The sequence below is a fragment of the Pangasianodon hypophthalmus genome, chromosome 12 (assembly GCF_027358585.1).
Source record: "Pangasianodon hypophthalmus isolate fPanHyp1 chromosome 12, fPanHyp1.pri, whole genome shotgun sequence".
Classification (NCBI taxonomy): Eukaryota; Metazoa; Chordata; class Actinopteri; order Siluriformes; family Pangasiidae; genus Pangasianodon; species Pangasianodon hypophthalmus.
Genome location: NC_069721.1, coordinates 18,103,459 through 18,596,095, shown reverse-complemented (window position 1 = coordinate 18,596,095; position 492,637 = coordinate 18,103,459). Strand labels below are relative to the sequence as shown.

General features: G+C 37.8%; 13 protein-coding genes and 2 long non-coding RNA genes across 42 annotated transcripts in view; 7 read left to right on the top strand and 8 right to left on the bottom strand.

The window, feature by feature from the left end:
- tcerg1l (transcription elongation regulator 1 like) overlaps positions 1–63,302 on the bottom strand; it is a 90,242-nt gene extending 26,940 nt beyond the window's left edge. Inside the window, exons 1-5 of the mRNA XM_026915614.3 lie at positions 62,587–63,302; positions 60,240–60,511; positions 46,607–46,753; positions 46,184–46,355; positions 30,238–30,414 (exon numbers count right to left, since the gene is read on the bottom strand). Of these exons, the coding sequence (XP_026771415.1) occupies positions 30,238–30,414; positions 46,184–46,355; positions 46,607–46,753; positions 60,240–60,482 (739 nt within the window). The 5' untranslated portion in view covers positions 60,483–60,511; positions 62,587–63,302. The remainder of the gene's footprint in view (positions 1–30,237; positions 30,415–46,183; positions 46,356–46,606; positions 46,754–60,239; positions 60,512–62,586) is intronic.
- Positions 63,303–145,908: 82,606 nt separating this feature from the next.
- On the top strand, positions 145,909–169,334 carry ppp2r2d (protein phosphatase 2, regulatory subunit B, delta). 3 transcript variants are annotated; one of them, XM_026915150.3, is made up of 10 exons: positions 145,909–146,115; positions 146,433–146,507; positions 160,050–160,147; positions 160,436–160,601; positions 160,883–160,995; positions 161,992–162,169; positions 162,354–162,518; positions 165,581–165,750; positions 166,845–166,936; positions 167,119–169,334. In XM_026915150.3, the coding sequence occupies exons 1-10, from the start codon at positions 146,109–146,111 to the stop codon at positions 167,396–167,398; spliced, it is 1,344 nt and encodes a 447-aa protein (XP_026770951.1). In that variant the 5' UTR covers positions 145,909–146,108; the 3' UTR covers positions 167,399–169,334. The 3 variants fall into 3 exon arrangements, with proteins under 3 accessions (XP_026770951.1, XP_026770953.1, XP_053094656.1); XM_026915152.3 differs by lacking the exons at positions 145,909–146,115; positions 146,433–146,507 and adding an exon at positions 156,146–156,167; XM_053238681.1 differs by lacking the exons at positions 145,909–146,115; positions 146,433–146,507 and adding an exon at positions 156,250–156,643.
- Positions 169,335–169,426: 92 nt separating this feature from the next.
- bnip3 (BCL2 interacting protein 3) lies at positions 169,427–179,046 on the bottom strand. Its single transcript, XM_026915376.3, has 6 exons — positions 178,801–179,046; positions 176,154–176,322; positions 175,866–175,944; positions 175,537–175,643; positions 174,471–174,620; positions 169,427–171,885 (listed from the first exon to the last, which is right to left on the bottom strand). The coding sequence occupies exons 1-6, from the start codon at positions 178,841–178,843 to the stop codon at positions 171,840–171,842; spliced, it is 594 nt and encodes a 197-aa protein (XP_026771177.1). The 5' UTR covers positions 178,844–179,046; the 3' UTR covers positions 169,427–171,839.
- A 2,871-nt stretch (positions 179,047–181,917) lies between these two features.
- jakmip3 (Janus kinase and microtubule interacting protein 3) lies at positions 181,918–232,016 on the top strand. 12 transcript variants are annotated; one of them, XM_026915362.3, is made up of 25 exons: positions 181,918–182,102; positions 182,460–182,549; positions 196,395–196,633; positions 204,244–204,486; positions 205,160–205,402; positions 211,916–212,116; positions 214,743–214,862; positions 215,506–215,652; positions 218,694–218,825; positions 219,110–219,145; positions 221,346–221,417; positions 221,811–221,933; positions 222,043–222,171; positions 222,370–222,453; positions 223,784–223,846; positions 224,866–224,964; positions 225,138–225,236; positions 227,219–227,278; positions 227,404–227,469; positions 227,552–227,620; positions 228,310–228,387; positions 229,161–229,367; positions 229,956–230,021; positions 230,226–230,267; positions 231,401–232,016. In XM_026915362.3, exons 3-25 carry the CDS (start codon positions 196,499–196,501, stop codon positions 231,434–231,436), a joined length of 2,550 nt encoding a protein of 849 aa, XP_026771163.1. In that variant the 5' UTR covers positions 181,918–182,102; positions 182,460–182,549; positions 196,395–196,498; the 3' UTR covers positions 231,437–232,016. The 12 variants fall into 12 exon arrangements, with proteins under 12 accessions (XP_026771163.1, XP_053094883.1, XP_026771174.1 ...); XM_053238908.1 differs by lacking the exon at positions 181,918–182,102 and having other exon boundaries at positions 182,118–182,549; positions 214,749–214,862; positions 227,219–227,272; XM_026915373.3 differs by lacking the exon at positions 181,918–182,102 and having other exon boundaries at positions 182,118–182,549; positions 214,749–214,862; positions 227,219–227,272; positions 230,195–230,267.
- Positions 232,017–235,177: 3,161 nt separating this feature from the next.
- dpysl4 (dihydropyrimidinase like 4) lies at positions 235,178–247,716 on the top strand. 2 transcript variants are annotated; one of them, XM_053238861.1, is made up of 14 exons: positions 235,178–235,541; positions 239,210–239,298; positions 240,637–240,821; positions 242,010–242,174; positions 242,524–242,585; positions 242,709–242,789; positions 242,900–242,968; positions 243,384–243,504; positions 243,603–243,759; positions 244,693–244,834; positions 245,116–245,286; positions 245,457–245,636; positions 246,030–246,201; positions 246,634–247,716. In XM_053238861.1, exons 1-14 carry the CDS (start codon positions 235,212–235,214, stop codon positions 246,723–246,725), a joined length of 2,016 nt encoding a protein of 671 aa, XP_053094836.1. In that variant the 5' UTR covers positions 235,178–235,211; the 3' UTR covers positions 246,726–247,716. The 2 variants fall into 2 exon arrangements, with proteins under 2 accessions (XP_053094836.1, XP_026771175.1); XM_026915374.3 differs by lacking the exon at positions 235,178–235,541 and adding an exon at positions 237,751–238,092.
- LOC113527495 (E3 ubiquitin-protein ligase TRIM39) lies at positions 246,759–255,488 on the bottom strand. The gene is made up of 6 exons (XM_026915375.3): positions 254,913–255,488; positions 254,710–254,805; positions 252,642–252,872; positions 252,433–252,455; positions 252,217–252,341; positions 246,759–251,430 (listed from the first exon to the last, which is right to left on the bottom strand). Exons 1-6 carry the CDS (start codon positions 255,348–255,350, stop codon positions 250,895–250,897), a joined length of 1,449 nt encoding a protein of 482 aa, XP_026771176.2. The 5' UTR covers positions 255,351–255,488; the 3' UTR covers positions 246,759–250,894.
- Positions 255,489–256,997: 1,509 nt separating this feature from the next.
- Positions 256,998–265,336, top strand: chmp6b (charged multivesicular body protein 6b). The gene is made up of 8 exons (XM_026915798.3): positions 256,998–257,234; positions 258,864–258,973; positions 259,691–259,778; positions 261,420–261,506; positions 261,760–261,825; positions 262,094–262,174; positions 262,329–262,392; positions 263,973–265,336. Exons 1-8 carry the CDS (start codon positions 257,172–257,174, stop codon positions 264,026–264,028), a joined length of 615 nt encoding a protein of 204 aa, XP_026771599.1. The 5' UTR covers positions 256,998–257,171; the 3' UTR covers positions 264,029–265,336.
- Positions 265,337–268,733: 3,397 nt separating this feature from the next.
- Positions 268,734–327,301, top strand: baiap2b (BAR/IMD domain containing adaptor protein 2b). Of its 6 annotated transcripts, XM_026915069.3 has the most exons (16): positions 268,735–269,028; positions 280,357–280,432; positions 282,988–283,074; positions 296,634–296,645; positions 297,132–297,193; positions 299,303–299,374; positions 299,744–299,884; positions 307,164–307,316; positions 313,582–313,812; positions 315,124–315,325; positions 315,951–316,152; positions 316,929–316,997; positions 317,304–317,466; positions 318,781–318,818; positions 324,949–324,991; positions 325,524–327,301. In XM_026915069.3, the coding sequence occupies exons 1-15, from the start codon at positions 268,957–268,959 to the stop codon at positions 324,974–324,976; spliced, it is 1,608 nt and encodes a 535-aa protein (XP_026770870.2). In that variant the 5' UTR covers positions 268,735–268,956; the 3' UTR covers positions 324,977–324,991; positions 325,524–327,301. The 6 variants fall into 6 exon arrangements, with proteins under 6 accessions (XP_026770867.2, XP_053094691.1, XP_026770871.2 ...); XM_026915066.3 differs by lacking the exon at positions 324,949–324,991 and having other exon boundaries at positions 268,734–269,028; XM_053238716.1 differs by lacking the exons at positions 324,949–324,991; positions 325,524–327,301 and adding an exon at positions 319,060–321,056 and having other exon boundaries at positions 268,734–269,028.
- A 1,281-nt stretch (positions 327,302–328,582) lies between these two features.
- aatkb (apoptosis-associated tyrosine kinase b) lies at positions 328,583–376,764 on the bottom strand. Of its 5 annotated transcripts, none has more exons than XM_026914762.3 (14): positions 375,974–376,764; positions 352,950–353,083; positions 347,134–347,275; positions 341,556–341,635; positions 339,514–339,632; positions 339,240–339,327; positions 338,282–338,415; positions 337,639–337,723; positions 336,673–336,794; positions 335,670–335,819; positions 331,882–335,458; positions 331,412–331,556; positions 331,092–331,307; positions 328,583–330,866 (listed from the first exon to the last, which is right to left on the bottom strand). In XM_026914762.3, the coding sequence occupies exons 1-14, from the start codon at positions 376,062–376,064 to the stop codon at positions 330,838–330,840; spliced, it is 5,112 nt and encodes a 1,703-aa protein (XP_026770563.2). In that variant the 5' UTR covers positions 376,065–376,764; the 3' UTR covers positions 328,583–330,837. The 5 variants fall into 5 exon arrangements, with proteins under 5 accessions (XP_026770563.2, XP_026770564.2, XP_026770565.2 ...); XM_026914763.3 differs by lacking the exon at positions 375,974–376,764 and adding an exon at positions 372,852–374,491; XM_026914764.3 differs by lacking the exons at positions 352,950–353,083; positions 375,974–376,764 and adding an exon at positions 350,815–351,134.
- Positions 357,138–414,933, top strand: LOC113527196 (uncharacterized). The gene is made up of 3 exons (XR_004579152.2): positions 357,138–357,845; positions 401,644–401,708; positions 414,742–414,933. It is a non-coding gene; the product is annotated as an uncharacterized LOC113527196 (long non-coding RNA).
- st6galnac (ST6 (alpha-N-acetyl-neuraminyl-2,3-beta-galactosyl-1,3)-N-acetylgalactosaminide alpha-2,6-sialyltransferase) lies at positions 383,260–395,376 on the bottom strand. The gene is made up of 10 exons (XM_026914769.3): positions 395,226–395,376; positions 393,212–393,452; positions 391,427–391,700; positions 389,927–390,092; positions 389,428–389,602; positions 388,753–388,891; positions 388,270–388,373; positions 388,074–388,157; positions 387,468–387,567; positions 383,260–387,152 (listed from the first exon to the last, which is right to left on the bottom strand). Exons 2-10 carry the CDS (start codon positions 393,313–393,315, stop codon positions 386,982–386,984), a joined length of 1,317 nt encoding a protein of 438 aa, XP_026770570.1. The 5' UTR covers positions 393,316–393,452; positions 395,226–395,376; the 3' UTR covers positions 383,260–386,981.
- On the bottom strand, positions 405,375–417,864 carry LOC113527195 (alpha-N-acetylgalactosaminide alpha-2,6-sialyltransferase 2). The gene is made up of 10 exons (XM_026914771.3): positions 417,633–417,864; positions 416,279–416,579; positions 412,679–412,826; positions 412,107–412,272; positions 410,370–410,544; positions 409,405–409,543; positions 407,516–407,619; positions 407,267–407,350; positions 406,636–406,735; positions 405,375–406,291 (listed from the first exon to the last, which is right to left on the bottom strand). The coding sequence occupies exons 2-10, from the start codon at positions 416,413–416,415 to the stop codon at positions 406,121–406,123; spliced, it is 1,224 nt and encodes a 407-aa protein (XP_026770572.3). The 5' UTR covers positions 416,416–416,579; positions 417,633–417,864; the 3' UTR covers positions 405,375–406,120.
- Positions 417,865–417,926: 62 nt separating this feature from the next.
- On the top strand, positions 417,927–429,607 carry LOC113527197 (uncharacterized). The gene is made up of 3 exons (XR_004579153.2): positions 417,927–418,026; positions 429,045–429,172; positions 429,343–429,607. It is a non-coding gene; the product is annotated as an uncharacterized LOC113527197 (long non-coding RNA).
- On the bottom strand, positions 420,256–449,466 carry cep131 (centrosomal protein 131). 4 transcript variants are annotated; one of them, XM_026914766.3, is made up of 27 exons: positions 449,288–449,461; positions 447,153–447,348; positions 446,245–446,339; positions 444,357–444,468; positions 443,649–443,776; positions 442,472–442,576; positions 442,189–442,356; positions 441,890–442,007; positions 441,371–441,484; positions 440,885–441,038; positions 440,626–440,720; positions 440,203–440,382; positions 438,427–438,618; positions 438,136–438,273; positions 437,856–437,981; positions 436,398–436,514; positions 433,515–433,544; positions 430,527–430,629; positions 429,802–430,003; positions 429,336–429,443; positions 429,053–429,170; positions 427,595–427,669; positions 425,586–425,728; positions 424,995–425,172; positions 423,695–423,891; positions 423,487–423,547; positions 420,256–423,335 (listed from the first exon to the last, which is right to left on the bottom strand). In XM_026914766.3, the coding sequence occupies exons 2-27, from the start codon at positions 447,336–447,338 to the stop codon at positions 423,264–423,266; spliced, it is 3,315 nt and encodes a 1,104-aa protein (XP_026770567.3). In that variant the 5' UTR covers positions 447,339–447,348; positions 449,288–449,461; the 3' UTR covers positions 420,256–423,263. The 4 variants fall into 4 exon arrangements, with proteins under 4 accessions (XP_026770567.3, XP_026770568.3, XP_053094690.1 ...); XM_026914767.3 differs by lacking the exon at positions 433,515–433,544 and having other exon boundaries at positions 449,288–449,459; XM_026914768.3 differs by lacking the exons at positions 420,256–423,335; positions 423,487–423,547; positions 423,695–423,891 and adding an exon at positions 423,925–424,891 and having other exon boundaries at positions 449,288–449,466.
- A 562-nt stretch (positions 449,467–450,028) lies between these two features.
- On the bottom strand, positions 450,029–492,413 carry rnf213b (ring finger protein 213b). 2 transcript variants are annotated; one of them, XM_034309271.2, is made up of 63 exons: positions 492,126–492,275; positions 489,062–489,740; positions 488,809–488,964; positions 488,277–488,446; positions 487,827–488,101; positions 487,493–487,734; positions 485,545–485,751; positions 485,025–485,247; positions 484,881–484,936; positions 484,374–484,536; positions 484,150–484,293; positions 483,967–484,065; positions 483,749–483,877; positions 483,287–483,452; positions 482,392–482,559; positions 481,622–481,771; positions 480,916–481,535; positions 480,347–480,506; positions 479,616–479,833; positions 479,276–479,419; positions 478,421–478,573; positions 476,877–478,290; positions 476,579–476,763; positions 476,313–476,465; positions 472,118–476,038; positions 471,862–471,998; positions 471,518–471,616; positions 471,196–471,314; positions 471,006–471,122; positions 470,801–470,850; positions 470,485–470,641; positions 470,252–470,387; positions 469,644–469,832; positions 469,392–469,525; positions 468,504–468,679; positions 467,670–467,873; positions 467,336–467,523; positions 467,118–467,238; positions 466,892–466,992; positions 466,554–466,733; positions 465,448–465,593; positions 465,151–465,250; positions 464,943–465,054; positions 463,853–464,069; positions 463,363–463,553; positions 463,151–463,273; positions 462,339–462,449; positions 461,756–461,998; positions 461,066–461,147; positions 460,315–460,349; positions 459,874–460,125; positions 458,952–459,117; positions 457,545–457,642; positions 457,072–457,320; positions 456,688–456,820; positions 456,481–456,564; positions 456,062–456,242; positions 455,758–455,959; positions 454,936–455,013; positions 454,521–454,718; positions 452,772–452,861; positions 451,333–451,508; positions 450,029–450,600 (listed from the first exon to the last, which is right to left on the bottom strand). In XM_034309271.2, exons 2-63 carry the CDS (start codon positions 489,721–489,723, stop codon positions 450,465–450,467), a joined length of 15,489 nt encoding a protein of 5,162 aa, XP_034165162.2. In that variant the 5' UTR covers positions 489,724–489,740; positions 492,126–492,275; the 3' UTR covers positions 450,029–450,464. The 2 variants fall into 2 exon arrangements, 1 of the variants encoding a protein (XP_034165162.2); XR_008302965.1 differs by lacking the exons at positions 450,029–450,600; positions 451,333–451,508; positions 452,772–452,861; ... (4 more) ...; positions 456,481–456,564; positions 456,688–456,820 and adding an exon at positions 458,708–458,776 and having other exon boundaries at positions 457,282–457,320; positions 492,126–492,413.
- Between the last annotated feature and the right edge of the window lie 224 nt (positions 492,414–492,637).

The following is a 492,637-nucleotide window of genomic DNA, read 5'->3' as shown; positions in this document are numbered from 1 at the left end:
TTAATATGATCCTCTGCCTGGCATAAAATGAGACAGTACGAAGGAAAATGGGGCGTTCAGAAATGCAGGTTTTTTTTCATATATGCAGTATGAATCACATCCTGATGACATTTATGACATTTATGCAGAACACAACCATCTGACCATTTGATAGAGATGAATATGACAAAGTTTTATGAGTATGTTCTTAGTCCTGCCTTTCCAATATTTCCTTTGCTTTGGTTTATCTTTCACTCTGTTTTTGGTCTTAGCGGTCCTCGTCTTGACTAATAGGTGAAGAATGCCCTAAATGACTATATGTCTAACGAACTTTATAAGGATTTATGTTGCTCATAAGTGAAGCTGGGGCTGATTTCTTTCTAGCCCAGACTGTAGATTCATGCAGCCTATGGCTCAAGTATTTACACAGAAAGAATTGAGTAAGTAGGGGCTGATATTTTGCAGCCCTTGTTGCTGATGCGCCTGTAACATGTCATCAGCAGTGAGTGTGAAGATGTATGAAATACAGTCACGTGTGTAATGAACATCAACAAAGTGGATTGTTTATGCCATTATGCTTTCTCCACCAAAATGGAGGAATTTAGAGGAGAAACTAAAAGTAGATAGGCTAAGCACACATTGTCCAATCAAAGTACAAATTGCACAAAAGGAAAGAAGAAAGAATCATAGGTTTAGTGTGTGTTTTAGTTTGTTTTTTAATGAAAGGGTTGCAACTTTTCTGTCATGTTTTGTATTCTGAGGAAACACAGCATGAAACCAGTAGAGCATTATAGACTGTGTATATTTCTTTGCCCCAATATTCTTATTATGCCATCCTTGAGACCTTATGATATAATGCATTGCTTAACCCTAATAATTTAGTTGTCAAACTATTGCTAAATAGTAGATTTTAGACTCCCATCTAATATCAAAACCAATCATCACTGACTGTTGTTTATGGTAAACTAAAATGACACAAAGTGACCAAAATGACACAACCCTACATGTCAAATGAAAAGACACAAGGGGTGAAATGACACAAGGGGTGATCAGTGCAATTGCTTTCTAAAAAAAAAAAAAAAAAAAAAAAAACATCATGGCTGTGACCCATGAAAACGCTTCTTTAGGCTGCCAAATGATTGTCCTCTCAAAACCTCCAGTGATAAATTGTTGCTGCGAATGTTGCCATGTCTTATGGGGATGACAAGACAATTTCTTATGTGCTCTTCAGAAGCACTATGGCTGCACATAACCTTCAACATGTCACAAGACACGATTTGCTGTCTTCCTTTCATCCTCTCACATTTTATTCCTTTGGTTTGAATGTAATTTTACAATTCTTTTATATTTCATTTGTGTAACCTGCTAAATCAGCAGCATGCCTACCAAAGTTGCATGTAAACATTATTTAAAATAATACTGTGCCTCTTTTACACACATGACACACAACTGGTTAGACCAAAAGTAATTAAGTTTTACGCATTTTGAGTTTTTCTGTTGAAGGAACTGTAAAGAGCACAGACTAAGGGGGAAAAAAAGTCCTATATTTTACTTTATTGAAGTTATAGTTCCAGAATTCATGGAAAATATTGTCATTTGGTACTTTCTAATGTTTCTAACAGTCAATTTAGTTGAGTGGCCAATTCAGTATACTGTTGAATATGCAACGCTAGTTTTAGCTGACAGTGCGGTTTAGACCTCTGGCTCAGATCTGTCTCACCTCTACCTCTCAAAGCAGAGAAAGAGGGAACAAAGAGGGGTAGCGGGATATCAGGGTCTTCATTGAGATGAATAGATAAATAAATCAAATTTGACAGGACACTTTCATGATGCAACACACTGCAAGTTTTACAAATGATGAGCATCCTCGGCATGTCTCATAGCAAATAAGTCAATGTCACATACATTTTTAATCACCCAGACCAGCCATTGTTTTCTTTAACTGTTGTTAAAACTATAATATGAACTATTCAGGAGTTTCTATTCTCACCCCACCACATCGAATCACAGGTACAGCCAGTAAAGCTATAGGCATTACAACTTATGACTACAAATTATTCTCATATCTTCTCTTCTGCCAAGATGAGTGCAATTTTACTTACATTCTAGTGACCTTTCTGGAAAAACAAAGGAAGAACTATGAGGAACTCCTGCTCAGGTGCCTGCTACCATCAAGTTGTTTTTCTTTTTCTTGTTAACATTATTAGCCTTGTTAGATTCACTCACTGCACTCCTCTGTGTTGTTCCTCAGTGATGGAACTCACTTCTCTTTCTTCTGAGGTCAGTTTCCCTCAGAGCTATCTCCTCAGATCATTTATGTCCCCTGCCGTTTAGCCCACACTAGTGAGCATGGTTGAGTGGGCATCCTTTGCCATACTGCGCATTCTCACTGAACCTGCCAAGTTAGTGGGACTAACTAACACACATGTTGGGACTGGAGTTGGGTTCCCTTCATTCTTCCTCATCTGTTAGGTCAAATCCTCCCTCATCATGGCTATGTGCTGCTAATGTAGTTGAGTGGGTTTCCCTTGCTGTACTGTGCCCTATTCACTGCTAAGCCTACTACATTAGCTGGATTCACTAAAAAAACACCACTGAGACTAGAATCAGGTTTCTCTCCATTCACCCTTCATTCTCTCTGCCAGCTTGTATCTGCCAATGACTGATAAGCATTGCAATAAGCTGAGAAAGCAACCATAGTATACACAGAACAGATGCTTTTTGAGATTTGCCTTCCAAGGACAGTAATTCTAGTTCAAAGTTCTACCCTTCAGCCTGTCTCTAGCACCACATGTGTTTTCAAGAGATATGCTGACAGTTTATATGTCTCTTCTGACAGAGGAGGCATCAGGATATTGCCCAATTTGGACAATTGGCTCCTATGCACAATGACCAAAGAGCAGGCTATTCGAGGCATCTCTAACTTCCTCAGTCATGTTATGGTGCTCAGTCTCACTGTGCACTCTGTGGTCTCACAGCTGCATTGTTAGATCCCTTGAACTAAGAAGCTAAGAGACTTTCAAGAGTGGGTTAGTCAGTCTATAGCTGGACATCAAATACCACAGGCAAAGACATGGCTTTGTCTCAGCAAAAGGGGCACAGGCTCTTGCTTGCTAGCTTTCTTGGGGTCTGCCTGGGAGCAGTGCCATATGGGAGTGCATTGGGGTACCCCCATCCCCTGTGTGAGATCACAATACCATCCACACACCCAGGTAGTATTGAGGATGGTCAAGAGGATGGTGATTCATCAAGACTCTTCCCTGTTCTATTCCATTGGAATGAACTTCCCCTGTCCACTAGCTGTCTTCAAACAAAGACTGAAGACCTTCCTCTTTACTAAGCTCTTGAACACTAAGTAATTTTGTTACTCTACTAACTTGTACAAACTCCTATCTAACAGGCTTTTAGCTTGATAGTATTCTTAGACCCTGACCTATTTGTACTAGCATGATGTGTTTTTGATAGAGACTACAAAGCCACGTCAGCCTGGATAAAGCCATCTGGCAAATGTTGTTTATGAAAACGAAAGATGGAAAAACATCACAACATGTTGAGTATTAGTTGTTAGGGTGATTCATGATGGTATAAAGATGGTTTGTAGAGTGTCCACATCCGACTATCAAAATAAAATGCTACTAAAATATTACTGATGGCTTAAAATGTTTTGTGCATTATTATCTTGAATGCACTCTGATACCCACTTTATAACTTCAGGCTTTAGTTATTTCTCATAGTAAGAAGCATTTCCATACGAGTAAACAGAGAAATCATTTATTTATTTTTAGTTACTTATTTATGTAGGTAACTTTATGTTTGAATAAATTTTGTAACCCAAGGTACCTAGTACATAATTTCATATACATGTACAGTTATAATATTATGAATTTTATGTTGAATTATATTGTTTAATCTGTCATTTTAGACCATGCTTTTGTAATGCATTGTATATTGAAATCTCTCTCCCTCTCCCTCTCCCTCTCCCTCTCCCTCTCTCTCTCTCTCTCTCCCTCTCCCTCTGTCTTTGTCTCCAGATGTGGGAATGCAATACCTAAAGGAAATAAAAAGGCATGTTTAAAGTTTTGTCTCTTCGGTTTATTGAGTGGAATTGAGCGCACCTTTCATGAGAGCCATATGCTGGGTTAAACTGGTTAACAATTCTACTGGGAACCCTAATCTATACAGAAGAAGAAAAGAATGACAGGTACAAAAGGATGGTGAGGAGAATAAAGGGTCAGACAGAAGAAATAGAGAAGGAAAAAGAATGAGGTGTTTAAAGAATCACCTGAACCATACACTATACCTTTCCACTACTGACCTTCCTGTACCGTTCAGTCAGATGAATCACACCGATGAACCCATTCTCATACATTCTCTTCCTCTGTTAGTCTGCATATTTCACCATCCTGCTTTAGTCAGAGCACATCAATGCCCTTTGTATAGATTCCACTTCCATTTTCCCAAATCTTGATGTCACAGTGCTTGCTGAAAGGAGGAGTATAATCTGTCAAATATTAGCTTTAGGCATGCTGTTTCAGAAAGTCAGATAAATGCTGTGTTGTTTACACAGCCATACTTAATTTTCTCCTCTGGCTTTTCTTTGGAGGAAATGTGTTAAAGGACTCACACCTCTGCCTTCAGTTGAGGCATTTAGCTTTAAGAATTCTAATTAACATTCAAAGAGAGTAGACATTTCTACTAATTACGCTGCAAGTGTGGCCTCCAGAGACAAACAAACAATGAATCAATGGAAGCCTAACACTGATATAACAGGGGAAAATAAGCTACTAACACACTTAGAACCTCAGCTCATGTTTGTGAGTAAATACAAATGCAGGCATAAGTGACAAATATGTCTTTCTGAACCTGTAATGAATTGATTTCCAAATGCTAATTTAATATAAAAACTATACCACTGAAGTGAGTGCATTTTGCATACAATGGTTGCAGTAGTGTGTCTGTACAGCCGAATTGCCTTTTCTAATTTTAGCTACAAGCCAATATGATTTTGCAGAATGACATGAGGAGTTAATTGTGCATAAGTGTCTTCTCTCAGATTTCCTTTTACAACAAAACAGTTGGCTGACATTTCTTGTGACTAAAAGATCAAATATCATATATCGTAATATCTGAGTATCGCAAAATACTCGCTCAGAGTCAAAGCTAGAATAGCAAATAGCTCGCTATTGGACATATATTGCACTACATGGGGGTAAAAGTCAGTAGTGCATATAAAACCAGAAACAGATCGTTCCAGTTGATACAGTGATTAAAAAAAAATGACAATATCAATATGTTACATAAGCATCCAGGAAGTAAGAGCAGTTTGCAGTAGTTTAAGGTTTGGCATGGGGTCAGCATTTATACCTTTTCTATCAGCTTAATTTGTATGACATCAAGCCCTTACTCTCATGTGCTTGTGAATGCCAAACTAGATGATGAAGAAAGGAATTGACATGACAAGTGACTTCAAACAACTTCAGTTTTCAGCAACTGACATGATGCTGACTCAAGTTATGTGAAAACGGGATGCTATTTTTTTTTATTTTTTTTGGCTTTGACCTGTGTTCCATTGGGCAATAACCTCAGCAAATGATCATTCCTGCTATTTCACCACTGAAAATGTTTTTTTTTTTTTTTTCCTAGCATCTCTCATTATATTTGTACAACTTGAACCGTTCATTTTATACAATGTGCTCATCAAAAGCTTTTGTATGATAAAGGACACATGACCTCCTAAAGAAAAAAGCTGTTGCAATTTACTGTCTTTTTCAGACATATTATAAAACATTTTAAAAGTGTTTCCACTGTTGGACAGATCAAAGCTCACTCAAATCTCACACTGTAACCTCTGTAATTATGTGGCTAATTACTTCGCCATCAGTGTGAATCCATTTCGATGGCATGGGTATTCATGCACAAGAAAAGTGGAAGGAAAAAAGCAGTGAAATTTAGTATATGTTTTAAAAGCACGAAGGGACACTCAGCACCAAAGCTGACAGCATATTTCATCCATCTCAAGAAAACACAGATAACAAGCAGTCAGAGTTTCAGTGTGCTGTACTGTACAATATCCAGATGAAACAAAATCATGTTTCCCCTATAGAAGTCACTATTGCATTAGCAACACTGCTTTGCATGTGCTGTGCTCTTTGTGAAATATGTTGCCACAATCATAAGAATCAGCTTTGTTTTCAAACTAAAGTAATGAAGTAATTAATTAACTTTCATTAATATGTCTTGAAAATAATACTTGAAAATAAACTGCAATAAATACTCGAAAAAAAGCTACAAAAGAAAAGTCAATTAAAAACGTTTCTTTTTAATTAAACCACTATAGCTCAAACCGTCATTAATCTGTAGTCTTCCAGGTTATAAGTACTTACGGATTCAAGTTCTTTTAAATCATGACACATTCAGTTGCATGCTTTGGAAGCCACTCTGGATAAAGTTACTGTAGTATGATTAAATGTAAGTTTACCATATGAGGAAATTCGGTCTATAGAGCTCTACAGACATGGTATAGGTGTTAGGATTGATTTTGAGCTTGTTGGTAATTTTATAAGCTGTTTTCTTGTATGTAATTATTTATACAATTATTGAGGTCTGGTGATATTTTCATTTGTTGTTGTTCTTTTGGCTGTTCCCATTAGGGGTCGTCACAGCGGATCCTCCATTATCATCTCCATTATGGAAATCCAGTTTATGGTCAACATATTTGATTTAGAACAGGTTCTATGCCAGATGCTTTTCCTGACATGCCTTTTATCCGGGTTGGAACCAGCACCCAGAATGCATTAACTTGTGTGGCCCCAGCGGCTGGGTTTGGCACCCAACGTGGGGCTTAAACCCACTCTTGTAAGAGTAAGAGTCTCATGCTCTACTGACTGAGTCAACCAGGCACCGTCTTTTGATATTTTCAGTAAGAAGCAACATTTTCCAACAAGGAGTTGGAGTTCAACAGGAGTTTCAGCAAGGTTATTTATTGGTAAAATCTGTTTACTGCCTATTAAACTATATAGAAAAACTGGCCGTTTACATGCTATAACTGCTCAGCAGGCATAGAACAGGGGTTTGAAATGTCAGACCAAAAAACAAGAATAGCGAATTGTATTTCTTCTGAGGTTCTTTCTGAAAAAGCTTCTCTTTTACCTTTGTATCCAAATGAGTATAAAATCCACATCCTGTCATTCATTCCACTCATCCACTCCAAGGAGTAGGAAGGCGCTAAGGTCAGAATGACACAAAATTGATGGGGGGTGGTTGGTTCATGGGATGGAAGATAAAAGAAAAGAAAAGGGTGGAAGTACTGAAATAGGGCTCTGTGAAGAAGGGAGTGAGAGCAGGGTAATGACGTCTCACTATGAGCAGTGGAGGAATACAGAGAAATTAAGCTGAAAGATGCACAGCAGAGACAGAGAGTGTGAGGCGAGGCACTAGCACAAACAAACCCAGCAATTTCCCAGGTCAAAGCGTAATAAGATTTCGGGAAGACTTCTGGTGGGATGTGTATGAGAAGTATATACCTAGGAAACTCAGTAACTTTGTGGTGTATGTGAGATATACAGGTACGTGGGCTAGTTTGAGGGGAGAGAGAGAGAAAGAGAGATAGAGGGATGGGCTGTGTTTACTGTGGCATGAGCACTGAAGCAGTCAGCATAGTGTGAGTTTACTAGAAGGGGACTCATTAAAAATGACGACTGTGGCATGCAGGGCTGCCTTAGGATGCTAGTGAATGCGGCTTTCTTGGATAGATAATCAAAGGACATGGTTTAAGAAACCAGTGAAAATGACTGTCCTGTGCAGTATTATGACAAGCCAGACTTTTAGCATGTCAGTGATATGATCTATTACTTATTTTACCTTTAAAGACAGCGCTGCACTGCTGCACCAGCAGAATAAAAAAGTTTCTCACTAATAGGTAGCTTTTTCACCTATTTGACTGTTTGTCAAGTTCAAATCAGGGTAAAAGTGGTATTTTCAGTTCATTCTGGTTTGGTTTCACACTGCATTAATTGCTGTGCACTCATGTGGTGACTGCTTGCATAGTGTGAGTGGTTCAGCAACCCGGTTTTCTCAGTCATGCGAGAGATTGCCAAGCATGTTTGATTTTCATGTTTCCAAACAAAATAGTGACAAAGTCACATAATACACAGAGCTCGTGTTTATTTTCATGATCTGGGGATCTGGTGCACTCCTCTGTGATCAAAGATTGTGTAGTGTGTGAGTGTGGTCTGTGAGCGCGCCTGTAATGTGCACGTCCCTATGTCCACAAAACAACGGTTCGCAAGTCATGTAGTACGAGCAGGTCAGAGACTCTTTGATTTTGAAAGTCGTGTACGCAGCTTAAGAGTCAGATGGAAAGAAAACTCAAAACGCAGAGCTGAATAAAACTCTTTTATTCACTGGTCAGAAAGACGACAGTCATTAACTGTGCTATAAATCACTCATCTGTGTGAATGTGTGTGAACGTGTGTGTGCATGGTGACCAGTGATGGACTGGCTTTCCATTCGGGGTGTATTCCCATCTCACATTGAGTGTTCACAGAACAGGGTCCAGATCCACCACAACCCTGACCAGGATAAAATGCTGGCTGAAGATTGAATGAATGAATGAATGAATAAATGAACTAGTTTAAACATGCAAACTGTATCAGTATTTATTTTCTTACTTTCCTTCAGTCCAGATATCAGAAAACATATTTCTGGAGCACTTCTCTGTCCTCTGCAGCTCACAGGTCAGCCACCCAACCCTTAATACACAGCATGTTTGGATAACTTTCTGCAGTTGAGTCGGCTCTAGGCCAAATCATGTGCTCCCTGAAATTAAACCATGCTAGGGTTTTTTTGGATGCAGAACAAAACTTAGAGACTGGTTATTTTAGTCTCGACTCAAGTGTGAGTACTGTGTTCTCACCTTCTTACTCAACCTGTAACAGACTAAACAATGCATATGTATATGTAAGTGACTGACTTTTATAACCAACAACTTGAATGCGCAAGACTACACTGATTAGAAGAGGAGGAAATGCAGAGACTTCTTTCTTTGCTGCCTATTTTGTTGCTTCGTATTACATGCTATTGTTGGGAGGGATTGAGAGGTGGGAGGGATTGAGAGGTGGGAAAGCAGGTCAGGGTTTATTTCCATTTCAATAGAGCCTTAAAGAGAAGCTTAATGAAAGTAGCAGAATGCAAAATAGCTGCATCTCTGAAGGGGCATTGTGCTGCCACAACAGTGAAAACTGTTCTAATATTTCTGGGGGAGAAAACAGTTTTATATTTTCCCATTGTATAAATTCAGCTGCTTTGTCCTTATCTCTACTGAGAAACGTGCAATCAGTTCAAAGCTCTTTACAATTCGCTCATGACGGAACAAGCTATGGATGCTTATAATTCAATGTCATGATGTGTTCGCTCAAGTGAAAAGTAGAGAACTGTTCCCATTATTCTTACCTGTCTCTTCATAGGCGCTTCCTCCCTCCATTTTCAGTGCTTTTTTTTGTGTTCTTTTGCCAGCGTACCAAGTAATTTAAAGCAATTGCTAACTTTGCGAACCCTCAGATCCAGAGGCCTAATCTATATCAAAGACGCTTTATCTGAAATTAGTTTGAGGTAGTGTATCATCAAGCATGATCAGTTCTGAGTCAACACACTGGCACTAAGCTAAAGGCATCCAGATAGAGATATACCGTTCCCCCACATCTAATTGCCTGTCAAAAAGGATGGGACGTGACAGGCGAACACACATTTCCCATGCTGCATCAAGGCGAAGGAGTGCTTTTTTAGCAGCAACTACACACCGAAGAGTGAAATAGTTGCAGACTATTGATGAAGAGAGTAAGATAAGGAGCAAGAGAGACAAGAAAAGTGAGGGTGAGAGTCTCTCTCTCTCTCTCTCTCTCTCTCTCTCTCTCTCTCTCTCTCTCTGAGTTTGTGTGTGTGAGTGTGTTTGAGATGACGAGAGTGTATAAGTGTTTGTGTGTAAGTGAAAAAAAATGTATACTGATAAACAGAGATGGAGAGAAGGAGTGATTGCAAATGTGTATATTTCTGTAAAAGATAAGGGAGCAGTGATATTAGGGGAATATGAAAATTCTCTGTCAACCATCCCTTACAGTATATGTTCCTCTGAACCATTATTTCATCCTAAATACAATAACCATTGCAATAATCATAATAAGCTTGAGGCTATTTTACTTGGCACACACCTTTATCACTGATTAATTTTTTTCGCCCACGTTACTCCACTGCTGCTTTCCCTCCATTGGCTTTATGTAGCTGCCACATCAGATTTAACACTCATGGTTGCCTACAAAGCCAAAAATGGCGAACCCCCCCCCATACCTGAAGGCACTTATCAAACCCCTACTCTGTACAGCAGGCTACAAGCAGAGCTCCGCAAGGAAGACATGCATCAAGGTTCTTCTCTGTATTCTCAACTTCCCCTAGCTGTCCAAACAGCTGAGTCACTGGCGAAGACTAAAGTCTCAGACCTTCACTCTGGATAAAGATGTCTGCCAAATGTTTTAAAGAAAAGTTTGCAATTTTTTTAAGTCAGTGATTGTCTGAAAAAATATCAGTGATGTCAAACATAAGGGATAATGATCAGGTTTCACGTTTAGCACCTAAAAACAAAAAAGCAAGAGCTTCTTTTCTCACTCACCATTTTGCTAGTTAGTGATCTATAACAACAAGCATGACAAGCATGGTGGCATTGGTAGCATGAGATTTGAAGTTTCAAACTTGATCTGTTTGAGCAGAATGCACAGATGAAGAAGTGAGAGAGCTGGACAGATGAAAAGAATTAAGTGCTGCTGCATTGCCCTTTATAGAGAGTGACAAAATCACTAAAGTGCTGCAGCTTCACTGTATTTACACTCTATTTAGATGCTATTTTTGAGATGAATTCCCACTGGTTCCTCTATCAGAGGGCAGTCAAATGACATTGTGGGTAATACTGAAAGACTGAATACTGTAGAATTTTACTGACAAATTATAAACTAACCTGGTTTATAAACCAAACAGTCAACTCAGAATCTAATCATAAAATCAATCTTTTGCACCATTTTGCATTTTAATTTAAATATGTTTGATGCTCTGTGATGGACTGGCTTCCATGACGGGCTTAAAACCTGTTTTGCATCCAGTATTCCCAGGATAGACTTTGGCTCCACTGCATTTATGACCAGGATAAAGTGGTAACCCAAGCTGCTACTTGCACTAGTAAGGGAATTTTGAAGATCTAGAAGATCCAGGTAGGCTTCATTCATGGGCATTTTCAACCTGGCACTCATTGCATTTGGAGGACATCAGACCAGGGCTTCTAAGAAATTTTTTGGTTTGCTTGGAGAGAAAGATAGCAAGAGTAATAGTGTGTGTGTGTGTGTGTGTGTGTGTGTACATAATAAAAATAAGACACATGAATGCAAGAGGTACAGCTCTATGTAGGAATACAAGAAATAAGAAACAGAAAATGTGTCTTAAAGAGATAGACAGAAAGTATTAATGCTTTATCAGCTGGAGAGATCATAGACAACATAGACAAAGTAAAAGAGATGACAGAAGGATTGGTAGAAAAACATTCTGCTCTTGTCTCCAAACACAATTATTTATTACAATGTAAATAGAGCTAGCTTAATCTAATTTCTGCCTCATCTTCTTTATTCTCGAATACTATTTCCATGTCACTCTGAAGATGGGCCAAAAGTCATGACATACCCAACTAATCTGTATTCAGTAACACTCAGTAGTATTAAAGAAGCTCTGCATGTAAAATTACATTCCACTTCCATTAACCTCAAGTAAGCACACCAGTGGTCACCCCATGCTATTCAGGCAGCAGGAGAGAAGACTGCTCTCAACAACCTCCTGTAGAATGTGGCATTTTCTTTTGTGTTTCTCCAACACCTCGATCTTATGCAGAGATTTGTTTACTAAGTCAACAAAAACCTCTCAGCAACAAACCACCGGTATATGATTGAAATTTCTTCAAATAATACCACAGTGTGAGGCATCATAGTGAGGAATTGTTTTATTCCTCCATCCGGCAATGGATTTGGCATTAAAGCCTGATACCACTGTTGACTGTGTTGAAAATTTCATTTTACGTTATGTTCAATAATTCAGATGCCTCTGTGAGGGGAGTGGGAAAGTTTGAGGAATGAAGCCTGAATTTGAGGTTCATACCAAGAGAAATGCAACACTGGTAGGACAGCATATACACTCACCTGCCACTTTATTAGGTACACCTGTACACCTGTACATTCATGCAATTATCCAATCAAACACTCATGTGGCATAAATCATGCAGACACAGGACAAGAGCTTCAGTTAATGTTCACATCAAACATCAGAATGCAGAAAACTGTGATTTTAGTGAGTTAACTCAAATAACCACTTTTTATAACTGTGGTGAGCAGAAAAGCGTTTCAGAACCTTGAAGTTTTTTTTTTTTTTTTTTTTTTTTTTTTTTTTTTAAATATGGCACCAACAACCATGGCAGTTAAAGTCACTGAGATCCTATTAATCCCCCATTCTGATGTTTGATGTGAACATTTTCTCCTACAATATTAATCAACATTCAATCATCACCTTTTGAATTTTTTTGGCAACATGAAAAAGTAAAGATCCTGCAGCAGACTGTTATTCTAGACTAAAAAAAATCCCTTCAAAATGTGGCAGACAGACAGAGTTAAAAGGCAAAAGCAATTTGCCAGCCTGAGATGTGAAATACCTCCAGAATGTTCATGTTCCCTAAAGAAAATAAAACACACAGACTGCTGAATATGTCTGGTGCTTAGCCAAAAATCTTCTAATCTTGAAGCTGATTTTTATTACCCAATAGCTATCTCCGATCCCATAGCCATTCCACCTCTGCCTTTTTGTCTACCTCTCGAAGGTAAACACAATCTATTTTGTTCACCAATGTGCTTTCACTAAGCAATGTTCCTCTAATACTAATATCAATACTGTTAAACTACTGTAACAATACCATCAGCTATGAATGAGATCAATGAATGATGTTTGCTAATAATTCAAAGAAGCTGATGGAAATGGGAGAGCATTCATTCTAGAGACAAATCAATATTTTATTAATCAACAAAGAAAATTACACATCAACTGAATAATAAAAGTAATAAATAACCAGCATACTGAGAAGAAAACAAATTAGGAGAAAAATAATTAATTGCTAAAATAATCTACTTCAGCATTTGATTAATTTAAAAAAAAAATCACAATATTAATTCATAATGGGATAATTGCCTTTACCCAAACTGCACTCAATTACTTTTAAGGTCGTTAAGGAGAAGCTGGTCATGGCTGTCTTCTCACAAGGTAAGCTAACATAATCATTCACTTTGTTTTAATTACATAGTTGATTAAAATGATTGTATCCATTGGCGTATATGTTGTTGTGCAAGCTACTTAGTTAATTGATTAGTGATTTGTCAAATAGTTCATCTATTGATGAACTATTTAGTAGCACAAGTGAGTTCCCATCAGTGGGCTAAAGTACATCTAACTACACGTGTTAGAAAAGCAAACTGAGCTGCAGCCCATAACAAGTATTTGATTAATTAGACAATTCTTTCTGCGTACAAGATCTAAGCTTCGGGAATGTGGCACTGGACAACTGTTTTGCAGAAACTAAAGCTCTCTGAGGACTAGGTTATGTAATGTCAGCTACTTTCATCAACGCCACTAGACTGTCCAATGAAATATTGTTTAATAAAAATGAGAAATCATGTGCTGCTCATTAGGTGAACATCATTATGCTAAAATGTGGGTCCCTTCCATCCAACTCTCATTAATTCTTCCTTGTCCTCATGCAAAAAAGAACTGCTAATGATTACCAGTAGTAAGTGCTAAAATCTGGTGATGCAACACAGAAATAGAGAGATGTAGATAACTGAAAATATATTTTAAGTATAGATAACTGAAAATAACAGACTGTGCTGCATTACGCTTCTGGAAATCAACCAAAGTCAACATTTTGAGAGTGATTTGAAGGTGTGATGAGCTGCAGGGACATTTCATATTTGGTCTAAATGTTTAGATAAAGGATGTTATCCTGCTAACATTAAGCTTTGCATAAAATTCAATACAAGTAGTCAGTCGATGTACACATTTCATGGCACAGCTCCTACTTAAACTTTCATTGAGGTAGTAAAAAAGATATAGAAGAAGAAAATACAACTTTAATATCAACAGGAGCTGGAAATAACATAAAGTAGGCTATATGTGTTTCTCTCAAAGCTGTTCAAACAAAGATTCCCTGAAGCTTTTCCCATGTTTGGAAGAAGTATATTTTTAGGTAACATTTTTATATTAGACTATTTTTACTGACTCGAACAGTACCACACTAAGGAGGCAAGCTCCACACATACATATAAGGATGGAATGCACTGCATATCTGTGTCTGCCTTCAGATTTATACCTGAAGTGGGCGTAGCCTAAACCAGAAGCTTTTTTTAATGAACCCTACCACAGACAGCATTGAGTTCAATGCCAGTCAGTGAGTAAAAAAAATGAAATGTGTGCCTTCTATTTGTATCTGTACATTATCTGTTCATTTTTTCGTTCAAAAGTATTAGTATTTGGTTACATCCCTAATAAGCTACATACATATAGAGATCAAGTCATATCTCAGTATGGATCCTTAAAAGAAGATTAGAGTGAGGCAAAGACCTGTTTCAGTCACCTTTCAAAGAAAAAAAAAAAAAAAACAGATACATATCAGGACAGCTTGCCCAACCAGGGTTAGATTGGATTCAGGTATATAAATGTTTTGTAATGTTTGTGACTGATTACAACACCAGCTCAATCTCCCCCGACAGCCCACTTCAGAGGATCTCAATTTCTCTTCACTGCTGCCAAATGCCGCTTATCACGAAGAGTAAATCCAATAAATAACCCACACAGAAAAGTTCCACCTCTGCCTCTACAAATAGCACTGAATTTCCATTTATTAGGTCTGGAAGGCTTCAGCTGGTATGCCAGAAAGTCACAACAGTCTTGGCAGAAATATGAGGCTGTGCAAACTACACTAGAAAAGTACTCAGTTTTGTGAAGAGGCACATGTCTTATATTTGACTACACCTTGAATTATACATCAGGGAATTAAGTATATTGCTATCAGTGTTAACTTATGACTCAAAAAAAGTGCATGTTCAAATGGGCTAAGATTCAGGCTACACGTGAAAAATGTCCAACGATCTCAGGGAATCGCCATGGCAGAAGGAGAAGTGCTTGTGTTCAGAATAACAACCCCTGAAGGAAAAGGGAAGAAGGTACATCAGAGCAACATGGAGGTTAAAAAGACACTGAAAAGTTTATACACAGTAAAGTGTATAGTGTTTTACAAGAAAGAACTGACATTGCTCTTTACCCAAAAAAAAAAAAAAAAAATTATTATGATAATAAATTATGATAATGCTGACTGTACTGTACGGTAAGGTCAGTGTTCATAAAGCTGCACTATATCATACATAATGATCATGCATAACTCATTAATCTTAAGATCTTCTACAGTAATCATAAAGACTGTCCTGTGGTCATCCCAGGATTCTAAGTTTTAATATACTTCTTATTACTGTTTGACTTTATAGTATACAAATGTGGAAGACTAATGAGTTGTAATACCACTATCCAGTGTCACCCAGAAGAGGATTCTGATTTCCTGCAAGGTTTTTTCCTGTCGTCTTTCGGAATTTTTTTGTTGCCACAGTCATCTCTGGCTTGCTCATTAGGGATCTAAATTTAAATCTACATCTACTGTAGGTTTACATCTACATCTAGGTAAGCTGCATTGTGACAATGTCTCTTGTTAAAAGCATTATAGAAATATATATATATTTTCCCCTATAATAATCTTACATATAAATATATGTAAGATAGATACATAAATAGATATCAGTCATACACAATTCCACATATGGTACTGGTGCGGATGTTGTGTGCCTCATTTCACTGGTGATTAGAAGTCAGAAGTCATTTACATAGGAGTCTTAAAGACACAGTAACAATTTTTCTGCTTTGAACAGTGTTTTTTTTTTTTTTTTTTTTTTTTAAGAAATAGATAAAATACGCCTGCACTGACTAACATTTATTCAAAACATTACTAGGAATAAGCCCATGTAAATTAGCTAAAATGTAATTACAGCACTTTCCTGTTAATAGTGTTACTGAATGTTACTGATAACTCACTGAAGTCTGGTGTCCATGTGTAAATAACAGGACTTAATTCATTCTCAGTTCTGAATTTTGGTATTCAGACATGTTCATTCCGGTTCATATTGGTCATCGTGGCCTTCATTTTGACTCACTGATGGGATAAACATTTGTTACTGCAAGTGTTGATTATTTGGATTATGTGTGTAATGTACATTAAGGGAACCTTAATATGGTCTTACCCAATAATCTATCCTATTAGCCAATAATCCATATGACTTAGCCAGGTGTTATGTCAGCTTGACATCAAAAGTGATGCAATAATTCTTTATGGCAAATAATGCCTTTTGGAATAACCCTGGTTATATAGTTTCATATCAATGTAGGTGCCATGTAGCCTTAAGCCAAATAATATTAACCACAGTATTAATTGGTAATGCAATACTACTACAATACTGTACATGATAATACTACATAAGTCATAAGTCAAAACAGATCATAAATAATGATTGATATGATACCAGATTTCATCAGGAATATCATCAGTATTGGCCCAGTCCACAGCACAGACCTTTTACAGCATGTCTTTCTACATAGTAGTTTCCATCCATCAAAGTCCGCTGGTATTTGACTTAGCCACATCTAAGTAAAATAGGTGGCATTCTATGCAAGAAGGTCATGACACATTTTGTACATTATGCCATTGTGAAAGTCTCCCCGTATGCATTATGACAGTAATAACTCTCACATCTCCACATCGCTCTGTCACAACAAAATGTTTTTGGAATGAATATCGGCAGGGAATGCACCTATACACCTTACTGCATGAAAACACACAAGAAGGCATCTTCCTAAAGGCTAATTTGCATGTTTCTAAGGTAACAGAAGCAACGTGAGCTTTGGACAATCACAAACTTTACTGAACAGCATCAGAGGGCGAAGCTAAAGCAGCGGAAAGATCAGGACATTACCGCAGTAGATTAGAGCCTCATCTATTGTGACAGCAAATCACAAGCATGGCTTGAAAATAGGAGAGTTTTTTCTCCATTTTAATTGAAACCTTAGCCACAGTCCCTGAAACTGAAGTAGAGGGACATTTTATCTCGGATCCAACCATCCAATCATTCAGTGAAGAATTGTATAACAAAAAGCAGTCATATGTTTCAGTATATGATGCCAGTAACAATATTCATTCATTCTCAGCATAATCTTGGTCAGGGTTGCATTGGATATAGAGACTATCCTGGGAACATTGGGCATGAAGCTGGAATACACCCTAAATGGGATGCAATCCATTACAGGGCACTATGTACACATATACATTCACAACTAGGGGCAATTTAGAGAAACTTGTCCTCCTAACAGCATGTAGAAGAAAACCATACAGACACAGGGAGAATATGCAAAACTCTTCATAGACATCTACATTAAAACATATTATACAAGTGCAGCATGTAATACATATTGCTTATATTTTCTGTAAGAATGCACAAGGCTCCACTGCTGAAAATATGATAAACATTCAGTTCAATGGTCCACTCGTCAACCAGTGAGAAAATTAACGAGACAGTAGATGCTATAAATATTGTAAATAATAAATATACACAAGTGGCCTGGGTTATACTGGTTGATATCCTGCTCTGAGATTTTGGAGATTTTGGTGATTTTAGTGATAGATTATAATTAGGTGACGGTATACAGGAACTCATTTTTCCCTTTTGTATTAAAACTGTAAAATGGAAATAAACTGTAAAATTGTTCATGTCAACTTTATTGACACTTCATTTGTCCTTGCACTTGTACTCATGGCTTGTTCATTATAGGTTTAGAGCTAGGTGTTCACAAAGCTACACAAATAAATAGAACAGAATAACAAATAATCATGGATAACTTAAATGACTTCCTTAGACCTCCGTATAAAGGTTTGAAAAGTTGCTGAACTGTTAGTCATAAATAAATAAATATAATAAACATTAAAATGAATAATAAATGTCCAGAATAAAAATACTGGACAACAAAATCATCATACATCTATTGTGGTTATAAACTGTATTTTATTTTATTTTATCTTGTCTTGTCTTATTTTAATATAATATATTAAATCATGTGGTTTAAAATATGTGGGAAGTGCATGAGGAACACAAACATTTTCTCATTTTCTAGAGGCATATTGTATACCATGCACCAGTATGCATATTAATAATAACAGCTGATTCACAAATTTAATTTAGAGAAGTTATGGAGTAGGAGCCTGGCAAGAGCAATGCACTATTTCAGTGCTGAAGTCTTTTTTTATTTTCCTCTTCAGTCTTTTATACAAACCCTCCTCTCTGCATAACATATCTAATGGAAAGATAATGATGCTTTTTAAAGATATCAAAGGCTCAGTGGTATAATTCAGACATACTTCTGTAGCTCAAACTACATCACATCAATCACCATCTTTCAATAAAACATGCAGGACAACAAAGCACAATTCTCATAATTATTGTGCTTCTCTTAATTGCACATCGAACTCTTGTGTTATTGTGGTCAGTCCATTTTCCTGACTGCATATCTCTCTTTACATGAGGTCCACTTTACATAAATATGGACTATTATTTCATGAATTATAAATATCAGATGCTGCTGAAGCAAAATTATGGCTGTAGTTATAAATGAAAATGTTTCATGCAGAAAGTATGTTTATGAAATAATAATGACCCAGTGTGTGTGTGTGTGTGTGTGTGTGTGTGTGTGTGTGTGTGTGTATACGCGTGTGTGTGTGTGTATACGCGTGTGTGTGTACGTGTGTATATCTTTTCATTTCCTGCTCACATAAAATTTGACATTATGCTTCACCTCATTTTTTTGCTAAAGGAAGCTGTACTCTCAGAAAACACCATTTCAGTAAACAAAAACATCAAATAGATATCACAAATATGACAAATAGCTTTTTTATCTAGAGCATATCAGACTGTAAAAAATGATGGAAAACTATTGGTAAAGGACTTACAGCTTGATTATCTGCATTCTCATTGGGAGCCTGTGTAAAAACACCGGGTAGGCGTAAAATGGATGTCAAAAAGTGCATACATTATTTCCTACGCACATATCACAATTTATAAAAAGTAAACACACATGGAAACATGCGTGTCATCATGCTTACCCTTGACCGTGAATACACTTGCTTGTATTTGTGTTGGAAGTAATAAACTGACCCGAATGCTACAGTCAACTCCAGAATTATTGGCACTGTTTAAGTAAACAGCAATAATCAACCAAAGAGAAAAAACATGGTTGTTGACCATTAAACACCATCAGGATGATTAAAAAGTGTCAGAAATTGGATTGGACTGACTCCAGACGTACATCCAAATCAACATACAAATGGTTAGAGGACACAAATTCACTGTTTGCCAAAAACCATCCGAGTCTTTGGATTTGGACCTTGCTGAACACCTGTGGCCTGATTTGAACATGACAGTCCACATCTACAAACCCAAAAATACAGTATAAAGAAATATTTTAGATAGAGGATTGGGCCAAGATCCTCTACATGTGTCTTCTGCTGTGTTAGACCTTACAGATTAAAGAATGTATTTTCATATGCACAGTAAAACAAGCAGTTACACTGTACAATAAATAATAAGAAATCCTACTCTGCATTCCTTCCAGTTACCAGCAAATTCTATACAGACATTACAAAAAAAAAGTTAAATTAGATTGTAATATAATAAAGTATTATACACTGTATATTACAGGTAGAAATTTGAGGTAGGAAGGCTGTAGTGCAAATGATCAGTGGAAGTAACCGTGCAGTTATTCATCTTATATCTTCATTTTCTTGAAAGGTGCCAATAATTCTGAACTTTGACCACATTCCTTTCATTGAGTTCACAAGTCATGATTAAATTATAATGTTTCTGAATAGAGTTAAGTATTCTAATCAGTGTTAACTGATACCCGAGTATGATTACTTGTCATTAATTAAATGTGAAGCACTTCAAGGACCACAGCATTTTTTTTGTCATGATTATGAAAGGATTATGAGCTATTTTTCAATTCCTGAGAGCTGTCCTCTAAATTAGTGCCAGTATTAAACAGGCCATCATAAAGAGACCTAACTAGAAACATGACGCTACTTATACACAGATGAGGTCTTGAATAAACAAAATAACATCGCTAATGGTTACTTTGTATTTTGTTGAGAAATCAGGACTTAAAGCTTCTGGACATGTCCATGCTCATATTATTCTCAACTTTGTGAGTATGAAGATTAGTACCTTTGTGTGTACATAAAGTTGTAGGATAGAATCAGGGAATTTGGTACCTACCCAACAAAAGCAAGTAAAATTCAACATTAATTTATCAGCTACTTTGGTAGATAATATTAAAGTGTACATAAGATTTTGGAGAACATCTCTCTGCACATTTCTTCACTCACCTTGACCACTATCCTGCCTAGAAGATTGTGATTTATATATGGTGTATCCATATCTGTTTTCTAATCTCTAAGAAGTTTAGTTAAGTTCAATGGGGTTCTATATAGGTCGAACAGGGACAGAGCTTTAGCACCTAAAAATACAAACGTGAGAAAATCCTCCATATATTCATATATACACTCAATGTAATAAATTATAGTAGGTTTGTTTCAACATTAATTGTTTCCTTCATATTCTATAAATTATAGACAGGTATGCAGTTATATTTTGGGTAGAGTTGTTTCACCTAGTGTAAATGCATACTGGCAATTAAATTTGGAAAATATACTATATGGCCAAAAGTTTGTGGACACCTGACCATCACACCCATATGTGGGCCTTCTCCAAAAATTGCCACGAAGTTGGAAGCACACAATTGTATAGAATGTCTTTATATGCTGTAGCATTACAATTTCCCTTCACTGGAACTAAGGTGCCAAACATATTCTAGCATGACCATGCGTCTGTATACAAAGTGAGGTCCTGTGAGGCCCTGATCTCAACTCCACTGAACACCTTTCGGATGAACTAGAACGCTGAATGCACCCCAGGCCTCCTCACCCAACATCAGTGCCTGACCTTGTCACTGAATGGACACAAGTCCCCACAGCCATGCACCAAAATCTAGTGGAAATCATTCCCAGAAGAGTGATGGTTAATAATACAGCAAAGGGGGAATAAATCTATAATGGGATGTTGAAAAAGCACATCTGGGTGTGGTGGTCGGGTGTCAGGAAAGGGTACTAGAGTCACTAAAAGTTTACTAATAGGTCCAGAGATTTATTTACTCTGTAATTTCCACTCTTACCTTCCACTCATATGTGTCCCAAAATAATAGATACAGTAATATTTTACTGGTTAGTTAAATGTACTAAACATAAAAGAAACATCATTATGGTGGTTCACAAATAAGTGTAAATTATTGTTTGTGTTAAGGTTAAAACACAACCCATCTTTCATCAAAGATCAGAGCTGACACTAGTACTGAATCAGCATGTCCTGTTTATAGTGCTAGTTTTTATGTCAAATTATGCTTCCAGCAATTATGGAATCAGCCTCTTTTCATGGAAGGATCACTCGCAGATCAGTAATTGCTTTTAATACCTCTCCGAGATGTCACACAGCTTTGATTTTCTAATGCAGGCCTGTTTTTCGGATGTGTCCTAATGTATCTGTGATATGAAGGAACAGCAGCACTCTCAATAAACTGCCAAAAAGCTACTTCAGCCAGAGGGAGCTGTACCTTAATGAACAGGAATAAAATGTTGCCTTTGATAGCTCTCTTAATTACAGCCTGCTAATCCAATGCAAAACGTGGGAATCGTGGCTGAGCATCTTCCTAAAAGGTATGGAGAAATACACAGTAGATTAGAAGAAAAAAAAAACCACAACATAACATGAAATTTGTATACACATTTATACACTATAGAGCCCCTGAGGTTTAGTGTTACAAATCTGGAGGCTACATCAGAAAGGAAGCCATTTGCACACTTCTGACAGCAGCTGGATCACTGAAGGCTTCAAACTCATTAGAAGCCTTTCGTATTTTCTGTCAGACTGAGATAAATGATATGAACAGCAGGGTTTGTGAATCTCTACTGCTCTCTCTCTCTCTCTCTCTCACACACACACATACACACACACATGCACATTCTCTCTCTGACTCGCATACAGACAGAACTCCTCTGACCTTTCCGAGCAGCAGTATGTTTATCTCAAGGACTGGCCGCAGGTCAGTGCTGGCTCTGCTAAATGGCACTGAATCTTCAGCTGACTCTCAACATGCGCTTTTCATTCCCTCATGACCAAATGAAGAGCATGACTGCAGGATTAACGCCCAAACACGCTCAAAATGAGGAACATTCACCTTGCTCTCACTCTGATTGAGTGTATTAAGAGACCTGAGCTCATCCGGACAGGTTGATTCACACAGGAGAAATCCTGACATTTCCCTCTCCATGCTATTTTCTATCTCATACAGCAGCCGGGACTTACTCTGTCTATCTGGCTAGTCATTTTATTGGTACCACTACTTTTTTTTTTTTTTAATTTAATAAGAAATAACCATCAGCTAATCAGCATGAACATTCAATAGAAGAAACTTTTATGTAAATGATGACCTGTCATAACTGCTGTTATGTAGCACAGGATATTTTGTCCTATGTTTGACTAAACAGTTTATTTCAATCTTAGCCTTTGCCTTTTGGTGAGTCAGACCTTGTTTATATATTATTAATGCAGTTGGTACCCAAAGTCCAAACTAAATCTAAATTTCCCAATTAGGTTTAAAGACAATAGGCTGCAATGAGTATGAATATAAAGTAGACTGAAGTCTGTAAAGTTTCTTTACAGAAGAGCAAATCAGATTAACAAAACAATATAACAGTATTATTTTATTAATTCAAAGCATCAAAATAGTAAATTAAAAATGTGATTAAAAGAGCTTAAGCCACTGAACACAGACCATTGTAGAGATTCAACTGATAGGCCTGCTATAGGCAATCAACTAAAAAATGTACAGATTCACAGTCAGCAGATAGTGAACAATAAATTGTTATCAAAAATATTACTACATACTCATTTTGGCTTAATATTCAAAAGAATATTAAGATGTAAGTACAGACACAAAAGTACTCCAAAAGTACATTTCGCCTAATGGCAGCTGTGTAGGTGTGGTACTAATTTTTGAGTAACTTTATTATTATTATTATTAGTAGTAGTAGTAGTAGTAGTTGTAGTAGTCATTGTGGCTGAACACACTGACATCCTCTGTGATTCATACCTAAGTATTTATATAGTATGTATGTATGCATGTATGTACGTATTTTTTAAACTGCGAGTATGTCTAAACATTATGGAAGCCCAAAGAGGCCACGCATTATTTTTTTTTCTTTCTTGTTTTCCTGTGATCACGACTTAATTTTCTCATGATCTCAACACAACAGAAGTTGTTTTCTTGTGATCTCGACATAACAAAAGTTCTTTTTCTCCTGATCTGGACATAACAAAAGTTCTTTTCTCGTGATCGTGGCATAACAAAAAGCTGTTTTCTCACTATGTAATTTTATCACAAGAAAATCTCACACCTTGTGAATGGGACTGGTGTTGCATGCCCATTGTCTTCGCCAACGCCATCGCCATCATAAATTTAATAACTGTGATAAAGTTGTAGACTTGACAGCCTCCTTCTCAAGAGTCGGACAGTAATGTGGAAGTTGTCAATCACTGACAGATATAGCGCTATTGCAGCTTGAGTGAGTCTCTGATCAAAGTAAAAATGAAATGCGGGATTGTGCTAAGCTTTTGCTGCCTCCAGGACAATAAAATCAACATGTTGTTATGTCAAGTGCACAGAAAAATTTAATTGTGATCGCGAGAAAACAACTATTTTGTTATGTCGAGATCATGAGAAAATTAAGTCAAGATCATGAGAAAACAACTGCTTGTTATGCCGAGATCACGAGAAAATTAAGTCATGATCACAAGAAAACAAGACAGAAAAAAAATAATAATGTATGACCTTTTAGGGCTCCCATAAAACAAAACATTTAACAGATATTTATATCTCTGCATGTGTTATGTCTTCTATGGCATTAATAGTCACTTCAGTAGTCACCAGGATACATCAGTGGGCTCAGACTTATAATCCTCACTTTTATACAGTAACTACATAATTTCTTTGTTAGTTACACTGTCATTGCAATATTGCTAGTAGTTACTGAATAGTGCACTTTAAGAGAGTTCAGGGGTTAATACTGAATCAGTCTCAGGAAGGTCTAGATCAAATCAATGGTGCAAGCGTGAATGGTGTAGATGTTTAATTTGCAAAAAGAATGTAAAAGAATTGCAGACCTGAAGTAAGGTCATTTATGAGTTTTGTGAAATCAGTGTAGGGTATTCAACTTAAGCTTGTGGAGGTCCAATTACATAAAATTCCTTGCTTACAAAGGTCCAGATAAGTAACTAACATTACCAAATAGAGACAACATTTACTCGCTCCTTAATCATTAATGATTAATTTATGGCTCTAAATAAGACAGATTGAAGTGGTTATGTTTTGTGCTTCATGTTACCACAGACTTGAACTTGAAGTGGAGAACAGTATATACTTCTTCCCATTCTGGACATTCCCCTTTAAACTGTTTTTTTTTTTTATTTAGTTTTTTCCATGGTCTCTACCTCTATAGTCTCTGGTCCAATGAGCTGTCTTCAGATAATATAAATTACCACACAGAGGATCTGCTACAGAAGTTGCAATGACTGTTTAAAAACCTCGAGTCACTTAACTACCAGGTTTTTAAAAATTTTTTTAAAAACATTTCATTTTTTAATTTTTTTCATATGTCTATTGGCTCTGCTACAGTATTTACGTATGTCTCCACCACTTGGTCGGGTTGTACGTGTGTGCATCAGTATGCCCGTCCTTCCATCCCTTTGTTGATCTGGCTGAGTTTATCTCGAGATATCTCATGTATGAGCAGTTTGAAATTTTGTAGGATTTATATGGAATTTTCATTGTAACCAGGAGATGAACTTAGATATTGGAATTCATCCAAACAGGGCACAAAGCCACAGCTAGAGCCAAATGTATTTTTTTTTTGTTGTTTTTTTCAATAGTTTTGAAATATTTATTCTTCAACAGCTTCCTTCCTGTTTGAAGTAAATTTTAAGGGTATTTCAGGCATACAAATTATTAACAAGAAGGACTAAACTTGTTGGTGGTGGACGCATTCCAGTCAATGCTGCTGGCATGGAGTTCTACTTGTTTTTTTCAAGTACTAAGTTCAGTCCAGTGAAATACTTTGCTGGGTTTGCAGCGAGGCCATGGTCCACCCTTGGATTACATACTTCTCACAATGTAAGTGATTTGTCTCTGCGGTGAAAAAGCATCATTTGTTCTGTACAAGAGTTATGAAAACTGCTAGCGATAACATTTTATTCAGTCAACAGCTTTCCAAGTGACTCTCATCAACCATCATAAACTGACCATAATGACTGTTACAGTTATTCATTTTTATTAGATAATCTATAAACTGTTTATAGGACTGGTGACTGTTTGTAGAGTGTCTAAAGTGGCCTATCCTGTGGCAGAACTACAGAATGAATTTATCAACATGATCACAATAGGTGTAGATATAGTATTTTTAAAACAATCACCCATGAAAAAAACTGCTTTGTTTGGCTGCTTTAGCTGTGTTTTATTTTACAGGGAAAGAGCTCCCTAGAGCACTTTTTGTGCTCACATGAAAAAAGTGGCTCATGCTTTTTTGCACTGTAACCATAATATTTTTTGCACATTTTGACCACTTCCCACAGAATTACATATATGCGCTGGCTATTGAAGGAGGGGAATGGGGGAGGCTAGTGTAAACAGTTCTATTTTTTAAATTTATTTTTTCACCTACAGATTTTCATTTTGTGTTGTGTTCAGTCTGTCAAAAATGCATTTGAAAGAAGGATCATTTTTGCAATAGAAAAATAGTCCAGACATCCAGAGGAGTTGAGCTATGAGCAGTAATTATGTTATATACACATATGGGTGACAAATTCAAGGAAAAAAATAGTGGGAGTGGTCTCTTCAAGGATGACCCCGCCCCATGGCACGAAAGCTCATTGAACACTTCGATGAGAATGAAAATGATGTAAATCACATGTTGTGGCCTTTGCAGTCACCAGATCTCAACTCAATTGAACACTTATGGAAGATTTCTGACAGTGCTTTTAGACAGTGCTCTCCACTACCATCATTAATACACCAACTGAGGGACTAACTTTTGGAAGAATGTACGTACTCCAGTACAGTTCCGGAGACATGTAAATCAATGACAAAGGAAGACTGAAGCTATTCTGGTGACTCATGGTAGCTCAACACCTTATGTTGGCATTTCCTTTCATTTGTCACCTTTAATTTGCCAAGTTTTGTTTAGAAAGCCTGTGATGAAAAGTTTAGACCTACACCTATGCAAAAAGTGAAAGTATTTCTTGAACACCAAAAGAAACAGGCAATCAATATGCAAGAGAAAAGTATGAGTCCAAAAATACACATTTGTCTGCTTCTGCAAACCTCCCAAACCTCCATCTAGTTTCAGTTCAATCAATACACTGACCCTTGATTTAAACCAGTCTGAATCAGGAAAGTAAGACCTCTGATCTAGCATTAAAACTGTGAGAAAGCTATCACTGAAACAAGCTCAGCAGGTGACAGGACATCCAGCCAGTAACACTTTATTTCTGAAGGAACATTTAATTTCCTCAGGAACCTGTAATTGCCTAAGGAACTGTAAAGCAGCAAAAATTAAATTACTGCTGGGCGATATTTCATTTACAAGTGTTAATACCTGATTCTACTTCTACACACCTCAAAAAGTCAGAGCAGTACTGTTTGTCTGCATTGTGTGTGTTTGTGTGTGTGTGTGTGTGTGTGTGTGTGTGTGTGTGTAGCCTGAAGGCCTAGTTTTCTCAATCTGTGCATAAAATATTAGCAAATTTGCATTCAGACCACTCTCAAGGACACTTCTCTGAATGGGTCAGAAACATACCATAGTGCGGCTTTAAGACACTGGCCTTACATATACACAGAGGAATTATGGGTAAGAAATCAGAGACTTGAGAACAAGATACTTTGTTATAAGAACCAAGGCTACATGATGGACAAACCAGAAGCATGTGGACAATCTAGATGCTCTTTTTAAATAAATAATCAACCCCATATGTTGCTTGAGGCAAAGTAGTGTTACTGTTACCAACCCAAAATTGATTATTATCCAATAAACACATAACAGGACATCATTGCTTTATTTCTCTCATATTACAGCAATTTGCCAAAGATTACATTGTTTTATAATTTATTAATGAACAACATGGTATACCTTTAACCATTTACATTTAATGCGATGGAATGTCCATGAGACAAGTTAGTTCCTGTTATCTATTACATTATAGCAGCTATAAACTCTCATTTCCTCACCAGCCTCTCTTGTTCTCTCTGGTGAAGTTAATAAGACATCAAAAGGCAGCTTGTCATGTTACAGAGAAATCAGAAAACACAGTCCTCTGTACTGAAGACTTTGCCATGTTGGACAAAAATGTACTCACATTTGCAAAGCCCCGAAAACAGGACTCCTTCCCTAAAAGTTAAATAAACATTCTCCTTACAGAAAGTGTCACTATATGATGGTTATGTTTTTCCTTATTATACGACTTTTTTTTATTTTTATTAGTCTTAGATTATCTACATCTCTTCTTACTATACAAGGATAACATATCAGAAAAAGTGCATTACTATAAACCTGTGATTTGAATTACTACCAGAACTGCTAGCAGAGCTGCTCTTATAGAAATGAATCAATACCTTCTGACCAATCAAATTCAAGAATTCTACAGCACTGTGGTATAACCAAGTATATAAACAAAAGAATATCATATATACAAAGTCTTGCATGAATCCTACTAAATCCTGCTAAACACTCAATCTGTAAAACTTTCATAGCTCAGTGTATTTGCTACTATAACTCCCCAGTTACAACATCACAGGCTTTGTGCGAAAGCTGTTCATAATTGTCGAGCCAAAAATATCACCATGTAGGTCAGAAGAGGCAACAAAGAATAAGTGGGTTTGATCTTGGGCCAGAAAATGGGGACAGGTTCCGAATGATAGAGAAAGGAACAAAATTTGGTCTGGAGAGGTCAAATATAACTGATGATTGATGGTATTCTTAATAGAATCAGACAAATTTGAGAATATTCGGGTTTAGGTTAGAGCTCTGTTCAATTGCCACTAGAGAAAAAAAAAAGATTTTACTGTGGATTACAACATAAAATATTAAAAAGCCTGATAAAATATGCCAGCTTTCCCAGCTTTCAGCAAAATCTGGCATTTTTACAGGGGCCTAGTTATTTGCTTATGATAAAACTCCAGACCTTTTCAACACTTTTCCAGATAGCTTTTTAAATTTTCCAGACTTTCTGTGTTCAGTTTTCTAGATCAAAGCTTATTAATAGTATCATGAAAAGGGAAAATATGAAATGTAAATCAAGATATAAGGTAACATTTTACAAGAGTACATGAATAATAATGCACTAATACCTGAATTAATACTTACTTATATATGAACTAATGATGAGTTAAGGCATGTACTAATCACAAACTAATGAAGAGCTAACCTTAACTATGACGTGAGTTTTATGAATTCATGCATGAATAACGACTCCATAAGTACATGGTAGTACATGTTTGTTAGTAAATGTATTAATTAACACATTTAATTAAACTAAATCAATGGTTTAGTTTATGCTCTATAAGAAAAAATATGAAAATATGAATTAAACGTGCATAATTTCAAATTATTTACATAATTCGCCATATGCAGCTGCGTATACAAACATCACTGGATGGCACTGGATTACTTCAAAATGGGCTGAGATGAAATTATTGGTGTTTATTATTAGTGCGTCCTTCTACATTTGATAAGGAGAATCAATGTAAATTATGAAAGTAATCCAGCGCCATCCAATGATGTTTGTGTACGCAGCTATGTATGAAAAATTATATAAACAATTTGAATTCATATTCTTTCTCATAGAGCATGTTTGAATTTACCCTTACATGTAATTAACACATTAACTAACAAACATGTACTACCATGTACTTAAGGTGGTCGTTATTCATGCATGAATTCATAAGACTCAGGTCGTAGTTAAGGTTAGCTCCTGATTAGTTCGTGATTAGTACATGCCTTAACTCATCAATAGTTCAAATTTAAATAAGTATTACTTCAGGTATTAGTGCATGATTATTGCTGTACTGTTACTATAAAGTGCTAACATCATGTAAATATGTAAATATTTATAATTATGGTCATGAGTCTATATTACTTTCACAACAGAATACCTCACACTTGTTTTCGGATTACTTTTCCAGGTCTGGAAACACCTGTAAATTCCATGCTTTACTAGACTTTACAGACATCTGTGTAAGATGGATTTGGTATAATTATGTTAGAGAGTGAAGAATCCATGTTCCAAAATTATTTTTATTTTGACATGAGTACAGCAGAAAGTGTAATTGGGTTGAGAGTGTAATGACTGAATGCAGTGGTAGTTTTAGCCTTTTATGTCAGGTGTTTTTTTTTTTTTTTTTTTTAGCATACATTATGTTAGCTGTTTGGAAACCCTACTAAACATTCCACTGCATACATACAATTTCCTAGTCTAAAACTCTGAGCATTAGCGCAAAACAGAGCTTTGTGAATTGCCAGGCAATATGGCTGACAGGCAAGAAATGACGCCTCCTTATCCTGAGTGTCTGGGTGGTAGTAGTCCACATTATTTGTTCTCACTGTTTACCTGCTTACAGAGCCTCAGGCACCACAGTGATCAGAGTTTCAGAGTTTGACCCTTAAGCATATATTTTACTGACAGCTGCCATAATGTGAAGAGAACTTCGACAAATAACTTAAAAATCACTGCCCCTCCGTTTAACTGGGATGAAGGGTTACTGAGGAGTCTTTATAGGTGAATAAAGACCATTTTATATGGAGTAAGTGAACAGGGACCAGCCTATGTCACATTGTATAAATAAAGATGGCTTTTTAACATGGTTCAGATATATAAAGTAGGTTGTTCTTACCTGGGTTAGGTGAAGTCAGAAGTGGGATCTTAATGGGCGACAGCGAGAGCAAGTGTAGAGGGTGAGCTGAGGAGGCTGATGGCCTCTGGGCCATGTCTGATTCCATAGCCACCAGAGCTGCTGTTGCTAGAGCCATCCGTTTGTTGCTCCGCACTCGTTTTATGGCTACTGGACAACCTAAATAGCAAAAAACAAACCTCGTCATTCTTCATTTTTATGTATCTCGAACATGAAGGGCTAGCAGGAGTGGAAAATACTTCATTAATTGTACTTTGATACTATACTTTATTATACTATACTATACTGTACTGTGCTAATAATACTATACTAAGTATTATTTTGGGGTATTTATACATTATTTGAGTATTATTGACATTTTGCCCACTTTTCCATTTCCAAGAAAAAATTACTTTTTACTCCTTGCACTTTTATTTAGACCTTCAAAAACCTTTTATATTCCTCTTATCTAATCTAGCCGATGAAAGTACAATATACATCAAACAAATGGTCTCCAGTGTAATTTATATGCATTTAATTTATATTTCAGTTTAAAACATCCAGTCAAATGCATCAATGTAGAAAAAAACTATTAATAATCATGCCATTTTGTCATCTGCTGTGACCTCCTTAATTAAAAACATTTACTTTTTACTTTGTAATACTTGAATACAACTTTTTACAAACGTAGCAGCTCTTTGACATTCACTTGAGTAGATACTTCCACTTTTAATTAAGATTTTGACACATTGTCTGGACTTTGACTTTGTATAATTTCTCAGTACTTTTTCCACCCCTAAGGTTTAGATCTCTCTAGTTTCCTTTGAGTCCAATCACTTTTACAGATTATAAGCAGTATATGTCAGAAACTAGAAGAGCTTCCATGGCCCTACACCCCTGCTCAGACTCTCAGATCCTCCAATACCGGTCACCTGGTAGTGCCTAAGACCACACTGACATCAACAGGGCAAATCCTTTAGTTCCAAACTTTAGCTCCAAACTTAAGAATGCCATCTGCCAGGACATTCTGATTATATGTCCATCTCCAATTTTAAAAGTCTACTTAAAATGTATCATTTCACCCAGCATTTTTCCCTTTCTTCTTCCTACTAGTCTTTATACTAGTCCATATATAAATACATAATTATTATTATTATTATTATTATTATTATTATTATTATTATTATTATTAAACCTGTAAGCAAACAAATTTTGGGTAAATATCCCAAACTCATAAATAATGACCCTAGATTTCTTATGACTTTATTAGCCCAAAGAGTTGCATATCTTTGTGATGGTTTTCACACGTATTAAAACATGCCAGATAATACTGAAGCACTTTCAAAACTGTTCATCATATCAGTAGAAAGCTTGTGTGTGATCTATCTTTCTTCATTTTTGCATGTAGATGATGCATGTAGGTTTGTCTTTGTTCTCTACTCTAGCTAGCTGTCAAGTCTGCTTCTTATCAGGTTTTTCAGCTGCTTTCATCTGGAGATCCAGTGATGGAATGGCACCATGATAGCCTAGTCAATCTGGAGCCAGTACAAAACCAGCAGCCTGAGGGAGGCTTAATCAGAACTAAACACACACACACACACACACACACACACACACACATATATATACACAGAGAGACTGATGTTTGAGCTGGAGAAGAGCTAGCACATGCACCGACCCACATACTTACACATACAGAGATTTGGGAGTGATCCAATACCGAGGAGATCTTATTCTATCTCTCTGAAACACACAGCACTTTATCTAATGGCAGTGAGTGGGAGGATCAGAGACAGAATGCTTAACATGAGCACCACTCTGAAAATCAGGTCACTTGGGATATATCATATGGAATCAGTCCAGAACAGAGCATCTTCGACAGGAAAGAGGGAAAAGTGTTGGGGATTGCCCACTTAGAGATGGTGATATAAGATACTGACTACTACAGAGCTCTGATAAGAGAGCTGGAGTCATAGAAAGAGAGTTCGACCATATACACAAAACATATGTGTCTGGGGTAGTTTTTTGTCTCTACCTTTATCCTGCCATGAATGAAAACACTGAAGCTCTGACTGCTCCACTTACGTAACAATGAGTGTATGCAGCTTACGCTAAAACCATACACGCTCTGAAACGTTTGTTACATAACACAAGAGATAGAATATAAAACACAGATATTAGAACGAACTTGAAGCTTAAAACGTAAAGAATTCACAACAGAAAGATTTAGCAGTGGTAGTGAAGGTGACAAGAACTTCAACTTATTCTTTAATTTCTTTATCAACTAACAACTTCATTTAAATGTTTAGCCAGAGGACATAGCGAGACAGACACATGGATCACATAAACACTGTAAAACCTTAAATTATAGATTCTGCTGGGTCTTGTCTGAAAGAAAGAAAGTGTGATATTTTAAGGACTTCTCATGGATGTAAATCTTTAAATATTGTTAAATGTTCTGGGGAAAAAAAACACCCACACACAAACACAAAAAAATGCTTCTCTTTGTTCATTTTTTTATCTCAGCTGGTTGGCCTATTAGAGAGTTTGAAAAAGCGTGATAAATTAATTAAACACCAGAGCTATTGTCTTTTTGTGAGTTAAGGAGCTTCTTTTCTATTTCTCTAGGGTTGCAATTACTGGTCAGCATATTTTTAATACACCCCCAAACCTGTCTGAAAGCTGATACAGGAGTATTTGTCTTCATTTAACAAGATTTGAACAAGAATCAATATTGGAATCCCTTGCTTCCTTTTAATAGATGCATCAGTGCTGTACATAGAAAGCCGGCTGCAGTGTTTGTATGATGTTTGTGTCATGTTGACTCTCAGAGGGCACTTGTTTCAAATAAATTGAACCAAAAGGTTGACGGTGAGTGGAAGTGCAAGGAGAGCTGTGAAAAGCTTTCAGGATTTTGAAATCTTCCATCATGCTTTGGTGCTAAAACAGCAGATGACTGCATGCTTTAAATATTTACCCAGTCAAAAATATTTACATTATATTACCGATGCACTTCAGCAAGCTTTACTAAAGAATGAATATTCTCCTCACGTTCTTTCTCTATTTCTCTCACTGCTTCCTGCTAGCGTTTACTTGGGAGAGGATATTTTATGTATTACATTTCTTTCTTTGATTCCATCTACCTTTAGACATGATTTAAAAAAAAAAAAAAAGCTGGGATAATAACCATGGGAGGTACTGTTTGCTGTATGGATCTGCAGAGGCTAATTGACAAGGAGCTTTACCACAACAACCTATTAAACAACAAAAGCTCACTCTATAGGGAGTGCATCCCTAGGCAACATAGGAGAAGACTAAATTCAATGTCTAGGCTTGAAACAATTTTAAAAAAGGTCTTACACAAAGGGTTCTTCTTCTATTGTTGAATAGTTTGGACAGCTTCCTACAAGAACTTGACTTTGAAACATCTTTGATAAGGATTTACACAGTAGAATCTACATTTAAGGCTCCACCAGAAGGACAAACCAAAGAACACTTTCAGGATTCTAGATTGTAAAGTGGAGACAGGATACACCCCATACATACATACTGATTTCTTTGAGTTTTAGTTACATTTCTTGCCTGTAACTCACAGAAAATCCATCATCCATGTTGGTTAGATTCATTCCCAAATGGATTGGAAAAATTCTTTCGGGAAGCAGAATTGGGTGAGGAGATTCCAGAAGAACTTTGGGATGGTGTACTGGAGAGGCTTCATAAATCTTCTACATGTTCAAAGTACTGTATGACCAAATGTAAAATAGTTCATCGGTCTCACTTCACTCAAGTCAGACTCTCTGTAAGAATGTAGACCCTATATGTGACAAGTGTCACCAAGCTCCTGTGAATCATGTGCATACATTTTGGTCCCTCAGCAATGCCTCTTTCATCTTGGGAAGCTGATTTTCTCAATTTTGTTACCCTGCTTGCAAGGCAATCAGTATTAATTAACTGAAAATCTCCTTTACCCCCATTTTCTTATATTATGGGTTAGGGAAGTCCTGAGTGTTATGAAACTTGAAAAAATAACGAGTGGCTCCATTTGTAGATTTCATAAAATCTGGGACCCCTTTATAGAGTATACAGAATAGTTTACACGCAATTGATTATTGTATTTCTGAATTGTACATATTGTACAAATTATGTTTCTCGGGTTTGTTTTGTTTGTTTGTTTTTCTTGCTACTGTTTGTTGGTGTTTGTATACGTCTAAGTTGTATATTATCATATTGTCCGTGTTTTCGTATCTGCTTTAAAGTTCCATTGTCTCTCTGGGGGAAATCGTAAAGGATTTTTTTTTTTTTTGTAGAACCCTATAACCCTAGAAGTGTTTACATACAGTAAGAAAGGTTTCCAACTACAACACTTTGAGGAAGCTAAGAAAGCTAAGATAGCTAAGGGTTCAAAGGTCATATGAACGGCTACTGAGCTAGCGTTCATACTGTTCACTGAAACACTACTCCAGAGTTTGAGTGATATAAGAGAAACATCTTCCACCAGCAGAGCTAAGACTAATCCTCGGGACTAAGTCTGACTCAGGTGAGCTAAGTGCTCGGGATGGGCTATACTGTTTCAGGAGATCAGCAAGATACACCAGAGCTAAACCATTTAGAGAAGGGTCCTTTTTTTCTAAGAGTCTGAAGTATAACCTAATGGTCTCATATGAGGAACAATACATAGCACGCTCTATGCCAGACATAAAATTTGAGAAAAACAGAACTTCTTGTGGCTTTATTGTACTTTAACATCATATACATTTGTTCAAGTTGGCTGTAAGTATATATGTGCATGTTCTCCTTTGAAGAGACAGAAGGTACAGTATGTTTGAGAATGTTTTCTTTTGAATACAGAAATGTCTTTGAGGAAACCTCAGCAGTTGTTCTTTCACATCAGTTAATATAAAAAGAAATATTTATGAACTGTGGAGGATGACATAACACTGTGCTGCATGTAAAAAAAAACACTCTATCAAACATGGTGATACTGTTTAATGTGTCAGATAGAGCTCTCTCTCTCTCTCTCTCTCTCTCTCTCTCTCTCTTTCTTTCTCAGAAGGTCTCATTTAGGATCCTTGGAGCAGGCTATATGACTGATCTGCAATAACCAGGCCACATTCCCACCCTGCGCTTCATTGCACTCCTCTAAACTCCATTTTCCAGGAGCTGAAATGTCTTGCCACAGTTGACATTTCACATTTCATTAGGTCCCGTCAATAAGACGGGGCACAAATTCACAGCGATGAAAAACGAGGGTTTTGTGGCGAGGTCTATAAAGCTGTAGAATTGTAGAGTTAAAGTAAATTCTCCTTCATTGCTTTAAAATGACTGAAAGCCACAAGAAAGCCCACACTGGAACATGAATACACGCATGGCACAGAGAATCATTGCCATACAGACCCTCTGGAAGCAGTAAAATCCCTGCTTTCACAAGTGATACATGTCAGATTCTAGTACAAACTAAAGCAAATGCCCCATTATTTTGATACTGTCTTTCAATCCAGGACTCAAGAGGTCCTGACTTGAACCTGTTTTACACATATTTTATTTGGGAGAAAATATTTTCCTCCTTCCATGTTGATATTCATGGTGTGCTGTATAACCCTTGGAGCAGGTGGTAGTATAACCTTTGGAGCACGTTCTAGTGCAGGAATATAATGAGGAAAAAGTCAAGCTGAAGGAAAAAAAAAACTTGGTTAATAATATTGCATCTTTACTATTGAAATAATTACAACTTTTAGTATTTTATTTCCTTGTTTGCTTCACTACAGACACTGAATTATGTATATTACGTCTTATACAAATACACACAATCTGTATATTACTGTCAATGACTACTTCTAACACAAGCCCTAACCTCCAAATTTTAAAGTTGCATTAAAAGATAATTTGTCCTCAAATTCTTTCAGTGGCAACTTGTCATGTATTCCTAACACCAGGGCGTCATTTGGCCCTCACAATGATCTAAACACATATACACACACACACAATTCTATTTAAGGCCACTTTATTATCTACACCTCTGATCATTTACTTGGAGACTTCAATATGCTGATGCATGAACTGAAAGTTAAAACTCATGAGCGCACTTGCTTTGAGCACTGATTGGTGACAGATGGCTAAATTTAGATGCATTTAAGCAATCACTTTGCCTGATTTTAACAATCAGTCATGCTGGTCATGCTGTTCTTTTGACATTTCACAAAAGAATAATGTGAACAAACCGTTTCAACCAACCACATATAGCTGTGTTTAATAGTCATAAAGGATTCTTTATAGATATAAAAAAAATCCACAGCAATGAATTAATGAAATTGGATCTGCAAAATTAGACATCTTTACACCTGACTAGAATATTTCGCCCATAAAACAACACACAGTTCACCTCTGAGAAGTGCTTGTGTTATCAGCAGGTGATGACTCAGTGCCTTGAGAAAGAGAAGTTCGTGCTCTAGCTCTTGCTGTTGCCCTTTGTGGATTGTAATTTTAAAGGCAGAGGATGAAGCCCTGCAGCAAGCAGAGAAACTGAACTTTATAAACCTATCTTTACCCATGTTTATTACATTTCTTCTGGGACCAATGCAGCTTGTGCTGCAGAACACTGTTCTACTGTTCTACGTTTACTAGGGGTAAGTAATACTGCCATACAATATTTTCAAAACTTATATGATGATAACTATATAGATGACAGTATTCATGTGTGCATTAATGACTATTATACCACAGCGCGGTTATATGCTCAATCTGATTGGCCAGAAGGTGTGCATTATTTTCATATAACAGCACAGGAAGTTCTGTCTAAAACATGAATGATAGGTTAATATTAATGAGCTCATTCTGATACATTATTGTTTCTATAGTAACAGCTCATAAACAGGGTCAGGTACATCTTATTTGGAGAAGCTCCAAATAATCTCATACTAATATCAAATTCATTCCTATAATCATTGATGTGGTGAAGTTTTTTGTTAGGGGAAGTTTATTTAACATTTATGGAAAGGAGTTTCGGTTGTAAGCACTCTCAGTCTCGGTTACGCTTTCCATTTTTTCCATTTTCTCAGTAAAATGACAGGCTGCTTATTGTGTGCGTGCGTGTGTGTGTGTGTGTGTATGATGGAGAGAACCTTGTGAAGAAAGACTGTTTATCGCAGCTGTAATATAGGTGCAAACAGGAACTTGTCTCTTGGATTAAGTCTATCATAAACTGCTAAAACGTGTGACGTGTTGTTCATTAATAAAGTAAACATTGTAATCGTTCACAAATCGCCGTGGTATAAGTGGAATAACACTCCAGACTGTGCTGTTACTTTGGCTTGCACCTCATGCAACATCACATTCCCCGATGTGCATTATTTTCATGTAACTGTTCAGCACTGTTAAATTCTCGATTCTGATTAGAATGAAAGTGTTAGATAATTTTCTATAATAGCAACTCTGGCTGTAGCTCAGGCTGTAATTCAAATCAAAGGTTTATGTTATTGCACTCATTCTTATAGGTTGTCATTTCTATAGTAACAACGCATTCACAGGGACTTGTATGGCAGATGCTGCAAATAATCTAAGTCTAATAATAAATGGAAGTATAATCGTTGATATGGAGAAACTTTTTCGGGAAGAGATTTAGCACTTTTGGAATGAGTCTCTAGTGTTAGAGGTTCATAACAGTAAAGTAAAGCTGTTTCCTTTCCACCATAGGAAAATCTTTAGGACAGAGCACTTTGCAATTTGCTGTTTTATTATTATTATTATTATTATTATTACTACTAATTTTTATTTTTATTTTAGCAAGCTGAGGTATTTTTGTCTTATTAACCTCAAATGAAAGTGATATGATGACTGTTTATAGCTGCTATAATGTAAGTGATAACAAGAACTCCTACAACATTAAATGTAAATATAAATTGTTAAAAAATACATCTCGTACTTTAATAAATAAGAAATGTAATTGTTGGCAAATTGCTGTGGTATATAAGGAATAAAAAGCTTAACTTTGAGGAAAATAATCCATCTTGGAGTGGTAACCATCCCATCATTGAGAATTTACCTACAACAGGTTATCTATAACCTAAAAAAATTGTAAAATTTCAATTTAAATGAATGTTACTGGAGTCAGGTAGTAACTCAAGGGTTATGAGTAATATGAATACTTCCTCTAGAATAGTCATGCATAACCAAAGAACAGATTTACCAATTTACTGTACTAATGACAAGAAGATTTAAAAATAAATAAATAAATAAATAAATAAATAAATAAATAAATAAAAATAATAATAATAATAATTATTATTATTATTATTATTATTATTATTATTGTGGCTGGATATGATGCGTAATGAATGCTTCATGGAGCTACACTGGCATGTGGGGGTGAGAATTCAAAATGGCATAATCATGTCTTTTTGGGTTTTTTTTAGCAGTGCTTTGGTGCCAAGTGACAGTCAGACATCACATCTTGCATGTGAAAATCTTTGAGAATAAAAGTGAAAATAAAAAAAAAAACAGATTATCACAGAAACCATGCACTCTTCTGGCAAAATCATGTCACAGTCACTGATGAAATCATTAACCAGACATAAGGCAGACTCAGTCTTAGCAACCTCACAACTGTTTGCGCCACAGTGTTGCAAGACAAGTTATAAGTTTTCAAATGAAGAATAACTGAAAATCTAAACTTACAGTAAACTTCACCTAAAACAACCACTGTGTTCTCAGCATTATTATCAACAGTTAATATTTATTTGATTTTAAAAATCTATTCTGAGGAAAATGGAGGTTTGAAAGCAAACTGCGCCATAAACTTTTGGGCCATACCCAAAGGTTTAACACCATATCAACTATAATGATACACTGTATAGCAGATATTGTATTTTATTTTATTTTATTTTTTCTGTATGGGCTTCCACAAAAATATATAGATACACCAATAATTATTTATGCTTTCTGATTTATCAACCTAAAATGTCTGTGTTGTGCATTTCTGATATTGCCTTTCTGTCTGTCTGCCTAAAATACCAATACTATATTGTATTATTTAGAGTACATTTCTGTACATGGATCCTTATAACTCTCCCAAGTCTGCATTGTTGCAATAGCTGGTTATTTTTTTTAATTCTGATTTACAGAGGGAAAGTGTGCAGTAACACTGTGGGTGTACTGAAAAATTTCCATTCTATCAAACATTAATAACTCAACAGTCCAGTGTTGATCATACAGCCAGCCAATGCACAGTGACCCTTATTCATCAAAGTTACATATGCTCAGATCTGCCAGTATGTGGAAATTCTGCCTACAGTTTCTTCTTTCATTGGTTTTATCTTTGGTGTATGTGTGCAATATGTGTGGTCTGAGTTTTTGGGTCATCAATAATTACAGCATATATAATTATCCTGTAGTATAAGTCGAAGCTTTAATTAAATCTGCCTTCAGCCTTCTCTCGCATACTTGAGTACTAAAATATCAATCATATTCATAAAGAAATTTCACATAACTACCTGTAGGTGAGACTGGAAAGCAAGTATACTTCCATAACGGTTTATATACGCCTAAATGGTAGCATTAATTTCAGGAACTAAGGATTGTCAAAGATAAATATACTGGACAGTCTTTCCCTTTGTTGAAACTGTGTTGCCAATTGACTTTATTTTATTTCAAGGTTGTTTTTCCTCAGATCTTAGATAACTAGTCTGATGAACGCTTTACTTTTAGTTCCCTGTCACAACATTTGCATAGATTTGTAAATTTACGTTAAATTGCGTATATTTGAGGGTAAATTAAGGTGTGTCATATGCATGACATGTTAATAAGGGACTACAGGATGAGAGTTTATTTCCATGCCGCTGAAGCTGATTTATCAGTTGCACTAAAATCACCACCTGTTTTGATGTTCACTGATCCGCCATTCAATGTGTTTTCAATCCTGCGCTCATTTCTTCACAGCTTTGACTCATAAGAGCCTCTCTACAGAGTAACATGCTAACCATATGCCTGTGCTCCATCACTGCCAAAATCAGTGACGTTACTTGTACTTTTAAATCGGTATGACATTACTTGTCGTATATGCACATATTAAGGTGCTGTGTATGATGTTATCAAGGAGCAATGAGCAGGATGAATTCATTTTTCACCATTAGAATTTATCAGGATTAATATTTGTGAAGTATCTCAGAGCAATCACTGGTTAAAAATCAACATCTTGCATTTATATAAGCACAGTCTTAAAGACAGTAGAGGTTAAGACTGTTAGAAATATAGCTGTTGTAGCTCTCATACCTCCTAGTCCATCAAGTTATAATGCCACTGAGGAACCATAAAGATGTAATCACACAAAGACAGTGACATGGGGAGTTCTCATTCTCAGAGGAGCTTTAATAGTACACTGTCTATAGATATTTCAGATTATTAACAATTAGTTCCGGTCCACTAATTTTATTGGAGAAATGGCGTTCCAAGCGTGCCTATATGTACTATGATCACACTGGGATGTTTCACCTCATAAAATTCCACTTCCTAGTTGAAACGGTTAGAACAGTAGTGATAGCGACATCATCAGCAGACAGGTCAAATGATATTTTTGACTTAAAATAGGAAAGATCATCTGATGAAGATGGAATTTTAATGGAAGCATCATTAATGTGAATGTACAAATCAATGTGCGCCAGCTAGCCCGCTAGCTGATGGGCTATAAAGCGAATGTGGCTTCTTCAGGATCTATTTCCGCTAGTGGAACAAAAATAAACAGAACACTTGACCATATTGTGTCCGAAATGTCACTTTCTTGATAGAACTGTAGTATAAAAAACTGTAGTACAAAAGCAATCTCACATGAGCAAGAGTACCAAATACCAAATATCAGCACGGCTGTGATTACTTAGGCCACACGCCCCGCAGGCTCCTGCCTATGGCCAAATAACAGCCGTGTGGATATTCAGTATAATTGCACTCTTGGGTGAATTTGATGCATTGTCCCTATATATATATATATATATATATATATATATATATATATATGTATATATATATATATATATATATATATATATATATATATATATATATATATATATATATATAATAAAAATAAAAATACTGAGACTATTTTTAATAGAGCTGGCCAACTCTGAACATATTTTTTAGATATAGTCTATAGTTTATTATTCCTGGATATTATGTAAACTAATAACCTTTTATTAAGTGAATCGGAAAAGCTGAACACTGAAAATCAAGTGTAGAAAAAGTGTTCAAATTGGATACATACACAAGGTCTAAACAACCAGCCTGAATTTTCCAGCTTCACTACTTTTAGTAAAGGTTTGAGATTTTCTAATTCCTTACTCATTCACTCACTCAATCCGAGTATCTGAGCCTATCCCAGGAACACTGGGCATGAGGCAGGAATACACTTTGGTTGGGACACCAGTCCATCGCAGGGCACCCACTCATTCACACACCTAGGGACAGTTAATCTTAGCCCATCCACCTCCTGGCATGTTTTTTAGGAGGTGGGAGAAAACCAGAGAATCCTGAGGAAAAACACACAGACACTGGGAGAATATGTACAGAAACTCCACACAGAAAGGCACACAGAAAGCTCAGGATCGAACCTGGGGCCGCGGAGCTGTGAAGCAGCATATCTATGATTTTACATTTATAAACAGCATTTATAAACAGCTGGTAGCTGTATCTGTATTTAGATTTAAACCCAAACTGGGTGTGGCCTATACTGGAAGGATTTTTTTTTTTAAACTAAATATAAACCCCAGAAACACTGGAGAACACAACTCAGAGGTAGAAATGTTAGCACTGTCACCATGGTGTGTGAAGTCTGGCTCTGACAACCTCAGCTGCATCACTCAAGTTCATAATTGGTCTCAACCACAGATGTGTGAGACTGTTTTTTTCCTAATGATTTGTTATTTTCTAACAAATTTAGTTGGTTCTATTTCCCAAAACTTAAAACTAGTAGCTTAATTTAAAGGCAGTTACTAAGGACCAGGCACTAAGGACCAGGCACTTACTAAGGATAAATGGACGAACCTCATAAATGTTAACAAACATGGACTTTCTTTGTCCCATGAGCTTCATATCTGTCTGCTTGTGTCCACATACTTCATATCTGACCTCTCGCACATCTGAAGGTAAAAACGTCCTGCTTACACAACATTTTTGTTGTTTTCCACAGGATCCTAGAGACAATGCACACATCTACTCTCAACCAGATTTTTTTTTTTCCTGGAAAAAAGACAAATACTGTGCCTATATGTATCTGTTTAGAACTGTTCACTCAGAACAATGTATTCAAATTCAGTTACATCCCTGCTAGGGATAGGTATGTCAGTTCTGAAATGTAGTTCTGAGCTAACAAAGACATGTAACACCACATCAGGTTAGCCATCAATTGTGTAAAAAAAAAAAAAGTATATGATTTGGTTAGGTTGATTAGGTGTTCACCGTATTCAAAAATGCAGAAATCAAGCTAGTGACAAAAATAGCACAATAGCAAAAAAAGTACTTTTTTTCATGAAAAAAGTTACGAGTGATTAAATTTTAAGACCAACCTCTTGGATGCAGTCATTAAATCCCATACATCACGCCCAGCCTCCTGACAGGTAGAGGCACCCACAGTGATCTATTATATTAGCACACATACTCACTAATTCAAGCCAAACTTCTGCAGAACAAGTCAGTTAACTCACTCACTCACACAGCAACAGTGATTTAATAAAGGTGACAGTGTTCTAGTATAAGACATATGTGGTCATTAAACTAGCGGCTTCCACCAAATTCCACTGAAGTACATGTCTCTGACAGCTACTCAATCACATTTAACAGTTAAAGTTGACACAATAAACTAAGCTTTTTTGCCACTCTACAAATGTGTTACTTGTCGTATGTCGTAGAAATAAGGACATGCCTCACTCAACCTGAACAAACACTTACACTGACACAGTCTTCATATTGTTAATGTCTCAGTTGTGAATTCACTCTTCCAAGCACGCATCGTTGGTATTCTAACTGCATTTTATACTCCGTTCATTTCTTAATTTTGCCCAAAACAAAGTTAGATTTTCCTGTATTGTTTTGAGCTGTGGTCATAGTTTTAGTTCAGAGGCACGGTGACCTGTGCTACATTGTGGAGAAAAGTAGTCAAATGTGCCTCTTTTAATTAGGACACAAATAATAGGGCATGCTACAGTCCAGAGAGGGCAATCAGGGGCTAACACTTCAGAGAGAGAGAGAGAGAGAGAGAGAGAGATGGGGAGAATAGGGAGGGTTGGGTGGTGGTCATTTTGATGGAAAAATCTTTTTTTGCTGAAAATGTTAATCCCATGAGCTGGCTACTTCATAAATTGTCTATAGTTTTTGTGTGTTAGGAACCAGGATGAACAATTCCATCTTTGCGTCACTTTCAAATTAATCAATAGATATGGGACTAACATATATGTCATTTCAGCTTATTTACATTTGTACGAACCATATAGGAAGCACAACTTAAAGGACTCCTAATTAAGGACACTAAAAGTAACTATACAAAATAAAATAATCTTTAAAAAATTGGCATGTTTAATATTTTCTTGCAAAGATCTTATAATTGGTGACTGACATTTCTGAGACATTTTCATCTTGGGTAATAATCTGCCATTCCTGTAATGTAGCTATTTCTACTTGTTTGGGATTGTTTGGTCATCTTTAGTAAGTAAAATGCAGCTCAGTGGGGGTTCTGGTCATGTGATTGTAAAATACCAAGTAAAAATTCCAAGTCATTCTACTTTGTAGTTCTGAAAAACAGATGTTTTATTAATATGGTGTACTATTTGTTCTTGCAGAAAAGCAATCACTGTCCGTTTCTTTACCAGTTGTTCCATCTTACTGGTACGTGGCATTGAGTAAAAGTATCTGCAAAAGTAATAAATGTAAAAATGTAAGTTTTGGGTGATTGCTGTGGAATTTGGATGGACGTGAGCATTGAAGATATTTCTGTCCACTAGCCCTACTTGCCTAAATCACCTGATCCCAAATACTTATTCTCTCTCTATGCCTTCTTTTTTTTTTCTTTCCACACTGGTAAGATTCATCTTCATCTCATCTGACAATAAGGTTGAGAACCTCACAGGCTTTTTATATGCTCTTAGTAAAACCTTAACCTGATATTTGTGCTATTGGAGCTTAGCAGTGCTTTGAATCTTCTGAGGTCACACTGGTGTTTTTCTCTTTTTATTGTAGTCTCTGACACATACCTATATGCATCAGGATTGTGTTCCTGATGTGTTCAGCAGTTCTTTATTGAAGAACTGTGATCATTAATGAAAGATTCATTGATCAGTTATTATGGTGCTCTTCCATTCTGTGTCAGGTTGTTTATTAACAAGCTCAACAGTGTGTTTTTGCTGAATAACACCACACCAAATATTAACACTTTGATTAAATTTCTAATCAATGTACTATTGTCATGATGACTTTCTTCATTAGTATCTAGCTTGCCAGGAAACAGCTGAGCATCCATCTATCCAAGAATCTTTGTCAACATGTAATGGAGAGACCAATGTATAATACAAACATACGTTTTTGTTTTTTTTTAATGGTTTAATGGTTTAAATGTTTTTATAAAGCTTATATTCTGCATTTTATTTCAAATTTACTGTGTAGGAGTAAAGAGACCAATAATTATGGACTGCACATAACATGGAAATTACAACAGTTGACCATTTGCCTTGACTCGTTAAAGCAGAGATTCATGGGAATGCAGACGCATAGCTGGGAGGATTTCAGGTTTGAACCCCCCTGAAATATTTTATGACAGTATCATGTGGTTATTTGTGGGTGGCTAATATAACATGCATACAGTTTTGCTCAGTAATTGTGCTCTAATGATGTTTATAAAAGGTCAGTGAAGCCAATCATTATGATCCTCGCATCAAATGAACACATCCCTTAGTTAGTTTAATCACATTTTATAGGCTACCAGCTTCTATGGTGAGACATCGAATTAATTAATCAGGAGAATGCATTTTTCCCAGTTCTGTTTGAAAGCCATTAGCCAGCTAGCCACACTTTGAGTATAGAGAAATCAAAGTGACAGCCGACATATTTCTTCTGCGGGAGAACAAATATCTGATATTTCACCCCATTACTAGCATGTTATTTTAATAACAGCAGGTCCTACTTTAAATAATTAAAAATTTAAAAATTTAAAAATACTGGAGACCACAACCATTCCTACTGTCTGGCATCCACCCAAAATGCTTGAGCATGTCACACTTATCAGTTTAATTATATAGATCATGCAATGCAATGATTTTATTTACCATATTCCTCCATTAAAATCTATTTTTGGCTATGCCACTGTGTGGATACACAAAACACAACTTGTTTCAAATCTTGCAATTTTCACAGTCCAACTTGCAGTGATATAAAAATCCTCCAGAAAATGGATTTTTTTTTTTTTAATCTTTCAAATACTAATCTTTCAGCATCAATCTATTAGACCTGCAATGGAATCCATCTCTGTCCAGCTACAAGGGGACAGAGAGGAGTGCACCCAGGTTACTGCTGCAGAGGAATGGACTATTCTAGACTTCTAAGTCACGCAGGTGTGCGCCTATAATCCACATCTATTTTCATCCCATAGTTGAAGACCTTCATCTGACCTGTGTACAAGTTTACTGCTTTTACTTCACTGCTATAATGCCTTTAAATCAATGGTTGAAAACCATGGTTGTAGACACATAAAGCTTTTCCTCCTACTAATGTTTTTCCTTTTTTTAGAGCATCATAAAATGAAGTCTAACAGGCTGATAGCTTTGCCTGCAGTAAAATAGAAGGATTCAAATCCAAGAGAATTGGAAAAAAAGGGAGCCTAAAATATGAGTGGAGAGCAGTAAAACCTGTGGATTAAGGCAAGCCTGTCAGTGGGCCAGCAGGCCAGAAGAATAAAGGATTAGAAAATTCTTCCTCCTACCTGAAATGCGCCTGGGTGTCAGAAGCAGAGTGTGGAAATTCCTGGAGGCAGCTGCTGGCCTCGATATGGTCATGGCCACTTGGTTTGTCATTAGCACTGGCTTTTCCTGATGCTGAAAAATTCCCACTTCTTCTGGCCCAATCCAGGTCTCCAAAGCATTATTTAGATAAACCTATGAGTGAGAGAGTAAAGTAAAATGCTGAACAAATTTAAAATGCTATGTTCTTATAATAAAGGGTATAATTGTACGTGCCACAAATAGAATTAAATTCTCACTAGAGATGTTCAACATGGAAAAAATGCTTCCTGTTTTGATACGGTTTTAATTAACCTTTACGAACAGAAAACAGCTCATTAAATAAACATTCAATGTTCTGCACCAAATTACAATTAAAGCACTTATAACACACTGCAGTGTTTCACCTTGTAGTCAGGCGTGCGTTTTTCCAGCCAGGACTTGCCATACTGTGGGTGAAGTACAGTGCGATACACAACGGGGAACACAGGGACCAGATCAACACCCGCAGAAGGCTGAAATCCCAGCATGGGAGGTCTAGATGTAAGCTCCCACTGAAAGACACATGGGCAGAAATAAAGGACATATTCATTTACTTGACATTCATTTTAAGTCACAGAATTTTTATTTCAATGCTTGTATAATTCCAGTGTAAAGACATAAGAGTCAAGTGTGTTAATAAGCGAAACGACCTAGTGTGAGCACACATCATCTGTTTATCGCTGTCATACAATAACACCAGAATAATTGGCACACTCCATGGAAATGAGCTTAAATTAATATATTAAATAAAATCTGATATTCTGACACAAGATCAGGGTATAATTTTATTTTAAGAATGTTAAGAAACACATATTAGTGGTTTATTATGGCCTTGTTCTTTATACAGTAATGTGCAAATTAGACACTTATATGTACCTGACCTATTTATTATGCATTAACCTTTAATTCATTATAACTTACTGTATATTAGAATATAATTGGATATCTGAAAATAACCAATAATTCAGTGACTAGTTGTGGTAATGAACAATAAACACTTTGTTATGTTATGCCAATTACTGAAGATGAATATAATTATTCAGTGCCTTTTACGTTCTACTTAGTGATGATTAGGGTTGTGGAATATACTTAAGTAGTTATCCTTTGTTACAATATTTCAGTATTATTTTTGGCATAGTAATACTTTGCTTTAGTATTTTTTTTACTTAATTATATTTCAAAGGAAAAAAAAACTTTTTGCTGCCTCAATTTCTTTGGATAAATTCTATATCTGATTTTTTTCAGTGTACTTGCCTAAATCACCATATATCACAAACAACCTGATCCCAAACACTTTTCCTCTCTATGCCTTCCTTTTTCTTTTTACTCTGGTAAGGTTAATATTCATCTCAATTATCAATAAGCTTGAGAATCTTTTTATGTACTCTTAGTAAGCTGTAACCTGATATTTTTGCATGTGTATATATATATATATATATATATATATATATATATATATATATATATATACAGTACTGTGCAAAAGTCTTAGGCATATGCAAAGAAATGCTGTATTTAATGAAATTAAATGTTTCTACATTAAAAAAATACTATAAAGATGTCACGGCCACGCCAGACCAAAACACAAATTTTCGCGCTCCCTCGCCAGAATTCTAATCACATACCTGTCTCTCATTTCCTTCCTCATCATCTCTCCCCTGCTTAAGCTCTTCACTTCTCCCTCTTCTCTGTCCGGTCTCGTCTCGTCGATAACCAAAGCGAGACACAAAAAATAAACGACTACTATTCCTCCCTACGATTCCTCACGCTTCCTACTCTGCCCCCATTTCGTCCGTTTCTCCAGCCAGTCATCACCATCCGGTAACTTCCTTCCTCTCATCTCTTTCTCCGTTTGTTTATTAATAAAACAACATTATTCCATCTACTCTCTCTGTGTCTCGAGTCCTACCTGCAGTGTGACAAAAGAGCAGTAAACAGTAATAAATGAAACAAAGTCAATATTTGGTGTGACGATCCTTCACTTAAAAAAAAAAATAGTAGTATCGGGTTCAATTTGTGCAGTTTTATAGGAAATGAGCTGTAAGTGTTACTGAGCATCTTGCAGAAGCAGCCACAGTTCTTCTGGAGACTTTGACTGTCACAATTGCTTTTTATTTTTGCAGCAAGACCCAGCAGCCTTCATTATGTTTTTTTTTTGTCTGAAAAGTGGTCTCTTATAATATGCTGCTTTCTTTACTGAAAAATACAGCTTACAGAAAAATACATATATTTTTCTGTAACATTTTAATTTTGTGCTGGAAAACTAATGTTTGGAAATCTAAAATGTTTTTGTACTGAATGTAGAAGTCATAAAATAAAAATCTATAACAAAGTTTGTACTAAAAAAAAAAATAGGGTGGCTAAGACTTTTGCACAGTACACCCAATCAATTTCATCAACATAGAAAAGACTGTCAAGAATTCTTTATCTGCAGTGACATTATGCTCCACAATGTAGTTAACACTGTAGCTATCTGTGTGCACTTGAAGTCACAGGACTGCAATGTGGAACTTGAGCATGAACACCCGCCCCTGGCCCTACCTCAGTAAAATCTTTCAATATGCTGGAGTAAGCAAAGACTTGTATAAAATGAGGCATATCCTTTGTCTCCTCAGGAGGCATGAACTTTGTTTAATTTGAAAAGAAAAAAAAACATGTTGAGGACTCACTTTGCTAACATTAACTGGCTATATTTAACGAAGTTAGACTGTTTTCTTAGCTAAGGCTAGGTTAGACTAGCATCAATTCCAGTAGCTAAAATTAATTATCTAGGCAGCAAGTCTAGCTAAATTCTAGCTAATGGTAAACATCAGTTAATTGATGATTAACCCTGATGATGATTGAAATTCTACATTAGAATATGAAGCATGTTTAAGTATGAGCAACATGTTAAACTCTTAATAGCTTTAAAGTAATCAACTGCAGCATTCACCTGATCAATCACTAGCTAAGACTTATAGGAATAATCATTCATTAATATATAAAAAAGTGACTAATTTGGACTGTACTGAATGAAAAACAAGACAGTAGTTCACCTTGATAAGTGCTCCCTAAACTAACTCAAACAGTTTTTAATGCCGATTGCTTCCTATTCTTGTAAAGGTTGTCAATAATTACAGAGTTGACTATATTGAGGACACAAGACCTTTGGAAAACTACTTCGAAAATGAAAAGGCCTTAGGTTAAAAATAACTGCTCTGTAACTGTCATTAAATGATACATTAGGGGCTTGTAATGATTTTTAAAATCATATTGCACCAATATATGGAGAGTATACAGTATAAACACTATGGGATTAGGCTGAATTTGCAAGGCAGATGCGTGAGGGGTGTATTTATGCCAAGAATATTCTCAGTCAGGCGGCAGTATTAAGATTTTGAAAACTTGCTGTTCTAACACAGAAAGACAGTGAAAAATTCTATGTAGAATTGTCAATATCAAGGACAGGGTCATAAATATAAATATGAGTTGGGAAATATACTGCAGGGTAAGTGTAATGAATTTCAATTGTTGTAGCACAGTCTACAGGAAATGATTAGGGGTGTGTGTATTTGTCCGTGCGTGCGTGTGCGTGTGTATGTGTTTGTGTGTGCGTGTTTGTGTGTGTGCATCGAGGTATACTTATGCCATATGTGATGTGTTCTATCATTTTGAGTTGGAAGTCTTGATTCCAGGCTTGTGTGCAGTTTGATTTGCTCCTGATCAAATCAAGTTTCAGGATTTGTACTGTGAAATTCAATCAATACATACACTGTATACCAGGAAAAAACTTAAACAGAATGATCTTTGCTACTTTCAAGAAGAAGTTCAATTTAGCTAGTTACTTTCACTTTTCAATATACAGTTTTTAAAGCTGTATATTACATATTTCTCACTCTTTCCAACCACTCCTCCTCTTTCATTACATGTTGTAGGAACAACCCTTGAATGAATAACTGTGGATATTTGTACAATTAACATCTTTATGGATATAGCCGTATCCGTAGCAGGGTTCACCCGCAGTATGAAGGTATCAGATTTCCCCACAACATTTTAACACAGATTTCCTCACAACAGAAATTCTGATCAATAATAAACTGATAAAATTGCTGAAATGAAATCACAAGAGGATGAAATTGCCTGGATGTGTTTAAAAATGTGCATGCAATAAGCTCAGGGTTAGTTTTGTACTGGATTACTAATAGAATCCTTTCTTATAATGTAATTTTTATGAAATCCAGCATTTTTTGATAAAAAATTCTTCTATATCTAAATAAATGTTTCAATTAAGGAATAGAACACGACAAGGTGTGCTGTTGTAGGAAAATAATCACTGACAGGATTACCAACCCAAGTTATCTTATACCTCTTATACCACAGCAATGTGCCAACATTAACCATTTTTGAATAATGGGTCATACTTTTTATCTGTTTACAGTTACATTTATTATTGTGGAATGTCAAATTTGTGGAATGAAACAAATTCGTTCCTCTTATTACTTACATTGTACCAGCTTTAACAGCCATTCCCTTACCAAACTCTCTTTTATCTCAAGTTAATAAAACGTAATATATAGCTTGTCATGTTACCTATCCTCTGTCCTAAAGCACTGACACTGAAGACTCCTTCCAAAAATGCTAACTAAACATCTCCTGACAGAAAACATATCATCATATCGATAATTACACACTTTTTTAACCCTCCTATTATGTCACAGGTCAAATTGACTCATTTTCACTTTTGAGTGGTCTGAAATACTGGTTTACTGGTCTGAAATACTTTTTCTTCCTGAAATTGTTTGACTTTTCCTGAGGTCATGAACGTACATGCAAATTCTGATCACACTGAAGTGTTGTGGAAAGAGATGGTTTCACAGACCTAAAATTAAAAAAAGTCTTTCATGTATATAGTTGTTATGATTTGTTCTGATTGCCCTGAGAGGGTAAAAAGGAGCTTCACTACATTTTTTGTCAGTGCTGCAACAGAATTTGTCAGACATAGATACAATGGAACACAGCCACCATCAAGAGGAGTTGGACCATGGAAATCATGGAAATGATAGTATAGAATGGTCACTTTCACCACAACAAAGTCAAGGCAGATTATCAGCTTCCAGTGTAATCAAAATGGTTCCAGGATGTACAAGATTTGCTGTCACTCAAGTATTTAAGCGGCTACTAAAGGCAGCTGCAGTAAAGACCTGCCAAAGCATCTCAAGGGAGGAAACTCAGCATTTGGTGATGGCCGTGGGTCCCAGACGTCAGGCAGTTATTGACTGCAAAGGATTTGCATCCAAGTATTAAAAATAATCTTTATGAAAAATATTTATGATTGTTAGTTTGTCCAATTACTTTTGAGCCTGTAAAAATGGAGGGACTATGTAAAAAAATGGCTGTAATTTCTAAACAGTGAATGCAATATTTTTGTTAAACCCCTTGAATTAAACCTGAAGTTCTACGCTTTAATCACATCTCAATTGCTTTATTTCAAATTCGTTGTGTCCAAATACTTATAGACTCGACTGTAGCTGTCAGCTCATGACTGCCCATTGGCTTCTGGTGGTTTTCTACAACATTGTAGACATATGTGCTTACAATGCCTTTATCCTGTGGACTGAAATCAACCAACAATGGAATGAGGACAAATTGCACAGATGTCAGATTTTCCTGGAGGAACTTGGCAAAGTACTCTTCACTCCCAAGATCCAGAGGCGAACCCAACAACCTCAATCCCCAGCAGCTGCAACCATTGTCCAGAGATTTCAAGCTGGCATATCCAAACCTGGAGTCAATCATCAAGCAATGAATACAGTGGATACAGGTGATGGCAAGAAGTGGAGAAGATGCCAGGTCTGCCACCCTCTACAAGACTGTAAAACCAGCACCTCAGTGCAGGAAATACATCTGCAGAAAGCACACACTTCCATTGTGCTCATCATGTGGGGAAAATGAAAAAGTGAGAGAATTATTTTGACAGAAAGAGTAAAAGAATAACCAAAAAATGTACTATATCAAAAAAGGCCATCTTAAAGACTTTTGAAATATTTGCATCGCATTAATTAACAGATTTATCAAAATGCTACAGTTTGTGAAGAAATATGTTTATTAAATATTTGTTAAATATGGTGCATTTTATATACCGTATGTTGTTCTTTTTCAATTTTCTGACAATGCATAATACAGTTTTACTATTTTGACCTGACTCTTTGCCTGTTTTTGTGTGTATTTAAACTGTGCGGGTCAGTTTGACCCATGATATTATGGATGTCATTTTTTTCAACATAATACAAGGGTTAAACCATTTATGTGAAGCATCAACCATACATGTCTATGTGAATTACCTGTGATCTGCCTTGCAGCTAGAATTGCTCTCAGAACTGCTGTTATAAAAAATTAATCAATACCTTCTGAGCAGTCAGCTGTGTTATAATGCATTTAACATTATCTAAAATTCATTGCAAACTTTAATGAATAACTGTGGATATCTGTATTTATCATCTTTATGGATATAGCCGTATCAATAACAGGGTTTTACCTGCAGGATGAAGGTATCAGATTTTCTCACAACATTTTACCTGAGATTTGCTCACTACAGAACATTTGATCAATAGTAAACTGATAAAATTGCTGAAATGAAATCACAAGAGGACAAGATTGCATGGATGTGTTTAAAAATGTGCATGCAATATGCTCAGTGTCAGTTTTGGACTGGGTTACTGTTAGGATCTTTTCTTGTAACTTAATTTGTATGAAAGCCAGCAAAATGTAAGACCTTTTTTCCTTCAAAAACAATGTTTCAAGACACAGGTTCTGGGTCATAGTGACACAAAATAATGGAGCAGGTCTCATGTTCTCAATTTATGGCTTTCCTAACTGTGGGAAATTTTCTATTCACTGATTTAACAAAAGCATGAATAAGCTGGCTAAAAGCTAAAGTTTGACATTCAAGTTATGGTGAACATTCTGTACAGAGCAGGTACTATGGGTTCAAATGGGTCTGATTTCACATAAAGTTATAGTCAATGGCATAGGAATGTCAAAGCCCATTTATTTATATAAAACCCCTTTTCACAAACTTTTATGTGCACATAATAAAAATGCAGTCTCTGTGTTTAAGCTTCCCAGCTCACACTTAGGAAATATAAAGCTTTTGGATGAAACCGGTAGCTTCATACTGTATGAATGTGAATTATCTACAGAATGTCAATTATATTCCGGTAATGTGCCTGGAGTGTAGTGCAGGCGTAAAGAGAATCCTTAATGCTCGAGAGTGGAGTCACTTCTCTGCATTATCACCGATCTATTTCCACAGCGCTCATTATTAACCACACTCAGCTGTGGGAAGTACCACTTTGTGACACACACTCTCCCAGGCTGAGTCATTTCCTCACTGTGGTGCAAGTCAATCAGAAGCCCAATGCTCTTTATAATCCTGAGGAAAGTCAGTGTTAAAATGTACTGCACTGTACACCTCTCCTATCTGTCACAGAATATAAACCCATATCCTTGTTTGCTAGTCTCAGTAGTTTTAAAACTCACGCACAGACCTCTCAATCATTTAATGTTATGCTGCGTTCATGAGTGGGAGGTGGTATACATTAAGCAATCATAAAGAAGCACCTCTAGAGGTTACAAGTAAGAGTCTCATCGAGAATAACAGCTTTATGCTCTTTACAGTCATCATCCTATCGACCTAGCTAACCTCATTTATAATCCTCAACATAATGGCCCGTATGCTAATACTGGCCTGAAGGTCAGCCCATTATCCAGAGAGGCACTGGACCCACTCGCAAAAAGTTGGCAAGACTATGAAACATGACAGGCAAAATGTGAGCTGTAATGAGGTTTAATGTGGAGTTTAACAAAGGCCCCTCTTGACCAATGATCCTTGAATAGTAAAAATCAGAAGAAATACTACCTAGCAAGTAATCTGACAATTGCGATTTCTTTGGCTTTCACTTTGAGACAATGCACCAAGTAAGCTGTTACACATACATAGCAAAATCACAGTCTCTGATACATTAACTCTCTCAGTTCTCAATCTAACACTATCAGAGGTGCAATTTAGCACTGTAGGCCTTAATTCAACCCTATTCGAGGTCAGGGACAACACAGTGGCACAGCAGGCAGCATTGCCACCTCACAGCTCCAGGGTCTCCAGTTCAATCCTAACTTCAGGTTACTGTCTTTATGGAGCTCTATGCATGGCCTCCCTATGTCAGCATGGGTTTCTTACAGGTTCACCAGTTTCTACCTACCTCCCAAAATCATGAATTTAGGATGATTGGCTATGCTAATTGCCCGTATGTGTGAATGAGTGTATGAATGTGCATGTGCCTGAAATGGACTGGCCTCTTTTCCCACATCACATCCAGTGCTCCTAGGAAAGGTTCTGGATCCAGTGCGACCCTGACCAGGATAAAGCAGCTGCTGGAGATGAATGAATGAATATGCTGTAAGTGGTCATTCTGTGTGAAGCTATTCAAGACAAATAGATATTAGTTCAATACACTATATGTTGCTACTTAGTCACAAGTGTCTAGTCACTTCTCTGTTTATTTAAATGTATTTAAAATTATGCAAATTGTGATTATTTTTAGGAGCTGTGTGAGAAAACATATTGTAATCAGGATAAGATTTCATGCATACTGAAGCATAATTTATTCTTTTAAGGTATTCACTGTTTCTCCACACATATGTTACACCAAGTAAACTGAAAGTTTACCTGTTTTTTTTTTCCTAGCATTTTTGTTACAAACTCTGGGCATCAGTGCCTGTGGAGGGGTGACGTGGGCACACAGAGAGTAGGAGTATAACCCAATGTCATTATCTTTATCTATATTTGGATTTAAACCCAAAGTGGGCATGACCTAATCTAAAGTTTTTTTTTTGTTTGTTTTTTTTTCCAATGAACTGTACCACTATGCCCCTGAAAACACTGGGAAAAACCCAGTGTTTGACAGTTCCTCAACCTACCAACTAGTAGCCAAGTTTAAACCACTGTGACCCTTACCAGGCAATTACTAAGGATGAATGAATGAACACTGTGTTAATGCACATGGTGTTTGTTTGTTGCTAATGCTTTATACGTATCTGCCCGTTCTCTCAAACCCATGTGACTATACATATATTATATATATGTATGTATATATATATATATATATATATATATATATATATATATATATATATATACATACAGGCAGGTCCAGAAGTATTTAGACAGTGACAGAGTTTTTGTGATTTTGCCTTTATACACCACCACAATGGGTTTGAAATAAAACAATCAAGATGTGATCAAAGTGTAGACTTTCAGCTTTATTTTAAGAGGTGCCACAAAAATATGGCATTTACCATTTAGGAATTACAGCCACTTTAAGCAAAGTGCTTCCATTTTCAGGGGCTCAAAGGTATTTGGACAATTGACTGACAAGAAGTTAATTGACCAGGTGCGGTCCATTCCCTCGTTACTTCAAGACAAATGAAGCAGATAAAAGGTCTGGAGTTGATATCAGGTATTGAGTTGGCATTTGGCAGCTGATCGACTGGAGCTACCGATATGAAGTCCAAGGAGATCTCAATGCAAGTGAAGGAGGCCATCATTAGGCTGAAAAAACAACACAAATCTATAAGAGAGATAGCAAAAACCTTAGGTGTGGCCAAATCAACAGTTGGGTACATTATTAAAAAGAAAGAAAGCACTGGTGAGCTCAACAACATCGAAAGGCCTGGAAGACCATGGAAGACAACTAAAGTGGATCATCACAGAATCCTTTCCTTGGTGAAGAAAAACCCCTTCACAACATCAACAGAAGTCAAGAATAATCTCGAGAAGGTAGGCGTATCATTGTCAAAATCTACAATCAAGAGACGCCTTCATGAATGTAAATACAGAGGATTTATAACAAGGTGCAAACCACTGGTAACATTCAAGAACAGGAAAGCCAGATTAGACTTTGCCAGAAAACATCTAAAAAAAGCCTCCCATGTTCTGGAATAAGATTCTTTGGACTGATGAAACCAAGATTAACTTGTACCAGAATGATGGGAAGAGAAAAGTATGGTGAAAGAAAGGAACAGCTCATGATCCAAAGTATACCATATCATGTGTCAAACATGGTGGAGGCAGTGTTATGGCATGGGCTGCCAATGGAACGGGCTCACTGGTGTTTATTGATGATGTGACTGCTGACAGAAGTAGCAAGGTGAATTCTGAGGTGTATAGGGCTATACTCTCTGCTCACATTCAGCCAAATTTTACAAAACTGATAGGACGCTACTTCACAGTGCAGGTGGATAATGACCCTAAACATACTGCAAAAGCAACTCAAGACTTTTTGAAGGCAAAGAAAGGGAATATTCTTCAATGGCCAAGTCATTCGCCTGATCTCAACCCAATAGAGCATGCTTTTCACTTACTGAAGACAAGACTGAAGGCAGAAAGACCCACAAACAAGCAGCAACTGAAGGTGGCTGCAGTGAAGGCAAAGGCATCTCCAGGGAGGAAACTCAGAATTTGAGTTTTGAGAACATGGGCATTGACTGCAAAGGATTTTCATCCAAGTATTAAAATTATGGTTATATTTACAATTATGTCACTTTGTCCAAATACCTTTGAGCCCCTGAAAATGGAGGTACTTTGTTGAAAATGGCTGTAATTCCTAAATGGTAAATGCCATATTTTTGTAGAACCTCTTAAAATAAAGCTGAAAGTCTACACTTCGATCAGAGCTTGATTGTTTTATTTCAAATCCATTGTGGTGGTGTATAAAGGCAAAATCACAAAAGCTCTGTTATTGTCCAAATACTTCCAGACCTAACTGTATATATGGAGAAAAAAACTGCTGTAGCTGTTCACAGACTCTAGACAGTAGAATGATTTATTGGTGGTGAAAGTAATATTGTATGTTATCAGTGACCCTGTAAAAGCCCAAATATTAGATCCCTAACCAAGTGGTATGGAGGAAGAATAAGAACATCACAGAAACTACCAATGAAAGTGAAGAATTAAAATGACCTGGTGCTTCCCTACTGTATTATTATTCAGTTCAGTTGCTAGCAAGTAACTCTGAACAGCATCGGCATCACCATACCCAGTTCTCTAGTTTACACTGGGTGTTCATTTTGGAATGTGACATGTACCAGTGAAGCTGACCTCATAGAAATTTATATGAATTAAAACAAGCTATGTTAACCATCTGATTTCATTAGAATGAAGCCATAAGAAAAGATATAAAATATTAACCCCACCCCTGATCTTAACCTATCATCCATAGCTTCTCTTATTGAGTCAGTTGTGTGAATTGTTACTTTTTTTTTTTCAAATGTGTTATCTAACCAAGAATCTTTTCTTCTTCTACAGTAGATAGTATAACTTTAACTAATCTGCAATCTGTGTGCTTGGTCAAATCTTTATTTTTGCATATAAGTACTAAAAGTGTGGTAAAGCAGACAGTAGCTGCATATCAAATGTTGTACAGATATTTCTATACATGTAAATGTACGGTACCTGATTTTAGAGGGGTGTAACATGTCAAATTGATCACACAATATTCCACGCTAAACAGAAATGCCAAATTACCACGAGGTACCTCACATCATCGAACTTCACCAAAGCAGCCTCCACAGAAACTACGGACATTTTTGAAACCCAAAATATCCTATCTAATTTTTTAATCCTAATTTGCATAAGTAGTTCTCACTTGGTATGTCAGCCATTTAGCAAAATTTAAAATAAAGTACCCCGTGAGGCTAGGTCCCTTCTGCAGGGGTATAGCAGACTGTATCTGCATATTAATAATACACATTTCATTGAGTATCCCATAGTGAACATACTACTTACACTAAAAAATGTATATTCAGTCATAGCTAATAACTTTTAATAGTACTGCAGTGCTAATGTGGTGTAATTGTGGATATAAATGGCTCTGACATACCCAACAGAAGTAGCTGCAGAAGGCGCCATTTGGCGAATTTGGAGAGCCTTCAAATGTATATCGAGCTACATGCAACCAGCACCTGAGCTAACTGCACCACTGTTGCCATCTTTCACAGCTCCCACAAAGCAGATTTCTACACTAAGAGCTGTTACAGACAAGATTGTTAAGTGGAACCAGTGCATAAGCATTGCTCTGTTTTGCCAGCCCAAAGCTCAGAGACACACTTGAGGTAGCAGTGTGTAAACAGGACAAAATTTGGTGTCCATTGGTGCATCCAGTGCAAAGCTATTTAGCTGCAAAGAGAAGTTGAAGGCAGATGTGGCTTCATGAGTCATTTGTCATGAGTTAGTAAAGTTAACACAAAAACTGTTTTTATAGTCCCCGGAAACTTGTTACAACACTAAGTGCGAAAGAGTGAAGCTTGCCTAGGGCACCAAATGTACTAGGACTGGCAGTGATCATATTCATTAAGTTTTTTCTGGCTAGAAATAGAAAGGCTTTTTTTCTTGAATTTACATGAATATTTCAATGTGAAAAGGCTTTTGTTTTGTGGTGGAATGGGAGGTTGTCACCTGAATTCAGGTGTGAATTGCTGATATGCCAATAGCTCAGACCTCATGCATATTCACTAAAGGTTGGCTATTAACCTTTCCTTTGTTTCTTTATGTTGAAAAGGAGCAATTTTTATGTGTATTTTTTAAGTAACTTTCACTAGGGATGCTAAAGGATTGGTAATTTGGATATTCCACTTTAGACCCTCAAAAAACTAACTTGCTATAGACTGTAAACAACCTGTTGCAATGAGTACATAGTTTAGCTACTGTAATTTAGTTACAGCTGTGGAATACCAAATAATACCATTTTCAAAGGTATTATATTTACTTTCGTACAGCTGCTAGCCTATTAGCCTAAAGCTATATAGCACTAATAATTAGAAAAAATACACTATATAGCCAAAGACACTTGACCATCACATCCATATGTGGGCCTTCCCTGAACTGTTGACACAAAGTTGGAAGCCCTCAATTGTCTAGAATGCCTTTGCATGCTGTAGCATTAAGATTTCCCCAAATCTGTTCCAGCATGACAGTGCCCCTGTGCACAAAGCAAGGTCTATAAAGACAAGGTTTGCCATGGTTGGTGTGGAAGCTCTGGCATGACCTGCACAGAGCCCTGACCTCAACCCCACTGAACACCTTTGGGATGATTTGGAACACCAGCTCCATGCCAGGCCTTCTCAACCAACATCAGTGCCTGACCTCACTAATGCTCTTGTGGTTGAATTGGCACAAATCCCCACAGCCATGTGCCAAAAATCAGCAGGCACATATGGATGTGAGGACAAGGTGTCCATATACTGCACATTTGGCCATATAGTGTATTTATATTGAGGGATCCATGGAATTTATTTATTTTACAGTTAAATCATTATCTGGCTACAAAAAGTAGCCAGAACCTCTGTTTTAGCTATTCCAGTTTATAGCTCCTGATGTTTAGTAGATCAACTGTTGATGTTAACTTGTCCCCAGTCTGCTAAAAATTATAGTTCACAAGTAGTCAGTTGATACATTTGAGATGTTGTCAACAAGTAGATGAACAGCATTTGTTTAGAATCGCTTGATAGGCTGGTTCATTGTAGTCTATAGGAGGTTAGTAGAATATCTAATGTGGGCTACTATCAATCAAATTTTTTACATATTTACATACCCAAAACCTTGATTAATGAATTTTAATTGGAAAAAGAATCCTCCCCATTGGATAACATGAATCCCTGCACATTCAAATGTACTCTTTGTGACTTGTATGTATTACAGCAAATTAAAACAGGACCTACTTACTGCTCCCAAGTGAGTCCTGAAAAAATCATAGTGTGGAAAGTCGAAAACCTACATAATGACACAATCAACCTAAATTCGTCAGTGTACTTCTGAGACAAAGAAGAGTTCATCACTACAAGAGTTTACTGGGGGTGTTGCTGTGTATGTCTTTGTAAATCAGTTATACAGCGTGAATCTAACACAAGCTGAACATGCATAAACACTGTTTTGCAAGCAGCAGTGGGAAGAAAATGGCTTGCTACCTGAACGTTCGGCACTGGAAGTGGGCTGATGAGTGGTGGTAAGAACGGATCGCAGGAGAGCTGCCAGCTCGTGACAGTGCGCAGAGGAGGAGGAGGTCGGGCGGAGGTAAGGAGGGTCGCATGAGGAGTGGAGCTCAAAGCACACAGTCCTGCAGCACTCGGCATCGTCCATACCCAGGGAGGAGGCTCGGTGCTCAGTGGCCATACACGTGGCTGAGCCTTCACGCGCCGAACGGGCATCATCCCTGCATCCTACAGCAGAGCTTTATGTGCTGGCACACAGGCAGGAAGGGAGGAAAAGTGACTAAGCAATGGCAGAAAAATCATGCTTTTTTGTGTGTTATTGTGAGAACACTGTAATTCCAGGGGATATTGCAACGTGTCTTAGTGCAAAAGGTCACTTCATCCAAACAGCACTGCATTATTTAAACATAGATTAGCAGATTTCTTTCTCTAGCATTTTATCTACACTCTAAGCATTTGCCCTTCAGGGTGCACCCTGAAAAGTTATATGTAGTTCTCTGCAGTAGTTTCATATAGGAAGCCTTTAGAACTTGGCTATAATCCAAGATAAACTTTTTTTTAAAAGATAATTTATCTATTAAAATGTAAAAAAGAAAGAAAATGAAAAGATTCCCTAGAGCAATGCCACCGTAGAACCTACCTTTCATTTCTTAAGGCATTTCGTCATCTATTAAACACCTATTACCTGTTTGTCAGGCCTGAATCAGAGGTACTTTGGGTTTGGTTGCAAAGTGCAGGTAACTAAATGAACCAAAAGGTTTTTAAAAAAGGATGAAAGGTATGTACATGGGAATGGTACTGTAAACTGTCAGTAAACTCTCATTCACTGGTCAGAAATACAGCAACAGAAAAAGATAAGCAAATATTTGGCAAGTGCACAGAAATCAATCAAGCATGGACTAGATAGAACTGGTGCTAAATGAATGATTAAACAATAAAATAAATAATGATGTTAAAACATTTTGTATACTGTATCCATCACTTCTTTTCTTTTTTTTTTTTGCTCTTCTGTCCAGATCTTATTTCTGCAGCACTTCTGCACTTTCAGTTGCCTCAGGTGAGTTTAGCAGTTCACATCTAAAAGAAACACCCTGCATATTTGACTTACTTCCTGCAGCTGAGTTGATTCAGGGTCAGATTTCTTTCTTACTGTAATCAAACTGCTTTAGAGTCCATTTAGAAGCAGCTTTAGACCACCTCACTCAGATGGGTGTTTTAGTCCACACTGTGTGTGATTACTGTGTTCGCACCTTCTCAAACAACCTGCACTGAGAACCTAAACACACCAAGGGTTTATTTAAAAGAATTAATTGCTGAATATGTGAAAACAGCCACAAAGAACCTTTTTGATGGATGATTATGTTGCTAGAACTGTAGAATCATAATGTTAATGTTCTTTGGTTTGTCCCTCTGGGTGAATCTTAAAAGGTTCTATATGGAACATTATAACACAAGATTTGCTTATCGAAGAAGGTTTGAAATAAAACCTGTTTGAGAAGCAAAGAATCCTTTAAGGAACCCATTTCTAAGAGTGAAATGATTATTTGGTCCATTCTGCCACCTGGGAATAAATAATGTTTAAGGAACCATGCACTAAAAGCGTCTTCAGGGAATAAAAAAGGATAGGATTCACTCTAAAAAACATATTCTAGCATTGTTTTATTTGTAAGAATGTGTAAAATTCGAGAGCAGAGAGAAGTCCACACCTTGCTCCCTTTGGATTCTTAGACACATCTCAGATATTTAGGAAAGCAAATCTTCACTGGCATATAAGATATCAGATCACTAAAGAACTCTGGATTTTGTAGTCACGATATCTCCAGACCATTTTTTGTCTTCTGAACACCAGAGGTTTTTCAGTCAGTGCTAGATCTCACCCAGTTACTGACTATCAAGCAAAAGATTTATCCACTATGCAACTTCAACAGCTGATTTCCTTATTATGGATGGCATTGCTTATCCATTTGTCTTACCACAGAGGGGCTATATTTTCATATGCAAACCCAATCAGATTCATTCAGGTATCCAAATGCAAAAATCAACCTTTAAAATGGTACACATGTATGTACAATATACTGTATATATACAGATACATATACAGATATGAATATAAGCACACTTTTGCAGCATGCACACTATGAAAACTAGGGCTAGTCTGAGCAAACAAGGTTCTGATCAGTGCAAGTTTATTGGAACGCGTTGCTTTTATGGGTGCAGATTATTTCATAATTAATGTACTGCGCATCCTTATTGCGTTCCACAAGTTGTGCGTGTATATGACTGCTATCCAGTGGTCTAACATGCTTAGGATTTCCAAACTCACCTGTGAGGAGATGTGAGAATTCCCTTATAGAGAGGTACACTTTATTACACCCTCATTCCATCACTCACTGCTCACGCACATATTGGAAAAACAAACGCACTCAGGTTTAATATCCAGTGGCAGATGTTCAAAAGTGGCTGGAATGAGAAGCGACCGCGCAGCGTCCACGCACGAACGCACAGAACGCGCGACCAGACCCACGGCTCCGATAGCAGTCCGCCCAAAAAAGCAGGAGCTCGGTGGGACTGTGGAGGAAAATATGCTCCCTGTCACTCTGCCTCTCACTCAAGAAAAAGCATCCGCTCCTATAAGCGACCACGGCTCAAAGAGACATATTAAATCTCTCTCAGAATATAATCCGGGTCGTGGGAACTTTACGCGTGACGTCCTGCGAGTGTGCACGGATTCCTTATGACGCGAATCAAAGTCTCTCTCTCTCTCTCTCTCTCTCTCTCTCTCTCACACACACACACACACACACACACACACACACACACACACAGTGATAGAGAGAGAGAAAGAGAGAGAGAGAGAGAATCTGTATGGTGCCGCGTGCCAGCGCACAGCGCATCCAAAATGCACACAGATGAAAACAACCTAGCGAGTTCTACCTGCTCACTGAGTATCATCTGTTTTGGCATTAACAAAACTACAGCTCATGTGCATGCTTACTTGGAAATATATATTTGTTTTTCCTTATATATTTTGTCCTCACGATTTTCATTAGCCCAGGATGCACAGGCAAATTCCTATTCTATCATTTCTAACCTGTCATTGTGCCATACTGCCCAACAGCTAGTCTATATTTATATACATCTCTTGCATACCACCAGGGGGCACACCATGTTTGGTCTGTTTTATCAGCGCACCTTATCCAAGGCAAAAGACCCATGATGACTATATTTGCATAAATAAATAAATAAATAAATAAAAGGATTCATTTTAAGTTGGTTAAGGTCATTTCGATTCAGTTAAGAAATCCTCAAGCTTTTCCTTCTGCTCAACCATTCAAAGCATCCTGCAAGGAAGTTCAGTCTGGGATCGGGATGTAACGCAATTTGTGTCTGTTTAGTGCTTCAAATATCTGTGTCTGCATTCAGATTTAAACCCAAATTCGGTGTGGCCTAAGCCAATATTTTTTATTTTTAATTTCGATTAAATTTCAATTAGAATTAAATATGAAGAATTAACATGCCCTCAGAAACACTGGAAAACAGTGGAAAAACTCCAGAGGTAGAAATGCTAACACTGTCAGCGTGGTGTGTAAATTCTGTCTCCGACAGTTCCTCAGCCTCAGCTACATCACTCAGCTTTATAATTGGTCTCAACTCCATGTGCACATTACTGTTTTTAATCCTGCTCAAACAGTTAATAGTTTTGTTTGTGCATGATATTTTGTACCAAATTCTGTTGGTTCTCTTTCCTAAGATATAGGCCTAAATAATCAAGTAGCCTAATTTCAACCATAGTGACCCTGAACAGGCAGTTACTAAGGATGAGGGAATGAAAAATGTAAATGCATTGTCCAGCAACTCACATTTAGGTTAATGTGCATGCTCTTTTGTGGTCCCGCGAGCTACATATCTTGCACGCTCATATGTTGCGCCTACAAGCTTGCAGCTCAAGCACTTTCCTTATCTCACCAGACTGAACCTCTCATGTAAATTCCAGTAGACTGCTCATCTTACATATAGCATCTTATTTATTTCAATACATGTACATTCTGCACCATTTCACTTCATCCATCTTTTTATGCACAGTGATGTTCAACAATGTTTACAATTATTCTCATACCTTTTTATAATTACTTGCACTGCACTACACTATTTTATGTATAATAACTTGAACTTCATACCTGACTGCTCTCCTGCAAGTAAAAATTCATCCTGTGGGATGCCAGACCAGGTACCCCTCTTGTGCCAATCAGATTCCCGGCAATCAGAGTCCCTATCTGTTTAGAAAACATTTTATTTTCAAGTAAAATAATGTATTCATATTCAGTACTTCCCTAGTCTGGCTTAATGAATTCTTTGCACAATTTGAGCTCAATCTGGGGAACACTTTCTACAAACTTGCACAAATAGCACCCTTAGACTGTCTGATAATATCATGTATTTCAGCATATATCATATTATTTTATCACAGTTGTACTGTAAAATGGGAATTGAAAGGACTCACAGTGATCCTGAGACTTAGTGACATAGCTGGACAGCCTAATATCCCATTTAACTAACTAACTAGCTAACAGTAAAGTTATAACAGAAACTCACCAATCTGTCAGCTGAGTTAGCTAACACAGTTTAACATTGTCACTGTCAGTGAATAGACCTGAAATTGTTGGGGAGACACAGAAGCTGGTTAGCAAATTTAGGTAACTGATATAAATTTTACTTCAATCAATCAATATTTATTTATATAGCACATCTAAAAACAACAGGTTTTGACCAAAGTGCTGTACAAAACTAACCAACATGTAATAAATAGTAAGAAAATTGAGATTTATAAAATAACACCAAAGAATGACACTGCACAATACATTACAGTGACTCATAAGCAAGGGAGAACAGGTGCGTCTTTAGTTTAGACTTGAAAAGCTCTAAGGTTGGACAAGAATCTGTAATCTCCTAATCTCTAATCTCCTAAGAATCTCCTAATCTGTAAAGGCAAAGCATTCCAAAGGTGAGGGTCCATAACAGAAAATGAGTGATCACCCATAGTTTTCAGATAAGTCCTTGGAACACTCGATAGTAGACTTTGTGATGATCTTAAAGACCTTGGAGTCTGATACCTGAGGAGAAAATCAGAGATATAAAGTGGTGCAAGCCCATGGAGACCATTGTATACAAACAATAAGACATTAAACTGAATCCTATAAGAAACAGGTAACCAGTGCAAAGAAGCCAGAACTGGTGAAACACTGTCATATTTATTAGTTCCAGTCAAGAGCCTTGCAGCTGCATTTTGCAATGTCTGAAGAAGAGACACTGATGCTTGAGATACACCTAAATACAGTGCATTATAGTAATCAAGTCTAGAGGAAATAAAAGCATGAATTACAATCTCTACATGCTTAAAAGACAAAAAAGGTTTTAATTTCACTATTAACCTGAGTTGCAAAAAGCTTCTTTTAACCACAGCATTTGTTTATCAAATTTTAAGTGAGAATCAAAGATAACTCCAAGGTTTCGTGCCTCCATATGAAGATTAGAGGCAAAAGGCCCCAAATATTTAGTTAAATTATTAAAAAGATCAACTTGGCCAAAAAATAAAATCTCTGTCTTAGAATCATTGACCTGAAAGAAATTAGCCGCCCTCTATCTTTTAATATCTTTAAGACATGCCAGCAAAGATTCTATTGCAGAATTATCAGTGGATTTTAAAGGAAGATAGAACTGAATATCATCTGCATAACAATGATGATCAATTTTGTAATTTTGAAAAATAAACTGTAAGAGTAACATATATATGGAAAACAAAAGAAGACCCAAAATTGAGCCTTGAGGTACTCTGCAAGTGATGGAAGCAGATGCAGAAGAATGATTCCCAATCTCGACAGAGAATGTTCTCCCCTTAAGATAAGATGAGAACCACTCGAGGGCAGTGTCTTGAAGCCCCACCCAATGTCTTAACCAGTCTAAAAGAATATCGTGATCAGTAGTGTCAAAGGCTTTGCTGAGATCCAGGAGAACTAGAATGGCACTTTTCCCTGAATCAACCGCCAGTAACAGATCATTTGACACTTTGATAAGAGCAGACTCTGTACTATGTTTGACTCTAAAACCGGATTGATATTTATCCAAAATACCATTTCTCTGCAAAAATCCTCAACCTTTTCCAAGACTTTAGATTAAAACGACAGTTTAGAGATTGGGTGGTAATTTTTTAAAGCTGAAGAACATAACTCAACTTTTTAAGCAGGGGTTGGACTACAGCATGTTTAACACAGGATGGAAGTACACCATTAATAAGACTGCTATTTATTATTGACAGGAGGCTAGGTCCCAAAATATGTACAACCTCCCTCAAAATGCGAGGGGGAACAACATGTAGTGAGCAGCCAGCAGGCTTCATGTGTCGAATCACATCTACCAGCTGAGGAAAAGACACAGATACAGAAACGACAGTTTCTAAATATTGAGGCTACCCCTCCACATTGACCCGTGGTCCTTGGAGAGCTCATAAAATCACAGTCAACAGGGGATGCTTCAGCTAAAGGACTCAGCTCCTTAACACTTCACCAAGTCTCAGTCATAAAGAGAAAGTCCAATTTATGAGCTGAAATAAAATCACTGATTAGTCTTGCTGAGGAGAGATCTTAGGTTTATTACAGCCATCTTCAAGGTGGTGGAATCCTTCAATGGAAAACTGCATGATTGAGATGACAACAGCAGAACATAACCCAGACAACGGTGATTTGCAAAATTTAACCCTCTCCTATGAATGTAAAATCTTTCTGCTTCAATCTTTGATGTCAATTCCGAATGCTCTGGAAAAACAGGAACAAGACAAACATTCCTCGCAGCAGCGGCGTGGAGTGATCTCCTCAATCGAACCAAGACACCACCACGCTTACCCCGTCTCCTATTGCGTTTCCTTTTATGTAATAAGCAGTCCAGAATAAAGCAGACATCTGTAGGTAGCCATGCCACAATGGGAGAATCAGAAGCATTTTGGCTTCCGGGGTTCCAACTGCAGAGATCAGCCATGGAGCCTCCAACATTGAGAAGGAATTCACAGTTGTAGACTAAGAGCAAGGTAATTCCTTGTGCAGACAAACAAAAAACAAAGCGACTAAAAACAATATATAAAACATAAACACCAGACGACAGCCTACTGACAAGCATGCTGGCGCCATCTTGAATTGCCTATGTTGGTGTTCTTTCGGCTGCTCCCCATTAGGGGTCACCACAGCAGATCATGGTCCGCATGTTTGATCTGGCACAGGTTTTATGCCGGATGCCCTTCCTGATGCAGCCCTTCCATTTTATCTGGGCTTGAACCCGGCACTGAGAGTACATTCCCAGTGGCTGGGTTGGTTCCCTGCCATCATTCCAGGAATTTTTCCAGTATGTTTACAATTTTTTCATTACAATAAAACATCTCAAATGCTAGACTGAAAGCAAGACTGCAGGGTCTTACACCATGTCTGGAGCAGTTGAACGTCAAGAGTCTTACTCAGTTACCTAACAGTTGCAGCTTGGCAGTGCAGGGCCTTAACTGCTGATCCACCACTGTCCTGGCTCTACAACGTTGGTCGCCTTCATGTTTCTGGAGATTTACTGCACCTTCCTGCAACATTTAGTGCCTACCCTAGTCAAACATGCTTCAGATAATCAGATAGATTGGTTATCCTGATCAGATGTCTGTAATTGGAGACAAAACTATTGGTGTATGGAAATCATCAGGAACAGGTTTTGTGACCACTACTTTAAGTGAATCACTGAGTTGTTTACAACAGACTTTACAATACTGGAGAAGTGTTGGGAAACCATTATAACGCCAATTAAGAGGAAGCCAGATTACATGAGCAGGACCTCTGCCATTCCATAGAGAAAAAGCTTCTCTTCTGTAAGGAGTGGAAACCAACTAGGTCCAACCATCAACCACATCTACCACTCACACTTGTACATATTGTTCCAGAACATGTGGGTTACGCAACCACCTTTACAGCCACCTACATCTGCAGGGGGCAGTTATGCTCAGTTTGTGTGACAACTGATGATAACCCCAGTCACCCCACGTTGTGAGATTGCAACAACAGTCACAATCTATCTGTGTATTTGATCAAGACCTAGTTGAACTGTTCCTTGCTTTTTTGCTTGTAATAATATATTTTAGGCATTTCTTGAGACATTTTCAGTCTTATCCTTTTCTGGTTATAGTTTGGCCATTGTCCTGCAGTGGTGAGTGAAACCAATCTCATTTCACTCTGCTCAATTCCACACTTAAGCTGCTTCTGAATCAATTTGCTGAACTCCAGATGGCTGGAATGTCTTGGAGTATGTGTGTGCTATTTCAGTAGTGCCTGATGGGGCTAGGATTTGTAGCTGCCAACGATAACCAAGGTTAGGTAAAAATTAAAAGTGTGACTAAAAAGTGCAATCATTTTCATGCCTAATGAGACAGAATAGTATGACTTCCTTGATTATAAGGTAGGACCTCTTCTCCCACTTCTGCATACCTCACTAACATAGCATTATTATGTAAAAAGCAACACATTTAAAATTAGAGTAGGAATGCTTTCAAACATGATCATTAAAAGGCACACATACAGTATACATACAGTATGTACAGTACATACTGTACACACTGGGGGATGCATAGACTATTTGACTAATACATTCACTAATTGTCAGTGTAGGGAGCTGTCGACTAGTTAGGGTGGTGAAGATGGTAAAGAAAGTTAAATCTACTTTGTTAGTCTGAAAATATTTCAGACTACATGAAGCAAATTCTACACTCAGCTACACGTTGTGAGTAGACTGGGATTTTTTTTAAATTTCTTGTTGCTCACCCACTCCTGAAGCAATTCATCCCACAGTTCTTTTTGATTAATAAACAAATAAATAAAATTTAAATAAAACCCTTGCACTGTGGCAGAGCGAAATTGGTCATGACCAGTGATGTGCAAACGAGCACATTTAGTGTCGCGGCTTACACGTCACTATCCAATCTCACTCAACTACATTCGAGTCCCACATTCCAGCTCACAGTCGATCCAGATTCATTTTCAGATGCTGGTGAGGTTATTGTTGGACATGTTGGTTCAACCCAGGTCATTATCAGCCTGGAAAAATCTATTACTTGCTTCTGTAGACATAGCACCCTGCATCTAGGGTATGAGTATGAGTTCACATGAGTATGTTTTAAAAATTGTAATATCATACGCAGATTTATTATTATAGTGTAGTGTTATGAATAATTTTTGCATTAACTATGGAAAAGATGGCTAGTCAATTTTTTTCCCCTGGACAACAAGCAATTTATACTTATATACATGCATACCAATGCCCCCAACCCTGATCTAAACTGTCCATAATTTGTCTATCTGGCTATATAATCTGTCAAATATTGCTGCTGTTTCTTGTCTGCGACTGACAGGGTCAGTAGATTCTACAAGAGCATACTAGAGCAGTTAGAAGGAGTTTTCTATATCTGTCTCATCTCATTGTGGCCAGTGCTGACTCAACTTATCTTCATTTCCAATTAGCACAAAGTAAAATGCCAAGTGTACAGCCTACACAATATATAGGCTTTATGTACTACAAAAAGCTGATCCTGTAAATCTGGCATATAAAGGTTGGTTTTTGAAAATTAATTTGCTCTGTTTTTTTTCTCTCTCTCTTCTGCTCTATTGTTTGTTTACCTCAATGAATATCCTCAGCAAATATGCTGGTCATGTTCAACCTACATCACAATGGACCACCCTGGAGAGATCACTCCTGTGAAATTAATTGTTTTAGCCTTTATCTGAACCCAGTTTCCACCATGCAGAGTATCACTGAAGTGAACACTCAGGTTCTTCAACATGATTTCTGTTGTTCTATTCTTTTAATTGCATCTGTGTAGTCTTCCATTAAAGGTGGCATCAAACTTTTTTAAATCATAACACCTTTTTGAAATATTCATCGCAGTTGTCCTCAAATTATGGCAGCTGTCGATAAAATATCTTTTTAGAAGGAAAAAATCTAGTCTTAGTAGAGCTCCAGGCTCAACAAAATGGCAGGTTAAACAAATGATACAGACCTGCCTTGAAAACAGAGCTCTTCAGTAACCACTCTACACAAGTACAAATTGCACTAAATTTTGCTGTAGCATATTTAATTATTAAGGATAACTTTGTTCGGAATTGTTTAAAATTGTTCGGACTGATTCACCATGAGCTACTACACAAGTCCTTAAATTGAGAGCCACCAATAATAGACATTGCTGCTGTAACCATGGAAACCATAATCTCAACACATATTGTCTCCAGCTCTCTCTCTTTCTCAGGTATGATGCCCTTGTTAGGGATAAAGAGAAGAGTGTACGCAGCAGGGGATCAGCCATGTAATAAAGCCGAGTATATCTGAGGTCAAATCTTTCCTGTCCTACTCAATGTACAGATAATTTGATTAAATTTGCTAGAGTGGCTTAAAAAAATTTAGCATGCCCTCAAGTCACGTCCAGTATCTCTGTCATTTCTACTGTGAAAATAAAAGCAAATTTAATAAGATAGGATAGCTGTTCTCTTTCTTGTCCTTCTAAAATAGATGTGCAGTTGTAATTAGGAAGCAAAGTACTGCTCAATCAAGCTCCAAGATGGTGTGGAAAGAGACATGAGGCACCTGAGACTGTCCAACACACTGTGCTTGGCTCTATCCAGTCTGTGATAATTGGGAGTGTTAAATCAGAACCAGATTCAGCATGAGAGTTTTTGGAACCCCTGCTGCACATTTGGATGCTGAAATAATAAATCAGAGGCTGGATTTGTTGTTTTTTTTTTTTTTTTCCTCCAAAAGTTATTTCTTACAATTTCACAATTTGACAGCACCTGCACCTCTGAGCCATACACTAACTTGGTCTGTCTTAAATTATGGCTGTTCAGCACTTGTCTGCAGTTTCAGATAAGCAGCACTCAGCGGATAGGAAGAGCATATGGAACTTTTTAACCAAAAATAGCACCAGGATGTATTAAAAAGTGTTTCAGTCCAGAATTAATAGCAGACCATCATTTGGGTCCACAAAAACACAAACCACAGTGAGTCTAGAACTCCCAGGACCGATCCAGACATAAACAGAGCCAGCACAATTGTAACATGGCACAATTATAGCACACTTGTTTTCTCCAAATACTGTACATGCATTCAACTGTGACTCAGTTACATACATAAATACATCACTCCCTGACCATTTCAAAAATAAGCAGGTTTCATCCATTCTTGCTGGAGATATTTGTGGAAAAAACTTTTTTGTGGAAAATAAATAAAAAAATAAAACAGGAAGAATTTTTCTAATATTATTTTCTCCTTACATGTTCATAAACTGGAATCTGTGCAGTTGTAAACACTTAGTTCTAAGTGCAGATTTTGTTCATGCTACTTCTGTAGTACAATTGTAACTGCTGTTATAATTGTATAGTTTCTTGCTTCAGAGCTGTTTCAGGCTGTTAAGAGCAGCAAAAGCTTACAATCCATGCAGAACTCATAAAGATGTTATCCTATGATGTTATCATAGAATTATAGTTAAACTATAGTAGCTATATACCATACCATTATAATCACGATTAATGTAATATAGCAAAAAATTAAATAAAAAAATGAAAGCAAAACAAAAATGGATACTGTTTTTATGAGCTCTGCACCATTAATCAGTTATAATACTCCTTTAATTGGGTGATTGTTTTGGACTTACTTCTCCACATGTGTATAATGGATATCTAATTATCTTTTGTAATTAGTTAATACTGCATTTTCCAGGCTACCCTCAAAGGTATATCACACAGAGTTGTGAATGTGAATGTATGACAGTTTACCATTAATTTTTCCTGATGTACAATACTATGCAAAAGTCTTAGGCACCCTATTTCTTTTAGTACAAACTTTGTTATGGATTTTTATTTTATTACTTCTATATCATCGAGTCAATACAAAAACATTTTAGATTTCCAAACAATAGTTTTTACAGCACAAAATTAAATGCTACAGAAAAATGTTTGTATGTCAGTAAAGAAAGCAGCATATTACATAAGAGACACTTTTCAGACAAAAAAAAAAAAAACATAATGAAGGCTGCTGGGTTTTGCTGCAGAAATAAGAAGCAAGTGTGACAGTTAAAGTCTCCAGAAGTCCAGAAGAACTGTGGCTGCTTCTGCAAGATGCTCAGTAAAACTTACAGCTCTTTTCCTTATAAAACAAATTGTACCCAAGACCACTATTTTTTTTAAGCAAAGGATTGTCACACTAAATGTTGACTTTGTTTCATTTATTACTCTAATTTCTACAGCATTTCTTTGCATGTGCCTAAGACTTTTGCACAGTACTGTACATGTTTTTTTTTTTTTTTTTGATGTTACAATTGTACAATTGTGCTGTATTATTGGTAGAGTTTTATCAGTTACTGAATAATTCATAGTAGTTATTAAATATGCTTTAAGATGAATAACTGATCAATATGCTGGTGTTAACAAGGTCACACAGACCTGTAGTTTGTGGTCATCGAACCTGATCTTATTACGAATTCATACAAATTTGAACAAGCAACAGTGATGTGGTTAGATTTCATTCAATATTATATAAGTGTTAATATTATATGAAGTATAAATGTTTGCTCTGATTGTAACTGTAACCAGAACTTTCTTAAGCTTGCATACAAACATGCATAAATATTGCAGTGTTTTAATTTCATATTTGTAGAAAACCTGAATAAGTGTCAGACTTGGACAGGATGGTGGAGATGTACACAGGTTCAAGCGTATAAGCAGAATTATTCCAAGTTGACCTTTGACACTACTTTGTTAAAGGCTCTCTGCCCTAGAAAACTTTACATCACTTCCACCTCCTTCTACCAGCTTCATGCTGATAGGACTCATTAGGACTCACATAGTCTGTATACTTCAAGGGTCCTAACAGCATTTGACCAAAATCTCTCTTGCTGAAGTAATGAGGAATTCTAGGCTATCTTTCAAACCTTTATTTTTGCAGTTCTCTACCTCTGATGCTATCGAAATAAGCTTGTATATCAGATCATTTTTTTCCACCCTAGGATATTATGGATTCATTGCAAGGCTGGTGTCCCTACCTAGAAGTTTCCATTATCACCTAGAAGTCAGACTTGGCTGCCTAATTTGTGTGACTTGCCTCACTCAGAAGCTATAAAGGTAGCCGAGAACCATTTGAAACGGTTTTTTCTTCTTCTTTTTTTTTTTTTTTAGAGCAAAGTGCAGGTGGTGAAACAGCAGTTTAGTATGCCATGTAGACGAGAGTGATGCCATGCTGTCTGCTCCTGACAACTTGTCTAATGCCTAAGGGGTGAAAACATACCTAAATACAGGGCTGCTATTAAAGAAAGCAATGATTTTTTTTGTCAAATATTTCCAATTTCTGTCCTGTCTTTATTATAATAGGGCCGCTTGCTCATTTTGTTGTCACTATTTTGAGCCTGGCAGGTGTCTTGTATTAAATTGCCCTCTCTGTGTATCTTTTGCAATAAACGCCCAATTACATTGAAATAGAGCACAGTTCAGGGAAGGTGAGTTTGTGGCCGAGAAATGCTTCAGCACGTCCTCATACCCCCTGGCATCTTGAGCAAAACTGCAGTACAATTTTATTTGGAGAGTACAGAGGTAGGCCACCTCTGTATGAGTGCTGTTCCAAAGCTGAATCATCCTCTTTTTAGTTATCCAGCCACTTCAAATTGGTCCTTGACTTTACAGAGACCCTTACCACTCAGGAAGCCTTGCTTGCTAAATGCAGCCATTAAGGCTGTAATATCTCAGCGGCAACAGCTGCTGGGATAATCCAGAGGTTGGACGAGGGCAATAAATATGATTAGGTGTGTTTGTGAAAGCCAGGGTGTAAGATGTTCAGAAGACTCATGCTAGTGTCTGTGCGTATGTGCATCTAAGCGACTGACAGCTATGAAAGTGCACAGGTACAGAACATCGCCTGCTGTTGATATAGTCATGGCACAAATGCTGCAGCATATGTTGTTGAATTCCAGTTTTCGTGTAAATTAGCAAGCAAGTTCATGTTCTAGTTCATGGTGAATGTCTCAGTTGACAGCAGGGTGCTCTGATCAGTACAGCAGTTTTTAGGATTAAGTTGGTTACTTAGTAGAGCTCCAGCTTTGCTTTCTGCTGACAATGCTGTGCTATTATTTAAAGTAATGTGGAAATCTTGGTGCTCTTTAATTAGATTGGGAACAAGCAGTTAACCCCAGGGCAGTGAAACTACTAAAATAAAATAGCGTATTAAACACTGTCAGAAAAATAGAGTACTCAACCATACTTTTCCTTCTCACTGGGGTGGTATCCTCATGGATACATCTATTGTACCTTTAAGTGGCTGTATGTATTAAATAGTAATTCGAATATAGTGTACCTTTAAAATTGATTTAAGGTGCATAATTGGATGTCAAGGATCACACTTTTTCCTTTTAATTACCTTAAAGTAAAGCTTTAAAAGTACAATACATGAGTCTTTCCAGGTAAAAGATATACAAGGATACCCCAGTGACAAGGAGAGGTACAGTTTAGTACCCTGTTTTCTGAGAGTGAATGATGACCAGATTGAGTTGCAGAGTTAGTAAAGTTAGTTTATTTGTCATTAATTTGCATTTCACATAATTCATAATGAAAAGGATTTTTTTCCAGACAGTTTTTCAAATAATTTCATGAATGTATTTTTAAAAAAAATAAAATAAAACTCTGAAACACATAACTGAATATGTCCACAATAAGACCTCATCAAAGTAAAGAGAAATGGGCTAAAATGTAATAATTTTAATATATTCATCATAGCCTCATGATACATTTAAAAACTTTGTGTGACCCTAAAACCTCATAAAGTGGAAGAAAGACCACAGTTAGTTGTGAATGTAAATGTCAACATCTTCATCCACCTGCATGAAGTAAGTAAGAATCAACTTTCTGACACTCTTAACTACACATTCTGTGTACACCCTTAAAACTGGGCTATCTCTAAGAGTGCTCTTGAATGGTCCATCTCACCTCTGATTACCCACACTGCCCTGTGGGTCCTGTCACATTAGAGACGGTGATCATGAGAGCACTCTTATTGCATTGGCAGTGAGGGTTCACCTCGCCCGTATGTCACAAAGCCTCAGATTCAATCAGTCTTTATCCACTCCTCTGGCTCCGTCGCTCTCAATCTTACAGAACAGCCATCCACTGACAGCATGGCAAGTAGCTCTCCAAAGTAGCTCTCCAAAAGCAGACAAGAGTTTTTAAGAGCGGGTAAAGCTTTCATACTTTCATAGCACTTTATTTTTAACCCAGTCTTATAAGAAAAATATAACCGTGTCACAAACATGGCATGGCAGGTGTCATACGTCCAGTGATACGTGTCATGTTACCAGTAGCATTCGCTGTCACAAAAGTAGCCTTAACGTCCTCACAGCTGTCACATGCTAATTGTGTTTGACATCTTCCCTAGTTGTCATATGATTTATGTTTCATGTTAGCTGTTATGACACAATGTATGTCAGCTGTAATAGTGCTTGATGAAATAGGTGTTACGTCTGCTCTGACCTTACAAGAAATGTCTCTTGACATGTACAATTTTTCATTAAAGGTTATTATTTATAGTTTTTTAGTAATATGTCTTTAACAGCAATGTAATAGGATTGCTATAAACTTAAATAATTCCTTAGGCAAAACATTAAAATATTATTTATGCCATTTACATTAGGGGTGTAGCACAATGCCACTGTTTGTAACTGTATCTGCATCTGTTTAGTACTCCAAATATTCATATCTGTATTCAGATTTTAAATCTGAAGTGGATGTGTAGTAAACTGGAAAGTGTTTTTTTTTTTTTTAATATGAAATGGAAAAACTCAGAGGTTGAAATGACAGCACTGTCAGAATGATCTGTGAATTCTCCTCATTCACTTCACCCCATCACTCGAGTTCATAATTGGTGTCAATTAGAGATTTGTGCGGGACTATTTTTAATGCCGCTCACACAGTTATTATTTTTGTGCATTCCTGGCCGCGATATTCTCTAACACATTTATTTGATTCTGTTTCCCAATATATAAACAAACTGGTAGCCAAATTGAACCCTGACCAGGCGGTTACTAAGACTCGAACACGTCTTTATTTGAGTTTTATATCTGACAACTTGCTCACTTCCACATGACAGTAAAAGCATTTTTGGGAGGTGGGAGAAAACAGGTGAATCCTGAGAAAGCCAACACAAAACATGCCAAACTTCACATAGACAGTAGGCTGAGCTCAGGCTTGTGTAAGTACAGATGTGTGTGTGTATGTGTGTGTGTGTACATGCTTGTGTGCTTGTGTGTGTGGTACATACAATATAACCTCCAGTATATTTCTGCAATAACCAATAAAATAACCAGTAAACTAGTATGAAGATTGTAGCATGTTGAGATAAGTGAATATGTGTTCTTTACCTCTTGTCCTTCACCAAAGCTAGAGCTTGTGTGTTTTCCATTACCTCACCAGTTATAGCTGCAATATATTCCTCTGATGACTTCCTTTGTCTTGTGTCTCCTGTGCACCACAGAAAGGAAAATTCCATTTCTGTGTCTCATAAAAGCTACAACAATAATCCAATCCAATTTCATCTGTTTAGAAAAGCACAGAACCTGAAGGTATGCTGCAGGAATATTTTCAAATCATAGTGTCCAGATTCAGCCTGCCTGCAAACCCAGTTAGCATTTACCCAGAGTGATTTCCATCAGCTGAACAGGGACTGCCAGAGAAACAATAGCGATCAATTGCACTAATCCTCAGCCCTGGTAGCCCACTTTCACCACTCTCTCAAGTTTCAACACATGACAGTGCTCTACAAACTATGTTTAGTGTTGTTTTTATCTAAGAGGATTCACACTAGTGAGCAGTTTAGTTACCAAAACATCCTTGTCAGAGTGACAGCTCATATCTGAGGCTTGGATCTGGTAGCTTTTTTAAGATGTACTAGAGTATAAATAAAATATATACCTATTTTGATGTTAGTGATCTTTATAGTGTTTTTGCACTTCACATGTGGTATACATATGTAAGGAATAAAACATGATGGGCTATGCTGTTTTATATGGAAATAATACAATGGGGTGGTGTAATATGTTAACACCCTGAAGCCAAAAGTGGATTATTTTCATATAATAGCACAGCCTAAACTGTGTTATCCAACAGTGATTTGCCAAAGATTCAAATTTTTGATTTATTAATGTACAGCACATCATGCTTTAGACCAGTAAGTCTAATCATACGTCAGGAAAAGCACAAACTTTATGCATGAAGGGAGCTACGCTACATATATTTAAAAAGAGGACAAATTATTCAGTACATATTGATCTTTTTAAAACAGCGTAGTGGTAGAGGTTTGGTTAAAATACGCTGGTGCAGGACGTCTCACACAGAGCATTCCAGTAAAAGTTTGATATGTTGCTATGCAACAGATGCTTGTTCCAGAATGTTGATATTTAATGTATAGAAGGTGCTGCAAATACCACATTACTGTGAGACTGGGTTGGCTTTTTCCCCATTTATAGTTATATTTAATGTTGTGGAATGTCCACAAGACAAGATACTGTTACCTCTAAATTTATAGCAGGTATAAACAGTTGTCCCCTCACCAGCCTAGCTTTTTTCACTGTTGAAGTTAATAATTCAGTTCATTTTTTTTGTATAGTGCTTTTAATAATGGACATTGTCACAAAGCAGCTTTACAGAAATATATAAATTCTGGATATGAATTTTAAATTTATAAATTTATTCCTAATGAGCAAGCCAGAGGCGACGGTGGCAAGGAAAAACTCCCTGAGACGATATGAGGAATAAACCTTGAGAGGAACCAGACTCAAAAGGGAACCCATCCTCATCTGGGTGACAACACATAGTGCGATTATAAATAATTCTGTTCAAAAAAAGTGCAATTGTGTAACCAGGAAATTCATTATAGTTTTCACATGAAGTCTATATCATTGAAGTTATCATCTGTTCACTGATGGAGACTTGAGTGCAAAACTGTTTGTGGTAACTGAAGTCCTAAGCCATCGTAGTTCGTATCAATTGCAGTCAAAAGCCATCTTCATGGTTTCTAAGTGTATCTTTAGGCTGTCCATATGGGGCCATCCTTAGTAGTAGCGAGTGGTTTCCAAGTGCTGAGAACTCCAACCAGAAGTAGGGTATCAAGATGGATCAGGCAGGTCCAGAGAGCAGAAGGGGTCAGGATCACTGGTATCTCAGGAGCAGCACATGTAGAGAGAGAGAGAGAGAGAGAGAGAGAGAGAGAAAGATACAGATTATTAGGTATGCTCATTGTCATGTAATGGTTAAGAACAATGTACATTGTGTAAGATAAAATAAATAAGATAAAAAAAACACAACCTGTCATGTTACTGAGAAACCACCAAGCGTAAACTCCTCAGTCCTGAAAACTTTCCCATGGCAAAAAAACCTACTGACTGATAAAGCGCTGACACTGGAGACTCTTTCCATAGTAAATGTTACATAAATAACATTTCTCCTAACAGAAAACTTTACCATATCAGTGATTATATGTTTTCTTTGTTAAAGGACAAAACTCTTTTTCTAAAATCTGTGTAATATTAGGCTTAGATCATGTCAAGTGACTGCTATAAAAGTCCCTGTGAATTAGCTGTTACATTAGAAATGATAACATATTAGAACTACCACATTCATATAACCCTATCATTTATGCTACAGCTGGAACTACTGTCATGCTGTTTCAGAAAATTAGTGCACACCTTCTGATTTGAGAATTGAACAGAACAGTGGTATGTTTTTAATTAATGCAGCAAATAATAAAATAAAAAACATTCTAACTCTTGTACATGACTAATATCCAGGAAACACATACTCCTGTTGATTATTAGAAGGTAGTCCTTAATAAAGAAAACTCTGAACTATAAAAGACTTTCTATTGTGCATGTTATCTGTACAGACAAAAAAGCTGTCTGCAAGCTGTCTAAACATGAAATTGCCATTGAGGGACAGTGAAATTAAAACTGCTTAGTTCCTCAATAGCCTCAACAGAGGGGAGCTGACACATCATTTTTCTTCTCCAGAGTGTTCGTCCTTTCAAGCATTATTTGCAACAGATGGTAAAAAAACTAGCAAAAAAGCAGATCACATAAAGTGTGAGAGTGGTACATATGGTGCCGTGTTCTAGTGAAAGCTGTCTAATAGTTAATAAAAAATTGGTAATAAAAAAAACTATAGAGTTCTACTGCCTTCTAGGATTACAGGTTTCTGGCATTCCTGCTATAAAACCCAAGATATTATAGGCATATCTCCTTTTGTAATATGAAGGCTTTATGTATTGTCTTTATGTCATTCCAACTTGTCTTCAAACTGTATTTTACCGGGATACACACTTTCACATTTGACATGAAAGCCCTGTTGAACAGAATGTGATGTAACACTTCAGTGTTATTGGTGAAATTTACATTTCAAACACTCGAATGTGTCTATTCCTGTCTTCTCTCTACTTGCGTCACATCTTTTGGACTTTACTCTTGTGATTGGCTCATAAATGACACATTCTATGCCATTTATTTCTCAAATAATTTTGTCCTCGGAACAAATGCCCAACAGTTCTGAATCACTCTACTTTCCAGGCATTTATCCTGGATTTTTTTTGGTTATTCATTCATTCATTCATTCATTCATTCATTCATTCATTCATTTATTTATTTATTTATTTATTTATTTATTTATTTATTTATTTATTTTTGTTAACTCTCAGCTTTTCCTCTCAGTGACTCTTCTCAATGCTAATGTTTGAAATCTTTAAAATGTGTCAGTGTGTCAAAAAGTCTCAGAAAGTCCACATGGTCTTTCCTGGTATTAGGTTCTGTCCATGCAAGAGCCCTAATTCCCTAAAATTGGTAGATTTCCACATCACTGTGTGCCCTGGCTTGCATTCACACTTAAACCCTTCTCTAATAATTACTTTAAAATTAAGAGTGTGAAAAAGGCTACAGAGTCAGTCAACACTAACAAGAAGCCACACTAATGATAGGAATGATAGGACATGTTGCAAAAGGAACTTGAGATAACTACAGTGGTGACCTTGTGGATGATAAACTCATGGTGAATTAAGGATTTATCTAAATCATGCACACAGTGAGCATGCAGCTTATGGGACTGTAAAAAAAATATATCACTTTTTTTACTCTGCACATATGTAAGCTAATGTTAAATAAAGCTAATAGCTTTATTATTTTTAGATTATGGTGTGGAAAAGACACATGCACTCCATCTTATTTGTGTCTCCTAGAGCAATATTGTTTAGGAAACACCATTTTAATCAGCAGCAGTGGGAAATCCTGTAAGAAAACAGTGCATAGAATCACTTTGTCAAAGTTTATGTGAGTTTATAAAGTCATCATGTAAGGCATTAATGATTTTAAACAATAAAGAAAAGCTTTTCTCTCTCTCTCTCTCTCTCTCTCTCTCTCTCATTATTGTGTTTGCATGCAGTACTGTGAAGAAAAAATAAATAGTAAACTGGAGCACCTGGTTGTAGTGATTTATAAATTCACTTGTGATCAAATGTATGTTCTCAATCTAAATTCAGTCTAAGAAGGTGCACTATAACAATATCTTTAGTATTACTATGACTAGTAGTGGTAGTAATAATAATAATAATAATAATAATAATAATAATAATAATAACTGCAGCCTGTGCAATAATACATCCCCAAAGTGAAACCCCTCAATGCATTACAAAGGCAGCAGAATGTTACTTGTGATATTCAGAATGCAAATTGCTACTCTGATCAGTCCTCATCTGATTCACTATCCTTCATCATTTCTCTGATTGCGTCTTTGATTCTGGATGCATAGAAGAGCTCAGACAACATCAGGTTGTAGAGCCATCCTGCCTTGAGTCCGCCTTTCTCTCCTTTTAGTTATGAGTCACTTCCCTGTAGAGAAAGAATGAGAGAGGGAGAGAGAAAGGGACAAAGAGGCTGGCTGGAGATTCAGAGAAGACAGATTCATGCAGTGTCCATCATTACATCAGCACGACAGAACGAAAACGGGTGCCACAAAAATCAAGTTAATGTACAGCTTGATTTCCACACAACGACCCATAATGTTGCACATTGATCACACTGAAGAGAGGGTCTATAACAATTCCTTGTATACTATAGTATACTTGTGGCTCAATGAGCAAACTCCCACAGCCTCTAAGCACATTATTGAGGTCAGGCACTGAAGTCAGGAGAGGAGGCCTGGGGTGCAGTCGGCATTCCAGTTCATCCCAAAGGTGTTCACTGGGGTTGAGGTCAGAGCTCTGTGCAGGACACTCGAGTTCTTCCACATCAACCTTGGCAAACCATGTCTTCATGAACCATGCTTTGTGCACAGGGACATTGTCATGCTGGAACATGTTTGGGGAAATCTTAATGCTACAGCATATAAAGACATTCTATACATTTGTGTGCTTCCAACTTTGTTGGAACAGTTTGCGGACGAACCACGTATGGGTGTGATGGTCGGGTGTCAACATACTTTTAGCCATATAGTGCATCTTTGCTAAAAATAATCAGAAGATATTTTGATATTACTTTAATGGCCAACTGAGAAATACGGAATTCTGAAAGCTTAAGATCTGAACAGACATTTCTAGTTAAATTATGCCTTTTGGATAGAAACAAAAGCTGGTATAACAAAAACTTGTTCTAATTACATTTTCATGATATTAATGGTGATAAATTTCATTTCATAACACAAAAATCGAACATAATGTTTCCACTTGGTTGGTTTCCACATGAAAGCAGTAAGGCTGCCTGACTTCCTAAATGCTAATTTGTTCTGAACTTAGGGTTAGAAGTGGAGTGTTCATATGTTTTTTATTTTTATTATTTTGACATCTGCATTAAAAAATAAAATAAAGATAAAATAACCATTCGTATGAACTTTTCATGAGATCTGGTTCATAAGAACAGTATTGTATTCTTAAAATTCAGTTTCATGAAAAATGTAGCTTCAATGCATCATAAGACTCTCCCATCATATGCAAGTCTTAGAGGTTTTGGCATAGGGCATTAAAGTTACAGCTTGAGAAGAGAAATCCAAAGTGTCCAAAGTATTTTAAGTCTTAACTTTGCTTATTATAAATGTCAGGTGGTGAGATATGAGAGACAAAATAAGACTAGAAGCATGGAAATTAAACATGAAGCCTGTGTGTTACCGAAGGCTAGAGGTGGTGTCTGTACAGAAGAGATAATATATCATATACAGTATATAATATTTAATATATAATATATAATATCACAATCTAAAGAAAGGAGTTTATGTTTGTTCATACATGCTAAATGCATAAATGCTGGCATTGCTTTTGAAGACAGATGATGTGAAAAGGGGAAATAATCATTTAACCTGTTCTCAGGAATAACTTAAATCTTGAACAGAGAGAATATCCTGCCTATTAATCATATTAACACACAATTATATATATAGTGAGAGAGAGATTTACAGTTACACAAAAACACAATGCTGTCCTCATATCACTGATGAATGTAATGAATAGTGAAACATATATTTCACCAAAATAAATGTTTGAAACAAACATGAATATGAAACAAACAAAAACCAGTTTGGACATTAAAAAAAAATTACAGCGATAACTTAGAAAACTGAAAGCCATGTGTGTATCATAACATGAAATGAAATATGCAGTGGGGGGTGAAACTGTTGGTGATGTATGTGAAGTGGCAATTTTTATGATGTTTCAATTATAGTTTAGCTTTAGGCAAAGTAATTTCTCTATTAGCGAATGCTGATTTCAGCAATGTAATGGATAGAAATATGTTTAATCTATTTCATTAAACCATTGCTGATGTTATGCACACAATTCACTCACTCACTCATTCCCATCAGTAAATGCTTCATCCTTGTCAGGGTTGCACTGGATCCAGAGCCTATCCTGGAAACACTGGGTGTGAGGCAGGAATATATCTCAGGGCACCATGCACACACTCATTCTCACCTAGGGGCAATTTATCTTAGCCAGTCCCCCTACTGACATATTGTTGGGATGTGGGAGGAAATTAAGAACCTGGAAGAACATGATGCACACAATTATAAACCTTATATACCTGATTCGTGGTGCTGAAATTGCAAATTTATTGTTGATTCTGTTTCTGCTTGCACACACGCACACACACACACACACACACAGATACACACAGACACACATACATGTATAATAATATAATAATATTGTATATATTATGGAAAACCTAACCAACTAAATTTGTCACAGGCAGGGTTAATAACATTTATTAATAGCATGATGGCACTGATGACATTCTCACTCTGAAAAAACTTCTGGTTTAAGCCACATCCATCTTGTGTCCTAATACAGGTATGGATATTTGGAGCACTCAGGAGATACAGATACAGATAATGGCACTATACAGATACAGATAATGGCACTGCCTTTCACCCCTAATATACACTATATATATATATATATATATATATATATATATATATATATATATATATATATATATATATACATATATGACACCTGCTTTTTGAATATCCCACTCAAGATTTAGTTTCCCTTTACTATTATAATAGCTTCCACTCTTATGGGAAGGTTTTCCACAAGATTTTGGAGAGTGGCTGCGGGGATTTGTCCATTCAGGAGCATTAGTGAGGTCAGACACTGATGCTGAGTGAGAAGGCTGAGGGTGTAGTCAGAGTTCCTGTTTATCCCAAGGGTTTTTACTTGGGTTGAGGTCAGGGTTCTGTGCAGGCCACTCAAGTTCTTCCACTCCAACCTTGTCAAACCATGTCTTTATGGACTTCGCTTTGTGCACAGGGGCATTGTCATGCTGGAACAGGTTTGAGCTTCTTGGTTCCAGTAAAGGGAAATTGTAATGCTATACAACATACAAATAAACGCTACACAATTGTGTGCTTCCAACTTTATGGCAACAGTTTGGCGAAGAGTCATATATGGGTGTGATGATCAGGTGCTCATACACTTTTGGACATGTAGGGTATATTGTTAGAAACTGAAGAAACCCTACTGTGCTCATTGTACATAATATTTGATACTTTGAATACTTGAAACAGGGGTTAATTATGCGAAAAATACAGCCAGTCCCATTACTGAAAAGCTACTGAGCGTGAAAAAGCTAAATCCCTGCTTTCTATCTATTCACACACTAATCAGAGTCACTCTCTGGGAGCAAAGACACCATGTGTGAGCACTCATTACTGTAAACACAGCAGCATTTCATGTAGAAGATGGCATCGAACCATCAAAATTTGTCAGTTTACTCTATAGACTTTGGTTTAAATTCTGTCTTGCACCACACTCCCCTACTGCAAGCTGGATCTCTCTGACATTGTATCAATTTACACACCCGGCCAGCCGCAATGATTTTTTTTTTTTTTTGATCATTTTACAATTATCGTTGTGCCACAGTGACATATGGGACTCTCATCCTGGTACATTTCATTCGAAATCCTTTTAGCCACAGATTATTTGGGGGTTTATTTCATAATAAAAGTCATACGATGCTTCATAGCTGCATTCAGTCTCATATATTGCTAGCCTGCCTCTGAGGAGAATTTCAAACATTTCTAGATGACTAAATAATGAATTCACACACATGCTACTCAGTGACAGGTCTGTGAGCTGGACGAATCTGCTTTCATAATGCATGATATTTTGCTAGAGCTAACTCTGTTTATGTGCCCATATTCTCAGACTTATGAAAGATGTGCATATGGCATATTGTGGATAGAAAAAGGCATTTGGGCATGTTGGGTCTTCACAGCTGACATTTTGACAGTTATAAAAGTGTTTCATTCCAAAAGTGTTTCATTAAAAAAAAATGCTTTATGCTTCATTCATTGCTACACTGTGAACTTAGGGTCTTTCCTTATAGAGTTTTTCCACCACTTTCTACAATCTTGGACATGTGTTTGGTTTTGTAAAGCCCTGATATGCCATTAGTGTGTTGGTTACAGAGCTTATTAAAATATTCAGGAGGATTGGCTGGATGTTTAATAAAAAACTTTAGTGTTCTTGGCTATAAAAGTACAGAATACCAGTAACAACACTGAGCTGCATGGACAATGTGGAATAGTTGACAGGTGAAAGGAAGGTTGTCATTATTTATAATTATCAAAAAATAGACAGGACACTTCAAATTCCTCAGAAAGCTATTTTGATGAACACCTAATTCTAGGGAACGAGTTGTGTAATTAGAGGTTTGTTGCCTGAATGTCATTGAATTACATCAAAATACCCTTCATAGAGGGATAACTGCCTACCGTTCCACTGATGCCTCAGTACAGCTTCAGTTTTTAATTCTGCAAAATCCCCAGCCTCCATGTGGGTAACATATAAGGTACAAAGATGTGCTGTGACATTCAAGAAATTGGCACATGTCTAACAGCAATGTCAGGAATATGGACAGGTACTTTAAATAGCTAGGAAGGTCAGAAAGCACATCTGCTATGCTGTAGAGCCGATATCTACCACTCGCTCAACGCTGCAGGTTTAGTCAAAGTGACAACGGTGATGAAAATTTTCCTTATATCTCAAGGTGGAGAAATGCAACCATTTGTCCTGTCAGGTGGCCTCCTCTCCAGTTCCTCAGCTCAACCATCTGGCTGCCAGCGATAAAACAGGACTTTGATCTAAAACCTGGCCGGGGCATTAAAAAGTGTGGTGAGTGTGGGAGAGACTCTCTACGAATGGCCTGCCAATCCATTTGAAATTGTTAGTGTGCTTATATACTGGAGATTTACTGTATATTTTTAAGCGTGGCGCTTCTTTCTGAGTCACAATGAGGAGAACAGTTCTCGATTATGCATGTTGGATTTGGCATCCTGATATTAATACCATAACTATAACAGTAACTGTAGTGTTTGAGTTCATTTCATACACTGTTCATAAAGTATGACATCATTTTTGGTTCCTTCATTATTTATTATTATTTTTGTTTCATTTTTCAGTTTTTATGCTTTCCATTCATGTTGAAAAGTACCACAAAATTACATTTTAGAATGTTTTCTTGCTTTGTACACAACATATCTTCCAAATAAAGAGAATAACACATCTAATTTCACTAACCAGGTTGGTCTCATATGTTCAGTCATATTCTCCTAGCTTGGCATTTCCTACCCTGGGGGGATTATTAAGAGCTCCTGCAGAAACACACCGATTATTAGCTTCTCTCAACTCCAATTCAAAACTCCATCAGTCACATTGGTTTGTAAGGATGTAATAAACAATTCAGATGCTTCCTTTGAAGGAAAATGTTGCAAAAGCAAAGCAAATGAAGGCTGGCCTGTTTTTCAGGTACAGTAACTGAGACATGTAATCTACATATGCAGGAAGATTAATAGGAAGACAGTAGGAAGTAAATATTAATAGGAAGCAAATATTATATGGATTATGCCACCATGAAGATATCATGGAGCTTTTCTGTAAAAGAAAAAAATGGGAATTCCCTGTTTTGCTGATCTCAGTGCTTGCAAAAGAATGGAGTGTGCTGTACTACACAAAATATAGGAAAATCTGAAGTGTTGAATTATCTTGTATGATGTTCATTTGTTCTCCAGCTAGACTTATATAAACACTACATGTATTGGTCCAACAGAGTTAAGAGTTAAAAATGAAAAGCTTAATTTACCACTCAAGAATTGTAATTGCAACCACTAAAGCATACAATATGTTCACCATGGCCTTCATGAGCATAATGAAGAACATTAAATTAAATTAAACAGACAGAGAAGGAAAGAAAAGTATACACATTATTTGTACACAGATGAAAATAGAAACGCAAATAGAAATGCATCTTTTGATAATACAATAGGTTACCTAACTAGCATGCTAGCAAGTCTGGTTAGCTTAAGGTTAAGGTTTACTTAAGGTTAGCTTGCTTGCTAAGGAATTTGGCATCTGATTTTAATTTCACAATATAATAGTTCACTAACGATAGCTTAATTTGTTTCAATTCAATTCCATTTTATTGTATGGAACATTTAACAATAGACATTGTCACGAAGCAGCTTTACATAAATCTAGATGTAGATTTAGATCCCTAACAGTGGCAAGGAAAAGCTCCCTGAGACAATGTGAGCAAGAAACCTTGACAGGAACCAGACTCAAAAGGGAACCCATCCTCTTCTGGGCAAAACTGGATAGTGGAATTTTAAATCATTACCTTCTACTGTATACTCTAAAGTCAAACGGTACTAAGTGTGTCAGAAAACAGTGTATGCCTAAAATCTTTCCAAAAAAAAAAAAAAAAAAAAAGCTAACTTGCTGGGGACCCTGGCTAACACAATCTAGTAGTTCTCCAACATGACCTAGCTTACTAGTGATGTTGGAGCTAAGTAGCTAATTAACTTTAAGTAACTTTACACAATACAGAGCCAAAATAAGTGAAAGTAAGTAGGGTGATGCCACTGATCCAATTTGCAATTTGTGAGGTAATTTCTTTATATTTAAAAGACTTGTTATAGAACATACAATATGCTTTAAAAGTTATATTTTCTTAAATTATTAATGTTTATATTATGTTTTTATTAATGTTTATATAATGTTTTATTTTACACACACACACAGTGTAGTCCATAAGTCTGAGACCACACTGAAAATCTTTTTTTTTTTTTTTTTTTTTTTTATCTGGATATAAAGAGAAGGTTTTATAATTTGTAACATTTAAAACAAAGAAACTAAATGTTCAATATCTTGAATATTTAACATTTAAGATTCTGCACTAAGCATAAGCATGTTTGTGATATTGACCATGTTAACTGCTTTGTACAGAAGGTCTGATTTTCCTCATGCCTAATCTCTTTTATTCAAGCATGTGTTCATACGACACTCCAAAATAAGAAAAACATGCAAAATAAGAAACATTTTCACTAGTGCTCTCAGACTAAAACACTCCTAAAGCTATCATACAAGCCTTTAAGTAGGAACCTTTGCGGGCAATGAAAAATGATGTGTAATAGTGTGTATGCATTAAAATGGACCAGACTCAAGGTTATGGGTGCTGCAGATGTAGTTGTAAACCACGCATATCTCTCACAGTGCTAGGATGTCATACAGAGAATTTAATGATGCATCACTGACAGCAATTCATCCAGGAAGCTGGAGTGTGTAAAATTTGAAGGCAAAGTCCTTATGGTCATGCACATTAAGGTTGTGTGGATGTTTTCAATGTCCAGTTATGATATACAACTTTTGAGGAAAAATATCAGAGTTTCTGACAGTTCAAAAACAAGCAATATATATTAGTGCAAAGTTCAAGTCAAGTGGGAATTATTGTCTTTCCTCTGTATAACTCGTATACATTGGAAGGAAAGTTATATGTGCAGTATTTGATTTTCTGTACAAGTACTGGATTGTGACAATAACTAAGATGTTAAAGTGCAGAGTGTCAGATTTTAAAAAAGGTGTTTACTTCTGTATTTTTCAAGCAGAAATCACTTAAAAAACCCAACAGGAAGCAGTTATCTGGACCCCAACTACTTATAAACCAAGCCTATTGTGATCATATCCCACAAGATGCAAATGCATTAATGCAATTATATAATTTTTATATTATCAATATAATGTCTGAAATATATTCATACAATGCATGTGTGTTTTTTTGTTTTTTTTCATTAAATACAAACGCATTTAAATAGTGCTGGAAATCATCATATTCGTAAATGCATATCTATGTATAAATGCACCGACCAAAGTATACATCTTCCTGCTTTTTATAGGAATGAAAGCCTTTCTCAAGTTCAGGAGCTTCCACATGTACAAGCTACTAATATCTCATTACTTTCTGATCACACTACGGCTCTGCTTTCCCTTCACATCTTACATAAAGCAGCTTGGATCAAGTTCACAATCTTGGCTTAACCGTGTAATCCACAGAGGAGGCAATCAAAGAATATAATCCATTTTGAGGACGCAGTTCTCAGACTCAAATCCCGAGTTAACGCAGTGCTGCGTTGCTGAAGGATTGAAAGGTGAAATAAAATACATGAGCAAACCATCTCATCCACAGAGGACCTCATGAAATCACATATGCACCTGTCTCCACCAGGCCGAGTGTGCTTCACGACTTTTAGCTTTTGGAATCATTTTGTGGAATATTGTTCGTTTAAGTAGGAAGAACTACGTGGAAATTGTAATAAGAAACTAGTGCACTTAGTGATATAATATGTTTAAAGGTTGTTTTTGCATTAAAAGGTGCTAATTTTACAGAAAATGTACAAGTAAATGTTGTTTATACTAATGATGATCATTACACATTAACAGTCAAAAGAAATACAGACATGTCACAATATAAATACAAAATAATTTATGTGACATATTTCAAGAATATTATTCAAGTAGAAAGTAGAAAAATGCCTATATATATATATATATATATATATATATATATATATATATATATATATATATATATATATATGGATGGAACCCTGGATGGAACGCCATGCACACACACACACACACACCTAGGAGCAATTTAGAGTCACCAAAACACCTGTGTTTTTGGGAGGTGGGAGGAAACTGGACAGGACAGGTAACCCACATGGACAGAAGGAGATTATGCAAAACTTCCCACACAGTAAGTAACCCCAGTTCAGGATTGAACCAGGGACCCTGAAGCTATAAAGCTACCTGCTGCACCACTGCACTGCCCTGAAAAAAAAATATATATATATGTTCAACAAATTTGTAATACGGAATGAGTTTGATAAAAAAAAAAAACAACGTACCACAAACATGACTCCAGTATTGTATCTGATAGCATTTCAATAGCATTCCAATATTTTATTTTATTTGTTGTATTTATATTTATTGAAATTATTGTCTAGTCACTTTTTTCTTGTATCTGTGACTTAGCAAGTTTACAGAGCCTCACCACAAGCATTTTAATGTACAATTCTCTCTGGCACATTGTGCATATAACAAATAAAATGACTTTGACTTCATGGTAGGAGGACTTACGTACCAGCCAATAAAGAGAGATATTTGTAAATTTTGTCCCTTTTTTCCCTTAACCCTGTTCCTTAGTTTCATTACGTGAATAGCCAGAGCACATGAAGTGTTTTAAGTGTTGCACTCATTATGCACTTAAGGTAATTCACTGGTTTAAGCTTTCATTCAGATGCACAAATCAGTCCCTTAATAAAAGTAGCTTGGACAGTGTTTTTTATTTGGTCAGGTTTGTGTATGCAAAAATGTATATAGTTACCTTTAGACATTTTAACATTAGCAGAAAAAAAGACAAAAAAAAACGGCTTTAACGGGTCACGATTTCATCAAGAAAATAAATTAGTGCTCTTATTCATATTTGTGTTAGTCATTTTAAAGCACAAGGAGGACTGTTGGCATATTTTTTCTGCTTTTTCTTTCTTTGTTTAGATCTTCTCTCACTTCTTCACTCACAGCTTCTCTGAAATTTGAGCAACCTTCAAAAAAATTTAATTAGATTTGAGAAGTGATGTTTGAGATGAGCTTCACATCAAAACATTCTGTGGGATGTCGACTAGAGGTGTTGCACAGAAATCGACAAGGTCAGTTTTGAGGTACAGTTTTACATAAGTGCTAGAATTTAATAGACACTAGTGAATATTCTGTTTTGTTTCTTGGCAGGTGAGAAAGTTCAGGAAAATGTATATAAAGTTAGGCCATGATTTCTCCAGTTTCAGTAATTTTTTATCAGAACCCATCTCTTGTGGCCTTGCGTTTCCTTTGAGAGGTTACTGAAAGTTTTTGCTATGTTTGAAATGTTATGCATAATTGAAGCGCTTGGGAATTTAATCACTCCAGTTTGCAGCACATGTATGCACTGAAATATTTCAGTAAATTGGTATAAATTCTAAATCTGTATGGACTGAACTGAATAAACTCACCGAATGAACAAAAATATGCATTAATTATCAGGGGAAACAGTTTAATAAACAATAAAATTAAAAGAACTGAGCAAGAACTACAGCATATACACAAGGATAAATTTACCTACATGACAACACTCCAAAATATGTTCTTATAGCACCTTAAAAATGACCATTAGGCTGTTAGCATGCTGAAAGGTTCGAACTCAAGAAAATATTTTTTTCATTAAATTTGATCAGCTGAGGTTAGCAGGCTACTGTTGTCATAGCTACTGTTAAGCTAGCAACTTAACATGTCCTAACATTTACCTCAATAATAACTAGCTAGCGAGCCACTAACTTATTCGATTTTAATTGTATTTAATATTTTTAATTTATTTAATTTAATTTTATTTAAATTTTCAAATCAACAGGTAGAAGCAAGAAAGAAGACAAATTGATAAAAATCCAGGTCATTTATTTCTTACTGGTGTTTTGGCTCCTTTTCTCCTCTTATGCTTTTTTTCCCTCTTCTCCCAGATATGAATGCTTCATGATTGCTGCTTCTTCATGATCTCTGTGATGTTGGTTATGTTAGTTGCCAAATTTAGTCACATAAATTGCAGTTTCTAATATATTTTTTTATACCACAAGTGCCCCTGCGCCTGGCTGATAAATAAACCTTTTTTGCCTAATGATAGAAAAGTGCTCTTTTTTGCATATCTATTTAAAAATCATGTGAGCTCCGGATACACCAGGGTCCTACTACCGTTTATAGCAAGAAATGGCCCTGACAGTGAAGCTTAAGACCTTTAGGACCCACTTTAAAATCCACTAAGATTCCCCGCATACTCTGCACCAAACCCATTATATCTGTGCACAGACCTGAAGAGAAAATTGTTCCTTTCAAGGCTTGTCATCGACATAAACTTAACCTACTATGAAACAGGCAGGCACTGGCAGGGGAGCAGAAACGCCGGCTTAGACATGCCAACCGCAGTTTGCTTTCCAAGAGAAAAGACGTAGCCTTCATCTGCAGAGTCACTGGGGGGGTTGGTTTCAAGTCAAGAATAGAGAAAGAGAGAGTAGAAACTTCCCTCAGAACCATACGGGTGCATTTTTGGGCCCACCTGCAGAGAAACCAGCAAGGAAATATCTTCAGAATACGTCAGGTGAGCTCCAACAGGGATAATACATTCTTTTTTTGTGTGTGTTTAGATTGTGTGTGTGTGTGTGTATACTTATCTAAAGATATCCATGGGTGTTTGTCTACCACCCGTGATATCTGTCCAAATTGCTCTCTCAGTCTCTCTCTATCATTGAGCACTTTCCTCTTTTTTTTTCAAACCTCTTCAATTACACTCCCTTACATCAAACCATGTGGTTACATCATTAACAACTCGGTGTATATTGACCTCATAATTTTATGTGTTATTCAGAAAGCAAGTATGCACATGTATCTCATTTTCCTCCATGTGCTTCACACCTGCAGATGTTTCCAAATGGAAGCCCTACTATAAGCACTCTCAAGATAGATGTACTGAAAGCAATCATTCCAGGAAAAATTAATGGCTTCCTGTAAGCATGCAGATAGCCGTATGCACACATACACAGATTGCACACATATTCCCCAAATTCTGATCCTTCTTTATGTGTGATGCAAAAAGAACCTGGATTTGTTTTGATCTATTTTTAATCTACTTATCACCAGTTTTGATGTTCCAGGTGATTATCCATTGACCCCACAAGCTTTTCACATTCCCAGTGGTGACGCTAGTAGGCACATCTCCATGTAGCTACACTTATTGTCAATTTTATACTTTGTAGGTATACAATTACTGGTGTGCACGATGAGTGGTGTGTTCTGAGATGATACCCTGCATGCCAACGTTAAACTGGATGTGATTTGCGTGTTTGTGGCCAGTCTGTTTACTTACCCATTTTCCTCTTCTCCTCTCACTCCGTCTGATCTATAAGCTGCTTTCATCAACAGCATTGTGAATAGTGGTAGTGTTTTGCTTTTCAGTCCATCTCAGTAAACCTTTAAAATGGTTGTGTGTGAAAAGCCCTGGATGACAAACATTTAGAGCATGCTAGAACTGGCATGCCTAGCACTATCAGGCCATGTTCAAAGTTGCTTATTTTGCCAATTCCAGTGCTCCTTACAGAACTACCCGATGCTGAAAATGCTTTTTAGTCTCATTTATTGCACACACTGCAGTCATGTGATGTAGGACTTGACATTTTGGGGTTAGTATGTCTAATAAACCTGAGACTCAGAACATATAGTATACTAAATGTAGTGTCATTGTTATCTTTCTACCTCGGCTTCCCACACAAAATGGAATTAATTCTGCACACAGTGTAATAGTTATCTCTTCTGTACACAATATACATGCACCAGCCACTTTAATAGGAACACCTGTACTCCTGCTTATTCATACAGTTATCCAAATAGCCAATCATGTGGCAGCTGCACAATGCCAATAAATCAAGGAGATACTGGTCAAGAGCTTCAGTTAATGTTCAGATCAAACATCAGAATGAAGAATATTTGTGATCTCAGCAACTTTGACTGTGGCAGGGTTGTTGCCACAAGATGGGCTGGTTTGAGTATTTCAGAAGTACTGGGATTTTCACACACAACAGTCTCGAGAGTGTACACAGAATGGTGTGAAAAATAACAAAAATCCAGTGAGTGGCAGTTCTATGGGTGGACACGCTTTGTTGATGAGAGAGGTCAGAGGAGATTGGTCAGACCGGTTCGAGCTGACAGGAAGTCTACAGTACCTCAATAACCACTCTTTACAACTGTGATGATCAGAAAAATATCTCAGTCTTGTTATAATAGTTGGCCCATGAGGCCTGTCAGATAATAAGGTATTTTTATGGAAAATCTGCTAGTTTGAACTGATATGAAATAAAAGCCTTTGGGTCGATCTGTCAGTTTGACTGACTGAAATGACTGATTTAGAAAGAATGGAGAAAATACTGCATGAGTCTACAATAGAGAGAGATGGAGGCTTAATATGTATGCAGGCTCACATAATAGTTTAGATGACAATTCTTTCAAATTGCAGAGAAGCTATAATTCATATATCAGAGCTATATTTCTGTCCCTGTTTGTGTCTAAATTTGCTTGCATTTTATTTTATTTTTGTTCTTTTTTATTAATAGCATGTTTTCCATGTTCCCAGTTGAACTGTGTTCTTATACATAATGTAATGTAAGGCATGAAGAATTAACACAGCTTCCTACTTCTGGTTTTGCGATTGCATCTTATGCTATAAAAGACTGTAGGTAGGACACATCTGAAGATTGTAAAATTCCTAATGGCTTACTGTATTACATCAATTAACTATACAACCACCAATACACACTTCAACAAATGAACTACACCTACAACTAATGCACACCAGTTCCATAACAAATATAACAATGAACAGTGATCCTATTGCTATTGTATATTTGTGTTATCAAGTTGCTAGGGAAATTGTAGCGTCCATATTGCTTATGTAACAGTGGGCCATGATGATGCGCTTCCAGAGAGCTCACTAGGAAGTGCTGTGTGATTTCAGGGAGGTGTCTCAGTTACTGCACCTGTATATACTACAGTCTTTATAGCAGGGATGTAATCATATGCAAATACATTATTCAGAAAAACAGATCATGTGTTCTAAACAAATATGGATACAAATAGGAAATGCACTTTTTTGTAGAGATTGCAAGAATGGTTCATATAGCACCAAAAAAGTCATGTTGTTTAGGTTTATATTTTGGGAAATACAATCTATTAAATCTATTAAATCTATTAAATTACTATTAACATCATAGGCTGATGCAAACAAAAATGATAATGGAGTTAAAAGACAGTCAGGGATACATCACTATTTACAAAAAAGGGGTTAAGCCACGCCCACTTTTGGTTCAAATCCAACTTCAGATACAAATATGAATATTTGGAGCACTATACACAGATAATGATTCAGGTAAATACAGATAATGGGTTACACCCCTTTCTAATAGGAATTATTGAGTGAGGGCACAAGTTCAGACACAGTGCTAGAAGACATTTTGAAATACCTTAAATGCGTTTCAAACACTCTCAAACATGTATGAACTAATCAGTTTGAACAAACCAATTCAACATCACAAGCTTTCTAATTACCAGTTGCACCTGTTTCTCTTTAAAGACTCATTAGTCTTTGTATTTACACTCCCATTTCCAGTTGTTTTAGAGCTTTTTTCATGTGGACAAATTTACCATCTGCTCTTTGAAGGAATTTATGATGAACCATGTTTCTTCATAAAATCTCTCATGCTTCTCAGAATGGAGTCATTGCTCATTTTTCAGGTAACTGCAGTAGGCCTAATTTGTCAGATGGAACTAAGTATAGATAATAAGAAGGAGTTACAGTGATTAATCTTGTCAAAGAATGTAGAAGATTTGGTGGGAAACAAGATTCAAGGGACATTAGTTTACCTCAAAATAAACAAGACATTATTACCTGATAACACTATGTTATTGTGGCCATGTACAGATCTTACTGATATTTGATGGGTTTTCTTATATGTATTTATATGTCAATAAGACATTACATCATATTATTAACACTATACAACTTACAAGGCACGCTATCAGACACTGTCATTAGTCCTATTCTAGATCTACACCACATTTTCAGCATATATGGTTATATATGTTGTCCTGCGTGACAAAGAAGGTAATGTTAACTGGCCTACTGAGACAGACAGACAGACAGACAGGACATGTTGCATGTCAAGCATTTATTTTATTTTATTTTATTTTATTTTATTTTGTGTTACTTTTTTAAGTTAATTATTTTATTAACCTTTTCACTTTTTTCCCATTTTTATGGTCAGGTCAAATAATCAGTGTGAAAGAGCGAACACTGAATTCTCTAGGATATATTTTCTGTGACAGATTTGGAAATAATCTGACTGAGATGAAGCAAATTACCTGTATTTATCTGTATTCACTAGATTACTCTCATGCTGATAATAACATTCTTAAGTAAGTATATAAAATAATGTTCCCATCTTTGCTAAACTCGACTTCAGGCCTCAGGAGGAGATGCCTCCTTATAGGTATTGATTAGAAAGCTAAATCACTTAATACCAAAATTACACTCTCACATAACCCAAACTAAAAGCAAGAATGTGCTTACTGCTTACTGAGAACTTAATTTGTATCTTAAGAGTACTCTGGAGGTGATGTATCATGAATTAAAACGCCAAATTATTTTTAAGTGTGCTTTACCAACTAAGACATATCTAGATCTGTGGTTCTCAACCCAAGCCTTGCACACCATGTTCGATTTCTATCTATCCATCCATCCATCCATCTATCCATCCATTAGGTAGACATGATTTAGACTTGTAAACACTTATAAAAAACTGAATTATACTGAAATTGAAGAAAATTTGATTCATTCAGTATACTGTTCTAAAGAGCATTTGATACAGCATTGTTATAGTAGTGTGTTAAACAGTTCTCAGCAACACTACAGCCCTGTTATATTGTCCCTGTTATATTGATGATGGCCCTTTGCCTGACTCACATCACACTGGCGACGAGGGTGTGAACTAGAAATCTGTAATATTGGCCTGACATATTTTCACGCTCTCAGATTTACTGACGGAAAGTCTCTCACCTCCTTCCCCTGAGATATAAGATTTTGCAAAGAATGTCACACAAACTTGCTCTTCTTTGAAAACACAAAAGGCAACATTATTCTGTGTGTGATTCGAGAACATGCCCTGTTCTTGACTTCAGCAGGAGTGACAGGCAGGTCCGAGCTTTAATAAGAAACAGTAGGAAGTTGTGTATAATACGGTTTGCCGCTTTATCTTATTTTCAATGGCAAGATATGGTGAGTGAAGAATGGTTAATAATCCAGTAATGGTCTGATCAGAATTGACCATAGGGCAAAGAAATTCTAATTTTATCATACTGTCAAGCCTTTGTCCATGCTCTCTTCCATTTTCTGGTGTTACCACCATGGCTCTGTCCACTTACTACCTACTAATTATCATGTTAACCCATTCCACGATATTCCCCTACCTATTCCCTGCCTCTTATCTGTTAAGGACTAAACATGAATTATAAATAAACTCCACACCCTGTATTTGAAGCGTGCACACTTCCCTGCCTTTTACTGGCTTTCTGGGCCTTGTTAACCCTTTTCACAGATGCACTTTTCAGCATAGATAGGTATGTAAACAAGGCTAAGTGTACATGCAAGTCAGAATCAAAATCTTTTGAAGACTGACTGGGAGAAAACATCAGGAAAGAGAACGAGTTGACGATTATTCATCCTACAACACACTTACATTTTGAGGCTGAAAGAAGCATTTTATTGGAAATTGAGTAATTCAGAGATAAAGGAGATGTTAGCAATTTATTTAAAGGACAAGATTTTTCATCAAATGAACAAATTAAGGGCAGAGATGCAGTCCTTTATGGGCAAATCATCAGTAACTCTGAGAAACTGCAGGAATATGGCATAATTAGAGTGAAGAGGTGAGACGTAAATGTCATCAACTCCATTGTGTGTGGTATGGTATACAGTATGTAATGGCCTTTTGTTATGGACTTCCTAGAAAATGTGCGCACATCCTTTCTGAAAGCAGTTCAAATAACATGTGAAGCATATTCTCTAATATGTCTCTAATAAGGTGTTGAATGCTAAAATACTTATCGATTCCGCTGTAGCCTGACCTGTTTAACTCAGCAATGACCTTTGTTGGTTTCTATCGTTTATTTAGTTTAGCCTATAATTGCTTGTTTTTATACCACAGTTGAATGCTTAATTCTGATTGGTTAGGATTTTAATTTTCCTCTAACTGGATCAGACAGTAATTCCATTAGTGAAACCTGTTGTTCTAATACATTATTCTTTCTGTAGTAACAACCTACAGTGATTTGAATGGCGGAAGCACCACATAAACAGATAACATAAAACGTGTATAGCTTTAGTATTTTTGGAAGGAGGCTCCAGTGTGATTGCTTTGTAACAGGTAAAGCTGTAACTTTAAGTTTTCAGACACAGGAAAGTCTTCAGTACAGAGGATAACGTGACAAGCTGCATTTTTATGCCTGAGTGGTGGAGGCATTATGTTTGCAGGTTGTCTATCCTTCAGTCTATCCAAGATTGTCTTTAGCACAATATGTAATGAAGGAAGAAGAGGTTGAATGTTTATAGGATTTATATGGAATTATCATTGTAACCAGCAGGTGAACTGATCATATATTGATATCGACCAGCAAGGTCACAGCAAGGTCAAATTACTGAAATTTCTTCAAGAGCTTCTTTCCTGTTTGCTATACAGAGATGCCAACGGTCCATCCATGTGTCTGTCCATCCGTGTGTTCAAGACTCTCATTATGGTTGTAGGATTTATATGGAATTATCATCTGATTGATCTGTATTTCTGACAAAACCTTTATTTTTGTATTAAATATAAATTGCTTTGAACTTATGTGCACTCATTTTTCCTGTTCCACCATTAGCCTGGCAGGATGATAAGGATGCCTTTAAAACCCATGGCTCCTGGTTTCAATAACATCTTCCCGAGGAAACCCAAACAGACAGTCCTAAAAGACAGATAAACCACAGGCTCTGGTTTAAACCAGTTTTGTTCTTCATCCTCTTACTCACATAATGGACAGGCAATGATTTCTTGAGAACGGTGTTTTAGTATGTACCAATCATTTAATAATTAATAATATATGATACTTTATCTTAGCCAATGACTTTACACTATTTAGCACTATATAATAGCATGTAACCGCAAAGGAACTACTGTTCTTTACTGCTCTGCTTTCTCTTCTTTCTCTTCTCTTCTATATAACTACTTCTCTAGAACTTCTCCCAATAAATCCTCTGTCTAATGTTGCTGCAAGTTTTTCTTCTGTCTTGGAATAAACTGTGACCTGTGATTTTTTTTTTATTTGAAGACTCTGTATGCCTCATCATTTTTGACACCATTGTCATAATCAGTAGATGAACTGAGTAGATTTTGGAATTGATCCAAAGACAGTCAAGTTCACAGCAAGGTCAAATGTCTGAAATAGTTTTTCTTCAATAGCTTCCTTTCTTTTTGAAGAATATTTTAAGGCGTACAATCAACCATATGCGATACAAACAAGAGTATGCTTAGTAACAAAAAGGACTTGCCTTGCTAGTGATGGAGGCATCCCGACTTGTTTGTCTTATGAATGATACAGTAGGGAAAAAAGAGAGATTGTTGAGAGAACGACTGCTTATAGCTGCTATAACATAAGTGATAACAGGAACGTACTTATTTCCTGAATGTTCCACAGAATTAAACTTATCTATAAATGGATATAAATGCTCTTCTTTAAAGAAAAATAAAAAAATGTAAACTCTGGCAAATTGCTGTGGTAAAAGAGGAATAAAACACTTCAGAAAGTGCTGTTATTGGACTATAATAAACTATGGTGTTGTAAAAAATAAGTCTTATTTCAATCAGTTGACATCACACCACCCTGTCATTAATTATTTTCCCATAACAGTATGCCATATCTTGTTTTATTCTTTACATATTGTTGCCTTTTTTCAGTAGAGCATGTTGAGGGAAACATTTCAGCTCTTTCTTTTCTCCTTATACTCAGAAAAGGAGAGCGAGCCTTGTCAGCTTAGGAAATAGAACAAGAACAGCTACCATTTAACACTAGTCTGTTGACAGCAGTGTGCATCTCCTCTCTCTCTCTCTCTCTCTCTCTCTCTCTCTCTCTCCATCCTATTCTACTCAATCCACAGTGCTATTGGCTTTCTGTTCGTCTCTGGCACTTTAAGACACTCAGTAGGAGACAGTAGGATTCTTGCGCAAAGTGACTCTGCTAACAGTCAGTCTAAAGCAGCACAACAAATGCTATTTCCATTCAGCTGTGAAATAGGATATTGGATTTCTTTGGCAAAGAAGACCATGAGTGATCATGTAAAAACAAATACTGTAATGTTATTATTATCCTTTATGCCATATGTGTTTATTTAGCAAGGTGATTTCCATATTATTCCTTCATATACGTGTGTATGACATACAACTTTTGTGTTATGGATCCTATATATCTAATATAAGTCACACACCAGAATACTGATCATCACCATGCACTCAATTTTCACACACCACTTAACAGTCAGCTCCACAATTTTAAGCTGTTTGTTCAGTGTTCTCTAGTTCATGCCTTATGCATGAATTTTGGTTGACACTTTTAGTATTTCTATTCTTGAGTTTGTTTGACTTTTATTCCACTTCCTGTTTTTGACCCTTAGATTGACTACACCATTTGGGCTCTGTCAAATGCCAAATGGTAGCTTAAGCCCTCACATCCTCCTCCTTTTCTGCACTTTGGTGATGTCATTAGGGTGCAGACCTGTGGTGTGCCAGTAATCAGAGGTGTGAAATCGAGCAATCTGGACAGTCCTTAAGAATTCATCAAATTCCAGTTGTGTTCTGTGTAGTGCTTTCATGATAGCTCACCATTCAATGATACCAGTGAAGAGATTTTATTACTCACTCAAATGCTTGTTCTGATTATACAAGAAATGGAAATAATGATTGCAATGCAATGACCAAAATTCTGTTTCCCTTTCAGAGATTAATTAAAAATTAATAAAAAAAAAAGTTAACCATCATCATAATCATCAATCCCACCAAAAACCAAATTGCATACAATCACACTTACAAATTTAAAATGATTGCAAAATGAGATGTAAAACTAGATGTAGATGATGTAGATGATGAAGATGATGATGTATAGAATATCAATATTAATCAGGTTACTGATCACACTCAGTTTAATATCAAATTTTCCAAGATTTGTTTCATATAAGCTGTAACTGTAAAGCTTTAAAGTTGCTGCATCCACCATGCCTTGCTTTTCAAAAAAAAATCTGTTCGCTGTTGTTTGTCTTTACAAATAATCACAAAACGTTTTGGGAAAGACGCCACTGCTGAGTCTGCTTCCAGGTGGACTTCGAACATCATTTTTCAGCCTGAAATAAGAAATGGGACAGTCTATGGCCTCATAAACCTAGCATGCAAATTTTTAGCATGCAACTTCTGCCTAGATCAGATGTGAACACAAATCAGCATGGGAATGGAAATGGAAATGCCCCTTACACTTGTCCAAAATAACACAAATGAAAAAATATTAACTAGTGTTATGTCACAGGGCTACATTACATTATGCCGACATACATAAGAATATAGCTGCTTGTTAATCAATTGCTACTCATTAGTTAATCAAATATTGAGTGTGAAGATATTATATTTTGTATTCATTGAAAATATTGTGATGCAATCAAGAATTCATCAGTCATCAAAGAACATAACTATGCATTAGAAATTTAGCATATTATTCTTTCATTCATTCATTCATTCATCAGATACCTGCTTCACCACTGTGTCACCCAACAGAAAAAAGAGACAGTGAGTTACAGTTTGCAGTTGGGTTGGTTACAAACACATTGCAAATGCAGTGAAGTGACAAGAAATTTCTGGTGAAAGACACTAAAAACAATCCAAAATCCACAGGTTTATATGAAATAAGTGAATGGAAGAAAATGCAAAACAATTTTCAGCATAATATTGCTGAAAAATAATCCTAAAATGATAATAAAAAGAAATGAAAAATGAAAATAACTGACCCAAGACTCATCTTGTAATTAAAAATATACAATGTTGGTGACTTGGAAAAGATGAGTTCAGCTAAAATAAAAAGAATAGTGGTATGGGATTTAATAATAAAAAAAGTATTGTTTATTCAAAACATATTTGTTCAGATGACAAACCAAGTATGAAATGAAATGGAAAATATGAAAGCAATATTAGTTGAAAGCAGTATTAGTTTTTCAGCACATACACACGCGCGCACACACACACACACACACACACACACACAAGCATTCACGCATGCACACATTCATGCACAGCATCTTGTTTGGCTCTGATTCGCTCTGTCTCTGCTGCTCTCATAGCGCACAGCTCTAATGAAAAGGTTATGCCATTATAAACAAGCGTTTTATTCCACAGCAAACTTTCACCCTCTTTCTTGTTGTTTCTGTCACATACCTCACTGTTGCTGCTTTCTCTTCTGGAAACTATCCAGAACATTGGTCCAGCATTTCCATGGTCTGAATGATACCCTCTGTTATATGTAGTGAAATTGTAGGTATCACTGGATGACAGGAATGTTGTCTGAAAAGAAAATTACCACCATTATCCTCGACTGCACTTTAGAAGAAACAAACAATGCAAATCTGTCACTGCAAAAAAAAAACACTCTCAATTTAGAAAGCTTTCTGAATTAAGCCGCTTTCACCACAGTGGCCACTGCACTTAAACTCATTATCACATGCATTTATCATGTATGTATGTGTGTCTGCATGTGTGTGTGTGTGTGTGTGTGTGTGAGAGAGAGAGAGAGAGAGATAGACAGAGAAAGAAAGAGTAATGCTGCATTTGACAACGCAGAAGCGGGAAGTCATGAATGCCTCCATTAAAGTGTGTGTTTTTTCTGTCATGTAACATTAAAGATCATGAGTGTATGATGCATTTCCCAAAACAGTGAAATGTATTTTCAGTGTTATTGATTTGTGTGTGTATGTGTGTGTGTGTGTGTGTTAGGAAAGGATATTAGAGAGCATCTGTGTGTGTATCAGTGAGAGAGAGAGAGAGAGAGAGATGATAGCTGAGCACAACTTTGGAGAAGATAGTGCAGACTGCCTGTATGTGTGATAGGAGAGAGTATTAGAGAGCATCTGTGTGTGAGTGAGTGTGTGTGTGTGTGTGTGTGTATCAGTGTGTGTAAGAGAGAGAGAGAGAGAGAGAGAGAGAGAGATGATAGCTGAGTACAACTTTGAAGAAGATAGTGCAGACTGTCTGTATGTGTGTTAGGTGTGGGTATTAGAGAGCATCTGTGTGTGTGTGTGTGTGTGTGTGTGTGTGTAAGGAGAACAGAAGCAAATAATTGCTGGGAAAGTGGATGGAATCTTATCTAGATGGATTCTTCTCATGTATATCTTCTGGGCTGTTACGTTCTTGTGGTGGCTGATATAAAACAGAGAAGTGAGATCAGACAGAAATGAAGCAGCTGTTGGCTGTTTATGCCCAAGATAAGACTGCTTGTCAAATGAGTGACGCAGTACAGGAAAACCTCATTGCATAAAAAAATCATACAAATTCTATATTCAACCTTCATACAATAACCTTTTCAGATAAATGGTGTGGTGTGAATTAGGGAGCATGAGATCATGCTGGTACAGGATGCAGTCAAGTAGAGAAAAGATGAAGGTCATAAACTAAAGTGTTTTTAAAGTTCCACCAAGTCCATTGTATGCAGAATTTGTTACACAACGCATTCAGTATAAAGGATTTTTCACGCAGCAGGCGACAAATTGCTCTCTGCTCCACCTGTCTTTTTCCTCTTCCTGAATTAAATGTCAGGATTTCTCTACTCAGCACAGGGTTTCATAGAGCAGCTGAAAATCGCTTAGCTCTTTTGTGTGGTAACCAAGACAAATTTACGTTATTTTTAATCCATGGAAATAGAAATGTTTCTAGATAATTTAAAACCATGAACTTCTGCCACCCATTTAATGTATTATTTAATGTATTATATCATTGATGGTGAAACATAAAAACATGAGTGGAATCAGAATTATAAATGAGTCAGAGCTGCAAGTGAGTTCACTGGCTAGCTACTTAGCACACTCATCCCAGATAGCAAACTGACACAGGCACAATATCTATTTTGGGGCGCTATATTGGCCCTCTCTATACAGTATTGCCCCAACTTTGGCCAAATGTTGGCCTAATGTCAGCAAAGGAGAACTTTTCTCAACAACCCTGTCAATGGTAGCCCAGCATTGGCAAGGTAGATTTAAAGGTGGCTGAAAGTCTGTCATTCCTGGTGGCCCAGCATTGGCCCAACGGACAAAATGATGTTGGCCCAACAACAGCACCCAATGTTGGCCCAATGTCAGCCATTGCTTTGTCATTTTGTCTGCTGGGACAACGTTGGACCAAAAAGACCATCCGATTTTTGGCCAAAGGTCAGTTTGCTACCTGAAATAATTCTTAGATTTTATAAGGGATATGTACAAACATACTGTATATAGAAACAAGTACACTTACATTAGCTGACTATGTTATATCCTCAGTGTTGAGAAAGATTAACCACATTTATAGACTCATTTTCTTCTTTTGTGTCAGCTAAGTCTGCTAGCCAAATGTAGCAAGTTATCCTGCAAGCTAGTTCACCACCTAAAAAGTTGAGCACTTCGTCTCAGGTGCAGTGGTTTCTCTGAGCTGAGAGAAAATGAAAGCTCCATCACGACAGTGTTTTGAGTTAGCGTTTCCGTAGCATGTCTTTGAGAGGAGTTACTCATCCAAGCACTGCAGTAATAGTGTTAATCTAAAGTGGAGCTTTAGTATGCAGTAATGAGGTGGAGGAGTTCTTTTCCCTCTGGAGCTCCTTTTTCCTCTGCTTCATCTGCACTCTCCTTACAATGAGCGTTGATTTTTGAGGGTTTTGTGCATTGATTTACATAAAACACCATTCTCTGGTTTGGTTTAATGTTTTTACGCTTATTGAGGTCAGAGAGTGGGTCTGAGGCAGACTGGTGAAAATGGACCTTTGGGAGGAGTAGATAGCGTAAACCTCGCTCTTAAATGCTTTGTGGTAAACAGACTTAATGCAGGACTGTAGAGTGAGTGGAGCTGCTGGCTTCTGAATACCCATAATGCAGTCAGTTAGAGTCTGTGCAATTGTGCCATGATCCAGGGTTGCCAGGTCTTTGTGACAAAAACAGCCCAGAATTATGTACAAAAACTCAAAAGGTGCCCTTTATAGATATTACCTTATAAACTGCAATGTAGGGTCCAATATCATGACTACCATTGCCCAATATACTGTACTATTTAAAAGTAACATAATACAATAATCTATTGCACCCAGCTTTTTATGAATGGAAATAAGAGGCAGGCTTAAGAGAGGAGATAACGTCACATAAATAAGTAATTTAATGTGTGTAACATGCTGCTAAAATAGCCCAATTCTGCAGAAAAAACACAGACCTGGCAACACTTTCATGGTCACAGAGTGAAAAACCCTTTGTGTTTGTGCCTTTTATGAATTAAAACAATCTCGGTTTTTATCTTACTTTTCATTTTTGCCAGCAATTCTGAGAAATCTCCTTCACCAACCCAATAAGCAACAGTCAAATACCAGCATGGTCTCCTTGCAAAGGGTGAGAGGCAAAGATAAGTGTTTGCCCTTTTGAAATGGAATAAATCACTTACCATTGTTTGTTTATACATATTTATACAAAACTTTGTGGTGATCGGGTTTATGAATAACTGCCTGAGAGAGCTGTATGAGCTACACAAAGCTAACATGTCCCCTATTAAATCTCAGAATAGCATCAGATGCTAACTAGGATGCACAGTTGAACGAATCCACTATCAAAAGGCAAACAAAATCTTCCCTTTTTCATATGGAAATGAGACACACTAAAAGAAAAACAAAAAAAATAGGTGTTAGCAGCGCATTGACTTGAAAAACACAACAGCGGGATCGTGGACATGGTGTTAGACGATTCTTTTCCCTGCACATTTTCAAGAGGGGTGTGACACACAGCTGCAATCTTCACTTTTTCAGCTGTGTGCTTTCAGGCAACATTACCATAGATGCACTTCCTGGAAGCTGCTAAGCCCTTCTCAACACAACACTGAATGTAAGGAATGTTAAGAGCCATCATCTCCGAAACCAGGCATTCACAAGGTTAACAAAATCTATTTAGAATGCATTCGAGGTGAAACATATGACTCCAGGGATGCTCCAAGAAACTAAAGGCTTAATAGGATTTATGAGAAAGTTAATTTAATGCAGGAAGACGTGCTACAGTTTACAAGAAGGAAAGTTATTTTTCTGGCACAGTTAATGTAGCCACCGGAAGACCTGAGGGAAATATCTCTGAAATATGAACTGAAAGCTATCATTGTTCCATTTTACATAAACCCTATATGATATTACGAGCTGGGAGATTAGTGACCTCAAAACCGGTAGATGGAAAAATAAAATGAAATCAGTGTTTTATTTTAAATTTTCAAAATGAGCAGAATAAGGATGTAAAAAATGGATGCTGTCAAACTGGCCACTTTTATTTTTAATAATAATAATAATAATAATAATAATTATTATTATTATTATTATTATTATTATTATTATTTGTTGTTGTTGTTGTTGTTGTTGTTTTGGTTGTTGTTCCCTTTTTTCTTCTAATTCTATATAAATAATCTTTATGTTAATAATGTTGCCTTATAGTAATACTGGTGTAAATGTGATAAATATACGCTTTTATCCTGAAAATACTGTTTTTTTTATTTAGATTTAATGGCTCATTTTCTTAGTAAAGCTAATTTGTGGTTCTCTTAAGAGTAAAGCTCTTCTAGCTATGTGTTTGTAAGATTTATCTCTTTCCTTTCTCCCGCTCTTCTTTATCTCTTTACCTTAACATAATGAATGGTGAACTCCTATGTTGCTATATGAGAAATCCTCACACACACACACACACACACTCAGTGTGATGCAGTCTCTGTATCTCCATATGTCTCATGACAAGACATTAACCAGTCTGTTGCGATGGATGTCCTCTGCGTATCTGGGGGGAGCGTGCATCATGTCTGGAATAGTAATGAACTGTTTGTCTGAACTGTTTAAATTTTGAGGAGGTTTATGATTTATGTCCTTGGAGTCGGGTCAGTTTATTCTCACTTTATTCTTAGCTCATTTAGTGATCAAATAAACAAATATTTACAGAGGTGGTCGAAGTGCAGAAAAAAAATTATACTTCAGTGAAAGTATGGGCTATGTGTCAAAATTTAACCTTTTTTTTTTCTTAAAATGATTTATTAAAAGGGAAAGTAGCTACTCAAGTACTAAAATAGATAGATAGATAGATAGATAGATAGCAATTATTCTTCTTTATTTGTCAGAAAAATTATATCACCTAGCAAATATAAACTATAGTATATAAAAGATGTTCGCACACCTACACGTTACGTTAGCATAAATATATAGTGAAAAGAAAAGTAACATGGGAAAACTTGTGCAAAAGTAAAAGTGTATGTGATACACCTGCAGTGCGTTTAATAATAATAATGACTCCATCACTAGTACAGCTGTGAATAAAGATACTGTATATAGAGTAAAGGTAGCTTTTATGTATGCTCTATACTGTACAAGTCTTTTATCTATGAGACCTTTTTAACTATTACCTAAAATGTTCTCAGCGAGGGAGCATTATGGAGCAAAGACACATACATAGAGAGAGAGAGAGAGAGAGAGCATGGTTACTTCTATTTTTCTTCTTTCTGAATAATACTACATAAAGGATTTTAAGTACCAATTAAAAATAGCATGTAAACAGTTTTTCATTGCAATCAGGTTTTTGCTGCTAATCAGCCCCTTCAGCATAGATCAAGCTCTTCTCCCTCTCATATAGCCTGCTCATGTCAAAGTGCTCTTGTGCTGAATGACCTTTACTTCCCCCTCTAATCATCCACACATCGGTTCAAGCATATTATTTATAGAGCCTGCTAATCACACTGTCTTTGGCAAAGAAGGAAGAAAATCTGAGCCATCATTGATCACCTTCTTGACTGACTGTCCTGAAGAATATATATCATATATTAATCTTTCTTTCTATACTAATTTATTTATTGTTTGTCTGTTTGTCATGTGTTTGATGACTATTTCACTATAAGGTAGGTTGGTCTGTCTAAACTCATGAATATAATTCTAAAAAGCATATCACAGTTGTTGTGAAGCTATCTGAAGTGTTTGAATTCAGTAATTAAGTTGAGAAATGGGGAATAAATATGCAAGAAGAAGCTAACCAGTCCATTGTTATAGATCTTCCTCTTTCTACAAATTATTTTCTTAATGCTTTTTATATCACAGTGCTGCTGAATTCAAGTCTGATTGGTCAGAAGGCTCTGACAGCCGAGCCAGCTGTAATTCAAATCAAATATTTAGATTAATGTACTCGTTCTAATACACTACTGCTAGTATAGTAACAGCTAATTCATAGGGACTCATTTGGAGGATGCCCCACATAATATATGGATTGAAACAATGTCATCGAAAGATTAATAGTCAATCATCTTTAATATGGGAAATTTTCTCTAAGGAAATTTATGGAATGAGTCTCCAGCGTCAGTGCTGTGTAACTGACAGAGGTGAAGCTTTCTGCCTTGAGGACAGAGTCTTCACCAATTTAGGGTGGTAATAGTAACTCCTTTTGTCCTCAGGATGGATCACACCATCTTGATTGATTATTTTCTTATAACACCTCACCACAAAGTGTTTTATTTCTTACGTAGCCTAGTTCAGAATGTCTGATATACACATTCAATGTAAATAGTAAAGGTACAGATTCGTGTAAATAGTCAGTGTTTATTCATTTCATTAATAATTGTGTGTGTGTGTGTGTGTGTGTGTAACATAAACCTATAAGAACTATGTACAAGTTAGAGGGCATGAAATTGTATTTTTGGTCAATTTCTTATGAATTCAATCACAGGAAAATATTTAACTGCTAATCAGATCCCTAATCCTAACCTTAAATGTTAACCTTTGCATCCTTTCAAACAACGTGATTCATGGATATCATTGCAAATTTGGGGAGGAAGTGGGTGTGAGTAACTGCCAAAACACCATTTTTGTGTGTGCTTGTCCATTCTGTGAGTGACAACCCGACTAGTCATTATGTCAGGTATATAGGGCTGCATGTTATCTTTTCTTAACTGAGTCACTATGTTCCTCCTAGTCATCAATGCAGCAGTCCAAACATATTATTTATAGAGTTTTCCAGTCACACACATCCCCTAAAAAGAAAGAAGTAGGGAAGGAAAAAAACCCATTGTTCTCCTTTTCCAAGTATATGTGTCCAAGGAAATCTGCTGCTAATTTCCAGCACACAAAGCTTAAACGTATTGCACTGCCTGATTCTCTTGCAAGCTTTTCTTTTAATCTTTAAGCATTGTATTGTTTTTTTTTTAAATGTAGGTCAATTTCAGAACAACACATCACTTCTACCAATTTTGAATGCTTTCAGCACATGGCAAATAAATTTTGCAGTACGTCACAAAACTCCTATGGGCAATCGAAAGGATTATATAGTTTCATTCCATTTCCTGGATGTACAGTGAAATACCCAAAAAGAAATATCACAGCAGTCAGCACAGCAAAACGCTGGGCCTCAAGCATGATTATGATCAACAGTGAGGTTTTTAAAGCACACAAACAATATATTTTAATGTCTGATTTTCTAAGTAAATCTCCTTCCCCCTTTAATGAGAATAAAAATTAAAATTTAACCTTGTCTTGGGGATTATTTGAACAAAAGTGTGCTTTCTTGCATTTGGGAATAGCTTATGGGTTAACAGAAATGCAAGAGAAAACAGAAATCATTGCACAAGAAGCAAAACACGTCTAGCTGAATACATTTCTACCAGGGAAGACAGTGACCCACAGGCATAGTTTTAAAATGCATCTTGATACTGCAGATCCAAGCATCAAAACAGCAGCACACATCAACCTGCATAAATTCAGAGAGAAAATTCCTGTTTCTGTGTTATTTTTAAAAAGCAGGATTTGAGACTGCATCGCACACATTCAAAGAGCAACAGTGACTCCTATGATATTCTTTCATATATATCTAAAGCACATGCATGTATATATGACCTTTATAAAGCCCAGGAGGTTTGAACAGAATATAAATGCCACTTGTTGCATGCTTCCTGTTCATTAAATCAAAAACACACATTCACAGATAGAGTTCAGAATTGTGTTATAGCTACTAGGAGAAAAATGCTGTATGTCGCAGTTAGAAGTAATAATAGAAGTAGTTTCTATATAAGGAATAAATATATAATATAAATATTTAATTATATTAATATATAAATAATATGAATATATAATTACATTATTTATTTTATTTATTATTTATTGTATTTTATATTATATGTAACAAATAAATCACAACAGGGCATGCTGTTATACAAAAATAATCAAAGATGTGGTGGTGTGATGTGGTCCGATGTGAAGCAGAGCTACAGATTTGATTTGGTATGATTTATTGTCACATCACAGTTTATACAGTTTATACAGGATAGAAAATATAATAGGCAAGTGAAATGCTTATGTTGCAGAGCTCTGGCAACAAAACAGTCAGTTGAATAAGAATAAGTAGAGGTATGGGGAAAATAAAATACAAAAGTAAAATACTAAATAATACATAGAGGTATGAGTAATGTTGTGCGCATAATAAAAAAGTAAATAAATAGTAGAACTGTATATTGAACTGTATAGTAAGGTATATGAATTATGGTAATAGCAGTGTCTAGTCATATATCAGTATAATAGTAATATAAATATAAACAGTTGAAACTAGAAAACAACATGGAATACAAATGTGGTACAAAATTATTGATAAAAATTGCATGAAAAGATTTCAGGAAGATGTAAATACCCAAACAAATCAAGGACAGAACAGGAAACAGGTGAGTACAATCTGTATTCACCAATCCCAAGATGCAAATCAATACAAAGGCACATGACACTGTAAACAAAGAAACACATGGAAAGAGAATCAGCACAAAACATGAACAGCACGTGCCACACTGGGGAGCGAGCCACGTGCAGAAAGGGGGAATTTGTGACAATAGCAGTATGTATAGTAGCAATTTGACTTTCCCCCATCAGAATATTGCAGTTTTTCCTCTGACTGTTACAAACACTGCCACTGGAGACTCCAAAATAAATGGTGTCTCAAATTACACTTCACCGTATCAACAATGTGGAGTGTCTGCCGTTCTCGTATAAGTTGATTCTATAGAAACAGTAACATTAGAACAAGAGGTTCATTGCAGCTGGAACTCCTGTCAATCAACATCTTCTGAACAATCAGATTCAAGAACTCAACAGTGGTATAAAGTATATTTTCTCATCAGTGACACAGTAAGTATATTACTGATAATATACTGATACTGATAATGAATACACCATCATTTAAACCCATAGCTTAAGTGTAACACTTTTTCACTGGAGTGTTTAGTGTTGTGGGCTCAGTGGTCAGTTACTGACTACCATAAACTTGAAAAACACCCCACAGCAACAGAGCCATCCTTCACTTAATTGGCCCCTTTCTAGGACACACACCATCAGTAGCTGATGAACCTGGCTCACAGTAAGTGGGGGTCCTGATTGTTTCATCAATCACCCAGCCTGCATTTTTTGTGCTGACGGTCTCTTTAGGCAGACAATGAAAAGTGTTGCTTTAGCAGGAAGGACCATGGTAATGGGATTCATTGAGTGTGACCTACTCTACCAATCTGGTGGCAGGGCAAAGTGTGCATTTCCTACACATACGGCATGGAAATTGGTAGACATTTAATGTGAATAGACTGATAGCATATGTATGAGGTAAACACAATGTCACAATGTCACAGCTTAGCAGATAAACTTGCTAACACTATAGGATTAAATAAAGATATTTAAAAAGGCTTCTTGAACAATTATACTATGCAGGTAGGATGAAAGTACACTATATAGCATGTGGATACCTGACCATTATACCCATATGTGCTTGTTAAATATCCCATTCCAACCTTGGTCCCCCCTTTGTGGCTATAACAGCCTTGATCTGTAGGTAAGGCTTTCCACTAGATTTTGGAGTGTGGCTGTGGGGATTTGTCCATTCAGCCATAAGAGCATTAGTGAGGTCAGGTACTGATGTTGGGTGAGGAGGCCTGGGGTGCAGTCGGCATTCCACTTCATCCCAAAGGTGTTCAGTCAGGTTGAGGTCAGGGCTCTGTGCAATCCACTCCAACCTTTGCAAACCATGGGTGTATCTCAATCAGCTCCCTAGCTCCCTATGTCGTGAATCAGTTTATCGTGAACACAAGCTCAGACGCTTGTAAGGACCCTGGCACACTACACATTGGGACACTGAATTTCCGGCAACATGACTACATACTCGCGTTGTAAAACATCACCACTCCCCAGTGTTGAATTAACATGCAGAGTGTTGATTTAACACTTTGGGATATATATAAACACTGTGATAATTCAACACTCTGGGTGTTAATTCAACACTGGGGATTTTGCTGTGTGGCATTTATCAATAACAGGCAGGACTGATATCTTTCTGACATTACTAGTATTTAAGTTTTATATGTCATATAAATTTGTTGGCTTAATCACACACGTTTGTGTCATGGCACTTCAAGCAGGATCGTAGGCTAGCTAGTGGATTTTTTAAATCATTATACAAATAAAAGTCGTTAGACTCATATAAACCGTATATACTCCCTGTTTTTTTTTGTTTTTTTTTTTTGCATTGCGGGATTTTTTTGGGAGCTAATGTTTCAGTGCACTGGAAGGATTTTGCGATTGAGACAGCCCTTAAAATGGCCGACTCCCTGATCAGTGCCCTGACTACTGGATTAGGGAGCTGATTGAGAAGCACCCCATGTCTTCATGGAGCTCGCTTTGTGCATAAGGGCATTGTCATGCCGTTACATGTTTGGACTACTGTAGGTCTCTTAACTCCAGTGAAGTTACAGCATGCAAAGATATTCTAGACAATTGTGTACATTGTGGCAACAGTTTGGGAAGGCTCACATACAGTGGGATCCAAACGTCTGAGAGCACTAGTGAAAATGCTTTTATTTTTTGCATCCTTTTCTAATTTAATACTACAATTTTCCTTGCAAATTATATTTTTGACAACTTGAGTGAAAAGTAGAATCTTTGAAATATTTTCATGAATTTCAAAGTCTCTTAGTATTTAGTATGTCCCCTTTTCCTTTAAAGACAGTGTACACTCGAGCTGACATGCACTAAAGTTTGTGCAAAACCTAATGATCCATTTTAGATCAACTCCATCGGAGTGTTGTCTGAACACATGCTTCAACAGAAGAGATTAGGCATGAGGAAAATCTGAACTTTTGTACAAAGCAGGTAACATGGTCAATACAGCAAATATAATGTATACTTACATATAAATAGGGACCTAGAAGTAGTGCATATTCAATATTTTGAACATTTACTTTCTTTGTTTTAAATATTTCAAACTTCTAAAACCTTGTGTTTATTTTGAATTTTAAATGAAAAACAAAAAATCCCAGATTTTCAGTGTGGAGTTTCTTTGGATGCTACTGTATGGATGTGACAGTTTGGAGGCAAAAATCACTATTTTTACTAGTGGTACCTTTAAAAAAAAGGTTACTCTATGTTCATTCACATATTAAACATTATCAGCGAAATTAGACTAGAGTTTTAATTAAATATACTTAAAAGTACTTTATAAGGCTTAATGTGAACACTAATGGGTTGAATTGATTGTGCAGACATGGTGACAGCATTATGAATAACATCAGACATCTAAGAGGCAATACTGATCTTTAGAAATGGCTTCCTCTTTATAACGTCAACTGAGAGTGCTCTTTGCCTTCCAGCAAGGTCATTTTAGAAAAATCGTTGAGCTGAGCTCCTGAGTCAGCCTCTGCTATTGAACTCGAGCTCTTGAGCTCTTTTTCTTTTCCAAGCATTTAACAGGCCATCAAACTGAGAGGAATGTTGTGTCTGGACTACTGCTGTCAGTAAGCAGACTTTCACTCCTTGGTTGAACAAGTAAATAAGATGATGCTGATTCATTGTGAAAAGAAACATAGTGCACACTGAAGTGGCCTTTGAATTTTTATTCCTCTGAATAATATAGGTTATGCTGCTTCCACAGGCAACTATATTATCTTTTATTCTGTTTAATATGCAACAGAACATCCTCATTTCTGTCGTTTGTATGTTCCAGAGACTGTGGGAGTTATGTGGTTTGCAGCAGGCCTTTTCTTTTTCAATTATAATTTGTATTTGTATATTTTTATGAATATTTGCAACCCAAAACGCCAAAATACATTTATTTAACATTTTTGAAAGGGTTCTCCAGTGTCAGCACTAACTATAAATGGTTAAAATAATTGGAAAATTGCTATGGAATAAGAATAAAACACTTCTGGACATACTGTTACTAAAAAAATAATCAGCATTGCAGTTGTGACATATTGAACCACACTGTAGTTCTCTCTCTCCTGCTCACACCCTTATCTAAACAACCTGTAAAACGATGGATGTTAGAAAATAAAGGCTCGTCTTGTAAAAAATTCCATCCCCAGATGCCTGTTTTAGCTGTGGAAGAAAGAGCTGCAGTTCTCCGCTGGCATTCTTGCTTAGAACCGAGTATGAATCAACACTTTGGTTTTTTTCTCCAGAGATCAATTTATTCATACAGGCAGCACATTCTTCCACAGCTTTTGCAATAATAGGGAAAGAAAACACAGTCATTAATACCTGACCTATACCATCAAATCAATCAGATCTCATGTAAAATGTAAAATCTAACAAACAAGAATTTCATTGAAGGTCATAGAATTGAAATCTTCAGAAAAGCTACAGCCACCAATCTCATCTCTCTCTCTCTCTCTCTCTCTCTCTCTCTCTCTCTCTAGCCTTAACCATGTGTATCTTTCTATACAAGTTAGTTTTTGCAAATTCTTACAAATTTGTTATTGTGATAGCATTATACACTGGAACTGGTGTGTTTGATGTTTATAGTGATTCCCAGCAGACTACAGCATCTACAGAAGTCAATCCTGAAAGTTTGGAATTGTTATAAACATTAATTGATACAAAGATTTTCTACTAATTGAGAATTATCGCCCGAAAATGTTGTAAAAAGTACATTATGGGTGATCAGCCATTTGAAGTTTGGGTTTTTGGTATTTACTCACACCCACTGGCTCTTCTCAGTTATCTGTCCATCAAGCTTCTCCAACTTCTCCATCTAAATCTGTCTTTAGACATGTTATTTCAGTAAAACTGTTTTGTTTCTTCCCCTGTTGCCTTTGACCAAAATTGAGTTCTGCTGCCAATACTATACATATTCGACATGAAGATATTTTAACAAAGCAACATGGATTTTTATGGACATTTTGAAAGTTTTATTTATGGTATCTTTCTAACTTTATCTTGCCTTGACTGTCTGCCTGCAAAGATCATGCTGGGTAAGGAGCCAGGTTAATATACAGAGGCAAATGCAGTCAGTATGCCTAAAGATGTCTAAAACATTGTTAATTAATTGTGATTTCCTCACACAGTGATGTCAGACGTTGATCTAATTACATGCCGTAGCAAAATGGTCATAAGCCTAATTACTTCAGCCATCACATCATCATCAAAACAGAGAATAGTGCTTACACACTCTGCACAGATGACAGCAGACAAAGTTTTAAAATGTTTAACTGAACTAAAAGAAAAAGACATTAGTAATAAGAAATTAAGCAAATAGAACAGAACAGAACTGATAGAATTTATCTGTGATTAATTCCTCACCAATGTAAGCATGAACTGTGATCAGTCAAGTGAAGGGATGAAAAAAAGGCTTGTTTTCAAATGCCGTGTGTGACTTTCTGTCCCAAGGTCTGTTCACCCTGTGTTGCCTCCTTTTAGTTATGCTGTCACAGATAGACCTGCTAGAGTCTGTACACCCTTTTAAACCACTATATGATAAGAACATAGCTAATAATCTGTTCTCTAACAGCTACACATGCCCCCTTGCTGCTGTCTGATGTGATGCTGGTGCCTGATCCTGACACACTTCTACTGCTGTGGCTCCTCTTGCCCTCCACACTGCCTGATTCATCATGATGCTCTAATTCTGCTAGAAGCTTTTGCACTTGTGACTCACTTTCTACTGTTGTGGATGGTCCCACATGGACACACTATTATAATGAATGTTCTGTTTGACTTCATTGTATACAATAGTAGAAATATAATGATTTATATTCTCAGTATCGGGTGTCACCCATAAGAGGATGGGTTCCCTTTCGAGGCTGGTCCCTCTCAAAGTGGTCTTTTTCTAGTCTTCAATTGTTCGGTTTCGGATTCCTGTTCCTGACTGACAGGAATGAAATCCAATGGGGTCTTCTACTGTCGTAACTCATCTGCCACAAGGTTCAATTCACTGTGCATTCTGAGATGCTTTTCTGCTCACCACAGTTGTAAAGAGTGGTTGTATTTGAGTTAGTGTAGTGTTCTTGTCAGCAAAAACCAGTGGCCATACTCCAAGACGTTTTCCATCTGCAGAACTGCTGCTCACTGGATGTTGTTGTTTTTTACACTATTCTGTCTAAACTGTTGTGCATGTAAATCAGCAGTTTCTGTAATATGTATTCACCAAACCAGCCTGTCCAGCACCAACACCCATGCCACAGTCACCAAGATCACATTTTCACTTCATATGTGTGTGTGTATGTAGTGATATTGTAAACAATTGAACTTTTTTAGAGAAATCTTAAATAAAGACCTCAAGCATCATATTTCTTGGATACACAGACTTTAATTTAATAGCACTAAGATAGCTATTACAGCACTAATAGAATATCCATGATAGAAAACTATATTCCACCACTCATGCGTGAATTATTTTCCATTAAACATATTAGGACTCGCTTTCTATTACCTACATCCTGCAGTATGGCACGCTGATTGAGTTACACTCATTTTTTGGAAAAGTCTAAACACCTAACCCTGTTAATCTGAAGCAGAGCAGCCAGACAGAGTAATTCTCCCTGAACTCAGTCGGCTTAACCGGGGCTTTCACAGTCTGTTTACCTCTTCGTTAGAGCTATCTGTGCTCAGTGTAGTGGAGACACTGCTGTCAAATACAGATGATACTCAGTATCTGTGCAATAATGTGGAACAAGGCAACACACACATGCACGCACACACGCACATACACACACATTTTTCTTTTCTGCTACTTAAAGGTTTGAAGGGTTTTTTTCTTTCTCTCTTAGAGCCCTAAGATAGCTTTCCAAGGGAATCACCTTCACAGTGTAATTAGCATAAAAGGTTAAGCGTCTAGCATTAGTGTGTTTTTTTTCTTCCCTACTTGCACTCTTTTCTCAACAAAAACAAAGATTTCCTAACAGAAGTTTATGCATCCTTCTGTTTCTTCAGGGATACCGGGATGTGCCACGTTGTCTCAGTGTAGTATTGTGTTACATTTGTTTGATGCTGGAATGATTATTTTATGGTATCCACTGAAAAGGGTGCTTCATTTTAGCCTGGAAAATAACGTTTTAACCAAAATGACATGGAAATCTGAAATCTAATGTTAAATGATTAAGGTTTGGCTATACTGACAGGGATGATCATAAATATTCATATACCACATGGTTTTTAAGGAACAAACAAATCAATCAAAAATTTTAGAAAACATTATTTCAGGTTGTTTCAGTCCCCTAACAAAATCATTATTAAATGATAAATAAATCATTATGATTAATAAAACAGGACAACAATGCTGGTTTGATGCTGTTACCACCCTGAAGTTGATCTTCAGTTTGATGCTGTTACCACCCTGAAGTTGATTTTTTTTTTTCAGTAACAGTATGTCCAGAAGTGTTTTATTCCTCCAGTCTCACATTACCTCTTTGCAATTATGGTGAACAGAAGAGCTGCTCAAACCATGAAGCAGATGGACTAAAACAGCAGAAGGCCACATCAGCAAAGAACAGGAATCTGAGGCTACAGTGGGCACAGGCTCACCAAAACTGGACAGTTGAAGATTGAAATATGATCAGTCAGTGGTTGTAAATAGTGGTTATTTGAGTCACTGTTAGCTCGAAGCAGTCTGGCCATTCTCCTCTGACCTCTCTTATCAACAACAGGACCTGTTTTTCATATCATTCTGTATATCTGTGTGTGAAACTCCCACAAGATCAGTAGCTTCTTAAATCTTAAACCAGCCCATTTAACACCAACATCTATGCCATGGTCAAAGTGACTGGGAGTACTTTTATCCCCATTCTGAGGTTTGATGTGAACATTAACTGAAGCTCTTGACCAGTGCATGATTGTACTGCTGCCACATGATTGGCTGGTTGTATAGTGACCTCATTAAGCAGGGGTACAGGTATTCCTATTAAGGATAGAAGAAAAACATGATATTTGGCTATATGCTTATAGTGCCATGATTTTTTAATACCATTACAACCCTTGCTGAAAATAAATGTACATTATATTACAGACAGAGCTTTCAGTAAAGATTTGGTTTATGAGAGAAAAACACAGAAAGAGGAAGATAGAAAATGTGTCAGAGAGAGAGACAGAGACAGCACGAACACAGAAGGAATGATAATTTATTGAATTGTATAGGGAGTTACAGCATATGCTCTGTGCTAAAGAGATATCCAGCCTCTATTTTATCCAAACTTTCTCTGTCCAAGTTTTGTCTCCCTAACCAGATTTATAGCTATTACTCACACTTTCTATGATGAAATGTAGCCAAGAGCTGTCTATGTTTACAGGAAGTCTGTCTAAAGGAGTCTTGTGCATGTGACTAATTAATAAATAATTAGTAATTTACCCATCACTTTATAATACTTACATGAACCTTTTTTTAATACAGTGACAATTTTCATTTGTATGCACCATATCAAAAGTTCAGCTTTGGATCCTTTTAAAGATTCTTGTGCATCTTCTATGTTTGCTAACTAGCTTGAATGTATACACTGTATGTGTATTTTTAAATGGATTCAGAGTGTAATCTTCATTCAGAAAAAAGTTCAGTCAGTGTGGTTACTACAGTAAATGAGAAAATAATAGGATTTTGGCAATAACTTGATCAATACACAGGGAAACTTCTGATCTTTTTGACTCTGGCAAAATTCAGATTTTTTTCTATACCACTGGGACAAGGAGTGAAGCTATTCAATTAATTTCATTTTCAAGTTGCCAGGTAGTAGCAATGTAAGTAATTAAACTATTTTCTCAGCCGAAGAGTGCAGTATTGTTAATATGTTTTAAATTGCTTGCTTCATCGCTAGACTGTGTACATTAAGAAATAATAGACATTATATAAAACTTAGACAAATCTGCTTTTTAACTGTTTGAAATGTCTGTTTAAAGTCTGTTATTAACAGCTAGTACTGACCCAATTAGTATAGTCCTGCATGTGTCATGCAGTATTATCACAGCTGCTTTATAAGAATGCATTTTCATACTTCTATTAATGCATAATGAAGCAATCTTGTTTGAGAAATGTAATTTGGTAAAATAAATAAATAAATAAATAAATAAATAAAACTTGCATCGGTTTTTCATCACCACTCAAAACACTCCTTAGTTGTGGATTCAGACTTTTACTCCCTAAAAAGATTTGCTTAATTAATTGCTGCCTTGAAATGTTATGGTTAGTGGGAGACAATTTCTGCACACCATCCTTCAACCCTGTGTTATAAGACTTAATTAACCATGTTATAAATGTATCATGAAAGATGTTATATGCTTTCATGAGTTTAAGTCCAGTGATATAAGTGTCACGTTGCCATTACTGGTACATTTCATAATAAAACTAATAATGTTTGATGTTTTATGCCCCATGTTATTTTTGCATACAGTGCACAGTAGTGTATAAAATTTCATGAGAAATAAAATAGTTTATAAAAAGATAAAAAAATAATGTAATGTTATGATAAGTAAAAAGTTTATGTCAGCTGACACAAGTCAGAGCAGATGTAACACATAATGTGTCAAGCATTATGCCAGTTGCCATAAAGTATGTCATAACATCAATTAAAAAATAATATAAAATAAATAAGTAAACATGATGAGGCGTGCTGTTATAGGAGAATGAGGATTAATGACGGGATTGTGTGATGCAGCCCAAAGTGAAGAGTTACAGTTACCAGCCTGAAGTTGATTATTTTCCAATAACAACATGTCCTGAAGTATGTTATTCATCTTGTACTACAACAATTTGTCAATGATCACAATCTTTTTTAATTAAAGAATGATATATTGTACATTTAATGTTGTGAAAAGTCAGCAGTAGAAGTTAGTTCCTGTTATCACTTATGTTATAGCAGCTATAAACACTTGTTCCTTCACCAGCTTCTCTTTTTTCTCTCTTTTTGAAGGTAATAAAAGAAAAAAATGCAGCTTGTCATGTTACCCAGAAACAGGACAGTACAAAGGTCTCCCATCCTGAAGACTTTCCCGTGACAGAAATCTTACTACAAAGCGCTGACCCTGTAGCCTATAACAATTATACAATTATATGGAGACAATTATTCATTTTTCTTTGTTAAATAACAAGTTTTAAATCCATTTATTAATCAGTTTAGATGATGTGGGGTGTCTGTCATGCGAGTCCCTGTGAATGAGACTAGAGAAACAATAATGTATTAGAACAGGTTTAGAACAAGACAAGTGAAGAAATGGTTATATAAGTCTTATAACACAGGGTTCAAGTGGGTTGCCACTTCTTGGTAGTGGATTCACTAGAACTCTCAGATATGCATTTTTCAAAGCACTTGGCAATGATGTGTTCAAATAGACAGAGCCATATGCCACTGAGGGTGAAATAGAGTCTTTGATCTGGGACGAATGTTACAGAAGAACAATAGCATTGATGTTTATGTGTTGATGTAGGGTTGATGCTCATGTCTGCTGCCTACATTTCCTCAGATCCTCCCATCCTCTTAGACATCCCTCCCTCCATCTGCCCTAAAGAAATGAAACTCCGGAGAGAGGTGAAGTGAGGGTGATCAGCTGTCGCCTTTCAGACAGAGCTAAAAGACAGGAAGAGGAAATGGATGAATGTTCCACTTGCAGCTGTACAGCCTCAGTGGCCATATGCTGAGGGTTTGAGAAATATAGACAAAGTCAGCTACAAAGGTGGACTTTGATGTTGGAAATAGTGCTGAAATTCTCACTTGTCATTAAGGGTTTATTATCCATTTGAACACGATGGATTAAGATAGAAGTGCAGAGGAAGTGAGAGTGAGAATCTATGAGATAGAAATTTTATTTTCTCCAAAATAGAGAGAAATTGAGAAAAAAAATTAATTTCCTTTTTTTTATTTTCAGGTTTTAAATTCTGTTCTCACAAAGTCGGCCTTGGTTTTATAATCGCTGATCTGTGTAAAGTCCAAAGAGGCCTTTCCAAAGCTATTTAAGTTACTCGAGACACCTCATAAGCTATTATAAGCAAAGGTCATTCACTTTGTAGGAATTTTATTGACTGACAGTGAGTTTGTTGGATTCCACAATATTTAACCCCAAACTTACGTAACTTTTAATTTAATTTTTACAGACTTGCAATTTATAAAACTATGTTGGGCCCTCAGATTCTAAATGATAAATTCTTCAATTATACCTTGCTTTTTGTTCATTATAACCTGGTTTGATTAACCAGCAGACCAAATAGCCAAATGAAAATGAACCTAAAACCAGAACCTCATGGATGAATGGCTAATTTAGAAGAAGGAAAGTAATTCCACAATTCATTCCACCTCACCGCTCCTGCAGCAATATGAATATTTTAAGATGCTTTATTCAGACCAAAGAGAAGGAGTGAAGCGATTGCTATAAAGGGCTTCACCAAGTTACTTTTCAACTCCACCAGCTAACATCATTTATCAATTTGAATCTTTTTTATTTTTCAGTATTTTTTTGTGCTATATGGGCTTAGGTAAAATGGTTCTTCAAATGTATTTTTGATAATTAAGGATTTCTAACTTCCTGAAAGGGTTCCATTAGGAACCTTTTGTAATAGGAAACACTATTTTGGGATGTCCTCACAGAGGGATAACCAAAGAAACTTTAAAGACTATAGATCTAATCTTTTTGCAAGAGTATAGAAAAGGAAATAACAAAATATCTCTTGTTAAATCCAAATACTTTAAGTAGATCAACAGGAGGAGGAACGGGAAGAAGAACCTTGGTATATTGAACACATTAGGCCAATGTTATTGCTAAGGGTTGCCAAAGTCTTTTATATGAGCTCAGATACTGTACAATTTAATGTGAACTCAGTTACTGTAGCATTTAATGTGAACTCAGTTAATGTGAACTCAGTTGTGGCAGGAGCTTTGTACCGTCTTTGATTCATTATGGGGCTCACTCTTAGTCCAGCTCTCAGCTCCTCTTAGAGAAACATTAGCCACAAAGAATCTATGTTCAAGTGAAACTTTATTTATCTCTGCAGCTTCACAGTTTACTTCTACTTTCTTCTTTCTTCCTTTTCATGCTCCACATCATGATTCATAAATGCTTTACTGTATTCTTCTCTTTTCCTGAATATTATCATATAAGATATTTGTGACCATTCTGAAGTGTACATGTTCATAACCATTGACTATAAAAGCAGGCAGGTTAAAAAGCTTCCATACAAATTATTAAAAAAGGATGATGGGATCCTAATAGGGTTGTATAGATGGAGTGGACTTCAGGCAGCATTTTAATTAGCAAAGCTTTTTCATGCCCTGACACGTAGACAAACACAAGTAGAGCTCTAGAGCTCTATAGCATCTCTCTCCACCTGTGCTGTGGACCTTCTCAAGTATCCACAGACAAAGGAAAGGAAATTAAATCTTAAATTAGGTGGAAGAGACTAGGTCCATCTCTGGGCCTACAGGGGATGAGCTCTTCTCTACAGAGAGTGTTTTGGGGCTCTCATTGATGAGGAAAAATAATAAACATGTTCACACTATCACCTTTGCTCCAGATGGAGCTTTTTTGGTCAATAGCTCCTCTCTGTTATCAGAGATGTGTCACTCATGCTGGTTTATCGTGTCAGTACATATATACCTGTGCGACAGTAATAACAGTGCGTAAAGGAATATGGAGTCATGGTTCCAGACAGGAATTAGGTCATGGTTCCCTCCTCAGAGACATAAGGTTGTGTTATGACACTATATCTGAAGTAAACTTGAATACAACAATAGTGCAAGCTTAATTCACGTTTGGTTAATTCATGTTCAGCTGCTGGAGAGAGAGAGAGAGAGAGAGAGAGAGAGACACACACAACCACCCACTCACACACACACACACAAAAGCAGAGACAAAAAACAACAACAGAGATAGACAGGAATAGCAAACAAAGAAATGTGTCTTAGAGAACAAGCGTATCTACATGCTGCAGCTCAGTGCTCTGTTTCCTCGCTCATTCAGATGGAGAACAAGAGGGATGAGAAAAGAAGAAGAGAAGGTGAACAAGGTGCTGGAACTTTCTCTTAGGACTGGGACCTGTGGGAATGTTTCAGTTCACTTTTCTAATATTCAATTTCTCTCTCCCTGTCTCTCTCTGATAGAGAGGGAGAGTCTGTTTCTCTCTCTCTCATGAATGAATTAATAAACTACAGACAATACTGAACTGAATCACCTTAAGGATTAAACCTTTAAATTCTCATAACTGCATACCTTTCCTATTAGTTTCATTGTACTAGTTACTTAATAATACATTTTACATTGAATAACTGAATGACAGGCTGGGATTTTATACACTTTTTAAATTTAAATAAATCCTTCATTGTACTTCATGTGTGTTATTACTTCATGTATATTATAACCCTGACTTACATGTTGTGCTTACCTAATTTGGTATTCTGATTTATGAGAAACAGTATTGAAGTAGCAATTACTGTTTTAAAAAAACACATGGTCACTCATATTAGGAGATGTATCTCCTGAATATTATCTCATGAAAAATTTGCATGAATGAGAGAGGGTAATGTGGTTGGATTTCATTTGAAATTTGATTCAAATTATGATGTGCAGTAAGAGGTACAAACACCCTAACACTGATCTTAACATTCATTTTTAAATCAGGTAAATTGTTAAGAATTTGCCAACAAATATGGTCCACATGGATGGTGAGGCATTTTTGAGGATTTCAAATAAAAGGTGGATTTTTATTCCTAATATAGCATGGGAATGGAAATAGTCACTCCCTCATGTCATACTGTATATTCTGTGAATCTGTTACTAAGCATACATAACACTGTTATGCATTTTATGGCCATTTCAAGTTTCTTGACAAAGTTAAACTTGCCAAAGTTAAACTCACAACACTCTCGTCACAAAACATTTCTGAAGTCAGATAAAGATAAGCCTAAAGATGTTGTACTGCATATGTGCACTCACTTTTTTTTTTTTTTCATCACTGGTGCCAGAGGCCAATGTTTTTATCTTATTGCACAGATCTTTTCAATTGACAAAGCTCTACAGAGACAACCAGGTTTCATTTAAAAACATTGTTAATGCAAAACCAAGGCAGCGAGAATAAAACTATCTTTGGAAGGGCTGGTTCTTTTGTGATTCTCTTGCAAAAGTGTCATGATTGTTAGATGATCGAGTCAAAGCTGGTTAGATTATGTGGAGTATAATGCATTACTTTTCACAGTTTGAAGATTCCCATAATTCTGAAATGTCAGAGCTCATTAAAAAAAAAAGCTTGTGACTTAATTATCCCTATCAGGTCTCTGTCTCTAGCTAATTAAAAATGACTCTAATGCTTGTGTGATAAATATTTAAACACTGTGAAAAGCAAAACAGAGAGTCTTCAGATGCATGCAGTATTCCGGACATGAACAGGCAACAAAACAAGGCTTGCTAAAATGTACTTGATTAATATCCATCTGTTTGGATTCCTTTTCATCAATTAACTGCATTTTCATCTCTATTATCCAAATCTGGTTACATGCAGAATGTGAGCCTTGTGCCATTTTAACACCTTATTCTTATTTAATGAATGCAATCCTTAATACCTCATATTGCAAAGCACAACTGAGCTTCTTAAGAGAATGCTAAACATATCAAAGCATGCAAACAAATCATATGTCATGTTCTACTCTCATAGATAATCAAGAGGTGAATGATAAAGAGGGTACCACAGTGACAATTATATAGTATGCATGCAGAGATTCTGAAAGTCTACGCACGGATAAATGAATATTATTACATTGTATATGTTACACGAATAAGAATAAGAATAAGAATAAGAATAAGCACTGTAATGAAGTGTATAGTCAGCTTTACTGACATTTTCAAGTTCTACTAGTACTTTGACATTGCCAGCCTATGTCAATAAGATAAGATAAGATAATCCTTTATTCGTTCCCCAGTGGGGAAATTTGCATTGTTACAGCAGCAAAGGATAGGAGACATAATACTTATAATAGTAATTATATACAATATTAACTCATGCAACATGGTTTCTTTTACCAATGTTATGAGGTTGTCCTTTTTTTTTTACTTAATTACAACATAATATTGTTGTTTCATTTTGCATCGTCCATCATATTACATTAAATGAGATGTAAAATAACATTTAATATGGTTATAATGCAATAAGATTTTTGGAATGGGACTGCGGAAACTCTGGGAAAAGAATCATATACCCTATTAAAGAAATTTAAGACCCAAGAACTCAAAATTAGGCATGAAGACATGATTTATGAATGGCTTGTGGATGGTGAAATATTATTCACTGATGATCTGCTTGTCCATATGCCATTTGACACATAATAGAATCTGTAAAGTTTTTCTCTATGAAAGGAAGAGAAGGTTACTCATATTCATTTGGGACTTCTCATGAGAAACAGAAATAAAAGTCTGCCAATTGTCATGACCTCATATTGTCGCAGAAGCAAGTATGTATTTTTATACAAGGCTATGGCCAGTACACTTTGCTTATAAAGTCCAAGTCTGTTTAAGGACATATTTCTTTATGCTTGTGTGAACAGAGGTATTAAAAAATCTGATATTAAAAGGTCATATTTGACTGATTTAGTTATAGCTTAACAGAAGTGTGACTTGTCAGACGTTACCTAAGGGAAGAGGGTGTCAATATGTTTTTATACCATAAATAGTGTCAGCGCTCTCAGTTAGTCTTTGCATTAACATTTTGAAGCCTTTACAAAATCCTCCTACACTCGTCGTAAATGAGCCCTACAGGGCTTTTAAAAAGGTTAAACAAAGACAAATGCACGTCTTGAATCAAATTCTGGCAGGTTATGAGGAATGATGGTGTGTTCTCAGCGCTCTGTGAACAATCATTCACATTTAAGTCTAGATGTCATCAGTTTTTCATTCAGCCCCACCGCAGGATGCAGAGTCACTTTAACTGTGCTAATAAAACATGGACAGGAGGAAGGCCTGCCAAGGCAGCAGGCATCATGCAGAGATGTGTTAGATGACAGCTGCTATGCTGAACTCGTCCTCTCGGGGACTGTCCATGTCTTACACACTGACTCATAGATTTCCCAGTTCTTCTGTTCACTCCAGCGTGTCAGTGATGCATGAACCCAAGATATGAGCAAAAATCACACAGGAACACAACAAGTTGTCTAAGTTCAGTAGTTTTACAGAGGGATAAACGATTTCAGATTTAGTTCTTTCAGCACTAATTAGTGCTTTACAGTTACAAATTTGAAGGAATTTGGACAAAGGAAATCATATTTCATTACTGAAACAGATACAGTTAGGACAAAGATTTTGGAATTGTTATGAAAGATAACAATCATAATCTAAGATAAATAATTATAATATAAGATTAATACATTACGAATTGTACTTATCAGTATTCCCACTAAGATATGAATCAATATTCATTTTCTCTAGTTATATATATATATATATATATATATATATATATATATATATATATATAAATCCAATATTTCTAAACTCCCATATTGTTCAATCAAAAATCCCATATTTCCCTATATATTATTTTTTTTTAAATGAGTAAGTTCAACAGCATGGATGGGCAAATCACAAATGAAGTGAAAGCTCTTGTATTCTTGTCCACCCCTATGTGTTAGTTGCCCAGAAACTGGGCTAAAAATTGGTAGCTGACATAATTGATCCCTTGAGAATGAAGTGCTAGTTAAGAGCATTAATAAAGACGAGGAATGTGTACAGGGATGTAACATTACCTGTCAAAGCAAATGAGTGAAGTTTTTTGTTTTTGTAAGTCTTTCTTTTATGTTTAATTAACATCTTTTGAAGGAGTCTCCAGTGTCAGCACTTTGTAACTTTCAGGAATTTTTCCATCGTGAGAAAGTCTTCAGGACAGAGGACTTTGCACTTTCTGGTTTCTTTGTAACATGACAAGCTGAGCGTTTTTTGTTTGTTTTCTTTTGTTTTTGTCTTATTAAGTTGAAGAGAGAGAAAAAGAGGCGGGTACAGGAAAAGCTGCTTTCAGGTAAGTGATAACATGAAATCATTTGTTTCATGGACATTCCACAACATTAAATGGTTATGGTATGACACATTGTTGATTCATAAATTAAAAATCTCTGGTAAATTGCTGTGGTATAAGGGGAATGCAACAATATGAGTTATTGGAAAATAATTCATTTCGGGGTGGTAACAAGCATCACACCACCCCATCATTGATTATTTTCCTCTAACAGCACTTCACAAAGTGTTTTATTCCTTACATAAACAATGTAAAAGAGAGTTGCAGAATGCTGAATCTTTCTTGATTGCAATTCAGAAGGAAAATTCACTTTCCTAAAAACAAAAAAGGAAACAAGTAAGATCTGTTGCTCTTCACTCCTGAACTGCCAACTTAAAATGTTACAATGTTGAATTACTATTGTTTTTTAATAATATTACTATGTGTTGAATACCAGATTTTTCAGTGTTTGGAGTTTGAATGAGTACTAGTCTGTGGTCTATCACTGCATAAACATCAGCCAGTAAATCACTGCTGGAGTGTGAAAATGAAATTGAAATTGTTACCTGGAGAAAGAGATGGTACCTGTTGTGCAGTAAAATGCCAGTTAATTAATTATTATCCAGATTTCACCTCCAAGGTGGCGTGTATAAGCTGAAAGCAATTTCTTTTTCAATCTTTTGAAAAGATAATGCATCTTATATTGTTGCCTATGAAAGTTCACTATCATGGAGTGCCACTCAAAAACTTCTAAAGACTTTTCTCAATTTAAAAATGAATCCAATCTCTTTCAGTAATGCTGAAAAGCACGTATGAGGGAGTTTCTTGTAGAGTTTCTTGTCGACCTGCTATCTGAACTGTTCTAACATACTCTATTGAGCATCTCTGAAAATACAGATACCATCATGCCAAATAAGGTGGGTTGATTTGGATCGTGTTTTCTCAAACCAACTTATAGTGGTAAGACTATTAATAATGTAAATTATTGTAATTAATATTGCAAGTCACAGTATTAATTAACACAATAAGTTAACAAGATGTTAGCACTTAACTAACGTCATTATTAATGGCTACTCATATATGACTCAGAGGCTGGTAATGTATTACACTTCATTACTTCTTGATTTGTAAGGCATAGTGCATGTATAAATTCATCATTATGTAATCATTAATTAAATATTAATAAATTCTTATTTGTGAACCTTATAGTAAAGTGTTAGTGTTATTAATGCACCAAATATTTTTTACTGAATAGCTTCACAAATTTCTCTCTTGCTTGCTTGCTTTACTGCACACTGCAGTTCTGCTTGAAATTAGAATTCCATACCATGTGCTGGTGAATGTACATGCTGTCAGTGCATGTAAGATTAATTAGACTCCAGTGTGTTGATATTTACAGTGGAATTTGGAGCTCATTTGAGAGCCCTTATTGTGATGCAATGTTCAGTAAGCCACCATGAGAAAGTCCCCCTGATGCTGCATGCGAGACAGGATAATTGCTGAGCTCTGAACACCCATTTATGTCTGAAAATGTGCACAGAATTGAAGTAGAGAAGATAAGAAGAATTTCACTGAATGTCTTGTAGTAAACAAAATAAACAAAAAAAAAAGATGTGAGAATTTCCTTGCCAGCGTGGTTTTATTGCCTAAAATGTTCCTTTGACAAGGACAGTCAAAAGGTCAGTGTTGGTCTGGGTCTAATGGTGTGCATCTTTTAAGTAAGGAATAAAACTCAACTGGGTGTGCTGTTATAAGAAAATAATCAACAGCAAGGTGGTGTAATGTGGCAAGATAGGAAGCAGAGTTATTGTTACCACCCTTAAGCTGATTATTTTCAAATAACAGCACACCCTGAAGTGTTTAATTCTTCTTATAACACAGCACTTTGCCAGTGCTAACATTTCTTTTAATTAATGATGAGCATGACCTACATTTTATCCATTTATAGTTACATTTAATGTTGTTGATCTTCCACAAAGTTAGCTTCTGTTATCACTTCTGCTATAAAAGTTATGAACAGTCCTTTCCTCATCACCCTCTCTCAAAGTTAATGAGACAGAAAATGTAACAGGAAAATGGTCTGTGTTAAAAGACTATTCCGTGTCAGCAAACTTAAAGTTGCCTTTGTGTCTGACTGCTATAAAGCACTGGCACTGAAGAGTCCTTCCATAAATGCTAAATGAATGTCTTCTCATTGAAAACTTCACCATATCATCAACTTCATGTTTTTTTTTAAATCTGTGTCCATCATAAAAGTTTCTGTCTAAGTTGTTACTATAGAAGAATGTATTAGAATAATGTGTGTTAATATAAACTTATGATTTACGTTGCAGTTGATGCTACTGGTGGTGCTGCTGGTATAGATAAATGAATCAATTCCTGCTGACCAATCAGATTTGAGAATTCAGCAATGCTGTGGTATAAACCGCAATAACACACAACAAAAAGGATCAAACCTCACAGTGTTGCCACATTGGCCACGAAACTGATAGAATGAGAGAGAAAGAAAAGCTTAGCTCAAGACGATGTCATTGTATCCCATTAATACCATTTTCCAAAAGCCCACTCCATCTGTGGCAACTCAAATAATACCTGTTATATGATTGTAGTAAGTAATGGACTAACATCAGCCCATTCAACCCACCACTCACTTTTGGCCAATTAACTTCCCATTCATTTAAAAAAAAGCAAAGAACTAATTGATATAGAGCTAATATGGAAATTACGTATATATATATATATATATAGAGAGAGAGAGAGAGAGAGATCTAAATTAAAAGTTTAGACTTATTTGTTAGATTAGATTTGCATGATGGTAGAGACATTTTATTTAATTTAAATAGTGAAATTCATGCTTATCGAAGTGGCATTTCTAGCTGCACCGCATTTTATTGTAAACTCTGAAAACTTGCATGTTGACAAAAGTATAAATTATGTGCAGATGCTATTTGTAAATGGAGAGAACAGCAGCATAATGTCAGTCCTACAATGTCATACCATGTATCATTAGGTATGAGTGTTTTTACGCAGTACCATGTTTGAAAAGAGAGCTGCAAAAACACTGGGTTCGTTAGTTGATGTTGATTCATCTCATAAAAAAAAAAAAAAAAACACTATAAATTCCCTTCTGGCAAATGATGAAGTGTAAAATCAATAGTACCAGAATAGGACTAGGAAAAATAGGACATGTTGGCCCTTGGCATTCTGAGAATGAATAGGCACATTTCAGAAAAAAGGTCTTTCATCAGCTGTGCAAGCAAGCTCTTTCAGACACTTTACTATATATACAAATTTTAGTTTTTAAGTAAAATGTTTTAGAGTATTAATGACTAACACCAGATACTAACTCAGTTAGTATGGCATCTGTGTGTTGTGCATCATTACAACACCACTGTTCCACCAAAGAGCTGAAACATCAACTATGGCATTACTCTGGACTTTACCTGCAGTAAATTTTGTTTCCATCCATCCTAATGTCATTAAAAATGATCACATGCTAATTATTCTTATGAAATCAATAAAACGTAGTGAAAACATGACAGTGTTTGCAACTCTGGATTTATTGCATTCTGGAAATAAAAATGATATGGACCAAAATTAAATGTAATGATACTTCTTTCAATACAAATCCTAATGCTAAATGCAAATTACCTATGCAAAGGTGTATTTGGGTATTGCACATGGCTATACAACACCAAATTACTATGCAAGAGTCACTGGATAAACAGTCTGAAGTGTAGTACCAAGCTTGACACTGTAGGTCACATAATATGCAGTGACAAACATAAACATGGCTCTTGAATTTTTCTGAAACAGAGATGGGAAAACTATGGTTCTGCAGCCAGAGCAATCCCTCCAGCTAGTTTAAACCAGCCCTTAAGGCCAAAAATAAATTAGTCAATATGTGAAATATCCTACCATTTTCATATTATTTATTATTATTTTTCTTATATTCCATTATTCTTGCTGCTATTTGGTGCACAAAACCGAGGCCAATTTCATTCACCAGAGAATCAGAGTTTTGAAAAACAGTGACAGTGAACATAGTTTTAACACAGAATGGACCACACACACACACACACACACACACGTACACACACACACACACACCGATCAGCCATAACATTAAAACCACTGACAGGTGAAGTGAATAACATTGATTATCTTGTTACAGTGGCACCTGTCAAGGGGTTGGATATATTAGGCAGCAAGTGAGCAGTCAGTTCTCCAAGTTGATATGTTGGAAGCAGGAAAAATGAGCAAGCCTAAGGGACTGAGCGATTTTGACAAGGGCCAAATTGTGATGGCTAGATGACTGGGTCAGAGTATCTCCAAAATTGCAGGTCTTGTGAGGTGTTCCCGGTATGCAGTGGTTAGTACCTACCAAAGGTGGTCCAAGGAAGGACAACCAGTGAACTGGCAACAAGGTCATGGGTGTGCGTAGGGAGCAAAGGGTAGCCCATCTAGTCTGATCTCACAAAAGCAACTGTAGCACAAATTGCTGAAAATGTTAATGCTGACTATGATAGAAAGATGTCAGAACACACAGTGCATCACAGCTTGCTGCCTATGGGGCTGCGTAGCCGCAGACTGGTCAGAGTGCCCATGCTGATCCCTGTCCACCGCCGAAAGCTCAATGGTCACGTGAGCATCAGAACTGGACCATGGAGCAATGGAAGAAGGTGGGCTGGTCGGATGAATCACGTTTTCTTTTACATGATGTGGACAGCCGGGTGCATTGTTTACCTGGGGAAGATATGGGAAAAAGGCAAGCCAGCGGAGGCAGTGTGATGCTCTGGGCAATGTTCTGCTGTGAAACATTGGGTCCTGGCATTCATGTGGATGTTACTTTGAAACATACCACCTACCTACACATTGTTGCAGACCAAGTACACCCCTTCATGGCAACGGTATTCCCTAATGGCAGTGGCCTCTTTCAGCAGGAACTGTGCCACACTGTGCTATAACTGTGCTAACAATATTATGTGAGGAGCAGACTAACTGACAGCAGACTGGCAGCAGACTAACTAACAAGTTTCAAGCTGTTTCAAGATGTTTTACTGCCATTCTACACACATATATAATCTAAGCCTTTCTCATAAGTGGCATTTTGGAAAGAGTATGTGAAAGGTGGAGCAAATGTTCTCAGTAAGAGAGCAAGAGTTAATTTGAGAAAATAAGTTTATTTTGCAGAACAATTATCTGTCATGTTTTTTGAAAATTGAAAATTTCAAGGTTTATTCAGTTGTGTTGGAGGAATGTACTGATATGTTCTCAGAAAACTATCAGTGATCAGCTGCACAGCTTATAGCACCTCACATTAATCATGAAGCCCTTTGGGTGAGTGGTTGTATCATTAACATAATAATAATCTCATTAACATAAACAGATGTTACATTTCAAACTTAGCTATATAAAGCATAGTGTCACTAACAGCAGTGTGAAGCAGCCTGCTATAGAGTTTCAAAAATTTTAAGCGGCTTTTGGGCTAAAAATGTTTCCCCAATGCTGAAATAGATGAGATCAATATATCTAGTCATGTGAATCACATTACAAAATTTTGATTACAATCATCATCATCATCATCATGAGAAGGAGGAGGGAGATTCTCCATTGTCCATTCAACTTTCTACTCTTCTACTCTCTATTTTTCTCAAATAAAATAAAACAAACGGGAATACAATAGATATTCAGGACGAGTCATTTCTCAGAGATGGCTCATCTACAATGAATACAAACACTGCAACCTGGATCTAACAAAATGACACAGTAAAACTCTTGTCATGGAGGGATTTCACAACAGGATTATGGGAAGCTGATGCACTATCATTCTGATACTGATAGTTATGGGTGACTTAAAGACATCACTATACATAATGCAAGAGGAAATCTGGGTATAGATGTGTTTTTAAAATGTAGCACAATAACTGGATGGAAATCTTGAGAAAGTCAGTAGGGTTAATTTCTCATCCAATGGCATTTTGGCAGTAAAAGGATGATGTAGTGAATAATCCACCTTATTTACGTTCATTACACGTGTGACTATATTTTACAGATGGCATTACAGTTGTGTCAGTGGAGCGGGTTGAAAAATATTAGCCCAAATGAAGGACAAATCACCTGATATGACTGTCATTAATAGGCTGCATGACTCTACAATCTAGGCTAGAAAGAAATCAGTTCCAGCCTCTGTAATATCTAATATAGCTTTGTTTCTGAGGAGAACACAGTTTTATTGTAGCTTCATATGTAGACCAGTAATCTGAAATTGCCTGTGGACCAATTATGAGCTTTCTACTTTTTTTTTCTATGAGGCCAGCATGTCCCTGCATCTCAAAAGTATAATAATCTAACTGAAGCAGTGCCTGGATGTTATTTCCTGAAGAACACCAATTATCTCCTTAGAAATCAAGCATGTAATAAACATTCAGTTTCTTCTTGTTTACATAATGATGATAATGAAAGGTTATTTAATGGTATCTAGATTAATCTGTTTCACTGAGCATTTTCTGGCTAAATTAACTAAAGATGGAAGATATACAAGTCCCCTGAATGGTGAAGTGGTAAAGTTGGTGTCTGCTATCAAGCCTCAAAAGACTTTCAATACACTGAAATAGGAGTATCATGTTCTACTCTCCCCACTCATTCTCATGCTCTGTAATTGTCATCCTGAAAAGCCTGTATTGAGCATTTGTAGCTTTTCCTCTCCGTTTGAGTGTTTTCTTTCGCTTTCTGAAGTAGATGTGCTGCCTCGGGGCATGCTCCGTTACACACTCTCATCAGGTCATCAGGTCTCACTGAAGAAATCCACCCAGTTAAAGCAGTCCTGTCATTGCCATTACAAAGCGAAAGCTGCCTGAGTTTTCTCTGCCGATAACATTCATTTCTGCAGGCTCACTGGGACCTGTAGTCTCAAGACAGCAGCTCAGATGCATGCTCTCTAATCATACACAGCCTGAATCCAGTGCTGTTAATAGCAGACATTTGCATTTATCAAGGCAGACAGGTTAATCAAAGACCATATGTGCCATGTCGCATGTGTGAGGTTTGTGCTGAAGATGCACTAAATGGAAAGTCCCACGATATTATTTATTCCAAAAACTCCCATGATATTAATTATTTTAAAAGACTTTCTTCTCAGACTTTAAGGACTGAATGAATTATTGTTGGAGTGTGAAAATAATGGCAATTGATGTAAGCTCTGAAAATAGACCTTTGTTAGTCATCCATTGGTTTGACAAAAATTATAAACGTTTCCAGCACTTATGTTATTCCACATTGAATATCATGGTATAGTATTAGTATTCTATCTAATAATAAGGCTGTATTGTATGAGACTTCAGCAGCTGCAATGGAGACAGATGAAATATTACATTCACACTACTGGTGTAACACTATGGCACTATCTGTATATGTTTACTGCTCTAAATATTCGTATCTGTATTTGTATTCGGATTTAAACCTGAAGTGGCTGTGGCCAAGTTTTTTTTTTTTGTTTTTTTTTTTTACGTCAGGATCCTAGTCCCAATGTACACCTCCAATCTCAACCAGATTCCCTGTGAACTTTTCTGGGAAGCTTTCTAAAAAATTATTCATATCTATATTTCTATCTGTTTATAACACATTATTTGTTCAATCCAAATATTGTATTCATATTCGGTTACATCCCTAAATCATACATGTATTAAAGAAGGACACCTCATAAAGTTTGTAGTGACCACCAGCACCCTCTTAAATCAAAATGACATGAGTTATATTTCACTGAACCAATTTAGATATTATACTCCAAATGGCATAGAAATAAAATACCAAAGTCTTGTGTTGGAGCCAACTGCCTTAGAGTTCTAGGTCTATTACCCAAATCATTACACAGCACCATAGCCCTAAGCAATATGGAGAGTTTATGCTTATGAGAACTAGACTGTAACAATAAGAGCAATTGAAGTTTGACTCGATTTCAACACCAAGGGTCTCTTTAATCATTTCCAGATTGAATCTGTCCATTTTAAAACACCTTCAGCCGCCAGCTAGAAAACTCGGCCATCTGAAAACACTGTCAGAAATCGAGGGCAATGTCCTCAATATCCAAACTTGCTTTGAGTGTTTCATTCTTATACTTGCTCTTGTGTTTTTTTTTTCTAAAAGGTAGCACTCAGACATTATGTCACCCAAGAGCTCAATACGCCTCTATGCACGCATTCTTGTTATAACCTGGTGAAATTTTTCTTTCTGATAAAAAAACAGTGTAGCTGATACATTTATTTTTAGCAACGGTTTCCAAGTGTAGTCCTAAACAACCAGATAATTGCAAGATGTGCTGTTTTTTTTACCCTTAAACCTCGCTGATTGCGCTAATGAAGTACTTGTTAATGAGCTTGTTGTTATGAAAGCCTTCTGGAAAGATCCTGTTAGCATTCTCTCTATGCCATCCCAGAGCTCCCTGATCAGTGGACCAGGACAGCAAAACCATGTCAGCATGAGCACAGCTACAGCTTTTGCAGGACTCTTTTGACCTTTCCTGACAGTATACAGGTCTTTTGTCTTGGATTTTTGTTTTTTGTTGGGGTTTTTTCACTTTTGCCTTTAAACTGTAAAGCAAACCTGTGTAAGAGAAGACTAAATAAAAGCACACTTGACTGTGTGAGAGACTAAATAAAAAATAACCTTCAGTATTGCAAATACTAAACAAAAAAAGCATTATTGTCTGCACCTGTGTCTAATTTGCCTCACATCTTATGCTACCCTTGTCAGAGCATAAATTACCTCAAGTTTTGTCTTTTAAAAAACTTTGTGAAGTCTCTAACTGTATTGTTAGGTTGTGACCCTAGTTTCTCTAGTTTCCTGTCTTGACCTTGCATAATGGATTTACTGTGCCTTTGGTAATGTTTTATAAAAGCCTCAATAAAAATGCTTACAAAAAATTTTAAAATTTTTTATTCCTTGTCATGTATGTTCTTAATGGCTAAATGCTACAGGTGGCCAGTTCTGAAGAGACAGGGCTTGATTCTTAAATGCTCTAATTCAGCTAACAACCTGAAAACATAGATCGATGCTAAGTTTGCAGTTTGGTGTTCTTCCTGTTGGAAGACCAACCTGATCCCATGAGAAATATGTACAAACAAGAACAAGCAATGGCAATATGGTTGCACTTCATATTAATAAATTTATTTATTTAGTTTACTGTATGTACCCTTGCATTATAATTGAGGTTATTGATTTAACTAAGCTCCAGGACCCAAAGGTTCTTTCCTTTTCCCCTCTGGAGGTTCTACATAGAATCCTACAACAGAAGGTTTTTCAGCCCCAGGAAGAACCATGTTGAAATGCCAAAACTGTTAACCATTAAAAAAAAAAAAAACCTTGGGAAAAAAAAAAAATTTTTTACGAGTGCACAGGGAGTTGTACCTTTATACACAGCTCAGATCCAAACCAAATTGTCCACAAATCTTTTAAAAGACTCTGCTATTCTTTGACATCTGGAGATTTGGGTTAGTTTTGTTGACTTTCACACTGGCAGTAGATTCTATAAGGAGGCAGATCGCCAGGAGGTCGACTGGTGTAGGCTGCTCAAAACTGACCCAGAAAAGTGCAACCACAAAGATAGTCCAGTGGAAATGGATCTCAGCTGACAGTTTTTCTTCATTCTCAGGGTGATATTTACACTTTTCAGAGGATGTCGCTGGAGGTCATTTCATCAGATATGAAGTGTTCATATTCCTCAAACAGCATTCAATATGCTTAGCTGAAAAGACAAAAATCTATCTGCAGTATTTTTATCTGCAGAAATACACTCAGTTAAATCTGTTTACAAAATCCCAGTGAGTCTCTAATTAGTTGTTTTTAGAGATGCACAGTAATCAGTTGTTGGAATTTGCTAGCGAACTCTCGGTGCATAGTGAACAGGGCTTTTTTGTGTTGACTAGGCTGGTTTGGATCTTCTGCAATGGTGTCAAGGGGCTGTCTAGAGAGCACAGGCGTTTTTTACCCCTTGAATAATTTATCAACAGTGTAACCTTTTTTGTTGGGTTTTTTTTTTCCAGCAGTGACTTAGTGTGAAGTTTATTTTGATGGAATATTTGATGGAATAGTAATGCCACTTAAATAATTATATAATTTAATGGTGGTTTAAAAATCCTTTAGAAAAAATCAGCACTTGGAGGGCAGAGTATAGGCCATGGCATTTAGTCATTTTTACATGAATCAATACAAGTACAAACACAAAGAGCGATCACACACAAGTTTTAAGCCTGTTGGTAGTGTAGTTATTAGTGCTCTGGGTTTTCAGAAGGCACTCTATAGAGTAACACATGGTTTTATTCTGTTGAAGGAAAAGCCAATTATATTGCCATATATTTCTCTTTTAGATCTGTGTGCCTTTTGATTGAAGGTTAATCCAAATCCCACAGAGGCTATGTATCAGTATGTTTCTCTAAGCTCTGTAAAGGTCAGTGGAAAATCTGATGGGACTTGGACCCGTTTTTAAAATCAGCCTTTTTGTGTCTCTAATCTGGCCTTAAAGCCTGAATTCCAGCAGGGATGTTTAAAAATGATTTGGACTGCAAAGGAGCTAGGGACCTGTCACCTGCTATAATCGAGTGTGTTTGGACTGCTACGAAGCTGATTGTTCCTGGTTAATAGCATCCAGCAGTGCTGCGCACTTTGATGCTGAGCTTGTGGCAGCTGTCTATCACAATGGCCCTGATGGGGTGAAAAGATGCCTGATCCCCTCCATTTAGCCTCCATTCCCATTCCACACATACGTGCAAAGTGCTTTCATGCCATAGACTGAAAAATGCTATTTAATTACCCTGCATCAATCTCTGCCTCTGCTCTCTGCACTCAAGCTCGATGTTTACGTTCTTTTTCTCTGTCTGCTAGTCAGACAAACAGACAGAGTGGCTAAGGTGGTGAGACAAAAAATTAAAGAAATGTTTCAGAGCCAAAGATCCACGTAATTAGTTTTTGTTTTCTGCAGTGTTGTAAAGTATGACAAAATTTCCAGCACCGGTTTCCCTTCCACTGCCGAGATGCACCAGAAAACTGATACTATCCAAAATATATTTGAATTGATAAATGCATCAAGCAAGAGTAATTTCCTTTTATTCCATATCAAAAACATTGTAGGAAAAGCTAAACATACTAACCCAGTCCCTCGCCACTTGTTTATCACTTCATTTCCTTCAAGTTGAATTCAGTTCTTATGTATGTGATGCTGCCTGAACGGTAACATAGAAAAAAAAGTTTCTTTTTTTATACTTCATAGGAGCTGGTGGAAAAAAATGCAGGGGAGCTATCTGGCTAACATTTACTGGCTATGGGTCATCAGTGACGAATTCAGCCACACTTAGCCCAAGCTGTGGGTGGCAATGGACCAAATTAGACTCTGGGCAAATGCGGCTGAACCGAAATCAAGTCACTGCTGTCATCGTAGAGCCAGCATCAGTAAGTTTGTTAGCAGTATTGGCCAGTTTTCTAGCTTAAAGTGCATTATTAATTGCTTAGTAAATATGAATTGCTTAGTACTCCCACAGCAGGCATGCTGTCTCTTCTGAAATATATTCTGCTTTCATGTAACTAAAACCCATACTACATAACTCATAACGCATATATTTAAAATTAATTTTATTAGATAGTTATCGATTTATTGTTACATTTATTCCGTAATAAACAATTAAACCTGGCATCATATCTGTCTCTCTCTCTCTCTCTTTCATACCAATCAATCAGCGAATCAATGAATCAATAAGTTATTCAACTGATAAAGCATTTCATTCTATATCATACTTTTTGTCTCTCTCTCAATCATTGGTGTTTGTCTTCGGTATTTCCGAATCTTTTAAACAGCCGAAAAACAACAATATTCAATGACAGAACTACCAACCACCTGACCAAAAACTTAATCACTTTGATTTTGCCAATTCCAATGGGTTTTAACCATGACATGCATTTTCAGCAATACATGTGGCTCAAACAGATATTTTCCTTGACCAAACATCATACTGTCTGAGTGCTCTCAGAACTCTAGCCTACATTTAAGCGGGCATCCATCCTTTTGATTGTTTATTCAGCGGCCCTTTCCCAAGTTATTTTGGCCTGTTCTGATTACCCCAATGACTCAGTTCAATCTTGGTATAAATAGTTCACAGAAAAAAGACAGATTAATATTTTATGAACATGGCGAACAGGGACTGAGGTCTTTCAATGTTATTTTTTTCTGCCAATTTGGTTATGTGCTAGATGATTAAAGCTTTAATATATAACCCCAGAGATGTACAAATATAATTTATTCCAAAGTATGCAAATGTTATATGGCAGAAATGGATGGTATATGGATGGTGAGAGATAAACTAGTTTGGAGGAATGTACTTATTTTTTGATGTCTGATCATACTATTATTATAGAATTTTAATATGTAATTTGATTTTTTTTGTGTTGCCAATATTTAATTAAGACATTTAAGATGAAGAAAAAAAGACAAAACATACTACCTACCCAATCCATCTTGACAAAGAAAGCTACTCAACACTTAGGCCTCAGGCCATGAATGAAAAATGGTCAGCATCAGAGAAGGAAATGCATGGAGGAAATGGAAAATAAACCCATGAGCATTACATTCAGGCCAAACCCAACAGACCACAGACAACCTGCCTTAGCTGGATTTATGGAGCACTGTAACAACCAAACTAGTTAACTTTTCAAGACCTAGCATAAAACAAATGTTATATGGCTGTCTAATAAAGTACTTTTTTAAGTTTAAATTTAATGAAATCATACATTCATGATTGAATGTAGAGACATTGTTGGCTAATTTTGTTTTATTTCAAAGCAAAGGCTCATAAGCAAATGCATTATAAATGCAAATAGATTATAGATTCTTTCTATAGAAAAGATAGAAAGTAATTTATTGTACTGGTTTTTTATGATTCGTTGCACAAAAATATGAAAAAAACAATTTAACTCATTATACAAGCATAACAGCATAGTTCCTCTTCCAAAGTGTAAGCTAACGAGGTTTTTACTGTATATTTATTCTTATTATGCTCCAGTGTTAAGTGCTGTAATTCAGGTTTAGCCCGGAACACCTAAATGAAATGAGGAATGAAATCATGATTATGGCGAGTAAGGAAAGAGATTTTATTTCATTTACTCCTTAAATGGCAGATTTTTTTTTGGCACAATTTTCAAAATAATTTGATTTTGCTTATTGCACTTAAAAGCTTGCAAGATTCCCCATGGTGCTAGCAGCCAGATCTCTCATTTACATCATTTCTATTATATTAGGAGATGCGGCACCACATACAGCTATTAGATAATGCTGCTGTCTCCTGATCTAGCTCAGCCCAACTAAGACTGTCTGAGACCAGCCCTTAATATTTAATATAACACCATACAGCACACATATTTACTCATTTCTCTATTCATATTTGAAAAGGGCAGAATCTTATCTTCTGGACCAACCATAGTCTAGGAATAATATAGTTTGAATACTGAAACAACTTTGAAATCAATTACACAATGCTTATTTATGTTGGAATCTAGAAAGCAGGCCAGAGATGGATGTGTGGTTGCTGTTGTTGTTGTTTTTGTACTAGTAATAGGGTATAAAAGGATGTATAGGGATGATGATTTCAGCATCCATAACATTCATGAAATTATATGCACCTTGACTTATGTTTCTAATACCATGTATTACTGCTGTACAAATAAAATAAGCTTCGCTTGCCCTTGGTGGAGTGATGTCATGGCCATAAATGTACTAGTTAATTCTGAGGACTTATTGCTCCAATAAGGGGGGGGAATGTTTATTTTTAATTAGACACTGCCATCTGCTGGTACATTTGCAGTTTTCTCATCAGCACTTCGGCCTTTTCTTTAAAAAGAAAAACTGCACCCTGAAATGTATTAAATGTGTTTACTGAAATATTTGTGGTGTCCTTAGCAGTTTGGTGCTAATTTGTTGTTCGGTGCTGTATTTTCATTACTCCCATGGGACGTTAGTGGTTGCCTGTCAGAGGAGAACATTGTTAGAGTAGTTACAATAGCATTTAAGCAATCTCTACCATAAGAGATACTAGACAGATTTTTTCTGTTACCTCTTAAAAAAAGAGCAAGAGCTTCTTTTATCTCTCACCATTTTCCAAAGATGTTCTGTGTTATATTAATAATATATCCAGCATAGAAGTAGTGGAGACAGCAAAGGTTGGACTCCAAGTTACCGAAGGCAGTACAGCTATACGATGCAGGTCTAAAGGCAGATACTCGGCTCAGCTAGAGCTCTATGAGATGACGTGTGCAATGGCATTGATGGAAGTATTAGAATGGAAGCTTTGGAAGCTGATCTGTTTGAGCAGAGTTTACAGATGGGAGGGTAAGAGAGCTGGACAGACTAAAGGATTAAAGTTCTGCTGCATCACTCTCTTTAGATAGAGATGAAGCAAAGGCTAATGCCTACTGCCCCCACAATTAGACTGTATTGTGGGTAATATAGGGAACCATTAACCAAAGTGAAAATACAAAACATGTTGATGAACGTTGTTTGAATCAAACGTCCACTCAGACTTTTAGAATAAATCTTGGATGTCATGAAGATCACATGTTAATTATAAAGATTACTATGCATGTCATTTTCCTTTAAGATTTATTTCTGCCACCATTAAAGGTTTATGTCACTTTGCCATCTAGAATAAGTACAGGTACAATCAGTGTAGCTGTTCATATCAGCAAACACTGACTATGCATTTAGTCTATAGTCTATGCATTTACTCTATATATAGATAAATATAGATAATGTTTGCCCCACGGCTTCAGGGTCCACAGTTCAATCCTGAGCTCTGATAATTCTCTCTGTGGAGGTTTGCATGCTCTTCCCTGCATCAACATGGGTTTCGTCCTTCCTTCACCTCCTAAAAACATGACAGCATGCTGAATGTGTGTGCATGGTGCTCTGTAATGGCCTGGCGTCCCATAGAGGCTGTATTCCCTACACACACCTAGAGTTCCTGGTATAGGTATAGACTCCATTTCCACGACAACCCAGGTACACAGCAAAGACTACATGTGTACAGGGTGTATGAGATATCTATGATGAAGATATCAGTGGCTCAAAAGAGCAGCTGCATGAAAGTAATTGAGAAGTTAATAAGTATGCAATAAGTATGCAATGTGTAGAAAAAAGTAGACGCTGTGATGAGCTCTAACAGCTGGACCTATACACAGTCAGTTTAATTTAAGACCTTGTCACAAAGCAGCTTTATAGTAAGGTAGAGATCTACCTTAGATCTACCTTGGGCAGCAGTAAGAAGAAAACTTGCCGGAGGTGTCATAAGGAAAAAAATCTTGAGAGGAAGCAGGCTGAAAAGGAAACTTATGATCTTCTGGAGCAGTACGCAGCACTGTATCTTTCGGATTTATGAGTATAGGGAGATGAATCCCTGAAGCTCCATAAATATATACATTTGACCTGAAATGTAAAAAAAAAATAAAATAATAAATACAAAACACAAAAATAAATACTGAAGTGATTTACAAATCACAAAAAGGAAAATGTAAAACCTCTATTCATGAAGTTTACATGTTAGCTACAAGCTGCCTGTGGATAACTAGCTGAAAAGAACTTGCCAGGTGCCAACAACAAAGCTACCATTTGCACTGGAGTTGTATACAAAAACAACATTTTCATGTGTAGCATTCAATGTTTTGGTCTAGAACCCTTAAAAGAGTTCCCTGGTTATTCCTTTGGGGAATCCGCTAAAGGTTCTACAGTACGTAGATCCTGCAATGGAGTTCTTCCCTGTCAGAAAGGGCTCCATACAGGACTCTTTAAGGAAGCTAAGAATTCTTAACAATCCAAAGAACCCTTGAAGAACCCCTTTGCTTCCTTTTTTTAAAGAATCTACAGTCATTTTAAAATATAGTCACGCTGTGCCTTAATTAATAAGCTGCATATGAATAAACTTATTTATAAGAAGCATTTACAGAAAAAAAGAGATATTCATGAAAATCTTTCCAGCAAACACTCCTATCCTACAAGAGCTCCTGAGTTATGGAAATTGATCAGCTTCAAATTTTATAACTGGTGATGCGATTTTTATTGACTGATTACAATGTCAAGCTTATTTTAAAATCACGCACAAATTTAATGAAAATTTTTGTGAAACCCAGTTGTTTCATATTAATGGCACTAAATAAAGAAACAATTTCAACGGACTTCACCACTGATTCTACACATCTCTCGAACTGTACTGGAGATGAACACCATTCTTTCAAAAGAAACTCCTTCACTTAGTGTTTTGTTGATGGTCATAAGGATTGCTGTCTAACACATCACTCCATAATCTCCAATAGGCATTCAGTTGAAATGATGTGTGAATTCACACACAAACTATCTGTGAATTTAAATGTTATAAATTATTATAAGTTTTGAAGCCATCAAACTTTGAAGCAAAGGCAAATTGTCATACAGTTAGTACTCATATGTAACATTGGGGTTCCTGTAAACTTGTTTAATTGTAAAACTGGCTTGAACAATTAAGACCAAAAATATGTCCCAATGTACTGGATACAAGAATATTATGCACTGTAATTAACAACAATTTTATGAATAATCAGAGAATCACTATCTCCCAACTTTAATTAAATGCATGCAAAAGACACATTTGTTTGTAATTAAAAAAGCTCAAAACCTACTTATCTTGAAACTGTAATTTGTTATATGACCCCACATTTAAAACGGATATTTTAAACATTGAGAGCATGTTGTGTTTAGTAAAATAGTAATACTAACATTATTATAAGTAATATACTAAGGTCAATTGGTAACACTTGAAGTTGTATGTTGCATAAATATTATATAAATTATATAATTTTATATTATATAATAATTATATTATATATAAAGCACTGCTGAAGAATGCTTGTGTTGTGCAACTTTGTCTTTACATGGAAAAGAGAACAACCACAATAATTATCATTGTGTTGACTGATTTAGATAGTTAGATAGTTAATTCATATCTTGCAAATTATTAGCTTGTTTTTACTAACAGCACATTTGTGACACTTTGAGAAAGTACATATAGTACACCAAGTGCTTCAGTAGTGTTATAAACGTAAATTTAATGTAACACTTTAGTCTGAGGGCATTAAAATGATTCATTTGACTGGCGTATGGGCTTCATAAAAGGGGCTCCATATACATTTTAATACAAATGGACTGATCCTTTAATTCCATGCTCCTATAAGGAGTATAGACCATAATAAAATCTGTAGCTCCTCTGCTTGGAGTATATGTCACATGATACACAAGTGCATGCATGTTGGTCTCTGTTTCAACCCTCATATAAAACTTTTAATAGCACCTTGATTAGTTCTTGGTGGAAAATTCAACAAACCCAACATCACACTTCTAGTATGCCTATAAAATACACCGGATTTATTCTTGGCTGAATCCCAAATGGCTTTTTAATGACTTCTTCACTCTGTGTAGTTCACTCTGTGTCCCAGATGGAGCCATTTGGAATTCAGCCGCCATTTATACCACTGAATCAGTGTTAAAAGCCAGTTATAATTAGCCACCCGAAACATAGTGATGTCCTTAACCTGCCACTAACCCTCCCATTCTCTCATTTACATTGTGTCCACTGCTCAGTTGTGTGTATTTGTGTGTGTGTATGTGTGTGTGTGTGCTGCATCAAGACAGCATAATGAAAAATATTACAACTGAGCAGATCCAAAATATGTGTGTACACACAGGTTGAAGGCAGATTTAAAGGCAGAGATTGAGCATACAGGTTATTACAGAATATTTATATTAGATCATATTCAAAGAATTGCGAACGCAAACAGTTAAACTGATATTATTCACATTTTTCAGCATGGCACAGTGGGTAGCATTCCTGCCTCACAGATGTAGGGTCCCTGATTCGATCCTAAGCTCTGTCTCTGTGGAGTTTTGCATGTTCTCCCTGTGTCTGTGTGGGATTCCTCTGGGTTCTCCAGTTCCCTCTCTCCCTCCTCCTAACAAACACACCTTAACTGCCCCTAGGTGTGAACAAGTGTGTGAACATGCGCGCATGATGCCCACTGATGGACTGGTGTCAAATCTATTCCAGGGTGTGTTCCCTCATCACGCTCAGTGTTTCTGGGATAGGATCTGGATCCATCACAACCCTGGCCAGGATAAAGCACTTGCTGAAGATGAATGAATGAATGAATGTGCAGTTTTTCTTGTTTGTGATTATAAAGAAATGTCTGTGAAACCTATTGACTGTGTTGTTGGGTAATTAAAAAAAAAAGTTTTATTGACTTAATTTTATGTTGGGGGTGTGCAAACTTTTGCACCCAACTGTATAAACATATACAGTCTCCCATCAGCCAATCACCATTTGCGGAAACTGCGCAAAAGAGACGCATGAAGTATGTTGACTCACTAGCACGAATCTCGGGTGCGTTTCATTTACGCACCGCTTCCTTCACATTCCTGCCATCTACACCTCATACAGGAACAGCACGCAGCAATTATGCGCTTTGTCTGCGCAGACTTGTGCGCCGCTCGGACTCTCTCTAACGCGTTCGAGGAGCGCCTATTAAATGACGTCACAGCATCATGTCGACTGGCGATGTGCGCCATCTTGACCAGAAATAAAAATCACGGGGGTAATTCTGCTTGCTCCGATTCTCGCGTCGAACTCCATCTTCGTACGACTGACCCGCGCTGTGGTTCAGCTGCAGTTTAACGCGCTAGGACTCGGAGTAAGCGAGCTCGACGCCGGATTCTCCGTAGAAACGAAGCAATGGCAGGTGAGGCAGGATGGGGAGAGAGGGAAGGGGAGGGGGCGACTCTGTCCAGCACCGCGGCCTACAGTTTTTTACCCCGCTGAAGCTAACCGGTTAGCCTGAGAGCTAGCTGTCTTGATTAAGCGTCAAATAAAATGTGTAGCCCCGTTCCCTTTTAGCCTTAGCTTACATTTAAGTCGCCATTTTCGCAACAGAAGTTTTCCTAAGCGCTCGTTTTTTTTCCCTTCCTTGTTTTTCCAAGGCTTTATTTGTATGTAGCTAACTGACTGCACTGTTGTGTGTGTGTGTGTGTGTGTGTGTGTGTGTGTGTGTCTTTGCAGGGGTCGGTGGAGGGAACGACTTCCAGTGGTGTTTCTCGCAGGTGAAAGGAGCTGTCGATGAAGACGTGGCTGAAGGTAAAGCGCGCTCGACTTTTATCAAAATATGATGGAGCTTGTTGGCTAACTAAGCTAGCAAGCCAGCCGTCGCCGCTTTAGCATGGGCTGGGTTAGCATTAGCGTTAGCATTAGCGTGTCAGGTTGACCTAGCAAAGGAACATCATTCTGTAATGTTACTCAAACATTCATCCTAAATGCCTTCGTATTAATTCTCTAGCCTGCTAGCTAGTGTGTAGAAGGCGTTATTTCGTGCATTATGTATGTAGTGACCTCGGATAGTGAATACAGAGCCATTTGGGATTTAGCTCTCCTATGTTTAAAGTGCTCCTCAAATCAAAATTGGTGTTTTTGTGATTTTTGAACATGTCCATTAGTGTGTTAAACACCAATCTGATGGTATATGTAGGAAAAAGGAAGGAAAAAAGAAAAAGTTTTTGAGATATCATTTAAATTTTATTGTTTGCCACTATGGGGAAATTAAAAAAAAAAAAAATTGATGACTCATCCTGTACTAGTCTTGTGTTCAGCCAATTAAATGCGCTCTAGAATACATGTCCCACCCCCTGGAGACAGGTCTTGTGCTACAGTAGCAGCAAACATGTTTTTTTTTTTTTTTTTTTTTTTTTTTTTCCGGTGCAATGTTTTTGGCTGCATGTCTTTCTGCACACACTTCCCTTTTCCAGGCATCCTTTGGTTAAGAAAAAAATGGAGATTTTTCACTTCATTTGTGCAATTTGTGCAAGCTTGTGGTTAAATGCTGAGAAACAGCCTGTAGCCTTATTCGGATTGGATTCGTTTATCGGGGGAACACTTGTAATAATATTTTTTTGCACATCTGCTCAGTGATAAAACTCTTGCATCCAGACAGCAATAAAATGACCACAGGAGGAGCGTCTTTTCTTTTGGGTTATGTTATCTGCGATCCTGTAGGTTTGCGTCACACTCATTCAGACGGGAATAAAATTAGGAGGACAGAGGAAAGACCCCGACATGGCCAATCTAGATGGAAATAAAATCACAGAAGGAGCACCTCTGACATAGGAAATCACCCCAGGATTCTATGAAGGATAAACTGTATCCTGTTCCCGTTTAATCCCATTCGAATAGGGCCAGGCCAGTTGATCTGCTTTCATGGGCAGCAGCTCTCTGTATCCAGTTTATCCTACATCTATGAGGTTGAGGGGAAAAATGTAAGAACAGTAATATTGCGTTGACTAGCCAGAAATGATCTGGCATGTCATCCCCCCCCCCCCCCCCCCCCCCAAAAAAAAATTAATAATAACGTTGTGTGTTTCTTTGCACTATACTTCCAGTTCTCTTTACAGGACAGACAATCCTCACTGCCTGCATGTTCTCAACTCATCCTTCTTTTACATTTTCTTAATTTCCCTTTTTTCTTGTTTGTGTAAAAAGGGTGGCATAATCTCACTGTCACATGACTTGACAGCTGATTTGGGGATCAGCCCTCATGATTGGGGATCAGACACTCGTGTAGCATGTTCACCGCTACAATCGCAAGTCAGAGATTTCGAGTCCTGTATTGTGCATAAGTAAGGATGCACAAGCTGTCATTGAAAGTTGTCTGTAAGATGGATGTTCAGAGTTAACTGGTCAAACGTGTCCAGCCAGTCCACATAACATTATTCCAAGTTCAAAGCCCGGTTATTAACACTAACATTTAAAGGGCGGACTCTTATTCAAAGGGTGTATTCAATCCCAACCACTAAAAAGGGAACAGAAATCGATGCAGTTTTGCTGTTATTCAACTTGCTGGGCATGTCATATAAATCGTGCACAGACTCAAGTACTGACTTGCATCCAAAGGGCTGAGTTTAGGTTCCAGATGTCTCCCTGCTCCCTCTGTTAATGCACTAACTTGGGTGCAGGTCATGGGATTAACTTGCCTGGTAGTTGACTCATGTTGGGATTAAATTGTCCAAATAGTGCCTTAAGCCTGGGTGACATAAGAGTGTAGAAACTCACTTTACTCCATTTTTATTCCCCATTTCCTACAAACTGCAGCGTGCATTATGGGTGCTCTGCGTCCTCCAGGTCACGGGTTCTCAATCCTCCTGCAGTCCAGGACCTGTTTCAGTGGAAATATAGTCACTCACTGTATAAATGCAGCAGAGATAGATTTATTACCATAAGCTATTACTTAAATATTAGACACATTATGCAAATATGTATTTATTTATTGCCACCGAAGAGCAGCTCCAGTGGCAATTTTTAACTTTTATGCCCGTGTGAACGATCTGTGCTGCATCACTTTTCCTAGTTTTATCAAGCAGAAGTTAGATACAAGTTGACTGTTTGTAGTAGTTTTTACCTTACTGAGTTTTAGATTAAGCCCTTTTAATTTAACTTTTATTAATTTATAGTAACTTTTATTATTCCAACCTGCTTATAAGTATAATAACTATAATAAGTTTGATAATAGTTGAACTTAAGCTCCACTACTGGAAAATTTATTATTAAAAACAAAAACGCAGATCCTGTGACCCCTGGGGGTCCACATGCCTCGAGACGACTTCGTTTAATTACTAACCCACTGCAGTGCCTTCTGGGATATCGGGTGTGAGCTGAGCTTGATATTCCACACCATGCATTCAGATTTTCAAATGGCAAAATTTTCTCAGTAGTGTATCACCCAGGATCATGAAATGGCAGCCTGTGAATGAGTTTTCTCCAGCCCGAACTGAACCTCCAACATTTAAATTATATACAGTCTGCAAGGGTTAAGTATTGAGTACTGTCCTAGTGTAAAGCTCTAATGAGAAGTATAACTACGTTTAGTCAATACTCTTTCACACTGTAATGCGTGTGTGTGCATGCATGACATTGCAGAGTGGGGAAAAAACACTCAGGTGTTTGAGGGATGGGCAGAAAACCAGTGATAAGCGAGGACCTTTGTGAGGAGGAATTGATGCTGAAAATCTGAGGCATGTGTCTGTTGGCTTTTTAAACAAAATCTCAGTCCCAAGTTTAGTGTAAGATGTCAGGCAGCAGTGGCTTTAAAAAAAAAAAAAAAAAAAATTGTGTTTTAATATAATTTCATGTTATATCTGTACTGCATTGCATTTTTTTCTGTGACTGAATAATCAAATGATGTGCCCTGCTCAGAGTGATGATATTTGCTCTCGAGAATTTGGCCCCATTTTTCAGTTATTGTGACATCTTTTTCTATTTATATAAAACAAAATTGTAAACTTGCTTTAGAAGCAGATTTGGTGTTAACCGTTTTAAACTTTGTAAGATTTGGGGGAAAAAACAAACAATGATTAATTTATTATTATTATTTTTTTTCCTTTGTAGTTTTAAGTAATTAAAACCCCTTTCCCCCTTTCCCCTAGTTTATTTCTAATGCCGCTGTGCTGCTTTGCTTGCAGTTTGTTAGCAAACCTAAATATTGTGATGTGTATTGTAGAAATATCTTGATCCTGATGTGATATTTTTGTCATGTCGGCCACCTGTACACTGCCATGCCATATAGTAAATAGGATGTGTTTTTGGACATCTGGTGAATGACGGTCGTATCAATGCAAGTAAGAATGACTTCTGTAATAATTACTCTATTATAAGTGTAATAATTGCACGGGTCTGTGGATTTCAACCATTGATTTTTGCTTTGCTTTGTGATTGTTTTGTAAAATTTGTTAAACATCTCATTACTTGTTATTGTACTAGCATGCCCAATGTTATTTATTTAAAAAAAAAAAAAAAAGTGAAGGTATCACTGATTGAGGCTAAACACTTTTCCTTCACAATGTCGCCTCAGTTTCCGAATCGTCCATTTTCTATGGAGTGATGGGTTGGAGTGGCACCAGTTCACGCTTTGTGCTTTAAGAGTGTGTAAAAATGCGTTAGATGCTTTTATAGTCATTTCAGTGGACCTTTGTTTTTGTGTGTGTTGGGTATTGAATTTGCAAAGAAAAGCTCGAAGCATGCATTGTGTACAACTGTGAGGTGATACACAAGAGACGCAGAGACAGTGACGTACTCTAATGTCACCCAAAGGACTGAAACGAAAGCCAGTAACACTCTCTCACTCACTCAGTTTCAGTAACCGCTTTATCCTGATCAGGGTCACAGTGGATCCCGAGTCTATCCCGGTAACACGGGGCACAAGGCGAGAGAATTCTCTCTGGTGGGACGCCGGTCCATTGTAGGTCAATATTCACACGTACATTCACATCTAGGGGCAGTTTAGCATAGCCAGTGCACCTGCCTGCATGTTTTTGGCCAGTGGGAGGAAACCGGAGAACCCAGATGGGGAAAAACAAACAAACAAAAAAAACCCTGGAGCTGTGAGGTGGAAATCGTACCCACTGTGCCCGCGTGCCGCCCAAAAGCCAGTAACACCTCAGTTTAATTTGACTGTTAACTAAAGAAAAACTGATCTCAAAGAATAGAGGTCTTATGTTTTATTAGGCATTTGATTATTCTTTATATAAATATTATATAGGTAAATATCTTCATGCTGTTTGCGCTCGTTTTGTCTGCGCTCTGCATTTTATTTGTGACCGCTGTGAGAAATTTCATCACATAATTTGTTTGCATGTTAAGGATAAATCTGTCTTGAAAATGAACAACTTTGTGATGTTGGCTATGTAATGTTCACACATAGGAACAACAGATTGTGTTTTTATACCCTGTAAAATTAGGTTTATTTAATTTATGTGCAAAATGATTCTTATTTCTTTAATTGTGTTGTCAGGTGTTTTGTTTCCCGCTTGTCTAGCTAATGGGTTAATTAGGTGTAGATGAGGAGTAAAGAGTCTGTGCACGTAGTCTGTGCTGCTGCAAAATATACAGTTGCTTAAAAATGAAACGTAAGGGAGGTCTTGATGCAAGAGTACTTTCAGTGTAGAGTGATGGATTACACTGTGATGCAGTGTTATTCAAACAAGGAGTGGAGGAAAAGCTTTTGAATAAATAAGGAATGTCATTATACAAGTTCTTGGATCTTATTGAAAGTGGGTTTTTTTGGGTAGTTTTTTTTTTTTTTTTTTTTTAAATTAATAAATTAATTTTGAGAATTTAGTTTTTTTCTTGTTGTGGACGTATAAACTTCCAAGAGCATATAAGCTGTGCATATACATTTACCTGTTTAGTGCATAGGTAATTTGTGTAGTTGTATTAAGTGCTTTTACAAACATCAGCTTTGTGTGTGTTCTCTCTGTCTCTCCAAAATCCTGAACATATACAACCTCACTCCAAAAACACTATGCGATGCACTAACTGTGATGTGCTGCGATAGCGATGCACATTTAGTTGCACACAGCTTGTGTGTGTGTGTGTGTGTGTGTGTGTGTGTGTGTGTGTGAGAGAGAGAGAGAGACACGGTAAGCAAGTGAGCATTTAAAGATATCGAGGCACATTAAAATATACCCTACACGGCTGAAAGTTTGTGAACACCTGATCATCACACCCATATGTGGTTCTTCCCCAAACTGTTGCCACAAAGTTGGAAGCACACAATTATAGTATGATGTCTTTGTTTGCTGTAGCATTACAGTTTCCCTTCACTGGAACTAAGAGGCCCAAACATGTTCCAGCATGACAGTGCCCCTGTGTACAAAGCATGGTTCGTGGTTTGACAAGATTGGAGTGGAAGAACTCTAGTCACCCTGATTAACTGGAACACTGACCACACACCAGGGCTCATCACCTGACATCAGTACCTGACCTCACTAATGCTCTTGTGGCTGAATGGGAAATCCCCACAGCCACGCTCCAGAGTCTTATTGGAAAGCCTTACCAGTAGAGTGGAGGTTGTTCTAACAGTAAAGGGAGACTAAATTTGGAATGGGTTGTCCAAAAAGTACACATAAATGTGATTTGTCAGGTGTACACATACTTTCGGCCATATGGTATATGTGTTGTCCAGAAAGCTGTTTTGGATATAGTTTTATTTTGTGTTAAACAGTCTTTTCCCTCTCTCTGCTGTGGAACAGTACCAGTCTGAGGCGTGGTGGCTGGATACCTCTGCTCTAGGAAACCGAGCATGACAAAGCCACGATAGGCAAACTGTCAGTGAGAAATCCTACAGAGCAGAAGACATACTCGAGTTTTGTCCAACAAGAGCTCTTGGCTTGTTTGCTAAGTTACTGTTGAGTGTTTAGAGCCGGTGGGGTGTGCACATATCTCGAAACGCCATTGGCTGTTGTGGAAAGCACTCAAGCTGTTCGATCTGCTCAAAAAACCAAATCAAATCGCAGCTCCCACAGTGCTTCATGGTCACTTAATGTGTCAGTCTGCTGATTTGTCTCATTCTCTATATCATTTGCTTCACATACTTGTATATTGTGGTACATTTTTATGATGCACAATGTCTTACTGTAGCGTGATATTCAGAAATATCATATTTTCCATATTTTACCCCCAGTGGCAGCTCAAGAAGTATAGTTTAGTAGTGTTTCACTTGTCATGTCACTTACTCCCTGATGATTACTCTTTTTTTGCTCTTTATGTACTTATTGCACTTATCTTGCAACTAGTTTGATGAAGCTGTGCAGCTTTAGACTACACGCTTGTCTTTCTCATGCCTGGAAAAACAGAGGAACAGAGCGTTGTTTCTGCTGGCATCCTGCCAGGCTTTATCCAGGAGGTTTTCCCAGCATTTTCCGGTTTCCTCTCTTTTCATGTAGGGTTTGTTCTCCTGTTGGTTAGGTCAGTAAGTGTGTGTGTGTGTGTGTGTGTGTGTGTGTGTGTGTGTGTGTGTGTGTGTGTGTGTGTGTGTGTGTGTGTGTGTGTGTGAGCAGCAGCTGGCCTTCATTTACCAAACCAACAGCATGAGGTTCAGCAGTGTTTAAATGTTCTCTGAGCTATTGAATAGTTTATATCGCCTTATGAAGTGTTTGAATGGGTGCAAAATCATTACAAACAACAAACCTTGCTTCAAAATCGTATAGTTTGACTGTTGATGGGTTGTTCTTCAAAAGCCTGCAGCTTGAATTTTTAGTACACACAAGATGAACCATCTCCCCCGAGGTGAATATTTTTACTCTCCGCTTTCTGCCAAAATGAAGAGTGTAAATAGGACTGCAGGCTGCACCGGCTGGTCCAAGCTGTGAGAAGAGTGTACAGACGTACAGAACGCTGGAGGAAAGCAGCTTCTGAGCAGCACTATGTTGAATGGAAGGGTGCCAGTAATTAACTACACAATATCGTTATTGTCTTAGGCTTAATTTTGGCAAATTTGAAAATAACATTGCACGTGTCGTCTTTAGCAATTGCTTTCTTATAGTCCTGTTCACAGGATGAGAGTTTTATGAGACTTTGAAAAATGTAGTGAGTAGAACTGTTCCTTCTGATGTATACATTTATAAATGTAAATTTATGCATTCTTTATGGCTTCATTGTATTGTCGTTGGTGAACATTTATGGGGGGAGTCTCCAGTGTCCGTAGGATTTCTGCCCAGAGAGAATCTTAATGACATGACAAACCGTCTTTTAATGTCAAGAGAGAGAGCAAAGAGGCTGGGGAGGAAACAACTCTTTGTTGCTGTTATAACATAAGTGATGGTGACAGAAGCTAACTTATTTCATGGAAGTTCCAAAACATTAAATGTAACTATAAATGGTTAAAAAGTTAGACATTTTGTTCTTAAATAAATGTGTAATCCTGGGCAAATCGCTGTGGTATCGGAGTAATAAAATGCTTTGGAGTTCGTGGTTATTGGAAAACCAACATTGTGATGGTAAGAATAACTCTGCTTTGTGTCAGGCCTCATCACCCCACCCCATCGTTGACTGGTTACACATGTCTAGCCAAGCCCCCTTCTTGTCCCCCTTATAGCCACATGCGATACTATCATCAATCAGAGATGGTTAGGAGGCACAATACAATGACGTTATTAGATACGAAAGTGATGTATTACATTACCCTGGAATAGTTGCTTCTCTGACATGTCCGTTAATACGTCACCTATATTTTAAACTTGCTTAAAAAAAAAAAGTCACTGTTTTAAACTCAAAGCCTTTGCTTTGTTTCAGTTTGGTTTCGGAGGGAGACCGTAGACGAGAACAGTTCCTGGAGTATCTGTATAATGAAGTCGCAAAACCTCTTTTCCCACAGGATATAATAGAATTTTTCCCAAAACGGCCTTTTATGGAAAGTAAAATACAGCATCATCTTTCCAGTAGTTTGTCCATGAAAATTACTTGACTGATTTCAGATGGGACTAAAATCCCAGAGATGCTCCAGTAATAATTACATTACCCCACCTCCCCTTGTAAAAGTCATCCAGACCATACACGCCTTAAAAGAGCAATACATTAGTTAAGGAACACAGTATATAATAATAATAATAATACAGTGTACGCCGTGGCAAACATGACATTAATATTTAATTGCGATCATTTTTAATCACAAGTATGATATCTTGGGGGAAATAATTACTGATGCTCGTGCAGCCCTTTTTCACCAACACATAACTGAGACATGACCTGAAAAGCACTGTGTGTAACGGTTAGCTAATTACTGATACTTATTTCATCTTTAGATACAAGAGAGAATGTCTTTTGAAAGCCAAGGATATACTGTGTAAACAAATATCACATGCTCAGTCCACAGGAACTGATGACGTGTAATGACACGGAAGTCTCTCCATGATGCACTGATGCCAAAATCCGTTTGTGGTTGCCCAACACAAAGACAACGACATAGCAGTATTTATTTTAATATAGTTCTGTGATGTAAAACCTAATAAGGCTCGGGGAATTGGAGTGATGTGAAAAGATTAATAACTCTGCATGTGGATCCATCTCTCCATTTCCTTTTCTCCTGCTAAGCGCTTTGCTAACAGACTCGATGACGCTAATGTGTTTCACTGTACTACACTGCAGATCTCCTTAAGGATAAAAACACGAGGCTGTTGCTCTCTCGCGCGGGGTTTCCTCTCATCTCCCCCTCCTACCTGTCCAACATGGCTGAGCATCTCTCCTCGAGCTCTCTCACTACATACAGGCTAGCGCTCTAGCTGCTTCTCCCAGGCACGTAAATCTTAACCCTAACTCTCTGCTGATATCTGCAGCCTTAAAAGCAGCTATCATGGCCACTCGATGTGATCCACCATGGGTATGTATTGCTTTCTCATCCTACTCCCACGTCCTCCTAGCAGCATCCGGCTCAGTCTGTGTTTGAATAGTGGTGTTTTTCTCTCCTTCTTGTGAGGCGCCAGAGAATGATCTAATGTTGGAGCGCTAATTTTATCTCCATGCTGGGATGAGTGATGCAGTGCAACACTCAGTCGAGGTAGAGCCGAAATTAGTCTGCGTTTGTCTTTGCCTCAGCATTTGTGGTCACCTTCAGCGTTGTTGTTGTTGTTTTTGTGTTGCAGTGCTGTAATGTGTGTGTAATATCTTGGGCTCTGCACTTTTTTTTTTTTTCCCCTCCTCAATTCTGAGAAAAGTGCTGAAGTGGCACAAGAGGAGGGATTTGGGTTAGTTAATGACTACACCGCTTTGTTAATTTGCTTAGTCATCAGATTAAACATTCTCACCGAGGAGTGACCACAGCGCCACTAGGTCGATCCTGAGTCGCTCTCAGGGCTGTCTGGAGCAGCGGCAGTGTTAACAGCTGATTTGTGAAACGTATCGTCACAGTTTTGCGAGGCAAGCGACAGCCGCAGGTACAACAGATATATAATGGCATCTTCTCGCTCTTCACTATGGGTATGTGTGTGTGATTCTGCTGCTTCTCGCACAGCCACAGCTCGTGCCGTGATTATGCTGAGTCAGTGTTTTTGCGAAGATGAATGGATTGTGTAGACAGCATGGCTTCACTGATTTTTTTTTCATCACCTTCGCTGTATTAGATTTAGCTTAGAAATGTTGTTACTCAGCATTATATACTACTTGTGTATCGTTTGAAGATGGAAAATGATTGAAAAATGGATTCCTTAGTTCATTTATTCATTCATTCATTCTTCAGCCTTATTCTGGTCAGCATCGTGGTGGATCCAGAGACTATCCCAGGAACACTAGGCGCCAGGTGGGAGAATTCACACCGGTTTGGACGCCAGCTCCAGGGTCCCAGGTTCAATCCTGAGTTCACTTTACTGTCCGTGTGGAGTTTCACATGTTCTCCTCATGTCATTATGGGTTTCCTCTGGCTCTCCGGTTTTCTCCCACCTCCCAAAAACATGCCGGTAGGTGGAGTGACTATGCTAGGTGTGCATGAGTGTGCGAATGGTGTCCCATCCAGGGTGTATTCCTGCTTCATGCCGGGTGTTTCCATGATAGCCTCCGGATTCTCCGTGACCCTGACCGGGATAAAGTACTTATTGAAGGTTAATGAACGATTTAATGTCTGTTAATTGGGATGCTTTTATTAATCCCTTATATTTACACAACATAATGTGTAACGTTTAAGTTATGCGTATTAAAGCATTCTTGGAGTGTGTAGAGATTCTATGAATTAATAACTGATTTTACCGGATTGCTGCTTACACCTTATTTCCAGTGTTGTACAAATATAAATTAAGATAGTCAGAACATTTTTATTTCCAGAAACCTTTCTGTACACGTCAAATCACTGACTACTCTCGGATGACTCACTGTACCATTCACTTAGCATTATTAGTTCTGGAAGTATGGATTGTGAAGCATGGCTTATATGTAGAAACAGATCGGGGCATCATGGCTGAATGTACCTCGTCCAACCCGACGCAAACAGGGACACCTCGATGATCTTTGCCTTTACAGTACAGCAGATGAATTTCCTTCCTGTGTTCCTGCTTCCTCTTCTCCTTTTCCCCTCTTCACTCTCAGGAGTAACGTTATAGAGGACGATATTGGGTTTGTTAATGCCAACGTCGCTTTCATTACTGTAGTAAAGCTGTTCACTCTCCGATGTGGCGAGAACTTTATAGAAACTCCAGAGCAGTCTAGGTCAACGAGGGTCATATTATTTGGGTGACGACATCAGTGTTTTTAATGCATGTTCAATAACCTTGGATATGACACTATTTTATTATTATTATTATTATTATTTTTTTTTTTTTTATACTTAGTTATTGATTGCAGAGACTGAGTTTATATAGATAGCAGAAATATAGTCTGTAGTTGCAGCAAAATTGGTTTACTTGTGTGTTTCACCACCGTTTGGGCGAGTTTCTCTCAGCATGTGCGTTATTGTAGCCTCCTCAGCTCATTGCTCACTGAAGAGTTATAGTTTGCCTTGTTGTGCTGGCGAGGTATGCTTCAGCGCTGACCTGACCTCTGTTGAACAGATCCTTTAATCCTTCAGATGTACCAAATGTCACAGACGAGTATGTGAACAACGCAGCTTGCGTAGCTGCCGTGTGACACGTTAAGTATAACTTCAGCCTTGCTGCTGTTTTATTGCTTTGCTCTCCAGTGCAGGCTGTTTATTAGCTGATCACTCCAGGCTACACATGCCGTGATCTTGTTAGACTGAATTAGGGATGTGTCTCCATCTAACTTTAATATTTAGATATCCGTAAGTGATGAGGAATGGTTCTGCCATTCCTGGTTGACTATTAGGAAAGGGGAATATGGCATAATCAGGTACAGTTGTTTAGCTCTGTTCTTACTGTTGGCGGCTGTGTAAAGTACGTTTGTTTTTGACAGACATAATATAAAGAAGTCATAGCAAAAGCTTCACCGAATGTCATATGCTCAGCATATCAGCTGTAGCCCAGCTTTAGCAGTGCCATTCACACATTTCTAACTGCCACAGAAATCAGGAGTGAAAATCTCATTGGAGGAACATTTCTGTAATTACAGTGATGATGCGTGTTCTGTCAGTACAGATATTCATGCTGTATTTACTGAACCAACTAAACAGCTAAGCACTGATGAGTATAACATAAGGTGCATCGTGGAGCATTTGGGACATGCCTTGACTAGTGTCACTTCAGGTGTAAATTGTGCTTAATCCGCAAACTAGGTATACCTGATTTGTTTTTATTATAATTTCAGACTAAAGACGATTTAAATCATTTTTGCCGAGGCAGTTACGTTCCTGGGCAGCCACACCATAGGGCTGGGCAAGCACGCTGGAGCCTTCACATGTTCAGTGGGCGGGCTAATAGATTTATGATTTGATCACCACTAATGTAAATATTTAGGCTAAACTGTATACCATATTATTAGTACACAGCATTAGCATTTTTTTTTTTTTATTTTTGCATTACATTCTGGGAAAAAGTTTTAGAAAACCTTGTATTTCTGCAGCACTGCACTGAGACGCTCTCAGATCTGACTGTGATCATTGTGTTCTCACCAGCTCAAACAATACCACACAGAGGACGAAAACACACCAGGGTTCAGTTCAAAAGCACGCCGCATAAATGCGCTTCATGTGTGTAAGCACTCAGTGTTAAATGAGCATATAAAGTGAAATGTGGCTTCTTGGCATGTAGCTGCTTGTCCAAAGCACTCACTGAGTTTAGGATTGAGAATCTTTCCCCTCCCCCTTTAATTGCAGAAACATATTGTATATATAATTTGAGAGATTAAATACGGGATGTATTCCAGCACTTGTGGATAAAGATGGCAGCACTTGTGCTAATAGTGAGCTAAATGTGGCCAAGGCAATTCCTCTTGTGTTCCGTTTGATGGATCTCTCTCCAGGAACATCCTCGTTTATCCTAGCCACCTACTTTCCTTATTTGCATGTGCTACTTGACTAGATAAGGATCTCTACACACATTACAGGATATGCTTGTAAATCTTATCCTGTTTAAAAACATTGGTTATATGCTTCCCATATGACAGTACTTACAGAATGTAACCTTGTTAATTTTGGTCGTAAAGCCAAGAGAAAGCTGCCGTCCACCGCATATTAAAGCAGGACTTAGTGATGTTGGATGAGGAGGAGTGACTGAGTGGCCTTCAGATGAGCCGACACTAATGCTAAATGGGGTAAAATTGTTACTCGTTTTCTTCAGGAAACTGTTCCCTACTTTGGATGATGTGCCAATATGTACTGTTGAGTGCTCAGCTATCATTTTTGGTCTAATCATGGGTACAACTGCATTTCAAGTTCTTACTCATGTCCTTGTTTTAATGACGGTGGGTTAGATGCTTTAAACCATGCTGGATCCTGTTCTGGCTGGTCAGAAGGTGTTGATTATTTTTCTGTAACAGCAGCACTGACAGTAATCTCGGGTGCAAGGCAAATCACAGGTTTATACTGATGTTCTCATTCTAAAACATTATCATTTCTTTGTCAATAAACTCAATTTTAAAAAAGGGAATTGTATGGCAGATGCACCCCATCAACAGATTTAAAAAATGTGCAATTGTAAAGCAATTGAACAGTCGTACAGCATTTGCGAAGACGTCTATGCGACGGGTAATGTGTAATACATGACTCATTTGGCTTACATATAGAATGCTCTGATGAAAGTTTACCAGAAAACAATATTATCTTTTCTTCAGGTTGACAGAATGGTTTACAGAGCCAGCAGTGGAAAGTCTGAGTCAAAGCTTGACTTTAAACCGTAGACTTTTATTATTTAAGCCCACTCACTGACTGTGTAACTAAAACTGAAATTCCTTTTATGTATTTTTTTTTTTTCTTTGCAGCGGACATTATCTCAACAGTTGAATTTAACTACTCGGGGGAATTACTAGCTACGGGAGATAAAGGAGGAAGAGTTGTCATATTTCAGCGCGAACAAGAGGTATGCAATAAGAGTTAAAATATTCATCATGGAAGGAAAAAAAAACTATTTTACAGAGTAATAGCGGCGCACTGACTTTCAGTTGCTGTCAAGCTGTGTGTGTGTATGTGTATATATATATATTTTATAGTGCTGAAATTACATTTCTATATTTAGTAGGAAATAAATATTTTTTTTAGGAGGTGCTAATTGCTGTGGCTTCTCCCCTGCTAGACTTGACTGAGGTTGATCTCTTAACACTTAATTTTACAAGCTGTTGTTTTTTTTCCCCTCTTTTTCCATTCTCAGAGTAAAAACCGCCCTCTCTCAAGAGGAGAGTACAACGTGTACAGCACTTTCCAGAGTCACGAACCTGAATTTGATTATTTGAAAAGTTTAGAAATTGAGGAAAAAATCAATAAAATCAGATGGCTACCACAACAGAATGCCGCTCACTTCCTGCTCTCCACAAACGGTATGTTTTACTGGTTTAAATGTTTCTTCATTGTTTATTTTTGTTCACAGTCTATCTTGAACTTTATTACTCATCACCACTTGTGAAGCATGTTATTACTCTGTTGTGTATGTTGGCTTCAGATTGTCTTGGCATAAAGCTTGGACTTTTACTTAAAGGAGCTGGTTATGTTATGCTTTGTGTTTTTTTTTTTTTTTGTATTTTTTTTAATTATTATTTTTTTTTATTTTATTTATTTAGTTATTTTTTTTAATAACACTTTTTTCTCCATCTTCCTAAAGATAAAACCATCAAGCTGTGGAAGATCAGTGAAAGGGACAAACGAGCAGAAGGCTACAATCTGAAAGATGAAGACGGGCGTCTCAGAGATCCGTTCAGAATCACGACCCTAAGGGCAAGTTGAGCCTCTTCGTGCACAGCCTTAGTCTCCCTTCAGATTCAGCTTCCTGTTTCCAGTCTCTGTTTGGAAGTGTAGAGAGATTTGTGTGTTAAAAGACAATAGGCAGTGCAAACCAGTGATGAAATATAAATTAGGCCCTTCATTTTATTTTCTGTACATAAGTCACAGATAATGGATTGCTGAGGAAGGTACACAGTTTACTGTTTGTATGTGTGTAGTCATTTAATATCCTTGGGTTAGAGCATAAAAACAGTCAACTGTATCCTGTTTAATACAACCAAAAACTCAATTTAAACAATGTATGTCTGTTTTTATTTATACTGTAAGTAAGGCACCATAAACTAAACACTTGTTAGTAAGTATTAAGCATCAACCAATTTTTGTTTGCTTTATTAAGAAATTAGGCCTCAATTATGAAAATCAATTTCAGTGTCTAGGACAGTTTAAATCGGAGAGTAAAAAAAACTTTAGTTGCAATGAATAAATCATGATGTATACCCTGTCTTGTTTAGAGTATTATTCAATTCAGCAGTAACTGTACACCATGGACAACAGTCATTGTAGCATACACAAGTCTCTCTTCAATAACCATTCTTCAGTTCTGTTATTTATTCTAATATGAATTCAGCAATTTTGTTTGTACCGATGTTTGTTTTTTTAGAATAAAAACAGAAATAAAAAATACAAGAATGTCACATCCACGATTGAACATCTTTGTAGTTTTTCTGATCAGTACAGTTTATTTTCCAGTCCAGTGTGACATTAACTTGTGCTGCAACTCATGAGCTCCACTGCAAAACATCTGCTATTAATATCACTTATTAATGATAAATAATCAGTAATAATATACTGATGTTAATATATCAATGTTAATATATCAAATTAATATCACAAATATTGTCTGGAACGTTTTGTACCTGCTCTTCTCCACTGATGGATTTTGTTGTTGGAGTTTTGCTCATATTTTTCCCTCCTTTTGTTTCCTCACAGGTACCTGTGTTGATGCCTATGGACCTGATGGTGGAGGCGAGCCCACGCAGAATATTCGCAAACGCACACACATATCACATCAACTCCATTTCAGTAAATAGTGATCATGAAACATACCTTTCTGCAGATGACCTAAGAATAAACCTATGGCACTTAGAAATCACAGATAGAAGTTTTAGTATCCTTTTATTACAATGCTTGTTTTGGCATGTGAATCCTTAATTTATTTTTTACAACCAAATGCTCTTATTGAATCATATTTGGGAAAAGGTGACACTGAAGTAATGAATTCAACACTGGTCTCCATTATTTCGTCTATTTTTTGTTTGCCGTTGTTTTCCTTTACTGCTGCCCTCCTTCAGATATTGTAGATATAAAGCCTGCCAACATGGAGGAGCTGACAGAGGTGATCACGGCTGCCGAGTGCCACCCTCACCAGTGCAACGTGTTCGTCTACAGCAGCAGCAAGGGCACCATTCGCCTGTGTGACATGCGGGCAGCAGCTCTCTGCGATAGACATAGCAAATGTGAGTAGCTCAGTATCAGTCATTTCTCTACAGTTGGGCAACATGCAGTGGAGTCAAGGGTACACGATGGATATGTCGCACCTCATTTCAGCTTAACCCAGCGCTTTACTCTGCATGTAACGTAGGATGTAAGATGCGAGTCATTTTTGCCACATATATTTTGAAAAGAAAAATGCTGGGCCCATTTTAAAATGTGCTCTGTGTTATTTCTGGAATAGATACAACAGACTTTCCGTTCAAAATCCTTAAGGACAAAATCTGTCCTCTGATACGGTCTACCCCTTTTTGGACTGGAGTCTGTCCTCAGAGAGACATTAAAAGCCATGGCCCAGTTAGTGTAATTTTGAAGTGATATTTTCCCCCCTCTGTTTAATGTCAGCAAGTCTGTGGCATAATCACTAGATATAATTTCATCTGTTGTGTTCACTGTGGGTTAGTGAAACACAAACGCTTATTTCTGCAGCCTTACAGTCAGTAGAAATGTATAATGATGCCATAAAATATTGATATATTGATTTCCCTTTTGTTTTATCTATACATTTTGACGCATCAATGTATTAAAGTGACTCTTTTTGTGATTTCCATTTTGTGTATTTGGTAGGAATGTGAATAGGCCACCAGTGGGGAGAGACACAACAATCTATTGGATAATAATCTGTCCTTAAAGAAAGAACTTTTCTAGATGTTATCTGAACATGTGTGGATATGTAGGGCTACAAAAAGTAGCTGCCGGATCTGTGACAGCAGGTTGGTTAGTGAAGCCGTGATCTAACTCTAAATCTTGGCAAACAATTCTCAACAGGCCAAGAATAAATACATGTAAATAGGAATACCTTTGTCATACACATGCAAGAAGTCTGTGTGCAGGTCCCCATCAAGTTATGTTACATATTAATTAAAAAAAAAAAAAAAAAAAAAAAAAAAAATGATAAAGCTGGTCAACTGTGTCAGATTTCATCACTGGAAATGTACAACCACTCGGCACGTTTCTAAGGAACAGGGAGTCAACTGCTCTGTCCTAGTCTGAGCCGGAATATATGCTGCCTTGTTGTTCAAACATGACGAATGTTGTCTTGCAAAACACAGGGACAAAAGCTACTGTCAGCTCTCAACTTGGTGGGGGGAAAAGGGACATATCTTTCTCACTACAGATGCGTGGACTTCTCATGCTACAGATTGTGACTGAGAAGGCGCATACTGTTGGTGAAAATTTTGTGGGGAATTGTTGTGTTGCAAACTGCTAGAATAGGATGCAGTTCCGAAACGTACAGGTTTCATGTGAGGCAACACATGACACAATGATAAAAACTGATAATAGCTGGAGGGCAAAATTGATGCATGAAAAATGTACCAATGTCAGGCCTATCTAGGGACCAATCTAATCATAAATCCATTAGCTAGCCCACCACGGGAAAGCTCTGAAGTAGTTGCCCAGTCCTACATGTTGGTTGCTCAGAAATCGAATTGACTAAACTAAAAAAAAAAAAAAAAAAAAAAAAGGTAGCTATCGTAATGTAACAGAGTATGTTGAGTGAGTTAGCTAGTTAAGTGCAGTAATACAGGCTAAGGGAAACGAATGAGTTCATGATCATGTAACACATCATGTTTATGCCTTTTTGCATATATAGTATACACAAATGTATTATATATAGTCTGCCTAATATCTTTATTTTCTCTCAGTATGTTTAAAAGCACAAGATGACTACATGTTGTTCTAAATGGTGGCTTTGCTCGGGACTTTGACTTGGTTTCATCAGTGTGTCCACATACCCGCCTTGCTCCTATTTCAGAAAAGATAGTCTGTAATCTGCGCACACCAGTTACTCCACTTTATAAGCTAGGACAAGTAGCAGGAGTCACAGTTACAGCTTCATGACCATGAGCCACGTTTAGTTTAAATGAACGTACCAAATGAAACCTTCTGTTTTGTGAAAGTCAGTAAGGCAGCTATGAATTAAAAAAATAGTCCAGACACCAAAATCTTGTCCAGGGCACCCGGCTAATGATTTGTCCGTTCATGCTATCATAAATGGTAATGTTTTCCACAGATACGCGTTAAATAAATGGTCCTTTATAACCTGGTATTCATATACAGTGGGCCACCTCTGGAAATAAGAAACCGTATAACCAACATGGCTCTTCAGTGTCAGATTACTGTGCAAGAGATATAACCTTTAACTAACATTTAATGACCTTTTCATGACCTACTTGCAGTGGGGTGCCATGACCTATTGGTGAGAATTGTAGCAGAGCTGATCAATGCAGATATTATTGGTGGTAACTGGTCATGGAGTACCCCCAGTCCTGCACAATTTAGTGTTTTGTCTGCTCCTAACACACCTGATTCAGCTAATTAACAGTCTTTCCTGAGATGAAATGAGTGTGTTGGAGCTGAGAACACGCTAAAATATGCAGAACAGGGGGTATTCCAGGACCAGGGTTCGGAACCTGGAAAATAACAAACTAAACGTGTATATGGGTCCCAGTTATTCTCCACAAAAATTATGCGTTTAAAAAAAATTGTGTAAAACGTAAAGCATAAAGCTTTGCTAATGCTGCTAAAAATTGTATTGTACTCTTTGTAAGAACAACTGTGACTGTTTTTTCTGCTACAGGATTTTGTAATGTGTCATTTAATAATTTCATTTCCCACAGTGCAGTGTGCCTATAGACATGCAAATACATGTTCTCTGTTCATTTCCTACCCAGAAAGTTTCGCATGCAGTAAACTCTGCCAGAGAGCATACAAATGCAAAGAGAACCAGAAGTGGCTTGGTGTTTGCGTACATGGAACCAAAACCTTGTTTGATCATTTATTTCCTGGTTTAAAGTAAGAGTAGGTTTGACGTGCCTGGTATGCTAACGCTAGTTGCTGATCTACAGCAGCAAGCAGAAGTACACGTGTTAAAATTAAAATGGGTAGTGAACAGAACTTGATGAGTCAATTTGTCCTCATAGACATAAATAACACACTCCAAACATTTCCAAACTATCTACAGTGTTTTTTTTCCCCCCTTTTTATTTACAGTTCAGCTTTATTTAACTTTTTTTTTTCACCACAGTTTTTGAAGAACCCGAAGACCCGAGCAGCCGGTCGTTCTTCTCAGAAATCATCTCCTCTATATCTGACGTCAAGTTCAGCCACAGCGGCCGATACATGATGACCCGAGACTATCTCTCTGTGAAAGTGTGGGACCTAAACATGGAGAACCGGCCAGTAGAGACCTACCAGGTACTGCCCCAAGTCGTCTTAACGCTTTAGAGAAATAGTCTGTCAACATTTGCTCCATATGCTCATTCTGTGAGTGTTAAAGTGGTTCCTTAAAGTGAAAGTACTTTTCATGATTTTGGTTGTACTCAATCCTCCTTTCGCTAGTCACCGAATCATTAACACAGAAGGTAGCAATCAAACTAGCAGCTCACACTGTAATATCAGTCTTGTAGCATTCACCAAGGTCAGTTTGTTCTGACTTCAGCATTACTGATAAACTCAGACTCAACAGACTAAACAAAACAGTTGTAAGCCTTTTGTATTTTATCTAATCATTTCTCATTTATTAATCACCATGTTAGGAACATCTGTCAATTTGTTGGATGCTAATGAACTGATTAGATTACAAGCAGAGCGGCACCAGCCGGCGCCCAATTAAAGATGAGAGATGTGCTGAGAAAATGCCTTGAAATGATATGAAGGCAATAAAAAAAGGAACGACTGAGCAGTCTGTTGATGAAGTGCATGTCTGTGTATTTAAAAACTTTTTCACGGGCTCTGTTTGAATGCTGCTGGCACTGGAAGTGCGAGTATCCTTTCCCCTTTTATTTTTATATTATTTATTTTATTGTGTGTGTGTGTGTTTTTTTTTTTTTTTAAAACATGTATATAGCTAGAGCATGGCATTCTAAGTCTCTTCCTTTGTTTTCTTTTTGTTTAATCTTTGTTTTTGATGATTGCTTGTCTTCAGTGATGTTATCAGAGCTGCGGCGATCCTTGTGAAGGCGAAAGAATACAACACTATCAGATGAGACATTTGTTTGTGTCTCTTTAGCCATGTAGTCCACCACTAATTCATGCTTAACATGGTCATAAAGGATTTACTCCCTTGGTATAAAGTCGAGGCAACTAGATTTCTGTTAATATTTTGTCAATTCTCTGAAGTTCATGTATTCTACTGAATAATGGGATGTTCCTCAGCCTTTAAACCAGTGTTGTGAAACTCATAATGCCTTAGTACTTGCCTTGACTTGCTACATGCTTAAATTGCTAATCCTCAGTGTTACCAGCCACAATGGTGACCATCCTGTTCATTTTTGCAATTATATTTATAGGTACATGAATACCTACGTAGCAAGCTGTGCTCACTGTATGAGAACGACTGCATTTTTGACAAGTTCGAGTGCTGCTGGAACGGTTCAGACAGGTATGGAAACTGTTACCCCTTATTCCAAACGTTGTCACTGAATCTTCCTACTGCTGATTTATTGCTTATAATGAAACGCTTAGAGTCTTGAGCCTATAGGTGTCATATTAAATGTTGAATAATGTATGTTCTGATGAATAATATTAATATAAATGAGTCCTGTTGTCTATTTTCTCCTGCAGTGCCATCATGACGGGCTCGTACAACAACTTCTTCAGAATGTTCGACAGGAACACGCGGCGTGACATCACACTGGAGGCGTCGCGCGAGAATAGCAAACCGCGGGCCATGCTCAAACCGCGCCGAGTGTGCACTGGTGGCAAGAGGAAGAAGGACGAGATCAGCGTGGACAGCCTGGACTTCAACAAGAAGATCCTGCACACGGCTTGGCATCCTAAAGAGAATGTCATAGCCGTGGCCGCCACCAACAATCTGTATATATTCCAGGACAAAATAAACTAATGAGAGTGAGTATGGGGGATGGGAAATGAGTGTGAGAGAGAGAGAGAGAATCAAAATAAATATCCCTACCTTATTCCCCCTGGCACAGAACGGAGGACGTGCAAAAAATCTTGTACTTTCCATAGTCTAGTTCTTAAAGTCAGTAAGACAAGCTACAGGCTTGTTGCTCCTCCCAGCGCAAGATTGACCCACTTGTTGAATTTACACAGGGAGATTTTACGAACGCCCTCCCAAACCCTACCCACCTTAAAACCAGGAGAAGGCCAACACTCATCCTCAACACCGCCGAGCAGAAATAACAAAACACAGAGGCCAAATCGACTTTTCAGCAGTCACAAGCCTGTTTTTCTTTTTCTTCTAGTCTGAGCCTTCATTTGTTCTATTTGTCAACCCAGATTGTGGAGCACGCCAAGAGGAAAGTGCATATCCATCACAGTCAGAACCGTGCATATGTCTCTGTCGCCTGGAAATCTCCAGAACCATGACATTTTTGCTTGTTGATGTCTGTCAACATTCCTCCCCCTGGCCTTAATCACAGGCCTTGGTGTTTTATCTTTTAAGCACTTAATACAGGTCTCCCTTTTGGTCAGTGGACAAATTTTCGGTTCCCTTTTTTTTTTTTTTTTTTTTTTTGGTTATCTCATAGTAACATCTACTCACTGACTGTCTATATATAACTGCACCATCTGGTGTCAAACCACTTAATAAAAGTAACAAAACTACAAAGATACAAAGAGAAAGCGTTTTTTACATTATGAGCAGGTATGTATGGGGTTTTTATGTTCTGTGTTTGCATGTTATGTGGATTCGGAGCACCAGTGATGAAATGTGAAGTCATCCTGCTGATCTCTAGCCAGCTGCTAAAAGATGAAGGTCCACCTGCACGTCAGTTTTTCTTCAGCCTTGTTCTTCATTCCTTACTAATCAGTTGTTCTCTTTCAGTAGAACTTTTATTGGAAAGTAAAACAACTTTTCTTTGCAGTCAGTATGTAGTGGGGGGAAACTACCTAACTTGATGGTGGCAAAATACTGATCTCCAGGTGGAAATGCATCAGTAAGCAGCTGGTTAGAAAGAGATATTCAGTATAGGACTACTTGAAGCTGCAGTTGCACTGTACAACGAAGGACATTCGGCCATTTTAAATGTCAGTATTGCTGTTTGCTCTCCGAACGTCCGGCTTTGTCAAATATGACTCTAAATTTTTTTTGTTTTTGTTTTTTTTTAAAGGGACACTGCAGCCTTAAATCTCTGTATGACTATAGAGGGGAATCCCATAATGATTCTCAATAGTAACCATAAATATTAAATGGTATCATTAACACCACTCCCTGCCTTTACCCAGAATATTCCCCCCCTCCACAAACATTAAATCACTCCATCCTCCTGTATATTTGCTGCTACAGTACATGTGGCTTCGTATCTGGACACTAATGAGAACTTCTTATGAGAAATAAATAAAGTATACTTTCCTGAATTCGTTCCATCGAAGCAGAATCTAGTGCCTCGAAAAAAGAAAAAAAAAAAACTAGCTTTTTCTCCAGTAAGTAAACAATTTAGTGGCCCATGTGCTAATTTGCTGATCTTGGTATTCCTGCACAAATGCGACGTGAGCAAAATGTAATATTTGTGCATTAAATCTTTTAGCCAGCTCATGTCGGGACATGGGATTAACTGAGACGAGCTTCACGGTTTGCACGCTGCTCGAATTTCCCCAGGCGGCGTTAAAACATGTGATCGAACATAAAAACAACTTGACGGTTCAAGTACAAAGTTGTACAGTTGATTTGTTCCCAAATTTATAGTCACAGACGGGTCAAAGGGCATCCTCTCTCTGGCCTTGTTCCTTGTTAAATAATGATGCTAACATTGTGGAAGTGTACACTTGTTTGATTATTTTTGACCAAAGTTAAATAAATTTTAATTGTGTTTACCTGATTATGGGACGCTGTGCGCCACTTATTTGGCCTGTGTCTTAAAGGCTAATTTTTTTTTTTTTTTTTTTTAACTTAAATTAAAGATGACACAAATTAGACTAACATTGATTTATTGGTTTTCACTTAAAATACAAAACCATGGAACTTGCACATAGATTTAACATTTCTACACATTGCACAACATTCACTAAGTTACAGAAAGATTTCCCTTTTTCTCCTTGCCTTATTCCAATGAAAAGTCATCATAGCAGCTAAGGTGATCTTACAACTTTGAATCTTATGGTTCAGATCTGGATTTTTGTACATTTCAGTTGGAGTAAATAGAGGAAGCAATTGAAAAAGGAAACAAGCCTGTTTTTCTTTTGCACAGGACATGGATGATGCATAATTGTGTGCTTGCATGTAATAAACTGTTTTACAATGAGCTACCAGATTAGTGGGTATACCTAATAATGTGTTGTGGCTCTTCTGGCCTTCAGAAACATGATGAATGCTGGGTGCATCTCTCGCATGCAACTAAAACACTCCTGTGTTCCTGGAACCCTGGAATGATACTTGTCTCGTGGTGCATTTTCATTCAGGAAGTTTCCATTCAGGTGTGGATAAACAGCAGGAAAGCAGTGAGCCTGGCCAGTATGCCATGCTGTTCCCATGTTCTTCATCAATCCCCACACCATCACACTGCCACCATTGTTCACACTTGATCCTGTTATCAGCATGGCTACCTGATCTGATAATCTGATCAATCGGTGTATATAACGCAGTATAAACACAGTCACACTGTTTATTGTGGATAAACAGAAGTGTTCTGTGTTTGCTACCTGTGTAATTTTACCCGGAATACATTTGGGTCTGGCCAGCAAATGAGGCATCTTTTTCTCTTGCAAGATGCTTACCTGAGTTAAATATCACAGCCATGAACAAAAAAAACAGTCTTATAACAATCACGTGTCGAGAATTTGGTACAGACTGAAATCTGACTCATAAGCTATTAGTCCTTTATTATACATTTAGATACAGAACTACAGCTCTGCGTACTCTGTTATAATGAGTCTTCATGCAATTTCAGACTTATTTGAAAGTGAGCCTGTTTGATTCACGCATCTCCTCAGTGAGAGTGCTGATGTAGGACCAGCTCTTCTCCTTTTCCCATGTGGATGACTAGAATCCTAGATGTGGCATCTTTTAATACACACAGTGCGGATTACCATAAATAATCATATGACGATATGATCTTGCAATAAATATTATCACTATATACTTTTCAGGGAGTATCAGCTTGAGTGTTTGGGGGCTTTAACGTATGCGGTGTTTAGTCTGTTTGAATTGAACCCTGGTGCATCTTTACACAATGATCATACACAGGGTGTGGATCAAAACAAGTCATCTGAGAGTGTCTGAGTTGCGTGGTTCCTCTGTGGTTCCATGCAAACTCTAGTGCAGTTCCATTGCAGGAAGTGAATCGAACGTAGTGTATTTTGGGTTGTGGGCAGCTTTTTTTTTTTTAATGCTAAACTGAGCTGAAGGCCAGCGCTGTAACCCTGCAGAAATATGATGTTCTGGATATTTGGACCGACAAACAAAAGGAAAAGAAACACTGATTTGCTATTGTATAATTATCTAATTTATACATTTATTTCGCACCTTCTCTGTGCTCAAGTAATTTTTGTGATTTCTACGTTCACTTGGTTTGTTTATCTTTTTCTTTTGCTGTATTTCAGAGTTTTGCAAGTACAGCCGCACATAACCGTCAGACGTTTTTTGCTTTTTAGTTTGTTTACTTACGTGCAGTATGTGGAACCAAATCAAACAAAAAAAACGAACCAAATGTATAAATTTCACTCCGATTTGGACTCAGCAAACAGACTTAATCCCTTCCTCTCAGAAATGAGTAGTTGATTGCTGAAATATTATTTTTGCCCTTTGTTTCAATTTCCCCTCCTTTACGATGATAATTATAATTTGTCAAATGATAAAAGCTGTGCTGTACCATTTTGTTGGCACTGTTCGCAAAACCTCAGTGAAACATATACATATATGATTATTTTTGCCATTTTGCCCTCCCCATCACAAAGTATTTCTATTTACAAGTGCTAAGCCAGAATTATATCTAACGTAGTATTTTCCAATTCCAGCATATTGGTCTATTTCTTTCCCTTCCTTACATCTACATTTCACATGACTGATATTTCTTTTAAACAGATTCTCTATATATCTGCACAGGAAATTATAAGATGAAGGTGGAGCACAGATAACACTACTCAGCCACTGGCTGCAAATCTAAAATGGCCTCCCGGTGCAGGCAGGATTGTAAAAGCTGAGTGCGAGCTAGAGGAATACACGAGGGGGAATGAAGGCGGTGTAGCACGGCACACGGCCCGCGAATGGAAACGGCTCAAGCGTTCCTGACCTATTTGGATCTACTGAAACATCAATTCAAGACAAAGCAGTAGAGATGGTGAGGTGGTGAGGGTGCAGCTGCGAGATCGGACACACGGGTTCTCCCTCAGAATGTACTGGAGGAGGTAGTGATACGCCTTCCGATGTACACACTGAAAGAAATAGGGAGAACACAAAAAAAAAATCAGTTAGGCATGCATATTTACAGCTATAGATTCTATAGATTCATACATATTTAATAATTCTACCTTTTAAGTATTAAGGATCATCGTTAACATTTCACACCTGACTATAACTAGCTCTGAGTTACTATGAAGTCAGGATGTGGCGAAAATGTTGCAGCTTACTTGGCATTCTGAGAGAGAATGGTTTTGTTATTTTTTTAATAATTAATAATGAATCTGGCCGAGATATTGCATCAGGTTCGGGAGCTCAAAAGACGTCTGCTACCTGAATGTACAAATTCAATCTGGCATTAAACCATGTAAAGCATCTTAATATTTTGTTGACCACTGAGGTGGGTTTAGCACCAACATCCTAAGATCACCTTCCATATTAATGAACTATCTGTAGACATTTTACTCATCCCTAACTTCCTACTTATTCTAAACATCCCATCTTATTCTTGTCCAATTAACTAGGCTAATAACTAACTCAATTTAACTCGAGTATGACGAGCTAATTATGTTCATTACTACTGACTGGAAAATAAGCGAGTATTTGAATCCTGGGCAGAAGCGAATTTATGTAGCTGCAGTCTTTATCCTCTCCTGATAATGTCTCTGGCAATGAAGCAACTTATTTACACCCTCAACAAAAAAGGCAGAACGTATCTTTTCAGCTATGAGCTATGAGCAGTGGAGATATCTGGACAAAAAGTGAGTATTTGTGGTAGAGGCATGATGTTTGCAGGTTGTCTGCCTGAGATTCTCATTAAAGGGAGAACTTGAGAACAAATGTTTGTAGGATTTATATGGAATTATCACTGTAAACAGCAGATGAGCTGATTAGATTTTAGAATTGGTCCAATCAGAGTTAAAAGAATATTTTAAGGGTATTTGAGGCATATACATTAGTAACAAGGACGACTAGACTTGCTGGCGGCAGAGGCATCCTTGTCGACACCACGGGTATCGAGTTCTACTCGTTTGCTCAGTGGAGTGTTTAAATGTGAGGTGACTGTGTGTTGTGCTAGCATTAAAGCGCAAGTTTTGTGCTGCACTGTATTGTATTTTCACTCAGTTTTGTCTGACTAGCATCCATTTAAGCTAATTAATATGTGTAGTGAAAATAGTTTCTACCAACATCCAGACCATATCCTTGCTCCACTTGCTAATATCTTTCTAAAAGTTAAACAGTGATTTAGCTTGTTTTACCAAAACCAAGGAGAGATGTAGATTTAGCAGCACTAAGTGGTATGTGAGCAGAGGATTCCAACTGAATGCTTGCAAGTTAAATCACCAGAGAACCTCTGTGCTTTACTGATCTGGATGTCCTAGAGGCTCACTGAATAAACCTGCATGCCTGTTAATGCTGTACTGCCATGTCATGCTAAAAACAAGCCCTGAAGACAGGGTCAAAATAGCTCACCCACTCACCAGACACTGGGTACGAGTTAATATTATACTGCAGTGACAAACAATGCAGTGGATATTACATAGTTCAGTAGGGGCTGAGACTGCTTGGATCTGGGCAGTAGGAAAAATGATAAAGGACAAAAGAAGGGAGTCGTAGAGGGTTTTTATAGCTTGGGAGATATAAATGTGAAATACACCATTTTTCTTAGGATTTCCTGATTATACAGCTAATTTATATATTATTGTGGTATTTCTAACCAAACTAGGTTATGAACTACTAGGCATTAGCAATGAATTGTGTCAAGACACACATTAGAGCCCTAAGTACCCTATACACTCATTCTCTATACCGTGTGTGTGTATATAGTGACATGGCCAGCATATTGGTATCCTCTCTGTACTTTAAATGTCTATAGATGTAAACATATTCCCAGAAAATGTATTTCTATAAAAAAAATGAAAAAACAAACAAAAAAACCATTATGTTGGAACTAGGAATCCATCTGAAATTTCTCATTACATAGGTATGTTTATTTTTTTAACAGAAGAGCCATATTATTTAGACTCATTTAAGTCAGTTAAGCTAGAGACAATGCAGGAAGTTATTAGAATATTAGGAAAACTAGAGAACACGTATATTGTGCTAATTTCTTGTTACCTTTTTAACCTAGACGTGTAGACTGATGACAAATTAAAGGAAAAACTAGTAGTTTTGTTATGCTGTAGGGGGCATTTATTTTTGGTTTTTGTCCAATTGTCCACTTAGAACGAAGTTCTTCTGATCACCATTATCCTATGATGAAACTTTGCTATACTGATGGGAGTGGTCTCTTCCAGGGTGACTCCGCCCCCATCTACAGGGTACTAGCGCTCACTGAATGGTTTAATGAAGATAAAAATGATGTAAATCATAAGCTATGGCCTTCAAACTCACCAGATCTCAACCAAATTGAAAATCTAAGGGAGATCTTGGAGCAACATCTTAGACAGCGCTCTCCATCACCATCATCAAAATTGAGGGAAGATGTTTAGGAAGAATGGCGTACATTCCTCCAGTACAGCTCCAGAGGCTCAAATCATTGCCAAGCTGCACTGAAGCTCTTCTGGTGTCTTGCGGCAGTTCAACTTACAACTGCGCTTGTGAGGTGGGCGTCACTTACCCGAGCCCCACAGCGAGGATGTGAGAGACGATGAGAGACGGGAGGAAGACTTTGAGGAACTCGGCAGAGAAGATTCCTCCCTTCTTCATCACGCTAGTGTTCCTGATACTCAAGGTGCTGGAGCGTTTGGGCTGCTTCAGCAAGAACTCCCTGAAAACAAAAAAGGCATTTCATTCATTCTTTTAAACAGTCAAGCACTAAACACACAGCGTACGCTCTGGAGCAAAAAATGGCAAGCAAAAAAATAAATAAAATTTAACATTTTAAATTATTTAGCAATAAATAAAAAAAAATAAATTAAAAAAATAACACTGAAGTGTGTGGGGTAAACTTGCAGACAACATTTTGCAGACAACACATGGACTTCATGGCCTCCCACAAGAAGCTGTGTTAGGTGCCTTAACATGGAGTGGCTCCTGCCGTTGAATGATCTGCAGGACTTTTGTGGCAACAAAAAAAAAAAAAAAAAAAAAAAAAAACACCTTGGCCATTTTTTTTTTTTTTTTTTTTTTGCTCCAGAGTGTACTGTATGTGTTACTTTGCAGCATAGCACTGTCAAAAAGAAGTTTTGATATTACAGAATTTTGCTTTTAAATATTATATATTACCGCTCTCTGAGACAGTCACAGAGAGGTAAAGCTGTAACAAAGTCTTCAGGACAGGATTTTGCAGTTTTTCTGGAACAATTTCTGTGTTATTAACTTCCCAATGAGGTGACGGGACGACTGGCTATAACTGCTATTACATATCTGATAACAGAGACTAACTTGTTTTCATGGAAGCTCGACATTAAACATAACCATAACCAGACAAAATGTATATTCTTTAATAAAGGAAAAAATTGTTTATGTTATAGTGGTATAATGCTATCACTGATTATTTTCCTATGACTGCACACCAAAACAATTCCATTGTTTGTTGTTAATGACAGTAAAGTTTGCGTTTGTATAGTATTAAACAGTATTATCAGTCAGATCATATACAGTATGTTTCACAACATAGGGTTATCATTAGTCTTCAGACTATTATTATAATCATCAAACTGTGTAATGAGTGTGTGATTTACTTGGGTGGGATGTTTTCTGGTCGACTCGACCAGTCCCATATCCAGTCAGCGTTTTTCTTCATCAGGTTGTCGACCTCTTTCCTCCTCTCCAGAAAGTCTTCCTCAGACTGAGAGCAAAACAAAACAGGTTAGTTACCAGGAGCACGTTTCATTCTGACACAATGATTACGATGATCATACCATAATCCAGTAATCATATCTGCAGCAGGTCTGTAAGTAAGACCTATCAATATCAAAATCTGGACTTTAACGTTAACTTTGATTCATTCAGCTAATAAGATTCAGTAAACCATTATAGAGCTGGGCAGCCAACCGTCACTAAAATATACCTGTGAGCTGTTTTTCTCTCCTGAGCTGTGGACCTCTGAGCCTCTGCTCAAGTGCAAAGGAGTCTGGGACCTTGGAGGACTAGACAGAAAAGACGACAACATTCAAATGCGAGTCCAGTCTCTTTCTCTGAGACGACATAATATGTGATAATATTGTATTTTCAGCAATAGCTGTTTTGTAAATCTATTCAGTTCTGTCGTCCTTGGGTTTCAGCACGGTTAATGAATTAACCATAAAATAAATGAATGTTGTTGGATATTAATTAAGCTCCTTGTGAAAGGACTGACCTATCACAGGGTAAACTCCCTCTGGAGCTGCTCCTGCCAGACTCGTGCTGAGCGTCCAGCAGCATCTTCTCCATGTCTCCAGAGGGGGCTGAACTCTGAGCCTGATCCTCCACTGCTGCTTTAGGAGCTCCTCCACCTCCGTTATTGAAGTGCAGCTCCACCCAAGAGCCTGGCATCATAAAAACAAATGTGTTCACACCTTGGTAGGTCAGTCTGGTGCTGTTAAAGGTATGCCTTGGCTAATATTTATCCTATTCAATGATATTTATTTATTTATTGATTGATTGATTGATTGATTGATTGATTGACTGATTGATTGTCCTGTGTATCTATTGTTCTGTTCTGCGCATTTATTTTCCTGTACTCGTCTCACACTGTTGTGTATTACACTATATAGTCTTGTGTACTGTTCTGTGTTGCACCATGGTCCTGGAGAAATGGTCATCATGGATACCAGATATGCCACAAAATAATACACTTTCAAGGCAAAAGTGCCTCAATCTTTACATTGTTAGATGCCCTTTAAGATGGTAACTGCATTACAATTAACTTAATGATACTGCATCTACTCACTTAAATCTATAATGGCAGAACTAGTCACAAAGGGTTTTTGTGTCATGAATTGTTTATGCTATGCACTGTACATTGTATTATACTAATATTACTACTAATCATTGATGGCTGGTCATGATGCTGAATGTGAGGGGTAAAAAATACTGCAATTTTTACTCACTTTTACTTACATTTTTACATACTTACTATTATGAAACCCTTAGAGTTGATCTTTACAGCATTGTATAGTCTCTTCGTACACATAAAACTATTACGCATGCTCATAGGAACATACACACTCATTGAAAGACAGATTGGCAAAACCATTTATGCTTCCTATTTTTTTAAAATCAAGCATTTCTGGTCTGTAATCATGCCATTTCTCTTCCAAATAGCAGGCATGGTAAATACAAAATCTGTGCTTGGCATTAGCTTTATCCTTCCATCAAACCAAGTTACACAAAACATACAGTTCTGTCATCCCTTTATTTAGTATTTTATTTGATTGGTCACTGTATGCTCAATCTATTTACTTCTAGTTTCTCCTCCAATGATCAATAAGTTTTAAGATACGTTTAATACACCAGCTATTGTATTGTGGCTTTTCATTCACTGCTGATCATGTGTTACAGACGTGTCAGCAAAGCAGGGTTAGATAAATTAGCCCCAACAGACACAAAATCTAGAGGGTATTTCAGTATGTGTAATCACTTGAAATGACTGTTAACAGTCCAGTCTACTTGTAGCTGTTGGTGATGCTATTATTCTCAGTTCCACAAAACTAAACCCACCCAGAACGTCATCTGCAGTGTCTGGGATTGGTCACAACAGCGGTTAAACATGTATAGATTGGATAGACAGCTCATTGCTTATTGCTGCTTTCTGAAATGTGTTTATTGAGGAGATGAGATTTTGTCACAATTAATGCATAATCATCTAATCGCAATTGTATGACCTGGTCGAAATTTGAATTGATAGCAATTAACCATTATATTGCAGAAGCATGTTTCCGGGTAAATATGTGTAGTCAGTAAACATGACATTCATTCTAAGTTAGTTTGTTATATCCTGTAGATTTTTAATCTTTAGATCTGCGAACTATTTGTAACTATTTTGTCATATAACAGAGGACGGTGGGTAGTCATGGCTCGATGGGCTTGAAGTGCGGTGTTGGAAGACAGTGGGGGGAAAAATAAGAAAAGTATAACCAGTGACAGTGCTGTAGACACTATGAGATGTCATACCGGATATTAGGAGCAGGGCCGATATTGCTCTGAAATCCTGGATCAGAATTGATTCGATTGATTGATTTATTTTTATTTTTGTCCATGGACATGTGTGAAGATCATGCACATGAACTGAGGACCTACAAGTCCACCATTACATCTGGAGAGGCAACAGAAGCTCACAGAGGGCAAGGTCATTCACTCTGATCAGGTACTGTCAGGTCAGCACAGCACTGGACGAAGCGTGATATCGTAAGAATGGAAAAATGGTATTGAGACACCCATTAGAGATGAAGGGCACCAGATCAACAAAGGACAGGTGTGTCTGAGCTGGTGTAAATATAGGCTGTAAATAGCACTGCTCGGTCATCGTGGGCTTATCAGCCAATCAGATTGCAGCACAGACCCCGCCTCTCTGACGTCACACGCTGAATGGAGGAATGTGTTTCTCCCTCCATGCTGTTATTGTTGTTGTCGGTGTTAACACAATGCCTGGCACAAATGGCAGATTTCACTGTATAGACTACACATTTACAAACTAACAGAAATAATAGCAGTAAACTGAACGGTTTGAGCTGACAGCTCATTGACAGTGCTGACGTCACTGCGTCATTCATGTCTGTTTACAGCACTGGCTTATTTGTAAATATCAAAACCATAAAGCCTTTGGGTATTAACAGGAATGATATGCCAAACTCATACATGATCATATATGCCTAGATATGATTTAGCCCTAAAAAAAAAAACTGCAATAAAGCAGTTATTATTAATTTTTAAATATTATTAATATTTATTCATATCATATTTTAGAAATAGTAAGAAATAGCTTTTTTCTTTTTTTTTTTTCTTTCTTTCTTTTTTTTTTTTACCTTGCAGATTCTCCTCGGGAAGACTTTGTTTTTCTGTCGACATGATGGCAGAAAGGCCCCAGTCACACCTCAGACAAGACAATCTCCTTAAAACTGATAATTATCTCGATTAAAGCAAAACGATCAGATACACAGACTTAGAGAAAAGCATTAGTCGCGTCAGTTTCAGCCTTTAACTCCGCACATGTGTGTTCATGTGACCCAGTACACAGTCGCTGCTACCTCAATACAAAACCTGAGCAAACACCGTGACGTCACCCTCAGCTGTTCTGCTGGTGTACGCCGATTGGTCCAAATGACCGCCCGTCAGGCTGAGAAACGCTAAGCACCGCCCATGAAGATTGGGATTACAGACGAGGTTGCCAGGTTGCCCAAAATACCGAAAACTGGAATAATCAGGGTTTCCAGATTGCAGGAAAACGAATAAAAACATTAAACAGCTATTACAGGTGGGTTTAGAAGTGATTATTAAATCATGATGGTCAGAAGTTTAAAGTTTTTAAAGTTTATATATATATATATATATTAAGATGAATGAGCTGCGAATGACCTTCAGTTAACTTAAATAAAATGCTTTGGTAGTGATGGACATCAAAATTCTTGGTCCTTCTTTGTACTGTGTCTCTAGTGCCTGTGTACACATAACCTATCCATGCTGTAACGTCTATAACTACTGTGCATGAATTTACTTCTACAAATTGATTACAGTAATGTATCTTATGTAAATACTTGTGTATAAGTTATATACAGATGTGACAAGTAGCAAAGTACAATTACTTTGTTACTATAGGCCTACGAAAGTACTTCATCGGTTTCTTCTTTCACTTAATACATTTGATTTGACTCATTAGATTTCAAAAGAAAACTCTCTATTTTCTACTTTCCAATGCTACTTCACTACATTTCTCTATAACTATCTATTTGTAAAGTCATAATGTTACCTTTTACAGCTTTTTTTTTTTTTTTAATTTGTAAAAAACCTAAGTCTAAACAAATCTTTAACATATGTGTCAGCAGGACCTAACAGACCTAATACAGATCCCTGTAATTCATCTGCTGCTATGAACACTTTTAATCTAACAAGGCCGTTTGTGTTGTGACAGCTAGCAATTAGCATTCAGCTGGTTTGTATAGTCAGATTTATCGTGCTAGCTAACAGCTGAGAGATAAGGAATAAAGCTGTTGTTTGTTAGCCTTAGTTAATGTTTTCCCACATTCCTGAGTTGCTTGGTGAAACGGGCACTAATTTACCATCAGTAACTAAAATAAGTGTGTGATTTGAGGTAGACGTATTTTTCATTTATGAGTCTTTCTTTTATGGTCATGTTCATACTTTAAATAAATTTAAGACTTGATACAATTCTATGTAACCTTGAGTGAAGAACTTGAAGCTGTACTTCAACATTTACCAGACTAATAAAGTTACTAGACTATTTATTTCAATGAATAATTGTACTTTTACTTGAGTAAAGAATTTCAGTCGTTTTACCATGTCTGGTTTTGTAAGCGCGTAAGTATTTCTTGACTATTGCAACTGTATGTATATACTTTTACAAATGTCCAAGTGTGTATGAAGATGCAAGGTCAGCTCTTACATCTGTAAATTGACAGAAACCTAACTACACAGTAACTGTTGTGTAACTTTTATGGCTTTACTTACATTATTTGCTACAATGTGGTAACTACCAGGAAACCAGAATGTCTTTTCACAATATGTCATTGCATTGGCACAGGAACTAGACCTTTCCTCTGCTTTTTCTGTGTAAGTACTGTCATATTACCAATCAACCGTTTGGTCAGATGTTACATGAGCAATACAGCTAGTTAAGGACATAATGTCATGCTACAATCCTCAAAACACATTTGTGTACTAACATGAACTGAAAAGTGATAAACATGTATTTACATAATATACTGTAAGGCTGACTGTAATTCATATATACCAGTGCCGATATCCTGAGTAATTACACTGTAGTTACATTGTAATTACAATTTAGGTGTGACCACGTGGGTATTAGATAGACGTAATAAAGTGTGACCCAGAAAACTTGCACACAATAAGTCCGGGGTTCAGTACAGGTCTAAAAACACATTCCCAAATTAATTTATATATTGCTACAAGTGGTGCTGTGTACTAAATAAATTAACAAACATAGTTTAATGTACAGAGTGACCAAAAAGTCAGGAACCAATGGGAATGTGTTGAGTAAATATACCTATCCGAACATGTTGAGCGAAATCCGCAAAAACATGACACAGCGGCTGAAAACATGCATATAGCGTAACGGTGAACATGTAGAGCATATGTTGTAAATAATAAATACAATATGAAGTATATGTAGTTTTATTTTCATTGGTTCCTGACTTTTCAGACATGCTGTAGATCAATTTATAAATAATATGTTAATTAAAAATGTAGTAACAGTAACAAACGATGGCAATTGGAGGAGTATCCAAGCGTTAGGAAAGAAATGACACATGCGACTAATGTTTTGTCTGGGGAACTTATCAATCCTTTAAAAAGTTTTTTTTTTTTTTTTGTGCTGCTAAAGGAGGCTTTTACAGTACTCTCTGTAGATGTATTCAAAGAACTAACAGATTTATCCTCATTCTTGATTATGATAGGAATGATGTGAAATGTCAATCAGCCTTCACCATCCTATAATGTGCCACCAGAATGGCACTAATGCCATTAGTAACTCATTTGTCTCTTTAGCACCACCTGCAGGAGTGGAGGGCTGTCTGTGTGTGTTATAGTGTTCGTTCCTGTTACACAATGCAGGTTCACACAGTCAGTTCTAGGTGACGTCCTGTTTATACTCCAGTGTAATAGAGATTTATGAGCTGGACATTATGGACATGATGGACATGTGTAAGATTTGATGTAGTAGAGTAGCTACTTTTTTTTTAACCAAGGTTTGGTGAAAATCTGTGTATGTATTTTTCTTCCTGTCATGCACTGTGGTGGCCAGCAGGTGGTGAAAAGAGCCATGAGTTCTCTCTATAACATGAACACTAACTAACACACACACATACACACACACACACACACACACACACAGAGCACCCCAGGAGATAACAGGATCTGAGCTCACAGCGTCGTGCATCCCAACAGTGTGTTTTGCAACACACTGCTGAGCTCCTCTGTGTATATGTGTGTGCTTGTTTGTGTATGTGCGCGTGCTTCAACCGCCGCCTCCTCCTCTACCTCCTCCTCCTCCATCACCTCCTCCTCTCTTCCTCTCCTCCACTCTGCTGCCAGCTTCATCCCGCACTCCATCAGGGTTGGGGGTGTGTTTATGGTAAGCGCCCAGCCCTGCTCTCTCTCTCTCTCCCTCTCTCTCTCTCCCTCTCTCCTCTCCTCTCCTCTCTTCTCCTTCTATCTCCTTCAAAAATCACCCACTCTAAAACTCCTCCTTTGGCAATTCTTCTTTCTTTTTTATTCTCCTGTTTCGTCCTGACTGTTGCTCTTTCTGATGAATCATTGTCCCCTGGCTCAGCCGGCTGTGCTTGGCATTGCATCCATCCTCTGTGCCTTTGCAGAACAAGGCAGAAAAGATGAGATGAAGTGATATAAGAGGAGATGAGAGGAGAACAGGGGGATGCTGAAACGTCCATATGAAGCTCTGGGCATGACAGCACATCCGTTCTCGTTTCAGAGCGTGTGCTACGACTCACTGAGGATGACGGAGGATCCGGCTGCAGCACACAGATTGAAAACGCAGCACAATCAGGATCATGATCTGCAGGTTGGTGTTATTGCTGGTCTCTGCATGCATTCAAGCGGAACTGTTTTTTTTCTTCTGTGCTGATAGCAGGGATCCTACGCGTTTCGTATGTCACAGAGATGTAGCTTACCTGTTAACGATCTCGATCACGGCCTGCTGGACTGCAAGCTGCCACTGCTAATGGGAAATTCAGATTCTGTATCAAATACTGTTTAGCTGCAACAGCTTGGGAAATACATTTCACAGCAATAAAGCTCCAACTGTTGGGCTATTTATAGACTTATATGAGCTTGGTTTGTGTTGCTAGAGGCTAGTTCTCCTCAATTGGCCTGTCTGTTTTAAATTCCTATTTCTGATAGAAAGATGAGTTTCATGGTCCAGGATTGCATCTAGTTTTTTTTCCTGCATGTGTCATATTGATTTAATATGATGCTGATGATGTGTATAAAAGTGTATAAATAATTCTATCCAAGTTTAGACTTTGAATTATCTAATCAGACTGAGGAGATGTTTTTGACATAGGGCTGTAATGAAGACATTTAACTTTTAAATGTGCCATTTGGGTATTGATTAGTGTTCACAGAGCTCACCTGTTCAGGTGATTTGTGAGTTTGACTCTAAAATGTTAAAGGCACAAATTTAAAAAGCTGATGGAAAAAAGGCTCTCGGCTTCAGATTTAGTTTGTATGTTCATGGATGTTTGCAGTAGTGGTTTTATCATTTTAAGTACAGAATCAGACATGCTGTTTTGGGTCTGAAGAAACAAGATCTTCCTAGAAGATCAACTTTAGACACTTTATTTCCCTTTTTTTTTTACAACTACTTAATACAAAAACATCAACTATTTAACATAATATTTATTCTAGACCACATCAGAGAAATTTTATGTATTTACAAATTTATTTGTTTGTTTGTTTACTTATTCATTAATTCATTTACTTTATTATTATATTTTGTTATTATATTTTGTTATTTTATTTTGCGTAAGGTTTATATTTTTGCTTCTAATTGCTACACATGTAATCTGATTTAAAAGGGATCTGCGCCTGATAAACTACAGTTTGTGACATCATAAAATATCCCTGAGCTAACATAAAGTAACCACTAATGCACGTGTTCCATCATCATAATGAATGAATTTGAATGGTGAGCTCAATCACATGATCAGTGACCCGCCCCAGCCTCTGAGGGGGTATAAATCACCACCCTCTCAATTAGTGATGCGCTTTCACAAATGTTACTTAGAGTACTGTGTGTTTGAAACTGAATTATGAATGAAAACTACACCACAAATGCCCTCACTAATGTCTCCCCAAGCAAAACATGCTGAGTCACAGTGCTTAGAGGTGATTAAAGGGTTAAATTACCCTTGTGTCCAAATTGTCTCATGCAGACTAGCACTAATCCTACAATCCGTGGCACTTTGGGAATTCTCTCGCTGTTTATCATGAGGTTTTTCTGGAAGCAGTGTTGAGCCCCGGTAATCACAAACCTTTGAATAATTTGAACAATGAGACCCTTTTTTGTGTAATTCAACCTGCAACTAGCTGCAAATCCATTTGCTTACCATGTTTTACAGTCATGCTCTGTTTTTCCATCACAGCAACGTTTAAATATCTTTAGGCATTCAGTCCACTGAGCATTTTAAGCCTGCTGTGATTAACCTCCTGAGATTTGCTTTAAGCATCACGTTTAAAGGAATACTCCAGTATTTTTCAACTTCATCTTTATCTACTGCATCCGTAATTGTTGGAGTGATTACCGCAGATAATCTTTTCAACACAGAAAAACAAACAACAACAACAAAAAACAGAAAGCATGTTGACTCAAAATTCACTTATAATGGAAGTCTAAGGGCAGTTGTTGAATTTTGTAGATAAACTTTTAATACGCTATTATTTAATGCTATAATAATAAAAAGCTGTAACACTTTGACAATTGACACTTGCAATAAAGGTCTTATGATGAGCAAACATGAGCAAAAGTCTTACCGAAGCTGTTCTTGTCTACTTTTTAAACACTGGTGCAAAACAATAAAAAGCAAATTACAGTTACGACCACTTGTCCAAAGGTTTTATGGTATCCACACACCATCAGATGGAAACTTCCATGTTTTTACTTCCATGCTTATGGATCTGAGTTGGTAACACAATCATAAATTTGTCTGATGTCGGAAAAGACAAATAATAAAAAAAAATTGAGCTTAATTTACATATATCTTTGCCTGAAGAAAATCTACAAAAATCCATTTCAGTTTGAAACACAGACTCAACAACTGCCCTTAGACTTCCATTATAACTGAGTGTTGAGAAAAACATGCACTTCTTGCCTGCTATAATCACACATATATGGTAGATAGAGATTAGGGTGAACAAGGTTGGGGTATTTTACTTTAATATCTTAATTAACATCTTAAAAAGCCTAACTGAAAGTGTCTGTTGTTTGCGTGTCTTTGGTACTTAGTGGTTATTAAGCTGTGACTCCAGCCTCTTGTATGTAATAGAGCTGTACGATAAGCCTTTCTAAACAGACTGATGCCTGGAGGAACTTCTCTTTCACCTTATGCAATGATCCACAAAATGTACCCAGCTCAACTGAGCAGAGCCGATCACAACGTTCATCACACTTCCAGTGAGACAGAGGACAGAGAGAGAGCGTTATTGCAGCCATTTTGCCTCCGGCATCACACTTTATCTTCTCTACGGAGGAATTTAAATGCTCTCTCGCCCAAGTGCTCTAGACAAATTCAGATAATCCGACATATATTAAGGCAAATTATTATTATAAAAGATACAATTTTTTAATAGTAAAATAATTTTGACACATTTCCCTGTATTATTTTGTTCTTTCCAAAAGTAGTTTATGCCCAAGTCTCACGCTTGCCTCAGTGGATAAGCTCACCTGGTTGCTGTAGATTTGTACCTAAGAACTGCTGCTGTAATCATAAAGACTGTCCTGTGCTCATCACAAGCCTCTTATTTACAATATACTTGTTCTGAACATCCTTTCAACACACTTAGTACTGTTTGCCTTTATTCTTCTTCAGCCTAATACTGCAATGATTTGTAATCTCACCATCTGGTGTCTGCCAGAAAAGGATGGTTTACTTTTTGACCCTGGTTTCTTTCAAGATTTCTTCCTCATGTGGTTTCAGGGAGTTTTTCCTTGCCACTCTCGCCTCTGGTTTCTATAGCAGCTGGATTTCTGTAAAGCTGCTTTGGGAAATGTCTGTTGTGAAAAAGAACTATACAAATAAAAGTTAAGTGAATTGTACTGAGAAAAGAATAGAAAACTCTGTTTACTTCAAAAATCACTTAGAATGTAATTAGGCCAGCTATTGGTGCATCAGTAAACACAGATTTGTGCCTCAGTCTCTGCCTAATAATGCATTCTATAGTATCTTAGCGAAAGTGATAATTAAGGGAAATTGCTTTGTATTGGTGTTGGAAAGTTATACAAAACTGCATAAGAACAGCTTTATTAAGACTTTCCCTTAGTCTGTCTCATGCTTGCTTTACTGTTAGCAAGTTTTTCTTGCATTAAATTGTTGGATATGTTCAGTGTTTATCAACTGAATTCAACAACTGCCCTTAGACATCCATTATCCTTAGACAAGGAAAATTCTTGTTTGTGGTAATTGCACATGTGCTACAGATGTGTTAGGTAGAGATGAGGTTGAAAAGCACTGGAGTATTCCTTTATGTATGAGGCTCTCAGTTAGAGCAGTAACACAAAGTGTGCATTTTTGTAGCATATTTTAACAACTTCACCATGCTGCTAGTCCCATAAATTAGCCTGTACATATCTGGTACATACCATAACATATCCAAAAGGTACAATAAGGTATATAACAGGAGTATTTCCATCAAGAACCTGAGTGCTTTTCAATATTAATCAACATTAGGCAGCACTATAACATCTTTTCCTTTCATACAATCTTCAGCCAGCATTGAACTATGCTTCTTTAAAGCATTGTTAAGTTCCTAATTACCTTGGCCTGAAAATATCAAGGCTACATGGAAGTTGTTTGTCTGTAGTGCTCTTACATATTTTAAAGTGACTTCCTGTTTTCTGAGATTGCACAAGACCACAATTAGACCAGTTTCACTAGAGCTTCATAGTGAAGTGTCAGGAATAATTTGCACCCAGAATGTAAGAGCTCATGAATGCAGATGACAGAAATGGGGAAGAATGCGAACATTTAGCCGCAATATGATTGGGCTGCAAGCCATGATTTTATGCTATTGTTCACGCTTTTGGGGAATGAATTTAAAATCCACTTACTGACACACACATGCACACACACACGCAGACGCACACACACACTGCTGTGTGTAGTGTACTCCTTTTTCCTATCCTACGTATTAACTCATTTTATAAAACTTGCATTTTTCATTAAAAGGAATTAACAAATTGTTCTCTTATCCCAAATATTGTGATCAGCCCAGATGTGTTTGGTGTCTGAAGTAGATGTAGTGGGTGTTTTAAGTAGATTTGCACTGGAGATTTGATGGTGCTCAAAAGTAAGGTTTAGCATTATGTAAACTGTATGTCTAAACTGTATGTCTAAATCCTCACACATCATTTGGCTTAGTCATGCATAAACCTACTTGATCAAATAAAATAAGGTCGTATTAAACATTTCTATTTACAAATCAAATTGGAAGTGTAATTATCAGAACAACTTAGAACTTCTAATTCACCTCCAACTTAGTCTATAAAATGTCATGGTGACTTGAGTTCAAGTTGTATCATCATTTTAAAATCACGCTTCCTGCTTGAAGAAAATTATTCCAGCTACTACTGTTTTTAGCTTTGAAACATAACTTTGTTCATCTTATTCAACAAGAAAGAATGAACAAAGAGATGGACATAGAGTGAGTCATTCAGCATCCAGAGCCTCATAAGCAAGTCTACTTGAGATAATTGAATAAATTGACATGGATTGAGGCATGGTTTCCACTAGGTTCTCCAGTTTCCTCCGTCCTACCCAAAACCTACCAATAGGTGGATTGACTACTATAAATTGCCTCAAGGGTTGAATGAATGTGTGAAGGTGTGTGTGCATGATGTCCTATGACAGACTGGGATTCTGTGCAGGGTTTCTTTCTGACTCACATGCAGTGTTCTTGGGATAGCCTTCAGATCCACCGTGAGTCTGACCAAGATAAAGTAGTTACTGAAATTGAGCTAATGTGATGTCTTATCATGTTAAAGTAACGACATTCTCTAATATGATGGCACAACATGGATATTTGCAAGATAATGTCCTTTAGGCTGCAGGCTTCTTTAAATGTTAGCTCCAAGGCGAAACTAAAGCAGGATCCATCAGACACAGAACATGTCTTGGATAATGAACTGCATTTAGAAAAAAAGGGAAAACTGCAGAAATTGGATTTTCTTGCCCTCCAAACAATCACTAAAAGTGAATCTTACTGAGCATGCCATTTATTCCATTTATAAAATTGAATTATTTTCCTTTTCTGTTACATACAGCATTATTCACTTACTTACTTTATTTATTTACTTTTTTTTTCCTCACATTCAGCTACATATTTATTTTCTACAACAACATCCTCTAATACAATCTCAGAGCATGGAAACTGCCAGGATATGTGCTTGAGAGTTCACAGCTGTGGTTTTCAGAATCTCTCAGGACTACTGCTTAAGGAAATGTCACATGTAGTTATGATTAGATTATTTATTAGACAAAGTTTTAAATATGGGTTGTCTGCAGGGAAGACAGAAACTCATGTGGACATTTCGTTTCACTCTTGGGTGACCAAGAAACTATTATGAAATTATGAAATAAATTCTGTCTACCACAATATAATATTATGCAAAAAGCAAGGCATACTGTATTTAGAATATATGGCAAATATATTAATTTGATATTGATATATTGATATTGAAAATAAATGATATTACACTTACAGTTGCATGTAGAAGTGCTTCCTCATGCTGTACTGTACTCAGACACTCGGAATCACAAAGAGATGCAGAGGAATTGATATTTTAGACACAAACAGCATTCTCATGCAAAGTAGAGAAAGAATTCAATAGCAACCATCCCAGTGGCTGTGTTTAATCCATTACTGGGGTTAATGTGTCTGGAAAACATGACCTTCAGTACATTATCTGCTGTTGACATGATGCATTGATTTCCATAGACACAATTTCAGTAATGAGAACAATTTTCCTTAATTAAACAATCGTTGCTATGCTTTCCGTTGGGATGTAGTTTTTTAAACAGCATGACCATTACTGAGGTGCCTCGAGCTGTGTAGCAGTGGCAGTGTGCTCACAGCTCGTTAAAATGTAGCTCATGTTTTTGTTTTCAAAAGCAGTCCTTATGTGCTGTCACGGTTTCTGGGTTGAAAGAAAAGAAGTCACATGTATTAAAGCAACAGAGAGTCACAGCAGTCTGAGCAGAATGTGGCTCAAGGAGATTTTAGCACAATGTTGCTTCTTATGACTTTTCCCCCACTGAGATGAGGGATTACCTTTAATCTGACCAAAATATGATACACCAAGTACTGTTCCTTTTTTTTCTTATGAACTCAGACAAAGAAAAGCACAAAAATTCAGCAGGTCTGTTATTCTGAACGTATTTTTTTTCACATAGGAAACCCAAATCATTCTCCTTTTTTGAGAAATAAATGATCCTATGTGCTTTTAGTGCAGTATTCATATGGAATGAAGTTGAAGAAGTGTGTAAGAAATAGAACACAATGGAGTATGCTCTTATAGGAAAGTAATCAACATGAAGGTGGTTTGATAAGGCCAGATGCAAAGCTTAGTTAGTGATATCACCCCGAAACAGATTATTTTCCAGTAACAGCATGTCCTGCAGTGTTGTATTCCTCTTATACCAGAGCAATTTTTCACCATCATACATTTTTCACCATTTATAGTTAAATTTAATGTTGTGATACTTCAACAAAACAAGTTCCTTTCATCATGTACATGTTAGAGCAGCTATGAATTGTGGTTCCCACACCAGCCTCTCTTTTTTTCTCTCTCTTGATGTTAATGAGACAAAGCAATGTATTTTGTCATATTACTGAGAAACTGCAAAGCACTGACACTGGAGACTCCTTCCAAAAATGCTAAGTAAAGGTCTCTTCACAGAAAACTTCACCATCTCAACAATTACACGTTTTTTAATCTGCTTATACGGAGAGTCTGGCAGTCAAGACCCTGTGTAAGTTATTACTATAGAAATGATAAAGCATTAAGGAGATCGTTAAGTGATGAATAAGAGACAATGAATTGTGCTGTTATACTAAGATAATCCATAATATGATGGGTGCTGTGCTACTGTTACCATCCCAAAGTATAACAGAAGGGTCCAAAGAGTGTTATTCCACTCATACCACAGCGATTTGCCAACAATTTCAATTTTTTATTTATTTATGAACAACACATCAAGCTTTTTAACTGTTTATAGTTGCATTTAATGTAGTGGAATGTCTGTGAGACAAGTTAGTTCCTGTTATCACTTACATTATAGCAGTTATTAACAGTCATTCGCTCACCAGCATCTCTTTTTTCTTGAAGCTAAAAGGACAAAAACTGCAGTTTGTCTTGTTACTGAGAAACTGGAAAGAGCAAACTCCTCTCTCCTGACTCTCATGCTGGGAAACTTTCTGACCATTACAAAGTGCTGACACCTGAGACCTTCTTCCATAAATGTTACATAAACATCTCCTGTTACATGTCTCCTGTTAAATGTTACATAAACAACAGAAAACCTCTTCATATCAACAACTATATCTATCCATCCATTTTCTGTACCGCTTATCCTACACAGGGTCACGGGGGACTCAGGGCACAAGGTCAGAGACACCCTGCAGGGCATAATCACATACACACTTACACTCTGGACAATTTAGAGATGCCAGTCAGTCTACAATGCATGTCATTGGACTAGGGGGGGACGGGAGTACCCAGAGGAAACCTATGAAGCATGGGGAGAAAGTGCAAACTGCGCGCACACAGGGCAGAGGCAGGAATCAAACCCTCGAGGTACGAGGCAAATGTACTAACCCCCACCGTGGCCCCATCAACCGCTATGTGTGTTTGTTAAACAATGTTTTTTTGATCTGTTTATTATTAGCCTTAGATTATGTGGATCCTCTGCCATACAATTCCCTATGAGTGGGCTTTGAAATTAAACAACAGCACCAGGGTATAGTAATTATTAACTATTGTTCACACTGTACAGTATTAAACAATACAGTTCATCCAAACACATACTGTTAGAACATATAATTAATCATACTGAGGATTCATGCAGAAATGCTGAAACTACAAGAAGGCCCTGATGAAGGCTGACCAGGCCAATAGATAGTGAGTTCTGAATAAAAGTGGTGTCATTGAGGTATTGTACTAAATTCACTGACTGCTGTGAGTTTGTCACAGAACAAAAAAGATTCTGCTGAAACAAAAAAGCACACATGCTGGCATACACACGCATTTAGCATTTGGAACATTAAGCACTTGTATCAACATCCATTTGCCAACAAGTGAGATAATTGTAATGTATCAGATATCCTGCATGTATTTTGAAAGCATGCCAGTTACAGTAACTCTGCACATGGGTTTTAAAGCTTTTCCAGAGATCATACATGGGTTGTATTTCATACACGCAAAATCTAAAGAAAATCCCAATTTAAACAGAAAAAGGTTTGGCTGTTTAACTGTGAATCTGTTGAATGGAAGCATGGAAGCATTTTGAAGCATTCCAAGAGCTGATATTTACTTTCTGGATGTAAATAATTAATAATGTCATATAATACCATACCTATGTTCATTATAGAAGCTTATTGGGATTTAGTTTTAATGTTTGTGGAATGTCAGTTCAGTTTTAATCATATTTATGTAATTTGTTTGAATGACTTTGGTGGGATTCTTCAGATACAGTGGTTCCAGCTAGCATTACAGTACATTAGTCCAACATGAAATGAAAAAATTTTCAAAAAGTAGTAGATTGCTAATCTTACCAAAACATTAAAGTATGAGAGCATGATTCTGCAACCATGAAACCTTAACATTAGCATGGCTTTGCAGATCTGAAAGCAAAACAGGTCTGGATTGTATCAGGTGTATCCAGCAGTGAGTGCTCCATGTGCCAGCAGTGTGAAAGCTAACATTAGAGCAGTGAAAACTGAATCAGATATAGCTGTCTACTACCTATATAGTGCACTATATAACTATAGTAATTAGCTTTAAAGACTATGTCCACTGCTATGCATATACAGTATGTACGTACATCTCAAATCCTTTACAAGGTAAAGATTGGTTTCCTTTTAGGATTGGCTACATTTTTAGGTTTGCAAAGATGGGAAAAGGTTTCACCTCTGACCATTTTTGACATTTTAGTTTCACTGGTATTACACTATATGGCCAAAAGTATGTGGACACCACCATATGTGGTTCCTCCCCAAACTACTACCACAAAGTTAGAGTCACACAATTACATAGGAGGTCTTTGTATGCTGTATAATTTGTTGCATTATAATTGCTAACAATCTGACACGCTCATGCAAATTTCTCCTTTATAACATCAGAAGGATTTGTCCATTTCTATCCACACAGGCCACTCAGGTGCTTGTTCAGTCCCTTGTCATTTCGAGACTGGACTACTGCAACTCACTCCTGGCACGTCTGCCTCTGAGTGCCATCTGCCTCTGAGTCTGCCTCTGAACTGCAACTGATCCAGAATGCAGTTGCATGACTGGTTTTCGTGCAGTTCTCCCAAACCACCCCATTGCTATGCTCTCTCCACTGGCTTCCTGTAGCTGCCCACATCAGACTTAAAACACTGATGCTTGCCTACAAAACCAAAAACAGACCAGCACCCACTTACCGCAAAGCACTTATCAAATCCCGCACTGCACCACACTCCCTCAGATCCTCTCGCACTGCTCGACTGGTCCCACCATCTCTCAGGGTACAAGGAAGGCATGCATCAAGACTCTTCTCTGTTCTGGCACCTAGATGGTGGAATGAACTTCCCCTAGATGTCCGAACAACTGAGTCACTGGCAGTCTTCAAACGATGTCTAAAGACCTATCTCTTCCTAAAGTACTTAAATTAGCAGGTAAAAAAAAACACTTTGTGTTGTCTGTGTGCTTTTTACCATATTACCTCCCCAAAAGAGTTTTTAGACTGATGATATGCTTAGTCCGTGACCTAGCAAACCAGTATCAGAATGTATTTATTGATAGAGACTTCAAAGCACTTCTGTAAGTCGCTCTGGATAAGGGCGTCTGCCAAATACCATAAATGTGCATTTAAATGTAAATTTCCCTTTACTGGAACTAAGAGGCCCAAACCTGTTCAAGCATGACAATGCCCTTTTGCACAAAGTGAGATCCATGAAGACATGATTTGCCAAAGCTAGAGTGGAGGAACTCAAGTGGCCTTCACAGAGCCCTGACTTCAACCCCACTGGGATGAATTGGAACAACCGACCAGGTCTTCTCTCCTGACATCAGTGCCCGACCTCACTAATGCTCTCTTGGCTGAATGAGCACAAATCAACACACTCCAAACTCTAGTGGAATGCCTTCCCAGAAGAGTGGAGATTATTATAACAGTAAGAGGAGGCCAACTTTGTGTTAATGCCTATGGTTTTGTAATGGGCACATACTTTTGGCTGTGTAGTGTATATTTCATATACATTTTGAGTAACTGGTGAATTTTTATGTAGTTATTGTTTTTTTTTGTTTGTTTTAGCTTAGTTTTCAACAACTGTAACACTGTAAAGTACAACTAATTTCAAATACAACACCAAAAAAACCTCCTCCTGAGCACATCCTGGCACACACCTTTATTCTTACACTTATACCTCTCTCTGCTGTGTCTCTAAAAAAAAAACACCCTGAATTTGGTTCAGGTACTGAGCTTGTTTGGCCATGTGCCTTCCTTCTATATTATTTTATAAGTTTGCTGGACGAGTAAAGGTTGATTATTGAACTGGCGAGAGCTGCAGCTCTGTAAATGTGACATAACCTCAATATCCTTGCCAGCTCTCAACCACAGAGAGAGCATATGTCTCAGTCTCTATAAGCTTCGAGTAAAGCAAAGGGTTGGCAATTTTACGGTGTTGGATGCTGACAGTGAAAACCTACTCATGACGCAGACTGAATTGAAATGCTTTAAAGTTACAATCATTGACAGTTTCACTAGATTTGCTTGTAATGAAGCTCTTCCGTTAAGCTGGTTAGGCAATTAGTGAACAGTTTTTTAGTTTCGATATTTTTTTTTTCCAAGCTAATGTTTATAATGGTTCTAATGGGGCCACTGACCTGAAAGTGTTTTATTACTGCACATATCAGGATAAAAAATCATGCAATGAAAACTGAGACCTTTTAGTAGTTTCTCATGTGCAGTAATTCTCGGTGATATATTGCACTAATACTACAAAAGGTCAAGAGCGCTATAATAATGAGTGGGCATGTGTTAATGTGCAATGTTAGTAAATGTTTTAGGTTTATGGAGCATATAATACTGTAACACCAAATAACTGTTATTTTCCATGTCAAATTCATATGGGCTTCTGTCTTTTCTATCTTCTATTAAACATTGCTAATGTGCAATGTTAGTAAATGTTTTAGGTTTATGGAGCATATAATGTACTATATGTGTTATATGCTCCATATATAGTGTTATATACACCAGATAACTGTTATATTTCCATGTCAAATTCTTATGGGCTTCTATCTTTTCAAAATGTTTTAATAATTTAACATATTTGTTGTCTGTTTGCAATAATTAATCATATTTTGCTGAAAATGTCTATTTAGATCTACAATGGGGTCAAAAATTCTGAGATCACCTTGAAAATCTGGGATTTTTTTTTTTTTCATTTAAAAATTAATTAACAATTCTGAAATGTTTAAAATAAAGAAAGTAAATGTTCAATATCTTGAATATTTAATATTCAAGATTCTGCACTTCTTCATCATTTCTAGGTCCTTATTTAAATGTAAACATATTAGTGATATTGAGCATGTTAACTGCTTTGTAAAAAAGGTCAGATTTTCTTCATGCCTAATCTCTTCTATTGAAGAGTGTGTTCAGATGACACTCTGTTTGATTTGATCTAAAATGGATCATAAGCTTTTGAACAAACTTGTGGAGTCCATGCCAGCTCGAGTGCACACTGTCAATAAAGCAAAATACTAAGCAAATACTTATACAAATACTAATACACAGCAAATACTAAGAAACTCTGAAATTCATGTAAATATTTTAAAGATTCTACTTTTCACTCAAGTTCTTCCAAGTAATATAATTTGTAATGAAAATTGTATTAAATTACAAAAGAATGCAAAATAGAAGTGCTCTCAGACTTTGGACTCCACTGTATATGGCATGTTAATATTTCTGACAAGAGCTAAAAAACAATTAAACTATACATTTATCAAAAGCCTGTCTAAGTAGCTATAACACACTTTCTTTATATAGTCAGTTTTCCAGATATTTCTCAAAGATTCTCCACCATGACTCTTGCAGGGTGTCCCAAAGGTTTATGGAGCTGGCTGAACTCTTCTCTCTCACATTCCAACCTTTTAATCCAACTTCTCCCAGAGTAGCTCGATAGGGTCTAGGTCATGTGATCAGGGGCCTTTCTATTACAGACAGTACTGTGTCTTTCCTCTGCAGATATAATTTGCACAGCACTGTGGTGTGTTTTGTATGGAGAAGATGCTGTGCCAGATTGAAAATCAATCACACCTGGGGGTAAAACCAGAATACATGGAAGGTATTGATTTTCAATTTCTGACACGAGGACACTGAAAAGCAAATCCTTCACTGCATTGCACTTACGGCGTTTGATCTCCTTCACGAAAAACAATCCACAAAAGAGTCGGCTTTTTAAAGAAATAAATGGTGACTTTGTGTCAGAAGTGAATGTAATTCCCAGTTGTATTGCAGTTCACTTTCATCACTGTGTTGCAGTAGTGCCACACTGAAATGCAAGAACTGTCCAGCCCTAACACAGCCCTAACCATACTCAGTGGGCATGGCTATGATTAGTTATAATAATCAAGCCTTTCTGAACTTCACTGTGTCATATGTTTTTGGTGTGGCATGTTGTCCTCATATCATACTGTCAGTATATTTTATTTCACATTTTCCCCCAGGCATGATTGCTTTTCTATCTCGGGTTATTGAAAATCACTGAAAAAGCATTACCCAGAAAAGACCTAACATCCACAAACTATTAAAGGGTGCAATTATAAACAACAGTAATGCAAATCTTTTTTGAGCTGTTTATTAAACTCTATGTAAATAATGTTGCTAGTGTGTGGGAGAGAAATCTGAGTGTAAGCTAGAGTTCTAAGCCCACCTTTATCCCCTGGAGAATATTAATGCATGACTGATAGCCATGTAATAAAAAAAGGAGGATGTGTGTAGAGAGGTTTAGCAGCCAAGTGAGGCATGATTCGATCCTGTTTCACCAAGTATAAGTGTCTGATTTAAAACTTCTCTGGTCTGCTTCCAAAGCTATTCTGCAAATGTTGCCTCTCTCACCACCCTGAGACTCTCTTGCTGGAGTGAATTTAAATTCTTTGGAAAAGAAAAGTACAGCTTACTACCCAAAGTGCACGGACTACTTCAAAGAAACTGAAGTGGAAAATCTGTGAATTTTTTTTTTTTCAAGCATCCTGGATAATAAGAGACCATTTCTGGAAAATTTCTAAGTGACACTGAAAGACTATGCTGATAAGATCACATGTAAGACCTACATGATCTAATATCTCTAGGTGTAAATTGTCCTATAAAATGAGATATACTCTTCAAGCTTGTCTTCCATGTTGAGTGTGTCATGTCTTTATCTGTGGTCTGCAGGTGGGTGGGAAGATGTAGCTGAACATTGAACAATATCAAACCGGGATCCTTCACAACCTCAGGTCATCCCTGGGAAGGGTGTGGCCTGTGGAGCGCCACCCACCATGGCCAAGAAGGCACCCAGTGGGCGGGGAAAGGGGGAGCGGACGGACGCCATGGCGGCCCTGCAGGCAGCCAATGAGGAGCTGAGGGCCAAACTTACAGACATCCAGATCGAACTGCAGCAGGAGAAGAACAAGGTGGGCTGAAAAAAAGAAAAGTTATGGAAACCATTGTAGCTTTCTGCTAGTGATTATTGGTCAATTATATACTTGGCTTTCTGCTAGTGATTATTGGTCAATTATATACTTGGCTTTCTGCTAGTGATTATTGGTCAATTATATAGTCAGCCCTCCACATTCACAGATTTAACGTTTGCAGAATTGATTATTCGTGAGTTTGCCATCAACAATTAAATGAGAATATTTTTGGAGTTTTGCAAAGTTTAGTAAGTCGTAAATGCATAAAATATATGTACTATTAATCTATTTATAATTTACTACCATAAATATATACACAAATTTATTATAAATAGTTAAATTTTGTAAAAAGTTTCAGTGAGCTAAAGAACTGCGTACTACGCACTCTGTTTGGAGACGCCACGCTCTTTGTCTCGGTACTAGGCAGCCTCACTCACCTGTTTTGTCTCTCAGTGTGCGGTGTATCTCTCATTTCTCTCAACGTTTTGCATCTTTAAAGTGCAATAACATATCGACTGTAATCATGGGTTCAAAGTGCAGTGCTTCAAGTGTTTCTTAAATGTGTGTTAAATATGGGGCCTAGAGATATTTGTGGTTTTTCCACATTTGCGGGATCTTGCTCCCCAAACCCCCATGAATATGACGGCTGACTATAGTTCTTTTGTGCATTTCTTATGGGTTTAGATGTATTTGATGGATTTCTAATGGGATTTCAGGAAGTCCTACAGAAGTCTGATGGTCTCTAATGGTGAACGTCCCTTATAGTAATAGGCCAAACAGATCTAATATCTAATTAATTGACCAAATAGATAGAACCAGCACATATTCCATTAAAATACAACAGTAATATGCTGTTAAGGTCCCAAATATTTTTGCATCTTTACTAAATCAAGAATATTAATACCAATTACCAGTGTTAATTTTTTGGAAAACTCTAATGGAAACCAATATATGTATTCCCACTAGGAAGTAAAACAATATTTCTGAAAAGTTTAGAATAGTTAGAAATAATATTTCTTAATAGCTTAGCAAAGTAGTCATCCAGAAAGTTAGAAAGGCTGAGACCAATTACATTAAATTACTTAAAAAAAAGTCTATTTAGAACTAGCTCCCTAGGTCAATCCTGAGCTCGGATTGCTGTCTGTCTGGAGTTTTTCATGTTCTTCCGGCGTTGGTGTGGGTTTCCTCTGGGTTCTCTGGTCTCTTCCACCGCTCCCAAAAACATGCCAGTAGGTGGATTTGCAATGCTAAATTGCCCCCAGGTGTAAATGGGTGTGTATGTTGTCCTGCCATTGACTGGTGTCCCATTCAGAGTGTCATGCCCAGTGTTCTGAGGATATGCTCAGGATCCATTGTGACCCTGATCAGGAGTACTGAAGATGAATGAATGAATTTATTCAGCCACTTTGTGGTCAGTGTCAAAAACCCTCCAGAATTATGTTTTCCATGATGAATCCCTAAAGTTACGTGATTATTAATCAACAGAAACTTTGAGAAGGAGCAGACATAAATGGTGTTTAATACATCACTCGATCTTTGGAGCGGTGATAATTTAGTTGTCAGTGCACCACTACAGGTTTGAAATATTGGATATCATGGTGTACAGCTCTGATCAACTGATTCATATGCAAACAACTCATTTGCATTGACTGATTTTTTTAAAAATTATAAATATTAAAATATATAAATGGTATTCATGTATTCATGAATATTCATGTAAGTGTTGACAGAGAGTAATATTGTTTAGGCTACAGCCATGCATTTATCTGTGCATCATCTTTGAAGCTACCTTAATCAGTTTGCTGTAGAAAATTTGTCATCATGTCAGGAGGTGAGCTTAGTTTCTGCTGCTGTGCCAGCTGAGTGCTTTCTAATATCACTATTCTGTATTTATTACTGTGAAAAAAACAAAAAAAGGCACAGTATTGTCATAGCAGTGCATGTTGTTGTGTGTGTGTGTGTGTGTGTGTGTGATGTAGGGCATTAAAAATGTATGTGGAGCATTCATTTCCCCCATCCTCTTCATGGACACATTTATTTTATGCTCTTTGTACATGTGCATGTGCATATTTGCATGTACATACGGTGTGTTGTGTGTGTACGTGAACACATGAATGCATGGCTACACATTGCTGCAGTATTTGTGATATTCCTGACGTAATACAGTATATGGTTCAATTTAAAATCAAAATTATGATCCCACTGTGTGTGTGCGTGTGTGTATGTGTGAGAGAGAGAGAGAGAGAATATGTTTAATTCAGCATTTTGTGCATTATCTCCAGTAACTGTCTGGCAAACCATTCGAAAACGAGTGAACACAAGGAAAAATGTTGATTAATAAGAGCCTGGATACACCACCATCACTCATGACAGCTAGATAAAAAGCCTCATAAAAATGCAATTGAAAGATAATCATTATTTTGTTGCAACATAAAACAATTTAGAGATTTAAAAGATTTAAGGCACAATTAACATTAATTGTTACACACTGACTTTATTGCATTGATGCATTATACCACAGCATTGTTGAATTCTCAACTCTATGGCTAATAATAAACAGATTGAAAAATATGCTGTTATTTAACAAAGTGAAATGTACAATCATTGATATGGTGAAGGAGACAATTACTTAACATTTATGGAAGGAGTCTCCAGTGTCAGCACTTCAGGACAGAGCTATTGATTTTCATGAAAAAGCAATACCTTCTTTGAATTGCTCTTAAATCGCTTGATCTCCTCTTTTAGTGTCAGCTCTTTGTAACGATCCTGCAATCAGCACATTGGTAACATGACAAGCTGCACTTTTTTTAACTTATTAATATCAAGAGAGAGACAAAAAAGAAGTTGGTGAGGGAATGACTGTTTATAGCTGCTATTACAGCATTTGGCAGATGCCCTTATCCAGAGTGAATTAGAATTATCTCATTTTATACAACTGAGCAGTTGAGGGTTAACTGCTCAGCTTGGATTTGAACTCACAGCCTTCTGATCAATAGTCCAATATTTTACATTATTACATTAACTATAGCTATCAGTTATTATATTCATGGTGTGTCTTTGATTAATTAAATAAAAAATTGTAATAATCTTTGAATATTTTCCCATTTTGTTTTATTACTTACGTAAACTATTGCACGTGGATGTTGCCGTATTATAATAGTATTGTATAGACGACTGTATATGCACATACATTGTACATTGTTCATTATGTGTGCCCCAATTCTGTCTTATCTGTGTTTATTAATTTGCACCTTCTAATAAGCCATAATGAAGTTCCCATTTGTTCTTGACAAAGTCTCCTTGCTACCCTTGTACTGTAGTGTAGCTATATTTAGTCCTAAAATATTCTTGCACTCTCCTTGACAAGTGTTATGCAACGTAGTGAATCTGATTCTTTGAAAAGTGAAACGTCGATTATGTAGAATAATGTCCTCAGATGCTGCTTATCCGGCTGTAATTAAAGTGACCCTTGTGCGAAATACACATTAGCGGAAATGACCCAATTATCTGTGATCCATGTCCGGAAGCTCATTAGCAATTTGTTTAGCAATTCACACTGTTGATGTTGCTGTGTGTTAATGCAGGTGGAATGTGTGGGTGGGTCGGTAGGTTGTGGGTCAGTAGTTTGAGTCAGTAGGTGTCATTACTTATTTATTCAATATTAAACAATATTAAACACATCTTTTGGTTTGGTTTGACTTCTCTAATTGTTACACTCTTAGAAAATGGATCCTCCAAGGATTCTTTGGATGGTTAATGGTTCGAATCACCAGAACAGGGTTGTATTTTGGACATTTATTGAAAAAATGCTCCTTGAGAGTTCTTTGAGAGTGCTTTGGATAATTCATGGCTTCAAACTGCCTGAATGGGTTCTACCTGGAACCCTCTTTAATGGAGACACACTTTAGGGTAGAGTTCTTCACAGAAACTTTACAGGTTCCTACAGACAGACAAGCAATAGAACCCTTTAGGGTTTTAAATTCAGCTATTTTCTAAACTTGTGTTCACTCTTGCAAGTCAAAAGATGCTCATATTCACTTTGTAAGCATGTATTGTTTGGCTTTTTTAGTTCTGCTATGAGAAGATATGAGCAAAAGTGTATACACTCTACTATAAGATTTATACAAATCACAGTTACCTTTTCTTAAAATGAATTTTATATTGTAGTTGTGAAACTCATATTTTCTCCCATTTTTGAGCACCAAATGAAGTTGCCTGGGAAATAAACAGAGTGAGGAACTAATGTGGTTGTGTTTCCAGGGGACGGGCCATGGGATTTATGCAAGAAATTCAATGGGGCCAATCATTTGGAATTATTGCTTTCATACCAAATTTGCACAGAATTGGGAAAATCTCAGTCCAGGTGTTCAGTGTTGGTTGCAGAGTCATCTGTATCACTGCTCTGTTTCTCAGAATTACATAGAAAATGAACAGTTGACTGTCACTTGATTGTTTGCTAGTATGAAATTAAAAATTTACATAACATATTCAGAATAGAGATGTTTGCTTTGCTTGGCAGAAATGGAAATGTTGGCATATCTACACTCTTAGAAAACTATCTACCCTCTTCATCCCTTCCTGAAGAGAAACTGTTATAGGGTTTTACATAGAACCTTTGTGTCCCACCAGTAGGACAAACTGAAGATCATGTAAGGGTTATTAGATCTTTAGTTTCTAGGAGTGTACATAATGAGGACATGATAATTTTAATTTTTTATTTATTTATTTATTTTTTTTTTATGACTGATGATACAGTGATTGTATCCTCCACAATGGGATCCATTTACCACCCTTAAAGGGCCTATGTAACATGTTTTCCTTTAAAAAAAAAAAAAAGGTTCTGAGTAGACCCCTGTTAGAAAGGTGGATCAGCTAACCATTCAGAAAACTCACATGACACCCTTTGCAATATTTCTGTAACTGGAAAGATGTTAGTGTCGTGCCTGTGCTCTTTTAGTTTTGTCATCTTCAGAATATTCACACAACAGCAAGTGATGAAAGCGCATAATCATTTGCGATTTTTTTTCCTTCTTTTCTCAGCCTTTTGGAGATTTGCTTCATGTTTGTAAAATATTTGGCTGGAAACATGTTGTAATATTGTAACAGAGAATCCTACCGTGAGTCTCCTGATAAATATTTACTTTAGCAGCAGTGATTTTAGTTTGAATCCAGAGATCCAGCACTGAGTATGTTACACTTCAGCCTGCCTAAGTCAGTGTGAAATAATGAGCTGCAGCAGGAAAGTAGTCCAACTGCACGGTAATGAAAGCACAAAGCTCACAGTTTTATGGATGTGCTGCTGTCAACCCAGACAGTCAGACTGAGCGGAGCTATTGTGTTCACACTGACAGGAGCTGGAGATGGTGGAGATGCCTCTGCAGTTTCAGGCCTGAATAAACAATGCTCAACATGTATGGTAGTGATAAATGAGGCACATGTCACCCTCAGCATGACTCCAGTCATAGCTTGCGGAGTGGAGGCGATGTTTCATTGGTAAGGAAAGTTGATTCCATAGTGCGTTTTGATTTGAATCTAGTTTTGGCACTTACAGGACAGAGGAGCCATTTTTTACCTTCTGGTCTGGTAAGAGTATTTCAGTATTAGTTTTCCTGTGATGCTCAATAGCTAATATTTTTATTATTATCCTCACTGTCTTCACATGTCTAGCCAGCTACCAGCTATTTGACTCACCATGAACCCTTTTCAAGATTCCATGATTGGGGTGCCATTTGTGTCCCACTGATATTACACTTACACATATGGAATGCTAAAAGTCATTCTTTTTGTCTTTTTTTGTCCTTCACTACAACATATGTGCATATTTCTCTTAAATAAAACATTAATAGATTATTAAACATTAATAATTCATAACAAATACTATATACAGCATGGGAAGAAGAAAATTAAGTTCTCTCATTAAAAAAAAATCTGTGATCTTGTTATATTGACTGATGAGGTCACTTCGAACATACAACCCTATCAGACAAATTTTAGATTGAGTAAATTAATTTTAAAAAAAGCTAAATTCCATTATTTTTAACATTGTTACTATTCACTGTTACTATAAAAAGAGTAAACAAAAACATTTTTTAAATGGTTAAGTGCATGTTTTACAGATTTTTAAGCATTATAAGGGATAAATGTCACCACAAACATGGAATCATGCACCCAGAACAATGTGTTGTTTTTTTGTTAATGTACTTTTGTTCTTCTTCTATTGTTCTTTCCCATCACTACCATGTTCCCCATCCCTGATGATAGTACACACATTTCCCAATACATTTTTAATGGGTTTTGCACATAATATAAGAAAGTGCACAGTATATACTCACTGTATACATTACATTTGCTAAACTGCTCTACTCTAAGCACAATAATCGTCTTCGCATGACTGTTTTTTTTTCTTCTGACCTTAATTAATCTGATAGATGACTTGGTCCCCTCTAAAGGCTTATGGGATAGCTCAGCTTTGAGTTCTGCTGTTTCTATGGAGAGCTCCATTTCCTTACTCAGCTACAAATCATGCAGACCCCAATTACTCTCTATAGCTGCTTTAAAAACACACACACACACACACACACAGGAGTTCTGCAGGCTTTGTGGGATTTATGTGTCCCATGTGGACAAGACGAAGGTGTTAGATGACTGATAGGCCTTGTCACATGTCACAATAAGTTATAGATGAGAGATTTTATTCTTGTTTTCATTTCCTCATGTTTTTCACTAACAGGTCGCCTTACCTAACATTGTTTGCAGTATTAATTAGCACCAACAAATGCTGAATTTCAGCATTATTCAACATTTGTAATGAATATTATGAAAATAAGTATCACTTACTAGCTTAAACAATAATTTATTTTAATTAACACCTTGCTCTTAATTGCACATTGATCAACATGAACCCTAAATAATATATTCTTACAGATTTGAGAATAAATTTAGGATGTTGAGAATGAACTGAATTCAGGTCACTGGCTGTTGGAAACCACAGTTACAGTCTCACTTATAGAATGAAATTAACTCCCAGGACCATATAATGCTCATTTTGGTCACTATGGACTTGAATATGAAAAACATCAGTCAATATGCATATACTATACACAAATATTTACTTTGTTAACATTACTTATGATATATTCAAGCTAAAGATTGTAATCATAATAAACATCACACATTTGGGCCATTGTATTTTTAGTTTTTTTTTTCATTAAGGATTTTCTTTTGTGATTTTCATCCACCAGCGTTTATAACAGTCATAGACACAATATGATTTAAGCTGATTCAGGTTCATTTTGATCCACAATGAAAACAATACGCAATGGTGAAAAAAAAATCTATTTCTGCTGTACTCAGCTACTAATGAACTAGTATAAAAATATACAGCTTTTCATCATAGTACCATGACATTTAATGTGCATGTTCAGGACCCATATAATATTATATTATTATTATTAAATCAGTTTCTCTTTTCAGAATTGATTTACTCTTAAATTATTTACTTTATTTGTTTATATAGTATTTACTATTTGCTTGTAGAAAACCAGAAACATAAGAGACCAACTTTAACACTTACATGTTTAACCATCCTTCTCCTCTTTCCGCTATAACAGGTGAGTAAGCTGGAGAGGGAGAAGATGCAAGAGGTGCGTCATGAGCAGCATAAGTCTGCGGCGGCGGTGAGTGAGCTGCGAGCCAAGCTACACGAGGAAAAGCTGCGCGAGCTGCACTCTGTTCGGGAAACCCTGCTGCGCCAGCACGAGTCTGAGCTGCTACGGGTCATTAAAATCAAAGATGGAGAGATTCAGAGACTGCAGGCCCTTGTGAATGCACTCCGAGATGGCTCTACAGACAAGGTGAAGAACTGGAGGGGATCTTAGAGGGAAAGTTTGCAGACCTACAATGCATCATGGGTAGTTAGATTTAACTAACATACCAAGTCAACTAATTATGGACCTAATAATTAATGCTTAATGTAATGGGGCACTGAACAGTGCTGGAGAGGAGTTCTGATTAACGTGGAATCTAAATTTTATGCACCCTAGGAACTTCTCAGAGTTTTGAAAAAAAAAATAAAAAAATTTCAAATAATACTCCATCTTTCTTCACTAATAAAAACTCAGATGTTCATATTTACTGAAAGCATTAGGTATGATGATGCATAACACATAGAGGATTGAAAAAAGAATTTCACTTTGTATTAGGAGCATAAATGATGATTCAAATGATGATTCATTCTGCAATAAGTATCAGCTGAGATTTTTTATTACATTTCATTGGAATAAAGCAGTACTTATGGAATTTACACATACTTATATAAAAAAAAATAAATAAATCAAATTTGAGGCTAAACCCAGAAACCAGAATTGAAAAATTCCTAAAAAATGAATATGAGTAAAATTATATTTAAAAATAGATTTTAAAAAATGATGTTATCAGTAAAGCCACAATATACAAGCACATTCTCATAACAGTTCCTCCATGTAAATGGAAGTAAAAATATCAGTAGTGAATAATCACTGTGTGCAGGTGAAGTCGGCTCTGATGGTGGAGGTGAGGGAAGAGGCACGTCGGGGCTTCGAGGCCGAGCGCTCACGCCTGCAGCAGGAGATCTCCGAGCTGAAGGGGGTGAAGCGGCAGATGGAGGAGGCGCTGAATGTAGCCCTGCAGGCTGACAAGATCAAAGCCGCTGAGATCCGCAGTGTGTACCACCTCCATCAAGAGGAGATCAACCGCATCAAGAAGGAGTGTGAGAGGGAGATCCGCAGACTGGTGCGTGCTGCTGCTACTCTGTTCTTTCCATCATTTCCAATCCACAATCTGAGTTACAAGACCAAAATTAGCATAAAGGTACACACTTAACTTCAGTCTTAGTGTGGTCTCTACAACATGTTTATAAGTTTCTTCAAGGAAAACTGTAAGTTGTGTGTAAGTCATAGTGGACCAGGTGCTGAGTGCACTCCTTATTTCCAGCGTACTTTTAAATAAATTTCATAATAATGTGCTCTAGGGACCTGTTTTCACTTGGCGGTTTCAAGTGTTTTGAGTGTCAGGGTAGGTTTTTTGATTTAATTAGATCCCCGTCACCTCTGCCGAAAGGAAATAATATTCTTAATGAGTTTCTTATGTGTATAAAAAAAAATTAATGTTTAAACATTTTTAAGTGTATTGTATTACATTACAAATTACAGTAAGTCAAAACAACTTATACTGTAGTTACAATAAGTATACTACTAATGTTGATAGTGTAAATACACCCAGGACCAATTTATACCCTTATTCAGTTTATTATTTAATAAGTGCAAAAATAAGAAAGTTATAAGTCTTTAGTCACAAGGGTGAGGAATGTAAGTCTGGACCTGCTGACTAGCCCTGGACATTTATGGGGTTATAACAGTTTTAATTCCAACCACTAAAACAACTTCAAATCAGAAAATGCTTCGGAGATTTATTTTAGCCAGATGTTATGCAGGTAGAAATGCATCTGTTTTTTTAAGTCACATCAGACAACTAAAAAATTGTCCTATGCATACGTTAAAGCAACATTGCTCCATAACTACTGCCTTCCTCACAGTTTATAACATAATGAATACATTGTAAATCATGATTTTTTTTTTTTGATGTAACACTCACATTTGGCATAGAACACCTAGAAAAGTGGAACATCGCAGGAAGTTGGTTATCACGAATAATAAACTGATTAGTAATCAGATTTCAGTCTAGCTAACCAAAGAAGCATTAGTGTAAATGCTTTTGGTTTAAATAATAATACAATCCTGGCACAAGATGCACGAAATGACTGGGTCTAGACAGGAACTGTTGTACTGTACATCTGAGTTTAATCCACGGTGGTGTAGTTGGAAAGGTGCTAAAAAATGGTGGAGCTCCAGGAGCAGGGTTTGAGACTTACAGTATATTATTGCTTAGGATGTCTACACGCTCTTTAACTTTTCTAACTTTAGATCCATAATAAGCAAACTCTATGTGATAGTGGCAAGGAAAAACTGCCTGAGATGACATGAGGAAGAAATCTTGAGAGGAACCAGACTAAAAAGAGAATCCATCTTTTTCTGGGATTATAAATCATTACAGTATACATTAGAAGAGTAAAGTCAAAGAGTACTAAGTGTGAAAATGATGTTCAGTATGAGTATATTGTATGAGTACATTGTGAATAAGAGTCTGGGATGAGCACACGGCAGTCTTTATGATTACATCAGCAGTTCTTAGGTACAGATCTACAATATCCAAGCGCCAGTCATTAGGGTATCGCTACACTGTTATCACTGCTGGAAGCTCATCCAACAAGATGTGAGCTTCCAAATATAATGTCTAGACCTGACAGCCTAAAGGCATGACAATGACAAACATTCCCATGAGAAACTGATTGATTGAAGCATGGATCGTGTGATGTTGTCGATGTGCTGCACTGTGTGCTGGGTCAGCAGAAAGCTAGGATGAGCTGAGAGGTCCTGTGCTGCTGTTGCAGCTGATGTGTTGGTGTTATCGATCCTCAGAACTCTGTCCTGTGGGTCTCTTTATTTAGCACAGCAGAAGAGCAGGAGTTTCTGCACTTAATCGCATTACCACAGTCAGTGCAGGATGACATGGAATGGCGAAGTGGAGGGGACAGTTTTAATGTGTGTATGTTTACCGGTCATTCTGTACATATTACATATAAAACACAAGACTGCAGATATTAATCAGTAGCAGGAGGGAATGAGGGAAGAAAATCAAAGAGAGTACAGTGGCATAAGTATAAGGTGAATAAGGAAAGAAAGAAAAGGACATGCAGAGAATGTTGCCGTGGTCTCCGCAGATTTTAGATGACATCAGCATTCTTGACATCAGCACCACCCAGGGCTCGGAAAGACGGATAAACAGAGACAGTAATTCCTGTTTATTGCTTTCACATGGTATATACTTTCCTATGGCTGGAGGGGTTCAGTGTATCTAATTACTTTCATGTTGTCTTAAATGAATGACATGGTGACATCTCACCTGGCTGCAGTAATGTTTTTTTTCTTTCATAGTCAAGAAGAATGGCAGTTAGCCAGTCTAATTATTTCTCTGGCAACATATAAATGGAAGTGGCTATATATGTAGCACCACCATGCTGACCCTTAACTATAACACAGTACTCATGTTCTCCTCATATCTGTATCATTTTCCTCTGGGATCTGTGGTTTCTTCTCACCTTCTCACCTAAAAATATTCCAGTAGATGGATTGGCGACTCTAAATTGCACTAGGTCTGAAGATGTGTGTGTGTGCCCTGTGATGCACAGGATGTATTCCCATCTCACATCCACTACCTGACTGGAATAAAGGAACGAATTTATCAATAAAGGAATTGTTATGAATATGAATTTGCTACAATAAGAGTATGATGGTTGGGCTGCAACTGTTGCAAGCGTAAAGAGAATGCTAGAAAATTGGGCATATTTTTGAGACAATGCTGACTGTAGCACAAGTATCACATTTACATGTGGTGTGTTTCCACATTAATTTAAAAACTGACGAGCTTCTTTGGGTCTTTGTTCGAGAATTTTTTAATTGTGCTGATCCATGGGTTTTGGAAATATAGTCTCCTCAGTGTAGTTGAGCAGAAACAGGATCCCAATCCACAGCTGGCTAATACAGTCTTTCCACTGTCTCCTCAATTCTTTCTTATTAGCTGTGGAAAGAAATTATTTTTTGCATCAGCATATCATTGGTCACATGACATCACAGAGATTGATGCCATATACATAGTAAAAATGGCTTCAATAAAGTAGTCTTTTTAATAAGTTTAATAAGATGCTAGCTCTATTTCCATTAAGGTTGGATCAGCCCATTGGGTCATATTATTGCAATTGTTAAAAATTAAATGTGAAATATTTTGAGCTACTGATCCATGATGTCTGTTTTCACACCATAAATGTCAGTCGAGCACGTTTAAATGTGAACAAGCTGCTCATAAATTGAGATGAAATAACACTGGCGAGTGACAGGCGTGACCGGATTAGTCTCCGAGACGGATGATGCACTCTGACGCCTGAAGAAGAAACTCCATCGTCTCATATACTGAAATGTCAGTTTCAGAGGAGCTTCTGGTGGAGTTGAATGTGGATTACAGAAGAGCTTAGTGGTCTTAGAGAGAACGGATTATTACCATTATTTTATTAATCACAGGGGAAATAACTGTAGTTATGTTACATTTAAACAGCTTTCTGCTTTATGTGGGTTAAAAGGATGAAGAGCAAATGTTGTGAGCAGGTTACGTTTCACCTTCACCTATATCTGCATATCTTCTAAATTAAGAATCGTACGTAAACCTTTATAACCTTTTTAAGATATAGCTTCCCTTAAATGAAGTAACCTTCAATGTTCAGCATCTCTACGCTAATACACGGAGTTCTGCAGGATGTAGAACTGCATTAAAGCAGTGTGTTGTTCGGAGAGCCCTGTGGTTTCTTGGCTTTGCTGTGCATGACCCTGCCTTTCATGGTTGGATGAAGGCCAGGCCACACTCCTCCACTCATCCCTACAGCTAAAACTGGTGTACAACAAGATGCAGGATGGAGCTGTGCAGTGTTTTATGTTGCTAGGCAGTGCTGGCATCCAGCTACGGTTTGCGCACTCAGCGGGTAATCAGTCCATTAGGAATTTTGTATCAGAGATCACACTGAGCAAGAAAAGAGGCATCAATCATCTTGTCCAAATGAAAAATAAATACTAAATAGTTCACTAATAGTGCTAATAAAGCTGGCTGTTAGAACATTAAAATAGCAGTTTGTCATATTTTACAGGCGTCTGGTGCCTTCTCTCCAACCGACCCCATTCTCTTCCTTTTAATAAAAAAGGGTAGAACTGGTCAGCTCTGTTCCAGCTTGGGGCGGAGCTCATTTCAGAGTCTGATAAGTATTCTAATACTAGAGAATGCACTTCATCTTACTGCTTTCTTCATTTTGAGTTTTTGACATAATTTGACATATCTTTCAAATTTTACATTCATCACGAAGATGCATGTAGTGTACCTTTAATTAGCTTTAAGTATAAAGCATTAAAGGGACATCAGTGGACCTTAAATTATTTTTGAAGGTATACTATATTCACATTTTCAGGTGAAAGATACATGCTTGAGGTACAAAAGATATACCCTTGATGGTACCACCCCATCAACAAGCAAACATACAGTTTGGTATCTTTATTTCTGAGAGCGTACTGGTTAGTGATAAAGCACCAGAAGGACTTATGTTTCCTGTTTAGCTCTGTGCCAAGAAGCTGTAATTTCTCCAACAGCAACAAGCCGCATTTGAATTTTCTCTATTTTATTTATATCAGTTTTGACATAGTAAAGAGACATGTTCATCAGATCAATCCTGTCTACAAGTTTGTCCAACGTTCCCGCAAATCTGTACCCAACTTTAATTCCAATCTGGGTTTAATTCTTGTTCAACAGCGTTTGGAGCATGGGCTCACTTACTACAATACTAAAATGTATTTTAAGCAAAGGAGGTGTGCATAGATTATACAGTAGTTATTACCATGTTGTATGCATACTTAAAACATGCAGGGACAGTGCACGCTCACATGCAGTTTTAATGGCTGTTGCTACACCCATAATAGACAACCTCAGAGAAACATCAGTAACTTGTCAGTTCAAGGGTTGTGGCTGTAGTAATACTTAAAATATTATTAACTGCAAAATCCTTAATATGTCAGCACTGAATTTATTCAGTCCCCTGATTCCCTATGTTCTGAATTCTTCAGACTCTCTCTCTCTCTCTCTGATGTGAAAATTAACTATTGCTCTCCACTTGCCAGGTGACTCATAGCAACACACCCAGGGTAGGCGTTACCACGGTGATCAGTGTGTGTGCACATGTGTCATATGTTTGTGTGTGTGTTTGTGTGTGAGACAGACAGAGAGAGAGAGAGAGAGAGAGAGAGAGAGAGAGAGAGAAAGAGAGAGACAGTTGGAAATCGTTCATTTAGTCAGCAGGTTTTATCGTTTCAGGCCTCCTTTTTTTTAAAACACTGCCATAAATTGTGATTTATACTACAGCACCAGTAGTTACTATGAATCTGCTGTTTGAATATATTTGTTGGTGTTTGTGCAGAAACATTTGGTATAAAATTGGTCACTTGCTGGATGATTACTAATCACATCAGCAGTTTAAAATCCACTTAAAACAGGGATGTGTGCAGTCTGGGTAAAGGCAGTATTAATTTCCTTACTCTCACATTGCAGAGTCATTCAGCATACATTTATGGTTCATTATAAGATAGAGATTTTGTCAGTATTGGCTATGCTAAATTGCACCTAGGTGTGTGTGTGTGTGTGTGTGTGTCTGGTGCGTAGCAATGGACCAGCATCTCATCCAGGGTGTATTCCCATCTCACGCCCAGTGTTCCCGGGATAGGCTCCAGATCCCCTGCAATCCTGTCCAAGCTGTCACTGATGATGAATGATTGTATAGTCTACATGTGTACCATTTTATTCTATTTTAAACTTATGGAAGCCAAATATGGTGACTTAAAGGCTGTGATAAGACCAGGTCAAATAGTGACAAAACAGACAACATGCAGGAATAAAAAAAAAGAAAGTGTAGACCGGTATATGTGGCAGAAAAATGAACGGTTCAGATATGATGATCAAGCTAACAAGCAGTTTTGTCAGTGTTATGGGAAAAAAAAACATATTGTAAAACAGGTTCTAAAATGTGGTTGGCTGAGCTGTGTCCGAGGCTTTTGTATCTGAAGTTTTTGTCTGAAGTAACTTTTAAAATACTACTTGAACTTTATTTTTATGAACGTATATATGTGCATTTTAATTCTTCTTCTTCAGTGGATTGACAACAACAATCAACAATCAATAGTCATTGTACAATAATTGAGCCTGCTTTTTAATTTTACAAATGTGAATGTCATAATAATAGTGCTACTCAACATGCACCACTCGATCTTATTGCTGCTACTCATTAAAAATGGGTGGGGTCCATCACAGGCTAATGTCGGTGTTGCCATGGTAACCACATTATTTGGGCAGACAGTGTGTGTGGGGACATTTGGTCAGCACGAGGAAACGTATGTCCTCAGAAGGACAACTGTGTGTGTGTGTGTGAGAGAGAGAGAGAGGGAGAGGGGGAAGAGAGAGGGAGAGAGTATATACTGTGTTCTGACCAGAATGACACAAAGCCTAAGAAAACGATTGTGCTATGTGCAGGTCTAGAGTGTAATCTGAGTGTGTATCTGTGTGTGTGCGTGTATGTGCATGACTATACTGTGTTCTGTCCTGTAGATGGATGAGATTAAGGTTAAAGAGCGCACAGTGCTCAGTCTGGAGAGGGACTTGGGTGTGCAGGCGGCTCACACTCGGAAGCTGCAGCAGCAGAACCAGGCTGTAAGCGATCAGTTGGCTGTGATCAGAGACCTCAGCCCAAAGAAAGAGGTTCCATATTCACCCGGTGCAGGAGACACAGCAGACAACACAACTAACCCTGTAAGCAAATTTCACTCCCCACCTAATAATGTGCTCCTGGTGAATGTTGCACCTACCTGCTGTTCAGAGATCAATATGGCCTCCAGTCAGGAAGTAGCTCTGGTACTCAAGCCTCTTCAGAGCATCATGATGATCATCATCAGAGCAACAAAAGTCATCATGATCTGGTGAAGGTTTAGTGCTTGGCATTGAACATGCTTTGGTGTTCAGCTGATTCCTAAAGCTTCATTTTTTTCTACATGTTGGGTGCATACCATATATATATAGTGTTCATGGCATTTTACTGAATCTAAGTGGCAAACTGTGCATTTTAGATCCAAGACATAGATTTTATATTTGTAATGAAACAATTTTAAATCAAACCAATCATAATGTGCACATCATATGTTAAATTCTACTGTATATTCCTAATTATGGTGATTAATTGTCTATATAAGGTCTTCTGTCTAACTCCTGAAGTCCTAACCAATGGGTGAGATCACCTGGCTGTATTTACCCAGACACCGATGAAGCAAAATCATGATTGGATAATTTTCATTTTGCATTTCAAGAATTTTACCCTATTCATATCCAGTGAAAAAAACAATAAAAGATTTAGATTTTTATTCCCCAAAAATGCTTAAACCTTCTCAGAATAGGCAGAACAGAAACTAGAACAGGCATTAACATAGCAGTAAACCATGACAAGGCAGTAAACCCATACCAAACAATATGAAACACTAAGCACATTTGCTATGATTGGTGGTTACTCAGAGCTACTGGTGGCACAGAAATTAAGCTTGTAACTGAATTTTATGATTGGTGCTTTAAGGCTCAAACCTCACCAACCCAACACTCCTCTGAAAACAGTCTAAAATATGAGACTGGCTTTGTATTGCCCGGAATGTGAGTTGTCCAACCAAATGCGACAGCGTAAATTTGGGGATTTCATCAATTTTCCATATTCCATATTCCATATCCGTCATGAATTCAAACCTAAACCATATCTGACAGTGTAATCACACAAAATTGGTGCAGGATCTCAGGAGGTTGTTTGGAGTTTGTTAGAGACTGTTGGGTTGGTGTTGCATCAGTTTGGTTTATGTTACTTCAGCACACACGGCAACATTCACCACACCCTGCTTCAGAAGAACACTAATAATTTTGATAACCACTTCCCTGTCTATACTCACTGTAAACACTTTCCTGATCCTTTGCTGGCTTCAGCTCAGATTGTAAACCTGGCAGTTTGCTCCATGCCAAACTGGGGTTTTGTATATGTGAAAGCTTTCTGTTTTTCTTTTGCTACATATATATTTTATTTAAATCCTTTAATAGCAGTTTCTAAATTATTTCTTTTGCAATACCTGTGTCCTAGCATGTGAATGGACTTCTTAACGCTTGTCCTTAATGCATTAAGAGAAAAACATTTGATACACAGGCTAAAATGCAATCATATAATAATAAAATGCAATAATAATAATAATAATAATAATAATAATAAACAAAACCTAACACAAATTAATTTGTGTTGGTTGACCCTGTTGCATCTGCATATTTGCTGCTTCCTTGTGGCTGATGAAGCTCAGTGCATTTTGTCCTTTTTAAAAAAAAAATATAAATAATAAATTTCCCCAGTAGTTATCCCTTACACTTGCTTTTTAAACGATATAAACATGAGTTATTGAGTTATTAATAGATTGTCTCCTGCACTGGGTATGAGCCTCTCAAGGTGTATATTTTGTATAACTGAGGTCCTTCTATATTGGATATTTAACTTTTTCTCATAATCTCATTTATCAAGTCCAATATATTGTTATAACGATATCTTACATTGTTAGCTTCTTGCACTTGTAGACTGTTTTTCTAAGCTAGCTGGTGGTGAGCCCCAAGGCAGACACTTGCTGTAGAGTGATAACTGCAAGAAATATCACCTGTGTAGTGCTGTGAGAATATAAGAGAAGATGAGAAAACACACATCTTATACATTCCAGACTGTAAGATTCACACAATTTTCCACCGACACACTGACTTCACACCTTTACCTTTACCTTAGCTTTTTTCTTTGCTGTATTGAATTTGTATAGTTGGCTGCTTTTAGTATTTGGGTTTTTTTTTAAATCTGTGTTTATTCAGCAGCAGCTGCCAGTGGATTTGCTCTCTGTGGCCTTTCAATGTTTCGTATTTCAGATGTATCTCACACATTATCCTCAGTGTTTACAGTGACAAGCTTTAGGATACATTTTCATGTTTGAGTAATTGTACAACATTCCTGAGAGTACATAGAATAAGCTACACCTCCAAACTCACTATACTGTAATTTTAACTTACATATGATGCTTGTGTCCTCTTTTGTGCTACTAGTTTTGAAAGAAATTGCCTAAGGAAGTGATCACAACAATCTCCATAAAACCCAGTTGAATTGGTTTTTCTTTCATCTTATTTCTGTCTTCTAGGGGTTATAGTCCTATCCAAACACAAGCCAGTTCATTGTTAAACATTTGTTAACACTTTTAATTAAACTATAGCCTTTCCTGAACAGCTGAGGAATGTCTGAAGCCTGAAAGCGGGCATTCAGTGTGTGATTATGCTGTACACGATACTCTAGCGTTTAGTTCCAGTTCTCTGCAGTCGGTTTGTGTTTCAGGTACAGCAGTTGGATGAGAAGGACGCTCGTCGTTTCCAGCTGAAAATCGCTGAACTGAGTGCCATCATTCGCAAGCTGGAAGACCGTAACGCTCTTCTCTCGGAGGAACGTAATGAGTTGGTGGGTCACGGCCTCTTATTGTAGTAAATATAAGGTTGAATAAATGCTTTAGAACATGTTGATGTGGATCTAATGACCTGGAAATTATACTGAGATGTAAAAACCTAATGGGCCAAAACTTGCTACGCAATTTTAAGCAATTTGGCAACTGGAACTGGAATGTCAGTTTTCGTATTAACATGTGGATCAAATTGAGGACATTTATCAATGAGCGTGTGAGATTTTGAGACTCGCAACAGTGGCAGTCTGGAGTCATCCTGACCCACAATCTTCCAAACACAAGCTCAAAAACCTAACCTCTGAGCCTTTAATTCTCCTAACTACACTGAGAGGAAACCTGCCAATGTCACATATTATAATAGCAGAAGCTATAAAAGGATATAAATATGTCCTAGTAAGTGTAATGTGATAATACAAGTGACAGTAGTCCTTGCTGTATTCTCAAAGATACAACACTGATACATAATCATGTTTCTCGATCAAGACAGGATTAGAGATCAGTATATTAAACCTGCAATTTAATATTCAGCAAAACCTGCCAGTACATCTGGCTCTTTATTCACGATTGTACGGCTGCTCAGCTATATAGACCATTTATGTAAAGGTTGCTATTATAATGCGTGTAAATGTGTTTACTCCACAGCTGAAGCGTCTCCGTGAGGCAGAAAGCCAGTATAAACCACTTCTGGATAAGAACAGGCGTCTGAGTCGTAAGAACGAAGAGCTGGCTCACGCTTTCAGACGCATGGAGAACAAACTACGCTTCGTCACACAGGAGAATATAGAAATGGTGCTACACACATTCAACATGCTTCATCTAATAGCATTTACATAATAAACCAAAAGCTCTGAACCTTCGCACAGATTACATTTAAAACCTAAACATATAATGCACATTGAGATAATTCAGTAGTGTTTGAATCATCAGTTGACTGCCTGCATTTTATATTTAACCGAGTCAGGATGGCTTTATTTTCATACTCAACAACAGAGAACTTGCTGTACTCTGTGTTTCTCTCTCAATTGCAGTAATGTTGTAGGTTTTGGATCTAATTGTCCATATTCAACCACAGTGCACCACCAACAATATAATAACAATGATTGATTCTTTCTGCCGCATTAATGAAGCTCACAAGAAGATCAATTTTACTGTGTACTGTAAATAACCCTGGAGGGTCTTACTGGAATATAGCTCACATCAGTTGTTTTAAATATGAATGTTTATTAAGCACTGCTATAATGTCATGTAAACCAAATGTCCAGTTCAGCCATGAAACTCTATCCGTGCGCCGATTGGCTACCTCGATGCCAGTGCAGCAGTCTATCAGCAACGCTTCTCTGTCTACAGAACCTTTTATTATCCCAACTAACTTGCCAGCTATGGCCTGTGCGCGCTACCAGATCTCGTGTCCTAGTCCAGTAAATGCTGACTATCGATGATAATCGATAATAAATACCAGTAAATGTGGGTAAATATCAGTTAACGTCGACAAACGCTGATAAACACTGGTAAACACTGACAACCGATGACAAACACTGATAAATGCTGGTAAACGCTGACAACCAAATGACAACTGATGACAAACACTTGTAAACGCTGGTAAATGATGAAAACCGATGACAAACATTGGTAAACCCTGATGAACGCTGGTAAATGATGAAAACCGTTGACAAACGCTGGTAAATGCTGATAAACGCTGACAAACAGGATAATGGCCAGTAAACGCAATAATGGCTGATAAACACTGATAATGGTGGATAAATACATGTAATAGCTGGTAAAATACTGATAATGGCTGGTAAACGCTGATAATGGCTGGTAAAACGCCGATAACGGCTGGTAAAATACCAATAATGGCTGGTAAAATGCCGATAACGGCTGGTAATCGCCGATAATGGCTGGTAAAACACAGATAATGGCAGGTAAAACACTGATATTGGCTGGTAAATGCTGTTAAACACTGATAACGACTGATAAAACACCGATAACAGCTGGTAAAATGCTGATAATGGCTGGTAAATGCTGTTAAACGCTGATAATGGCTGATAAACGCTGATACACAAAAAATACACTCACTTCACGCATTCACCTCAATCATGCAGACACCTGTTTAGTCTAAACCCAGACATCAGTCACAGTTAAATAAGTTCTGGGCTCCCCGGTCCAGGCACACTAGATTTAGTAGGTCCTCCTTCTGTGCCCTTTGGAGCAGCAGCATAGTTCTCTACTTCTCTATGTCTGTGCAAGTCTATCAGAGCTAGTATTCATTCTCGCTCAGCAGCAGCAGCATAGCAGATCTAGTCCACCAAGACCAAACCTACTTACACTCCATTCCTATCAATAACAGCTGATAACCTCATTCCGAGAGTTGTCATGACTGAAATATGATTTTTGCACAGCATAGCTTGAGTAATTGAAGGCTGGTGGTCTTCAAATACCAGTCATGCCATTAGAATCAATCATCTATATACACAAGATATAAATAAGTAGCTTGGTTTCAGTACTCATAAATACCCACTGTCTTTCCACCTGACCTTTTCACTCAAAATGAGCATTATGCTTGCTTTGATACATTGAAGAATTATCCTTACCGGTCCTAAAAAAAAAATCCCCCTTTCAAGCTGGTTTAGATTCCATAGATGCCATAGACTACTGAAATCACACGTTTTTTAACTAGATTGCTTACACTAAATTCACAACCTATCACATGATGTCTTATGTCCCAGATTAAAACACATTTAAAAGATGTTGTAATAATCTTAAAAAAATGATGAAACCAATTTGTTATAGCTATCGAGCTAGCATTAGGGGCCAGCTGGCTAATGTCATCATTGTAGTAGCTAAACACAAATAGCTAAATAGTTAGCTTAGTTATCCATCACACCTATAAATGTACGTATTAAATAAAATAAGGTAATAATTAAGATGCTGTAACACCAAGACACTATTAGTGTAATAGCTAAATCGCCTGCAAGAGTCCAACCACTAAACCAAAACATGTACCTCTGATTAATAGCAAAAAGAGCTAATTATACACCATTAAAATAAAAAAGTCTGTATTACACTTATTAAACCTCTTATACTATCTTTAAAACTGTGACTACATTTGGTTCCATTATGCTCATCACTATATTATACAGTTGTAATGTAATGTGCACAGGGAACATTAGGATGATTGGGGCTAAGCTAACAGTGCCATGTGGTAGAAAGCTAAAAAAAAAAAAAAAAAAAAAAAAAAAGGATATCTGGCTTAATAATGACCATCTACAATTCTATTAATTGAGAATTATAGGTATAGGCTACCATATTATATATTATGATGCTATCAGGGCAGTAGCTAAACATTACCTCCATAACCTGCAAGCAGCTAGCTGGCTGAACACAGCATCCAGGATGCATCATTGTAATTATTATTATTATTATTATTATTATTATTATTATTATTATTATTATTATACACTTTAAGTGACATAGCCAGTAAAACTATATGACTGATTGACATAATATGCTAAGCATTAAGTGCTAAATCACTTACAAAGGTTAAAACTACCTCTTTCTGTGTGTTATCTTTAATATCTGTAATGGTACAACATACAACATGCTGTACGACATACTGTATTTTACGTTGTTAATGATGCAGAGGGAAGATTAGTCTGACTGGAGTGTGGCATATACACTAAGATTACTGACCAGTGCTAAACTAACAAGAGAAGTGCCAATGCTAATCTAATAGTGTGGTATGTAGAGACTAGTGGATAATGTTAAGCTAACAGTGGTGCATGTGAAGTGGTGTGTATTAGTTGCTTACTGCAGTGTGTTGTGTCTGTCAGCGGGAGAAGGTGGGGACTCTGCGCAGGCCGAGCTCTCTAAATGACCTGGACCAGAGCCATGAGGAAAGGGAGATGGAGTTCTTACGTCTGCAGGTCCTTGAGCAGCAAAACATCATTGACGATTTATCTAAGGTGCAGCCTTCTGTTTTTCTCCTGTTTACTCCCACTCACACACAAACGCCCCTCAAGGACTATTACATGTGCAATTATTTGCTTTCAGCCAGCCTTGAAATGTTTCAGGTTAGCAATTAGAGCTAGTGAAATATATTAGCATAGAGCATAAACATTATGGTGGCAATAAACATGTAGATGAAATTAATTCCAAAGATAGAGAGATTGATAAAAAAGTTTTATCAGGTTGTATGTCTTACTTCACTTGTCCTGGATAATAATTTATTGGTTGTTTTTTTTTTCAGGCACTTGAAACTGCCGGATACGTGAAGAGTGTAATAGTAAGTTCTGTCTTCAAAACCTAAACATGTTCATTCTTTTATTGATACAACTGGCATGATGACATGAAAAACTTTTCTCAGTGTGCTTAAGTAAGGATTAATTGTGTGTAAATACACTATATACTACACTAAATACACATTTGTGGACACTGACCATCACACCCATATGTGGTTCTTCCCCAAACTGTTGCCACAAGGTTGGAAGCACACACATGTATAAAATGTCTCTGTATGCTGTAGCATTACAGCTTCCCTTCACTGGAACTAAGAGGCCCAAACCTGTTCCAGCATGACAATGCCCCTGTGCACAAAGCATGGTTCATGAGGACATGGTTTGCCAAAGCTGGAGTGCAAGAACTCAAGTTTTCTGCACAGAGCCCTGACCTCAACCCCACTGAACACCTTTGGGATGAACTGGAATGCTGACTGCACCCCAGACCTCCTCACCAAACATCAGTGCCTGACCTCACTAATGTTTTTGTGGCTGAATGAACACAAATCCCCACAGCCACGCTCCAGAATCTAGTGGAAAGCATTCCCAGAAGAGTGGAGGTTATTATAAAAGCAAAGGGGAATAAATATGGAATGGGACGTTCAACAAGCACATATGAGTGTGATGGTCAGGTGTCCACATACTTTTAGCCATATAGTGTACATGTTTAGCTGTGCTTTATTATTTAAAATGGTTGTAGCATTGATGTACAGCTTACAGACCTTGTTTACAGGGAATTACTGCCTCTTTCACCAAGGAACCAAGGAATATGGGAAAACATTAACTAATTCTGACTAACAATAATCTGTCAGATATTAGCTAGCATGATAATAACTCTGATGATCCAAACTAGCTGAATGCTAATAGCTAGCTCTCACAATACAAACTGCCTTGATAACTATAAGTGTGAGCAGTATCAGATGGTCAGTCAGTATCATACTGTCAGATCTGTTAAAGTTTAGGTTTGTTAGGGATATAGATTGACTCCATGAAGGTGTCTGATACTAAAGGATCACTTTATGACTTTAAATAAATATAAATAAATATATTATTGTAGAGAAATAAGATGTAATGAGTAGAAAGTAGTGGTTTTTCTTTAATGTAGTTAGTCAGATGTATTGAAGAAAGAAGACCTAAGTACGGAAACAGTAAGTAATTCTTAGTCGGATCAAAGTCTGATGCGAATCAGCTCTTAGCACTTGACCACCATCACCCTTGGTTCTTTTCTATTGGTTTATGTAAAAGTCAGTCACCACATCAAGAATTCTGTGTGACTTTCTTTTTAAATTTCCTAAAACTCAGACGATGGGACTAACTTTACCAGTTTCTGTATGTTCCACTTGTTATTATGTCATATACTGCAAGCAGTTTTGTTTGTCTAAAGTTGTTTGGAGAGATGGATGTATTTCCACTTGTGTAACATTTGGCTAAAATGTGTCTCAGACCTCCTGAAGTGGTTTGAGCGATCTGGCTCAAATCTATTTTAATTACCTCTTTGGTGTAATTATACCTGCTCTGTTATGTGGATATAGTCTTGATGGTTAATAAAAATGAAATGACTGATTGTAAATGGACTCATATTTAGTTATGGTCGGCTAAGTAGCTTAAACTGCATCACTCCAGGTGGAAATTTTGCATTAGATCACCTGCACTTCAGTATAGTGTAAAACAGCCACATTCACACAGTAATGCAGCATATGACAATAACCAAACCTCATTTTTATCTCTAAATATCTGCTTTTTGTGCACTACACTTCAATATTTATCCTTCTCCATTTACATGAGCAACAACATTTACATTTTCAAGACAAAAATATCATCAGTAATGAATTCACTATGGAAGGAGTGTTAATATTATACACCTCCTTTCTTTTCTCAAAGGATGAATAACATTTGCATTCCAAATATCCATGTTAACCTATGTGAGTGAGGTGGGGAAAACAGAATGCTCCTTTTTTTAGTAGAAATCATGCAATACATGCATTGTGTTCTGAAGCATTGGGTCAGCTTTGTTTTGATTGTTTCTTTTTGCAGGTCTACCAGGTCTTAGGTTGTTTATTAGTGATCTAGTCATGTTTATTTCATGAATAAGAATCCCATAATCTTAGCAACTAAAAATATTTAATTAGCAAGAAATGAATTCTTCATATAAATTATGGTCATGAAGTCATATTTTGGGCTGAAATTCCTGTTTTTCTGATCTCTTAGGAGAGGGATATGCTGCTCAGGTACAGGAGGCAGGACCCGACACGCAGGAAGAGGAGTCTCAAGGTTTGTAAGGTACCTTGTGCCAGAGTTGGCAGCTTAGAAGGCAGACACTACTAACAACCTGGTTTCAGAAAAGTAATTTCATGCCCTTGTTTATGAAGAGAGACTGCGATTTAAACAGGAGGTCAGATCAACAGATGAAACAGAAAAAAACAGGATACATACAAATACAGTATGTACCTCAGTATCAGATACCTGTGCTTCCTCTATGTTATAAACTACCAGCTAGCACTGCCATGTGCTAACGGTGTTACTTATGATGCCTCAACTGCTGCACTATGTTTCAGTTGTACACATATTTGGAAATCTACCTTTATAAATGAATTTTTTGTTATAATATTTCAAGTCATTAATATGTTTTGCACCATTTACATAACTGCATCTCTGTTATTTTCTTTCCTGTAGCCAGTCATTGAGACATTCTATGGCTATGATGAAGAAGGCTCCATAGACTCTGATGGCTCGTCCATGTCCTACCATACAGACCGAACGCCCTGTACACCTGATGAGGATCTGATGGATGAGGAGGTGGGTGCACCTGGGTGCACATATTTTTGTGATAGAGTTGCTCCGTGTGTTTATGTGTTTATCTTTTTGAGTATGTGTTGCTACTCACTCATATGTGTAATATTTGTAGGGAATGCTTAAAGAGGAGACGGAGCTCAGGTTCCGTCAGCTGACGATGGAGTACCAGGCTTTGCAGCGTGCCTATGCACTGCTACAGGAACAGGTCGGAGGAACTTTTGATGCTGAAAAAGAAGTCAAGGTAAATTACTATAATGTGATATGATAGTAGGATAGGATAAGACTTGGACCTGAGTGTGTATCAGAATTTATCAGGCTTTATTGCAGCTGAAATTTCATGTAAGGCTGAAATGTAAGGCTGTCTATTATTTACAGTAAATAGTTTTAGGCTTATATTTTTAACACAACCTTCAGTGATGTCACTATTTGTCTTGTACAGATACGAGAGCAGCTGCAGGCAGAGGTAAACCGCTACAAGAGCAGAATAACAGACCTGGAGTGTGTGCTGAGTCAGCAGGGCCAGGTACTCCTGCAGCATCTCTACACATGCCTCTCCTATTGACCATTTGGCAGATGTCCTTGACTTACAATTATCTCATTTATATAACTGAGCAGTTGATGGTTAAGGGCCTTGCTCAAGGGCCCAGCAGTGGCAGCTTGGGGATGTTGGGATTTGAACTCTCAACCTTCCAATCAGAAGTCCAACATCTTAATCACTGAGCTACCACTTCCCACATGGCCACCATGGCCACCATGGCTGCACTCATGAAGAGATTTCCTCAGTACTGAGACTCATTTTCAACTTCTCCCCCACACCCGCACACACACTTTCACAAATTACTGTGGAAACAGCCTCACAGATTGCTCTTATGAAGAAAATCTCTGAACGTCAGTTAGGAGAGCATGGCTGTAGTTTTTCTCTCTGGGCTTTTAGAGATAGCTGGCTGATAAATTGCTTGGGGAGGCACAGTGCTCTTGCTTTCCAGTGAGAGTGTGAGTGGACTTTGAGTGTGTCTTTCTGACGGTGCATAAAGAACAAAGATGTCACTTCCCTTTAGTCATTTAGCTGGGAAAAGACAGACCAAGTGGAAACAGTGAACAGTGAAGTCCACTGACATATGGCTATTATCCAGTGCATTAAATCCAGTCTAAGTCTCACCAAACAAAGTTTTTAAAGGAGTTTCAAAATAAAGCTTGATTAAAATTGAGGTGCAGCAGTTAATTTTAAAACTTCACCCTTGTCACATGCTCATATTACGAGAACACGCAGAGGGCATACTGTTGATATTTGTGTGCCAGGCTCGGAAAATGCTTCACCTGGATTCTCCTGATCCATAATGCTTCCCTTTTGCATGTATCTCAACCACAAGTTCTAGCATTTTAAAGTCTGGTTACCCCCAAAAACAGTGTAAAGGGAGACAGTTGTATCTAAAAATTCTGACTACTGTGCAAGAGCATCATGGATATTTTGACAGGCGGTTGATTACAAGCTGAGTCGATTAGGCTTATGTCAATTTTACTATCCAACATCCAAAGACATTTACTGTGTGAGGAAATCACACTTAGCTACCGTGGCTTTAGATATCTCTAGCCAGCCTGACTTATTTCAACACAGCGTTTGTTCAACTGGCTTCTCATCCACCGTCATCTCTCATGTATCATACAGGCAGGAAAACCCAGTTTTGGCTCAAACTCAAAATCTTGTTTTTTTTTTGTTTTTTTTTTTGGCTGTTTGCCAGGATTTAGCTACAGCGACATCCGATGGCTTTTCCAGATATTTATTTACTGTTACTTCATTGCTATCATTTTGCATGGTAATTAAAGCTACATGTAATTTTTTTTCTGTCTTTTAGGATACAAAGTGGATTGAGGAGAAACAGGCCTTATACCAGAGAAACCAGGAGCTTGTCGAGAAGGTGTGTTGTGTAAAACCAGTGCATGCACATGTGTGTGTGTGTGTGTTTATATCAAAATCTTTTGTACTCATTCTGATCACGTCCTCTCTTCATGCCAGGAGCACACACAGTGACTGCATTTAGTAACACTTAGGCCTGTTGAAGAATAAGCTCTTCATTTGGTGCATGCAGCACGCTATTTTCAGAAGTAAATAAAGCCACCGAAAGCCATTAAGCAGAAATATAAATAAATGCTTTAATATCCATAATAGTGAAAGAGGAAGGAGGAAATGCCCACAAAATTACTACTGCAGTACCCTGTACTTTCAAGTTCCTACAACTTTACGTATACGTTGTATTTTTTTAAATATTTTTTTATTTTTAATTGCTTCTTGCTTTTACGTTACATTGTATTACATTTGACAGCAATTTTTTAAAAAAACTAACGAAAAAAAACACTATCGCCTCCTTTATTCCAAATTTTCTATCCGTGATTTTTTTTTTGGATTTAAAGGCAAGTGATTGTGTTTAAAAGCACACGCAGTCTAGATGCTATTAAGTAATCTTGATTTGGGTGTTTCTACTCAAGAAAAATCAAGCTCAAAGGCGTGAACTAAATACAGGTGATTTGCATAGCCCAGAAAATTGACTTACACAGCTGCGTAAACCGACTCTGAATATGAGAAACTTTCACCAAATAAATATTGAAACTTTTGAACTTAAGGTGCCAAATTTGGACATGGCATAACACCCTGCTAAACATCTTTCAGTAATACTTATAAAACACATTTATTGTGATGGACAATTGATTAGACATGTAATTTGAAATGTTATTTTGCCACTTGCTCTATTCATTAATATGGGTTTGAGCAGGGTTATAAATTTCTACTGCCGTCTTACTACAAGAGGGTGTTAGAGAAACATTTTAGCTTCAATATTCAATCACTGCCATGTACTTTATAGTCCATGTGTAAAACTCCATTTCCACAACCGTCAAGCCAGCAGAATTTTGACATGTTCACATCTGTATTTTCCCTCAGGTGAAACATATGGAGACAGAAGAGATGCGATTCAAACACGAAATTCAGGACGCAAAAGACCAAAATGAACTCCTGGAGTTCCGTATTCTTGAACTTGAAGTAAGTTTGACCAGGATGTCACTAGAATTTGATCACATCTTATCTAGCTATTCTCTTCAGCACATGATGGCATAGCTACATCTTCTCTGATCACACAATCCTGATCCACAAAAAAAAATCTCATAATTGTGAGCTGGACTTCCCTGATTGATTTCATTGGTTGTGTTCTCCAGGAGAGGGAAAGGAGATCCCCAGCCATAAACTTCCAGAATGTCCCCTTCACAGAGGGTATGAGTCCACTGCAGGTGTACCTTCAGGCTGAGGGTGTCACTGTGAGTTCCATTAATACCAATGAGTTAACAACAATCTGTTATTAGCTTTTAAACATAGATGTGTTAACTACTGAGGTACATAAGTATATAAATTATAGAGATACATTCATTTAGACATTCAATCAATTCAGTCCTAGACCTGAGCATTAAAGGTGCAATAGTCGATTTCTTTTTATTCCTTACATGTACAAATAACCTGGAAGATATGTAGAACATAATTTTTAAAAAAAAACAATTGGTTAAGCCATGGCCTTAGCAAAGGTTTATTAAATTGCTGAGAAAACATGTTTTGGGAAAATGACTTCCGGTCCAGAATGCTTGTTTGCATTTGGATGCACCTCCTGCTAGTCATTTTATAAATACTGTATGGGCTAGCTAAGATTCTGGGGGCGGACCTTCATGAATGTGGGAGGGAATCTTTCAAATATCAAACCCACCTAACCATTAGAGACCTAGTCTTAAAAAAAAAAAGACTAATATTAACTAATGCACCTTCACTAGCACTTACTATGAAGGCTGTATATAATGACCTACTGTAAGAGTACATTCATACCATTTTATAATGCATTCATATGGCATTGTACAAATTGTTCTAATTATTTATGTAAATGTAATCACCATTTATAGCAATGTTTATAATGCATTTTAAAGTTGTTAACAGGATTCAGTATAAGTAGTGTTTATAACAATATATACAGTATATTGCCATTACCAAAGAAATTCTGTCCCAGTTTGCTTAGTGCATTATGTTTACAACACACTGTACAACACACTGACAGGTTCTTTCAGAAGCTTTAAAGTTATATAGTTTGATTTCCTGATAATCTCTCTGCTATAGTTACATTGTTTATTAAAAGAAATCAAGCCAGGTCTCATAATGTGCTATACAAAGTGGGCCTGGCTACTTATAATGCACCATGTTAACAATTCATAAGGCATATTAAAAGTAGCTGTAAAGTGTAATGCTTTTTTATTAATATTTATAATATGTTTAATGCCTCAGACGTGTACTATAACATGATATGAATGTATTCATCGTTCATTATAAATATGACCTTCATAGAAAGTGTTACTGGGTCTTCTCTATGGGCTCAACCCGTAAAGCAGCTCTATAACAATACTAGGATTTGAACTTGCAATCTTCTGGTCACTGATCTTAATTACGGAGCTCTCGATGGCTGCTTAATGATGTATTCCAGCAGGTGATTGCTTATTAACTGCAACAGTCGATAGATTTAAACCATGTATGACCAATAACACTGGTTCAGACTTTATATAATAGTTCATTTAGCTCACATGTTGAGCACAGATATCCATTTTCCTAGGAAGTCTTATTGATGAAAATCTCCAGGCTAGATTTCACATTTATGTTGGTACATGACTTGTAAAATAAATTACACTTAGAAACAATATGAAACACAAATCATAATACATTTTTCTTCTGGAATGTGATGGATTGATGAGTGAAAGAAGATATTTGGTCATGAAATAATAAATGGCTGTACGTTAATTTAATCTGCTGTGGTATGATTGGATTGTGAAAAATGTTATTTGGTGGTCATTATTTTTTTCCGCTCATGCATGCATGTTGATATGGTAAAAAGTCAAATGTTTAAAGTGGTGGGGTCATTTTTCAAGAAAAGTTATGGAAAAATAGGATTTCTTTCTCTTTTAAGTAAAACTGATGAATTGTGTATAAACAGGGACATGAGTTAACAAATTTGGTTTGTTTTCAGGAAAGATTTTCAAACTATAAAATAGTTACATTATAGTAACAAACATTTATGAAACTCGTGCATTAAAAAGCAGTGGGTCAGCTGGGTCTCACTGACATAATCTCAATTGCATATAACTTTTTATACTGAAATAATAAAGTGCTTTTTGAATGTAGTGGGTATTTTTATTTCTCAATACCTGATTAGATCTGATTCTTTAGAAATTCAGCTCATAACTGCCCTGTAATGCTTTCTCCCATTTATCAGGACATCATCATCACAGACCTGATGAAGAAACTGGACATTCTGGGGGATAACGCCGTAAGTGTATGTTCATTTCATACATAACTGTGTGTGTCTAAAGACGCCTAGGGACAATGCCCAACTGTTTGTTGTACAAATGGATCTTAGTGTTTTAAATGACTCTTTACATCTGATTCACTGTCATACAGAATCTGAGCAATGAGGAGCAAGTGGCCATCATCCACGCCAGGACAGTATTAACTTTAGCAGAAAAGGTACTGTTTGTACTCTCCGTCTATTCATATTTCTTTCATTGATTCTGTTCCAGTTTTTCATGTTGTTTCTTTTTCCTTCCAGTGGCTAGAACACATTGAGGTGACAAAATCAGCATTACAGCAGAAAATGCGGGACATCGAGAATGAGAAGGTAAATGCATATACTTTACCAAAAAATTGTTGATTTCATTGGATCTACAGTCAGTTCAAAAATCATTCTTCATGAAAATGAGCAAAGATGAATACATGTATAAAAAAATTCCACAATTAATGTCTTTTGTGTTGAAAGCATTATGATTTTCACTGTAGTTATGGATGGCAGAGAGATTTTACATGTGTGCAATCAAATATTTATACCCCATGGTCAAAGGCAACAATAAAGTTTTGTAGACTGAATACAATTTAAAAAGAGAGAGAGAGAGAGAGAGATTATTTTCTAATTCTGTTTTTGCATGTATTTTACATGTTCTTTATGGGTGTCAATAATTTTGCAACATGAAAGAAATTTCTAGAGAAAACAGTAGTATTTAAAATAAAAATATCTTATTAGAATGATTTTGTGAATAGTTTCTCCAATTTTTGAATTCGTTAAAATTTGAATCATTGTGTGTAATGTTTATTTTATACAGTCATTTTTGACCATACCCTTGAAGGGTGCCAATAATTCTGAAGTTGGTAAAACACCCTGTTTTTGAATTATGAATGAAATCACTTGTAAAAGTGTATAGCTCAGCAGGGTGTATAATATTTACTGATATGGCCAGTCTCACTTTTAAATGATATGTTTTCTGGTGTTATATTGTAGTGATGTCATTTCCTCTCGTGTCTCTTCCTCCACAGGAGCTCTTCAGTAAACAGAAAGGATATTTAGATGAAGAACTGGACTACAGGAAACAGTCAATGGATCAGGCTAATAAGGTGGATTACAGGATTACAGTCAACCCTCATTAACAGTTAGAAAATTACATCATGTGTTAAAAATAGACAAATTTATCATTTGTAATTAATGTTACATTAGCTGTCCGTTTTGTCTCTTTGTGCCCTCTGCTGGTGCTGTTTGGTCATCACTGGTCCACACCCCACCCTCTCTCTCTCTCTCTCTCTCTCTCTCTCTTTCTCTCTTTCTGTCATCTATTCTTCCATCTCTCCTTTTCTCTGTTCTCCTTGTTTTTCCCCTCTCACTATGTGTTTACTCTCTCCATTTCTCATTTGTCTATTCATCTCCTCTCATCCCTCCTACATGTTTCTATCTTTCTATGTCTCTGTTCTTCCATCTCTCTTTCTCTCCTCTATCTCTCTTCACCTCTTGTTCCCCTCTCCTGATCTCTATTCCTATATGTCTCTTGATCTCTCCTTTTCTCATGTCTCACACTGTCTTTCCTCTCCTCATATCTCTGTCTTCCCTTGTCTTCATGTCTCTCTCTCTTTCTCTCTCCCTGTTCCTTGCATCTCTATGTCTTTCCCTATCTTCATGTCTCTCTCCTCTCCTCATATCTCTCTCTCTTTAACTATCGTCATATCTCTCTTTCTCCACTCCTCTCTTCATGTCATTCTCTTTCTTTCTCTCTCCCTGCTCCTTGCATCTCTCTGTCTTTCCCTATCTTCCTGTCTCTCTCTCCCCTCTCCTCATGTCTCTCTTTCCTTCTCCACATCTCTCTCTCCTCATGTCTCTCCTCTCTGTCTTCTCTCAGCGGATCCTGGAGCTGGAGGCCATGCTGTTCGATGCGATCCAGCAGGAAGAGGCAGGCGCTAAAGTGTCTGAGTTGCTGACAGAGGAGGAACGTGATTCGCTGAGGAGAGCTGTCGATCAGTGGAAGAGGCAGGTGCTTAGTGAATTACGGGAGAAGGATTCTCAGATACTCAGAGAGAGGATGGAGCTACTACAGCACGCTCAACAGGTAATCACAGCAACACTGGAGGGGAAGGAGACGTGAGGAGAACTGAGGCAGATTGGATTAATATTTGATTTCGCTCTGTAATAGCACATTTGGCATGTGTTTCTTGTTCTCCTCTGATTGAGCTGTCCTGGGCTGCTTGGGCAGCATTTTTCACACACATGACCACTTGTGTTTAATTGCATTTTCTGAAAGTTAGTACTGTTGAAGAATGCTTATCTCTGCCACACTTCGCACAATCACATCATGTCCTATAGCCCTGAAAAGCTGTCTCCTGCACAATCAAGCTAGCATATCCACATATTTCCATTTTCTTTAATATCCTTATAAACCACACTTACGAATATGGAATTGCATTGGATATTTTCAAATCCTTTACTTCAACATTGTTTTTTCTACATTCAGAACCTTACTAGATTTAGATTACATCCACATCCAGAAGGATTTCATTAAGGAATGTTAATAATTGTTGAAAAACATTTTTATAAGCACATGTTGTTTCCTGGATTAACAAAACAACAACAACAACATAGTGTAATGGAGGTTCATTCATTACACGTTATCTACCTGTGTGTTTTAATCCATACACAGCGAATAAAAGAGCTGGAAGAATGGATTGAGGGACAGAAACGACAGATTAAGGAACTGGAAGAAAAGGTATGATGTACAGTACATGTGCGTGTGTTTGTGTATGAGTGCACGTGTGTGCGCGACTCAGTAATTTCAGACAGGTCTTGACTTCGGTCTCTGTGATTGTTTCTTTCCTGAATGACTTCCCCAATTTCTCTCTCTTGTCTGTTCTATTTCATTTTTTCCATTTCCATGTTCAGTTTTTATTTTTATTTTTGTTCTTTTCTTTAGCCTTCATTCTTTGGTCATAATTCTTCCAACAGACCAGAAATGGTGAGTACCAACAGAACTAACACACAGAACACAAAGATAACAAACAGCAACTTTGTTGTGAGTAATTCAGATAATTAACACTGTTAATGTTATCGTAGATTAATGTTTCCTCCTTCATTAAAGAAATGTTCATTTGTGTGTGAAGCTTAGATGCTTACAGTGGTCTTTCACTGTCATTTTAAAATGCCAGCTGCTTCTCTTTTATTATTTGATCTGTAGAAAAATCCACCCTGAAAGACTTACATATTAATCTAAGATTTATTATGTAAAGAAGTTCTGTACTCTTTTGGTTTCAAATTTCATCAACATGTTGCTCTATTGTCAATTTGGTGAACAATTTCGTACATTATCCACAATACCATGCGACTACATGCCGATAGTGATGTCATTGGGAATTAGCCTTTGCTTCATCTCTACGTAAAGAAAGTGATGCAGCAGCGATTAGTCCTTTAGTCTGTCCAGCTCTCTCACCTTCTCATCTGTACGCTCTGCTCAAACAGATCAGCTTCCAAAGCTTCAACTTTAAAGCCAGTAATGCCATCGTGCACATCATTTGTTAGATTGATAACTAGCTGAGTCGAGTCCCTGCTAGGTAGCAGTATATCAGTGGTTAAGCTCAATGTGTTAAGACGTTGGACTACTGCTTAGAAGGTCATGAGATCAAATCCCAGTACTTCCGAGTGGCCTCTGCTTGGCCCTTAAGTAAGGCCCTTAACCATCAACTAAGCAGTTGTGTAAATGAGATTTAAAAAAAAATGTAAGTGTCTAAGTCTGTCTGCTAAATGCTGTAAATGTAACTCTAAATTGCATTCAGAAACATTGAATCCATTTGCTACTTTGGATTTCTCATTAATCTGATGTTAAACATGTCTGAAAAACTGAGTGAGAAAAGAAGCTTGTGTTCTTTTATTTTGAAAGGCTAACAGCAAAATAGGAATAATGAAATATAGCAATAATTATATTGAAATACAGCACCAACCATCAATTTAGCACTATGAATCTCTAAGCACATCACAAATATTTCAATATAAACATCTTTAATGTGTTTCAGGGTGAAATTTTCCTTTAAATGTCTTACAGTAAAATTCAGCACCATGATCTTATTACACTGAGATGTTATTTTTGTTATGTAGTTCACAGGTTTCCAGATTGCTTTCTGCCTTCTGTAATAGAGGGCAACTGACAGATCCTTAAGCAGCTTGTGTGATCTGGAAGGCCAGTGATCATCTAAGACTAAAGCTGATCTCACAGCTTCAACTCAAGCGTCTCATTTGGGACCTACAACTAGAGGAATATGGTGCTCTCTCTCTCTCTGACTCTCTCTGTCTCTCTCCAGTGGAGTTTTTAATCCTGCTGATCTTTGGACTCTGCTCTGTGTGACTTCTTGCGTGTGGAATTCAAGGAGTCTTAAACTGAAGCGTGCTCTCCTTTCCCTGCTAAGCAGGTGGTGCTGGAAGCTGCTTCCCTTTGGAAGCCTGGTGGAATGGAGGTGTTACATTCAAATCCTTCCCCCTCACTGTTTACACTCACTCTAATTTGGTTCCCTTTGGCGCTCATGCCAGTGCCTGCAGGTGGAGCTAGACATCCCTGATTCTCTCTCTCTTTCTCTCTCTCTCACACACGCGCACACACACACACACACACATACATACACACATACATACACACACATATATATACACACCCTACGTAATGGAACTGAAAGCCAAAACCCTCGGGTTATATTTGATTTTTTTTTTTTTTTTTTTTTTTTTTTTTTATGTAAAAGAACTGTGTTTCAAATAAATTTCTCAAAAGAGAACTGCAGACTTGAAAGGATGTGCATTCTTTAATCTTTAATCTTTATTCTTGACAGATACCCTTTAAGAATCCCATTATGGTGTTTGATACACTTATACATTTCAGCTGTAATAATAGTCCATGGCTTATTTTTGTTGAAAGGGGGCTTTGCTTTGCTATAAAAGGAAGTGAAAAGCTTTGTGATGTTATAACAGCTTCAGGAACATTTCAGAACTTGCATCCAAAGGGAATAAAGAGAAAAGCTAAATGAGGATACTACAAAGCTAATTTTGGTGCACAGCATTAACACAAGGGCTAAACTAAACCTCTGGTATAATTCATTTATTCATTTATTCATCTTCAGTAACTGCTTTTTTCCTGCTCAGAGTTGTGGTGGATCCAGAGCCTATCTCAGGAAAACTGGGCATGAGGTTTAGTCAACCCAGTTTGGTCTTGCCAACAATTTAGTCTTGCCAATCCACCTCCTGATATGTTTTCGGAAGGTGGTAGGAAACCGGAGAACCTGAGAAAACCCAAAAACATGAAACTCCACACAGACTTAGCACAGGGTCCTGAGCTAACTTGAGTTCAGGGACCCTGGAGCTGTGTATATTTTATAATTACAGCATTTAAACACCTAACAACACTTTACTTTAACACTGCAATACTCTATTAAAGCTAGAATTGTCTGCAATAAAAAACAGTTTAGCCACTAATCATTCTACATTATATGAAAAACTTAATATTTATTTCTCGATTTAAATCCATATTAAAATCAATGTTGATTCCAAAAGAGTTTGTTATGGTATTGTTCTTTTGTTTTAGGGAGTACTTTCTCCCCTTTGGTAAAATGTACAGCAACTGGTGTCCTGAAATCAGTATTTCTAATAGCACTATGTTTAGCAATCCTTTTTTATAAGCTTCTCTTGTCTTCCCTACATACAATAAACCATCCTGACATTTTAAAACATAAATCACATTTTGTCTAGTACAAGTAATGATGCCATTAATCCTAAAAAAATATGAAGGGATGGTTAATAGAATTACATCTATAAGTGAATTTAACTAAAGTATACAGAGGCTGGTACTGTATATGGTTTGGTTTGATTGAAGGTGCAGTTTAGTCCTAAACTGTACTTTTCTTTTTCCTCATTGCAGTAATAATCATGGACAGCAAGGAGCACAACAACTCCTTCGTACCATAATCACTGGATTTAATATTTCCATTGACTTTGATGATGTCTGACCTCCAGGATCTTCCTTAATTCAGTGCCTTACTATATATTTAGTTAAAACTTTTTTTTTAAAACTGATCTAGAATAAGTTATTCTATTGGGTTTTGCTGTTACTCAAATTAGTTAAATTGGGTATTGTAAACAAATCAGATTTTTCCGTTATCTTCATTAGCAAACAAAAATACATTCAATTAAATTTATTTCGTATTCCATGAAATGAAGACCCAAACTCTTTTGTGTCAGCTAAGATTAAGAATAAAAAAAGATAACAGGACAAGAGGAGGAGGGGGAAAAGTAGTCTGGTGAAATGTAGGGCTTTGCGTCTGGCCTTCAGGCCCTCGAAACTGTGTCAGTGGCTTCAAACTGTGAGTGAGTTCACTCAGGCGGACTGACTGCAACTGAAATAAAAGATTAAGACAGACAGAAAATCCACCAACATTAAATTCATGCTTTTACTCTGTGGCTGGAAATGAAATGAAACATGCACTGGGATATTGGTGGACTTATATAGACTGCAGAAATCTGATAATAATTGAATGCTAATATGTTTTAATTATTAAGAGTTTGGATTTTGCATGTTTTAATCTATAATTAGTCAGTGGACTTGCAGTGTTCATGTGGCATGTGACTTCCTGTGCTTTGAGTCACATAAACACACTCACTCGAGTAAAAGTACTGCTACTGTAGTAATAATTCACTTCAGTAAAAGTAGTGAGCAAGAAAAGACCCAAGTAAGAGTAAGATGTCTGGTTTAAAACTACTTGAGTAATTACTTTACATATACCTTTTATAGTTGACACAAATACTCCGAAAATGTTCTAAATGCAGGGAACACCATTTTGTACAATTATGCTAACTAACCAAGTGAACTATGCTGAGGTGAATATCTCCATTATTAGCAGTATAAAAGGAAAGGTAACACTAGCTGGCTAGCTAACTTAGCCAAATATTGTTGGTTTCAGTAGCTTGCTAGGTTTGTTTGCTAGCTAGCTAGCCCATGTTAATTCATACATGTTTCTAGCTACATTGTTAGCTATCAAGCAAAGATGCCCCTTACACATTATCCTGAGTGTTACCTATAAGCTGTAGCAGCACAAAGATACAGTATATTTAGCACAACAGGCAATTGCTACTGAACATGAAAGTGATTTTAAGTTTAATACAAAGTTTTAAAGATACAAAAGATTTAAAGGTACAAAAGATCTGGCTCGCTAGTCTAGCTCACTCAGCTAGCTAATGTCTGACCTGTACATGTTTCCAAAGGGTTGATGTTGAGCTGCCGAAATGAAGATGTAGATCATTCCCACACTGTTTCTTTCAAAGCATAAAAAACTCTGAAATGGTGATCAAAACTAAACATAAATTTAATGTAAATGTGTAACATACTGTACAAGTAGTGTAATGATAGTACATGTGGTTTGTTAATTTCCATCCCTGCCCATGACACCTTTGTAGTGTCTAATAATAGAGTATTAGGTGAAGGTGACTGATGGTCATACGCTAAATAAATGTCCTTTCTGCTGGTTTTTTTTTTTTTTTTTTTTTTGGTGTCTACCTACTAAGTGATTGTTAGACTTCTGTAGTCTAAGTGCTGGAGCTCCAGGGGACACATGGATAAAACTGTAAAGGTGCTGATATAGAGTCAGAGTATTTTGCAACTGGCTACTTACGTCAAAATAGATTTAAGTAACTGTATGAGCTCTGTGTGTGTGAGTGTGTGTGTATTTGTCTGTCTGCATGCATGTGTGTCCTCATTCCTCAGGGGACGTGCTCATTTCAGAAGAGCAGTGTCCTCAGCACCCGTGCTACAGAGTGACCCAGCTTTTTGTAACTATTTTTGGGACGGCCTTCGGGTTTTTCTGAGAATATTTCCTTTACCAGATTTCATTCCACTATCGTGGAATTTAAGCTGGTGATATTCCTGAGAGCGATGGCTGAGAGGAAACTGTCTGATGAGGATTCTGAGCAGCGGTCTCTGCTCTCTGGGCTGGGCTCGAGCAGTCCCAAACCGCGGGTCATGTTAGGTGGCATGTTCTGCAGTGTGGAGGGCGCTTTTGAAAACAAAACTCTCAATTTCGAGTCATTCAGCCCTAGCTCTGCCAGAAGACAGATTGGGAACAGATGTTACTCACACACTCTCAGCGAGAGCAGCACGCACACACCTCCGTCCAGATCTGAGGCACCAGAGTCCCCTGGTTTACACGAGCAAACCTTCACACACACATCAGAGGACCAGCAGGTGTGTGGAGGGACACAGGAGGTAAGACCAAGATTTATAAAGTTTTTTGTACTTGGTTTGTTTCTTTGTTGATTTTTGATGTAGCTACTGTATATACGTATGTGGGCTATTAGTATTTGTGTGCTTCATTTACACAGATAGTAGAACAAAATACCTACAAATCTATTTGCTATACACTAGTAGTTCCCGTGGATAGTTATGCGTTCTTAGCTTTCTAAAAATCTAGCTCTCTGAAATCTTTCTGTCTGTTGTAGAGTTTTATATAGCCCTTTTAAGCGTTTCCCCAGAAGAGAACATCTTTATAGTGCTAGATGCAACCTTTTATTCTGGGTATATTAGCAGCTCCAGAGCAACTATGAAGCCAATACAGTAATATCTTTCAGTGAACAAAATCTAGCCTTACATGCAGCACACAGAATGATGCTTTATTATTAGCCTGTTATTTATAAGATTGCATTGCCTCTTTTGGAATGTATTAGCCTACATTTAGTTCAACAACAACAACAATAATAATAATAATAATAATAATAATAATAACAATAGTGAACTAATGTGTAAAAGTAAAGCACAATCAAGAAAGGAAAGTAATAAATAAGATAACTATTTCTATATAGTAAAATTTCTAAGGTAATTATTATTATTATTATTATTATTTAATTGAACATTGTACAACTACTACTACTACTACTACTACTACTACTACTAATAATAATAATAATAATAATAGTTTATATAAAAGTGAAGCACAATCAAGAAAAGAATTTTAAAAATATAAGAACTCTTTCTATGGTAACAATTCTAAGGTAATTTATTTATTATTATTTAACTGGATATTGTACTACTACTACTACTAATAATAATAATAATAATAATAATAATAATAATAATAATAATAATTGTGAACTAATGTGTAAAAGCACACTCAAGAAAGGACAGTAAATAAAATAACTATTTCTATATGGTAAAATTTTTATGGTAATTAAATTATTATTATTATTATTTAATTGAATGTTGTACTAATACTGCTACTACTAATATGATATACTGTATAATAATAATAATAATAATAATAATAATAATAATAATAACAATAATATGTGAAAATGAAGCACAATCAAGAAAGGAAAATAAGAAATAAGAACTCTTTCTATGGTCAACGTTCTAAGATAATTGAACTATTAGGTATTTGAATATTATTCATTTGAATATTCTACTACTACTACTACTACTACTACTACTACTACTAATAATAATAATAATAATAATAATAATAGCCAGGTAAAATGAAATACATAAAAGAAAAGAAAAGAAGAAATAAGAGTACTCTCTAGGGACCACCAAGTGGTCTCCCGGAGGTCTGGTAGCAGGGTGCGGTACTCAGTAAGCAGATGGTGTTCAGCTAGAGGAGGATGTTTAAAGAGGAGGAGGGGTAGAATAGGAGATGTGGTGTGTGTGTTTGTGTGTGAGGAGGTGTCTGTATGAGTGTGTGTGTGTGTGTGTGAGACAGAGACAGAGAGAGAGAGGAGGTGTGTATATGTGAGTGTGTGTGTGTGTGTGTGTGTGAGAGAGAGAGAGAGAGAGAGAGACAGAGAGACAGAGAGAGAGAGAGAGAGGAGGTGTGTATATGAGAGTGTGTGTGTGAGAGAGAGACAGAGAGAGAGAGAGAGACAGAGAGAGAGAGGAGGTGTGTATATGTGAGAGTGTGTGTGTGTGTGTGTGTGAGACAGAGAGAGAGAGAGACAGAGAGAGAGGAGGTGTGTATATGTGAGAGTGTGTGTGTGTGTGAGACAGAGAGAGAGAGAGACAGAGAGAGAGAGGAGGTGTGTATATGTGAGAGTGTGTGTATGTGTGTGTGTGAGACAGAGAGAGAGAGAGAGAGAGAGAGGAGGTGTGTATATGTGAGAGTATGTGTATGTGTGTGTGTGAGACAGAGAGAGAGAGAGAGAGAGAGAGAGAGAGGGTGTGTATATGTGAGAGTGTGTGTGTGAGACAGAGAGAGACAGAGAGAGAGAGGAGGTGTGTATATGTGAGAGTGTGTGTGTGTGAGAGAGAGAGAGAGAGAGAGAGACAGAGAGAGAGAGAGAGAGAGAGCGAGAGAGAGAGGAGGTGTGTATATGTGAGAGTGTGTGTGAGACAGAGAGAGACAGAGAGAGAGAGAGAGAGAGAGAGAGAGGAGGTGTGTATATGTGAGAGTGTGTGTATGTGTGTGTGTGAGACAGAGAGAGAGAGAGAGAGAGAGAGAGAGAGAGAGGGTGTGTATATGTGAGAGTGTGTGTGTGAGACAGAGAGAGACAGAGAGAGAGAGGAGGTGTGTATATGTGAGTGTGTGTGTGTGTGTGTGAGAGAGAGAGAGAGAGAGAGAGAGAGGGAGGACTCTGGTCGCATTGTTCAGCTCTAGCCCACATTACACCGCGCTACACCCGGTACTGGAAGTGACAGCGCCGCTCCCCGGCTCCATCACTGCTGCTTCACTGCGCTCTGATCACACACACACACACACACACACACTCATCTCATCTCCAGAACCCCGGCCATGTCTTTCCAAGGCAAGAAGAGCGTCTCCCGTGCTACGGTAAGCAGCGGCGGTGTCGCGGTGGGGAGAGATTTACCGGAAACGGCGACGGCGAGACGACGAGCGGCGGCTTTTTATTATCCGAGTGCAGTGATGGCGCCGGTTCCAGCCTATAGCATCTAGCAGCGTGTCTAGACAGCCTTTACAAGCCGACAGCTCAGGAACAATACGAGTGCTGTGTTTTCAGCTGATATAAAACCTCAGAAAATGATGCTGTTTACTGGATGAATCTCTGCGCCATGCCGATTTCACTCGGATCTGTTAACTCTAGGGGTTCATTGTGTCATACCTCAGCTCTAAATCAGCCTTTCACATTATTATTAATCTTATTTAAAATAAACATTAAATCTGACCTGTGTTGTAAATGATGCTGTCCTAATTCCTGTCCCCAAAATGTAAAGACTCCAGTGTGTGGCCTAGAAGTCTGGCTTTCCAGGTTTTCCAGACTTAGGGATGAGGTTTTATTTATTAAGGTCAGAAATAGACATGCATTTTTGTCTATAGTATTTGCAAATATCAGCTCAGCCATCACAGAGTGGCCTTATTGCAGTCATTATGCAGTGGTGTGTGAATATCTTTCTTGTCTGTTGTCTCTTGTGAGCTGGAAGCATGAGCAGGGCCTGCGTATTACACGCTCACAGCTGCAGGCGGGTGATGGAGACATGCTCATGGTTGTGTTACAGTTGTGTTACACTGCTTTACCAGCATGATCTGTTTTCTGAAGCACCCATTATCCACACTAACACATATTTAAGATATGTGTGCAAAACACAGGCAGTAAAAATGCACTTAATAATGGCATGAGTTGAGATGCAAGCAGTGAAGCATGATGGAAATGAATCTTGTTGAGTTCAGGAAGTCATCTTCACGGCTAATTGGCTTAATGCGCTCATCTGGAGAGAGGAGTGCAGAGAAAAATCAGGGGTGTGTGCTGATGGATGGCGTCATGTACGGTAAAGAGGTTTGGTGGAGTAAGAGTGGAATGGAGAGACAGCTTTGTGATTTTTTATGTGGTAAGATAAAACCTGACCATCAGAGAGCCGGTCAGGATCTGTGTCTAATATGTACAATGCTAAAATTCTGAAACTTGCTTCATCATGTGTTTCTTAATCTGCAGAGTGACAAGATCATCATCAAAGGAGGGAAAATTGTGAATGATGACCAGTCTTTCTATGCTGACATCTTTATCGAGGATGGGACCATCAAGTACGTGTTTCTGATATACTTGTACAAGATAACCTTACATGCAAAAATGTCACGTGGGTTTCAAGTGCACCAAAACCTGTTTGAAAAGCTGTTTTATGTATTGGATATAAAATTGCTTGATGTGGTGCTTCTACACAATATGTCATTATACGAGAGAAAAAAGGCACAAAAGCACATACAGTTTTACCCTCATTAATAATCCAGATCCTATGAATATGCAGATTAAAAATGCTCCTAACCCAACACACCCCACCCTGATACCTTCTTATCTCAGTGTGTCTGTCGTGTGTTTATCCTCTAGAAATTCAGTAAAACTGCTGCAGTGACAATTCAAGGATTTTAAATGGAGAAGCGGGGGATTTAATTATAAAATATTTAGAATGACTTTAATATCATCATTTAGGACCCATCATGAAAAGCAGGTGCTTCAATGTAATTACTCTATGTGCCTGTCTATCTGTTAGTCCATCTGTCTTTCCTTCCATAAATAATAGTATTATTCTTCTGGAAGATCTTTATGTTACAGCATCTTTTCATGGTCAGCAAATTTAACCACAATACTTACAATAGTATGACCAAACAATAAAATAACCTAATTGCTATCTAGTTTTAATGATTTTTTTCTAAGTTAAAAGGATTGTATCCAGAAGTCTTAAAGTAAGTGTCTCAAAAACTGCCCGTTATTTTCAGGTTCTAATTTCACTGTGCGAATTCGTGAAATTATAAAAAAAAATCATGTTCGTCCTTTGTGAAACGGGAACTGAAAGACTAACAATGAAACAAACACATAACCATATTAAAGTAAATGAAGTAAATATTTTTCCCTTCATTTTATTTTCCTTAAAATTTCAGTTCTTTAGAAATAACATAATTCACTTTTTCTAAAATTGTATTTTACCACCCCTCCAATAATCAATGGAACCATATAGTTTATAGGCTTACAGTTACTTTAATTATTATTTATTTAAATGGATTAATTATATTGCATTACTACGCATGTGTTTGTGTGTATCTTCAATCTTTTTCAGGTTGTATAGTTAATATGTTATTCATCTAAGTTAAGGGAATTCAACCAAACAATGGTAACATCATAAATAAAAGTGTGAAAAAAAAAAACTTGACTTGTATCGATGTATTATTCCAGCGATTATTTTTTATGTGCTGCTGCTATACTACATCACTGTTAGAGTTTTAGCTTGAAAGTGTTTGTAGACCATGCCCTATTTGTACTGGCATTTTTGATCAACACTACAGAGCACTTCTATAAGTTACTCTGGATAAGGGTGTCGTTCGAATGCTGTAATTGTAAATGTAAATCTTCTTTCCTGTGTCATTCAGGCAGATTGGGGAGAACCTCATCGTGCCCAGCGGGGTAAAGACTGTGGATGCCTATGGGCACATTGTCATCCCAGGGGGTGTCGACGTGAACACCAGCTTTCTGACACCCCACTTAGGAATGATGCCCGCTGATGACTTTTACCACGGGACACGCGCCGCCCTGGCAGGAGGCACCACCATGATCAGTAGGTTAAAGCTGTATGAATAACATAGTAAAGTGTATAGAAGAATACGAGCTAACACTTAAAGACACGGAAAAGCACTAAAATGCAATGCATGGTTTTCCAGTGACTTAAATGAATATCAGGATGATTAGAGAGAAGAAGGGAGACTATAGGACATTTAACACATCATAAATGTGTATAGCTTAATGGGTATTACCTCGAATTATACAAATATCCTGATACAAAAAGGACATCTGATCAACAAGAAATTATGAAAAATTGAGTATTGTGTCTGTATTATTATAAGAGCAATTAAAATTAAATTAGCTTGTAATATAGACCATAAAGACTCTTTCAGAGTCACATTTTATAGTTCCCTAAACCAAACTACGGACGGGGGGCGAATTGAGTGTTTGTGGCAAGAGAGGAGTGGAAAAGGATTACACTTCAAAGCAAAAAATTCCTTCATGTCTGAAGGAAGGGGTGATGAAAATGTAGTGTAAAAGGAAGAGAAAGGAATCATGGAGAATTGAGTGATGGGTTTAAAGGGGAGATAAGAATTAGATTTGACGGCACTCGGTAAGCGGGTTAAAATTATTTACCGAACAGTAAGAATAGGGAGATGGAACAGGAGCTGTGTGTGTGTGTTTGTGTGTGTATTTGTGTGTGTGAATGTGTGTGTGTCAGTGTGAAAGCTTGCCCTTTCTAATTAAAATCATGAGAATCAGGGCCACAGTCCTGTCACAAAGTGTAATCCTTTTCCACTCCTCCTGCCACAAACACTCAATTCGCCCCCTGTCCGTAGTTTGGTTTAGGGAACTATAAAATGTGACTCTGGAAGAATGGAGACACTGAAAGAGTCTTTATGGTCTATATTACAAGCTAATTTAATTTTAATTGCTCTTATAATAATACAGACACAATAATCAATTTTTCATAGTTTCTTGTCGATCAGATGTCCTTTCTGTATCAGGATATTTGTATACTTTGCTTTGAAGTAATACCCATTAAGCTATACACATTTATGATGTGTTAAATATTTTATTTATCAAATTTAAAGACACTGGTACATTTTTAATAGTGCTGAAAATAAAATGTGTCACCACTTGGTATAAGATGAAAGTGAAGCATTTCATTTCAGTAATGGTCTATGACAAATAATATCGGTGCACACCAGTCAGATATATTTTTCTGCCTTTCTCTCTGTAGTCGACCATGTTGTTCCTGAGCCTGGCATTAGTTTGCTGACTGCTTATGACCAGTGGAGGGATACAGCAGATAAGCGATCATGCTGTGACTACTCACTGCACATGGACATCACCCGCTGGCATGAGGGAATGTTCGAGGAGCTTGAAACTCTGGTCAAAGATAAAGGTAACTGTTTTCATATTTAGTATTACAGTGTATGTCAAAATCAGGACTATGCACCATCATGAGTTAGAATATTGCGTTAGAATACTGTACTGTATTATATCTGGTCTTCTGGAGATGAAGAGTTTAATTTAATTTTGTTGATGCTTTGTATTGAGATCGGTCATTCTGTTGGAGATGATGTTATGTGAAATAATTCATGGGTTCTTTTGCAAAAACCTTACATTTCCTCATTGTATTATAATTTGTAGCCTTTATTTTAACAGCTTGTCCAATAAGAATTAATCCCATGACTGTAGATATTAAATCTGATCTTCAGTACATAACATACATAGGTATTTGTGTGTTTCAGGTGTTAACTCCTTCCTGGTTTTCATGGCTTATAAGGATAGGTATCAAAGCTCAGATTCACAGGTAAGTTTGATAGTCTGCACTAATGTGACATGTCATGAGTCATTCAGCCAGATATTATATACACCCTGTTTGTTAAAGTGAATGTGATGTAACTATTTAAAGTGAGTTCTGCCTTTACTGTAGATGTATGAGATCTTCTCTATTCTGAGAGATTTGGGGGCAATTGCTCAAGTACATGCTGAAAACGGGGACATTGTTGAAGAGGTAATGACCGGATCATGTAGAAAATGTGATAGCTTGAATCTGAAGTAAGGCATCCTTACATACTGTGTATTTTCTAAAAGAGATGTATTTGGTGTTTTTCGTGATCTCAGGAGCAGAAGAGGTTGCTGGATCTGGGGATCACAGGCCCTGAGGGACACGTGCTAAGCCATCCAGAGGAGGTACATGCATTTCAAGTGTTCTTGGTTACACCTCTTTCCCTGTTTAGCAGTGGATGTCCCATTCATCTAAATACTTTCTTCATTGTACACCAATACAGCTGTAATTTCCACTTATAAAGAATAACAATACAGACAGTGTTTAAAGGCGTGGTTGTCATATAAAATGCCATTTTATTCTTATTCACAAAGACCAGCATTTTTATCACTTTTATTTCACCTTGTCGTAATAAGGGTGGACTGAAACAAACATAGTCCCTGCAATACAATTCTCTCATTTTCAGTAGACAAATTGAACTATGCCAAGTGTTTAAAAAAATCATCAGAATTTAAAATGGGTCCAGAAACATAATTACCAGATAGTTTATCTCTGTAACACTTGCTGAATTGCTCATTGTGAGCATTTTCTATTCACTAGGTGGAGACAGAGGCTGTGTATCGAGCCATCACCATCGCTAAACAGGCCAACTGCCCTCTCTACATCACCAAGGTGATGAGTAAAGGTGCTGCTGATATCATCGCCAAGGCCAGGAAAAAGGGTACAAAACCACATAGTAATTAGACATATGGGAAAGAGTGAAGCCTCTTGAAGAGTCATGCAGGAACACTGATTAAATCACTTGCTTTTGATTAATAGGCATGGTTGTTTATGGAGAGCCAATTGCAGCTAGTCTTGGAACGGATGGGTCACACTATTGGAGCAAAAACTGGGCCAAAGCCGCCGCCTTTGTCATGTCTCCACCTCTCAATCCAGATGTGGGAACCCCAGACTACCTCAGTTCCATGCTGTCCTGGTAAGTCACTCAGCAGGGCTTCAGAATGGCACACCAGAAAAACGTTCACAAGTGAGTTCCAGTCTTGACAATGCCACAGAAATCCATGCCTGGGAGTCCAAGAGAGCTGTGAAAATTGACTGTGTTCTCCGGGTGGTAGGGATTGCATTACTTTCTCCACTGTCAATCAGAGCAATACTAGCCAATCATAAGTATCTGTGAGTTCATGTATGCGGAAGAGGGTAGATAGCGCTTTCCTCTGAGTGTTCAGCTGCCCTATGATGTATACTTTATGGCCAAAAGTATCTGGACACCTGACCCATCACACGCATATGTGGAAGGATTTTCACTACATTTTGGAGCGTGGATGTGGGAATTTGTGTCCATTCAGCCAGAAGAGCATTAGTAAGTTCAGGCACTGATGTTGGGTGAGGAGGCCTGGTATGCAGTCAGCATTCCAGTTCATTCCAAAGGTGTTCAGTGGAGTTGATTTCAGGGTTCTCTGTAGGCCACTGAAGATCTTCCACAACAACTTTGGCAAACCATGTCTTCATAAACCGTGCTTCGTGCAGAGGGGCATTGTCATGCTGGAACAGGGTTGGGCATCTTAGTTCCAGTGAAGGGAAATCTTTATCCTACAGTATACAAAGACATTCTATACAATTGTGTGTTTCCAAATTTGTGGCAACAGTTTGGGGAAGAACCGCATATGGGTGTGAAGGTCAGGTGTCCACATACTTTTGGCCATATAGTGTAGCATAAGCATGTGTTAGGCTTCACCCTCCCCAGTTTGTAGCTGTGATAGGCAAGAGCTAGCTGGTGGGTGGGAATTATCGCAAATGACCAATCTGGGAGAAAAAGGGGTAAAAATTCCAAAAATGCTGTTTTATGTGTATGAAATTATCTACTAGTACTGTAAATATCTATTTAATATTTTACCAAACTGTGTTGCAGTGGGGATCTTCAGGTGACAGCCAGCGCTCACTGCACATTCTCCACAGCTCAGAAAGCTGTAGGGAAAGACAACTTTACACTCATTCCTGAAGGGACCAATGGCATCGAGGAACGCATGAGCATTATCTGGGACAAGGCTGTAGTACGTCATCTTCTCTCTTTCACTTTCCTTCTTTTTCTGGTGATCATTTTATGCCAGTTATCAGTTATAACTGTTGTGGGAGAAATGTTCTTATGTTGATTTGTGCAGCATTGTCTCTCTTTGTAATTTGTCATTTTCAATGGGTGTGGTATTTGTGCCGCTTATGTATTGTATGTATTGTGCTCTTTCACAATAGAAGTCATACTTCGTTTTTAATATACATGTAATCATAGTGTTAATACTGTGTTTTCACAAATTAGACAATGTTTTCTGATTTCCAGGCAACAGGTAAAATGGATGAGAATGAGTTTGTGGCAGTGACAAGCACAAATGCAGCCAAGATTTTCAACCTGTACCCTCGCAAGGGCAGAATCGCGGTGGGATCTGATGCTGATCTCGTCATCTGGAACACCAAAGAGACCAAAACCTTCTCGGCCAAAACTCACAATCTGGTAAATCTTACTCACACAAGAAGAAGTTTTGAACAACTGATGAATCCCTTGGACAACTGATGAATCCAAATCCAATCATTTCAGTGTACTAAAATTAAATAGGCCTGTAGTTTTATCATTTCCTTTATTTACCATTATCCTATGTATTATTATTATTATTTTTTTTGCAGGCTGTAGAGATGAATATTTTCGAGGGCATGGAGTGCAAGGGCTTTCCCATGGTTGTCATCAGCCAAGGAAGTATTGTTCTTGAGAATGGCAAGTTGGATGTGCTGGAGGGTTCAGGTCGCTTTGTCCCGAGGAAAGCCTTTCCAGACTACGTGTACAAGAGGATCAAAGCCCGGAGCAGGGTAGGAGACTCTGAGACATAGTTTCTGCTTAAACTTAAGCTAGTTATAAATGAAATGAAATGTAAGGGTAGTGTTGGCACCAAAAAAAAAAATTGTATTGTCTGAGCACTTGTTACTATATTACCTCCCCGACAGAGTTTTTGGACTGATGGTATTCCTAGTTTGTGACCTAGCGAGTAAGTATCAGAATGTATTTATTGATAGAGACTTCAAAGCACTTTTGTAAGTCGCTCTGGATAAGGGCGTAAACGTAAATGCACTAGCTGTCCTCTTCAAAAGTAAAATCAAATATTGCTCTCTCATGGAGAAAATGCTTAGAAAATACAATGACTAATTTTAACTGCTTTTTAACTATGTGGCATGTGTATTGTAATGATTTTAAATGTGTTGCAGATGGCAGAGGCTCGTGGTGTTCCCCGAGGTAATTACGATGGTCCGGTCCATGATGTAATCAGCATGACCAAGTCTGTACCACCAACTCCCACCACCAGAGGGTCCTCCTGTTCAGGGAAGAGTGTGGTGGGGCCAGCTAGAAACCTGCACCAATCAGGATTCAGCCTCTCTGGTAATCACTGCCCAATATTAATTGTCTTTTGTAATTATGTTGAAGTGGTATTTTCATCTGTTTACATGATTTTGCACATAAGAAACACACAAAAAGCTCAACATTACAAAAAATTTTTGGGCTGCGCTGGAAAAGTGATTTTAAGGTTTTTAAAACTTGCGAGTCACATGACATGATCACAATGCAGTTATAAATCAAGACCTTGCAATTATCAGATACTCGTGAGGATGAAGAAGTGAGGCTGGGGCTGATTTCTTTCTAGCCCAGACTATAGATTCCTGCAGTCTATCAGTGACAGACATGTCAGGTGATCTCTGTGAACACTGAGCATTAATGAATATAAATTGCAAAGTTCTGTGTGCTTTGACTTTTGATTAAGTCTTAAACAAACAATCTATAGTGCTTTAACTAACTCTTGTCTGTCTAATAAAGGAACTCAGATGGATGACCACATCCCCAGGCGTACGGCACAGCGGATCGTAGCGCCCCCTGGAGGCAAATCCAATATCACATCCCTGTCATGAAGAGCATCCACTGAAGGAAAACATGCAAATATCCACAATTGGCTTCCAGTTTATTATATAACAATAATATCATGCAAGCGACATTTTATTCACAACCTTTCTACAACTTCTCCGCTTTCAAACTGCAAAATCCATAGTGTAGCATGAAACATTTTCCAGAATGTGCAAAGTCCATAACCTATTCTGTCCTATTCTTTCCTAAGAACCTATTCTGCTTTTACATACAAGTAGCACTCATAATGTGATGGAGATGAATAGTCAGTGATTGTAATGTCTGTACTATACTCGATGGATGACATCCTATGTTGCCTTTGAACCAGTGATTTTCCTGTCAGATGTGTTCTAGGTTTGAGACTGGATTTTTCAAGAGGGGCTCTGTGTCCGTGTCTGTACTTTGAACAAGTTACCTATAGAATGTCTTAGCTTTGTAATAAAAATAGAGTTGGTGTAGTTAGGTGTGTATGCAAGTAGAGTAATAAAGAGCCAATAGGCCAGTGGTTGAGTGTTAAATATCCAAGGCCTTATCTTTCAAAGAAAGGAACATGTAAGAAACAGTGGACTGTAATTTGTTACAGGTGAGAAGTCATTGCCTTCCTTCCATTGGCGTCAATTTGGTCATTTTAGTGTTTCTAATGTGAAACATTTGGTGCTCTTTAACATGCTACTGTGAAGAACAGAACACTTTCTAGCCCTTACTATCTAGTCTCCTGTAATGTACACTTCTCATTTTTACTTTCCAAAGGGCCTCAATTACAAACGGCCATTTTTATAGCCAAAATACACAGATCTTATTAGCCAGAAATGTTTTGTCTTTTTTAAATGTGTTAAAAATTAGCTGATTTGCAAATCAGTGATGCTCCGATGAAAGGAAGCCAGTCAATAAATTATTGTTTTCTACTTTTTTCTGTGTTCAGTCTGTAAATATGTTCTATGTTCTTAACTGTGCATGTTCAATATGTTCAACCTTCAATAAACAGGTTTTTAGGGGAAATGAATTTCTTATTTTTTTTTAACAGGTAATAAATACAGAGGCTGGAGTGTTTTGATGTCTGAACCTCTGCCAAAATATTACATTTAATTATTTGGCTGATGCTTTCATCCAAAGTGACAGCTAAATAATAGAGCTAGAATACAGTCCAAGCACAGATCTATTAAAGGAGCCGACAGTGATGGAAGTGTCAAGACTGAATTTTCATTAATTGACAAGAAACAAGTGCAAGAGAGAGAGCGCCAATGCTCAAGTGCTCTTGAAAGAACTGAGTCTTCAGATAATTGTCAAAAAAACAGCAAGAACACAACATGGTACAACACTTGAAAATGGCTAACAATACCCTTATTTTGCATGAAAAGCTATGATGGAAAATGTTGAGAGTTGGAACAGGGTCAACATTTGTAACTGTGCCTACAACTTCATTCATGTGCACAAAATCCACACTTTGGTCTTTTTTAAGTGCTCTGAAAAGGTTCCTTCAAATGCAAAAATCTGTGGCATCAATAACAATAGTACACTTTAAAATCTCCAGTGTTCAATTAAATCCAAAAGACTCAGATGAACACAATAAGTGTTAAGTCAACACTAAAGCATTTACTGTCTGTTTTTACTCATATGCAGTTTTTCCTGTCTGCAAATGATTCAAGGCTTTTCCTCAGCTCCTACTTAAAAAGCTACAGACAATTAGTTACAGACTTAATTCTTAACAAGCTTACAGTGTTACACAGCTCTATCAGCTCTGTCTGGACGATCTGCTTTTTATTCATAATTGCTCAGCTGAGTAGGCTAATGATCACAACTTCTTTTTTTTTATTCTCTTGTTCAACAACCAAAGAAAGAAATAACACTATGTGTATTAATTGCTATTAACACTATATAATTTTGCAAAGCAAAAGTTTCTATTTGGTTATGGTAGTGCAACACACCTCAATGCTGCAACTAAAGTGTGAATCCGAATCCCACCACCTGCTGCGCCACACACATCCATTTTTACTAAGTGGATTAATTACCATGATGATAGACGATCTTTTTAGAATCAGGAGCACGCAGGTATTTGGAAACACTAACAAAATAAGCAAAATAAAGTGCAATGCAAAGCTGTCATGTAATTCTCCTGCAAGCACAACATGCAGTCAACTTGCAGTTACAAATAAAGATGTTAGCCAGACTCAAATAATATCTTTTAATTACAGTGCAAAAGGAGAAATTTACAGCTTATAGCAAACACCAGCCAACAACATGCTGACTTTGTGCCAAGGATACATGCATGATGTGCCATTTCAAATAATTTTTCAAAAACAATACTGACCATAAGCGAGTTGCCCCCATATCTAGGAATTTATGTACTCGTTTGTGTCTGTGTTCATGCACTGAATTACATAACTAGCTATCTATATTTTATCACGTTACATTAGCTATCACTTTTTATCCTCGTTAATTAGGTTTCAAAGAAAATATACATGGGACTGGACAACCACATTGGAGCTTTACACAATTTATAATTTGTTCATCCCTGAAACTGACATAGTAAGTAACATAGAAACTCTCTTCACTTCCTTGTTCACTGTTGTGTAGCTGACATGTTCCCTCCCTCATTCCCCAGCTCAGCTATGTCTGATATGAACGCTTAAAAACACATCTGTGTGCCAAAAGTCCTTGGAAAGGGCGAGATAGATTACAGAAGGGTTAGTGATGATGAGAAGAGACAGGTGCATATGTGAGGACATACTTGTCTTAAGAGCCCAGTGTAAACACAGGCCATTTCATCACTTTATTTACGTTATAGTTAATCGGTTTTAGATTTGTCCAGGGACCTTTGGTTAAGCAAAGAGCAGCAATTTTGATATATAGTTATTAATCATCATTAAGGCTTATAAAATGATTGCATATATAATACTATAAGAAAGATAGATGTATATTGCTTGCCATTTTTAGTTATTTAATTCTGCTATGTCATAATACAGTAATAACAGGTAGATGTATCTGTAGAATCCTCAAAGTCAGTTTAAACTACATTTCTGCAAAGTGCTTATAGTTTTCACAGCACTATATATATGCTGCATGTCCATGCATGCATTGCCATATCACATCTACACAGTTGAGGTTGTTTATCACTGTTCTTAGTGATTAGGAAGTAAAATTAATATTCTGCATGCAGTTCCTACCTCCATGTCCAAGCATAATAGTGCTTTGCACTAATGTACATTCAGTATGTGCCTGTTTCATGCATAAATGTCATCACAAATGCAAGAGGAACTAATCATTATTATTACTTGAGCAGAGTCAGCATGGTTATTACTTGAGCAGCTCACCAAATATTAAGAAATAGGTGAGCAGGTTAAAGCTGAAAAAGCTCTATATTTGTGCAGACATTCCAATAACTTTACATTACAAATTCTATTCATATATTTGCATATATGGCACATATATTATATATAAATAGATTTGAAGGCCTAAACCTATAGCTCAGTATTGTATTGAATAATATCTAAAATTTGTTTTCAGGGTTTCAGGAAACCTTTTCAGCGTATTGCAAAGTGCATATCTTATGATCTTATGATGTCAATTTAAGTGAGGATAAATCTAGATAAAACTCTTTTTTAATTAAGAATGCACTTAATTGCAAAATTTTTCTTTAAAAAAATGACCTATAACAAAACAGTTCTAATAATACTCTCTGAAAAGTGTATCATGATGTAATTTATCATGATAACCATAGTTCATTATAATATTGCTCACTCCTAGTACAAGTACTGATACCCAGCATCAGTGTCAGATTGTGCTCAGATCATGTTTTCTTTCTTTTTTCTTTTTTTTTCTATAGCAAAGGCTATATTTTTCCATAGTTTAAAGAGGGGGTCACTAAATAATATGCCGTTGCATTGGCAGTGAAAGTGCTGCATTATTTCTGTAGGAAAATAGAGTGTTTAGGAGGATTATTAAGCCTTTAGTATATACTTTAAAGCAATGTAGAAATACAGTTTTACCTTGCTGTGATTATATAATCACTATACCATAACATTAACTTAAGAATAGTTATTTCAGATATGCTTATAGGATGTACCATTACATTCCTATTTCAGATTATTTCTGGCTTCATTCATATCTGTCTTCTTATACATGTGGCATTATTCTGCTACTTTATTCTACCAGTACTTTCAGGGTGGTGTTTCCTGAGCTATTCTGTGTACACGGACACTTTCTCAGCAAGGATGCGCAGCGGATGCCTTTTACAGGTGTTAGAGAAATACGGATAGAGCTTCTCAGTGAACTTGGCTTTAAACCTGTAAATTAGTGTGTTATCTGCAGCATCTGAAAACGTGACCCTTCCCACATCCCAGTCCAGCTGAACTCGCACTCTTTGTGGTTTCTTCTTAACTGGGATCGGATCACTGGTGGAGTTTGGTGCCCGATAGTGACCTCCATGCAGGCACATGGTCCACATGCCGTGCTCAGGACTGGGCGGGAACCACTCCTTCCGTTGCACGCTGTCGTACACCACCCCGAGTGCCCACTCAGTGCTGTCGCCTACCTCCACGTCCCAGCTGTGGCGGCCTGTCCCCAAGGCCTCAGACCCGAGCACACACTCGTAGTAGCAGAAGCGCTCTGGGTTATCGGGTACCTGCTGCTCTTCGTCTGTGTAGCGCAGGACAGTGAGGTCATCAGATAGAGAGAGGTACGCGTCTGCCGTGTTGGGGTCAAGGGTCACTGGAGCTGATGGGGAAGAGGTGTGAGTTGGACATGATTATACAGGGTTTTATATGTTTAAAAAAGAATTTGTATAGATTTTACATTCAAGTATACACATTAGCATATTTGTCCTTAGCACATTTCATGGTAGAAGTGCATGAACAAGTTGTCTGCATGTGTTATTAATTTTTTTTTTACATTTTCTCGAGAAAAAAATAAGGGTGCTGTACAAATATTGGCTGTACAAAAATATATAAATAGTAGAGTTCTTTGAACAAAATTAATAAAATGTGACTCATTTGAAAACCAGTATAGTATAAGGGTGGGTGATATGACCAAAATAAAAAATCATATACATAATATACATAATATACTTATTTTGTTTGCTGTGATTTACTGACAAACTGGAGGAGACAAACTGGTATCAAACTGGTATGATGTTTTGATGAAATAAACCATTATAAGAAATAAGAGGGGGGAATTATAATTGTATAATGTTTCACTAACATCCACTAGGTACTGCAAAGTTATTATCATTTTAATTCAACATAATGGCATTTTTATTTGTTTATTCAGTTATAGCACATTATCATATCCTTACCTCAGGTTAGAAGTAATACACAGCATAGTATCACACTGTATTTGTGCATTCTAAATTGTATATTGTTATTTTTAAAGCATTTTTATGGTAATTTTTTAATATGTACAGATAACTCTCGATAATAACTCAAATCTAACATCCAAAGACATACAGAAATAAAACAACAAGCAACAAAAAGCTTCATATTATTCTTTTTGTCTGGTACTTACTGAATGTGACGACAGTTTGCATTTTCTCCCAGACTCTGAATTTGAGACAGCTCAGGTGTTTGGCCACATCAATCAGAGCTCCGCTCATCTCTTTAAGATCCTGTGGTGTGCATTCCACTCTGTAACTGAAGACAAATCCCTCATTAAATCCGGTCTCTTATGTAATACCTCTAAAGAGTGAAAATGGAAACGTCATGGGAAATCTAGTTTACTTACCATTCAGACGCCTTCTTATAGTTCTGCAATACAACAAAATACCCCAAATGATTTTCTGGCCTGCTTTCAAACTGATAAGCTTTTGTCATAAGCCAGTTATCGTCCCATAAAAGAAACAGGAAGTTTAGCTACAAGTGTTTGGAAGAAAGTTATTTCTATAAATTCTGAATGGAGTAGTGAAGACTTATATCAAGTCTCATCATCTTTACCTTTAGAAATTCAAAGTCTTCAGAAGCAATGGCCTCCTCAGTGGAGTTAATGGTTTCAGTCAGAGACTTAATCTCCTCTGTTAGCCTGTCTATCTTCTCCTTCATTTTGCGACTCTTCTGCTCCTCTTCTTCCTTCAGAGCTGTGAGCATGGATGCCTCCTCGTCCCGGAGGAACTGCTGCAGCTTCTCAAAGTCTGCCTTTATCAGCTGCACTGTATGCTGGGTCTGCCTCTGCTCACAGGGATATCTTAGTTAATTATTATGATGGTCTATTAGTATGATTAACATGTTTACCAACAATCATAGGACATGTTTTTCTCAGTCGTTATGAGATTTGTTCAGTGTTATGTAAATTAACAGTTTACAGTAATGTTCGTTTTGGTCCATCTGGACTTATACTGTATATAAAAACCCTAAGTGTAAAATTCAATACTGATTTGTATTAACACATATTCATACTAAAGGTATATAACGTACTGTATGTATTTATATTGATGTATTATTCTCCTACATGTCAATAGATAGATACACTATATAGCCAAAAGTATGTGGACACCTGACCAATCACACTCATGTGTGCTTTTTAAACTTCCCATTCCAGATTTAGTCCTCTTTTCTGCTGTTATAATAACCTCCACTCTTCTGGGAAGGCTTTCCACTAGATTTTGGAGCGTGGCTGTGGGACTTTGTAATCATTCAGTCACAAAGCATTAGTGAGGTCAGGTACTGATGTCATGTGAGGAAGCCTGGGGTGCAGATAGCGTTCTGGTTCATCCCAAAGGTGTTCAGTAGGGTTGAGTTCAGGACTCTGTGCAGAACACTTGAGTTCTTCCACTCCAAACTTAACAAACCATGTCTTCATGGAGCTTACTTTGTGTACAGGGGCACTGTCATGCTGGAACAGGTTTGGGCCTCTTAGTTCCAGTGAAGGGAAACTGTAATGCTACAGCATACAAAGACATTCTATACAATTGTGTGCTTCCAACTTTTGCAGCAGTTTGGGGAAGAACCACATATGGGTCTGATGGTCAGGTGTCCACAAATTTTTGGGCAGATAGATAGATAGATAGATAGATAGATAGATAGATAGATGTAAGGCAGTGCAACACTGACTGAACCATTCACATTCAGTGTGTGTGTGGGATGTGAGGTAATGGGTTTAGTGTGAAGGAACGTTCATGTCTGTGCAAAAGATTAATGTGTTCAAAATTATGCAAAACCATTGGGTGGTGTTTTTGCATGTGGGTAATTTCTGTACCATAAGATTCAATCTGGTTGGTGTTATTCTTATTTGACAATATTCATTTAATAAAAATCCTTTTCTACTATTGCACTGCAAAAAAATCTAGCTGTCTTAAATAGTGGCAAATTTATCTAACATTTATTTTTACAAGATCATCATTTAAAAAAATTATTATTATAATTATTAAAATAATTATTAAGCCTATTTATAGATAGTGTTACTCATTTCAAGCTTGAAATGGAATTGTTCTACTTGCAGATGATTAAGCTAATTTTTAGCATTTATTTCTGGAAAGAAGCAAAATTATCTGCCAATAGAATAAGCGCATTTAAAGCTTAAAATTAGTAAAGAAATGTCTAGAAATTTAATAGCAAAGTTTAATAACTTTGGTTTATTTTAAGATTATAAGAGGAAATACTAGAAAATTTTGACTATATTAAAGATATTTGCACTTGCTAACGTGACATTTTTGCAGAGTGTATTTTTTTTTAAGTCATGGAAACCCATGAACAGTTTTTTTTTTTTAAATCAAAACATGCCTGATTAAAATCGTGCAAGTTAGAGTAGGGAAAGATTCAGACCACAGAGCAGGAAGTCCCTAGAATAGTTTGTACTGAATATCTTCAATACATTTTCGAAACAAAGAATCCTAGTTAGCTTTCAATTGCTTTTCTCAAAAATAGCAGTGAACAATATCAAAAAAAAAAAAAAAACAATATCAGTATAACCTTTAACCTGTAATGCTGTAATTCTACATAGGGATGAAAGTCAGTGTGTCTAATAGTCAGGTTAATAAAATAGTGTTGATAAGAGTGAAGCAGTTACCCTGATGTGATCTGCTGTCTCCTGGCAGATTTGTTTGGCTGTGTTTAGGGTCTCTAGCTTCTCCTGTAAGGGCCTCAGTGCAAACCTCAGCTCTCTCTTTAAAGACAATTTGGAGATAGCATTCCATACATTAGCATCCATATTTGTCTGAGAATCTTGTCAAAAGTTACGCAGCAATCTTTCTCTCTGTCTGTCTGTCTCACCTTGCACTCCTGAGCTGCCTCCTCTGTACCATTACAATCGTGACTCTCATGGTCTTCTCGCTGGCACTGACCACAGATCAGCTCCTCGTCCTCCATGCAGAACAGAGTCAGTCTGTCACCATGCCTAGGACACACCTTACCACCCTCACCCCTGGCATTGTCTTCCCCGATCAAGCCTAGCCCCAGCTCGGCTTGGGTCCTGTCCCGTCGAGGTTGACCTTGAAATATGGAGTCAAACAGTCCCTTCAGGACGTTGTCAAGCAGCTCTCGTCCATAGCACTCAGTGCATCTTTGCTGATCATGTCCTAGCTCGAGCTGGCACAACTGTAAGCAAGACTGGCATAAGCTGTGTCCACAGGGCAGCAGGAGCGACCCCTCGGCCTGACACCCTGGGCAAACAGGGTCACCTGGAGGTAAAGAAGGCTGATCAGATGCCATAATGATGTGCTGGGTTTGCTGTTCTGGTTCTTCAGTGCTCACAAATGTTGACTTCTACAAGTTGTTCTACGTTCTTTTCTCTTTCCTCCTTGGGGTATGATGTGCTCTGTTTGCTCATGGAAATCCCCTGTTGGCTAGTTGATGGGCTATTTATAAAGTTGTTATTTTGGAAAGTGCCTTCTGACATGTGTGTGTGTGTGTGCGCGTGTTTTGAAGTAGGCCAGGTCACACAGAGGAAAGTTTATTTAGCTACAAACTGCTGAGTAACGATGTGTTTCTGGGACGTGCGTATGTATCTGTGTGTCCTGGTGTGTGCTGTTTGGCATCTAAGTGCAAAGTGATATTAGTCTGTATCATGAAAAGTGGTAAAAGCCAAAAAAAGTTAAAGCCAAAAAATTTAGCCCAGTTAAAGAGCTTTTTTATTTACATATTTTAATCATATGGGGCACGGTGGCTTAGTGGTTAGCACTGTTGCCTCACACCTCTGGGTTTGGGGATTCAAATCCTGCCTCCACCCTGTGTGTGTGGAGTTTACATGTTCTCCCCATGCTTCTGGGGTTTCCTCTGGGTACTCTGGTTTCCTCCCCCAGTCCAAAAGACATGTGCTGTAGGCTGATTGGCAATTCAAAATTGTCCATGATGTGTGAATATGTGTGTGTGATTGTGCCCTGTGATGGGCTGGCATCCTGTCCAGAGTCTCCCACCTTGTGCCCTGAGTCCCCTGGGATAGGCTCTAGGCTCCCCTGCGACCCTGTGTAGGATAAGCGGTACAGAGAATGGATGGATGGATTTTAACCATACTTATATTATTTGTTCTGTCTCACTTAATGAGCTTGTTATAATTCAATTCAACAATTTGATTCAATTCAACCTCATCCTCAACGTCATCCTACATATACAGGGATGTACAGTATATCGAAATGGAATTTAGCTAGCCTCAGGTGTAACCCTATAACGTGTGTTAGTGCAAAATAACATAAGACATAGGACAAGTGAGTATCATACACAAAATAACACAGTAATATAAACAGTTTTAACAGTTTTTATCAGTTAATGCAGTATAAGAAACTGCAGAAATAAAGAAATAATAGTGAAACGTGTAAAGATAAGGTTTTTTTGTAGTGTTGTTTCTCACTACTTATTTCAGATATGTATTAGTATGTATTCTCCTTCTTTACTTGACTTTAGTGATTGAAGCATCTAAAAACAGTCTTTAATGGTTTTATGGAGGGGATTGGTGACAGCCCTAAAAAATAAAAAGTCCAAAATTATTATTATTTATTACAGCACAGGCCTACTGTCTTGATAGGCATCGTTCATGCTAGTTCATTGGTGCCTATTTAAATATTTTTCATAGCAAACAGAGTACATGAGAACAAATATTAGATGTAAAATATTTGGTGAAAATACTGAATGTAGCATATGTAGTGCAGATGGAGTCAGAGTAAACATCACAGAGTCTGAAGGTTTTCCTAGTTTAGGCTGTATTTCTATGACTAAAATTTGAAGGAAACAGTTGAACAATACTTTTGGAAAACGAGGCTGGATCTAGATTTCAGAACTTTATTTCTAAACTTTCATTCCCTTGTTTCTTGACTCTACATCTGAAATATAATCATAAATTCCCCTTAAGTGCCTGAGACTTTTCATTTGAAGTCCACGCTCAGCCAGCACTGTGGTTGGTTCAAACGCCGCCTTCACACTGCTAATGCAGCTATAATACATTACAGCTAGCTTTAAACTGAAGAAAAAATGGGATTTTGATCGTTTAATAATTGATAAAGTCTTGTCTGTGGAGACAGTGCGGGATGCTGCATCACAATGGGAAATATTTTTGGCAAAAAGAAACGGAGTCGAGTCACAGAACAGGACAGAGCTGTTTTGGTGAGGAGCGCCGGCTAACATGCTAGTCTCATAACAGCTAACATGCTAGTCTCATAACACTTAGCAAAGGGTTTATATATATATATATATATATATATATATATATATATATATATATATATATATATATATATATATATATATATTTTATTGTAGTGGTAGGAATGTTGTTTATTTCTTTTTAACTGACATCATCATGATAATATTTTAGCTAAGATATGCTTTAGCTTTTCTGGTAGCTGGTGTAGCTAGTCACCTGGGAGTGGTTTGCCTTAAGATGAAAATGACTTTGAGGAAAATGTAATGTTAATGTTACAGATTAGTTATTTATTTATGGTAGCTGTGGTGCTGTAGACTTCATAAATGCCCACTTTGTCATCTGTAGTGTTGTTTCTGAAAGCTTTAAATTAGTTTCATTTTTCATTTCCTTTCTTTAGCTAGCAGGGCAGGTCTAGCTGGATGCCTAACTTTCAGTTTTCATTAGCTGTGCTTCAAATTAAAATTATTGTTTTAACTGAGGGAAAATTTGATCCAGGAGTTAGCTACAGGTCTTTTTTGTATTAAAAATAATAATAATAACAATAATAATAATAATAATAATAATAATAATAGTTATTAGTAGTAGTAGTAGTAGTAGTAGTAGTAGTACTAATGGTAGTAATTGTAGTATCTATATTATCCATTATTATTATTATTATTATTATTATTATTATTACTATTATTATTAATTCTAAATATTATTAAATATTACAGCACACAGCTGTCGAATTCTCGAGTCTGATCAGTCAGCAGCTCTGATTGCAGTTCTGTCTTCAACACAAATCATTTCTACTAAACTATTTCTATAGTAACAGCTCATTCACATGACAGACGTACCACATAATCTAAACCTAACTGATAATAAACTGATTACAAATGTATAATCATTGATAAAATGTATAATCATCGATATGGAGACATTTATTGCAGATTTACAGAACAAGTCTCCAGTGTCGGTGCTTTGTAACCGTCAGTAAGTTTTCCACCATGGGAAAGTCTTCACTTTTGTCTTATTAACTTCGAGAGAGAAAAAGATGCTGATGAGGGAATGACTGTTTATGGCTGCTGTAATATAAGGGATCAAAATGAAGTAATCTAGTCACGTGGACTTTCCACTACACAAAATCGTTATAAATGGTTAACATGTATGAGTGATGGGGCGCATCACACCATCCTGGCACCAGTAATTTTTTTCTGTAACCGTGTGCTTTATTTCCTTCCCTGTGTGCTTTATTTCATACTTATTAAATATATACCTGATATAATTTGAGCAGTATACCATTCTCTGCAGAGAGACCATTCATCTTGCCACAGTAGTAGTGTGAATTGGACAAAGGGATAGAGAATGATTAAATAAATAAATAAATAAGCTAACCACCTAAATAATATCAAATCAGCCATGGTCCTGTGGTAGTCCAGGGATGGCTACAGTGAGCAGTTGTTTACCTGCACAGTGCTTTTATATGGTAGGATTATCTGATAAAATGGCTGATGAGTGAAAGTACAAGGCAGGGTTACCCAATAATCGACACACTGAGTTTATATCTATAAGGAAGTACATGTAAGTCATTTTGTTCCTGTTGAGTGCAGCAACTGAAGCAGCAGAGAGATAAACTGAAGCAGTATCAGAAGAAGATCACTCTGCAGCTGGAGAAGGAGAGACAGCTGGCCAAGCAGCTGCTGAAAGATGGCAAGAAGGAGTGAGTATAAACATGTCTTTGTCATTTAAATGCTTTGGCGATACTGTAGCTGCGCAACAGAAAAGCGTTTGCCCTGTCATACGGAGATCGCGAGTTCGAATCCGCATGATGCCACAGCTATCCGTGGCTGGTAGCCCAAGAGAGCAGAATTGGCTGTGCTCAGAGGGGGGGTTGCATACTCTTTCTCCCCTATCAATCAGAGCGTCACTAGCCAATCACAGGCGTCTCTTATGCATGTAGAAGTGGGCGGATAGCGCTTACCTGCGGGGGTGTTATGCAACCCCTGATGTTGCATAAGCAGAGGTTTGAAAAGATGCGGTCGGCTTCACGTGCCTCGGAGGAAGCATGCGATAACCTTGGTAGCTGTCGTGTGATAGGAGAGAGATGACTGATGGATTTAACTGCTGTAATGGTCATGCCAGTAATACTTATTGCATTGAATTATGAGCGTGCTTTTCTCTCCTGTCCACATTCCTGTTTGTCCTGTTTCGCATCAGTCTTCATTGTGCTGAAATACAGAAGTCTAGCCAAACAATTTTCACCGTATGACACATGTATTTAATCTAGAACTAAATATGACTTTTCAATGATGGCCGCCAGTGGTGTGTCATTGGTGCCTGCAGTTCTAGTTGTACCGTGGCTCTACCTGCATTGTAGATGTACTCAGGCACGAAGGTCTCCCATGTTAAAGAAAGAAAATATTTTGTGTTTCTCCAGAAAAGCTCTCCTGTTGCTGAAGAAGAAACGCTTCCAGGAACAACTTCTGGACAAGACTGAGAACCAGATAAGCAACCTGGAGCGCATGGTAAATAAACGTAATAACTGTACGGAGGTGGATAAAAGGAATCTGGCTGATATGAACATGAGTAAAAACATTCTTCCACTACAACTAAACTTTCCTCTTGATCAGTAGCACCTATTTTGTGTTTGGCAAAAGTATTACATAGAAATAATGAACAGAATTTATAGCCAGTGCATTTGTTGAGTGTCAGCACAGCTTTGTTGTTTTAGAGGTGTTGTAGCCTCTAGTGTTTCCTCTTAAGTTTTTAAAAGAGGATTTCATTTTCTAAACACAACTCTCGAGTGGCTCAACAGAAAAGCGTTCACTCTATTATCAGGAGATCGCAAGTTCAGCCATCTGTGGCCGGGAGCCTAGAGCGCAAAATTGGCCATGTTCTCTGGGTGGGAGGGATGGCATATAATTAACACTAGCCAGTTTTTGGCTGTGTGTGTTACTCTGTGTGCTTCCCTGTGACGCAGCATGAGTAGCAGTTCTAAATGATGCAGCTGGCTGGCTTCATGTGTCTCGGAGGAAGCACTTGTTAGCCTTCAACCTTTCTCATTGGTAGGTGTGGTATGTTAGTGAAGAGCTTACTGGTGGGTGGGAATTGGCAGGCGAACAAATTGGGGAGAAAATGAGAGAAAAAAACAGCTCCCGAGTTCTCTAAAGCTGACTGTCTGTATATTTTCTTACATATTTCCATGACTTGAATTCCATTTGTAAGCTGATGTGGTGTATGTTGTTCTGCTGATGGATCAAGAGATTGTGCAGGATGCTTACGTGATTCAGTTGCACTGCTCTAAGTAAGTTTAGTGATATCATGTTTTCCACAACCTCTTGTGATTCAGCATAATGATTGTCCAAATTGCAATTTCAGTATTCAAACACTCACACAGGGAATTGGCAACACTACGTTCGATTACTCAAGCACACCCCTAAAACGTTGCCTCATTACAAATGGGCATATGGGGAGCTGTACTGTAATGGCTTGGGACTGGGATTGCTGTAGTGGCTTTGGGGCTGCGGTTGCCACGAGCACCTTCGTACTCAGGACTCCATCAGTGGACGGTGGATAGATTTTAACCAACCGGACTTCTTGCAAAAACTGTGATGAATTTATTGGTTGCACAATTGCACTATTTGTCCATATAGTACATAATAATAGAAGGGATTTATTTATAATTGCACTGGGCATCTTTTCCGCCCAGATGAGGATGGGTTCCCTTTTGAGCCTGGTTCCTCTCAAAGTTTCTTCCTCATATCATCTCAGGGAGTTTTTCCTTGCCCCCATTGCCTCTGGCTTGCTCATTAGGGTTAAATTCACAGGGATAAATTCACATATTTACAATATATCTTTTATTTTTTTTTTTTTTCCCCCGTGAATCTATTTATTTCTGTAAAGCTGCTTTGTGACAATGTCCATTGTTAAAAGTGCTATACAAGCTTCTGTTGTATCAGCTGTAGTGGCTAGTTTGGGAACAGCCAAAATATAGATCATAAAATTATAAAGGCATGTTATGCATGCCTGTTAAAAGGCGAAGCCTTTATTTTACAGACCACCATGTCCATCCTGCCATTAATTGTGTATTATTGATCTGAGTAATCATAACCTTTTGTATATCATTATACAGAAAATCATAGGAACCATTCTGCTTCTTCCCCCAGGTTCAAGACATTGAGTTTGCACAGATAGAGGCGAAGGTGATTGAAGGACTGAAGGTTGGCAATGACTGCTTAAAGAAAATGCATGAGGTATGTATTGGCTCGTGTGTTCTTATTTTAATGTGCCAGTGAGGTTCAGTCTTCTTTTATTGCTTTGAGACTTAACCTACACATATTACTTTAATTGTATTTATCTGTAATGTAGCCCATTTTTTCTTTGTGGGATTATTTGTTGGCTGACTGGTACAGAAGTATCATATAACCTGGACTTTAAGAATGCTCTTCAGTTGACCAGTGATGAGTTGTGTTCCCTGTTTTAATCCTCTTCGTCTTGTTAATGCAGGTGATGTCCATAGAAGAGGTGGAGAGGATCATGGATGAGACCCAGGAATCTATTGAGTACCAGAGGGTGAGTGTCTCAATTCCGCAGTCATGTTACTGCTCAGATCGTGAATGAGATGAGATGTCTGACCATCCTTGTGACCTGTTCACCCAGTGTTGCTTTGGACTCAAGCTGGTCAGTTATCTCTGCTGTTTTTTTTTTTTGTTTTTGGGTTTATACAGTACATCTGAGTTTCAGTAAGCATGAAAGTCACTTATTAGTTTTTCACCACTAAAGAACAACTGCGTAACTGATTATGTTTGTGTGTAACTGCTGGATTTGTTCCCGTGTGCAGCAAATTGATGACATTCTGGCGGGCTCTCTGACACAAGAGGACGAGGATGCGGTATTAGCAGAGCTTGAGGCTATCACTCAGGTATGTGCTTGTGTGTCTATTAAAGTAATTGAATTGCTTTCTTAGTGTCTTCTGCATTGTCTGATTATCTCGCTCTGTTTATGTGTGTGTGTGTGTGTGTGTGTGTGTGTGTGTGTGTGTGTGTGTGCGCGCACGAACGTGCATGTGGGTTCAGGGAGATATTGAGCTTCCTGAGGTGCCTGATGAGCAACTACCAGAGATTCCAGATCAAGAGCCAGGTGTGTATTCTCACTCTGTAACACACACACGCCTCATGTAAGGAAAATTATCAATATCATGTGATGAGTTCTAATTTTTATTTGTTTCTAGTTGCATTTAATATTGCGACATATCCGTGAAACAAGTTCCTGTTATCAATAATGTCATAACAGCTGTACAGCAGCTTGTCATGTTACTGAAGAACTACTAAGCACAGTCCTCTGCCCTCATAACTATTCCATAGCAGAAAACTTATACGATCAGCTTTAACTCAAAGCCGTGACGTGGCATCTTCCATTAAAATTACAGAAAGCGTCACAATAGCAACAGTTATACATTTTTGTTTGTGTCATTTTCACTGGTATTGCCAGCATTTGGGATGCATACAACAGCTTTTCATAAACAAGGGCTGTATTCAGAAATTAAAACATACAATATCTGCTAAACTGGCATTTCTTTTTACAGCCTTTTCATTAAACTGTTCAGAGGAATGTAAAGGAATTATCCTTTTAGGGTTATGGACATAATAAATTATTTAGAGGGTAGTGTTTAACTGACTTATAACTGGAGTATTAATTTGAACAGCCTTCTTAATTAGCAGACTATACCCCAGTGTCACAGTGGCTTTGTAGTTGGGGAACATCTAAAGGAAACCAATTATTGGATGATGTGCTGTCTGGAGAGGGCATTTACATCATATCACAGTTAATCAGAGCTTTAATACCCACACATGTATTTTATCAGCCCTGGACTGGTATGTCTAAAGCTTAAAAGACTTACTGTTAAAAATAGTCTTAGATGTCCACTCAAGACCGAAAAAAAAAAATCTTATTTAAAAGCTGAGAGTAAAAATGTGTTATTAAAGTTCTCAGAGTAACACTTAGCAAGGAGTAGGAGTTAATCGTACCAGCAAATCTGAAGCATGACTTATGATAATTGCATTAATGTAAAACAGTTAATTTCTGTAGTATGTACTGACAGAATTGCAGAATTCCAACAGAATTCTCATCTTCCAACTGCTCCATATTCACCCTAAGGTGTATGTTCAGGATTCAGCCTGTTTAACTGCTGACATCTCATAACTCAAAAGCACCCCTGGACCTATATACAAACCCTATAGCTGGGTTAGAAGAAAGAAATGACAGCATAAAGGGTAAATTTTGGTTCAACCTGACTGATCAGGACAAGAAAATGGTTAGCCAGGAGATGGTAGAGGAGATTAATACTTCATATCCTGCCATTTTATGCACCACTGAAGAGAGAGAGAAGAGACAGTATGTGCTATCAAATTGCTGGATGTAGAGCACAGCATTTAAAAAAAACTGACAAGAAGCCACGGAAGAGTAAAACAGTCTATTATTTCCCAGTGACAGTGAAGTGCTCTGGACTACACACAAGTTTCTGTACATTTGGGGAATGCTTTTAGTGCTTAAAAAGCTTTCTTTAGATCTTAAGTGTATTTATTTTAAAGTTTTCAGGCTAGTGTTTCTATCTGAAGTGACCTTCAGGGAACACAACGTTATCATACCTTACATGTATTTTTAATATTATGCTAAACTGTAAATTATATTATAATATTAACCCTTTGGAATTGTTTCAGAGCGGGAGAAGGAAAGGGTGAAGAAGAAGCCGGAGAGAGAGCTGTTGGCTTTGTAGAGCTTCGCCAATGCACTTTTATATTGTTCCTGTAACTCCTGGGTGTAGATGACAACTCACTCCTCTCTAGAAAAGGAACTTTCTAGATGCATTCAAGAAAATTCCCTTAAACGTGGGAGCTTCGTTTACGGCCCATCATAGATCTTCTTTTAGATCTACGGTCCATCACATGGGGCTTTTCCACTGGACAGTACTGTACTTACTAAACCCAACCTAGAACTGTTTGTTTCCCATACAGCGATAGCCGAGTTTCCAGGTCTGACCTTTTACTTGTTGTTTTATATGAATTGACAGACAACTCTGCTCTTGGTGGAAATTTTGAGAGACCCTATTACGCTCTGCTGTATGGTCGTGATATTATTTAATATATTTTTTTTCTTTTTCAAATAGGAATCTGTCTCAAGTGACAATTCTATAACTATTATGTCTGACCAATCAATGGTGAGCACTATTTCTGGTTTTGCTTAGTAACTGAGTGTTTAATTGTGGTACAGGTCAATTGATGAAAGTAAATAACACAAAACAGGATCGCTGATTTCTTGCCGTACCGCACTGTCCAATGGAAAACGCTTGATTCTCTCTTGTGTATTTCTCAATGCCTGGTCTAATGAAAAAGTTGTTTGTTTTTTCCTAGCATTACTTTGTTAACTAAATATGTCATCATTAACCTTTTCAGACAGGCGATATTTTTAATCTTACCTTCAAGGTCTTTTTTTGATTTAACCCTATACGTAAACCTTCTGGGCAGGTATAAGGCAGTTTGTTCCCTCTGGATAAATTGGGAACAATTTCATCAGAAGAATTATCATCCGGACTTGTAATAAACTGCACCTGAGGCTTATATCAGTATCTTGTCACAATTGTAGGCTAATTACTGTGTAAAAGCTCCTCCACTTTATTACCTCTCTACACAGGTGCTTACAGCACTCCCTTCTGCTTTAGGAGGATTGCGTCTGTTGGATTTGAAGGTTGTATTCCTGTTCAGAGTAAGCTCCCCATTTTAACATTGCCAATGAATGCTGTCATACTTTCATTTTTATCTCACTGATTTACATGAGCCTTTTTTTCCTGGCTCAGAGTTTATTTTTTAAGAAACAGTAATCATATCTTAAACCCAAAGTTAGTCCTTCCCCAGCATACACAAGCCAATAAATAGACTTTTTTTTCTCTATTGTGAGTTATCTCTATCATGTTGGACTACACTCAGCTGCTCTCAGAGCTGTCCCGCACTTCTTCATAGTCTTAAAGGTCTGATTGATTATACAATTTCATTTTGTTATTTTGCAACAATAAAATTATTTTTAATCATTTTTGTATTTTGCTGTGGGCTTCATTGAAGACTGATGTTATGGACCACTAGAGGGCAGAGCAGCCTTTTATACTTCGGAGATTTTTTTCCATCATGAGTAGATATTTGAGGGTGTTAGTATTTCTTTTCTTTTAAAGTACAAGTTTCTAGAGTGCCGTGTTAGTGAATAATTCTGGTTGTGAGTAAGCCTGCTCAGTCGGTGGTTGATATGGAGGCAGGTTAGTTGTGTTTGGGATGGGGCCAGAAGGAGAACTTTGTCAGAGGGTGGCCTGAGTGGTTCCTCCATGGTTTAGCTGACTGTTTCACTGTTCACTACAGACAAATGAAGTTCAGAGGAATGAACAAGTTTGTGTGCTTTAGAGAAGCAATGATTTGAACCTTAACTATGATTATAACTTTAGGATATACAGGTATACTTGATGGAGCTACCAGTGTGAGAAATGACATTCAGATAGAGAATGAAAGTTTGAGAATGTACTCTATGTTCATTCAGGTACCAAAGTTTTCTACCTGCGGGTAATAAATCACTCCCATGGAATCATGGGAAACTCGTATGATGGTGAAGAGGAAGCGCTCCATAAGCATTTAATGGTATTGATCAAACCTCTTATGGGTCTGTAGTACCTTTGATCCATTCTTTTTCTCTATTTGTTTAAAATATAATTGTTAACAGGGTATATGCCTCCTCTTGGTCCTGCACTATTGTCTGTTTATGTGGCACAGTTTCTGTCTCATCACAAGGTATTAATGTCATCCACAGCAGTTCAGATTCAACACTGCCTCGGACTTAATCCGATTTCACTGCTGTGTAATGATGCTGAACAACCTTTAATCCTGGCTACTGATCCCTCATCATTTTGCAGCTCCGTTATTTACACTGCGCCTTTGTGTTAACAGACACCAGATAAGACATCCACAATGATGCAGAGTCAATTCATTGTGTATGTAGCTGAATAGTAACAAAAGCAGGATGGTAGCTTGACCTTTAATAAGTTTCCCTAATGTCCCAACAAGGATAGGACTGTCTGACAGTTCTAACCCTGTGGGCACATTTGGCTGGTCCCCCACAGCATGTTTTTTTTTTTTTTAATTTACAAAAACTACAGCTTTTATTTAAGAATGTGAAAGAGCCAAAAGGCTTCCTTTAGGTTACTGAGGTTAAGGTTAGGGATAGGTTGGGGTTGTAGGCATCATTAATTAGGTGAATTAATAATTGCCAATGGAAGGAAGGTCTTCACAAGAACTAAAGCTGTAGCTGGATAGTAACAAAAGCAGGATGGTCCATTACAGTAGCCGAGTTTCCTTGACCTTTAAAATGTGCGCCCTCCTTTTAAATTTGGAAAGACTGGAACATTCTTAAAGGCCAATGTGTGCGTGTGCATGTCTGTGTGTGTGTGAGAGAGAGAGAGAAGGAGAGAGGAGGAACGCCTGTGCGTGCAACCCACAATTAAACCCCGCTAACGTGTTCTGCGTGGGTTTCATCCGTCATGATGTGAAGAAGTACAGAGGGATCCCTCGCCTACATCACTCACACACAAACACACACGCGCACACACACACACACACACACACGCTCCACCACCTCCGCCAGGAATCCGCAATGCTGTGAATGCTGCGTGTTCAGCACCGCTCCTCGCCCCCGCACACTCACACGCACACGCGCACACACACACACACACACACACACATCTATCGCACACAGCTCAGGTTTAGGGTTAGGCTTTATTGTGCTATTCAGTCATCATCCCCGCATTCAAAACCGCACAGTACTTCACTAACCATGCTACACTCTTAAAACAATAGTCTACAGCACTGAAATCTATTCTTGGTGTATATTTTTATATAATACTGTAGAATGTGGTTTTGAATGCAGCCCACATGTCTAAAATGGTACACAAAAGGGTGGGATGGATTCTGTACAGGATATACTGTAGTACAATAGCCTAGCTGTGTCATCATCCCAAAATAAGTCCAAATAATGGTACTTTAAAAAAAATCATTCACTTGACACGAGATATCAATGTGAATTTTATTAGTTTACTGACTTCATGGCAACGCTGAGAAATGTGTTCATCCTACAGATCCTCTGTCATGGATAAAAACATGGCTTGCACTTCTTGTCATAAAAGTGATGTGGTAAGGAGAATCATCGACCTGGCTCTACGAACAGGTTGCACACTCAGGAATGGAAAGTGACCACCATACAGGACATCCATTGACCAGATATGATTTGGGTGATGGACCGTTCTCAGCACTGCCACTGCCATGGTAGTGTGTGGCGCTGGTCCGAATGTATCAGGTGTAGCAGTGTTCAGCGGGTCCTGTGGTGGTCCATTTCCATTAATGGAGGGGAGCTATCAAACTGTGGGAAACTACAGTATTCCTACCAACTGGTAGGTGCCTTATGTCCAGTTTTTCCTGAACCGAGTCAGCATCTACTAGTGTCATAGGGGATAGAGTGCTACAAGATCCCTAGTTCGATCCTGAATCCATGTGGGATCCCTCTGGGTTCCCCGGTTTTCTCCCACCTCCTAAAAAAAGATGCCAGTAGGTGAATAGGCTACTTTAAATCATCTCTAGGTGTGGATGTATGTCCCTGGTGCTGTGTGATGGACTGGAGGTGTGTATTCCCTTAGGCCCACTGTTACTCTCAGCATCCATTAAATCCTGACCAGGATAAAGCAAGATGACTGAAGATGAATGAATAAATTTACAAAGTGCTAGGTCTAGCTGATAAAATGGCCAGTGCATATTAGGTACACTTACAGTGTGTTTTATATACCAGATCTCATCTAAGGTAAGCTAAGCTTCCGCATGAATCTTAGATCTCATCTAAGGTAAGCTAAGCTCAGGTGATAAAGAATGAGTTCATATTTGATTATTTGTTTAAAAAAAAAAGAAAAGAAGAAGAATTATCCTATCTCTCTATCCAGTTTCTGTACTGATGATATACACAGGGTCATGGGGTAGCAAGGAGCCTATCCCAGGGAGCTTGGGGCATGAGGCAGGGGACCCCCTGGATGGGGGGCCAGCGCATCACAGGGCACAATCACACACACACACACACACTAGGGACAATGTAGAAACGCCAATCAGCCTACAACACATGTCTTTTGGACTGGGGAGGAAACCAGATTACACAGATAGGAAACCCCAACCCCAACCCCTGAGGTGCAAGGCAAATGTGCCAACCACTAAGCCACCGTGCCCCCATCTATCTATCTATCTATCTATCTATCTGTGTGTTCTCTTCTTCCTAAAATAAATAAATAAACATATCCGCCAGTGTCTTAGAGCAATTCCGCATGAATGGTTTGCTTCCCGGTGGTGGGCGGAGCTTTGGGCGGAGCTTCGGACGAAGGGAGAGCATCCCTCAGTGACGACATCAGCTGTCTCGCGCCGGCTCTCCTCCGCGCGTGGGCACACACTGAGAGAGGGCGGGAGAGAGAGAGAGAGAGAGAGAGAGAATTCCGTATAAAAAAGAGCGGCCGGTACTCTCCCTGGCTCAGTGTCTCTGTGTCAGACTGCAGCACTCCTCTGCTCTGCTCTGCTCTCTCACAGCTGAAGTTTTCTCTGTCACGCCGTCGTTTGTCTCGCAGTGGGAAATAAATTCCTGTCCATGGTTGTGACTGGAACCTCCAAGATGTCCCGAGCCGACGAGGTGCACCGCATAACGGAGAATGTCTACAAGGTGAGTGTGTGTGTGAGTGTGTGAGAGTGTATGAGTAAGTGTGAGTGTGTTTGAGTGTGAATATGTGAGAGTATGAGTGTGAGAGTGTGTGGGTATGAGTAAGTGTGTGTGTTTGTGTGAGAGAGAGAGTGTGTGTGTGCTTGTGTGTGCTTGTGTGTGTGAGTGTGTGTGAGTGTGAGAAAGTATGAGTATGAGTGAGTGTGGGAGTGTGAGTGTGAGTGTGAGTATGAGTATGAGTGTGAGTATGAGTGGGTGTGAGTATGAGTGTGTATGTGTTTGTGTTTGTATGTGTGTGTGTGTGTGTGTGAGTGTGTGTGGGTGTGTGTATGCCCCCCATATGGAGAGCTTTGTTATAGTTGGGTGTGTTTTGTGAAAACAGAACCTGTGACTTTTGGTGTAAGTTTTTATTGCAGTGAAATCTTCTCCTTTCATGTCATGCTACCTCTGTAACTGCAAAATGAAATGCCAGTGTGCACTTGCAAGGTCTTTTTTTTAATTGTTCCCTGAGACTTGGTCAGTTCTTGATATAACATAGCCTACTGCCACAGACTGAACACACCCACACACACACACCTGCCGGGTTGGTAACAGTACACCTGAGTGAGTGAATCCTCTCTGACTAATCTCAGATACTCCAGGCAGGTGTTTCCCTAGTGATCCAAGCAACATTGTAGATCCTGGTTGTTTCAGTGTAGTGATATAAGTGCAATATAGTATTTTATCTAGGGTGTGTAATGCTACTGTGCATAGGCTACACACACACACACACACACACACACACTTGTCTGTTTTGTTGGAGCTTTCTTTAGAAAGCACGGAGACGAGACTGTGTAAATCAGATAGACAGTGCGTGTCTGAATCCAACCACATTACCGACTAGCAGACTCTGAGCAGGACGGACGCTCTTCTTCAGATTTTTTTTTTGGACTTTCTTACAAAACTCTTCTCTGCTGTTTTGTGGCTGTTTTATAGAAACCCACTTGCCCAGTGCCTCCAAAATCCTGTGGCTGACCTAATGAGGCATGTTAGTACAATCCTGTGGACATCTGGGTAGGGACTTAAGTATCAGAGCTATTAAACCCTGTACATGAGGCTTATTTCGTCTGAGGGGGAGGGAAGTGTGCCGATCCGATAAGGGTCACGGTCGTGGTGGTCAGCAGGGAACGGAGTGTTGATGAGTTTGCTCTGGACTCAGTTCTGTAACAAATAACTGCTTTGTTTCTGTGCTCTTCTGCTCAAGATGTGCAGTTGGATGCACTTAGATAATATGCTGAATTGTACTTAGTCACAGTTATTCAAATAGCCCAGAATAGGTTAAAGGTGAGGTTTGTCATTTTTAACGTTGTTTCTAGGTCTGTTAGAATTCTATCATTTTAAAGATACATGTACAAAACTATGATTCGCATCACTGCAATGCAGTAGATTTTGCTAGCTTCTTCTTCTTCAGGCTTCTGTTTGCATTTGGTCGGTGTTGACATCATCTCCGCCCACATATGAGACAGGGCTGGTCAGCACTGCTTCTCTTCCTTTACACGTAGCTCATGCGGAATACATACAGTAGTTTTAACAGGGGATGTGGGGCGAGGGTGGTAGGAAAGGGAAGGCTTGTCAATGTTTGTTTGTTTTTTTTTCTTGCACTTGCGATTTGCCTCACAAGCAGCAGGGGGCTCTAAACATTACATACTGCATCTTTAAGATACTTGGATTGATAAGTCGCATTGGCACATTCACGTCAAGTGTGGTTTTTAAAGTTTAGTTAAAAAAAACAGTCATGAGTTTAGGTTTTGTAGCTAGAAGTGCTTGTGGAACACAGAGCTGGGAATACACTGCTGCAAGCTGTGATAGAAAGCTTTTAAAAGTTGTTTTTTTTTCTCTCTCTCTGTGTACACAATGATACATTTTTCTGCAAATTGGAAAGATATAGTTTGAACTGAGAAACTGAGATGTCTATTCCTGCTACTACTGCCAAGAAAGGCTGGTGTAATCAATCAGTGTGAAGCAACCATAACTAACCAGGAGGGATCCCAGTGCATCTGAAGCTATTTTTCCCTGTCAAATTTAATTAAGTGCCTTTCACAAACAGGAAATCATCACAGACCTTTAGAAATATGCTTAAACACGATGCTCCCTGTAGACGGTGCTGACTGACACCTACAGCGCGCTACTGTAACGTCTGATCAGTGGCAGTGGGGGAATGATCGATCTGTGCAGGATGTACCTCGGTATCGTTATTTCGGCAGCCTGCTGTGAACTCTAGAGATTATTGGAAAGAAGCAGTGCCAGCTGAGCTAATGAGTCCGTACTGAAGGAATGATTGTGTGTGTCGTGTGGACTGGAGGTGGTTTGGGGGATTGGTTTATTTCTGTTTATTGCCTGTCACTCTCAGCTCTGTAGCAAGGACACAGTGTAGATCTGTTTGGAAGTGAAGGGTTGCCGCTTTGACCCTTGGTTGGGTGCCGGATTTGGAAGAGACAGACTCTGGCAGTGCCAGTTGGAGACAATGAGGATGCAGCAACAAGATAATTGATGCCACATGACCTGAGGACAGAGGCAGAATGCTTCATTTGCTCACTTCAGGCTGCCAGTCGGGATGAGCTGGCGCAAAGTGCACTGGGTTCTCAGCTCTCGCTGTCTCACACTGCAGACTAATGAGAGAATTTGGTGTATTTTGTGTTTATATATTACAGCACCATTTGTATGCAATCTGTTGCTGAACAAAATACAGACTAAACAATATCATGTGGTCATCATGTCTAGTGTGGCACGTTTTCTGGTCCTGGATTGGAGAATTATATAGAGATTTGTGTAAAGTGTGTGTATGTGAGAGTGAGAGGTTTGGCCTGGCAGCTGCTTAGTAATCTCACAGTTCCCCCTGAGTGTTAAGCCTCCTGTCTGTGCTCACGAGTGACTCAGCCTGCATCTGCCAGCATGAGTTGGTGGTGCTTTGTGGTCCGTGTATTTGCATGTGTGCATGGATCCATCTTAGCTGATGTCCCACAGTATGTGGGCAGTATCTCAATCTCTCGTGGACGGGAGTGGGGGTGTATAATCAAATATGGTCTCATTTGTATCAAATGTAATGGTGTTGTACTGGAGATAACTAAATAAAAATCTCATCCCCTTTCTTTTGTGCTGTCAATCCTTGCAAATCTTTTCTCTTTAAGAAAGATTTTATCACTTGTTTGCCACATCGATGGACCTAATCCAGTGCTTTCGTGTCCTACTCTACACTTCTTTCCTGCTGTATTAGCAGAGGCACTGTTCTTGACATGATTGATGAAGCGTAGCACAAACGCTAAGCATCACATTCACGGACACTGAGCATGAAGAAGTGCATCTAAAGTAAGCGATGGCAAAAGGGATAAGGTATATGTGAACCTGGCAATTCACACACATCAGCTTGCTCAGAAATTCTACAGTAAACATGCCACTGGTGTAGATTAAACTCAGGAGGTTTGTACATGTACCAGTTCCAAAGTAAACATCATCTGCATGTGACATGCGTTCAGATTTGTACTCTCTTCCTGTTACCTACGAGCAAGGGACAGGATGATTGGTATCGGTAGAGCTGGTTTCAGGAATGTTTTAACACAAGTGTCAAAGCTGATGAAGGATTTCTGTGTTTCTCTCTGTTATATATATATATAGGCTTGATCATTCTGAGTTTACAGGATAAACTGAACATTACATATTTTATTTACACCCTTATTTCATCTCTGTATGTGAAAAAAGAGACAGTGACGGGTCTTACAGTCCTAATTGCAGATAATTTCTGGGAAAAATCATTGAGTTTAGACAAATAAGGGGCTGGTCTGACGATGAGGAGGATAGTGTGGGCCAAAAGTGACCCAACTGTAATCACTGACATTAAAATTTTCACAGATTTAGAAACCCACATGTGGCCCACCAGTAATTTCTGGCCCATATTATACTTTAGATATGATCTCATCAAGATTGAGTTGTGGTTGTGTTTTGGCATAAGCTGGATCAGATCATCACTGTTGTACACCACAGACGTATGCGGGCCAAATGAACGTGGTATGTGTTGGACGTCACTCATTTGCTATCTGGGAATAGAATCATGACAGATAATATCATGCTTAAATAAGTATCATGAGGCATTTTATGTATCTGTATTTGTATGTTCGTCCATTTGTTTGATAAGGAGAACGGGTACAGGGTCACAGAGTGGATTTTCAAACCTTCCTTGGAGAAAAGAGCTAAATCAGGCACCATGCTAACCTACTTTACTGCAAACCCTGCTACTAACAGATGGTAGCGTTGTGATTTTGGCATTGGTGATGTGTGTTGTTTGTTTGCTCAGGCTCTTGCAGGCTTAGTCATCATAGTAGACTATAAGTCCATTCTGTCGCAGTATCGATTAATATGTGGGTTAGAGCACATACTCTAGTTGTTCACTCATGCCAAACTTTCCACTCAAACACGATCAGTCAGTGAGCGCATTGTAAGTACAAGAGTTTATATAGTGGTTAGATAATTGATCAAAAGCTATGAAACTCCCCTAGTGTCTACAGCATGCTCTGTTGTCTAAATAGCACCACGCCTAGAGATGTCACTCTATAACCAGACACACCACATTTTCCTCATCTTTCGCATGTTTGAAATCACTCACACTGATCAACCTTTACATTTGAGTTCATACAGAGCCTTAATACATGTAAAGATTTTTATCAGTCTGTATACATACATCTGATTACAGATTTTGTTTGAATGAACTGTTTATAGATAAACTTGCTGAATATATCCTCTTCCATTCATGGTGTATGCAGTCTGAATCACATTTATGCACAAGAAGTGTTTACTGTCTACGATTGAGTGTAACAAGTAGCTAACGTTAGTGTCAGTTTAACTATAAAACTTTAACTATAAAAAATAATAATTCAACAGACCATCTAAGTAGAGATTTATTTTATGAACATAATCCAACTTTTCAAACATCAGGTACATTATTTAAATGTTTACAATAATATTTTTCCTTTGTTTTTTTGGCACCATAGAGCTTTTTATTCCTGAATGTTCCACTCACAGAATACATTTCTATTAAAATTGTTATTAGACTGACGTATAATAACAATAATTTGATAATGGTGGGTTGTGGTTTTGGTGGGTAATTGTAAGAGAAAATTGTAAGAAAAAAAATGTGTGGATGGTGTCAATCATGCAGAGAAGAACAAAACAAATTGTGGTGACCTGGCTGTGTTTTGTGGAACCCTGAGGATCCCTGGACCCTATGTTGAGAACAATGGTTTTAACTGATGTTAATCTCAGCAGAGCGTCCACCAAATGTCCTAACTTAACAGACATCAAGTTGGAGTTCCATCCCTCTGTCTGTCCAACCTCACAATAATTTTTACATCTTTAACAAATTATACACATTGTTCGATCAGATGGCAGTTTCATTTAGATTGATCTCAGCTAGATTAAAATTCGAATTTAGGTGTGAATATGAAAGTTTTTTCAACTGACCAGTCAGAGTATTCATGGATTATTAGAAAGCATGTAAAACTTGTAAAACATGCATTCTAGCTCAACACAAAAGTGGCATTTTATATTATGTTGGTTTTTAATGAGACCAGCAACATTGGTGAAGACTTGAAAATTTGTGTGTTTGTACGTCACTGTCATAGTACACGTTGTATTTATGACAAGTGAATCAGTTGTTCTTATGTTGTTCTTCTCACATTCTTGCATCTTTAATAATAAAAAAAAAGTAGTGACCCAGGCTCTATAAGGGGAAAAAAAAAAATGATGTGACTTTTTTTTTTGTCACAAACTGTTTCCTGCACTAGCGTTCAGGTGTCCTGTCCTATGTTTTGGAGGTGTGGCTTTGAAGGAAACATTAAAAAGAGGATCTGTATTTGTTCTAGTGTCAACCCAGCTATCTACCACTAAAATCACAGCAGTCGCTCTGTTCAGTAGCTTGTTTTGCCCCAGACTAATATAAATCTGTCCTTAGGATCCTATTCAGAACTGTACAGACTTTGTCTTAGGCCAAAGCCTCTCATTTGTCTTTGTGGTGACATTTTGGCTCAAATGTTTCCAGTCTGTGAACTAATATGCTCCTTTGGCAGCCATGTTGGAACTAATTTGGTGCAAAGAGGGAATAGTGATGAGATTAATCTCTCTACTGCTGTGCTGTTTAAAATTGCAGATTGGCAGGACAAGCTGCCAGGGCAATCAAGGTCAGAGAGAAGGGATGTGAGAAATGAGACTGGCAGAGGATGAGAGAAAGTTATTGTGGCTGGTCTCAGACGGAGGGTTGAACTAAAGGAATTAGAGGGATGGAGGGGAAATATCTATCCTCCGTGTGCATCCTTTTCCAGATTTGTGAAAATGAGAGCATGAGAATAGTCCGTGGTTGTAATAGGATTTTTACTGATGGAGAGAGTATGAGGATGGATTTGGTGTGTTTGACAGATCTGCAGTCTGCAGGAGGCTACGCGAAGGCATTTCATCTCTGATCTTGCAGCAGGATAACAGCACACTCTTCTCAATCTGTCCCATATCACGTGCACACACACATGAGCACTTGACAAAAGCTTTACTGCTTCATTGTTATCATGCAAATTAGACTGTGTGTGTGTGTGTGTGTGTGTGTGTGTGTGTGTGTGTGTGTGTGTGTGTGTGTGTGTGTGCGCATGCCTTCTCACTCGTCAAACAGATTCACACAAGCCACTGTTGCTTTTCTCTGAATGGATTGCCGTGCTCTTCTGGATGGGGTTCCTCTGCTGCCTCGCATTCTGATAATGAACAGTCACTCCTAATGGTCTATCTGAACACCCCCTCTGGCTGGGCCGAGATGGTATAGCCTGAACGTGCCGAGAATGCAGAGAAACCGCAGCAGAGAAAGAAAGGACTGCGGGGGAATTCCGACACGACCAAATATGGGCACGGAAGCCTCCTTCTTCACCTCAGTGAGGTGGGATTCATGCTGGCGCAGTTGTGCGGAGGCGGCACACACTCTCACAGCAGATAAGAACTCATCTGAAATGTAAATGGAAGCATGCGTATGTGATGTGTGTTCACATCACTAAGTCTCCCGGGGCCTGATGGACTGACGATGCTTTAGCCATGAGATTTGTCGTCGCTGTGGACGCTAATGGATTCAGTGATCAGTGAACTGTGATGGGATGATATAAGAAACGGATCATTAGGTTTTTTTTCCCCTGTTGTGCATCATTGTGAATAAAGTGCTACAGCTGGTGCTTAGTCTATCACTCATTATCATGTGAAAGTATACTGAACAAAATGTTACCACTACAAGTGCCTAGGTACACCTAGGATGCAAATGATTGTCACTGGTTTCATACCATCAGCTTTGTTCCATCAGTTAAAGGAACTAGAGGATAAAGTATACATTTAAACCTAATTTTACAAACATAGTTTGACCTTCACTACCATTATTGTTGTGTCCCTTTATATCTTTTGTGCCTTACGGGAAAAAAATGTACCAATATAATACCTAAAGTATTACACTGTAAGGGAAAAAAAGTATATAAACCACATGACTTAGTCTCATTTAGGCCACATGCCAGGACTAATCCATCCATCCATCCATCCATTCTCTGTACCCTACACGGGGTCACAGGGGAGCCTGGAGCCTATCCCAGACTGGGGGCACAAGGCAGGGGACACTCTGGACGGGGTGCCAGTCCATCGCAGGGCACAATCACATATACACTCACCCCCTTTCCACAATTTGGAAATGTCAATCACCCTACAGCGCATGTCTTTGGACTAGAGGAGGAAACCAGAGTACCCGGAGGAATCCCCGAAGCACGGGGAGAACATGTAAACTCCATGCACACAGGACGGAGACAAGATTCAAACTCCCAACCCTGGAGGTGCGAGGCAACAGTGCTAACCACTAATCCACCGTGCCCCCCCCGTCAGGTTACTCTAACCTTGGCCAGTCTGTGTGTGTGGTTGTTCCTATCTAGTCCAAGCTTTTCATCCATGAAGATGAAAAGGAAAAGTTTAAGGAGAAATTTTAAAAAGTAGGGATGCACCGAATGACCCCAATTACGTATACAGCTGATACCTGATACTGATCCAATTTTGACTTCCTCTCAGTGACCAAACCGACTGTCTGATGTTTGAAATAAGTTGGCAGCTGAAACTCGCAGAGATTAGATAACGACCTGCTTTAAAACAAGCTCCAGTACGTTCTCTGCTTGCTTACAAGGTCTGTGTTGTGTCAGTCAACATCACACATATTCATGAGATAAAATATGTATAAGTAGATTCAGAAAATATGTAAAATTCAACTTGATTCTGGGCTCCTGAGTGGCACGAAAGAAATCATTTTCCCTATCATCAGGAGATCAAATCCCACGGCCATCTGTGGCCAGGAGCCAAGGATGCACACGTGCTTGTGCTGTGTGTGTGGGAGGGATGACATTACTGTCACTCCCCTGTCAATCACAACGACACTAGCCAATCATGGATGTCTGTGAAATCATCTATTTGGAAGAGCGCGGATAGCTCTTGGCTTACGCATGTGATTCGGCATGACCAGAAGTTTGAAAAGATGCAGTTGACTGGCTTCACGTGTCTCAGAGGAAGCACGGGTTAGCCTTTACCCTCCCTGTTTGGTAGCTGTTGTGTGGTAGGGGAAAGCTAGGTGGTGGGTTGGAATTGGCAAGTGACCAAATCGGGGAGAAAAAAATTAGATTTGATTCCAATTAAGTTGAGGGTTAAGCATCCCTTGTTCAAGGGCTCAAAAGCTCAGATCAATAGCTTGGACAATTGACCTTTAAAGCACCTCTGAGTTAACTGTAATTTAACATATTGAAGTAGTTGATAAAGATTTACAGCAGAAGCTTATTTCATCTCACTTATTGTATTATTGATTAGTTTTTCCTGAATGGCTGTCATTTAATCTTATTGCACACTGACATACAAAAGGCAATTGTTGTAGCCCTGATCTGAACTTCGAGAGTGTCTGTATTCCTTCTTGTATGAATTTTAGATCTTTTTTTCTTCACGTCAGTCATGCAAGAATGTAACACGGGACATGCTGCTTGACTCAAGTTCTCTCTGTAGTCCCATTTGTCATCAGCTGTGCGTCTGTCAAGCCAAATCCTGGATTTCTTGCACTCTAGCTCTTCACGCTTCTGTGTGCTTCACAGATTATTTTTTGGCTTCCTCCTTTTTTTTTTGGGTGTTAGCGCTTCGTCAGTTGGCTGCCAACAGCCAGTGTTGTCAGGCTAATTATCACAGCTGGAAAAAAGCCTCAGCTGAGCTTCTTTTGTGGAATGGCCTATAGATTACATTACTGATGAGAAGCTGTGATGAGGGGAGCGCTGTGGCGCGGCGGGTAGCGATGCTGCCTCAGGGGATGGGTTTCCTCTCACCTCTGGCTACTTTAGTTTCCTCGTATTTGTATGTGTGAGTGAGTGAATCCATGTTTTAGGCTGTATGAAGGATTGTTGCCCTGTTTTCCTGTTTTGCTGCCTCATTATATTTCTTATAATTTGGTAATTGTAGGTGCAGAATTTAAACGTGTATTGTCGGTACAGTGTCGGCATATGTATATGTACATGCTGTGCTTGAAGAGCTTCATGAAACATGAACCTGAAACTGTGAATTTTGTGTGTCTGTGTATGTGTTTGTTTGAGGTTTAGATGACTCTGCTGTTTCTCCTCTTTGAGAACTTATTTCATCAGTTATAAAAAAAAAAAAAATCCATTTTTGTCAAATGATGTTTCACAAAATAAAAATTTTTACTAATGCATTTAAAAACCAAATCATTCTAAAGTGATTGTGGAAATGGGGATAGTTAGATTAAATTTCCTTCTCTCTGTTTGGAATACTAAGCTTCAGCTGAGTAAAACCATGTAAAAAAAAAAAAAACAGGATAAAACATTTTTTGGTAATGAACTATAAATGTAATAGTATTTTTTTTTTTAATTCACTGCTGCATAGTCTACACAACGTCATACGCTTTTGTGGGAGGCTATCTCTCGCCCTGTTTTGTTCTTGTTTTTTTTAAACCTGAATCTTGTTTTCTCAGAAGTGGAACAGTAGGCGGCATTGAACCAGTTTAGTTCGCAAACAGCTTCTCCTCACATAACATCTCAAGTGGAGCGTTTGATGTTCACACACTCATGCTTTCATTAACCTTTTCTTACGGTTGGTGGTACAGTTGTAGTGCGTAAAGTTTTGTTACCCTGCTGCTTTATCAGAATTGTTTCCTTCTCTTTTGCTTTAGCTCCGAATTCCTCTGACTCAAAGTGCCTTACAATTTCTTTTCACGATGAGCACTTTTCCTCCTTTTGTGGCTGATCCTGCCAAGCCAAAGAAAAGCCTGTGAAATGAGGACAAGACCACTTGTAAAGGGAAAAGGTCACACTTTATTCTGTGGGCAGCAGATGTTCAAGAAGAGGGAGATTATTCTGATCAAGACGCTCACATGGAATGTGGAGGGGTTTTCTATCACAAGGGTTTTAGAAGGAACAAATAGACTCGAAAGGGCAGCTGTGAACGTGGGATCGGGTGAGTCAGCGTAGGAGCGTGGTTCACCACGCACCCTGGTGCCTCCTCACTCCATCCTCAGCAGCCCGTCTGTGTGTGAGTGCCCACCTCTCAATGTGAGTGTGTACGTGAATCATCTGGGACTTCAGTGGCCTCAATCCGAGACTGCAGTGATTTTTGGACTGCAGTGATTTTTGGGCACAAACTGTGTTGGAGACATGTGCATGAGACACATCTTGGTTTTAGGTTCTGGGAATCAAGGAAGATGTTAACTGACGTAGATGCTTGTTAGTCTTGAAGAGCATATTGCTCTCAATTGTGGTGTAAGAGCTAATTTGTCCTATTCCTCGTACCATCTTCGTAACTTTAACATCGCTTTAATGAATTAGGACCTAATTTAAATAAACTTTAAATTATTAATATTTAACAACAAATAAGTATACCTAACTTTTAATTAGTATACTTGAAATTTAAAAAACTTAAAATTTATTTAACATGTAATTTAACTCAGCAAGTCACAAATTCTTATTCACACTGGTGGCCTGAAGGTGAAAAGGGAAGAGGAAAAATAATGATGCATCATCACTATAGTTATTTGTGTTTGGTTAAAGTTAAAGAACTCTCGCAGTGTTTCGGTAATGAACAACCACCACAATACCACAAAACGAATGATAGCTTGGATTTGTTAGTGTATCTAGGGATCCCATTATATTCTCTGTTTGAGTGACTGTATGATTGTCACTGAGGGTGGCTTTTCCTCTCTGTTGATGGTTCTATATGTGTAAGTGTCAGCTGCCTGTGTGCTTACCAAAGCCTCTGTTTCTCTTTCAGTCCATCATGGAGCAGTTTAACCCCTGCTTGAGGAACTTTGTAGCCATGGGGAAGACGTACGAGAAGGCACTTTCTAGTGAGTACATCGACACCAATTTTCTATTATCCAATCACGTGTTTTCTCTCTCAGGTATTTGTCCAGCTCACTTGCTTGGTCAGTTGCAAGTGTATAAGCTGAAACCGTAAAGGGAATGGTGAGCATAAGCAGTACACACTCTTTGGCTTGCTGAATTCTTGATAAGCTTCAGGCTCAATGAGTGAGGTTATAATCATGGAGCTTCTTAACAAAACATGATTTTCTCTAGCTTATTTTTTGGATATAAGACTGCAATGCTGTTTACATGTTCTAAATGTACTGTATGTTAAAATACATGTTATTGTGTGTGGGGACTTTGGCTTCCTCTGTTGTGCTGATATCGTCATGAAATGTTCCACGTCAAAATCCATCTGCACCCCCTGGCATCCCTCTCACCCATGCATGGCTTCATTAACCATCGCGTCACTTTGTCCGTCTTTTTGTTTGAGTTTGTATGAATGGACGCAGTTTGCACATGGAAGAGACACAGTCATAGCGAAGCAGGCATCACCACATTGTGTGCTGGGAAACAGGGAAGGCAAAGTGGAACACGGAGCAGGCAGAAGTAGGCCAGGCTGAGATGTGAGAGTTAGCGCAGTCTCATAGAAGGGAAGGAAAAAAGGGAACAGTGCGTACGTGAGTATCCAGGACAAGCATGGCTGAAACCTGCAAGAAGTACAAGGACAAGCAGTTTTTTATCAGGTCATGTCAGGTGCATTCCTTGTTAGCATGTACCACAGGGAGTGTATCACATAAATCAAAGCATAATGTCGGCATAAATCTGCCATAACAATCGTTAAGTGTCTATAATAAACTTTTAATAGTAATTTTTAATAATTAAAAAGTCTGACTAATGGGAAAACAGTATGATTGTTCAGCATGTAAAGTATTTATTGTTATAAATAACTGCAGACCCCATGGACTCACAGTAGTTACGATATGGATTTAAATTAAAAGTTTTCATTTAATTTATAATCAGCACTATGTACCCAGTTTAGTTAAAATCTAGTTTGTGGAAATGCACTACACTTCACCCGGCAGCTGTAGAAAATAAAATAACTGTGTGTGTGTGTGTGTATGTGTGTGTGTGTGTGTGTGTGTGTGTGTGCGCACCCATGCAGCCTGATGAGTTAAAAATAGTCCCAAAGCCCAGAGTGGGAATTGCTTTCCATCATGCCAGCCCTGCCTGGGCCAGTGCCACTGTGGGTTGAAGGATCTCTTCACTGGAATAGTAAATATAGCAAATCTCCCAGACTGAGGACAGAAATCCTGTACCAATAGACCAGTGCAGATGGACTCTCTCAGAGTATTTTTAAAGGACTAAAAAAATGTCATGTAAATCAGTTTCTCCATGGGTTCAAAAGGGATTACGGGAAATGTAATGAGGTTTTTCAGTATTTTCGCAGCTGGTTTTACACCTGATCCATCTCATCTGCTAATTTTCTGAGTTTTCTTTTAATCAGATTGATATGCAGTGGGTTTTCAGGGCTGGGACTGAGACAGACTGGGAATCATTGTTTTAGATTTTAGATGAGCTACTTGGCACACTAGAGCTGAGCATCATATAGTTGCTGGTTGCTTTGATTTGAGCAGCTACCATTAACCCTTTGTGCTTCTGCATCTGGCATTCTGACTTAGGGAACTGGTAGAAATGGTATAAATCATTGGACATAGTGTTGTTAAAATGATATGGGGGACTGAAGTGGTCCTGGTGGTCACTTTGTTTAACCCCTTTTAAGCCAATTCATTTGCTTTTGGCAAATGTCTCTCCACTCTGAGCTCTGTTCATAATCCTCTTTTTTTTTTTCTTTTTTTAAAGAGCCCCCTCCCTAGCACACTCTTCACCGCATAGACTTTCCATTAGCAGTAATGGAGCAACAAAGCCCACCCCTTATTCAGCCCCTAATCTCCCCTGAACCAGGACACGCTTGTCATGGCCTTGCATCAGCGTTGGATGATGAGTCTCTGTAGTCATACCTGGCTGAAGTAGCAGCTTGCGAGCACTGCATCCACCTCTTCCACTCATCATTTCATATTGCACTGTAGATTATGCTGCACTGCAGAAGCTTTCATTAGTGTCAAAGAGACTCTGAGAAGTCTGAGTTGGATTTATTTTTTCATGATTTCCTGAACTATTATTGCTAATTAGGTCCTAGTGTATCTTCTGCTAAGACGCTTGCATTTGTTAACCTATCAGAACCCGCAGAATCTTTTGGCCCTAGCTAAAATATTCTCCTTCTTATGAGTACAGACATTATGTCTGCTAAGCTGCTGCATTCTTCTGGCTGCTTTCTACAGGTGAGACTTAGTGCTCATTTACATGGCAGGACAAATAATGCTCCTGCACAGATTGGCATTTCATATTCCTGCATTTTTTTGTGCATTGCAGCCCAATCCCAAGCCGCTCCTCTCCATCGTGGAATATAGATCCTTACGTTTTCCCCACAGCTGTCCTAATAGGTTAAGGAAGCCATTACGGGTGTAGGGATGCCCGAGGGTCATAGAGATCTAGAACATTCCCGTTTCTGATGTCCCAAATGCTTCCATGTTTTCAGGTGTGACATTTGCAGCAAAAGGCTACTTCGACGCCCTGGTCCGGATGGGTGAACTGGCCAGCGAGAGTCACGGCTCTAAGGACCTTGGTGAGTTATAGAGCATAGCTGCAGTGCCCCATGCAGCGCCCAGGACTTTGCAAAAGACTTCAGCAACGTTCATTTTGGGGATTGTGTGAAAATGTCTGATTCATAATTCATAGTGCGGTCATCCTAAATCTCAAACACCAACACAGTCACAGTAAACCTTACATATATGTGCTTTTCCAGCACAAAAACCTTACATCCTTTTCATACTGTCTGCTGTTCAGTTTTATCCAGAAGACATCTTTGTAAGTTATTACCACAAAACTCATGCCATTCTTGCATATAGGTTTAGTTTACATCAGATGTGTGAGAACATTCCTATCTTTCCCTGACTGATATCTCAACATAGAAAATGTTGATTTTTTTTTAACTAATGTGTATTTGATATGAGTGCAAAATTTTGATGTCCATAGCCCTATACTTCACACACTAAACAGTGACAGGCAAGTCAAAGACCTATACAAAATTTATTGAATGAGAATTTGAGAAAGCATAATGCAATGTGTATGCTTTAAAATTGCCTTAAATATTTTATAATCCTATAATGATGTAGTTGAAATGCACAGTTCTGTCAGCAGACATACATTGTGTCCTGTAATATTTAGAGACCTCTGCTGGTAAATTGCAAAGGCATTTACAACATTACAAGCTTTCCTCCCGACTACCCCAGGTGTGGGGCTGGGGCTGGGGCTGAGCTCTGTTCTAGATGAGGACGGGGCTAATTTTTAAGTCAGGAAACAAGCTTGAAACAGAGAAACTAATGAGATCCATTCGATGGCAATATTGCAAAACACAGTTTTTCTAAACTGACTTTGAATTTATATATATAATATATAAATATATAAATATATAAAACTGCAGCTTTAATGCAATAAAAACCACGGCATCCTTTATTGTGTGATTCTCTTACATTGGTTCATAACAGTGCAGTATTTGGAATTCGTATATTTTGTAAGTCTCCAGTACAGAGAAGGCACATGGATTGTATAGTGATGTACTGGATGCTATAAGCTTTGAGGTTTATAAATGAAGTGAGATAAAACTTGAATTAGGTTGGTTCAAGGTCCAATAGCTTGTGGTCACTGAGTAAATTGGCTTTAGGAGGCTTTCAGCACTGTATCTATTGATATCAGGGCAAAGACTTGTCCGGTGTGATGGAGTTGTGTGGAAGCTCTGCAGTGCCAGCTCTCTTCACCCGGCTTCTTAAAGCAAATCCAATTCTGATACCAAATCTCATTGGAAAAAAGAAAGGGGAGTAGGAGCTCCTTTCTGACTGTTATTCATTGCAGAGACTTTATCAAACCTCGTACAGTAGCTTCATCTTTCATTTTCTTTCAGGTTATCTTTCTGTTAATGCTTATTTAGTACACTTTACCATTATTGGAAAATTCATCATTATCTCTAGTAATGATTAATTAGCAGATAGGTATTTTTTTAATAATGGAGTCAGGCAGATGTTTTTTATCCCCAAAGCCGCCAGCAAAAATTGTTTTTCAGCAGTATTGATTCAGTATAGGTTCACAAATGTGTTGTTCAGTAGTATACTTTCAGTGTAGACTCACAAATGGCTAAAGGTTTAGTAGGTTCTCGAGAGTTTGTTGTTCAGTAGTATAGCTTCAGTATAGGTTCACGAAAATGTTTTGTTTAGTAAAATAGATTCAAAATCGGTTTACAAAATTGTGTTTTTCAGTAGTCTTGGTTTAGTATATGTTCAGTATATTCCAGTAGTATTTGTTCAATATAGCTTCCCAAAATTGTATTTTTCAGTAGTATAGGTTCACAAAAGTGTTTTTCAGTAGTATAGATTCTGTGTAGGTTTACAAATGTGTGTTGTTCAGTAGTATAGATTCACTATAGCTTCACAAGACTGTCATATTTTTCCTGTAGCATTTGTTCAGTGTAGGTTCTCAAATTGTGTTTTCAGTAGTATTTGATCAGTATGCACTCAAAAACGTGTTTTTCATTAGTAAAGCTATAGTATAGGTTCAGAAAGTATGTGTTTCAATAGTGTAGGCAGAAATCAGTGTCCCTTGCCTGAAATATTTGAAATGCATGGCAGGAAGAGCACTGGTTTCAGAACGTGTCATTTCTCCGTATACCTCTATGTGCACCTTCACAGAAAAATGTGAACTCATGTAGTCCCCCATTCTCCTATATGTAGCATATGCATAATTTGTGAAATTCCTTGTTGAAATTTGCTTTTTGTCATTTATAGTTCCTTCGTTTCTGTAGAAGTAACAGGGGCTGATTTGTGTGATGCTATAAAGAACATTTCTCTTTTAAAAATGCTGACAGGCATGGATAAACTGAGGGATACTGATGCAGCATAACAGAATTGTCTGCAGTTTATCTAATAAACAGTGAGTTTGTGTGTGTGTGTGTGTGCAGACAACATGTTTCACCTTCCATCTCCTAAATGCAGCTGCTCTTTCTCATACTCTCTAAGAAAATGTGTTTACTGGCCACACCCTTCCCTGTCTGTTCTTCACGCATCGGTTCTCTTGTCTGCTGTTTGCCCTATGGTAGATATCTTTGGATGCTACCTGCAGTAACATCTTGCAAAAAATATATATATTTTCTATTCTTTTTTTTTTCACTTTCCAGTAAGATGAAGAAACTGAAGAACTGTAAGGTGGGACACAGTCCTAGAGTATGATCAGCAAAGATCTGCATTTAAGCTTATTAATACTACGAATTTATGCACAGAGAGTCTCTGATCCAGAAGGCTGGGTGATTTTGCGAGGCTGTTAAAAACCAGTGTGTGTATGTAGCAAATGTCTGAGTTGGTGTCAAGGACTGCAAAAGCCTGAATAAGCATTTTTTTCCCCCTAAAGTTAGGCCATTTTCCATTTTGTCCACTGCTTTTCTTTGAGAGTATTTTTGTATCCAGGCTGTATGTGTGTGTATACAGTATGTGTGTGTGTGTCTTAGTGTGTGCACAAACTCTTCATTGACCAGAGAATTAATCAGCCAGTACTCACTGCATGGACCTCATGCTGTAGACTCTACAAAAAGCTCTTCATGTCGCATTACTGATGAATCTTGTCAAATCCTAAACCATACGCTGTGAATCTCAGTTATCGGCTCCTCCGTCCTCACATTCTGAAACGTGTGATGCCACTCCCCTCACACACACCTTCTCTTTTTATCTCTGCTGCTATATAAAGCCAAATATCTCTCCTGGGCATTGATTAATGCTCTATAACAGCAGCTCTGACAATAGTACCAGCTGCAAGGAAAATCACAAGTTTATATTACGCCACTCATTTGAATATGTTATCGTGTCTATGTTGTTCCTCTTTCGGCTTCTCCCATTAGGGCTCGCCACAGCAGATCATTGGTCTGCATGTTTGATTTTTAGCACAGTTTTTACACCGGATGCCTTTCCTGACGCAACCCTCTCCAATTTCATCTGGGCCTGGTACCGGCACTGAGAGCGCACTGTTGCATACAACCCCAGTGGCTGGGGTCGATTCCCTGGCCTGGAATCGAACCCGGGCCGCAGCGGTGAGAGCGCTGTGGCCTAACCACTAGTCCTCCAGTAATCCGTGTTATCATTTCTATAATACCAATTAATTCACAGGGACACAGTGGCAGACGCTTCACATAATCTAACACAATAATAATTATAAACTAATTAAAAGCAAGTGTAATTGTCGATATGGTGAAGATGTTTGTTTAGCTATTTTTGGAAGGAGTCTCCAGTATCAGTGCTTTGAGTTCCTCAGTACAGAGGACTTTGCAATTTCAGGATTCTCTGTAACATGCTGAGCTATGACAAGTGTTTTTTTTTTTTTTTAATTATTATTGTTAATCTCAAGAGAGAAAAAGAGAGGCTGCTGAGGGAAGCTGCTTTGTGATAACATTTGCTGTTAAAAGGGCTGCATAAATAAAATTGAATTGAATTGAATTGAAGTTCCACCCTCAGATCTGCCACTGCTGACTCATGAGCTCTGGGTAATTAAAATATCCTCAAGTGAGTCAGAATGTGTCACATAGGGAACTGGTTACTAGGGAGAGAAGGTGAGACTAGGGTGAGAGTTATTGCAGTTTGAGGAGTACTTGAGAATGATGGACCAAATAATGGACCAAAGAAAATAGAACCAAAAAAAAAAGCGTAATGGTGTAGATTGTGCTAGCAAGATGGCATGAAAAATGTGGCGCCCTAGCCATGCTAGGCGACTCTGGCAAGGTGTCAAGTTCCTGCATTATGCTGACAAATCCATTACTCTTGTTAATGTGTACTTCATCAGCTGTACAGATCAAGAGGTTGCTGTGAAAGACTGTTGTGAGTAATACTGTGGATTCTGCAAGATACCCAATACAGCTGTAATCTGTAAAAAAAAAAAAAAACACGAGTATATGTGTCAGGAGTCCCTTACATAAGTAGTTAGGAAGAAACCTTGACGGTTAAAACCGACAGTCTCTCATTAGTTGGTGTAATCTCCCTGTCCCTTGTGTAACCTCGCTGTGTGAAAGGAGCTGCGTGGAGCTCCGGCGCACATCACGCCTGCACGCATGCAAGAACGTAGCCTTCCCGAGGAGAACACTGCTCTAAAAATAGAGCACACACACGCCTTAGTACACTCTGTTCTGCCGCAGAGAAAGGCAAAATGGGGAAAGAGAGTGTAAGAGCGAGCAATAGCGCTGTCCTAAAATGGCTTTTTGGTGATGTCAGTGTTGCCAGAACCAGCCTCCACTGTCTGCCTCCTGCTCGCCGCACGAGTGTGTAGGATACTAAGCAGCTTCCGGTTTCCTCCTGCCCAAATATGGTCAACATCCTGGGTAGTGACTGTGCTTTATAGAGTTTGAGCTCTGAATGCTGCACTACCACAGCCTCCTCTGAATTACAGATAAGATGGTGATATTTTCTGTGCAAACATTTCAATTCAAAGCTGATATTAATTCCACCTCAAAATAGACTCTGTGCTTTTTGCTGTCAGGAAGTGACTTGAGAGTCTTCAGCTAATGAATGCCTGCAAAACAAAGGTCTAATTAAAAACATTAATTAATGGTTTACGTACAATAACAGGATAAAATAGCAGACCATAGACAGCTGAAGTTAATCCAAATTTAGACCTTCAGCAAGACATAGCCTGTTTTAACAGTCGCATTAACATGTCCTAGTAGTTCTTACCTTTGTCACTGTCACTGACGTCTCTGAAAGCCATTAACAGCTGAGACGTCCACCAGCATGGAGAATGCCCATTAAGTACTCCTTCCAAAAATCTCTACTTCTCACCTGGTAGCTATTTAATTAGAAGTTTTATGTTTTGTATGTGCGTAATCTGGATTTTGCTTCACTTCTTTTGCTCTGGCTGAGTTTCATGCCTTGCAGGTGGCTGTGTTTTGAAGCACCAGCTTCCTCATTAGAAATATTTCACATGAAGATTAGTAACTCAGGGTCTGGATAACAGGCTTAGCCTAATGGAGAGGTCTTCTGAGTCATACAGAGAGTTTGAAATGATTCAAGTTTCTAGATCAAGAAGAAAATATGCACACGAACACACTTGTATTACTTTTTGTGGAGAATTTATTTACTGTCCCGAGCTCAATTTAGTGTCTGTGTGTCATTTCTGTGCATGTTCTTCCTGTATTTGCCTGGGTCTCGCATCCTTAAATTGACTTAGATGTGAAGGAGTGTGTGAATGTGTGTGCATGATGCCTTGTGATGGACTGGCATCCCTTCCAGCGTGTACTTCTTCCTCACACTCAGTGTTCCCTGGATAGGATCTGGATCCACTGCCACTCTGACCAGGATAAAGCACTTACTGAAGATGGATGAATGAATAATTTGCATCTTGCACTTAGAAAAACAGGTATTAAACTGTACCCTTCCTTGTCGCTGGGGTGATACCCTTATCTTTCTGAGTAAAGCTTTAAATGTACACTACGTGCACCTTTCTAGGTAAAAGATATATTACATACTAAAGGTACAAAATGTATACCCTTGAAGGTAGCACCTCAGTGACGAGAAAAGGTACAGTTTAGTACCCATTTTTCCGAGAGCTTATGGTAAATAATACTACACCTATAAATAATACTATACCTATACCTATAGCTAAATAACATAACTAACTAAATCTAACACTAACTCTTATCCAACCTTCAGTAAGCAAAAAGAAAAACTCCTAGTTCTTCTATTTTTTAAAATAAATACTACATCTTAGTAATAAAAAAAAACTTCATAGTTTATAATTATCATGTCTTCCTGTCATCAGCATCATCATGATCCCCTCTCCACTAAAAGATAAATTTAACATTTTTCCTCCTAAGGTAATACAGTAAATGCTATAATTTAATGCTAATTCCTTAAAGCAGCTGCTCATGCAATGAAACTATAACAAAGACTTATACTACTACACTACACTATAGTACTGTATGTACATCAACCATTCTGTTTTACTATCATGTACAGTACATGCATCTATAATGGCATCATGTTTTACTAAAAGAGACATGGTTGATAACTTGGAACCAGGACAGAATAGCTAAAATAATTTTACAGATTGTATATTTTGTACTTTGAAGGTATTTTGCAGATGCCACCTTTAAATAAATGTGTCTCTGTGATAAGGTGGAGATTTAAAACAATTATAAGTGAACCGCTAGACAGGAAAATGTTACTTATCATTCCCTTGCCTCTCTGGAGAAAAAGCACAGGAAAAACAAGAAAGTAGCCCTCAAGATACAATCCGTAGTGTTCTACCTTTGCACAAATAGAAATGAAGTCGTTAGAATACAAGTCTCCAGCCAGCAGAAATGAATTGGCTGAAATTAAGGTTTGAAGCTTGGCTTTATTCAAGGAGTAGGTGACTATGTGTTAGGGGAATTTTCCAGATAATAATGTGTCACAGCTTTTCGAATAGAGGTGCTACTGAGCATCTTTTCATCTCAAGAGGAATCAATGGATATGCAAAACAGCATTTTAACACCAGACGGACATTTCTATTAGCTGACAGCTTGATGCTCACCTGCCTGTTCAGCAGAGATGCAGGTGTGGACAGACGATCTAGTTTTCTTCTCACTGTGAGGAAGTGGGAAGCTCAGAACCATGGCTTAGTGTTTTCTTGGACCTCTGTATTTTTTTCATACCCCCTCGGGGTAATAGTGTCTTAGCTTTCAGGCCCTTCATGATTGAAATACAGCAAACAGTTCAGACCTAAAAGGATGATGATGCAGCGTATTGGTGTTATCTTTCAAAAAAGAACCAAAGAAGGATAACTTTAACATGGTGGGAACTTCATTGTTTTTATACAATGCTTGTTTTTTAGTTTCTAACACATTTGGCCAAGAGGCTTTACAGAATTCCAGATTCAGAAATAAGGAAGCTGAGTGTAAGAGTGAGAAATAAACTTTTCCTCAGATAGTAAAAGATATTTTGAGGAAAAGTCAAATCCTCTACATAGTAAAGATAGTAGCAAAAGATAGTAATAAAATTAAGAATGATTTAAATTTATATTTAGAGTGATATTTGTGACATTTATGTCTAGAAAAAGTCTAGGGAGGCTATTGATCATATTAGACAGTTAAAATTTAGCATTCCAGAAAACTCATTATAGTTTATGGTGGAAAAATGAGTAAAGGGGAAATTAGCGGTCCCATTAGCTACAAAACAGGTTCCATAGTGCCCAAAAATAATTACATGCCTAACTATCCATCAGTTTTCATTGTCGTACCTCGGTACCAGTTACCATGAGTGCTACTGCAGTCATCAATCCCTATTGTGGCTCTAACAGCTGCTCACTAATGATAAAAGCCCCTTTCTGTCATTCATCCTTTTTTTAGTCAACTTATACCACAGCACTGCTGAATTCTCAAATCTGATTGGCTGCGAAACAAATCCCGAAGTGATAACAGGAACTAAATTGTCTCACAGGACATTCCACGGCAATGTTAAATGTAAAATTAAATGTAATTATAAACTGGTAAAAGTACAATGTGTCATTCTTTAATAAAAAAAAGTAATCATTGGCAAATTGTTGTGATATAAGAGGAATGAAAACTATTTAAATAGCTTCAAAATAGGTCATTCCACAAGTGTTACACTTTCAAAATTATGTAGCCTTGTGATTGTGCAAACTATTTTTAATTTATTCTATTATGCATCTTTGGCTGTTCACACTTTGTGTAATTATAAAAGAAAGCATCAAAAATTGGAGAAAGGAAGTGCAAGAATTTACTGAATTGCTCCATGTGACATCACTGATTGCATATAACTTCCTCCATTTACATAAGATAAAGAATTAAAAGAAAAAGTAATTAGACCTGCACAATTGTATTGCTTTGTAAAAGCTTTAAGAAATCAAGCAGAAAGACTTATTTTGTACCAAGAGCCTTAAAATGAGATGCCAGCATACAGCTAGCACAGCTACACCTGTCCCACTATGCAGCTTAAAAAAAAAAAAAAAATGCGAGTATGAATGTGATTATGGCTTCAGCTTGGTAATAAGGTGCTTATGCTTATCACTAGCATCTGTGTGCGGCATCATTCTTATGCTGTCGACTTTTATTACCTCCAGCAAGGTCACAGCCGTTGAGGAAGGATGTAAAGTAGTGAAATTCAGAGGGATAAAAGGAAAAAAGGTGGGAGAAATCAAGATGGAGCCAAAATATGAGCAAGTGGATAGAATGATAAGAGGAAAACCGAGAGTGATGTGGAAATTATAGAAGAAAGGGCAGGACTAAGATGCGTTATACAGCACTGATACCCTAAATACCTGTGTGAGAGGGTGTGGAGGATTAAAGCAGACACATCATTCATGTTCAGCTGAAAAACTCTGTATCTTACTCTTACTTAGTAGGCACCTGGCATTTGTTATTCCGCCATCTCTCTCTCTCTCTCTCTCTCTCTCTCTCTCTCTCTCTCTCTGTTAGCTCCCAGGCTATGGGGAGTCAGTAATGAGGCTCTCAATCTCTTTCTTCCAACTCATCAGGCTCATCATAGGAGGTCATGGGTCAGGTCAACCCCCTGTAGTTCTGTCTCCACCATCCGCCTTCTCTCATATTAATGGTGCAGTACTAAAGGTTAGATTACATTACATGCTAATCAACACTTGTTATTTTTTCTGGTAAAATTTATTCAAGGCTTTTGAGCATTAGTGTCTCTGTAGCTGGCGACAGTCAGCGTCTGGGCTGTTTAAGGGTCGCAGCAGTCTGAGAGTTTGTTCTATTTTAAGGAGATTGCATGTTTAAATCTTAGACTCTGAGAATGTTTTTTTTCTTCTCAGGCCAGTGTGGCTTTCATGACCAATCACATGGGAGGGTCCCCTTTGACATAGCTCAAAATGAGAACGCAAGTATTAGCCTTCATCCTGTTGGGTTAGTAGCTGTTGTGTGGTGAAATGACTCTTTGGAAGACGAATGGGGTCAATGATTTTTAGATTTGTTACAGTAGTGCAACGTATTGCTATTCTCAAATTTATTATATTTATAGAATATGTTCATGAAATGTTCTAATGTGGTCCAAGGAATGTTTTCACAGTTAAAGAGGTCCCTGGATGAAAAACATGTTTGAGAACTCCTGAACTGGAACATTCTTGTTATTTCTGCCTAAGCCATTCACTTCCCTTTTATTTGGTCTTTTTCTTCTTAATTACAAGCTCTGTACAAGGGACAGACATTTTGAATAGCAGAATTCTTTTCAACAGTCTCTTGAAAGCCTCCAAAGAAGCACGGTCCACATTCCTTTGCAGCAGAACGAAGGACCTGCAGCCATCGATCGCTGGCTGAACGCCTGGCCACCACTATTGGCTTTAATTGCTCAGATTTTAATTGCTCCAACCCTTAAAGCCCAAACAACAATATGCTGAAGGCCCCATAAGCCTCAGCTGTGTGATCAGTGCTGATTATCAGTAAGCGGATTAGAACGCAAGTGGATGGAGGGAAGGAGGAGCATGTGGAGTGGAATTAGATCACCACAGTGCTGACTAAAAACAGGATATTGGACTATGTTGCTTTGGAGATGAAGGCAGACAGGGCAAGGTCAATGAACAAAGGTACACAAGGGTGTATACCTTCTGTCCCTCTGTTTTTGACAATAGTGTGTATATGCGGTTTAACCGTGGGTGCAGAGGAGAAAATAGAGAATTAAACTCGACAGCCTCTCATCTCCTCTCCACCAGCACACACTCTATGATGATGGTACTCATAAGCACAGTAAGTCACAAACACACACATGATAATAAAGTCCTGTGCTTTTCCTCTTCCGGCTTCACCCCATGCAGTGCTGTGTATTAGCCATAATCCAGTAGGTTTAGCTTGAGTCCATGAGGTGATCAGTACCCTTTGGGGAGCAATATCTTGCTCACTTGAAATGGCGTACCTCATTTGTTAGCTGATCTGAATTCAGCTTTGTTGAAGAGTTAAGATCCAGATAAGAGAATTTGCTCCTAGTGGCATGCCTATGTTTTTAGGCACCATCTATTTGTGTATTTGAATGAATATCCGATGAATATGGTGTGACATAATGACATTACTGTATTGCCTGTATTTGCTTTGTAGTTCCTAATACCCTACGGTCAAAATGTCTACAACTCTACAATAATAATTCATGACCTAGATGTATAAAGCACAGCTTTAGGGTCCTGGGTTTTCATCCTGAGCTCAGCTTACTGTCTATGTGTTGTGTCACATGTTTTCATGTCCACATAACCTTAACTTCCTCTAACTTCCCAAAAACACACCTACAGGTGGATCAATTATTCTAATTTGCCCCTAGGTGTGAAAGCATGTGCATCTGATACAGGGTGTATTCCTGCCGTAGTGTTAGCAGGATAGACTCTGGATCCAGTGCAACCCTGATAAAGCAGTTACTGCAGAAAGAGCTAGATATGATTGAAAGACTCTCAAAAACCTGTACATTCTCACTTCCATAAATCCAGAAATACATAAGTGGCTTCCCATCCAATGCTTTTGACTCAGCTCACTTCTGCAAGCCCATCCAGAGGCAACAGAGCAACACTCTGCTTTGTTTTGTTTTGAAAACACACACACAAGTAATTCCCATATGTACAACAATGCCAGGTTAAAGGGATGGGGACAAGTGTAATTACAATGCAAATTATTGAAAGATGTAGAAGATGAAACATTGGAACAGTGACTAAGCAGCAAATGTTGGTTTAATCAGTATCATTACAGTACTTCATTAAAAAATATACAATTTTAACAGACATAAGTTGCATGCTTTACAGGAATTAAGTGTGTCTGTTCTGTAATACGTGTCTGAGGCAGATGACTAAAAAACTGAAAAAATAAATACATTTTTGGAGTGAATTGGTCATAAAGCCGTTTCTCATATCCAATGATGAACACTAAGCTCCGCTGTACTTCATCTGTGAACACACACACGCACACACGTGCACACACACACACACGCACACACGCACACAGCCTAAGATTTATTCTGAGCTTTAGAGCTGATTAGATGTGTAGTACAATGAGGCTCAGATCAGGATTTGACCTGGTGTAAATAATAAAATGAAACACTGGGTCATGCTTTATGAAACCCACTTGCACCCTGTGTATTCCGAAAGATCTAGACCTTAGTCCAAGCCTCCAATTATTGTGTGTGTTAGGAGACTTGAGCAAATAGATAGAGGCAGACAGATAGAAAGCTGTGTGAGTGTGCAACTCTGAACATCTCAACCTACTCTCATTTTTACGTTAGTCAGTAGCACGGCTGTCTCATTGATCTGTATGGCAGAGTGGGTTTGGAAATGGACCAAACAGATGGCAGTAGGTAGAAGTGCATTAATCTACATTGCTATGTGACATCTCTACTGCATTAGCACTGACAACACACACACGCAAACACACACACACCAAACACTGCGACTCAATTCGGAACTGGAGGTAGAGAGATATGAAGCCCATGTTCATGTTATACATTGGTGTGAATGGGTGTCTGTGTGTGTGTGTGCGTGTGTGTTTGTGTGTGCGTGCGTATGTGCGCGCGTATGTGTGCGTGTGTCTGTGTGTGTGTGCGTGCGTAAGTGTGTTTGTGCATGTAAACCATCCTTGGCCATGTTTGTGAGCACCTTGTCATGTAAGGAACATGGTGTGTGTACTAATGGTTGTTTCTTAACAAAATAGTGTTGGACTGGCCAAAACCCGGTTAATACGGACTCAGACAGGGATCAGAGGATCACCTGGGGAAGATAGCTCAGCGCTGCTTAATGCCATTTCTCTAACGTGATGACATGATCACGATCCTATACATCCTCCCCAATGATATTCAGTGTAGTTAGTCTCGGCTGCTGAATTTAATATTACAACTAGAATAGTGTTCTGGCCAACTTCAGCTGATATTTTTAATATTCATATTTATGTTGTTTTAATATGTATTGCTGTACATTTAAAGGTTATCCCTCAAGACTTGGCCATAAACCCTTAGAAGGAAGGTCCTCAGTTGTCCCTTTCATGGAACCCTTAATGGTTCAATGCAGAGCCCTAAACTCTATTCCTTTTCAGAAAAGGTTCCAATTAGAACCACATTAGAAAACCAGATTTGTTAACCATCCAAAGAAACATGAATGGACCCTTTTTTTCTAAGAGTGTACATGTGTGGTGGCCTGAGAAAACCCTTCACATGCTGACGTTTTGACATTTTCCGCTATACAGTATATAGTTGTGAAAACTACAAGCCTGAACTGATATATGTTTCTCTTTTGCATCTTTCTCAACCAAGTTCTAGCATTTTAAAATCTGGTTGCATTTACATATTCCCTTCTGACTGTGGCACAGGAGCATCACAGACATTTTAACAGCCAGTATAAGCCGGATTCCATACTGAATTGATTAAGTTTATGTCTGTTTCACTATGTCACGTAGCCGTCCAACAACTTGATCAAAGCTTGACATTCGCACTTAGATAGCAAGACATCTTTAGCCAAACCACATTTGTTAAACTGGCTTCTTACACAATATGATCTTTGCAGGAAGACAGCCTCAACAAGATTAAACAGCTATTAAATAAAATCATTTCCATGTTGTTTTGATGAAATATGTTTATTGTTTCATAAAGCTGAGGTGTTAAAGCAGGTTCTAGGTAAAAAAAAATATATATATATATTTTTGGACAACCAATTTTATTTCCTCTTTGGATGATTGCAAGAATATCATGCCATTAATCTGATATGAAGTTTGATTATATATTAATAAAGTTGTTAGAAACTGTACACCTGCTAATCAAAACCAAAGGCAAACCTCAAGACCTTTCATACAAATTTGCAAATTTGAAAACTAAGTCACATCAACTATTTTTTTCTTGATGATTTCCTGGATGTCTAATGGATTTATTTAAAAAAAAAAACAGTTGTAGAAGGAGACAATGTCTGAGGTAGATCCCTCTCTGGTCCATATTAATGCAGGTTTGGCTGTGTTTGAGGGAAACAGGTGGAGGAGACATGCGTCAGTATTCACTGTGTCTGTTTTATTCTCCCTGGGAAATGTTTTATCTCCTTCACAGTGTCCCCAGGTGTACTGCTCTACTGTATTTCTGTTTTTTTTTTCTCAAACCAGCTCTTTTGTTCTTTTTGTTTTACAATGCACTGCATAATCAGAAGAAGCTGCGTGTAGGTACCCTGCATACCTCACACACCGAGACCACACACCTCCTGGCTGCATGAATTACTGTCGTATAGCTGTGTTGCTTTATGACTAATGATCACATTATGCAAAACACTGTGCTGGTGATATTAATGTGCTGCACCTGCTTTTTTTTATTTATTTATTCCAGCTACTGCAATAAGCTTTTGTTGCTATGATTATCGTATATGTTCTGATTTCATCATGGTATGTGCTTAATGAAAGACCTGTTTGCTTCTGTCTGTGTTTTATTTTTCATCTATAATTTCAGCTTCTTCATCAATCAGTCTCTCTCTACCTCCTTTTCTCCTGTCTCTTTTTATATTTGTGTCACACAGCTTATATTGTTTATGTGGACCCGCATGATTTTACTGCATGTAGATAGTGCAGCATGTGCAGCATATCAGGGCTTTAACATATTTTCTGTCTCTCTATCTCTCTCTCTCTCTCTCTCTCTTTTACTCGCTATGTAGGGGATGTACTCTTTCAGATGGCTGAAGTCCACAGACAGATCCAGATGCAGTTGGAAGACATGGTGTGTAACACTGTGAAACATCATTAATTTTGACATGAATTGAATATGGAATAAAAGCACCTAATAATGAATTTCCATGGGAGATGAAATGGATGGAGTGGGGTCTATTATTATTATTATTATTATTATTATTATTATTATTATATTTGCCTGTGGAGCAATCAAGCAAACCATTCATGATACTAACAGAAATTTTCTAATATAGTAGTAATGGGTGACAGCAAATAAATATGAAATAAAAGATGATTGGGCATGCTGTTATTTTAAAATGATCAACAAAAGGGTGGTGCCTGACCCTAACATTGATGTTATTTACAATAAGAGTATGTCACATAGTGTTTTATTCAACTTGTGCTACAGAAACAGTGAAACAAGTTCCTGTTATCACTTACATAGTAGTAGATATATTAGTTATAAACTTTCATTCCCTCACCAGCCTGTTTCTCGGTTTTTATTAAGACAAATAAATGTTAGAGATAAAACGGAAAGTCTTTAATTCTGAAGAACTTCTCAAGGTGGAAAACTTAACAAGTTACTGGAGACTCCTTCGAAAAATGCTAAATAAACACCTCTTTACTGAGAGCACTGTTATATCACATAAGTTGTTAATATTATTAATAGAATAATATAAGAATATTTGCCTTCCAACCAGAACTATATCTTCTGACCAATCATATTCAGGAATTCAAAAGCACTGTGGTATAAACACCATTAAATACCCCAAATGGTTTTTATTCCTATCCTTTTATTTTGACCTTATCTGGCGGCTTCCATCTGGCTCAGTAGCGGCGAAAGAAAAGGGTGTGCCGACTCAAAATGTCACCTGAACAGTGGTGTCTGTCTGTAGTATTATCCACCCTCAGGCTAAAAGATATTGGAGGCTTTCCTGCTCAGTGTCACACGCTGACATGGGTTAAAAAAAAAACCATGCTCTGTTTCTTCCTTAATTAAAATGAGAACCAGGAGATCCTGCAGGACTCCAGCTTACCTTTCACTCCAGCTAAACCTTCTGAAAGTGTGTGCTTTTACTAGCTGTGTGATATCTGTTTTCTCATAGAGCTGGCGTTATCGCTGTAAAGTAGCTGCTGATTTAGCTAAGCCCAGCTGATATGGTTGCAGTTTAGTATTGAAGGTTAGACTGAGTGATATTTGAGTGGCTGTCTGCATGTCTGGGTCAGCATTTTAATCATGAGTATACAGAAGATGCCTGGGTGAGGAGAACATGAGTGTGAATTCTGATGATGCTCTCTAAGTCTGGGCAAGAAGGATGGCTTTTCATTTTTCCTAGAATGATGCTAACCAATCGTAGGCGTTTGCACTTCTCTGAGTGCTTTCAGCTTCCCTGTAATAAACTCATGCCAGTGCTAGACTCACCACCATGACAGTGTCATTGCTGTGCTGGGAATGAGCCAACACCCAAAATATATTTGGTCAGTTATGGTCCCTTTCTCACTGATGGATGGGGTAGACAAGGACTTAGAAATTGTGAAAAGCAGCAGATGGGCTACAGTAATTTTAACTACAATGTCACCGATATGGAGTGTGTGTACCTGCTAAAATAGCCAATGAATCTAGATATACACAGAAGGGTGACAAACTAAAGGAAAACCAGTGGCTCTGTTATGCTCTGGGGGCCATTTATTTATCTAGCTGGTGTGGTTCGGGTCCACTTATCACTACTACTATTTGTCACTACAAATCAATACAAAGTTCTCTGTATCACCTTTATCCTATGATGAAACATTCTGGTCCTGATGGGAGTGGTCTCTTCTAGAGTGACTCCGCCCCCATCTACAGTGACTGAGGACTCACTGAATGGTTTGATGAGGATGAAAATTGTGTCCACTATATGCTATTATACTATATCATGATCAAAACACCAACTGAATGAATATCTTTTGGAAGAATGATGTTCATCCTTCCAGTACAGTTCCAGAGATAGAATCTCTGCCAAGGGGCATTGAAGCTGTTCTGGCAGCTTTGTACACTTTATATTGAATTTCCCTTAATTTGTTACCCATCTGTGTGTGGGTGTGGGTGTGTGTGTGTGTGAGAGAGAGAGAGAGAGAATGTCATTACCTCATATATATGTATACTTTTGTCTCTTAGCTGAAATCCTTCCACAATGAGCTCCTCACAGAACTGGAGAAGAAGGTGGAGCTAGATGCGCGCTATCTAAATGTAGGTAACAAATCCACACACAGAGATACTGTTGAATTAATATTCATGTTAAATTTGTTGAAACTAATTCCAAAGTTGCAGTGGATGCCACAGAAAGATTTAACAGTTCACCACACAGATGCACTTTATCACACTTTAGTTATTTAACTGCATCTATGTCTGGAGGTTTTTATTATCGTGGTTTGTTATCAGTATCTCACCCCTGATGGAAGTGGTTGAAAAAGTGTGTGCGCAGGGTGAGAGGGGTCAGAGACATAGCTGTTACGTTTTATTGTGGATACACAAAAGGTTTGTTAGGACCTTAACCTTTTTCAAAAAGACCCAGAGAGTTTTTAAAAACATTTTGTCTGTTGTGGTTTTGTCCCTCAGGCTGCTTTGAAGAAATACCAGATGGAGCACCGGAGTAAAGGAGAAAGTCTGGAGAAGTGCCAGGCAGAGCTGAAGAAACTGCGGCGGAAAAGCCAGCAAGGCAGCAAGACTGCATCCAAGTACAGAGATAGTGAGATGCAGGTAAGGATGCCACCCACTCAAAATAGTCAATCCAGCTTTAAAGGGCTTTTCCAAAAAAGCTGAATGAGCAAGGTTTGAACACGTTGGCCTCTGTGGGCCTCTCAGATGGATTTGTACTTGCAGCATGGATCTGTTTATTCTCTCAAGGCTAGTTTATAGCATATGCCAGTATTGCATTTAATAGATTTCTCAGTCGATCTTGGGCTATGCTGGCGCACAGCATTTGTTAGGCTTGAAAGACGCCCCGCCTACCTAATCTGCTTAGATAAAAAAAAAAAAAAAAAACATTACTGCAGATTTACAATTGATAATTGAAAGTTTACAATGGAAAATGAGTTATCACTTTTATAATCAGCATCATCCACGTCAATCTCTGTCTTATCACCTGAAGTCATTCACTCCATTTAGACAAGCTTCATCATCATCATTTCTTCACTCAACTGTTAACTCTCATGCGAACATGGTGGGGAAATAATCCCTGATTAATTAAGTCAGGACTGTTGACTACATTTCTTGATGTTAATGTCTTTTATTAGGTTATTTAAAAATGTAAAAATTTGTCTACTACAATCTGTACCGTGGTGTAAGCACTTATCTACAAAGTGACTTAATTAGATTTATGTCTGTTTTGCTATGGCATATAACTATCCAAAAAATTGACCAAAGCCAATATTGACTGTGTGAGGAAATAACACACACAAAAAACATTACTAGTGTGATGTCTAAGTTTGACAAACTAATTTGGTCAAAACCTGAATTTTTTTTTTTCCATCATTTTTGGCTTTTTTCCCAGAAACACAGCCATAGTGACCTCTGATATTATAACTCACAAGCAAAAGTGCTGTTATACTAAATATCAGCACTCTTGGAACGCCTCTTGTCCAATCAGAGGCAATCAATTTTGTCCAATTAGTGAACCAGAACTAACTGTTGTATAAATATTGCGTATATTCCAGCCCGCTCCCCTAGCTGTTTTGTTGAAGATACAGGCCCACACTGCTTGTGTAGGTTTGTGGCTTTGTCTAACTACAATTTGTTTGGCATGAACGCCTCTCACCAGAGAGGAGTGCTTGTTTTGAGCTGTGGGTTACACTTACCTGGGGTCTGTTCTGCCCTAGCAGTAGGTGGGCTACTAATGATACCGCGGAGGCGCACTGCTTTTTAAATGTCTGAGTGTGACGTGTAAATGGCGTGGGCTGTTTGGGCTTGTTGAACCACTCCACAGGTGTCATGTTATAAAAGAATGGAGGTGAAAGGAAGAGGTGGTTTAATGTGGTTTGCCAAGTAGCCCTCGGGTTTATATGTAGTGCGATTTCAGGGGAATGAAATCTGAGCTTTTTTGCATCCTCAGTAGAGACCGAGTGAAAGAGGAAGAGCGAATATGTGTATGGTCATACACACATCTGTAGTCAGAGAGCATACAGTAGGTAGTTTTGCCTCCTTGACTCCTGGGCACAGATGGCTGTGACATTGTCGGGATTCAAACTCCCAGTCTCCCAAAAACAGGGCGAACACTTTTCTATTGTGTCACTCGGGAGCCCCATTTGTAACACATTATATGAAATGTCACACTTTGTGGCATACGACATGGTACTCAATATTGTTTGCCAAGTTCATGGCACAGATGAAAACATCTTTCCTGTGTTTATTTTTTGTTCTGTTCCATTTTGTAAATTGCCATTGGTCTGCTCTGCTATTGTAAACAGCTCACTATGGACAGCTAACTGATGCTACCCAGCAGCTTACCTAAATGGCCTGACTGGTTGTGTTATGTGCGCTAGCTAGATTTTAAGCACCAAATTGACTTTTGGCTACAATCTACACCTGTTAGCTAAAAGATGTGTTTATTTACATCTGTAATAAGACAGCCTTTATCTCAGGACCTAAAGTGTCTGCATAGTGATACAAAGGTGTATTAACAGCATGTGGAAATATTGTTGTATAGCACAGTGGCTTGGTTTCTACTTCACAGCAAGCTCAGATGCGATTACCATTTTGGATCGCCACTGAAGGCTGAACAGTTGGCCAAAGTTGCGACTCTGGTATCAGGAGTTTGTAAAGTGTGTATAAAGTAATTACTAAGTGATCTCTGGACTTGAGTCCAACAGCAGTACAGCTATCTGCGATGCAGAGCTTTAGTAAATCAATATCTGGAGCTGCCAGGTCTCTGCAACAGCTCCTTGGTCCTCAGAAACCTCAGCTATTTTTAGCTGATTAGCAGGTGAGAACTTCTAGGTCTTTCCTCTGGGAGAACCCTTAAGAGATTGTGTGTTTGTGTGTGTGTTCCTTATGGACTTGCACAGACCTTTTCTTTATTTCATGTCTCCCTGGTTCATGTTTTCTTTCAGCTTGTTGTATGTCACTTACATCTGCACTGAATAATTAATGAGTGTGTGTGTATGTGTGTGTGCGCGCGCATCTGTGTATGAATTTTACATGGCAATGCTGCTAGTCCCTGCAGTGCGTCATGCTGCAGATGAGATCAGCTGGCCACATTAAAAGCCTGTGTGAACCTGACACACACACATACACACACTTTGTCTTATTATACCTGTGAGGACCTTACACTGACATAATTATTAATGCAGCTAATTAATGCAATGCTATGCCTAAATCCAACTCTAACCTTAACCTCAGTAACCAAAAGGAAATATCTTGGCTTTTTTTTTTTTTTTTTTTTTTAAATAAAAGCTCCATTTTTTGTATAAAAAAGCAGATCCAAAAAGCAGTAAGAACCAGCAAAATGTCCCCACATGGTCAGAACTGTGAGATCTTCCCATATTTGCTGGAGCATTTTCTGGACAAAGATTTAAAACAATAAATAAAAAAAAAAAAGATTCTAGGCAACTACAACCCTACAGATACCACACCCTCTTCCTGTGTAAACCACATTAACAGTGGAATAAATCTGCATCTCAAAACATGGTAGGCTATTAGATTTTATGGCAAGAGTTCAATACACACTCTGATTGTCTAATGAGATAAAATTAACAAAAGAAATGAATGAACAATGAAAACTGCATTATTTTTTCATTATGTAATTATACTAAAGACATCTGGAGACAGATTTGAATTTTATCATGTGACTAGCCTAAGTGTGTGTGTGTGTGTGTGTGTGTGTGTGTGTGTGTGTAAAAGCATAATGTTTGTTGTTTTCAGCAGTGGACAAGGAGGTCACATGATGAAGGATAACAGGGACTGGACTGGTCCTAGTTGTGAAAAGAAATAACAGCACAATGATGCTTATGTGGATGTGTGTGTGTGTGTGTGTGTGTGTGTGTGTGAGAGAGAGAGAGAGAGAGAGAGAGAGAGAGAGAGTGAGAGGGCACTTTTCTCTTGTGTATTGAATGAATGACACTGATATAAGACCCAGAGTCTCTCTTCCCAGCTCAGTTATTTGTAAGAAATGAGCTTGAGGCACATTAATCAGAAATGTGTTTAGTAGATGTGCATGTATATTATCATCACAGCATTAAAAAAAATCAGACCTAGGTTTAGAGCCAAAGGATCAGATTTTACAGAGGATTTAAATCCTTTATAGTTGCTGTGTGCTCGCTTTAAAATAATCACATCTGCACACTCAAATTTATCATGCATGTCAGAGGTCTAGAATTATCATCCACATAACTGTGTTTATTAAAAGGTATCAATTTTTTTAAGAGCTAAAAAGCTACATCAGCATCCCTTAGTGTGTAAGGTTTTGCTGAGTTGCACTTTATCATCCAATATACTTTAACTTCCTTTCACAGTTCTCTGAAAATGTGTCTCTCAGAGCCCTCTATACTGTGGTGCTTATTATCAAAAGGTACAAACAGAGCCATTTTAATTAATCAGTTATCAAGAACTCGAAATTTTTACACAATTTATACACACTTCCAAGAATGCATTATTAAATACCATTGCATTGAAATCATTCATTCATTTTCAGTTGACTCTTGATCCTGGTCAGGGTCGGAGCGTATCCCAAGACACTGGGGGTAAGGCTGAAATACGCACAGGATGCCAGGACATTACAGACCATATTGGAATCATTGTATGCAAATTAAATATATCCAAATATCTTATTGAATCCAGATGTCATGTTCATACAGCACCGGCAATCAATTTAATTGTTTGAAATCTACTGGAGAAACATAATGTAATGTTGTCTCAAATAAAATGTAATCTCAAGCTCGGGATCAGAAAATCCTGAGTGGCCACAAGCCCAACAGAGGCAGTTGGCTAGACCAAGAGTCAAACTAATCTGCAGTTACAGATCTGAAATCAGTTTTTTACTGAACTTTGGGAACATGCTTGTTTTGTATGATAATTGGTAGGATCAACGCCCGCTTCCTGAAAACTTATGGATACCTAGAACATCAGCATATTTTGTGCATTCCTGCATCACACTGAGGTTACATCTACAGGAAGGTTACAGTGAGTCCTTTTTTTTTTTTTTTTTATAATAATATATAGGTGAGTATCTAGTGACCACACCACCACCCTTATCAGGGATCAAACCCTCAACAGTGAAGGTGTAAAGTTTTATAGCATTTATTATAAATATTATAGCTCATGGTGAGGCTGTGTATTGTGTACCCCCTATACCCCAAGCCCCACCATTCCCACCATCACACCTATCCCTGGAGAAAAAAAAAAAAAACAGAAGGAGCAATGACAACTGCAACAGAAGAGGTTTTAAAAGAAAATGGGGATATGCATTCTGTTACCATGGTGATGAAATTAAGTTATACGTATATATTTTTAACGAAAGACAAAGTCTGGAAATTGTGGTCATAGTGAATTTGATGGCAGTAATACTGGATAAAACCTTTATAACAAATCTCAGTTGCTTAAGACCAGTTTTATTAACTGCCTGTAATTGAAGATAACTCTTTCTCTGCAGGTAATGATATGGACTAAAGTCTTGGTATTAAACTTTACCACCAATATTGACTTCTAATGGCCTGCTCTATTTTGCACCAGAGTTTCAAAAAACCCTCTTGCAATTAGTGGAAAGGATGAGGAGCCAGCATAACACTGACCTTTCTTTATCGCCTTTTCGACTCCTCCTCTATTTTATTTTTGGATGTCTCGTCCTAGTTCTGCTTCCTCGCTATAATTTTTGCACTGTACTAGTTAGCCTCTTGCTCTTATTTTGAGTGGGCATTTTATATATTTTATAATACAATATACACACAGTATATTGAGTCACTCACTGTGATTGGCAGCTCCCTGGTGGTGTCTGAATGTCAGGTAGTCTGACCTGAGTTCTTCTGTCTAGACCTACATACTTATACAGCTATATTGACATGGTGTGAAAGGCTTATATTAATGTGCCTTAATATACCTTGATATTAACTTGAAGCAAGTACTTTCATTTTCTTTTGTCATGTATTTTCTATGCTAATCAGACCCAGGCTTACTGATTTGACAACTTCTTCACAACACTTTGACTTGCTTTTGAACAGCAACATTGGATTATCCTAACCAAGTGTTAGATGCAGGATACAGTGGAAGTGAACATCATCCACAGTACAGTACTGCATTGGAGGCAAATTATTTGCAATGTATACAGGAACAGCAGTGTTTGGTTATAAACCACTAGTCATAAAGTATAGCTGTTTGCACAAAATAGCTGCCCTTAGTGCTTTTGGTGACTTCTTTGTTTGTGTCTACTTATTACTGAATTATTTTAAGAAAATGGGCTTGGTTTATCTTACACTGTACAAAATGTCAGGATGAAACAGTATCCCGACTGGCATGTGTGTGCTCTTTTGTGTAAATAAGTACCATGACGTCTTCTGCATTGTGTCACAGTCATGTGTGGAAATTCCTAGAAGCGCTATGACATCAATATCTCATTCCGGAGCACGCCTCCTTAACACAATTGAGAACTCAAAGTTTTATTAGAGTTTACCCCAAACCTTTTGCTGCGTTTTACCATCACATGCCTACATTCTGCATGTATAGCTCATGTTGAATATGGGAGTGAATTTAAATGATTTACTATCTTTTAGCATTTAGGGAGTCTAATGGTGATAGCAATGACCTTGGACTATTTTAGTGACCTCAGCGAGCTCAGCTATATTCATTAACACTTGGCAGGTGGGAATCACAGTATTCCACACACAAGTACCTGTACTTGGTATAAGCCTCATCCTGGCTCAGGATGAGTCTTACACCTGGCTCAGGTCAGGTGTGTGTGTGTGTGTGTGTGTGTGTGTGTGTGTGTCAATGTGGGCATGGGTTGCTGGAATGCACTGACCTCTGTGGCACTGTGTCCATGTTGAAGGACATAAGAGCTGTGGCCAACAGAGTGGCAGGGAGCTTGGCATTACATCAGACAGCCATTTTCTGTTGACTGAAAACACAAGACAAAGTGACACTATAACTTCATAGTGAGTTTGCATACATGTACATATTTAGTAACAACAATCAACTGCCAAATATTTTCAACATACAGGAGAGTCCAAAAGTCTGAATTCACTACCAAAAACTCTTATTTATTCAAGTATGAAGACCAAAGCCCAATAATCCATAACTAGTAGAGTTCAAAAATGTTTGTTCTTATCATAATCATCATACAGGATCAAACTCATTGACCCTATATTAAATGTTTTTTTAACATGTTTATTTTAACCCTTTAAAATGAAATACAGGGCATAATGTACTCTACTGTTCCTACACTACTAGTAACAGTCTTTTAAGTAATCTGTTACCTTTAGTACCATTGTATTTTTCTAACTAACTAATTTATTATGCTTATTACAAGCCCAGGTCAAAGGACATAGTGACATAAGAGTTAAGACACCAAATTCAAATGAGACCAATTGTGTATTTTAATTAAATAAGCTATGAAATAAAGAGGAAAGACAATAGCTCCATTGGCTATAGAATCCTGAGATAGAGAGAGAGAGAGAGAGAGAGAGAGAGAGTGACCAGGCATTGATTTTGTATTAGTTTTTGATCCATTTGTGCTTAATTACGGCATAAAATACTCCCCAGTAGTGATGGTAACTTTTGGACCCTACTGTACATTTGACCTTTACGTTACACAGTTCAGTGAACATATCAGTGCAACTTAACCCCCCTTTTTTCTGGGTCATCTGATACTCAGCCATGCTCACTGAATGCATCCATTGCCAGCTTTGCAGCTCATTTAGCTTCAGAATGCTGTATGTGGCACATTCGCATTGCCAGGTTGCATCAAGCTTACATGAATGTTGTTCAAAGTGTGAGCTTCAGGCCTGGCTCGGCTGTCTTGTTTCGGCCTCACACCGCCTTCCCTGTCATTCAGTATGTGGAGGCCATCAGTAGCAGGCAGAGCGAGCTGGACAACCACATCGCCGAGGGCTACAAAAATGCCCTGACCGAGGAGAGGAGGAGGTACTGCTTCCTGGTGGACCGCAATTGTGCCGTAGCCAAGAGCACCAACACCTACCACACCAAGGTGAGGATTGTTCAATCACTCCATCTGCTTTCATCACATCATGCTTCTGCTGTATGACTCAGAGAGGGGGCGAACCAGCAGTCATTGAGCCTTAAAATTTAGGTTGCTTGGAAAAATACCACAGGGTTCACTACCAAGACTGATATGAAATATTTCTTCATTCTTTACTATTAAGTAGTTAAGTAAACAGTAGTAGATACTTTGACTGAAAGCATAGTTGATGATAATGAATTGATTAATGATTAAATAATACAGTTCTTGGTAGTAGACACTATTGGACATGTTAAAAGCACATTAATATACTTTACATTATTCCTCACCATGTTTAAAGCTTATTAATGAATGTTTGGAGGTCTGAGAAAACCCACTGAATGTTGCTGTGGCTGAATTCACCAAAACAACGAAAGGTCAAAGGGTTTAGGTCAAACTTGGACTTGGACTAAGAAAAATATATGCATATATACAGAGAGAGAGAGAGAGAGAGAGAGAGATTTATAGTTTTCAGAATTATATATAGTAGAAAACTTTTAAATTTTTCCATGTGAAGGGTATTCCCAGGCCACCACTCATGTAATTTAAATACCATCCATTGTACCTATGTCATACAATATATAAGACTCTTTTACGTAATCTCCTACCAATAGTACTATTCTATTTTGCTTACTGTCATTATCATACTATGGTAAACTACATTAATAAAGAGCTATACTCATTGATTAGCTGTTTCAGCCCTAAGAATTCCCTCTCTTTACCATCTTATAAAGTAGCATGCTGCTAATTATGTGAAATGTCTGCTTTACAATGGTCTGCATATGTGAAGTTTTCTTTGCACATGAAATTTTGACAGATGGCTACATTATCACAATGAAACTAGTTTCCCTGAGCATTTCAGTAGCTCCTGATTTCCATTCCTGGACTTGCCTACCTTGAGCGTGAGATTTAATTAAACACTCAGTAGAGCAGATGAATAGACATGGGCCAGTGCCAGTGTGCTATGAGCCACATGCATTGTGTTATACAGACCATGTGGGAATAGAGGTGAGCTGTAAAGTAAAGACGAACACTGATGTGGTGTGTGTGTGTGTGGGGGGGACTCCAGTCTTGTATGGGTGAATGAGTTTCTATCCTCTGTTCTGTATGTGGCCCACGCTGCTGTATCACTGATAGACAGAGTGGTGGGAGGGAAGGCGTCTGGAGGAGGAACAGTAAGGAGAAAGATGGGGAGTGTGGCCCACTTCTGCAAGAACATAGCATAGCCAGACAATAAACCCTATAGATGAGAGAGTGAAAGAGTGCACATGAATGCGTAGGAAGACACACTGAGAGACTGAGTGGTTTGATGGAGACTTTTCCTGTGTTTGACTGAGATGTGGTTGAACATAATGGTTGTGTAGGAGGATGAGAAGTTGAGTTGAAAATGGGGGCACATCCCAACCTCTTTATTCCCTTCACAGATAGAGAGAAATGAAGAAAGGTAAAAAATGAGAGAATAGTAATGACTACGAATCTATTGACAAAATGGATTAACACACACACACACACACACACACACACACACACCTTTGCACAAATCTCATACTCATAATAAACTTCAGGAAAGTCTCAGGAACAAAATATCATTAAAGGAACAGACCATCTTCCCACAGAGACACCATCATCTCTGAATCTCCACACCGTCGCCCACGGCTAACACCCTCAGACTACTGAGTGGTTAATCACCGTCTGCCACCAAGGCCAACCGAGCAAATAAAGGCTACAGCATGAAGGAGATATGACTGAGAAGTGTGTTTGAGACACAACTCTTTTTTTCATAATCCAGATAAACTTTAAGTGGAATTTCTAAGTTGGAAAAAGCAAATTCATGTCTATAGAACAGTATAGATTAATAAACTGAGTATGTCTAAATAATTCCCAAATACCCTTATTTAAAGCTCTTATCTACAGCTGCGGTGGATATAAAAAGTTTACACACCCCTGTTAAAATGCCAGGTTTCTGGTGATGTAAAAAAAAATGAGACCAAGATAAATCATTTCAGAACTTTTTCCACCTTTAATGTGACCTATAACCTGTACATCTCATCTGAAAAACAAACTGAAATCTTTTAGGCTTGGCAAGTAAAAATAAAAAAAACAAAATAATGTGGTTGCATAAGTGTGCACACCCTCTTATAACTGGGGATGTGGCTATGTTCAGAATTAAGCAATCGCATTCAAACTCATGTTAAATAGGAGTCAGTACACACCTTTTAAAGTCATCATTTAAAGTGCCTCTGATTAACCCCAAATAAAGTTCAGCTGTTCTAGTAGGCTTTTCCTGACATTTTCTTAGTCGCACCTTACAGCAAAAGCCATGGTCCACAGAGAGCTTCCACAGCATCAGAGGGATCTGATTATTAAAAGGTATCAGTCAGGAGAAGGGTACAAAAGAATTTCCAAGGCATTAGATATACCATGGAACACAGTGAAGACCATCATCATCAAGTGGAGAAAATGTGGTGCAACAGCGACATTACCAAGAACTGGACGTCCCTCCAAAATTGATGAAAAGACGAGAAGAAAACTGGTCAGGGAGGCTGCCAAGAGGCCTACAGCAACATTAAAGGAGCTGCAGGAATTTCGGGCAAGTACTGGCTGTGTAGTACATGTGACAACAATCTCCCGTATTCTTCATATGTCTGGGCTATGGGGTAGGGTGGCAAGACGGAAGCTTTTTCTTACAAAGAAAAACATCCAAGCCTGGCTAAATTGTGCAAAAACACATTTGAAGTCTCCCAAAAGCATGTGGGAAAATGTGTTATGGTCTGATGAAACCAAGGTTGAACTTTTTGGCCATAATTCCAAAAGGTATGTTTGGCACAAAAAGAACACGGCACATCACCAGAAGAACACCATACCCACAGTGAAGCATGGTGGTGGAAGCATCATGCTTTGGGGCTGTTTTTCTTCAGCTGGATCTGAGGCCTTAGTCAAGGTGGAGGAAATTATGAACAGTTCCAAATACCAGTCAATATTGGCACAAAACCTTCAGGCTTCTGCTAGAAAGCTGAAGATGAAGAAAAACTTCATCTTTCAGCACGACAACGACCCAAAGCATACATCCAAATCAACAAAAGAATGGCTTCACCAGAAGAAGATTAAAGTTTTGGAATGGCCCAGCCAGAGCCCAGACCTGAATCCAAGGGGTGATCTGAAGATCTTACAGATTTGGAGCGTTTTTGCAATGAAGAGTGGCCGAATATTGCCAAGTCAAGATGTGCCATGCTGATAGACTCATACCCAAAAAGACTGAGTGCTGTAATAAAATCAAAAGGTGCTTCAACAAAGTATTAGTTTAAGGGTGTGCACTTATGCAACCACATTATTTTGTTTTTTCCATTTTTACTCGCCTAACCTAAAAGATTTCAGTTTGTTTTTCAATTGAGTTGTACAGGTTATAGGTCACATTAAAGGTGGGAAAATTTCTGAAATGATTTACCTTGGTCTCATTTTTTTACATCACAGAAGCCTGGCATTTTAACAGGGGTGTGTAGACTTTTTATGTCCACTGTATATACATTTATATCTTCTAAAATAAATTATTTAACATGAAATAGAAAAGAAAGTAAAACACTTTGTACAAACATGTTTTAATGTTGCTTCCACTACCTTACTGTAATTAACAATTTGTCTGTAAATTATTCAGCATGGAAAAGGAGAGAAAAGTAAGTATTTGGCACAAACCAAATTTTAACATTTGTCCTCTTAATCTCCCAAGAGGATAAGCAGAGAAATTAAGGGGTTGGTCAGTTACTTCTTAATGGGCCATATTCGTAACAACAGGCTTAAGCACTATTCAGAAGTTACATGAGAGTTACTTACACAGGGCGGAGTTTGAGTAAAACAGACGCATGTCTCAGGTACATGTGTTTAATTTTATCATCCACAAAAAAAAGGTTTAATCAGAGTCACTGCTTATTGTGAAGACCGAATTTTTTATAGATGAAATTACCAACTGCACTTGCTTGATGTGAGATTAAGCGCAGCAGATGAATTCTCGGTCAGCTTATCCTTCAAACTGTCAGCACATTTTCTTTACAGCATAGGATATCACATTAACAAAACCACTGGCATTATTTTATTACCTCATCAACTCAAAATAGTGAATTAAATGCATGATATAATAGCCTACATCCCTGTGTGATCTTGATTTAATATCTTGTGGCTACGTTAAGTGGTGTGCACAATTAACTGTCAGCCGCTATATAAAAATAAATTAAATGCAAAATAATAGGATGTGCTGAATCCAGTGCTATTTTATAAGCTGCTGTAAGCTAATGAGGGTGGAAGCCATATTGTTAAATTAAACCAAATGTACAGTGATTTATACAATAATTACAAATAGGACTATTCATACTACAATCTATTGGCTATATATATATTTTTAAATCTGGCAGTCCCAGAGGCGTAAAGTACATGATGGTGATTTGCGTAATCTGAATGGGGGAGCCCAGAAAATTGATCTGTCTAACCCATCTCTGAATATGCATAACTTTCCCTGCGTAAATATTGGACTTAAGTCACCAGCTCTGAATATGGCCGTTAGTGACAACAGTGCAGTCGGTCAGTGTTATAAAAGATTGATACCTATGATATCTGTATTGTGATATAACTTTATGATATTAACTTACATCGCAATACAGATTTTCTCCCCAAAAGGCCTTTTAGACGAAAGGTACTCTCAGTCCCTGACCTAGTGAACTAGCATGAGGATGTGTTTTGATAGAGACTACAAAACAGTTCTCTAAGTCACTCTGGATAAGGATGTCCGCTAAATATCATCAATGTAACAATAGCATCACCAAGTCCTACTTCTTCCCCCTTGTCCTTGCACATTTGTTCTCAAAACACACACAAGTGGCCATTAGTGCCCTAGTCAGGTTGGTCACGATGCCCTCCGCAGGTGCCCATGTGGGGGCCAGGCTGGCAGCGTGGGTGATAATTGACTCAGCAGGGGGACCTTTCAAGTCTGACTCAGAGAAGGAGTATGTAGGTGGTCTCTCTGTTTCTCTGTCTGTCTGTCTGTCTGCCTGTCTGACTGTCAGTATTTCTTTCACCTTCTCTCTCTGTAGGTCTCAATACTTTATTTTCGCTCTACCTCTTTAATTTCTCCAGCAGAACTGAATATAGAGTAAATGAATAAATAGAGGTATTGAGGAATAGGCTGGAATAGATCAGCAGTTAAAAAACACCATGCAAGGGGGAGGGATAGTATATTTTGACAGATGCCCTGAAAATATTGTTAGCCTCCTATTCATATCTGTATTTTGTATCCAATGAACATATTTCTATTCATTCCGAATAACGTATCCATATTCGGTTTCATCCCTAATGTGTAGTATAAACAGAGGGGGTGGGACTGGTTAGTGGGTAGGGAAATGTTTATCAGTGATTTCACTGCAATTCTGACTCACTTCACAGGCAGCAGAGGACGCCAAACATTACAAATTGCTTCTTTAAGGAGGCGGCAGCTGCAAAATGTTGGTAGTGCTCTTAGTTACTGTACCATCTGACTGGACAGGCGTTATTATTCCCATCCATGCACTGCACACAAAGCTGGCATTAATTAAATGTCCTTGCTGTATGGGCAACCCATAAAAATCCAGTTTTCCTCCCTTTCTGCAGTGTAGGCAAGTTTGTGCTCATGAGCTCTGAGTTTCTTGTCTCAATGCCCAGCTGGGACCTGGAGCCAAGAATAGTGTGGGGTAATGCGGTAGTATCTGGCCCGGTTTGTGGGTGTGTGTGTGTGTGTGTGTGTGTGTGTGTATGGTGGGATGGTGGAGTGGGAACAGACAAAGCAGGTCTTAAGGTATAAGATTGATGTTTCATTGCTTTAAAGTAGCACAGCAGAGAGCAAAACCTCCATGTTTTAAAGTATAATAGAGACAGATGTCTGTGGTTTTGTAATTGAGAGCGGTGAGGAGGGATCACTCTATCACTCTATCACTCTCTCTGTATCAAAGACTCTAATCAATGTGGAGTTAAGCGCACTTGCACTTTACTTGAGCTGTGTGTGTGTGTGTGTGTGTGTGTGTGCGCGCACATGTGCGTGTGTAGGAAGACTTTTGGAAAGTTTCCTTTAGTTAAGCTGTACTTTCTATAAAATTGGGTGTATATTTTGTCAGTATACCCAGCCATCTGTATGTAGATTTACGCATTTCCTTTAGACTCATGCCTCCCACTAGTTGATAGCCCTGTTAAAACTGAAAATATTTATGTGTGTGCTCAGGGTAAAGAGCTGCTGATGCAGAAGATCCCGACGTGGCAGCAGGCATGTTCTGACCCTCATAAACTCCCAGATCGAGCTGTTCTCCTTGCACAGCAGATGAGCTCAGGGGGAACACTGGGTACCGGACAACAGCATGCCTCTAAATCTAATCTGGTGATCTCAGATCCCATACCAGGAGCCAAACCTTTACCTGTTTCACCTGAACTGGCTGCTCTCATGGGCAACCAACAGGTGAGTGAAGGATGTGGCTCAAATTGGTTATGGCCAGCTGAACTCCATTACACACGGTTTTTAGAGCTTTCAAGTTTTTTTTGTTTTTTTTTTTTTAAAGAAAAAAAAAAAAAAAGATTTTTTTTCCCTAGTAAAACGAGATATATCAGGCTAACCAGTGGTCCTCAGACTGTCAATGTGGACCATTTCTTTCCTGCTGCCTGGTGCGATGAAAACGGTATACATTTTATCATAAACTGTAGCCTTGTACCTAAGAACTGCTGCTGTAATCATAAGAATAAAGTATTCATGATGAAGATCCTTTCAACTTACATATTGAGAACTCGGTCTGTCTGAAATCAGTCTGATTCGATTCTGTGATGATACATTCTGTGTGCAACTTCATGTATTCATGTATTCATGTATTCATTTGTTCATTTGTTCATTCATCTACAGTAAGTGCTTTATCCTGGTCAGGGTTGCGGTGGATTCTGAGCCTATCACTGGAACACTGGGTGTGACACTGATATACATTTTGGATACCAGTCCTTCGCAAAGCACCAGGCGCACTCATTCACATCTAGAGGCAATTTAGAGTACCCCGTCCACCTGCCAACATGTTTTTGGGAGGTGGGAGGAGACCAGAGAACCCAGAGGAAACGCTATTTTCTGCGCCAACACAAAACTTTCAAGTTAATTAATGTGTTTAATTAATTAAATAGTGAAATCATAACTTTTGCCCAGTGTAACTTGAAACAGCCATGGGGATCTATTCTGTTTCTGTCCTGCTTTTTTTCTCAATAGTAGTGATATTAAAAGACCAACCCTGGAGCTTCATTTATAGTGGGTTATTACAAAAGAGAAAATGTACTCCCTTTTCACTGTATCTGCACTATGCTTAAATCTGACAGACAATTTCAGCCTACAGCAGTTTTCCTGCATAAATTTGGAACACAGTTCTATGTTGTAGTGTAATGATTTTATGCATATGTCTTTAATACAAGATACTGTATGCCTAGGTTTGTTTGTAATGACTGAGAAAAGGGGTATACAGCTACTAATCAGTTGTACATAAATTAGTGCATTTTCTTGAAAGCTATACAGAACTTTTTAGTAACTTCACACCATGGCATTTTTAGCAGAACGTACAGAAACACTGAGATGTTTGAGTAGTTTAACATTTTAGAGAAATGTACTATTTCAGAGGAAACCTAATGTTTATTTGCTGGTGTCAGCGAACCCGAAACCAAGCAGAAGCTATTGAATAAGAATAATGCTGATTTTAATAAAGGACTCTGTAATGACCTGGCACATTTCTGCTGCCTCCCCCAGAGGATGATGGGAATGGAAAGTGTTCCAATGTTGAATGGAACAGCTGGGGCACATGGAGGAGAGGACTACCAGCACTGGATGGATAGCCAAGCTGCACAAGGCAAATCGGCCTCAACACAGGTCCACCGGCACAGCGGTGAGATCTACTCCAACACACTGCCTGTCCGAAAAGTGGCACCCATCAAGGGCAAGAGCACTCTGGGTAAGTACATGTAGACTTTTGAGAAGTCTAACAATGATTTTTCTTTTTTTTTTGGAAAATTATTATACTTGTTATATACACACTAAAGGGAGGGGCTTTAGCTAACTTCAGCCACTGGCTATTCCTTTAACTGGATGGGATATGTAAGGACAGTTGTCGTTTCCGGATAAAAGTAGGTGACTTGCTGCAGCAATCCTACCTTTCTCTCTCTCTCTCTCCATTAGAAGACAGTTTCTCTTGAACTCTGGCTATATGAGTCCAAACATGCTTAATGAAAACAGGCCAGAACTGGAGGGAATAGAAAGGACAGGCTTTAAAAAGCCAGGAAAATGGGTGAAGGACACAGCTGGTGTCTGATGGTATTTTCAGGTGCTTTAAAAGCAAAGTTCTGGAGGAAAACAGATGAAATGTGCAATGTATATAAATATTGTGACCCCTGTTTGTTCCTACAGATGTATGATATATAGAACACCTCTGTACCTTAGTTAAATACCATAGTGGAAATTTGCTTTATCATACTGTTTTGACTTGTTTTGCCCACTTCAACCGCCCCCTTTGCCCTTCTTTTGATCGGTCATGCCTCTGACTGTTACTAGACCTCTAACTGTTTTACCTTTGAACACAGCAGAGACACAGACACTGCCTAGGTCGAGCTCAGTGGCGGCTGGCCTGGAGAGGAATGGGCGAACCCGTGTCCAGGCAATCTTTTCACACTCAGCCGGAGACAACAACACACTGCTCAGCTTCACTGAAGGCGACATTATCACACTGCTGGTGCCCGAGGCCCGGGATGGTTGGCACTATGGAGAGAGTGAGAAAACCAGGATGTGAGTGGCACGTATTTAAAATAATTTCGACACATTGCTCTGAAACACATTGCTTTTCTCTTGAACAGAAAACCTGTTTAATCAAGTAGAAAACCCGTTTACTTGAACAAAAAACTATGTACTCAAACAGAAAACATGTTTACTCAAACAACTGTCTATTCAAACTGTTTACTCAAACAAAAAGTTGTTTACTCAAACAAAATCCTGTTTAATTCTGTTTTCTTGTTCAAAATACTTTTTACTGTTTACTCAAACAGAAACCCTGTTTACTTTAACAGAAACCCTGTTTACTCAAACAGAAACCCTGTTTACTTTAACAAAAACCCTGTTTACTCAAACAGAAACCCTGTTTACTTTAACAGAAACCCTGTTTACTTTAACAGAAACCCTGTTTACTCAAACAGAAACCCTGTTTACTTTAACAGAAACCCTGTTTACTCAAACAGAAAACCTGCTTACTCAAACAGAAAACCTGTTTAATCGTATTTAATGGTACGATAAAATCGTAATGTGTGATAAAATGGGTAGTTGATAAAATCTTTAAATAAATGCTTTGAATATTCCACTCTTTGGTGTAAATTCAGCACTACAGTCATTACGTTCTAGCAAAAATCTATTCTAAGACAGACATGAGAGAAAGTCTTGCTAAAGCTGTCGTTAGTTAGTTTTATTCTACTATTTCACATTGCACTCATTAGATCAGGAACTAAACTGGTGAAGTATATATTGCTCATACGAATTGTGCTTGATGTTGAATTTGTATTTGTATACACCAGGCGAGGATGGTTCCCCTTCTCCTACACCAGAGTGATCCCTGAGACAGACAGCAGCCGACTCGGCGTCAGGTAAAACAAAACAGTCACAATAAATACCTTTCCCCAGGTGGGAATTTAGACCTGCCTCTTCATCGCCTAGACTTTTTTTTTTTTTTTTTTTTTTTAAACAGTCCACTGATTTGACATATGGACAGTTGTTTTTAAGAAGAGAATGTATGTGTAGGAACATGATAAATTCACCAGAGCTAAATTAATGGCTATAAAGTTAAAGTGAAGTTAACTGTGCATTAATTTATCATCACTGATTTTACTGTTAGAACAGTTTACTCAGTGCGTGTTTAATTGGTAGTTGACTAATATAAAGTTTGTGTGTAGTTTTCAGCATGGTAGGAGCTGCAGCACAGGGAATCTTCTAGAGAGGGAACCGATGGTTCTGCCGTCTCCCGATTACAGCTCCACCTCTCGGCTAATGGCACAGAACGCCTCACTGGGCAGACATCAGAGAACATACAGTGTGGCGACGCCAGGATTTTCACAGGTACACACGCACACACACATACATACATATGAGCAGTCTCCCAATATACTGTATTATGTGCACTCCTCCATACTTCAGTTGATTAGTTACAAGATCAGTATACTCAATACACTGGCACCTCAGTGAATATAAGTATAAATGTATACATTAAATTGTCAATTTATTAAGTAAAATGGCCTAGTAACTCAAACAATTTGCAGCCAAGACCCTTCTAATTTCAGTGTACGTACAGGTTGTGCACGTGCGTACATCCTCAGAAATGTTTATAGCATATGAGGAATGAAACCTAAAATAAATGAAGCGAGATGCAGCTGGTCTGCACATGCTCAACAGCCCAGCGGGGACAAGCTCCATCAGAGCCGCCAGCATAAAGGACGTTTCAGAACATTACCCCCAGCAATGTGTGTTTGCATATGAGAAGAGGCTGGGACGAGAGAGAGACAGAGAGAGAGACAGAGAGAGAGACAGAGAGAGAGACAGAGAGAGAGACAGAGAGAGAGACAGAGAGAGAGACAGAGAGAGAGACAGAGAGAGAGACAGAGAGAGAGACAGAGAGCAGTGTAACTAGATGACTGGAATAATGGTGTATAGGCCTTCAGTGTGTAAGCAACTATGTGGGAGGGAGAAACATTAAAATTCAATACATTCAAGAAATAATTGACACTAATATGATAATTAATGTGGAAAAATGGTTTGACTGAATAGATTAAAATGAATTCAAGCAATAGAATATCACTAATTCTTATTTGGTTTTTGCTGAAACACTACATTCTTCAAAATCTTTCTGTTTAGCTTTAACAAGAACATTTCATTATATAGATTGAAACAAATTGGTTAAATTAGTTTGCAAATAATTCCAAACTGGTCATTTTAAGTGACTGGCTGTGAGGTCCCACTATAATGCATTAAAGTAAGAGTAATGTTAAACTGATTGAAAATTATAAAACTTGATTAAACACTGCTTGCTTCCATACTTCCATACTTTTGACATGTAGTGTATGTTCTGAGTGTTATCCTAACTGACAGAGGAGTGATGCTTAAATCTACTACACCCTGTACACTTACATCAGACTGTCACCATGTGTCCTGTACACTATGTTCAAGCTTATTCTGTCTGCCCAGACTGTAGTGTACTTTAACACACTTTATAGTGCCAATTTAACACACTACTACTGCCACCTAGAGGACATTCAGAGTCTCATACACTTGAACCTCATATTTAATGGAGGTTGAGGATTTGAGATTCACACTAGCTGTGCTATTATGCAGCCTCATTAAGCAGATTAATTACACAGTGTTTTTCTTTTCCCACAGCAAGGGCTTGACAGCTATGAGGCCCGTTTCCCAACAAGGTAAGACTTTCAGATATTAGAGTTTAATCATAGAGCACTTAGAGTTATTGTAGAATTGTTCGGTCAGTAAATAATATGCATTAGGGAGGTTTTAAATTCTGTTTAAGTGTTTTCTATTTTTCATTTTCCCATTTTCTATTATGTATTGACTTTTTAGTTTTATTCAACTAAATTATCACTTAGTTAATCCAAAAATATTATGAATGTGGCAAGCAACAGCTTCTGTCTGCTTGACCTGCAGCTGGAGCGGGCGTCTATAATAGAAGGTTGTGGAGCTCTTGGCTAAAACTTGATCAGGTGGGCGGGTGACCAATCAGTGCACCCAAACCCATGATGAACAGATGGAGGTGAAACCTCCTGTTGTTTAAATGGGTTTGAAAATCCTTAGAAGTACCCCATTATAGTTATTTACCATGGTGATTTCCAAAAAAACTTCTCTTCCATAGATGACAAGCATTCTATCATCAGGTTTCTTTACGTGTGATGATGGTGCCACACAACTTTGTTTGAACACCATTGAAAAAGCAAAGTCCATATTTGTGCAATACTTTTATTCTGCCTGCTGAAAAGAAAATAAAGAGCTTGGCCCAGCAGAGCTGGTCACCAGCATTACCAGTATAATGTGTACTGGTGACATGCAAGCAACCAGCAAGATCTGCTTTAGCTGTAGTGTTCTGCTAGTCAACCAGCACCAGACCAGCTAATTAGCTAATGCTGCATTCATGACTAAGTGGAAACTGGGATGTTTCTGACTTCTGAACAGGAAAAATCTATTCGAATGGCCACATAGTTTGTAATTCCCACTCTCTCTCTTAAAGTTAATAAGGCCAAAAGTGCGGCTTGTCATGTTACAGAGAAAGTGCAAAGTACAAAGCACTGACGCTAGAGACTCCTTCCATAAGTTTTAAATTAAATTATCCTCACAGAAAACCTCACCATATTGACAATTACTTTTGTTTTAATCTGCCTGTTGTGGAGCATCCAGAATACAAGTCCCCATGTAAGTTGTTACGATACAAATGGAACAAGTGCATTGATGTAGACCTTGCAGATGGTACTACTGTCAGAGCTGCTGGTATAGAAAATGAATCCTTCTGACTAATCAGATTTGAATAGTCAGTAAAAAAAATTGCTGCAAAACACTTTAAGGTAAACACTGACTTCATGCACCTGTGCTCTTCTGGGGTGCTTGTAGTACAATAAGTATAGTTTCTTATTGTTTTTTCCATATGGCCATTTTTAGTGACATTTAAGGTTTTGCGAACTCTGAGAATTTGCAAGTCGGGGGGAACAGTTATCATGAATGCAGCAGAAGTCTGAGGTGTGGTTTTTTTTCAGCAGGGTAGAAATATCTTTGTTCATCTATGGGGAATGTTCCTTTTCCTTGTAGACTACAGGATTTAAATTCATATCCCATTCTATGGATTCTATATTTCTTTGCTTTATTGTTTGTTTCGTTATCCCATTCCATTTTGTGTTTGTTTTTGACCCTTGCTTTTGCTTATTCCATGTTGGTCTCTGTATTTTAGTCCTTTTGTATCTTTCAGCTTTTGAGTTATGTAGTGGGACAAGAATTAAGCAAAAGCTAGGAAAATAGTCTAAGCCTACTGTAACCCCCACGTCCTGCCAGATATCACAAGGAGCTGTATAATCCCTCTATTCAGATGTATTAGTGTTTTTTACAGTACAGTTGAAGTAATATACATGGATTAAATTAACATGCATGGATAACTGTCAGAGCTTATTTATATATTTATTTATTTATTTTAACAGAGCTTTTGTTTGGTTATTTCATGAGAATTGCTAAAATATTCCTCATCAAGCAGCATAGCACTGCCTTTTGTTTTTTGTAGGATTTTTAATCACACAACAGCTGTACTGCAAAAAATACCACCTCAGACAGGATCCCATTCCACTACCATTAGCTTGAGGTTAAAAACATTAAACAGAATGCTAATGATGAGTAAAAGCCACCGGCCACCAATTAGCATTATGCAAATGATGCCATGCTAAATGGCGGCTATCTGCTTTTATTCGTTTCCTGCAGCATTAGCATTGTTAGTTTAATTATGCCTTCAATTATATCACCATTTAACATTGATGACTAAACTTAGCATAATTAGCCGTAGCTTTGTGTCATTCACTGAGCTCCTTGTGCTCATCCTGCAGTGTTGCGCTGTTGTTGTTTGTGTGGGTGTTTGTCTGAACCCAACCTGGCAGCCTCTCCCTCTTCTTGTTCCACAGTTCGGAGGTCAAATTGATTTCGACAGTGTGAAAGGACAGACACACAGACACCATCCGTCCTTCTCCCCTCACTCCCTCACTCGGTTGTTTCCCTCACTCGTCCATCCACCTTTTCACCCACCAAAGAAGAGGAGAAACACCCACCTTCCCTTTCCCTCCTATTACACCACTCGTTAGCTCCTATAAATCTCCACGGAACAGAAATGCAGAATACTCGGGCTTGATCGTTCTCACAGCTCTTCAGTTTTGAGGACTTCGGGTCTATTTTTAATGAGCTCACTGAAATGGACTCAGTAAAACAGTGTATATGTAACTCTTGCTTTTCTTTCATGCATATTGAAAGTGCACATTCTTTGGGTTACAGAAATGGGTCCAAAATCTATAAATGGAGTGCAGATGAGGCTGCAGTAATGACTGGCTGCTTGACGTTTTACATTTTTTACATTTTAAGTGAAGGAAGAGCTCTTTTACGTTGTCAGACAAATGAGCTTTTCTACTCTAAGTCCTTACAAAAGTGATGTAATTCTCACAGTCAGCCAAAGTCTGAAAGTTCTTTTTTTATTGCACTTAACATTTAGGACGTTCTGTGGAAGACAGCTCATTCTTCATTTGTGCTCCTATCAGTTTACTAAATCCCTGAAGAATAAATGACAGAAATTGGTGGCACATTGTGTTTTTATGGCTATGTCTGTATCCATATGGCTGTTTTTGAAACAAGTAGAATGTCCAAGACAGAATCTAAATTATATCAGTCCCAAAATCCCATTACAGACACATCACAGAAATAAAAGTACAGATCTATCTCTGTAGCTGTCTAGCTTCACACATCTAACCAAGACTAAACAGTTCCATCACTATCCAAACTGCATTCCAAAGGCCTGAATGAAAACATGGATGTTTTTAATTAAAAAATACATGCCGTTGATTTTCCTAGTCAGAAGCATCATTTCCTGGGAAGCTGTGCCTCTTGTACATATTTAAATTAACTGTGTAGATGTGACAAGATGGCAGGGTGGTGGCACAGTGGTAGGGTTGTTTCCTCATAGCTTCAAGGTCCCTGGTTTGACCCTGAGCTCAGGTTACTGTCTTCCATGTCTGCGTGAGTTCTCCAGTTTCCTCAAACGCCCCAAAAACATGCTAGCAGGTGGATTGGCAACTCGAAATTGCCCAGGGATATGAATGTTTGTGTGCCTTGCAATGGATTGGCATGAGATAGGCTCTGGATCCACCATCGTTACAAAAAGTGGTTCCTTAAGATGAATAAGTCAGATTATTTTGGTGCTCACTGGTGCTCATGGTCTGTTACATTTGCTGTATTTATTAATACCAACATGTATTTGTCCTTCTGTGCTGAAAAAAAGCTGTACTGACTACAAACAACAGCAATCACTGAGCTAACTATAAGTAAGTCAAATGATAGGTAGAACGTGATGTTCTTCTGTTTATTTGATGCTGTAATACAAATCCAGTCAAAATTAGTCTTTTAGGTGCTCTAGCCTTCTCTTAGCTCTCGTGAGGTTGTGGTAAATTAAAATCATTCTTCTTCCCCACCACTCACTTTCTGAATAATGGATGAAAAATGATGTTATGTTATGTGTGTTTTTGTTTTCTGTTGTACCAAGTAGCCAAGTAATGAGCTATACATCGTAATGTACTGTTCTGATCATTAGCACTGTGTGCATCTTTAAAGTCCTGCTCTTGTCCCCATTGAGAACGGTCACTTGCAGCTGTTTCCCAGATCCCCCACTCACACTGACTGCATTTGCTGTTTGAAGGCGTAATTTAATGCTTGAAACATCTCATGATTATACATGCCTCCCAGTGGAAAGTGATGTAAAGTGTTACACATTAGAAAACTCTCTGTGTCTGAAGACATGATTTTTTTCAGTGGCTGCATCTGTCTCTCTCCTTCTGTTGTCTTCTCACCTCTCCATTTGTCTTTCTCTGTGTGTGACAAATCTTAACTCTTCCTTTCCTTTTTTGCCAACCCTGTCCATCTCTGTTTTGGTAAATTTAGACACAAAAGCAGTAAGGGGTCAACGACTGGAAGCTGCCAGTGCTTCTTCTTTCTGCATTAGAATAAAGCCGAGGCATGACTGCCACGTTCTCCTCAGTCCTGGTGCCCAAATGGAAACACTCGATCTACTCAGTCTGTCTTTGTGCTTCGGAATGCTAACATTTGGTTGTAAAGCTCTAAAAAATAAATAAATAAATAATATAAATAATATAAATAAATAAACCCTCGAATATTATACAGAGGGAATATACTATATATATATACATGCATGCATTTTAGGGGAACACCAAAAACAGTGTAATGTTGCAGCATAACCTCAAATGTATGGTGACTTTCTACTTCGAAAACCTGAATAAAACTCTATATTGAGATGAGAGCATGGAGTCATTCCTCAAGCTGTCTTTGATTAACTCATGTCTGGACTCACATCTTCATAACTCTGTTTGTTTTTTTGCTATAGAAATTGTTTAACACTTATGTAATAAAGTTCAGCAATAATTTGTCCTACAAGTAACCCGTTTCACAACTCTACTACGTATATGAGTGTCAGTTTGGGAAAACCTGTCTGATTTCTCTGTGGCTGAAAAAAAGACTAACGAAAATCAGATTTGGGCCAAAATTGGGTTTTTGTTTTTTGCCATAAATATATTTCACCAAACAACAAGGAAAGTTTTTATCTTGCCTAGGATTTATCTTCTTGCAAATATCATGTTAGTATGATTCTCTCACATGTTGAATCTCACATTTTGATCAAGTAATATTAGAATAAAATCTATATCTTTAAATGTAACATTCTCCCTTTTCACTTTTGGTGCTAACCTTACTTTAAATGTTGTACGTTTACTTCTGGTTAAGATACATGCAAAAGAGAAGCATATCTGCAGGTCAGGCCTGTAGATTTTAGAAATCTATAAAGTAGAAATATGTCAGAATTTCACCATGTGAAGGGTTTTCCCAGACTATCACACATACTGGATTCATTTTTGGCATGTGACCCCATCATCACTATAGATATTAAAAGCCTGTTAAGTGTAACACTGTGATTTTCCCATTACTGTATCCATGGCACACTTTTCAAGCTTTAGACTAACAACATACTGTTTACTTAATTAAAAAAAAAAATCTTCCACCCTTTGGTCTATTTTTGAGCTAATTCTATATTCAATTACCTGAGAAAAGCAGCACTTCTAGCATCCCCAGATGGTTTTCTTACCTTTATATATGAAGTCATAAGTGTCATGAATAAATGAGCCAGAGTCTGTGGTGAGTGAAATATATATGTTTTGAGCTTTAATATGCTCTCTTCACTTCACTGTCATATGTATCTTGTGTTTTTGTTTGTTTGTTCATCCCTTTGCTAGTTTGCCCTTTAAGAATCTTAATTTACAGAGGTGCTGTATTTTCTCTTTCATTAACACACATGTTAGTAATCCCGTTTGTAACTATTGATAATCATTGACCCTTTACTCCAGGAGCTGTTGGCACGTCCAGGCTTGGATTCCTTGTTCTGCAAACCTTTCCCATTTGTTTTGCTATGCTTATTGAATAATTCATACTAGTTACTAGATAATATGCTTTAAGATGAAAAATTGAATAATTATCTGAGAGTTTAAGAGATTAAAGTTGCTTTTTTTTATCACAATGGCAACAAGAGAAGAAGAACTTTATTCATCATACAGAGACATATGTAATACTTTTACATATTTCATATATGGCAATATGTAAACTGTAACAAAATATGAACTATGTGAGTCTGCTAATTGTAACCACTTTTAGAAGCCATGCTGTCAAATTAATTAGATCCAAAGTTATAACTTTTTGCTAATTAAGACAAGCTTTCAAACATAAGGTTTCTTTTTATTCTTTCAGCATGGGCCCTGAATTTGCCCGCTTTTGAATGAGCAATAATGACGTAAGTGACTTATTGCCTTTTGCATTCAGCCATGAAAAGTTAAGATTTGACTTTCTTCATGGACCATTGCTCATGGCGTTAATTGGCTTTTTTCACTCTCCATCCCAACTCACCTAAAGAATTTTTGGAATTGTTGGAATTTCTTAGTGTCCTTCATTTTAGGAATAAACTTGTGCAACTTAAATAATCTAACATTTAACCAAAAGCTTGATTCAGTGGAAGAATAAAAGATTGTTGCACAATTGTATTCCTTGAAATGCAAATAATTCTCATTGCAACTGCTTGCAAACCACGTACAGTATGTGACTGCCAAAGTATTATGCATATCAGATTTTATATTAATAAGTGAAATTCAAGCTTTAGCATTTTTTGGAAACCCTCCTTTGTAATTACATTGCATGTCAAACAACTGGCTCAGTTTTGGCACAGTGGATCTGCTTTTAGCATGTATACAGACAGCAGGCCTTTTGAACAACTCCACGTTACGTTCCTCTGTAGAGTGAATAGTCAGTGTTGTGGTTTGTGTTTGTAGACGTCCAGATCCTTTCAGTACCTTCATGTCCTGACAGTGCCACAACAGCTCCATCCACAAGCAGAGATGTAAGCTGGTCACCGCTGAGGACCTCACATCTACAGTCCTCCTTTCTAAACAGCAGCTTTAATAAAGAGACCTCCAAGTAAAGCTGCTACACTTTTATGCATGTGCCATGATTACACAGGCTAAACTGGGACTGTATTTACAACGGTGAAACATGGCACAGATACTGTTACCAACTTTTACCTGCAAATACACTTTGTTGTACATTATTATTATTATTATTATTAGTAGTAGTAGTAGTAGTAGTAGTACTAATAATAATAATAATAATAATAATAATAATAATAATAATAAGCACTAGGATTGCATGACAGCATAATCATGCAAGGCGTAAAAAAACCTTCTGTAATTTCATTAAGCATATTTAATCATCATTTGTTCTGGTGATCAAGTTTCATTAACGCATTTAGTCTAACAGGCCAGGCATTTTTTCAAATGCTCTACTGAAGTCTTGTATTCTTTACATAGTATTTGCAATAATAATCTACTGTAAGCACATATTCAAGACAGCCATATAATAACAACATTGGTGCTCTTAGACCTTAAATGAGCTTTAACAAATTTAACAGAATGCAATAAATTCAATTAGATTAGCAATATATATATATATGCTGTTTAAAATCCAGCTGTGCTTAATTATACAAATAGTGTTAAGATGTACAGATGACCATTATCACTTCTGACTATAAACGAAACTGTATGAGCAATATGTGTAACACATTTTCATAGCACAGTTCAGAATTGTACAGTTAAATATACACTGCCAGCCAAATGTTTTTGACCACCTGGAGTTTCTCATGTTTTATTACAGGTTAATCACTGTTACTGCCACAGACCAAACAAAATTGTAAATAAATAAGGAGATATAAATCTTTGTAGAACTTATTAACTGGTCACTCTCAGATCCTAATGGGACTCTAAATTAGTGCTTTATTAAAAGGAGACTCACTTGGAGGGTAAACCTGTTAAGCCTATAAATGACTCTTAGACAGCGCTAGCATTAACTGTAAAATATGGTTTAACTGGAAATATGTGGTGTGCTGCAAGTGCCTACTTAGAGTGACAAAGATTTTGGCCTTTTCTGATTACATCTAGGTTGTTCCAAAGACATGTTTAACATTTCTCAGTTCACTTATACCTATTCCTTGGTAAGATTTTCAAATTTCATTAAACAAAACTGCTAAAATATAAGGTGTTCAAAAACTTTAGACTGGCTGTGTGTGTGTGTGTGTGTGTGTGTGTATATCTTTGTATCTTTGTAAGTGACTAACAGGACAAAAGGGAACTAAGAGAACTAAAAGACAGTGGATTGCTGTATAATCATAGTTCTTTTTCCTTCTTGTTCTTTCTTTTTGAATGTAGTTTATGTACAGAATACCTGTTTTGTGTTTAAAAGTTCATTTAATAATTTTTTTTTCTTTTCCATATTAAAATAGATAGAATAGAATTTCAGTGTTCTACAATTTCTTGCACCTTGTAAAATTCTCATTTGTCACACAAACACCATGTTTCAAAACCTTAATGTAATAAGTTATATAAATAAACAAATTATATAAAATTCCTTCATGTGTATTTATTGGGTTAAATTTAATTATAAATAATTAAATTAAATAAATTAAATAATTTTACTTGCTGTTTTTTAGGCATTTCTACTCCCTGACAACCTGGAAAGCCAGGGTGGAACTAACGGTTCCTTTGGAACTAAAGGAGTCTTTCTATGTGCCTTGCCAAATATAAATGACAAAGTTGTCATCACATGACCATATGTGGGTAGCCTTTGAAACTAGGTCACTTTTGTCCTCATTCCTATTTATACCTTGCTTGCAATTGAGCAAGTGGATTCAAACATATAAAAATATATTGCCCTAATTATTTGTTTTCTTGCTGTAAACCCAATTTTGTTATTGTTAAATCAACACTACCAAATGACTATGTGCTGATACACACCTTGGGCGACAGTAATTCTAGTGTTTGACGCTTGATATTCTGTGGACACCAAGCAAAGAGCGATCTACAGTAATTTCATTGCAGTCATTTTCATCACTTGTTAATTGTTTAACTTTTATCAACTTTCTCAGCCTCTCAAATTCCAGGGCAAGCTGTTTATTCTATTAGGTCCTGATGGATGTGGTTGGTGGACATGATCAAGGCCCAATGTTTGAGACCTGAGCATTTTTGATGGGCAGTTATCAAACTGTTCCCTAACTGAATTTAATGCTGATAGTGATGTGTTAAATGTGCCTTGCAGGCTATGAGAATGCTGCTGACTACTACTTTCCTCTGACAATGCATTGTTGCAGTAAGTATATCAGAGAAAAGAAGACACACCTACTGAGCCCTCTAAAAAGAAAAAGCTAAACTCCTTTGCTGCATTGTTGCAGCAGAAACATTAACAGGTAGGCTCAGCTGCTCAGTCCCATAATATGAAAAAAGTGAACACCTTTGCTGGTGTTCACAGATAAGAAGGCAAGTTTGCCTGGTACAGATGCCATTGCTAGAGGCTCGTTCAAACACTCTGTGCCACCTGCTGTTAGTACCTGGGCAGGTCTTTGGCAGACAGGCCCAGAAATCACTAAGCAATTGCTTCATTTTGTCTCAAACACAAATTATACATTTGGGAGAGTGGGCTGCCTTTAGATACACTTATCTCCCATTACACTATTCCCACAAATGAGTTTCAGAAAATGCATGATTGGATGAATTGAGATGTACCATGTGGCCATGTGGGTGCTGCACCACAAAACACAATGGTCTGCCCCACAAAGTTGCATGACCCACACCAGACTGTTTGGTTTTTCTTTTGTTTTATTGAACGGTTGTTTTGTTTGGGGTTTAAAACAGACTGATGTTATTTTGTTTTATTTCACAATGTTGTCTGGTGTTTTACAAGGAGACTTTTTACTTATGGCTGGATTGCTGTGTTTAGTAGCTGCAGTTGGTGCATGATGAGTTCTAATAGCTAGACATTTTCAGAATTCAGCACCAAAGAGAGATAAAGATGTCAAACAATTAATTTATTTTTTTTTGTTGTTGTTTGTGTACAGTCACTGATCATGTGACACCCAAGAGGGACAGATACTTATGGGAACCTTCACATAACATTTAACCCAACCAATTTATATCTTTAAATTCCTACACCATAGCATCATTCAACCACATCTTTGCTCACAACACTCAACTACAAGATTTCCTTCACCGTAAATCACCATAATCTCACACAAATTCATGGGAATTCTAATGACTGAGACCCTTTTTGCTGGAATTCATATGAATACAGTCATAGGAAAGAACATTGTCCATCACCTCATGATTATCAAGTCATGTTGGTGTCCAGCAATTCCAGCCAACAACCCCATGTGTACCAGTAGAATGCTTCTCTTTGGCAGCAGATATATGATGATAAACTCTTACAGTCCAGCAACATTATAATACAGTTTAGGATTTTAAAACTGTTTCATAGAATACAAAAATAGTACAGATTGCTGTCTAGTTCAATCTAGGCTAACCTAATTAGAACAGTGATGCCATAAGAGGCAAACAAACATTGAACATGAGAGGATTGTTAGGATGGTATTTTTCTTTTCTTTCCCAGGTCCAGAGTACAGAAATCTACAGAGTGCATTAAATTCCTCTTTATCTTGTCAAACAGTTTCTTACTAATAGAGAAAATTACTTTTTTTCCCAACAATGTTCACAAGAAAATGTAAAAAGAAAACTTAATTTGGACAGTAATTCTGCAACTTAACAATCAGTACAGTACATTTTGTTCAGTAGTTTCTGTCTATTCTAATAAATAACCATAATAATACATTGTCCATAGGCTGTGCATTAAATGCCATTAATGTATGTCTTTCTCCCTTCTATTACTTTATAAATTTCTCAAAAGTGACAAGACAGGCATCATGTATTAAATTAAAAATAATTGTTATAAACACCCTAAAGATAACACATCCCAGCTCTGGTCCTCAAAAGGTAGCAGACATGTACAGCATCAGTTATACATGCTCAGCATAAAATGCATGTTTTACAGACTAAAGGACTAAAGGGTCCAGTACCAAGAACTATGTTCTCAAGCATTTAAAATGATCATGTTGTTTTTTCCCATTTTGGGTTTCTTTAGCAGTTCTCATTCTAGGGCCAAAATGCAACCTTTTTAAATAAGATTTATGTTATGGGCAACTGTGAGCACGGTTGAAGATAGAATTGAGGTTATTAAAGCTTAACCAAGACAGGGTAGACGGCAAAGCATGATTTTGAAAACCATTAATCTTTTTTGCATGATACTGACAATAATTTAAATTAAAATAATAAGTAAGTACTGAAAAAGTAGTTCGTAGAACTGTATTCATCAACCAGGCAAACTTTGCCTCTCCAAAAATCTAAGACAATGACAAAAGATATGAATTTCATTAGAGATCTTATTTGTAATAACATGAAGGAGCTGGTCTAAGTATCATGATGTTTCATGACCCTGTATAATCTGCTACTTACAAGTAGATGGCTGACTCAAGGCAGCTATGTGTTTCATCTCTCGCCAACATTTTAAAGCAGCTTGTAAAAGTCTGCCACTTTTTGTTATGTGACATAGGCACAAGGCTGTTGCTCTGATACCCAATCAAAGAAATAGAATGTAAAAAGAAGGTGAGTTTGCTTTCTCAAAAAAAAAAAAAAAAAAAAAATCTAACAAAATCAGCCATTGACAAACAGTAGGCTCACTTAATTTCTCTTCCTTTAGCAACATAAATCATTATTAGCAACATTGTTCATTAGTTCATCATTACTTCACAGTCAAAGTCAAAGTCCTTGAAAAAAATTCTCTTGATTTGCTTTACAATTTTTTCTGGAAAAAAATGTTGATTGTATCCTTCATTTCAAGATCTTACCCATCATTCATGAAAATATGTGATGTCTTTTATAAAGATCCCATGTCTTCACAGTCCATATACTGTAGTTCTTTCAAAATTGTCACTAGTTTAAAATAGGTAGAATTTTAACAAATATGGTATTACTTGAGATTTTCACAATTTATAATATTCTTCTTAAAAAGCAAATGGCCACAGACGTGTTCATTTGTGATTGGTTCATTAATGACCATTGTGTAACTAGTTGCAAACAATAATAGGCACTGTCCTTGATGGGATCCCGAACATTTTCTGAAACAGTATAATTTTCAATGTAAAGACCAGTAGGTGTGAAGAAAAGAGGTCCATGCAAAGCACTCCACATAGATGGCAGTGGTGTGCAGTGCTCATTCTCTATCCCCATCCTCACTGCTTCCTGTATGGCAATGGGAGAACAGAGCATTTTGCATTTATGAGACCATTTTACTTTATAATCATCTGAAATTAAATTCTTTCAGGAATTGAATCCTTTACAAACACAGTTTGCAAGCTATCTGCTGTAAATCGATAATATTTGTACAGAGTCTATTAAGTGGAGCTATCTGATAGGTGGAAATATAAATATTGTTTAATCAAATATGTGAATTTAAAAGCATTTTACCTCCTGCAGAATCCATATCAGAGTCAGAAACATGGGTAATGGAGAAACGTGAAATTGGGGATGGAGAAACTGTGAAGCGTGAGAATTGCTCTACTGGCTTGTTATTTGTGTCACTGGGTGGAAGGCTTGGTTTAGCCTTGATGTCTGGGGGTGATTCCTTTGATGAGGTGGGTAGTGGCAGCAAAGAGAAATCATCATCCCACTCAAACCCTGTACCTGAAAACAAAGGGGATAAGGAGAATACATATGAGATAGCAAAAAGCAATATTTAATATCATATCTCTTTATTGAAATGAGTATATATAAAAGTGATTTCTTACTCTCTTCTGAAATGTTTCCATCTGAAGAGTCATCAGTGGAATTGGCCTTTTCCTGTTGGTTTGAATCTGTGCACCTTGCACCCTGTTTGCTTGTCTCACCTCCCAGGTGGAAGGCATGTTCTGATAGTTCTCCGGTTGGACTTTCCTAGAGAATTTGAATATTTCTCATTAGTTTTTTGTCCTTATCAGGGAGGACAATATCTGAAATACAAAAATGACCCTTTCATCAATCCATTACCAAATCATTAACAAAAGTATTGGAAATTAAACAACGGATGGTTGCAGAGTTACATTTTGACCAATATGTCAGTGTGTGCCTTTGAACTGGCCTTTATGTTAACAGAGATTTGTGGAAAAAACTTCCACAATACATTACCACTGTTAGCACTAAACTGTATCTCAAAACTTTTGTATAGGGTAGTATGTGCAATTTATGTATTCACTGCAAAACTAAACCAAATGCCGCTTACTTGGTCAAACAAGTAGACAGTAACATCATCAAAGAAGGACACCACCTTCTTCTTGGACTCCAACTCATCACCAAGGTTATCGATGCACAAGCTGGGCATCTTGAGGAGGCTTCTGAGTTTGTGTGCATCACTGCAGTCACTCACAATGATGGGCACAGGTAGAATTTCATCCTCACTCTCCTCACTCTGCTCCTGGATACTATAGGTGCGTAGCTCCTCATCTGATTCATCACTATCCTCTGAATCCCTGTCCTCATCATCAGCTTCTCCTCTCTCCACTGGGGACACTCGTCCCTCAAGTGATGGGAGAGGAGGAGGAGAGGAAGGACGAGTGGAGCTCTTGTGAAACTGAAATCCATATTTTGTGTTACCATCTGGAGTTTCAGGCTTGTCCACAATATTATCTGTTGAAACACTCTTGGCTGAGTCAGGTATAAGTATCTCCACTTCGTCATTGTTGTCCTGAGCTGATAGTACCTCTGAACTAGTTCTGAATATTGCTTCTTCAGTAACTTGCTTTTCCTGGTTTACTTCATTTGCATTGATAAAGCTATCAAGACTGGTCTCAATATTACTGTCTTCAACTAAAATTTTAGCCAGTGATGGTTCAAAAGCAAGGGTGGTGTCTGTCTCCTCAGTTTTGTGGTTTTCTTGCTTGGTATCAGAAAATGGCAAGGCAGTTAAATCAGATAACTGATTCTCAGATGGCATTTCTTGAGGATCATCTGAATTCAGGTCAAAGCCTTCATCCTGGACAGTGTCATTTATAGGGCATTCACATATCTCAGGAGAAACAGAAGAAATAATAGTTGGTTCAGGGGAACTAGGGGAAAGCTTTTCATGTTCTTCTGAGGGTAGAGCTTTTTGGGTCCCTTCCTGAATATCATTGTAGAAATTTTCACAGTTTTCTTCTGTCTCCAGAACATTTGACTTTTCTTTGTCTTGCTCTATCACTGGTGTTGGTAGTGTTGTTTGGCCTATTGCTTGCATTGCTTCCTCCTCCTTCCTCTCAAGATCATCAATATCTTTCTCTCTGTCTTCATCACTCTCTTTCTCTTTCCCTGCATCAGTATCAGAAAAGTAAGCAGAATCTCTGTATGGGGTTTTCTCACTTAGTACTGTCAGCCTTCCAGTGCTCTGAGATGTTTTCATGGCGACTCCTTCCTCCACATCCTCCACATCCTCTTGTTGTGTGTCAGACCCATCTTCTTCTTTTGCTTCCTTGATTGGACTTGAGTCTGGGACTGACATTCCGAGTGGCTGGATAAAGGCTTTGGTGTCTTGTGGTTCATGGGGTTCCTTGAGGACAAATTCAGGAGACTCATTGTTCTCTGTGTCATAGCCACTATCCACAGCTCTAGGTGAATTTGAAGGGTGGAGAGAGGTTGGGCTCAGAGTCTCACTGGAGCCTGCAGTAGATGGTAGATCTATGGAATCCATGGAGTCAGGTGTACCTACTTGCTTCTGCAATGACTTGAATGAAGGGGAGGTGTAGTCAGCTGTCTCTGCATAATCTCCTTGGAAGTCACCAAAAATCCCAGAGGTGACATCTGTGATGTCATCATCACTACAATTGTCAATTTCCACAAGGCTGGTGCTAGAATGTCCATGTTCCACGCCACTGTCCACCATCTTGCTTCTGTCTGATTCAGGCTCTTTGGAAGAGATCTCAGGAAGGGTATTCTCCACTTGTTGAGTTATGGTTATAACCTCGGTTTTCCTGTTAATTTGACTAGTATCTTTTTGTCCAGTACTGTCTTGTCTATAGATTCCCTCTCTGACCCCAGTGTCAACATATTCTGGGTGTTCGGTCTGTTTTAAATTGGATTTTGTTGTCTCTGATTTGGAAATTAAATGTCCTGTAGGTAAGGCAGCTTGGCCTACCTGTGGGTTCCTGCTGGTTACGCCTGTGTTTTTGTCTGAAATATTGTCATTCATGAAACAATTTCTTACTAACGACCCTGTAAGAGGATCTACAAAATGGGAATTGCTCAAAGCCTGACAACAAGGGACAGGGTAAACCTCTGCTTCTCTGGGTTCATGACATAGATGAATATAGGAGCTGCAGTCTGCTGAGGATACTGATGCTTGTCTGCCATGCACAGGGCAGGTGTTGCTTTTGGCTCTACCTTCCAGGTAGTTAAGCGTTTTGGTAGAGCGGTATGGGAGACTGTGGTTCTCTGGCCACGCATCCTCAACATCAGTCATTGGCATAGTGTAATGAAAGTCTACATATGCATCTTGCTTTGATGACTGTATTTGAGACAATCTCAAATTGTTTTTTGCTGAATGGTTGGTGGACCAGCCCATTGCCTGCCTTTCAATGAATAGATCCTCCTCCTCTTCTGAGTCACTGTCATCTTGCCCCACAAACACAGCATCTCCTGATTCCATGTCAATACACACTGAGTGGTTCCCTGGCATGATCTTTCTTAAAGAACCCATCATGTCATAGTATCCTCCAGTTACATTCTTCCCAATTACTGACCCTTGGCTGCTCTCTATGTAAGGGTCACCATAGCCCTGTGGGGGGCTGCCAAGGGATGGTGAGATCCCCAAGGGTTCCTCTAGCTCACCCAGTGCCTTTCTCAGGCTTCGAGACCCCCAGCTCTCCCTCATGGGTTCTGATGGGCATCCAATAAGGTAGTGATCCATACCCAGTGGTGGTGAGTTTTCATAGTAATAGCCTCCATCCCTGTCTTTGTATGATACATAATGACCTGACTCCCAAGGCCTAAGTGGGCTGGAATCAGATACCTGACCTAGAAGTGGCTCCATAGTTAGGGACATGGTTGGACTGCTGTCTGAATCATAGGCACTTCTTTTATGGATGTCAGCTGACCAGTATGTTTCAATTGGCTTGCCTTTAGAAGGGCAGTTCATACAATCCCCTGAGTCTCCACTACCAGTGAGAAAGCTGCCATTGCTTCCCCCAAATTCAGGGCTGTATGCACACATTGTGTATTCCATGTCAATATTGCATTCTACTGGCTCTTCAATACGAATGTAATACTCACTATTCACTGAAGGACTATGAGCACTGAGAACTGGAACAACACCTGGAGTGTGTAACTGTTTGGGGTCATAGTATTGGGGAGAGACCCCTAAGGTGAGTCCATCAATCCCACATCCACCTACCATACCTCCTGGAGGATAATAGACCTCCTGGCAATGGGGATTCCCTTGACCTAATGTTCCAGTGGTGGATGAGGAGGGATAGGGCTGTTTAGCTCTTGCTTGTTCCCATTTGTACTCGAAGTTCAGACCATGACTGGTCTCAGTAACTGTGAGAATGTCATCTCCTGACTCTGACTGGTAGCCATCACCAGCTGAAAATTGCTCCAGTAAGGGGAATGAGGATGAGGCTGTCAAGGATTGCGGCATCTCCAGGGTCAGGGGACCAGCCCCGTGCAGACTGCCATGAGTCATGTTAGGTCTCATTGAGTTCCAGCGCCTCTCAAAATCGTCTTCTGCCTCACTGGCACCTTTGGCACACAGGTAACTGAGCAGTAGGTGAACTTCCTCAGCATTAGGCCTCTGGTCTGATTGAAGCCAACAGAACTGCATCACTTCATACCTAATAAAGGTTACATAAACACAATGCTTTTTAAGACAAGACAAGAAACAATGGGTGTAAACAACAAATTACAAAGTGGGTGGGTGTAAACAACAAATTACAAAGCTGTGAACTAAATGTGTGCTAACATGTTTTGTATTCTTATCACAACCTAATGATGAACGATATTTTCTGAAATGTTACATTTGCATGTAATATTTTAAACACTCACCACCGGTCAGAAAGAGGAAACTGAAGCAGTGGCTTTGGAAGTTTAAGTTGTTGTTCCTTTACAGCAAAGCTGAGGACCTGCCTGTCAGAGTAGTGTCGATAAGGCTGATTCCCCAACTCGAACAACTCCCAAATAGTTACCCCAAGAGACCTGAGATGCAGAAACACACATGAAATTACTTCTGAAAAGGCCATAGCCATCTGTGCCCAGAGGCCTAAGAGAACATAATTAGCTCTGATTCCTGAATGGAACTGATGGCATTATTTTCTCCCCTGTCAAACTATGTGACACTTGCCACTTGCAGGCACCTGTGAGCTTGTGTATAAGGCAGTCAGTGCTCTCCTCTCAGCATTTTAAGCTGTACTATGATGGGCAGCTCGAATGAATCTCGTGGCTTTATGTATTCCATGTAAGCACACATTAGACTTGGCTCTCTAAGGTTAACACCTGTCTTGCCATGGGGTAGAACTTATTATTATAAGAAAATGGAGCAAAAATCCAAAAAAAAAAACTTCCATTCACTCATCTTCAATAACAGGATTACACCTTGCATGAGATGCCAAACACATTCTGACACTGATTCACACCTGGGGCAATTTAGTATAGCCAGTCCACCTGTTAGTCATCTCAGCCTGTTTTTGGAAGGGAGGAAACTGACGAACCCAGAGGAAACCCAAGTGGGCACAGGGGAGAAGATCCAAAACCGAGATCAGAATTGAGGAGACAATGCTATAAACTACACAACTGTGATCCCGCCATCCTCGCCCCACCACCCACTTCCTGTTCCAATATTCAAATAATGTTTAACTGCAATGCTCATATTCACTATAAAATCTAAATTTTCTGTTTTCTTCTAATTTTTACTGCACATTGACTATGTTGACTGCAGTGTGCCAAGTTAAAGTCTCTAGTCTAAGCTTCTGTGATCCATATAAAAATAAAATTTTATTAATACACGAAAAAACATGGCAGTGTAGAATGTGACTCATGGCTTAATTCTTACCAAATGTTGCTTTGTTTTGTTTGGTCTGCCACCAGTAGGTTGCCATGAACTTCATCCACCAGTTCAGGGGCAATCCAGCGTAATGGTACCCAGGACTGATCCGATGTCACAAAGTAATCATCCTGTGGAGTAAGGATATTGACAAATACAAATACATTATTCAGAATGAACAGATGATGTGTTCTAAACAGATACAAAGGAGGTGCACTATTAATTTTTTTTATACTAGCCAGAAAGGTTCACAAGATATCTGGTTGAGACTAGATGTGTTCATTGGGACTGGGATCTTGTGGGGAGCAACAAAAAAGAGATTTTTACTTTCATGTGGGCATGAACAAGTGGTCAGACATAAAGCTCGTTGGACAAACAAAAACCAGTGCTGTGTGTGATGCCTGGTCAGAGTCACGGTGGTTTAAACCAGACTATTAGTTTGTTTACATTTAGAAAAATAGAACCAACTAAATTCATTGGAAAATATTGTGGGCAGGTACAAACAAAAATAATAAATGCACGAGGGGGACTAAAAGAAAACTCCTATGCACATCTCTAGTTGAGAACAATTATGAACTTAACTGATGTATCTGAGATTGAGGAACTGTCAGAGCCAGAATTCAGAGACAATGCTGACAATGCTGGCATTTCTACATCTGTTTCCGGGGCATAGTAGTATGCGTCGTATTTAAAGGGAAAAAAAAAACTTCTGGTTTAGGCCATACCCACTTTTGGTTTAAACCTAGATACAGCTACCGATATTTGGAGCAGTAAACAGATTCAAATAGTGGTACTGTGTTACACCCCTAGTATGGAGGAACAAAGTAGACGTGAGGTCATTGGTTAACAAAGAATCAGTCTGTTGGTACTAACATCTGTAATGCATATTAAGTGCTTTTGTCACTTTTAAGTGTTACTTTTTTGTCACTTTTAATATTTCTAATGTTGTATATGATACGCAAGTGATACGCATACCTTATACTTGCTGTGTGACAGGCCATAATCTCCGATCTTGACAGTAACATCTGATGTCAGAAGGCAGTTTCTCAAAGCCAGATCACTGTTCAAAATAAAATCCAGAAATAAAATCACAAACCTGAAATAATGATACATATTAACTGCCAATGTAAGTAGTAGATATTTTTAATAGAAGATAATAACCATGTCTTCATGAAGATTAGTGGTAACCCCCAGCAACAAAATCACTGATGCTGGAGTAGCAGAGGCACACTCAGGCAGCATCAGGATATTGTTACAGGAAGTTACCAAGTACGTGTCACATTGGAATCAGGAAATAAAAGCGCCAACCACAATCTCCCCTCTGTTTTCCTCTACACTTTACTCTAGTAAATAGATTAAATGCACAAAATATCTATTTCTCAGTTCTATATCTAGTGTTTCCAGCCTCCCTAAACTTTGTTGTGCTTTTAAAATCACAATTTGAAAAACTGTTTGGTGAGAGAATTCAGCTGACATTCTGATCTTTGTTACAACGCTTTGAGCATTATGTAAACCTATGTCTGAGTTAGTGAAATTTAACCAAGCCACTCAGTAGCCAAAATCAGGTTGTGGAAATGAGTGTCTCCCGACTCTGAGTGGATGAAGGCTGGCAGCTCACCTGTGGCTGTAATCATGTTTGTGGAGATGCAGAAGGCCAGAAGCGATCTGACATGCCATTCGTTGAAGGAGCAAAGGATCAGGAGTCACAGAGTCTGCTGCTCTGCAGCTGCGCAGATAACCTTTCACATCGCCCTGTTACCATGGAGAGTAAACACACAGAAAACAATATATAAAAAGAGGCAGAAAATATGGGAAATGAATAGCATAATCAGGCACTGGTATGCATAGAAAATTACACAGACATTCATGTGTGATGATGTCAGTCTGTTGTGTTTCAATAGGCCACTAGAGGGCAATGGCCTTACACTAAAAATTCAATAAACAGTGGAACATGGGAATTTATTTGTAGATGATTTTATATATAATAAATTTGTATATATTTTATATTTATATCATAAATATAAATGTGTTACAATGAATAACTAACTAAATAAATAAAATTATAAAACACTTATTAAAATAAATTATTTAAACAGTGTAATGATGTATGATGTATTGAGAAAATTCATTCATTCATCTAGTAACCAGTTTATGCTGGTCTGGCTTATCTATCTATCTATCTATCTATCTATCTGTCTGTCTGTCTGTCTGTCTGTCTGTCTGTCTGTCTGTCTGTTCTGTTCTGTTTCAGTAACAACTTTACTTGGTCAGGGCCACAGCTTTCTTATTTATTTGTTTGTTTGTTTGTTTAAGGACATTTTTTTTATATACATTTTTTTTTTTCATTCTTCATTTTTCCTTTATTCATAGCTATATTTGCTCATTTCTTGCTTTTCCGGGCATCTAAATGTACATTTCAAAGATAAGGCTGAAGTAAGTAACAATTAAAAAAAAAAAAAAAAAGGCATTACAGCTTAACTTTGATAAACTAGCTGTCTGGCTGTAGTTGATATTAACATGTCTTATTTTGTTTTTCCAGAGACTTTTCTAGAGACTACCAGATCTCAAATACCCACCAAAGGACAGAACTCCATGATCAGCAGGTAGGGCGTGACCTCCGTGCACTGAGCCAAATACTGCACTAGAGCAGGATGCTGCAGAGATCTGAGACATGAGAGAATATAAGTCACAGAGTGAATACACTGTTTGAACACAAAAACAGGAACAGCAATGGCATATTATTAATATGCACAAAACTGTTCTCGAACAAAAGTGATTTTGAGACACATTTCTAAACAGAAAAAAGGTATAGGTAAGTAATGCAGTGCAGAATGTTTGTTTGTTGTTTACCTGTAAGGCTGTGCTTCCTCCAAGAAATGCATCTGGTCCTGAATACTGGCACTTGTCTTGAGCTCCTTCACCACCACCTGAGTACTGCTGAGACCAGAGGTTACCTCCCCCAACAACACCTGTGGACACACGGTACACACACACGCAACATAGACACACACACGCACAAAGATGCCCACACACGAGAAATAGACAACACATATAACAACAGGTACAAACAGAGGAGACAAACACATGCGAACATATATAAAGCACACACACGCACACATTTGAATGAACAAGAGGGGGAAAAAAAATGAAAATAGATTATTTTTTAAAATAAATAAAGCTTTTGCAATTTACCTTAATAAGGGCGGAAAAGCAGGATGTGTGAAAGCACAAACATACACATATACACGAGACATAGGACATGAATGTTCATGCAGATAAGACAAGGACACACACATACATGGACATACCCAGTCAATGGAACAAATTGAGGGAGTGTATATGTATATGCATTTGTGTGTATAGAAAGACAGAAACAGAGAAAGAGAAAGAAAGAGTATGAGAATGAAATCATTAGGCACAATGTATATACAAGACTATTATTCCAATTTTAAACATTAGAAGTAGATTTGGTAACACTTTGTAAAAACGGTACTTACACAAGTTCTTCGTAACACATTAATAAGCACTGCATAAATCTTTGATAGAAACAATGCTGGAGAATTTATCAAAGAATTTATGTCAAAACTCCAAAGTGTGACTTTGTCTTTATATGAAAGAGAGAAGAGACCATTACTGATACTGTATTTTTTTTATTCTTATCTTGCATTTTATCAGTCTGTTTTTATTTATAGCACATTCATGACAAATTGTAGAAGACATATATAGAGTTTCCAGGTCTCAGCAAAATTTCCAACCCAACTGCATGTCAAAAGCAACACAAAAGGACATGAACCTATCCCAAAAAGTTCTGGCATTTTTCTTTGTTTTCTCAGCCTTTGAGTGGAAAACAAGTTCACCGTGATGCATGGGCATTTCTGCAATATGCTTTATCATCACCTGGTACAGACATTATCCACTCCATAATCCCCCCTTTCCCTCGCCTAATCTTTGCGGTATATCTTACAACAGACGTTGTTGTCTACACTGTAGGATATAGCATCTGCATCTTCACTTTCCTTTTGTTTATCCTAGTCTAAGCTTGTTTAAATTGATTAGATTTAATTCCAATTATTGGCTTTAAAACAAGATCTTGGCAACCACAGGCTAAACCAGCCAAAAAAATGGCCACCAACAGACTTTTCCACCCGCAAACTTTCTCTAAAACTAGCCCATTTAGGGTCACCCCTGGTAACTCTGTACATAGTGTCATAAATAAAAATTTGATTACCACTTTCAAATTATCAAAATTATCTGTGCTGGCACATGAGCTTTGTAAATATGTAAAGTTTATTGGAATGGTGTTTCATAATAGTTTTTAATGCAAATAACACTTAATTTCACAATCCTATGGGAAGTAGACGAAGTAAACACCACCAAAAGGAAAGATGACAAGTGGACACTTAAAAAAAAAAATTAAATACTTCATGAATGTGTGGTTAGTGAAGACAAAATAACTCCCCAGATAAGGTTAAAATAATTACAGATACAACAATCTCAAACAGATGACCCATAATGATAACTGAGGCTTCTTCTCTCTTCTTTCTTTCATGCAAAGTAAAGGCAATGTATTTCATTGCAGTGCTTATGAATGTGTTATAAAGGTCCAGCGTAGCTACCCTTCATATAAAGTGCTACCAAAGATTATCAGTCACAAAGAAAGCTTAAACAAGTCTTTAAGAAGAGGCCCTTAAAGAAGTCTTTAAAAGCTCAAAATAATATCAAAGGTAGTCAAATCTGTGTTTGTCCCTGGATGGTAGTATCAGTCAGAAAGCATGACTCTCATCAGCGTGCAGCCATAAAGCAGAAGGGCACTAAACGTTTGATTTGTGCTAACATGTGCCTACAGCACAGCAGGCAGACAATTAAACTAATAAACAGTAAATAAGGCTTACCTTGCCAAACCATCCATGCCCAATCTCTTTAATGTAGAGCAAACTGTGGCGAGATGCATCTGTTGACTTCAGGAGTTGGACTGGAGATCCGATAGCAAACAGAAAAACAGCCATGAATACGTAACTGAATATTAGTAAATATTTAATGGAGAACTTTGCTAGCAGTAAAAGTGTGAGGAAGAACTTAATTTTCTAGGTTGGAAATTACCAAATTTCTGTCTCTAGTGATGCGCACAATCCTGGTTGAAGGCTAAAAGAAACCCCTTTCCTTAAAGCACCATCATCCTCCAAAAATCTGACCCAAACAAGCAATTCTCTGTATTTCTATGACTTTTGAGCTATACAATACAGAGTTGAAGAGAGTGCAGATGTGAGAAATTTCCCTTGTTAAGTCGAGCTGATTAAATGCCATGGCTCCAAAATACTGATACTCTTTTCAACCAGAAGCGAAACTCCCAAAAACCTCAAACCGCAAACAAAACACTACGGTCACTCAGAAAACCTGTTTTTGCTATAACGATTACAGTCATTCACCTTCATTCAACTACTCTAATTTAAAAAAGTGAAGACGTGCATAGGCAGTGCAGCGTTTTGTGGAAAATGCGCTCAGCTTCATGGAACTGCGACTGAAGGCGTACTGCTGTGTCGACTCAATGCACATCTTTATCCTGCCCAATCAACTAGCACCATCTAATTCAGCAGCTCTAGCACTAGTAACATAACAATATCTCTGTCTCTCCCTCACTTTCACTAGACAGACGGATCTTTGTGAAAGAGTGACGTGTCGTCTTTGTGACATCCATATTTTACGCCCATGTCATGTTCCAGTGAGCAGTCATCAGTCATTCCTCTTTCTCTGTGGAGAATCAGGGTCTTTGTCCTGCCTCTGCCACCGCTTGGTACCCTAGAGAGCAGGGTAGACACTCGGAGTATTGTTTTCAAACCTATTAGGCTGAGATGGCTTCAGCATTCTTGATGAGGGTGGGGCAATGTTGCCGTTGTGCCCTCTGGCATGTCTGGATGAGGGCATGAAGTGCCCCTAATGCAGAATAGTGACTTGTGTAACAACATAGAAAAGATGCAAAAAAAAATATAAAATAAAATAAAAAAATAAGCTACTGGATAATTTATTTATCACAGATGTGGCTTTTACTAAACCACAGTTAGGAAACGATGATGACATTTTCAACGGGTGCAATGTCGTAAATTTTAAGCATTGTTGCCAGGTTCTGCGTTTTTCTACAGAATTGGACTGTGCTAAACGCTACTGTTTGTTCATTTTTTTCTGAACGTATTATTATTATCTACTTTCTAGATTTATAACCACATGAACGTGGCAGCCTTTCTGAACGTATTATTATTATCTACTTTCTAGATTTATAACCACATGAACGTGGCAGCCTTCACATGCTGAAAGTTTGACTTTTTCTACTATGTATAGCTCTGAAAACTACAGATGTTCCTGAACTATGTTTCTGTTTCACATCTCAAACTTAAGTTAAATATCTCATACATAAGTTAAAATACATGCAAAATGCATCAGAGACATTTTGACAGTGACAGCTGGTGCCTGATTACAAACTGAAATGATTATGTTTATGTCCATTCTGCTAGAGTACATAGCTTTCCCAAAACTTGATCAAAGCTTGACAATCATTGTGTGAGGAAATCAGACTTAGCTACCAAGGTTTAGACATCTTTATGCAGACCGACTGTTTTCACCCACTGCTAAACTGAATCCTTACACAACATGATCTTTACAGAAGGATAGTCAAGGCAAGGCTAGAAAGTACATAAAAACCATGATCACCATTTCCATGCCAGTTTAATAAAATATATACATTTTTCATCTTTTATGGTTTTGCTTACCAGAATTCAGGCCGATTTCCCCAGATCACCACGCATAAGTAATCATACAACACCATTGCAGACCTTGGTAAAAGAACCATTTAAGATAAATGCATGATATAAGGGCTGCAGACCTGGCAACCCAGAAGCACAGTGATGATAAATCATGAGTTTTCTATAAGATCAGACTAGGTATGTAATTTATTTACAACAATAAATATCTATATCTATAAAATATGTTCTATAATGAATCCGGGGGTAAACACAGGTCTAAAAAATAGTCAAAACATTGAAACAATTGCTGCTAGAATGTCAACTCATAAATTATTATCAATGGTTTGGACATTTTGTGAAGACTATTCTCCCTGCCATCGGATATCATTATTCAGTTTTAATTACAGTGGAAAAAAATATTATCTTCTATCGCTTTCCCAATGTATTTTTAAACAATGCAGACAGAACAAGAAAACATCCCATGATGATTTAGAGGAGTTCACACCCACATGTTGTGTAATAACACATGGGTCTATTAAACAATGATAAGCATTACACAACAGCATGTGTTATTAATATTAATGCATTAATGCATTACCTTTCTGCTTGGAGTAAGCATCTGAGTGTGTGTAATCACAAATGAGGTAGTGTGTTGGATGGCCATCAAAGCGTTTAACCTGTACTACATTGTTGAAAGGAGGAAATAAATCACACAAGTCTAACCACACTAGTCGAAAGAAACACACACACACACAGCTTTGTCTTACTATCCTTGGGAGGACCTTCCATTTGCATAATTTTTAATCCAGATGATTAATGCTATGCCTACACATAAATATATCCCAAACCTCATTAACCAAAAGGAAACATTTTGGCTAAAAGCTGTAGTTTCTGAAATGAAATGTGAAATGTCCAGCCAAGGTCAAAACTGTCAGATATTCCTATCTTTGATGCTGTGTGTGTTGTGCAGGAGTGTATAATATCTGCATGTGATGTGTGAACACAAGCCTTTATAAACAAATGTAAAGCTGCAGTATTGGTATTTCACATAATATGGGAGTGTCATTTTGGTACCTTAATTTCTACACATAAAGCTAATGTGTGTGCCTGTGTGTTCATCGTGCTCCCTAAAGTATACAGCTGTGTTAGGGTGTGTTCTTAATCAAACAATTTTCCAGACACTAGGGTGTGAAACACACCCACGCACATAGGCACACTTCTGTTTCTCTTTTTCAGTCATCTAACACACCTCACTATTAAAAAAAAAACAGGAGCCATCAGGAAAAAAATAATATTCCTTGGCTCCATCAGGGTAAACTAATGAAACGAATCTTGCTTTATCCACACAAAAGTGTTTATGATATCTCAGGTCATAAATCAGGCCAGTCCCGCAGTCTCAACCAGAGTGACATCATCGTGACCACTCCTCACATAGCATCAGCGTTCCAGCAATGCTCATAATACAACCACACATTCCATATGTTCTAGATATCATCTGTATAAATTTGTCTTGGGAGCCCACAGGAAACAATCTGCCTAAGGAGTTGTCACTATCCAAATACACTTTATCCGCATTGCATGCCTCCATCAAGTATGCTTATGTGAATATTATGAAATCTCGGTTATAGGGAAACTGGAACAAGCATATGCTTGATCATCATTTATTTTAAAAGGCTGTTTCTATCAACCTCTTCTGTTCATCAATACGTCAGACTTTTTTTTATTTCTGAGGTTAACAGTCACATGTAATCTCGTACAAAAAAAATGTAGAAAGAAAAACCCAAATATTCACTACCACTTTTTCTGATGGTAGTCATCTAGATTTGGTGTTAAAATAGTCCACAATTTAACCATTTTATATCTCTAAAATACTTTAGCCACTAGCTGTGATATAATAACATGAAACTGAACATTTATTGCCTGTGGTGATTCGTTACATCTATTGTACAAGAACAGACATGACAAGGCAAAATATCAGTTCTGCACACTTAACCTTTTGATACACTTTAGCCATATGGCCTATGACTTTTTTGCCTACATGACGTTCTAGGACTCCTATGCGACCTCTCTGATACAGATTTACACCATTGAGAGGGAGAAAAAACTACATGGATATTTTCTATGGAACTGATTTTACCACTGCTCTTTTGAATGCCAAAGATTCCAAGGAGAATTTATGTAGGCCTACAGGGGCGGCATTATGCAATAGGCAGATGTTTTATTGGAAAGAATGTGTGTGTGCGTGTGTGTGTGTGTGTGAGAGAGAGAGAGAGAGAGAGAGAGAGAGAGAGAAAGTAAACTTATGAGTAGAGGGGGACTCCAGAATAGACATGCTTGAGAGTGGGAGCCATAAACACAAGCTCCATTCAAGATGCAGCACTCTCACACTTTTCTTCTGCTATCTGCTATAGGAGCTGCTCAGGAATCCAAAGGCCTGACGGAAGATATACTTATTTATGACACTGAGGTCGAGGTAACAGTGACATAGTGAATGACCCTTACTTGTTTTATCAATGACAAAGTTGTTTTTAGGGTTAAGAGCATAGGGGGCAGTAACCTTGTCAACTGGATAGATCAGCCTTGAGTTTGATGTTGTGTATATGATGATTATGTATTTATGATTATTCTCATTTGCTGTAGAAGTCTTGCTGAGCATTTCTCTGGATTAAACAACCCTGATCACTGAGCAAGAGATACAAGAGATATCCACTTAATGTACAAACCCTCTGTACACAGATCTTCTACTATCTTCAAACTATCTATACCACCTAACAAGGATCTTACACGGACACATATACAGTATATAAGTTATTATACCAACTATTATGAAATGAAATTAAATGAAATTTAATTTACTCTTACCATATGTCCTTGCTGCCAGTCCCAACTACTAATGTATTCATTTATTCCTGTGCAAAACCCTTTCTCTAGGAACTGAAAATGTAATCATTCTTAAATTTTCCAGAACAGAAACATTAATTTGAATTCTCTGTTACTGGTTGAGTTTCTTTTTTCATGTATCATACTAGCTTATTATTTGTGTCTTACCTTCAAAATCCTCAAACATCAAGTCTCATGTGATTTCATTCAAGTATCATTTTATACATGCTGTGAACAGGATATAACACTACAAAGCTTCAGTTCATGGAACAAGGTAAATTTTTTCTAAAAATTCTCAGTATTAAATTTTGTTATGTTAAAGTATGCATTAGACACAAAACCGAGACTGTGGCTGTTGTGCTGAGAGAAAAACAGAGTAGGGATGGAAATTTATGCAACTAGTATGTCTATTCATTTCTAAACGGGGGAGTGACAGTGACAATGTGTAACATTGCATTTGGACTTATTTTCATTATAACAACCTATGGTAAATCAATATACGCATTTCCATGGCTACATGTTGGAGTACAATCAGTATAATTCCAGTGTGTGTTCTTGTGTGTGTGTGTGTGTGTGTGTGTGTGTGTGTGTGTGTGGGCATGTCCTTATCAATCCAAACACAGCTTCCAGGTTTAAAATAGGTTTAAAAATTGTATGATCACATACAGTCTATGTGAAAGGACCAGAATTATTCTTTTTTTTTTCATTCAAACAAACAAACCTATAGATTTTTAGATTCTGTTTCTGAGCCCTGAATAGAAGTAATTTATTGGGACTGCACTTTTATTATATTCTTTCTTTATTATACTTTGTGAGCGCAGATGCTAGCACTAGAAGCAGGATACAGGTGACTCACCTGAGCGGCTTGGTTGTTTGGCGACAGGCAGTGAAACTTCACTCAGAGGCAGGACGTAGACATCAGGGCTGCCGGCAGAGGCTGGCGATGCCAGCGTGGACATGTCGGCCTGGTATTCATCTCCCTCTGCATTCTCGAACTCCTACACCAGCAGAGAACACAGAGGGCAAAGAGCTGAGGTCAAACACAGGAAACCCAGGGTGGGGTTGGGGGGGGTGGTGTGCACTACACTGTGATGCATTTGTGAGGCTGGATGGTATATAATAATAATTTAAGAAATACTGAATAAAAAATGAATTGTATAGAAAATGTTTTCACTGCAATGTACAGTATTGTAATATTTTGCCAAGCCTACACAGTGACCTGCTTTCTGTGCAGGATCATTTGGACCTGAATGAAACAGGATATTTTCAATTTAGCATTTGCTCATTTCGAATGAGCCCGATTAGCATACAGTGCAGACTGTAACTTGGACAGTGACACTTTTTATAATTATTGTTGTTGTTTTTAGTCCAGCACATAGAATTTGAAATGTAATCTCATAATTTCCTGCTTCATTAATACAGATATGTCTTTAGGCAGGAAAAGGGAAGAAAAAAAAAGCATTGGACTTCAGATGCAAACTCTACATGCAGAACTTTAATTTGTTCTCAGTGAAGACTTTATTTTTATAAGGATAAGAGCACAGGGGACAGTTATCTCATCGTCTGGATAAATCAGTTAATGTACTGTATATATGATTATGTTCATTTGGAGTGGTCCTGTTGATGAGCATTCCTCTGAATTAAAACAACACTGATCACTGGGAAAGATCTTCAAAATATCTGTGCACATACTGTATCTTCCACTAACTTCAAACTATCTGTACCACAAGAATTTTCCATGTAAAAATGTTATTATGCCAACTAATATAAAATAAAATAAAATGAATTGAAGATAAATTAAATATACCAGCCCTTACCAAAAGTCCTCAGTGCCTGTTCCATCTACTAATGTAATAATTTATTCTTATGCAAAACTTAATTGAAACAGTAATCATCCTTAAATGGTCTGAAACAGAAACATTAATTTAAAATCACGTTTCCTTTTTGTGTATCCCACTATAATATTTTTTATGTCTTACTTCCAAACTCCAAAATGTTTTTGTGTCAACAAACAGCAGTCGACTTCTGCTACATGCAGAATCATCTTTAGTTTACATGAACACATGATGCATCAGCAAACAGCTGCCAGAAAAACAACGGAGCAGCCCATTGTCCATGAATCCTAGATGTTTTATTAATATAGGTGTAAGCACTCTCAAGGTAAAGTCAAAATTCTGACAGTCGTTTCATACCCAATATGCTTCTCCAGATGCTCTTAAAGAGCCATCCACAGGACTTAAAAGACTGCTGGATTCTGGGGTTAAAGGAATGGAAAACAGTGACCTAGAGAGGCTTATATACTTTACTATACACACACACACACGCACACAGACATACAGTCCTCTCTGGGACATCATGGTCCTCATCTTCACATGACCCCTCAGTGTTCCACATAATTCCCAGCTTTTCCGGTTTCCCCTAGAGGGAATTAGCCAAATTTCTTTCTTTCTTTCTTTCTTTCTTTCTTTCTTTTTTACAATATAAGGTAATATATTACAGAAGTGAAATGAATGCATATCACCAGACAACGTAATTCATATCAAATGTTCATTTAATCACATTTACTTTAATTCTGGATGAATGAAAAGCTTTATGGAGTCTCACAAGTCCCATGCAGCTAAGCAACACAGGAAATCTCTCACACAGGAAATCTTTCTGCTACTGAGAGTCAGACATTGAGAGACATAATGAAAAAGCTCCAGGGATTCTTCGGCTAATTATGTGCATATGGGTCAAAACTGAGACGTGTCTTTTTCATGCCTGGAAGCTTTTCCTTTTACTTAAACCTATTACTATGCACAAATATGATTCACCTCTTACTTCACTGTTTCATTACAGTATTTAGAGGAAAATACATATAAAAATTAGAGTTAGTTAGATGTAGTTCTAAAATCTGATTGGTTGAGCTGTGTGAAGTCACTGTAAAATCTTTGACATATGCATACCTTTGACCACATCACAATAACTGAATTCTGTGTTAATGCTCCAGGTTTCAAACCAATTACAGACCGTTAAACTTAAGCCATTGCTTTGTCTGCAGAATGACATAATCTTTGTCTGGTATGTTGCTTAGCAACCAAAGCTTTGTATTAACAGACTACTTTACATGGCGCAAGAGTTGTTTATTAGATAGACAGAAAAAAACAGTACTCCAGGGATCTACTGTATGAGTTCACACACCATGATAGTTACAGTATACAGAGCAGCAGAGGGTCACTGTGTATAAAAGACTGAATTTCCACAAGGACATCTGGTTGCCAGAAAATTGGGTATCGTGCTGCTTGGTTGATTGCAATGGCTCTCATCACATGTCTGTCAGCAAATAAATAACACCCATTCTATCTATTCTATCTATCTACTTATCAACTAGTTTAAGACTTGTTTTTGACCAAGCCCTGTGGAATTGTGGCTAGAAAATAGCTATCACATATTAAATGATGGTTAATTCATATATAAAATGATGGTATAAATTTATAATTGCAAAAATTTATATCCTGAATTTATATAGTCTGTAAAGCTGCTTTGTGACAGTAGCCATGGTTAAAAGCACTATACAAATAAAATTGAATTCAATTAATTCCACAGGGACACTATGAATTCAGGCCTAACTGTATACTTACTGAATACTACTGCATGATAAACTATGCACTATTCACAGCAACTATGCCAGTTCAAGCCTTAAATGTATCTACTAGTCAAATGCTATATTTACCTGGTTGTGAATTATATTATTATACATTTAACAAAATGGGTGCTTGTGGAAATGCAGCATTCAGTGGATTGATTTTTTTAGTACTATTGTTTTACAAGTAGGCTTTTCAGAGATTAATCTCACTGTTAACAGAGCAGTTTAATTCAGGACTAGAAGTAGTATACGATCTTAAACTTAGTACAAAGCAGTACATACACTTATGACTTTTCGGTTTGACTCTTACTGTGCTCAGATCTTAACTCTGATATTTTTGTGCAGGCCTGTATGTTCTGTATGTGGCATGTGCTCCAACATTTACAAACAGCATAATAACTGATACAACAACTTTTCATAAAACATTTGTTCCACACAGGTATTTAGCTTGTTGGTAATCGCAGTGATAAAATGCCGAGATCGTGAGAATGAACAATATAAGAGCACTTGCCCAATATATTTTCTAACATATCATGAATAATAAATTTCATGCTGTGCTTACTGTAGTTTCCAAGATGAACAGGGATTAAATTTTTTCCTCCCTCAGCATAAAGAGAGCAACGTAGCATTCATGTGTCTCGTGCATAATTCATTGGGTATGGAACGACATATGGTGCACAAAGAGAGAAAAAAAAGAGCCACATCTATGCATACACACTGTTAAATACTAACAATTTTTTTGGGCTTGGTTAACCATATCTCAATCCAGATATATTAATAATAATTTACCCCCATATCATCACCTGTTTTAACACCAGCCTCTGAAGTCATCAATTCTTTACAAAAGTTAGTGAATATCAGAAACCTCAAAATAAGAAAATGTAAAAGGACTAATTAAAATTAAAAACTTACCTTGTCCCATTACTGATAGCCCACATATTGGACCTTATTTCCTTATGGTGTGTCAATAGTACAGCCATAACACCTGAGGGTACCTGTACTGTTTTCTGCACCCTCACTTAATAACTTCTGACCTAAATGCCCTTGCTGAAGCTCCCTCAGTGTCAGCACAAGCATGACACAAGAAAATCATACATTTCAGATCACACAGCGGAGAGAGATGCATAGCTGTGCCTCTAAAGAACCAGTCACCATATGAAATTGTGCAACTGACTTATAGGGAATGCAGAGAGAGGAGGGAGAAGAGAGCCGGAAATGTGGGAGGGAGAAAGAAAATGAGAGGCAGACAGACAGATTAAGAGGCGGATGAATGGGTGAATGCATGGACGGATGGACGGATGAATGGATGAAAGGAGGAGCAGAGTCCAGAGAGAAAAGAGACAGCAGCAGCTGAGAACACTAGCCAAAATGAGAGGGGGAGGGATGAAGTTTTACATTCTGAGCTCATGACATCACTCTCTTTTTCTCTATCCTTCCTTTCTCACCCTTTTTTCACATCTGTAGAGCAGACCCCTTCCACGCACACACACACATACTCGAACTTTTGGGAGAGTGTGTCTTATTGTAGAAGCAAGAGGCACTTCAGGTTCAACAAGGAGGCTCCTCCATATTTCTCTCCCTCCTTCTCCTTATCCCTTTCTCCTTATCCCTTTCTCTCCCACACTTCTACTTCCTGTCACACCTAGTATGTGGGTAGTAAGTGTAAGCCAGATGTCACACACACCACAGTGTTTTTGCATCACATCATGTCTATGTGTATATATGCATTTTTGTCTATGAGACCCTGTGAGAGACTGTGGGTTTGTTTGTGTGTACAGGTGAGGGCATAAGTTTTCACCCCCCATGGTTTTTCAATAAGAAATGTACCTCAATTCAATTCAATTTTATTTGTATAGCGCTTTTAATAATTGTCACAAATGAGCTTTACTGAAATATATCAATTCCACTGATTTAAATTTATAAATTTATCCCTAATGAGCAAGCCAGAGGCAACGGTAGCAAGAACAAACCTCCCTGAGACAATATGAGGAAGAAACCTTGAGAGGAACCCATCCTCATCTGGGTCACACTGGATAGTGCGATTGTAAATTAATTACATAACTGTATATTATATATTCAAAAAGTGCAATTATGTAACCACTTTGCAATTTATCTACTAAGCATTTAGCAGAGATATAACTGATATATCAAGAAGAAGCTGTAGTTAGTCCAGAATGCAGCAGTCTGAGAATGCAGAATGCAGAGTTCTTACTAGAACCAGAAACTTTCACCATATAGCCTTTATCTTATCGACCCTATTTTTATCCCCCCTGTATTTCACTGGACCAACTTTGCTCATTTGCATATACAGTATGAAATACACAATCCTCCATAAACAATGTTGGTAAATCAGCTTGCGTTTTTTTGCCTAAATGTCTTGATGCTATACATGCTGCGTTTTGTCTTCTTAAATATGTCTTAAGGGTATGCAGACTTTTTCGGACGACCTTATGTGTGTGTGTGCATGTTTATATATACACGAGATTCTGTATTCAGTCTCTAGTCAAATTTGACCACTGTGCATAATCACATTTTCCCTACTCAGCCTGCCATGACCAGAGAACAACTGCAGAGGTTTTCCTGGGCCAACTTACAGTATATAGGTGTAATCTGATAACTTGAGAGTCTGAATATTAGGCAGGAGGGAAGAACTGTGTATTTTTCAGCTGTGCATGAGATACTGATGACCAGGTGCTCTTGGTCTCTGCCCTAGCTTCTTCTTTCTGCCAACTCTTGTTCTGCCTTTCTCTTCTCTCTTTTATCCCTACACAAATTTCTCAAGTGCCTTGACCCATATTTTGAGAAATTCACACACTGTGAGCCCATCAGAAAGCTGCTGCATCTGTTATACTTTTCTGATAGAAGCATATGGACTAATCTCTGGTTGTTTATTACATACAACACAACTCCACATTTTCAGTTTTCCTGTTACAGATTAAGCCTACTTAGCATACTTAAGCCTTTCCAATGTAAAAAAAAAAAAAAAAAGTGTGATCTTCTTTGCTCAAATTTTAGAGCTACTTGGTGGTGTTTGATAGTGTTCTCACCTTAAATCCAATCTCTCCTTTCTTGCAGCACAGGCAAGCCAGCATGAGGAAGATGAAGGTGAAGAGGCCAGAGAAAGACACAGCCACCACAGCCAGAGAGGACGACCAGGAGAGCTCACTCAGAGGAACACCATCTGTGAGAGAGCAGCAGTAATACACATAAATACCCAGTAAATACTGAACCAACTTTAGTTCTCTCTTAAAGCAGATTTTGAACAAAATAACATGAGGAAAACTCAAAGCTGCCACTGCATGCTGCTGCTCATATTGGTCACAGAGGCAAACCAATATAAATACTAGCAATAACAGGCTTCAATAACCTACAGCAATGAAAAATTGTTTAGAATTTTTAAAAAATTGCCAAGCAGACTGAGCTCATTAATCCTGATTAGTATATAGACATACTGTAAAGTGTGTGCAGTTTAGTAGATTATTATAACTGTCATCAACTATCATTAACTATCAAGTCAGACCTTCTACACAGAAAATAAATTACTACATTAATAAGAAAATTTGGATTTTTTATCATTGAAAAGCAAAATATGATAATGTGTCTTTGACTAGATTACAACATAATAATAATAATAAACTTTATTTTATAAAGCGCCTTTAAAAGCAGCTTCTCAAAGCGCTGAACACAATATAAACAATACAAAGAAAACAATACAATATCAACAAGCAAATGCAAGTTTAAAAAAATATGTCTTAAGTTGAACTTTAAAAATAGCGTAATTCTGAACTTCCCTAAGTTCAAGAGGCAGAGAATTCCAAAGGACAAGAACATAGAAAGCCCTATCATCCATAGATCTTAGATGTCTTTGAGGTACAACCAGCAAGTTTGACTGAGAGGAGAGCAATCTACGATTAGGAGTGTACGGATGTAACAATTCTGTAAGGTAATGTGGTGCCAGGCCATGCAATGCTTTAAAAGTAAGCGTCATAATTTTAAAATCAACTCTAAACCTGACCGGGAGCCAGTGCAAGGATTCTAACACTGGAGTAATATGACTACCAATCCTAGTCCCAGTTAAAATCCTGGCAGCTGAATTTTGCACATATTGCAACTTATTGAGTGTAGATTTAGAAACTCCGGCTGAAAGGGCGTTACAATAGTCTAACCGTGAGACGACAAAGGAATTTATCAGCATTTCCGCGACTGTAAAATTTAACATAGGACGCAATCTTGCGATATTTCCGAGGTGGAAAAAAGAGGTTTTAACAGTACTCTGGACAAAAGAATCAAAAGACAGACTTGAACATACTACAACAATTTGTCTAATATTTTATTCTATATTTCCTCCATTGACATAAGGCAGCGTATTATTGCCCATGATACTGATCAGATACTAAGTACAATTCATTTATGGAAACTGATTTTGAAGAGTCGTCTGTTTTTGTTTGGAGTTTGATATATGCGGTGACACAATAAATGTCTCACAAGCCAGATTTCTAACTGTCACTAGGGAGTCATCAGTTTCCTTCATTCAACATGGCCAAAAACAGACTACTCTCACAGAAAGGTCATCTACTTGACAGTGCCAGTGACCAACCACAGACTGTTGTTCTAGTATAATGTGAGGAGGAAGCAATTAGGAACACAGTGCTACAACAGAAACAACCTTGCGTGCAACATCCTGGCAACATTGTGGTAAATATACAGTAGTCTCACTATATAATCTCTTCTAGAGTGTCTAAGGCTGAGATTAGGACGCCATGACATGTTTTTCAGTAAACTGATTATATCTTGTTCTAAAGATTTCATTGCTGACATCATCATAAATCAACTAATGGAGTTTGCTCTTGGCTTTTTTTCCTCTGATTGTAGGTGGAATAGGAACTAAAGGAAATAATATTTTATATTGTGTAAACCTCTAGGTGCTTGCATGATTTCTTCACTTTTTTCATGACTTATAACACAGGTCTACAATGTGTACAGTACAAAGTAAAACAGAATACACTATACAAGGCAAAATGTTTTAAACTGGCTCCATGGACTCTGAAGTCTACAAATTACAAACAACATACTCCAGACAACTATATACATGCCATATGGTACTGCACACCCATTAAACATTTTTGGCAACAAGTCACTAGTCAATTATCCCTCCTGCTGCACCTCCATCCCCATGCTTTCCTAAGAAAAGCAGCAGAGAACTTCTTACAGCCCTAATGATTGCAGAGGGAACTATACTGAAGAACTGGAAATCAAAGAATCACATCAATCACACTCACTGAGATACACATACCACACATACTCAGATGCACAAGCCTGCAAGTGTGCAAAAAAAAAAAAAAACGGATATGAATGTTCAATATGTTTCCATTTTAGACACCACAGTGATAAAATTAAGACATGCAATGCAATTCACTACTTAACTAGAAAAAATGAAATAATAAAACTGTCCAAAAACAATGGCTCATCCATGTATTACCATTCTAAGAACAAAAATAATTAAAAGCAATAAACAAGTGCAGATGTGCTGCATTATTAAACTCCACAAAATGGCAATCACTGCAGGAAGAGCGTTCTGCTGAAAGCTCTAAATATGGGATGAAACAGCAGTAAGTGCCTCTCAACAAATCTGAACTCTGTGGTTTTAACAGCAGTTGCTGTGGAAACAGATGGGATGGACAGAAGGTACATAAGACCTGGAGTAAGCTGCAAATCTCCCCCTATTTTTCCTCTGTACTTTCTTCTTCATCTCTCCATCTCTCCCTGCCCCCTCTCACTCATCATGCTTTCACTTATCCATCCTGCTGGTGCCTATCTGATTAGTGACAGCTGTTCCATGTGCTGAATCCATCCATCTAAATTTTAATATCTTCAGTGCAGAAGCATGGGATAAGTGGATTCTCTAAAAGTCAAAATGATCATGACCTTGAAATTTTATGGCCATAGGTGTGTGTGTGTGTGTGTGTGTGTGTGTGTGTATGTGTGTGTGCGCATATGGATAGGTGATCATCTACTGTATATTCATCCTGAATTCTGCGAGAAGCCTCAGGCTGCTAAAACATGCACTGTTTTCTATCAGTCTGCCCCCACATCTGCTGGCATATTGGCATGTTGGAGTCGCAAATATATCCTGAGTATTTTATTGTTTTTTTGTTTGTTTGTTTTGTTTTGTATATTAAATATACAAAAAAGCATCACAATAACATTTTAACAACTGATATACAACTAGACTGTTATTTATTTATTTATTTATTTTATTTTTTTTAAAGACAAAGTGCTGGCCAGGGCATTTTTTGTTCTGAAATGAAGAAAAAAACCAAAATTAAAAAACCAACGGCCTACACAGCTGCACACCATGACCATAACTATGCTCTTACCAGTCCTATCTAGTATCAACTAACTAGCCTAGATTGCTATCTAGTTTAGATTGATTATCATCAGTAATAAAGTTTTGCCTTCAGTTTTGAGGAACTGCTTGTGTGACTTGACTATATGCAACCACACTTAAAGTGGGACAATATGTTATTTTTAGTTATATTGCAGTGATGGAATGGTGGTCATGAAATATTTTCAATTCAACATGTCATAAATCACCTTATATTTGCTCACTACTAGAAATTTTTCACTAGCACAATGTCTTCCATGTTTGTTTTTTCTTGCTTGCCCCCATCTTGTGACATGACTGGTCGGGGGTTATAAAAATTTTTTGTTAAAAAAAATAAAAAATTTTATTAAAAAAATAAAAAATTGACATCACTATGCACTTTTGTGAAAAACTGAACTTTTTTTTTCAAATTTGGAAGCTCATAATGAAAAAAAAAAAAAAAAAAAAAAAAAACTTGTCACCAGCACTGCTTCAACTAGAATAACGCCAAGTGTGAAAGCACCTTTATAATTCAATTTCATATATATATATATATATATATATACACACACACACACACACACACACACACACACATATATATATAGGCTTCTAACTTCTATTACAGATTTCACTCAGCATTTACTGGGTAAAATTTTGTATCTTTTTCTTTTTAAAGGATATATGGTTAGACTTCGCAGGCTCATGCAACATGCCCAGTCTCTCGGACTGGCTGCATGACCTCGGCACTTTCCGCGTTTCGAACACGTTTCCGAAGATACCCGAATTCAAAAAGACCGATGTGATTGGTTGGTTCTCTGCATTTCTGATTAGCTGGGAAGTGACAAGGCTTCTGGGTGTCATAGCAACAGTAGAACCTGGCGGTTTTAAAAAATGTAAATGTTAGAAACGTTCATGATCATTATTACTATCTATAACTCTGATGAAAACTGTAAAATATTAGTTTTTTTTTTATTACACTTGAACGAGCGGCTAAAATGTAAAGGGAAAAAAAACTTCCATGTCACGTGACGTACAAGCCGGAAAAGGAGAAATGATTTCAGGCGTCTCATGCACGTGCGGTAATACCGGCGCCACTGTGTGGCTGATTGCTCACTCTGAGCTGCAGCAGTGTGGATAACAACACTGTCCAACACTAAAATTAGTCACTTTATCTACTCTAACCCGATTTCTAGAGGCAGACAGTGAGAACTAAATAAATCTACTTTGTGCTACTGTTGTGGAATTTCAAAGTGCGGTCTATGATTTCCCTCAGTTTGTAAAGATCTGGGAGAAGCGCATTATATCTAATATTATGTCTAATCTGATCACGTGATTTAGATGACACTAATGGTCGCACCATTTATACTGCTTTGCTTTGATTGAAGTGATTAGTTTCCAACAGTGAAGCAGAAAACAACAAAAGGTTCACTTTCAAAACTGAAACTAATTAAGAACTAGCTGAAGAGCAGCATATATGTGTCAGGGAATATTTAATTGTTTGGCTATACTCTCCAGTGAGTGTGTTAATTAAAGAACATCATGGAGGACTTTGCTGAAACTAATGGTCTTCAGATGAGTGAGTATCATGACTGTCTTTTTTGATGTTGATTGGCCATGGCCGCTGAGCCAGTGTTGGGTGTAGACCACATTCTTTGTGTGAATGTATGACTTTTTGGTTAGGATGTGTGTTTGTTGTTAAGTAGTTGAAGATTGAGTTACTGGTCAGGCTACTGAGTGTTTATGAAATATTATGCACATGTAAATACTTTCTTTAGAAAAGCAGTTTGATTAGGATTCAAATGTAATGCTTGCATGGTGGCCCAGTGTGACAGTGTCCAGTCTAATCATCTGTCCTGAATAGCATTAAATTACACATGAAGTAGGCTATGCTCAATATGTTTTAAAATGATTTCAAATATTGAATAGGCTACGTATTGATCATATTCAGATAGGTAGTGGAGATGTGGGAGTAGTTAAAATACAGGGGACAAGTAGCTCTCCTTTCTGCTAGGATTAAACAAACAAACAAACCTTAAACCAGAATAAATTCCATGCTGGTTCTAACTGGTTTGTGCTGGTTACATCTGGCCTGCTACTTTCAACTGGTTCAGTTTCTTGCTTGCAATCAGTCTGCATAATGATTTCACACTGTTTTTTATGCAGGATTAACATGTTTTGAGTACTATGGGTTTTTTAACCCTCAATTTGTCATAAGTGATAACTGTACTTCCTCTGTGTCAGAAAGCATTTGCCACCTCTGCTGTGTGTGTGTGTGTGCGCGGTGGTTGTTTTTGGTAAGAAACTGTTAACTCAGAAAAGACCCTTTTAAATTGTGAGTTTTTACAGTTCACTGGCAAGATGGTACAGTTTATCCTGCTAAATACAGTATACAGACAGAAAGGTCAGCCTAAAATGCATCATTGATACTGACTGTTCTGTGGGTGACTAAAATAGATAGAATAAGGTACAGAAACCACGACAAAGGTGTGAGATGCAACTGAAACCCCTCCCCCAATACATAGCATCAAAACACACACGGTCCGTGATTGCCGAAATGTCATGCAGGATTACAGTTTTGATGCTGTGAGCATATTTTTGCATAAAATTACTGAAAACAAGGAACAACACAGGAAGTCAGAGGTTAATTGTAATGAACTGATTTTTTAAATATGTGATGCAGCAATGAGATTTCAGACTGGCTAACCGAAGTGTAAATGCATGAGGTTGAAGCTAAGCAGGCAATCCAGACAGAAGATGCATAAAGCCGTCATGTAAATGGAGGCAGAGTAATTAAATTCCAACTCAAATTAAAAAAGGCACAAGAGACATAATGTGAAAAACAGAAAGATGTGTGGATATAGTGGGGGGAGAGAGAGAGAGAGAAAGCTGGACCTGGTCCAGTGGCAGACGGTATGAGTCTCCCCACATACAGCAGAGGGATTGCTCTTTCTCTCCCTTCCTGTCCCCACCATACCAACCCCAATTATCATCTGCTTAGCTGAGACCAGAGGAAAATTACATCCTAATCTGCATGCACTACTGCGTTTTCCTCCAATGTTTACTGTATTATATGAGATGATCATAATTTTCAGTTTTCACACTGATGCTTGCCTTACATCACATGACTTATATAACCAGCTTCAATGTGCTGATTAATAATATAGGCAGATTTAGGTTGCTGAATGTTTATAAATCATCTATTTAAAAACTGTGGTGTCTCTGGATATTTATTCCAGACATGCACACCATTTAAGTGCACTAATTAGATTCATTATTGTTAAAGAATGAGATTAACAAAACAGTGCTAATGTGAGAAGAATAATATGATGCAGTCTAGCAGTGTTAGTGTTCATTAAAGCATGCTAGCAGTGTTTGGTTGTGCGATGCCTTTAGGGAGAAGAGCTCTTTAGTGAATTCAGGTGGTGAAAGCAGTGCTGGAGAAAAATACCTGTACTCTGTGTGTACCCACCCTACTGAGTACTGAGAGCCCACCTTTGAGTTTTAAAATGTCCTTTCGCACCCCACACTGAGTCAAAGTAAAAAAAAAAAAACAAAATCTATATCAGCTCAGCATGTACTGTTAATGTCTACATTTAGAATCAGCCACATGCTGCCTCGGTTGCCATAGTGAGACATAGAAAATGATTTTCTTAGCTGGGAGGATGGATGCTCCGTAGACACATTCAAGGGCAAAAACATTTACACACATGCACACACTTGGTTTGTACAACACAGGCATCCCTCAGGAGTACACAGTTCAGTCTGAGGGGAAAAAAGATGTCTTTGAGGGTTAATGTGGATGCAATCACCAGGTTCTATGTAGAGCCATTAAGGGCTCTCCAAGGGCTAATAGGTAAAAACAAGCCCTCTGTTGTAGCCTTCTACATAGAACCTTTAAGGGCTTCCTCAGAAGCTAATAGGCCTGCATAAGCAGTGTGTTGTAGGCTTCTACATGGATCCTTTAAGGATTCCCTGAGAAATCACTCTGTTGTATAACCTTTAAGCATTCCCCAGAGGCTAAAACATAAACACTATGTTGTTGGCTTGTACGTAGAACCTTTTGACAGTTCCTCAGAGGCTAACAGGTAAACACTCTTTTGTAAGGTTCTACAAAGAACTTTTTAAAGGCTCCCCCAGAAGCCAAGACATAAGCAGTCTGTTGTAGGGTTCAACATTGAATTTTTAAGGGTTTAACTCCAAGGGACAACCAAAATACCCTTAAGGGTTCTAAATTTGAGTGTAATGTAGCTTCAATAACTGTATGCAGTTATCTAAAGTTTCAGCACATATCTCATATTTTACACGATGGAATATCAGAAGGAACGTGTGTGTGTGTGTAACAATGATTTTGAATAAGCAATTATAATGTGTATGGACTTGAATCTGTAAATATGTAGCACACTAAGAAAACTGTTTTAAATTATCCTCTGCATAATTAAAAATAATTCCGTTTCATTTCTGCAAAAGATATTTTTCATAAGGTATTGATGCAGGGTTTATATGTCCTTCAAACTAATTTATATAAGTAAGGAAAACTGCCGGTGATGCTGCCAGTCAGAAAGTGAAATGGATTAGTTTTGTGCATGTTTTATGTGTTTTATTCCTTTAATACCACAGTGATTTGCTAACAATTTTTAATTTACTAATGAATGACACATTACACCTTTTCACTGTTTAATGATGTGGGGCTTCTGTGAGAAAACTTAGTGCCTGTTATCACTTGCATTATGGCACCTGTAAACAGTTGTATGCTCACCAGTCTCTCTTGTATTCTCTATCTTGAAGTTAGTGTGACAAAAAAAGCTTAGCTTGTCATGTGCCTGAGAAACCAGTTGGCCTATATACTGAACACTTTCCAGTGTATAAAATGTCTCCTAACAGAAATGAGCTTAATGTAGTCTCAATGACTGAAGCTCTATTCCTCTGATTCAGGTTAACAAAAGAGCAAAGACCAGATGGAGAGCCAAAGGGCCATGAATGTAGTGTACACATGCATGGCTGTGCATATGAAATAAACATCTACACATAAATATATGCACATACTGCAGTGTGTGATTTAAAGATGCAAAAGTGAATCTCCACAGGCCATCTCTCTCTCTCTCTCTCTCTCTCTCTCTCTCTCTCATCTGAGCAGTATAGAGCAGTGGCTCTACAAACATTAAAGCTACAGTGGAAGCAGAGCTCGTTTTTGCAGTTTCTGACATGGGAATGCTAGACATCATCCTCTGAGACTAGACTGTGCTTTTGGCATAATTGAGAATCATTTCACCAACTCTTAATGTCTGTCCTGCACTGTCTTTGTGATTTTTTTTTAAAATATACACCTGAGCACAGTGCTCTCGTTTTCACTGCTTAATTATGCTCTGTTCATTAGAAGTTAATGAGAAACATAATCACACAACACATACAGATTCCACCTTCTTGAGGTCACTGGAATAGTTTTACGTCGGTTTAGTTTAATAGATTTTTTCCTGAGTGAAGTTTTCAAAGTATACAGTATAATCATATAGGTATCAGCATTTTTTTGCAATTATGATGAACTGTGAAGATAAGACCCATCTGGTCCTAGATTTGCAGCCGCTACTCCACTGCAAAAGATGTAATAAAACACCTAAAGTAACCATGGCATGTAGCCTGAAGGGATAATATGAGAGTAAGTGAGTATGTTCATGAGTGAAGTTGATGAGACAAAAAATGTAGCTTGTCATGTTACTGAGAAATAGCAAAGCCTTTTGTCCTGAAAACTTTCCCATGACTGAAAGTTACAGCTGTCTGTTACAAAGCACAGACACTGGATACTCCTTCTAAAACGACTAAATAAACATCTACAGAAAAATGAATTTAAAAAAAAAGTTTCAGTGGAGTATCTACCTTAAAATCCCTGTCTAAGTAGTTACTCTGGAAATGATAATGTAATAAAACAAGCACATTAATATAAACCTTGCTGAAACTATTGTTAGAGCTGCTGTTACAGACAGCTGAACCTTTTGATTTTCTGACCAATCAAATTTGAGAGTTCAACAGCGCTGTGGTGGTAAAACAACATTTGTGAGGGATTTTGTCATTGCTCTGAGAAGCAATCCATCCAGTAAACAGTGTGCAAATCTCACTTGAACTCCACGGGTGGCATTCTGGCCATTCTGCAAATGTTTGCATACTCTCTTTCAAAATGATTACCCTCAAGGAGCAGGCTGCTAAGGAACAAGTACCATACTGAGCTACAACCAAAAGCATAAAAATGTATAACTGTTATAGAGACATATTAAAGAGTAAGCGTGGATCGTTTAGTCATGAGAGGAACCTAGGTCACTAAATGTACAGCAATATCTAATGGATGCCTGGAAACAAATCCAAATCCAATATCCAGTGGATTCTCCAGTTTCCTCCCACCACCCAAAAACAAGTATGCACGTATGTGGATCGGCTAAGATAAATTGCCCCTGGGTGTGCGTGCGTGAGTGCACGAGTGCGTGCGTGCGTGTGTATGGTGCTTTGTGATGGACTGGTGTCCCATTAGGGGTGTGGTCCCACCTCACGCCCAGTATTTCCGTCATCGGCTCCGGACCCACTGCGACCCTGACAAGTGTAAAGTGGCTACTGAAAGTAAGAGAGAGTGTGTTTGTGTTTCTAATACTATTACCATCATTTTTCTTTTCAGCATTTTAAATTGGTAATCACTTGTTTCTTTAGAATAACTTGTTTCTTTAGATGCAGCAAAATGCATCATTGTGTTTTGTAATGGAAAGAAAAACAATATTTATGCCTGTAACTACTCTACTGCTGGGGTTTTGTTTCTCACACAAATGCAATCAGGTGATTACTATCAAAGAGTTCTTGGTAGAAGAAAACTAGTACTGGTTTTTTGACACATGGTCATTATGTTTTGGTAGTTACAGAGAATTTTTGAGGTGGGCTTGGTTGTTGGGCCAAGCTAGATGTTTGTACAGATATATATATATATATATTTTTTTTTTTTCTTAAATGGACTCTTCTGACCATGTATCTAGTCCTAAAGACCTCAGTCTTCTCAAGGTTAAGAGATAATGGCTCAGAATGAATACCACAACAGATGAGCAGTCTCCTCTGGCATCGTTGTAGGTGAATGAGTCAACAGGAACCGCAGGGGAACTATGTTGGTTTAGCTTGGCTGAATTTGGAAAGGTCACACACACACACTCAGATTAATGTCAGACTCATCTTGGCACCTCAACTCTACATGAGCATGAATCACAGTGAAGGCCGTGTTTTGGATGTTCACTTTCTAAATGATTTTTACTATGCTGGCTGTTGGTTGCTCTTTCTTCTGGCTGGAGGTCCACAATACTGAGCTGTTTGCTGTTTATCTTGCTCTAACACACAAATCAATAAATGAAGAGTAGACCATTCATTAGATAATGACAACAAATGAAGTGTCAACTCATCCCATGATCCATGATTGCTTAGCTCCGCTTTCTTATGTGACAAAGCATTAAAACACGACCTCATGTTTTCAACGGCCGTTTCCAGCTCAGGACATTGAGGGAAAATGTTATCAGTGTGCCATTTAGGCTTTTATTCAGATTTCATCTCTAATACACATTCTAATACACACATTCATTGCTGTACTGCTATAACTTTTATTATCTCTCACATACACGTAAAACACTTTCATATAATGCTCTCACATTCACCTCTTCCCCCTCATATTTATTTAAAATGTTCTCACATGCAAAGTACTCTGCTATACACTACTTTTATGTCTTGATATATTTTTTTTCCCTCTCAAATACCAATAATGAACACATTGTGGCACAATAATGCTTGAGTCTATAAAAACATGCAAAAACCTGCACACAGATTTACAGGGTTTACAGGATTCCTTTTATTTTATTAAAATAACATTATTTGATTTAAATTATAATCTCTCTATTTTTAACAAAAGAGCATGTCTTGTATGGGTTGTTTTGTTTGTTTGTTTGTTTTCTTTTCTTTTTTAGGATTTGCCTTGATGAATATGCAGTGTGGGTTCTTCTGCCTAAAGGTGCAAAATACAGTGGGTGTCTATGCAAATAAACTAAATTTGCACCTGCAATGTATGAAGCCTGAAAGTCAGTTCAGGAAAGATTACTGTGTGTGCAAATTAATACAATGAAAGGACAGGTTACATAGAATTTTATTTTTTTATTTTTTTATTTATTTTTTTTTTATTTTTTTTTTAAGAAACGCACAAACAAGAAAACGCACATCTAGTGGTGGACAATATGACAAATCATATGATTCTCCACGTTTCCATGATACATATGTATCATGATACACAGGTTTTCAGGCAATTTCCCAGCAATACAATAGTGTTACTGTTAAAAAATTCATTACATTTGTTTGTTTCTTTTTTTCTTCTTTTTTTTATACATTAAAAATGATTTTTTATTTATAAACAAGAAATAAAGTATTTAGCACTGAAAAGAACAAAATAAAAATCTTTCAGTTTTAACATTTTACAACTTTTACTTGATATTACATCAGCTACTTCCGGTCAGTTTGTAATTGTTAAGAAAAAAAAGTAAATTTAATAAAAAAGATATAATGAACTCCACAGTATCTTAGAAAAGCATACTGTAATACAATGTATCGTAATATGACTATTATTGTCATATCTGCCAGCCCTATACACACACACACGCGCACACACACAAGCGCCACAGGATCATCTCACACAGAGGGAATGCATTTTAATCAATAAAGTCTACATTACATCCACTCTGTTAACACTCAGTGCTAGACACGGCAATACCTTTTCTGCTTCGTCCCTCTGTTGTTATGACTTACTCCCTTCTTCTGATACACAGAGCATCTCTCATGGAAAGATAAAGTGCAAAATCAATAGAGAAATTGCAGGACTGTCTCCACCATATCCTATATCCCATGCCTTTCTCTAAATTTCTATTTATATGACTTTCCTTTTTGTCTACGTCTGTTCCTGTCTTTATTGTGCATCTCATACTGGGATCTTTCTCATCTGTTTAGAGAAAGATAATGTACGCTTTACAAACTATAGGTGGAAAATAATAAGGACACTGTAAGGCTACAAAAAATATACTATGTATGTTGATTATATTTATACCGCAGCCCGGCTGAATTCTCAAATCAGAAGCATTCGTTTTCTGTAAGAGCATAACAGCACGGCTCTGACGTTAGTTCTTGCTGTAACATAAATGATAGGTTTTTGTATTACTGCACTAGTTCTAATACATTATTGTGCAGCTCATTCACACAGGCTTGTATGGCAGACATGCCATCATAATCTAAAAAAAGATGTTTAACAAAAAAAAACAAAAATTCGTTCATGTGATGAGGTTTTCTGTTTATGTATGAGGTTTATGTAATGTTTGTAAAAGGAGTCTTGAGTGTTGGCGCTTTGTAACAGTCAGTAAGTTTCCTGACGGGAGAGACTTCAGGAGAGGGATGTTTGAGCTTTCTTGTTTCTCAGTCACATGACAAGCTAAATTTCCTTTTAATTAACTTCAAAAAAAAAAAAAAAAAAAAAGAGAAGCTGGTGAGTCAACAACTGTTTATTATAGCTGCTATAATGTAAGCGATAACAGGAACTAATTCGTCTTACATTAAATGTTATTACATAGTTAAACATTAACAGTTCAACAGTGTGGTGTATCATTCATTAATAAATTAAAAGTGGTAATTGTTGACAAATCACTGTAGTATAAGCAGAATAATACACTTCAGGCTGTGCTGTTTTCAGGAAATAATACACTACATGGAGATAAAGCATGGATTATTTGCATATAATGGCTTCCTTACTTACTATGAAGTACCATATTTTAAAAAATGATATGATTATGACAGTAATTATAGTAAACTATACTAATTCATAAAGGTAATATGCTTATGAAATCACTACAAATATAATAAATTTAATACAAGTTAGCTGTATTTGCTGAGTGCTGCAGTCCTTTGAAAAGAGAGATGGATAAACATCTTGAGTTATCCAATACTGCAGCTGCTTGGGGTATAAATATTTAGCTTTAAATATTCATGTGATCTGCTGGAGTTTGGTAAAAAATGGTGTAAACAACCTATCAGTACACATACAACACAAATACATGAGTGCACATGATCTTTTTCATTAGCAAATAGTGTCTTAAAAGCAGGAAAGTGCTGCCTCTTAATTATTTTCCCTTTTTATTGAATGCCGGTTATTGCACTTTATTCATGTTCTTGATAACGTGGTTTCACGATAGGAATTTTAAATATGCAAGATGTTTGATATTCCCAACAAACAACTGACACTTGGGGATAAACTCAGATTTTGCTTTTAAGTAACTGCTACTAGACCCGCTGTAGTGAATGTCTGTTCTTAAGATTTTAGCCTAAGGACCCTGCTGCTCTAGCCTGAGTCAGAGTCGACACTGTTTCCATGGTTATTGATGAGAGCAAGGTGATTATGAATGTGGAGTCGAGTGCTTCAGTACGATCACACTGAGACACAGTTACCAAGCAGGAGTTACCATGGCGACATAGAGGATTTTATAAATATGGTGTTATTTATAGGATACGCCTCATGCTTTTGGAAGGGTCAGGGCTGTTTGAGCGTTTGCAGGTCCATTAGTAGTGTCTGAAAGGCTTGGAAAGGTTTCTGTGCAATTTTCAGATCAACAACAATGAAGGTGCAGCGGCATGTTTGCAGGAGAGAGATGAAACTGCTGCAGTAAGCTGGAACTGCACAGCACGCTGTCATGTGTTTCCATCCTCACGATAGAACATGGGTGAAATGCAGCATACAACCTGCAACCTTCATGTAATGTTACTGTACTAAAGCATTTTAGCAACATTTTCTTAAATGATCTCATATGACATTCTTCGCCAGGTAGCTACTGCAAACTATAAGCTTTCTGTCTGCATTAAAAAGGAAGCACTACCACTGCAGCTTAGCTAACTGTCATTTGTAAGTATCATCTAGCAATACTAGCTGGTTTAGCCCAAGTTTTCCATCTAACATAGACTAGTCAGTGTTTAGAATGAGAGGAGAATGACTCCAAAATTTTGTAATGCTATTATACAGCAGAAAGGAGTGGGACATGTACAGTATATGGATTATATGACATATGGTAAAGATTGTCCCAAATGCTCAGTTTTTTAATCTGCCACAGTGGACAGGGTCATAGTCTTCTCCTTCCTCATGACTGTTAGGCAGTAGCATGTGGACTTGTTGAAGATTAACATTTGTTGAACTGATATATATATATATATATATATATATATATATATATATAATCAGTTCAACAAATGTTAATCTTCAACAAGTCCACATTCACAACTCCATACAATTTAAATTCCGGTGAAATACGTTAGCTCTTTTGAGTGATATAAGCCAATGTTCCGTTATTTGTTTGCCTTTCTAAATATTATGTAGTTGCTCAGTTTAGTCCAATTTAGTGCCATAGTGTTTATTGCACCTAGTGGACAAAATGAGAACTGCAACAAGTGCTAATAGAGGCCCATTGGGGGATGATTTATGCTGCCCCACACTCTCTCTCTGAACATTTTCAGTGGAGGAGGAGCAGCTTACAGGGTTTTTTTTTTTTTTTTAAACAACAAACTGGGCCTGTTTTATAGTACATTATCAGAATTAAATCTAATAAATTTCCACAAAAAAGGGCCAAGTGCAGGCAATGTGTCTGCACTTGGCCCTTTTTGCATTTTGGCCCTTTCTGCATTTCATGTCTATTGTAAAATATATTGCAATGACTGGGAGAGGGAAAGGGGGATTATAGAGTGGATAATGTCTGTACATCAGAAATGTGTGTGCACCATGGTGACCTTGTTTCCCATGAAAAGGCTGAGAAAAAGAAACAAAACATGTCTCCCTTTAGTTGGGATGTAGTTGGAAATATGAAAACCTTGTAATTTTGGTTAATGATATTAACTCTTCTGCAACTCACCTGCTGTATCGAGCACCTTTGAAAAAATATGTCTAAAACGGCTCAAAACGAGCGGCTAAATTGTATGCTGGATGACTCAATGTTGTCAACTCTATTACAGGGTTACTCTAAAATCCACTAAATAATAGCCTGTATAGAATAAAACAAGTGTAATAGCCTAAAGCAATATTAAGTCAAAAGTCTATGTCATTATTAACATTGTCCTGCCACACCAAAATCTATGGTGTGGGATTTTAAAGAAATCATCCTGTCAGATACAATGTCAAAAAGTGGTTTCTTTTAAAAATCTGCATAGTTCTGGTAAGAGGGGAAGTGATAATGCAACAAATTTGTGTTTCTGACACCAGTTTGAAGAATATTTTTCACATTTAACTGCTCGTGTTTTCAATCTCTTTCTATTTGATGAAATAGGCTACATCTTGAGCAAAAACTACCTTGTTGTTTATATGTAGGATAAAACTAAATATTAATCATATGATCGGTCAGGTACTTCGAACAGAGCATCCCTACCTAAAGCGGAAATAAAACCTACATCACTGGCTTTGCGCGTTTAACGTGTTTACTGTGTTTGTGTGTGTGATGGGCTCTGTGCTCACCGCAACCCTGACCAAGATAAAGTGGCTACTGAAGATGGGTGAATGAATTATGGGTTTTTTTGAGCATGCAAATAAGAAGCTAAAATATCTGCAATCTTAATCCTTACTGCACATTTCGAGGAAAGATAAAATGACTCTATAGGAGCTGCAGGAGAGTAGCGTTCCAGAGAAAGCATTATGCAACCTGACACTTGTGTTTTTATTCTGTTTCAGTCTGTAGCCCTGTTCCTCCCTCTCCCTGCCCCTGGCTCTACTGCATATACAAATGTTCACTGTATTCTAACCAATCTATTATTTAAACCTGTGTGGCATCCTGATTTATGTTGTATTGTTTTGAGTTGCTGATTCAGGGGGGTGGTGGTACATGAGATATGTATGCATCAGCAAAGAACTTTACAAGGTAGGACTGTTTCTATGGATACAAAGCAAGTAGCATCTGCTGTGCGATCACAATGACACTATTTCTGTCTCACACCTTCTAATAACACACACAATATCAAATCTGATAGCATGGTTTCTGTTAAAAATCTTTTCACACCATCTTCTCCCCCCCTTCCCGCACACAGGCACATGCACACACACAGAGACCACCTTGCCAAGTCTTATTTAACCTGAGTTCACCTGCCAAGCACTTGCAGTTAGTCTGACAGGTTAATTTGGCTTGTCTGCTCAGTATGGCATCTCTCGGCTTCAAGGCAAAGCTTTTTTGTGTGGTCAGTGATTCATTACCCTGTTCTACAGTGGCAAGTCCAAACTAGAGCACAATCAAGATCCCCTTGTTCTACACTAATGTTTAATTAAATGAATGAATGACCACTTCAGCAGCCAGAAAATGATCATTTAAAACACTAACTATTCTGTCTATTCTGCAGCCACTGAATTCCACCTTCCATTAACCAAAGTTTGATTAATTACCCTTTCTCTGTTTTTGTCTAAAAGAGGGAGACAAAGAGCCAAACTGGTAGATGAAGCCCATATATAAATTATATTCAGAGCTTTTTAGTCAGAGATACATTGAGGCTGTTCATGTAATGCTTGTGATGTTTTTAATTAGCTATAAAGATGTATAGATTATCCTCCGCCCTCCCAAAAACATTCCAATAGGTGGAGTGTGCTATAAAAGAAACAAGTATATGCTTTTATAATATTGTAATTGCTGCAGCCTGCACTGCTATTTAAAAAAAATAAATAAATAAAATAAAAGTTCAAATCATGTTAGTATTATTTACTCAGGCCGTCTATTCAGTTACACATTGACTGTAAAGTACTGCTTATGACGTATAAAACTCTAAATAGTTTAGCTCCAGCATATCTTGCTGATCTCTTGAAACAGTATATCCCATCTCGAATACGTCACTCAGCCGAAGCAGACCTACTGTTAGTCCTGAGACTCACTCACAGCTCAGTGGGTGGAAGATTTTTTTTTTTCTTGCATTGCCTGTAAACTCTGTAGTAGGGTTCCATTATGAATGCTCTATAGCGCTATGGATGTTTTTAAATCAGGTTAAAGGTGTATTCGTTTTAACCTGACCTAGTTATAGCTCTTGGGTCTTTTATCTTATTAAATGTACTCATGATTTGTGATTAGCATAGATTTATAGGTAGAAGTTAAGTTGCTTTGTCATCAGTACTTTGTTTAAGGATTTTGATAGTTCATATTTATAAAGACTAAAATTCTAGGTTTTACACTAGTATACTTAACAAGTGCATTTCATCTAGTAATTATTTTAGAAATATTTCTCTTGGTGGCATTTAATCAGACACCAAAGCGCTCTGTGCTTTTAAAATGGCAGCAGCACGGGTACTGCGAAGTGAAACGGCATTGGACATGAAATGCTACAAAGACACCTCTCTGGCTTGCAGTATAGCCAGATGGCACACAATAAGTATGCATTTGAACAGATTTAGCGTTCTGGGCGTCTATTATACCTCAAGCCAAACTCCCCATGTATTTACAATCTGTTATCTCAGCATCCCGTGTGTGTGTGTGTGTGTGTGCGTGTAAAGGAGAGAGGACTTGGGACTTGCTATCTAAGCCCCTTTATGTTTTGGCTTTCTCTCACTTTGTAGCAGTTAGGAATGAGTAGCACAGGAGACATATCCCTAACTGAATGAAAGCATGAGGTGTGAGAAATGGAGACAGAAAGAGCCATATTAAATACATCAATTTTCAAAATAATGAGGTATTTGTTATAAGACCAGAACTGTGTTTTGCATTAGATATGATTAGGTGCAGTGCTAGAGCCATGACTCAGTAGTTTTGTGGAGCTGCCTGAGGCTGCAGTGGATAATGTACTGACTGGGAGAAAAGAGTCAAGTGTCCAAAATGTGAGAGTACATGCAAACCTTATCATTAGCACAGATATGCTTCGTAATAGTGCATGATCCATAGCTCAGAAGGATGCAATGGTAAATGTCTTGCATATTCAAAAGGCACAGACTGGAAAAAAAATAAAAAATCATCATCATGATTTTTCAATACAAAATAACTTGAGCCAAAAATTGAGAATTGCTGCTTACAGCTTTTTCCATTGAACAGCTATGATATTTGGCAAAAGTGATTTAATATAGTGAGAAATGGTCCTTGCACTTCCATATTAGAGACACAATATGGGAAGTAAGAACTATTTAAAAAAAATGACTCTAACTAATTCAAGAAAGTCAGGTCAAGTAATAGTCATTAAAAATTTTAATACATGACTGTTTTAAAACAGAGTCATTATTTTAAGCAGAAGGCTTTGTATCTGTTGGATACAGTATGCAGTAGTTGTACTGTGTCTGATAACCTGCTAAATAGTTAGTGCCAAACTGATTTTGTTCTGGCTGATGATGGTAAAATAGAAACTGGAACAATAATGGTTCCTCACATCACTGCAGCTCATTGAAACTTGGCAGTAAACACAAACACAAAATGGCAGTAAACACACACACACACGCATAGGCAAATAGTGCACCTAATCCCTTGAAAAGGGATTCTTCCAATTAAAAAGGCCAAAACTGTTTCTCATGAAGTAACAGTAAATGAATATACAGAACATTGCTGCACTTGCTTTATTTACATAGGTATCTATGATTTAAGATTTCATCATCAAAAACATGGGTTCTTTGAATAAATATTCATTAAAGATTTGATTGATGGAAGATGTAAATACTAAAATATTCATGCTAAAATATGACCATGAGGCATAAGGAGAGAGAGAGATAGAGAGATGGTATTGGCATGTTTTTCTCCAGCTGCTTTCTTCCTGTTTTGTGAAATGATTATCCTCTACTATCCTCTGTAAACTCCCACACACACTGTCACTTTCACTCTGTGCACACATTCTCACACAAAATAGCTTTACAACAAGCATGTAGGCCTGCAAAGCAGCTTGATACATTCCAAGCCTTTAAAGAAATAACTTTAAAACAATGATAATGGCATGGAAACAAGCTGCATCAGCTTCACATGAACTCAATATTTTAACTCCTCAGACTGTAATAATACAGAACACACTAGCTTGGATGTGGATTATGGTTCAGTGAGGTGATTCCTGGCCACGCCAGGCATCAAAGGAAATTAAGCATTAAAAGGTGATGGCAAAGGGCTGGTTGCTTTTAGTCATTTTGAAAGTCTTCACAGAAATGAGACAAATATCACAAAAGAAAGTTACTCTATTCTACTTTTAGTAAAAAAAAATAAATAAATAATAATAATAATAATTGCCACCTAGTAGTGCCATTTTACAGTGCATCAAGTCTACATGAATCATACTGCACCATACTAATGTGTACCCCTGATCTAGTATGCTGGTTTCTCTACGCATTGATCACACACATGAACATCCCCTGCCCACATACATAACAGGTCCCAGATCAGCTAGGACTGCCTTTTCTCCAAACATCCTGGCCCATTTCCAGTACTGCTTACTTGCCCTCTCCTTTCTCTATGCCCTGATCCACCCTGTTTACATCATTCATGTTTTGCCTCATTTAAAGTCTCAGAAAGGTTGTTTCCTTGTTTCCAAACACGACACTGTATACTGTACACAATAAAAAATCTAGTCTTACCGAGTAAAACTGATCCCAAGTCCAATGTTTTCTTTCAAACCAAGTCCATTAGTAGGTGGTCAGTTGGTTTAAGCTTCTGCATTACTCAGTTACATTCCAGAAGTATGCCAAGTATGTGGCATGTTAATTGCAGAGTCAGTCTCATGGGTTTGCAAAGGCACAGTCAAACACACTGATTTAAGCTCAGACAGATACACTGGGTAAGCTCCTCCTATAAGAGGGGGAGGCCAGATGCTAGCTGAACAAATGCCCAAAAAGAAATCTGAGCTCAGAAAGCTGAGACAGGAGCTTGCCAAGCATGCCAGTAACTACCCATTAGTCCCTTCTCCTGAACAGTGATGTAATGAGTATTATCATCAATCATGCACATCATACTGAGTGAACAATTTGCCACAAGACACACTCTCTGACACAGATCTTTGTGATTTCCACATAAAATGGATACAAATAAAGAGGTGACATGTTAGCAATTCTCAGAATGTCGTAAATGAACCTTTCTGTACTTTGCCAAAATGAAACTAGGGCTGATGTGTCTGTGAGTCACCAATTGCTTCGACTTACTGCTGTAAAAATCCCTTCAGCTGCTCATGAAGAGACGTGTCTTAGCTGAACTGGTCATCAGTCTAGACTAATCTGTCCATAACAGACAGAAGCAGCCTGGCCTTTGTTGTTTTGCCCTTGAACAAGTTAAAGCAGGTATGTTGCAACATGTCACAACTGATCCCTTTTATTCATACCCACCTATGTAGTGACCATGGAAAAGGTCCCTACTATTGACTCCAAGTAAATAAATGCAATTAAAAAAGAAAAGCAAAAAAAAATGGGTATACAAGGGAGTCCCAAAGCCCTCCTTGTCCAAAAGATATCTTAGCTAGTAAGCTTACAGACAATAAGCATTACATTTTAAATACAAAAACCCTGACTGGAATTAAGGAATGGATATCCCATCATGAATGTCAATGAAGAGGAAGTGTGGTTATCATTCCCTAAATATAAAGAGGAGAAGTGATCATAAAGAATAATAAATAAGAAGTAAACAAAGGAGAATCTTTGGTTACCATTTGGATGACTACCAAATTTTTTTTAAAATTTATTTCAAGGCTACATTCTTTGATTGAGAACCTTCAGCAACTACGACCTGTATCTCTCCTCCATCAAATCTCAGTCTAACCATATTCATAAATCATGCCATTCATCAGCTCTAGACTGACAGCCAAGCGAGATTTGCCATCATCTGACACATCATGATTAGAACAGCAGGAAGGGGAAGAAAGGCTCTGCATCTTACCTCTATACATTTGTTGCCTTAGTATTATGTCTGCAGGGGTCCAGAACAAAATTACTTACTATCACTTTCACTTATTATTCCCCTCGTCAACCCAGCAAGACACTCGTATTACTGGATTGAACCAGAAAATAGCAAAGAATAAGTGATTGTGGTCTGTAATGGGCTGCTGCAATGCAGACATATGGAGTGTTTCTGGAGAATGTGTGTCAGGTGACTTGCTTTGCCCCCTAAAATCAAGTAGTGCTGCTCTCATTATTCAAGCTGCTTATGGAAGGATCAGGTGCCTGAGTAAACATTTGATTAGGTTGTAATAAATTCTCACTATTTGTAATGTGAAAGTGTGAAAGAGAACTTTCTGATACAGACAACGTTAAACTGTCTGTATTGACATTAATTGTTGTCCACAACTAAAAGATTTTTTCCATAGATGGTCAAAATTAACAGGGTTATTCAAGGCTTTATCTGAAACTACTGTGAGGTTGGGAGAAGAGGTTGAGAGTAGGCTTGTGACCGTGTCATGGTATTAGTTGGTCATGGTGTATGATGAGACAGTTACCTCACTGGTGACTCTTTCAAAATACAGATTACAGTGCATTTCTGTCCGTCACTGTCTACCCATTCATTTTTCATCAAATCACACTGGATCTCATCTCTCTTGTGTCACAGCCGGACTACACAAAGATTTCACACACCCCTTCCTCTGGACTGCCCCTAATTCATACTACAGCGACCTCACTTTCTCCATGCAGAGGACATGGCCGGACCAAAAAAACCCTTTGGCTGTGTAATCCAGTGAAATGTTCCTTCACTACCTCTGCTGTCACTCCTACCATGTTCATAATTTCATCATACGAAACAGCTATCAAACACACAGATGATGATGGCATTGCTGACAAGAACTAAATGAAACTATCTGTTTTTGAAAAAACAGTGCTACACTGCTACACACTGCCATACTAGTTACATTTTTTTTTTGGTTCAGCATGCCACCTTTCCTCACAGCCTCTCTCTTTCAAGCAACATGATAAATACTCAACATATAAGACTTTATGCTCCGAAAATCTTCCCAAGAATGAGCAATTAGTGCATTTGATCTTTTGGTTTTTGTTGTGTTTTTATATTGTGTGTGTGTGTGTGTGTGTGTGTATATACATGTATGTACATATATATATTTTCCCCTTTAATTTTTTACCAACATTTTTGAGTATATTCTAAGGTTATGAATGGGAAATGTGGACATAAATATGTTATTTACCAACAGGTTTCTTGTTTTTGAAATACTCACCAACCTCAGGAGCATGTACTGTCAATGGTATCAATTTTGTTAATATTACTTATTTGTTTGCTGGCACATCACCTTCTAGTTGGTTTGGCTAACACAGCAAACATTAGTAATGCTAATAAAGCATTAATACTACCCAATGACGCGTGTGTTGCTGGAGATGGAGTAAGAAAATCAATTTTTCTGCTCTTGCCAGAGGTTGAAGTGTACAGTACCTGCACTTCATTATGTGACCAAAGACAGCTCTGAACCGTTGACTGTTTTTGATGAGGATGTTTTTTTTTTTCTCTCCCACTCTCTTTCATTCTCAGTTGACCAAATGGACAGGGGGGGAGATGGCAGAACATTTCGACTATTCTGTATTATCAGCAGCATCACAAAACCCGCAATAACAAGAGCACCGCATTCCCTGCAGCGTAAAGCGCATTTTAATTTCTGCACAGATGCAACATTAAAAAAGCTGTTATCCCTAAGAACAAGTCACAGCATGATGTTGGGCTTATGATGCATTTTGTTGGAGAGGAAAAAACCGCGTAAATAAAGATAACTCACCTGAATCAAAATGCGAGCTTAGCGCAAAGCCGGGGCTGAAATACGACGCGGACATGATCAGGAGCGCAAGAGCAGCGGGCATCCTCTCCATCCCGAAGATGCTGCTGGGTTTTGCATTAAAACGGATGTGTCCCAGATAAATTAGAGTCGTCTTGGGGGAATTAGTGCTGTCTTCTTTGGTGCAAAAAGGCTCGCTGTAGCTCCGCACATGGTAGAAGGTTACAAACGACCAGATGTGCTCGGGCGATTTCCGCCAGCTCGGAGCGACTCATCAGTGCGTGGTGTGAATGCTCATCACCGCAGGCCGCTGGTTTTTCCTCCCGATGCTCCACATGAGCCTGGATGTGTGGATTTGCGCTGCACCAAACGCTGAACCATTTCCTTCCAACACCACAGGCAGGGGATCAATCCACCGAGGCTATGCCAAGTATCAGCAAATGACAGCAGCCTCTATCCGAAAAGGTGCAGAGAGCATGGAGCAAAACGCAGGACAGACCACATCCAGGTCAGTGTGTGTGTGTGTGTGTGTATATATACACACGATGTGGTTAAAATGACCTGTTTACGATTTTGTTCGTTGCGTTTGGATGGAGCTCGTGGAGCTAATTAAGCTGTAAGATGGAGCTGTCCAGTGCTGAAATGGAGCTCCATCCTGCTCTGCCGCTGCTTTGCGCTGGAATGAAGCTGATGGGGGAGGGGACGATGCGCCACAAACCCTGCTAGAAGAAGCTTTCAGGCTCAGAAATGACGCTAACATTTCTCACACACACACACACACACACACACACACCACGCACGCACACGCATACGCATAAGTCAGAGAGCAAACATTCAGGGCAGGATGTTTTCTTTCACATCAGTTCAGTCTGAGGCTCAACGCAATAATGCACATGAACGCTAAACAGACAGGACCTATTTAGATTATGTTAATATGAACCTTTAATCACATAATGAATCTGAGCCACGTCATTTAAGGCTTTGGGTATTTTTAATATGAGGTGGTATAATACAGGAATTTTGCTTCCCTGCACTCTTGGATCCACCTGGATTCATATAACCATATAGTCTCACAGTACCACAGAGACCTAAACATATACAGCATACCAAATGTATGTGTAATCAGTCTGATAAATTCATTTAATTGAAAAAAAAATGTATAAATGAGTTTATATGATTTTATATACACTTAATGGGAGGCACAGTAGTGCAGCAGGTAGCGTTGCTGCCTCACAGCTACAGGTCCGGTTCGATCCTGAGCTCAGGTTACTGTCTGCGTGGAGTTTTTTGCATGTCTATCTCCAGGTTCTCTGGTTTTCAATCAGTCTCCTATCCCAAAAACATGCCAGTAGGTAGATTGGCTGGTGTGAATTCATCCCACCTGGGGTGAATTCTCCCTCATCTTGCACCTATTGTTTGTGTGTGACCTATTTTCACAACCCTAACCAGGATAAAGTGGTTACTGAAGATGAATGATTAAGGTTCCTAAAAAGGTTCTAATGAGAACCATATCTCAAACACTCAGTAGCAGAGTTCTACACAGAACTTCTAAAGGTTCCTCCAGAGGAATGTGGTAGGTGGAGCAGCGTTGCTGGGCTTTTAGACACCGGATTGACAATCATTGACCATGCTGACACTGGTAAAAGACTAGATGGCCTATTAACACATTCATTCATTCATTCATTCATTCATTCATTAACTCATCTTCTGGAGAGTAGCAGAAAACCAGAGAACTGGGAGGAAACCCACACAAGAGGAAGAACATGCCAATCTCAGACGGTAACCCAGGAGTAACTCAGAATCGAACTGTGAATTCACAATTCTACCACAGTATTGCCACAAATTATGCATGGAAAAAGATAAGCTATAGTCTCTAACTGTATGTAATAAGAATGCACTAGCTTACCGATTGCAAGTCTGCATCACCTGACTGTTCCCAATATCCTGTCAGTATACAGAGGACTGCTTTTCCATGTCAGTGTTCAAATATTCTTTGTGAGTATGCTGAGTAAAATGTTTATTTTTTTCAGCAACTTGCCTCACTCTTTTAAAGTGCATCATGGCTTTTATGCTAAAATGTGGCAGGCTGGATATTAAAAATACATGGGAATGTGAAGTTAAAGTGTTGTAGTAACCTGCAAAAGCCATTAAGAGAATAGCTTAATTGCATTTAACTAGTTGGCACCAGTGAGCAACATCTTTGGCATAACGCTATATTTATTATAACATTACCATTTTCTGATTAAGATATTTAGATTTTTTAGCTCTAGGTGCGAAGCAATAGTCACAAATGCATCCCACAAACACATGATGTATTATCTCTACTGAGCCCTATCGATCTCTGGAGATCATCAGCAGAGGTTTTATTAGCCCAGCACTTGCCCCCTGTGGGACATTAATTCAGAGATGGAGCTGAAATGTCAAGTATTCTGTTTCTTATGATTCGCCATGTCACGCTTTTGGAGTTGCCGTGGAAACCCCATAAGGGGCTTGAGCGGGGATGGGGTACTCCATTCTCCTGTGTCTCTCTGTCTTTCTCCCTCTGCTCCATCCATCACTCTCTGCCCCTTGCTTCCTCACACATACACACACACGCACACACAATTCTCATGCTATTTGCATTTAAATGGCTGCAGGTGGCACATTGAGATGGACTGAAATGAGTAGTGACCTTCATTTATCCCGAATGCCAAATGTCAGTTCAGTTTACACAGTTTCACCTTTATGAAAATAAAAGGACAGGGTCTGCTGCACAAAACTGTGATCTACACTGCCGGAATTCTTGGACTTTGCTGACATCTGCACTGCTTACACCCTTGCTGAATAAAATAGTTTGGGAAGAAAAAGCAAATCCCTTCTTAATTGCTTATTTTTGTAATATTCACCCTTACCTCTATCATTTTCACAGCATCTGAAATGTATCTACAAAAACACTGACTGAATAATAGGACTACACTGCTCCACCTGTTAGACTTGTACCAGCAAAACACCCACTAATATTTCACTACCATGTTTGGGGAGTTGTCCACGACTCAGGAATTTTTTCCATGTCAAGAGAGTAATGTATTTAGGAAGTTCAGACAATTGAACTGGACATGCCAGTGAGAAAATGTGAAAAATATTTCACTATGAATATGTGCAATTGTATAAGTGAAGTCGCACTTCATGTGTGGACTGAAGACAGACTATTTAAAAAACTCTTTAATTTTAATAATTACTTTTACTACAGAGTGGATTCAGGATTGAGACTATTTTAACCAAGTATAGCTAGACTACATGAAAATGCCCCCTCTATACCCACAGATGATTCATTTATTTTCAATTTTGCATGGAGTCTGCTAGCAGGTTGCACAAGAAATGTCTTTATTAAAAATCCCCACAAAATACTTCTAGATATTGGCACATAGTATATTTCATTAACACATGATACTTGTTAAACCAAGTACACTTAGTATTAGTTCCAGTGTCCTGACAAATTGTCGAACCTATTGAGACCTAGGGTTTCTGCGCATGCACACTTCATTTTTGCGTGACCATAAATTCGTGCTTCTTCATATATTTGAATGCTGAAGGCATTTTCTGATCATAAGATTAAAGCATTTAAACCTATTAAAACCTGTATATTTCTGATGGAATTAATTTTTGATAAGTTTCTGATGTGTAGGTAAAATAGCACCAAACACTAGTTGTATTGTTTTATGAAGACACACAACTGCATGCTGCAGTAGGACAGTTTTATAAGGTAGGATAAATCATTAGAACATTGGTGCATTTGGTTGCATTACCTGCATTTGGGAACATAAACATGCCCAGATGTTTGTTACCTAGCTAAATAATGATTCTTTTACAGCTTCAATATTTCAGAAAACACATTTATTCTATAGCACAGCGAGCTCTGATGCAGCCAGGATTAGCTCTCCCTCATAAGGCATGTGTGCAGTCAGAGACAGTATAATGTGAACAAACACATCCCAACTACTCCCAACTATGTTTTGCAGGTCCATTTCATGTGACTGGGATTAGATGTGATTTATAGTTGGTAGTGAAAAGTCACCTCACCAGACTCATTCAGCCCATTTCTATTATAAAAGATGGGTTGGTTGGAGGTAATTTGGTTGGATTCCTCCATGGTTAGATATTTACATCAAATAAATGTTATGGAGTCAGGTAATAATGGCACTGAATTCTCATTTAGGTTAAGAACAGTTCATGCATCGATCCCAGCATTTGAGTCTGCACTTGTTTCTACTATAAACCTTGGACTAATAAGGGCTATTATTGTGAATAGCACATAGAAAATTACTTTTTTCCACAAAGTCAAAGAGTGCTGCACAAATTCTGTTCTGTGGAACGCAGTTTAGAAATTATCAACCAAACATAACACCCTCATGTTTCATGCTTCAATGCCCTTAACACGCGCGCACACACGGAGAGATATCCAGGATGGATGGATAGATGGTGGATAAATAGATAAATGGATGGATGGAAAGATGGATGGATGGTAAAATGGACAGATGGACAGATGGATGCATGGTGAATGAATAGATAAATGGATGGATAGACAGATAGGCACGCAGACAGACAGACAGACAGACAGACTGACTGATGGATAGAATCTTAGGCTGACAGACAGATTGACAGATGGATGGATAGACGGATGGATAGTAGATAGATGGCTGGGTAGCTGGATAGATGGATGGACGGACAGATAGAGATAAATAAATGAACAAAATAATTATGTATCTAAAATGTCTCTATCCTTTGGAATGAACTTTTGAATACAGGGAGGTTATACAGTATAAAATATAACAAACAAATAAAAATTAAGAAATGTATATTTAAAACAATGAAAAAAAATTATACTTTTGCCCTTTAAATAAAACAGCCCAGTTGACCCTGTGTGTACATGTGATGCTATAAATATCAATAGTGCACTGCACAACTAATCTAACGTCTTCAGCCAGGCCAAGTGAAGCATCCACCAGGGAGCAGTTAACAGGGAATTGTGCTGACACCAAATAATTAGTCAGGATCAAACAATTAAGCACTTTAACTCTCTAGAGTAATCTCCAGGCAACCCTAACCCCAAGCCATGCTGTCTGCTGTGGAGCTGTGTGCTGCAGCTTCCTAAAGTTATAAAGGTACTTGAGACAGTAAAGGTTCATAAACATAGCACCGTCATGTCTTCCATTAGAAACAATATTTTGAAGTAACTGTAAATCATAACGTGTTTTTTTTTAAAAGAAGTCTATCTGTCAATAAAACACTAATGAAACATTATTATTATTATTATTATTATTATTATTAATAATAATAATAATAATAATAATAAAAGCTGCAAGCAGCATTTTCGGGGGCCAAGCACTCAGACTCAGTGAGCCACACATTCACAGACATGCTACAATTGTTGCCTAAGCAATCAAAGGAAAGCAGAGCCATAACTTTTGGCAAAGGGACTCAAGAGTGATTTGTAGTTTCACTCATGATGTTTGACCACAGACAGTGGTGGAATTCTGACTGTAGGAGGAAATGGGCAGCAGGGTGGCATTGCTGCAGCACTGTTTAGATAGGTGTCAAGATGATGTGAGCCAAATATGGTGAAGATTGGACAAAATTTGGAGGAGGAGTAGCAAAAATGTCAGTTAGATATAAGCATTTTTTTTTAACATGTTATTGTAACTTTTGACCAGTAGGTGGCGTTGGCAAGAAATTTGTTGCATAGCCTCAGGTCATGGTCCTGAACATGCCTACCAAGTTTTGTGTCGGTGCGCAAAATCGTTGCTGAGATACAGCCTCCATTCCTGTTTGGTGGTTTCACCATCAGATTCAAACAAACCGTTTGGAATATTCAAAATTCCTTTGATAATTTTTGTGAGGCTTACTCTGAAGATGATGTTTGCCAAATTTGGGGATGATTGGACAAAATTTGTAGTAGGAGTATTGAAAAAAACAGTTTTTAACAAAATCCAAGTTGGTCGACAGGAAGTACACTTGAATTTCACATGTTGGTGTGCATTCACTTCTGCATACTCCAGGTAATTATAGGAAAAATGAACTGTGAATTTATCACAAACTCTTCAAATGATATAAAGAAAAAAAATGAAAGTTGTTACAGTTCTTGATCACAAGGTGGCACAGTCACAAATCTTCTTGGGTACATTCAGGGCATGGTCCTGAAGATACTTAGCAAGTTTCATGATGATACGTTGATGCATTGCTGAGATACACCCTCACATCGTGTTTTTTGCATTTGCCAGCGTGTTACAGGAGAACGGGTTTGAATAACAAAATTCCTTTGATAACTTTTGCTGAGACAGGTCTGAAGATGATGTGAGCCAAATGTGGTGAAGATTGGACAAAATTTGGAGGAGGAGTAGCAAAAATGGCAGTTAGATGTAAGCATTTTTGGCTTATTATTGTAACTTTTGACCAGTAGGTGATTCTATCACGAAAGTTGTTGCATAGCCTCAGGTCAGGTCTGATCCTGAAGATGCCTACCAAGTTTTGTGTCAGTGCATAAAGTTGTTGCTGAGATACAGCCTTACATCCTGTTTGGTGGCTTCGCCATCAGATTTGTCAGCCCATTATGAGCAAACCCTTTGGACTATTCAAAATCCGTTTGATAACTTTTGTGAGGCTTACTCTGAAGATGATGTGTGCCAAATTTCCTGGTGATGGGACAAAATATGCAGGATGGTGGAAAATCTAAGTAGGAGGAAATTGACGTCATAGGGTGCACTGAACTCGTCTCAACCCAGGAAATCCACTAACGTCTAGCTTTTTAATTTTGAACACACGCTTCAAAAGTTATGACCATAAATGTACTTCCAAATTAGGCCCAAATTTGGCCTGATGGTGGCGCTAGACTGTTTACAGCACTTGGCCCAAATTTAGTCAGAATGTTCCTTAGACCCTCCCCAATCAGTGTGCCATATTTCACAACTTTTTACCAGACGGTTCTGTGGGTTGCCATAGACACCCTAGCAAGAAGAAGAAGAAGAAGAAAACACAGAATAACAATAACCTTCGGTGCTTGGTCCTCTAATAATCATAAAAAACTATATTTTATATAGCACCTTTTAAAAAGGCCTCTCAAGGTGCTTTACGTAAGAATATATAGACATTTATCAAAAAACAATTAATAAAATACAATTCAATTATTCATAACAATAATAGTAATAATGAAATAACAAAAAAACTAAAATTAATCAAGTAAAAGCAATCCTAAATAAATATGTTTTAAGAGAAGATTTAAATACACTAAAAAGACTGGGCTTTTCTAAGATCAGATGGTAGTGAGTTCCACAGTTATGGAGCAGAAGAAGAAAAGGCCCAAAACCCCCTTAGTACATGAACGAGTCTGAGGGACAATTAAGAGACCAGAATTGGAGGAGAGGATATCATGTTTTGGGGTGTATTGGGTTAAAATTTCAGCCAAGTACTGGGGAGCCAAACCATGCAATGCCTTGTTTGTAAGCATAAGTATTTTAAAATCAACACAAAACATGACAGGGAGCCAGTGCAAGGACTGAATTTTGCACATAGAGACCCCAGCCAGGAGCGCAATAATCAATGTGAGAAAATACAAAAGTGTTGATCGGCTTTTCAGTCACAGAGAAAGATAACAGAGCGCAATCATGCAATATTTCTGAGATGAAAGAAGGATGTTTTGACAGTATTCTGCACATGTGGATCAAAAGACAGACTTGTACCAAATATAACTCCTAGATTTTTGAATTTTACTTGAAACTCCAATGCAGAGCCATCCACAGTTAAATTTAAAGAGCCAGCTTTACGAAACTGGTGAGGAGGGCCAGTGAGCATTACTTCAGTCTTATTACTGTTAAGATTTTGAGCCATCCATATTTTTATCTCAGAAATACAATGTGAAAAAGTGACTGCCACATTATCACCAAGTTTAGAATGAATGTAAATCTGTATGTTGTCTGCATAAACATGATAATTAAGACAGACAGATCTTAAGAGCTGACCAAGAGGAAAAATGTAAATGCTAAAAAGTAAGGGGCCCAAGATTGACCCCTGAGGGACACCACAGCAAACTGAACCCATTTCTGACCTGCATCCACCCAGAGAGACAAACTGCCTACGATCTGAGAGATAAGATCTAAACCAATTTAAAGCAGTCGCTGAGACACCAAAGACAGTTCCAAGATGGGTAAGTAAAAGAGTGTGATCAACAGTGTCAAAAGCAGCACTGAGATCAAGAAGGACGAGGATAGAAAGAGAACCAGAATCAGAAGTCAATAACAAGTCATTAGTGACCATTAACTACAGCTGTTTCTGTTAATAAAGTATGAGTGGAAGGAAGTGTGTGTAATGTTTGCATTACTGAGCATAAGTGACAATTTATTGATTGATCAAATATCCATGATTGTTACATTTTAGAGAAGTATCCATGTCTGACATGTGTCAAGAACATGTTCCTCTGCTTGTTCCTGAGCCTCTGAGGCTTTGTTGCATAGTGTTCAGAGCCTGGTGGTTGTGCAGATGTGTAGATTGTGGATAGTATGATAGCATATGCCATTAAGAGGAGTTCAGGTGGCAAAATAATGTTAATATGAGCACAGCTCTTGGACCACTAACCTGTTGTGTCTTCTTTTGGCTTGTGTATTTTTTTCTTGTAACATTGTTGTAATTGAGTGTGTTTTCTGAGGAAACTGCTATTGCATAAGGTTATCTCTGGGGTTAATCATGTCATGTAATGCCTTGCAGCCTTTAAAAAGGGTATCGTGATTTAAGATGGCTACAGACTGATGAAGACTTAAAGCCAAAACATTTGTGGTGCTAATCAAATTGGAGTAATGACTGAAGAGAGATAAATGTGTGCAGACTTAATTCTTTAAGAAATTCAGTTGATTAGGCACAGCCCTGTCTCTTTAGAATCCCAGAGCTGAGATTGTGTTAGAGTGGAAAAAGTCCTGTAGAAGACAGTGGCATTCATCATTCCTAAAGGGAAGAAGTTCAGAACCACCAAACTTCCAAAACTCAAGAGTTTTGTAAGTCAGGTTCAATGCCTGCAACAGCTTTTAGAAGGCTCTTCTGACATATCTTTGTGTGTTTTTCTTTACTTTTTTGTGAAGCATGAAAAGCAGAGCCGAGCTCATGCTGAGAATGATAAGAGGCTTGCATTGAAGAGGCTTTGCAAAGAGACAGAGAGAGACAGAGAGATTTAGCTCTTCATTATTAAATGATTCAACAAGTTTAACCTCTCTGGCATGGAGGAAAAAGAACAACTATCTCAAGGTACACGGTTCCTCCCTCCATTCTTTGACGAGTTATGAGAGTGCCAGAGGCAAGGAACAACTCACATTGCAATGAAATGAACCTTGCTACTAGTGCATCAGAAGTGCGCATTTATCTATAGTTTATTTTGTGCAAGACATTTTCATATTTCAATTGATTTGAAGACTTTTTTAATGCATTGGGAAATTTTAAAGGAATATTAAGCACAAGAATATTCCTTTCTTGTTCTCTTCTTGCTTCTAATACATCCCACCAGATATTAAACTCCAGGAAGCTGTTATTAAGCAATATTTGGAGCAACATTATTTGATGCAAGAAAATTTTGAAGACAACATTCTCAGAAATTGTATAAAAATAAGAGAACAGTGGTTCATACTCCTCCTAGGCATGACATGCTTGGAATATTTGTTTACACTGCTAACTGGATTAAATACAATTGGTAAATAAGCATAAATTCTCTGCAGCTCAGTCACTCTCATCACTCTCAACTGTAAATTGGCATGGAATGGAGGGAAGTGTGCACCTACATGAAATTGCCACAAGTGGACAGCAAAGCACAATCTACACAACTTTTACAGATTTACAGTGCTACAGTATTATGGGTCCCTGGAAGACTAGTGGTTTGGCCACAGTGCTGTCACCGCTGCTGCCTGGGTTCAATTCCTGGCCAGGAAACCAACCCTAGCCACTGGGGTTGCGTGCATCACTGCGCTCTCAGTGCCTGTCCCAAGCATGAAACATTTTAAGTCTCACTCTTGAGTCACAGCTGCTTAACCTGAATACTGTACATATGTACACAATAGTTCTGCAGTAATCATAGAGACTGTCTTGTGCTCATTCCAGGACAATAATTGTTACACAATAATTCCACAATTATATGTGAATGTAATTACATAAGATGTGTGAAGCACCTGTACTATGTGCTGGGTATTGCACAATTAAACAATCCTTCCAGCCCACTAAACATGAATGAGTTACAAGCCAGTGACAAATATGACAACCTTGAACTATTTATTTCAAATCAAATGAATCAATCAGAAGTCATGACAAACCTAGTCCCTTTATTTAATAATGAATGCAATTAAAACGAGTCTTTTTTTTTTTTTTTTCCTCAAGAAAAGCAAAAGTGTCTCTTAGTTGAAGCCCTTCACCTCCTGGCATGTGTGTAAGGAAATATACTCTGACATTTTCATCAGCTGTTATTTCTGTCTATAGCCCTATCATCCACATATAGCCTTCATAATATTTTCCCTGTCTGAAAAAGGTTACCTACTTGGCATGAAAGTATTAAAGATTTTCCACAAATATATAAATTATCTTGTATAAACTTTATATTAGAATCTTCATCAGTGTGATTCTTCAACTTGAGGTACTGAATTACAACTCGCACTCACACAGTTCTTCCTTCATTTAACACACGCACACACACACACAGGTCACAGACACAGGTCACACATGTTCACCAAGTTTTTAGGAACCTTGGCCCTTTAAACACAGTTAAAAGGTCATCACCATTTTCACCAGCTGTAACTTCACAGTACCTGAACTGATTTACAGGTCATGTAGTTTAAAAAGTTTATAAATACATCTTAAATAAATCTTGCCTTTACCTTTACCCTTATGTTTAGGTGAAGTAGGCCAAATCCAAAGGTAATAAAATGTCACAAGATTTTTATCTGCAGCATATCCTCAAATCCTGAGCGGGATCAGACGCCATAGAGTCCAGTTTGGTTCGTTAGAGTTAGGATCATGTTCGCATATAGAGCTTTATCAGTCCTGCCTTGTGCAGCTTCTGCCACAGATTCAACTCCAATCGCAGGTCATGGTTGGCGTAGAAATGTACTTGGTGATGTATTTTGTCGTAATAATGGTCTGAGTAGTTCTTGTAGTCTGGTGTCATAAATCCATAGGCATTCACCTTTTGGCATTACAACAAACAAAAGAGAAAGATCAGTTTTCCCCAAAGCTATTTTTTTTTCAATTACCAATGAATACATTTCAAAGAATGACAAAAGAATTGATTGATATTACAAAGCTAATAAAACTCATTTAAAAAGTTTAATGTAGCGGTCATCAAAAGAGCCTGGATTTGTTTGTATAGGACTGGGCAGAGGTAATCATCATAACAATTCCCTTTAATAACATCTCTAAAATAAAAATATGCTGACAATACAGCACTTGGTTTAGACTGAATCTGAAAGAACTAAATCTATTTAAAGCAAAGCGCTTCTACCTCGTCACACGTATGAAGCGCGGCCAGCAGCATCACGGCTCCTGTAGACGGCCTGTAGATGTTTCTAAGTTTGGTTTTGAGTCTGCCCGAATGCAGAAACCTACAGCATGACAAAGAGAAATGATGCTGTAGCCTACAGACACAGCTGAACATTTACATTTCTGTACTGTTAATGGCTAAATGTATTAATGAAATACTTTGGACCTATTTAATTGATAAGTTGAAAGATCAAGAATGCCCAAGTGTTAAATTAATACTATATAAGTAAGTACACTACTAAATAAGAACATAAAAGCAGAATCTGAATATTACTTAGTGGTTAATACTTTTGAGTCTGCACACAAAATCTTTAAATTTATATATGTTATATAATGTAAATGATAATGTATATAAATGATGACTAATTTTATAAATGATGACTAATTTCAAAAGACACAAAACGTATTGCCCACTAAGTAATATTCAGATTCTGCTTTTATGTTCTTAGTTAGTAAACTTATTAAAATTATGAAATCTTTCTCAAATGAAAATGAAATTGTTGTTGAAAATAACTCCACCTTGTATCAGGCCACATCAAAAACAATGTCTTTAAACAGCTGATCTCACCTGTTTCTGAGGTAACGGATGAAGTCGGGGTGGTACATTTTAAACTTCTCTACAGTTACATTAGATCCAAAATATTTGGGAGGCCTAAGAGGACCAGAAAAGATGTTATTTACCAGCTTATATATCTAAAATTGTATTTATCCTGAAAAGTATATTAAGACAATCGTATTAAATTTGTAAAATCTTCAGTATTTACTTAGAACTCTGGTCTTTGCCTTTCGTGATTGGTATGTGCAAGGATGCAGCTCTCATGAGAATATAGTCCCGGTCATGATCAGGCAGGAAAATGTACCTGGTCTCCTGGAAATGTGAAGGGAAAGAGGGGCAAAAACATTAAAAGGAGCATGAAAAAAGTTTTTAAAAAATGAAATTTTATTTTCCTTTCTCTTGTCAATTAGGTTCTCTTGTTTATGAGCTGTAGTTAATAGAGCCTAGCTATTGATTTCTCAGTCTTATAAAACCGACTTGCAATACATTCACCAGTTAGTTAGTTAGCATTAGCCAAGTTACTATCTAACTATCTATGTAATAACCAGCAGCTTATAACAGAACAATGTTCTTCTGTTTTTGTTTACATATTGTTTTTAGATCTTTTTATTCAAACAGTACTGAGCTGGATTATTCAAAAGCCCTTCTCGGTGGCCTCTATGAAGTACTTAAGAGTTGGACTGTCCCTTACCTTGCTCTGTGGAGCACTTTTATAGCCTACACGTGCATAACTTCTCAAAGAGTTGCGAAAGGTGTTCGTGGAGAAGGTGTAGAAAGAGGTACGTGAGCCAACATCCTCCTCAAAGCCTTTAATAACTGCACCATTTGTCCTGAAGGAGAGAGAGAGAGAGGAATTAGTTACACCATTTCTATTTTGTTCATTCATTAATATTTTGCATGTTGTTCTTTTACTTAAACTTATGAACCTTTTGTGCCTTTGGTTCCAAGCTAAAAAAAACATTTTGAACAGTCTGTACTGTTTTGGGATGAATAATACTGAAAATGATGACTGTAGCCAAGTGCACACATCTAAGATAAAGATATGGTCCAATTTATCTTGGGGTTATGTGTGTCTGAGCACATACTTAAATTTTCTCTCTTTTTTTTTTTTATTAAAACCTTCAGTTGAATGCAGTGAGAATTACACAAAGCCACACTTCTGAAGCTAGAATTCTGATCTATCAGCTCATATTCATCAATGTCTCAGTGTATAGCAAAAACAAAAAAAATTAACAGGTGGTTTATTAATGGCTAGCATTAATCAGAGTATAAACAGTGATGCTGAGGTCAGGTCTGTGGTTTGTCTAATTTTAGGACTGCAGGACACTGCATTTTCCTGAAAAGGACAGCACAAATATCATCTTGCCTGAATACGTAGTCGTTCTTGTCAATCTCCAGGCCTTTCTTTGACCCATTCAGGATTCCTGCATTTCCAACCACAGCACAGCGGATACACTGCGATCGGCTCTTGCTCTTCTCCCAGTCGTCAAACATCAGCCGGTTTGCAGAAGTGTTTAAGATGGCCAGAGATTCATTCAAAACTGGAAATAAATCAGATACGCTTGTATAAATATTTACTATATTAAACACATTTTGGCTTCAGTTTAAGGAAGTACATATGCAATTTGAAGCCTAGGCATTTACCTGTTTATACAGGTTCAGTTTTATTTGAAACAGGTTAAGTCTGTCTGCAGTCTACATGAATAAAAAGATGTCATGCTTCAGCTCCTGTGTCCTGCAGCAACATGCTAACACTATGTCCAATCTGGCACTCCAGGGCTAACATCATCTTAATGGGCCAACGACATGTCACTGCTCTTACTCTCACATAAATAGCAAACCCTAGTAGTACCAGAGGAACTCACCATCAACACTGACACTACCCCATCCGTGGGCACCACGGTAGTGGGATAACCGCTCATATTCTGCCTTAGAGAAATGCTTCGCCCACTGCAGGACTGGCACACTGGACAAGAACATCTTAGCAAAGTCAGTCTGCAACACCTTTTTACGGATGCTGCTAGGACATCTCTGATAGGCAAAATAAAGTAAACACTCAGTTACATCAGCTGACTACATTTTTAAGCACATTTCAGGATGAAATGCTTAACTATTAAGTTCCAGGTCTTAGTGACTGTGACCTCTTCTACTAGGCCACTTGTAATGTACTAATAACAAGATAACTGTTGTCTGAGAAAAGTTTTCAATGAAAATATTCCAGAGCCTTTAGCACAAATTACAGGGAAGTGCTTTAATGTGCATGATATAAACATATGAAAATGCATTACAAGTCATTTTCTTAATTGTTATACAAGTTCAGCACAATCATATTTCACACCCAGTAACCAGCAGCACTGTCAAAGCATCAGTTTGATTTTATCAAGAAAAGAAATTCTCTTTGCTTGGCCATACTGGTTCAATCGTTTATCTGATATACTCCATTGTATATGTTACTTATTAGCCATTTTTCCCCTGTCTACAAGGCCCTAAGAAGTCTCGTAGTTTGCATACACATAGGGCTACCCCCGGTAATAATACAACAAAACTGCTAATTAAAGTACGTATAATAAACACTATATGGCCATAAAATTTGTGGACACCTGACCATCACACCCATAGGTGTTTTTTGAACATTCCAGATTTAGTCCTCCTATGCTGTTATAATAACCTCCACTCTTCAAGGAAGGGTTTCCTTTGGGTTTTGATGTTGGGTGAGGAGGTCTGGGGAGCAGTCGGTGTTCCAGTTCATCCCATAGGTGTTCAGTGGGGTTGACGTACAGGTCACTCAAGTTCTTCCACTTCAAACTTGGCAAACCTTGTCTTCATGGAGCTTACTTTGTGTACATGGGCATTATCAACTGGAACAGGTTTGGGCTTCTTAGTTCCAGTGAAGGGAACTTTGTAATGCTACGGCATACAAAGACATTCTATTTTTGTGCTTCCAATTTTGTGGCAATGGTCTGAGGAAGAACCACATATGGATGTGATGGTCGCGGGTCCACAGACTTTGGCAATATATTGTACCTTGCTTCCCCAGCAATGAAACAGATTTTACAGCACTACATGTGGCTGAGACTGAAGCTGTTTTGTACCATTGGAAAGCTCCAAACATGAGGTCATTTTTGTATGTTTATGTTTAAAAAAACTTAGTAATAATCTTTCAATTTGTGGTGGTTAAAGAATAAACAGAGCACACACTTACTGTAGCACATGTTAGGATTGTTTGGAACAGAATGAAACACCTGATACAATTTGTCCATAAAGTAACAGAAACCAACATTTTGAAATTTGGATGTCAGTGTGCACCCATTTGTAACACTAGCACACACACAAGGTTTAAATAATATGGAAGTTGAAATACTTACAGTTTGTAGCATATAATCATCGATTGCATATTTGTCTCCCAAGAAGTCTAGTTCTGGATTAAAAGGGTCCACTGGAGAATCATCAGGTTGGCGCACCATTTCGATCCAAGTTTTTTTGGTTGCATTTGAATGAACACCCACTACTCTGTCATTGGAGTTTGTAAGTCGGTCTTTTATCTGTCCTTTTTTATTTCCCATATTAAAGAGAGGGTTGAGAGACCACAGATCATGCCAAGAAAAAAAGTAGTTCATGTATCCTTTGGAGTCCTGTAATCTTAAATGTAAAAAAAAAAAAAAAAAGTAACTATGTCTGGTGTTTCAGCTCAAGATTCTGTACAAACATAGCAGTCAGAGAAATGTAATCAACAAATGGTGAAGACACAGTGTAAAAATATTTACATATGACTTGATGGCACATTAATGAAGCATTAATATATCATGAACTTTTTTAATATTAGATTTGTTTTCAGGTGAAAGTTATATTAATGAAAATAAAGCCACTGACAATAGTGCCATTTTAAAATATGTTTCCTTGCCCAGTGCTTCACATCAATTAAGATTTTCTGTGGCACTAGAACTACAAGATGGAATATAAACTAGACATCCGATCCCTTTAAACCTATGATTCCCAAACATTTTCAAGTAGGACGAATGCTCAAAAGATGACTGTGAGATGACAGATCAGAATTTCAGTCTTCATTTCTTGATATTTATAACACATTTGATAGATGTGTTAAACAGCTTAGAACATGGCACCTTTGGTGTCAGACCACCCAATTTTTAGGTGAGCAAAAGTATAGGAACAATTAGTCTTAAAGTAAATAACACTTGATAATAACTGCATCAAGGTGGCGACCCACTGACATCAACAAACTGTTGCATTCTTCTATTGTGATGCTTTTCCAGGCTTGTACCGCAGCTTCTTACAGTTGTTTGTTTTGGGGGTTTCCTCCTTTCAGGAGGTGAAATGTATGCGCAGTTGGGTTAAGGTCTGGTGATTTGACTAGGCCAGTCTAAAACCTTCCACTTTTTTCTCCCTGATGAAGTCCTTTGTTGTGTTGGTAGTATGTTTTGGGTCATTGTTTTGCTGCATGAGTTCCTCCTAATCAGATTGGATGCATTTCTTTGTAAATTGGTAGACAGAATGTTTCTATAGACTGCTGAATTCATTCTGCTGCTACCGTCATGCTACCATCATAATCAATAAAGATTAGTGAGCCAGTTCCAGAAGCAGCCATGGAAGCCCAAGCCATCACGTGTTTGATGACCTCGTCCGTTTTGGATCATGAGCAGATCCTTTCTTTCTCCACACTTTGGCCTTTCCATCACTTTGGTAGAGGTTAATCTTCACAGCTCTCACAATGTTTATCAGCTGCAGCTGCTGTTCTTTTTGAGGACATTCCAAATTGTTGTATTGGCTATGCCCAATGCTTGCACATCTTCTAATATTTTTGATCATTTGATCACACAAATGGGGGTGACTTCAAACAAAAGGTGCCATGTTCTAAGTTGTTTAAAACTTCTAGATGTAAATATCAGGAAATGAAAGCTGAATTTCTGATCTATCATCTTGTATTCATCTTTTGATCTCAAACTCAAATATCTTCAGTATATAGGAAGAACGGTAGAATTGGCCTTGGCATTCCAGTACTTTTGTGGAGACGTTATCATAGATAACAGGCCAGCATAGACTGAATAAGGAACAATGCAGTAAGGTATAGCATATACATTTGCCCTCATGTATCAGCCTGTTTGACAAGACCGCATTATGAAACCTTCCCATACCTGCTCTGATGACCACTCTTCAAGCCCAGTAGGTAGAACCAGGCCACAAAGCACAAAACCGGGAAGAACAACACAAGCTTCTTCTGATGCCGCAAAATTATCATCCTGCAAAGGTCACAAGGACTGTCATAGGGCAGGTGAAACAGCCAATCAAATCAGGATTTTGAGGAGTGAAGCAGGAAAGTGCAGTGCTGTCTTCTCCTCATTAGTGTGATGATAACCCGGGGAAGCAGGTGCTGCTCTACAATACAGAAGGTGAAATTCTGAATGCATGTTAATGCCCAGCTTGCTTCTCTGTAATTTGGCATTACATTAAGGAACATGAAGAGAACAACCTTATTTTTTTTTCCCTTCCCGATCAAGTTCTGTGGATTTTATTTAATTAAAAGGCAAGCATGGCAGTTTCAGAGAAGAGCAAAGACAGATATCAGGGATGAGCTGGTTGGAATATGGTGAGATGTGAGAGCTGAGCCAAAAGAGACTTAATAAATGTGGTCTATGGTAAACTGAAACTTCCTTCATACCAACTAGTAAAAACAAACAAAACAAAAAAAAAACCGCAACCCTAAGTACAAACACAACAACTAAACCTCACTATTGCGACATATTAATATTAATATTATTATTATTACTATTATTATTATTTTTATTAACAGGATGTCAGAAGCAGAACTGACCTATCTGGTAGAGCAGGAGTGCACAGAAAGACTTCCTGAAACAACTTGTACTATATGACATCTTTACAGACACACAAGTTCCTCTGCATTCTCGAATCTCAGCACACTAGCACTAAACTTCTGCAACTTCAGTAAATTAAAGAGCAATTTCTTTCCTAAGGGTACAAACAAAAAAGTAATCAGACAGATGAAGATTTCTAGGTTTTAAGGCCTCTGACAACATGGCTTTCCAAAAACAAAACAAAACAAAACTCTGACACTAAAGATCTGTCATTTATTACATATTTAACAATGTTATATTCAATAAATATATGTGCAACTACAATTTAATTACAACAAAATGCTGCCTGATTACAACGTTTGTGTGTCAGATCACACACTGAACTCATGAACCATGCTAGCACTAGAAAATTGTGAAGGAATGAGAGAGTGGAGAGTCATTGTGTGGTATGCTGGTGCACTTTGTACATATTTCTAGCAGCACAGGACTCACGAAAAGCAGCAATATCAGGATTGCTGTTTGTGTGCATTCCACTGCTATTATTCTCCAGCTGGTTTAAAAGGCTACTCATCAAAAAAACATGCCACAATATGCATAATCATGTCTGGGTTAATAAAGTTGTATAAAACAAGTTTTACCATCCTCTCATTTAACTGTCTGCTAGAATATGATAGTGAGTGGATTACTAATCATTTAGGCTTGTGATATTGTCATTTTTTTCCATTTATAACATTGTCAAATGTTAGCATACAAATAAGGAAAATTGTCAAAAAAATGTTTTGTGCTCAAGTGTAAATAATGCGTATCATAAATTGGGAATTAAACAATTTTGCCTAGCTTTTTACAGTACTACATGTAGATCATGATTCTGTCAATCCTAGTTCAACTCCTCTGCAAGTTCGTATTCGTTTTGATGAGAAGTAGAACTACTCACCATTACCACAGAAACTATGACACTAAAAAGGTTTGTATAATGTGCTACAAATTCTAACTAGATGCAGATACAAAGAGACTCTGTGAAAAGGAAAGAGGTCACTTTATTTTCAGATGTTGGATTAAATTAGCAGATGGCTAATCTGGACTAGTTGTATGACAAATCTGTCATCATTTTTACCATTTACAGTCCAAATATAGAAGTCTCTTCATAAAACTGGGGTCAATATAGCAAACAGTGAAAAGCTAATTATGAATGAAGTTAACAAGGCCTTTAAGGAAGTCACCGTAGTCTGAGCCCAACATTTGCAGATGGCTGCATATTGTACACACAAAAGTGCAAAGTGTGTTCAAATGTTGGACTGAGAGAAAACGAGAAGAGAAAACAAGGTCATTTTCTTACTTAGAGATGAAATTCCTGTCAGACACAGCCTAGTAGACAGAAAAGCAATCCAACTTGCACTGTGAGGTCCACACACTCTCTCTCTCACACACACACACACACACACACACACACACACACACACACACACACACAAAAAAAAAAGCCACAAGAGGGGCGGCCTGTGTGTGTCAAATGAGCAACATCCGTTGGTAATCCTGCCCCTTGCAAGAAAAAGGGAAGAGTGAATGAGGGAGGGGCTTGAAAAGAAAAAAAATTCTCTGGTAATTCTCTCTAGTTTAAAAAAAAAAAAAAAAAAAAAAAAAGGCAAAGACCAAAGATGACATCACGTAGTAAAGAAGCAAAATATCGAATGCACTTCAAGCGATGTGCCAGACGAGATAACCTGCCTGGGCAGTTGAGAATTGCAGTGAAACTCCTTTATTTTTCTGGTTTCAAGGAATATTTTACTGGGCAGCATGCTTTTGTGTTTTGCAACAATATTTGAACACTAGACAGCTATCATGATCAGTGCTAAAGATATAGCCACAAATTCCCTTCACCTTTGCTCTATAACCAACTGGAAGAAAACAGAGGACCAGAAAACATAATGGTTCTCCTGCTGCCATGTTTCGCAATAGATATGGACCGGCTCTTTGTGGAATGAATTTTTTTTTCTTTTTTTTTTTTTTTTTTTTTTTTTTTTTTCTTTTTTTTTTCTTCTCTCCCCACAAAGTTGCTATGTAAATAGCAGCATTTTTTTTTTTATATTTCAAATAGTGGATTTATTTTTAAATGTATAGGGGGGAATATATATATATATATATATATATATATATATATATATATATATATATATATATAAAATATAAAATGTTAGCACTGTAAAAACTAATAATCGATTATCAACATCATAATACACCTCTGTAAATGCTATTGCAATGAAAATCCTTCCATTTGCAATTATTTGTATGCTTTCAGATCAAGTAACTTACCAGTTATTGAGTGGAAATGGTTTTATCATATCTTGAAAATTGTAATTACAAAGGTGTAATTGTAAATTTGTAATTGAATTGTAATTGTTAATGGTTTCAAAGATGTATTATTTTATAAAATATTGCAGGTTTGAAAGCTTTTAGAGCTTTTTTTTGGGAAATGCCACTTGCTGCCATGCTATACAGTATGGAATTTGTTTTTGTTTTTTCATTGTGGGTTTATACACTGCTCAAAAAATTAAAGGAACACTTTTTAATCAGAGTATAGCTTCAAGTCAGTTAAACTCCTGGGACATTGATCTGGTCAGTTAAGTAGCAGAGGGAGTTGTTAATCAGTTTCAGCTGCTTTGGTGTTAATGAAATTAACAACAGGTGCACTAGATGGGCAACAATGAGACGACGACTACTGGCAGCACTCCTCCAGGATGGCACATCAATACGTGCCATTGCCAGAAGGTTTGCTGTGTCTCAAGAGCATGTAGGAGGTTCCAGGAGACAGGCAGTTACTCTAGGAGAGCTGGACAGGACCGTAGAAGGTCCTTAACTCATCAGCAGGACCGGTATCTGCTCCTTTGTGCAAGGAGGAACAGGATGAGCACTGCCAGAGCCCTACAAAATGACCTCCAGCAGGCCACTGGTGTGAATGTCTCTGACCAAACAATCAGAAACAGACTTCATGAGGGTGGCCTGAGGGCCCCACGTCCTCTAGTGGGCCCTGTGCTCACTGCCCGGCACCGTGGAGCTCGATTGGCATTTGCCATTGAACACCAGAAGTGGCAGGTCCGCCACTGGCACCCTGTGCTTTTCACAGATGAGAGCAGGTTCACCCTGAGCACATGTGACAGACGTGAAAGGGTCTGGAGAAGCCATGGAGAACGTTATGCTGCCTGTAACATCATTCAGCATGACCGGTTTGGTGGTGGGTCAGGGATGGTCTGGGGAGGCATATCCATGGAGGGACACACAGACCTCTACAGGCTAGACAATGGCACCCTGACTGCCATTAGGTATCGGGATGAAATCCTTGGACCCATTGTCAGACCCTACGCTGGTGCAGTGGGTCCTGGGTTCCTCCTGGTGCACGACAATGCCCGGCCTCATGTGGCGAGAGTATGCAGGCAGTTCCTCTAGGATGAAGGAATTGATACCATTGAATGGCCCCCACACTCGCCTGATCTAAATCCAATAGAACACCTCTGGGACATTATGTTTCGGTCCATCCGACGCCGCCAGGTTGCACCTCAGACTGTCCAGGAGCTAAGTGATGCCCTGGTCCAGATCTGGGAGGAAATACCCCAGGACACCATCCGTTGTCTCATTAGGAGCATGCCCCGACGTTGTCAGGCATGCATACAAGCATGTGGGGGCCATACAAACTACTGAGTACCATTTTGAGTTGCTGCAATGAAATTTCAGCAAAATGGATTAGCCTCCTGCATCATTTTTTTACACTTTGATTTTCGGGGGGTCTTTGAATTCAGCCCTCTGTAGGTTGATAATTTTCATTTCCATCAAACGATGTGGCATCCTTTAGTTCCTAACACATTATCCAGTCCATATCAGTATAGATATCCAGCATGAGCTGAACATCTGCATTACATTCATAGGTGTGGCTTTTGCCTTTTTGCATGCAAGCTAGAGGTGAACGACACGCAAGAATACACACTCCTTAAAGCCCTTACTCTTCAGTTGAGTAGGAGTGAGTGTAGATTTGAGTGTAAGGAATGGTGTACGAACAAAATGTGTGTCCATGAAAGTGGTTCGTTATCATGAGTCTGCTTCTGTTGCGTGAAAACAAGCTCCAGTCCACTAGTCTCTAGTTTACATATCACACCACAGTTTACCCTCATCTGAACCTAATTTACATTTTCTACAACATCGTCTATGCAGGTGGTGTGGCAGTGATCTGGTTTAAAAAAAAAAAATCAACAGGTAGATGGTAATAAGTGTAACTAATCAGTATTTTGAAAAGGTCAACAATGAATTAACTACCCGATAATACACCAAGACTAGCAGAGAAACCATCACACTGTAAGACTCCTGTTTATAGGTGAACCAAATTTCTGTTCTAAACAGATCAATTCTCATTTTATAGAAACAAAATGCTCAAAGAAATTAATCAATCACTGAAAAGCAAATGATCAAAATGAATACAATTGTGTGCCAGTTTACTGTTGATATTAAATTATTTAATAATGATTTAAACCCTCAAAAAATTTTTTTTGCAATGACACATGAGTCTTTGAGCACCTCACATGCCCAGTAAGACTCGGCATTCAGGTCAGAGCTTCGTGGTGCCTTGAGTATGTAAATGCACCTGTTACACAATTGAAGAAACTCTGTTTGTACTGGAATTATTCAAATACAAACTGAACATTTTTCAGGTTGTTAATGCTGCACTCAAATTTACACTCACTCTGAACAAATAACCCTAACGCTGTACCTTCTTATTACAATCATGTATAATCATAACAATTGTAACTTTGACAAATAAGTAACATTGTGTGTGTGTGCTCAGCAGCTCGCACGCTTCACGCTCACTGGTACTCTCACATTCATTTCCGGCACTGCTCTTTTCTGTCTTAGCTTTCTAATGGCTCGATCAGTCTCTGTCCCGTTTCCCACAAATTCCAAACGGTATTATTAAACTGGACTATACAGTATATAAAATGTTGAACATTTCTGACCTTACATAGTCATTACACACAGGTAATGCACAGGGCTTATATTTCATTTCCACAGTTAAAACACATTTTTGATACAAATGCTCCATAAACTTGTCAATTGTGAGGGAGATCACAAAGTAATGGAAATGTAGTGATAGGAAGTTTACCCATAGGCTATAAATGAGAAGCCAGACGAAACAGTGGGGATTTGAAAATCTTTTGTTCTACCCTGATAGTGGAAAAACTACAAAGACAAATGATTTATTTATCTATTTATCAGAAGATTCTTAATCTGAGAATCTTTACGCCAGGGGGTTCCCAAACTTTTTGGGCAAACCACCCAATTTTTTTTTTTTTTTTTTTTTAAATATTTTTTTAAATTCCAGATTTATAAGACTACTGCAACATTTGCAGATTTTATGTCAGTAACATATGTAATGTAATGTAATGTAACATATGTGTAATGTGAGTGCTTAAAAACAAAGGGATGTTCTTTGTACTTACTGCTTTAGTGGGAAGTGCTGTGTTGTTAAAGGAAAAGAATCCATGCCAGGGTGGAGTGATATGACCCGATGTGAAGCAGTGGAATCTGGTTTACGTGATTTTGTGAGTGAGTGCAGAAGCAGTGGCAACATGAGTGGCATTGCTCACACACTTACCAAGTATCTTAAGAATATACAGAAGTTTTAAAAGTGACATTCACTAGATGACACGAGATCCAAAACATCCCGGTCCATCAGGTTTCTAAGTCAAACTGTAAAGGATTTAGCGATTTTATGCACAACAATGTTAAACATACAGACAAACCCTGTCTCTCTCAAAACCTTCGACTGTCGTCATGAGCTGCGTGTCTCTGACTTTACATTCAGAAGTGTTTACTAATCTAGAAGACTAGTACACCAAACCTAATGCAAGGACTGGTTTAAGGTGACAGAGGTTTATGAAATTCACACACTAACTGTAAAAGGAAAACTGGTTAGTGTAAGTACTCAGTAACTGTATAAAATAGAACACAAGTATGCGATTTGAAACTCAACACTGTTCAGTGAAGATAGATGGACAGGGAAGTTTGTCCATTTTTATTGCTGATCTACATTAATGCAGGGTGTCAACAGTGAAAAGACTAAAATAAAGTACCCTGTTAATTCAATGTGGTTAGTCTGAATGGGACTGCCATTAACATTTCAAAATATTAGCACACAAAATCCATCTTCGTTATTTAATATTAATTTGTAGAATAAATGAGTGAGACTTTCATGACCCCATTTGTATATCAAGTAATCTCACGTGGGGTCGTGACCCCTAGTTTGGGAACCCCTGCGCTAAGCTTAATGAAAATCCTTCTTTTTCTGCCAATTAGAACTAAGTAATTGATCTAACTTCTTCCAATATCTGAGTAATAAACCTTTAGTTTTGGGTTTGTCCATCAGATGGGAAGTGCATAAAAATATCCTCATGTTTTAGACAATGACCTTTGTAAAAAAGCGCTATACAAATAAAAATGAATTGAATTGAATTGAGGTCACATAATTACAATGACCAGTTTCACTTCTGTTCTGCTATGAGGCCAAGCCTAACCACTTACAATCACAAAGCTTATTGTACTTTTACGTGCCACTATGACCCTAACGACAGAGCAAACATGACACATGCACACACAGTAACTCATAACCCAAAACTATACACAAGTATGAAAGAGTAACTTGTAATTACACAAATTCATGTCAAATGACATTTTAAAGGAGAATGAGCCTTCCATATGTTACAGATATTGAAGGTGTTTTAGCATTACATTTTATTTAACACCACTTACAATAGTGTATGCAAAGATCACAATGCAAAAGATTTTTATAAAATAATAATATATATATATACACAATTTTTTTAAAATCCTGACCTTTCCATTTCAGTTTCATTATGCAGATTTCAAAATATGTATGAAAGATGGGTGAAAATTGCACTTCCTGATCATCTTCTTTACTTACTGGAACACTTAAAACGTTCATGTCATACCGGAGTTGCGGCAGGAACAACAACTTGGGAAATGTGTAAAAAGACCTAATATTTGATTCGTTTAACAAAAGCACATAAGTGCATTAAACGCTTATTTGAAAATGCCATCAAATGGTTCACTGCACAGAGCCTTACTAAGGGGTGTTCAGTTTGTTTAAACAATATAATATTGAAATACCAACAAAAAAAGATTTCATAGCTATACAACAGTTGAATAAGAATTTAAACATCAACAGCCTTATTTACAATTATTAAGCCATTGACACACAATACAATGGCATGTAGCACTGTACTGAAGTCTTAACATATTAGTAATATTCCATTCTGGAGTCCCACATGCCATTATAAATATGACCAAATTCAGGAAATGGCTCATAAGTCTTCTTGTGGTGAAGGGCACATCAGGCACGAAAACACACAAGGTAGGTTTATCCAGTACAGTCTGCATTCCTTTATGAAGACAGAAGAGTAATCACTAATGACTGCGTATGTTGTACTTCGCTTTTTTACCATAAAAGTTTCTGTGTAACAGCTGTGTGTAAGGCTGGACTTTTCTTTTCTTAGATATTTCTTTGGCCAATCTCTCTCTCTCTCCCCCTTCAGGAGATCAGCTTTTTTGGATATTCAGACACACACAGTGTCAAGAAAAGATACCCATCAAAAATGTATCAAAATTCAAGATGCTTCCGGTATTGCACGCATAGACCATCTATAAAGAGATATCACACACCTTCCTTCTTTGTTCTTTCTTTCCATCTGATACAGCTCACAAGGATGACAAGGATCACACTTCCCTTGCTGAACCAGTTCCACATGTTCAACAGCACTGTGTAAGTGACACCTAGTGTTTGTCTCCTACTACCTGCAGGATCTCCTGTGGTTACCCACAAGCATGTAACACGGTGTAATAAATTAAAACAAAATAGCATAAAATAAAAAAAAAAAAAAAAAAAAAAAGAGAGAGGTGGGAGAGTAAGGGTGAGCTTGCCACAAACAAAAATACCACATTCTTCTTTGCTAAAATAACACAAAGCTAACTATGGCAAGCCAAGTCATGACCTAAGTCACATCTCTTTTCAGAGTTTGTATATTATTTGTTTTTTGTATTGTATGTTAATTGTTTGTTAACCTTTCTTTTACCTAGAAGCATCCTACTGAACCCCAACTGGAAAAAAAAAAGTGTTGAAGTAGCTCATGTTAAATTAGATTAGATACTAAAATAAATGAATAAATTAGATGTTGAATAAATTAACTAGTCTTATGGTACATGGGCCTCTGATGGCACTTTAATCAAATGCCAGTGTGGCTAAGGCAGAAAATAGCTGCAACTAAATAAATACAAAAAGATTTCTTCAATATGACTAATACCCAATATGAATTCCCCCATTTATGGATATAGGAAATGGTGGTGATCTAAATGGTGGTGCTGTGCCTACAGTGCCTTAGAAAGATGTGATGTTAAATTTCATCATTGTAATGGTTCATATTCCCAGTAGTAGAGACCCCATGCTCTGTACATTCTTGTTTAGATGAAATCCAATTCAAAGAATGGCCATTAGGCATACAATTTTTACACAAAGTTCAGAGAATCATTGACATGCATTCTGAGTGAATTCAGTTCATTATTAAAACAAGCAGTTCTTAAACGTTTATAGTGTAAGGCCCATTTTGTATTAAGTGAAGTACACAATGTTTCTAGAGAAACAGTTTATTACCATATATAAAATTAGGATAGGTTAGGTGTTTAATTTTTAACACCCTGTTCAGCATCAAGTGTTATTTATACAAACCCTGGCAAAAATGATGGAATCACCACACTTAGAGGATGTTCACCCAGCTTTTTTACTTTATAGCAAACAAACAAATCACAGATATGACACAAAAAAGGTTTTGTTTAATAGCTTAACATTCTGGTTTGTGAAATATACATAAAAAAAAATTCAAGGACATTTTTTTTTATTAATGGCTTGTCTTTTTCCAAATCAAGTAGAGGAAAAAATTATGGAATCACTCCATGTTGAGGAAAAAATTATGGAATCATCAATAAAAAAAAACACAATTAATACTTTGTTGCTCCTCCTCTGGCTTTTATTCTTTGAGGCATAGACCTCACTAATGAAAAACAATATTCCCCATCAATCTGGTTCCAACTTTCTCAAATAGCAGTTGACAAATCAGCTTTGCAGGGTGGAGCCTTAACATGGACCAGTTTTTTTACTTTCCACCATAAATTTTCAATTGGAATGAGATCCAGACTGTTTGCTGGCCATGTCATTAAGTTGATATGCCTTTCCTCTGCTCTGTGGCAAGATGCATTGTCATCCTGAAAAATTATTTCATCACCACCAAACCTATTTTCTATGGATGGAATGAGAAAATGTCCAAAATTTCACTGTACAACTGTGCATTGACTGCTGCAGTAATGACTGCCATCTCCCCTGGTCCTTTACCTGACATGCAACCCAATGTCATAAATGAGTTGGGAAATTTGATTGATTCAGGCAGTCATCTTTATATGTTTTGTTAGAACGGCACCGGACAAAAGTTCCAGCATCATCTCCTTGGCCAATGCAGATTCGTGATTCATCACTGAATTTCACTTTCATCCAATCATCCACACTCCATGATTGCTTCTCCTTAGCCCACTGTAACCTTGTTTTCTTCTGTTTTGGTGTTAGTGCTGGTTTTCTTTTGGCTTTTCTGTGTATAAATCTCATTTCATTCAGCCGGTTTCTTACAGTTCTGTCACAAACATTGACTCTTGTTTCCGCCCATTTGTTTTTCATTTGTTTTGTTGTGCATTTTCTATTTCCAAGGCTTAGTGCTTTGAGTTTTCTATCCTGATGCTTTGACATCTTCCTTAGTCTGCCTGTATATCTACCTTTCATAACCTTCCCATTAAGTTTATACTTGCAACAAATTTTAGACACAGCTGACTGGGAGCAACCAACTTCTTTGGCCACACTCCATGTTGAAATTCCTTGTTGAAGGAGTTTTATAATCCTTTCCATTGTTTCAACTGACAACTCTCTCATTGGAGCCATGTTTCCTTTCAATTAGCCAAGTCCAACAGCCCATTAAAGTGCGTAAGCACTCCCTTTTAACTGCTGACTTATTAGCATTTTTAGACTTGTCCCAGTATTTGTTTTAGAAATGGAAATTAAAAATTGATTCCATAATTTTTTCCTCAACATTGAGTGATTCCATAATTTTTTCCTCTACTTGATTTGGAAAAAGACAAGCCATTAATAAAAAAAAAATGTCCTTGAATTTTTTTTTATGTATATTTCACAAACCAGAATGTTAAGCTATTAAACAAAACCTTTTTTGTGTCATATCTGTGATTTGTTTGCTATAAAGTAAAAAAGCTGGGTGAACATCCTCTAAGTGTGGTGATTCCATCATTTTTGCCAGGGGTTGTACGCTTGCTCCTGCCATGAATAAGTGAATAAAAATGTATAAATGAATATATGGGTAGATATACATAAAAACAGGCCCACAAAAATAAATACGCAAACAAATAAATTAACAATTGAATAGAAGATATTATAAAAAAGTACCACAATTTAAAAGTGGAAAATATTTCACACTGAGCAAGGTAAGCAAATTTGTTTCAAATTAATTCCAGATAAAAATTCTAAAACTCTTTCTGATGTTACCATGTCAAAAAAATCTCCTTAAAATACCTTACTGAGTAATACCTTCGTCTGAGGACATTAAAAGCAGAACAGTTCAATAAAATGTGCTTTAGAGTCAGAGGAGTTCTACACGCCTGACATGATGGTGCCTCTTCACCCGTTAATAAAAAAAAAAAACGTGTTCGTCTTGAGTGACCTGTGCGAATCTTGTGTACAGTCCGATCCCAGCGAGTTTTACAGGAAGGAGTCTTCTGCCAGTAACAGGATTGATTTCACGCAGTTTGTTATCCTCATTTTCATCCCATTTCATCTGCCTTACAATACAGGAGTTCAAGATCGGGCTGAGGTCTGATGGTGGGATAGGGCATATAAAATTGGAAAAACATGAGAAAGGAAAAAGTAAAAATAAGGTACTTACGGATTATCTCTCAGCAGTTCGCTTTGCTTCCTTGCCCATCAGTTAAGAATTCTCTCTTGTTCAGTGACATTGCAGGATCAAACTGACCCAAATGCTGGGTGATCATGTTCCAGCAGACAGATTAAATTAGATTAGATTACACTGGTTATGCTGTGTTAACTATCCAAAAGTTAATATAGGAAATAACCCAGCAAAATGAGTTCTTCCTCAGGGAGGTCCTAAGGCTGGGAGTTAATTTTTAACTAAAGCCAATCATAGCACTCTTGTAAATTTGGCCTCTATAAAAAAACAAATTGACTTGTGTGAGGAAGCTCCCTTCTGAATGTTTAATGGAACTGAAAGTCATCAATGCATTAGAATTCAGAAATAAATGCTAGAAAAGTTTCTTCCAAATAAATGAATCTAACATATGATCAATAATCAGGATATTTGCTTAGATGTATATTGAGTGACTCGCATTTTAGAGTTTTTTTATTTCCTTTTAATGAACAAAATAGCACTTTAAATGACAACTGCACTATTTACAAAAACTGAATCACATGCCAAGAAAAACCCAGTACCTTAATAATTTATAAAATTACAAAATACCACTTCAGTGTCAGTCTGTTTTGACTCACAATCACTCATTGGCATATTTCTGAGAGAATCTACTTAGCCGCTACTACCAAGTATTTTTTCTGTCTTCTTAGAGGTAGTAAAAGAATTCTTCATTGTCCACTGATATTTAGGTTATTGTGTAAAGTTGCACAGCAACTGGCACACAAGTTTTTGAAATGTTTCTCGACATAAATGTTTGGTCTTTGGTTTTGGTTGTTAAAACTTCCGGGACTGTATTACAAGCCATCATTGCACAGTACTCCCTTCATTGAACACACACATCAATTCACTCAACTAGGCCAACACTTGGCATTTTTTTTCACTTTGCATTAAGGCATCTTATACTGACATATCAGAATGAGTTAAAGTTTATTGCCACTGTAACTCCAACACTGTCCCAGCTCCTGAAGAGATATATGAGGCAATAAAGAAATGACTGTCTTCTTCATTAACACACTTTAGCTGAGGCAGGCCAAATCCAGAGGCCATAAACATCACAAGGTTTTTGTCTACAGCATACAACACCCCAGTTCCTGCGAGGGATCAGACATGCTGTGTTTTCATTTGGGTCCGAGTAAGCTCACCGCATTCACGTTCGCATGTAGAGCTTTATGAGTCCTGCCTTGTGCAGCTGCTGCCACAGATTCAGCTCCATGTTCAGGTCATGGTTGGCATAGAAAAGTACTGGTTGGACTGTTTTGTCGTAGTAATGGTCTGAATAATTCTGGTAGTCCGGCGTCATAAAGCCATAGGCGTTTACCTTTTGATATCACATCAACAAAAGAGCAAGATCAGTTTTCACAAAGTGGTTTGCTTAGTTAGCTATTAAAATGTGACAATGGCCATGTAGTCATGATCAGAAAAGTGTGGATTTGATTGCACAGGACTGTACAAATATTAGTCTTTAAGCATGTTCAATACAAACCACAGTTCTCTAGTGATATTAGAAATAAAATGCATTATAACAGTAAGCCAAAAAGCTTCTAAGAAATAAATCTCTTTCCAAAATTAAGGCCAGAATGCAATAATATTGATGGTTGTCTTGGCTTTTACCAAAAAAAACAGAACACAGATTTACATGGAGTAAGGAAAAAGAGCTCCCACCTCGTCACATGTATGAAAAGCGGCCAGCAGCATCACTGCTCCTGTGGACGGCCTGTAGATATTTTTATAAATGGTATCGAGTGTGTCTGAACGCAGAAACCTACAGGATGACAAAGAGAAATAAGATTAAAGCTTACAGACACAGCTGAAGATTTTCATTTCTACACCATCAGTGACCTAATGTATTAATGAAATACTCTAACCCATTTACCACATCTCAGATGAAAGTGGACAAACCAGGAACCTTAAGATACCAAATGGATTACACACACACACACACACACACACAAGTACAGCTCTATCTAAAACATAAGATACTCATTCTACTTTGATCTGTGCCAAACCATTACTAAGGGTGTAATAATTTCTATTTTGCACATAAAACGTTTACTGTAGAAACTTTAAAAGACCTCAGAAGCCATGTAAAGACAGAAATAGAAAAAAAAAATAATAATTCACGTGCTTTTAATTCCCTTCATTCAAGAAGCTAATAAACAATTTAAATCAATAGATTTATTCAGTGTTTTACATGTGGAATTTTCCAGTCTATACACAAATCCCCTAAAATCAAGGCTTCAGTTGATTTTAGCTTATTGTTGTGTGCTTAAAATAAGCACGTAAACACACTCACCTGTTTGTGAGGTAACGGATGAAATCAGGGTGGTACATTTTAAACTTCTCTACAGCCATGTCATCTCCAAAATACTGCGCTGGCCTAAGACCAAAGAACATAAAGACAAGTTCAAAAATCTAAACTATTGTTTCCCCGGAAAGGTGCATTACGGAAAGTAAGGCGAGTCAAGAAAATGTCACATTTGGCAAGAATCACATTTGGATTGTAAAATGATCATGTGGGAGATGAGATAACTGTGGTATTTACTCAACACCCTGGTCAGATCCTGTCTTGACTGGTGTGTGCATGACTGCAGCCCTCATGAGAATATAGTCCCGGTCATGATCAGGAAGGAAAATGTACTTGGTCTCCTGGAAGGTGAAAGAAAGCACGAAATTGTGAAAATGCGAGTTTAAGCCCTGACTTTTTCCTATTTAAATAGTTATCTATACAAAAGATGCTGCTGTTCAGTGCCGACGAAGTTTGGAAACACTACTAATCAGCCTAGACACAATCTAGCCATCAGAAATTTATTTTCACTACATAGTTTAATCAGCATGCAAGGATTAAACTTTTCAAAATCAGGAACATGCCGGGATCTGAAAATACTGATTAAATCGAGAAAAATAAGTGCAGTGCAAAGCTGTCTCTCTGGCTTATTACAATTGTGAAAAGGACAAAAAAAAAAAAAACAAGAGAGGACACACATCATAGCCAAAACACTGGCCAATGCTGACTTTTTGTCAAAGGTACAAACATGATGTGCTGCATCAGAAACTTTTAGAAGAGGATAAGGACTATGGCTATACTCCGTTTCTCCTGGTCTTTATTAACTAACTCGCTATAACTTAACTAGCTTGCCGTACATTATTACATCGGAGGGACACATAGATACTAAGGTCAGTGTGATACTGTGCTCATTTACTCATGCTTGCAAAAAAAAAAAAAAAAAAAAAATTATCTGATACCACCTTCTGATACCATGTGATGATGCTATATGACGTAAGCCTAGTGTACACTGTCATGCTAATAAACAGAGGACACAAAATGTTAGTGATCTGAATGCATGTCATGATTAATGACAAAAGCAAAGCAGACTGCAAACTGTGCTGAGGAAGTATCAAGAGGAGCTACTACAGCATCTTCCTATAATACAGGCAAGATGATACAAAAACCATCTTTGCAGTTGAAGTGTGTCATTAACAGAGTGCGATGGTGGCTGACCTGAGCTCACACAGCAGGATGAGTGAGTGCGGTCATTAAAAATGACAGCAAAGTGCCATGAATTACGCTCAGACAAAAGGTATTTGTGAGCGTGGCACAATGAAGCCAGTGTACAGAGGAGCTGTATTTTTTTTGTATGAACATGAGAGCGCTTCAGTCCCGTGAGCACTGAGACATGCGTTTCAGGTCTGTACTTTGCTCCCAATTCAGTGTGCAATTCACACAGTTTTAATGACCATGTTCACTGATACTGCGCTTCTTCTCTTGCTGTTTAAACACCATAACATCTTAAACATAAAACTCAGAACATGGTTGCAACCAACTTAAACAGGGCTAAATAAAATGGCCCATGATACCAAGTAGGTTACTCATTTCAATACCAGGATCAAGTACCAAATAAAACATGTACTCATGTTTGGTCTGAAAGAAAGAAAAAAAAATAATAATAAAAAAATAAAAAAATACTGACACAGCCCTAGTTCTGATAAGAAACATGTATTAAAATTCTAGATTTTTAACAATAATGAGCATGTGGTTTATTTAGTCAGGAGGATGTTCTTAAACTCTGACAGTTCTACAAAACTCTATATCAGGATAAATATCAAGATTGATCAATATAGGGAAATTTAAAGTGATAACATTTTTGGCCATATTACTGAGCTCTAGCCCAAATCTTTCATAAACCCAATGGTAATGCAACTGAAATTCTTCTTATTGGTACCAAATCTACACTTACCAAATCTCCTAGCCCCAGCTTTATCATCTCTAGCCCTTTTCTATGAGTCCCATATCAATTCTGTCACCCATCCTGCCTACTTTCACCTGCACAATAGACTGAGACTGAGTCTTGTTATATTTACTGGCTTTTCAAGCCAGGCCGCACTAGGTTTTTTAAAAAAAAAAAACAGCTTCCAAGCTGGACTGTTCCTTACCTTGCTCCTGGGGGGGGCATTAAACCCCAAGTCTGCATAACTTATCAAAGAGTTCTGTAAGGTGTTCGTGGAGAAGGTGTAGAACGAGGTACGTGAGCCAATATCCTCCTCAAAGCCTTTAATAACTGCACCATTTGTCCTGAAGGAGAGAGAGAGAGGAATTAGTTACACCATTTCCATTTTGTTCGTTCATTAATATTTTGCATGTTGTTCTTTTACTTAAACGTATTAACCTTTTGTGCCTTTGGTTCCAAGCTAAAAAACATTTTGCACAGTCTATACTGTTTTGGGATGAATAATTCAGAAGCATTTCTGAGGATTCCATCTATTAGGCCTGGGCAATATAACCATGCCTATTTATATCATGATAAATTATGTTGCAGTACATTTTTCTTGGGTTATTGTGATATCTTTTTATAACATTGAAAATTGTTTAATGATTACAAGCTCTGGAAGCTGCTGATTTAATGTTTAAATTATGTACTGAATCTTTCAAATATTTAAATGTTTTTACAGAATGTTGTATTTTTCCTTTTGAGTATTAATAGTAATTTTTTGGTAGACAATAAATAAAAGTAACATCAAAATTATTATTATTTTAAATTCAACACTAGTTTCACTGGCAGTTTGTTAGCAAACCTATATATTGTGATAATTATCACGTATCTTAGAAATATCTTCAAGTAGTCATGATATTCCGTCATGTCGCCAAGCTCTTTTCTGTGTATTTATACATTACTGACAAAGACAAACTGCGTCATCTGCTCACACCAATTTCTATTGTTGTGCAATACCAAACCTCTGTTCATCTCTTAGGTTTAACACACAAAAGGCTTAGTCATTTGTTTTTCAGACTTAATCCTCGAACAGCTAGTGTTAATCAGTATACACAGTGGTTTGTCCAGTTTTAAGACTGCAGATCACTGCGTCCCCCCCAAAAAAGAAGAGCTCCTATATTCTCTCACCTAAACACATAGTCGTTCTCGTCAATCTCCCGGCCTTTCTTGGACCCTTTCAGGATTCCCCCATTTCCTACCACAGCACACCGGATACACTGGGATCTGTTCTGCCTTTTCTCCCAGTCGTCAAACATCAGCCTATTAGCGGAGGTGTTTAATATGGCCAGTGAATTCTGGAGAACTGTAAATACATTAGACATGCCATTTAATGGCTAGGAATTATTATTAGCTCCTTGGAAGAAGTACTGGTATTATATTACATACATAATATCTGCCACCACGTGCTACTGAGACTTTAGCCTAGTGCATGTTGTCACGCTAATGAACAAAAGACATGAAATGACAGCAATGGATATTTTCCATGCTTAATGATGGCAATCAAAGCAAAGCAGCCACAAACCATGCTCTACTGAGAGCACATAAATAACTTGAGGAGTTCACTGGAGTTCATTGTTAGCAGCGCACAGCAGCAACCCATGCTGCAGCCAAGGGCTGGGTAGGTGAGAAATGTCTACAGACAATGCCAGGTTAGTGAAAATAACACACATACCCAGTATGTGGTTCATGATGATCAGCCACTACTGATCCTTGATAATGAGGTATTTTGAGGCAATTAAAACAACAAAAAAACTTACTTACAGCTGTACACTTTTCCAACCATTTAGTAATTACCAACCAGGTAATTTAAAATCAGCTAACATTATAAAGAAGGAATCTAGTATCCTAAGCGAATCAATGTGTGTCTTTCATGACCACTATGTAATCCAGGGAAGCAAACAAAGCTAAATAAAATGTTCTGATTAACAACATGTAGGTTACTCATTTCAGTATCGGTATCAACGGGTCTCAGAAAAAACTGTACTCAATCTGAAAAGAATTTTAAAAATGGTATCGATGCATTCCTAGTGAAAGAGCCCATTTTCTCCATTTACGGTGTGTGTTAATCATCCTGTAACCCTATTCAGTGGCAGATTCTGAAAACAGGACTTTTCTTTTTTTTAAACCGAAGGCTTCTTTAGAACCATGAGAATCAAGAGATTATAAAATGTTCTCTGTAATGACAGAGTGTAGACTGAAGTGCAATGCTGAATATTCATAACCAAAACTCGAAGCAGTCTTTCCAGTTTCACTTATTTTACAGTAGGAATCAGCACATCAAGGAAGTTTCTTATAAAAGCATTTCAGGCCAGAGGTGAGTTGAAACGGTGAACAATAAGACTGCAGTTTTAACAGGCAGCTGATACACACATAATGTTACGATATGTGCATCAAGTTACATGGTGCTATACAGCCTTCACCAAACGGATTTATACACCAAGCGCTGCTGTTGTACACTAACCTCAGTTTTCCATGAGACAGAATGGTCAGTCTAAACATTTATGGATAGACACACGCGTGATGGAACACCTTAATTAGAATTTGACTTTACACTAGCTAACAAAAGAATTTCAAGTCAATGCTGTATATTGGCATGTACAGACTAAAAGCAAGTGAAATCTCAATCATTCTAGAAAAAAACAAACAAATGAATAAGTAACAAGGCCTCAGTATGAAATATTACTGTTCTGAAGGTGGAAGGACCTGACACAAGGTTTATAATCCCATCCCTACAGAGTACATGTGAAGATTTAAAATAACTATTACACTGCAACATACCAATACCCAGCCCCTCAAAGTTATGTGATAATACGTAATACACCATCGCCACAGCATTGAATCTTAATAAATACCAGATACACTCACCTTTGAAATCGACGCTACCCCACCCTTGAGCGCCATAATAGCGGCGTAAGCGCTCGTATTCTTGCTTGGAGACATGCTTCGCCCACTGCAGAACTGGCACATTGGCCAAGAACCTCTCACCAAAGGCAGTCTGCAGCACCGTTTTCCGAATACTGCTTGTGCAGCTCTGAAATGTCAAATAAAGTACCCACTCAGTTTACATTAGCTGACTACATGTTTAAGCACATTTAAAGGATAATTATTTTGCCGTGCCACTAAAAGTTCTGGACTTTAAACTGACTGATGCATTTTTTTTTTTTATTTATATCATGGTGCCTTAGCTTAGAACATTCATGTATGTTTATGTAAAGTCTGGTAATCAATTTGTGGAAATTGGAAAAATAAATTATTGTAACTTATGCTAGGATTGTTTGGTAAACTAAATGGAAATGTCTGAGATGAGTTTCTCCATTTGTTCTCCAAAGTATATACATCAGCGCTCAATTGTTTGCATATCAAACACCCAACACCAACAGACAGTTGTTTTGAGGTTAAGGTTAAAAAGGTTAAAAAAACAAAACTAAAATACGTACAGATTGGGGTATATCGTCATCACTGGCGTATTTGTCTCCAGAGGAGTCTGGTTCTGTGGGTTTGGCTGTAGGCTTGGCTGTGGGCTTGGTTGTTTTTGGTGGATCCTCTGGAGATCTGGTTGTGTGACGCGCACTTTCAGCCACAGAGCTGCCAAATAAGAAATGCACTATATAAATGGGGTGCTCTTTACATATTAGGACAGCAAGCAAAACCAGTGGTGAAGCATCACAGGGGTTCCCAACATTTTTGCCAACATGGATCAAACTACAGACATTACAACAACATTTTTGATGGACTGATTTACTGTTCGTCATGAATACAATGAAAAGTTATTTGACTCCATGAACAAATATTTCTTATTCATCACAGGGGCAATGTTTAAGTTGCTCCATTGTTAGGGCTTTGGATAATTACTTAGAAGGTTGCACATTCAAATCTCAGCATCACCAACAGCTGCCACTCCCTTAACCTTGAACTGTTTAGTAGTTTCTTGCTTCAAATTTAAGTTGCATTGGATAAAATAACAGCCAAATTAAAAAATGTGGAAGGTACATTTATGATTTGCAATTCACAAATTCGTCCTCACTTGGCCCTGATGTAGTTGAACAGGAATGTACGCTTTCTATAGCTCCAGTGCCTACTGAGTCCCAAAACACCATCATTAAATTTGCAGAGTCACACCATAATCGGGCCAAACTCAGACAGCAGTGTGGCAGACTACACAATTAAGTACTAAACCTGCCCAGGTAGTGTGTGGAAGGCACGAAGGCCCAACGATGCCTACCACACCACCTCCTGGTAAACACTAGCACTATGCAAAGCACCATGACCTGTTGTGTTGCATTACAGTTAGCTAGCTGCACTGCTGCTGACTAGAGAGACCTGCAGGGGGTGGTGAAGACACCCTGTATATTGTTGGCATGAAACTCCCAGACCATGAGGAAATGTACACTGGCTGCTGCTACCAGAAGGCCCTCAGCATTGTCAGGGACTCATTCCATCCTGGACACTGCCTATTCGACCCCTTACCACTGGGAATCTGCACCTGCATAACAAGACTGTGGGACAGCTTCTTCTGCAGAGTTGTCGCCAGACTGTCTGGCCCCTGGGCACATCAATTTCCCTCTCCTTTAACAAATCCACTCTCTGCCTCTGAACACAAAGGAGCTCTCAGCTCTAGGACTCAAGGTGACAAGACACCCTGGTCCCATTCTCAGTGTTCACATGACATTTCACAGCAACTTCACAACTTGGACATTTGCACTGACCCATCTACAATATTACAAGATACTGTATATTTTAACATTTATTTTTAAACATAGGCAAATACTTTAAAGTACCTTAATCTTGAAGATTATGGTGATGTGTACATTTTACTACCGTATTATGGCACAATTCAGTGTTGGTTGGATTTCTTTTCTTGATCAATGACAATAAAGAATCTTATCTACAATGGTAGGGGATCCATGTCCTGAAACCTTAAGTATGTGGTCCAAAGACGCTATGTTCTATTGACATATAGGCTACTGCAGGTGGAGTACAACATTCAAGTCTATTAGTCTATTAGTATAATAAATGGTATGCAGCAACAGGCTCAACTGGCATACTTATTACAAGTCTCAAGTCTTACTCAATGGAATTTAAATTAACCTAGATCTTAAAATAGCCTGAGACAGAGCAGGTTTATTCAATAACAGAATGGAGCTTAGTTTTGTTTGTAGAACTATATTTGAGGATAACTGGCCAGACACATCTTGTGGAAATCCCCCACACCTTCCAAATTATAATATGGAAAAATTAATAAAGAAGAGATGAAGATATAACCAAATACAGAAAGCGACAATTAAAAGAACTAGCAAACAAAAACCAACTAGGCTAATACGTGAACTACAGAAATAAGTCAATAAAAAAACTAAATAAGCCAAAAAACAGTGAATAATCCCATCAATCGTGACTAATTACATTAAAAACAAGTACATTGTATAGAATTATATGATTTTAGAAATTTTATTATTGTATTTGAGGTATTTATTTATTTTTCATTTTGGTCATTTATTTCCAGGGCACCTGGAGAAAGGAGATTGCGGAACACGTTCAACCTTACTGAATGGCTAGCATAAACATGGAAAATATGCCTGGGTCAGAATTTAAATAAATAGATGTAATCATTGCACTTCATCAGACAAGTATTGAAATGATGAGAAATACTTTTTTTTGTTTTGTTTAACAGCAAGTTTTTTTTGTTTTTTTTTTTTCCCCCCGTCTTGTTCCGAATTATGATTTCTTCTTCCTCCATTTCAAAAAACCTCTCATGCAGAACTCATGGCAAATGCTAACCGTGGGCATATAAGCATTATTAATAAATCACAAAATCAAAAACTGAGAAACAATGAAATACATTAATATGATTCCTTTACTATTACTAGAAAGCATAACCAAATGTGATGAAGTTGGGTATGTTAATACAAGTAAACCATTCAAACAATAATAGTGTTGTCTTTGTTTTCAGGTAAGAGATTTTGTGATTATCTGATTATGTGACAAATGGTGGGGAGTTCTCTCAATGAGGAGTTTTAATGCTTTCACATTTTAAGAAGTACTTTTAAGACACATGAATCAGATATAAGCAGTTACCAAGGGCTATAAAGGTTCTGCTATAGAAAAAGCACAAAAAAAACCCAGAGATTCCATGAAAGAGCATACATTAATACGATTTCTTTACTATTCCTACATCATGCTAAATCTCTCAAGCATTATGATTAGCACTTCACTTAAACTATAGGGGGCCTTGCTTCTCCCAAAACAGCGCAGAATAATGTGTTTGTGAACAACAACAGAGCTCAATTCTTTAAAAAGGTCACTGTGCATTCGAGGTCAGTGCCAGTCAGGTATAAAACTGCTTTACTAGTTTGCTACTAAAAACAGAACTTTAGACTGCTCTATATTTTACACATCAGATCAAATGCCACTAAGGTGATTAATCACTACTTCTGCAGACTGAGTGAGTGTTAGCGCTAAACACTGGCGAGCCACCAAAACCAAAATGACTGAGCAACATAAATAGCAGTTAAGTGAAGCCTTGAAGTTCTTGAGTCTTCCCATTTGAGAAGATGATTAAAAAATAGGTCACATTACGGGAATTCAGTGAAAAGCAAGGCTGTCTTTCATTTTGTTAACACAAGTACATGATATGGTGTTTAACAGGATAGAATCTCTGGAAAACACTTGATCATGTGGCCATGGGCTAGGCTATATGGTTATCTACTTTTCATACAAACAATAAACAGCAATCATTCTTCAAATGACTGGAACTCAAGCACCTCTAATAAGGCATAACCCTACTTTGGGCTCAAACTATAGACAGAGTTTTAAAAACAGCCTTTTCAAACTCCAAAGAGTCCCCAACAACATAACATGTATCCACATAATTTCTCTGTTCATTACGTAACCAGCAATTAAGGTTAGTCATGGACAAATGGTCAGCCAAGATCTACAGTGCAATAAGGTCATAGTGGCAGTACTGTGTGAAGTATACAAAGTTGTCCTTATTTGTCTCATTAACTGGTTCGAGGACACAGTGTTATAAAGCACATACATACCTGGGGAGATTGGGGGTAATCGTTTGGTCTTTTGGCCACGGCAAAATCTTCACGTTTGAATGCATAATGTAGGACCCAAGCACGACAAACAAAAACAGGAAGGAGAAAACCAACTTTTTTTTATACAGGAAACACATGATCTCAGCTCCTGACCACCTGGAAAGGTCATGGGAACTCTTCTGGAACAAACGAATTAGACTATCGCATCAGGATTGTGAGGAGTGAAGCAGGAAAGCACAGTGTCGTCTTCTCCTCATTAATCCCAGTGGCCTTACAACACCTGGGGGAACCGGATGCTGCCCTGCAATACAGAAAGGGAAATTTTGCATGCGTATTTCTGTGCAGTAAACTTCTCTGTAATTTAATTTTTAATTAAAGGACTTGGACAGCAGGCACAGGAACATAACGAGCACCTCCTAGTTCAAGTTATAGGGAAGCTGGAACCTGGATCTGGCTGATTACAAGGTAAGCGAGTCCACTTCAGAGAAAGAAGAGACAGTTGGAGAGTAACAGAAAGTGTGAGAAAAGCAGGGGGGTGGGTCTACGGCTAAGCCAAATATGAAAAAAGGTAAGAGAGAAGACAAAAGAGGTTTAATGAAGGCTGTGAGAAGCCTGTATTACTCCTGTTTTAAAAAGACACTGTTCGGGATCCTAATCAACTGCCAACTAATTATCGGTAAATCACTCATTCAGGAAACGACTCATCGTGACCCAACATTGAACACACCTAATAAAGTTGGCCTTTATTCAAATAAACATGTCAATCCCTGACAAGATACTGGATGTGAATATGACAATGAAATTCAACTTTTTTTTTTTTTTTAAATGTCCAAATGTTGTTTTAACAACATACATACATATAAAGTATATAAGTATATATACTTATATATAAGTGTAAACACAACCAATAAAAAGGAACAATTTGGCCTCCATCACACCTTATACACTGGAACATTACTGTGTCTCACTATTGCGTTCACAATAGAAAAACAAGGTGTGCTTTGATCTTTGCCTAAATAAATAAATAAATAAGTAAATAAATAAATAAAACCCCTAACTGACCTGTCTGTATAAGAGAACATACAGGGGAGTTCCACTATGTTCTCTATTCTGACCACATTAACACTAAGCCTCTGGACCTCACTGAATTAAACACCACACACCTTCCACACGGGTTAAATACACAAGAGCACTCTCTGTCCAATGCAAAGGAGTTTGTAGGTCCTTAATAAAGCCAAAGGCACAGACAGTTAGAAAATACTCTACCCTAACTGCACAAAGTTTCTTCCCAAACAAAAAACAACCAAACAAGGAGAGGAAAGAAGAAAGGAGGAAACAAAAGAATTTCTCTTACTCTGGGATGAAACTCCTGCCAGACCCCGACTTGTAGATAAATGTTTGTAAACTTGTTTGCCAAGCAACCCGATTCCACACATACACGCACACATACACACTCACTCTCACACACACGTACACACACACGTGTACACACACACGCGCGCGCGCGCTCTCTCTCTCTCTCTCTCTCTCTCTCACACATGCACACATACACACATACACACTCAGCGCACAAGAGGGACAGACGCTTTGTGAAATGAGCAACAGCTGCTAGCAATTGGTCAACGCCTTTCTCACATCCTGCCTTCTAACAAGGGTGGGCGGGGCTTGCAGGGGAAAAGAGGGAGGAGCCTGGAGAGGACACAAACAGAAGAAGTTGCACAAGTTAGAGACGAAAAGACGAGGAATATGTTAAGTGAACACTTGCTCTTTGTCTTTCCCTCTCCCTCCCTCCCTTCCTCTCTCTCTCTCTCTCTCTCTCTCTCTCTCTCTCTCTGTCTCTCCGACACACAGAAAAGTCAACGCATATTTAAGGCAGCGCTGATTAATTTGCACGTTGGACTGGTATCTCCGCACAACACGCGCACCCATGCATGCGCACACTCACACCAATGCCAACTCGAGCGCGCGCGCGCGCGCGCGCACACCCACACCCGTTCATTTCAGACGTCAAACGATCACGGCAAAGCTACGTACACTAATTTCACGTGACCTTGGAGATAGCTGAGGAATTTCCGGTTCGAAATAGAAAGTGTATTTCATCCATGTTTTTATCTAGAAGTGTGCGGGATTTTTGTTGTTGTTGTTTGTTTATGTTTTGGCAGACGGTGAAACTGACTTGTGTAATCGTTGTTGTCTTTTCGTAAAGACGCCTGTCGTGTATTTTCTCGTTTGTGAGTAATGGGTACATGTCAATTCCCCACTTCCGGTTCACTGTAAGCCTTTAATGCACACACGTGTGTAATTATATTATCTTTTTTTATTTTACAATGAAAATACATACAGTGACCAAGATTGGCATTATTGGCAAATCAGAAAAAAAAAATCTTCTATGTGAATCTTTAAAGAAAAAGAATGGCTCCATCATCTCTCTCTCACACACACACACACACACACAATATGTATGTATATATGTATACACATACATATACACACATATATGTTTTGCCTACATTTTATATATATATGTGTGTGTGTGTGTGTATTAAACATTGTGTATTATATCTATCCATTCTTCAACCATAGGTGGCTCCAGCTTTAACCATTTTCTTGTAATTGTCTTTTTGCTGGCTGCCAGGAGAATTAACATCAGCTTCTTATCACTGTTGCAATTATATTATCTTATGAGCAGAAGTGCAAAGTAGTGGATAATGGGCGATAGTGTACATCACAGACACATTTTTTTGGTAAAGTTGTCAGAGGCTGTGTCTTCAGTGATGGTATCAAACCTCATATAGAGCTCTTTAAATAAATATAAATAAATAAAAGCCTTTTAGCTGGTTGGCAGCAATCTAGGTGGCAATGTTAACTGCCTTCCAAAACAAAAATAACAAAATTCACCCAAGATTACTTTTAATATTTGATAGGCCTCGTTGTCTGCCCCTTAGTGGTACATTAACTTTGCCAGTGAGAGATGCCACTGCTGCACATACAGCTGAGTGCAAAGGTTTGCACCCCTTCCTTTCTTTCCAGACAAAAGAAAAATGTTTATCTATCTATCTTATTTAATGTTTTATTTTCAGTTTATCTACAAGAAGTTTTCTTGTAAAACTTGTGGTTTACAAGACCACAATCAAAAGTAAAATGGATAACCATAATTCCTCCTATGACCCTATGTCTCCAGACTTGATTTGAAGAAGCCAATATACAACAATTGGGACTTATAAAAGGGAAATGAAAACATTTTAAATCGTATTTCTCATAATCAGTATTACAAATGTTTTAACATACACTATTTGGCCTTTTTTGTTTTGCCTGTTGCCCTCAGTTGTAGCTATCTACCTAATCTTTATTCTACTATGAGCTTTCTAAGCTGGCTAAAAGTAATTGACCTATATAGTTTACTAACTGATATGTATAGCAAATCATGAGCATGCATGAGGAGTGTGTATTTGAGATGGATAACAAAATAAGAATTTACTACTTCACCATTAAAAAAAACCAGGGCAGTGGACAACAGATAAAAAAATAAGATAAGGTGCCTTACTGAGAGGTGTCATGGGGAAATTTTTATAGTTACTATGATAAACACTGCATAGTACTATAGGATGTTAATGCATTTAGGTCTAGTTGAGGAAAACAAAACAAAACAAAAAGCAAAGGTTGTTAGACAGAGAAGTCTCCACTTCACTTCTCTTTTCTACTGTGTGAAATAGGAGAGAGACACAGAGCAAGCAGTATTATTGCAGTGCAGAGTGAAGAGAAGGCCAAAGGCTCCAGGCAGCCATCAGAAGTTTTCCATGGGGAATAAAGCCAGGATAATGCTCTGGACTGAGCTCACATTATTGAGCAGCACAAAGCCGAGAGGCAAAGAGAGGACATGCTAATTAGCATGGGTTCCTTAGAGACAGTGATGCTCGGTAGCAAGCACAAACACAACGTTGTCTGGTTTCTTGGGCACAAGAAAGAGGATGCCAACGGTCATCTTAATAAGATTTATTGTACATGTACAGTCAAAGTCTTCACATTTTCAAATCACCATAATTGATCATAATGACTAAAGAACTACACTTGTGATTAAATTATTAGATAAGCACATGTATAGAACTCATAATGACAAGCTTTAGATAAAAGAAATGTCATTCAGCATTCACTGCCATAACACAAAAATAAATTCCAACCAGTGGAAATATAAAATTCATTCACTTGAGGGGGAAAAAATAATGGTGACTGGTACCTAAAAGACTTTAGCCATGAGTGAAATTCATTGTTTTCCCCCTACCGCAAATATCGGCCGAGATATACTTGTTGACGTTGTTTGTAAGTAATATCATTTGTACATAAACAATTTTATTAAAAAAAAAAGCAGAATAAGTCTGGGTTTAAAAAAATATCAGTGAATCAAATTAGAACTGTATTATCATTTAAGTCACTTCTGTCCTGTAACTCAAACTTTAAATGGACACACCTCCTACCTGCCTAAAAAAAAAAAAAAAAGAGATGAAAAGCAAGCTTTCACAGACTCGCAGATTGCAGTTGTGTGTAAAAGTGTTATTTCATTTCTTCTGTTTCAGTTAATTTTTAAATATTTTTTTTCTGTTTTCACTTGTAATCAGTGAATCATAAAATTGTTCTCACCAGTCCTGATCCTTGATTAAACACTGACCACAACAATGCTGGCTTTGTTTGGACTCAGTTAGTTTTGGTAATAGTCCAGAATCCTTACAGATGGCATGCACCAAGAATGTCAACCGTGCTGCCACCCATACAGACACAAAGGCCTATGGGTGGACCAGAGATCGGAATACACAGTGTTCACTCCTCCTCTGGGTAACCTTTATAAAACATTCACCAAACCTTTCCTCTGTTTGTCCTTTCAAGATGAACCTTTAACTAAAAATTCAGATCAGATTACATGTTCAGTTCATCTAAACAGAGACACACACACACACTTTATTTGTATGCGTTTAAGAGATGGCTGGAGCAGCATGAATTCCCACCCTATAAAAAAACACATCTGAAATAGATCTCAGTGTCTATTTCACTACAATAAATCTATGGTAATGCCAAAGCACCAACACTCTCCTAAGTTCCTGCTAACACTACTGAACCCGGGCCTGCTATGAGGGGGCTGGAGGAAGTGTGATAAGGAAACTTCCTGTGCTTTATCCTAGACCTCAGGCTAGCAGGGTGACTTGTTTCACTCAACATTTTTAGAAAATATAATTTGTTTACACAAATCAGAATCATCTGATTTACTAGGACCCATCCAAAAATGGTACAAGTGTACAGTACTATTTGTACAACATTCAAAATGGTCAGACATAAGGCCTTTTCATCATAGGGAAGGCATAAACGGTTGTGAATTGCTTAAATGCATCAACACGGAGCTACTCCTCCATTCAATAGAGTACTGAATCAGTCGACCTATCTAATAAGGGCATTTACTACAATAAATGCTAACGTTAAAATTGGATCACAACTGATATTGATTGGCCTGTGACTTGAACCCACATTTCCACCAATAAAAGGTGTTGTAGAGTTTCCACTTGGTCATACATGACCTTTCGAGAACAGCAGCTTAGGAGAGAGTGGTTTTCCAAGCAGAAAACAAGACTTAGAAGCTGAAACAAAAGCCTATTTTCCTGTTTCCAAATGGTCTACACCAAAAAAAAAAAAAAAGGTGAGCTTTTATAAAGCAGGTGTTCTTCTGAAGACCGGAAAGGATCAACAAGCCATCAACATGAGTGCATTCCATAAAATGCAGCCAATTTAAGAAAGCATGCTTGTGTCAATCCCAACACGGCTCCGTCATTTGAGAGAAGTGACAGTGTATGAGCCCCTCAGTCCTTCTTCAATGTATTAATGCATTTTGTCTCAGGTCTCTTCAGGACACGGAGGTATACATTTTCCTGGTGAAGCTTTTAGTGTTGAATACACAAAAACCTGCCGCACTGTAGCCTGTCCCTTTAAAAGCTAGATCTACTTTCCTTAATCCTCTAAACATGTCCTTTGCACTTTGCTTTGTCTATCTGCTTTCTTTTCACATCCTAATCCTTCTCACTATTACTTTCTGTAGAAGACCTACTTTGGGACTTTCTCATGTCGTAAACGCTACTCATATATCCACCATTCTCCTATCCTAATTCATACCTATATGTTCGCTATTTAAAAAGATTTCCTTCTCTTTCTCTTTCCATCAACATATCAAGTTTCTAGAATATTCCCTGTTTGAAACCTAACTATAACAACTCTGATTAGACCTCTAACACACTTCAAATGCGGGGCTTGACTGGTCATAAGGCCTGCATGTTTCAGTGAGCATGCTGTGATCCCACTACTTAGGATGTGCCCTGGGGAGACCTGAGACAAAAGGCATCTGTATGTGACACAAAGGGGAGCGTGGGTGGGTGAGAGCTAGCCCTCACTCTTCCTGTAATACTGTGTAGAAGCTGAAAGCCTGCAGCAGGGGGAACAGCTTTGAAACAGGCACAGAGTAGTAGACTGTGTGGTTGACACATCTATTTATTTCTGTTACTTTCAAATTTGTATAGAATCCCTCTTTTTCACTTTCTCACTCTCCCTTTTTTCACAAAGTGAGTTGCTTCAAAAAAAGGACAGCACAATGTGTTTGGAACATCTAAAAGTGCTTATTGTGAAGGCTTGTGTACTCAGTAAGTGTCTTTCCCACCCCCACCCTGCTCATATGGAGAAAATGTCTCTGGCAGAAAAATTCCTCCCCCCCGCAACCCCTCCGCCTGCTGCTTTTTCTCTCCCTCAGTCTATGTGTCAAGAGAAGTCCAAGGCGAGACAAAGGCCTCTTGGCTCTATTCTGTGCTGAAAAAAGCTTTCTCCTCTTGGTTCAATTTCTGTTGCCAAGGAAAGACAACACTGTCGTGCCAAATGGGGAAATGTGGTGGAACCATCATTCCTCCCTCCTCCTTATCAATCTCTCCTAGTTAGAAAAGAAAATGGAGAGGGATATGAATCATTTCCCTAACAGCTGTTTCCTCTGCTGCTCCAACAGGGCCTCCAGGTGATCTGCTCTCTTTAATGCAGCCTAGGACAGAAAGTGGCAAAAAAAAAAAAAAAAAAAAAGAAAGAGAGTGTCAGAAATGTTTTTAATTATGTGCTAATTTTACATACCCCAAAGGGTAGAATGCATATTTCTTTTCAAAGATAGTCTCTTATTTGCAAGATGGCTTCCACACCTCATGCTGCTTTCGCAAAGTGTTCACAGTTTCTTCCTTCTTCAAAATAGCTGACTTCACCCTTAAAAAATAGAAGGTACAAAGCCATGTCACTGCTTATGTACAGTTTAGCATCTGTGGCACATCTGCACAAGCAGTAGATATCATGACTGCAAGTGCTGGAAAGATTAGCATCTGCTCTTTGTCTCTGTGTCTCTGTTCTTCTTACCGTTGATGGACCTCAGCCAGCTCCTCCTCCTTCTCTCTGCTGAGCCGCTCCACCTCCAGTCTGAGTCTGGCACGCACCTCAGCCACCTCTACCTTCATCCTCCTGTTCTCTTCCTCCATTACAACCAGTCTTTCTGCAAACTCCTCTCTGATGACCTCAGCCAGGCTCCGCCTCTCTTCTGATAATTTATCTCGGATCTGCGACCACACACAGGAACACTCTCTGTATTTGTGTGTGTGACATGGAAACAGGGGAGACTCATACATACAGCTACTTGAGGAATGTGTCAGTAATCGCTCAGAGCCTTGCCCTCAACCCTCACAAGCCTACGATAGCTAGCGGGTGCCAATTATAATTACCAGTAAGATTTTTGCATTGACAGAGGAACACTCTGCAGTTGTGCAAGTGTGTTGACCCTGTGATTTGTGCTTTATATTTTCTCCCCTTCTGCCCTTGTGCATGCACTGATGCAAATAAGAAAGAGGCGTTCATACCAAGACATTCATAACAAGTGTATCATTTGGTTTTGACAGGTTAAAAGTTTTTTTTTTTTTCCTGACTAACAGTTACACGCAACATGGCATTGGTATGACACATTTAGAGCCAGGTTATATGACTAATTAGCAGATACCTGTTTGGTAGGTTACGTTCATGCATTGGAAATTTTGCAAGGTTCTAGCTATTGATTTTGCAAATCCTATTTTGTTTTGTGTGCATCTATTATAGTCTATATGATTGTTCTAGCCAGAGCAACATAAAGGCATGTGCCAACCCCAAGTGACGAAAAAGTGGAAGTGTGTGAAGAATGTGTTTGTGTGAGTTGGTACATGGATTACTAGCTCCTTTTACAGAAATTTACTGTGTGGGTGTGGGTGTATTTTTTTAAAAATGTTTATTACAAAGCGTGACTGTGAGACTTGTGCTTATGAACACAAGAGGAATGGTTATGAACTTTTATGCCAGCAGTGTATCACAGTTTAGAATGACAGTGCTAACACTTAACACTGGCTTACAAGGCAAAAAGATGCTTTGTTTTATTTGGTCACGAGATATCCTCCAATAGTGAGAATTATCACATCATAAAATTCTGGTATATTAAGGATTATAACAAGGGTGTTTTTGATACACATCATTTGGCCTTTTCCATGAGCCAAGCTTGGGATAACAATTGCTGGGAGAAGGTGATGGAAACATTGCCTTGAAAAGAACAAAAAAGGATTAAGCTAGCATGAGTATGTACATCCGAAATACCTTGGTTTGTGTGCATTGTGGAGTGTTACTTTATCACTGCATCATTTACCTGTGTGATATCAGTGATCTCCTGCTCTCTTTGCATGAGAAGGGACTGCAACCGAAGAAGCTCTCCTTCCATTTCAGTCTGTTTCTTTTTCATCTCCTGATATTTCTCCAGAGCCGCCTGCTCCGAGCGCTCCAGCTCTCGAAGCTCTGCTTCGTACTTTTCCCTCACACGCTTTACACTGAGCACACACACACACACACACACACCCACAAAGAACAAACATAATGGAAGTGATCAGTAAACACAGTGAACTTTTTCAGGTAGTTATCAATTCATATCTTGCTATTTGTATTAGGTGCATTAAAGGTCATAACACATTAATTCCTCTTCCATGTAATCATGTCACAGTTTCACATCACATCTTGTTATCATTGTACATTTTCTCTATATTTGGATTAGGGCATCTCATGATGTGACAAACCCAAATAAAACAATTGTCTGGCAATCTATGCAGATAGGGAAATCTTAGAGGTACAGGGAAAAGGGGTTGAAGATGTGGTTGGGTGTCACCCCAGTAGGAACAGAGTGCTGAGCAGTAACTGGCTGAATACACACATGTATGTATACACATATGCAACGTTTCATGCTCACCGGTTGTCAGCAGCTCTCTCACACTCTTCTCTGGCACCACTCGTTTCCTCTTCTAGCCTCTGAATGGCCAACTCGATCTCTTTGTCTCGCCCCCGGCGCACTTCCTCTTTCAGCTCTCTCTCTCGAGTAAGCAACCACACTTCCTGATGAAACACAACCGTCTCTGTCACACTTTACCTTCAGTAAGTTAGTGTTACACATGTAAATGTAAATATGGAAGCCCATGAATAGATGTATACGTGTATATGTAAATCGACAAAGTGAGCAAAGCAGGCAGATGACTTAAATAACCACTACTGATCTCATATGACATTTCTGACCTGAATTCTCCTTAAGCACAATGAATTTATTATACTGATACTCAAAAGTTTCTGAACATCCTATGTTATCACTTTACATTATACTTGATGCAACTGAGCTTATTTCAGATGCTAATAGTATTAGGTGTATGTGAACTGAAAAGTGTTTGTGACTTAGTCTTCTCATAACTACTAGGTGTGGCTGGAATGAAATCCTTCGGTCACCCCAGCCTTTTGCAGATAAGATTAAAGAACCCTGGCTAATGGACTTACATCACAATGTCTTTTATAAGCATGAGCTTTACACAATTGGGTTGGTGGCAATAATTTACTCAAAAAGAACAATAGAAAAGTAGGCCAAATGCATGCAGTACTTCTCAAGTCGATGATTTACAAACCATTAAGATGAAAACAGTGTGGTGGAAGAAATGCGTCTTTGTGATTTGAGAGATTTTTCAACCACAACAATTAAAAAAAAAAAAACTGTGAATTTTATGGTTTCTTAAAAGCGTGCCTCAGAGCGCAGAGACGCAGTTGTAAACAGCTATTATCTCCATGTCATCACATGACAATTTAAGGCCTGTCCATATTTTCAATCATGTGACCTTCTATTGCAAAGCAATAACAGCAATCCATGCTACTATTTTATTTAAAGGGACACAGGATAACTACAGGGTACTAAAAACATTATATTTATGGTTTCACAACAAGGTAATCTGAAGATCAGAATCATGAATACTTTTCACTGTTGGGTAGCTATTACACAGATTACACAGACACATGTCCATATACAGACACAGACACTGACACACTGAAATTTCTGTTCCTATACCAAGACCAACAATCCTACAATGACACAGCTTGTGCTGAGTGTGTATCTCTCTTTCCTGCAAACGGGTCTAGATTGTGTTACAGCCTTTCGGCATGCACTTAATCCATGGGCAGAAAAATCCTAAAATAATTGTTTTAATTATCTGCACACATCTCTATTGTATTAAATTGTATTCGGTCTCTCAATGAAAATAGTTCCCAAAGAAGCCACACATGTCCCAGTGCTGTTATACTAAATACCAGCATTCTTGGAACACTGCTTCTCCAAATAAATTAGTGGACCGGAACGAACTGTTGTATAACTGCTGTTATTTTAGCTGAACAGTCTCTGCCTTTTTAATGAAAATAGAACAATATTTACTGCCTCTCACAAGACCGCTGGGGGAAATTTTGATGCACGGTTCATCACCATCACAAGCTTTGGCTTCAGAAGCTCTACTGCATGAAATATTTTGGATGTCTTGTGTGGTAACACCCACTCAAAAAGCTTGTGGAATTTAGCTTTAATACTTCCTCGTGCAACGTCTCAAGTGTAAACACCTACGACAGCTTAATCTTTTGATTTCATCATTTGTTTATCTCTTTAAATATTTATTATCAGTGTCAATGTCGTTTACTTTGCTTTTAACTGTTTCTTCATTTTGTTATGCTATTGTTTTAGATCTTTGAGCTGCATTGTGATCACTTTCTATGAAATGTGCTAAATAGCACATTAATAAGTTATTATTTTTTAGTGAAATGATTTCTGTGAGAACATCTGTGAGAACATTCTCTTAAATACAGAAATTAAACAGTTCTCACACACACACACACACACACACACACAGACACACACAGACACACACAGACACACACAGACACACACAGACACACACACACCTCTTTTTTCATGTAATTTTCTTCCCATGTCTGTTTCTCAATTTCCAACCGTTCCCGAAGAGCTTTCATTTCCACCTAAAAACAAAAACACATCACCAAACACATCAAGACAAGAGTTTATTTTGATATCAGAAATGCACTATGGCTAATTAACCAGGAAACATTACAACATTCCGCAAATAACTCCTGAGTGCTGCTACTGGACAAGTGATATACATGAGAGAGAACTGGTATGAATGTTAGAGAAGACTGTCATGTGTGCCATCATTCCCATTCATTTTTGTCGGAATTTCAACACAAATCATGTGCATGTTTTATTTCTGAATGTCCTGTGCAATTACTAAATCAAGGTTATGCAATTGCGAGTCATTGATTTAATAAAATAAACTGTCGTCATCATGTACCCATGATTTCAACAAGCAGCTGAGTTCATAAGATTCCACTACTTATAGACAGACATTTTTAATAAGAGAGTTAGCATGGAGATGTGAGATACATTCCCTTCACCATCCACAACATAATTGTAGGAGGATAACAAATCATTATTATTATTTTTGTTTTTGTCCAATAGACCAATTTGTCCAATTTGGTTTTGTCCACATAAAATCCCAAATTAACTAAAAAATATTTATGTTGCTGACACCAATGAACACTTTAGTTTTCTTAAAATTACTTTTTCTTTCTTTTCCTAAACTGTACATTTGTGTCACAACTGTACACGTCTATATGGTTGGTCGACATTAAATATTTTAGACCTGAATGTTAACCTGAATGTATAAATACACTTGAATGTATAAACACATTGGAATTTTTTTTTTTTTTTTTTTTTTTTTTAGGAATAATGTTTTTTACTCATGGTACCCCCGACCGCCCCTTTTTGAAATAAGTAATATTTACAAAAAAAGTTTTATTTATATGGAATGCATTTTTGAGTAATAAAAACATCTAAATAATCTAGATATATTTTTACATAATTTATTTACGAAAGGGTTCATGCATAATTTAAATCGTGTGCATGGTTTATTTTTTTTAAAAAAAGCAGTTATCTCTTGCATAAGCATTATGAGTTCCTGACTCAGATCTTGTAACTTTTAATGGTCTCTCTAGGCCATTTAAATTAGCCAATCATTGACTTGCTGATAATGGTTTTGAGTCTCAATATATCTGCCCTTTCCAGCCAAAACGGGAGCGTGCAACTCAATCCAGCTATACTAATCAAGTTCTCAGGTTTGTTATGCAATGAAAGAAGAATGGGGCCAAGTAGAGCACTTGATGCATCTGTAGCATGCAGTGCGTAGTGTAGAGAAGTATGCTGTCACATGAATCATCCTGCACTGAAAGAAGAAAACTTTGCAAGGTTGACATGTGCAGTATGACACCCATGTAATTATGCATAATATTTTACAGTTCTGTTTAATTTTCTAAATAGCCTTCCAAAACTTTCTTTCAGGGTTTTACCTGGTGCCGTCTCTCCTGCTCCTCTCTGCTCTTCTCCATCTCTTCCCTTAGAGCGCGATTAGCCAGAGAGCTGTTGTTCTCTAACTGAATCTTCAACTCCTCCAGCTCAGCATGCTGCCTGTAATGCACACACACACACACACACACACACACACACACACACACACTCTTAGGTGAGCTTATGCTTGGCTCTGTCAGTAGTACAGTGATAAATGAACATAAAGCTCATGTGATTATTAAATTTGTAATGCAAAACCTAAACTGTATGAACTCTGACCCTGACCTTGCAGCTTGTTGGGCAAGTCTCTCCTTCTCATCAGCAACTTCCTTGTAGAGTCGTCTCCTCTGCTGCTGTAAGGCATTCTCTTCCTCTTGCAGCTGCTTCTCAAACCTAACACGTGCACGCACACACACACACACGCACACACATAGTTTCACACAGCCCAACTCTGTACTACAATAAAAAAAATTCTCAAGATGCATACCTTACAAATTACATAATACCAAAGTGTAACTGTAGAGAAATTAGCTGACTTCTGATCAACTGGCAGGGAATTTTGCAGCTAATTTTGCTGGTAAACTTTAATGCAAGGTTGAAGGGGTAATGCAGACTGAAGAGTCTTTCAGGGGGACTGGAAATGATTAAAAATATTAAATTACTAATGCTAATGACTGGCAGCGGACATGCTCTCTCTTTTCGATGCTAATAATGTCTTTGTGTATAGACTTTATACAGCTGCACTGTGTACCTTTGCTTGGCAAGCTCCCTCTCACGCTGGCACTGTTCGTCTCTCTCTCTCTCCAGCTGCTGTCGGAGCTCCTCAGTCTGTCGGACGTAGCGCTGTGCTGCTCTCTCATCTGCTTGCAGCAACTCGGCCTCGTGCACCACCTTCAGCTTCTTCAGCTCCTGCTTGTGCTTGGAGATCAGCTTTTGGATCTCTGGCTCCAGGCCTGAACATGCATACACGAGTACACATTAAACAAAAGTGACATTTCAAAAGACCTTCGTAGTTCTAGGAAATTAATAAAACTAGCTTATTAGTTAGATATTTAGTCCAGTGTTGGGGGAAAAAAAAAAAAAAGAGAGAAAAATCTTATAGTACTAATATGCTGCTGCCAGTTCAGAACTGTAATGCAGTTCTTTGTTTGCCTTTATTTTCACATCACCACATTTGTGTGTGTGTGTGTGTGTGTGTGTGTGTGTGTGTGTGTGTGTGTGTGTGTGAATTTTCCCCTGTATTCTACCCACTCTGTCACTGGCCAGACTCTGCCAAGTTTTACCTGTCATCTAAGTCTCCACCGTCACATGATAGCTGCAAAATTTGTGTAGACGGTTTGGAAGTTTGACAGATAACAACGAGACAACATTTTTATCCGATTATGCCACTCATGTGATTTATATTTCTCTTTCACAGCTCGGTTGAATGAAGACTGGAAGAAGAGTTGGCAGGATAATTGGTTTTCACCAGCTCACCTTTGACAGTGATTTCCTTGATCTTCTTGGTCTTCTCGTCAATCCACTTCTCTCGACGGATCTTTTCTGTGGCACTCATCAACTCTTTCAGCTTTTTAATTTCCTGAGGTTGGGGAGAAAGGGGGTGGAGATAATAAAGTAAGAAAGAAATGAAAAACAGAACTTTTCACTGTGGCCAGTCGGCTAGCTAAAGGGTCATTTTGGTCCCATATAGCTCTGACCTTCAGAACACACACAGAGCAAAAATATTTCTTAAAATTGGCAAAACATGGAATCAATATAATACTTTATCGAAATACACTATATGGCCAAAAGTTTGTGGACACCTGACCACCACACCCATATGTGATTCTTCCCCAAACAGCTGCCCAAAGTTGGAAGCACACAATTGTATAGAATGTCTTTGTATGATGTAGCATTACGATTTCTCTTTACTGGAACCAAGTAGCTCCAAACATGTTCCAGCTTGACAAAATCCCTGTGCACAAAGTGAGATAAAGACATGGTTTGCCAAGGTTGGAGTGGAAGAACTCGAGTGGCCTGCATAGAGTCCTGATCTCAACTCCACTGAACACCTTTGGGATGAACTGGAATGCTGACTGCGCCCCAGGCCTCCTCACCCAACATCAGTACCTGACCTCACTAATGCTCTTGTGGCTGAATGGACAAATTCCCACAGCTACGCTCCAGAATGTAGTGAAAAGCTTTCTGAGAATAGTGGAGGTTATTATAACAGCAAATAGGGGACAAATTCTGGAATGGGATGTTCAAAAAGCGCATATGGGTGTAATGGTCAGGTGTCTACATTTATAACTATATGGACAAAAGTATAAGACGTTACATTAAAAAAAAGGATGAGTAACTCAAATGACGGTGCAATGTAATTCAGTAGCATTCATTAGCAAGTCAAGGGGAGTGTGCAGAAATATAACAAAAAGAAAATGGTTAAAAGGATCCACATATTTCAAATTAAGCTGCATTAATTAATTAAAAAAATAATTAAACATGATGGGGCATGGTGTTATAGTTAAATAATCGATGACATTCTAGTGAGGTGCGGCTCAATGCGAAGCATAGTTATGGTTATCACCCCAAAATATTTATTCCTCTATTCTTCTATTATATTATACCACAGCAATTTGCCAACAATGACCATTTTTCTTTCTTAACTTTTATATACTTTTTTTTAATCAATTTATAATTTTTTTAATACAATTTATACTATGCCACTTACAATATACGCACTATACACAGATGTTCCCTTGTCACCCTCTCTTTTTTTCTCTCTTTTAATGTTAATAAGACAAAACAAACAAACAAACAAAAAAACACTTGTCTGTTTCTGAGAAACCGGATAGTGTAAAAATTCTCTGTCCTGAAGACTTTCCTGTGGCGAAAAATTTACTGACTGTTACTGAAAGCTCTGACACTGGAGACTCCTTCCATAAATGTAAAATGAATTTCTCCATAAGTTTCACCATATCAATGATTTGACATTTTACATCACGTTTTTTTTTTTTCCAGTAGTTTATTATTAGTCTTTGATTAGATGAAGTATCCACCATACAAGTCCCCATGTCTGAGCTGTTACTACGGCAACAATAAACTATTAGAATAAGTGCACTAATATAAACCTGTGATTTGGTTTGCAACTAGTGCTACTGTTAAATATGCTGTTATAAAAAATTAATCAACACCTTCTAGCCAATCAGACTGGAGAAATCAACAGTGCTATGGTATAATTAATTTAACTGACTCACGTTTGAGACTAATGATGACAGGCTCACACCATCTGTGTCTGTCTACACTCCTGGGCAAAAACCCAAAATGGCAAATATTAAGCTTTTAATGGTCTTAACAATAAATCATTGGTCAGGAAATTAGCAATAATTAAACAAATGCACTCCTGAGAGCTCCTGTTCCACCGTTTGCTCATTTATTTTTGCTGCAGTGAAATGTTTGGGGAAAAGCTAAAAACAGGGAAGTTCACTTATACAGTCTTCTTGTGCTCAAAGGTAAGATCATGACAATGATTAAAATGTTTGATGTAAAATTCAAACTAACACATATTTGGGTGTACAAAATTTTCCAAAAATATCTTCTGGGATTTTTTTTCTTAAAAGATTAGTGATTATTTGGTTACCTGCCACACCTGATGCAGTCCATCAAGGACCACAAGGCTTAAACATTTAACAAATCAAAGGGAGGGAAAAGCTATCCCATAGTAAGTTCCTTTATCTATTTGTTTAATTCTTGTTAATTTCTTGACCACTGATTTGTTGTTAAGACCATTTTTATTTTGCCATTTTGGACTTGGCCTATTTTATTTGCCCAGGAGTATACTTCAGGTGAACAAACCCTTGTAAGTCAACAGCCTTGTTACATCTGTAAAATGAGAAGTATGCTTCCTTCACTGTACAAACCCACACTGATTTCCGGCAGTCTATACTTAGTTTCCTACAAAAAATAGAATGCTAACGGAAATAAAACTTTTGTACTGAAGAGACTTTTGTACTGAAGAGAAGTGAACACTGGGATGGCTATGACTCAGCAGAAAAAAATCCAAATGTCTTGACTTGTTGTCAGAGGTGCCTGCAACTGCACTTTGAAATCTTTTATTTGATCGTTCAAAGGCAGAAAGAGTAGATACACACAGATGTTGAATGATCTAACAGTTAACTGAGCCACGGTAAACATTCTATATAACTATCTGGTTTATTACAAAACGTCCACTCGCTTGGAAAGGGTGTATCTTTTACTCTTCTGCAAGTCTGCATGTCTGACTTTATTACAGGCTTCTTTACTGCTTTTTGCAGTGGAACCTTAACAGTTTTATCATTTGTTTTCACTATATTCACTGTTAAGCTTTTTATTATACACTTTGAGGTCTCCCTAAGTCTCACAGACGTTCAAGTGAGAGCAAAAGCTTGAAGGAAAGCAATGAGATGAGGAAAGTGTGGAGGTCAGAAATGGAAACACAAGCATTACCTCACACAAGGGACCCAGAATTTGCCACACCTACAGCCAGAGGAACAAACATAAGCAGAGAGGCAGAGAGAACGCAGACAAAGAAAGTGAGAACAGTTAAAGTAAAAGCAAAAGCAATGCAGAAATCAAGCACATGCATCCCACACACACATACCTCTCTACATGAAAAGTTTTAGTGTAAGAGAAATAAACATCAGAGGTTACTATTAAAGACGAACAGTGACTGCAGAATTTATGCTTGCTAAAAAAATAATAAAATCTACAACTGAAAACTGCGTCAGATCAAATCAGCAGTGTTCATGTTCTAGGTTTGAAAACAACAAATATGCAGAACAAGCAAGCAGGTACGCCCCCTAGTGTCAACATAACGCTAATGTAACGTATGAAAAGCATTAAAAGCTAGTGCAGTGTCACTAACAAACACCACGGGTCTCATTTATCAAAGTGCGTAATTAGAAATTAGAAATTTGTGCGTAAGTGCAGCCCATACCCACAAGAATATTGGTATTTAATCACACATGCGTATACACAGCTGTATGCAGAGGCCATTGCTAAATCTCTCACATTCTAAATTGATGTGTTCGAGCACGGCCACACTCATTTGCGTAGAAAAACACAAATCAAATCACCATATATGGTAAACAACTTCCCTTTAAAAAGCACAGTAGACTGCTCATGGTGATGCTTGTTTCAGACGACATAGAGGTCTGAGGTCTAAGAAGATAAACTTCAACGACAATGAAGTAAAGATACTGTTACATGAAGCAGAGCAAAACAAAAATAGTTTGACATTTTTACAAGCAGTCTATCTCATAAATAAACAATTAAAATTATATATATATATATATATATATATATATATATATATATATATATATATGTGTGTGTGTGTGTGTGTGTGTGTGTGTGTGTGTGTGTGTGTGTGTGTGTGTGTGTGTGTGTTCTGTTTCATTTCATTTAGAAACTCTGCGATGGCACGACAATTCGTCATTTTTGCAGTCATTTACATTTCCAAAACCAGCAGTGGAATGTATTGCAGTGTGAGCGATATGAATGGTAAGATGAGTAATTATTCAACTCATAGTTGGTGGGGAAATGCCAGTACCGTCTCCAATTTCTGTTTATGCCTGTAGCTAAAAGCCCTAGAAGAGAGATCAACTAAAACTGCACTGGGTGAATGAAATGACTGATGACCCACTCCACACTCTCAGCATAGAGTTTCCAGAGGTGCTAAAAACACATTCCCTCCACAAAGCTGCATGAGCCAAATCTTCAAACAAGGCATAATCCCAATCAATATTTAAATGTTCCTTTTATACAATTTTACTTTACATTTAGTCTGTGTCATCTGTCTGTATCTTGTGAGCACTGAAATCTCTCAGTTGTGCCGATGAGATATACACTGCCTGGCCAAAAAAAAGGTCGCTGTTTGAGTTTAAATAAACAAATACTTAAGAGCCTATGATTGGATCATTACTGCAGTGATTAATATGTTTCAGCTGGCAACAGTTCTTTTAACCTTAACTGATGCAGTGTGTAGCTTCTCATTTCTTAAACAATCATGGCAGATTACGTATCCCGTGGTCGTGGAAAAGATGTTACTGAAGGGGAAAATTGTTGGCCTGCATCAAGCAAAGAAAACAACTAAGGAGATTGCTGAAATCACTGGAACTGGGTTATGAAATGTCCAGTGCATTATTAAAGCCTGGAAGGATAGTGGTGAACCGTCAACTTTACAGAAGAAATGTAGTTGGAAAAAAATCTTGAATGATCGTGATCGGAGATGTTTAAAACGCTTGGTGATGTCACATCGTAAAAAAAAATCGACAGGAGAACTCACGGCTATGTTTAATAGTGAAAGTAAGAGCATTTCCACACGCACAGTGTGATGAGAACTTACAGGATTGGGACTAAACAGCTGTGTGGCCACAAGAAAGCCATTTGTTAGTGAGGCTAATCGGAAAAAATGACTTCAATTTGCTAGGGAACATAAAGACTGGACTGTGGAACAATGGAAAAAGGTCATGTGGTCTGATAAAATCAGATTTACCCTATTCCAAAGCAATGGGCGTGTCAGGGTAAGAAGAGAAATGCATGAAGTGATTCACCCGTCATGCATAGTGCCTACTGTACAAGCCTCTGGAGGGAATGTTATGATCTGGGGTTGCATCAGTTGGTCAGGTCGAGGCTCAGCCTCATTGTGTGGCAATAAAATGAAGTCAGCTGAGCACCTGAATGTACTGAATGACCAGGTTATCCCATCAATGGACTTTTTCTTTTGCTTAACTTGTGAAAGAGTCGTTCAGGGAGCATGAGGAATCATTTTCACACATGAATTGGCCACCACAGAGTCCTGACCTTAACCCCATTGAAAGTCTTTGGGATGTGCTGGAGAAGACTTTACGGAGTGGTTAGACTCTCCTGTCCTCAATGCAAGATCTCAGCCAAAAATTAGTGCAACTCTGGATGGAAATAAATGTTGTGAAGTTGCATAAGTTTGTTGAAACAATGCCAGGACGAATGCGTGCCATAATCAAAGCTAAATGAAGTGCAACATATTAGATATTAGAACAAAATATTAGATTGTGTGACTTTTTTTTTGGCCAGGCAGTATATACGTATATGCATATGTATATGTATATGTATATGATTATAGAAGCTCGGAAATATTTTTAATATATATTTATAATTATATTGCGCAGAAATATACGCACATCCTTACGCATAAGCGAACTTGATAAATCCCATTCAATGCATAGAAACGTTCATATGCATGGTTTACACACAAAACTATGTGTACGCACGGTTGATAAATGAGGCCCCAGGTCTGAATATCAGCCTGATGATAAAATGGTGAATTATCGGGTGAAGGTTACAACTCACCAGTTCGTGCTGCTCCTGCATCTGGTTGATCTTTTTTGTGTATTTCTGGTCGACCTGTTTGAGCTCCGCCACAACACCCTCACAGCGCTCACTCAGGGCCTTCTTGTCATCGATCAGCTGAGAACAAGAGATAAATGACTTTCAAACTACGAGCTGGGTAGTTTCACTACATTTTCAGGATGCGGCTCAGTGTTTGAGTGGATAAAGAGATTGGGCTACTGAATGGAAGGTTGTGAGTTCAAATCCCAGCACTACCAAGTTCCACAGGTGGGTCCTTGAGAAAGATCCTTTAATATTCTCAATGGCTCAGGCGTTTCCTGTCTCAATTGTAAATCACTTTGGATAAAAGTGTCAGGCAGATGTAAATCTTCTAAATCTAAAATATCTCTATGGACTTTTATATGGAAGGCATATAATTAGGTGATAAAACAGGTATTCTCTATGTAATTACAGAATTAGAATCGGTAGCAGTGTCTCAATCCTGGTCCTGCTCTAACACATCCAGTTCAACCATGTTCTGGTTTGTTATTTAGCTGATGAATGGGCCCACTGTACAAACTCTCCCTTCTTAATACTGTTACCGTGCATCCGGTTCATTCACCACACAATGTAATCACAATAGAATTATTTTACAGTCGCTGTTTGCCTCCCAAAGATGAACAATGATGTTTATTAGATATCTAAGAATACTTGCAAACTGTATGCTTCGTCATGCATATACAAGTATGAAGGTAAGAAAATACCTATTTTATATATAACTATATGTACATTCACTGTCCATTTTAATAGGAACACCTGTACACCTGCACATTCAAGCATTTATGTAACCACTCAATCATGTGGCAGCAGCTCAATGCAAAAAACATGCAGATACAGGTCAAGCGCTTCAGCTGATGTTCACATCAAACATCAGAATGAAGAAAACTGTGATCTCTGTGACTCTGATTGTGGCATGGACGTTGTGCCAGATGGGCTGGTTTGAGTGTTTCATAAACTGATCTCCTGGGATTTTCACACACAACAGTCTATAGAGTTTACATAGAATGGTGCAAAAAACAAAAAAACATTGCGCGACAGTTCTGTGGGTGGAAACGCCTTGTTGATAACAGAGTTCAGGGGAAAATGGCCAGATTGTTTTGAGCTGCTAGGAAGGATATAGTAACTAATATAACTGCTGATATTACAACTGCATTGAGGAGAAAAGCATCTCCGCATGCACAAAACATCGACCTTGAGGTGGTTGGGCTACAACAGCAGAAGACCACACTGGGTTCTGCTCCTGTCAGCCACGAACAGGGATCTGCCGCTATCATGGGCGCTGGCTTACCCAAACTGAACAGGTGAAGATTAGAAAAAGTGTCTTTAACTGTCCAGTTTCAGTGAAAGCTGAAATAGTTTAAAATGAAGTTTTTTTTTTAAATGAAAAGTTTCTAATAATCTCTAGATGATCCCAGATACCTGGTCGATGAAAGCCAGGTGTCTTTGGATTGTAGCCTCGTATTGTTGTTTCTGCAGCTGGAAGTTGTGGTTGAGCTCCTTCTCTGTCTCCTTCACGTGACGGAGCGTCAGCTCTCTCTGCTGAGTCTGCAGGCACAGAACCACATGTCAGTTTGGTCTCACTAGCTGTACATGCTATTTTTATGTATTTATAACTGCCACCTAGCCAGGCGTTTGTATTTTATGTAAAGTGGCACACACATGCGGTATATAAAATTACCAGTGCGGTATATAAAATTACCAGTGCGGTCTGTAGCATGGTGACGGTGCGTTTTTTTTCCTCCAGCTCTAGTTTGAGTCTCATCATAGAGCCGGTAACCTCAGCAGCAGTAGCAGAAGCCTGATCCACTGCAGCCAGCTCCTCCTCAGACAGCAGCACCTGCACAAACACATACACAGCAAAAGCTATATTTTTAGGAATGAAAGAAACTAAAGCAATCTTATTTGAAAAATAAAGAGTATTAATATGGACAGTGGGCGGAAAACAAACACAAGTGGATCAAATCAAATTTGACTCAGATCTTAGCAGTACCTCTCTGTGTGATCCCGAGGTAACTGAACGTGGTCTCTCCTGCTCGGACTTCTCCATCTCATCCAGGAAGCTCATGATGCTCTGCAGCTTGGCCTCGGACAGTAAAGCTCCGCCATCTGACAGGGCTGGGCTCTGGCTCAGCTGCCCATGCCTCTCCACGTTATCTGTGGTTAGGGTGATGGACCCTCTGTCCTAAAGGGGTAAGTTGGAGGTTACAACGGATTAGTGTTCTCAAAGCATGACCAGTCTGTATTTCAATTATTTTGTTCCAAAACAATAGTCTATTTCTTTCTGGAGGTCGATCATAAATAGTTCAACCACATCAACTACAATAGCTGCATATACAGTAACCTAAAGTGATTTTCCTTATCTGTCCAGCAAAACGTTTTCTTTCTCCTGAAAAGTATAGTCAGACTATACTTCAATGTGTTTCCTGCATTTTAACTTGTTGGTAGCTTGTGCTAAGCTGTAGTGCTCTCGGTCTGTGATTTTATTATTATCTCTTTTAATGACATTATAGTGATGAAGATCACAAACATCCACTATCACTAAAGAGCCTACTATCACTTATTGACTGTATGGGAAAAAATGTGTTTTATGCTTGAGATTTACATGTATGAACAATAAAGCTATTATATGAGTATTAGAAGAAATACAAGAAATGTTAGAAACTTGCTTTCTACAGAATGTGACCTCAGAATGACTTGTTTGTAACAGCTTGTACTGAGTCCTTGAGAAGATAGACAGAAGTGGCTATATGTGTGTGGGTGTGTGTAGGCGTCCGTAGGAATGTGAGGGAAGATAGGAGTATAGCCACTGGTCCTGTGATTAGGGATGAAGAAACAACAGTGCAGGTAGAGCTTGTTTGTTACTATAGGGTACTTTGCTTAATATGCGTTTTCCACCAATGGAATATGACCTCTTTGTCTGTAATAACCAATCACCTGAGACTACACCCTATATGTAAAGGTATATAATCTTTGTTTTTCCTACACGCTGGCAGAGATGATCTGAGGTATTGGTGGAAGCAAGATCAGTCTCCCCTGCTGTGAGTACCGCAATAAAGAAATTATTTGATGAAGAAAAGGATCGCTCTCTCTCTTTTAGGGTGAATATCCACTACAACTGCTTACTGTACATTTAACAGTGGCTTGGGTACTGTGGTTGTAAAGTTCAGGAACAATAAACTCTAATGTAGGGGTATTCAAGTAAAATGTACAAAGGTCCAGTTTAAAGAAATGAAGATTCTATGAAAATCTGGGAAAATATTTTTAATATCTCTTTATCTCTTTAATGTCTCAAGCCATGTAGCTAGTGTCTGGTCTGATAACTTACCTTCAGCTAAATAATTTACATAACTGCATGTGCTTGCCCATGTGCTCCCACAATATAGGATCTGCTACAGAAGCCACCCTGGTTAATGTTTAGGAACCTGGAGTTGTTAAACTATGGCCAGATCTTTTCATACATAAAATACTGGTCTGCCAGTTGGTAAATTCTGCTCTAATAGGTTCATTAAATATGATGCTGTATATTTGCCTAATATTTAAATATTTGTTTTATGTTCAGAAAATTATCTGAGTTACAGTCAAATTTATGGTGGTCCATTAATTTTTTGTACACTGTTAGGGGGTCCTTGATGACAAAACGTTTGAGCTCAAAACTGTTTCGCTAAAGTGTATTTAGACCTGAGGTTCTCAATTTTCCCAAGACAGGAAATTATAAGATACCTGCCACAAAACCATAAAAACTGCCTGTGGACTAGAACAGACGCACCTCATCAATCCAGGCGTATTTCTCCTTCCTGTGGCTCTTAGCCTCTGAGAGTCTCTCTGGTCCCTCCTCTAGGAGTTTGAGGGAATCCAGCAGGTCATTGAGTGTCGTTTTAGAATGAGCTCTGCTCGATGGCGCCCCCTGTCTCTGGTCCTCTACACTCACAGACCGCTGCAGAATCTCCTGAGAAACAACATCTCAATTAGTATATTTATTTTAAACGTATGGTGGAACTTCTTACCTATGACCTACTATATTCACAAAAAAATATCAAAAATCATACACCAGCCATTTTTAGATTTAATATTTAAGTCTTTTTGGAGAGAATATACATCCAGAAACACTCTCCTCTGTTCATAATTCCTCCAATAAAGCCTGGTGTCTTAGGTAAACTATCTTGTCCCTTGTAAAAGTTTCGAGAATTACATGAGAACACTGAGAGCCTCTTCGTGTTGACACCACAGGCGATGCTGCCCTCAGATTGCCGACATCTAGTTCACTCTCCAAATTCACATTGGAATCTGCGCACACAAATACAACATTTAAAATATATCACCTCCAGCCAGCTAGAGACATCAGAGATATAATACTTTTATAAGCTCCTCAAATGGTATCTCCTATAAGCGCTCTGTTTTAAGCTTATAATCAACACCACTGAAAGGGGAACCCTCTGATCTCCAGATACCTGTGTTCTTGGCCTTGGCGGCTATAGGAGAGGTAGGCAAACTCTGAGTGAGTTTCATACGCCCCACTTTCCCAGCCTGCTGCAGAGCATCCACTTCTTGCTCTGCTATTCGCTGTACTTCCTCAGCTCGCTGTGCCCTCTTCTGCTGCAGCTCCTGTCTCAGACACACACACACACACACACACACACACACACACACACACACACACAGAGTACAGCATTGTTACTAAACTTATGAAACTGTTACAGCACACATTTCAAGTGTAACAGACCAAGATAGACCTTTCGATTTAGCTGTATTTGTGAGAATATCTGGTATGTGGTAAAGAAATCCAGCATGCTTTTGTAAGATGGTCTACAGGTTTTGACTTAGATCTAGTCTATTTACTCTAAACCAGCACCAAAACGGCCTTTGTCAAGACTACCAAAGTGGCTTTTTTTTTCTCTTTCATGAATGGGTATGCATGCGGTAAACAAAAGGCATACCTGGATAGCAGTGAGCCGGGCCAGACGGGCCTTCTCCTCTCTGATGCGTTTCCTGTCCTCCTCTCTCTTTTTCTGTGATTTCACAGCCTTTTCAACCCCCTGTTGCTCCCTTTCCTGTTTGAGCATATGTCTCACTTGTTATATTTAGCCATGCACACTATTTTAAAAGAAACACTTTAAAAGACGACACAATCTTATCATTAAAATTACCCCACATGGGGTAACATTAGTCATAAAACAAAAAAATAAAAATAATAATAAAAAAAAACAGTGATTTAAAGCATCATTGTTTTCTACTAAGCTAAAGAGAAAAACTCCCAATGTTTTGTCAGACATACAGACTCCAGAAATCCTTCATCCTATTCTTGATCTCAGAGAGCTTGAAAAAGTACTTTGATCTGTACTTTTGATTTGTACTTCCTATGGTCTGGTGCCAGGTACTGTGGCTCACCAGTATTCAAACATGAGGATCAAATGGATCAGAACACTACAGAAGTTCAAGGAAATCCAACTCAGTACCTTTCTTTTAGAAGTGAGCAGTTGTTTGAGGGCAGTTTCATTTGCTTTCCTCCTGTTGACATGGCGCCGGTACCAGCGCTGGATAGTGACTGCTGCGTGGCTGACCTGCTGAATAAACCTGTTCAAAGAGTTATAAGTTTATTAATAACTGAAACAGATCATGAGAGTGTGAAACAGCAATATTTTAACAAATATGATCCAACATTGGAATCTCAGAAGAATTAGGTATTTCATGATGTTCTGATGATACTATGATGTTCAGACACTACAGAACGACAGTGAGGGAGCTCAGGCCTCACCTCTCGGCCTCCTCCTCTGTGACCTCTCGTCTGCGAGGGCTGCGAGGGCTTCGCGAGCTGGAAACGTTGTTATTGGAACCTGATGAAGCTGAGAAGTTCTTCTGAGACTTAGTGAGGGAGCTGCTCTCTAACGTCCCTTCATCGTTCACTGTGGCTTTGATGATGTTACTGATGTTACAAGAATCAACAAAAATGACTGGTTATTTACTTAGAGATACAGCACCACCTGCTGGACAAAACCACACTTTGTTTAAGTATGAGCCTTTATACGATGCGTCCATACTTGAAGCAGGGTTTCTGATTGGAGCTCTTGGGTGTGAGAGGCTTGTCTGAGTGGTTGTTGTGCAGCATGGTCGTCACAGAGTTACCCACAGCTGCTTTACTGCTCCTGCAGGGAAAACATTAAACACATAATTAACTTGAAAGATGTCAGAGATGCTAACGATCTCAGCCACTGCTAAGTACTGCACATACACAACATACAGTAGAGCAGTTTTCACATTTTTTCACACCATATTCTTAGAATACTTAGAATGCTTCTGAAAAAAAATCTTATACAGCATTACTTATGCTGAAATCTGACTGGTCAGATTGATTAATTTTCTGTTACAGCAGCTTTGACGATAGTCCCATTTTGTCTGTTATCTTTTATCATTTCCACAGTAAACAGCTCATTCACAGGGATTTGTATGGAGGCTGATAAACATAATAAACCTAATAATGAACAGATTTTTAAAAAAATCAAAACATGCTATTATTTATTACAGAAAAACATGTAATCATTGCGTTTTTGTAATGAGATGTTTATTTAACATTTATGGAAGGAGTCTACAGTGTCAATGCTTTGTAAGGATCATTAGGTTTTTGGCCATGGGAGAGTCTTCAGGGATCTACAGAGGTCTTTCTACTTCCTGGTTTCTCAGTAACATGACAAGCTGAGGGATTTTTTTGTCTTATTAACTTCATGAGAGTGGAAAAGAGAGGCTGGTGAGGGAACGAGTGTTTATATCTGCTATAACTTAAGTGATAACAGGAACTAACTTGTTTTGTGGACATTTCATCATTACATTTAATTATAAACTGATAAAATGTATAAAGTATCATGCTTTAATTAATTAAATAATGCAAATTTTTTAAATGTAAGTTGCTGTGGTATCAGAGAACTAAAACACTTCAGGGTGTGTTGTTATAGGAAAGTAATCAACTATGGGGTGGTAACATTACCTCCACTTTCAGGTCGCATCACATCACCCTGTTGTCGATCATTTTTCTATAACATCATGGCCCAAGGATTTGATTCCTTACATAACACACCCATAGTCTGGTCCATCATCTTTTTTAAAAGTGTGGAAAAAGTGGCAATAGGAAAACCCAGAGTCTGGGACAAAATAATTCTGGAAATGTAGAACGTTAGCAGACGGCCTCATGGCTCTGATGGGAAACGAATGATGCCAATCCACCTGTTGTTGGCTGTGAAGTTATCAGCCAGAGAGACGCCAGAGTCTCTTTTCTTCAGGCCTGTGGGGGAATCCATACTGCAGGTGCTGCGGGAGCTGGAGGGCAACGGGAACGCTCGTGGCTGGTCGTCCTTACACACACACACACACACACACACACACACACACACACACACACACACACACCTACTTTCAATTTGTTCACAAAAGGCATACAACCACAGCTTTATGGTCTCATCTCAGGTTACTTTGCGGAATCGTTAACAGTCATTCAACAGCGCTGCCAAAGAAATAGGGCAACTTGCCATTATCACTTTAGTGTAGTATTGAGTTCAATTTTACGTACTCTAAATAATGACTCCTAATAAATTCAAACAAATTAGTCAAAGATAACCCTAATTTGACCTTAAGCTAACCCCAAGCTGCTATGTTTGTGTTATGAGATATTACATACACTAGACATTTATGACATTAATGCAGATTAATTTCCAGTCACTGGAACTATTCCAGCAGCTCACTGATCATTGCCTTATTAGTACGTATTACCCCATATATGATTAGAAGGTCAGTATATTTTCATATGCATTTACAGGAACTATAAAGATGAAGTATTGCACACGTACAAATTGAAGGTTATAAATATTTCCTAAAGCACTGAAACAACAACAGCATTACAGTCGGTGGTAAATGATGACACAGGTAGAGTAGTACCAGAATGTTCCATGTTGTGCGGTCTGGGGAGGCCTTAGTGAGGCTGGCTAGTTTCCGGCGGCCATCAGTGCTGCTGTCAAACAGAGCCAAGAAATCCTCCGTTTGGCCCTCACTGAGAGAGAGAGAGAGAGAGAGAGAGAGAGGGAGGTGAGAGAGAGAGAGCGAGAGAGAGAGAGAGGGAGAGAGAGGGAGGTGAGAATTCCATGAATGTCGGTAAAAACAAATCACTGAATCATGATTCACACTGAATCATCTAAAAGTGAATCAATGTGTACATTCTGAAGAGGGTGCAATCTCAGACTGGAACAAATCACTTTTTCAAAAAAAAAAAAATAATAAAATAAATAAAAAATTGATGATTATTATGATTCTGTTCTATCTTCCACCTCAGACAGTTCCAGAGACATTAAGCCCATTAGACATTTTGTTTTTCCCCTTTCCCTTCTTTACACACTCAAAATTTGCATAAAATCAGAACGGATGTAAACTTTAAAATAATGTTTACTTTGACAAAAAATTCATTTACAATTTGCAGGTATTTGGTTTAAGATCCATAATGCAAAATACATAGACATCAAGGAGACATTAACATCACTTGAATGCCTTAACACATTGGAAGAAAAACAGGTGTGATGAGTGATATAACCACAGGAGCTCTGTTTCAATAAAAACAGCAAGCCATCCTGAGCAAGGCTAACCGTATCAGATGAACTTTTTTTTTTTTTTTACCCAAAGAAAAAAAAGTGCCTTTTTTGTGATGACAGCTTTGTGAAGGCAGCTGCGTTAGGGCTTTGCTTAGGAATGCAATGAGAGGGCAGCCATTAAGAGACACAGATGCCATCGCCAAACACAGAGAACGCACACTAGCATATGGCTATCGCCAGACATTTAAATGCCTTGGACTATCCAGAATGGGCAATGTGGGCAGATGCTGCTCATCTTGACGCCTAACCATGGCCTTGTACGCAAAACGCCAGCTGGCCATGAGAAAAGCAGTCCAACACTGATTTTAAAAAGCGCATTCCAGCACGTCTCGGGGAGGGGAGGTCAGGGAATGACAGCTACTGATGCGCAGAACAAGGAGGGAACAGCGTAAGGTTATTCTGTATTCTACTCCTCTATAGGATAAGTGGGCAGAATGAGGGGAGGGTGACGGCAGCTGCCGGACAATAAGCTCCCGGTGTGTGCACACTTCTCCTTTCACTGCAGCCTCATTCGACAGAAACCCGAGAGGCTGCCCTCTTACCCCCCTCCCTGTTTAGGACAAAGCCGCCCCCACTGCCCTCCTCCATACTGCTTCAGCAGCCGCCAGCTCACAATAGCCATTGTCTGCAGAAAAAAGATAAATATTCCAAACCCCAGCTGTTGCTCCTCCATGCAGTGCAAAGCCCAAAAGTTTAGGAGCGATCACCCAAGCATGACAATGCCTGGAGCATACACACTACATATAGGCAACAAGCTGGGGCACCTCTCTGATCACTCACATCAATGAAAGAAATGTGCAGAATGTTGTGAAGTAACCTATACATTGCCTAGGAATGTCTGAAATTACTGGGCAGAGATCAGCACAACTGCTGTAACTGAAACCTGCAGTCCTGGGTTTTATTAGAAAATTGGACACCAGTGGAATGGGAAGTCTCTACACAGTTTTCATTCTCTGTGGGAAATCTGCTCTCTCTTCCCTGAGGAAAATCCACCTTAAATACGCACTAGCAGTCTGAATGCTACACTTTTTACTTTCCACTTTGCTTCTGCACCAAATTGGTGACAACCTTCTTTTCTTTAGGAATTCAGTATCCCTTTCCCAGTTCGGTAGCTGAGCTTCTAAATGCACTACAACACGTTTAAAAAAAAAAGAGAGAGAGAGAATGGGAGTGATGTTTTGTACCTGAGTCTAGCGTTGGCCTGCTGGTTCACCTGCGTGGTGCTGTTTGATCGCCGCAGGTTCTTAATGGCACGGGAACTCCCAAACCCACCATCAACCTGCCAACAACAGGAAAGAACAGCCCATCAATTAAAGAGTCATTACAGTGGCATAATGTGTTTTAACTGCTGCTGGCACTCAAACATGTGCATTAGGATATTCTGTCTGGCTGAATTCCAAACGCTTGTGTAACATCAGATACACACATTTCTGCTTTAAACAAAGCAGAAAACATACATGGTTATTTTCTCAGTACAGCCGGTTCTTATTAATACTTTATACCGCAGAGCTGTTAAATTCTCAAATCTGATTGATCAGTGGGTTCTGTAATAATTTTCTGTAACAGCAGCTCTGACAGTAGTGCCGGCTGCAAGAGAGATCACGGCTTTGCTTCATGGATGTTCCACAACATTAAATGCAACTAAAAAATGATAAAAAGTATGTTTAACGCAGTTGACGAATTGCTGTGATATACGAGGAATAAAATACTGTTACTATATAATAAGAGGAATGAATATATAAATGCTGTTACTATATTACAATCTAATCAACTTCAGGGTGGTTGTCATTGATTATTTTCCTACAATAGCATGTTTTATGCCTTATTTAAAAATAAGTAAGTAAACTTTTGACTAGCTATATGTAAAATTATATTTAGTTTTCACTTTAACCACTTCATGTTATATTCGAGGTAAGCAGAAGACTGCTTATAGTAGCAGCTTATGTGCCTTTATTTTATATTTAAATCAAAGCTTATATCTTGGATTTATACACACAGTATCAGACAACAGTATATACACAATAGTAATAAATTACAGGTAGGAAAAATTGGATGGAAACTCTGTGAAATGTTTAAGAAGGTGCAGATTCACCGGTGTGTTGCGTTTGCCACGTCCATCGCTGGCCACAGATACAGATATAGAGCGGGAGAAGTGTTTTCCCGGCGAGGCACTGCTGGGTCTGCGGCCCATGGAAAGCTGCGATCCGTTCAAGCTTAGATCCAGCGCATCACCGGCCATTCCAGACTGGATGGACGTGGGACTGCGAGTAGTGTGCATCCTCTCTCAGCTTGAGATAAATGGGAAAGAGGTCAGTAGACTCTAAGTCAGAGTTGGGTATAATAAAGAATGAGAATGAATAAGAAATTCAATGGTATTCATCTGAAATGGGAGAGGATTCAACTGTGAAGCATTTAAGGGGATTTGAGGAGGATTCGGTGACACAGTCAAAGAGGATTTAGGGTTAAAGCCCTAAAAGTTGACTGCAAAGGAAGAGGCAATATAGCTATTACAAATCCGGGGAAATTGTGCAGTTTTTCAAAGGCTGCTGCAGGACTCATGATAAAAAAGGTTATACCAAAGCTAGGCACCAAATCTAATTATTCAATAATAGCGTGAGAGGATCACAAAAAGCCCTTATGAGCAATGTAGTTTTACATTACACTGCAGAGGGTGTGTAGGAAAACCCCAGAGATTATACCACAAAGGATGGTAACCAGGTCTTATGGGTAGACATTCCCATTTGTGCAAGATTGCATTATGTCACAACGTTACATCAACAGAGACGTATCAAAGTTCCCAGTTTCCCTGCTGAAAAAACACTGGAAATATAGTTTCACTTTCTAATTGGCATTTTTTATAATTTCTAATTACTGGCCTACTGGTTTCAAGCATTTTTCCATCAGGATCAAATGGAGGTTATGTTTCCAAAACTACATTCTATCTTGATTCAGTTATATTTTTTGTGTATAATTTGGTGTGTATCTCCAGCGTTTGATGGAATAATGACCAGGTCTTTCTAGATACCCGGGAATACCGCATCTTAGAGTTTTCTCGTTAAAGTGAAGCATCATTACTCAAGCATCACAGAAATTCATTTGGTCAGTTAAATCAGTGTTAATTCCACATCCACCTTTACAAACCATCAGATATTTGATCAATTTTCGTAAAACCATCCAACACTTCTAGTATCAGTCACAGGCCACCAGTGTACACACAAGTGTAACACTCTGGTATTAACCTATATGGATAACACAAAATAGTAACGATTGCAAACAATACATTGCATTACAAAAAACAGGAACCAACAAAACCCTGAACTCTTTGAAACAGTGTTCATTTTTAGGCAGTGTAGGCTGCATACGACCCGAATAATTTTAGACAGTGTAGGCTGCAAACGATCCGGAATAATTTTCCCAACTTCCTGAGGGTTAAAGTTCACTAGGAAAATTTACCAGAAAGCAACATAAAGTCTGCTCAGATGATACATGAAGAATTATCTGCAAGAATTATCTGGAATACTTGTGTTTATGGTCATGTTTTATATCATGTTCGGGCCAAATGTCCCCACAAAAATAGGAATATCAGACAGTTTTGAACTGGTGTGTACATCTGGCTGGTCCTCTCAAGGATTATTTTCTTACAAAACTCCAGCTTTTATTTAAAAACAAACAAACAAACAAACAACTCTAAAAGAGCAAAAAGGTTTCTTTTTGGTTACTGAGGTTAATGTTAGGGTTAGGGTTAGGTGTAGGAATAGCATTAATATCCATGGAAGGTCCTCCCATGTGTGTGTGTGTGTGTGTGTGTGTTTGTGTTGCATGCAGTGGGATGCTACAGTAGCTGCGTAACCAGGACAACGCCAAGCGTCGCTACAGGTGATGTGACCGTTATTACCAGCTAATACTCTGAACCGAGGACAAAATATTAGAGTCGACTCCTAAACGACTCCTTCAGATTTTGATACAGTTTAGATATCTAGAGTGTAGAAGCTGTTATTGCACTCTAGCTAGGGAACAGGGAGTCGTCTGGGATTCAGCCACTGGTCATGATTTTGGTCGAGTTTTCATTAAAATCAATAACAATAATAACCTACCTACTGATCCGATTCAGACGGAACTGTGCTGAATGCACACACTACACTCAGACTGGTGCCTAGGCTGTTTGACTCGTTAGCATAAAAACACAACACTAAAAGCAGCGAGCTAAAATCATTCCTCAGCACTCACCTAAGCCTGAATCAGGCCGGCCACATCCGCTGTTTCACTGCAAACTAACGCTGTAGCTGTATATCCCCGTCTCTCAGGATCCCGAGTGTCAGATTCCTCACTGCGATATCACACTTCCACTACGGAAAAACACTTTTCGTATCCAACAATAAATACAGCACAAGCCCATCTCTTAGCAACGAGCCTATCAAATCGCCTCAATGGCCCTGGCGGCCCAAATACAGCCAATCACAGACCGGAGTGGGTGGAGCTTCACGGAAAAACCTACAGGAATCCACCCACATGATTCTCTTATTGGTGGTTGCTCGGATACTCGGGGTCTTTCTTGGCGATCTGATTGGTGGCTTTGATTGGCGTGGAGGAAATGAAAAAAGGCCAGGCCAATGTTTGGTTGAAGCTCAGTGACATTTTAGAGAACACTTGCAGAAAATGAAATAATAATAATAATAATAATAATAATAATAGCTATTGTTGTAATAAATATTTGTATGCATCCATTTTTATGTTATTACTGTTGGTTTCACAACAACCTTATGTCCTTGTATACCATTTAATAATTGCCAAAATATGGCCTGCCTCTGGGCAACAAAATATGAATTTGACACCACCACACATTAAAGTAGCAAATATTTATTTTTCAGATAAACCTGTATACAAGTTTAGAGGGAGGAAAGAGTATTTAGGGGAATTTTTTTTTTAACCTTATTTCTGCTACAATTAGAAAGGAAGGAAGGAATGAAGGAAAGAAAGAAAGAAAGATTTAGATTTTATTAACAATAACATTCTCATTAAGTTCCCTATTGGCTTTGACATCAACTGATGAAAAACAATAACTGTTGGCACATCCAGTCAAACAGGTGCTTGGCTGAGATAAAATATGAAAAATGCAACACAAGCTCTTCAGAATGCTGTCTCTGTGTCACTGTGTCTGTGTGGGCTTAATTTTCATTTTGACATCATTAATACACACACACCAACATATTCAAATGCATCATCGTAAAACAATAAATGGTACTGAGTGATTGAAGAACTGCTCTGGAATGAATTCACATTCAGACCCTGAGACAATCTGCATGATAAAGTCAGTGGGTATAGAGAGAGAGGGAACATAAAAACTTTAGCATTTGTCGCTTCCAGTAGATCTATCATCTCAATGGAATAGTTTTGAGGAACACAGTCATCTCTTGAAGTCTACAGCAAGCCTCCAGACCTCTGCACCCTCACTCAGACAGATCTCCTCTGACAGATTGTCTAGTCCAGGCAAGGCAGGAGCTCCTTTTTGGTCCAAATGTAATTCCAGAGTGTTTCTGATGCTGAAAAAAAAGGACAGAATTGGGGGAGGAGCAACAGTTAGCATTGCAGTCCATTGTTCAGGGCACACGCATTCCGTTTTTCTGCCTGACCAGCTGCCTACTCAGGAGGTGGCTGAAAGAGGCTTGGACTGACAGATGGAAGCCTGGAGGGGTCAAAGTGTGGCCCTGTGTAGTCAAAAGGCCCCTGATCCCCAGGGGACCACAAGGTGGAGGGAGCCTTCTTTGCTGTGATTGAAAGCACCCACGCAGGAACAAAAGCTTAAAGGCACTTCTTACTCTTTGTGGTGACGTTCCGGATATTGTTAAAAAAAGTATAAAATTCGGTGACACACTCCGGCAATAAATGTGATTTTCAGTTCTTTCTCTCTGGTTTGTTAACAAAGTGGTAATACCACCTATGTCTACTAGATCAGAGTGCCTTTAACATGTTTTTTTCTACTGTTCACACACATACGGTGTATGTGTATTAAAAAATTACAAAGTAAACATCTTTCTCAATGTTTTATTTTTTTTAAATAAAACCCAATTTGGATGAGAAAACAGTGGCTGTTATTTAACCTTCAGTGTTCGTCTGGTCACGAATGCGAATGCCATATAAACAGTGTGCATAACCATATGTGGCCAATAAATACTTCATGGTTCTCCCACCCAAATGGTGTCAGGGTTTTGTGCTAAGAGAGAGCACAGACAAGTAAGCTGAATGGCAGATGGACAAAAAAAATGAATACTCACTCCCATTGAGAAAAGTATCTTTCCTCTGAGGTGATGTCTGTCTTCAAAAGCAGGATCTCATGAAGCTCCAGAGTGAAAAGTTCAACATCAGTGACGTCCAGGAACTCATTCAAATCTTTCTGGGCATCAGCAGAAAGTGTCTTTTTATAGTCTTCAGAAAGTCTTGGGATAGGGTCCTATGGGTTGCCAAATTAAAACAAAAATGTATCAAATTTTATATACATAATGTTAAAGTACTACTTGAATAGATTATGCTGTGTATATGGATTTATATGTTAGAGAGATTTTTCTCTCCACATGATTTTCGCTGGATGACACAACAACCCAAATAACACCGCAGTCCTCATTCCAACAGGCTTCATTCCAACAGGCCAAAACATGAGGTCAAATGGCTTAAATCTGCAGACTGTGACACATGTTTTAAACAAAACCCTGGCACACTCTGGCGAGCACTTTCTCTGGATTTATGACACAAAGCTTGGGCCTCTTTTCTCCATTCAGGGTCAGCCCAGGTCAAAGGTCAGCGAGTGGTATTAGAGACAAACTTAAATGGATGAGCAGAAGGTAGCTTAATTGGGTTTTTCAAATTCAAATATGTGTTTGGTCTGAATACCAATACACACGATGACTCTAAATCACAAGCTGCACCGTACTATTATTATTATACTGATAGTCAAATTATGCCAGCTATTAATGTGATTAGTAGATATAGGTGCAAGGTTGTACCTTTAGGATATTCTGTTCTAGATGGTCAACGGCAAAAAAGAGATATCCTACTTTTGTGATGCTGGAACAATTCTCAGGCACTGAGAAATCCCTCAAAGCTTTTTTTCCTGATAAAACTGCTGCTTATGCTTCTCATTTACGCAGTGATACATTACTCATGTGCACTTTTACAGACAAAGCTTTTTTAAAATCAGACTTTCTAGAAGACTGCAAACATTAAGCACTCTTAATATACCATGTAACAAATGTAGCCTCAATCATCTTGCAGTCATTTCTCTATACTATCTATTTGAACTACATTTTATATGTTATCAATACATGTCATTGCTAGCTATGCAACATTCAGTATTGTTTTATCAGTGCAATTAGTGTTAATAATATACATTATAATTATAATAATAATTATTATTATTATAATTATAATGTATGTTATAAACCTGAGGCACCTGAACTACACTGTTATTTCTGTAGAACACTGCAAAATGCATTCCATCCTCAATAATATAGTATATACTATTCAATATTCAAGGAGAATCTTGTGCATTGAATCTGGGAAACAGCTATGACATGAGGCTCCTTGGCAGCCCAAAAATGAAAAGTTGTCCAAGTTGTTCTTTAAGATCTTAGAAAGACTTGTGTCAAACAGAGGACACCCTTTGACCTGAGCTCGTTTATCATGCAGTGTGGATGTGGAGTGGTGTGGAGGAATTCACCTGTCCTCTCCTCAGCTTCAGCTCACTCCTCCAGCAGGTCAGCAGCTGCCATGTGGCTGTACACTGATCCAGCCTGATATCCACCAGAGCCTAGGAACACACAAACACATACACAAGAGAAACAAACAGTGACTGTATGGTTTTATTTGTGCTCACTAAAAAAAATCATTAAAACAAGATCGAAAACTGAAAACTGAGCCAAATCAACATAATAGTCTTCATGTCCTGTGTTTGAAAATAGCACACATGCAGAGCAAGCAAGAATTATAGAACAGTAAAAATTATTTGTGTGAAATAACAACTGACTCAGTCAACGCAGGGAGTTCAGCCAAAAAATTACATTTACATATCATGACCTTAGTATTCTAATCTTCTATCTGGGTGAAGAATAAATGGCAGATACAACCTTATACTATTAACATCACATTTCATTCCCTTTTTTTTCTCCAAATATAGTCAATCAGCTGATACCTGGAGTCCTGAGGTTGAATTTTAGGTTTTGCCCACTCACCAGCCACTTTTTTAGGAACACCTGTTCACCTGACATTCACACACTTCTCCAATCAGCCGATCATGTGGCAGCTGTGCAATGCATAAAATCATGCAGATGCGGCTCAAGAGCTTCAGTTAATGTTCACATAATGTGATCTCTGTGACTTTGATCATGGCATGGCTGTTGCTGCCAGATGGGATGGTTTGAGTATTTCAGAGCCTGCCGATCTCAGATTTTCTCACCCAACAGTCTCCAGAGTTTACACAGAATAGTGCAGAAAATAAAAAACATTCAGTAAGTAGCGGTTTTGCAGGTGGAAATGCCTTGTTAATGAGAGAGGCCAGAGGAGAATGGCCAGCATTGTTTGAATTGACAGGAGGGCTACGGTAACTCAAATAGCACCTCTTTACAAACACCTCAGAATGCACAACATGTCAAACCTAGAGGCAGATGAGCTACAACAGAAGACCACATCAGGTTTCACTCTTGTCAGCCAAGAACAGGAATCTGAGACTACAGTGGGCACAAACCCACGAAAATGGACAGTTGAAGATTGGAAAAACGTCACCTGGTGAGGTCTTCAACAGTCCAGTTAATCTGGAGCACTAAATAGAGACAAATACACCCCTGTGGCAGATGTAAACGCCCTGGAATTTCACCTTTAACTCCAGTTTAGAACAAAAATACAAATTTCAGACACCAAAATGTCTTGGCTCATTGATAACATTTAGGTTAAATTCTATTTTAACTATCACTATACCTTTAAAATTCTTATCTGGAACTGTGCCACAGGTTTATATTTTATTAAAATAAAGTGGTAAAAATATGAGAGAATAGAAGTGCATGCAGTTAAAAATAGTGCCTTAACATGACTGAATTTAAAATGACTGGATGCCAAAGAAGTAGCCTTTTTATTATTTAAATGAATATTAATGAATTTACTATGAATAAAGAATTTATTGCTGCTTAAAGTCAAAATTTTGGGGCATTTTAGGCATTATTACTTTTTATTATTAACCAGCAATAATGTCTAATTATATAAGGATTTTAAGTCTCTAATATGCTATTACAAGGTGGACATTTTAATATTATTAATATCATTTGAAATTTAATCATTTATTATCATTAATGAGCTAATTTTATGCAAGAGGTTTCTCTCTCTCTTTTTTTAGAAAGCATGGCAATTAAGACTCAAGTGTGAATGCATTATCCGAAGCGCTGTAGATTATGACAATGCAGACCGCTGTAATCCTGACCTTGGCTACACTGCTGGAGATGTGCTGCTCCATCTTGAGGGAGTCATGAAGATAGGACAGCAGTGGGGATTTTGGATGTCCTCCAGTTTTACCCAGGAAGCGCAGACCAATCTCCAGAGCATACACAGCGTCGCACACATCAGCGAAAGAGCGAAGCACTGTTCTTATCGAGCTGCATACCGAGCCCTTCAGCGGCTCCTGATCAGCCAAAAGAGGAAAAATAATATTTAATATATTTCTACGAATTGTACCAGCAGTTTCAGAAGTAATTTGGAATGATGGTATGACTAAATGCCAGTGAGCTGTACAGAAATTTGAACATTTCATTCAAGTTCACTCACATGGCCTTTAACCAAAAGGTTAAAAGAAAAATGTGAATACTCAGTGATTAGTTGTAGTAAGTGGTAGCGTTCACCTGGGGTATCTTGCTTCTGACATCTTTCAAAACCTCTGAAAAATCTTGATGATGTCTCTTCAGATACTTTTCAGTGTCCTGAAAGTGTTAAACAAATAGTATTAACGAATCAATAGCAGAATCATTTTACTTCCAATATAGGCTACACTTAAAATTTGTTGAAGTGTGTACAATAAATTATAAGAGTTGGATTTTAATCAACACTATATGGCAAAAACTATGTTGCAGAAATCACATCACCTTTTAATAGGGTGGCACAATTAGTGGTATTTTAATCATAAAATAATTCCTCATGTAATTAGATATAATTGGCTACAATACTGATGTGTTTTAAAGTAAAGTAAATCATGAGCTCCAGTTTAGATGGATTAACTGCAGGCCTATATGTATATTTACATATTTACATTTATATATGTATATGTATATTTACTCATATTTACATCATATATTTACATATTTATATATGAATATATTGTCTAATTTGTTTATATTTAACATTTAAAAGATGCAATCAGTTAATGCAGCTATTTATTTTAACTGAATTATTTATACATACGAAAAAAAATCTAGGATGATAAAGTACAATGTGAAACGGATGCTTTCTGATGATTTCAAACAATGAAGTCAATACAGTAAAAATCAATACAATAAAATCATTTTGTTCCTAATCTGTCTGACTACTTTTGATAAATAGTGGTGCTTTTAATATTGATCAAAATAATCATGATCAGCATTTAAGCCGTTATCTTTCTCTGTAATTTAATATTAATAAAGCATTAAAAGCATGATGTAACAGATTAGTAAGTAGATTAGTTTACTAACTGTTTGGATGCGTGGCTTGCCAGCAAAGAAGCGTCTGTGAAGTTGTTTCTCAATAGCCTGCAGGTCGTAGTCACTGGCAGTTTGTTGACCCTTCACCAGTGTGTAGTGGCAGTGAGCTAACACCAGGGGCAGCAGCTCCTTCTCTGGGTGGCACAGTGCCAACTGGCTCTCAGACAGCGCTCCTACAGGAACACTGTAGTCACTGCAGGACACAAGGACATGAGTAAGGGACTTAAAGAGCAAACAGAGCAAAATTTGAGTCATATACAATCTTCACTTTCCCAACCAACACACACAGACACACCTGTCTTCCTGATGACTGAGTTTCTGAGCTTCTCGCACCAGGCTGTTGTGAGTTTCTGACAGCAGGTCGATGAGAGCATGGAGACACGAGCCTGGTCCACGACGGCTCAGGCAGAGAAACTGACCAGGACTGTCCATGGTTATGTCCTTCTCACACAGTTCTGGATCCAGACCTACAGCAGCTAACACACACCAAACACACCTACACTTACACACTCTCTCACATTTACTACATCACAAGTCCAATACCAACAAAGTAATTCAATGTTTTCATTCATTCCAGATATGGAGCATATCCCAGGAAAACTGTGTGAAACGCATTCATTGCAGGGCACCACACGCACACACACACACACACACACACACACACACAGCACCACCGTGCTGCCCACTCAGTGTTTCTAGGTGGTTAACACTCACTGTTATTAGCTAGCTCCGTTCTGAGATGGTTCCACACCCTGAAGAAGATCTGTAGCCTTTTTTTGAGTGTATTCCTCTGGAGGCCTATTAACACACAATTATAACAGAACCCATTTAATTTTATATTCATGTTGCATTTTAAAAACAGCTGAAAGTCACATTAATTTAAATAGACCTAGATTGTTGCTCTATCCTGAACATGGCTACCTGCAGGAATGTTGTGAAGCAGCGTAACAATGGGGGAAGATTGTGTCTCAGCATCTATAGGCACTATTCGTATCAGATCTGACAACAGGGCTGCCAGATCAGGCAGACAAGCCAGGTGTCTTATGTACTGCACCTGTCACACATACACACAGACAGAGGTACACATGCATGACACATCAGTCATGCAGAGATTAATTACATGAGACATCTCAGTGTATCACCATTTTGTCTCTGGATTAGCTAAATTAAAACAGCATTAACCCTTAACCCTGACTGTTGAAATTGTAACAGTAAATAAATGACATTCCTTTAGAATTAATTCCATCCAAAAAAGCTGGACAAATCCTTCACAATACACATCTTAAAAATTCAGATGGTACATACCTTTTTGAGAAACAATGAGAGGAGAGGGACTCGTTTCTGTGCCTGCTTTTGGGCAATAAGCTGGGAAAGACGCTCCACAGTCAGGGTGTCTGGAGGTGTCCAGAATAACGCATGATGGCTGGGACATTCAGAGGGGAGAGGAAGGAGTGAACGAGGGTCTCCCTTTAACATCTTCATCAGAGCACTGTTGGACAACTTATCATCAGATGCAACCTGCTCCTGAGCATCACTTAAGTGTCTGTTCAAATCCTGAAAACAGAAAGAACCAGAGAGCATGCCTTAGCTATGCAGAGCAGGAGACAGATCACAGTTTTTTTTTTTTACAGGTTAGACAGCTATTTGCTTCTCTTGTTATTATTTTAGAGTTGAGTATATAACATATATGGCAAACAGTTATTTATATGCAATGCAAATTTACCAAAAATATCTATATAAAAATCCAGCTAGAACAGATGTGATTTCCGTGAACTGACCTTTAGAATAGGACTGATGACTGTTTCGCAAACCCGCTTCTCCCACTGCTCTCGGGCATGTCGAGAAGACCATTGTGCTGCCCCCTGCTGGACACGAACTGGTAAAGAATAAAATCCGGTGTGAATGGGCTCAGTTCTGAACTTCCCTTCAAACATCATATGCAGTACTTAGGTCCTGCTTAACTAAGATCCCAAATAAAGAGTGCTACATGTACATTGCATTTACAGTATTTAGCAGTCATCCTTATCCAGAGTGATTTACAGAAGTGATGAGTTTTGTAGTCTCTATCAAAAACATATCCTCACACTAGTTCACTAGGTCAGGGCCTAAGAATAGCATCAAGCTAAACCCATGTTGGGGTTAGTAGAGCATGAAAAGAAGACACAAAGTATAATTGTGATAAAGACTTCACATGCAACGGGGGTGGAGGAAATGACATTAATTATCAATTAATACTTAAATATATTAACACTTCTGCATATGCTAATTGATCTTTATAGCCGTGGCAAGTCATGCAAGAGTACACTAAAACTGAAACTCAAGTAGAACACTGATTAAATGCAGTGAGATGCATTAAAAACTGTTCAATATGTGATATAAAGTGTAAAATTGCAGAGACAAGTGTCCCAAGTACAAACATCTGCTATATATGTACCATAAAACCAACCTTACAGCTAAAAAAAAGTCATAATTTGAGAACCTCTCATTATTTTGAGACATAACTTTTAGAAAATTTAATAAAGTAATGATTGTTCAAAATGGTGAAACTAAGCTAATGCAATTCAATACCTGCCCTTTGGTCATATCCTGTGTTCAGAAAATGCCTTCCAGGGTGCGGTAAATCACACCGAGGACACGAAATCAATCTATTTGAATAAATAGCACCCTGTACTTTGCAGTATTTTGCATCTTTAGATAGAAACTGTGTTTTGTGTCATTTGCTTGCACTTCTCTCTGGCATGCATTGGTTTCCAGGGCGACCACATCATGTGCATCATATATTTTGTTGCAGTTATTACTCCATCACCACACTTGAGCTGGGATTGGTTAATTACTGACTTTGGTGCCTCTTTAGGTTAGTGGATATAAGCCATGCTAGACACAGATGTTATGGCACAAAGTCTTGCCATTGTCTAATGCTTTACTGTTTATCATTCCTTACCTGTCTAAGATATCTGTCCATTTGGATTCCTTACATTGATCTTCGTACTTGAGACTAATTGCACTGTGACTGAGGAATCTTCAGTAAGCATATATAACTAATTTGCATTTGTGACATGTACAAAGTGGTACTTTAGTTAACATTTCAGGAATGTTCTTATCAGTTTGCATAAGAAATGACCATGTCATGGCATGTCACACATCTCATTTTCTATTATTTCTGTATTATGAACATGCTCACGGACCTGTAGGGAGCTGTGCTGAGGTGTTGAGGATCAGATGAACCATGATGGCTGTGTCATCCCAGTTCAGATTCAGAGTCTTCCCCAGAACCTTCATGTCCTTTTCAAGATGGCGCCAAAGAAACTCTTGGGCATTGTTAACAGTGGGGTGAATCATTGCACTGATACCCTGCAAAGATTCACAGAAGTTGAATATTGTAATTATATTTAAATAAATGCATGGTGAATATTTTTCAGCATGTACAGACTACACAAATTATTATTGTTATTTGCATGTATATAGACTTTTTTTTTTTTTTTTCATGCTTGGATTTTTTACAGCTTGAATTAGTGATGATCATTAAATATGCTTTTGCACTCACTGAACCATCTGGGATTTGACGCAAATACAAGAAGATAATGTCATTAATTATTTACATTTAAACATGCACGTTAACCCTGAAATTCACAGTTTAGCAATGGGCCTGCTGACTGAATCATATCAGGCTGTCTCTTTTTATGAATTAATAGCAAAACAATTCTTATATTCATCCTAAAATTAACCAACATATGGTTATTATTAGCTAATTATATGTAACATAAAGAAAAAAGACATACAATCCCTACCTATGCAAGATTCTCCTAATAACACGTGTGTGCACAAAAGAGATCAAGTGGGTTTGACAGGGATTAAATCCTTTTAGTATTATTATTATTATTATTACTACCAAAGACCATTCATTTTCAGCTTTTTATTTCACATTGTAATAAATCACCTTGGATAAATTACCTGTAAATATACTGTAAGCTTAATATTTCTGAATACAGTATAAGCATAATAATGCTGATCAGAGAAACTGAGCTAAACCTACATTTTATACATTTTTTTAAATCATTATTTTCCTTTGACTTGGAGAGAATATGAGAGTATAAAATCTCATTGTACCTGGTGATTGAGAAAGGATCCATGCAGCATGGCCAGATGAAGGAAGAGACGCAGCACACAGGACTGGGCCATAGACAGATCTCTGTTCGGAGCGTCAGATCTGCGGGCAGCATCATCCAGAATATGACCTGGTCGGGTCTGATCACCCACACTGCCTTGGACTGGAATGAATCCAGCTACTGCGTTGTGGTTTTGACCACCAATAGGCACTCCACACGTGTCACACTTTGCCACAACCATTGGCTTCCCACACTAATAGAAGAAAAAAAAAGTTTTAAGTACTGTTTAAGTACTGTTTCATTCATAACACACTCATAGCTTCCTTACAGAAACATTTTAATGTATAGTATTTTTTTTCAATTTTTTTATCATTTTAGATAAAGTCACAATCAAATGGATGTAATAAATCCTGTAAGCAATCAGTAATAGACTGAAGCTCACCTCTCCAACGAAAGATATGTGACCATTTTTACAATCTGTAGTTCAAAATGAAAAAAAAAAAAAAAGACAACATGTCAGTACATATCTCCTAATGTTAACTTCAAGTGATATACACTACCACTCAAAAGTTTGGACACACCTGAATGAATATATATTTTTTTATTGTCCTAAAGACAGTTTGATAGAGGCTTATGGGTAATTTTTTCCTACAACAAATGCAAATAGTGAGTTAATCATATATATATATATATATATATATATATATATATATATATATATGTATATTTCTGTCTGATTCAAAATGTATTTATAATAAGTAATTTTACATAAAACACATTTTTTCTTAAAATTTTAAATTATTTCCCCAAAAAAGTAGTTTTCATTCAGAACTTAGGAGAAGCAGGGAGGAGATCGGCCTATATGGGAAAGTTAAGAAAAGCTTCCTGAATGAAGTGTTGATAAGAGGTCAAGAGCATGTTCCAACAAGGATGTTGTTAAGAATTTAAAATATAAACTAGTTTTGATTTGTGTAACATTTTTCTTGGTCATTGCATAATTCCATATGTGATATTTAATAGCATTAATGTAGCAATAGAAAAGTAGTAAAAATGAATAAAACTCTTTTATGAGCAGGGGTGTCCAAACTTTTCACTGGCATGTGAATAGATGAACATATTGTGTCAAATTCAGGAGATACAGATTTAAGCTTACTATTTCTATTCTATATCTGTCTGTTCCATTAAAAACTTACAGTATTTCTTCAAGTTTCTTTCTTGTAGCCACTGAGTGACCATACTGGTGTTGTCATCTGGCATGGTGGGAAGAAATGCTTCCTGGATAAAGACAGAATTCCTTTCACTTTCACACTGTGAATATTTGACTGAATTTGAAGCTGTCATAAAGTCAATCGTGTTTTGGTATACTAATCAAAATAATTCATTTGACTTGCCATAGCTAATTCTGTTATCCTGCTTTTTTTTAATATATAAACAAGTGGTAAAAATAGACACAGACAGGTGTCATCTTAGTTTTTGCTATTTATTTCAATTATTTCATTCTGTCTGTTTTCATTGATTTTGTAGTAAATTAATTTTTTTTTCATTTTTCTGTTTTATTTCTTTGCACACTATTTTCACCCTTTACATACATTCAATAACCGGTGGAATTGACTAAAATCATATGGGGACACAAATAATATCTAATTATAGTGAAAAATAAGATATGTACAGGAGGCTACGTTTCAGCTTAAGCTTTATAGGGTTATGTTGGAACTACGATTGATACCAAATCTACAAAAAGACAGCATAAATGTGTGGTTATTAAAAAGGAGTTAAAAAATGTTTCATAACCATAATCTTACAAATGTACATATTAGTTAGTTAGTTAGTTAGTTAGTTTCTTAAAAATTAGTGCTCCCCATTGATTGATTTACTTTTCTTACCCTCATAGTCTGTGGCCTAGAGGCAATGAGGTGGAAAGGATTGAGAAGTTGACTCCCACTATGGAACACAGCGATGGCATGAACCAGGAGCTCCAGGAGAAGACGTCTCTGTGTAGATTCATTTGCACGAACATGTAGGTGAGGCATGAGACCTCCAAATGGATTTGATAAAAGGCTGGTGCAGAGGTCACGCAGGTGCCCTGCTGTGCTCTCCCTCACATTATCCTTCAGCATCTCTAACTCCTGTTGAGCAAAACAGAAAGAAAAAACAGACTAAGATATGCTTAGCAGTTAACAAATGATGTCCTGCCTTTGTTATGTTTGTACTTATATCGTACCTATGATTGTACTTATATCGTGAACTGTTCAAACCATCTGCAGTGTACTAAACATGTTTCTGTTGTTATATTTTATACAGTTACTATACAGTGCAAACAAATGATTACTAGGATTAGTTTATTATGCTTAATAAATTATGATGATGATGATGAGGATGGTATTGACAATAATTATTGCTGCTATCATTATCATTGTTATTATAATTCAAATTTTTTATTTTATTTTATTTATTTTTTTTTTTTACCTGTGCTCCAGGGCGCATGGCTATGTCAGGTGACCCTAGGCGGCAGGTCACCTGTCTGAACAAGGCCAAAGCCAGGAGAACACTCTTCGCAGACTCTGAACTGCTTACATTCTAGAGAAAAACACACACATACACACTTGTTATTATTCAGAAAGCATTAGACTGTCCCAACCACATCCCATTCATACAGTATATTATGTTTGGAATTACAAGGTTGTAAAGCATTTCAGTAGACTTGATCAAACAAGACTAAAGGTCACTTAGCAATTTTGGTGGAAGTTAGCATAAGCTACTTGCTTTGAATCCAGCCCCTTCCTTTAATATTCCCTCCAATGCCATGCTCACAGAACACTTGTGCTGCCTTAGTCTCAGCCTGAGATGTTCTATTCATGGAATACAGAGCATCTAATATTTTTTGTACACTTTTCTGGCCACAAGCTTCAGAATGTTGAGTATATGATATAATCTTGTGTTTGATGACAGGTTTCGGGAAAAGCCACTAAATGTTTTTAGTGAATGAAATAAAAATGAAATAGTGACTATTATTTCACTAAATTTCACATTCAAACTATGTCCTGACCTAAAAATGAACAATCCACTATAACATATCTGATTCATGAATCAAGCTGTTTATCAGCTAATTTCATACAAGAACTGTGAGGTTCGACATCTCGTCCCACAACATACAGTATGCGCATATGTATGCAATGACAATAAAAATGTCCTTGTCTTGATTTGACTAAGGAAATAAAGTGTAAAGTGCTCCAGGACTATAGGTGACGTGACGATACAGCATTCGTTTGTGTAGCGACCTGCAGGGCGGCTTTAAGTGCGTCACTGTTGGACTCCAGCAGCACTTGACCCACTCCATTTCTGACAGTGCGATACTGCTCACCGCAGCACAGATATCGATCCACCTCCACAGGAATCAACCTCTTCAAACAGGGAACATGCAGAATGTAAGGATTGCAGATTAATGTGCTATTCATAACAACTGGAAAGCTCCAGATTGGACCACACTTACCTGTAGTCGCAGGAGCTCAGCGGGGAACACCCACTCATAGGGGGCGCTGTTCATCACGGCCTGTACACAGTCTGTGCCTGCCTGCCTGTTAAGCGTTCTGAGCAGGTAGACTCTATACCAGTCATTCCTACCATACTCACAGACCGCCTTCACCTCCTCTAACAGTCTCAGTTCCCATTCAACACATTGTCCTGAGGAAACAGACAACACTTATGCATACTTCAGCAACATCACAATTAACACTATACAAAAATACTGAACCAATTCATTATATCAAAATAAGCACAAAGTCTACCTAAATGCAAAAACAAAAAGAGAAAAAATATAATATCATAAGCTACTTTGCAGCATATCTTACGGTGTAAATCATTTGGCTGGCTATGCATACTGTACAATACATACTTCCAAACATTATCACATCTATGTTAACCAGTCTGGCTCAGTGAATTATTCTGTATATATACATTTCTGAAAATATTCTCAGCCTCACCGCTCTTACGGCTGACAGCCCTGGGCAGTATGCGAGCCGCAGTGTCCAGACACATCCTGAGACGGGCCATGGACAGAAGAAACTCAGCAGGCTGCTGTTCTCTGGATGGCGTCTGCTTGCGAGCCAATCGGTTGAGAAAATTAACTTCTTCTTGCTGACGTCGCTGAAGTTCTTTGGCCTCCAGAGTTTCACTCAAACCCACACAAAGCAAAGAATCCTAGACAAACCCCACACAGGAATATATTTACACACAGCATTCATATACCTGAAGCAAATGAGCTTACTGCAGGATATAAATGCACAACAAAAAGGGTATAAAATATAAAGAAGTTACAAATAGACTGAATTGTATTATGGTCCAACTGTATTAGCGTGAGAATGGAAAGGGTTGGTGAACTTGATTGAGGCAAAAGCTCTGAAATTTTGAGACTGTTTTTTTTTTTTTTTTTTTTTTTTTAGTTGAGTTGTAGACAGAGCACTGAAAAGCACCTGCTGGAAACATAAAGTGAGCCCTTCATCTCTGACAAAGTCCACCTATCTCCCAAGTCCTCCTTCCCTCCCACCTTCACACACACACACACACACACACACACACACACACACCGGGTTCTAGAATATCACATTTTGTGTATCATTTTTAGAAAAAGGAGCATTTTAATTAATTGACCACTTAACAACCCACAATGTACCAGCTGATTTCCTTATAAAACTGTATTTGATATAGTTTACTATTATTAAGAGTAATTATTTATATTTGGAAACTTTTCATTTCAATTTTTGAAGCATTTTAGCATTATTCTTTATATTTGCTGAAGACTTTTGCACATTAACATATACACAGTTTTAGTGTGAGCATTTATATTCACTAACGGTGCGTAGTCATACCTTGCATGTTATCAGTTTTTTTTAAAGCCCAGTTGAGATTATCATGATCTTAGATGCCAGACTTTAACACAAAGAAATTATATAACTATGTAGGGGCAAACAACTCACAGAAAGTCCAAAGGCAGAAAAGGATTCCAAAAATAACAAACTGCTTTTATAGTAACAAATATAGTAACAGCACTTAAAAATGCATAGAATGACATACCTGGAAACAGTTAACAAAAAGTCTGTAAAGTTCCATCCTGTCCTCATTATCCAGGAGTTTGTCCTCCAGGTTTTTCAAATATGTCTGAATATGGCCCTTTACCTGGTCAAAACTGAAGAAATAATCCGTATTTGTGCAATATTTGTTCAGTCATGCTACATAATGCTTATTTGTTTGTGTGTGTGACTGTTTGCAAAGCCATTGATACCTGTATTGCAATAAGAGTTTAGGCAACACAGACCGAACCACAGGACTCTGGTCAACACATTCCAGGAAGGGGGTTAGCTCTCTTGTCTTATACACGTCTCCTACAAACATGCAAACATACACACGCACAAAAAATTAAACATAACAAAAAATTTTACAGTAAAACACGCACCTCTTAATTAAGGCAGCAAAATTATTTTGGGCAACTAGCACAAATTTAGGAAATGCACAGTCGCTGTTGATTCTCTCAGAATACCTACGAGCTGTCTAATAAAAAGCATTAATAAAAAGCACCAACCCTGGGCTGAGATAAGTAGAGAGAAGAGCAGCTCCACCATGTCCTCTTGGGGGTGCTGTCCCTTGGAGAAGCAGAAACGAGAGACTACCTCCAAAAAGAAGGAGTTACAGCATCTCCTTAACTCTCTATGTTGTTTTAGGGCCGAACTGAAAAACACATATTTTTTAATCAGTAATAAAATACAATACGGTCACAAACTGCAAAGACACTATTATTACAAGTCTATACCACAGCGCTGTTGAATTCTTGAATCTGATTGGCCAGAAGATGTTGATTATTTTCTATAATAGCAGCTCTTACAATAGTGCTGAGTGTAATTTAAAAAAAAAAAAAAAAACAAGTTATATTAATATTACACTGAGTTTATATTAATGTACTGTTAATATGTCTATAATCTAATATGTCATAGTTTCTAAAGTAATAACTCATTCACAGCGACTTGTATGGGGAAAGCTTGACAAGCCTAAGCCTAGCTTCTTTTTTTTTTTGACTTATTTAACTCGAGAGAGAGAGAGAGAGAGAGAGAGAGAGAGAGGTGTTGGTGAGGGAACAACTGCTTATAGTTCCACAACATTAAATTTAACTACAAACAGTTAAAAAGTATGATGTGTCATTCACTAGTATCTAAAATATATAAATGAAAAAAAATTCATTGGCAAATTGTTTTGGCATATGAGGATTAAAACATTTCACGTGCTGTTGTAGCAAAACTTCAGGGCACTAACAGGAATTCTGCTTCTCATCACACCACCCTGTCATTAATTATTTTACTATAACAGTACACCCCTAACACCCAACACCTGACCATCACACCCATATGTGGATCTTCCTCAAACGGTTGCAACAAAGCTGGAAACACACAAGGGGGATGTATTTGTATGTTGTGGCATTACAGTTTCCCTTCAAATTAACTAAGAGGAACAAATCTGTTCCAGTATGACAATGCCCCGGTGCACAAAGCAAGTTCCTTGACGACATGGTTTGCCAAAGTTGGCGTGGAAAAACTCGGTGGCCTGCACAGAGCCCTGACCCCAAGAGTATGGTTTGATAAAAATTATATTGGCTAAGAAAAATGTGTGTTCCACTTGTGTTCGTGGGAGACTCACTCCATACTGGCTGAGATAGCTGGCTGGAAGTTGGGAGGAAGCTGTGTCCTGCACTTAGGGCATTTTGCTTCCTCTCCTTGCATACATTTCTTCATACAGGACAGGCAGAACACATGCTCACACTGTAGGACACAGGGCTCAGCCAGGTCCTCCAGACACACAGGGCACTTCAGACCAAAGCTACGGTGAGAAACAGCCCAGGGATAAAATACAGGTGGATGTTAGGAGGCATAGGAGGCATGAAAATTTAAACCTAACCCTACACTTTATCAAGGCACAGATACCATCCACAAGGTTAAGATTAAAAACAAATGGGCACTGTGGAAGGTGGGCAGTACCGTAACTCCCTGCTTATGGATTCCTCATGGTACTCATTGAGGATGCGGATGAGCTGCTGCAGACAGGCTTTGCTGTGTAGGTCAGGACAGTCCTCCATCAGCTAATGCATTGGGGGAAAAATAAGTTTAGCCATTTATTTGACCAAGAAATGACATTAGTAGCCTAGTAACAAAGTGCAAACGAGCAATGAAGGACCATTTTGGTGTGTTTTTGCCCTACACTGACCCGCTGTAGCTGGCTGCAGTGTTTAAGTGTCAGTGCCACCAGCTTCTCATCACGTGAATTTACTTTCACCACAACTTGCTCGATAAAAGCAGCTACCACCAGCGTTCCCTGCCATACAGATCTGAAAAGCACAAAAAGCTTGTGAGGGCAAGCATTACTGATTATTTGGGACAAATACTTTTCTAAAAAGTCTTTCTCTTTTACTCCACAAGGCTTACTTCATAGTATTCAGATGTTTGAGACAGCCAGGACTGCAGAGGGAGCTGTAAGTGGGACTGAATGCTCTCTGCAAGCAGGGCTGCAGCAATTCAACTCTGCCCAGAAAGACTGAGCACTGAGAAAACGATGTAATAGACTGAAGTTTAATCTCCTCCACACATATCCCAAGAGCTAGAATGTCTTCATGCTGTGACAAATGAAAATGATGAAGTTCTGGTCATTTTTTTCTCACCACTGTTAAATTACATTACTTTTCCTTTTGCTCCTCATCTCTGAGAGGTAAGCATGAGATAAGTCTCTGACTACGTTGGAAAGTATCTCTGATGTTCTCACCATGTCTGGTCGGTCTTTCTGTGAGGACCGTTTCAGAATAAGAGGAGCCAATTGAGGCTGGATCTGCAGAATGTGTAAGAGTGTGTCCAATCGTGGACTGAAGTGTTGGGCTGCTGCCATGATCCAGGCTGGAGAAAGATCAGGGGTCACGCCCATGTCCTGCTGCAGAGCCGCAACATAACCTAACATCGCTGCACTGAACACCTGCACCAGAAGCACACACATAAAAGCACAAACACAGAAAACATAACTTCATTAATATATTTTTGATATACAGTAGAGTCCAAAGTGCTGAGACCACATTGAAAATGTGGGATTTTTTAAAATTTAAAACTGGAACTAAATAGAATGTTTTAGAATTTTGACTATTCAATATTCAAGATATTGCACAATTTCTAGGTCACTATTTAAATTTAAGCAAATTTGTGATATTGACCAAGTTAACTCCTTGGTATAAAAGGTCAGCTTTTCTGTGAGTCTCGTCCCTTCCACTGAAGCACATGTTCAGGTAATATGCTAATAGATTTGATCTAACATAGATCATCATGTTTTACACAAACTTGTTGAGTCTGTGTCAGCTCGAGTGGACATTGCCATTAAAGCAAAAAGGGGACACACCAAATACTCATCAATTCTGAAATTCATGTAAATATTTCTAAGATTCTACTTCTCACTGAAGTTAAAGCTGATAATATCATGAAACCTTAGCGTTAAAATGAAAAAGATTGCCAAACAGAAGCATTGTAACTAGTGGTCTCTGACTTTTGGACCCCACTGTATGTTTGATGGCTTGATTGATATCACAGGACAGGGAGAGCTGTACGGGTCTCTCACCCTCACTTCGTCTTCAGTCTTGATTTTGAAGGAGAGTATTACAAAATCAGTGAGGTATCTCTGGCCCAGTTCTATGCGCTCTCTCTCTGAGAGTTTTTCCATGTAGCCACCCAACCGACTGCCAGTCACGGCACTTACGAACTGCTGGATTCGCTTGTGGCTGCTCTGTTCAATACCTGAGACAGAAAATAGCAAAGCAGCCTTTTAGTGACGTATTATCTGAGCTTTGTCTTGATACCCAACTGCCATTTAAACCCATTTACAGGAACATTTGGAAGATTATCCTAACAGAAGTGCTTTGTAGTCTCCACCAGAAACATATTTTCATGCTAGTACAAATAGGTCAGGGTCTAAGAGTACTATCAAACTAAAATCCTGTTAGTGATGTGTTAATACAATGAGTTAGTACAGCAAAAAACACAGTACAAGTCAAGTTTTTTATCGCTCATTTAAATGCTTGGCAGAGATTTAGGTCTTCAGGACTTGTTTGAAGACAGCCAGTGACTCTTGATGCTGGTCTTTCTTTTATCTTGTGGCATAGTGGGTCAAGTCAACCCATGCTAGAAGCTTGAAGGAAACATGGTACACAGCCAGGTTTGACAAATCCCCTGGGTGGAGACTGATCCATTTTAACTTGTATGCAAGCATCAAATCTGATGCAGGTAGCTATAGGAAACCAGTGGAGAGAACGTACCAGTGGGATGATGTAGGAGAAACAAGTCATGTTGCTATCAACATGCTAAACATCCTAAACTTGCTATCAAAATGGCTAAAATTACACCATTATTCATGACTGCTCTATTATAGTCATTACTTTCACTCTGTGTCAAAAATACAACCTTTACATCAGTTGCTTAAATACTGTTGCAAATCTCTTTGTCTTCTCACCCTGCACAAACTGAGACTCCTCCCATAGGCTATGACAGTACAGTCTGATGAGCCAACTAAAAGGAGCAGTGCATGTGTGCGCCTCTCCTCCCACCACCAGATTGCACTGCACATCAATCTCTTGTTCTGAGGAGCTAAAAGAATGAAAACAATAAGCATTTAGTTCCCATTGTACTGTAAAATAGTTCTTGTGCAACTGACCTGACTAAAAAAGCAGATCACACTGATCACAATTTTATTCAAGCTTGTTACCTTGAGTTCTGTGGCACTGACAGGTCTAAAATCTGTTCATCATCAAAGATGTCCAGCCAGAACTGGACAAGCCCTTCACTGAGCCCTGCACCATACACCAAGTCCAGGTTAGAGTCTCTGTCCAACACCTCTAATATGTGGGCCAGAATTGGGGTCAGAATGCCCTGTAGACATCGCCACAGAGTGTGCCTGTGTATAAAAATCATAAGGAGACAGAGAATGTTGTGTAAGTAAAACTACTGAGGTCATTCACTGTTGGTAGAGAACAGAAGCATATTTGTAAGTTGAGAATGAGTTGATATTAGTTTCATGGTCAAGTCCATGTCTAAAGCCAGGTGCATTCTTAAGTCAACAGAGTAGTCCAAGTCGTCTCACACTCACATTTAAGTTGACATTCAAGTCATGAACAAGTTCAAGTCAAGTCTCAAGTCACAGACAAGCCAAGTCCAATACTCAAGCAGTACATCAGTGATTAATATTGTCTACAAAGTCTACCAAGACTTTTATTAGGCATTCACATATGTAAAGACAAAAATTAAACTGTCATTAAGGACTAATTAAGTGAAATCATCAAACTTTTAACCAATGCCTTGATTCCACTACACTACCTGAGAGTGCCGCCTTCTTGCAAGGCCTCCCGCTTCATTATTTCTCTGTTCACCCAGTCTCCTGAATTAGGCATAAGCTCCTCTCTCTGTGTCAGGGCAACCACCAATCGCTTCAGCAATACTTCCTGGAAACGTGCTAATGCACAAAACGATATTAAACAATAGATTTTTATGAAGTACTTCTCAGTATTTCAGGTAACAAACAAGCAGATTGTGCCAATGAATCAACTGACCTCCATTACGCCCCAAGTCGTTTTCCAGAAGGCCAAAAAGAGTGTGCATGCGCTCCATACTCCTAGAAGCTTTATTAACAGAGTCTCTAAGTAGTGAAACCGCTTTCTGAGTGCATGATCTCACCAAAGACAAACTGTGCAGGTATGCAGATTCTTCCTGTTGACCGAATATAAGGAGTTTTAATAAGCATCTCGTGATGCACTTGGCCACAATTTCAGTGATGTAACCTGGGGCCATCGACTGTTTCTGGACCAAATATACTGTAATTATACATAAAGTTTTTTGAACATTTTGTACTGTTTACAAGAAACTGACCCATTGGCTTTTGACTGTGGCTTCTTCTTGATCTTCTACTTCCATGGCAGCTACAAATGCAAAATATGGTAGCAGGCACATTTGTATGATATGATTTTCAATCAAAATAAAAAGAGTGATTGAATCCAGGATATTATTCTCTGTCATTTTAACTAAATTGAAAATTGCAGATGTATTAACTTGTACTTAATGGGTAGCAACACACCAGACTGTGCCGGCTTAGAGAGTAGCTTGCTGATTGGTGTTCCACAAAAAACCGAGAGATCCAAGCTCATGTCACTGGTGTCTCTGAGGTCATCGATATGTGTCGAAAGCCATGCACCTATTATAGAAAATAAAATGAAGCAAATCCCAGAAACTTCGTATAATTGCTATGAGAATGTAGTTTCACTCACCTCCCTGGAATCCAATATACTTATTGCCACTTGCAATCCTCGAAAGTTTTGTGATAAACACAATATAGCAGTTGTGATCTTCTGACTGAAAAGCTAGAAGTTCATTCATGGTGCAGTACCTGAAAACATATTAATAGGTTTTAATCCTAGCTACATAAAGATTCTGTATTGCAAATATGCGAGTAGCTGTGGTAATATAACATTGTTGTTTATAAAAGTAAAAAGCTTAAAATATTACTGAAAATTGAATTACGTAGCAACCTTCATCATATACTTACGAAAGAAAAAGGAAAGCAAAGGGCAAAGGGTATAAAACACTCACTTTGCAGAAGCAATGAGTTCATTTTTGCAGAGTGATTCCTCCATATCCATTTGAACCAACAGGATGTGCAGAGACAGATGTGCAGTCTTCAGGAAGCCTCTGAGAATGACAAAAGAGAGAAAAAGATTAGACTTATATTAATGTAAAAACAGACGTTGTGTTGTGTGGTCTGAAATTTTACACAAAACTAGAAAGAATCTTCACAGATCTTTGTCTGTGACAGCAGGTAAAATCAGTGTAATCTTAACTTAAGGCTGAAAAAGGTGACAGGCGATACATATAAAAGTGATATAGGTGTAATATAGAATTTATGTAGTTTGGTAATAGATGATTATGTTCTGTACCGTATTTTGCTGCAGAATGAAGCTTCTGTGTCAAACTGGTGCAGAGAGAGCAAAAGGAGCCGCTCCATGGACAGACCCAACGCTTGGGCCAGATTTCGCACATCGGCTTTAGTTAGCAGACTAGAGAAGGTGGTTACCTAGCACGAAATGCAACATTTAAATGCCACTCCAATGCCACTCCAAATGCCACTCCAATGCCACTCCACAGTTACCAATATACAGTTATACAGATACCAATACCAATAACATTCCTCACCTCTATGAATCTCTTCTTTTCCTTGTCGGTGTTCTTCAAATGACTGTCCATAAATCCTCTGAGGGAATGGTGGTCTTGCTGATGAAAATATAGCCTCTGAAGTCTTTCTACTTCATGGTTTCCCAGCCCTGTGTATTTTAGCCTCAACACAGAATCTGGCGTGGTACAGTTCAACAAGAAGTATTTGGCACATTCATAGACCTCTTCCTCCTCATCTCTGGATTCTTTTGGTTCATTTAACCTTACTTCCTCAAGGTCATCTGGATATACATCCATTTCCACAGACTTAGGAATTTCCCCAAGAGCATCTTGTTTGCTTTCAGCTTCAATGCTGCTCTCGCTGTCATCTACATCCATCAAGACAAGTCCCTCGTTATTTTCATCGATGAGAGTCTTTCCTGTAGCACTGCCTGTCAAAGCACTTTCCTTGTCATCATTGGGTGTAGAGTGATGAGACTTAACTCCTTCTCCTTCATCATAGACCTGTTCCTTATGTTCATTTATGTCATCCTCTGTGGACATTGACAGATTGGTAAACCCTGTGGGCACTGACATACTGTTCTGCCTCTTTCTGGGAATGTCAACTTGACCATCTCCTACTTTCTGATGATCCTGTTTTTCTCTTCTTTCTAATGCCTGCAGGAGAGCACTGGCACAAGCATCTCCATGAAAACCAACGAAAGCATCGGATGAGCTGAAATCTGATGCAGATGTCTCAGAATACTGGGAAAACTCATTCACCCAGTTCTTGAGTTTTTCCAGAACTCTGTGCTGCCATGGTGTCAAATCTGTACTCCTGTCAACTCTGTGCTTCTCCAGCCTGTTTTTCAGTGGCACAGGAAACTTGTCATAGACCTTTTCCTGATCCTCTATCACAACCAGTCTGAAATCTTTGTGCACTCGACACTTTACTCTGTGCGACCCTAATCCCAGGTCGACATACTGCTGCCCACTAAAGTAAACATAGTACTGATTCAATGCATCATATAGACTCTCATATAGATTAAGCAGGTTCAAGAGGATGACAGTCCGGCCAGTTTCCATACATGTCTTCACTCGACACACATTGCGGCAGATTTGAGCGTACTCCTGATCTTTGGGAAATCCAGAACCAAACACAATTTCAGGGCAGGTGTATTCATCCTTTGAAAAAATACACTGCTGAATTATGTATAGGGCAGCATTGTTTGTTGTCAGCAGAAGAAGGTAGCGACATTCTTCTTCATTGTTGTGATCAAGGTTTTGTTTAATCATTTCTAGTGTGCTTATCATAGGGATTTCATGACGGTTTGAGAAGAGATCTTGGAAATGACAGAGAGGATCAAAGTTGTCTTTCTGTCCACTGAAATTACGCAGTATAGCCTTTGCTAAGTCGCTGTCACTGGGCTCACAGTCTGTGTTTTTTACAACAGCAAAAATCATTTTCACCAAACTGTAATAATCCCTGAGTCCAAAGAATTGTTCGCTGTCACTTTTACAAATGTTTAAAAAGCCTTTTGCCAATTTAGGCAGGAGATGATTGATTTTGTGACGAACAGACTCAGATGATGAGCAGATACCTTTGGCTGTCTCCACTAACTCGTTTTCACTTGGATCCCAACGAGAAACAAAAACACCTCTGTTCATCTTAGCAGGATCAAGAGCCCAGTTTGAGATTCCAACAAAGCCCACTTTCATGTGTGGATCTGGCCTGTCATTGTCAATGCAGCCATCCTCCAAAAGAGGGTGCAGGGTTTTCAGTGGCATCTGTGGAGAATCTTCTGCCAATCCTATCTCATCTAGCACTACCACTGATACATACTCGTCCAAGTTCTTGTCTTTTTGAAAACGAGCACAATTCCTGAAAGTTCCAATGATCCCTTCTGGACTTGAGTGAGGGCTACACTGAAAAGACACCATGTGCACCTCTTTGAGCTTCTGGAACAATTCACTGTGAGAGGCCTGCCTTTGCATGGCATCAGCTACAACAGTTTTGGCAAGAGATTTAGAGCTCCCTGGCTTGCCTACCAGGAAAAGTGGGATCTTCAGCTCAATGCAGACCACCATGAGAAAGACATTTTCTTTCAATGCTAAATTTTTAGCAATTGTCTCTCTTGTTTGAATGCTCTGGAGGAAGAAGTCTTGGCGAGAGGAAATCTCATGCTCCAGCGCCTGTTTGGAGTTGAGTGGTTGTGGAAAGAACTGGCTAATATTCTGCAGATAGTTGTCTCTGAACTCAAGTGATGGATAATAGCAAATACCCAGAGCAAGAGCCAAGCATTTAAAGGTCATTTGTATGTTGTCAGTCTCTTGACATTTTGGAAAAAGGTGACATCTGTGTTTGTAGAACCACACTAGCACCCTCATTGATCTCTCTACATCCCTAAGACTTACAAAACTGCACTCATCCACTTGATGACGCATATGTCTTTGAGATGCTGACAAAACTTTGGTGATCACACTCTGGCACTGAAATGGCAAGCAGTGTTCTTCAATTTGTTTCTGTACAATCTGTTGGATATAAGAAAGTTCTGCTGAATCACTCAACTGCCCAAAGTCCCAAACAAGGGGGATCATGCTTGGGGGCAAAGGATGAACTCGGTATACAAGCTGGCGCATGGGAACTTGACCAAGCCGATCCTCGGTTTCCCCAGCCTTTACTCTGTAGCCCAATCCAGCTCTCTCCAAGCGTTCAATCATTTTGGGAGTATGTCTCCTGTAGGGATTGCATGCAGCAATTATTTTCAGACCGGAATTTTTCTTCAAAGGAAATCCTTGTACAGACTTGTCACATAGTACCTCTTTGATAGCAAAGATGGCCTCTGAGGTGTTCGCCTCATCAAAAAACAAAATGGTGTCTAGTTTGTATTTTTGAGTGTTTCTCTGTGCAAGTTCTTCAGCCTCCTTCACCTTCTTGTATATAGTGTCAGCAGTAGTTCCTCCATGAACTTTAACCAATTTCATGTTTTCAACATCTCTACCTTCCCTTTGCAGATCACAAAGAAACTTCACCAGTCTGGTCTTCCCACAACCAGTTTCCCCCATTATGATCACTGGAATTTCACACCTGAATCTCATATGGATGGCCAGCATCTTCATTACATTGTCAGAAGTGAGCTCATATGTGGGATCAGGGTCAAACCGGGTCATCTTAGCACCAACAACAAAGGAAATCTTTTGTATCTTGGTCTTTCTTGGCAGCCGGTCAAAGTCTTCAGAAAATGAAATTCTTTGATTCTGAAGTCCTGCGTACAGGTCAAGTGACATTACATCTTTCATCAAAACATTATTAGTTTGTGGGTCAACAACATTAACAGCATTTCGGGTGGAACTTTGCTTCACATGAAAACCAAGGAAGGTCATGGAAAAGCGATCTGCATTAAAGAAGATATATGGATGAGATTCATTCTCCCATCGCTTGCGAATGGTTAACCTGGCTAAAAGATCTGGGAGAAGTGAGGGGCTTTGGTCAGAGATGTCCAGGGAAGGGGATGCAAAGTCCCTAGCCATGTGTATCATGAATTTGACTATGAAGTTCTTGAAGCCACTCAAAATGCTACCAAAAAAGTTCGGATCACAGAATCCTGAATTCTCACAATCGTTGAGCTGCAGGTTGAGAAACCAAGTAAAGTGCTTCAGTTCAGCCCATGAAGGGTCCTCCAGTCCACAGTTTGATAAAAGATGATGAAGACAATCCACTTGATTGCCATCTACAGATCCAGCTTTATATTTGAAGTGGTCCAAATTCTCATTTCCACTGAATCGCTTTAAATATTGGTAAGGTCTCTGAACACCTTCACTCTCAAACTCTTGAATGTCCATCAGTGGGTCTAAGGATGCGTGTTTCTCATGACGATTTCTGATTCCGCGCTCCAGGTCTATGACTTCTTTTGGTGGTTTACAGTGAATTGCTGGCAGTAAGCTGAGAAGACCTTGGCTTGCCTAAAAAGAAATCAAAGAGTTATACAAATAATTTATTCGAATAATGCTCCAAGTAAAATGTTATCATTTTATTAACTATTACCATTGTTTTACAAACAGAATAAATGCTCAAGTATTTCATAAAAAAAACTCAATACTGAATTACACAGCAGAATGACTTGGGTAATGAGGAAAAAGTAGAGAAATCAAATGGAAGTAAGCTGTAAGAAGTTAGACAAAGTAATTTCACAAAACACTTCAGCCTGGGTGTGATAGAGGGCAGGAAAAGACATACCTCTTTATGTGTTTGTCTAAATGCAGAATCTGGCAGAAGTGCTTCAACTGCAATCAAGTGAGCTGTGTTTCTCCTCCATAGTTTCCCTTCACTGTCACTCAGACATCCTAGAATGAGTAATCTGAACAGGAACTCCTCTAAACCACAACGAACCTGTTAAGCCAAATACCTGATATTAGCATCAAACTCATAAAAAAGTAAAATTACTCCAATTATAAATGAATAAACTTTGCAAAAACAATGCAACATAATGTAGTAAAACATACAGCTGCAGTGTCAATGTGCAGGAGAACAGGATCTTGCTCTTTCAGTGATGACTGTTTCTCACAAAGTGTTTGAACTAAGCAATCAATATCAACATTGGGTTCTATCAGTCTAACTGGCAGATAAGTGGCTTTTGGAAAAGCTGTCTTGAAATTCTGGAACATCCTTGTGACAAAGAGTGACTTTCCTGCAAGGAGACAAAAGTGGTGAGTAGGAATATTCAATAGTTTATCTTAACATTTTGATCATTTTATTATATTAATTTATATCAAATGTATTTTTATATATGCAAATACACACCAACAGCTGCACGTTTAGATGTAATCAACCACGATGAAATACCATTGGGAAAGACCTGAAGTTGACGGCCTTGAACATAGGGAGTAGTTAAGTGATGCCGGAGGTATTCCTTTGCACTTTCTAAAGAAACACTCAGTCCTGCTTGCACTTTGTAGTTGCTAAAGAACGATGGGATATATCTGTCTTGGTTCACAGGACAGACTATAACCATGCGAAAATTAGACCCAGCACTCCGCTCCATTGCCTCAAAACGTTCTGCCAGAGCTACACTTACATCATAGGTCAATAAACCTGGATTAACCAATGTATAGATTTTCTGATGGAGGCTTGGAGCACCTTGGCCTAGGCATCGCCTAAGAAAGATCTCAACCTCTTCTTCACTTGTGTCCTCTTGGCACATTAGCACCTCATCAACTGAGGGAAAAGCCTGTTCTGGGCTCTTCATGTACAAAGCAAGTGTAGTGGTTATTAATTCTGAAGCAGGGCAAAGAATGAGATTGGGCTTTCCATCTTGAAGAATAGATGGCAACTTGCGCTTGATGTTTAGCTTGTTCATAGCAGAGAAACAGGAAAGAAACTGAGCCAGGGTCTTAACATCCAAGTATTGTGTAAGGTATTTGGGCATGTTATTCCTGAAGTCCTGCCACAAATTCTCCAGAGTTTCCATAACTGCGTTTGTCATTTTGTATTCTTGGGCCTTTGTGGAGGGGACAGAACAAGTCTCCATCATATCTTCTTCTGACCCAGTTTCATCGCTACTGTCTTCCAACTCATCCTGTTCCCCTTCAGCCAAACATTCAGAAGATATTACAGAGCTAGAGGAAAGTTCTTCTAGCATATTCTCAGTGGAAATGTCAACTCTCTCTTCTTCAGTGTCTTTGACAATATTAGAGTTTTCTCTGTGCTGTATGGGTCTGCTAATATCCATAGACTGTTCAGACTCTGAGTCAGCACTGAAATGGCTTTGAAGCTCAAGCTGAAGACTCTCTTTTGCCTTTGCAAAGGCAAGTCTGATATCACTCAACGTACTGTCTGGCTTAAGTGGGGTGAGCAAGTGCCATATTTGTTGTGGCACAGGCATTCCCTTTTCACAGATTTTGTTGATCCAGTGGCAAAGGTAGACCACTTGTTCTGAGGTATAATAATTGAGTGCGTAGAATTGAGAGCGCAGCTCAGACATAAAGCTACACCAATCTTCATGGCAGGCTTCCATAGAGCGGCATACCTTTTGAAGCTCCTCTGCAACATGTCCATGATACACTATATGTTTCCCACAAAGGGGAAAGTGTATGTTAATGCATGGGTTCTTCTCATGGTTGCATATTACAAGTGCAAACAAGTCCCGAAAGAATAAGTTGCCAGATGAACATAGTTGCATGAGGATGCGCCCCATTCTCTGCACTCCCTCAAATATCTAGAATAAAGAGATACAATTTTCACATCATTTATTAAACCTCTTTATAATATCTTCTGTACCTAAACTCATAACCCATCCTATCTATCCATCAAAATATCACTCAGAATATATGTTCTGGTAAACTGACCTCCGTGAACTTGTTTACTTGCTCCTTGCCATGCTCTCCCTTGGATGACATCAGCATCAGTTTGTTCTGTAACTCCAATAATTCATCGAGACTGTATGTCATTTCCATTTCGCTGTTTTTTACCTTCACACATAAAACACTGCCCAGGGATTTCTACAAAATGGCAACAAAAAGAAATTTCAACAGTCTTCAATACTCAAAAAGAAGGATCCCTTCACAAATCCCTTCATTTATAAAGGCTTATTCCAAACGATATCAGTTGTCATAAAGGCTGCTTTCTTTAATTTTAAGTTGTCACAACACCTGAAAATAGCAAATTAACAGTGTAATAAATATAGCTTATATCCCATCCACACATTACAATTTAATTTGCCTGATTTAGTATTTTGTGGCCCGTGTGAAGAAAGCGTCTCTAAGTCTATGAATATGAGCTTATAAATATCTATGTAATTTCACACTGTATTAAATATCTATGTAATTTGACACTGTATTAACAGCTAAAATACAATGCCATTTTACTATTAATAAATTGTAATAAACATCCTTTGACAATGTCGTCACATGTAATGACACACTGCAGTGAGTTTGGATTTGATGTTTATCTTGTCACATCATCAACATATTAGAACTTCCCTGAGCTATAAAGTCATGACTTTCTAATGTAAGTCAGCCTAGAAAGTATCGTAACACCAACTTATGCATATTTTATCCATTTATGTATCTGTTTAAATCTAACATTTAAATCTGTTTATGGAGAATGTCTGCCAGTCCCTTTGTAAGTTGTTACCACAGAAAAAAATAACATATTAGAATGAACACATTATTGCCACTCTATATGTTCAACTGTCTACTCACCTTTCCAGAAGAAGTATCTGGCCAACCAACATGGTACACACCATGGGTATTGATCGCTGAGGCCAAAGAAAGAGAGGACTTTTCCACAGAGCCATGAGTCTCCCTCAGTCCTTTCAGCCAGTCTAACCAACAAGTGGAGTGTTTCTACAGACAGGATGTACGCTATGTTAACAATTGACATATGGCTAGTTCTGCTTAAAAACTCTGATATACTACTGATTATCTTTATAAACAGTATACATTTCAATATGTATGAGTCCAAATATTCACAGCCAATGGTCTCAGTGTCTTACATACAGTATAGGAGCTATGTACTACATATTTCTAAACAACAGCTTACCAGTTTTTCTGGAAGTTTTTCATCTTTTTCCAGAGTGTCCCACACTTCCTGAGCACGGGCAATTAACTCTTCAAAACCTGCCTTCTCATGTAAGGAGTATAACAATGGACTGTAACCTGAGACAGCATCTTGAAAACTGGTCAATCTGTCAATCTCAGTGTCATTCTCTCCAGCCGAAATGGAAGCCAAATCCATAAACACCTTCAGCTCACTTCGATCTGATCAAAAGCACAAATGGGTAGTTACTGTAAGAAGCAAACACTTAAGTAGAAAAGTGGGTAATGCTTTACAATACTGCTCAATAACTCATAGGTATCTAAGCAGGGACTAAGCAGGAAATATGAGTAGTACTATATTAACACCTTAGTCACTACTATAAACTACGTATGATTACTAGGTAATAATAAAGTAATGGCTTGGTAATTTCAGTATGAACTAAGCAATAGAGTCTTATATTTCCTCTGGAGAACTACTAGCTTACTACCAATTAATACTAATCACATAAGCTCCTTGAATACTGCCAGACCCACCTATTGAAGCACTATTAGCTGAGGCAAAGTAGAATATTCTAACACTTCAGTAACTTCAATATATTCTTTATTATTTGAAACATAAAAATACATGCTCAGAAAAGGCAGTTTAAACTATTGTAAAGTGTTACCAAAACCAAGTATGAATCTGTTTATCAACTCCGAAAAACAGAATATATTTGAGACCTTTAATGAACTTACTCTCAATCGTGGTCTTAACCCAGTTGACTAGTTTTTCGCTGCTCAGGAACGCCTCCAGACAAGCTGTGTGCTGATGGTTGACATGAGATAGCTTTTGCTTGGCAGTAATAAGGTCGTTGCTCAGTGATACTAGAGGCTTCTTTTTGAATGAATCTTCTCTCTGCACAACACAATGTTGTTTTCACTTACTTTATAAAAATATTACTGTAAAATTTATAGTGATTTACTAGTTTAGCAGGAAACTACTGTACTCAGAAAAGAGCATGTACTCAGGTCTTTACTGTAAATATGTTATAAAACATATTTACAGTAAAGACCTGAACATATATTTAGGTAACTGCTGTAGTTCTTATAGTACATCACAGTTACCAGTCACAATAAAATATAATGCTCGTTAGGCTGACCAATGCACTGCTCTAATTGCCCAATCGTTTACAGTACAATCCTGCAAAGTACTAAAACAGTATTTTGCCGTAAAATAAATACTGTACATTTACAGCACTTTTTTCAGTGTATCTAAACACACTCTTAAACAAATGTGATATGGATTGTGATTAAACTCCTTTTACCAGCTGAGTAAGGCTGTATATATGGCTGAAGTCTCCTTTCAGATTGAGCCTGTCTTTTATCTTCAGTATCGCACTGGCAGACTCTGCCGCACGGTGAAGCTGTCTGTACTCCTGGATCTGACTGTACCTTGGTTCTAGCCAGTTTTTCTCCAGACCTGGATATTTCTCAAGCTTACTGGCCATAAGATTCATCTCCTTCTTGAGCCGAGCCCCATCACCTTTGTCTCCACACCCTTCAACAGCCTTGTCCACTTCCTCAAAAGTCACAAATCCATGTCCAATCCTTGTACCTAGCTGGTAAAATTCACTAAGAGAAGGCTGCCAGATTTCAGAAAGAACTTCTTGCAGACTCAGCGACAGACAATGAAAACCAGTAGATGCCAGTGCATTTGCTTTGTCCATCCATGATTTGAGAATCAAGTTGCTATCTCGAAACTCGTGCATCTCTTTAGCTGCATTGAGCACTGTGAGTAGGTCAGCACTGTAGTATAGAACGTTCCCTGTGGAAATATCTTTTAGATCTTCATTGGAGAAGCATGACTGTACTCCCACCAGCTTATTTAATCCCACTGGCTGCATATCAATCTTGTGTTCTTCCTCTAGTACTGAGATCTCAGGTACTGATGGAGCATGAACAGAAATGTCATATTAAAATAAAGACTCTGGTGAATGTGCAGTCTCTTTTATTGTATAGTAGCAAACTCACCACAAATTATCTCGGAGATTTTCCCAAACATTTTTATGAGGACATCTACATGTTTCTTCTGTTCCAGCAGGGCTTGGCAATCTTTCTCTCTTTGATTAAGTAGTTTTTCTGTATCAACAGAGATTTTATCCAATTTGATGTGTTTTTTACCTAGAAATGGAGACACAATGGATCACATACTTAAAATATGGTGGATAATGGTAAAATGCAACACGTGTAAAGATATTCACCCTTCTGGAAAAATCATATAAATTTTGTGATTGTGTGGAAAACATGTGAAAGTGCATTTTCTCCGTGTTATGACCTGAAATCACACATTCAAATAAACACTTGTGATCACATGGGAAAAGTGAACATGTTTAAATAATCATGTGAAAAATAAAACCATTTGTCCTACATGTGAAAAACTACCATGGAAGGAAACGTATCATGTAAAAAAAATCATCACATGTCAAAATAAATGAATCATGAGTTTTAAAAAAAACATGTAAATAAATGAATCATGAGAAACAATCACATGTGAAAAATGAATTGTGAAACAATAATACAAAAATCAAAGAACTGTGTGTAAACAAAAATTACATGTGGAAATAAATTAATCATATGAAACAATGAATGAAAAAACACATGCACTACGTGTAAAAAGTCTACATGTGGAGCATAAGTGTCTAAAAACCACATGTACATCGTATGATCATTTGAATGTGTAGATCATGTGACTCTTCTGCACGGGCTGTTCATATAGGCATAAAATATTATTTGGCACTTACATTTTTTGTACAGCTCTTGGAATTGTTTCTGATGTTTCAGGATAATCTGCAGGTGACCAAAGGGAATATCACCCTGGCAAAGAGAACTGAGCAAATGACCCAAAGTATCCTGGCACATGTTCATGACTTGACTGGCCTCTTCATTTAACTTGTAATGTCTCCAGTCTCCTGAAGAAAGAGATTGCAGGCTGTTAGCAGGCTGTTAGCTATACTGCAAGAGATGTTAGGCCTGTTGGTGTCACTGTAACTGCAAAATATAAAATTTCCCAATTGATCTTCACTCAAATATCAAATTAATCTGTGATTCACATCTTGTCAATTTTTCCACTGTTAAGTGAACCATACTACCAGTTTTTTTTTTAAACCCTATGTATATATTGCATGCCAAACATGGACATATGGGTAGGGCTAGAAGTAATTCAGACCACTGATCGGGTAAAGACAATTGACACAATTTAAAATTAAATATAAAAAAAAATATTCCACAGTTATGCTATTGTGTCATTGACATTTACAGTTCTTATTTCTGATCAATGTGAAATAAGCCTTCTATAAATCAGTACAAATTCCAAATGGTTTCTCAAAGAATGTCATTTGAGATTCTTCCATAGAAAATGTGTTATTGACAAGGTTTCATGTCATGCAATGTTTGCATTAATATGCATTTGTCCTTTACTTCCATAATAACAGATGCCATTGGTTCATCACAACTTCTGATAGATTCAGTGGTGTTCCTGAACACACACTGTGAAAAACCAGATGAGATGGCTTGGCAGATATGGCCCTGCCTAAATGCATGTGTTAAGGTGCCATTGACAGAAGCAGTAGATGTTGCGTCTACTTCACTCGAGAGAATTACGTGCATAACCAATAAGGCTTAAGAGTTGTAATGTACCTTGAGATAAGAGGACATGGACAGCAGATTGGTCATTCAGTAGCTGGGTCACTCTGTCTTTTCCAGAACGAGCTGTTGACTCAGTAATAATTGAAGACAAGATGGATGAGGAAACTTGTTTTAGGCAAGGCTGTAGAGTCTGCAGAAGATTTCCTTCTTTACCTGCCTGAATGTGATATAAATATTCATTTATTCATTTTTAGTAATCACTTTATCCTGGTCAGGTTCACAGGGCACCATGTACACGTCATTCACACCTGGGGGCAATTTTATGTAGTCAATCTATCTACCGCCATATTTTTTTAGAAGGTCGAGGAAACTGGTGAACCCTGAGCAAACCCATGCAAACACATGCAGAACATGCAAAAGTCATTTATTTACATAGTAAGCAGCAAAATGGACAAAAACTGGAAAGACTAAAAACAGGAATAAACACAACCTACTGATTGGCAAGTCACCAACCTGGCATAACTTTTTAATGGCAGAGAAGCACAAATCCTGAAAACAAGTCTGAACTGTGGTGTGGCTTTTCTCTATAGCTCCTGCTGGTGTTTCCAGACAACAGATCTGTACCTTCTGTATGTCATTAAGCTGTAGAATAAAAGACGGCAGACAATTATATAATTTACATGCATTATTAGTTAACAGCCAATCATGAATATGCCCTTTTTTGGGTTTACCTCAGAGATCCTCTTTCTCAAGTCTCTCTCTACCCTGCACATCCATTGCTCTGTAACAGAGGGAATTGAACACTCCAGCCCAAAGAAAGCATTCCAGAGCTATAGGAGGGGGGAAATGGCATTGTTTAGATAGCCTTCTGATAACACACATACAGTCAACTGAGTTTTTCATTATTGCTCTACCTCTATTTCTTTGGAGTAAGTGAATCTGGAATTCTTAAACAGAGGATTCTGAAGGAGACTGTTCCTCCACTGACTGAACTCTTCCTGAGTGGTTTCAAGCTGATTCAAAAGCCTTTTTTTCTCTGAATCTTTCTCCTCTCCATGCTAAAAAAAAAAACACTAAGTTGTAAAAGTAGTTCTAGAACAGAGTTAAATAGACACTGTGTAGCTGTGATATGCGATACCTTTGAAAGAAATTCATACTGAATTTCAGCCATTTTTATCACCAGCTGATAGGACAGCACTGTTGCCTTATATGCTGGAACGAGTCTAGTCATTGCACAAGTGCTCTTATGGACATTTCTGCAGCACTGATATATGGAGTCTAACCATTTAGAGCTCATGAGTCTGAAAGTAAAATCATATAACATAAAATATGCAATGACAAAAACATCAATATAGACTTGATTCATTATGTAAGGAATAAAACACTCAGGACATAGAAATATAAGCTGTTATAGAAAAATATTAAACAGGGTGGTGTGATGCAGCTTGATATGAAGCAGACTTATTGTTACCTAACCTAATTGATTATTTTCCAAAACCATCATGCTCTGAAACATTTTATTTCTCTTCTACAACATCTGTCAGAGCTAGTGATGAATCAGATTCAAGAATTCAGCAGCACTGTGGTACAATATGGTACAAGAAGCACAAGAGTGACCTGTAATAGCAACAGCCTAGAATCATACCTTTCTTTGTCCTTATCAACACAGTTCAACAGATATGTCAGAATCTTTTCTGTGACCTGCAAAATAAAAAGCAGTTATGACATTCTTTGTCTTGGTGCAGATCAATAACTTGCTGTATGACACAGCTATCTGCAAACTACTCACCTCCAGATTTTTCTGTGTATGTTCAGGATCAGTGGTTCGAAGGTCTGGTTGAAAATCTCTCAATCTGTACATCAGGCTCTGAATTAACTGTTCAGATGCAATGCCTGTCAACTCAGCAAACTTGGATATATCATCAAATGCTATCATGGACAGCCAGGCAGTCAAAACGTGAGGCTTGTCCTTGGTCAACGACTTGTGCTTTTCAACCAGATCAAGGATCATCCTTGAAAACGTAACAAAAGAGTTGAAAATTCATGAAGAAATTCATTTTCAGTATATTTATTATTTAATCAATTAAAGTCCCAATTATGGATATTTTTGAGAACATATTTGTAGGCAATTTTTTTTTTTTTTTACAATTTCTTTTATGGCCTCTCTGCGCTAAACCTTCCATTAATGTATAATTTTATACATAATTTATACACAAGTATGCTGTTTTACAGGAACTGATTGAGTAGGCTTATATGTAAAATACCGCTTAAATAAACCTTACTTGTAAAAAGAACACAAAATGACATACCTTCTCTTATTAGGATGTACTTTTATTTTCTCTCTGTATGTACGGTACTCCACGTCTTGCAGTCCTGTCCAGTCTGGTTCCTCCACAGTCGGCCCAAGTCGGCCTGAGTCTACACTAAGCTGCCTCACAGAATGGAGGAGAGGAACCAGCAGAACCGTCTCTGAGATCAAATTCCGAGCACACTGGATTATCAGACCTAACACGGTGCTGCATTGAAACATTAAACCAAATAATAACCATTAATAATAATAATAATAATAATAATAATTATTATTATTATTATTATTAATGACTTTATTGAAGGGTAGATGAAGTGGGCCTTATGAACATATTCATAAGCATCGCATAAATAGTTTACAGAACAATATTAAATGATTTATACAAAGCTTATTTCAAAACCCATCGATGACAAAAATATCATTTTGTCTTTAATTAAAAGAGAAAATGAAAAGGAACCTCATTTTTTAGTAGTAGGTGTGTATCATTTTTTAATCTTATCTTTGAAGTTATTTGTTTTGTCTTTACTAATAGTACATTCATGAAATACTGAAAACAACTCTTGTTTGGTGTATCTACTGTATCTACTTCCTCTAGGAGAAAAGAATTTAATGCTATTAAACTGAAGTGTTGATGGTCCTTTTGCATGAAAAACAAGTTCACTTATTTACAAAGCCCATATGCCAGCCAACTGAATGAATTATGCCCTCAAACTAAAGTATGAATCAATGTGTATTTATTACTCTCATATGAAGCACTATATACCTTCTAATAAATGTAACGAATGTGCTGTTAATAAAAATAAACTAGTAATTTGGAAGATAAAGATAAAAAATAAAGTAAAAATGTTGAGCAATCTAACTTTGATTGATCTAAAAATTTATCATAAAAAATGAGATTAAGCTTTTATCTTCCACCTTTCTAATGTCCCCTCCCATGACATTTTTTTAAAATAATAAATTCTCCAGCATTGTTTTTATAAAATATGCATTTTCAGCAATAGTGGCTTGGTGGTTAAGGAACTACTGCTACTGATCAGAAGATTTGTTCAACTTCCAAGATTACCAAAGTGTCACTTTTGGGTCCATGAGCAAGGCCTTTAATTCCTAAACTGTTTGATGTACTATTTTAATTGTAAGTTGCTTTGGATATATGTGTCAACCAAACGATTAAAATGTAAATCATTATGAATGTATAATTAAAGCTAAGTACCCTTCACAGAAAGTGTTACCAATTGTTAACATTTTGGCTTTCACAGTCACCAGATCTAGGTTTTTGATGTACATTATATGGCCAAAAGTTTGTGGACACCTGACCATCATATGTGTTTCTTCCCCAAACTGTTGCCACAAAGTTGGAAGCAAACAATTATATAGATACTATGTCAATATGTCTTTGTAGGCTGCAGCTTTACAATTTCTCTTCCCTGGAACTAAGGAGCCCAACCCTGTTCTAACATGACTATACCCTTGTGCACAAAGTGAGTTCCATGAAGACATGGTTTGCCAAGGTTGGAGTGGAAGAACTTGAGTGACCTGCACAGAGCCCTGACCTCAACCCCACTGAACACCTTTAGGATAAACTGGAACACTGACTGCACCTCAGGCCTCCTCACCCAACTCTTGTGGCTAACTAGGCAAATCCCCACAGCCATGCTCCGAAGTATAGTGGAAAGCCTTCCCAGAAGAGTGGAGGTTATTATAACAGCAAAAGGAGAATAAATCTGAAATGGGATTTTCAAAAAGCACATATGGGTGCACTGGTCAGGTGTCTACAAACTTTTGGGCATACAGTGTAAGATTTTCCTTTAATTTATCACCCGAATGTATATCACCCATGCATACCAATAATTAATCAATACATATTTTGTTAAAATATACTATTGTACTTTTACTATTATACCGTTATAATTTAAACTGTGTTCCTTCTGCATTACTGATTTTATACTTACTACTGCAATGTTGGAAAGAAATTCTGGATTTCCTGTACTTGTCCAAGAGCAGGGGCAGATGATACCAGCTGACAGAGCACACTCCAGTCTTTAATCCCAAGCTTGACATTACATCCACATGTCACCTGGAATACTGAGAGGCCTACTGCAAGAGGGCCAACACTAACTGAGTTCTCAGTGGACTTTCCTTTCATTTCACCATTCAGTATCTTGACCAGCTTTGCTGCTATCAATTCAGACACCTAAAGCAGAGAATCAGGAGTGTGTAACTGGGATGTTTAACAATTTCTCAAAGCTTTAATTACCTTTATGAGAATCAAAAGCTTTCACTGACCTCTATACGAGGAGCAGGCAGCTCATTATGGTAAAATACCCGCTGACTGGCACTGTAAAAACACCACTGATAATGAATTAAGAGTTGTGTGAATGTATTCATGGTCTCCTGGTTTGTTGGTTCCCATTTCTCAAACAATCTGTTCAGCAGTAAATATGCAGAATTCTGCCAGGCCTCAGATATGACTTTATCTGCAGATTTAATCCAGCTCCTCAGCCATTCCTTAAAATTTCCTGGACCTGAACAACTCATATGAGCCTCAAAAAGGTGCATTTCTAGACAGTAAAAAATTAAAAAAAAAAAAAAAAAAAAAAAAAAAAATTAAAAAAATTTAAAATAATGACCAAATGCAAAATTATATATATATGTGTGTGTGTGTGTTTATATTAATAAAATGCAAAATAATAATAATAACAATAATAATAATAAACAGGAAGACAATTTTCCTACCTTTTTGTGAGCCATCAAAAGAAATCTGGAGGTATCTTGTGGCAATTTCCACTATTTTATTCCCTTGTTGCTGCACTGCATAGCTATATGTTATCACACTGCCACGCTTCACAGAATGTTCATCGACAGAGAATTTTGCCTCAATTAGATAACCATTCTTATTCATGCCCCTATTACACAGGGGAAACAAAATGTAAGTATCAGCACACACCATGACCATTGCCACTGACGAATTCAGGTTATATTTATATACAGTATGTAATAAGTATTTGCTATGTGGCCTTCTTGCTGCTTGTCAACTGCTACATCATAAATAAATGCTGCTACAATTAACCTACAGCATTAATCATTATTTTCATCTGCTATAATACACCAGATACTATTAATGATAGCCCACTGACTACATTCCTCCAAACTTTGTGTCAGAGTAAAAAAAAAAAAAGTATAAAACAGCAAAGCACATTCTGAACTGGACTGACTTACTGCAAAATTAATCTACAACCAGCATATAACATCATAAAAGAAACCTCACCTGAACAGGGTTATTTCCAATTCATTAGAACTATTTTCGTAACAGATCAGAAGCTTGTCCTTGTCTCTGTTAAACTTGAAGCTTTTGTCCACTACTATGTACACATAAAATGTGAACATTGGTTTCCCACTTAGTCCTCTCACTGGGGATGTTTTTCTAATTGAATAAAAAGAGTTAGGTATCTGTCACTTTCTCTTAGTGAGTGTTTTAAAGGCTACAAACAAGCCAAAATGATTAATAAAATGAAGTCTACCTCGGTGCTGCTTTGTCGTGGGTTTTGACCTCCTGTCCTGCTGCTGTCTGGTTGGCTTTTTCCTTTGAGTCTTTGTTTGACGCTGCTTCAGCGTATGACTTCGGTTTTGTTTCTGTAGACTTGGCATTAGAGGAATCTTGTGGATCTTTTCCCTTCTGTTCTCCCTTCTTGTTCTTGATGTCCTCTACTTGCATTACTTCATCACAGTTTGATGGTGTAGTTGTTCCTTCCTTCTTGTCTCCTCCAGGATCAGGAGGTGTTGACACGGAATCGTCAGCACCCTTTTCTTCATTCCCTTGGCCTTGAATTGTGGCTTCATGCCTGGGATCTGACTCGGTTTGTGTGTGACATGAAATGAGACTGATGGACTCAGTCTGGGTCTCTTTGTTATTTACATTTTGTCTTGTTTGGGTTTGAGCATCCACTTTTCCTGTCGCAGGCACTGGGATGCTGACACAGTCCTGATCAGGCTGGAGTTCACTCTGGTTCCTTGACGCAGTAACAGTGTCTTCATTTTGGCTCTGAAACTGCGGTGGGGATGAGGTTCTGCCACCACTTGCTGATTTTTTGGTCTTCTCCCCTCTTTCTTTCCTGGGGTTGTTGCTCTGGCTTGCTTTGTCTAATGCTTTCTTTCTGTCTTTGTTCGTCCTTTTCCTCTTCATTTTTAAATTCTTTCAAGCTTGTTTTAAGGTAAATATGCAAAGGGAAAGAATGCAAACAGTGATTAAAATTTAAATTTAGAGGATGCAAAACTAAATAAGGTCCATAAAATAAAAGTGGAGCTGAATTTAAAAATGCAAACCCTATCACTTTTAATGTTTTTCATGTAAGGCAGTAGAAATCTCAGGCTCCCATCAGTTCTGAGGCATTATGGATTTGTCTATGAAAAATTTTCACTGCTGTTTAAAAGTATCACTCGGTGGCCACTTTATTAGGTCTATCTACAATTGATGACCTCCCTTATGTTGTTTTGTCAGCATGGAAATGGATCACCAATGGCCCACCAGTGACCGTATACAGTATTATTTACATATTGGACAATTCAGCCATGTGGTGCTGGTACAATTGCTCAATATCATCCAAACCACAACACCACCATCTTACCAGCACATACTGTCCACTCCCTTTTACTTCAGACCTGTGGTCTGTCACAGTACACCCACAAGGTGTATCAGCAAGGCAATGCCTTTACTTTAGTGACCAGAAAGAATACACAGTGCTTAAAACTACATGTACATCTGAGAGAGAGAGAGAGAGAGAGAGACAAACCAATGCATGCAGGGCAGAATTAGGCCGTACAAAAAAGAACTCTAAAATTTTGGAAACATCTTAAATCAAGTAACGACAACTCGCTGTAATATGAAGCACTGAAAACCCAAGAGTTCTGCCCTAAATCTAGTTCCCTCTGTCAGCTGGTCCTTAGACTCACTTACACACTAACTCACTAATTACAACAGTCTCAGACCAGTGCTGCTCACCAAAATCTAATCAGAGTCAGCCAAATTACTGAACAGATGAGAAGAGTGTATCTGGAGCACTTGGACAGTCAGACCCAAACCCAGTCCAGAGTACACTGCTATCAGGCCCTAAACAGAGAGTATGAACCGTCAGAGATATAAAGCAGAGACAGATCCTGACCAAGTACAGGCTGAGTGAGCACAGTCTCGCCGTGGAGGAAGGCAGACACAGGAGAACCTGGCTGCCCAGAGAACGGAGACTGTGTGCTCACTGTACAAGCGGTGAGGTCGAGCAGAGCTGCACCTCCTCCTCCACTGTGAAAAATATCGACATAAAAGAAACACCTTCTCTGAAAGAAAATTACACACAAAATACCAAATGTCCGCAAATTAACAGAAGAGAAATGAAAAATCACTTTAGGAGAAGGACACATACAACAGAGTGATGAGAGAGAGAGAACGTATGTGTCAGAGTGTGAGAACCTGTCAGGTTGTTGCTGTTGTTGTTGTTGTTTGCTTGTTATGTTTTTTCTGTTTGTTTGTTTATTATGTTTGTAATGTTTAAGTGCAGATATATGTGTATTATTTGTATAACCTTTAGTTTAATCTACCTGCACTATTTGCTTTGGCAACAATGTGATTTATAACATACATGGCAATAAAGCACTGCTGAACTGAAGTGAACTCACCTGAGAGAGAGAGAGAGAGAGAGAGAGAGAGAGAGAGAGAGATTATAAAAGACAGAGAGCCAGAGACAGTGAGACTGAGAGAGAGTAAGAGAGAGATAGAGAGAGAGAGAGAGACAGTGAGAGGAGAGAGAGAGAGATAAGGGACTGAGAGACAGAGACAGTGAGACTGAGAGAGTGAGAGAGAGAGAGAGACAGATGGAAAACCAGAGAGACAGTGAGATGAGAGAGAGAGACAGAGACAGAGACAGAGAAAAACAGACAGTGAGAGGAGAGAGAGATTATAAGGGACAGAGAGAGAGAGAGAGAGAGAGAGAGAGACAGTGAGACTGAGAGAGAGAGAGGGCGAGAGGCTGAGAGGCAGAAAAAGGGAAAACCAGAGAGACAGCGAGAGGACAGAGAGAGACAGATAGAGACAGAGAAAAACAGACAGTGAGAAGAGAGAGAGATTATAAGGGACAGAGAAAAATAGAGAGAGAGAGAGAGAGAGCGAGAGATTATGAGGGACAGAGAAAAATAGAGAGAGAGAGAGAGAGAGACAGTGAGAGGAGAGAGAGAGAAACAGAGACAGTGAGAGGAGAGAGGGAGAGAATATCACTTATCGTTGCTTTTCTCAGTTTAGTTCAGTCTATGGTGCTTAGGTTTCGTTTCAGTGACGTATGTTACATTTAACAGTATTGCTGCAGTCACTTGTCGCTTAGACGTGTTTATTATCATCGCAGACTGAAACGGAGAATGTAGACATACACTTGTGCAACCTGATTCACACATTTTACATTGTTTTCGAAAAATACTCAGTGAGTAGCCTAACTGAAACATCTCATTATAAAGCTGCCATTTCACAACAACTGCACTAAGATAAGGTTTCTAACACACTTCCTCAAAGTAAGACAGGAAACTAAATAAACACACACATCCTACCTTTAAGTAGCACTTCTCCTGCAGACTGTCAGGGAGATGAATCCCACACTCGTGTCACAGGAACAGAAATGTGTAGAGATCTGACAGCGAGCTTTGTGAAACATACAGAGACTCACTATCCCCACTTTCAGTTTCGTTTCCTTCCAGTCCTGGCTCTCTAACTCTCTATTCAGGAAGCCCTTACAGCAACAAAGCTCAAACACTCACTGAAAACCTTTATCGGATACTAAAGTGCAACAAGCAAACTAAACTGTAAAAACAGCTTTACAATTAGAAAACTTTCAGAAATACACTGTAAATTGTCATATGGTTATTATGTACATATACAAATTACAACCAAAGGCAGCAAAATGCAAAGAAACATGCAAATTAAGTGCAGGTTCTACTTCATTTTCATACATATGCTTAATTCATTTTTAAATTTATTATTAATGTAATTAATGTAAACTATATGGCCAAAAGTATGTGGACACCTGACTAATCACACTCATGTGCTTTTCGAACATCCCATT

Coding starts and splice junctions, on each gene's coding strand:
- LOC113527495 (XM_026915375.3), bottom strand. CDS start 255,350: ATGGCATCTGATCAGCCTTCTTTACCTCCAGGTGACCCTGTTTGCCCA. Junction 252,873..254,709: donor AGACAGCAGATCACATCAGG/GTAACTGCTTCA, acceptor CCCTGTGAGCAG/AGGCAGACCCAGCATACAGT. Junction 252,456..252,641: donor AAGACTTTGAATTTCTAAAG/GTAAAGATGATG, acceptor GTTGTATTGCAG/AACTATAAGAAGGCGTCTGA.
- LOC113527195 (XM_026914771.3), bottom strand. CDS start 416,415: ATGTGTTTCCTGTATAAAAAAAAGTTGGTTTTCTCCTTCCTGTTTTTG. Junction 412,273..412,678: donor ATGACGATATACCCCAATCT/GTACGTATTTTA, acceptor TTGACATTTCAG/AGCTGCACAAGCAGTATTCG. Junction 406,292..406,635: donor CTTTTCATACATGTGACGAG/GTGGGAGCTCTT, acceptor TGATATCAAAAG/GTAAACGCCTATGGCTTTAT.
- dpysl4 (XM_053238861.1), top strand. CDS start 235,212: ATGGCTGAGAGGAAACTGTCTGATGAGGATTCTGAGCAGCGGTCTCTG. Junction 243,505..243,602: donor CGCCAAGGCCAGGAAAAAGG/GTACAAAACCAC, acceptor TTTGATTAATAG/GCATGGTTGTTTATGGAGAG. Junction 246,202..246,633: donor ATCAGGATTCAGCCTCTCTG/GTAATCACTGCC, acceptor TGTCTAATAAAG/GAACTCAGATGGATGACCAC.
- baiap2b (XM_026915065.3), top strand. CDS start 268,957: ATGGTTGTGACTGGAACCTCCAAGATGTCCCGAGCCGACGAGGTGCAC. Junction 299,375..299,743: donor TAGATGCGCGCTATCTAAAT/GTAGGTAACAAA, acceptor TTTGTCCCTCAG/GCTGCTTTGAAGAAATACCA. Junction 299,885..307,163: donor ACAGAGATAGTGAGATGCAG/GTAAGGATGCCA, acceptor CCTGTCATTCAG/TATGTGGAGGCCATCAGTAG.
- bnip3 (XM_026915376.3), bottom strand. CDS start 178,843: ATGTCGACAGAAAAACAAAGTCTTCCCGAGGAGAATCTGCAAG. Junction 175,644..175,865: donor GAGAGAAAAACAGCTCACAG/GTATATTTTAGT, acceptor TTTTGCTCTCAG/TCTGAGGAAGACTTTCTGGA. Junction 171,886..174,470: donor ATCCTCGCTGTGGGGCTCGG/GTAAGTGACGCC, acceptor TATTTCTTTCAG/TGTGTACATCGGAAGGCGTA.
- jakmip3 (XM_026915362.3), top strand. CDS start 196,499: ATGGCCAAGAAGGCACCCAGTGGGCGGGGAAAGGGGGAGCGGACGGAC. Junction 225,237..227,218: donor TTCAGGCTGAGGGTGTCACT/GTGAGTTCCATT, acceptor CCCATTTATCAG/GACATCATCATCACAGACCT. Junction 229,368..229,955: donor TACTACAGCACGCTCAACAG/GTAATCACAGCA, acceptor ATCCATACACAG/CGAATAAAAGAGCTGGAAGA.
- cep131 (XM_026914766.3), bottom strand. CDS start 447,338: ATGCACACTACTCGCAGTCCCACGTCCATCCAGTCTGGAATGGCCGGT. Junction 430,630..433,514: donor TTCTGGGTCCCTTGTGTGAG/GTAATGCTTGTG, acceptor CCCCAACCTCAG/GAAATTAAAAAGCTGAAAGA. Junction 427,670..429,052: donor AGCAGGAGAGACGGCACCAG/GTAAAACCCTGA, acceptor TTTTGTTTTTAG/GTGGAAATGAAAGCTCTTCG.
- rnf213b (XM_034309271.2), bottom strand. CDS start 489,723: ATGAAGAGGAAAAGGACGAACAAAGACAGAAAGAAAGCATTAGACAAA. Junction 481,772..482,391: donor CCAAGAGCTGTACAAAAAAT/GTAAGTGCCAAA, acceptor CTCCATTTCTAG/GTAAAAAACACATCAAATTG. Junction 470,851..471,005: donor CTCTAAGCCGGCACAGTCTG/GTGTGTTGCTAC, acceptor TTGCATTTGTAG/CTGCCATGGAAGTAGAAGAT.
- aatkb (XM_026914762.3), bottom strand. CDS start 376,064: ATGGAGAGGATGCCCGCTGCTCTTGCGCTCCTGATCATGTCCGCGTCG. Junction 339,328..339,513: donor GAGGAAGCACAGCCTTACAG/GTAAACAACAAA, acceptor CTCATGTCTCAG/ATCTCTGCAGCATCCTGCTC. Junction 336,795..337,638: donor TGTCACACAGCAAGTATAAG/GTATGCGTATCA, acceptor CTTACTCCACAG/GATGATTACTTTGTGACATC.
- ppp2r2d (XM_026915150.3), top strand. Junction 165,751..166,844: donor GGCCAGTAGAGACCTACCAG/GTACTGCCCCAA, acceptor TTATATTTATAG/GTACATGAATACCTACGTAG. Junction 166,937..167,118: donor TGCTGGAACGGTTCAGACAG/GTATGGAAACTG, acceptor TTTCTCCTGCAG/TGCCATCATGACGGGCTCGT.
- chmp6b (XM_026915798.3), top strand. CDS start 257,172: ATGGGAAATATTTTTGGCAAAAAGAAACGGAGTCGAGTCACAGAACAG. Junction 261,507..261,759: donor GCTTAAAGAAAATGCATGAG/GTATGTATTGGC, acceptor TTGTTAATGCAG/GTGATGTCCATAGAAGAGGT. Junction 262,175..262,328: donor AGCTTGAGGCTATCACTCAG/GTATGTGCTTGT, acceptor ATGTGGGTTCAG/GGAGATATTGAGCTTCCTGA.
- st6galnac (XM_026914769.3), bottom strand. CDS start 393,315: ATGATAATTTTGCGGCATCAGAAGAAGCTTGTGTTGTTCTTCCCGGTT. Junction 391,701..393,211: donor AAGAGTGGTCATCAGAGCAG/GTATGGGAAGGT, acceptor TTTACATTTAAG/ATTACAGGACTCCAAAGGAT. Junction 387,153..387,467: donor CGCTTCATACGTGTGACGAG/GTAGAAGCGCTT, acceptor TAATGCCAAAAG/GTGAATGCCTATGGATTTAT.